General features: G+C 38.3%; 2 protein-coding genes, 1 long non-coding RNA gene and 1 other non-coding gene across 6 annotated transcripts; 1 reads left to right on the top strand and 3 right to left on the bottom strand.

Annotated features, from left to right (window-relative positions):
* Positions 1–11,376: 11,376 nt before the first annotated feature.
* Ccdc195 (coiled-coil domain containing 195) lies at positions 11,377–29,388 on the bottom strand. Its single transcript, XM_071619349.1, has 3 exons — positions 29,154–29,388; positions 21,638–21,884; positions 11,377–11,500 (listed from the first exon to the last, which is right to left on the bottom strand). Exons 1-3 carry the CDS (start codon positions 29,386–29,388, stop codon positions 11,377–11,379), a joined length of 606 nt encoding a protein of 201 aa, XP_071475450.1.
* A 32,089-nt stretch (positions 29,389–61,477) lies between these two features.
* On the bottom strand, positions 61,478–295,745 carry Dock10 (dedicator of cytokinesis 10). 3 transcript variants are annotated; one of them, XM_027942015.3, is made up of 56 exons: positions 295,465–295,745; positions 194,178–194,297; positions 181,883–181,972; positions 163,398–163,480; positions 155,787–155,859; positions 155,402–155,524; positions 155,033–155,167; positions 145,625–145,808; positions 144,047–144,132; positions 143,664–143,747; positions 143,387–143,542; positions 137,300–137,521; positions 136,994–137,116; positions 135,597–135,679; positions 132,960–133,082; positions 130,281–130,360; positions 128,273–128,460; positions 127,708–127,773; positions 125,791–125,883; positions 122,474–122,597; positions 122,156–122,277; positions 121,448–121,534; positions 120,685–120,777; positions 118,887–119,005; positions 117,097–117,166; positions 113,472–113,585; positions 110,949–111,020; positions 106,109–106,255; positions 104,547–104,630; positions 102,237–102,333; positions 100,519–100,563; positions 97,789–97,964; positions 97,546–97,662; positions 96,224–96,335; positions 95,363–95,484; positions 95,155–95,269; positions 95,005–95,071; positions 94,737–94,784; positions 94,087–94,188; positions 91,998–92,122; positions 91,011–91,123; positions 87,123–87,260; positions 86,342–86,524; positions 85,599–85,709; positions 84,377–84,592; positions 83,373–83,430; positions 82,965–83,063; positions 80,287–80,393; positions 78,780–78,902; positions 78,535–78,648; positions 71,384–71,530; positions 69,083–69,293; positions 67,674–67,864; positions 65,798–65,898; positions 65,476–65,614; positions 61,478–62,227 (listed from the first exon to the last, which is right to left on the bottom strand). In XM_027942015.3, exons 1-56 carry the CDS (start codon positions 295,585–295,587, stop codon positions 62,111–62,113), a joined length of 6,561 nt encoding a protein of 2,186 aa, XP_027797816.2. In that variant the 5' UTR covers positions 295,588–295,745; the 3' UTR covers positions 61,478–62,110. The 3 variants fall into 3 exon arrangements, with proteins under 3 accessions (XP_027797816.2, XP_027797818.2, XP_027797819.2); XM_027942017.3 differs by lacking the exon at positions 295,465–295,745 and adding an exon at positions 209,372–209,573; XM_027942018.2 differs by lacking the exon at positions 295,465–295,745 and adding an exon at positions 209,372–209,573 and having other exon boundaries at positions 194,178–194,294.
* Positions 295,746–314,956: 19,211 nt separating this feature from the next.
* Trnaa-ugc (transfer RNA alanine (anticodon UGC)) lies at positions 314,957–315,030 on the bottom strand. Its single transcript has one exon. It is a non-coding gene; the product is annotated as a tRNA-Ala (tRNA).
* A 101,828-nt stretch (positions 315,031–416,858) lies between these two features.
* On the top strand, positions 416,859–425,971 carry LOC114097694 (uncharacterized). Its single transcript, XR_003583622.2, has 3 exons — positions 416,859–416,941; positions 418,169–418,244; positions 425,855–425,971. It is a non-coding gene; the product is annotated as an uncharacterized lncRNA (long non-coding RNA).
* Positions 425,972–504,951: the final 78,980 nt, after the last annotated feature.

Below are 504,951 nucleotides of genomic sequence, written 5' to 3'. Positions count from 1 at the left end.
GAAGTGGTTACTCTTGAAATTTTCTTGAACCCAGAAAATCCAAGCATATAGAGAACTTGACTCAGTTTCTTTTTAGTTATTCTTAAAAGCGTTTATAAGAGGATTAGGCACATTGGTCTTAGAAGACTTTAAGAACTGTAATTCCTCCCACCTAAACATGCATGCATATGTTATATATATATGTATATGATATATATTTATGTATACAATGTAGAAAAGAGATATGGATTATCTTTGTGTATGTGTAGCTTCCAAGTAAACCTTTCACACATTTGAAACGATGATTGTGAGCTTAAAAACATCCAAATTGAGTTAAAAATAACATTTGGGTGAAATCATTCTGACCTGGGCAGTGCCATTTACTCTGTATATACCTATTTTATTCCTCAAACAGCATTTTTTTTGGGGGGGGGGGTGTCAGCATTTATTTAATAGAGGAGAAAACTGAGCCTCAGAGAAGTGAAGATCCTATCCTCAAATTTGACCTCATATAAAAAGCTTGGTCTGTCCAGTTTCTTTCTTTTTTTAAAAAAATATTTATTTTTCAGTTATAGGTGAACACAATATCTTTATTTTATTTTTATGTGGTGCTGAGGATCAAACCCAGTGTCTCACGCATGGTAAGCGAGCGCTCTACCTCTGAGCCACAACCCCAGCCCCAGTTTCTATTTCTTATGACACTCTGCCTCTCTGGGAAGTCTGGCAATTTTTTTTTTTAATTCCTGAGTAAGTTCTCTGCAATCCCACCACTATTTCTTTCTTTTCTTTTCTTTAAAAAAATGCTCATTTTTAAATTTTTAGGTGTAGATGGATACAACACAATGCCTTTATTTTTATGTGGTGCTGAGGATTGAACCCGGGTCCCGCCATGTAAGGCGAACGCTCTACCGCCACAATCCCAGACCGCCCCCCCCCCACTTTTTCAAATATTTATTCAGTCCTTCATTAACAATTTTTGAGCAAATGTCCCGAGTAAGATTTTAGAAATAGAAGAATTACAAAAATACCCAGATATTCTTCATCTTTGATGGCTTTGGCAGGAAATCATGGGAGTAGAGACTATAATATGCTGTGATGGTCATGAGAGAGCGGAATTATGAAATTTTATAGAGTATGTGACATGGACTAGGGGCCAATGAACTTGAGGTCCACCCCTACCAATTTCACTCACTTCTCTAAACACTCTCCTACTCAGATTCACCCTCACACATGTTCACACTCTCTCAAATATTCCCTTATTCACTCTCCTACAACCCACTCAGGTTTGAATGTTCTCCAAAAGACAATGTGGAATTTAAAAAACAAAATACATTTTGTTTATGTCAGAAGCAAAAAGATGCACATTGTTTTATTGTAAATATCATCAGTCAATGGGTCACTTGGAAGACTCAGAGATGGTAAAATATCCCCAGATTATGTACTGTGAACTTGCCAATCAAAGATTATTTAGACAACACCCAATACATATTAGACACTGTGCTAGTTAGGGTAGAGATTGAAAGTGATAATGATGCAAAAATGATTCCTACCACCAGGAGTAAACTACTGAACAATGACCCAGGCAGTGGGTGCTCAAGGTAATCAGAGGGGGTGGAGATGACTTCTGAGATGGAGGGGACCGTGGGACTTATGGGTGGTAGTGGTTATGTCTCCCTGGCTTGGGATTGTGAATAAGCATAGTCATCCTGGACTGAGTGAGATATGATTGCTGGGGCTTCGCACCCTTCATGATGAGTCTGGGTCACACCACTAAGTAAACTACTAAGGTGGGCAAAGGTGGTGTAGGAGAGCAAGGAATTTATGTTGGACAGTGGAGGAGGGGTCCCCCAAATGTGTAAGACCATGCAAGAACATTCAGGGGTGAAAAGACTAGATTTATGAGAGTGTAAACTGATCAGTAGATTAATCCACTACTGTGGGTTAATGGGTGGTGACTATAGGCTGGTAGGGTATGTCTGGAGGAGGTGGGTCACTGGGGGGTGCCCTTGGAGTTTGTATTTTGTCCCTGGTGAGTGGAGCTCTCTTTTGCCTTCCTTGTTGCCATGCCCTGAGCTGCTCTCCTCTCCGTGCCCATCTGCCATGATCTTGGACCCAGAGTTACAGAGTCAACCATCTATGGACTGAGACCTCTGAAACCATGAGACAAAAATCAACTTTTCCTCCTCTAGGTTGTCCTTGTCAGCTCTTTTCTCACAGCAATAAAAAGAAAATCTGACTAAAGCAAGAAGGGAGGTGGTGAAGAGCTGTGCCTGAGGGCAGCTGCCGGGACGGGACTGTAGGTCATCCCACAAACCTGCTCCTCATTTACCTTGAGGAAGAGAAGCTCTTGGGACTCACAGAGGAGCTGCTCTCTGAATGTGGGTCACCTGAGACACAGGCTCCCTGTGGCACAAGGGGTGGACCACAGCAGCCATGGAGATGCACAGTTGGGATGCCTCCTGCCCCTGCAACCCTGGGTTCTGTAGGGATAGAGACTTTGATACCCAAAGTGGGTGCCCTCTTTCAGGGATACAGTGAAGGTTCTGCTGCATCATGAGCCCCTGCTTTTGCCTGGACACTTTAAAGTCCTTGTGTTTAGTGATTAGTAGCCCTGAAGAGGAATCATTGTCATACCAAGCCATTGGCCTTGGCCTTCTGGACATGCAGCAGGGACAGACCTGTGTGGGACTCAGGTCATTCACTGGGTGCCTCCAGGTACTCGCACATTTTCTGGTTCTACCTCAACTTGACTGTAGTTCTCAGGAATATATTTGTTAAAAGCTCCTCACAGGATTCTAACTGGGCAGATAGAAGTGAAATTACTGAGTAATCTCTTTTCTCCCATTTCCTTTCTCAGATCTGTTGTACACACAGGAGATAGATAACAGGGTGTTGTCACTCACAAACATGGGAGATTCAAGATGATTTCTGCACTGCAGGGAACAAAAACCCAAGCACTTTATTTAACCTGGATAATAACAAATAACACATAATAAAGCCTGGTAAATAAAAGTGCAGGTAGTTCTTCATTTTCCTATATCTCTAGACTTGTTTGTTTTTTTCCTTTTATTATTCTTATTACTATTTTTTTTTTCTTTTGAGGTTGTCTCTTCTCACGTGAGGGATTTCTGTATATTCTGTAAACAGCAATTTCTCACAAAGGCTCTATATTTTATTTTCTTCTTTTCAATGTTACTATTTTCTCCTGTTTAAATGTATCCTCACGTTGAATCCATGGCCTGTGAAGTAAGATCTAGCCAGGGTGAAGAAAGTCAAGTGAAAGGCTCTGAAACTCTTTCTCAATCCTTGAACAAGATAGTAAATCAAAACCAGTATGGCATCATAAGGGGCATGGAGAGATTAGGGACACCCCTAAAGCTGAAGGGATACAGAGTTGGTGGCCCCCATCACGTCTCCATTCAGTTAACCAGTAGAGATTCAGTGAAAGTTGGCAGATCTGGAGCATGGCTATAGGTGATAGAAAACAAGACCAGATTAACCCAACCTCAGATTATAGAGTGGGGCCACGGACTTGGCAAATGCATTCTTTTGTAACCTAACTGGACGAAGATCAAAAGCAATTTTCATTCATGTGGAAGAGACAGCAATATAGGTTTATAGTTTTGCACCAGAGCAAGGTCGTCTCTTTTGCTCCTTATCATAATACAATCTGAAAAAAAAAACAAAAAAACACTGCCTTGCTTCCATGCCTGTGGGAGCCTGAAAAATGACACCTCACCCCACCCAAAGTCCATGTCCTTAACTCCCCAAACTGAAATAGTCATGTCCCAAGAACATGCCCCAAGAACTTTGCACATGTGATTCAGGTAAGGCCCTTGAGATGAAAAGATTATCCTGGTTATCTGGGTGGGGAGCTTCATGTGACCACAAGAGTCCTTACAGGTGGAAGAAGGAGCCAGGAGATTCACAGCTGGGGAAGCAAATGTAATGTTGGAAGCAGAAGCCCATGACAGACAGACAGAAGACAGAAAGAGAACAAATACAGAAGGTAGAAAGGTAGAAGATAGAAAGATAGAAGATAGAAAGAAGACAGAAAACAGAAGACAGAAGAAGAAAAAGAGAAGATAGTAAAGAAAGAAGATGCAAGATAGGGAGCAGAGGCGGAAGTGGGGGAGGGAGAGGGAGGTGTGGTAACTCTGTGCTGCTGACCCGAAGGCAGATGTAGGGACCACGAGCCAAGGACACAGACCACCTCTGATGGCTGGAAAGGTAAGGACATGGCATCTCTTCTAGAACTTTCAGAAGCAACTGCTCTGCTGATATCTTGGATTTTGGACATCTGACCTCCAGAACTGTAAGATGATTTTACAGTTCCTTTTAAGCCATTAGGTTTGTGGTAATTTATCACAACAACAAAGGAACAATAATAGGAAACTAATAATAAAGATTTTCCAGAGAACATTGGAGTGATGGTATGAAGGAAGATGTTTTTGGGGATGGTGAATTCAGCAGCTTCCTGATATATTCAAGGTCCCAGGTTTTTGATAAATTTTCTCAGTGACATCCCCAGCGTGGTTTTTGCTCTTGTTTTCCAGCCAATCTCCTCATGGTGACAAGATTGATGCTTTGGTTCAAAGAATCACATCTCACACATCACTCTTCAGGAAGGGAGAATATTAATTGTGTTTGCTCTAAGAGTAAATGCTACTTTCTTGTAATAGTAGATTATTACTTTGCCTGTGTCTGCCGTTCTTTGTGTTAATCTTCAAGTCATGGTAGCTAAGGGAGACGTTGCAAAGAACCGTGCAGAGGTTTTTGGGCAGATAAAGCATCTTTGGATTTTTGAATGTTCTTGTCATGTCTGATAAAGATGAGAGAGATGAGAGTGACATTCAACGCAGCCTATCCTAGTTAGAATTTTTTGTTTATTGATTGTTTTGTTGACTGTTTCAGAAACAGTTAATGATGCATATTTCATAAAGGGTCATAGCATTCCAAACAAAATTTAACTCAATCCAAGTACTTACCAATGAGTAGCTATGGAAATGCCCATCACCTTAAAGCTCTGAATGCAGACTTTCTTCTAAATGGTTATTTGCCAGTAACCAATACTCAGGCAAAGTTATTTCTTTTTCTCCAAAACAGATTAGCTTATTCAGTTCATCACATGCCCCTGCCCCAGCCCGGTTTTGCTCTGAGGTCCAGCCAGCAGCAGAATGGTGTCAGGCTTCACTGGCACAAGGCAGTTGGTGTAGAAATGAATTGGAAATGTTCACAGGGTGACTGCAGCTTTGTCAAGGTTTCCCCTGCAGGTCAGTGGCTCTGTAATTGACAGTCACTATGGGAAGCAGGTGCTTTGTGGTAGGAAGGCAACTGATGAGAAATGGTTCGGAGTAAATTGAAACCTTTTGAAGTTGCTACCGTCTTCAGACAAACAAAAAACACTTCAAATGTGTTATATTAAAAAAGTAGATTTATAACATACTATTTCATATGGGAAAGTTCATTTCAGCGTCATTGACTGTACACATTCTCTGCAGCCACTGAACAACGAACGACAGGAGGGCTGGACTCATCTTGGGTGGAAGCATGAAGCTATAGAAATGTATTGGACCAGAAATTCAGAGGTGGGTTTCTGAGGTGCAGACTGTCACTCCTGGGCAGGACATGGAGTCAGAATGAGACTCCACTTGAATTTTCCTTGGAGGTGAAAACCATGCTTCATGCATGATGGTAATTTTACTACTACTATTATTTCTTGAGTGCTTCCTGGGAATTAGGTAGCATAGCAGGTGCTTTACATTGTTATTTTTCTCATTAAATTTCTATGAGCCAGAGAATGCCAATATACCCTCCCTTTCCAGATGAGAGAACTGAGGCTTATGAAACCTAGTCATGTTGCCTAAGAGGAATTAGAGCCAGGGCTGTGTGATTTCAATTCTGGGCACTTTTTTCTTTAAGACCCATGACGAACAGAGCTGGTCTTAGCAACCCCTCACTTTTCCAACAGTGATTCCCAACCTGCTTGTACACAGCCACCAGGAGCGGGTAGAGAGGGATTTTAAAGATTGTGAATGCCAAGGTCACTTCTAAAGAGGCTGATGTAATTTGTCTGGGGCGGGGCCTGGGCAATGAGATTTTGAAGTGCTTCTCAGTTCATTTGGGTTTACATCCAGGTTAAGAACTGCTGCCCTACGTGAAGTTTCCGGATCAATGACAGAAGTCTAAGAGGGCTGATATTCTTTTTTGGCCTTGGAACTCTAGTTTTCGGAGAGCTGGCTTTTCTTGGTATAGCCCCTTCGAGAGGTTTCCTTAAATGCTAAATTTCTGGGACTGGGACTAAACTTAACTGTAGCTTTAGAAAAGCAAGGTGCCAGTGCTTGGGAAGAACACTTGCCTGAGCTGGCTTAGGACAGGGCATATGTGGTGCCAGGGGCTCCTTGCTCTAGAGAGGAAGAAGATTTTGTGTGTGAGGATATAGTGATAGGTCCCTACACAATCCATCCAGGACCATAAACAAAGGGCATGCCAGAGGAACAAGGTTACAGTTTTGGTGGGCAATATAAAATCATCCTCCTAAGAGCTAAGGTAACATAGTCAGGGAGTAATTGACTTATTTCTTGGATGCCCATTTAACTGTTACCCAAGACCATGGGCCATATAGCAAATTACTTTTTCTAGTGCATTAAAAGGTATACCACTGGACCAAAGAGTGTCTTGCTCCTGAGCTATGCATTCAGTCTCCTCTGTGATGCTCTTATTATATTGGAGAACAGGGTTAGTTCGATCAAACGGCATTTCAAAATCAAGAGTCTTTTGGGAATTTTAGAATGAAATTTTCTCCAAGATAGAAAGTCTTGCTGGCTCCTCCATTTTCCCAACAGAAATAATGAATTCCTGGTCTGGAATAAGTGTGTGAACTAAGCATAGAAAATTTATCTATTTATTTATTTATTGAGAATCTTTTAGGAAAACCTGGACAGGAGCAAACTTAATCTCTCTCTGTGTTCAAGTTGAATGATGTCTCAAGCACAAATTTTCAAGGTAAAAGTTTTGCAATGCCAAATTATTCTTTACATATAATAAAAAATATAACTATATATATACACACACATATCTATATATGAAATTGGATAAACTCAGTTTTTCTTTTCTCACCTTTTAGAAAACCAATTGTGAGCAGATTATTGTAGTCAGAGATATCATTAGTAGCACTAATGATAAAGACAGAAGCCACAGAAGAATTAAAGCTACAACAAGTCTTTTATTCATTCCTATACAATTTTTTGTAATTTTTTTTCCAAATACAGCTTGAACAAATGAACATTCATTTTCCTGTACTGATGTTTAAAAATTAAGTCTTACTGCAGGCAGTGAAACTCAGTCTCTTCTGGAAGAAATATAACTGAACATTTTACATTGGCTTCAATAATATATTTTTATTTCCCAGAATGTTTGATCATATCCTTTAAATTCTATGGATGGTGCTTTCCATAATCAGCAGGTGCTAGTGTATTTTGCCTTTTATTTTTGTGACAAAAGCTATCAGCCTCAATGCTTGTGCCGCCAGGGTTCTTAGGCATTCTTAAGATCTGTTTCCTAGAGGGTAAAATGAATTTGTACTAAAGAATAACATGCACTCAATAGAGTTTCATATTATCCCTGCACACAGATATCGCTGTGGTTCAGTTTATTCTAGATTCACAGCCCAGGGGGTAGAACAGCTCAAGGCAGTGGGCTTGACAGAATTAGGGTGCTAGAAAAATGGCCAGAGCTTGAACACATTTAGCCTTCCTTTGTTTTAATATGCTCATTTGTTCAAGGAAATTTGCAGGAGGCCATGCTTGAGAAAGCAAATGTCTGGCCGACCTCGGTGCACTTCGATAACAGAAGCATGCAGTTACTAGCCTTCCACTTTCATCACCCACAGGATTATTAATTTGTGCCATTACTGGTAGTGTGGTGACCATTAAGAACCAGTCATGGGGTAGCTTCCTCCTCCTCCTCCTCCTCCTTCTTGTCTTTTCCATGTCATTCTGTGGCTCATTACAAGAGAAGTGCATTGCTCTCCATCTATTAACTGACTCTTAAATTTAACCAAGTGATAATTAAAATCTGGAAAAAACAACAGCTAGAGATTTCATTCTAACTTTTATTGATTTAACCTCTTGACTACAATTAAGCATATTTTGGGAATTTATGTTTTGAATGAAACCAGATAATAGTATCTTGTGTTTGTTAAGGGCCTTGCACGGTACACCCTTATACATGATCTCATTTGATCCTTAAGGACTCTGGACCTTGAGAACATTGGGGTCACTGTCACTTGTTGAGAAAGCCTCAAATTACAAACACTAAAACTTGATGTCTGACTTAGTGTCACATATTTCAGAGATAGCACAGAACTCTTGCAGGAGTCAGGAGAAATGGAGGTCTGATTTTGGCTCTGCTACAAAATAACCATGTTAGTTCTAAATAGTGGAATGACCCCTGCAGACTATATTTACTTTACAAAATTATGATCTGGAATTAGAGTTTTACTGGCATATTTTATTATCCTGTGACTTAAAAAATTTTTCCTCACCAAAAATAAGAATACTCAGCCAGGATGATTATTTTTGTTTATATATTATTTTCTGTACAAATAAAAAAATCTAAAATAAAGATTGATAATGAAAAAAATTAAAACAAAACTTGTGCATTGCTTTCTATCATCATGTTCCAGTTTTACCAGCTATGTCTTGACCTTGAGGTAGGCTGTGAAGATCTAGAACTTCACCCACTTCATCCAAGCAGATGTCACTTCTTACCCCTCACCCTCTTACCTTCTCTTTCAACCTCACACTTACTTCTCCCTTTTACTTTCTCCAAAGTGTAAATTTACAGATCCACCTTCTTGTTTTGGATCTCCAATTTGGGGAATTCACATTTAAGTTAGAGATTGCAATTTGGCATCGTAGGCATAAGATCTGGCTCCTGGATGTATTGTGTTCGATTTTCATGATGTTAAAAAATTGAACTTGCTGCCAATGTTTGTCAATCTGGAGATTTTGCATAAAACCCCAGAATTTAATATCTTGAAAACTGGGCAAATAGAAGTACTGGGTCTGCTTTCCCATGCTGTGCCAAAGGTGGGATCTGTGGCTCCCTTTAGATCCGGCATACACAGATCTGTTCTGGAATCCACACTCATTTCTGCTACTTGCTCATCGCTGGTGGGTGTTTGAGTTTCTAACTTACTTGCAGATAGCTGGGGGTTTGGGGCATGTAAGAATTCAAGTGCAATGTAATTGGTTGATCAGAGTATGCCTGAGATGCTTTTCGTGTTCTTTGTAATTCACTATACTTAAAAATATGCTCAGAGGGCTTGGTGTCAAACACTATAAAAAGTCCGGGAACAGAAATGGAACTTTGTTTCTTTAATCATAACACTTAATGATTTAATTTCAAAGTTTAAAATTTGATGGTGCAATATATTTTACTGGACAATGTTAGGCCCATGTAATTCAGTTCAGTTCATCAAACATAGATGAAATGTCCGTCACATACTATTCACTGAGCTTGGCATTGGGGATAATTTGTTGTTATAACCTTGCCAGGTATGGCATTTTAACTTGGATGGCTGTCATATATTGTTTTTTTTTTTAAATATAATATTTGGGCAATGTTGTTTTAAACCAATGTTAAAGTGAAATTCTCAATTTTATAGATATACAAAGAATATAATTGTGCATGAACTAAAAGTATCAGCTACCTCATTGGTTAATACCTTAAATTATCTACTCTGTGTGTCTTTATTCCTGGGTGAATGTGTTTCTGCATCTCATTTGTATCTTTTTTCCCCTCTGGTTGTAAACTTGCCCCACTGTACATCTGTTACAATGTTGAGAATATTGTTAATCTTAAATGCATATCATAAATAAAAGAGCAGTTGATCCCATCATGTGGTTTTGCCTTAGGGTGCTGGTTCCTTCATCTGTCTCCTTTCCAGGAGTCCGCCTGTGACTATTAAAACCCCTTGATAGACATGGTGTGGACCATTCCTACCCTTTCTTCTTTACAACTTCCATTTCAACTTGATTCCAGATTTGGAGAATCCTGCTCCATTTTTTTTTAGTACTTACAATAGTGGATAAATAACAAAGTATAACTGTTCAGCTTGGAATTCTTGTTTAGGAGGTCAATTTCTGGCCTTGTCCCTGCCTTCTACCAATCTAATAATTCTAGAGTAGGGACTAAGATTCTGCATTTTAACACTATGGAGTTATTTATTTATTTTTAAAACAGTATTGGTATTACCATGTTTACAGCAGCACAGTTCACAATAGTTCAATTATGGAATCAGCCTATAGGTGTTTGTCAGTGGTGAGTAGATCAAGAAAATGTGGTCTATATACATGATGAAGTTTGAGTCAGCCATAAAGAAGAATGAAATTATATCATTTGCAAAAATTGGATAGAACTTGAGAGCATTATGTTAAGTGAAGTAAGTCAAACTCAGAAAGTCAAGGGTCATATGTTTTTCTCTTGTATGTAGAAGCTAAAAAGAATAAAGGAGAAATGGGGATGGAGTGGATCTCACAAAAATCAAAGGGAGACCAATAGAGAGTAGAGGGAAGGGACCAGGGGAGGGCACAAGGAGCGGAGAAAAAGGGGAGGTCTTGGAGAATGAAATTAACCAAATTATATTGTGTGCAGGTACAAATACGTAACATTGAATTCCATCAGCATGTATAATTATATGTGCCAGTTTTAAAAAAGATATTGGTATTAGAAACACAATCACTGTATACAGGAAGGGGAGGGATTATATTGATTAGAAGATCAGGGATGGGGGACATTCTGAGAATTTCCAGCCCCTGACAAATGATGATTTGAATGATTTTTTTTTCTCTTCTCAATCAGGTGTAGTGTCTTTGCCTTTAACCAGCCCATGGTGGCTCTGAATTTGTCATGTATGCGATGGGCATTCATGTGTTGGGGCTCTTGAGCCTGCGACTCAGCTAGCAGTGGTGAAATATCAGCACACCATGGACTATAAAGATAGTCATTATTGCTTTTGTGCCATTAACAAAACCCATTTTTTTTTCTAAGCTCATTATAGCTTTATCTGGAAAGTGACACTTATAATGTGGACAGCAGCATTTCCTGATGGCAGAGTGCGGAGATGGGATACTTAGCACAGGCTCAATTTAATTGTTCACATGCTGCATGACAAGCAGTGGCCACTGCACACGCATAGGTCCTTAGTATTTAATAAAAACAAAAGGCCATCACTTGCATTCCTAGGCTGAGCAAGTCCATTGTCCAGACACTTGGCATTCCATGTGTCTACTGCTCATCTTGCCAGAGTTCTGGGCAGGGAAAGGCACAGGTCCAGCTAGGCCTTGATGCTCGCATCTTGATGTTCTTGTTACATCTACTGCCTTGCGTGTCCTATTCTGCAATAGCACTTAGCTGGTTGGAGGTCTGATTTGGTGAGCATTTCAAAGAACTTGAATTTTTGGAACATGAAGACATGCTCCTGGGTAACAGGAAGCTGACCGTCTTGATCTTGTCCCTACAGAAAGCAGAAGAAGGGCTTTTACTGAGCCTTAATATGTTACATTTGCTATTTTTGCCCAACACCAAGTACTGTCTTCAATGTTTATTTACTGTATTATGATAGTTTTTTTGTTTAGTTATTCAATAATAATAATATATTGGGACTGATCTGTGCAGGGTCCAGTCTCACAGTAGGCCCAGGTCCATCCTGCCAGCTGCAGGTACCTGTCAGAGCACAAGCACAGGGCCAGCAGACCCATGCCAGAGCTCAGGCCTGGCCCAGATCCGCCCACACCAACATACGTGGGACCCAGGCCTAGGATATGTCAGGGTTCGCCACCCCTCCACCATCTGGGAGCCTAAGCCTAACCTACTTCCATCTTGGGACACTGCAGTCATCTCCATAGCCTTCCCCAGCAGTAGCCCCTACCTTTTTGACAACAGACCAGGCCTAGAAGCAGCTGCATCTCAGAGAAGGCATCCCAAAGACAGTGTGAGGCCCACCTTTTTAGCCCCATCTCTGTAAGACATTGTTTTCTTTTTGGGGCACCTCCACTATCATCTCAAGTTATCTCAGCTATTGCTGCCACCACCTTTAGTTGTAGTAGCATCCATTGAGGGACACCACAGGTTCTGGAAGCCCAACATCAAGGTGAGGTACAGACAATCTGCACAGGTACTACAAGAATACAGAGAAAAAAAATTGTAATATCTCAGATCCACACTGCAAGAAAGGAAGACACATAGACAACATGAAAAAACAAGGGATGAAAGTGCCCCAAACAGACCAGGATACTACAATAACAAAACCCATGGACAGCAAAGTTGATGAGATGTCAGAGAAGGGTTCAGAAGGTTCATAACTAAAATGATCTGTGAATTAAAGAGTGATCTAAATGAGCAAATATAGGCAAAAATTGATCAAAGAAATAAGAGAGCAAATACAGGTAGCAAAAGATTACTTCAAGAAAGAGAAAGAGACTCTGAAAAAAAAAAACAGTCAGAAATCCTTGAAATGAAGGAAACAATAAACCAAATAAAAAATTCAATAGAAAGCATAACCAACAGACTAGATCACTTGGAAGAAAAAATGTCAGATAATGAAGACAAAGTATAAAATCTGGAAAATAAAGTTGACCACACAGTGAAGATAGTAAGAAACCACGAACAGAACATCCAAGAATGATGGGACACATCAAAAGACAAAAATCTAAGAGTTATTGGGCTAGAGGAAGGCACAGTGTTTCAAACTAAAGGAATGCACAATCTCTTGAATGAGATAATATCAGAAAACTTCCCAAGCATGAAGATGACAAGAGGCTTATAGGACACCAAATGTACAAAATTACAACAGAACTACACCAAGGCACATTATAATGAAAATGCCTAGCATACAGAATAAGGGTAGAATCTTAATAGCCACAGAAAGGAATCAGATCACATATAGGGGGAGACCAATTCGTATCTCATCAGATTTTTCAACTCAGACTCTCAAAGCCAGGAGATCATATACCAAGCTCTGAAAGAAAATGGATGCCAACCAAGAATCTTACATGCAGCAAAATTAAGCTTTAGATTTGATGATGAAATTAAAACTTTCTGTCATAAACAAAAGTTAAAAGAATTTACAACTAGAAAACCTGTACTACAGATCATCCTCAGCAAAATATTTCACAAAGAGGAAATGAAAAACAATGATGAAAATCAGCAAAGGAAGGTATTACACTAAAGGAAAAACTAATCAGAGAAAAAACCAATTCAAGTTAAATATTAAAAATAAACAAAAATGGCTGGGAATACAAATCACGTCTCAATAGTAACCCTGAAAGTTAATGGTCTAAACTCATCAGTCAAAAGACATAGACTAGCAGATTGGATTAAAAACAACAACAACAACAACAACAACAACAACAACAACAACAATATGCTGCCTCCAAGAGACTCATCGCATAGGAAAAGACATCCACAGACTGAAGGTGAAAGTTTGGGAAAAACCATACCACTCATATGGACTGCAGGAGCAAGCAGGGGTTTCCATCTTTATATCAAATAGACTTCAAGCTAAAGTTAATCAAAAGGGATAAAGAAGGACATTACATACTGCTCAAGGGAACTATACACCAACAAGACATAACGATTATAAATATATATGCTCATAACAACGGAGCATCTGTGTTCATTAAACAAATTCTTCTCAAGTTCAAGAGTCAAACAGACCACAACACAATAATTTTGGGTGACTTTAACACACCTCTTTCACCACTGTATATATCTTCCAAACAAAAGCTGAACAAAGAAACTATAGAACTCAATAACAGAATCAATAACTTAGACTTAACTGATATATATAGAATATTTCACCCTTCAACAAGTGAATACACTTTCTTCTCAGCAGCACATGGATCCTTCTCTAAAATAGACCAAATATTATGCCACAAAGCAACTCTTAGCAAATATAAAAAAGTAGAGATACTACTTGCATTCTATCAGATCATAATGAAATGAAATTAGAAATCAATGAGAAAATAAAAAATAAAAGCCACTCCAACACCTGGAGACTAAATAATATGCTGCTGAATGAACAATGGCTTGCAGAAGACATCAAGGAGGAGATTTAAAACATTTTTAGAGGTAAATTAGAACACAGATACAACATATTGAAATCTCTGGGACACTATGAAGGCAGTTCTAAGAGGAAAGCTCATTGCATGAAGTTCATTCCTTAAAAGATGAAAAAGTCAACAAAAAAATGACTTAAAATTACATCTCAAAGCCCTTGAAAAAGAACAAATCTACATCAAAAACAGTAGAAAACAGGAAATAATTAAAATCAGAGCTGAAATCAATGAAATTTAAACAAAATAAACAATTGAAAAAATTGACAAAACAAAAAGTTGGTTCTTCGAAAAAATAAATAGAATTGACAGACCCTTAGCCATTCCAACAAAGAGAAGGAGAGAGAAAACTCAAATTACTAACATACATGATGAAAAAGGTAATATCACAACAGACACTACAGAAATACAGAAGATAACTAGAAATTATTTTGAAAACTTGTACTCCAATAAAATAGAAAATATTGAAGGCATTGAAAATTTTCTAGAGTCATATGATTTGCCCAAATTGAATCAGAATGATATACACAATTTAAACAGATCAATTTCAAGTGACGAAATAGAAGACGCCATCAGAAGCCTACCAACCAAGAAAAGTTCAGGACTGGTGGATAAACAGTCAAGTTCTACAAGACCTTTAAAGAAGAATTAATACCAATACTCTTCAACTTATTTCAGGAAACAGAAAAAGAGGGAGCACTTCCAAACACATTCTATGAGGCCAATATCACCCTGATTCCAAAACCAGACAAAGACACATCAAAAAAAGAAAAAATTAGACCAATATCTTTAATGAACATAGATGCAAAAATTCTCAATAAAATTCTGGCAAATCAAATATAAAAACATATCAAAAATATAGTACACCATGATCAAGTGGGGTTCATTCCAGTGATGCAAGGTTGGTTCAACATACAGAAATCAATAAATGTAATTCATCTCATCAATAGACTTAAGATAAGAACCATATGATCATCTCAATAGATGCAAAAAAGCATTCAACAAAATATAGTACCCCTTCATGTTCAAAACCCTAGAAAACTAGGGATAGTAGGAACATACCTCAACATTGTAAAAGCTATCTATGCAAAACCCAAGGCCAACATCATTCTAAATGGAGAAAAATTGAATTGAAAGCATTCTCTCTAAAAACTGGAATAAGACAGGGATGAGCTCTTTCACCCCTTATATTTAGCATAGTTCTTGAAACGCTGGCCAGAGCAATCAGACAGACCAAAGAAATTAAAGGAATATGGATAGGTAAAGAAAAACTCAAAAAAGCACTATTTGCCGAGAATATGATTCTGTACCTAGAAGACCCAAAAAATTCCACCAGAAAAATTCTAGAACTAGAAAATGAATTCAGCAAAGCAGCAGGATAAAAATCAGCACCCATAAATCAAAGGCATTTCTGTATATAAGTGACAAATACTCAGAAAGGGAAATGAAGAAAACTATCCCATTTACAATAGCCTCAAAATAAAACAAAAACAAAAACAAAAATACTTGGGAATCAATGAAAGAGATGAAATACTTCTACAATGAAAACTATAGAATGCTAAAGAAAGAAATTAAAGAAGACCTTAGAAGATGAAAAAATCTCCCTTATTCTTGGATAGGCAGAATAATATTATCAAAATTACCATACTATACAGATTTAATGCAATTCCAATCAAAATCCCAATGACATTCCTCATAGAAATAGAAAAAGCAGTCATGAAATTCATCTGGAAAAATAAGAGACCCAGAATAGCTAAAGCAATCCTTAGCAAGAAGAGTGAAGCAGGTGGCATCACTGTATCAGAGCTTAAACTATACTACCGAGTAACAAAAGAAGCATGGTATTGGCACCAAAATAGACTCATAGGCCAATGGTACAGAATAGAGGACACAGAGACTAACCCACATAATTACAGTTATCTTATATTTGACAAAGGCACCAAAAACATACATTGGAGAAAAGATACCCTCTTCAACAAATGGTGCTGGGAAAATTGGAAATCCATATGCAATAAAATGAAATTAAACCCCTATCTTTCACCATGCATAAAACTCAACTCAAAGTGGATTAAGGACCTAGGAATTAAACCAGAGACACTGCGTCTATTAGAAAAAGAGTAGGCCCAAATTTCCATAATGTCAGATTAGACCCCAGCTTCCTTAATAAGACTCATATAGCACAAGAATTAATATCAAGAATGAATAAATGGATGGATTCAAACTAAAAAGCTTCTTCTCAGCAAAATAAACAATTAGTGAGGTGAATAGAGAATCTACTAATTGGGAACAAATTTTTACCACACGCATGTCAGATAGAGTACTAATCTCTAAAATAAAGAACTCAAAAATCTTAACACCAAAAAAACAAATAACCCAATCAATAAATGGGCCAAGGAACTGAACCGACACTTCTCAGAAGAAGATATACAGTCAATCAACAAATATATGAAAAAATGTTCAGTATCTCTAGCAGTTAGAGAAATGCACATCAAAACTAATCTAAGATTTCATCTCACTTTAGTCAGAATGGCAGCTATTATGAAGACAAACAACAGTAAGTGTTGGCGAGGATATGGGGAAAAAGGCACACTCATACATGGCTGGTGGGACTGCAAATTGGTGCAGCCAATATGGAAAGCAGTATGGAGAGTCCTTGGAAAACTGGGAATGAAACCACCATTGACCCAGCTATACCTCTCCTTGGTCTATACCCAAAGGACTTAAAAACAGCATACCACAGGGACACAGCCACATCAATGTTTATAGCAGCACAATTCACAATAGCTAAACTGTGGAACCAACCTAGATGCCCTTCAGTAGATGAATGGATAAAGAAAATGTGGTATATATACACAATTGAATATTATTCAGCATTAAAAGAGAATAAAATCATGGCATTTGCAAGTAAATGGATGGAGCTGGAGAATATAATGCTAAGTGAAATTAGCCAATCCCCCAAAACCAAATGCTGAATGATTTCTCTGATTTAAGGATGGTGATCCATAATATGCTGCGGGGGGGGGGGGAATGGGAGGATTAAATGAACTCTAGATAGGGCAAAGGGGAAAAGGGGAGGGAGGGGGAGGGAGAGGGTATAGGGGTAGGAAAGACGGTAGAATGCAATGGTCATCGTTACCCTAAGTACATATATGACGATACGAAGGATGTGACTCTACTTTGTGCACAACCAGAGACAAGAAAAATTGTGCTCTATATGTGTAATATGAATTGTAATGCATTCTGTTGTCATATATAACAAATTAAAATAAAAAAAAGTCATGAGAAAAAAATATTGCAATTGGCTTTTAATTAAGCCCAGTGACTAGTGCATTTGAAACTATTGAAGGAGGGTCTGTACCTCAGAGGATTGGTTATTAGCTTGATGTAAGTGGAGTATCATACTGACTTAAGCAAACAGTCTTGCAACAAAATCTCTTCAGTTGAAATGAAGCAGAAATTTTGCAGCAATTATCTTATAATCCAGACCCATCTGCTGATTTTCAACTCTGAGTTCACTGACTATCCATCATGCCTCAACAACAAATGGAACAAGGGGAAACAGCAATTGCCCAGTGTAACCTGGGCAATCTCTTCATTTTCCTTACTTCTTTTTATCTCTAAAGCGTTATATCGAATTTTGATGTAAACCAGGACAAACGGCTCTTAAGAATAAGTCTAAAGAGCTGTGTTTAAAAATGAGTGCTTTTTTCCCCCCAGCATTGTCCTCTTTATGGGTAGATAAGGTTATAACTTCACAGAATGGCATTTGTGGCCCGGACCTCAGGAAACACATCTGCACCTTCCCCTGGGGAGGAAGGCTGGCCAGGCGTTCATATGTTGGAATCAATAACATAATGATGGCCGTAGCCAATTATGGAGCATTCACTGGACTATTTCACTTATTCCTCACTAAGACTATGAGGTAACTGCTGTTATGATTCCCTTTTCACAGAAGAGTAATTCGTGTGGCAAACAACACTAATAACTCTTTCCAAGGCCACGTTGTTTGTCAGTGATGGAGTTGGGAATTTAGCCATCTGATTCCAGAGACCATCTTCTTAACCACTTCCATTTGGAAAAGGAGAGAATACACTTATTGGAATGCAACTAGCTTCTTTTTTTAATTAGAAAATGAAATAAACAGCATTTTAACTTTCAACTGTCTGTCTGGACCCTTTCCTTGTTAACAGCTTGGGATTGCTCCCCCCACCACCCCTGAAACCCAGGAAGAAAAGATTGTATTTCTTTGTTGAAATTAAATGAAAATTAAAATCCCATCTCTAGTTTCTGGAAAGCTTTGGTTCTTAAAACTATTGACATTGGCATTATTCTAAAAAAATGCTTTCATGATAGAATAATGAAAAAGTTCACAAGAAAATTAGGCATGATGTCTGATATGATTCAAAATCTATTTCCAACAAATTGGTTCTCTGTAAACCTTTGTAAAATTCTTTGAAAGTTATTAGGAGGTAAGTGAATTTCCCAAACAATCAGAAAAATAATGTAATGACATGTCACTTTACTAGTTAATTCCTGAGAATGTAAGGAACAAAATAGAAAAGGACTACAATAAAAAATATACTTAAATCATACACTAAAGTTCTATATCTAGTGGATTTTATACCAATTCTGATGTTGATTTTAAGCCAATATTGACTTTGTTCTTTTAATATAATCCTACAATTGTCTCAGTCATTCAAATTAAACTAACTTCTAAATTAGAAGTGGATTGTGTTATACCTATTTGTGAGTTGGCAGCCTGGAAGTTGGAAAACATTTTACTTCAGAAAAATAATACTTTATGAACATTGGTTATGTTCTCAAACTATCATAGAAAAAAATAAAAATTGAAATGGGAATATCAATAGTACTATAATTCTTAGTTAGCATTTATAGTCTGGTTAAGTATAAAAAATAAGACATTTTAATACATGTTCATTCTTCAATTTCAAAATGTATAGACACAAGAGATCAATGAAAATCTAAAGAGTAGGCATTTAGTAGTGGGATTATGGAGGATTTTCCTTTTTTGTGTGTTTTTCCTTTGTATATTGCATTTATATTTTGAAATTTGTAAGGGGTAGGTGAGTGTGTTATGTATTTTTCCTTCCTTTTCTAGAGAAAACAAATTAAAAACAAAAAGCAAAAAAAAAAAAAAAAAAAAAAAAAATACAAACCTCTGCCTTTCCTCTTCCCTCTCTGAAGAAACATGGCCATTGAAATCCAGTGGCTCTGCATATACTCCTTGTTTCCATATCCCATATCTCATCTGTCAACAAATTTGTTTGGCACCATCTTCTAAACATATTCAGAAAATATATCCAAATGTTCCTACTGTGGCAGAGAAATGATCACCCTTTGCCTAGAGGACTTTAGAGCCTGGTCTAAATCTGGTCTTCTTGTTTTAGGTGTTGTTCTTTCATAGTCTTTTCACAACAGGGTTTCCAACATGATCCTTTTTTTTTTTTTTAAATGAAAAGAGCAGGTGATGCACCCCAATTCCCTGGAATAAATCCAGAGTTGTTGGAGGCGGGGAAACCGCCCTTGGCTCTTTGCCTTCCCGTCTTTCTGCTCTGGGCTGCTTACTCCCTTGCTGGCAGCCCGGCCGCCTTGCCTGTCCTTGAACACATCAGTCATGCTCCTGCCTGGTGTTTCGCATGTGCTGTTTGCAAGGCCTGCCGAGTTCTTCCCTATGGTACCATCCCTCGCTCCTTCTGTTCTCAAGTGGTGAGGCCCTTTTTGGCTGTGGCAGCAAATATTCTAACAATGCTGGCTCCTCTCACCCTTGCCCTCTATTTTGCTTTGTTTTTCCTCACAGCATCTGACATAATGTACCCTTTCTCAATTTTCATGTTCACTGATTATCATGTTACAAAGAAACAAGGTCCAGGAGGGCTGGGATCCTTGGCAGTTGTTCCTGCTGTATGCAGGGGCCTCAAATCTTGCCCAGCAGGAAGAACACACTCAGGACATAATTATTGAATAGATGACTATATGTAATTCAAGCAGAAAAACAGGTTGGAAAGATCGAAACCAAACTCGTGATGACATTTGCCCCTGAGAGGGTTGGGGGAAGAGAGAGATAAGGCCTTCCTCTTAATTAGTCACATTTCATTTCTCCTATACATAAAAATATCTGAAGCAAATGCGACAGAACTCTTGTAGATGTGTACATCAGTGTTTGTAACATTTCTGAATACTCCTGTGCATTGAAAGATTTCAAATGACAATTAATTGTTCACTAGCCTCCCAATAGTTACAGGATGTAGCCCATATTCCTTAGCATGCCACAGAAGGCCCCTAATGACAGATTCTGCTCATCTCTCCATCCTCATTCACATCACGACTTTTGGTTTCTGTTAATGTCATGTTTTTTGGGTTTTTTTTTTTGCCTTCACGTCTTTTTTTGTTTTACTTATGATAAGGTTTCCATTTTTCTTTGCCTAACTAAATCTAGCCTTCCTTTATGATTCAGGCTCCTCTCTGTTCCTAGGATGGAACTTTCTACAAAGGACACACAATTTTCTTTCTGTCTTTTGAAATCCAAATAAAACTGGCTCAACTTCTGAATCCCACATCCTGTGGGAGGTCTGTGCTCTTTGCAATACTTATGAGAATTCCTGCAGCGCTATTACTTATGGTTATCCCTTGATTGGATATTCTGTCACTACCAAAGGAGATGATTCACTTACTCTCTCAACATTTGTATTTTCTACTTTCTCTTTTCTCTGATAAGCTAATCATGAAGCTCTGGTTTTCTTTTTTGATTTTCCTCCTTTTATTCCCACAAGACAGATGTGTGGAGACTTGGCTGGAGTCAGGGCCTCACTAGGGGTTGGAAGGTAGAAGGCAGAGTGTGGGGGAAAGGAGGCTACCCTCCAGCCTGGTAGGGCGATCAATTATGCTTAATATGACACTTTTGTTCTAGAAGACTCCTTGACTCTCCCTGCTGCAGGGGTCACTGGCTAAGATTCCTCTTGAAGACCCCAAAATGTTTCTCAAATATTCTGTCAAATTCCTCTCATTCTTAGGCTATGCCTAACTCTGCAAATACCAATTTTTAAAATTTGGAGACAGTTTGGCTTTTCCTTTGACTCTTGGCCCTTTTGAGTTTTGCCTGAAGAGTGCTTCAAAGACCCTAAAGCCCACCCGGCCCATTAAGTCATGTGCCTCCACAGAAAGAGTTCTCTCTGAGAGCAACTGTCTGCTCAGCTCCCAACGTGCCCAGGCCTTCTCCCTAGAAACACTTTGTTGTGTGGGCAGTTTGCTGTGCGTCTCTAGGATTAAATGAGAGTTTTGAACATAATGGCTTACTTTTGCTGAGTCTTGTGTTGTTGGTGCCTAGCTCAGAACATCATTGCTAAGGCCTGATGAACGATTGAAAGCTTATGTTTTATGTTTACTTGAAGTATCAGAGTGTGCTTGTAAGATTTGACCTAAAAATTTTTTTGCTCCTATGGATTCCCCAAATGGATATAAATCAGATGGAAATAATTTTGATCCAATCTTAAGCATGTGCCTAGCACAGTGAACATTACCTGCACCTGAAAGCATGCTCAGGAGAAGCTCTTTGGCTGGAACTACCGTTGCTAAAAGAATCTGCGGCCAACATCTTGTCTTGGTTGTCCTGCTTTGTAACTGAAGAACTTGTCAGTGACTTAACTGGTCCCTGAGCTTCCACGATTCCACCATTTGGATGTCTTTTCCTAGTTTTCCAGGGATCATTTGCAGTAAATGAATGAACTGATGAAGAAATGGAATAGCGCCTAACAATCATGACATTGCCTGCAGGGGAGACAAAAAATTCAAGTTAAACATGATTCTACCCTTAATGACATCCACATGTGGAAAATTATGTCAATCACACTTTATTGACTCTAACTAAACAAAACTATTATTTTTGTTTCATTTCTTGCACAAAAGACATCTATGTATTGATTTATTTTACAAATGTCAGTTGAGGCCAACCATGTAGCAGTCACTTTTTCTAAAACGAGGGTGTGATGATGAATATAAAATTCTTGCTTGCAGAGAGCTTATAGTTGTTTGTGGAAGACAGATAACAACCAAACAATACACGACATGATTCATACAGAGAAAGATGGGTCTGATAGGGGCAGGGGAGAGAGACCAATGAAGGAGGTGACTGGAAGCTGTTTAAGTTTTTATTTTATTTTATTTTTGTGGTGATGGGGATTGAACCCAGGGCCTTGTGCATGCAAAGTAAGTACTCTACCAACTGAACTATATTCCCGGCCCTGTTTAAGTTTTTGCTTATAAAAAATCGTTGTGAGAAGGTAGCATCTGTTCACAATAGCTTACGGATAAGCTGTTATTATGGATAGCTAGAAAAGAGGCACTCAAAGGTTCCAGTCACAAAGCAATGTTCAGGAGAGAGAAATGTTCATGATCCTGATTTGAGCCATGTGCATAATATACACATGTTGAAATATCACATTATACTCTATTAATATGAACAAATAAAATGTACTGGTCAAAAATGGAAAAAATGTTTAAGATGGAAATGCTAATTCCTTGAGCATTACACATTGCATACTTTTATCAAATTATCACACTATACCCCATAATTATATACAATTAAAACAGTACCAATTAATTTAAAAAATTAAATGAGGAAGAGGGACCTAGTCATAAATAGATAATAAACCCAGGCCTTAAAATTGGAGTAATGTGGGACTTTTTGAGATGCCAATTCTTGATGACCTCCTCACCCTCACTCTAGAACTGGCTCATCCACCATCCCTGACCTGAATGGTCACCTGAATGGCCACTTGAATGCCCCAGTGATCCAGTGGTCGCTCTAACTGGCCTGTTATTGCATGTTTTGGTTCCATGGTAAAGTTATTATGAGGAAACCCGTTGAAGGAGAGATGAGAGCAGAGAAGACCTGTGGAAAGAAGAGAAGATGCATAGGCAGTTGGAGTGACCCTGGGTGAGGTGGAGAGAGAGCCCTGGCCTTAGCTCCTGAGGGCTTTCAGTGCAATTTCTGTTTGTTTTTTCCAATAAAATCCTTTCTTGAGGTAAATAAAATCTTCTCTGTTCCTTGAAACTAAAGAACCCCGATGAGAAGAGTTTCATTTTAGGGGATCTTTGTCAAATCCCAACTCTCACACTGTACTAACTGCTACCTGGAACTTGTCAATTGACTGCTTTTTTTTTTTTGGCACTAAGAATTGAACTCAGGGGCAGTTTACCACTGAGCCACATTCCTTTTTATTTTGAGATGAATTCTTGCTAAGTTGTTGAGGGTCTCACTAAGTTGTAGAGGCTGGCCTTGAACTTGTGATCCTTCTGCCTCAGTCTCCTGAGTTGCTAGAATTACAGGTGTGCACCACAGCACCCTGCTTCTCTTTTGACTTCTCCTTGGACATCCACTTATTATCGAGGAGGCCAACACTGACCTCATGGTTTGGTTTTCATCTTTTGGACCCTTTTCTCTTTCTCACCATAGCTTTGCTAATAACTCTCATGGGAGTGTAAAAACATTGCATATTGTGTCATGCATTAGAATCTCAGAAGCACAATTATTTCTTAAATTTGCTTCCTGCCTCTGCAGAAAGCAGACATAAGATTATTATGGCAAATGCATGAAGTGGAGGTTTCCTTGGCTTTGTGTAGTTTGGAAGAGCAGAAGACCAAATTTAGAGAAGATTCTGGGGAGAGTTAAGTTCAAATCTGTCTGAAGTGATTAACTGCAAATTCTGTTCATAAGTTAACTTGAAACACTTTATTTTGGCCATGATACATAACTTTCATAATTATGTAAAACAGATTTGCCACTACTGGCAAACGTGAACATTTCTGTTTAAATGGGTTAGACGACAGCCCTTCATTCTGAATCACAGGAAACAACAGGGGAAATCATGCTGTGATAGTGAAGCTGAGTTTATTTTTATTTGGGCCCTACACTCAATGTGGAACTGATTAGCAATAAGCTCTTTGTTCATCTCCCTGGGTCACAAATAGTGTGTGTCCTTCAGTTTCTCATCAACACAAGGGAAGAGATAGTCAACACAGCATCCCAACATCCTTAGCACAATTTCAAAGATAATTTCCAAATGCAGTTTATGTGCTAGTAAAGGAGATGAGCAAATTGAAAAAAAGAGGCCTGGCGATGCTGCGAGTTCCCTGTAATGCATTGTTTCTTTTATCTTCTCTGCAGCAAATTACCTCTTCCCCAATAGTCCCAAGGCCAAGGTGGCACAGGGTAGAAGGGGAGAGGGACCATTCCTGAAAGCACTGGCTAGATTTCATCTCTGCCAAATATTTAGGCACATACTGAGGTTTCCTTGAGCATTTATCCAACAAGGACTCATTCTGAGCGGGCACCCTCCATTCTTATAACATATATGTATGTGTGTATACATATGTATACATGTATACATACACATGTTAATTATGCAGAATAATGGGTTTCATTGGGACATATTTGTATAATGTTTTAGTCAGTTTTCTTTTTCTGCTGTGATGAAAAGATCTGACCCAGAACAATTTTAGGGGAGGAAAAGTTTATTTGGGGGCTCACGGTTTCAGAGGTCTCAGTCCATGGGCAGCAGTTTCCATTTGTTGGGCCTCAAGATGAGGCAGAACATCATGGCAGAGTGTGTGGCAGAGGGAAGCAGCTCACATGAATATCATGAAGCAGAGAGAGAGACTCCACTCCAGATACAAATATATACCCCAAAGCCACACCCCCAATGCCCCACCTCCCCCAGCCACACCCCACCTGCTTCCAGTTACTGCTCAATTAATCCCCATCAGGTGATTAATTCACAGACTGGGTTAAGGCTCTTACAACCCAATCATTTCTCCTCTGAAACCCCTTGCGTTGTCTCACACGTGAGCTTTTGGGGGACACTTCACATCCAAACCATAACATACATGCATATAGAATAATCTGATCAATTTCATTCCCAATACCCTCCCTTACTCCACCTCCTCCTCCCATTACTCTACACTAATGGTCTCCCTTCTACTTTCATGATAACCCTCTTTTCTTTTTTCCCCTCTCGCTTCCACATATGAGAGAAAACCTATGACGTATGTCTTTGGGTGTCTGGCTTATTTCACTTAACATGATACTTTTCAGTTCCATCCATTTTCCTGCAAAGGACATAATTTCATTCTTCTTTAGGGAAAAATAAGACTCCATTGTGTATATATATGCCACATTTTATTCCATTCATTTGTTTACAGACATCAAGGCTGATTCCATAACTTGGCTACTGTGAATTGTGCAGGAATATTTAAAGTGTGATGACTTTAATTCTTTTTGATAAATACAAAAGAGTAGTACAGTTGGATCACACGTTAGTTTAATTTTTAGTGTTTGGGGAACCTCCATACTGATTTCCATAGCAGCCATACTAATTTACATTCCCACCAACAGCACTTAAGTGTTCCTTTCCCCTCGGCATCCTTACCACCATTGATTGTTTTTTGTAATCTTGATGATTGCCATTCTGACTGGAATGAGATGGAATCTCAGTGTAGTTATGATTTGCATTTTCCTGATGGATAGACATATAGCTGTATTTATAACATCCATATTAATATGTAAAATACCCTGAGCTATATCAGAGCTATATCAGCGTTCTGTGTCCTCAGGTGAGTACAGGGGAAACAGGATCTTCCACTCACAAAGACTTATTTTTTCTTACTACATATATCACAGAGCAAAGAGACAAACTTTCAGTTCCAACTGACTTGCTTTCAGGTTTTTTGGTTACACACTCTCTCTCTTTCTCTGTCTCCCTGTCTCTTTCCCTCTTCTCTTTTGGTACTTGGGATTGAACCCAGGGATGCTCTACTACTCCTAAGCCATATCCCAAGCACCTTCTATTTTGAGACACAATCTTGCTAAGTTGCGGAGTCTGGCCTTAAACTTGCAATCCTCCTGTCTTAGCCTCTCTAGTAGCTGGGATCATAGGCCTGTACCACCATGCCTGCTCAGATGTTCCCTTTTTTAAAGTGAGACTCATACTTCTGATTTTACATCATTCTTCCTCAAAAACCAAGTTTATATCATTTCATTATCAAAAAGGGTAAGATAAATCACTTAATCTCTCTGGATTTTATATTCTCAAAAAAAAAAAAAAAAAAGGGCGTTTCTACTGGAAGATCTTTGGAAATTCCTGTCTGGTAGATTTCTATGATTCAATTGCAAGTATGAATTTCAATTGATGTTGGCAAAATATTATTGAAAATACTAATAAAAACTTATACTCAAGTCAACCACTATTTTTCTGATACATCCACTTATATGACAACCGTGAATAATTCATTCTGAGTCTTATTTGTGTTATTTCATTTAATCCTCTTGACAGTCCCGAGACTGGTTTTACCACTATTCCTGTTGTACAAGCAAAGAGACAGATCATAAAAGCACATTGCACTTATGGAATTAAGAAAGCTTACAGTTGGAAGAGGCCTTGGAAGATGTCTAGCCCAATCCATTCATTTTTATGTGATGATGCTACAATCAGCAATTTGATATGACTTGCTCAGTCTTGTACAACTAGCACAAAACTGGGGCTATCACCCAGCTGTATTCAGGCTCAAGCCAATCAATATTCATTCTCCTTACTCTACAGTACTACATCACATATAATAAACAAATACATATTTAAAGTAACACAACCGGGCTCTCAAGCAAAATGTGAATCACACTTCTATCTGTGTTTTGTTGATGCACCTAGCAAGAGTTCCCAATGTCTCATTGGACATTATTGTTCATGTGCTGAAGGAGTGTGACACCCATCATGTGTTTAATTCTTACAAATATTTTAACCTCCACTAAGCCTGATGATCTTCAGACCCTGAGAGTTGAAAGGGTTCTACTCTTTGCTCTTTGAACCATGCAATATTTGTTTTAAGACAGGACAAAGATACACAAAGACCCAACTTTCTTATTAGGATAAGTGTGCTAGAAAATAGATCTGAAGAAGTGTTGTTTGCTTTTGGAGCAAGGCAGTGGCTTTCGGTGGCAGGTGTGGGGTGTGAATTTTGCCGGCAGCTGACATTTGACAGTGTCTGGAGGCGTTTTTGACGATCATAACTGGTGTAAGGGTGGGAACTATAGCAGTCAGTAGTTAGAAGCCAGGGGAGTCACTAAACATCCTGCAGTACCCAGGATAATGGGAATTCCCATTATCCTGACCTCCAAAATGAAGTATTATTCAGTCCAAAACACCAATGCAGAGGTTGAGAAACCCGGAGTAAGGATATATTACCAATGCCAATATATTTTTGTTTTTCATCAAAAGTTCTAATCTCCTTATGCCATTTTATTATATAATCAGAAGACAGAGCTACTCAAGTCCATAACTGTACTTGACAAAAAGGGAAAGATCCTGATTAGAGTCTGTTTTCAGCTTTGAAACATAGGGTCTAGTGTGCCATACTAGAGAGAGAAACTCAAATAGAGAGAAGCGCATTGTCAATCTGCTCAGAAACTCCAAATGGCATTGCCTGAAGCCTTGGCAGATGACATTAAGAACTTTGAGTGGTTAATTATGTATGTCAATTTTATGTGAATATGTTGTTGAATATATCACTGACAATTTAAATGCAGAACATATTTCTTGCTCTGCTGGTTTCTGACCTTATGTATAATCTCCAGAATCAAAAGTCTTAACTAACTCTTAGATGCTGTTGTTGGGAATGTAAATTAGTATGGCCACTATGGGAAAAAGCGTAAAGACTCCTCAAATAATTAAAAAAAGAACTATCATATGATTCAGCTATACCATTCCTAGGACATGTATTTAGAGTGGTGATGTCCATCTCATTCCACTATTTTTCTATTCCTAGGTATTTATCTGAAAGAAATGAAGTCAGCATACAAAAGAGATACTTGTGTATTCATGTTTATTTTGGCAGTACTATTCGTAATAACCAAGATGTGGAATTAGCCTATCAACAGATGGATGGATAAAGAAACACACACACACACACACAGTGGATTATTACACAGCCATAAAGAAGAATGAAATCCTGTCATTTGCAGGAAGTTGGATGGATCTAGAGAACATGATGTTAAGGAAATAAGCAGATACAGAAAGATTAGTATTTAATGTTTTATATGTGGAAACTAAAAGAAAAAAAGAAAGGTAAGACAGATGATATGGAAATAGACAAGGGACTATTAGAGAAGAAGAAGGGGATATTAGGGAGAAGGATGAATGAGAGGAGGGGGCAAGAAATAAAAGAAGGGAAGGTAGGCATCATCAAAGCATGATATATTATATATATATTATATATATATTATATATGTAATATATATACATATAAATACCACAGTGAAGCTCATCAGTTTGCACAAGTACTATGCATTAATAATTATAATTTAAAAAATCTTTTTTATAAAAGGTGAAGTTTGATTTCTAGACTATATCTAACATTGATCTTACTTCTGGAAGCCTTCACTCTGTGCAGTAGGTGGGGTCATGTGCAACATGCCTCACGTAAGACAGTAAAGCTCTTTGTAAAATGTGGTTAAGAACCACTGTCTGCCATATGATGTGTGTTTGCCAGGTGCCATATGGAGCCTTAAGTCCATACAATTGCAGGTGACCCTCACAAACACAAGCTGGGTACCATAATGCTTTTGGATTTTGGAAAATGAAGATTAAAGAAGTTTTATAACTAGCTCACAGTCAAGTGGCTGAGTAACAAATCATTGACAACATACTTGTCTGACTTTGATATCCATACACTTACCTATTCTGCAACACTGTCCCAGCTCAAGAGAACATGCCATTTGAGAGATACACATTCAGTGTTCTTTATGCAGCATTTAAGTGGTTCTTAACGTGATTAATTTCCACAAACCTGGTGTTTCTTCCCAGCATATCCAGAAATTGTTTTAGTGCTGCTAAAATAGTTTGCTTGGAAATGCTAATGAATTTTTTTGTCTAGGGAACCCACCACTGGGAATACTGAACAATGCAGTTATGTGATAGCACCATAGACCCACTATTGAGGACATATGCAAAGACCAGTACAGCCCAGAAGAGTGCACAAGCCCAGTACCTTGGTGTTCCAGCGTGGTTGGTGTTGCATCAGTGGGAGTACCACCATGAGGGGTTGCTGGATGTGGTCCGTGCACTTCTTCTTCCCCTTCGTCTCCTGATTCTCCCCCAGAGCCCGCGGCTCTTTGACTACCTGAAGCCAGTTTCCTGCGGAGGGCTTGATTCTCCTTCTCCAGTTTGCTTATCTCTGCCCGCAATTCCTGGATGACTCTGAGCAGCTGGGTGTTAGCTTCCATTGCTTCAATCCGTGGTTCTCTGGTTGTACCTCTGGGGAAGACAGGCCAACTGTTACTCAGTGGGACAGTTTGATCCTCCAGTGAACCTTCCCGAACAATGCATGTCTCTCTTCCCTGTGCCATCTTTCAGCACCCGAGGGGTTAGGCTGCCCGGGGAGGTGAAGGATCTCCATGACTTATTCATTCTGGGTTTTGTTTTTCAGAACAGTGCTTTTCTTTCTTTAATTTCATGTCAATCCACAGTTCTAGACATGGCTTTGTGTCCGGGCAGAAGAGAATACTCCAAAAAAAATTTCCAGTGAGGACGGAGTTTCTTGTTCCCATCTTGAAATAATAGCCACAACAGCCATTCAATCTTTCCTCTGTGGCCACCTTTGGGATCAAATGTTTTGAAGGCTCACCAACTGCCACATGTAGAACATTGACCTAAGAATTATGCCTTATCTTTTCTGTAAAATATGCCATAGTTCTGTAGTTTTTATGGAGAATTATTAATTTTGACACCTTTTGATTAAGGAACTGGGTGACATTAATCACAAGGGAGTCATCTGAACGGCAGGACTATTATTTAAATATGATATTGGTAATTCTACATAAATCCCTCAGGACAGACCAAGGAAGCACCATATGCAGGATGTCTCTGCAGGTTTGTAACTTAGAGCATCTTGTTGGTAGTTTGTTTTAGGATGTTTGCCTGGGCACAGGATGCCCAGGGATATTTTGGGAATGTAAGAAGATAAGGGCAGAACATTAATCTTGAATGAAAAAAAACAAGGAACAGTTACAGCTTTCATTACCTATTTCCTGAAGAGGTTTCTTTGTTGGGAATGAAAAGTATGAATCTTAAATAATATACACTCTGATAGCAGTCTCTGGAAATTCAATTAATGTTTAAACATAGCTGATCTTTTGCAATAGGTGAAAACCATTGGAAAACTTTCCATGGAGATCATTTTTCCCACCCATTTGTTGACTCCTATTTCCTATATTGATGTTTCCTATATTGATGTTTTTGCCTGTCCTAATGGATATTTATTGACTGATTCAAGGCCACAGAAGGAAGAAGTGATTGGAGAAAGTATTGTACCTTTTTTATTCATACAAATTTACATGTTCAAACTTTACAATACGCTTATGAAAAAGTCAGTCTGTAAAAATAACTGGGATATTTGGAGATGCTATTTCTGTTTAAATGATTTTCAATAAACACTTTGATGCTGGGCATTCTGAGGATATAGAAGTGAGTGTGGAAGTATGGAACATGGAGCAAGATAGACTTGGAATGGTAGCCCAGTCTCACCACCTATTGGATGTTCTAATCTGTTCCACGGTATCTTTGTAATGGATCACTGACCCTATATTTTGAATACTTCGATTGTAAGAGAGTCTTCTTCCTACCAAAGTTTGCTATTTGCTTTTAAAAATATTTTCAATTAATTTTTATTGGTGCATCACAATTAAACATAATAATAGAATTTTTGTTACATAATTGTACATGCATATAACATAAATCAGTCAATTTTATTCCCCAGTGCCACAGCTGTATTATGGATCATGCAGACTGACCTCAGCTGAGAACATCCTGATTGTGGAGAGATGGCAAATTGTAGGTTAATGGACAAAATTAGCTTGGGCTACATTGGGGCCTTTAGAGAAAAAGTCATTTACTTTAACTTTTGTATCTGACCTAACGTTCTCCTATTAGGTAAACCTCTTGGAATGTATTAACAGCTTAACAGACCTCTAGCCTCCACCAACCCTAAGGCTAAGAAGGCTGTAACAGTCAATACCTATAGGAAAAACTTTCCCTCTTTGCTACAGCTCACCTACCTACTGGCCCCACCAATTTATTTCTTAAACATATTGATTGATGACTTTTGTTCTTTGGCTATAAAATAGTTCATGTAACCTCTTCCACATCAGAACAAGTTATTCAGGCAACTTGAATCCGTGTTCCTGTGCCACTCATACTTGGTTCAGGGTAAGCTATCTTATTTTCTTTAAAGTCAAGTTGTTGTTTTATGTCATCATTGACAATGGAGATGGATGATAATGATGGTTCCTTAACAAGATGAATGTATACACTTAAGATGCCATTGAACTTATACACTCAAAAATGGTTAAAATTAAACAGTATGTACATTTTAGCATCAACCCTATAGGATTTTTTGTTTGTTTTTTGTGGTGCTGGGATCGAACCCAGGGCCTTGTGCATACAAGGCAAGCACTCAACCAACTGAGCCATATCCTCACCCCACAGTATGTACATTTTAGAATAAAAATTTAAAAAGATAAAATACATATACATATGCACATAAATAAAAGAACATAGAAAAGGATTCTTATGGAAATGAACCAAAGAGCTGTCAATGGTTATCTCTAGATGTTGAAGGAAGTGATTTTGCTTTCTTTTTTAGAAATGTGATATTGTAAGATAAACATATGGTCTTCATCTCATTTCCTGGCACACATCTCCTAAAATCCATAGAATCTTCAAATTGATAAATGACAAGTGACTTTTTAATGTGCTAAGAATTGACAAAGGCTAGGGCCTGATGGTGAAGTTGGCCAAAGATTTCATATATCGTGCCTGTGTTAGCGGAGCCTCCATAAAAACTTGAAAAAAAAAAGGATTTGGAGAGTCTGAGAGCTGAACGAACGCATGAGGTTTTTGGAGGGTGGCACACCCATACCTCATTCTATGTACTTCTTTATCTGGATCCTTTCTGATAATTTATTTTTTATTGTTTGGTGGTAACTTTTATTATAAGCTGGTGAATGTTTCCCTTAATTTTGTGAACTGCTCTACCAAGTTGATAAAGGTTGGTCATAACTGGCTTAAACTGCTGTCTGAATTGGGGGAAAGTCTTGAGGGTCTAAGCCCTCAACCTATGGGACCTATTGTTACCCCCAAGAAGGCAGTGTCAAAAATAAATTGAATTAAAGGACACCCAGCCAGTGTCTGGTTCTGCAGCATTACTTGCTTGGTGGGTGAGGAATCTCCCTGCCCCCCACTCCTAGTATCATAAGAATGTTGTGAGAGTACAGTGGAAAAAACTGACTTTTACTATTCATACGCTTTTATTATTCTCTGAAATTTCTACCATGAGCATGCAATATATGACAAGAAAAATAACTTATTGACATATGGAAGAAATACAAGAAATGATCTTTGCCCTCAAAGAATTTACAATGCAAATAGCACACAAGGAAAATGCATTAAATCATTTGAACGATGAAAGGCAGCTGTGTAGGGGTTGTGGGTATAGCTCAGCCCCGGAGTGTTCCTCCAGCATACAAGAGCCCTGGGTTCGATCTCCAGCACTGCAACAAAACAAAACTGGCAGGACAAGCAGGAGCAAATGCCATCTTCTAGTTCAATCTTTATTTCAGAGAAAAGGAAAATAAGGTCAAGTGCAACCAAGACCTAAGATCACATACTTTACCGGTGGCAGCAGCAAGAACATAACTTAAGTATTCCAATTGTGAATCCAGCACTCTGTCTGGTCCTAAACTTCCTGTCACTGAGTTTTACATACCACATCACCCGGTATTAACCCACGGGCAGCAGGTGAGGATAGGGAGATGCAGTAGGGGTTGTCTTAGACGCAGAGATAAAGAAGGTTCTGGGCAGGAGAGCAACTTGGGTCAGAGGAGTGGCTGGTCCAAGCATGGATTGAAAGTCAGATGTACCTGGGACCTTGCTTCTCTTTGCTCAGAAGCCATGTGCTTTTTCTGGGTTCTTTCCCCCAGAGTGGTGCAGTGTTCAGGAGGCCTATCTATCTGGTGAGACAGGTCAAGAGTCTGTCTTCTCACGCGTTCCCCTGAGGCCGACAGCAAACCAAACAGCAGCAGGGCAGGACAGGGTAGGACAGGGCAGGGCAGGTACTGTGGACAGACCTCCCTAGGCTCGGGCTCCCGCAGCCAGGCCTTGCCAGGCTGTGCTCTGCAGTCCAGAGGCTCCAGAACCACTTGGCCTGCCAGCAGCCTGGTGTCAGGACCCTGCCCGCAAGTGACCTCAGGCTCCAGAGTCGCGCACCCAGCAGCAGACCAGCCGCAAAGGTCCAGGAGTCCTGGGCTGGGTGGAACAGGATTTGCTATTTGCTTTTTAACAAAAATGACTTACATTGACCAAAAATTGGCATGTAGTTTGTTCTTAGAACTTCTTTTTTGGAGATGTTATATAGTATATCCAATCTTTGTTTTAATGAATTTTTGTTCTACCATATTCCATTGAGTCTCTACTCTCCAGAATAAATATCTCCGATTTCTACCGTGGGCTCAAGGGTCTTGAGTCCATCAATGACATTCATTGTGGACATGCTCCCACTTATCAGTAGGCCTTTTGAACTAGGCTATCCAGGTGTCTTGAAGGCATCTGACAGGCATAACATAAATTGCCACAGAGTATGGACAGCATTGTAGGAAATATTCCACAAAGTGGCAGTGAAAATCATTCCTAAAATTATATTCAATACTAAAGTTGCATTTTATTCTTGCAACTGTACTTAGAAATTAAACAACACATAAAAATAACTAGTATAATTATTGGGAAATGAAAAGATAATCATCATTATTTATAAACAATTTAATGTATGTTTAGAAAACCCAAGAAAATGAATCCAAAATATTATTTTGTGATTAACCCATGTCACAAAATGAGCACCTAAAAGCTAATAGTTTATTTATTGATTATTATTGTTTTTTGGCACTGGAGAACGAATTCACAGGTGTTCTCCCTCTGAGCTACATCCCCAGTCCTTTTTATTTTTTATTTTAAGACAGGGTCTTACTAAACTGTTGAGGGTCTCACTAAATTGATAGGGGCTAGTGTTGAACTTGGGATCCTCCTGCTTCAGTCTCCAGAGTCACTGGGATTATAGATGTGTGTCATTATGCCCTGTTCATAAATTAATAGTTTTTCAAAATACTATCAATAACTATAGAGAGAAAACTGGTTGGAAAGTATTCCAGTGACGCTAGCCTTCCACATATAAAGTGACAAGGAATTTCCTTTTTAAAAAGTTTGTAATGTTTACCATGAAGAAAACTAGCACTTTACTGAGATAAAAAATAAAACTTACGAAAATGGAAGCTACATTCCTGGTAAGAGAACCATGTATTTTAAGTGATTTATAGGTTTAGTGGAAGACCAATCAGAATCTCAATGGGACTTTAACAAAAGAGAAATCTATTAAATCATTCTAAAGTTTAGCCGGAGACAATCATTTTGAAGTATTTTAAAGTGAAGAGTAATGAACTTGCCTAATTAGATTGTTCAACATAGTGTAAAGCTATGGTAAGGAAAAGAGCAAATATTGGTAAATTTTTAGGCAAGATGAAGTCTCAAAACAATTCCTGGAAGAAATACAAGTGGTAAAAATTTGAAAAAAGTCCAACCTCATCAGTAATTTTTATATTAAAATAAATATTTTTTGGAGGCTCCTAAGTAGTTAGCAAAGATGTTGAAAAAGGAAAAAAATCAAAATTAATAAGTGGAAGTTTTTTTCAGAGTCTTATTTTATATCTTTATTTTTATGTGGTGCTGAGAATCGAACCCAGTGCCTCACGCATGCTAGGCGAGCGTGCTACCACTTGAGCCACATCCCCAGTCCCGGAAGTTCTTTTTGATAAGCAATTGAACAATAAGCATCAAATATATTTGAAAAGTTCTTAACTGCAAACTTTAAGATTCTACCTTCTAGACTCTACCTAAGAAAGTAATTGCATTTAGAAATTTTTTGTAAAAGGATGCACTGCACATTAATAGCAGAACATTGGAAATAACGTAGTGTTCAAAAGAGGAGAATGAATATATAAAATGTTGTACAGACATAAAACAGTAATATTCTGAACCTGAAAAATGTAGAGGGAAAAAAACTAGCATACCCAACTATACATAGAATAAAATCTAAACTATGTACAAAGGATTGAAAAGATGTACTCCAAAAGGAAAAGAATTCTTACCTGTGTAGTAAGATTTTGGGTGATTTTTATTTACCCATATATGCCATCTAAATTTAAAAAGTACTATAGTTATGTTAAGGACTTTGACAAGGAAAATGTCAAGTAAGTTAAATGGAATAGTTAAAATGAAATAAATTTAATAAAATGCATCATCATTACATTTTCTCTGGACTTTTTGGAAGAGTTTCGCTGAGATGGAATGGTGATTAAGTCTCACAATGACTTGTGAGAACTGGAATTTCCTTACCAGGGTGGTTTTAGTCTGCAATGATTGTCATCATAGTTTTAAAATTTGATATAGAACAAAAGCTGGTTAAAATTAGTAATTTTTGTGTAAATGTGAGGACTGATGGTTCTGTAATTTCTTGTGATTTATTTTAAGCATGTGGGTGTCTTCTGGAGTAGAAGGCCAAGGTCCCCCTGGACATCTATGTGGCTGACCTCCTGAGTCAGCTAATAATCCTCATGTCTCCCACCTCCAGGGTGAGTCAGCCTGGTGGGGACTGGGGAGGACTTCAGCTCTTTTCAGATCTGAGGGTGATATTTTAAATGTGGAGACTAGCTACATTAGGATGTCCACTTTTCAGACAATGGAGAGTTGGCACCAAATGCCTTCTTTCCTCCTCAAATAAATAATTCTTGGGCATAAAATCATGCCTCATTGGAATATGAGGTGTAGGGTCAACTTGTGGCTTCCTTATCTGTCAGAACCTTCCATTTTAGTCAATGACAGAGGATAAGCAAGGTCAGCACAGAATGCTGGAATTCTGGCTGGCTCTTCACCACTCGATTGCATTTCCTTCTGGTGCAGAGATATCCAATTGCCTTACCCGCTGTGACATAATAGGAAAGTGTCACTTACATGAAATCTTATGTCTTACTTTTCGAGCAGACATCTATCCTGCTGTTATAAATTATTTAAACAGCTCCTGAGAAATTCTACTTTTGCAGCATTTGCTCAGAATTCTTACTGACCTTCAACTTGATATGCGGCCATTGTCGCAGTGATTTCCCAGGTGACCAGAAGCATCTGGTGTTGCGATGAGCCCAGACTCAGGACTGTATTTGACAGTCTGCCATCTTGCTGTTGTTTTGACACTTGATTACCACACAGTGGCAGAGCAATCATGTAGAAAGGAAGGAGATGACAGCAGTTTTTGACAGGCACATCATCCATGAAATGCTGATAAGTCTGTGAGAGGGATATTTAAGGTTTCCCTGGGTCAATTCACATGAAAGAGATTAGCCACTTCCTGGTGTAGCCAGTTGTGAGATGATCTTGGCTTGGTTAGCTATGCATAAAGGGTCTTCTTTGGAGACAGGTTTGGGAAGGAACAACCACTATTTGATAGGCTTCCATGGCCTGTGGTAAGTTTCTAATGAGAATAAGAATGTCAGGTCCATTCTGTGTGCAAAAAATCTGAAGTGATATAACGGAAAGGTAAAGAAGTCCAAGGTCCTAACTTGTCTTCTGTTACTAACTCATTTTTAAATATTGTAAAACGGACACATTGCAAAAATTATAAATCAATTGACTTGAGCAGAGATGCAAGCAAAATAATGAACGAAGATGCTAAGTTGGGCAGCCATGTGTTGCTTTGAAGGACTGCAGTTACAGTGTTTCCATTTCTTTAACTTCCTAAAAGAAACTGGGAATCCAGATTCCATAGGAGATCTCCAAGTTTGAAAGATGGGCAGCTGATTCAATCTTTTACAATATACTATGCAAGTCCAGCAAAACAAGTCAGAGGGGGTGGATTGAGTCTCTTGGTTCCAATGTGTGTGGCTTCCAGGAGGCAGAGCCCTTCATTTTTCCCATGAGAAATGTCATGGACAAAATGTCCATGTGCCCCCTGCCCCCAAATTCATATATAGAAATTCTAACTGAATTATGACAATATTAGGAGAAAGGCCTTTGGGAGAGAAAGGACTAACTTCTTCCATTAGAAGCATGAAGGAGGATAGTGTCACTTCCACAGTGTGTGTCTGTTGGCAGTCCCCGCAGGTAATCTTGCTTATGAGCTTGTCCTTTAATAGATGTTAAGTTTATTAATGTTGACCTATTTCCGCTAAGTGCTATCATTATGCTTCTCATTCGCCAGCACCTTGCCCAGGAATACAGAGAATTAGGTCTGAAATAGAAGAGGAAAAAAAGAGAAGGAATTAAAAAAAGAGAGAGAGAGAAGGAAGAAGCCAATGTTATAACTTCTGATTGGCCGGCAAATACTCTGATTGTTTTTTAAAGTTGATTAATTTTATCAGAATCACTTTGTACAGACACGCTGTTCCCTGTGCTGCAGTCATTATGGTTGTGTTGATTCATTAGCTCCTCTTTCTTTTAAAAAATAATTCTTACATTTAAAAATGCAATTGACACATAATAATTGTATGTACTTGTAGGGTACAGTGTGACATTTCAATACACACTACGATGTGTAATGGTCACATTAGAGTAATTGGCATGTCTGTAGTTTCAAACATCATTTCTTTGTGTTGAGAACATTCAAAATCCTCTCTACTAGCTGATTTGAAATATACGATTAATTGTCAGCCAACTACTATGCTCATCCAAAATTCTACTGTGCTACAGAGGTTATCCTTCCTATCCAACTCCACCCCTGCATCCTTCTCTTTTTCTCCTGCGCCTCCCCTTATCAACCTCTGGTAACCACTATTCTGTTCTGCTTCTGTGAACTTCTTTTTGTTTTAAACTCTTCTTGATCACATATTTATCATACTGATAGTTACCACTGAAATAAAACTTCAGTGTAGTAAAATATTTTTAAGTGGTAGGGACCAGCAGTATTCTTGGGAGTAACAATACTATTTTATATTTGTGTAGTACATTAATAGTTAGAAAGCATTTTTACATTTATTTCCCTACTTTGTCCTCAGAGCATCTTGTCTTTGGGAGCGATTCTAGGCTATGATAGACTGTGAGTGAGCCTTGCAGTTAACTGGCCTTGGGTTAAAATTCCATCCCTGGGACAGAGAACACTTTCTAGATGGAGAACTCGAATCGGCTGACTGTCTTTAAAAGGTGTATATTGAAGCCTTAACCCCCAGTGTGGCAGTATTTGGAGATGGGCCTAAAAGGAAGTAATTAAGTTTAATTGAGGTCCTGAGGATGGAGACCCAGCGTAATATTACTAGTGTCCATTGTCAAAGAGACACCAGAGAGCTTGAGCTTTCTCTATGACAAGCAGAGGAGAGCCATGTGGGGACACATCAAGAAAGCGGCTGTGTAGGAGCCAAGGAGCTCACCAGAAACCAAATTTTCCAACACCTTAATTATGTTCTTGTAGCTTCCAGAACTGTGAGAAATATTTCTGTTGGTTAAGCCACCCAGTCTGTGGTATTTTGTTATGGCAACCTGTGCTGACTAACACAAGGACCCTGGCCACATCATTGTCTCTCAGAGCCACATCTTACCACAGGGATCCAAAGACCCAGGCTATGTTGCTCACTTCGTCCTTCAGGGATCTGTTCAATGGTCAGCTCCTCCGAGAGAACTTCACTATCAAATGCAGCTGCCCCGTCACACCCTGTTTTCTCACCTTGTTTTATTTTTTTTCCTCATATGCATCCACTTGACATTATATATATATATATACATACATATATATATATATATATATATACATACATATATATATATATATATATATATATATATATATTTTTTTTTTTTTTTAAATTGTGTGCCTCTCCATTCTTAATGAATGGAGGCTTGGTCTGTTTGCTTTATCTCCATACCAAGAAGAGTGCATCTAGTAAATGTTTGTTGAATAAATGGGTCATGAGGGGATTTAAGGGGATGTATATTCATAGAATCTTGGAGATGGTTTCTTTCGTGCTAGTCCTCAAATTATGGAGGCAGGATGAAATGTATGTCATACTAATACAAATTTTGTTCATGTATTTTTAAACAACAAGCATTTATTTAATTCCTCCCTACATGCTAATTGCTAAACTAGGCACATGAAAATATGCTCAAGGACTTAGAATTAATTAGAAGCTGGGTAGAATCTATCATTTGAGAGAACCCTGATCTGGAAGTCTGATTGATCTTTACATGAATAATTTGTCAGGTCCTTCTGCCATCCAAGTTGAAAATACATCTTAATTATTTTATTTTACTACTAATTACCACCTGTGGAGTAAAAGGGACTAGCCAGAGAAAACACTCAAGTCAATCAGAAAAGCATTTTGTGTATGTTTGAAGGTTTATGTTTGTTACAAAAGCAATGTAATTACTTGAAAGACACCAAATGAACTAGTAAGCAGATATATTTTTCTCTTTAATAAACAAGCATGTGGAAATGTGTCGAGGTGGTTACTCAAAGGAGAATGTTGATGCTCCTAAAAACTAGGTAAGGAATTCTCAGTCTCTGAAGTTCCACAAGGACATGAAGCTGCTAATGCACCCTGCCTAGGATCAGTGGTGTCATCTTGAGAATCTGTGCTCCACTATTCCCTTAGGGATCAAGGTGTGTTTAATACTTTAGGGACCCCCACCATCCATCCATTCCCCATTTCCTGCTATCTGACTTTTCCAGAAGTGCTGGCTGCAGGTCAGCCTGTTCAGAAGGAGGGAATAATGATGATCTCAACTCCAGTGCATTCTTGAGGGTTGACTACATGACCACATAATAGGGGAAGCCAACATCCATTTTCTAGGCCAATGAACAGTTTGGAGACATGGGGAGTTAATGCAGAGAGTTCTAACAGTTTCCAAAGGGGTCAAGGGCAATTATAGTTGATTCCTTGTGCCCACAGGTTCTTTGCAGCTCCTCCTATATAGAGACATGGAGTCTTTCCCCTTATTCTTGAATCCAGGTTGTCCTGAGACTTGATTTCACCAATAGAAAATGGTGGAAGTGGTATGTGACTTTCAAAGTTAGCTCCTAAGAGGCACCTTGAAGTTTCTACTTTTGCTCTCTTCTGTGGTTTGGATCTGGGATTTTCCACCAAAGGCCCATGTGTTGAAGGCTTGGTCCCTGGTGGCATTACTGGAAGGTGGTGGAAACTGTAGGAGGTGAGGCCTAGTTGCCCAGCACAAGGAGAGGAGCACACTTAAAGTTCTCAACTCAGTGATGCAATAGCTTGAAAAGGTTTATTTACTGCAAGCCTAAAACACTGTGTGTGTGTGTGTGTGTGTGTGTGTGTGTGTGTATGAGAGAGAGAGAGAGAGAGAGAGAGAGAGAGATATTTTTTTTGAGAGTAATTCTTTTTATTCATTTGTTTTATTTATTTATGGATATATTCATCAATACCTACTAAGCATCAATCTAAGGTACCAATAGGGCACTGGAGACAGTTAGATTTTGTGCCTGGAATAAACAAGATGGCCAAATAAAAACATAAAATAATCATAACCAAAATGTAGGTGGTGATTAGTATTATGATTAACATTGGATGGGAATCACCAAGAACAGTCTTAAGGAAGAAATCCAGGGCAGATCTCTGTGGCAGAAGGATGGGAATACCTTAGCTCTCAGGAGCTCAGCTGGATTACAAAAGGCTTTGCAGACAGCACCAAGGAGTTTGGCTTGTAAGTTTTAAAGTTTTAGAAGGACCCTTTGAGCTATGGATGATAGATTAGAGCAGATAATAAGTAATGGGTAATAAACGGCAGGAGACAGAATGATTTGGGATAATTTTGTAATGCATTATTAATATGCAATGTCATATAAGGAATTTCTCCTACAGATATTATTTCACTAGAATAATCTTCAGTCTCAAACTTGACAATAATGATCTTATTCTGATCTCTGCAAGGGTCCTGCTTTCTGAGTGACTGTGTTGCCTGTGGTAGGAAAAAACATTTTATTTTCAAAAACTACTTAACCACATCTGATTATTTTAAGTGGCAGAACATCCTGAATTTATCTGAGAATGACTTGACTAACTGAAATTGGTGATTGAACTTTTGTGGTAGTGGGGAATTCTGATTCTAAAGAGGAGAAAAGATGAGATATTACCGTTAGTTCTTTTATTAGTTTATAGTAGAGACTGTTCAAAATGAACTGAGTTATTTTGACTATGGCCATTGTATTAAAACAAAGAGCATTCTTTGTTCCTTAGGCAACTGGGGTGTGTTTGGTAAAGGAAGAAATGAATAGTAGTTTTCTCTGAATATATTTAGAATATGAATAGAAGACACTGCCAACACAGAGAGAACTAAGAGTGCTTGCTCATTTAGTTCTTCAAAGAGATGGCTAGCATGCTTACAAACAAGCCCTATGTCTGTTTCTTCTCAGCGGTAATAATGCAAATAATGGGATGATTTGACTCTTCAGCGAGTGAATCCCTGTGAAGTCACTGGCATGTGATTTCATGCACTCTGGTTGGGTTGGAGGTCCTGAAATAGTTCCTGTGCTCTCCTCTACTATCCCAATCTACTGCCTTATTGGTGGACTGAGATGGACCATATTCATAGCAGTGACTCACATTGTGTCAGAAACAAGCCAACTCATGGCAATGGTTTCACAGGGCAGTGGGGCCATCTGAGCCTGAGGCTCTCGTACACATTGATGAGGAGGAGTTGGGTTTTCTTTCTGAGCTAGGCAGGATTACAACTCAAAGAAAATAGGTTGGATTTTTGTTCACTATTGGTGCCCTCTTTATTTGAGATTTGTACTAAATTTGGTTCAATGGATTTTATTTTATTTTTTTTTAAAGAGAGAGAGAGAGAGAGAGAGAGGATTTTTTTAATATTTATTTTTTAGTTTTCGGCAGACACAACATCTTTGTTTGTATGTGGTGCTGAGGATCGAACTCGGGCTGCACGCATGCCAGGCGAGCGCGCTACCTCTTGAGCCACATCCCCAGCCCTTCAATGAATTTTATATGCAACTTTGTTAGTGAGACTAATAGAACATATAAATTGAAGTTAATATAAAGGCTTTGGTTGCACTTGTGATGTTGCTAAAAATGTATTTTCCATCCATTATTTAACATTTTGCTCTTGTTTGTGTTCAATTCAAAAGCTTGGTCTCTAGAAATGCTTATAAATTAAGCAAGCAGCCATCTGTTTTTTGTAGATAGCCCTTTGTCTGCTGAAAGCATTGAGGTCATCTCTAGCTCCAGGCTTCTGTGATTGAAAACGCGTTATTCTTGTTTAGGGACTGGTCATCATCTGTGATTTTTTGATATGTTGCTATATAAAGAATGGCAATTTATCAGAGGGGTGGGTTTTAAAAAGTATCAGAAGGACTACAGGATATGAATTTATTTTTTAAAATTAGGATTTTTATGTTCTTGTTGCCATTACCAATTGTTTTCTGGAAATTTATTTCAAACTAAATAGTCAAATTACTTCTTTGGAACTGAGTTTTTGGTTCTATATTCTTCCTTTTTTAATACTCTTGACAGTGAAGTGCTATCCTGGGTTTTTAAACTTTGTTTTTTAAATGTGACTCAGGTAAAATGCTTAACCTAAAAAGCAATGGTTTAGAGATAATAGACTGTAATGAAGTGCACAGAAATAGGGAATTTTGCTGGCCTATTATTATTTCTTTTTCTTTTTTAAAGTAAATGTAGAGAGCAATTAAATACAGAGACACATTTAGCTGTAATTGTAAATGCAAATAAATAGCAGATATCAACCTTTGAAATGTATTCTTTTCTAACCGTTAGGAAAACTCTGCTATGTTTCATTACTGGGAAGTTACTTTCATAATTTTTTTTCTTATTAGTCCCTTTTCTAACCATTCTTAGGTTTATATGACTATTTTATGTCTATTGGTGTATTTGTCAGGTTTCTCAGGGGGCAGGGATACACACACATTTATACACACGCATATACATACATAAATATATGTATGTATACATACATGTGTATAGTGAGAAAGAGAAAAAACCAAGAAGATACACACACACCCATATTGAGAGAGGGAGGGAGGCAGGAAGGGGAAGAAGGATTTATTGTGAGGAATTGGTTCATACAGTTATGGAGGCGGAGAATCTCGTGATCTGCCATCTGTGGCTGGAGACCCAAATGAGTCTGAAGACCTGAGAACCAGGGAACCTGATGGTATAAATCCCAGTCCAGGGACAGAAGAACACGTTCCAGTTTACACAGGCAAGCAGCAAGCAAAAGGGATAAATTTCTTACTCTGCCTTTTTATTCTCTTGAAGTGCTCAGTGGACTAGATGATACTGCCCACTTTGGGGAGGGCATCTACTTGACTGAGTCCACCAATTCAAATGCCAATCTCATCTAGAAATACCACCTAGAAATAATATTTAATCTGGGCACCCCATGGCACAATCAACTTGACACATGAATAGTGTCAAGCAATAATCGCTTCCAGAAGGTGGTTGTGAAGTCAGTGCTCAGAACAGTGTTGGGCACATAGTAAGTCTTCAAATAATGGAAGTGATTATCACTCTTCTTGATCCTGGTGTTTATACCACTGACAGTGTCTATTTGTATGTGTCATAAGTTTGTGGAATAAGAAGTATTGTGGTAATAATTATATTGAATGAACAGAAAAGGTCTTTCTTAATTCTTTGTCTTAGACACTGGAATCCTGCATATTTGTCCATTGAGTTTAAACTTGGGACATTTATTCCTGGTGAGCAAAAGAAAATGATGGAAATGCAGACTTTGAACAAGCTGAAGCTATTGAAATCAAATAAACATAATTCAATTCAGCTTTCCCTTTTCTTTTTTTTCACTAAGTATTATTTGTGTTACAGTATTATTATTAAAGAAGGTGGGAAGAACTTCAGATTAATGTCAATAACCAGATTTTTTTTGTGTGTGTGGGGTACTGGGGATTGAACCTAGGGGTGCTTTTACAATTGTTGAAATGAGTAAAGGCAAGAGTGGCTTAATAGAAAAGGATAACATTTTGAATTATTTTATCTAATATTGAAATTATAAAAATAATTACATGAAAGATTTAGGTATTTACCGATTTTTCTAGCCTTTGTTAACTGATCAGCTCAAATACAAATTTATAATCTATCAAGGCCTTGAGTATTAGAATTAGTGTACAAAAAAATGTTATGGGACAGGTATTGTCTGAGATTCTCAAGTTATACTAAACAAAATACACAGCCCCTGTGAAGTGTAAACTCTAGCAAAATAATTAACATAAATAAATCACACATCAATAAACAGCTAATTTATTGTGAAATGCCAGAGGGTGATTCATTCTAGGGATAAGACAGAGTAGGAAGAAGAGAACCACCAGAAGGAAGGGATGGGTCCCTGCTATGGGTGGGGTTTTGCCCTGAATGTCAGGGCAGGGCTCTTTGGGGAGGAAACATGGGAACAGGGACTTGAATGGAGTGAAGGAGCTAGACTTGCTGATTCCTGGGAAGATCTTTCTAGGCCAATGAGAGGATGACTGCAAAAGTCTCGAGTTAATAGTGAGCTTGCTGTGTGTGAGGACTGCACACCACTGTGGCTATCTCAGAGTGGATGGAGGACACACAGGGAGTCCTGGGCCCATCCTGTCAGCCTGCAGCCCACGGCACGACTTCGGGCTGCATTCTATATCTATATGTGGCTACTGGAGGGTTTGGGTGGGAATGGAAAGATCACACTTAAATTCACAGATCCTAATGCTCCTCTTAATTTTTAGAAATAAGGGAAGAAAATCGCATGGGGGCCTCATGGCCGGCTCAGTCCTGGGGCTGGGTAGTGGAAGAGAGGTGTAATGGATCCGGGATATCCAGATGTGTTGCCCACATCCCTGCGGGGGGTTCTTTGCAAGGAATTTTTTTCAAGGGTAAGAATTAATCCGGGGTGCTCATTTAGAAATAAAACAGACTGATTCTGGGGCTTCATCTCACTGAGTCTGAGTGTGCAGAGTGGAAGCTGTCTTTGTAGTGGCAATCTTATCACAAAACAAAGTTGAGAAGCCCTAAAATACTAGGATGGGTAATTTGCTCTTCCCAGAATGGGAGTCCTTTTTCAAATTAGAGATACTATACTAAAATTCGAGAAAAATACATCTGTTAAAAAAAAAGTTTTCTTAGAAAAATCACCAGTATCAAGAAAATAGAGCTATTTTCTTCTAGGTTAACTCTGCATTATTAGAGAATTCTTTACCTGCATTTGTCTAGGATGAAAAGAAAAAAAAAAGACTGTTTATCCAGAACATAATGATTATCATCATGCATTCTTGTTTACTTTATTTTCAATAGAAAAGTAGAATAAAAATTCAGTTCAATTGTATATTTTGTCATTTTGCTGAATTTTAAAACTTTGACAAAATGGTTGCATGAAATATAAAAAAGTAATGATTCCTAGTGACTGAATCTCATTTTTGTTTTTCCACAGCTCTCTGCTGAGATGCAATTTTGTAAACAGTCCTTTACAAAGGTCTCTCCGGCCTTTTGTTTTGAAGCAAAAAAATACAAATTATGGGACTGAGTATTTCTATGACATGCCTTCCCCAGCATCCTCTCAAAAACAAGTATAAGTTTAATGGGTATCTGTAGAAGCTTTATAGCACAAAATCTAATTTAAAAACAAACTGCTAAGACTTGTCATACACCATCATCTGGTTTTATTCTTTCTGTATTCTCTCTTTTAAATGAGGTGCTGGTATAAGCTGTAAAGTTATTTCCCTTTCTCCTTATTTTTGGTCCCAGAATCTAGGAACATCATTAAGAAGAAAGAAAAAAAACAAAAAAAACAAGCCCAAACCAAAACAAACATCCACCAGGATACTAAGTTGAAAAAGACTGATAACTCCAAATGTTGGTGAATGTTTTAGTCAGCTTTTTCATTGCTGTGACCAAAGAACCGACAAGAACAATATGAAGAGGGGAAGATAACTTGGGGCTCATGGTTTCAGAGATCTCAGTCCATAGATGGCCAACTCCATCTGAGCCCAAATGAGTTAGCACATCATGGCAATCAGGAAGCAGAGCGCTCTGTTCACCAGGGACAAAATATAAACCCAAAGGCAAACCTCCAGCCACCTATCCCTTCCGGACACACCCTGCCTGCCTACAGGTACCACCCAGTTAATCCATATCAGTGTATTAATTCACCAATGACGTTAAGGCTCTCATAACCTAATCATTTCAGCTCTGAAAATTCTCACATGGTCTCATGCATGAGCCTTTGGGGGACACCTCGTATCTAAACCCTAATAGTGAGGGTGTAGAAAAGATATAACTTTCCTGCACTGTTAGTGGGAGTGTAAGATAGAACAATCAATTAGGATACAGGTCTGTCCATTTCTTATAAAATGAAGATATATGTATAATCTACTTTGACCCAGTAACCTGTTCCTCGGTGCTTACATAAGGGAAATGATAAGATGCATATACAAATATTTACAGATATTTTGTTCATAAAAGCCCCACCTTGGAAGCCACCCAGGTGATTATCATCAGAAGAACATATAAATAAAATAAAATGGTGTATTTATCCAGTGGAATACTACCCAGCACTAAAAAGAAAGGAACTACTGATTCATAAAAAGCTTGAATGAATGTCAAAAACCATGCTGAATTTAAAAAAATCTCACTCTGAAGAATCTTTGTCAGTCCATTTACATGGTGCTGTACAATAGGCAAAACTAATTTGTGGATAAAATTTAAAGCAGTGGTCCCCTGAAGGGGACAATTCATAGCAAAGGAGCAAAAGCACTTTCTGGGGCGATTGTAGTGACATATTGAAAGGGTGGGGGTTGCATTACACAGGGACCAGCGTTTGTCAAAATTTACTAGAGCACACCCAGGGTTTGTCCATTTCCTTTCATGTAACTTTTCCCCTCAAAATTGTGAACATATTAAACTCCAGTTTGTGGTATTCGTATTGGAGATTTTTAGGGGTGAAATATTGTCAGTCATTTATCTTAAATATACTTTTAAAAACAAGATGGGTTGGTGGATGGTTACAGGAAGGTTAGGTATTTGATAAAGACAATATAGGAAATACTAATTGTAGAATCCAGGCTGGAGGATATGGGCGGTCCACTCTCGGATTATTTTTGTGTATCATATTCCATCTTTTTTTCAAGGTCCATGGAGAACCATATCAAGTTCATGAAACAAATCCTTCTCGACAGCCTTGATCTTTTCCTTCTTTAAATTCTCTTAATAAATAGAGCAGACGCCACAAAATTTGACACTTGATTATATACTGTCATGTATTTTCTGGAATCATGTAAATAGCATTTATCTCCTTGACTAAATTATAAATTTCTTGAAAGCAAAGAATGGCCTCATTGTTTTCAATTCCTCTCCCTCAACCCCCCTGCGCAACACTCACAAGAGTATTGACATCATGATAATTCTTGTTGGTGCAACTTAGCTTCAACGCAGGGATGACAATGTGGCTCCCTCCTAAGGCTCAAACAGGTCTGTAGTTTGCATTTCAGGGATGGCCTCCCCTGGAGTACTAGGCTAATCTGTTTTTTGGATAGCTTCCAGTTTCCATTTCATAGGACTGAACATTTACTATTTATAGCTCAAGAGCATCCACAGTGAAGAGAGGCTGTGAGCGACACTCACAGAGTGGAGCCAAATGAAACTTCTCCAGCCAACCAAACTCAGCCGGGGAGTTACATTTGGAGGACTTGACAGAGTGGATCCTTCCTTGGCAGTCTTCAGAGAACCAAGAAACAGGGTGGAAACCTGGTGAGGCAAAGTAATAACCACACTAGTGGCATGCAGATTGTTTTATCCAGCAGAAGAAAATAAGCCAACCATTGCAAAACCATCGGAGGACGGTCTGCATTAGGACTGCCTTCTGGGGCATTGACACTGGTCTTGCCTTTTCTCAGTGATGGAGACCCTGTGGAGACAAAACAGTTACAATACCAGCTAATTCCAGGAGTAACCATCTCTAGGATTTGTAAACAGGAGGAATTAATCTATACCAAGAAGATGATTAAAATCCAGAAGGCAGATCAGGAATCCCAAAGAGATGGATGAGTGAAGTATCATAAAATGTCCTTCCTAATCTTTCCATAGTTGGCTTTTATTAATTATAACAATCAAATATCCCTATCAACATGTTATTTTTAGAATACGTTTGAAACATTAAATGTGATAATTTTTGTTGTAGTTTTAGAAGTGAGATAAAGTGCTAATCCAAAAATTTATCAGTTCCAGCTCTAGAGAGCATTTCATTATTTGTTGCTCCAAGAGGAATTAAAATTATTTTTTTAAAAAATTAATTAATCAATTCAATGGTGTTAATATATATTCACACTGTTATACAACCTATCTCCAAAACTTATTTGTCTTTCAAAACTTAAACTCTATACCCATTAAACAATAACTCCCCATTTACTCTTCCCTCAGGCCCATGGTAACCACAGTCTTATTTCCTGTTTCTGTGGGTTTGACTATTCTAAATACCTCACAGAAATGGAATCGTTTAGTATGTGTCATTTATTACTGGCTTATTTCACTTAATATTATGTACTCAGGGTTTATCTATGCTGTGAAATGTATCAAATGTTCCTTCCTCTTTAATGCTGAATAATATTCACACACACACACACACACATACACACACACACACACACACCACACCACATTTTGAATATCCACTTGCTCGTTACTGGGCATTTAGATTTCTATGTCTTGGCTACTATGACTAGTAAGCACCTGAACCCAATTGGGATGATATTCTGCTTTTAATTCTAGAATATATAACTAGAATTCTATTTATTACCTATCTTACCTGGATCACGTGGTAATCCTTTTTTTTTTTTTAAACTTTTTGAGGAACTCCCATACTGTTTTACATAGTGGCTACACCATTTACGTTCCCACCAACAATGCACAATGATTCCAAGTTCTCTATCCCTTTTCTAATACTTATTTTCTGTCTTTGTGATAGTAATCATCCTAATAGGTATAAGGTGTAACAAATTCCTTTTTATGCAAAAAAATCACTTTGTAGCCGGAGGAGTTGAAAAATATCTAGAGTACATAATTCGAATAAGATTTATTTCACATTAAACTTGTTTTCTGTCATTGCTAACATTCTGCATGGATTTATTCTTGAGGTTGCTGAGATTACTCATATACTGATGTTATTGCTACCTCGGTATCGACTAAGCAGAATTCCAATGGCAAACTTTCACAATCCCCTTTTCCATGGTGAATAAACATCTCTAGGAGAAAATTACATTCTAGAACCATGAAAGTCCAACAACACCAGCTTGGTCTGCACTACCAAGATGATGTGAATTAAAGTTGTCACCACTGGGGACCTCAGTGTTCTCATTGACAGAACAAAGGAGTTGGTTGAGATGAGGGTTGAGGAACCCAAATGCCTGCAGGACCCAGGTGGGCCCTGGAAAAGAGTGAAGAGGCCTGTCAAATTGGGGTAGGGGGTAGGGATATTGATAAACCCAGCCTAATTCCCTCTTAAGATTGGGAGCCATCTCACCACAAAGGCATGAAAAGCTAATTTTGGCTTTACTATAAATTACTGCGATTTCTAAACTTTGCTTGGAATGCCTGCCCGTGCCTTGAACTCATCCATGCCTGGCTTTCCCTGACCAGATAACAACCCTCTCTGAAGCTCTAATGACCCTCATAAATTCTGATTTCGGGGCCAGCTAAAATATTAACTAGCCTTTGTGTTATGCTTGTCAAAATTTTGTTATCTGTAAGTTCTCAAACCCCACTTTGTGTAACTTTCTGTGCTTTAAAGCTGGGCTCCTAGAGAACTGCGGGGCTGTCTTTTGTTCCCGCGGTTTTTGGGAAAGACAGCCCAGCGGGTCAAAATTATAAGCTTGCTTTAATTTGATTTCAATTGGAGTCGGTGGTCTTTTCTTTTCGTTGTGGTCTAACAATATCTGCCTCTTTCCCAGTAGTGGTCACTCATCTCTGACTGCCTGTGAGGGAACATAGAATTTTATCCACATTATGTGTTGCTAGATCTTCAAAATCATCAGGAAAAGTTGAAAAATTTTAAATATGGTGATAATTTTACTGAAAAGAAAAGTTTCATAAGAATAAGACATATTTCAGGGTAGAATGCGGCCTGTTTTTAGGCAGTTCACCATATCTGAGCTAGGTGAACCCTAAGCTCCTCTGAGGTCTCAAATGGTTGCTGTCTTGGTTCACCAGACTGAATCAGAATGACTCAATTGTGTGATACATAGACACTGTCTTAAATACTATATTTATCTCCAGCGAATTGCACTAAGAAAGATTAGTGTGACAGCTCACATCACATTTGAAAATGATACATGGTTTTCTAAAGCAAAAACTGCTGTCTTTTATTTGATTCCTCAGATCTGTATTGAATTTTGGTAAAATTGAAGAGATGAAAGAATCAGTTTGTGTCTCAATCAATTTCATGAACTGAATGACAGATGAGGTTTCTCTTTTCACTTCATATTTCCCTGTCCCTGCAGAATCACTGGAGACTGTTGATGGTTGTTTGATCTCTTCCATTAGAATTTTTTTCTCTCAATAAGAATGATTGACAGCAGTGACAGATATCTGTTCCTTGTCCAGCATCTTACTTATTTTGTTTCCTTCTTTCATCAATAGGATGTTGATTTCCAAATGGGGAAACACTCTTGTCACTTAACCTAGATGGTGGTTCTGAAAGTATAGTCAGAGCAGCAACATCAACATCACCTGGGAACTTGTTAGAAGTGTACATTCTTGGGTTCTTCCCCAGTAGATTAAATCATTTTGATGTTGCTGAGCTATTCCAAAGCACCAGGTCAAGCTGTTCAGCTACTGCAATTTTAAGAATGGGTATATAATCTAGGTCTATGTTTTTTCAAATTTTACAGTGAACCAAAACCACTTGAAGGCTTATTAAGACAAAAGTTGCTTGTATTTCCCTTGAAGTTTATGGCTTTGTAGGTCTGGGCTGGGACCTGATCATTTTTAACAGGTTATAGGTGATGCTGCTTTTGTTTTTAGGTGATGCTGATGAACATACTGAGAGAACCACTGACTGGAGCTAATGACATTGAAGCCTGAGAAATTTGACCATTGGTTACTGTTGGTCACGTATACTCTATGAGAAACTACCCTAGTTGCAGACAGTGGTTGGCATTTATCTCTGTTTCATACATTCTAAGATTGGCTGGGATGTGGGATGTGGTTGTTCGAGTCTGAGTTTGGCTGGGTCTGGCCCCAACTCTGCTCTAGGTATCTTCTAGTCTTCCCAGGCTAGTGGCTACTCAGCTCAAACATAGTCCTCTAATGATGAAAGCAAAGCATAAGAGATAAATCCCATAAGGGATTTCGGCTCTAACTCAGGTCCTGTCTAAGAATCCATTGGCCCATGCAAATCACATGGCCAATTCTAACATCAAAAGTTTTCATGAAAGTTGAAGGAGAGAGAATGAATATTTACCGAATAATAATCTAACATCACATCTGGGAGAGGTGTATTCTTTCAGCTGGTAAACTAGTCTTAGATCTACTAATGGTGAACTTTGCAGCCAGATTGAAAGAGTGCCTCAGAACACAGTAAATTTAAAAAAATTCAGAGCTGAAAACCGAAGACAGACAGATTCTTGAAGGACCAGTGATGTTAGAAATTAGATCTACCATTGAACTATTTTTCTTATGTTTACCGGTACTTCTGTTTTTCCTAAGCTAGTTCTTGCAACCCAAAGTCCCTAAGTCCATAGCCATGGCCAAGTACTTGGTAACTGTTTCTCAAGTAATGTGTCAATAATAGGGGTCTTTAAGTGGTTGTGCAAAAATGTTTATTTACCAACTGTTGTAATTTAGCTCTATTCTAGAAGCTTGATTCAAAGTTAATGTCACTATAATTAAATCAATACAATTAATTATTATATTAATGTAAACTAACATTGTAATATAATCGCAATATAATTTCTCTTTAACCGAAGACTTTTAATACCTTACAATAGTTTTACTTGCTCTCGATGTATTAGATAAAAGTTAATTATCTAAATGTCACAGGTGATAAAAAGGGACTCTACATCTTCAGGGAAATCTAGAAAGATTGTATTGACTTGAAATTGCATAATGATGGTGGTAACCATACTAGTCACAACACTGGGTTAAATGAGATGAGTTCACTAATTTCTTTTCTTCTCCAGAAAACAGGTATCTATACCACTGGTGTGACACTGGTCATCATCTTGGACCTCACTTCTTCTTGCTCTGCTGTCTCCATTGTGTGGCCATCATTCTTGCCCCACTGTCCAAGATGGCTGCTAGGACTCAGTCTCTCATTCCAGGCAGGAAGGAGGAAGTGAGGAACTGCAAAAAGGCTTAGTCAGGCCAGCTATGTGCTGCTTTCAAAGAGTGTTTTTAGGAATGTAACCTGATACATCCATTTACAAGCTATTGATCAGATTTTAATCACATAGATAGAGAGTGGTTGGCTGGGAAACATAGTCTTGGTCTTGGTACCTTCATCCCTTACATAAAATCATGATTGTGTTACTCAGAAAGAAGGTAGCCATCTCTGCCACCAATGCAAATTTCAGAAATTGAGAAGGAAGCTTCTTTAATGAAAGTAAATGTAAAACCAAAGATCAACAGGAGGCAAACTGAAACAGCTACAGAAATGAATGTGAACACATCTCAAATGAGAATTATAAAATAAAATGTAAGTAGCATTGAGATGGGAGTGGAAATTAGAATGGTTCAGAGAACCCCAAGAAAAAGGAAATTGGAGGAAAAAGGTTTTCTCGGGGCTTAATGCATGCAGTTCTTGGAACAGAGGTAAATGTTGTGAATAAGTTAATTTACAGAAAGATGCACAACTAAGAGGAAAACAATTTTTATTTTCAAATAAAACAAGTCAAAGTGCTTTTCAACAGGCTTATTAGACTCAGCTTGAGTGAAATGTCTTTTAAAATGTCCATTTCTGGTACACTGCACTCCATATTCCCATTATGCAGCTCTCTGGTGAGAGATTTGGTCCTTACAGTAGATTTCCTAAACTGAAGTATATAATAAAGACAACACAAACATTCAAGTTTACTCAGAAGGTATTTCTCATTGTCTAAACTGGTAGTTGTTAGGTTGAAAAATATTACGTGACATTCTGTAGAGTAAGAGGTACAGGCAAATATTATGTGACAGTCTCTAGAGTAAGAGGTACAGGCAACAGCATCTCTAACCTCATGGCATCAAGCACTGTCATCCTTCAGGAAACTGGGGATACTTTGAGAAAGGATGGCTGGTGACATGATGGGCAATGGCTGTGTGAGGTCAGTGCAGGAGGGTCCTTTGATCTCCTGAGGATTCTGGTTTGGTGCTGCGAGCCATCCATGGGCTGTGTGTGTGTGAGCTATATGCATTTGAGCGTATGAGGGGACTGGCCTGATGTTACTGCCCGATTGGGCTGTGCAACATATGTGTGCCTTTCCTCTCGCTCTGCCTGTGATCCCACAAAGCACCTGAGATGGGTGTGGCTTTCCAAGATGTCAGTCAATCTGCTGACCACAAGACATCCCCAAGCAAGATTCCACTCTCTGAAACCCAATCCCTTGCCTTATTTGGGTGGAACTTTCTCAAATGTCTTTTCCCCAATAAATAGAAGGTTTCTGATGTGCTCTCTCTATTGCTTCTTCTAGTGCTGGAGCTGACCCTTGGGGTCACCGAGACGTCCTGCCTTAGAAACTTATGTTGGTGTGCTGCATGGTTTCTTCACCGTTCTCTTAGTTATTGATACAGCCAGCTTCTTTGAACTCAGCTCATATTGTCAGTCTGACTAGCTGCTGATAGTTTGGCTTCAACCAAGTTCAAGCAAACTGATAAGTGGCAGAAGAACAGTAGGCAGGTAGCCCGATCTGAGAACCACCCAGTCCTGCCACTAACTATACTGTGATGTTGGACAGTTCCTTCACGTCTCTGGACCCCCATTTCCTTATCCATGAAATGAAGAGAGGGATAAATATTCATAGTGGTGCTGAGAGGATAAAAACACCCTGTATGTAAAACAATTCAGCACAGGGCAAATACTGGACACTCACCTGATTCACTCTTCCTCTATCTTCTGCTTTCCTCTTCTTTTTCTTTTCCTCTCTGTTGGGGTTTCTCCAAATACATCGAAATCTTCAAACATCACAAGAGGGCACCACCTAGATATCAGACTTGTGTTCAAGTAGGGTCCATGCAGCTCAGAGTCCTTAGAAGTAGTTCCTGAGTTCTGCAGGAATCTGGTAAACAGCTTCCTGGCTGGAAGTTCTGCCATTGTGCTGAATAGATTGGGTATGTGCAGAACTACGCGGTATCGATTTATGTACTCCAATTTCTTTACTCTAAAATTCAAAGTGTGCAATGTGACTAGGTTTGAGCAGTTTGTCATTTTTCCCATTAATTTCTTTCTTCTGTTTTCCCATTTACTGTGATGAATGTGAAGTTTTGCTCTTTTGTCAGAATTATCCTATTTATGTGTGTGTGTGTGTGTGTGTGTGTGTGTGTGTGTGTACCTATGTTAGTTTTTGGAATAAATTATTAATGATATATTTATTTTAGATTTCTTCTATACTTCCTTATGTCCTTACCTTCTCCATTTGACTATTGCTCCACATTTCTTTCACAGTTATATGTGTATGTACATCTCTATTTAGTTATTTCACAGCATTGCTCTGAAAGCTACGAATTCTACATTGAGCCATTTTGGGGGTAAGGATAGTAAATGATTGCTGAAGGCATCAATCAATTTAATAGGTCTCCAATCTCAACTTCTGAAACATGCTGCAGGTCATGATAATACATCAATATTTTTGTTTTTACACAGCTTCCAGGCACTTTTTAATGCCATCAAATTTTATATAGTTCTAATTTATTTTTGTCACTAAGGAAGATCAAGTTGACTTCCTAAGATAGAAGGCAAATCCTGTGCCAAATTATTTTTGACATTATTGGCTAAAAATAAGAAACATCTTTACACAAATTAACTGCTGGATCCAGCTGGATCTTAGAAAGTGTGCATTTTCTGTATTCATTTTCTTTGTCAATGATTATTCTAATTTCACTTTCATCTTTTATGGGGAATTTCAGAGCCTTTATTCAAAGCCAAGTGTGTGATTTAGCTTTCCATCACTGATACTGGAGAAAATTAACTTAGAGGAGGAAAGATTTATTCTGGCCCTTAGTTTCAGAGGTGCATAGTCACTTGTCCTCATCACTATGGTGAGGCAGAACATCATGGCAGATTCATTGGAACAAAGCTACTCACCTCATGGAGGTCAGGAAGGAGAGAGAGAAGGGGGTGGGGGATGAGAATGAGAAAGTGGTAGGGGACATGATATATCTTTCAAGGACATGCCCCCAAAGACATATTTCCTGCAGTAGGCCTCACTCCTTAAAGTTTCTGCTGCCTCCCAATAATGCAATCAAGTTGGAAATCTGTTAATGGATTAATCCACTGATAAGGTCAGAACCCGCATGATCTAATCACTTCCCAAAAGCCCCACTACACTGGGGAGAAAGCCTTCAACACAAGAACCTTTGGGGACTTTCCAAAACCAAACTATAACACTGAGCCAACAGGTATCATCATTTCTTAGGGATACATGCAGATAATAAGTAGTATTTGTGCACTTGTAAAGACGTTTTCAGAATGTCTACAGTTTGGCATATATTATGCCTGCAGTCTCTGGAGCTCTCACACCTGGACTTCCAATTGGCCCTAGGTGTTCATCAGTGACTATGTAAGAAAAGAACAAGAATCACCTTTTCTCTAAACTTACATATGCACTAACTATTCATTTATCTCATCATTATCTTAATAAATTTTAGATTAATAAATTTGTGATCCCAACTTATCACCTGGATTCTGTTTGGTACCATCTTCGTAATTATAGCTGACAGGCATTGGATGTTTATTGTTGCCAGATCTTGTGCTGAGGGTTTTATGTTCTTTATTTCACTTACTCCTCTAATTGTGGTAAAATCTGTATACTTATTATTACCATTTTACAGATGTTGAGGCCGAGGCTCAGTGAGGAAACTCACTTGAGGTCACCTAGAAAAATTGGCAGTGGACCTGGCGTTTTGTATCTGGGCACACTTGCTCCAGAATCAGAGTGATGTCCCATGCTACCACGCATTGTAATGTCATACTTCCACTTGAGTAGGGAAACCCCAGAGAGTCATTAGAAGTGGGCAATTACTTGAGGGAGTCTGATTTCCTTTCTTTTTGATTCATTCATTCATCTATCACCCATGTCCTCAGCAACCATTGACAGGCCAACACTCTAGTAGGCTTCCAGAAAATAAAGGCAACCAAAATGTAATCTTTAGCTGCAAGGAGTTACATGCTTGGATTCAAGTGTTCATTTTTGGTCTTCCTCCATGTATTTCTCTTTCATTTCTCTATCAGGGACCATCATAGCTGTGTGAGATCAGGGAAGATGTCTGTTGTCCACTCTTGGCAATAGGAGTCTTTCAGATCAGATATCAAATGTCCATTCTAATGTCAAGATACTACATTTCAGAAAATATAAGGGGGGTTATTCTGCCATGAAAAAATGTTACTTACTAATTTGTCAAAGAGAAGATATGCTAGTGTTTATAATTCAGAGGGCAAATACCATCTGATATGATACACAGGAAACCCAAGAAGCTGCTTATTCCATTAAAGAGATGATTGATCCAAGGTCAGGAGTGGTTTTCACTGGAGATGAGTGCTGAGGGGAAAGGATGGAGCAATTATCCATAATTCCAGCCAGAAGCTATTTCTGTGGGGTCTCAAAGAAAGAGCTAAATTGCAGCTCCAGTTCTCTAGAAACTGGCCAAAGTTTCTCTTATTCAGTTTTTGTTGAAAGGAAAACAAAATAAAACAAAACAAAAACACCTACACGTCCAGTGAGAGAGGAAAAAAAGGGTAATAACTAAAAGCAATGTTGAAACCCGTTATTCAGATTTAAGGAATCCTATAATCTGATGGACAACTTGATTTGAAGTCCAACTTTTAATGATATATGTATGAATAAGGCCAAATGAAGACTATTAGGAGAGTTATAAGATAACGTCACCATGACATCTCTCAGAAACAAACAGATGCCTCTTTGTGTGAGAGCTTTTGCAGATGGGAAACCTTGAGGTCCCCAGGGCCTGTGATCTGCCCTGGAGTCAGGAAAGTGTTGACTTGCTTTGTTGGGCTAGATTCATTTGTGTTTCGTGCATTTTTGGAACATCTTGTTTCATTCGTGCCAAATGTATGATGTTAGGAAATCCCCATTTCTGGGGTGTGGTGCCTATCCCTCTTGGGATTCTGACTCATTCCAAGCAGGAGCAGTAGTAAAATAGAGAAGGGAAATCGGGGAAAGGAGCAGAGAGTCTGTTACACAGCTATGTGTCCAAGTTATTCCACAGAAGTCCATGAATATGGTTTAGAAATAGTTCATGCTCAATTATTCACAGTCACACTTGTCACAGGCATAATATTTGAGCCTGGGTCCTTGGAGGGAAGGATAAAGATGGTTTTCCATAATCATCTGCAACATTTGGGCTTACAATCCCAATGGGAATAGTTTATTTTTGGAAAGACTTATATTTTCAGCTCTTCTAAATGTTAAAGGGAAAGTAAGGAGCCGCATTTCCCAAATTCTTCAGTCAGTTTAAGGTACCCTGGGAAGTCACAGTCTTTTTGCTCTGAAGAAGTGTGTGGGGGTGGGGGTGCTATAGATTTGAATCTTTGTAAAGATGGGCTTATTTGACTTGAAGCGTCTGAAAGAATGGTTTTGAATTGAGACACCAAAAGTCCTCCCCGATGGGCTTGGATTGTTTCTTGGAAATGTTTTCATAGAATGAGCCATTCTTTTAGACTAGATTTACAGGTTTATTTTTTATTTTCTTACTTTTGTTAAAAAAATGAAAATTCTTAATTTTTGTTCTTAGGATTTCAATTGATTTCTAGAACTTTCCTACAATTCCTCATTTCTTTAAAAATTTGCTCATCTGAAAGGAAAATTCACAAGGCAGAGGATTGGTCCTTTGGATCATTAACCTTCAAGTCTTATGAAATAAACTTTCTCAGTTCATAAGCCACTGTCTTTCAAAACATCCTACAAACACCAGTGTCTGATTCACAACAAATAAACAATACAAAACAAAAATCCTACCCAACATACAGGTAGAAGTTACTCTTGTACTACTTTTGATAAAATATAAGAAATGTCATCTGCTTCAGAAGTAAATATCCTTTATATATTAGGAATATGTCCAAGAAACAATGATGTTGTAGCTAGGGCATTAATGTCAAATGATGCAAGAAAATTACAAGCAGATTCCCTGGAGAATCCTCTACACAAGTGATAAAAGTTGTTTTCTGTAATCTTTGCTCAATCATTCAGGCTCAATCACCATTATCATCTCCAAATGATTTTCATATGGTAATATTTTGATCTCTCTCACTTTTTATCACAGTAAGACCAACCCAGTATATTTGCTGTAGTGTCTCTTGGGTCTTGTGACTAATGATCTCTCCACCAAGCTATTCTTCTCTGAACCCCCAGAACATCTGACATGTGTTCTATTACAGGAATATCTAGGGGTAATGAGAAGTCAAAGGAGGTTGAGATATTTCATGGGAATTTTTTTCTTTGCTGACATCTCCATAATTCACCTGGAACCCTTCAATCACCATGTTCTGAATTCAAACATGTGTACCTGCCCTCAAGTAAACACAGCTCCTCTTGTGTGCCCAAAGGTTCATCAAACCTTATCAAACTTCATCTCAGGCAAATGAACTCATGGCAAGGAGGGGACTGTTTTTTAAAGAAGATCAAGGGTCTTCTAGTTATGGTCACCCCTGGGCTGGAGGTACAGAGAATGGCTCTCAGATGACAGTTTTGGCATTCCTCAAGCTACCCCTCACCCTTTTGAAAAATTCAGGATTCCTACATAGACTGTTTAATGTTTTTAAACTTCCTTCATCGGCATTTTTCACATGCAGCTCTCCTAGTAGTCCTCAGACCTTGAACACTGTTGGAGAATCAGTTTGCATCTTTGCCCATAGCCTTTGGAATAGTGTCAAAAAAAAAAAAAAAAAAAAAAAAAAGAGTTGCTGGGATTACTGATGGGAACTTTGTAATCTGTGACCAAAATATGACATACCCACACACCACTCTGCAAGGAACCCACATATGCCTCTCTTTTCCCAAAAACTAGCCTTGGCTAAGAAGGATTCAGTCACTAGCCTTCATCTGCTAGAAGCTCTACAGCTGAAGCAACAGGAGCCCCAGTCCCACTGGGTGGTTCTAGATGTGGTATTAAGCTGGGTCCTGTTATGTATGGGTTCCATTTATGTGGCTGGAGGAAAGGGAAAGGGAGCTTCCTGTTGGAAGAAGGAGCAAGATGGGTATTTTAACAGAATGTTGTGGCTGTAGTGGAGGGTACATGTAGGTAAGTAGAGTGGAGGGAAGTTAAAAGAAAGGGATGGGGCTTCCTGCAGAGTTGCAATGCTAATTTTGCCTGTACTTCATCATTTTCTAGACAAAACATATTGTCAGCATGCTATATGTGCATATACATATATATCAGATATTATATATCATTATTTTTTAAAAACATTTTTTAGTTGTAGTTGGACATAATATCTTTCTTTTATTTACTTATTTTTATGTGGTGCTGAGGATTGAACCCAGGTCCTCGCATGTGCGATGAGAGCGCTCTACCACGGAGCCATGACCCCAGCCCTATATATCATTCTTTTACTGATGCAAGTGTGGTGCTGTAGGGGCTGCTTGTAATCTGAGAGACTACTAATTGCTTTAGGATCATTTTGCTATGTTTGCTTTCGAATGCGTTTCATCTTCTGGTATTCATAGGAGTACTGGAATCTTATCATATGTATATATTTTTAGCTTTCTGGAGTTTGATTATTAAGGTGGTAAATCGTCAGCCTGAAAATATGGTGAGATCCTTTACTGAGCGACATTCAGAGGTCTGAAAGCCGACTTTCCAGTAAAACGCTCTGTCTGTCATGACAGCATCCCTCAGAGAGCTGTACTTCATTATGGAGGAAATGTGCTGATTGGCCTACTGGTATTTGGCTTCTAAATGAGTGCAGACACAGAATAGGGATGCACAGAGGTAAGGATAATGAGCCTAAAATAAAAGCTAATAAAAACGAAGGGGCATGTTAATTTCTTTGCAGTCTGGGCATTCTGTTCTTTAATCTGAGAATGGACAGGTAGGTGTGGAGTGGGATTCGGAATGGATGAGGGCCCAGAGGCACACCTGACATCCCTGCATTAGATCCACTTATTCTGTTTTTGATACCTGTGTCTTATTTTCAGTCTTTCCATCTGTAGAACCTGGAGATTTATCACCATTTTTTTTAAATGAGCTTATTTTAAAGAGCATTAATTTAAGAAAATTTGTGTAAAGATGAAAAAGAATATAAAATAAGGACTCAATGTCTTGGTAATTTAAAATCAGATCACGGTCTTAGAAAACATCATCTTCTGCAAAGAAATGTTTTGGAGTCAATAATTAACAGAGGACTCAGTGGCATTTTTATACCTGAGTATGTCTGGGAATCCTGTGGGCCTGGATGCTGGACTCTACTCCTGGGGTTTCCATTTCAGAAGGTTTGATGGAAATAGGCTACACATGTCCTGCCTGATTCTGCAGCAGGTGGTCTGCTGTTCATAATCAGCTTAGCATGAATTGTTGTCTGACCTGGGGTCCACCCAGACCCCCAGCAGAAGTGTAAGGATGGCCTACGGGGTATAGGTTGATTAGAACGTGGGGCAAAGATAACTTCATCAAGGGAGGGGTCAGGCAGGTCCACTTAGTGGCTTGCAAATCTTCCTCCTGAGAGTGGTACAGGGTACACGGTTCACATTTCACTGGCTAAAGCAAGTTCCATGCTCATACTGACTTCAAAAGAGGGAGCAAAGTGCTATCCTATGGCACATTCGTAGGGTGTATAAAAGGAGTATTTGTGAATCATCCCAATAGCTACCACAACCTCACAGCTACCTAAGGATTCTGATTCATTATGTTTTCTTCAAATCATTCTAGTACTTTCCTAGGTTTGGAAGTCCTTGACTTACTTACTTAGTTCATCTCTGGAGGAAGTCTCAATTGGGTTTAGGTCCTTTTCTGACTTCTGGCAAGATATCATAAGTACTGTGTATGGGATTCCATTCAACAGACATCTATTAATCCCTTTAGCAGTGACTCACCAGCCCATCAAGAGGAAACCGAATGCAAAGTAACTTTTTTTTATTTCTATTAACAACAACAAAATACTTCTATAATTTCATATCCCACTGCTTTTAAGAGCACATATATTACAAATAAAGGAACTCCACAAACTTTAAAGATTAGTATTTATCAACACTTTTTTACACATACACAAATAGTTTAATATAATGGTATCTGAAATGGTATTCATATAATTTTAGTACTGTCATAAGTAATAACTAAAAATGTTCTTTTAAATTTGGTAAAAACCATATATTTTACAATCTTCTATTTACACCTGAAATATGCTTAAATGTTACAAAAACATTCACTTTGACCTTTAAAATATGTGTACTAGGACCACGTATTGAACACGTAACTGACAGCAAACTCAAAGAGTCTGCTTTTTAGCTACACATTCATTGGAATTTTATGGCAAATATTCAGCTTGGCTTGATCGACACCACTCAGTGAAAAAAACAAATTATAGGAAATGTGCAAATTCAGAGGCTGGCAAAATTCTCAAGCTAGCGAGGTAAACAAAAATATTAACACCGTAAAAACTTCAAATAAATTAAAATCTATTGTTCCCTTCCCCGAGATGAGCTGCAGATTCTGAAAGTCCTCCGAGAGGCGAGAGGTGTGTCGGGGCTCCTTACGCTTCGGCACCCTGCGAGACGAAGACCAGGGGTGGCGCCGGAGGGGCCTTGCTAATGACACGCGTGTAGGTTCGCTCCACTCCGCGCTTTGCCGGGTCGTCCCTGCCCGGAATCTTCAGACAGGAGCAACACAACACGAGACAGCCATAATAGAGAGGTTAGCATTTGTGTCCCGAGATACAAAATTAAAAATCAGAACAGTGATTTTTATTAACTATGGGTCTCTCTCTAAATTTTTGGGAAAAAATAAAAAGAATTATCAAAGGAGATATGAAGGATTTTTTTCCCTCTGAGATAGTATGTGGATATTTAAAGTAGATTCACAACATTCTGATTCTCAGATATAAATTAATAAATGTCTGAATGACACAAATGCATCTGAGTAATTTCAGAATTTTATTCTAATCTAAGAGCTTTTTTTCCCCCCCCAAAATCTACCAAAAAGGTGGGGAGGAGATTGGAAACCGTATTTAAATATTTACATTAATGGAAATATAAGAAAAAATTAATCTTGACCTGATTTTACTTGAAAATAATGTTAATAGGTCTCAATGATAATTTCTTAGACTCTGACCTATTCAAATAATGATATGTAAACACAATAATAACAGCAGCCACAGAAACCCCAGGCATCTGTAAAATGTATCTTTGAACAGAACAGACTTAAGGAATCTTTTGAATTTCTAGGTATGATGATTTTCCCATTACCACCTTACCACCCTATGCTATGACCTGCGGCTTCTCCCTCTTCCAGGAGAGAATTGCTGCTTCTGTCCCCCAAAGAGCACTTGGCATCTGAGTTTCCCATACTACCAATGTATTCTACTCATGATCAGTGCTATCAAGCTCTGCATGCATAATTTGGTTGATAATGTGTTCAAAGAGCACCCAGGGCTCTCGCAGCAATCTGCTTTCATCTCCTGCATGCGTGGCCCTGGAACAGAACAGGTCTGTTTCCTTCTCTGTTTTTTATATTTGATACTCATTACTGCAGTTGACTTTACTCTGCTGTCGTTCTCACTGAATGTTGAAACACACTCCAAATGAGCATCTTATATTTATATTTCATCTGCATACTTATATGCATTACTTTGGCCTCAGCCAAAAGAATTATTATTTTTTTGGCTGTTTATAAGACACTGTGAAATTCTGGCTGCCTATAAAAGCAATTATTGCCTGTCACTACCAATTCAAATGACTCCATCTCAACTTCTCCATTTTACACACCAGCATCCTCCTTATTTTGCTCCATCTCTTCCCCTGTATGGAAGGTTCTTTAATTAACTAGATGAATTTCAGAAGATTCTTCTAGCCAAGGCTTTTCTGGAGACTCTTGGAGTGAACTACATAACTTATTCTATTTTTTTTTCTATTTCTATTTCTGTATTTCTATGTCTTGATTCTATTTGTTTCTAATTTTCAAAGTTAAATGGTAGAATTTTTCTCTCCATTGTAACACACACACACACACACACACACACACACACCTGTTTCCAGAGTATGTGCCCAAGCATAGAGGCATATGCAGGCATTCCCATATATAACCACCTATTAAATGCCTCATCAAAGCACAGGACCAGGAGAAAGTTTATCTTTCCTGCTGACAGATCTATTTCTTTTACTGAACAGCAAGAGCTATGCAATCCATAAGGTTCTTTGTGTCAGTTTCTAGGAAGCTTAGAGGCAAATTTTCCTTCTTTTAGCAAAGGTTCCTATAAAAGGAGTTATTTTTTCTCTCCCCCTAATCACCTGGCCACCTGATCTTTGATTTTTGCTTTGGCATTTGGGGTGCAGTGCACCTTTGTTTTGGAGACAGATGGGCTGAAATACATTCTAGAAGCTGATGGAGTATGAATTTTCTGTTTTAAAACTAAGGTTTTTAAACTTCAGTTTTAAATCACCAGGATCCGTCCCCCCACCACTGACCTATCTTGAAATGGAAATGAAGTTGTTTTAATTAAATAAAAACCTTAGAGAACACTAGCCACTTTGAAGGTGACTGGGAAAATGCACGGCCAGGATGGGCGATAGGAGAGGCCACAAAGGACGAAGGAGACATAAGGAAAGAAAAACATACCAATTTTGCCCACAGTACTGAGGGAAACACTAGACACAGAGGAACAGAAGCTGTACAAACACGGACCTCGGCAGAGCTGCCAGGAGAAAAGAGAAGAGCGTTTGTGCCAGTTTGAAAGCCAGACCAAGAGCTGGAGACAAGCATTCCTTCATCTTTCCCAGCTTTTACGGCCATTGTTTGTTCTTTTTGTTTCTCTCCCAGATTTATAATTTCTCCCATGCTTTCAAGGCATCTGCCAAGAATTTAATTCCCATCACCTCTCACAAAGCCCAGGCCAGTTCTACTTCCATTAGGAATCCTGTCCAGAGAGATTCATTCTTCTTTACATAAGTCAATCAAACATTTCTTTCTTCAGCTAATATACAGAGTTAAAGATGTGGGTACGAGAAGATAGAAAAAAAGGAAAAACTAATACATAAGGTAATTGCAATTAGAATGAAAGATGGAATACTTTTCATTTTTTTGCAAGTAGTGTTGATAATGCTAGGTCATACGGAAAGGAAGGATCACTAATATTAACTGAGTGACTATTATGTGTGAGGTATCATCATCATGAGACTAGTCAAGTTCTGTCCTGCATGTATTCTACAAGGAGCACAGAAAATGCAATATCCAGGTAGAGTGTGAGGGCCGCTGGATGCTGGAAGCCCGCTAATGAAGCAGTGCTTGGTTTTGAACGACTCGATTTTTTGCACCCCATATTATCGAATAGCCACACTTTGTGCGTTCTTACAGAACATGCTGCACACATGTCTGAAATCATGAACAACTTACTTGTGGGGTGAGGGTTGATTTTTATCCAACTGAGGCCCAGTCTCTGCAGGAAGTCTTGGAAGTAAAAGCCCATGGCTAGTCCTGAGGTTCTTTTTGGGCATGGTGCAGAGACCTCTAGTGGTGAAGTGTGGAACTCCAGACCACATTCTGGCTCTTGTGAGGTCCCCATCCAGGGGTGGCAGAGAGTGGCACCAAGTTCTAATGGGAATTGACCACAATGGTCCTCAATGTCGCATCAGACCCACTTATTATAGAAAACCAACAGTTTATGTGGATTGGATAATCATCTTTAAAAACTGGAAAGCATCTGGGTTCTCACATTCTTTTCCTACAGATTTTTCTCTAATCTAATCTCGGCTTTAAGCCAAATGCTGCTGTGCATGGTGAAGAGAGCATGATGGTGATGGAAAGTACAGTGACTTCAGAAAAAGAAAAGAGAATCTCTCCAGCCCTGGCAATGGGTACAACTTTCTATCTGCTCACAGTGCCCATTCAACAGGGAACACTCACCTGCTCGTTCATGATTGCAGAGAGTTCGCTCAACATGTCCTTATAATGGGACCGCAGTTCTTCTTGGTACTCCAGCTGGTCCTCCTTGATGAGGCGCTCATTCACATCGAGGGCCTGCCCACACGCATCTGCAAATTGTCTTTAGCAAGAGCATGAAGCAGATTAAAAACTATCCATAGGAAGTGACCTTGAGGTCAGTAACTTTGGGTTCAGAGTTGGGATGCTGGGGGACTCTGCCACCTTGGACAGGGATGGTTGGGTGAATTCATGCCTCTTGTCGGAAGGAGTTCAAGGAAGAGTATTCCAATAAAGAGAATCTTACCTGAATATTTCCTTCAAAAGTTTTACTTGGTTGTCAGGGTATTTCTTTGCATTAGTTTCTTCAAGAAAAGCTCGTGCATAGGCCATTGGCCCAGCATTGACCTAGGAAAAGAGAATTGGCTGAGGTTGACCCCACCTCCTCCATGGAACCTTCTCCACACATGGAAGGAATGGCAACTGTGTGTGCCACTCATGTGGCATCCTGATTCTCTCTTCCTGCCTTGTGACACACTAATTTGTATTCCTGTTATATCTAACCACTCACGAAGCCACTAATGAGTGTGTCAGAGTTTTGTCCTTTCCCACCACTTTTCTCAGACTCCATTACTTGCCAGCTCTTTCACATTTTGCCATATCTTCAATGTGTGATCTGCTTTTCCTAATAGCTTTGAAAACCAATTACTTCTATTAACTTAAATACATTCACTGTACTTAAATTTAATATTTTTAATATCAAATGTTCGATGAGCTAATTTTTTTTCTATTAAGCACTCAGCTAGTACGAAAAGCCATTCCACAGTGATTGTGGTGGGTGCCCTGTTCTGAAAACCCCTCTTTCCCTGTATTCCACTTGACAGTCTATCTTAGATCATGGTCCAAGGAGGCATCTGTCCGAGCTGCTGGATGAATACACAGGGTCAGTGTGTTCATCAGTCTATCAGTGCTGACACAGGGTAGCAAGTCCACACTAGTGGAGGGCTTCATTTTCCTCAGGGCATACTATCTGTTAATTGGGTTTCAAAAGGATCCAGGTACACCAAGGACACTACTACTGAGCAGACTTCAGATGCTGTGACCACTGGGCATTGGTCATTAGTAGACATGCAGAAGTCAGCACCACATGTTTTCCTTTTCTTCTCCAGGTCCATCCTCTCTTCCTCTACTTAGCCAGGAGCCTAGGGAAGCCATCTCCTCTGCAGTAGGACAATGGATCCCTTGCCTTCTGGCTACTTTTCTTTCTGAGCTAGCCAGTGGGGCAGAGCAAGGACAGTGCACTCAGTGTGAGAATCAGCAGCATCACACATTTTTTTCCTTTGCTTCAGGCTCCAGTACAGCTCAGCAGGGCACTGGTACCTGCCGACCTTTATTTGAAAAATCAATATTTTATTTGTTACGGATTTTAGCATTTTGATTTTTAAAAACACTGTATTAAGATCTTGATTACTGATTACATTTTGTGCTTCACTCTCCTCACCCTAGTAGAAGCCCAGTTGGGATCGAGCATTGGGTTTTTCCGCAGTCCTCTAGCAGAGCCACACCTGTCCATCATCAGGGACTCACTGTTTCCCCCCGTTTCTCTGGGTTTGGGGTGGTAACACTCCGAGTATTCCTAGACCATGCACCAGCCCTTGCTGGTTTCTTCAATGCTGCTCACACTTTTGCAAATAGTTTGTTTATTCTTTTTCCCTTAATCAACCACTGTGAGCTTTCCATCTGCTTCCTGTCACAACCCTGACAGTCAGATAAACACTACTGCACATTTTATGAACTAGTAAGCATTCTATTTCTGGATTTGTTTTGAAACAATTTTATAAGGCTCTTAATAACAGATATGTAGAAGAGTGCTGTGCTTATTCATTAGTTGATTCATTCATTAGGATGCAGATACAGAACAAAGTTTATTGAGAGAAGATGGGATGGGAGGTTTGAAGGAGAAATGTTATTTCAGTTCAACTTAAAGGTGTAGCTACAGGTGTTTGGCACCATCGATGTGCATTTACAGCTAGACATCATTCTAAAGACTCAGATGAAAATATTGAGTTGTATCACAAATAGCAAAAAATATTTCTTATATCCTTTGTAAAAACAATTTTCAGGTGTTTTATACCAAGTTTCACTGGCTGTGTGCAACTCAGCTCTGGGTAATGCTTACTAACCTTCACACTGACACTTCCTTGCAGTTTGAGCTGTAGTCTGATCATGTCCACCTCATCCATCGTGCAAAGCTGATTAAGCTCAGAGACCTTCCTGGACATCTCATCAATCGCCACTTCAATAGGATTCAGTTCTGTGCTCGACTGGCTGACAACCTGGATCCTCTTCTTCACATAGGGGAACAAATGACTCGCTGCACAAAAGCCACACAGAGGGATTTAAGGGTTAGTGGGAAGTCCAGGATTCCCCCGGGGGTTTAGAAGATCTTGTATTATTTCACAGCACGTTCCATCTGCTTGTTTCTGTGTGTGTCTGTTTTTCTTCTAGATGCCAGCATCTCTCATACTCTTACCATTTGCCCCAGCCGCCCCACCAGGCATGGTCTTCTCCCCTCACCAATTAACGTGAATGCAATCTTAGGGATGGGTAAGATCTTTAGAATAGTTAAACACTAAAAAGATGATGGCTTTCGACGCAACTTCCAAGAAGATCTACACTAGCCCACAATAAAGAAAGTTCAAATTAATACTGCAGAGTATATAGAGTTCTAGTTATTATTATTATTTTTTAAATTACAAAATCCCTGGACAAGTTTTCTAAAAGTGAATGCATCTTGTAGTTTGGACACTGGTGCTAGTAACCTGTCTACTGTACAGTGCAGGATCACAAGTCTGCCAAGGTGGCTGGGAGATCTCCCTCCAAACTGCCTTTGCTCACCTTCCCTCTCAGTTGCCTTCAGGAGCTCCTCCTAGCTCTTCCATCTCTATTTCATGTGGTGTTGACCTGAAATTCTTGCTTTACTTGGTTCTTTCTCCTACCTGACTGTGAGCATCTTTAGGGCAATATTCTGTGTATCCTAATTGCCAGGAAACAGAGCCCAACACCTAGTAGGAACTCATTAAGTGTCAGCTGAATAAATGAAAAACAGAATAGATCTAGATAGCGCTGGGAGGGGGCTGCAGATCAACGCCTGCTTTCGTTTTAGAGGAAGACTCTGGTTCCCACAGTGGTTTAAAATCTTGCCCTAAACCACACAAGGATGAAAGCTAACCCTGAAGCGGCTGAGTGTAGATTCAGGGAGAGGAGAGAGGAAAGTTCAGTGCCTTGTGCTTTCCCATTGTCGCTGACGCCACTGACCTTCGCGACTGCAAATTCTGCAGGGAACAATGACTAAGTGCAAAGTAACTCTAGTGACAATTCTCCTCTGGCTCCCTTCTCAAGCCTCTTTCTCCTAACGAAAGATAAAGGGGGAATCGGGTCTTCCTGGCAAGTATCTCCAAGTCGCGACACTCTGGGTGCTGATCTGCAGGGCTGAAATGACTCTTGATTTCCACTCATCGCCTAGTGAGGGACTGCAGCTCCCTGGCGGAGTGCGCCTGCGCGAGGCGGTGGCTCAGGCCGGGGCACCTACTTGTCAGCACCGTCCTCCGCTTGCACTGCTCGGCCACTCCGCCGTGCTTCTTGCCCGACAGGGTAAAGGGCGTCTCGAAGACAAAGCGGTTGATGTTGTGGTGCATTTCAAAGTCTGTCTTCCTGTCCTCTATTTCCTTTTCTTCAAAGAACGGGGTGACATAAGTCACCTGGATGTAGGCGTATTTGGGGTCCAAATCCTTGGGGTTTACCTGTGTTAACACATTAGGGGCAAATAAAGGGAGGTGAGTCGCAAGGTGTGTTTGAAAGAAAGCCCAGAAGCTCTTTTCTCTGGGCTGGCATCCTGAGGAGGCTGTCCCTCTTCCCTTGGAGGAAAATGGCCAATTATCATTTCAGAGCTGGTGAGACCACAAAGGAACTGGCCAACAGTGGTTCAGCAACCAGCTGTGGAAGCAGCAGGACTGGAGCCAGTTTAAGGACTGAGACTCTTTACCACTTAGCTGCCTGCTGAGCCATATTATTTAATCCTTTATTTATTTCTCTTCTGTGATGAACCTCCATGCACCTTTGTGTGCAAGTCTTTAGGAAGTGGAGATGCATCTCTTTGTTCCTCTGTGACTTAGCCATACACCTAGACAGGGGGTAATGTGGAGGGAGGTCCTTTGTCTACTTAGGGGATTAGCTGATTAACCTATGAGATGACTGCAAATTTTTGTATTTTTCATGTCTCTTACCTTCTCTTACTGCAAGAGGACACTTTATTCCATGTCCTTTCTAACTTTGCTTTGGTGAATGGGCTTGACAAATAGTAAGGGGGACAATTTGGAGGTCCCAAGACAATCTGGGAAATTGCTTTGGTTCTCCTTGGAGGCTGGAAGCGATGCTTCTCAGCCTCTTTTCTAACGATATCTTGAAGAATTTTAAAACTTCTGATTTTCTCCATGGGTCCACCCATCCACTCCTTATCCAATTCCAGAGATTTGAGGAACCTCATGAACTTTTTTGTAATGCTACTAATAATTACACTGTAAGGTGGGAAGAATTGTGACCATTTTATGGATTTTAATACTTTTAAGTAGAGGTTCAGAGTGGCCAGTTACTTTATCTGTGATCACCAGTGGCTTGGTGGAATGAAGACCCAAGTCCCTCTCACACCACAGTGGCATTTTTCTCCATCCTACTAAAGCTCTCTTGATGCTTTCACTCAGGAATGTCACTACTGCAATCCTCCGTCTGCCTGAATAGGTAAGGTGACTGTATCGTTCAAGCCAAGAGGAATAATGAGCAAATTTGAAAGAATTTCTGCGCAGAAAAGTGATCTTGTGCCTAAACCCCTCCAAATGCCAGCAGAGACGACATCATCATCATCATCATCATCATCATCATCATCATCAATCTCTTTCATGTCCCAATAGAGCTCTACACCATTGCAATCATGTAATAGGTCAATCAGCTTATCTGCTAAAAAGACAAGAAACCTCCCTGCTGTACTCCTTTACCCAATCTGTTTTTAAAGCCTTGCCATTCTCTAAACACATATTCCCTTTTCCTTCCTTCATTTCATTGCTTGTGCTGGGCTTCCTAGAATGCTCATTGCTTCTCGGAAACACTACTCACCTGCTATTCAATGATCACCTCCTCTGGGTAGCAATGTCCAGGCAAAAGTGAGTTGTTCACAGTCCCCTGTCCTGAGCTTTCCCTTGCTAGTGGGCCATGTCTCACTGGGGGCACCTCATGGCATTCTAGTGACTGTTCACACAAGTCTTTTTCCTCTTGGCCCCGTGAGGACAGGGAGGTCTGGGAGGAATATGCTCTGCACACAATAACTCCTAGTTTGGCCCTGGCATACAGTAGGTGCTTACTAGAGTTTGGCTAAATGAATGAGAATATACAAGAGAATTCTGGTAATCTAATGAGAGGATGTAATCATTTGTTTTTTGGAGCCAAGAGGTTGAGTATATTCTCACAGGCTAATACAATGTAATAGCAAGTCTGGTCCTAACACAGGGGACAACTTTCAAAATTGGAATGACCCAGGAAGACCTCCTTGATGGAATCAATATTTTCGACCTATTTTTTCCTCTAGTCCCACCTTTGGGTGCAATCACTTTAACACTGAAATTGCTATTTGAACAAAATAACCCATGGGAGAAGTAGAGGACTTAGTTGGCTATATAGAAGACGACCATCAGCCAATCAACAAGCAAAACACCCAACATAATTTTGGTACTTTACTTTGCAGAGTCAGATGGAAAATGAAAACAATATAGTTAAAAAACAAATGACAATAAAAAAATCTATGTTGAGTCTTAGAACTTGCATAAATATTTATTTTTCCTACCTTATTGGAATCTTGGATTATCTTCACGTTATCTGCTCCAAATTTGTCTGCATAGAGTTTGAGTAGTCTTTGGGAAATCTCAGAGAGACCCGTCAGCTTAGGTTCTTTGTAAATATACTCTTTACCCTCTTCTTCTTCAAAAAAACCCTATGGAAGATATACAACGAACCATTGATTTTATCAGAAAATTCCAGTTGCAAATCACAAACAAAACAAATGTCCATTTATTGAAAAAAAAAATCCAGTCTTTTGGCTGCCATCCAAGCCATTTATTAGCACCCTATGAAATTCAAAATTAGAAAAAAAAAACAAATAAAGAATATAAAAAATATATTATTAACAGACATTAATATAAATATTTCCTAGCCAGGTCAAAGAGCCTCATTAAATATATTTTCTCTTTTTGTAGAAATCAATGTTAATAGCTGCCTGCATATATTTTGGGGGAAGAATGCCCTCTTGTGGCAGCCTGGGGTAGAACACAAAAATTGGGGGCATTATTCAGAGTACTGGGTATGGTTTTTAATAAGGTCTTCTACAAGTCTTTGAAACTAGCACAGTAACACTGTGCTGCATGAAAAGGCATCTGGATTCGTTGAAATCCATCCCACATTGTCTTAGTTGAAAAATCATGACACTTTTTATTGTTGCAGAAGAATTACATATGGTATGCTCCCAATTACTGCTATCTAAAAAGTAACTTTATAGCTGCCTATATGACTTCAGGGACCTGATGCAATTTAGCTTATATGTAATTCAATTATTCGATTTACTTTTCTAATATAATTTTTCCCCTCTTAAAAGTCGTGACCTTATAAGATTAATAATAGCAACCAAGTCATCAAATAGGGGTTAGCTTCTATATTATTTGGTTTGGTTTGAAGCAGGGGTGAAGGAAGATTCCACTATCTGCAGATAACTAAGTGAGGAAATATTTATAATTCCTCTTCTTTGAAGAGATAGAAACATTTTTCCTGTGGAATACATATGGCCTCAAAATATGTCATGAAGCTCACAGCGAAGAAACCACAGTATCTGGTTTCTTCTGACTACAGAGTTTCCCTGCAAAGAAACAGCTTTTGAGGTTGGCTAAAGATACTGGGGCTCAAAAAGAAACATAGCTATGTTTAAAAAATCATTTTTTGACTAAAAGTATTCATTTTATGTAAAATAAACATGGACAAAACCTCCTAATGCTGTATTTTTTTTTCATGGCTGATGTGAGGCAACCTGAGAGTAATTATAGAATTTGCATTATTAACTTCGTATGGTGCTGTACAACTGTATTTTCACATATGTAAATGTGATAAAAATTAAAAGGATACTTTCTATCCTAAGAGGCTGGGCTGTAGCTGTCATTTGCAGAAGTCAAGGCACGGGGTCCCCTCCTCAGCACTGTTCTTGTCAAGCAGGTAATTATCTGTAGCCTTGTCCATCTTCCTAATTGACTTTGGGCTTTCAGCAAATGTGTCTTGTTCAACAAATGCATGCCTAGTGTTTAGCATACTTCCTGGCATCTCAAAGGAGGGAGGGTCACTCTGTATTTTTTGAGGAGATGAATGAAATTGTTCTTAGAGGACGTAAATCTCAAAAAGGCATATTTGCTCCAGAGGTAACTGGAAAAGACCTCACTGTTTTTAGTAAAGAGGTGTTTATTGCATAAACATCAGATTATGAGTACCTGATCCTAAAGTGCTAGAAGGTGGTTGATGGTTCTGAAATCATGAAGAGCAGCTCCCTACCATTCATCTGGGCTTTGCAGGGCGGTGAGGCCTGACCCCATCCCCATCTGGCTTCCCGCCTGCTATGTTTTTCCACTGCTCTCTTTGAGGACTTTCGTCTGATTCCAGGTCAGAAGTTAGTGGCTAAAATTGACAGACTGACACATCAGAGAAATAAGACTTCTGAGGCCATCAACCAGAATCCCTGCAGGGCCACAGCAAAAACAGCATTTACAACTTCAATTTCAAAGAGGAAAATGCCTCCAAGTTTTAGAAAAAGATTCTTTCACCCCAGCATGAAACTAGTACACAGAGACATTTTCACTGTGAATTTTTCCCTTGACAAATTTCTGAATCTGGAGTTAGCAGAAAATGAGTGGCAGGAAATAGGTATTTACTGCTGTTATCATGACCTTGGTGGCCTTGGTCATGACCTGTGACTTTCTTTCACCCCTAATCCTTAGTCTGTAGGATGGGAAAAGTGCAGACTCTGCATTTTGTTGGGAAGTCCTACTAAGTACGGTGCCTGGTGCACAGTAGACCTTTGATGAGTGTTGGCTACGACAATGACAATGCCAGCAATGAAGAAACAATTCCAAATCCATGAAGCAATTTAAGTTCTGACTTGGATGCAGAGAAACAGCTTAACTCAGCGTCTGGTGCTTAAAATACGTACCTTCAGCTTTTCTTGCATTAGAACTGCAATTTCCCTTATTACAAAAAGTCTATTGATACTCCTATTTCAATATTTTGGTAAGTGACTGATCAGAAAGAAGCAGTGATTATAACTTTTCCTGAAAAGCACAGGAATGTAAACCTTTTAGACTGTTTTACAAAATGGGTAAGAAGGAGTAGGAATAGCAGAATAAAGAATTTAACTTGCTGTCTACCATAGTTTGGGTAAAGTGCTTTTGGAGCCAGACAAATGGCAGCCATATAAATGTTTGGGATGTATATTTACTTTCACCAGGGAAATGATTAAGGCAGAGTCTACTGAGCTACAGGGCACCATCTGAAGGAAGGTTTCAACTTTTGCCCTGTCTATAGAATAAATGATTTATAAATGGGATACAGGTGATGACAGACCAGAGGCAGATTCCCATTTGCTTTGGCCCCAAGGTTATGAATCGACTGCCTTACGAGGCACCAGGAAATGTGGTCTTTGCATTCCCATCGTTAGTTTGATTTTTTAAAAATGTCATTTTACATTGCTGTAAGTGCCTTAATTTGTTGTGGTTGGGAAAGAGCATGTTTGAGTTAAAGAAGGACCTTGAGTCAGTAGCATCAACATGCGTGGATAATGAAACTTCAAGGCAATGCATCAGGATAAAAATGTACTTCAACAAACTGACAGGTAAAATCATTGACTCAGATGTTTTTGTAGGTACTTCAGAATCTTGCAATGCCCCTGTATCATCACTGGGATGTCATAGATAAGTGCCCCTGCTATACGTGTGTGTATATATGTATGTTTTACATATGCATACATGTGTGTCTAGATCATTGATCTTCATACAGGTGAGGAGTTGGAAGGGGGGATCACATCCTAAGTGGAGATGGGGGTTTTCACACTATACATGTGCCTTCCCTAAGTTTTTTTCTATTAAGATTCTGAGATGCATCTACACTCAAGTAAGCATGATTGAGAATCATAGAATTTAAATTCTTTGGTGCATAGAATAAAATTACCCCAGGTCTTCCAGTTCATTAATTCCAGGGGTATCTGGTCTTTTAACTTATGCAAGGGGCATCTACTTGCTTGCTTTTGTGCTAAACACCAGGACCTAAGGATTTCACTGATGTTGGTGGTGTTTGATCACTACTGCTGTTTCATTATTCTGGAAATGAGCACTTCATGGAACTTGGGGGGATACATTATGTAGGCTTCTGTGTGTAAAATTTACATAGCCAATGATGCCAGGTGCTGGGTTAGAGATTTCATGCTATGCAAGACTTGCATTTTTGAAAATCTCTGCTGTGGTAGAACAGTTTTCAACTTGTTTCCTAACGTCTGGCTCATTGCAGACACGATTAATATTAAATACCACAGCCAATATGATAAAAGGAAAGCACCAGTCCAGATGGGACATGACAATACATCCTCAAAGGTCTTTTGGAGGTGAAGAGCCAATTGCATAGTATATTCCCATAATTTTTAAAATGTTATTGTAAGACGCACATCCATGAGGATGTTAAAAGGTGGGTTTTACAGGGACATAAAACACTATTACGGATAAGAAATTATTTCAGACCATAGCAATTATGCTAATCAAGTTGTCGAGGTTTCATCTCAGACCTTCAGAACTTCTATTCTGCACAAGTTTCAGGAGATGTTCACATCTATTTTGTGTGTATTTATCAAGAGTGGAGGGCTGTGAGCTTCCTGCTCTTGTTGAATACCAGAGTTCCCTCTGGCCATTTGGTGTCTTGGGATGGGCATTTGAAAGCCCTCTACACAGTGCAGATGGAGGCTCTAGGTTCTGCTTCTCAGGACCACCTCCACTAGTTCTCCTTGTTTCAAGGGCTGGGGTTTCAGCTTGGAGGGCCATGCTTAGGCATGTTAGGCATGTTCTCACGTCTGCACATTTGACAAAACATTGTGCCTTTTAAGCTTGGAATGGAATTTTTTATAAAAGACAATTGAGATTACTGACAGCATTTAGAAAAGAAGTCAGGCGAACAACCAGCATGCTTTACTAAGGAATCTGAAAAAAGAACAAAGTTAGGTCATTTGAAAGTAGCTTTCCCAGTCCTTCCCCATGGCCCACTCTATTTAGTACAGGGATTTTCAAGTATCTTTTAGTAGGTGAGTTAAGGACTCATGGCCCCAAATTTATAAATGAAAGTAGGAAATACCCATATGGTGTGGAGGTAGGAAGGAATTTAAAGAATTACAAAAAAGTATGTGCTGGACAAGTGAGCTGAATGGGAACAATGTGTGGATAGTGAAAGAATCTTTCTTTTCAGCTCAATGGACAATACCATGGCAAACCTTAGAAGCTGCTATTTTTGTAGATGGAAAATGGTTCAAAATAGGTGACTTCATGTGGCTCAAAATCACACAAATTCTCCTAGAGATCTCTAGGAACTGGAAGGAGATTTCTGCCTTTGTTTGTTTTTCAAATTGCTTACCTTACTTGTTTCTGTATCTCTGGAGACTTTACGTATTAGGTAAAGATTTATTTCCCTGTTCAATTTCTGTGTTGGAAACGATACCACTGAAAATGCTCAGATCTTGCCACCAAAAGAGCCCCATCTCTCCAAGATTCCCTTTGGAAAAGGGCAAAGTTTCCTTCAGGACTTTAGGAAGGTGCCCATAATTAGCCACCACTCCAACTTCTGAAATTCCGACCACCTTCATCTTAATTAGCTATAATTCATGGTGGCCTGAAATAAGCAGGCAACCTCCAATACTAAGTCAACTCTATGACAGCTTACAATATGTGGTTCACATTTTGTGTGTGTGTGTGTGTGTGTGTGTGTGTGTAATGCTTTCAGAACACAATCTCTACCTTTGTGGAATTAGAGGATATAAATAAATAATAAAAGTATACATTTTTGTAATTCAGGTAACCAGAATAAACACAATTTAGTTAAAGAAATTTGGGATGACTCCAAAATGAATGGGAGCAGGATTATCTCACCCTTTGCACCAAATATGAATTTGCACAAAAAAAGTTAAGTTTCAGTAAAACCAGACAGAGGGAAGTGTGAGGATTATTAGAGCATGCAAATGTGGAGAGAGAGGAGGTGAACTTACCACAGCCTGGAACAATCAAGACCAAAAGAAGAAAAGAGTAAACATCTGCATTAAAAACTAATTGGAAGGCAGCATGATTTTTTCTACCTGTTCAACAGCCCATGTCTTAGACAGTGGTTGGAGAAGCCAGCAGGTAACAACATGATTGTCACAACCAGGGTAGCAGTGGTGATTCACTGCTCTTTCATTGCCAAGGTCACAGAAAGAAAGTAGTTGTGTTTTGGTTAGCCAAACACACGTCCTGCATGCCACTTCTGCACTGCTCAGTTAGCCTGTGGCCATCTCCTTTGAAACCCTATCTTTCCCCTTCAATTCCTCAACTCCCACATCCTCATTGGGCTTTCTGCCATTTTTCTTGCTAATGATTTGCCAAGGCCACACATTGCATATTTTCTTCATGGCTTCCTAGGTACTGTTTTCTCTCCTCTCCCTAAGAGTCTCAGGCTTCTTCTCTCTCCTCCCAAAGACAATTGCACTGCAGATAGTTCACATTTCTTTCCAGACTCCCCCCAACTATCTGAATTTTGCTATTTCCTGTGGACCATGTTCTCAACCATTAGGTCCCTACATCTCCACAGTCCTGATGCTGCTGAGAAATGAGAGAATCCAGGCGAGATGAAGCTGGTGAGATGATTAAGTGGCCACTCATTGATACTTTTCACCAGGTGGGGAAAATCCATTTTCATTAACTCAGATGTTAGTTTGGTGGAGAGGAAAACAGACACTTTTCAGAAGACTTCCATGGGCAACGATTTAGAATGACCATGCTGGATTTAACTCCAGCTGTGGCCTTAAAAGATTCTGAAGAGAACAAGACATATGGGCAGAAGCACTTCACATGGCAGGTGTAGTGGGAAGAAAGGGAGAGGTCTGAAAGTCACTGCCATTGTGAGAACCAAAGAATGGCATGTGTGTCCCAGGACAGCATAGTGAAATACTTCTGCTGAAATAGAAGAATGTCATGGTCCTTCCTGAAAAGAAGCAGCATGGTGCCTGGGTTTATCCTACCTAAAGCACTGCCACGAGGAGACAGATATTTATGATTAATATATAATACATTCGCTTTAGGCCAATGCTATGGCTAGCTAATATTTTCAATCGTGTCATTACTTATGCAATAAATTGAGAAAAGACAATCTTCAAATTATGTTGACCTCCAACACAGAACAAAGGAGCCATAGGATGTCCTGCTTTGAAACACTGGTAATATGAAAGCAGGAGAGAAGAATTCACATGGTTGTGAAGTTGAAGGTTTGGTAGGGTAGAGACCCTAGGGAGCCTTTTATTTCCTAGAATGCCATGAAGGTCATTTGTTCAATCATGTTCAATTTGATTTCACTTTAATCGACATAAACCTATAGTTAGATATTCTGGGGTGAACTGGAAGGAAGAGAATGTTGGACATGTCAACATCCTTTATTTCCAAGAAGTTAGAAATCACTATTTTTAGCTCAGCTGTTATTAAATCTTGTGGATTTCTCTGCTTGTTCGTTCCCCAATTTAGTCCATGTCTATGGGTAAGCAGGTAGAGGCTCCCATCTGGAGAAACACTCAGGTACACTCAGCACCCCACACCCCCAACGCACTGCACATATAGTCAGATGTCATATAAAAATGACATCCCACTATTCAACAGAATTCAGAGACCATGTCACCTCTAGTGAACTTACCTGTCCATAAAATGCCACACGATAGTAGCGACCAAACAGCCGCTTCTCTGAGTTCACCACCTCTGCCACCTTTAGGTATGACCGGTGGATGTCATAGTAGAGATCGGACAATTTCTGAAACCACAAATCAAAGGGTTTCCTGAAGACGAGGCTGACATAAAAAGAGGGGAGTTCTTACATTTGAAAACGGTAAGGAATCTGCCAACTTGACGTAGGATATTTTAACTAGCTTCTAAAATGCGTACCTTGAAGTCTCGCTGCTTTTCGAAGACAGCAATGATGGGCTTGTTGACGTCAGCAATGAGTTCATATCGCTCCGACTTCCAGAGAAACTCCACACACATGTACAGCTGCTCCACCAGGATATTCTGCAATACCCCAGTCAGGATGAGATTTTCCATGATTAAGGTTGTGGCTCATCCCTGACTCTTGGTTTCAAAATGGCTGCATTATCAAGTTTTTTTTAGTAGTGGGATTCCTGATGGTTGTTCAATATTGACAGTTGCAACCCAGCAAAACATCACAGAGTCATATCAGAGTCTTCCCTTCTCTCACTGTGACCACCTAACTTATGCATCAGATGTGCTAATTTTAATCTATGAAATGCCTTTGTCTTTTCTAGTTCTGTCCATTATCACTGTCGCTGACTTAGATCACATTACTGTTACCTCATGGCCAGACCCCTGCAGTAGTTTTCCAATTGTCAATATTCAACGTGAAAATATCCAGAACTTTTATTTATGTCCCATTCATCTGTGTTCTGACCACTTTCATGTCAAAAGTTGTTCTCTTTTTCCTTGCAACCAGTTAAGATGTCTACATTTATCATTTGTTTCCAACTGGCCACTCTCCATCCCGAAGGATGCTATCAGCAAGATTCTAAATTCTTCAAGAGCAGGAATTGTGCCTTATTTATCTTTGTTTCCCAGTCCTTAACTCAATGTCTCATAAGAGCAATGGTTATTAATTAATAAATGTCCAACTAAATCAAATTACATAAGCTCTAAAACAAATGCATAATATTGTTGGAATGTTTCCAACATGTCTTAAGATTTGTAAGCATTATTTGAAATGCTTAATATAAAATATGCAATTGCATTTACTATTTATTTGCAATATATACTAAATCAATATAGAACCATATGTAAAATTTAATCAAAATCCATCCCCCCTGAATTTACATTTTGTACCCTTTCTTTTCACCCATGTAATAGTAAGATTAAAAAAAATTAGCTTATGGAACATTTTATTACTTGATAGGGAAAACTCTATTTTAGTTATCAAATTAAGTAATTCCTAGTAATTTCATTTGTTAATGAAAAATAACCCACAATTTTCATGTCTGGAGGTTTTTCTGAAGAAACCAGTGAGGCTTTTGATGAACTGCATTTGTAAATAATCTTTTTAGTGCATAAAAAAAGCTTTCACCAGCTCATAAAATTTTTAGCATCCCTTCCTACCTTTACCAAAAGACTACTGATTGCATGACTTACAGAAGAGCTGATCATGTTCATCCTAGAGAAATAAGTAAGCCTTAGCTTAAATTTTCATAGAAAATTATGCACAATCAATGGAATCTGATATCTATTAATCTTGGCTTACATTAGCCTAATTTCATTTTGTTTAATGAAGTCATAATACACCGTAACTTTATCTGACTTCTGAATAAGCTCTTTTTCCTCTATTTGCTTAACATTACAATTCAGAGCGTCTTTTTATTTAATTATTATGCATTAATCATGATAGTCTAACCTCATTGTATGGAGTATCTTGCATTCCTGAATCTTCTTTCATTGCTCCTTCTTCTTTAATATTTGGTGTAATGCTCAGGAAAGCTGGCCATCCCATAGAGAACATGCCTTGGGAGAAACACACAAGACATTATTATTTGAATCAAATGTTGTTTGGGAAAGACAATGACTTTGTTTAGGATGTTAAAAGTGGTAGTATTATTCAATTCACATAATCAACAAGATGGTTATATTGTGACTTTTGATAAATACTGCCTGCCAGTCAACCAGCATTTCCCCTTTATAATTTTTGTATCATTTTCTTGTGGCATTGTGTGTAAAGAGCTAGTGTGGCGTTTTGAAGAGAGCATAGAATTTGTAGGTAGATGTAGTTGCAATGTTCTGGTTCATTTAACCTCTCTGAGCCTGTTCCATCTTTTGTTCAACTGGAGACATCAATATCTATTTCAAAGGATGTTGCAAGGATTAAAAACACAATATTTGAGAAAACACCTGGTGTATTCTGTGAATTGTAAAGACAATGCTCAAGACTCACTAGGTTTCACTCTTGCATTATCTAGAAACCTTCCTACATCTTTCTACTATCCTGGCCACTAACTTTTAAAAAGTCCTAAATAAGATTAAAACACTCTACAGGTATATGTGATATCTAGATGATACTGAGAAATGTTCCCAGAGGAGAAATCAGGTGTGAATGATGGGGAATGTGATTGGTGAGGGTCACAGGCTGCAGTGACAGAACAGCCTTTGAACGTTGGTTCCATGGCAAGCTGAACTGCAAGCACTGTTTCTCTTGGTTTTCTCATCCATGAATAGGAAGTGATAAAGGCACCCGAGTCATAGATGTTACTGATGATGAATGGAGACATCGCCAGGATGTTGCTTAGCACACAGCCTTCTATGGAGCAAGCGTTTTCCAAGCTCCAGGTCACATTCTGGGGAATGATTCCACTGTTACCACATTAGACATGTAACTAAATTCTTTTCCCAAACATGCTAGAAATCATCATCATCATCAGCAGCAGCAGCATTGCGATCCAAACCTTGGTTTTAAAAATTAGACTTTCCTACTTTTTAGAATGATTGTACATGTATTAAAATACAAGAGAATTGATGGTAGAAGGAAACACCACAACACAATTCCCACAGGACCATGATCATTTAATGCATCTGAGGCAGCTGCACTTTCTTCAGTTGCCTGTCTTCACCATGTCTTTACCATGTGCACACTGCAGGGAGGGCACAGTTTATTCTGCTGACTCAGAAACATCACAACATAGAAGTACATTAGAAACTTCAAATACAAGCCTGTGAGTTTCAGAAACCTGGTGGATATGAATATATGCTCGTGCATCTCAAGTGATCCCTTTCTCTGAAGTTTACTAATAAATATATCCTTTTTTCCCAGTGGGTATATTATATTTTAATATCACCACAGGTCTAAAGTGAGCATTTTAAAATGTTTTAAAATTATAAATGCATACAGCTTTTGGGCACATAAATTTCCACAACTTCTCAAACCGATACTTGGTTTTATCAGTTTTCTTCAATTCATTTTCAGTTATAATTTGAAGCAGTTTTTCTGAACTATATGTTATCTGATTATGATATAAATAGATGGGCAGGAAGTGCATGTTAAATAAAAAGATGCTATTTTTAATGATTTGCATATAAAGTGAGGCTAAATAGAAAACATGGAAGTAAGCAAGAAGATGCCTGGATTTCAGGGTGAATATGAGCTAAGATGCCAATTGTCTTCTCCAAAGACCATAAAGAAGTTATCTTATTGTTCCACAGTTCATTCTGGTCATTTGGTTCAAATGTCTTCTATGCAAAATCTACTGTGACCTTTTAGAAAATATACACATATTTAAATGGGATGTAGTAGATTTCTGAAATACTGCAACTAAAGTTCATTTACATGTTTAGGTATTTTGATATTAATGTTTACAAATATATTTCTGGTGTCCCTACACTGAGTTTTTCCACTCAAAATTGCAAGTTAAGATAGTGTTATCAAGTAGATTTTAGTTCATAAATTTTGGGTTTAAACAAACTTTTCCGAGAGGATATAGATTACACGTGTTAACTATTCTTTTAAAAAAACCAGTAACTTTAATTTTTGTTATATTTTACCAGACATTAATGATGGAATATCTTTAATTAAAGGAAATCCATGCTGCAAATTATGTGTTATAAATTGACAGTTTATGCTTTTAAAAATGAATTGGAACATGCTGATTATAAAATCCTCCATATATAGTATGTGTACATATCTCTGTTGTTGTGTCTCTTAGTTGAAATAAAGTATTTATTACATTTACAAATTAAAATAGATTCTTTTCGCATATTAATCAATTCATCAATTTCTAAATAAAATTCCAATGGCCAACCCAAATGCAGATTGGTACCCAAATATGACCATAGCTCACAATCCTGAATGTTGGCTAACACTCAGTTCTGTTTGCTGAGAATTTTTTTTTCTAGAAATCTAACTTCCTAAATTGTGAATAGAATTTCTGAACATTACTAACTTAACGTTTTTGCAGTGTAAATTCTGCAGGTCTGAGATAGTTTTTGCTTTGGGAATACATCTAAAATGTTTTCAATGAAATAAAATTTAGGCAGCAGCTTGATTTCCTCTGCATGGGGGTGAATAAGCACAGTTAGATCACTCACTTCCTCCACCTGGAGTTGTTAGTAATGGATTACTATCGCAGGGGTGGGTATCCTCTGGGAGCAGGGATGATGTGCAAATCTTTTCCATTTTCCAGTAACCTATGGTAGTGCAAGACGAAGTTAGACCATGTTTTTGTTAATCCAAGCTTATGAAACTACAAACCATTAATCAATGAAATAGTCTCATTTTGGACAAAGAAGCTGACCATTCAGTTAGCCTTGCTGTACATAAAATAGATAAACTAGTGGAACAATAGTTAAAATTTTCGAGTGCATCATAATAAGAAACATCTGTGAAAGTGACTGTTAATAAACCATAACTGAGATTAATATAATACAAAATTAATAAATTAATTTTTAGCTAGGTTTCAATGTGTGTGGACTCCCCCCTTCCCGTGGCCATCTTACCCTTCCTTTTCAGGTACTCTGCGATGAGGGCAGCGATATGGATGTAACACATAGCAGCCTGTGACAAGAAAGAAAACAAGGATTCCGAGGATGGATTTTACTCTTTATCTTGCTAGGACTAATAATCTTCCATATTCCACATCAGAATATGTTAGGTAGAAGAATACTATGTAATGACAGCATTGAAAGTAAGAATCAATTGGATTTCTGAAAATTTCACCATCGAGAATAAAACAAATATTTGGGATTTTCTGTTTGTTTTTCCTGGTATGATTTTGAAATGCGTAAAGAAACTGGTCTGAACAATTTTCCTACAGCATTACTTTCCTTCCTTAAGATCTAAGCCTACCTTTTAAAAAATCTGTAGGTCCTTTTCTTACTAAAACTATAAACTGTAGTAACTGGTCATAAATTGAAAATAAAAATTAATCAGCCTTCTAAGTTTTTCTACTTTCAGTGATGGCTTCTCTTCTGATTTCTATTGCCTTTGAAATGGCTAGGGGTTAGTACTTGATTAAACAGTGTGACCTGGTGTCACAGGTCAGTTACCCTCAGACCAGAATTACGTGGGTAATACTGTATTTTTCCATGGCTAGTGTGGACTAGCTGTACCAAGGACTAATTTCCTCCGCCTGAGCTCACTCACGATAGTAGCAAGCTTCCCCCTTCAAACCCAATTGCAGGGGAGGAATTTTAAAACAGAACATTAATTTTTATGACTCTTAATTTCCAGACCGCCTCACCACCACCCTCCATGCCTCAGGGTATAAGCATTCAGCTCTGCACTGCTTTTCATACATGGCTGTCACCCCCACTTATTAGATGTCATCTACTTGGAGTTGGGTGTCCTTGAGTTCTACATGCTAGCTTGTCGGACACCATATATAGTGGAGTCATGGTGGAAATGTACGGTGACACTTTGTGATTCATATTGTACATGAAAATTCAGTAATCCTGATAACAGGATGTGACCGATAGCGAGTGAATGAGCCTTTGCCCGTCACCTCGGACAGGTCTCCATTCCTTGCGTGAATCTTGGCCATGCTTTCTAGCCAGGTCCTTCGTAGTTCGGGGGTGCTTGCGTAGGAATTCGCCAGGCTGTATTGGAGGTCCACCAGCATCTCAGGGTCCTTCTCGTGTTCCTTCATCTGAGCCGTGGCCATCAAAACTGTCCGGATTCGCTTAGTTAGGTCTTTCACCTCCGCTGGGAAATTGCTGTTCTTTGGAAAAGAGAGCACCTGGGTCATTACCTGTTTAGAGTTCCGAAGTGAACTTCCTTCAAGTCAGCTATTAGCTATGGCTTGGCATCACGGTTTGGTGTAGCCTACATGTTGCTCATCAATGTTTGCATTCTACATATGCAAATTCTATGTGTTCTGATTATGGCAATACACATACATCTGAATATGAGAATTATAGGAGACTCTCCTTTGGCTTTCTAGCTTACTTTTTTCTGGGATAGCATCCTGATAGCCTTTGAGATCCTGTCCTCTCTGACTCTAGTTCACATGATTTGAAAATGTCTGATTTCATTCATAGGCACCACAGGTGGCACAGGGCACTAGTCTGGCCAATCATATTTTCTCCCAGGCCACTGTAATTGGCTTATTATAGAAGATTGGATCAAAGAGATTCAGTGCTGGGTCTTTAATTGGTATTATCAAATGAGGAGCCTTTCCCACTCATAAGCACTATCAATGTGCTCATGACTTCTGAGAGCAATCCCCTGGGGAGATCCTACCTGTAATAAAGTGAACAAAGACGACCTGAACATAGAGATCAAGAAAGAGGCAAAAGAGAAACAGTAGGGGAGGAGTGTCTAAAAGCATTATTTTAATCTATGAGACTAGTCATGATGGAAGCTTGGCTCTACCCCTAGAATTTTCAATATAATAATTAAAGGAAAAAGTCTTCTGAACGTGCTAACAGAAAGATAAGATGTATTTGCCCAAGAATGGGGTGTGAGTGAATCACTTCATTTCAGGATATTTCTGGTAACTATTCTTGTATTATACCTTTCAATATATCTTGGAAATTCTACCCAATAGACTGTGTGCTGAAAACGTAGGAGCTATCAATGCTATCAAGTAAACTCAATATAAATATTCAAAGTCTCTGTAAACAAAATACAGAATTAATTTGTTTATGATTCTACTATCTCATGAAAAGAATCCTCCTCAGCTTATTCTTGATTCTTAAGAAAAAAGTCCACGAAGCATTTCTTACTTTCATCTGCTTGTCTCCATTGGCAAAGTTATTGGTGATTGCGAGGGAATGTTGAAACCGAGAGCCTCCAATCCCTGCATCAGCTATTAACTGGCTTACTGCTTTGATGAGCTGGAAGGCAAATGAAAAATGAGCCCCTGAAGCAAAATGCAAAATAGTATTTTTAACGAAATTCACTGGATTGGATTTATGTGTCATCTCTCCCTGTAGGTCCAATGCCCCATAGGTCACTATGGCATCTTCAGAAGGCCACGTGATCCAGGGCATTTCCTTCCAAACATGAGTGCCTGGGGAAAGCTGTAGCAATCTTGGATACCTTAAAGAAAGACATTTATGCATTTAGAATTTGGTGTGTTTTGTCTTCCAGCACTGGCAATGGTTACCTGAGTTGTCTACCCTATGTGATTCTATTTCCTGGAAGAAGAAAGGAAAGCACAATGTATAAGTGGAGATATTGGCTGTGTGGATTTCTGCCCAGCTGAGCTCCTCCTATAAAGCAGAACCCAGTGTACTGGTCTCTGTAAGGAGAATCTGGTGGAGGAGTTGTTGACTGGTTTCCTGGGGACAAGAGGCTTCAGTTACTGCTGAAACACATCAGTGTGTGTGTGTGTGTGTGTGTGTGTGTGTGTGTGTGTGTGTTCTGGTGCTGGAACTGAACCCAGGGCCTAGTGCATGGCAGGCAAGTGCTCCATCCCCAATCTGTGGCTTTACCAACGGCATTAATGAAAACTGGTGGTTCTTACCTGTAAATGGGAACGGACAATTGACTTCTGCTTGTTAAATTCAAAATTCTTCCTCATGAAGAAGTACAGAAGTGCTGAGGCTTCCATCTGAGTTGACCGTGACCTGTGGTTACAGCATTTTAGGACTTCATAGCAGAACGATCCACAGAGGTCAGCAGGCCCTTGAAAGAATGCTGAGGGAAACTAGAGAAATGGAGAATGGATTGAGTAGGCAACAGTCCTTCATTTAGCTCTCATTTTTCTCGTATGTTTAAACTCCCTAGAACAAAACTCCTATTTTTTTAACTTACTCCTTTTTTTTCCATTTGCAAGTATTAAAGATATATTTTTATTTAAAAAAATCTATGTAATTATTCTCCACATCATTAGCTGATGACAACCCAAAATAACCAAATGAAAGCTCTGAAATGTCCTCTATTCACCAGGCATCTTTAAAACCACAGGTGTCAGTTATGTACCCTTGAAGACAGTGGCTATATCTACTTCAATGTGGGATCTTGAACTTGACATGGATGGATATGGCACTTGAAGGAATGCATTTTACCAAAGTCTGTTACAGCCACCGAGAGCCCAAAGCACTGTTGATTGGAGGCAATTTTATTTTCTTTTAGTATTCAATCAGGCAGAATATCAACTCATTTTGAGACCAGGAATCAATGTCTAGTCAAACCAAAAGAGAAGGAAACAAAGCTTCTTCCTGCCACACTGAGGGATGCCAGGATTATTATGTGTTTATTATCATCCTGAACTGAGCGTTCCCTGGAACCTGGCAGATGCTTACCTTGCATACAAACAGTCTCAAAGAGGCAAACACATGCTTCAGTGCTGTGGCTGACTGGTTGACTTGGAAAAAGAGCATGTAGGTGTCAAAGACCCTTTTCATCAATGAATTTTGACAGTCAGCTTGTTGGAGTTGTCTCTGGAAATTCAGCACAGATGTTATTTAGTATAAGTGAAAGAACACTTGCATTTCTTAAAAATATTTACTGTGAACCTACCATATGGTAGACACGATTCTGGGTGCTAGAAAAAAAAAAAAACACTGAGTAAGAAGACACGGTTCCTATTCTCAGGGAAACTTATGAAGCAGTGATGGAAAAACTGAGTGAGATGAGACAGCAGGATGCTTTGACAGATTTGCTTTGAGGGTGGGATTACATTGATAGGGTGATCAGTGAGGACTTTTTAAATGGGTGAATGGATACATGAGCCGAAAGAACAGTGCCTCAAGAGATCTGAGAGGACCTTCCCAGGAGGGACAAACAGCTGGTACAAGACCTGGAGTTGCAGGGGAGCTTCTGAGTTCAAGGTTGAGAAAGAAAAACAGAATAACTGGTGCATAGTAAATGGGGAAGGATCAGGGGAGAGATAAAAGGTGAGTCACAGATAGGCAGGTCCTGTGGGCACAGGGAAAGCCTTTCAAATGTGAGATTTGAGAAACATTTACACTGAGTTATAAACATTCAGAACAGACTTGTTCATCTAAAAGCAGGGCTTTCTTGGTGTAATGGTGCTATTGGATGTAGACAGTTTATTCAACAGATGCAACTTCTGGATCAATCCTTAATGTGCTAGCCAGGGTCTGTAGCTCATATGGTTATGTTACAAATATTTTTAATATCATTATGGAAGTATAATTGACATACAATAAATTGCACATATTCAAAGTGTGCAATTGGGTGAGTTTGACATTGGTATACACCCATGAAACTGTCACCACAATAAAGATAATGCACATCTCCATTACTCCCCAAAGTTTTTTTTTTAATACCTTCATTTTATTTATTTATTTTTATGTGGTGCTGAGGATTGAACCCAGAGCCTCACATGTGCTAGGCAAGTCCTCTACCACTGAGCCACACGCCCAGCCTCCCAAAGGTTTAAAACATCTTTTTTTGTAATCCTTCTTTCCTGTCTCCTCCATATCCCTGGGCAACCACCGATCTGCTATTTCTATTGTGTGCATTTTCTAAAATTTTATATAAATTGAACAATATAGTATATACCCTTTTTTTTTTTTTTTTTTTGGTTTGGCTTCTTAAACTTAATCCACGTTGCATCCTGTAGTGGTAGTTTCTTGTTTTTACTGCTTTTTATCAGAGTAGTCTGTTGTATAAATAGAAATTCATCTAGCTGTTGATATATAATTGGGTCTTTTACCCTACACAAAACTCAAAGGGAATCAAAGACCTAGGAATTAGTCAGAAAGTTTGCAACTGCTAGAAGAAATCATAGGCTCAACCTTCCAACATATTGGTGCAAGCACCCACTTCCTTAATAAGATCCCTGAAGCTCAAGAAATAAAGTCAAGAATCAAGAAGTGGGATAATGTCAAATTAGAAAAAGCTTCGACACAGCAAAGAAAACAAGAGCATGAAGAGAGAACCTACAGAAGGGAGAAAATCTTGCCAGTTATTCCTTATACAGGGTATTAATATCCAGACTATATAAAGAACTCAAAAAACTTAATACACATATACAAAATAACTGAATCAGCAAATGGGCAAAAGAACCAAAGAGACATTCTCAAAAGAAGAAATACAAATGGCCAACACATATATGAAAAAATATTCTACAACCCTAGCAATGAGGGGAATGCAAATCAAAATTACGTTGAGATTTCATCTCACTCCAGTTAGAAAGGCAATCATCAAGAATACAAATAATAATAAATGTTGGCTAGGATGTGGGGAAAAAGTTACACTTGTACATTGTTGCTGGGACTAAGAATTAGTACAACCACTTTGGAAGCAGGATGGAGATTTGAAAAGACTAGGAATGGAATCACTATATGAACTAGGTATCCTACTCCTTGGTACCAATCCAAAAGAACTAAAATCAGCTTACTACAGTGACAGCCACATCAATGTTTGTAGCAGCTCAAGTCACAATAACTAAACTATGGAACTGACCTAGATGCCCTTCAACAGATGCATGGATAAAGAAAATATGGCACATATCCATAATGAAGCCGTACTCAGCCATAAAGAAGAATGGAATTTTGGCATGTGCTGGTAAATGGACAGAAATGAGAACATCATGATAAGGGACATAAGCCAGACTCAGAAAGTCAAGGGTGGAGTCTTTTCTCTTATATGTGGAAGCCAGAGTGAAAAGAGAAAAGAAAAAAAAAAGGGTAGGGGATCCTGTGAAAATAGAAGGGAGATCAGTACAATAGAAGAAGGAGAGGGAGGAGGGACTGGAAAAGGGAGGAACTGTGAAATGAAATTGACCAAATTATGCTACGTACATACATGAATATCCCACTGTGAATTCCATCTTTATGTATATTTATAAAGCACCAATTTAAAAAGCAACAATTAGGTAGAAGTAAGACCAGTAAAATAGAGGAAGGGGAGGTAGGTGGAGAAAGAAAGTGGAAGCAGTGGGGACTGAAATGGAGCAAATTATATTCCATGAATGTCAAAATGAACCCCACTATTAAGTATGATTATAATGCACTAATAAAAATGTTCAAAATGAATCAAAGTGTGAAATATGATATATCAAGAACTATGTAATGTTTTGAACAGCCAACAATAAAAAATTAAAAAAAAATAAAAAAATAAAAAGAACTTTCTAAAAAAAAAATGTTCAAAATGGGCTGAGGCTGTAGCTCAGTGGCAGAGCACTTGCCTAGTATGCATGAGGCACTAGGGTTGATCCTTAGCACCACATAAAAATAAAAACAAATAAAATAAAGGCACTCTGTCCATCTCTAAATACAAAAATATTGTAAAAAAGGACACTTTAAAAATAAAGCTATTGTGTGCTGGGTGCAGTGGTGCACACCTGTAATCCCAGTGGCTCAGGAGGCTGAGGCAGGAGGATCACAAGTTCAAAGCTACCCTCAGCAACTCAGGTGAGGTGCTAAGCAACTCAGTGAGACTGTGTCTCTAAATAAAATACAAAACAGGGCTGGGGATGTGGCTCAGTGGTTGAGTGGCCCTGAGTTCAATCCCCAGTACCCCTGTCCCCGCCTCCAAAAAGCTTCCATGTTTATCTGTATACAAATCTTTGTGTAGACTTATGATTTTATTTATCCTGGTAATCTAGGAGGAGTATCTGGCATTAGAACAGCTGGTCACACGATAGGTATATGATTAACTTTACAAAACCACTACATTGGTTTTCAAAGTGTCTTTACCATTTGCATTCCCACAATCAGTGAATGACAGTTTCTCTACATCTTTGTCAAAACCTGACTAGGTCAGTCTTTTTAACTTTAGCAATTTAAATAGGTATATAGTAATTTCATTGCATCGAAGATGAACAAATGGCAAATAAGAACACAGAATATGCTCAAAATTAGTAAGTCTTTTTTTTAATCTAGTTGTAAATTTAATACAAAGTATCATTTGTCTCTCCCATTTCCGTTGAAAGAGTAGATAAAGTGCCATTCTCATTTAGCCTAGACTACCTGACAGCAAACTAAGAGAAACTTGAAAGAAAGACTGTTATTGGACAAAAGTCTGGATCACAAGCCAGCATTGACCAGCTTGTGATAAAATCTGAATTTCATAGTTAATATGCTTTCCCCTCACATGTAAATTGATTCATGTAAGGTTAAGTGATTTCATAAATCATCCTAAAAACACGTCCTTGACCTTGAATGACTTCTCTACCTCCTGTTAAATTATTCTGCAGAAAATGCTGTGCGTGTGTTCACCTGATGTACGTGTGTGAAGAGGGACAGCAGGTCGAGGATAGTGAGGCAGACCTCTGTAGCCACGTTGGCTTCTGTGTCCACGTGGTGCACGATGTCTATTTCATTGGAGTTGCCTACAAAATAAAACCGCATATGGAGGTCTAAAACAATTCTTTGTATCTAATGAAGGATTTTCTCCCATTACAATGTATCCAGTGTTTTTTGGTATCTTGATTAATAATTTATTAAATGAAAGTGCTTTTGTTTGTTCATTTTCTTTAATGGCTGAATTAGGAAACAGCAGATGGAGGCTTTAGTTTTTGTGCCCTTTGCATATGTAAGCTGTAGGGTTTCCATCCTTTCTTAGTTCTTTTCTATCGATTCAGCTTCTGACAGGGTCATATTTCTTTGGGAATCGGGCTGTTTTAAGGTTTATGCTTTTGGGCTGACAGATCCACTATTAAGTATGGTCTCAGGGGACAAACAGCCCCCTCAGAAAGGCACACAATTCACAGGTTAAGATTAAGACATACAGATTGAAAAAAGCAATGGTTGGTGCATGCCCATAATCGCTACAGTTGATGTGCCACAAAACACCAGGCCGTTTCTTTCTCACTGACATTGAGTGTGTGCATCTCTGGGTTCAAGATATCATATCTCTTGCTCTACACATGGACAATGTCATCCTCTTCTTCCAGAATCTTCAGTAACAATCTGGTTGAGAGAGGTCCTGCAACCCTCAAAATACCAAAAGTCACTTGTTTCCGGGAAACCTGCCCTGAGCATATCATGTTAAGAGTTTCACTTTCTCCTTTCTTTCCCATAAGGGCACTGCATTTTTTAAAACCATTCCTGGTGCTTCTTTTCTCCAAGTAAAATTTCCAAGGGTGCCACAGATCTTAAAGTGTGGATTCCCTGGCACAACAACATCCCTTCCATTTCTCAAACATTATCATTCCAGAGAACAGTTAGTAACCATCTTGTTCCTATCACTTCTGGTTTACTTACTGGACATGGTGTTGTCTAACATCTGTAAGAGTTTGGGGTTAGAAAGTGCATTTTTGCCTCGAATTATAGGTAAAGTTTGTGATCTGTGCTGCTTATGTCCTTCATGACCAGAGTTGGTGTGCATCCTGAAAAGGAAATGAGAAAGTGGTTAATATTGAGTGGGGATGTTCCATCCAAATATTCCAGATTGAATCAAATATATAAAAAAGAAGTCTTTTTATTAAAAAAATATTAATTAAAAGCCACATGATGAATGTGACTTCTAAATACTTTTGGAGAACTTTATTTAATTCAAAACAGTATTTAGAATGATAATGCATAGAATAACAGATGCTCAATTCTGTTCAAGCACATTCCTTATTATTTTGTAAAATTGTGGGATTCCATGAATGTTGAGTTGGCTACTGGTTGATAAGGAAGGCATAGTGGTGGGCATTAGAAGCCACAATACTATGTAGCTCAGAATCATCGCATTATTTTTAAAGAAGTCAAATGTAAAATCTCCTCTAATAAAACCCTTGTGTTCCTCTGTTTTTATATTTGGAAATTCCTCATGACTTGTCATCTGCTGGGTCACATCCATAGATCGGGGGGAGGGTGCTGATATGTGTCCATTGTGGGGGAGATAGACATCTGAGGGTCCTCTGTGCTTGAAGGGGTAACAGTGCTACAGTGCTATTCCTCCACTGCCCCAGGGCACTTCCAAATGGGAAAATCAGGTGGTGTTTTTGTGGAATTAGGAACACCTCCTGCTTATGACTGTATGATTTGACCAAAGAATAAGCTAATAATGCTTGGTATGTTTGCTGTCACATAAGCTACTCATAAACACTTATATGAGAGAAGCAGACAATGGCAGATGTCCTTAAAACCTATAAAAGAGGCTATGGTTTTCTCTGTCACATTCTTCAAGGCTATTTGATTCTGGCTAAATCAAAGGGTCTGGATGGTTCAAGGTTCAGGAGACCTAACTCTGGCCTTCAGTAGTCCAGGAAACCTGAGTTGTTCCTAAATCTACAAGAAATAATTTGTTCTGTGCCATATGGCTTGAACCTTCATGACTGGTTTCCTCCAGGTCTTGAGTCTACTTTATTCTGAACTTGTAAAGGAGAAGCCCTGGTTTCCAGATAAGGGGCAGCAGGGGGTGGGCTCTGTCCAGCTATTTCAGGAGGAGCCTGAAATCTAGCCCACCAAACATCTATAGATTTGCAGCAGCCTCAAGTGGATTACTATTTTTATTAAGCCTGGAAAGCAATTTTTTACTGTTCTATCAACATTTGCAAACACACCCATTACATTTTTAAAATTTACTTTCTCACCAGAGGGCAATTTAAGGGTCCCCATGGATGGAGGCAAAATTTATTCTATGATTTATTGACTATCTACCAGTCTCACATTTCCTTCTAATACTCTTTCTAAAATATTCATATTATATATTATTATGCCACCTCTGGGAAAAACAAATCAAACTGGGGAAATTTTAGGAAGCAATTCTTATTTATTAGACCTAGAGGAGCTCTAAGGTAGAATTTCAGGGCAAATGTCTCCCATCAGGTATGCTAATGAAGGGTGACTGCAGGTCCTATATGCCAGAAAAAATCTGTCTAATGACTAGGAAGTCTAAGGGGAGTTTATGGGTTCTGAATACTTTCTTATTAGCTTTGACCCTTTAAAAAACAACACTGGTTTTAATAAAATTGCTAAAATATTATAATTGCTGAAAAGAATAGGAAGACATGATCTCAAATTTTGCTTTGTCACTAGGAGATTAACAAGTGTTAAAAGAAGCACTCATTGGAATTGTGTGTATCTTTCAGGTCCAATTAAATTGAAATTCTCATTAAAGCTCATTCTATTCAAGGCATTGTGCTCTAAGTGCACACAAATAAGGCATAATCCTTAGCTCTTTGACTGTATAAGCTAGTGGGCCAGATAAGGTGCTTCTTTATATAAATATACAGAGTAACTTACAGATCTGCATTTGGCCTGAAATATATAGATGTGTGTATCCACACCTCACATAGGCATTCATCCACAAATCTACACAGATATACACACGTGAGTAATTTTAATACCAATGTGATGTTACCATTGTGACAAGAGCCCTGATGTCTGGCAGGAAGGATTGGATCCTTTGAGGGTTCCATTGTTCTGGGTGGACTGCACAAATTTAAACGCAGCAACAATTTTTCTGCAAGAAAAACTGAAGTTTTAATAATAGCTCAACTTTTATAAAACCATGATGACAACTGACAAAGTGATTACTAACAAAATTTGATATGCTTTGAACTAGTGGAAAGTAAAATTTGAGTTTCTTCTGGAAATAGGAAACTGGGGTGCTGTGGATATTTTTTGTCACTCATGAGAAAATGACAACAGCCATAAGCTATTTCAGATTAATTTTTGGTTTTAGTTTATTGGAACTATTTTCCTAAATAGGTATTTTCTAAATTTTACTATGTAATTATAGATTAATTAGTTCAGAAGATACATGAAATAAAGTATCTACTGATAAATGTGTGGGTTCATGATTTTCTCCTTGGAAAACTTTATTCTTAGATGTACTATGAAGAAAGGGAAATCTTCAAACTTGTATGTCTGTTGTGAAGTTAACCTAACAATCCTTATTTGCATTTTATAATTTCTAACATATATTTATAAGTGTAACTTGGCATGTTAATATATGTCATAATATTTTTTCAAAAACCACATTAACCTGATGGGATTTAAAATCATTACCTTATTATATTGCGTTTTCCAAGGTATCTGAAATTTTGAAGACAAACACTGGAAAGAAAAGTTGCATTCTCATTATTCACACTCTTTTATCTATACCTAACTATTCATCTTAGTATACTGAAATAAAAATCTTACATTTTCTCTAAATATTCTATGTAGTATTATTGATAGATAATTTACCATAAAAGTTCTTGGAATAAAGGGTGAGATGGTGAGCTATTTTGAAAGTTCTAGAAGAAAGTGTTATCTAATGAACTTGAAAACTTACTCCAAGATACTGAAGAAGTCAGACACCTCTGGACTGGGTGCTCTCTGCCAATAGGCAATCAGAGTCTCTAGAGGGGAAAGTGCATAGTGTGAAGCTCTTTGCAATAAAAGTTTTCTTTCTTTTAACTTAATTTGAAAGAGTTCTCTTTACCATCTGAAATTGTTTTCATGATGTGAAGAAAGCACATAAGGAGACTCCGGGTTTCTGCTTGATCTAACTTGTCAAATCGAAGAGTGGACCCAATCAAAGACAAGGGTCTTGGAATCTAGGAGTAAAAGAACCAATAAGGATGGAGCACGGGGAAGCCACCTCTGCCTCACAGTTATGGTGGCTGAGAAGTCGGGGAGGGGAGCCTTACCTTTTCACAGTTGTCAGTCTTCTCACTGCTCTTCTCCGCGGTACTTGGGTTGGAGTCGAGACTTGCTAAGGATGCTCTGGAATCAGCATGGTTTACTGTAGAAATAGCTATTGATGAAAATGCTGTAAACATAAGCCACAGCACACGTATGGGAATGAGATGGACGGGTACAAAAAGACAAAGATTAAAAAAAGAAAAGAAAAAGTAAAAGCAAAAAAACCCCCCAAACAAAAACAAAGAACCAAACCACGTTGAGAGATGAGGTGGCTGCTGTGTTGGGAAACAGAGTCTGGATTGGCATTAAAGATATGGAACATTGTAATTCTTATTAAAATGGTTATTGAGAAAAATTTGAACCATTATAAATGGAAAGAAATAAAAGAACGCTTGTTCTTTTGATCTCTTAAAATGCTTTTTAAAGAAATATAGCTCGCGTTTTAAAAATGTTTTAGTAAAAGCTCATAAAGAGAATTTGGGGAAAGGAGCTTTCAACTTTTGACAGTTTATGAAAAATTAAAAATGACATTTCCAAGATAGTTCTTAAAAATAATCTTTGAAGTTGAAGAGCTATTATATTTTAAAAGGGTCTGCAATAAAAACTTAAAGACTTTCCAGAATGAAGTAATTTGATAACAACTGATCAGATTGCTCCTTAAGCCAAGTAAAAATGAACACTTAGTAGAAGTGGAAGTCACTGAATGGTATTCAAAGAAATATGTAAAAAGGTCTTTGATTGTACAAATGCAATATACTTTGTCATAGATACAATGCACATGATTTATGGATTGGGTACAAAGCACAATGATATACAATGTAAGTGTGGATGAGCGTTAAACACAAGTGTTCTCAGGCTTCGAGTACCTGCTATGGAATTTAGAACATCTTTAGAAAACGATGTATCCACAGAGGTTGCGTGTTTCATAGATGTCTGAGTTTGAAATCCTCCATTGGTGCTCAAGTCATCTCTAGACCCCTGTTTTCAAAATACAGAAGAGAGTAATGGTAATTGAGATATTTCCACATTGTCAACCCATATGTATCTTCTCCATTTTACTTCCAGCTAATTTTATTAACTTGATCTTTTAGTTCTAACAAAAGTTTTCTACCAAAGTCGGCAGTGAGAATGAATATGTCAAAAGCATACTCTTAGAGACAATTTAATTTTCTTATGTGTTTTTTTTTAAATTTGGTCAAAACAATGTTTTAGATATGGACAAAATGGCTGAGTAATTATGGGTTATATTATAGATTACATGGCATTATTATTACGGGTTAATTTTCATGTAAGTTGCTATTATTAACAACTAGCTTTTTTCCCCTTTATTTTTACTTATTTATATGTGGTGCTAAGAATCAAACCCAGTGCCTCATACATGCTAGGCAAGAGCTCTACCACTGTGCTACGGCCCCAGCCCACAACAACTAGCTTTTAAATAAGTATTCAAATAAGGTTGTGTTCAGTGGCCTGATGAGACTTGTGCTTTATAACAAATGTTTTTTTATTGTGTAACTTAATCCTCACAAGGATACATAAGGTATGTATTTTATCCTATTTACAAATAGGAAATGGGGGCTCAAAATAGCTGGATAACTTATGGAAGGTCACACTGATAATAACTGGTACTGCTGGGATTTGAACAAGGTTCCCTACCCAAAACTCTTCTCCAGGCCTGTGGCCATCTAAATGGGCATATCCTCCACTGTTACTGGATCCAGCAGTGTGTGTTAACCATCTGGACTTAACCCAGGCAGCGAGTCTCATGTGGGTGGGTGAGAAGTCACAATAATGGTTCAGTGGAGGAAGCACTGTGATGGGCCACTCAGGCTGTCCCTATGGATAAGGCACTTGGCCCCACTGAAGCCAGGAAGAATAAAGACAATGTGGAAGGTAGTGGGGGAAAGGTGTGCACTGAGGACAGACCATGGAGGCAACCCAGGAGCTATAAAAACTGGGGAAAAATGCAAAATGATGCAGAGAACAGAGGAAAAATGCCATGCTGAAGGGATGGACCATGTGGAAGCCTAAAGTGGCCAATCTGGAACAAATGACATGGATGTGATTTCCTTGCATGGACTGTTTAATTGCTAACCTACTCACAGGTGGAACGAAATTATCCATGGTATAAAGAGGAAAAGGACAAATCTCTGTTAATACAGAAATTTGAAATGCTATGCAAACTTACCTGGTTAGATGTATTGACAGTAAAAGGGTACAGGTCCTTCAGGTAAATCCTTGGCATATTGTCCAGAAGCATGCCATACAGGGGCATGTATAAACTTGCTATCTGGGCCTGCTTTCTCTAGGTGAAAAGGTAGCCAGAAGAGATGATTCACATAAAAATCAATAGGCTTGTAGGTCTGATGTGCATTTAATGCAGTGAGCCATTAAATGGTGTTTAGAGAAAGGAGAAAGGAAGACCACTTACTGGTTCTCTGTATCGATCATCAAATGAATGCTTAGCCATTAGATTTTTTAGGACAGCTAAAGCTAAGTGCCTGATATCTTGGTCTTCCTGCAGGGCAAAGCCAACTTCTCGGAGCAGAATCCCGATTAAGAAGTGTTTGCGGCAAAATTCATTCGTGACTGAATATTCAGGCATGTCTTCATTAGGAAAGAAAACAAAATATGTTTTTGAAAATCAAATAGTCACTCTATAATTGCAAAAGATATATCAGACAACTACTTTCATTGCTTGCCACTGGTAGGCGGTATTGGGGAATACAGTCTCACTACAGAGATATGTATTCTATCATCCAGAGGCATTCAGTGAGATAGGGCACGTTCTGTGCCCAGAAACACAAATGCAAACACAAACTAACACACCATGTCAACTGTTACATCTGATTAAAATGGCATGTTTACAGTACTACTGGAGTTACATGAGAAAAAAATATTTTCTATAAGAATCAGGGAATGTAGAAATGGATATGCTGAGGTGGGCCTTTGAGGATGCTTTAGAGTTTGGAAGTACAGGTGGAGGCAGGGGAGGTCAGACAGGAGGTTGGGAGAAGAAGGGGTAGGGTTTTTGTTGGCATAAAATTCTGCAGGCACAGGTATTTGGAGGGCACAGGTATATGAGGTCTAGTTGGCACAGCCACCAAAAGAGACCTGAAAGAAGGGTTGGGGTTAGGTGACTGAGGAACTTAAGTTCAAATCCCTTGGCTGGCATTTAGGTCCCTTTGCCATTTGCATTCCTGTAGGAAAGGTTAACACACTACAGTCTGGCTTGAAGTTCTGTGGCCTGATGAGACCTGCACTCTGTTGACTAACTGAGATAGTGGCAGGGTGTAAATGAATTAGACAAAAGGGGGATGTGGGGTGACAAACCCAACACAAAGAAGGAGGGACAGGAGAGGAGATGGTGCCTGGGCTGGGGCAGTAGGAATTGAGTAGCAGAAGCAAAATCAGGACAAGTCTGCTGAAGGATGTGAGGGGCAAGGAGAGAGGAAAGCCAAAGGGGGCTGCAAAATTATAAGCATGAACTATGAGAAAAGATGTGAAAATTTCCAGTAATAACAGATTTTTTAGAATCATCCATCTCACTTCATAAGTGCAACTATTAATAGTAGTTCCAGCCCCTCCTGTAAGAAAATACGGGGAAAAAAGCTCCTTCATGCTGATATGGATGATAATTTTATGAATATGACCCAAAAGCACAGGGAACAAAAGCCAAAATAAATAGGTGAAACTACATCAAGCTAAAAGGTTTCTCAGAAGCAAAGGAAACAAAGTGAAAAGATAACTATAGATTGTGAGACCACACTTTTGCAAAATATAAGCCTGAGCAGGGGTCAATACAGTAGGAACTCACCCAACCCAAGAGCAAAAGAACAACCCGATTAAAAACTGGGCAGGGGACCCGAACAGGTATTTTCCTAAAGGAGACATAAACAGGAAAGGGAAAACCTGCTCCATCATGCTTTCTTTATCCACTCATGAGTTGATGGACACAGGTTGTCTCCTTTCCCTTGTTGCAGTTAATATGGGAGTGCAGAAGGCTCTTTGGCATACAGATTTTATTTTATTTAGACATATACCCAGTTAGGGGATTGCTAAATCATATAGCAGATTTATTTATTTAGTATCAGGGTACTAGAGATTGTACCCAGAGGTAATTAGCCACTGAGTTACTAAGTTGCTTAGGGCCTAAGGTTAAATCCCTTAGCAGGCATATAGGTCCCTTTGCCATTTGCATTCCAGGCTTTGAACTTGGCATCCTCCTGTCTCAGCCTCCTGAGCTGCTGGGATGACAGGTCTGTGCCACTGGGCCCAGCTTATTTTAAATTTTTTGAGTAATATCTGTGCTGTTATACATAGTGGCTGTACTAATTTACATACCCACCACCTTTTCTCTATGCATTCTCACCAGCACCTACCATCTTTAGTCTTTTTGATATGAAATCAGCATTTTGAAGAAATATCTGCACTCCCATGTTTATCTAAGAGTTCTTCAAGGTAGTCAGGATATGAAAACAACTGAAGTGTCCATGTGTGGATGGGGAGATAAAGAAAATAAAAGGTAGTATTATTCACTCTTTAAAAAAAGGAGGGAATATTCTGTCATGTGTAACAACATGGATGGAGTTGCTAAGTGAACTGAGCCAGACCTGGAAATACACTGCATGATCTCACTTAGATGTGGATTCTTCAAAAGTTGAACTCATTGAAACAGAGGGTAGGAAAGCAGTTACAGGAGGTGGGATTGAGAGAAACAGGATTTTGGTCAAAGGATGTAAACTTTTAGTTGTAAGATAAATTGTGGACATCAAATGTATGGCATGGTGACTACAGTTAATAATAGTGTAGTGTATAATATTATATAAAATAGGTTACATTGAACAAGTATATATGATATACATATGTAAAATATATGAATTTTATTTATAATAACACTACAAAGATTTCTGATGCTTTGGGAAATTCAAAAATATCAACTTCTGGAGAGTAAAATATGAAAGAAATATATTAGTGAGTCATTAAATTATTTGTGACAAGATAAAAGTTCAGTCAATGTTTTGAATATTTTGATTATATGATATTAAATACAAGACTACTTATTAGCACCATGAAAGCTGGAGATTTATGGTATCTCTACTCATCAATATTATTAGACAACTGGATATTGATTAGGTAGGTAGTATAAGCTATTATTTACCTGAGGCGTGTAGCTCTTGAGTTGATTCTGAAGGTGTCAAAGGATCTAAATTTAATACAAATGAACAGAAAGTACATATATATACATATACATATATATATATACATATATATACATATACACTTTCAGTTACACACATATTCATTAACTATGTGTAATTTATAAGTGGAAAATTAAAATATATTTTTTAAAGTTATAACTGAGTCTCTTCAATATTTTTATTTTTCAGGAGGAATACCTTCGGTTGTTAATTGGTTTCCCTAAGGGAAAATGTCTTGAACAGAATTATTTTAGTAGCTCCTACAAAGGTTCTATTTTTCTATAAAATGAAACCAGCCTGTTTTGAAACACACTTTTATGTTCACTGTTTATAATATCAGACCTATCAAGAAATTGTCAGGCCTTTTTCTGAGGTATTAATAATGAACGAATGAAAATAAAATGACCAAATAAGAATTTGGTGCTCCTAAAAATCAACTTAGTTAACCAATAATAACTTGACCCTAACTTGTAAAAAAAATTCAGAACCCTAAAAATATTATGGTCTAAAATATTATTTCTACCCTTTTTTTCTTTGGAAAGTGCTTTATGGGGGTAATATACATGGATTATGTTTAAGATTAAAATGCCACAACTTTTATAGGCTTGATACTATAATTTTCCCTCTAAAATAATGGTGCAAGCTATTGTAGGCTTAAGGAGCCTCTTTACCATCTTTGTTTCTGCTTTCATCATCTCAAGGCTGTTGTGAGTAGTTCATTCACTACTTACATGTAAAGCATTTCAAGTTCCTAAATTATTATAGTATTTTCTTTGCATCTTGGTGTCTAGATGGGTAATTTTCTATCAGAAACCTCCTACAGCTCCCCCAATACACACTTTTTAGTTTTCAAAATAATAAAGAAAAATATTTCCTACAGACTCTTTGTGCTTAAGTGCAGTCAACAGAAGACCCAGGCTCTCCTCCTGAGGCAGGTCTCCCTCTCTGGCCTGGGAGAGTCAAGTGTTTATGATGCTGTGCTCTTTCCTCCCTCCTAACCTTTCCCTCCTGTTCTTCCACTTTTCTTTGTACAATTCTTTGAAGTTCATTTTGACATAATTATATACACATTAATTGAAACTCCTAAATGATATTTTACTCACAAAGTATAACTTTCTTCCTGCAATTATTTTGATATCTCAAAATCAATGGAAAGCTCTCTTTTGGAGCCAGTAAAGTAAAACACAGGAAGATTACAGGTTACAATTCTTTGTTATAATCACCAGGTTTAAAATTGTGTTCATCTTTAGTGAAAATGGACAGACACAAACATTGAGAAACATAGAGTTGTATTCTTTAATATACATATACAATTAACTTCTTTTGAACTTTAATGATCAGATTATCTGGCTCTGAGATTCATGTTACAATTGCAGATAACACTATGATTGAGAAGGTAAGAAAACAATAACTAAAGGCAAAATGAATAAAAGTGTGGGAATTATTAATCAAATGATAATTAAAATTATTATTATTATTAGGTACCAGGGATTGAACTCAGGGGCACTCAGCCACTGAGCCACATCCCAGGCCTATTTTGTATTTTTATTTAGAGTCACCATTGCTGAGGCTGTCTTTGGACTCGAGATCCTTCTGCCTCAGCCACTGGGATTAGAATTGTGTGCCACCAAAACTGGCTAATTAAATTATTAATTAATAAAACTCGGGGAGTTATTACCTGGAATGTTTGCTGATCTTATGGGAAGACACAACGGAATAAAATGCTCATGTTGACATACTTCTTGGAGAAAATCAAATTTATATTGGCACAATGTCTGAAAAAGAGTCAAACTGAATGACTATGATTTATACACCAAGGAAGTCAATAGAAACAAACTAAATCTGCACTTGAATCCTATTCATAAAAAGAGGGAGTTGCTATTGTGTGGTCAGCAAATAACTGAGTTTAAAGGATTCTGTGCCCTCTGAAGTGGTACTTGTGTGAAGCTCCCTGTCTTTGGAGACTGCTCAGGGTTCCTCAAGAAAGATCCCATTTGTAACCTACATGAGGCTTCTATGAGACAAGGTCCTGAGTCATGTTTTGTGCTTCTTTTAGTTTATGTCATAACAAGTTTATTGTGATAAAATTCCTGCTGCACCCTAGGTACACTGTTCTCTCAAAAACTACACTTAAGTCATAAACAGACTCCTACAATCAGCAACCGAGATCCAGAGCTAAGGAAGTTAAAGAAGTCGGTGGGTGGTGCAGATCTTTTATAAGAGTGAAATGCTGTATGATACTTCTTAGGGACGTTATTTAATTCTGCTTTCTTCCTTGCCCTATCAAAAAGGTCTAAGGTTTCAATAATGGTTGAATGTGGACAATGACAGTGTAGTCTAGATGTGGTCTATGATGAATGACTGTGGCACATGTGTTAAGAACAACTGCATCCCAAGGACCACTAGCACATTCATAAGTGGTCTATTTTTACCTCATGCAGGCTAAGTAACCATTCTTTAAGACCAAATTAGATCACCATTATTATATTCATTAATATCAGCTCACACACAAAAAAATATATCCCATGTACTCAAGATGCCCTAGGATTGTAGTTTGGGGTATCATCAATTAATAATTTAAAATACTACCATTTTAAATAAGTACAGTATTTCACATATCCTCTTATACAACATAGTGAACAGGAGTGTAAATTAATCACATGTTAATTATTTTTCATGGAGAACTTTACTCATTCTCTTTTGTTTTTGGAAATATATATAATTTGGTTCTACTGCAATTTTATCTCAACCAATATTCTGCAAATTTCATGAATAATGGAGCACAAATATACACTTTCAAGAAATGTTTAGAGAGAAATTGAATTTTCAAACCAAATTACATTTAATCATGTAATACCCCCGATCAAAAGTAAATTTTTACTGCTGCAAAACTATTGTTCAGGCTCCCAAGCATGACATAAAAGGCTTAAAAATGCCATTATTTACTTTTGGTCTTTTTATATATATATTTTTAAAACAATAATTTCCCCTTGGAGAATTACTTCCTTCCCAATTCAAAAATAAAGCCGAATGGGAAACTATTATTTCAGGTGACTCATCTTCCCTCTTTAAGAGTCAGGTGTATGACACAGAGCAGGTTGATCACATATTTCCTCTACAGAATGTATTTGAGAAGTAGGTGCAGTAGCAGCGGCAGCCGCAGTGCCCTGGCCAAATGGCCCCTCATTTGTGATTATTCTGAAAGTGCGCTCACTGGTCCTTGCTCTTCTCAATACCTAGTTCTCTAGCTGTTTACTCAATGCCATTACTCCTAACCTCCTTCCAATATCTTCCCTTTGGATCAAACTGGAGTCCGCTTCTGTTTCTTGCCACTGGAAGAAAACTTAACTGATAGAACTTTGTTGATCTGCCAATTTCAGTCTTAGATTCCTCTAGCATGTGCCATATGATAGCTCAGTGGTCTGAACTCGAGAGTGCATAAGTATTACCCCACTTGAAAATGTGAAAGAGTCACCCGAATGTCCCATTAAAACAGACTTCTGGGCTTTTCTGATGCTCCCTCACTGGTCTGGGAATCACACTTGAAGAACTACTACTGCTCAGGAATTCCTTCCTCACCTCCTGGCTCATGCCCCTATTTGGGTAGGGTGATTGGCCCAAATGAATTGTCCATTTTGCATAGGACTTAAGGGTGACAGGGAAGTAAGACTTCCAGTGATAAACCAACACAGCCCAGGATAAACCTGACTATGGAAACTGCAGCTGGAGAAAGCCAGCGGCTGCACCTCCCACAGGAAGTAGAAACAGAGGCAAACACTTTCCTCCACTCCTTTGTCTTTCATTAAGGAAGGACCTGGGAGACTTGCTCAGTAGATGGACCATTTAAAAGCCTGCCTCTCCTTGGCATAGACATTATTTTCTGATGTAGAAAATACCTTACATTTTAAGGTAGATCTACATGTGTATCAGTTTACTTATTTACAATGCCAGAGTTTAGCAAGCAGTCACTCCAGCCCATGGCTCTTACCTTGAGGTCCCCAGAGGAGAACATGCTGATGTAATTGTTAACCATCCGAAACACAAACCCTCGGTCCATAAACGTAAAGCAGCGCTAAAAGGGATAAAAGTCTACTTTCAAACATCTTTACTAGAGGAGTCATCAAAGATTTTAGGAAAGATGATGATATATTTTGAAGCAAAATAACATTTAATTAAATGGGTTAATTAAAAATGCAGCTTCATAACTGTACCTTATATGTGTTTTTTAAAAAAATCTTTAAAATGTGCTTAAGCATTCTTCCACATATGGCAACTAATTGAAATACTCTATATAGTATATACTTCAGAAAGTTACAAATCTGTATTTATCAACTATATAAAACATCACTTAGTATTTTCAATGAAATATTAATAGCGATGAAATATTAATGATTTTCCCAAATATTTTATTCTGTGAAGTGCTTCAAATAAACTACCAGTATAACAATAATTTTTATGTCCATAGGTCTTAAAATGTGGTAAATAACTAAAGTAATATTTTTTTCTCCTTTACCCTCTTCCCCTTTAACCCTGACGATCCTTTTCTCTCACTGGAAGCAAGGAAAGAGAAAAGAAAAAATGAGAGGCAAAACATTGAAAAATAAATAAACTCAGGTAAGAAAAAACTATAGTGTATAATTTGGAGTAATTTTTAACACATTAGAAAATAATTTAGACCAAATTAAAGCACAACAAAGACGACCCAGGTTAATTTCTCATCCACTGCCATAGCTTCTCAATGTTATATTACTAGCGTTTATTTATGAATTCTCACAGTCCCCCAGCATGTTCTTGCATCTAACATAAAGAAACAACTAAAGTGGCTTCATCAAGGTTATTGTAGTCATCTGCTGTATAACAGAAGGAAGAGAAGAAAAACACTGTCTTTCTAATTAAGTTCATTGTCTGCTACATGATTACCATAATTCGGCATGTTGACTTTTTTTTTGACTTTACATTTTCATCTTTTCAATTCAATATGAATCCCTGTAACCCAGAGAAACATAACTGGCCTCCCTATACATCCAGATTCGAAAGTTGTTGCTGCATATTTAAATTGATAATTTTCTTTTCATATGATCCTTGAGTAATCTTTACATCATCTAAAGCCTCCAGGTAATAGACCCAAAGTGATCAATTCCCAAAGGTTTTTCCAAAGTGGCTATTTGATATGATTGTTACAACCATCACAATCTGCAGTGCCATTTCAAGGGCAGAAATGCTTCAGAGAATAATACTGTCACAATACAGCTTCTCCTGCAAACATTTCATTTTTCTCTTTAAAATTATTTAGAAATACTATGATTTGACAACACTCAAATGGATACTTTTATCCATTTAAAATATCTCCTTAATATTTCCTCAAGGAGAGACTCCAAATTGGAAAAAAAAATGAAGAAGTATTTAAAGCAGGAAAAATGTGTAATGAGAACATGCATCTCTCTGTGTTAGTTTTGACTCTTTATCACAGAGATGTGAGTCCATGAACATTTAGCCAACTTGCACTTCCTGCCACGGGGTGTGAGCAGAAACGCAGACTCATAATTGTACCTTAAGAAATCTGGCCACGCTGTGGTTTGCCCGTTTGGTTTCTTCAAGTGCATCTTTGTATTTCCAAATCACATGGTCGGACAGGACCATCACAAGATTGTCCAACTCACTTTGGTAAGATTCAGGAAATCTTTGAGTCCGGGAAAGCTGTGGAAAGAATGGATTATTCATAATGTAGCATGTGAAATACTAAGTGGGGAGGAAATAAAGAGACTTACTTTATAGATTGACAAATAAAGAGCCCTTTTGCAAACTTGAAGGCAATAATAAATAGAAGACTTTTATATTTCAAGGTCATGATTTCCACCATTTTCATTTAATGTTCCTTTCTATTTTGGTCAATAAATCTTCACCTTTGCATTAAAATTTGAATTACTACATGTTAACTGCAAACTATTCAAACAATAAAGAAATGTACAAAGTAAAATGCAAACTTTTAAAAAGCTCTCTCACATCTTAATTACCTTCTCTTGCTTCTTGGGGAGTATCTACTGTTAAAAATTTAATGAATATTATCCTAACAGTTTTTGGATGTATAGCTCCATTTAACTCAATTTTAAATTTTAAACTCATATTTTGATTCTTTTAGAACTAGGAGTCCCCTAATAAACAGCTACTAGAAATCAGTGAACGAGATGAGTACAGAAATTGGTTTGAAATGTTCCCTAATAACGGATGTGCTTTAGCTAACCTTAACATCCTGGTCCCAGTATGTGCCACAGGGAAGGAGTGACAGTGAGGCCTCACAGGTTAAGATGCTTGTGACACAAGGCACAGAAGGGCTTGGCAGTGAGATTACATAACACTGAATAAAACTTTGTGAGTCCTGTTTGGACTTCTGTACATGAGGGGGAAGTTTGAGATGGCTGAGTTGTCTCCACGACTTAAATTTATATAGACATTTTCTATAGGATCAGTAAAATTCATTCATTTTTACAAGTTGCATTTAAAAATTAGACCCAGACACATTTTCACTACACACAGAAACAGAATTTAGAATTAGATGGCAGCATATATGAAAGCAACAATCACTTTTTAAGTCATCAAAGCACATTTGTAGTTTCCTCTTTTCATTTGTGATTTTCTAAGACCTAATAATTATGTCAATGCCTATGTTTTCTCCACAATGCCCTGGGCTTTGCTATTGCCTTTCTTCTTCCTTTTTTCATCCCTGTCTTTCAAAGGCATCCTGTGGTCTACCTCTACTCTTAAACAAAAGACTTTCAGCCTATTCTCTGGAAGAACATCAGGAAGGCTTGAGGTGGAAGAATTCCTGTACAGAGATGGTGGCATCCTGTCTCAGGACAGGAGAAGGAAGTGAGATGACAGCAGGCTTCCTGAGCTGCAGAGCTGAACAAGGAGGACAAGCTGGGCTATGGGATGGCCAAGACGATGAGGAGTAGGCCCTGGAGACAAGGGCTGAACATCAGCATTTGGGAGCTCTTAGGAGCAAGGAGAGCAATGGGGAGCAAAAGTCTGAGCAGTTCAGTGGACCTTTGGGGTAAGAGATGAGTTCGAGAAGCTGTTCAGTAGCTCCCAGGAAACAGGGACTCACCTTAGCCTGAAGGCAGGGGGTGCTACTGGCCTAACCATATTGGGTCTCTCAGAGGAACAGCACCTTTTTATACTCCCTAAATCTCCTGAAATTAGTGACTGAAATTTCTCTAACGGTGAAGAAGGCCATTCACTTCATAATTTATAAAGAAAAAAAAGAACAGCTTGGGAGAAGTTTACTATAATTGTCTTTATGCAAAATGATGATTTCAGGTCTTTTCCTATTGTGATCAGTAGAGATGGTGAGAAAATTGTCAGTGTTGGGCCCCTGAAAGAACTCTGGAGGGTGGGGTTATCAGTGAAGCTGGTAATGAGAAGCAAGCCTGCGTCATGGAAGGTGGACTGGTGGACAGTGTTGTGTGTGATCATTTATTCCTAGGCTGCTCATGGGTGTGCCCTGTGACCTACTTATGTGAGAAGATGCACAGTGGTGTAAACTTGAGGAGAACTTTCCCCTAATCCATTCTTTTACAGATGAGAAAATCAATTCTGAGATGTTAAGTGTCATTTTTATCATCTAACAAGTTGGTGACAGGGGAGGGATTATGATGGTGAGGATTTCCAGTCTGGCTTAATGACAGAGATAGGAATCATTCTAATCTTTATTTTAGATTTTTCTCTTCCTTCCAGGCAGGAGGCTCTTATCTCTGGAAGTGGAAGAACAGATGCAGCCAAAAAGCAAACATAGGACTTAAGGTGAAGAGTTGGGAACAGCAGAGATTAAAGGTGCAGCCCACACATTTGTTATGCTAAGGTCAAGGCCACGGTGGGAAAGGCCTGGGGCCTGGAAGCCTCTGGATGGAGCTTCTGGGTGGGTGACCTTAAGGAAGTAGCACAGTGCCCTTAACCCTTAGTGTTGATAGAAATGTCCTACCCTCCCCACTAACAGCCAGTACTTCTCCCATATGAGAGACACTCCAAAGGCAAACTCCTGGGAGCTGAACCCTCTCCTGTCCTGGGACTGAGAACTTCTTGGGATGAATAAAGTGGGAAAGACAATGTACTACAAGGGGCTGTAAAAATTAGCTAGTGTGTATGAGCAGGAGCCAGGGGAGTACCTGAGACTGGACACTAAGGGGTTTCTAAGAGGCCACAATGTTAAAGGGGTAAATTAGAATTTAAAGGCAAGAGGGTGCTTTTTCGGGGCACAGGACCAAATAAAGCCTCAGAGATAGGCAACTCACTGCTAGGGTGGCTCTCAGAATCAAGGAGATGGGCCACTTAAGGGAAAGTTGGAAATGTCTGAGTTACCTTGGCAGAGGAGGGAGGACAGAGTGAAAGATGGAGGAAATGGACATGTGGGAATGGCCATGAGACCAGAAGAGCCACCAGAGTATCAGGTTCCACAGGAAGGTCCAGGAAACACACTCCGCACCCAGGTCATCAAGAAGGTGCTAGAGACAAACCTCACTCAGATGTTCAGTGGTGCCTCCTTGTCTGCAGGTAGGAGGAGCAACAGCTGTGGGGACCACGGGCCACCATAATCGCAGAGGCCCTGTGTGGTACTTAATCTCCATCGGCCAGGAGGCTGTAGCTATTATAAATAGCAAGGTTGGAGGAAAGCAAAGGGGGCTTGACTCTTAGGACCTGTGGAGCTGGCTAGCGCTGTGCAGAAACCCTACAGACAAAACAAAGCAACCAGCAATGGTGGCAATTTGCATCCATTAAGTACGAAAGAAGGAACATCTGGCAGATTGAGATGCTCACTCCAATAAATAGTCGTGATGCCCTTCTCTCTCCTGGACCTGAGTCAATGTTCATATCTGGTATACATCAAGTGAAGAGGTGGCAGGGTCCCTAATGGGAAACCCATAAAATAGTACTAAGTATACACTATAATGATTCTACCACTTTTATTTTATTTTTCCCCAAATGCCCTACAGCCATTTGTTCAGGCTGCTGTCCACTGGGGAGAGGGGAATAATAACACATTTCAAGGACATCTGGATACAGATCCAAGTTGAAATCGATATCTGGAAACCAAACACATCTCCATGTCTGCACTGTTAGAGTGAGGACTTGCAGGGATTAAAAACGGAGTCTTGACTAAATTTCTGTTAACAATAGGTCCACTGGGTTCAAAGATCCAGCTAGGAGTCAGTTAACTGGTCACAACTGTACAGTGGGAATTGACAAAATGGACATTTGGAGCAACATTACACTGACTGTGGGTCCTGCGGTACTATCCTAGTGGGGAAGCCATATGGACGTTCTGACGCTGCTTCTCCCCCACAAAAAGAGTAAATCAGAACAGCAGCCCTAATCCCTGCCACGCCGCCTCATGCAATGTTATTCTGTTCTGATTTACCCTCCTGGAGGGGAGGAGACAGTGCCAGAGTCTTGTCCTTGGTCTTACCCAAATGAGAGCTGAGAGAAATAAGTGTGGAACGGAGGTGATGCCTCTGGATGTGTCTTGGTCCTCCTTGTCCAGTTGTGATTGTGAGTTGTCATATGCAGCAACCTGCCCCAAGTGGAGTGTGAGTACTGAGGCTGAGAGCACTGTGGAATTAGGGTTTGGGTCCCACTATCAGGTAAGTTAGCAAGAATTTCAGAGCCTGAGCTAGGGTGAGGGGATTGAGAATGGATTGTAGTGCAGGTAAGTGATGACTACGTGGTGGCCCCTAAGGAGACCTGCTGCCATGATAGGAGCTGTAGTTAATCCTCTCAGGTAAAGAGTCTCAATGGAGCTGAGGAAGAGCAAATTCAAGAATGTGTGCAGTGTGCTATGCAGACTGCAGACTGTGGAAGCCATAGCCATGCACAGCTCAGATGCTCCTGCAAGACAATCTACTGGGAAGAATGTAAAAAGACATTGAGTCAAGCACACACCATGGCCACACTCTCCCCATGCTGCTCCCATTCAAAGAGTGAGCTTGCCGAGGTCCAAGAGCTAGATGATCTGCAGAATCCTATAAAGAGCCTTCTTTGTTCTCAGACTACCCACTGGCCTGGCCAAAACTTTCTCATTGAATGGCCCTTTCCAGCCAATCCTTCTTCCTTCTTCATTTTCTTTTACACACATCAGAACTTCCTATTTCTTTTTTCCTGTCCCTTTTTCCTTTATAGCTATTTTTGCCCAAGAAATTTTTTGTGCTTGTAATTTTTTCCTGGCGTCTGCTTTTGAATGGGTCTGTACTGACATACATGATCATTTCCTCCGCTTAAAGAAAACAATTAACATACATTGCTAAGGTTTCCAAAGCCAATAAAAATGGAAATAACGAGAACCTGTTCATCAGTGAGATTGCTGGCTGACATTATATGACTATATTATACATGATCTTACCTGGATTTTATTTGTGTCAATCAAGTGCTGTGCCATTGATTTGAGGATAATTGCAAAGAAGAACCAGGAATGCTGTTAGGAAAAGGAAGAGACAATAACAACTTATTGTCCTATGGTAAAATAATGATAATTCTGTTCTTCACAGTATGTGATATTATCCCACCTTTATCTTAATCTTGTATTCTTTGAAGCTAAATGAACCAGGGCAATAATATAGTTCCATTATTTCAGGATGATCTTTACAAAGATACAATGGTAAAAGTACATGTCAGATATTTTGGTTTCTCAATTGTCTCAAAAAATCTTTAGACTAAAACAAGTTTCTAGTTTACTTGGCATGACTGATAACTAATAATTGTTTATTCATAGGATGCTCTATTTTTTTCACTTAGTTAAGAAAACTATAACTTTTCACAGCAAGCCAATCCCTAAAATTTCCAGGGATCTTGGGGAGTGTAAAAATAAAAGGTTATATGTTTAAACAGAAATTAGAAGTCAAGCTGACAAAGTGCTAAATAAAATGCTCGCTCATCCTACCTTGAAAAATATAACTTCATAACACTCTGGACTGCCACATCCAATGTGGGATCTGGGCAGAGCAGGACCCTTGCCCCTCCTGCACCTTGAGGGGCCTGGGGCCCAAGTATGTCTGTCTTTCCTGCATATCAAGAGATGTCCATGATCCTGCTTTTCCTCTCTGCTGGTGAGGGCTCCTTCCTGGGGTCTGGCATTGCACCTAGGCAACTAGATCCACACTCTGGAGGAAGGACATAGGAAGGGTCTAAGCAGCCCTGGAACCAGGTGGAGGCTCCTGGGCCTCTCCAGGTCTGGAAGGGAGGTGGGTCTTCCACTGGGTATGTTTTCTTAGTTACTCTATATGTTGGCCTTGAGAATGGGTGCATGTTCTAAGGCATGAGGTGGAGGGGGTACGATACATTGTCACCACATCACATAAATGATCACCATTTACTTATTTGCTCTAGTGTGAATGAACACTGAATTATATAGCCACTTTTAGGGTGATACAATGTTGTCAAAAATTTTTGAGCACACAGTCCTAACTCCAGAGGATTGACTGAGATGAGAAGGAGCAGAGGCAGTTGTGGCTTAATGAGGGGATCGATTCTTAGTTAAAAAAAAAGAGAGAGAGAGAGAAGTAAAATTCACATGGTCAGGAACACTGAATGAATCCAAGGCCTACTGCAACAATATCCCATCTCCTATCTTGCCCAGAATGGCTTTTTTTTTTTTTTTTTTTGGTGTGAGTGTGGTGCTAGGGATTGAACCCAGGGCTCTGTGCATGCAAGGCAGGTACTCTATCAACTGAGCAATGTCCCCAGTCACCAGAATGGCATTTTTAACCTTCATGCCAACTGTCCCAATATTTGTCTCTGAATTCAATCACTCTCACAATGGCCCTTGGACATACCAAACAACCCACGCTCCTCCGACTTCATCTCACCAGCTAACCTTCCCCTAGCCTCCGCTCCACATGCTGTACTGCTGCCCTGTGACTTATCAAAGGTCCTTCCCTCCAAAATGCCACTGGATGATTTCTGCTCTGCTATTGCCTTCTTCATGGGCTCCAACCTGCCTACCCTAGTTGAGATTTCAAATCAAACTCTTTGTCCTCAGGACCCCCAGTTCCTCCGCTGTTGCACATTTTCTTTTCCAATCTGATTTATCACCTTTAACATATAATTTATTCATAAATTACATGTGTAATTTTATTTTCATTCCCCAGTAGAACATAAGCTCCTCAAGGGCAGAAATTTTCATTCTGTTCTCTGATGCATCCCAAGTGTCTAGGAGTGTGCCTGCTGCAAGAGGAGCCCTTGGGATACATGGGGTGGACAAATGGAATGAATATCCTCATAGGCTTAATTCAAGAAAACGAACCGCTTCACCCAGGATAATTTGATTTTAGTGAACTCCTGGTGATGCTTGTTGATCCTGACTTCCTTTTTCAGCTATACCCTATCAATGGTTCATTCCTGAAGTCCCAATAGATAATTAAATTTAGCTTAGGCCTAAAATCAGGATTCCATAATAATTTAGAGTTACTGTTTTTTAAGCTTCTCACATGATCCAGCTGTGTTCTAACTCTTCGAGACCTAAAAGTGGCTGTTGCTCAGTTTTGCTGTCTTCTGTGTGCTCATTCACATAGCATAGTTGATATTTTTTCAAGGTATTTTTTCTCTTAACAGTGACTAAAAGTCCCCAAATGCTTTATTGTGTTACATGGAGAATTTTGAATGTTTTAGATCATTTTCAATGGTTAATGATTGTGCCTTTAGCCCAAAGCTCTTAAAAGATTGAGTCCAATCTACTTTTCTCTGTTTCTCTTGACACAGATCTCCTTTGCTTAATATTTTTATATGCTACAGTTTCATTATGAATCTTCTGTCAGGAACCAGAAGAAAAATTACCCATGAAATTCAGAGAGTTCTATCACTTTCCAGGTCACAGGAGAGATCCACCCATTATACCAACAACTGATCAGCTGTTCTCTAAACTTTTTACCTTCAGGACATGCTTTACTGTTGTTGAGTCATTCGATTTCAAAAGACCAGTCACATTTTTCGCCAGCTCCTCATGTATCGTTCTCTCCTTGCATACGCTGGCCTTGAACACGAACTGAAGAAAATCCAAAAAGGAAACCAAGTTAATTACTTTAAAAAAAAGCCTCAAAAATTAGGCCACATGAATAACTCATTACTCAGAATTATCTGCTCATGCCAGATTTTGTCATGAAATAAATGAAGGCCCACTGGTAAGAGTGGTACACACCTGTTCCTACTTAGGGCTTTGCACGGTAGGGCCTTGCTCACCTAGGCTCTCCTTCAAAGTCTTTTGGTAGAAATGGAGAGAAAGAGCCAGAGAGCCATTTAGCGAGTTCAAGGAAACATGGAGGGCTTTGACCCACCTACGTAGGACACATTCCCCTTCTCCTTCCTTCCACTGGTAACGGATGTCATGGTAGCAATTCTTCATCCTGAAAGGGTAGAGCACCCACTCAAATAGCCAAGTGGGGAAGCGGGTGCCTTCCAGAGGCCAATGGGCTAGGTCCCCCCAAGCCCAGGCTCTACCATCCCAAGCTCAGACGCAGCTAGGGAGAGGTTCCTGAGAATCGGTTGGCAGTCAGATGACAAGTCCTGTTTATATATATTTTTTTTCAAAAAAGATTGGTTTGGAGCTGATTTTCATTATTTTTTCATATCTTTAAAGAATATTTATATCCATGAACGGACATAAATCTGCTTCAAATGTAAAATGCTTTTCACTGTATTATAATATTTTAGTATGAGCTGGGTTTGCCTCAAGAAGGGTATTTCTTTATAATTTTCACAATTCAGACTTCACTATGATTCAGAGGGAAGGTACACAAGAGAAGGGCTCAAAGCAGAGGCATAGTCACTTCCAAATTTATCGCCATTTCTTTGAACTTCGTAGCATATCAACACCATGGTGGAGCCTGAGTTTTGCAAGCTCATATCGAAGGAGAAAGACAAAGCTAATGGGTGCATGAAACTAGCTAAAGTTAAGAGCAACACAAATTTTCCCCTTAGAGATTATGCCTCGTCAGAGTAAAGTCATCAGCGACTCTCTAATGCCAAGCAGTTATCTAGCCAGAAGGGCTTTCTACTAGAGCTGAAATTTAAAATTGTGACTACTAGAACCTGTCAGTGCCAGAAATCACTGGAAACCATGGCATTTAGCTAGATTGACTTTAAACACACATTTTTGAAACAGACATGGTGTTTGTGTGCAGTCTGGATATTGTCAATGGAGTGAGGTAGCAGCATTTAGCACCACTGAACTTGAAATGGTGTTTTTGTTTACTTCTGAATAAATATAAAATTACACTGAATAGCACATGTTTCAAGGGCCTCCAAGCACTTTTTGGAAACAGCCCATCAGTTTTCATTATGATTCTTGCTGTGGGATTTAACATCAACCTGTATGTTAAATAGTTTTTTCCCACCTGGGGTAAAGATTCAGACTCTTTGATCAAGGGCAGGCTGTCAACAGTGTGGTGTGATGGGAGGCCAGTCACAGAATCAGAGCTGGATGTTCACTTGGTCTCTCTCCCTCACCTTAGGTGACAGAGGAGAACCCTGAAGGTGAGTGAGGTTGACTGCTAAAGTTGACCGTTAAACCTTTAGTGCACTCTCCCAAGTAGAGTGAAAGTTGTTTATCTTATTAGTAAGTATATGTTTAGATATTTGAATATATATTCTAAAATATCCTTAGGAATTGTTATTAATCTGAAATTCCACATCAGTACATTTCCAGATTTGAAGCACTTCAAAACAAACTAAACAAGCAATGGATCTCCTTTATTATACAGTGAAATGGTCTTGTCAGGATATTTCAGATATTCTGGTTAAAAATCAAGACCATGCATAAAATAAGTAGCATCACAGATGAAGAGTCTGAGAGCTGAGGAACTTAGAAGGAACTAGCCTTGACTGTCCCCCAAATAGACAGACTAGTGGGGTCCTCAGTGTGATTTTCAACTATTCACTGGAATGAAGAATATAACACTGTGTTGAAATGAAGTGTGTGTACAGAGGATCAAGGGATGACTGTTTTCTTCTTAGTCTCTTTGGAGAATAGAAAATTGGAATACATAGGGTGAAATTTATCCAGATTCTGTTGAACAGTACACTCATCAATACCTATAAGAGTAATCTGTGATACTCTCTTAAACAGAGCATAAGCTAAAAAGGTATCTGTACATGGAACTGGCTTTTTGTAATTGAAATGTGGGTTTTAGCCAGGCACAGTGGTGCATGCCTACAATCCCAGCTACTCAGGAGGCTGAGGCAGGAGATGGCAAGTTGGAAGCCAGCCTGGACAGCTTAGTGAGACCTTGTTTCAGAGTAAAAAATAAAAAGGGCTGAGGCTGTGGCTCAGTGATAGAGTATCCTGGGGTTCCATCCTCCAACCCCCAAAAAAGAAAGAAAGAAAGAATGAATGAAAGGAGGGTCTTATCAGGTAAAATCACAGGGCAGGGAAATCACCATGGAGTCACAGAGGATTGCCAGTATTCTTGCTGTTTTCAGGAAGGGCACATGCTTGTGCCCTTGTGTTTTGGGAAGACAGCCAACATTTCTGGCAGGTAGGAAATATATAGCATAAAACTATAGTGAGAACATACCATCTGAATACCTATAGATGGTATCACAAGGGGTTTACTCCAGAATGCAATTCCTAGTTATTTCCTTTACAGGTGCATTGATAACTGTAATTATTAGTATTATTTTAAAGATCAAGATTCTAGCATCAAAAGCCTAAATTCTTCTCTAGTTACATTTCGAGACATCTAGAATGTCTGAGTGTATGTCTGTCCATATATAGTATGAAGTATATTCTCTTAATTAAAAAGTCAGTGTCTCAAAAGATTTAATTTATACATAGACAAAAATTGCAATGCAGATCCTCTGCATATCATAAATCAGATTAAGGTATTTATCTCTGGGTAGTTCTTTCTTTGTATTCAAGGAGAAGACATGAGGTAGCAGGTGTGAAAGTGCAAACATCATCACAAGTTCACTGGCATTAATTCACAGGCCAACTGGAAATGAGAATAGAAACATCTCCGGGTGAGTGCTTGACACAGGACACTGAAGAAAGCAGTGCATATTGATGGGATGGGCAAGTGGTTCATGCCAGAAGATAAAGGACTTAACATACCAGAAGCAGGTACAAATATACAGTAACTGGGAAAATGAAATAACGCCTGAGAAAACAATAAAAAGAGCTAAGAAAATATTACAGAAGAAACACAGAGCATTCAACATACCTTGTGGAACAGTCTTCCCTATATTAACATTAGAATTTCATGTATTTGTAATCTTCACTTCAAGAGAAAAGTCCTTCCATCTTTTCTTCTATTCTTTTACTTTCCTCTCTCCCCATATAAATTTTGTTTGGACATACACACAGTAGATATACATTTACACATAAACAATACATCTAGCTCATTAATGCAAAAAGATGGAGTTCTGCTACAGGGAATTTAAAAATGGCGGGCACCTGGAACCAACTAAGGAAGAGAGCTTTTCACTTATTGTAGACAGGGAATGCGACAAGCCACACAGCATGAAGGGATAAGACCAATGTCCCAGTGGCAATTTCATACCTTAATGTATGACTGGACAGAGTGGTCGAGCTGCTCCTCGTGGCACTTGGCCACAATGTCGGTCAGCACCCTGGAAAAGCAAAGCTCATTAGTGGTCTTTTGCAGAAGGGAGAGAAACACCACTTTAATTTGTCATTTGATGCTTGGTAAACTGGGTGTTAATCGTTGTTGGAAGAATGAATGAACCAGGTTCACACTTTTCTCTTGCTTTCCTCACTCAAATACCTGTGAACCATTTCCAACTCGGAACCTGGAAACACTAAGCTAAACACAGTGCCTTATGGCTGCTGTGACCCACTGGAGACTGTCTGACCAGGTTGAATTGCCAGTTGTAGTCTTTGCATTTGCTGATATCGTCTTCTTGGAAAACAGATCATTTTTTAGGATAAAATTAAAACCGAAGACTTTTAAAAGAGCTTGGCTTCCAACCTATAGACACACTCTATACTTAGGAAAAATAAATTAGGTTAAGATACAGTTGGGTTTCTTTTCCTGCCTTGACTGGGTTAGGGGTACAAATAGTAGTAGTGGTGTGAGTGAATTTTTTAATTTTTATACTAATACTACTGGTTGCTTCATGTAGTGGTTAGAAATATCTTTGAATTTCAATGGACCTGTCAGCCCAGTATTTAAAAGGCTTGTCAACATAGACACACATAGCTGAATTGGGCATTAGATGAAGGTAGAGTTGGTTACTTTTCACATGAGCCCCAAACTGGCTGATATGGAACCATTACAGATTCTAAAATTGTCAGAACTTCAGGGCTCTATTTAAGAAACTAAAAATCCCCACTCTGGACAAGAGAAATAATATGCTGTAAACATTTACCAATAGAAATTTCCAGAATGCTGAAACTAATTTTTCAAAAAATGAATAGTAGGAATACATGATTAAATGATTAATTCAAAACATTATTTTTATAAATGCATAACTGATTTTGTCAGTAGCCAGATTAGTGATGTTGAAAGAGTATAACATGACCACATTTAAAATAATGTTAGTTAAAGAAAAAAAATTTAATGTTTTGAAAAAAGTTCTTGTGAGAATATGAAATGACACAGATACTCTGAGTTTGGCAGTTTCTTACATATTTAAGACTCAACTACCATACCACCCAGCCATTGCATTCATCTCAGAGAAATAAAGAATTAGAATTATGTATATGTAAAATGTGTACATGAGTTTTTATAGTGGCTTTATTCTTAACATTCCAAACTAGAAACAATTCAGATGTCTTTTTAAGAAGTGAATTGCTAAAACATACTATGGTATGTCCATATCTGGAATACTAACCAAAAGGACAAACTATTGATAGATAAATGAGTTCGATGCATCTTCAGAGAATTATGCTAAGTGACAGAGCCAATACCACAAGGTTATATAATATATAAGGTTTTTTTTTTGTGTGTGTGTGTGTGTGTGAGTGCATGTGTGTGTGTACACACTCTCATGTATACATTGAAAGATGTTGCCATTGGGGGAAACTGGGTAAGGGGTATACTGGTTCTCTCCACATTATTTCTTTTAATTATTTAAATTACATATGACCCTAAAATTATCTCAAAATAAAATGTTTAAAAAACAGAAAGGAAAAGTTAGAAAAAGAAATCTTGCACTTTACTAATGATCCTAATAGGTTATTAGAAGGTAAGGATTCAAGAGTGAGAAATACTTAAATTTGAGATATGTTCAAATGCAGTGTAAACATTATTCAGTTAAAATCAAGCAATCAAGGTTTTGTGTAACCACAGATATGACATCTCTTCTCCCAAGGTGGTGCTATGGATACCTGGTGACAGTTGTACAGATTTCATCTTCCTCATTCTGCACCAGAACTTTGAAGAGCTGATTCAAAATTATAGGCAGAAAACTCATGATTGCTTGAATCTTTTCCACATTCAGTAAATTCTGTAGTAAATTGGCAGAAAAAAATATAGTTTAAAATTTAAAGCATGTTCTGGATTAAAGACATGAGACTCTAAAACTTCTAGAAAACTTCTGCAACACTGATTGAGGTAATAATTTTTTGGACATGATCACAAAAATATTGGTGACAAAAGTGAAAATAGACAATGGGAATTACATTTAAAACCTTCTTCCCAGCCTGTGATATCATCAACAGAGTAATGAGACAACCTGCTGGAGGGAATAAAATATCTGCAAACCATACATCAAATGAGGGTTGAATATTTGAAGTATATAAGGGACACAACAAAACCTCAACAGCAATTAAACACACAACAAAATTAAAAACCGGACGGAGGATCTGTAAGGACATTTCTCAAAAGACATACAAATAGTCAACAGGTATATGAAAAAGCGCTTTACATCATTAACCATAAGAGAAAGGCAAGTTAAAACCACATTGAAATATCCTCACACCATGAGAATGCTGTTATTAAAAAGGTGAAAAATAAGAAGTATTGGTGAGGATGTGGAATAAGGAATCCTGGTACATTATTGGTAGGAATGTAAATTAGACAGCCATCACGGCAAACAGCACGGAGTTCTCAAAAAAGTTAAAAGCAGGACAGCAATATGACCCTGCAATCCCATTACATATTCAAAGAAAATTGTATCAGAATATTGAAGAGACACCTGCTCTTCCAGGCCCATTAAGCATTATTCAAAATAGGAAGGAACATGGAATCAACCTGTGTCCATTAACAGGCCAATTAAGAAAATGTGGTAAACAGAATACTATACAGCCTTAAGAAAGGAAATCCTGTCATCTACAGCAACATGGATGAACGTGGTGGACATTATGAAATAATGTGAAATAAGCCAAGCACACAGAAATACAAATGCCACATGGTCTCAGTTATATGTGGAATCTAAAAAAAACTGAATGCATAGAAGCAGACAGTGGAAGAGTGGTTACTGGGGACAGGGGAATGGGTATTGGTGACATGCTGGTGAAAGCCTACATTTCCAGTAGACCAGAGGAGTAAGTTCAAGAGATCAATTGTATGGCATGGTGACGATAGTTAATAACAATTTATTTTATGTTTGACCATCTCTAAGAGAGTGGATTTTAAATTTTCCCACCACAAAGTATGATAAGTATGTGAGGTTGTGCATTTGCTTGATTTAGTCTTTGCACAATGTATACTTATTTCAAATTGTGTTGTACCTGATAAATATATGTATATAGTTCCATATGTAATTTTAATTAGTCAAATATGTAAATAAATAAATAAGGAAAATATAATAGAGCATGTTCTGCTGGTGTTTTTCAGAACTTGAATGTGAATATCGTGGCTCACCTTTCCCTGGCTCCATTCTTCACTAAGCTCAGCAGAGTGTGACGATAATTAAATATCTCCATTTAATTAACTACAGCAGATCCATTCTGATTTTTCAATCATTTTTGTTTTGGAGAACAATGATCTTTGCTTTATTCAACAGATAGAACTACTTAGATATCATGAAATAAAGTTATTTACTTTCTGAATTAATATCGCATTTTGAATCATCAGGGCTAGTCACCTCTTTGTTTGCTCCTCAGTGGACAGTGTGAGGTCTCTTTGGTCTGTTTTACCCTGGAGACCACTGGAGCTACTGGAGCTACTGGCACGTTGCCTTACCTTACAAGAGCGGACGAAATTCGAGGTAGGTGACTGGGACATGTCTTTCTCTCGTTTTTGGCACTCTTGGAAAAATGCGTTTACGTGCGGATCCTGCAACAGCAACAGATGTTTATTTCTGACGATGCACATGAGCTGGTCACCCACATTCAATGTGGTGTGAGATGAGCATTTCTGCAGGGCAGAGGCCTGGATGTACTGTACTGTGTCACGAAGCCTGAGTGACAAAGTTCCACCTTCACTGGGCCTTGGGGTCTATCGAAGGCTCCACCTGCACTGCAAAGCTCAGGTGCTCTGCCATCTCAGCCTCACCGGCTTTGCTGTCCTTCTTGGCCACGTGACAATGGGTGGAGAACTACTTCCCGGGGCTGAACTCCTTTTATTGTAAAGGTCCTTTGTTTATTCTTCCCACTCCTGCCTTTTTCATAGCATTCTACCAATTTCCCTTCCATACACAGGAAAGTATATTTTTTAATGGGCAGAGGGGTATTGGATGTTGTCCATGGAGGAAATCATACTGCAAAGGTGATATCATTCTGTTAAATGCTCTCCTGGTGTTTTGATCTCAAATTTTATGGCAGCTGGGCTTATAGGGTTGGGACATTCTATTTATCTTAAGAGAGACATAAAATTGTGCCCCAAATATCCTTCTTTGCAGTATTCAGTCACCTACCTCTGACTTGTCTCATCCTGTATGTACAGGAGACACCTTGTGATCTGGCATGTTAGAGAGGATGCTAATATCGCAGGACAATGTACCCACCTGAGTATTCACAGTGGATACAACGAATGTCGACACCTTGAAAAGTGGTTTGCCACCATCTACCCACTTGATGTCACTCCCTCCATGCTGCAAAAAAAAAGTTTGTCATTGTTACTATGATAATTCAAGGGAAAAAAATAGGTTATTTAATTTATGCTAATTGACCATCCTGATCCATTACTTGTACATTACTACAGATACGGAAAAGATGCAAATATATTAGGCCATATTGGCAGATGAGACCAATATGATATAAGGGTATTATGTTTAGTTTTATTTTTTCAAACATGTCCTCAAATCTCTTTTCCAAATATTTATCCATCTATTTCTTTATTTATGGGTACTGGGGATTGAACCCACGGGTGTTTTATCACTGAGCTTCATCCCCAGTCCTTTCTCTTTTTAGAGACAGGCTCTTGCTAAATTGCTGAGGCTGCCCTTGAACCTGCAATCCTTCTACCTCAGCCTCCCAAGTTGCTGCGATGGCAGGCGTGCACTGTGCCAGGCTGAAGGAATCACTTTTAATAGTTCACTTCTAGTAGGCATACACTAAACAAGAGCTTTGGAATACTGCTGGTGTATTTTGTTCATAAATATAATGGACACATATACTATGGTCTTCATCTTCTCAGCAGAGAAAGAAAGATAACCTCATGCCATTTAGCTGAAGTGTTTTTATTTTCTCTTAAATTATACATTACTCAATACCTTTCCACTTGCAGAATCTTGAATGCTTAAATAATCAGGAGGCAGACTTGTTGCTATCGGGATATTATACTCTTGAGAAGCTATCTGATCATGTTTCATCAGAGGAAGCCAAGCATAGCCCACTGTGCCAGAAAAAAAAGAAAGAGAAAAATTTGGAACACAAACCTCCATGGTAAGAAGGGGAAAATAAAGCTATTTATCACTTATGAACCCTAAACTTCACTAAAAAAATTCAATAAGTCAGAGCTTTTTAAAACACTCTCCAACTCAGATCAAACAGATGACATGCAAAGCCACTTGATGGCTTCTCTCAGTTACCTGATGTTTCCAGAGCCTCTTTCTTTTTGGCATTAGCTTTGGCATTGATGTCACATGTGACATGATAAAAAGAAAACAAAATATGGTGTTTCTCATGGAGCTGTGTTGGTAGCTCAATTTTCACCTGCAATGAAAGACATCATAGTTGTACTGAGATTAAAATGATTTGTACAGAGTCAAAGCAAGACGAAGAACAGCCACTTAAAAAATTTTAACTTAAATCTAGCTCCATACTTAATAGAATTGGGTGTACTGATTTAATTCTCAATAGATATCTATGTTGCTAGCAGTAATATACTATTTTTACTTCTTCACTGTGGTGAATGATGATATTTAGACTATTTAGTGTTTCTCATTAGACAATTTATGGTACTAGAATATGGATTAAACACACACATGCATCAGCACACACAAATATACAACTATAGAACCTAAAGAGGCAGATTAGGGAACTATCAGTAAGAAACAAATTGAATAAATAGTAAGCCCTTGCTTCATGTGCAGCTGGACTAGTTGCACGAGCATCACTTGGAAGCTCACTAGAGATTCAGAATCTCAGACTCCAGCCCAGGTGCACTGACTCAGAAATCCGCATTTAATACCTCCCAGGAAATTCATGTGCACATTGTTGAGAAACATGGCAGCAGTATGTGGTGTAAGTTAAGCATGGAATCTATTCCTTTAAAAAAATTACAAAAGCATATGAAATGAGTTATTGTGGCAGCTAAATAATGAGCCATTTTATGATGTGGTCATGCTGAAGCTGAATAAGTGCCTCTGAATAAACAGATGTAAAACATAACATTGATATAGGTTGCTCCATACTTCTGGAAAGAAGTGCTATGAAATAATTATATTTTATGGCGTCTTTCAGATTTCAGAGCCTGTTGCTATTTAACAGTCCCCCCTCCCAAAGGTCTTGTGAATAAGATTGTACAGAGGTGGGAACCAAGGCCAGAGACACTAGGGGGCTCTGGGTGACTAAGAGTGTGGTATTAGGATCTTCCAGGACAAGGACCCACATCTTTTGATGACCACTTAACATTGAAATTCCAAGATCTGTTTAGGCAAGCAGTAAGGCAATAGCTACATCAACTATCTATCAGCATGTTTATTAGATGGTCTGTGTGTCTAGCTAAATTTATTTTCACATTGTTCTAGAAAAGATGTTAGAACAGACTTTTAAAAGTGTGGTCCCTTGAACAGCAGAATTACTGTCACCTGGAAACTTGTTTTAGAAATGCAAATTCTTAGGCCCTACCCAGACCTACTGAATACCAAAATCCGGGGTAAACTCTGCTTCAACAAGCCTACCAGGTAATTCTGATATGTGGTGAAGATTGAGAATCCCTAGGTTTGGATCATTCACAAATTTACCTCTGCTTTATATACCAGCCTGCTCATCTCATTATAAAAGCCAACATACTTTTCAAAATATGCAATAATAATGCAATAGAAAGACATTTTCTTTTTTAGATGATAGTAAGAACACATGAGAAGCAATTAAGAATTTCAGTTAACTAAATGTTAATGAAAATGCTCTTCACTTAAGAAATATTGAAAATATATTTAACAGTGCCTTGAAAGAATTAATGTAATAAAATTCTTTGCCATAATAAAGAAATTAGTTTTAAATCTGCCCCATAGAGATCACCAAGTTGTTTATTACATACCTACTCTCATGTGGAAATAGAAAACATTGTGAATGAGAAAGAGTAAAAGCCAGTGTTACCAACAGTCAGACAGTAATGAAAAAAAAAAAAATACAGACCTCATCTATCTACAGAGAATGCAACTTTCAGAGGGGCTCTGTCAAAGGGCCAATGAATACAATAAATATTCTGTAATGTGATGATAGCTGTTTCCCTTAACTCTTCTTGCCCTCTGTCCTGAATTTATAGAAGAAAATTAAGAGCATTAAGTGAATATGGAGGTACGAGATAAGGTCATATAGGTTGGCTCGTGGGTGTTCCTTTAATTAGTTTTAAAATGATTAATGTGAAGCAAGATATGGGGACAGAAAAATAGCTCCACAAACATATCCTCCATGTTTTGATACCCAGAACCTGTGACTGTTGCCTTACGAGGTAAAAGGGATTTTGCAGATGGATGAAGTCGAGGCCCAGGAGATGGGACAATCATTCTAGGTTTTTCAAGGAAAAAATGGTGTAATGACAAAGGTCCCTTCAGGAGGAAGGCAGGAGAGTCAGAGTCAGAGATTGAGGGCAGAAGCAGAAGTCAGTGATGAGATGGCCAGAAAGGAGTCACAAGCCAAGGCATGTTGGCAGCCTCCAGCGGGTGGAAAGGCGAGGAAATAGTGCTCCTCTAGAACTTTCAGGAGGCCTGGCAGCCCTGCTGAGGCCTCCATTCCAGCCCTGGTGCAACGTTTCATACCTCTGACCTCCAGAACTAGGAAATATCAAATGCATGCCACTAAATGTCAGCAATGTCTTGTAGCATCCAACAGGAATTGCATGTATGAGGTGTGATATTTTGAATCCCAAATATTATATTAGTGGGTTGCATTGGTTCAGCTTTAGGGTTAGAAATTCTATTTAATCCCTGAAACTCATCTGTCTGAAGGTGTTTAAAACAGAAGCCAACCTGTGTATAGTAGTTCCTTTTCACCCAGTGATGTTTTCTTTATGCCTTATGCAGCGTGGTGAAGCTGCTGTATCTGGAATCACATGGCCTGGTTTGAATTCTGACTGTCACTTTACTGTGTGCCCTTGGCAAGTCACTTGACTCCTCTGAGAATCACTTTCCTCATTCATAAAACAGGAAGGTCACGGTAGTGCCTTCTTCTCAGATGGCTGTTGGAATGAAGTGAGGTGCCGTGTGGGGGAATGTAGCCTGGTGCCTGGCACACTGCAGGAGCCTTGAGTTAGCCAGGGGAGGACATTTTTCTGCCATGCTGAGATGAGGGGCTCCAAGGTCATGCAGGTCACAAGCAATGATGCTGGCTCCTACTCTGGTCCTTTGTTCTTTCCATTATATGAAATGCTGCCAATGGTTGGCAAAGCTATCTAACATATTTTTTTTATACTGACTAATGCAATAAAAGAAAAAAAATTAGTCTCTTTAAAAAGAATGATACAATAAAAACATCACATTTTCAAGGTCATTCCTATGCTGAAATACTTGAATTTGCAAAATACTCCAGGAACAACTGTCCATTAAGTAGGTTATAAATCTTGGTGAGTACGACCCTGCCAAAGCAGGTCTTAGTCTTACTGTGGTCTAGAGACAGTGTTTATCTGACCCACTCATCCATCCTTTTTAGGAGTTGCTGGGGGCAATGGAGGCCTGGTTCTTACCTCATCAGAGAAATCCGGATTCTGGGAGTGGTGCAGAACGGCAGTGTAGGCAGCTGAGGTAAAGAGGGGCCCTCCAGGTTTTCCATAAATACACTGTTTTAAAAAGTTATGAGTTGAAAAAAGTAAGTGTCTGAAATTATCCCTAAGTGAAAAAAAATTTCACAACTCTTTAGTTATCAATCTCAGGACAAAGACACACTTTGTAATAACTTGCCAGGCTCACCTGGCATCCAGTTAACTTTGAAAATCTTTGGTGGACTACCCACATTTATCATACAATGGGATGATGATTGTAAAATATGAAAGCCTGTATTCATCTTTTAGATATTTCATGAGGGTCAAATACTTGGACCAATTTACTAACTAACTGGGTTTTTTTTTTTAACTTTTTTTTTTTTTTCTGGAGACTGAACCCAGAGTGTTGTGCATGCTAGGTAAGCACTCTACTCCTGAGCCCCATTCTCTATCTAGCTTTGGATTACCATGAGCTTGGTGCTAACTTGTTCAAGATCCCTGCAGAGTGGTTTCTTGAAGGAGCCGATGGAACCGGCTGTGGTCCAGGTTAAGGTCCTGGGTGACCACAAGCTGGGTTGGAACCCAATCCCGGGCATGCCAGCTGGCAGGATAGATCTAGCTCTAGGCTTTACCACATTGCACTGTTATGGTATCCCAGCCTCAAATCAAGCCAGAGGAAGAGATCTGGCACTTCCTAGTAGTATAGTTTACAAGCCTCGTTAGCCCAAAGGTGAGGGCCCTTCTTATGGAGTCTGACAGCCGGCCTTGCTGTATCTTTGTATGATGTCCAGAATGCACTGAAGCAGAGAACCCCACACCTCTGACTTTCTTTCCTACAATTTTCCTGGTAAAAACGCTGCTGCAACAGGCCGGGTGTGTTTGCTGCCTGGTCACTGTCTTTGTTTGCTTGACAATTATGTTTCATTTTAATATTTCTTTCCTAATGTGAATGCTGCTGTGGAGCCTGTTACTGTGACTATTGATAGTGGTTCAAGATTATTTTGAAGAATTCTTCCTCTCTACTCTAAATGACTCATTCATCCTCAAATTGATCATCCTTTTTCTGAACAGTGCCACCAACCTTCTTGGTAGCATAAATTAGAGGATTTGATTTGTACCTGACAAAGTGTTTTAAAAGATTATCACAAATAATGGTGGGGTTAGTTAGAAGTTAGCTCTGTTCTCATTGCACTGATTTACTGAAATCGGTAAGATCTGGCAGCAGGCCCACTAAAAATAATTTCCCCCTCCATCTTTCATAAGTTACTTTATGTTGTTTGAAGCCCCTAAGATAAAACAATATATATCAAACAGAAATTATAAAAAAAATAATAAAAAGCTATCTGGTTGCAGTTTTATAGGTTATAATAAATCAGTTCATACAAACCTCACAGCTTTTATTTGATCTTATTAAATCATATGATTAACAACCAGCATTGACTTTCCAGAACCATTTTCCAGGCCCACAGACCCTTGGCCACAGCCCTGCTCTTAAATGTGAGCATCTCTAGGCCCACTGTATTGGCTATCAGGCCAGCATGCAGCACAGATCACTGGGAAGCCAGCCAAGGTGCGCCATTTTGAATAAAGCTCTCTGAGTCCAGAGCTGGGCTAATTTTTGAAAAGGGCAGATTCTGCCAGATGGGAATCTTTGCATTTATTTTACATTAAAACGGTTTCCTTTATACCAATCATGAAAAGCTAAGAGAGCTATAAGATTGACATTTCTAAAAGATTGAGTTAACAATGGCTATTAAATCAGGGGCATTTCAGAAAATCTAAAACAAATGTATTGAAATGCTCTTCTTTCAACCACACTCACATAAAAAGCCCCTCAATGGCACAAAGAACAGAAGCACTCCCTCCCTCTTTACGCTGTGTCCCCTGGCTGAGTTGGCTCACCTTCATGGGCTTGGCTCCTTCTGCATCAGAATTTTTGAATTCAATGCACACAGTTATATTTCGTGCCTGAAATTACAGTGAGGAAAATGGAAATCGCAATTTCCTCTTAAATAACACCCCAAAACAATCTAAGTGCCTAAAATAAGTAGCTTCTAATTAAATCTGAAAAATGTAGAATACCCAGCATTTTCTTGTGACATTATCCACAGTGCTCAGAAATAGCAAAAAATTTGGAAAGATTTAAAAGGAAAGAAAGAGTTCATATTGAAAGGGGCCGGCGTGCTATTTTAAGAGGATTGCAAGAAATGAAACAAAAAGAAAAGTCTAGATCAAATTTATATAGGGCCAATTTCAGAAGAGATTATTAATATGTTACAAAACTATGCAAATTTAAACATTTCTAAAATTAACCTCTCACTGCCTCTTACTGAGCATTTTCTCCAATGTTTTTTAATCGCAAAGTGTTGGCCCACCACAATCTGCAGTTGCCTTTTCAAGAAACCATCTTGTATGGTATAAGTGTGGTGAAGAGAAATGACATCACAGAAATTCGGGTCATACGTACCTTGTTGAAGCATTTCTGGCTGTCATATTTGAGGTGTTTGGGGTAAATGTAAATTTGATTTTTGTATACTCTATAAGGACGACAATGCTTTGTTGAGTCATATATAAATTCTTCCACCTCCACTGTGGGCTCTGAGTCAGCCATCACGTTGAAAGGCTTGACAGGGATAAAGGACGATGTTACACAGTCTTAAAAAATCAGAAAATAAGAGTTTGTCATTTAATATGGTTCTTTTTTTAAGCAAACAATATTTAACATATTTTCAAATGAACTGCAAACCAGACTTGTGTACCAATTGATGTAAAGTGACACTAATCATGAAAAATTTGTAGGGTATACACATGTTACATGTTTCATATCAAAACTCAGGTTCTAAAAACTGGTAAATCTTTGAGATGGATGTATAACTGTTTTCTTTTTGTCATATTTTCTAATTTAAAAAGTAAATTTTAGCTAATGATCCTCTAAATATGCTAACTAGATATTATAAGGGGCAATCCACTGAGCTTTGCTACACTACTAGAAAAATAATAGAGAAATTGATATATGACAGAATAAACCCTTTTCCAATGGGTTTGTTACTGCTAATACCAGGTGGATTAATACTAATTTCTCCCTGAAGGATGATTTCACAGCAAGGGCCTGAAGGTCTCTCTCTACATTATTTGTTATGTGACATTTTATTTTTCGCTTTAATTTTTACAAACTTTTAAAATGTAACTTTGTAGGAATGGCCTAAGAAAGAAGAGAGAAAAGACCATTAGGAACTTATAAATGAAAACTTCTGTCACTAAATAATTTGGGGGCTGAAGTTGTGCTACTGAGTAAGGCCTTCCTCCTTCCTTTACCTGGAGGGAATCGTCCTGTGTTCAGATAAAGCACAATGACTAGCTGTGTGTGCTTGGGAATTAGGTTACGATTTTTTTCCAAAAATCAATTATAATATTTTTATTGTATGCTCAAATTTCTTTAACTTCCCACAATTCTTTATGAAAGAATATTTAGTTTCCTCTTTTCTTGTTTTACTTTACCATGGGTAATAATAATCCTGTTTCCCAAATCAAGAAGAAATGGCTAGTTTATCCTCTGTTTTCTGGTACCAATCAATATAAAAGTGATTTGGAGTCAGGGCTCATGTTAGAGGGTTCATTATGTTCCATATGAGGATGATTTATGGAAAATTACAAGAACAGAAAACTTAATAGTGCAAACGGTAATCCAGATATCCTGCGGTAATAACCCTCTCTGGTTGTGGTTCAGTATAGGAAGCCTTAATTCATTCTAAATTCTAAAACTCATTTGCAGGCTAATAGCAACCCATGAAATTCTACTTTATACTAAGCAAAGAAGGATTTTTTTTATCATATTCTGAAAAACATAGATTCTGAGTAGTAGCAGAGTCAAACGATATTTCAGTTCTAATCACTGCCCATTCACTTGGGTGGCTGCACGTGGTGTTTAGAGGAACCCTTTGGTAGCACAGTATGGCAGAACCTGCTTCTATTATGAGTGAGAGGAACTGGATAGAATATAAATCTTCTCCTGTGGATTATCAGTTTATCCATACCTGAACCTGACTTTCCTCATTTGCAACCCTCCAGGGTTTTTAGGATTAAATGATACAATCTTGCTGGGTATTAAACAAAATGTTATGCTGCTCAGAATATAGCCTTGTGATATTCATTGTCTGCCTTAATGGAGAAATAAGAAGCCCTACATTTCTTTCTTTTTTGGTGGTGCTGGGAATTGAACCCAGGGCCTTGTAGGTGTGAGGTAAGCATTCTACCAAATGAGCTAAATCCCCAGCCCAAGAAGCCCTACATTTCTATAGCATAATGATTTACATTTCCATGAGTTTTCACTTTGGAAAAAACAACAACAATAAAAAGCCCTCAAAATCTGATAAGCAGCCAGTTAAACAACCAGCCAACCAACCCACAAAACAAACAAAAATAACCCCACTAAATATTCAGAACTCTACAACTGAACTGTGATGTCATCATCATACTTGGATGCTCCAGAGGAATGCTGTCAACAGTGATATCCAGGCTTCCGGGGATGGTCTGCATTTTGCTTATTCGGTCAGCCCTGTGAAAGTACACAAGCACAGACACACACACACACACACACACACACACACACACACAGAGTATTATTTTCAGTTTCAAGAAAAAAGTATTCTGCTAAAATTCTGAGGTTTGAAAAGGTCAACAACGGTAGACCCCAAATAATATTGCGTGATTTCTTTTAGCTAGTTTAACTTTGAAAACTAAAAATTTTTGTGCTATTGCAAATTATTAAAAAAACAGTGGGGAGTAAAGCCACACATATTCTGAAGAGTACTTTGAATTTATTTTTACTCAACTTCAGATAACACTTATAAAAATGGCCAAACAAGTACAATAGTAAGTCACATAGTTTTGTTACCAAAGCATTTGAATCTGCTTAAGCAACCCTCTTTCATGCTGAGAGTCAAGGTCTGAGAACAAGGCTGGCTCTGCCACAGTTGCTAAAAGTTTGCAATCTTCCTCTACCCACACCAAGCAGGACTTCCCCAACTTTGGCCTTCTGTGACTATGTCTCCTTCCCCACCCACATCACTCCCTCCCTCTCCTACACCGTCTGTCTCACTAACTTTTCATTACGGTAGCATGGAACTTACTGATGATAATTTCAAGCATCATGCCCCTCCGGGCATGATTCCACTTTGAAAGGTGGAATAATTACAGTATTGAATCAGAGCCAGCTCTTCCCAGCTTGGGAGAGTGGATTGTAATAATTATTTTTTTTAGGAATTTTGCCTGCCAGTGGTTAAACTCAGCTGGTATTAAAATTAAATCATATTAACTTAACATTAATCAGTTGTATTAACACAAGGTGTTAATACATTCAAAAGATGTTAAACATTCAAAACTTATCACTACCTAATGACCATATTACGTGATAAGATTGTCTGTGCCCTTGAGTTTGTTCACTTCAATCTGTAGGGTCCGCATCTCTTCCTAACCCCACGTTCAGTGACGTCCCAGGGGTAGCTTGAAATCACCAATGGCAGGAGAATTTATACCAGAGGAATTGGCCATTGGCACAAATCAGTTTTTTCTCTAGAAAGTCTGTTGTTCCACATTTATCAGCCTACCACTGAGAATAAATGTCATAAATTGTGAGACTTCAATGAAATAATTTGATGTTGGCTCTGCATTGTGTATTATAGCTGTCCCCTTAACTACCACAGTGATATCTCTTCTTGCCAATCACTGATAACATGGGTTTTGTGAGAATTCGGGTTCTTCCTATTTATATGAGAACACCCAAAAACATTTTGCCTGTTCCTTTTGTTGGCTTGGCATCATCACCTTCCATACTTTAGTGTGCTGGCAAAAAAGCAAAGAGGAAAAGCACTCTTAAATGTCACATGTGGCTGGGTAGCCTTGCAAGATCATGGTTTGGTTCTGGTGAGGAGGTTTGATGAGCAAAGGAAGGAAGGTCTCCTCGGGTCAGGCGGGCCCTCATAAGATGGCAAAGAAATTAGATTGCTTCAGGGCCTCCTCTGAGATTTCACTTCTCATCTTTATTTTTCTTTCTTAAGTTTATGTTCTTCCAGAATAAAAAAGAACATTGGACAAACTTCCCCTCTAGTTAAATAGAAATAGATCATCTACTGATGCTGCAGAAAAAATCATGCTTGTTTTATAATCTCATATTATTTTGTTGAGGATAAAATTAATTGATAGGAGATTGCTGATTCTTAAGTGAGAGACGCAGAGAGGTAATATTTAGGAAAGGGTATGAGAATACTGTGTAGTTTAGAGGGCTAACAGTTTTAGATAAGTAGCTTAATGAAAGACCTTATCGTCTCCAGATGTTGGGAATATGGGTGATTCACTTAAAAAATGTTGTGGCTTTTATAGTTTCCTTCTCTTAGCTTTCAGCTATCTTTTCTGAAAGTATTTGACCAAAATATTAAGAGCGATTATATTTATAGCAATATAATTGTTCTGCGGGGTTTTAAAATATGGTCCTAAAACTCCTTAACACTCCTCCTGCGTCTGTCTATGTTACCTTCCTTTGTACCTAGACTCTGTGACAGCTTGACAGTAAACTATGAGAGTGGCACTGTGACAGTCTCCAGGCCTGGCACTTAAACTGGCAGTTGTCTTTTCCTGTCTCTGAGGACACTTGTTCTTAGAACCAAGCTGCATGCCATGAGGAATTCAAAGTATCTCATGAGTGGCTCCCAGGGAAGAAGAACAAGGTCCAGAGCCACAGGTGTGGCTGAGCTCCCAGACAATGACCAGCACCAGGCACTTGGGAAGAGGATCCTCTGACCCCAGCTGACCTCTCTAAGTCCATCCCACATATGGAAAAGACAAGCTCTCCTGCCCAGCAGAGCTCAACTTTTGGACTCACGAATAAAATATGTGGTGTTATTTCAAGCCACTAAATTTTGGGGTGGTTCTTACACAACTGAAGATAACAGACATAGCTCCACATTTCATGATCCTTCCATATAATTCTGGCAAACAGACACCTGTGCACCATTTGGACATACATGAAATCATCTGAAAAGCATCTGCCTCGGGATGGGTTTGCACATTTGAGACTCAGATAATCATTACAGGGAGAGAACAAATCAATGGTAGCAATATGGCTAATGTTAATTTCAAGAGCAACCGAAAAATCATACCTTCTATAATCAGACACCAGTTTAAGGAGATCCTCTGTTGAAATCTTGCTACTTTCTTGTCTATACAGGGGTGAAAATCTTGAGTCTCTGTCCACATTTCCCTGGTTGTCCTTAAATACAGATCTGAAAGAAAATAATATTTATTTAGGTTGGTATTTGGTTACTGCTGAGAGAGTTGTGATTTTAAGGTGAGTAAAGAAATATTTGATTTGTAACGGAAGAAACTATAAAGCAAAAAAAAAAAAAAGAAAATTTAGATAAAAGTTTCATTTACATTGTATTTTGTTATGTTTAGTTTTGTATTTCAATTTTATGTCTAAAGTGATAGGAGTCAATATTACAACTTTTTAAATGATATCTCACATGTAGTAATTTCAATCAAAACTCTGGAATGTTTGTGGGACATGCTATTCTTTTTCATTATTTCTTCAAGACATCCTAAACCTGGACCAGACAGGACCACTTCACTTTGGGTGGAACCATTAGGATTTACAAGTAGACAAGAGTGGGATTGTATCTGAATGTAGAAGGTGAAACATTTTTGTGGAGATAAATGGGCCTTGACTGAATTTTGAGGACAGATATACAGATAAAATGGAGGCAACCTGAATCAGATTTTTGTATTAAATGAGAATAAGATGACCTGAGCCACTGTTCCTTTTCCTTGACCCATTTTATTGAAACATAGAGATTTAATTAAAATGCATAAATTATTTTTGTGCAGATAATACAATGTCAGGCAGGGCTTGCTTCAGGTGCACAGTATCCTTAGTCTCAGTGTTTTCTTTATTACACTTTATACTTTATCACACAATGTGCTGGCCAAAGAAAAATTAGATCCACACATAACTGCTTTGTCTTCAATGTTAGAGAACAGGGGAGTTATGCCACCTAATCACTACTCCTTTTTATGGGGTACATATTTATTCTCATTAATCCTTGCAACAGTAAATTATTCACCTGCAATCTTTTTTGTAGAATGAAAAACTGAACAATGGAAGTAAAGACAGACCATAAGTAACTGGCTAAGTTTACTTGGCTTACACAGAATAGGGCTAGGATTTTCAGTCCAGCTCTGTTTAGCTCTAAAATGCTTGCTTCTAAAATCTCTGAACAATGTGTTCATGATTATCAGTTTGCTGTGTAGGAATATTTCATTTTGTCAAGGGCCATTTTGCCTCCACTTTCCCCAATAGGTGAGGTTAGAGAATAATAAGCAATCTGAAAATGTTTGATCAGTGAATTATAACTAGTTATCCTTTCTATGAAAGCTCATGAGAAATAAAAATAATTAAGTGCATCGTGAGAGTTTCAATGTATAATATCTTCTCATGTGGAATATGCTGGCATTAGCTGTCGCTGTAAGGGAAGATAGTAAGCAGAGATGAAGTAACACTCACGATCGACTTCTTGCCAAATACTTTTGCATCTGAGACCATGTGCACTTCCTTTGGGCATGCACTATCATCTCCATTCTGGAGATGAAGACCCTGAGCCTCGGAGAGGAAACATGCCCAGAGTTACAGCAAGTGCTGATCTGGACCATGCTTGTCAGGCTCTTGGGCCTTTTCCTCCCTTGCTTTGGGTTGCTTTAGGGAAAATTAGTTCTTGGAGACTGCATTAGTCTATTTTAGTTTACTGCAGCCCATACTTAGACATTTTTTCTTCCTTCACCTAGGGTTCCCTGATTTTAAATAATGACCTCACAACAATGACAAATACTGATGAGGTTTCCCATGAATATACTCACCATTTTAGATCAACTGTGTGACCTATAAATGCCATAACAGGTTAAAGAACCTTTTGGACTTTAAATTTATTGCCACTGTAAAACTGTTACTGATATTCAAATGAATACTTAAAAGGCTGTCTCGTTTTGTAACTCTAATTAACATCTTCTAGTTCATTCAGTTTGTACACTGTTGACCTTTACCTTTTTGTCTTTGTTAGTGCATGGCAGGCTGTAATTCTTATACTAACAAGGACATAAAGAGAGGAGGAGGTCAATGTAACTGATGTTAAAGCAGATCTGAACAGCAGGTTTTGTTCTTCACATGGAGGATGTGTCCAGGTGGATGATTCCACCATCAATGCCCATAGGATTCAAAATTTTTATCAGAATCAATTGGCACAGATAAATTTGGTTCTGCTAATCTGTACCAAAATCAAAGACAGATTAAAAGATTGATCTGATGTTTGCATTTGGACATCCAGATACAGACCTGAGCTCTATTCACAGATGAAAACATGCAACTGCTTAGGAAATCAGTGTAACCCTCTGAATTTTATGCGTATCAGCTCAGGGCTGACATAATATTAAGGGTTTGTTGAACCAAGTATACACAGTAAACAATTTATGACTTTGATCTGACATCTACAAATAATTCACAGCACTATTGGTCACGCCCACCATTGTACACACATCAGGACCTTCTATAATGAGCTGTCTTGATAAAATACCTTGTGAAATGTGTCTCTGGGAAGCTGGAAATGTTTATGAAAATGACTACATTAGAATTCTTGTAGGTGTTGGTATATTAAAAATAACAGGTAAAACAAAGGTGTCCAAAACAGAAGCTTCTAACTAGGCAGACTATAAATGAACTTCTCTTCTGTTGGTTGCAATGATCAACTTACCTCACTGCCCAAGCAAATGGCATGCGGTATTTCCCCAATTTGCTGCAGAACTGCCTGTTGGATTTTAGTATCTTTTGTGCATACTAAAGAAAAAATAAAAATATTGTTTAGGAATGATACTTTATGAAATGCAGATGTACTAAATACTTCATATTATCTTGTAGCGAATTTGAGTGGAACTTTGTCTTACTGGTCCACGGATTCTACTTTAAAAAGACCCCAATGATAGCCTCTGTGTTCAAATTATTATAGAGCATTTTTTTCCCTTTTATTTGGAAATTCCAAGTAGAGGAAATTCCAAATGTAAAAAGTACCCTTGTCTTATAATACTGTTTTCTTTTCTTGACTTAAAAGACCTTAAAATGTTGAATGAAAAATGTATCAAATTTACATTTCCAGTCTGTACTCTATCTTCTTTGATTCATACAATAGAGGTCAGAAGACTTGTTCTGTAAAGGGCTTCTTGGGCCACATGGTCTCTATCACAACTTCCTGACTCTGTTGCTATGGGACAGAAGCAACCGTCCATAATAAATGTGACTGTGTTTGAATAAAACATTATATAAAAAAAGCAAATGGCAGCTGGGGCTGTAGCTCAGTGGCAGAGCATTTGCCTAGCTTGTGTGAGGCACTGGGTTCGATCCTTAGACCCACATAAAGATAAACAAATAAAATAAAGGCATGCTGTCCATCTACAACTACAAAAAAAAAAAAGTAAATGGCAGGCTGGATTTAGCTTGAAGACCTTAGTTTGCCAAATCCTGAATTAAGGGACTCTCACAAATACGTTAAACTCTGTCCTTATTATTACACTTCTTCAAATTCAATTCTTATGAATTATTTCCTTAATATCTTTCCTTTGCATGGAAAATAGCTGTTTGTTTTTTTTATTAGACAGTAACATTTGATTATTTTAATAGAAAAGAAGAAAGTAGAAAAATATTACCTGTAGGTTCATTACTCAAAGAACTTGCTGTATTTCTTTTGTTCTTTCCTACTTCACTTAGGTGTTGGCAAAATTTGATGTATAATTGTCTATCTTACTTATTCACTTAGTTTATCATCTGCATTGCTGATATTTTAGCAAACTGTATTCACTTGTTTGTACTTAGATTATCGTAATTTTTCATTATTGTAAATATTTTGATCCTTGGGGCTAAAACTTTATTCACACTTAAATTTGCTTTTACCCATAAATTCTCAGAAGTCAGAAACTGTTGAGTCCAAAAGATGTAGATCAAAGATATATACATTAAAAATTTCTTGGTGAATACTAATTTAATAGAAAAGAGAATACTTAAAGCCATACATTTATCATACATGATAAATTCATCAAGGGAGTGTGACTTTATTTCTTGATAGTAATATAAATTACATATAAGAAAATGATGCATTACCTTGTTGGAGTCTGGATTCTTAATATAAGGTTCAGCACCGCTTGCAATATTTCCCATCAGGACTTTTTCGATTTTGGCCACCAAAACTATTTCAGAATGTGGATCACTTACAGAAAATATAGCCTATGTACAAAGAAAGCAGCTCATAAGCATCTAAGAAATTTGAACCGAAGAATCTGCAAAATGCCATTTAAAAAAAGAGACGGTTTTAAGGTATTTTTAATTGGGATATTGCCCATCTTATGTGATCTAAGGGTAAGAACAATGGAACAAATATTTTCTGCTCCAAGTAAACAAAAGTGCAACCTGCTTTGGAAATTTAAGCCATTCCTCAGGAAATCCCTTGATGTGAGGTTCTTCTGATTGTCTTGGAGTGACTGTGTCGATGTTACCATTTTCCAAAGCCACGGAAGCCCCTGAGAGCATCTGTCTGACAATAGTGTGGTTTAGATCCACATGAAAATCGGCAGAAATCTTTCTGCTGTCTCTGAGGTCATAAAGTGCCACACTCACAAAGAAAGGCTCAATCTGCATGAAAAAGAAAGAACAGATGGTTTTGACAGAAAATCATTACCCAGGCAACAGCCTCTCTGGCACATCCATTAACAATGCCATAGATAAAACATGTGCAGACAGCAAGTTCTCCTTGACTCAGTGAGAAGTACCCAGGGTCCTTGCTTTCAGCTGCAGCCTAAGACCCCAGGACTGTATTTCACTCATCTCTCCACTCTAGTATTCCCACCTACTATTTTCTGCCACATACTGAACTACATGCATGGTTTGGCTTACAAATCCTTCCAGTTATTTTCCCTACACTCTCAGGAAATACCCATTGCCTCAGTTACCCCAGGATTTTGGTAGTCTGCAAAGGAATCTTAGGAGTTATACTGCATTGAGAAACATTTCACTATTCCAACCACTTCTCATAAATTTTTATAACAGCTTGATAGGTTAGTAATAATAGCTAGCTGTTGAATGTGAGGTTCCCCCCCCCCAAAAAAAAAAGCTCATGTTAGGCAATGGAGCAATGTTCAGAGGCAAAATGATCAGATCATGAGATCTGCAACCTAATCACGTCCCATTTGATAGATTAGTAATTTGAGTGGATTACTGGGTGATAACTATAGGTAGGCAGGACATGGCTGGAGTAAACAGGTCACTCGGGCTCGGATCTTGGGGATTATATTTCATCCTTCGTTCCTATACTCTTTCTGCATCCTGTCAAGTGCTGAGCACCATTCCTCTGCCATGCCTTCCCACCATGATGTTTGGCCTCATCTCAGGCTCAGAGCAATGGAGCTGACCAACTATGCACCAAAGCTCTGCAACCATGAGCTCAAATAAACATTTCCCCCTCCGAGTTGTTCTTGTTGGGTATTTTGGTCACAGTGATGAAGAGTTGACAAACACATGAACCTTTATTGAGCATCTACTATCTGCTTGCTACTATTCCAGGAACTTCCCACACACTGGTTAACAAGCTATATATTAAAATTCAGTGTGATAAATAGTCAGGTGAGCTTCAGGTTGTGAAGGAAGAAGCCTGTTGTCAGAGAAGACAGAAGGTTTCCTCAGAGGAGCTATTTTTGTTGAGTTTTTAAAAACAGACATTGACAATTTTTTCCTTTATGTTAAAAATTCATTGAATCAAGCACATATAGTGCCAACCTTGACCTGCTGGTTATGCTGATATCTGCTAGTTTTCTCCATTATAAATTTACCATTTTTCCTTTTGTTACTGATTGGCGTTTGTGGAAATATAGTCTGAGATTACTCCCAAGGTCTCGTCAAACCTTAATCCAGCAGTCTCAACCTCTACTGGTAACTCTTACTAGAATCAACAGCCACCAAGTTGGCTACCAATGGTGATCTTCTAGTGCCATCTTTCTTTCTACACGTGTTCAGAGCAATGATAAAGGTGAGCTTGCCCTTCTCCCTCATTTTTTTTATTCATTTATTTATTTATACAAGTATTGACTCATGGATTAATATTTTATTAAACACATTTTAACCTCTAATAATCATTGTTTATAGTGGTGTTCAAATTGCCCCAGATTTGATTACCAATACCCTTCAAAGTAGCCCCTAAGAATTTTGGCAGGTCCACATAAGGTTTTTAGGACCTTTATACCCAACAAATTGCTCCAGACTTTTCTCATACTTTCCACACCTGAGATATTTCTATAATATCTCATTTTTTTTTGTCAGGGTGATATTTAGAAACCAATATCATAATGTCACTGGGACATTATGACTTCTGGGCCCTCTCCTTACATGAAGGTGACACACACAAACACATAATTAACAATACTCTACTACATCTCTATTTCTTTATTTGTGTTGAAAATTAGTGCATTCATATTGATGCATTCATTTCTATTTCAAATGCTCCAGGGTTCCTTTTAACCTTCCTATTTTCTGCATCTATACTTATATCCTTCAATAGTGAGAAATATGGATCTTGATGTTATTAATCTATTTACTTATTTGTTCAGTCACCTTACGGCTTCGGAGTAACCCCTGCCAAACACACTAGCCACCTGTTGTTGTTGCCTCTTCCAGAGTTCCCTAACCCATATCCTGGGGGACCCAGGGACATGCTACCTTGGTGCTTTTACATGACTTTCTTCTTCCTGCCCTCTGGAATTCTTGAAAGTTTACCCATGTCCAAGCCTCTGTGTAGCATCCCTAAACCTCTTCCTGGGTGCCGGAAAGAAAGTTGAAGATGGGAAATAAATGGGAAATGAATGGAAGATGAGAAGAAACAATGAAATTTATTGGTTGAGTTAAAAAGTAGGAATTAGGAAAAGAATTGGTTAGAAGGGACTTTTAAATAGGGTGGGTGACCTATGCAAAGAAATAATAACATGATAAGACAAAGGAAAAAATATTAGAATGAGATCAGAATGCAGGTGAAAATTAGGAGGTGCTCATAAAAGAGGCATTTGAGAAACTCTAAGGATGTTTAACCAAAACACTGCACGCATGTGTATTTGTTGATTAGGAAAATGGATACACAGGGGCAGGAAGAAGAAAATTCCCAGCTTTGGTCATAAGTGGATGCTAATGCCATTCCCTGACATATGGGAGAGAGATACAAGCACAATTTCTGAATGGGACACAGAAGGTCACTGGTGAGACATCCCAGCAGCAGTGAATATGGGCCTGTATTTTGAGTCCAGTAAAGGAAACTGGCCTGGAGATCTGGATGTGGGAGGTTTTGTTTGTGCCCCTTCAATAAGCCATGAGATAAAGAGAAGGGAATCAGAATAAAATCCCAGAAAACATCAACAGTAAAAGATAGAAATGGGAGTAGGGAAAACTACTCATAAAAGCGATTGAGAAATGAAGAGAAGTAAGAAAAAAAAAACTGATAAAATTGTTTAAATGGGACCTGGGTATCATAGGAAAGAAGAAACAGTCAAAAAAGAAGGAATGGTCAACTAAAAAAATGTCAAATGCACAGAGATGGAAATAAATAAATCAAAGAATAAATACACATATATACAGCTGTACACATATTATATATGTGCATGTGCATATCTAAAGTGACATACATTATATACATGCACATATATGTAATTACTTAGATATGTAATTAGCAATAGGCTCTAAAGATGAACTATGTCTACAAAAACAACATTTTGACTTTTGTTTTTACTACTTAATTTTTAATTGACACTTGTCATTTGCCAGTATTCTGACAAGTAGTTTATATATAAAGATCATCTTATGATCCAGTTCATCATTGTCAGACTCACTCATGCTGTGGACTTTGTCTTATAACAGGGATACTGGTTCAATTCCTAAATGATAGCAGTATTTTCCAGTTCCCTTACTGTAAGAAATATAATTGCACATATAAAATAAAATTCAACAAATTATTTTAAAAACAATTATAAAGTAAATGTTTCATATATTGCTAACTTAATTTAATTTAAAAATCCCCTTGGTTTGTGGTGGTGATAGTCTGCTAAGAGATTGAAAAAAAATGCAAAACTTAAAGTAACTCAGGTAGGTAAGAACTCAAAACACTTTAAAGGTCAAAGAATAAAATCCTTATTATTTTTCCTAAATGGTTGCATTTTGATTTTCATTTCTTTTAGTGAATGGGAATAAATTACCTACTTTGATAACCCCTCAGAAATTAAAGTTCATGTGATGATTCATTTATTTCTCCCAATTCACTTTTTCAATGTAAATGTCAAATTTTCTTTTCTGAATCACTGGCTTTTCAATTCAGTTTTGTTTAACAAAGTACCTTTAAAGCCTAAAAAAATTAAGTCATAGGTTGCTTAGGTTTAGAATTCTCTGCTCTTCTTAAAAATTCAAAACCCTAGAATTTCAAATGTAGCTCTGCTGTGAAGCAGCTCTATTAGTCCAGATTTTTGGAACCAATTCCTATTTTCAAAGAAATATTTTACACCATAAAACCGTCAAGTTGAATTTGGTTTTCACTTTACTGAATACAAAATTACATGATGTCAAATATTGTTTCCTCTTCATGATAATGTTCTTTCGGGGAATCTTTAGATGTTCATTCATTAAATGTAGTAGTTGGCTCTTCAGCAAAATGGAGAAATGTTTCCATTAATTTAAAACATTTTCATTGAAATAAGAACAATGGGTTTAAAAAACAGTTACATTAATAAAAGAGTATTGAATTTAAAAGATTTTAAAAACAATGCCATTAAATGACAAACATGGTTTTAGAGTGAGACTGTTTTATTATTGTTTTCTGTGTCACTGCTTAGTAGCACAATGAAATTTTTAAAAAGTAATTTCCTAGTTTTTTAACACTTGTATCAACTGTAACATAAATGAAAAACATAAATGAAAAACAAACATACAAAACAGTTCAAATCAACTTAACCCCTTGGCCTGGCAGATATGAAAGGGCACAATAAAACCATTCTCTGAACTTGGGTCTCATCCTTGCCTGGTGGGTCTGGCCCAGATATAAACACTTAGCTTTGAATAGGAGTCTTAGCGTAGTAGAAAGGAATCCTCGTGGAAGGAGTCATACGCCCTTGGCACTGGAAAGAAAAGCCCATTAGCTTTGATTCTAAATTGGATTTTGAAATTGCACTTAGAGATGTGCTGGGTCAAAACCCCATCTATTTTTATTTAATACAGTGAATAGGTGACATTATGATTGGGGTTAAATTTTCTTGAGATTTCCAAATAATTTCAAGGACCAAGTTTCTAGGATTTAAAAAACCCTGCATGAAATCAAGGTCTGATTATTTTTCCTAACACTTTTCACTACAAAATTGGAAATAAAATGTGCTTACCACTGTCCCCCCACCCCCAGCCCCATTTTGTGCCATTATTTAATTAGACTCCTGTTTGACTTCATGAACACAACTTCAGGACCCTTCTGTATCACTGACTCATTCTTTCTACAAGACATTAGTCAGATGAGCCCATCTCTCTCCTTCCTTACCAGCCCTCATTCGGATCACACCATAAACCTTGGTAGTGGTCTTCATGCTCGTCTCCCTGGACAACTCTTAGTTCCTCCAATCCATTTTTTCTGACACAGGCTTTTAAAATTGCAAATCAGACCCCACCATTTTAAAGTGCTGTAACCCTGGGACAGTCTCCACTCTTGCTTAGGATACACCTGAATTCTCCACTCTGCTCATAAGGCCCTAGCTAAACTGACTTAATCTAAACCTATTTCTTACTGTTTCTCACTTTTCATCTTGGTTAGCCTCCACCAGCCCCATCTGCGTTCAGTTCCTTGAACCTGTCAAGACCTCCCTGTCGCAGGGCATTTACCCTTGCTCTTTTTCCTGCCTAGAATGTTCTCCTCACCCTGCATTTTTATCCTTCTCGAACTTGACACCTCTGTTCATGACCACCCTGTCTACAGAACCCCTGCTTCTGATACAAAATTTTTCACAGGGCACTTATATTCTTAATGTGTTTCTTCTTTACTCTTTATGAGTTTTCAAAAAGAATATGATCTTCAGGAGACTGGGAGCCTGCATTACTATTTATTGAATATTTATCTTCTTCACTGTTGTCTTCTTAGTAGTTAGAATAAGTCTGGCTCATGGTTGGCACACCTAGTATTTTTTGAGAGGTGAATAAACCTGACTTGAACTACTTCATTTTTAATCATGCCTAGCACTCAGTTAAATTCATAAATTATAAAGAAGCTTCATTTTGGGGCTAGATTTTTGCTGATGATATAATTTCATTTTAGCTTACTCATCAACAATCTCACATGTAATGTGAAAATATCACTGTCTTGCATGCATAGTTTTGTAAATTTCAAAGACATTTGAAATCAGTGCCTGAATTAGTGTGAGTAGAAACATTTTGACTCGGGGTGAGGTATAACGTTGGCTGACTGGCGTATGATGTAACAGAAGAGAAACTTACATTTGTTATTGGATCATTTTCATTCTCTGTAACACAACCCTGAAGATTTAAGTTGAGGGCTTTACAAATGATCATGATTCTCTTGGCAGCTTTCTCTTCGAAGGGTTTGATCACATACTCGGGTTCTAAAAGATCCTTTTTTTGAAGTTTCAAGCTCTGAAAAATTTGTCAGAAATTGTATTTACCACTCATCATAAAAAAATAAATTCTACATTCAAATCCCCAGTTGTATTCAAACAGCCAAGTTTATGTCCGCTCAGGAAGAATTCCAACTTACATCTATATCTGGATCCAGTGAAAACAGACTTAGTCTCTCTAAGTTCCGGGTGGTTTTGACAGACTCTTCAGTTTCTGTGAGGTACTGTGGAGAAAACTACATTAGCCCTTAGCATCCGTGTGTCCAGATGCATCCCCAGACACATCCGCTCAGTCAGCTAGCATCCCTGGGTGTTATCACTGTTTTAATGTCATCCACTAATACAAAATAAGTCTTATAAAAACATGCTTTTGTTTTTGAGAGCTGTGTTCCCATTAAGTGAAACACTTAGGTTAATGGAAAGTTCTGAATTCCTTCCTTAGTCTGAATCTTAAGAGAGCATTTCCATCTGTCCTGTGAAAGCCATAAATGATAAGTAGCACACACAATGATAACTTCATTACCTTAGTGAAATCTGGGTGTAGGCTGTTCTCTGAAGACCCCGTTTCCTCTGGTGTACATTCACAGGTTGTAGAATTATCCAGCGGATCTTGAAAAGATACACCAAAACAGGTTTTTAAATAGCATTCACAACCATAGCTTTTTATACCCATGACATACGAAACTGGGTTAGACTCAAGAGCTTAGAGGGACCTTGGTGAGCTAAGACTTAATTTTCTTCTCTCTCTGCACTCTATCCATACTCTGTTAGGCTGTCAGGGGCTGGAAATTAGACTCCCTGATGATCATTTTGGGATTCTTGCCAGACACCTTCCTGTGCTGGTAAGAACTTTGGGTCCTTATGATACACATGTACCTTTGGAGTGTTCTTGATTTGCTTCAACAATGCATACTAGAGTTTTCTTTTATATGTCTATATTTTTCTTTTTTGTATATATTGTATATTTATATGTTGTATATATTTTGTATATATGTTTACATATGTTTTTGTAAATATCCTTGATAATTCTCACTCTCAATACATCAATCTAGAACCCATCTGCTAGCTTCAGTTACTTTAGCTCTGTGGGACGCTGTAAACATTAGTACTCTAGTTAATTATTATTAAGTAAGTAATACTCTGGCATAGAGAAGCTGTGTTAAATAGACATTATTATTTCTGTATGTATATATGTGACTGCATGACCAATGTGATTCCACAACCTGTACACTCAGAAAAATGAGAAATTATACTCCGTCTGATTTAAATGTATGATATGTCAAGATTATTGTACTGTCATGTGTAACTAATTAAAACAATAAATAAATAAATAAATAAAATCACCAACAATGTTCTTCCACATTATTTCATGAGGCTTTCAATTTATAGCATGTGATACTTAAGACTACTAGAATTTATGAACGATTTGGTTTCTAAACTACCAAAGTGCTTTGTGAAATGTCTTGAAATCATTTTCTATTGGGAGCAGTAACTGACTCTGTGGGTCAAAAACTTGCCTCTCATATAGCTGTGAGTTTGTTCTCTATCCTTTTACTTTTCTCTCCTCTTTCTAATTTCCTTCTCTTTGCCTACAACAAATTAGAATCTTATGAGGAGACTAGGCTGGTCAGAAGAATTTTTTTTTTATCATATAGATTTCTTATTACCACACATAGCACTGAAACTTTCACATAAAAGCTGATCTCAATATGGTCAAAAAACCATAGATGAAAATACATTTTAACTAAGAGGGAGTAATACATATTTGTCCTTTCAAAGAATAAGGTCTACTAATTCAATGGAATGAAGGGTCAAAACACATAAATGACCTCCTATAAGATAACCTTCCATCAGACATGGGTACATTTTTGATGCTGCTGACAAATGACTCCCAACATTATTTTTAGGATGACAGCCTCAAATCATTGCCAGTCAACTCAAAATCATCCCTATAAGAGGTGACCATAAGAATCAGGTGACTTCTTAGAGTAAATAGCTCAGGGATGTATGGGTTAGAACTGACGGCTACCACCACTGCCCCAGCTTTAAAAGAACTGAAATCACAGGTCAGAGGAAGGAAGATGGTTTCCTGAGCTCTCACCTAGGCCCAGGTCGGTGAGCTCTGTGCTCCTCCTTCCCTGCAGGGGCCCCTCGGGGTTGATCTGCAGGATGCGGTTGAGGGTGTGAATCCACTCGTCCATGTCCAACTCAGTTTCAGCGGCCAGCACAAAATAGGTCAGATCGTTCATTTTCAGTTCAAAGGCATATTTTCTTAGTCGGTTATTCTGTGATACACAAAGAAAGAAAGGCCCATTGAGAAGTCTTAGAGAGTGAGAGGCATTTTCTGTGGGGTTGGGATTTCCAAGTCTTTCTGTAAGGTGGCCAACATAGAGAAAAACCTTCAAGATGGGACAGAATTTCAGAGTCCCAACTTACTTTGGTTTCTTTCACATATATTTGTACTAAGAAACATTTCATTCACATTTTGTTGTTTGAGTATGTGCACCTAAACATTTCGTCTTCAGGCACGAGTGTGACTGTGTTCCAGCCTTTGAAGAACTGCCCTGAGCTTCTGCCGTCCTGCTCAGCGTGGGTTCTGTCTGCAACTCACCACAGCTGGGCGTCTGACCTCATCACATCCAGAGGCACCTGCCAAGTCACTGACAAGCTCTTTGCTGCCATACAAATCTAAGGGACATTTCTTTCTTTCTGTCTTCCATGACTTTAAACAGAATTGGCACGGCAGCTAGCTCCTCCTCCTTGAAGTTCACTGCCCCTGGCCTCCATGGTCACACTCTTCCCACCTCATCAGTCGCCACTGTCCACTCTGTGCTGCGGGCTCTTCCTTCTCTTCATGGCTTCTAATGGTAGTCCTGGCTCTGCCTTAGACTCCGTCTATCTCAGTCCAGTGGCTTTGAAGGGCTTCCAAAGGCAATGGCAGCTCAGTTCTACCCCTGGCTCTGGCTTGGCCATCAGTCCCCAGAATCTCTGTAACTTGACATCTCTACTTGGCTTTTTGTGACTAATCCAGAAAGCCTTGGTCTAGTTCCTGGGATGTGCTCCTGATACATTCTTGGTTTAGCCACAGGATCTGAAAATGTTCCCCCTCCCTGAAAATTCCCCTAAACACAGAGAGCGTGGTGTTTCCCTCATGTACTTAACATGACTTCAATCCACTCTTCAAACCTAAACTAAAAACCATCCTCAATTCCCCAGTTTCAGACAAGGGGACAAAGGTTATTGTCCTCCAGAACACTTACATTAATTCCAAATTATATGCTTTTTCAATTTGCTTTGTTTCAATTTTCTTTTTTCTTCAAAGCTACCTCCACAAGGGCTTTGTCAGTTTCGTTTACCACTGTATCTTGTGACGGTGTGAATACATACAAGGGTTTAGGAGTGGGGTTCAAAACAAGTCATATTTTATGAATGAAAAAAAAGTTCCTATTCTTAGGAACTAAAATTCTAGTGGGGACATGGTGAGTGAATGGATAATGAACTGGCCAGACAATTGAAAAACAAAACTGCATTGCATTAGAATGGAATGATATGATGAGCAGCTACTTTAGAAAGAGTGGTGAAGGCAGGGCTTTACAAAGGTGATGTCTAAGTCAAAATCTGTAAAAGAAGGAGCCGGCTATTTAAATACCAGAAAAGGGCACTGAGAGTAGGGGTTGGGGGCAAGACCAATTCTTCTCTTGTAGTTTTATATATTTCTGCCATAAGATTAGAAACGTGAATTCAAAGTGTAAACTTTTCCCACTAAGTTCACAATAATCCTGTAAGCAGAATTATACAATTCTATTTAACATGTGATGAAGTTGAGTTTGGGGGGATTAGTGAAAACATGCTTGAGTTTGTAGCAGCAGCAAGTGGCAGAGAAGGGAAAACCACTTCAGGACCAGTGCTCTGAATCCACCGCCTGAGCTGCCCAGAGCCAGGCTTGCAGAAGATGCCCAGTCTATGCTGCTCTTCCTTGCTACTGCCCTGGCACCACCACACATCAAAGAGGTGGCTGTGACCTGTGGTCTCTGTTGATCTAAGTTCAAGAGAATGCACAACAGAGCAACATCTAAGTCCTGACAAAAAGTACAATTCAAGAATTGAAGGAGAAAGAAGACTAAGTGAAAAAACTAACTATGCTTCTCACTGTGGAATGTCCCTGTTTAAATGTCACTTTGTATATTCTTCCAAGGACAAGCTATTTGCTCCTGTCCATACCTTTGTATTATTGTCAAGTGTTATACATGTCTTGCTTTGTGATGATTCAATCACAGGTCCGGCTCTTTAATAATTCACAAGTCTCATATGAGAAGAAGCTAACTTTTTAGCTTCAGTGTTTATCGCAGTGATGTTCATTCATAAAAGAGATGCTTTTTGTTTACATTGTGTGCTGGGCAAAAACAAATGTGGTCTCTGCCCTTGTAGAATAGGGGAGACAGGCATTAACCAACTAATCACACCAATATAAAACTGGAGAATAGGTGTATTTAGATTTTGTATAAATGCTTTGATGAGGAGATACTAGGATCTGTGAGAACATGGAATAGGATGATTCTGGCAAGAGTTGAATTTTGAGAAGATCTTACTGGCTGTAATGGAAATAGTGGGATGCAGTCAGAAAGATAATGACCTCAAACTTGGTGTACAAAGCACATAGCTAGACAGCACGTTTGAGTGAAATTCCTAGATGTCATGCCCTCCCCAGGGAGAGTGGGGTAGGCTCTCTTCATATGCCCTCACATGTCTTTCTGGGAAATTCTGATGAAGGAGAAACTACCTTGACCTTCACTGACACAGAGGGCCTAAGGCAAAGACCACATGGCTGGAGAGAAGGTGAGAGAGGTTTCCTACCATGGCCATGGTAGAGGCCATGAACAATAGGAAAAGAAGTAGATTCTCTGAAAAGAAGGAGAGATGGCCAGAATTTGAGACATAACTTTTACTAGGATATTGTTAAGTGCCTGAGTATGGTGACATGCAAGCAAATCTTATTGTTGTCTTAAAAACAAACCTATATAAAGAAAATCTGCTTGATAACTCCGATGCTGCAAATAATATGGGAGGGAGACACAGAGCCCAGTAAATGTCATGCTAGGTCAGAAAAAGTGGATCAAGTTGCAACTTTCTTTCAAACACAAAGGCCAAACCTAATGGAATTTTCAGAAATAAAATACTTTAAAATATAAATAAAAGTTGATTTTCTAAATTGCATTCTGTACTTCAAATGAATTGAGTATGGTTACTGACTTCAATATTATAATATCTTTTAAAAACCTGAGTGAAGTATAACAAGTTCCTACTTCTCAAAAAAGGACACTTATAAGTGCAAAAGGCATTCTGTTGGCAAGTTCTCAAAATGTAAATTATCTTTTTTTGAGAGAAATAGAAGTACTTGCAGTATATAGAAGCTTATGCTGGGAACACTTAAGATGGCTGGGTTTCTATCTCAAGCTGTAATCTCAAAGGTAATAGTACATGAAATAGCTAAAAAGGACGGACAAAGATCAAAAGTTAGTGGGATGTTTTAATAACCTTAGAGTGTAATTGATAAGTCATTGAAATGGTAATGTAATCAAGAAGTAATCATGGTCTTCCTCTTGATCCCCCAATTTTACTTTATTTCCCTTAAATCGGTGTCCAGCGCAAAGTAGCCAAAGTAGCCAAAGTAGCCAATGCAGCTACTGTGTCCAGTCAAGCTCACTGCCCTCCCCCTACATGATTTCATAAATAAAAAGAAGCTGTGAGCATGCCCTGCTGCTACACAATGTGCTTAATAAATCGAGGCATGCGAGTTTGCTTCCGCAGTGTTCACATGGAGAGTCCTGCATCTCCAAGAAAACCACTAAAGCTGACGGAAGACTGAATGGCAAAGAGCGAAGTCATCCAAACAACATATTCCATTGTGCCGATTATGTTTCTAGCACTTTCTACAGAATTTTTCAGGAACAATAGAGGAGTTTTTAAAAGAAACATCACAACATCAAATCCAGGTTACTGGTATTGGTGGCTCCCTTCCATGTTATCCTTTCTTTTCTCTGTAGCTTTATTTGTCCACTTAGACAACAAAAAATTATTGAGAGCCTTTTCTGTGCCAGTCACACAGCACTGAAAAAAATTTAAAAAGTGCTTTCTCTTATTGAACTTATAGTATAATGGAGTGTCAGTAAATTGATATGTAGAAATAGAATTAAATGTAAGTAATCCATGTGGAGCGTAACAGTATAGCATCATGCAGTGATACATTTAATTTCATTCTTACATAGGCTGTTGGGACTTATTATCTGAGTTATGTCACTCATGTCTTATTTGCATATGCCACTTCTGTTTTGTTTCATTTTTCTGTGTACCCTTCCATAGACTGGAAGCTCTTTGAAGACAGGAATCACATCTGTTTTCAGACTTTGTGTCTTTCACAATGCTTTGCATATAACAAGTTTCCCAATATATATTTCCTGATGTGAATCCTGTGTTAAACACTCATGGCTTAAAACTGCACACGAGGGCATCTTTGCAATGTTCCTTTAGCCTCATGGCTTATGTAGGGTAAATGTACGTATGTGGATACATACTTATGCTGTCTGAGGTGAAGTCTTTGTTCTTCTTCTTTTTTGTTTGTTTTATTCAAGGGAAACTGGCAATGTTTCTTAACCAAATAGGTCTGACTCATTCTAGTTATTCATTTGTTCTCTGCTTTTGTGTGTATGTGATTCATCTTCAAGCACATTTTGTGCCTGAGAACTTGAAAGAGTAATGGTTAAACTTTGTACTATCTCACTTGAAATCTTTCCAGATGAACACATTTGCAAGCCAGAAAGGGCTGTAATTAAAGAGGCAGGAACTGGGATCCACATCTCTGGTGACCAGTAAGTAGCACAGACGTCTGTCTCCCAACATGATCTCAAGAACCTGGAAGTTCCTAAAAGGTATAAAAGGTGTAAGGGGGACTGGTTGAAGGTTCTTCATCAAGGGGCTCGAAAGTGCAGGGACACAGAGTTGAAATCTTCAAAGACACGTGTGAAAAGTCTAGACAGGCTTAGCCTTTCTGTGCAGAGATGCAACTTCCCTAAAAGAGTTCACCTGATCTGTGCTGCCAAACTGCTCCATGAGCGCTGTCATTCACACCTCTATTATATATAGCTCTTGTGACAGGGAATAGTAGAGAGCAGGTGGCTCTGTCCTTCTCTGACTCTGAAAGAAAACTGAATCCCCCACACCTAAACAGGGTTCTGAACACATCACAGGCACTAAACAAGCTGTGGAATGAGAGAAAGAATGAAGGAACAAAAAGAGAAATGGATTTGTTAGTACACTTAGGTAGAAGTTTCAGGAAGGTGAATCAAGATTTGTGTGGCTTTACCATACAAAGTGTCCATCTCTTAAGGTTGTGAACTTTGTAATTAAAAGAAAATTAGAGGAGAAAGCTGAAGACACAATGTCTCCCAGGTTAGTACATTTATTTTAGTTTCATGGGCAAGAAATCTTGAGATCAAAGAGGCTAAGTCAGTTATTCAAAGCCTTCAGGAAGTAAAAACTAGAATTTGAATACTGACCTGCACCAATCCCAAGCTTGGGTTTCCCCCCACAAGACTCTTTCTAAGGTGATGCTTAAACCCATCCTGTACCATCCTTCTATGCATGATATCTATAAAAATCTTAATTTTAGGGTTTTATAGGTATCCTATCTGTAGGACATAGGTGGGACATAACAGGTTAAGCTGATACTGAAACACAGTCTGACTTAAAGTTTCTTGGAGCAGAAAGTCAGACCAGAGTTCTAAGGTGTATGTCTGACATAGTCTATGATTCTTTCTTTTTCAATTTACTTTTTTTATATTTTTAATTTTTTTTACTTGTAGTTGGACACAATACCTCAGTTAATTAATTTATTTTTTATAAATAAAAATAGGAGGGAACCCAGTGCCTCACACAGAGTAGGCAAGGACTCTACCACTGAACTATACCCCCAGTCCAGTTATAGTCTTTGAAGAAAGACACTGCATAACCACTGTGTCTCTGCAAACTTAATAAGTAAAAAGACCACAATTATACTTAAAAAAATGATGAGTCATTTGACAGAGCAAGCTTTGAAGTACAAGTGGAAAAGAACATATGTAAAATTTTCAGCTCCATGTCTGCAAAAGGTAGTTATTGATCTCTAAACTATTGCTAAAGAATTATTTCATATTGCTAAGACCAAAGAGCCTCTTTTATACCCAACAATAGACAACTATCTCCCCCCTCCATTAAGATCCTTATAGCCCATTCCATATGGAAAAGCTGGCGTCTGTGTTAAAATGCAATTAGCTTTCACTTCCAGTGGAATGCTCAGCTACACTTAATTAATTCTTTCCTTTTAAAGTTCAGCCTTATTCCTGTATATCAGCGACAAATCCTCTGAAATGGAAATGAGGACAACCACTCCATTCACAATATCTTCAAAAAAAATAAAATACTTGGGAATCAACCTAACAAAAGAGGTGAAAGACTTATACAATGAAAACTACAGAACCCTAAAGAGAGAAATAGAAGAAGATCTTAGAAGATGGAAAAATATACCCTGTTCATGGAGAGGCAGAACTAACATCATCAAAATGGCGATATTACCAAAAGTTCTCTATAGGTTTAATGCAATGCCAATCAAAATCCCAATGGCATTTCTTGTAGAAATAGAGAAAGCAATCATGAAATTCATATGGAAAAATAAAAGACCCAGAATAGCAAAAACAATGCTAAGCAGGAAGTGTGAATCAGGCGGTATAGCGATACCAGACTTCAAACTATACTACAGAGCAATAGTAACAAAAACAGCATGGTACTGGTACCAAAACAGGTGGGTGGACCAATGGTACAGAATAGAGGACACAGAAACCAATCCACAAAACTACAACTATCTTATATTGGATAAAGGGGCTAAAAGCATGCAATGGAGGAAGGATAGCATCTTCAACAAATGGTGCTGGGAAAACTGGAAATCCATATGCAACAAAATGAAACTGAATCCCTTTCTCTCACCATGCACAAAAGTGAATTCAAAATGGATCAAGGAGCTTGATATCAAATCAGAGACACGCAGTCTGATAGAAGAAAAAGTTGGCTACGATCTACATTCGGTGGGGTCGGGCTCCAAATTCCTCAATAGGACACCCATAGCACAAAAGTTAATAACTAGAATCAACAAATGGGACTTACTCAAACTAAAAAGTTTTTTCTCAGCAAAAGAAACAATAAGAGAGGTAAATAGGGAGCCTACACCCTGGGAACAAATCTTTACTCCTCACACTTCAGATAGAGCCCTAATATCCAGAGTATACAAAGAACTCAAAAAATTAGACAATAAGAGAACAAACAACCCAATCAACAAATGGGCCAAGGACCTGAACAGACACTTCTCAGAGGAGGACATACAGTCAATCAACAAGTACATGAAAAAATGCTCACCATCTCTAGCTGTCAGAGAAATGCAAATCAAAACCACCCTAAGATACCATCTCACTCCAGTAAGATTGGCAGCCATTAAGAAGTCAAACAACAACGAGTGCTGGCGAGGATGTGGGGAAAAGGGTACACTTGTACACTGCTGGTGGGACTGCAAATTGGTGCAGCCAATTTGGAAAGCAGTATGGAGATTTCTTGGAAAGCTGGGAATGGAGCCACCATTTGACCCAGCTATTCCCCTTCTCGGTCTATTCCCTAAAGACCTAAAAAGAGCATGCTACAGGGACACTGCTACATCTATGTTCATAGCAGCACAATTCACAATAGCAAGACTGTGGAACCAACCTAGATGCCCTTCAATAGACGAATGGATAAAAAAATGTGGCATTTATACACAATGGAGTATTACTCTGCATTAAAAAATGACAAAATCATAGAATTTGCAGGGAAATGGATGGCATTAGAGCAGATTATGCTAAGTGAAGCTAGCCAATCCCTAAAAAACAAATGCCAAATGTCTTCTTTGATATAAGGAGAGTAACTAAGAACAGAGTAGGGACGAAGAGCATGAGAAGAAGATTAACATTAAACAGGGATGAGAGGTGGGAGGGAAAGGGAGAGAGAAGGGAAATTGCATGGAAATGGAAGGAGACCCTCAGGGTTATACAGTGGAGGGGGTAGAGAGAGAGGAGGGGAGGGGAGGGGAGAGGAGGGGAGGGGGGATGGTGGAGGATGGGAAAGGCAGCGGAGCACAACAGACACTAGTATGGCAATATGTAAATCAACGGATGTGTAACTGATGTGATTCTGCAATCTGTGTATGGGGTGAAGGTGGGAGTTCATAACCCACTTGAATCAAAGTGTGAAATATGATATGTCAGGAAATTTGTAATGTTTTGAACAACCAACAATAAAAAATTAAAAAAAAATAAAGTTCAGCCTTATTAATTTCTGGAGGAATTCCAGATTTTCACTGTCCAGAAACAGGCCAGGACTAAGAGGCTGGAAAGAGCTCCATTTTGCATCCATATATCTAAGTGACCCCAGTAGTTGTCCAAGATGTAATCTCAGCTACAAGGTAACCAGTGAGTGCCTGTGGCTTGCTGATAACAGAAAGCACAGCTCTAGTGGCCTGTGATCAGAAACAAAATTTCTCACCTCAAGCAGCCAGAGCTTTATTGGGAAATTTGAGGGGAGATTGCTAAAACACTCGAGTGCTTCCATTTTTACCTAAGAAGAAATAAGGTAAGACAATGCATCTGAGCAGAGAATAAATGTTTTGAATGCACAGACCTCCAATGTCCATGGAAAAGGAGAGGTCTCTGGAATTACTCTGTTTCCCTTTGCCATAGTGCTTCATGCCAAATTTAATACTAAGAACAATAATTTGAAGGTCAAGAACTTGCAGAACAGCAGTACCTGTTAAGAGAACTAGCTGTTTCTGAAATTAAAACCTCGGGAATCAATGTAATTCTTGCCTTTGGAGGAGACCTCCTCACAGAGGAAAGAGGGTGTGTGCACACACTGTGAATTTACATGGTTACCTCAAGATGACAATTATGAAGTGTATGCTGTGAGCTGTGATTTGCTTATTATCTTACTGAATTTCCTTGGCTCCGTGGTTCTCCCCACAGAAGCCATCTATGCAGGTGGCCATTCTCCTCTTTTCCTTGAATACATAGCTCAGCTTATATCAGCTTGCTCCTCCTCAGGACCTTTGCACCTGCTGTCCCTGCTCATTTTTTAGTCCATGAACCATATGGTGCCTCTTCCAAAATGCTTTTCTTATGTCTTGAGCACTAACATTCCTCTCTCTCCTCTGTGACCTTGTTTCTTTCTTTTATCGAAAAACTTACCAGCTGACTTCATCCTATTTATTTATTTATTTGCTTATTTCCTGTTTTTCTTTGAAATAAGTTTTGTGGAAGTAGAGATGTAGGCCACTTTGGTTTTCACTGAAGGCCTAGAGTCTAGAACACTTCTGGGTTCACATCACATAATTAAAAAATATTTGCTGAATGCATTTTGCCATGAAAATAACCCCCAAGGGGGAAAAGGGATTTCCACTCACCTGTACCACACCTGTACAGGAATCCAGAAAGATGCAGCCTTTGGGTTCTTTGGATATTTTTTCATCTTTGTAAAAGTTCATAATGTAGGAATTATCGGGCAACTGAGTCAGCTGGAAGTAGCGCTTTTTGAATGACTAAATAAAAGATAGAAGAAGTTAAATCGCAGTGAGCTGTTACTCATGGAGGTTAGAAATATTGTAATTCCTTCAGAAAGGCGTTGTTCTAGAGAAGAGTATCCTACTTCCTCATAAATAAAATATGATATGAAACATAAATTCAATGCAAATGGCTCTCCTCTGTGCTATGACCCAAGGAGGGAGTATCAAGAAAGGTGACAGAAATGAAGATGAGTCTTGGTGTCCCCTTACCCGCACAGTAACGGTATTGTTCACGGTGCTGTTAAAATTTCCCTTGTAGAGCCAGCCAGACTTGAAAACTCCTGATCCTCCGGCTCCCCCACCGCCCTTGGAGGAGGAGTGGGAAGTGGTATCCTGCAGAAAGGTATCATTAGCATGGCACTGTGCATCCAGGGCTCAGACGCGGCACTTAAAAACCGGCCTCCTTTTCCTGTCTTTGACTCATCTGCAAAATCATGTTCAATGTCAAAACAAACATGATTCATTCTGACTAAAAGCCCCAACACAATCAGCTACTTCTGCTCATGAAAAACTGGCCAGAAGGTGAAATCTCCAATGCAAGACAGGAACTAATCGCCCTCATGTTTAAACATTTCACTTTCAACAACTCACTTACTTCATCCTTATCAGCATCTTCATGGTCAACCTCAAAGGAATGTGAAGGAAGTTTCTCTGGTTTGTATTCTGCTCTGATATGTTAAAAAAAAAGAAAGAAAGAAAGAAAAAAGGGTTCTGATTTGTCATTTAGGACATGGCTCTCATTTTCAGCTGTTCCCAAGGTAACAACTATGCTAGCACTCTTAGAAATTTTTAAGATTTGTAATCTTGAAAACTGTGGGGGTCCCATTTCCTTTAGAAGTATTAACCTTGCCCATGCCATTATATCTTACCTCCAGTAAATAAACAATTTAAGCAATGGAGTTAACTATTCACACAGATGTATTAAAAGATGAATTAAAAGAAAGCAAACAAGATGCCATTAAAGGTTTGGAAGTTTCCTACCTCCACCTTCTGAAGTCTTAGCAGTGACATTTCCATTACCTTTCCTGCCTCACCTCTGTGTGACATGATTGAGGCTACAGGGAGGTCACCTGAAGAGCCTCAGCTCTGAGGAACCCTGATCCTGAGAAGCAGCCTGTGCCATGTCACTGGGCTGTGCAGCTTCTCTACCCGAGGGCTCCTCAGAAGGCCACTGGAAGGGACCGAGTGGCAGCTGTGCTTCCTTTGTGCATTCCCAGGGCAGCTGAGAAATGCCTCCTCGGCCATGGCATCGTTATCTGCCCAGAGGAGCACGAGGGCACAGCTGGTTCTATAAGTAGGTCAGAATGACAGGCTTTCATTGGCTTGACGCCATCTCACAAGAAAGGGTTGGATGGAAACCAGAAAATCCCTCCCAACGCTCACACACTCCTGATATCCAGCTTTTTTTTTTTTTTTTTTTTTTTTTGGTAACAGAGATTGAACCCAGGGGCCTTAACCACTCAGCCACATCCCCAGCCCTTTTGAATATTTTATTTAGAGACAGGGTCTTGCTGAGTTGCTTAGGGCTTTGCTAAGTTGCTGAGGCTGGCTTTGAACTCGAGATCCTCCTGCCTCAGCCTGCAGAGCTGCTGGGATTACAGGTGTGTGCTACTATGCTCTTTAGCACAACTATTGCAAAAATTTCTATATGTAGAAATTTCATGGAATGTTTTTGTTTTCTCTCAGATGATTTATATTGTGCAGAAATAATCTCTGAATCTGACTATTGAGGAAAAAAAAAAGATCAGAGGCAAATTGGTATTCCCATCACACACATTTCCTATGCTGACGATATTCCAAAGAGGAAGGAAAATGACCATACTTATATGTAAGTATGCATAAATTTTCCCTACTGTGTGTTCATGTAGGGTGCTACTAATGGATTTAAAATATTCCCTCACCCTCCTGGGCACACGAAAATGTCGATTCCTAGTTTTCAACAGTGGAAGAGATGACACAAAAATAACATTGTCCGGGTGCTCAACTAGGCAAAGTCTGAAATCAGAACCACACGCCATTCCTGTTAAGAGGGTTTTTGAACATTGTGGTGAAATATACACAAGAATTATTGTTTAACCATGTTGAGGCAGATTCATATTGGGGTGCAGCCATCACCGTCTCCAGCTCCAGGTCTTTCCATCCTCCCATTCTGAAATTCTGTGCCCATTAAAAATAATTCTCCACCTCTTCCCCTCTCCACACCCCTGCTTACTGCCACTATCCGACCTTCTCTGCCATGCGCTTGATTATTCTAAGCCTCATATGAGTGGAATCAGGTATTTCTCTTTCTGTGTCTGGTTTATTCACTTAACATCAGGTCTTCAAGGCTCATCCATGTCATAGCATGGGCCAGGATTTCATTCATTTTTAAGCCTGAATACAATGACAATTGTCATTGTAACCTGGCAAAAGATCATTTCCATTAAGTCATCCTGGACTCTTCGAATTGGGGCTCTCTTCCTGTGGACTCTGAGCATTAGTCTCTCAACGATGCATACCTGCTCCTGTTAGCTGTGCCCTGTTCTAAGCCTTCACTGGATTATGCCTTTCTTAAAGGCAGGAACTCTAGTGAACACCCACCGGCATCTTACTCAGCTGTCCTTTCCTACTGCTTTAGATGCTCAAAACCCATTTGCTGGTTGATTCAATTAAAGGGCAAGGTGAGCAAGAAGAATAGAAGCGAACTGATATAAAAATGGTATAATTTCACACTCTCTTGTGGCAGTCATCTTGGTGATGTTTATTATAGCTGAGGAATGTATTTTTGGTGATCAAAATCTAAAGATGTACCTCTGACATGTTCATGGTATTTTAAAAGTATTTTACTATTGTGATTTTACCTGATAAATTCATTTTAATGAGATTTACTGGCAACTCAAACAATAAGAACAGTAAAGCTGTTCTGAGGATAATAGTACTTGAGACTGAGTGTTAGGGTTGGTCCTATTTCCAATTTCCATCCTGTTTTGTTTTAGCTGTGATCTGAACAAAACCTCAAGACCTACAGAAAAGTAGTTACTAATGGTAAAAGTTTTATTTAACAGTCAGAGGCTTGATAGAAAAGTGGTGGGAAATGTGCATCTCATGGTCAGCTCCACTTCAAGGTCTAGCATATAGTATATATTCAATAAATATTTTTAATAGATATATAAGACATGGATGGACATTTCAAAGACATTAATGCATAATATGATCTTCCTCAACCATGACTTATTTACAAGTCCAAAGATGTTCCAAAATATATACTGAAGTCTAAATGTTCATTAAATGGTCTATTGCTTTTTAGTAAATTACATGTGTGTGCAATCAGACATTTGTAATGATGCTAGGTTCTATAGTCTTGATTAATCTTACCATTTTATAGGATAAGAATAAAGACTGTAACAATAATTTATATAAAACACACAGTGTAAGAGATGGGTTTAGGAGATTTATCTCTGAAATCATTTTTGCTTTTAGAAAAGGTGAGTTTGAACCATCTTTAATAAGAATGTTAATCACAAATGAAGACTCCCCGCCCCCCAAAGGACCTGGGTACTTATGTAGCGTTAACATGGTCCACCCCTTTTGATCAGGCTCAACTTTATGAGAAGGCCAAGAAAGTAGAGGTTCCACAGTATTATTTCTGAAAGATGAAAATTCTTCCCACTCATCAAAAAATAGTCTCTTTCTCTTTAATATCATCTGACACTCCTTGAGAGAAAAACAGCTCCTTTTACCTCTTCATTTGATTGACAAAGCCCTTAAATACAACCTTTCCTCCTCTCCCCCTCCTGTGAGAGATGACATGTCACCCCAGGTTCAGGGCAGGTTCAAACAGCTGATTTCAAGGTGACTTGAAGCATTTCTTCTGCAGAAGATGAACAGTGTTCCAGCATCTGAACATGCTGGCCCAGCCTTAAAGGGAGGACTGAGGACACATCCCAAGTGCACGGCAAAGGGATGAGGAGGGAAAACCAAGGAGGCAGAGCCAAACTTGAACGTGGGATGTCAACCCTGGCTCTGTGCTCATCATTTGCCCTCCATCTGCCTTAGGCACAACACAAAGCTGTTCATTTATGAACTCCTTATCCTGTCCTCTAGTGCCAGCATGGCAGGTCCTTCCTCCTCTTTCTCACAGAGGAATGATTTTGTGGGTGTTTGTTCTTGACACCTGTGGACTGCAGTATTGCTCACTTTCTCATTAGGGCTGATTTCCAGGACTCACTGTACAAACAAGCAAGAGAAGGAACAGTTTTTCAAACTTGTGAAGGACAAAGGGACAACATAAGGTTTTCGTGATCATCAATGCATAAGGCTCAGTACTCTTGAGGGGTTTTCACAGATCTCCCAGGTGAGAAATGACAATGACAACGGAGATAGTCTAAAACATGTGGCCAAAGAATCACAAAATCCTATGCATCAAAACTGACTGTGAATAATACGGGACAAAACACTAAGGAACCCATCAACAGAGAATGGCTAAACAAATTATAGTAGACCCTTGGGAAGAGAGTCACTCAAAATGGAAAAGGAGCTATGGATACATGTGACAACAGGGACATCACTCGAAAGCACTGTGCCGTGTGAAAGAAACCAGAAGCACAAGAATATACATAGCATGATTCTACTGTTATGATGCTCTTGGTAATGGTTGTCTCTCTAGGGTAGCGGTGAGCACTGAGCAGGAAATCAGATTACCATCACCTGGGGGGTGATGGTACTCTTTGTCTCAAAGGAGGTGTGAGTTGCTGGTGAACTCTTCCTCAAAAGGACTATCCAATGGTTCACTCAAAATTTGCATATTTCCTTGTATGTGAATTTTACTTGAACCACCCCCCCCTGCAATAAACTGCACATTCATAAATCCTACCCGATGACTTGTTCTTCTTGGCACACAAGTCTTTTCCTATGTTCGAAAATTTGCATGACACTTTTAAAGTGTTGATGGAACGATATAAAGAGTAACCCAAAATGATACCTTTTGAACAGACTCTCTCCTTTTTATACTACTAATAATCAAAACTTCATACAGAAAATGTTAAAAAAATTTTTTTCAACAATTTCACAAATGTTACATTTATTACTTAGATAGTCTCTATTATGCTATGTTACAATTTACATCTCTACACTCTTTTATAAAATAAAATTTCCTTTAAGCATTCCCCTTAGGTCCACTTTAACTGTTCAAAAATAACTCAGAAGATACGAGACAACAGGAATGAGGTCAATAGCAAAACAACCAAATGCAGTCGTCTTTGTGTCTATGCTGACTTCATTTCTCAATTTAAAAAATATATATATATATACATATGTGTGTGTGTGTGTGTGTGTGTGTGTATCAGTGAGTTCAAGTTAGGGTTGATGTGGGCATGTCCTTCCAGTGCCAGCTTTTCCCAATTCTACGTTTCCTGAATCCAGTTCATACCTGATAACTAGAAGAACCACAAGAATGCCAGCCACATATGAGAAAACAAGCCCCTAAACTGAAGAAGCTCCCGTTCTAGGGGAGGAGGGAGTCCAGAATAAATTGGGCATAAGTCAGCACAAGTTGCCTGAGTGAAAATGGTTGTTGGAAAAATCAAAGGGTTTCAAGAGATGCATTGCACAGCAGGGTGACCAACGTTAATGACCAACACCCCATTCTTACAAACTTCAGAAGGAGTCACGTGAAGTGCTCTCACTGCAAAAATGATGACAACTAGGAGGATTTTTTAATTAGCTAGATTTGACCAGTCCAGTGTCTGTGGACTTCAGAACGTCTTGCTGCACATGTAAAAATGCACGATGCTATCTGGCAACTTAAAATAAATGATGAAAAAAAAAAAAAAAGAATCGGAGAGAAGAGAGTGATTGGGTGGGAGAGGCAGAGATCAAGATTAGTAAAGGTGGGCACGGGAGGCCTCTCTAGGGAGGTGTCCTTTAGGTTGAGCATGAGAAGCAGCCAGTTTGAGCTGCTTTAGGGAAACATCTTTCCCGCAGAGGGAAGCATAAGAGTGAAGGTGCTGAGGAGGACAAGCTCAGAGCACCTAGGAGTGGAAGGCAGCGAGACTGGGCATGGGGAGGAAGGACAGTGGGAGGAGGTGAGCTCAGCTGCGCAGGGCACGGCCCTGGGCCCTGATGGTGGACAGTGTTTCCACTACCTCTGAGGTTTGAGGGCTACTAGGGCTGTTCTTAGTCTTGGTCCCAATGGTTCCCAGGGCGCACCTTCTCTGTCTTTAAAGAAAACCAGCCATCACTCTCACATCAGTCCTGGGGGCTACTGTGCAAGACTACCTTGTCTTTTAAAGATCGTGGGAAAGTCAGCACTTCAGGCTCTTGACTTTAAATTCCCCGAGCCCCAAGGAGCATTCTGTGATTTCTCAGAGCCTTTGGGATCTTGGGTAAGGGCCAGTCAGGGATCTTACCCTCAGAGTTTGATTCCAACTGAGTTATGATTTATTGTCAGTCTCATTTATCAGTTTTTCACTTAAATTTCCTTCATCACCTCTATAAGAATGGTGGCACCTCTCGGTGCCCAAGTTTCCTCTATAAAATGTGGAAGAGATTCTAACCGATGGTTATTAAATGAGATAACATACTTATGGCATCTAGCATATTCTAACTCACTCACTGTAGACACTCACGAAACATTCTTTTGTCCTTTACAAAATTATTCTGTCCTAACTCAGCCCACCTAGGCTGGCCATACCTTATTTGATCTTTAGTCAAAAAATATAAGTTTAGGAAGTTTCCTTTTCTATATCAAATCTACTATGGTTAAAAATTATTTCATGTGTCACAGATCTCTGTACTTTACCTAGGGGATAAATGAAGTCAGTGGTATAAGCTTTTTATGTTGCTCTGATCACCTGGGAACTCCAAGTTCAGTGTTGATATTTATTTATGTTTATATTTTACCTTTTATGGTTTATATTTTGCTTTTTAGCTAGAAATACTGTATCTTTCTAGTTTCTTCTTATGAACACTTTATTTTTAAAGAAGCAGGGTTCTTAAAAGACAAAAAATGCATTTTTAAATTTAAAATATATCCACCTCTTTTTTCACTTTTTTATGATTGCACATTGGTATTTTGCAGCCTCAGCAACCCATAAAAAGAAATGATCAGTTTAAATTAGTAGCAGACATATGGAAATTCTGATCCAGGAGGTATGAAAATGATTTGCCTCTACTATCCTCAGAAGGCCCAAGTAAATTAATCTGTTTCCACCACTGACCTAAATATGCACAGTCTTTAGGAGGGAGTGCTTAGCTTGGCAAAACCCTGTAAAAATAGAATTCTTCTGTTCAATGTTACAGTCTTCATTATTCTTGGGTGCATGCTACAGGATTGTCTTCTGGAACTTCTTATTTTCATTTTGAATATATACAGTTAATTCATGTTTCTAACTTGTGGCAGCCTTACTCTTCCCCTTCTTGGTATCAATTTCCACTTCCTTCAGCTAAAGTAAGGGAAATTCTCGAGAATATTTGTTCTCATGAGAAGAATCTGCATGCTCTATGAGAATCCCAGTTCGACAATGAGGGCCTGTACCTGCCGCTAGTGGACAAGCTTCCTCTGTGATTTCAGTAGAGGAAGACTCCTGGAAATGTACATTATTTTACTTTATCCTTTTCTTTATTACAGCATGGATGTAAGAAAGTATAAATGGTGTTTGGGAACAAAGTCACTGAAGTGACCTTGGAAAGACATTTTTTTGGAGAGGGAGCTCAATGCTGCTATGATACCTCTCCTCACTTGATGCACAGTCTTCCAATTGGTTGGACATGATTTCCAAGTTGTAACCACTTCTCAGAACTATTCTCAGAAAGAGGAAGTCTGGGTGGTAAAAAAATGCTTTGCTTTTCAATGGTATCTACAAAAAGCATGTGACTAATACTCAGAGGTTTTGAATGTCATAATTACTTAGGAGGGCCCAGAGTGTGGCAGGACCTTCCCAACAGGAAGTTCCCAGAATTACCCCACTGGAATGACTGAGTCTAGAAGAACATCTAGAAATTTGGTAGAAGTCAATGTCCAGTGTTGGGAAAAAAGATTCGCTGTTTCGGAGGAACACTGCTTTGCTCTTCATAGTAAGGCAACTCCAAAATAATGAGCCTCTGTCTCTTGCTTCTGTGGCTTCCCCTGCAATCTGTTTGCAGTGGACCAAGCAAATTGTTAAAGAGGTAAAACCAGAAGATGTCACCCCTGCTGAAATTTCCCACAGTCCTTATCACAGGTTCTTACCGGGGTAGCTGTCGAATGTCTCCAGAATATTGTTCATATTTGTAGTTTACCACGTACCATTGGGAACTATAAAATTTACACGCCTGAAAGGGAGAAAAAGACAATTATAAAAATTATCATTAAAAAAAAATCAGCTGTTCTGGCACAATGGACCATGAAGACAGTTCTAATCCCCAGGTGGCATTATGGTGGCTGCTAGTGATTCTAAGTTGGGTGAGGAACATTGGGGTTTCTCTAAGATCATATAAATCTTTTGCCTTTTTAAAGGTAGATAAGGGGCTTTCTCTCTATAGTCATTTTACGTTTTCCAATGAAATGGAAATTTATCCTTTTCCAGATGCATGGAAGAGGAATCATTTAACATATTTATTCTATTTTATTCCATCAGGAAAACCCTAATCCAATCACCATTGACTCAGACCGGATACGTTGCTAACTTGGGGAGCATCATTCTCCCGGCTTCCTTGGCAACGCTTCCGTTATCTACTGGTCTTAGTGGTGAAGGATGTTGCTATTGATGTGCAATTCTTTTGTCATAATTTTAGCCTAATTTCTTCTTGCTCTTGCTTGAGTAACTGATCTTTTTCTTTTTTGCATCAGTGCCCTTGTCAACCTGAAATGGGTTTTCCATTGGCCCTGGTTGCCTTCTGAGCCCACAGTCTTCTCTACAATGATTCATAGATTTTATAATAGATGTGAAAAAAAAAGATAACTGAAAACTGTTTCAAAACCCAAGCGAATAGCCCAAAGTAACTTTCCTATGGTGGTACACAATGGCTGAGTTTATAGTACTTATTGATAGCAAATACTTTATTGCTTGGGCTTTATAATGGAGATTTCACTAGGTGGCTTTTAAGACTCCTTTCAGTTCTAACATCCTATGATTCTGGGAGTTAAAAAGCTGTCAATTAGGACAAAAGGAGACCCTATATTCTTGCACTAGTGGAAGACAATAAATTCTTTGCACTGTGAGGAATGAGGGCTATGATGGTCTCTGTCATGAATCAGGAGGAGGGAAGGAGGGGCCCTCTGGGCACTGTGGACAGTGGTAGGCAGCACAGGTTCCCCAGCATGCAGCTCCAGATGCTCAGAGGAGGCAGGAAAGGAGGATGGTTGTTAGGAAGGCCTTTGCTGTTCTGGATCTTGCTGGCCTTGAATTCTCTCCACACCATAGCTTTATTTGTTCAGGGAAGTGCCCACGCACAAACTGGGGAGTAGGAGGAGAGAGGCATGAGTACAGGACAAACGAAGGCTTTGAAAACAAGTGGAGGCGGAGAGGACTACGGTGGTTACTGGGGGTGAGGAGGTAGAGCAGGGGGAGGGAGAGCAGGGGGCGCTAGTGGGGACCGACGTGAGCCAGACTTTCTGGTGTGTACTGCACCACGGGGTCACCACAGTGATTATGGGCTGCATATTTCCAAAAGCTGAAAGAAAGCATTTTGAATGCTTTTGCCATAAATGATAAATGTTGGAGGAGGAAGACCTGTCCGCCCTGACTTCAACGTTGCACAGTGTACAGCTACTCCTAACGTCACGCGACAATCATCATGTTTCTATTGATCCATTTCAAAAATTAAATAAATTAATTGACAAATGAAAAAAAGAACAGGGACGCCTTCTCCTCCCCTCAATAAAAGTACAGCAACAAGACAGATGAGCCTGGAGAGGAGGAAAAGGAAATCCAGGAGTCCACAAAGATGGGAATGTGAGCAAAGCAGTGTAGTTAGACAAAACTCAATGTATTAACTTTCAATCCTGCAAAGCACATGTTTCTGGAAATAGGAGGAAAACTGAGCCTTCCTCAGCTCTTGGCTAAAATGTTTTATCTTCATTTTAGACAAAGATGACGAGGATTCAGACAAGGAGCAGAGGGGCTCATGGCGTTCCAAGTAAGGGGGCCAGAAGTTCCCTGACTGAAGTTCTCACTTCTCCCCTACTTTCCTTTCTCTTCACCTTGCTTTAATGAAACAAAATATATTGAAAAATGGAAAACAAAAATGCCTAAAGCTCACCCCTTCCTCCTTTTACGATCTTTTTTTCTGGTACGTAGTTGTACCCAGTTCTCCTTTACGTATGCATTTCTCTGTGCGTATTGTTTTTCTGTCACCTCGCGCATTCTCAAGAGATTTACATTTGCTTCCTAAATTTTACTTTAAATCAGTAGAACATAAAGGTCACACCTTAATTCAATACCCTAGTCTGCCCGTTTTGAGGCTCATTCATCTACTAATTTGTTCAGTGAGCATTCCGAAGCCCTTAACATGTACCTAGAATCGTTCTAGGTGATGGGAATGCAGTAAGGAACAGGGAACAAAAATCCACGCCCTCTAGAATTCAGGAAACACAAGTGAACTGTGCCATGTGTTAGAAAATTGTAGCCTCCTAATACAACAGGAGAAGGGGGATGGGAGATTTGGGGCAAGGGAGCCAATTTAAATAGGATGGTTAGGTCAGGTCTTACAGAAAATGTGATGTTTGAGCAAAGACTTAAAGGACAAGACAAAGAGGATTTTTTTTTTTAGTGGTTACTTTACTTTAAATCTTGTGCCATCATGAGAGAAAAATAAAGATAACAACAACAACAAAATGCCTCAGACCTTATCTTTTCCCATACTGCCTTCTCATCCTCCTCCAGGACCAACCAGGTTGGATAATTTTCTTGAGATAGGTTGTTCAAAGTAGCCCAAGAATCTTTTATAAACAAACAAACCAACAAACAAAAAACCCTGCCAAACCAATACAGAGGCTTTATGAGCTACATGCACACGAACGGACATGGCCCAGAAGCTACAAAGCTTTATTCTTGTCCCAGGACTAGTGCCGACGCCTCATGTTATCTTGGTAAAATCATTTTCTTTATTTGGATCTCAGATTTAGCTATTGAACACTGAGAATACTGAATGGGATTTGAGGTTACTGCCACATAATTTCTATCTGCAAACTCCCTGATCTGCAGTTTTTAGTGGAACACAGATGCAGTAATTCATGATTCACTCATTGTCTATTCCTGCTATGGGTAGTCCTCTGCTTAACCATGATAAGTGTGTATCCTCACACACATTATTCACTCCATTCACAATAGGCCACAGGCTCAACTGAATCTGAGATACGTTAATCCTCAGATTTGCTGACCAAAACCAAATATGGCACTTTCTTATATTGGTAAAGAACTACTCCTCCCCTCCCCTCCCCTCCCTTCCCCTCTCCTCTCCTCTCTTCCCTTCCTTTGCCTTTCTCCCTCCCTCCCTCCATCTCTCTCTTCTTTCCTTCCTTCCTGTTGTATATATTTGTCAGATTCTGCAAGGAGATGCTCAGCTTGCTTCTGACCTAGATTCTACACGTGGTACAAGGAAGATTTCAAACTGAATATGAGTTGAAAAGTCCATTCAGCTAATTTGTGAATTGTTTAATGATTGCAGACTTTTCCCCCCCTCTCTTGGCACTGGAGATTGAACCCATGGGTGCTCTACCATTGAGCAATATCCTCAGTCCTTTCTATTTTTGAGAGAGGATCTCACTAAGTTTCCCAGGCTGGCCTTGAACTTGTGATTCTTCTGTCTCAGCCTGCCAAATTGCTGGGATTATAGGTGTGTGCCACAGTCCTCAGCACATATATTTTTAAAAACACATCTGATCATCGTTCTGGATATATTGATGGTGTATTTGTTTCTGTTCATGAGTCAGATCTGGTTTTGAATTTTTTTCTGCCACGTGTTAGCTGTGGCATCTCAACTGAATACAATGTAATACCTTTAAATTTCTTCCACTATCTAATTAATACCAAGTTCACTAGGCTCAAATAGATAATTTCTGTGAAGAACCTAGTGTAGAGCAAGAACTCAATAAATGTTTGCTTTAAATATCAGCATTCTCAGAAAGTTTGATTCCATGCTTAATTTACATTCACAACAATTGCTAATAACAACTTGTTTTCCTTGATTTATAAAGATAAGAGTTTTGGAGAAATATATTAGGTTTTATTATCAAAAACTCATTTTATTCAAATTACTTCTGAATTTATTTGCTAAGTTTCCTATATCTGGTGGTGGGTAGGTAAGAATTAGGATTGGACTAAATGACTCTTAAGAACCCTTGTAAATATGCAATTTTTCTGCTTCTGAGAAAGCCAGTACATTTTACAAACATAACCATTTTTTTTCTTACAGAGTTATGGCATTTTGGCAATGTTATGCATAGAAATTCATTCTCTATTCTTTGTGCCAGCCCACACAGTCACTCTAAGAAGATTATTAAAAACTACTATAATTATGACTACAGCTCCTCTTTGTCCAGAGACTAAGCTGAAATGATCTGCTGCAAATTCAGTCACAGGCAACAACTCTGCCTAAGTCAGTCAATAGCCCCAGTTCTCCCTAGTGACTTCCTGGCCCACAGCATGTGTTTCACAGTACCAACTCTGGATCCTTTCAGATGGAGACGGTCACAGGGTCACAGCATACTTCCAAGTTAAATACTGTCAATCTTGAGCAACTGCTCCCTCAGCTGGTTGGTTTTTCCAACCAGCAATCCCTCTCTGACGTGCATTTCACTCCTTATGTGTCTGCTCGAGGAGCGCTGATGCTTGCCCTCTCTGTCTCTACGTGTTTCAACATGAGAAAGAGAGCCAAAGCCAACATGGTAAAAGGCTTATGTGCCATGACGATAATGTTTCCTAAATGGTGGACAATGTCCTACTACTGGCCGTGAATCCTCTGAGGCTGGTCATTAAAATACATGTTCCTCATCATGCTACTGAAATAAGTGAGACCCAGAAAGTCAAGGGTCAGATGTTTTCTCTCACATGCAGAAGCTAGACCAAATTAAGGGCAAAAAACGAGGAGGGAATACCATGAAAATAGATGAGAGATGGATGGAGCAGAAGAAGGGGGTTGAGGGACAGGGAGGAGGAATGAGGACAGGGAGGACTCGTGGGAAGAGCCTGGCCTCACTTTTCTATGTAGGTGTATGAATGCACCACAGTGAGTTTCACCTTTATGTATATCCAAATTGGACTAATTTCTAAAAACTATAAGTACATAGAGGACAAATTAGTAGGGTATAGAACAGGAAACAGGGGGAGGGAGAAAGGCAGGGAAAGGAGAAGTACTGGGGACTGAATTGGGGCAAATTCGATTCCACGCTTGTATAATTATGTCAGAATGAACCCCAATATAATGCATAGCTATAATGCACTAATAAAAAAATTCAGGTTCCTGGGTGCCATCTGAGATCCACTGAACAAAAATCCCAGGCTGGTGGGCATAATCTGCATTGTAAGAAGTAGCTTGGGTGACTCTGAGAGCTGCACCTCAGATGCAGCTCTATCTTTTCACAAGAGTAATAAGGTGGCCCTGTCCTTGTTACAGAGTCTGACCAAGAACCAAGAGCCTCAGAGCTCAGCTTCACACCTGGACCCTGGTGATTTACATCAATCAGCCCTTTAAAAGAACATGCCTACTCTGTCAAGGGGCTCTGTTCCTAGTGAACATTCAATTTATATTTGTTGAGTGATCTCTTTATGTCCTTTACAAATGACTAAAAATGATACTGGGACAATTCTGAAAAATCTAAATACTTTAGAAAAGAGCAGATAATCATAAAAGGTGCCTTACAATACTGTAAAGAAAATATTTCATTTTTCTCCTTTTCTCTCCTCTTCTGAGAATCATTAGAATCAATTCAAATCATGTTCTATCCCTCAAATAGCAATTTGGGGTTGGCAAAACAATGTGTCCTTCTCTTACAGGGGCTGATTATTAGATTCTGGCTGCAGAGTAATAAGCAGGTAACAGATGGCTTTTTAGATGCAAAATTATTTTTCTTTCTGGCTATAGAGGTTTATTTAATTATATACTAGTTTCTTGCCAGAAAGATTAATGCAACCACAAAAGGTGTCCATTTTGGCCCTTTGTCCCCACTGGGATTAATTCTGTATTTGTAAAATAATGGTGATAATTTTCATGCTCCAACCATTCTTTATAAAGTTTAGAAGTAATTATGGCTATTGTATAAAAATGTTGAAAACGAGGCATCATGAAATTAAGTGAATTGAGGCAAATTGTGCATTGAAAGGATAGCTGAATAATTTTTCGACTGTCCTGAGGCATTTCAGAGAGGACACAAACACTGATGTCCATTCCAACAGTTAATATAAGAGATGGTATTTCTGCAAACCAGGACATGTGGTCACTCTGTATGCGGACATTGTAGAGAAAAGCAGAAAAGCACACAAAACATTTTCCCCTTCAATTGGATCAAATTATCTGTTTCTTTAAAATACAATAATTTCTACATCATTAAAACAGGTTGAAAACAGTTAATGGGTTCTTAAAACTTATTCTATGCTCTTGTCAGAAGAGAAAAAAATAACAAGTTTGGATAACAGAAATAATACAAATACGATTGTTTCAGAAATCATGGCACAATCTTATTAATGGGTTTTGTTTCTGATTTACAAAAATACTACATGCTCTGTAAGCATGCATGTGCAATGTCAACCAGACTGTCATATCAGGTGCCAGCCATAAGTAAAAAGCATTTTAAAGCTTTCTCTTGCTTTGAATTTCTGGGTAGGCTAAGGTGTCATTTAGGATCTTTATTGACTGTAAATTGAAAGTGACTGAAAATATTTGTTTTCTCTTTTCAAAATGTGTTCTGCCATGGCAACTGCGTAAACTGTAAAATTAGCCTTTCATCCACCACACCTGTGCAGGACTTGGAACACATACTCCAGTTTCCAGTTGGATTCTACCACTGGTCACTCAGGACACCAATAGTAGTGGATGGTACTAAAAAACCTTGGCAACATTATGTCTGATCAGTCTCCACAGGTAAGACATATAACCTGGGTTATAATTCAGTGTAATTGAAAATTGAAGTTCAAATTTAAAATGGGTTCTGTTTTATTCTTAAACTCCAAGATCTCTGAATTGTACAACTGTGTTCACCCACTGCCAAACATTTTAGAATGATTTTTATTGTGGAGAAGGGGAGGCCAGTTTAGAATTGGAATGGCTTTTCATATTTGGAAAAAGACTACTGGTCTAGGGATTTTAGTGAATAGAAAATGAATATCTCCAGGGTTGTTAATGTGCCATACATTACCACTTTGTTTCCAATGGTGTCTTTCCAGGTACATTTCATTCCCAATGCCACCAGAAAATTAAAAATGCATTTGAATCTACCTTAATCTTTACTTTTAAAAAAATATTTACTACCTTAAATATTAAACATTTAGTTTTAAAAACAAATCCATTTTTTCAGACCATGACAAGAATACAGTTATCATTTACAAAAAAAAGATGGCCAGATATGGAAAAACAATATATTTTGATATCCTGATTTTTCCATTAATTTTTTTTATATATATATTTTTAGTTGGTGATAGACCTTTATTTTATTTATTTATATGTGGTGCTGAGAATCGAACCCAGTGCCTCACACATGCCGGGCAAGTGAGCTACTGCTGAGCCATAGCCACAGCTCCTCCATTAAGTTTTTGAGGTCACAAAATAAACACAGCTTTACTTGTAAATCTATCTTTTAAAACTACATGCAAAATGAAATTTTAATAGGAATTGCATTAATTATGCATAGAACTTCTGGTAGTATGGACATTTTGACACTATTAATTCTACCTATCCAAGAACATGAGAGATCTTTCCATCTTCTAAGGTCTTCTTCAATTTCTTTCTTTAGTGTTCTGTAGTTTCATTATAGAGGTCTTTCACCTATTTTGTTAGATTTATTTCCAGGCATTTTATTTATTTTTTGAGGCTATTTTTCTTAATTTCTCTTTCAGCTAATTTATCATTGGTGTATAAGAATATAATTGATTTATGGGTGTCAATTTTATATCCTTCTACTTTGCTGAATTTGCTAATGAGTTCTAGAAGTTTTCTGGTGGAGAATTTTGGGTCTTTTAAATACAGAATCATGTCATTGGCAAGTAGGGGTAGTTTGAGCTCTTCTTTTCCTATTTGTATTCCTTTAATTTCTTTATTTTACCTAATTGCTCTGACTAGAGTTTCAAGGACTATGTTGAATAGAAGTGGTGAAAGAGGGCATCCATGCCTTGTTCCAGTTTTTAGAGGGAGTGCTTTCAGTTTTTCTCCATTTAGAATTTCAGTGACATTCTTTATAGAAATGGAAAAAGCAATCATGAAATTTATTTGGAAAAATAAGAGGCCCAGAAAAGGCAAAGCAAGCCTCAGTGAGAAAAGTGAAGCAGGAGACATCACAATACCAGACCTTAAGTTATGCTATCTGTCGTAACAAAAATAGCATTGTATTGGGACCAAAACAGACATAGAGACCAGTGAAATAGAAGACACAGAGACAAACCCATATAAATACAGTCATCTCATCCCAGACAAAGGTACCATAAACACATACTACAGAAAAATGGAGGCCAAAGTCTCCATCATGTTGGCTTAGGAACCAACTTCCTCAACAAGATTCCTTAAGCACAAAAAGTAAAACCAAGAATCAATAAATGGGATGGCCTCAAACCAAAAAGCTTCTTCACAGCAAAGGAAACAATCAAGAATGTTAATAGAGAGCTTTCAGAATGGGAGAAAAATCTTTGCCAGCTGCTCCTCAGATAGAGCACGACTCTCCAGGATTCTTTATGTAGAACTCAAAAAACTTAACACTGAAAAAAAAAAACAAAAACCAACAAACAAATAACCTGATCAATAAATGGGCAAAGGAACTGAACAGACACATCACAGAAGAAATACAATATATATGAAAAATGTTCAACATCTCTAGCAATGAGAGTAATGCAAATCAAAACTACACTGAGATTCTGGGCTGAGGTTGTGGCTCAGCGGTAGAGCATTCACCTGGTGCGTGAGAGGCCATGGGTTCGATTCTCAGCACCACATACAAATAAATAAATAAATAAAAAGAAAGTTATTGTGTCCAACTACAACTAAAAAATAAATATTTGGAAAAAATATTAAAAAAATACACCAAGATTCCATCTTACTCCAGTCAGAATGGCAATTATCAAGAATATAAGCAACAATAAATGTTGGTGAGGATGTGGTGAAAAAGGTACACTCAGACATTTCTGGTGGGACTGCAAATTTGTGCAACCACTATGGAAAGCAGCATGGAAATTCCTCAGAAAACTTGCAATGGAAGCGACATTTGACCCAGTCACAGCCCACTTCTCGGTTTATACCCAAAGGCTTAAAATCAGTATATTACTGTGATGCAGCTACATCAATGTTCATAGCAGCTCTATTCACAACAGTTAAGCTATGGAACCAACCTAGGTGCCCTTCAATAGATGAATGGATAAAGAAAATGTGGTATATATACAAAATGGAATATTACTCAGCCTTAAAGAAGAGTAAAATTATGGCATTTGCAGGTAAGTGGCTGGAGCTAGAGAATGTTCATGTAGCCCTGGTGTCAAATCATGAAACTCAGTTGTAGAGGGAGCAACACCAAGTTTTCTGAGTTCTAGTCTAACACTCACGAGTGCACTGAAATCATTCATTTGGTATCCATATTTGAGAATTAGGAAACAACATTCATTTTACTTAATTTATATTTATATATGCAACCCACCCCCTCAAATCATAGATACAGGTTTTTTTTTTTTTTTTCGGGTATCAAAAATGAAAAACAGTGAATTTGTTTTGTAGCCAGCCCCCTCCTCTGTAACTTTCTTCACTTTTCCTAGGACTCCAGTTGTTTCCTATCTCCTTTACTCCCATGAAGTTGCATGTGGCTTCTTCTTTGAATATTTACATTTTTTTTCCTGAAGTGGCTGAATGCCTTTTGTTTAAGCCCAAATGGTTAAAGAGAGAAAGAGGCAAATGATTCATTTGCAATATCTGATCATTCGTTGATCATTTTTTTTTGTGTATGTGTGTTTGTGAAATTTTTGTTTTTCAATAAATTAACAATATTTTGGCAGGTAACTTAAAGATTGAAAAATGGCCTTGCTTCTGGATACCTTATTTATATCAATGGCCCAACCATCCAGCTTATGTCCAAGCCATAAGTATGGGAGTCATTGTCAAGACATTTCTTTCCTGAACTTTCTTTTTTGGTCCCCAAATTCTCCAGCTCTATCTCCTCAGTGGCTCTTTATTGGTACCACAATCACCTGCCATTTGTCACCTGGCTGGGCTATTAATCGTCCCCTAACTCTTCAGCTTCTGGACCCTTTCAGCCAACCATTCCACACTTAGTTCTGCTTTTAGTTATTCTTCTTCCTTACAGGTGAGGCTGACCTTGTTTACCTTACTAATACCTGGTGCACTTGTCAGTCTGTATGTGAAAATCTGATCCCCCGTGTTGCCTGGGAGCATGCCCTTCAAGGGCAGGACTGTGCCACGTCCCCCTGGTATCACCTGCTTAGGAAGTGATAAATGTTGGATATGGAGCCCTGTCCAACCTTTCCTCAGTGGTTGATGCCCTTTCCTGCATATACTTAAACTTCTGCTATTTGACCCACAGTAGCAGCAGTCGGTGGGAAAGGGGCTTCTATGTAAAGAATTCAATCCTTTGTAAAACGGGGTAATTAACTCCATCCAACTGCATTGTAAACAGCAGATTCTTCTATACTTAAAAAGGCAACTTGCTTATGCCATCGAATATACATTTCCGCAAGCAAGAGTAATGTGACAGCTAGGTAGAGGATTGAGACGCTAACAAAGTGTAACTCTGACCTTCGTGATCATTATTATTTACTTCTAACTTTAAAATCAAACCTTTTCTACTCTTATAATTCTATATATCACAGAACACGCATCACTGAGGTTTGTCTGGAATTTTGTTGCAGTATCACAAGACCTCCATGGACAAAGACAGGCATTACTGACACCAATAATAAGAATTAAGAGTGGAGGTTTGGCCACAAAAAGAAACAACCAATTTATTTGATCTCTTGGGGGCTTTAACATTTCGTTTTACTTCATTAGCATCTGTTCCAAAGCAATGTGTGCAGAGGTTTACCTAATTGCTGATCATATTTTATTTGAAATGTATTATGTCCCTACTTCCTGGCCATCTTTTTGGATCAGATTTATATCAGCATTTCTCCATAGTGTTTCTCAAACATCTGGGGGGAAATGCACAGTCTTTCTCTCTGTGGTCCAATACATGTGGAAAAGGTTTCATGTCATATTCCTTCTAAAACATCCTCAAAACGGATATGTGCTAATTAGATGTTGAGAATGAGAGGGAGGAAGAGAAGGGGAGAGAGAGAGAGGGAGGGGGAGAGAGAGAGAGAGGGAGGGAAGAGAGAGAGAGAGAGAGAGAGAGAGAGAGAGAGAGAGAGAGAGAGAGAGAGAGCTGTAGACCTGTCCTTCTGCCTCGGTCAACTGCCCGGCTGCCTCGATTTAAACCATGAAGACGAGGACTTCTGATATTTTTAGTGTGAATTTTCTATGGAAGCTTAAAGATTTCAACATTTACTCTGCCTTAAATCTGATTCAAATTTTCTGTTTAGGCTTGGATCTTGATTTCATTATTTTACTTCCCAGAGAATCTCATCATTTCTGGCTTGAGGCTCCTGCTTAAAATCTGAACTTATCCTTGTCACAGTAATTTAGGAGTCTGATAGAGACAGGACACAATCGTGTGTGTGTGTGTGTGAGTGTGTGCAGGTGTGCATTTGCAGACACAGACCCAGATATCTGCCTCCATTTTGCAGGTGGTTTCCAGGCCTCATCTGTTCCCAAGTGCTTTATACCACGGCCACAGTGAGACTTGAACGCTTGGATTCATTACTTTCTGCTCCCTTCATGGCTATTCTCCTCCCGCAGGAGCCCTGGCTTCCATGAATTGGAGAGGGCTTTGTGGTTGGAGCAACTTGCTTCTTTAGTGCTTGGTGGGAGTTTCTCCCAGCCAACTCAGCTCAAGTGGTCCCTGGGCTGCTGTTTCCTCTTGAGCCCCATATCTCACAATGCTCCACTCCCTCATCTTCTTTTATTAAGAGACCAAACCAAGGGCTTAGTTTTTGTTGGTGGGCTGAACTTCCAGCTTTATGTTATGCCCTTGTGTGTATTAAAGTGGAAACTCTGCTGTAGAAGCTTTGCTCAGGAATTCTGCGCCCTGTTTACAGACCCTTTAATTGCCCTCTCCCCCCGTGGGAGCTGAGTGTTTTTTAATCCCGGAAGTGTTTGATTTTGTTCTTTAAATGGTTATAGATGTTGATGTTAAGTCACTTAGAAGGATCAGATAAGGACAATACTCCCAAGTTGTCATTTCCCAAGTTTTTCATACGTTGCTATTTTTGTTCTCAGAATCATAGCATTAGAATTATGAATTGTCCAATATAAAAATGGAGAGACTGAGGCAGGATGTGGAAATGTTTTCACCAAGTCAGGCTATGAAGCACATGGTTTTGAATAGTTTATCAAGGGATCAGAGACAATAAGGTGGGTAAGAACATTGAATATGGGGCCTGAAACAGCAGATTTAATCTGGGCTCTTTGTAAACTTAGGCCAGTTTAGTTAACCATGTACAGCTTGTTTTCAGGCTGTAAAATGAGCTAATAATACCCACATTACAGTGCTCAAAAATAATTCTATATGTACACTGCTGCTAGACCAAAGCTAGATGTTCACATAGCTGTGAAGTGCTTCACAGGATGTGAAATATGCCTGGGCTTTTGTGTGGGAAATACTTAACCTTCCTCTTAATAGATAGGGAGGAGAGTAACAGATAAAACAGAAAAGACAGACACTTCATCTCATTTAATGTTCATTAAAAATATGAAGCCATTCAAGATTAAAAAAGAAAAGTATGTCTACTGCCTCTCACAAGAGGCTGAGAATTGTCAAAGTGGTGATATGAGAGAGAACTCAAAATTTTTATGGAGCTTGATGTGTTTAAACTAGATTCTTGCCAATTTGCTGCTTAGCAACCATAAAATTTGTCCTTACCACCTTGCAGGGAGCCGCTGGGCAATTTAGCACAGGGTTGCACAAAAAGGTCGCTTAGTACAGCAGCTGTCATAAGGCAAACATGTGTTGCCACAAAAACCTTACAAAAGTTTATGAATTCATTTTAATCCTTGCTTAATAGGGTTTCAAAATTTCAGCCACTGTTCTTGGGCTGTAGTCCACTGACTAGGTGCATCAGAATCACTTGGCAAAAACTACAGTGCTGTCATTAGGGCAAAGACTGAGAGAGGTGTTCCTCCCAGAAGGCCACTAGCACAAAGCACCATAATGGTAGTTAGCATTGTGGTCAAGAGTCCAGGACCTTGGACTACATGGTCTGTGTCCCAGATGTGGATCTGTCTATTCCCAGCTATTTGATCTTGGCTAGGCAACTTTCTTCACCTTTCTATGACACAGTTTTCCCATTATTAAGAGGCAATGATGATAATGATGCGATATCTGTTTGGAATTACTGCATGTAGCTTATCTGGCACAAAGTAGGTAGTCCATAAAGGTTTTTATGCATTAGCAATTGAAGTCAAGACTGTCTGCTAGCATAATTCTCCACCTTAAACCATTCTCCATCTTGAACCAGTTCACTGGTGATCACTTTTTAAAAATCTGTTGTCTTCAGGCTTGACTACTGATATTACCATTGAGGGATACTTGTAATTAGGGTTTCTCTTCTTCCCATCCTATAAATCACAGATCACACTTTGTCTCCATCCTTAAAACCAAGCAAAAGCATGAGAGGGTTTGAAGCATTTTCAATGATAGTGACACAAAAAAATTAGCAGGGAATAAAACAGTTTCTTCTCAGACTTCCTCCTCCTTCTTCCTCCTTTTCTGCCTTAGATCCATACAGTGAGAAGAGCAGGACAAGAAGATTTGTTTGTGTTACAGAAGAAAACCAAATACGAGTTGGGAAGATCCTGGGGGTCTGGGGTGAAAGGCACTCTACTTGGTTTCTCTTTGGAGCAGTTCTTAGGAGAAGTGAGAAGCTGAGGGTGGAAGTGAGAAAAGGAGGCTGCGAGGAGTTGAAAGGAAATCAAGGAACAAAAATGAAGGTAAGAAATGTCCTCCCAGGAGAAATAACAAGAGAAGAGCAAATACTGTGTTCAACTTGTTCTCAGCTGATGGTGGGGTTCTAAAATGGGTCCTTTTGGACATTTGAAGGTGTGGAGCAGAAGTTGTGGAAACACACTAAACTAAAGGCCTCTAAGAACCTAGAATAATACTGTGGATGTGTCTAGGTTTCAAAAAGTCCTTTCCCCTGGAAAGTAGTTGAATTGGAACCCGTGGTTGCATCCAGAGATTGCCCTTAGGAGTCTTGAGTCGGTCCTAGGATTAAGGTTTGTGCTGGCTGGCCCCACCTCAGAGGGATGCTTGCCAACAACCTGAGGAGGAGGTGTGAGGCCAATGACCAGTCCAAGGGCCCCAGAGCCTTCTGTACAGAGACCCACAGCAAAGAGCTAAGGGCCCTGGTCCATATGAGAGCAACTTTCACAGCCAAAAGGAAATTACTGCAAAACTGGACACAAATACTCCACCCACTAACAAAAAGGTGAAAGCACCATCAGATGACAAGTCTCTGAAGTTAAAGAATCATATATAAGTCCACAGTAGTTACACTAAAAATGATCAAGAATTGACAGTCAGATGAATTTAATGGATTTCTATGCCTGACGAACAAGCTCAGCAAGTAGAATCAAAACAGAGTGCACAGGAGATTTGAGGACTCCATATGACATTTCATTACCATCCTAAAACAATAACCAAACCATGAGCCTGAAGTAGTCTCTTAGAGGGCTAACCAATGACACAAAGAATTATCGAATTTTAACTTTTAGAGACAAGTTTAGGTAATAGATTTGGTACACTTCCAATTCTGGCAACATTTGAAAGTCTATTCTACATAATTTCTTCCAAAATATTTTATTATAAAATTCATTAATTTTTAATACCACAACAGGATAGAATTATATAGACTGTAAATCAATCTCTCCCCTTCCCCTTATCATCCCAAACCTCTGAGTAGCCAATGCATGAGTTCGATTTGTATACATTTCCCCTTTTTTCTAGGCTTATATAAACATATTTGCACATATGCTTATAGGTTTACTATACTTTTAATAACTTTAATATCACACTATGCATTCTGTGACTTGCTTTTTTATATTGACAATATATCATGAACACCCAAATTAAGATATTTAAGTATATATACATATATGTGTGTGTGTGTATTTATTTATTTATGAACATATGCATACACACACACACACATATACACATACACATACAGTTTCTATTGACTGTATATTGTTACCAAAAACAAATGTGTTGAAATGTTTCAATCCTACCCTACTTATTGGTATTCCAAATTTCCAAAGCAGCAGTACACAGCACTTTTTTTTATAAGATGTGTTTGTTTTTATAAGATGCATGTGTATATTTATAGATGCTACTGAAAAGATATTTGTGAACTATATCTCAAAAGTTATAGACCTATTTTGAATACTGTGTGAGAGTATTTCTTTTACTGTATTTCCACCACCATTAAATTATATTCATCTTAAAATTTCTCTCCCTTCAGATATTATGCATAATTTTTGTTTGTATTTCTACTAGTGTGTGCCTCTTGGCCACACCAACTGCATTTTTTTTGTTTTGAACTTCATTTTGAATATTCAGTATATTAGGCAAAAGATACCATGAGTAATATTTTCTTTGATTAAATATTCCTTCTGACTTTATAATACCATTCATCATATGAAAATTTAAAATTTTCATTTGGTTAAATCTGTTCATTTTCCCCTAACTTCCCACTTAAAAATGTTTTCCTACATTTATATAACTTTTGCTTTTAAAATTTAGATATTTTCAGGGCCAGGGTTGTGGCTCAGTGGTAGAGTGCTTGCCTAGTATGTGTGAGGCACTGGGTTCGATCCCCAGCACTACATAAAAATAAACAAATAAAAATAAAGTATAAAAAATTTTAGATATTTTCATTCATCTAGGGTTTAGTTTTTATGTAATATGAGATGCAGACCTAACAATTTTCTTCCAAAATGGATAGCCAAATGTTATTTGTTGAGTTGTTCACTCTTCCTCAAAGACTTCGCAGAGGCACCTTTACCATCTATTAAATAACATTTTAGTCTTCTATTAAATATGCACTTGAATATTCTAGATAGTGTTTTGTGTCATTTGATTGTTTATTCCACAGCACAGAAAAAAGTTAGTGCTTCCCTAATTATTTTTTAAAGATAGCATTTCCCTAACGTAAAGGAGGAAAATAAAGCAAACTATAACCAAGTTTCACTCATGGATATAAATGCAACATTTTGAAATAAAATAGTAGCAATTCAAATACAATAGCATAGTAAGGTGATAATACAACTTGAACAAAAAAGTTTATACTAGAAAGGCAAATAAAATGCAGAGAAAAAACTTATTAATTCTATTATAGTACTAATCTAAAGCAGAAAAGCTGTCCTATTAAAAGACCAAGCATGCACATGACAAGAGTGTGGCAAGTTTTTATAAACACTCAAAAGAAACTAAGAAAGACACTTCTTAAAACATGATTTAGACATCAGAAACCAACAAGCAAAACCATATTTCATAAAGCAGCAAAGAAAATAGTTTTCCCCCTAAAACAAAGATGAAGATAGGATGTGAAATATTAGCATTATTATTCAACATTGTTTTAGGGATATTGGATATCAGAGTAAGGCAAAAGTTGAAGAAACAGAGGAGAGTGAAGGGAAGGGAGGAAGTACAGGGGTAGTAGAATGAATTGGATGTCATTACCCTATATATGCAAATATAATTACATGACCCGTGTGATTCTACATCATGTACACCCAGAAGAATGAGAAGTTATACTCCATTTATGTATGATGGGTCAAATGCATTCTTCTGTCATGTATAACTAATTAGAACAAATAAAAAAATTTAAAAATTGAAGAAACAATATACTTGGTAGAAAAAAAATTTATTTGCAGATGAGATACTATATATCTGATAATCAAATAACTATTGGGATAAGAGTTTAATAACTAGTTATTTTTATTAGAAATCAATAGCTTTTTAAAATATATCAGCAATTAATAATAGGAAAAGAAAATGGATTTTAAAAATGTCTGGTTTGGATTTGGAATGAAACTATCAGGTAATAGGAAATAAATTGAACAACAAAGTTAAGGGTCTTCATGAAGAAAGTGCAATATTTTAGTACACAACATGACATGCAGGAAGACCTGGTTACATGTTCTTAGCTGGGAATTCAAAATCATGATAATTTCAACTGCTGCCAAAGTTAACATAAATATACTACTGGACTTTTGTAGAGCTGGTCTCAGTGATTCTGGCTTTCTAGTACAGAAAAGGATCTGCAGACATTAAAAAAAAAACACAATGTACTATTAGACAATAAATTCTTCTAGAACAAAAATACTATGATCCTGACATCATATATTATTTTTATCAGTAAATATGAAGACAGCATTCTCAGATACCCTGATGGTATCTGAGTGTACACTTTTTTTTCTATCTCCTTAGAAGTTCTTGTAATTCAATGTGAACTTTGGAAATAAATGCAGTATAAGCAAATTAGTCAAAACAACAGCAACAACAACAACAAAAACAACACACACAACCAAAAAAAACCAACATGTGAATTCATGCAAATAATGATCTGGACTGTATAATACAGCATAAAATATGTACGATTAATGAATCAGATCAGCCTTAATATGTACACTAAAAAGTCCAGCTTGCATTGAGTCAAATATGTTTCAGAACTGTGCATGGTGTTAATATTAAATGTGGTTTTAATTAATTTCTAATGGGCACACACTGTTTTCTTAGAATTAAAGGCCACATTTAGACACTACTATTTTTAGTTTGACTTGATGGTCTAGATCTTGTCACTGCCTTTTCTATAAAAGGAGGACTAGGACTGGCTTCATTTATTCATTCAATAAATGTCTTCTAAAAACTGCTGTGTCCTGACTCAATCCCTGCCCTAACGTGGCCTGGAGTCTGGGTACAAGATGAAGAAACCGATTTGTAGGCCTCTTATATTTCAATTAAATATAAGGAGATGCTCTATCAATATCCCCTTAACCTTATTTCTATTATGGAAATAGTTAAGCATAACTATTTCCATGGCTAGTACTCAAAAGAAAAATATCCCTTAAAATAGAAACTCTATTATCCAAAATTCTCATGTAGTATGGTCTTTCTTACTATGCATTGCAAATAAATGAAAGTGAAATCTTTCTATTAAATGTACTCAAATACTTCTCAACATGGGGATTTCTACTAAAGGGAAAAAAAAAAAGAAGGAAAAGAAAATCTGAAACTTTAACAGTCACCTATTAATGAAACATGGATAACAGGAAGATGGGAAATTCCTGCTAGGTGACAGTTGAAAGGCTGCTGGGAGCATGTGTTCATTGAAGAGAAGTGGGAGATGGTAGGTACTTAACAGTAAATTGCATTCAGTATTCCCTGGGGGAAGGCAAAAGTTTTGTAAAATAACAGACTAGAAGCATCACATTTACCTCTTTCACCAGCAAATTTTCTGCTTTGTGGTCTGCATCTTCGGGTACTGTTGAGTATAATGTTCGGATATCCCAAGAAACTGTGGCTGCCTGAGAGGAAAAATGAGAAGAAATTAAACCCTCATCTTCAAAGGTACCAAGCAGATCACTACATTGAAAACCCCCAAGGGAAGTTGTTCTAGAGCTTAGTGTAGAGATAGCAAGACAGAGAAACTTGTGTAGTTCTTCCTACTTCCTTTCTATGAAAGAAGGTCCAAGCATCCCATTCCTTGTCACTACTGCATTGCCACAGGGATTAATGAATCAGATCAGTTTCACTGCTCCTTCAGTGAAACTCATCATTTTAAGCTCTTTCTCCCTTCTGCAGAAAACAAAAATTTGGGTCATTGCATATTTCTACTTTAGCTTAATTTTATCATAATCTTTTATTTTTCATCATCATTGTTGTTCATGTTAAGATTAATAAAGGTAAAAACGTACCAAGCTATTGCTATTTAATGCTACTTTAAATAATCTCTTAAATATCAACAAGGCAAATGTGGCCCTTTCAGGAACCATGTGTGTGCATGTGTGTGTGTGCTTAAGTATGCTCACAGCCAAAGTTGGGTGGAAGAGGGTCAATGTTCAGAAGATCTGAACCTTGAAGAAAATGCACCATGTTTTTGGTGTCTTTACTTTTGTTTAAATTAGCACAATATTTTTTCATTCTACACAAATAATATCCTATTAAGTGGATAAACATGATTTGATATATGAAGTACTTCTTAAAACACCTAAAATGGAAATGTATGGGCTGTTTCCTATTTAAGTGTACTCAAGCAGGGGAGGAGTAGGGTTTGCCCTAAAACAGAAGTTTTGCATCACTAGCCATCAGCTTCCTGTAGTCTGGGCACCTTCGTGGTTAAACAGATGCTGAGAGAATGTGTCTATGAACATCCACAGTACAAATAGCATATTCTCCAAATCACAGTGAGCCATCACGGTTTCTAAAGCACAAACTAAAGTTCACTTAGACCAGTCCAGATGAAGGGCATTATTCTGGACTGATTGTTGATACAGTTAAGATTTCAAATTCATGCTTAGTTTTGGACACAGTTAAGGACAGGGGCCCATGAGGTTAGTCTTCTGATTTCACACATACTGCAGAGAGCTCTGCCACCAAAGACAGCATTGTTCCTATCACTCCTTTTTTTTTTTTTTTTTTACCAATTCCAGACTCAAATTTTCTTCAAATTCCCCTTTTCTTCATTCCTGGGCATGCAGGCAAGAAATTCTGTCTGTTTCGTTCACTGTTATAACTTAAGTGTCAAGTTTGGTGCTTAAATGATTATTTGCTGACTTTATTGAACATGTCAATATATATATTTATGTTCAGTGTGAGATGTGTGAGTGTGTGTGAGCCCATGAGTGTACTCCATGTCTGTGTGGAGTATGTGTGCCTGAGTATAGCATGTGGTTGTGTCTGCATATGTATGAGAGTGTGAGAGTGTGATTGTGCATGAGGGTGTATTTTATTTGAATGTGTACATGTGTGGTGGTGTAAGTTTATGTAGTGTGCATTTGTGTAGAATGTGAGCATGTTAGCTTATGTGTTTTTATGTGTGATTGTGTGCAATGCATGTGTGTGCATGCATATGCATTTTAGGAAAGCATGGGTTCTGACATTGTGAAAGAGGAACAAAGTCATATGAATCTAACAAGATTAATGGACAAAAAATAATGGGAAAACTGTGTTCCAGATATATCATAGAGTAAAATTAACTACTCATCATTTTTTTCCCCTTTTTTTCGGAACCCAGGGGCACTCAACCACTTAGTCACATCCCTGGCCCTTGTTTTTAAACATTTATTTAGAAAAGGTCTTGCTGAGTTGCTTAGGGCCTCGCTATATTGCTGAAGCTGGCATTGAACTCATGATCTTCCCGCCTCAGCCTCCCGAGCAGCTAGGATTACAGATGTAAGCCACCGCGCCCGGCCCAATAAACACTTATATTAAAACAGCCATAGACGGAATCCCTGGGCCACTGTATGGGTAGTTTGAAAGGGCTGTGGCAACCAATCCAAAGTATTCTAGACACAGAGAACCAGCGGATATATGAGGACAAATCAGGGTGTGGTTGTTTCCCAGGTGGAGTGTGATAGCGTCAACTGAGTTATTATTTAGAGTTCACATTTTGAATTTATTTTGAATTTTCTCTGTCAAGTTGTTGATTTTATATTCTTCAATCTGTTAGGAGATAAATAGTAAATAAACTTCTTTGAAAGTTTGGAAAAGTTTAAGAGCCCTGGTTAAACTGAGCTTTGGGGATTATTGCTGAATTTCAATTATCTGGGGATGATTTTGTTTCTTGTTTAGACATGTAATTCACACATATGGTTTGTCACTTGCTTGTTGTCCAGAGAACATTACATTTTACAATCTAATCTACTGGAAATATTAGAGATTCTTTTATTTCTAATTAAAAATTTTTCTATATTATAGTGATTATGATACAAATTTTTATACAAAACAAAGTGCCAAGCGTTCCTTGTTCTCATTTTCCCCCTATGTCACTCCACTGCATTCTTACTGTAAGTCCATCAGACGAGAGAGTAGAGAAACAGGACTCCACATTAAGCTTACAGTAAAACTGTAAACCTGTTGTCCCAAGATCACAGCTCTGTGGCTTAGTGAAATATAGTGAATACTTACTGAATTAAGTCACTTTCTTTTTTTAAATAAGTTTCAGAAGAGTGGGCTCAGGCTTCTGGGAACAGTAGGCATATGGCTACTGGGTTAGTGATGTCATAGAGCAAAGACGGACCCTCATGCCTAAGTTAGTGCTCATGAACAACATATAAGACTGGAAATTCACGCAGGTGGAGTTACAAAAACTGCCTCATCATGCCTTGAGTGCTTCCTGATGATGTCAGTCATAAAATGATGTTTTACAACTGTAGCTTAAACATTCTAAAAAAAATCATGTGATAAATTGGAAATATTAATTTATAATATCTAGGCACTTGCTGTAATTTGATACCTTATTTCAAGTACATAAGGCTTGCAAAAGGTATACATGTATAGTATATGCCTAGAACATGCCACTGATTTCACTTGTAGTTTGTTTATACTGGAGCATTTGACTGAAAAAGCAAAAGGCCTCCATCACGTTTCAGCTTTAAAAACAGTGGTAGTGTTGCACTTATTTTAGATTTCTTTAATGTCTTTTTACTGAAGCAAAAATGAATTGATCAAATAAGAAGTATAAAGATCATATTTGTTAAGGGTATTAATATGGTTACAAAGAATTTCTTTTCTGAGAAATAGATGTTTTCAGACAACTACAAAATGCCTTGGCCACAACAGACTTCCTGTTCTTTTTTATAAAACTTCTGGTCGACAATTAGTATAGTTCAAGAGCATAAAACAGATCTGAGGCTGCACTGGCTATCAGCCGAGCTCCCGTACTGGTGGTAAGAGTTTCATAAGGAGCTAATTGTCCACAGATCAGGCGTCTGGAAAGGATGCATGCAGGCTGGTGTTTGCAATGTCACGATGCTCAGACCCCTTCAACTGCAGCCCTGTCACTTTCTGGTTCCTTCTACCCTACTGTGGGTAGTCCTTGTGGTTTTGTCGCAGCCACCATCCATTCTGCTGGCTAAAGTGACCAGGGAAGACTTCATTCCAAACACAGAGGAGATATTTCTCAGTTGGCCAAAGGCCACTGTCAAAGATTAAAACAGGCTGCTTTTCCTATCCTGGGGCTGAGAAAGCTTCCTCTGACATTAATGCAGGTTCCATCTGCTCACGAAGGAGGACAGAAATGATGTGTTCAAGGCAATCGATCAGTCCTAACGAGAAGTCAACAGCTTCTCAATGGAAACTGTAACTCCCAGTTCATGATGAATTCTGGCCTAAGCAAGTGTTTTAAAAGTGAACTTCATCCAAATTTACATGATTACTGACACTGATATTGCCTTTTATTCTATTAGAGAAGACACCTATAATAATTGCTTAAATAACATTTTTTGCCACATTTAGAAAAGTGTTAATGTGATTTTTATCTTACTTATTTTTAAATAAACGAGAATGTCTCTTCAGTACCTTCACTGTGCTTTACAGGGAAGGCCACTCTTGGTTTGCTGAAAACTATGGAAAATGCACAATTGACAAGCAATTATACATACTGAATAATTGTCATTGTCATGATCCAGCCAAGTCAAAAATGGGGACTTTTTTTTTTTTAATAAAAACTCTGGTTGACATTTAGTATAGCATCACAGTATTTAAGTATGTGAGTAAGGAAGAGGTTCAAGGAGTTACACAATTGTACTGACCAATTACTAAACAATTCTTATCAGTTTTTTTTTTTTGTGACTCATTTTCTAGGTTTCAAAATATGCCTCACCACCTCTAAGGGGGTAAGTACAAAAACATTCTTTATTTGAAAAAAAAATTAATTATTGTTTTAATTTAACAAAGTTATGGATTATAATGTGATAATTTGATACATATACACAGTGTGTAGTGATCAAATCAGGGTAATTAACATTTTCATCTCCTTAAACAAATTTGATTTTGATTGACACATAATAATCTTACATTCTACATATGAAACAATGTGAGCGTTAGCAGGAGCAAAGTGCCCAACAACATAAAGATATGCATTGTATCAGGAGGGTCTCTTGGCCAGGACTCAAAGGCTACAGTCTGAGCTCACTGCTCAGGAGGGCCCTATGAAGAAACCTGTTTGGCTTAGGGCCTATAGATGTGGCCCCAGGAAGAGCACCTTATTTTTCTATGAAGCTGAAAGCATTCTGTGTCTGTGTCCAAGACAGGACACAGACCACCACAGCCTGCCCTCCATACCTCTCTCAATATGGCTGCCCTTCACGCCTCTCTGCATATGGCTGGCATGTGTGAGGCCCTGGGTTCGATCCTCAGCACCACATATAAATAAGTAAATATGGATCCTGTAATTGTCATTTGCTTCTTCCACGCTGGCCACCAGCCTTCAGAGAGCCTCTGCTCAGACTCTTCCACTTCTCAGAAACTTGTTTTTCTTCCTTATTCTTTCCATATCTTATTTTCTTTTTCATTTTTTATTCTTACCAGCAATGCACAATGATTACAAGTTTTCTTTTTCTTATTTTAGTTGTTGTTGACCTTTATTTTATTTATTTGTTTATATTGGTGCTGAGAATTGACCCCAGTGCCTCACACATGCTAGGTAAGTGCTTTACCACTGAGCCACAACCCAGGCCCTAGTATCTTATTTTCATATAGCTCATCCCACACACATTTCTCTTCTTGGAACTCTATCATTTATTACTTACATCATATGTGAAGTCTAGAGTCCAACTTTAGATTTATTTTTAAATAAGAGCATTGTTGAGATGTAATTGATAGATGCCATAAAATTCACCCTTTTACAGTGTAGAATTTAGTAATTTTGAGTATATTCAGAATTGTGCGAACATCTTCACTATTTAATTTTTTAAATATTTTTTTAGTTGTCAATGGACCTTTATTTTATTTATCTGTTTGCATATTTATTTATTTAATTATTTATATGTGGTGCTGAGGATCGAACCCAGGGCCTCACACATGCCAGGCAAGTGCTCCACCACTGAGCCACAACCCCAGCCCCATTTTTACCACCTCCCAAAGAAACCTCATATTCCACCAGCAGTTTGCTCCATGCCTTCCCTTTCCCTATTCCCTGGAAACCACTAATCTGCTTTCTGTCTCTATAGATTTGTCTGTTCTGGAAATTTTATACATAAGGAATCATAACGTATGTGGTCTTTTGTAACTGGATTCCTTTACTCAGCATAATACATTCAAGGTTCCTACAAGTAGTAACATGTATAAGTATTTCATTCTTGATGATGGAGGAATAATATTATTCCCTTGTATGGATATGCCACATTATGTTTATACATTCATCAGTTGATGGACATTTGGGCTGTTTCCATTTGGGGCTCTGAGTCTCTGAATATTCATGTACAAGGCTTTCTGTGGATGTACGTTCCTAGGACAATCAAACACAGGGCAGAGTATCTGCATATTCTCACTGAAATAAAGTTAACAGCTAAAATTGCTTAACTATACTAGTAATTTTCTAATGATCTTCACTGTGGGCTTCAGGGAGTTAATATTTCCCTCAAGTTGGGCACCTTATTTTTCTATGAAGCTGAAAGTTTTTCTATGAAGCTGAAAGCATACTGTTTAGACAGAAAAGAAAGTCAAAAGTCCAGGTGCTTATGTTTGATTTCTGTCCTCAAAGTTGCTGTATATCTTTGGTCGAGAGTCCTCCCTAATTTTAGCTTTATTAGCTTGTAAATGAGAGGAATATTATAACTTGGAATCTAATTCAACAGAGACTATTACTTAGCTTTCAAATTGCAATTAAAGTGTTCTTGCAGGAACATTATGAACCATTTAAAGCACGCTCTTCAGGCCTAGAAGCCACAGATTAAAAAGAAGTTGAGATTCCTATAAAATGTTAAGTGTGTCTCAGAAGAAAACAATGAAAACTCATGACCTTTCTGCTTTGCAATTTAAAACATATTAATGTCTTTCTGTTTCCTCTCCTAGAATGACCCATGTGGTTAAATCTGGAAGTCCCCAAATATCAGTCGCTTTTTATAGCTAAAAATATACCATGAGAAGAGCAAGCCATTGGTATATTATGAAATCTGTTATTCATTCAGTTTTAGTAGTAAGCAAATGACAATTGCAGGATCCATTGGGGAGCCCTAGAGCCCTGAATCTGGACTCCTGATGTGAAGGTGGGTTTTGAGGAGATACTGTAACTCTCTTGACAGCTTATTCCAGTCAAGTGGCATAGAAATGGCACTGTCCAGTGTTACAACTTTAACTGTCCAAGTATAAGCCCTATTCTTGTTCATATTGCTGTTCCTGATATATTCACTTAGCTCACGCCCATGAAGCTTAGTCGAAAGAGAGGAATTTTATCAGTATGGAAGGTACTGAAAAACAATACAGGTGTGCAATAGTCCCAGCTTTCAAACCTCTGATCTTTCTTATTTATGGTTTTGTATGTCCCAGAAATGATTCGATAACGCTGACTTTCTGCTTCTTTTGCTCAGCAAGTAATGCAATTCAGCAAGACCCTATCTCTAAATAAAATATAAAAAAGGGCTGGGGAGGTGGCTCAGTGGTTAAATGCCCCTAAGTTCAATCCCCAGTACCAAAAAAGAAAGAAAGAAATGCATTTCTGGCTTTCTCATTGTGGTGCTATTTTGTATCAGTATCTCCTTAAACTGAATCATTCAACAACATGATTCACTGTGTCCTTGAACTGCTTTAGCTCTTGAATTCCTTACTCTCCTCAACAACTTCACTGAGTCACACTTTGATGACTAAGTGCCTAAGTGCTTTTTTTTTTTTGGTCTAAGTTTCTATTACCACCTACTCAAAAAGAAAGATGAGAAGGACAAGCGTAACAACTACAATGACTGAAGTAGTACTGAATGGATTAATAAATGCATATGTACTACTTATTTCTAGAGAATCATTATGATGGAGGTGGTGCAAGTTCATACTGCCTGATCCCATAGTGCACATGCCAAAGAACTTCTACCCAGTGTGCCAAGACAAAGGAAAAATGTTTCTACTTCAGTCACTTAACCTAAAGAATATTGTAACCCAATATTCAACAATCTCTACTGAATACCCACGAACCAGACAGTGCGTTGGGTCCTTGGTGTACAGACATGAACTGATTTCTTCCTTGCCTAGTTACAGAAAGCAAGTGAACAGATAGCAAGTGAGCAAGTACACTGAAGTGTAGAACCAGGAAGCTGAATGTCAGCTATGTGCAGGAACAGTGCTCGATGGAAGGAGATGGAAGAGGGGATCATAGTGGTCTCGGAGCTGATTTTTAAGATGCAGTGTTGAATTGTGTCAAGAGGTGAGTAACACATTAACAATCGTTTTCTCATCATGAAACAAAGCCAATTACTTTATTCTCTTCATTTTCAAGAGTATTATTTTGGAATGACTTTTTGGTCCTCAAGATACTCAGAGAATCAAAGTTATGTTTGAAAATAATGACCTATGTTTATGAAAGGCAATTAATGAAAAAAATATGAATTTTCTGCCTGCTCCAAGACAAGTGCTGCTGCAAAGATGATGGTTATGGTTAAGGTTAGGGATGGGGTTAGAGTTAGTTACTCGACATCTCACAATGGTCAAGACAAGATGTCCCTGTCCTGCTGAAGTTACAATCTCGTGGTGAGAAACAAGTAACAGAGGAGTGAACCAGCAAATAAAGACCTTCAGAGTAGTCACAAGTGCTACAAAGAGAATCAAGCTTGGTGATGTGATGGAGTAACTCAGGGCAAGTGGGGCTATGCAGGCCAGTATGTGGAATGCTTCTTTGAAGAGGTGCCATTTGGGCTGAGTGGACCCAGCCATGTAGGGAGTATACAGATTTTACAGGGCAGATGAGCTTGGCAAGGGTAGAGAACAGAAAGAATTCCAGGTATTCTGTTCCTCCCCAGGGGCACTGCTAGGCAAGAGGGGCTCATAGTTCATCAGGGAGTTGGATAACAGAGACCACCACAGAAGCTGGATTTGACTCCTAGCGCAACGGGGAGCCACTGGAATGATTTAAGCAGAGGCATGACATTATCTGACTTGTGTTTCTTAAGGTTCCTTTGAGTACTGGGTATGAATGAATCAAAGTAAGACAAGGTTTAGAGAAAGCAGGAAGACAAGGCAGAAGAGAGTGAGGGGAGCTTGGGTTGGCAGAGGGAGCAGGAACACACTTCTAATGTCTGTGCTCAAAATGTAAGCACAGAATAGTGCCTTGGTAAAAGAATAATCTCCTTTTTGGTGTAACATGTGCCATATGCATTTCTTGGCATTTCTCAAGCATAGCATTTCATCAACTTTATCTTTCATCCATAGTAGGGCACAGGCTCCCAAAGCATGGAACTCCTGCTTTTCCTGTCAGCCCCTCTCTTCTAGGAAGTGCTGGTTCCATATTCAGAACCTCATGGGTGCTGAATAAATATTGATTAAACAAACTGAGTGATGAATCATGGCGCTGCAAGTGTGGGTGCTTGGAAACGTGGAAGCAGAAGTGAGCTGGAGTCTCCAATCCACAAGGCAGAAATCGGTGTTTGGATGGATGTGGGATTGGGAAGCACTGTCCCCTCCCAGCATTCAACGCCATGGGGTTTGTATGGTCATTCGGTCGTCACCTCCCACTGGCTAAGTAGAGAGCGAATCCCAGAGAATCCCTGCCCATTGCTCAAGGAAAAGTCCAGGAAATGATGCATTTTCCAGGAGCATGGAAACTTGCTCTTGGTGACCAACACCCCTAAAATGCAATCTAGGCTGTGGATGGAGCAGGTAATGCCAGAGGGAACTTAAGAGAAGTGGCTACACTTCACAAAGAGCGTGAGGGAAGAATTCCAAAATAAATGCAGTTGTACTGCATAACATGGACGGGCCATCTTTTTCTGCAAAAAGGTCAGAGAATAAATCTTTTAGGGCTATGTGTCTCTGCTAAAGATACTCTAACCCTGTCACAGCAAAGCCTTTACATCACGAACGCAGCCACTAACAACTGGTAAATATCGGGGCATCCATATTCAAATAAAACATTGCTTATGGATATGTGAATTTCATGATTATTTTCACATGTAACAAAATATTGGTTTTTTTTTTCATTCAATTATTTAAAAACATAAAGATGATTCTGAGCTGACAAGACATGCAAAAATAGCCAGCAGGCTACATACTGTTCTCAGATTACCAAAATGTACTTTGTAGGGCAAGAAAGAGGGAGAACAATATATTTAAATATTATTAAAAATAGCAATTTTGTGCAAATATTCCAACTCTCTCCTTAGTTTCTCAATTGCTTAATGTAAATGACAATTTAGCCACTTGTAGAATATGACTTTTTTTGATAGTAAGGATTGAGTAGCATCAAATATCTCTTCTCTTGGGCATCTACTGACGAGGAGCTAATCTCCCAGATGGACTCAGGGCTTCCCCTCTGCCCTGTTGTACGTTCCCCACACAGACCAAATGATCTGTTGATAATACACACAAGGCCATTTGTTCTCCTTCTTGAAACACTCTGGTGGCTTGCCACTTGCATTTAGAGTAAGACATAAATGCCTGATCTTTTTCTTGCCCCATCTTGTTTCTGACTACTCTCAGATGTCCAGCAATCTTGATCCTCCATCTGAGAACTCTCTGGTCCATGGCACCAGCCATTTCCTTAGCCTGAGACAGTCCTTCCCAGTGTTTAGCATGGGGGGTTCCTCCTGGAGAATATGGCTCTGCTCAGTTGTCACCTCATCAGAGGGGCTGTCCTTGGCACACTCAGTCCAATGTAGCTTTTCTCCAAGTCAGTTTCCATCATTCAGCCCTGGTTTATTCTAGAACTTTATCTGAATTATCTTGTTAATTAATCTTTTTACTTATTTTCCTGACTCCTCCCAGCAAAAGGTAAGCTCTCTTAGGGCAAGTCAATTTTTTTTTGCATTCCTAGAATGATGCCCAACATTCAGTATTATACATTTAATATTTGTTGAATGAATGAAGACAAGAATCAGAGGTGGCTTCTAGAATGGCAGTTTTTGGAGTTGTGCTAGTATTTTACTCAAGTGTGGAGTGAGAGTGACTATGCAGGACTGGATGGCATGGGCTGATGGGTAAGACTGACCCTGAGAAAGGACCAAGGTCTAGTTCTTGAGAGGTCACGGGCTATACTAAGCTCTCTGCGCTTCACCATGAAGTCAATGGGGAGTTACAGAAAGGTTTAAGCAGGCACACAATAAAATAGGTCAGCATATTGATTGGAATATTTGCATTGGGAAAATAGGTATGTTATTATATCCTGTTTACACCATTAAGGGTATCAAAGGTCAAAGAGTAATCAGAGACAATCCCTAACTTGAATGAGTGTGGAAAGATGCCAAAAATGAATTCAAGTTCAGTGCAAATGTTTCATCCATCTATACTTGGCTGTTCTCTTTTGCAGCTGGGAGTCTTGAAAAGACGCCCCTAGTTTCACAATTTTCGGTGTTATTTTACAGAAAAGAAGCTTTTTGGTAGGTCTACCTTAAGTCTGAAAAACGAAAATGAGGATGTGGAATTAAAAAAAAAAAAAAAGGGTGGTTCAACTTTATGTTTGCAGTTCAAGCCCCAGTAGCCTGATCCAACCACAGAACTGAGATTTCTGCATGAGATATAACTTTCTCAAAATATGCCAACATGAGGAGGAAGCCATTTAAAAATTTTAAAAACAGACTGGAAGAATCCTTTTTCTTATATGCAAATCTCCTTTCTTTCTTCCATTATTCTTCATACTTGGAACAGAAGTGCTAACTTCTATATACTTTCTTTTTCATGAATACATGGAGGAACCTGAAAAAATTAACCCTTTAGAAGCAAGAAACCAGATCTGCCCCAAAGGTCAGAGATGCAACTGAATTTTGAGTTTGAGTAAAGTGTGGGAACTGAGGTCTACACTCACCAACAGAGGTTTCCACAGACAATACCTGTTTTGCAGTGTTACCCTTGAGCTGTCTCTGCACCAGCTCTAAGATGCTGAAATTTCCTTTAGAAAATAAAGGAAAGATTACCAACCACCCATGGGAATCTTTGCATACTTAGATCTTTATAAATAATTTTAAAAAGCTTAAAGTAACCACAAACATCAGTTTTGAATGTCTGGGACAAAAGGGTGCTCATCATCCATAATTTTACTCTTTATCTCCAATGTTACTTTCCTTTTCATTCATTCTCTCTGTTAGCCTCTTGAGCATTCTGTACATAGTTATGCATGTCCTAAAGGGGCATATCTCAGACCATCTTCTCTGAAGATGTTCTTGCCTACTTGCTTCGCCTCTAAGCCTCAGCATCTCCTTATTAAAGGCCAACCAAGATGAAAAGTGATTTTTTTAAGAATTTCATCTTTTGTGTCAATACATTCCTGTCTTTGACACTGGCTGGCTTCAGTTGCTTGGGAGCTTTTAGAAATGTGAGGGAGAAAGAGCACTACACATACAGAGAAGGCAGTGAGTAGCAGCTGGACTGGATGGAGGGAGGTAGCACCTTGTGCTGCTCCTGGCCCCTGTTGTCCCTGCCTGGCTAAGCCTCCACTCTCCTGTCTAGAGAAGGCCCTCAGGTACATTCTATGGCCAGATGAGGACTGGTCTTGTAGCAATGCAATGTAGGTTGGCCACAGGAAGAGGAAACTCTGAATCTATGGGGAAAGGTGAGACCCAATGTATAGGACCCTCCTAAATTGAGGGGACTTACTGAGAAGTCGTCACTGGGGAAGAATAAGAGATCTTGAAGAGGGTCATTCCGATAGGTCTTTTCAAGTTCTTCAATAACAGTTTCATAATCCAAAGGCTCCAGAAGCCTAGGTTTTTCCTGCTGTGAGAAAAGAAAATACCATGTTAACCACTCACACACATCACTTTGCTTCTTCCCCATGTGTCCTTTGATTTCATTTGCTAGTTGTCACAGAGGTTTTTGGTATCACACTTACAATGCAGTCACAGAGACTCCAGGATTTAGGATAAAGCCACATGGTTATTATTTCCACATCTGAAATAATATGAGAAGATCCTGAAATACCTAACATCTCCTTCAGTAATTTGAGCTGTTGGCACTGATTCCCCAGAGCTCACAGGGGCCTGCCTGGCACATCCATAGCATAGATGTTTCTGTAAACTTGATCTTTGTCAACATGAAGAAAGGGCTTCTGTTGACCTGCTACAGTACTACGATGATCATCATCATTTTTGCTGAATTAGCTACTTCTTTGTATGTTCTCCTTGGGTCAATTTAAAAATGTTGGCATCTTGATGGCAATCAAAGTATCACAGGTCGTCTTAGTTGTCACTGAAGCACAGATCCTGTGTCAGGATTAATTGCTTGGCTCTAAGCCTCTTTGTCTCTACTGAGAGAAGCCTGGTCAGACTCTAATAGAACTGAACAACACAACCATCATGGACACACTGTGGTGAAAACGCGTCAGTCAGGAAAAATAGTCAATCATACTGCATTAACATCCTGAACCCAAGAAGAAAGGCACCCCCTTCAGAAAAGCCTCCCAGAGTGCTAACAAATAAATGCTAGAAGATGTTATTGCCTCACCATAAAACTGATGTTCTTCCTCCAAACTATATAACACACAGAGAGAAAAATGGACCCTTCCAAAATCAAAACAGAACAAAGCATTACAAATCCAAAAACAAAGATACAACCTGAGAACCCAATCCCTTTAATGAAATCTTTATGCAAATTAAATGAACAAGGATAGTCCTTTGTGTGTGTGTGGGGGGGGGGTACTAGAATGTTAGGGGTCACCAAGAAGTTTGGATACTAAAGCGATCTCATAAGTGGAAAAAAATATTTCTTTTCTTTTTCATATCAGTGATAACCACAGAAAACTCTCCACCCACCTCCTGGCCCCTGACGTGCCACTCATCCCTAAGCTGCAAAGCACATAGGTTTAGCTTGGAGGGAGGACGTCTTTAGAAAAATGTTGTCTGCTGCTAAACTCCCCAAACCTTTCATCAATGTTTTAAAAACTGCTAATGGACACCTCAAAGTAGCACTCAATATTTATTTTGATGATTTTCCAAATATAAAAACAAAACAAAATAAAATAAAATGTGCACATTCTGCATTAAAAGAAAACCCACACATGCTTAGGCAAGCCCAGGGCAGGGCAAGGTGCTTATTCTCCCTGGAGGGGCCCTTCTAGTAAACCTGCTATATTTAGCAAATAAAATGCAGAAGTCTGTAGGACATCTGAAGAAAAGAAGCAATTCAACTGCCAACACAATCTGTTTAGTGAAAGTTCTGTGAAATATTGAGCATTTTGAAGTAGAAGATATTGAATCACATGGCAAGACTTGGGTGATTTTTAAAGAGCCTTTCGAGAATCCCTACATTTTGACATTCCTATTTTATTTAGACTTATTTTAAGTTCCAATTCCTTGTTTCCCAGAAAAAAAAGTTAATTCCAAGGATCACAAATTGATGGCTTAAGAGGCAAATGCAGGCCCCCAGATGTTTGGTTGGGCACGAGCATTTATTTTGTTTGGCTTTATTTTATTTTAAATTGACTTTGAACGTCTTCAAGTAGTGGTGTTTCACTCCAGTTCAGCTGCAGGCCTCAGGAGCACTTATCCATCATTACCTCTGACCCTGCAGCATCCCATGTTTATATCACCAACAGCCCTTCTGGGTCTTCAAGTTTAAAACACTTCAGTTATTCTGGAACCTCTTTTCCCCCCCCAAGATGAATGTGTATGCATGAAATATATCAAATGAAACAAAATGCATAGTAAAGTGCTCTCAGGAAGCTCTTATCTCACCACAGATTTGATGGGTCATTTATGTTCCTTTTCCTCATTTAAGTTTCTTTGGTTTAGGTGTACAATGCCCTCAATAAACAGCCCAGGTCATATCTTCCACCACTTTTCTTTTTCTCTCCCTTCTTCACACCAATGTGAGCAAGAGGATGTGGCTCTAGTATATGTTGCAACTCATACATTTAAATAAATATGACATAAGCATGTTTTGAGTGGCCTTCTACACTTCAGTTCTCATTATCTTTTACCTAATTTTATCTCTCATTAGTCTCGAACTTGAGCATTAATTAAGAAAGGGGAGACCAGAAAGTCTTTCAAAGATGTCTCACTGGAACCCAAATTTTACCTAAATTTAATCCTATTCAAATTAGTGCAAGAGGCAAAGCAGAGCTTTCAAGTTCAAAGTTATTGACATAATCTCAGAGAAACTAAGTCCTAACTGTTCTTGATATTCCCCAAACAAGGCAAGTCCTGCAAACTACTGTGGGAGGGCATATTTGTATGTCTCCATTTCAGGCTATGACATATCAGCCAATTAATGAATAATATTTATTAGGCCTTTCTTATTTAGAATATTGCACCACAGTTATTTTGATGGGGGAATCACAAATCCAGGATATCTGCATCATAAATCTTGGCCTGAGGCAGGGTAGATTAGTGAAATGCTATCTTCCCAGGGATTTTATTAATTGGTGTCAAGATACTCAATATATCAGAATTTGGAGGATAAGAAATTTAACAAGTCAACAGCACCTACAGCCTAGGATTTGACAAAGTTTGCCATGAAAGTTTTATACTTCTGGGATGCTGAGAATGCAGACTATTACACCAGTAGTTCTCTCTAGAGCAAGGGGGCTATCTTCTCAGGGACTCAGTCAAAGATACAGATGCATACAAGGATGGTGGGACCAGTTAATTTCTCAATCCTGATCCTTGCAGAGACATTGAGTGAAAATGGGAACTGAGCAGCATTGATTTACAGCTTTAACAAGGGTTGGGTTGTCCCTCCTGAATTTAGTGTGTGTATTTCTTTTGGAAATGCACCAATTGGGATAAGGTATGTGCCAAGATTACCCTGAATTGGATTGGATTTTATAGTGCTTTTTACTCTTACTCTCTTTCTCTCAAATGAGTAATGAATTTCATTAGCTATTTTAAAGTTACTATGCATGGGAAAAGGCACCCACCAGGACCAGTTATTATGCAGCAGGGCGATGTTTCCCCACTGTAGTAATAGGCCCTATTCTTCTTATATAGTATTAAGAGATTTGTTTGATCTAGTTCCCCAAACCCTCAGCTCTTTTCCAAAGCAACTTCACAGCAGAAGAATGGGCCCCTGTCACCAAAACAAATGCTTTCTTCCCCTCATTCTACAACTTCTCATGAACACCAACCCATTCTTAAGCCCTGGAGTGGGGAAGCTGCCATCTTGGTAGAGTCCAGACTGCCAAGACCATTTCAGCTAGTAGACTGTCTGTGCTTTAACTACAGATCCTGATCTTAAGCACACAGTGCTTCATCCCAAAGATCTGAATCAGTTTCATTATTACAGTTCAAAATCAATTAGGGGAAAAAAACCAATTGGGTGACACCAAAGAAAAGAAAATACATATTTGAAGCATGTGGCCCTAAAAATTTAATTATTAAATTACCAACATGGACCTTCCTCCAGAATAAGTCTAACTAAAAAGTAAACTAAACTACCCAGCCTAGTTGCCTAGGAGTATATCATATACTCAGGAACCAGAATTTCTGGGAGTCTAGAAAGTTGCTACTATGGACTATGTAACATTTGGCATAGTAATTAAAATTCTTATGTCTTAATTTCTGCATCTGTAAAATGGCTTAGTAAGAGATTGTTTCACAGGATGAGTTGAGGTAGTACTTTTTAGAAAAGCACCAGGCCTCATATATTTACTTCGTAAGTATTAAATAAGTTAAGGTTATGAATTTTAAATTTTCACTAGTCATGAACTGAAAGGACCTGTGTTGTGAATTTAATACATGCAAAGAGCAAAGGGCAAGTAGGCATTCAATAAAAATGTATTGAGTAATTAAATATATATCTTTGCATCCAGATCCAGTAATTTCTTTTTAGGGATCTATCTAAAAGAAATAATAAACATATATACATATTACATATGTATGTATATATATCTATATGCATATGTACAAATACATACTTGCATAATATTTACAAATATTTATATATTTGTATAGGTGTATGTGTTTGTATATATATACATGTATATATGTACATAAGTATGCATATATGTATATGCACATAAATATGTGTAAAACCATATATATTTATGTATAATCATATATATTTATGTATAATCTAAGATATGTGCAAGGATGACTTGGCAATATTATCTTTGTAACAAGGTGGAGAAACATGCTTACCTTCACCCAAGGGGATAAGAAAGGTGGACAGTCTGGTGGAGGCTATACCCAGTGAGTGAAGATATCTGAATTGCTTTTCAAGAAAAGTGGCTTATAATTTTCAGAAAACCATGTGTAATAGAGAAAGGCTTAAGGCAGCAGTGAGCTTTGGGAAGGTCATTAAGCCTAGGATAAAGGTTGAAGTAAATAAATAAATAATTGTGTAGCACCTGTCATGAAATTGCTGAATCCTTCAATTCTTTGGTAAAGTTAGTGAACTCACAAAGTTTTGCAAGTGATTGGTTTTTTTGTTGTGGGGGTTGGGACCTAAAGAAGGTGGGGTCCATGATCAAGATAGCTACAAAAGGAGCCACAGGGAAATGGATTATCTTAGAAGAAAAGCTCAAGGAAATCTTGACAGTGGCTCTAGATTGACACACATGATGACATTAGAGTCTGAATCTAGAATACCTGTCTAGAACTCTAGGTGATAGTCATGTGGGAAGGGCATAGCCACCTAAAAAGGGAGAATAAGAAGTAGTTGAGGGTAAGAAATGATTATGAAATTAAGGTACATCAACCCAATAAAATAAGATATGCCCTTTAAAACTGTGTTTTTGAAGTTCATGATGAAAAGCAAAATTGTATATGTATTATTGTTTAATAAAATGCAAATAAATATTGTACAACAGACTAACTGAACATGGTTTTGAAAATTACTGAAAATTAAAAAATCTAAGAGATATAGATCCAAATATTATTAGTTATTATGTTTGGATGGGACTGTAATATTTGGGATTTTACTATTTTGACTTTTCTGCATTCTCCACATTTTCTATTAGGAACATACTTTGGTGGAAAACGTAAACTTGATTTCTCAAAACTATCATGGCTTCATTGAAACACTGGGGAATTCTTTGATTTTAAAATTGTTTACCCCTTTGAAAATCCACCAGAGAGGGATCCTAGAAATATCACAGCAGGGCTTCATATAGAAATCCAACCACTAAAGTAACAGTTTCAAGTAATTAATTAAAAAAAAAAAGATACACAAACTCTGGGGAAAGGAGACCAGGGAAAATAATTACAGACTAGGAATGAGGTTCTAGAAGCTCATGTCAGCAAAACGGAGAATCACAATTAACAATTTAATAGCGGAAGTATTTTTGGCTTGATAGGGAACCACTGACATCTAATGTATTAAGCTATATGTGATAGTCATTGTTGTGAAGAATTAGATGCAGAAACTCCAGGGAGAAATTCAGAATCTTTCCCTACCAGCTACGTGACTTGGGCAAGTCGTCCAGTCTTAGCTGATGTTGATTTGAGTGAGAATAAGGGCCATGGTGTAGTAAAGATGAAGAAAAACAACCGTGTGCAAGTGGTAAGTGAATTACAAAATACCAAACACGGATTTGTCTTTATTTGAAAATTATCCACATGGCTTTACACCAAAACTTTGAAGTTTATGACAAAAAGCAAAATTGTGTACATATTATTGTTTAATAAAAATGGGAATAAATACTGTACAACAGACTAACTGAAAATTATTGAAAATTTAAAAAGGTGAGAGATATAGATCCAAATATTATTAGTTATTATGTTTGGATGGGACTGTGATTTTTAGGATTTTACTATTTTGACTTTTCTGCATTCTCCAATTTTCTATTAGGAACATAGTTTGCTTTCATCGTGTTGAAAAAAATGAACTGGATTTCTCAAAACTATGATAGCAAATCAAGGCAAAGCAAACCAAGCAATCCTACCAACTAAATTCTTCATGTTCCAGAGATAGCCCTATATGATTTTATATTTATTACCCAAATTTCCTTAACGGAAAACTCAGACAATGAATGATTTGAACAGAGGTTTAAAAAAGGTACTAATATAAGGAAAAGTACTAAAATAGGAAAGGAGCAGCTTATTCTCTGTATCTCCTAAGTCAAACCAGCTGCGGGGTCCCCCGGAGGAAAAAGGAAGTCAATCCACCTAACTATGTGCAGCAGCCCTGGAACATGACCCTGAAATTCTACCTTTTGTTTTCCTTGAGAAATAGCCTAGAAAATTCTTTTTGTGTATTTATAATTTCAGTTCAAAAGAGAAGGATTAAATTTAGAATGGGTTTGGTATTAATCTTGTTAGCTTTGCAAATAGAAATATCTAGAGGGCAATCCATGTTGTAGATGCTCGGAATTTCTTTCTCTAATGCAAACTTGTACAGATACAAAAGAGACTGTCAGTCCTGGGGAGCTGCTTGGCAAAGAGGCTGACGGAGTCAAGGAGAGAGAACAATCCTCAGAGCAAACCCCTCCTATTTGGGGGCTTCCTATTTGGGTTCTAAACTTTAGGTATAATTAGGGGAGTGAGCCTATTGGGGTCACTCCAATCCTATCGATCTGAATGAGTTATTTTTGATTCCCCGTTTCAAAAATCTGGTCTTTTCAAGAAATACTATGAAAAAAACACCCTTTCCCCACTTTGAGAAGTTGTATGACCTTTCTGTGAGACGCAGTGCAAATCATGATATTATCTGAGACTCCCTTACTTTTCTTCAGTTGCTCCTGTCACTGCTAAATATCTGAATCTTTATTCTGCTTCGAATATTAGTAACAGAATGCCTTCTTCAGTGTTATACTATTAATCCTCGGTTAATGACACACACACAAACAATATTTACTTTAGCATCAATAGAATAGGCTCTATAAGAGGACAACATGCCAATTATTTAAAACTTCTCTTCACATCTTGGCATATAGACAAGCAACTAGCTCACAGCGATGATCCACAGTGTCCTCAGAGAGACCCCCCCCCAAAAAAATCTCCAACCTTGAGACCTCCACAACAATTTAGAAGTAACACAACTATTAACTAACTTCAGTGCTATCAAGCTAATAGAATAAATTTATCAAGAGAAATAAAAGATCTAAATGATACATGAATTCTTTAGACCCTAATATAAGCCAGGACCCTTTGGCCTCAATGTAAATGGATGAGAAACAACTTCCACACCATTTGTGTTTAAAACAAATTGAGAAAATTGGAGAGAGTCCATGCAGCTGGATCCGTGGCCACAGCTGTGGGCCTGTGGTCCTGTGACAGATTTAATTCAGCCTCTCATCAGAGGGAGTTCCACTGGACAATCTCTCAAATGCCTGAGCTTCAGAAAACAAGACTCGCTTTTCTTACCAAAAGGAAATGATTAAGTAAGGAATAAGCCATTGCCGGCTGACCCTTTAACCTTCTCTCTGTCTTGAATCACAGTGTCATAAGAACGGAAAAACACTAGCTAAATCAAGGTTAAGAACTGTACAGCTGGGCAAACTCAGATTAAGCTGAGTTTGGAAATGGTTTCCTTGGTAACAAAGACACACAGATTGCAGAAGAAATCAACCAGTAGTAACTCATTGTCCATTTCAGTGAAATAAAGCAAGTTAAACTTAGTGAAGTGTTAAGTCCTTTGCAATATAAGGGATGATCAGTTCATTATATTCAGTACACACACATTATGGTTAGAAAAATCATAATTATCTGTTTTGTTAACCCTTGATTTCATTAAGAAACCAAAACCAAAAGAGCCTTAGAGACTTTATCCATGATGTAAGATAGACTCTCAAACTGAATTAGGTCTTTTGCTGCCTTGTTTTTAGGGAAATAATCTAACCTTATTTATGTCTTAGGATCATGTCAAAATTCATACATTTTTGCACAATATATGAAAATAAAAATCAAAGTAGCTGCTTCTCTGTATAATATGGGTACTTGTAAAGAAGTAGAAAATATCCAAGAAGTTCTAAATCAAATTAAATTACATGTCTCATTTAGTTTTCTAGGAACACTTGAAAGATAATAAATATCATTAAAAATACATCACAACCCAATTACAAGGCTGCTTGACACCAAGGAAATTAATGCCTGAGAGCAAACTGCAGGGAACTTTAGATTAATTTATGTGAAGTCTGTGATGAAAGCTGCCACCCGCTTAAACTCTGACACTATTTTAGTACTTTAGCACATAAACTGTCACCCACAGGTCAAGTGGTGTATGTGTGTGTGTGTGTGTGTGTGTGCATGCGCATGCGTATTTGTGTGCACATATATGTATGTGTCACACACAAACAAATGTAAATAGTTTTGTCAACACGCATCTTATATTTTCAAAAAGTCTCACCATGATGATAGCCAGTTCTTTTATCCTCTTTCTTATCTGTGGCCACTTGGAAGTGAACATACAGAGTGGACACTTTTGGTTTTTCAGTGCAACACCCATCGTGCCTTCTTTTAGGACTAGCATCTTAATTTCCTTTTGAGGACTTCTCTCCCTATTCCCCAAGACCTGTCCTGATTATTAAAAAGGTCATGCTTTTCTATGGTCTAAGCATAAAGCCCAGCAAGATCCATTGGATCCTTCCTTCCAAAACACTGACTCTTGAGAGGAGAACTGGAACTTGTTCTTTTCTAAGTTTGCTAGTCCCACAGGACTGACCATTACCTCCAGCCACCAAAATGTGCCTGATTCCAACGTCCTGGTGGCTCCTACTCCAAGCCTAATTCTTTTCCAAGACTTTCTCTATGTCCTGCCTCCTGCTCTCTTCTCTGGACTGTCCTGGCTTTCTGGAGCAAGATTTTAATGCTTCCAACTAAAGATCCTAACACTTCATAAAACAAGGAGCAACACTTATAATAGAGGACTATCACTTTTTCAATTTATGTTTATTTGGATTTGAATGGTCTTAAAGGACCTCTTGCAGCCAATGACTTTTGCCTTTGCAGTGCAAGAATGTAGGTTTAATAAACTCATTCATTACTAATGCACCCTCATGTCATCTCACTCTGAAAATTTATACCAGGCATCGTGCATCCTGGGAATGAGGAACTTAGGTAACTTTGTGACTTTCCAAGGTGATACAAGAAGTGCAGCCCTAGTCTCTAATTTTCTATAAACAGTAACTCATTCAATTCATCACCCTCCTAGGACACCAGAACATCTGGAAGTCAAAACATGAGTTTATGACCACATTTGCTTTCTTTGCTGACAGTGTCATATGCTGTAATTTTGCTCTCTGTGGGCAATGCCTCACTGTGTTGAAAGTTCTGCTAGACCCCTGCAGCAAATGACAGAGCAGGCATCTGTAAGCCTTCCCAGCCTCAGATAACTTTCCTTCATTCTGCTGTTTTCATCTCAAGAGTCACACTTGCTGAATTTGTAATATGAAAATACATACATGTTTGCTTATAAAAGTGACATAGCCACACCAAAAATTTATTAATATAGTACCAATGGATCCCATAATTTTAAACAACATATCCCATAAATGCTGATAATATTTTTCTACTCTGGTCATTATAATCAATGTCAAGGACCATGATATGTATTTAATATCTCGTCTCACTAAGTAACCATATTAATCATGGAAGAGAACATCATTTCTTTTCTTTTTTATTAATAGATGAGAAAACTTAGATTCTGAGGACTTGAATGACTTGGCCAGCAAGCTGATGGAAGAACCATATTTTAAACCAACTCATCCTTAAACCTATGACCCACTTCACTCTACATTATCAGCAAAAATCTTGCCTTGCAGAAACAAGAAACAAAAAAGCATTACAAACAAAAAATTGAAAAGTTAAAAAAAACCTTTTGAGAACCTAGGTGCCCTTCAACAGATGAATGGATAAAGAAAATGAAGTATATACACACAATGGAATACTACTCAGTCTTAAAGAAGAATGAAATTACAGCATTTTCTGGTAAATGGATGGCACTGGAGACCATCTTGCTAAGCAAAATAAGCCAATCCCCCCAAGCCAAAGACCAAATATTTTCTCTCATAGGTAGATGCTAATTCAAGATGTGGGGAGGGGCTAGGGAGGAACAGAGTTACTTTGGATTAGGTAGAGGGAAGTGAAGGGAGGGGTGGGGAAGGAGTTAAGAAGGATAATAGAACAAACTTGACATTATTACCCTATGTATACATATATGACTACACAATTGGTGTGATTCTATATCATGTACCACCAGAAGAATGAGAAATTATACTCCATTTTTATATGATGTGTCCAAGTGCATTCTATTGTCATGTGTAACTAATCAGAACAAATTAAAAAGAAAAAAAAAAACCTTTGGGGAAGATTCTGGAATAGACCAGTAGTTTGGGAAACTTCCTTCTCCCTTTGTTTCACAGTGAGGGCAGGCCAAGGATTGGCAAGAGGTTACTGAGCATCTCAGAAAAGAAAGTGGTAGAGACAGAGGACAAATAATGTTTATGGACAGGTAAGGAAGGTGAAGAAAAGGAATCTAAAAAGTGGATTTAGAAAGCACTTAGTGAATGCCAATAATGTTTGTGTCAGAATTGCCACCAGTTGAGAAAATCTTGAAAACCAAAAAGTCTTCCTGCCACCACCAGGAAGTAAAGAGTTGTTGGTGTCTGATCTCACTTCCTGTCCACTGTGACACCCGGTTCCCTAGCAGATAGTCCACACTCAGGCTCAGATGGTTAGTTCTCTCCTCGTTTCACTCCTCCCTCTACTGGCAGTCCACCTTGAGCAAAGTTAAGGTCGCTCTTGCTTCAACTACAGGCACCTCCCCCAGGTCCATATTGCAGCAAACTGGCTCCTGAACTGACTGTTCCCTCACATCAGGGCCCACATGCAGAGTCCTGTATGTGTGTTCACCTGGATTCTGAGGCTGGATCAAGTGTCAATGTGTGATTCTCCATTTCCTCCACCTCTCCATTTATAAATTTCATTCCTGATACCTGTGTGTTTCAACCTCAATTCACTCTCTTCTTTCTGAAACCATCACCTGGGACCTCTTATCCCATCCTGTGCTTCTTTTCTATCAACTAGCTACCAACAAAATGTTTACAGATCAGATAGTGACAATAAAGAAGCTCACTTGACCAGCAGACTATCTTCATATTAAGATACAAAAGTAAAAGATAAAAAACTGACTTGAAAGACAATAGTATGGTATAATACAGAATAATGTATGTGGGAGATATGTCAAAACCATTTGGATGAGATCCTCTGTCTACAGTTTTCAATTTCCTATTAAAGTGATAATAGGTTATTATTAAAAGAAAACACATTTTCATACATATCCAAAGTTTCCTAAATACTTTGAAATCTTGATGATTAATGATCCATTACCCAAGTAACAACTTAAAAACAACAAATCACATTAATTTTGGAAATTTCAGCATTTTTTTCTGACTGTACAGATAACTGATATAACTCAACTCAATCATATATTTAATCTTTGCAAATTAGGACATGAAATGTAGAAAGGAAATTGTCTTTTACTAACATCCTATGCACCAGAGATCATGTCACATAATTTTGGTAAAAAATAATAAAAGTAGGCAGTTAAAAACAAAGCCATCAACTACAGAACACTGCACACATTTTCAAAGATTAAGGGAAGTAGTTCACTTGATGATCCAAATAAGTTTCATTTTCCTTAAACGGTTCTCTTAACACAATGGTAATTTCTAACCTGAATGTTGTCTGTGATAAATGGATTAAAATATGTGATGGTGTTTCTTATTCAATACATTGGAAAATTGGACTAATAAAAGAAACCCTCAAATAAATTAAATATTTCAGTAGAGTAAACTCCACAGCTTCAAAGACCACTTGAAAAAAGCAGAATCCACAAATTTGTCAAGCTGGATCAGGAGGGTATAAGATTTAGGTGGCACACTTGTTAGGAAGTCAGAGTTCTGGATAAGCATTCTCGATTGCTACAAAATCAAATAACTTCTAAGTTGGCCTTAGAGCAAGCAATAATAGTTCAAAATCCACATGCTCATTAGAAAAACAGATACTCTAGGAAAATCATCTCCAGCAATTTTTATTTCTCCTTACATTCAAAGTTTAGAAGAAATTATTGTTTCATTTCTAACTTAACTTCAGGGCTTGCATTCATCTGCCAGGGAATTGTCACTCGAATTCCTTCTTCTCTCCTACCTATTGATGAAGCTCCTCAGCCAATCAAGGGAGGGGTTTAGGTTTTAGAAAGCTCAGATCAATGTACTGAGGGAAGATCAATCTGGCTTTGTGTGGGCTTCAGCTGACACTAAGGCAGGGATGGAAAAACGTTTTGTTTTGGGGGCAAACCCCATGGACATATAGAAGGACCTGGGACTCCAGAGCACAAAGACAACCACGCTAGGATTTCCCTTGGAAATGGAACTATTTTATGTGGTTAATAATACTACATGACACTTGTAATTTTTTTTTTTTTTTTTTACGGTGTTCAGGCCATGTTCAGAAAGCATGTTCTCAAATCAAATTCTAATCAGCAGTCTTAAGAACAGACAGGTGCTATTATGAACATTTTGCAGAAGAGCAAACTGAGGCTCAGGGCGATGTATGTAACCTACCCAAGCGCCGATAGACGGGTGAGAGGTAAACAGCATGACCCCCATGACAGTTGTGTCAAATCTATCCCTCTAATTAATCCATTTTCCTGGATTCTCTTTTCCAAAATAAAAACCACATCTTAGGATAATACTTGAAGATGAACAGAACAATCCCCTACTCAATAGCAGAGACAACCTGTGAAAGCAGATATGCCTATCTTAGGCTGACCAAAAGCAGGCAACTATAGCAGGAAAGTCCCCAGTGCCTTCCACAGAAAAATAGCTAATCGCTGTATGAATGATCTTAATTAAATTTGAATGCATCGCTACTGAATGCTCTGGGAAAACACTGTATCTTACTGGCTGCTTTCCCCATAGTACTCAGTAGCAATATGTTCAAATTCAATTAAGATAATTCTTAGAGTGATTAGCTTCATTATATGTTGAGACACTGGAGGCCGTCCTCTTGCCAACACTGTAAGTGTGGTGTGTGTAAGATAGACATGTTCTCCTGTGTGTTGTCTCTTTTAGTGGAAAAAAAAGTAAATCTCAGGGTGTCATATCATAACCCACTGTACTTCTAAATTCCCTGAGAGAAATGCAGCATAGAAATTGAGTGTTTAGAAATGGTCTAAAGGTTAAAATAATCTCAAACCAAGCAAATATTTGAAACAATTATACCATTTAAAAGCAAATATTTGAAACAATTATACCACTTAACAATTATACCATTTAAAGTAACTGAAAAGGCTTTTAGGAGCCAGCTGAGAGGATACCATCAGTTTCCTATTTCTGGTCAATGGGGAGCAAATGTTGGGTCCGGGACTCTGTGCATATTCTGGTTATTAAATGCTGGGTGCAAAAACCCAGGATTCCTCCCCTGGCCGGTCGCTTGGTTGTGTATCAGCAATACACAGACAGGCAGTACTGAGACAGAATCTGAACAAATAACAACATGTACCAACCCTGAAAGCCAGACCTCTAACAAATTCTGTTCCTATTAAATTGTCACTGAGTATACAGAAAGCCATGTATACTTTACATGATTTTGTCTTATCAAGGGATAAGTGACTATTCTTCGATTTGATTCTTCATATTCATAAATGACAATTCATGTAAGTAGCCACATATGTATTTATATGCAATTTTTAAATGCCTCTTCTATCTCTAGATTACAGATATTTATATTAAGAAAAAGTTTTTTTTACCTCTAGAATAGAGATTTTCAACCAGGAAGTCACTCTCTGCCCAGAGAACACATTTTTGTTTGTCACAATTGGGGAGAGGATACCTCCAGCATTGGGTAGATAAAAGTCTAGGATGTTGCTAAAAATCCTAGAATTCAAAGAATAACACTACCTCCCTCTCCCTCCACCCCTATCAAAAAAAAAAAAAAGTTGGATTCCAAGTGATAATGGTGCAGAGGTTGAGAAAGCAAGGAAAGGTGGAACCACCCTGCAAAATGATCTGTCTTAAGATGAGCTCCTGAGTCATGTTGCTGCGCCACGTATCCTACAGAACAATGATGCAAGTAAAAGAAGCTATTTAAGAGCCACACAGAGTGTTCTGTTTTATGCAGGACTTAGCCCAGTAGCCTATGTTAGAATACCACTCTAGGCTCACCCTTGTTAAAAGAAAGTGTTGAAGAAAAGATGGCAGCCACCATGTCACTACTGGGATACCCACATTTCATGGGAGTCACTGAAACAGTCCAGCCAGCAATCTGCTGTAACATGTATCTGTCCAGACAGGAATCTAGAATTCTATGATAAGTACCCATCTCCAGAACACTGATGGTATTTCATCAACAAGGCAGAAAACATGTTTAACAGTAAAACCAAACCAAATCTTTTTAATCTTTAAGATGAATCAACTTTTATAATCCTGGCTCCATCAATCAAATACTTATTTATTTTTTTCCTTCATGCTTTGGATTGTTGTTGCTAATAATTTTAAGGTAAAGTAGTGCAGCGTAATAAAAATGGAGCGGAGACATTTAAAAACCACAACTAGATCGAAGTCATCAACTGGGGTCCCACTTTAGGCAATGGTAGGCTTTTCTTTACTAAAAAAGAAAAGTTGTGCCAGTAATAACATTTTGTATCCTAATATTAAGATAACCTTAGATGAATTCTGAATATTCCAAATATTCTATTTAAATCCTCTACCCATATTTTCAAAAGAAGTACAGATAGTTTGAAAGCAGCATGACTTTGAAAAAAAAAAAAGATGTCAGTAAAAGTGAATATTTATGAACCCAGCTGAGTATTCTTATAGACGACTTTGCCAGTAGTCTATGTTAGAAAGCCACCTTTTAAAAAAGACAGTATTGAAGAAAAGATGGAGAGCAAAATGTTGATATTCAGATACCTACAGAACTAAATCTGTGGATTTCTTCTTGATTTATTCTCCTCAGTGTCCGTCTCTTCTTCCAAAAATCGCTGGGCTCCCGTTTGAACACCTTACTTCGGAAGCTCATTGTGTTTCTGTCATTCAGTCAGGATATGTTTTTTAAAATATCGAGGTAGTTAAACCTTTTCTTTCTGAAGCTTCACCAAGCCGAGCAAATCTTTCTGCTTCGGTGAAAAGGGAAATGCTCACGCTACGTTAATAGAACTCAACAGAAAGGAAAGGAAAACCAACAAGTGACCACTTCCTGCAAGCAGCTCTGCTCTGGTGTGTAAGTTCTCCCTCACACCTGCGTGGAAGCAAGGCAGAGACACAGAGGGACCCTGGGCACTGAAGAGGATTGCTCAGAGCCATACAAACCCTGTGATGGAAAATCACCCGTGGAACCAAGTCGGGATTGAGTCAGTTTACTACAGGCTTCGTATCTGAAGCCACTGTCTTCACTATATAAAGAGAACTGTAATTATGTGGGTTAGTCTCTGTGTCCTCTATTCTGTACCATTGGTCTACCAGTCTATTTTGGTGTCAATACCATGCTGTTTTTGTTACTGTTGTTCTGTAGTATAGTATATAGTTTAAGGTCTGATATAGTGATGCCACCTGCTTCACTCTTTTTGCTAAGGATTGCTTTAGCTATTCTGGGTCTCTTATTTTTCCAGATGAGTTTCATGACTGCTTTTCCTATTTCTATGAGGAATGTCATTGGGGTTTTGATTGGAATTGCATTAAATCTGTATAGTGCTTTTGGTAGTATGGTCATTTTGACAATATTAATTCTGTCTATCTAAGAACAAGGGAGATCTTTCCATATTCTAAGGTCTTTTTTAATTCGTTCTTTAGTGTTCTGTAGTTTTTGTTGTAGAAACCTTTCACCTGTTTTGTTAGGTTGATTCCCATTTTTTTTGAGGCTATTTTAAATGGAGTAGTTTTCCTCACTTCCCTTTCAGAGGATTTGTCACTGATATACAGAAAAACCTTTGATTTATGGGTGTTGATTTTGTTTCCTGCTACTTTGCATAATTCTTTTACTAGTTCTAGAAGTTTTCTGGTGGAATTTTTTGGGTCTTCTAGAAATAGAATCATATTGTTGGCAAATAGTGCTAATTTGAGTTCTTCTTTTACTATCTGTGTCCCTTTAATTTCTTTCATCTGCCTCATTGCTCTGGCCAGTGTTTCAAGAACTATGTTAAATAGAAGTGGTGAAATTGAGCATCCCTGTCTTGTTCCAGTTTTTAGAGGGAATGCTTTCAATTTTTCTTCATTTAGAATGATGTTGGCCTGGGGCTTAGCCATTACAATGTTGAGATATGTTCCTGTTATCCCTAGTTTTTTAAACTTCATGTTAGTGTTTTGAACATGAAGCGGTGCTGTGTTTTGTCGAATGCTTTTTCTGCATCTAATGAGATGATCATATGGTTCTTATCTCTAACTCTATTGATGTGATTAATTACATTTATTGATTTCCATATGTTGAACCAACTTTGTATCCTGGGATGAACCCCACTTGATTGTGGTACACTATCTAAATACAGAAGATAATTAGAAATTATTTTGAAAACTTGTACTTCAATAAAATAGAAAATATAAAGGCATTGACAAATTTCTAGAGTCATATGATTTGCCCAAATTGAATCAGGATGATATACACAATTTAAACAGATCAATTTCAAGGGATAAAATAGAAGACACCATCAGAAGCCTACCAACCAAGAAAAGCCCAGGACTGGTGGATACACAGCCGAGTTATACAAGACCTTTAAAGAAGAACTAATACCAATACTATTCAATTTATTTCAGGAAATAGAAACAGAGGGAACACTTCCAAACTCATTCTATGAGGCCAATATCACCCTGATTCCAAAACCAGGCAAAGATTGCACATTGAAGAAAGAAAACTTCAGACCAATATCTCTAATGAATATAGATGCAAAAGTTCTCAATAAAATTCTGACAAATTGAATTAAAATGTGTATCAAAAAGATAGTGCACCATGATCAAGTGGGGTTCATCACAGGTTGTTTTTCCTAAGTTAAGTGAGACGAGAGATATTTTGAGGCAATAGGACTAGGCTATTTCCTTTTCCCCAGCTGGAACTAGATTTAGTTGAAGCACATGTATGTCCCTGGGCTTGGGCCACTTTTACATCCCTACATTGTCACATAGTGATTCATGCCAGACAAGTGACAGACACGACAGTTGTAGGATCCCTTATGTAAGCATGGAAACTGAGGAGGTTTCCTTTGAAAACTGTCAGAAAAATAACAGGTTGCTGTAAAAATGACAATCAGGGAGTTAAACTACATTAATATGGTGTCATTGGCTTAATTAGGCAATCAAGGATTCCATAGAGGACAGCCCCTTTTGACTACGTCATTATGATGTCATTGCCTTAATCAGGCAATCAAGAATTCCAGAGGGTACCGCTCCTTCTGATCCATGGTCATTGGATATTTAGAAATTCCATTTTGTGTCTCTGGCTCTAAACAGATCACATCCTCTAAGGAACCCCTTGACCTCCGTTAGGTGAGCAGGTACAAGACAGTACCTGCAGACTTTTCAGATGCCATTTTTTCCTTATGATGTTATGGGCCCCTGCCTCTGGGTCACTTGATTTCCTGGTGTCAGACTTATTTTTATTTTAATGACTAGAAAATAGCATTTAAACCCCTTTTTAAATTATAGACTCATTTGCAAATCTAACAAAAACGATATAACTACTCATAAGAAAAATTGTAAGTATTCAAAACCTGCACATGCACGGGGTCACGTGCATGGGGATGGCAAACTTCTGGGCTTCGTCTTACTGATGGAACCCTAAATCCCGACTCCCAGCTTTAGAAGACAAGCAGACTGCCTGCTAACACAACACTTCATAATCGTGAAAACTTTTCAGTGACTTCCTCCCTTTCTAATCTATTCCTCTTTAGGCATCACGGTTCTTTATCTTGAAGTCCCTCCCACTTCCCAACTTCTGCAATGTGAGATGAACTCATTTCTCATTTCCTTAGATATTGACAAAAGGAGGCACCGCCAGACAGTGTATGAGGACATCAGAGAGTCATGACTTGTGGTCACTGCACGGGAGGAACAATGCCCATGAATGGCACTGCTGGGGCCTTCTTCTGGGCATCTGCCTCCTTTGTTTCTACACCAAGTCTGCTTCTCCAACATTTTGTAAAGTACCCCACATCATTCCCAACAAGTTCCTTCCTGCTTAGATTCAAAAATGCGTTTGCAATAAAAAAATCACAATAGTCAATGGGCAAGAACCAGCAACAAAGACAAATCCGAGACTCGTTGGTTCAACCACAAAGAGACACTGTTCAGTTCATTAGAAAAGAATTCTGATAGTAGTAAATGATCAGAATTTATTAAGTGCTGTCTTCAAGACATTGCTAGACCTTCTGAGAAATGCGTAGCATTCTCCATAGTATTAAGAAGCATATGTCTGATAGAGGAAACCATTAGTGTTAGAAGAAACCTGGGAAAATTAAAAAAAAAAAGAAACAAAAAGAAAGAAAGATTGATTAATCCATGGCTTAGTAGTAAAATGTATGCCTAGTATGCATGAGACCCTGAGTTTGATCCCTAATACAAAAAAAAAAGAGGTAATAATAATAAAAGTGATCTAAGGACTCAAGATGTGAAGGGGAAAGACATGGAGAGAGTTAAATTTAATGGTCTAAAAATAAACTGAACTTTAGGAGAACTGAGGAACAGAACTGAAAACACAAGTCTTGAAATTCTTTTACATATGATGGAAAGCAATTTAGGAAACACTGAGATGGCTAAGAGATAATTGGGGGTAGGGGGTGACACCAGGGCAGTGCAGAGCCCAGAGGTCCCGGGGAAGGCTGTTTTAGGAAGATGGTGCATTCGGGCAGAAATAGATGGAGGACCTGAGAAGAGATCTAAAGGGACTTAGCATAAAAGACAGCTGGGAACCAAGGACCTTGTCATCTGTCTCCACAGAAACCTTGGATGACCTCCAGTGAGTTACTTGACCTCTCTCTGCCTGTTTTAATAAATAGAATGGAATAATGAGCATATGGCTTTTAGAATTTTTGTGAAATATGTTAGTCCCTGGAGTTGGGGAATAATAATATATGTATGGGCATATATAATAGCTAAGATTCCTATATGTGCATATATGTGAACTATCATTTGTGGAAAAGGATTGGCATTTGCTAGGTGTTGTATTACTATGCATTTCTGCACATACACACCTGTCTGCATATACATGTGCATAGAAAATACACACGCTCACACATTCTGATATATGGATTCAAAATCTGGCCCTATGGTGTTCAGTTGGAGAAAGCAACTGTCAATAGATTTGGAAGTTAGCTAAGAAGGGCAGCCTTAACCATGTTTTACAAGAAACAGGAATTTAAATGTTAGATGTCAGAAGCTCAAGAAAAATGTTTCAACAATCTGTATAAGATGTCTATTACTGTTGAAGTAAATTTTTGCACATTTCGAGGCCTAAACCAACCCTCATCTAGTATCTCCCAGTTTTTATGAACTAGAAATCTGAGCACAGCACCTTTCTACAATGCTCTGGTTATATCCTCGTAAGGCTGAGGTTCAGGCCTTGAGCAGGGAGGTGGTCCTTCTTAAGGCTTCATGGAACAATCCAGTTCCAGGCTCATGTAAGAGTGTTGCCAAAATCCATTCCTTGTGGTTGTAGGACTGAGGGGGTCATTTTCAGAGGAGACCCCTTCTAAGCCTGAAATAACCTCACTCACACTTTGAATCTCTGACTTCTACTGCTTCATGTGTCTCATCCATCTCTTCTTCTGCATCTCTACAGTCTAGCCAGAAGAAACCCTGGGTTTTAAGCTTCATGTGATGAGACTGGTTCCACCAGGAAAAGCCACAAAAGTTTATACACTTTAAGAGCCGTGGATGAGTAGCCTTAATTTATATCTGCAAAGACCCTTCACAGCAGTACTAAGATTACTGCTTGACTGAACAACCAGGGGGTCTTGAGGGGACATCTTTGGAATGCTGTCTACTTCGGACGCATTCTGAACTTTGTGTGTATGTGTTTATCTTTTAAAAATGATTGTAACATCACAAATGTACTGAGAAGGCGGTACAGGTGAGAAAAACCCTTGGCCTTTACATGTGGTTTCCACTGGGGGCTGTGAGGTGGGATTCAGTTGTGTGGAGTTAAGATCTGAGTGGGAGGAAACAGAAATTCAGTTTATAGATCATTTACTGGAAACAAATAATAGTGAAATAAAGGTGATAAATAGAATGGGTATAACAGAACCAAAGTTGGAAGGGAGGAAGACAAATAATGGTGGATACATAATCAAGCAGGTAACTAAACACAGAAAACAAAGGCAATAAGTTACAAAAATATCCTTTAAAAACTGTTTAATTATGTTACATTTTAAAATGTGACATCATCATTGAACCTAAGAATCAAGGGGCAGAAACTGGGCTTTCATTGATAATGCATCTAAGTCCACTCCATAAAAATGACCCCCAAGTACCATTAGGGATTCAGAGTCAACTGGAAACTTGGTGGTTTAGATTGAGACAAGTACGCATGATGTGGTGCTTGGTTCCTCAAATCCTAATTTGTGCAACTGGTAAAGCACTTCCTATTGGTTTCCACCTGCTTTACTTACTACCCTTCATTCCATCGTTTCTTTATTACAATGAGTCTCTTTCAGCACTTGCTGTGATCGGGTCCTTACTGTTGGGGAAAACGGTACAGGAAACTCCTATTTTTCCTCTCCTATTCCCAATACATTTCCCTTTTGCAGCCAGTGAGTTTAGTCTGCTGCACAGCCTTGCTCTGGCTGGAGAGCATGTGCAGGCTCGGCTCACCACCTTACATCCTGGTTAAAGGAAGCAGAACAGCAAGTAGCTACTTCCTCCTTCACTGTGGCCTCTCTTGAGCCCGGCCCCAGGCACAAGGGCTCTCCGGGTTGGTAGCACTGGGGCTCACTGCTTCCTGTGAGAAAGGTCAAGTCAACCGAACCACTTCGAGTTACCAAAGAGGGAAGAGGTTTCTCTAGGAGAGTTTAAATGAACACAATAAAACCTCACATTTCTATATGTAGTTTTCACTGGGTAATATCTGTATCTTTTGTCTATAAAACTCTAATCCAAATAGCATTGATTTTAGTATAAAATATTAAGGAACTTCATGAAAAATAATGAGTTTTATACAATATGGATAACAGCAAGGGAGAATGTAAGCAAGCCAACAACAGAAGCACACTGCAGTCTGTGTGTGTGTGTGTGTGTGGGGTGTGATGTGTGTCTTACATGTGAGGAGGGGTATGTGGATTTAGTGTGTGTGTGCGTGTGTGTGATCTGTATGTGTGTTTGTGGTGTGTGTGTGGTATGCATGTGGTGTGTCTTACATGTATGGAAGGGTATGTGGACTTAGTGTGTGTGTGTTTGTGTCTTACATGTGTGGAGGGGTATGTGGACTTAGTGTGTGTGTGTGTGTGTGTGTGTGATGTGTGTCTTACATGTGTGGAGGAGTATGTGGATTTAGTGTGTATGTGTGGTGTTGGTTGTGTGTGTATGTGTGGGTGTGGTGGGTTGTGGGTGTGTGCCTGCATTTCAGGCATACATTCCCTTTATTGCACAATAATATTCCAACCACACCCCTTCAGACATGTAAGTTGCAGTGATATTTGTTGATATAATTTCATTAGAATTAAAGAGTTGGAAATTCCCCAGCATCACTGGATGAAAGGGCTTAGGACAGGTAAGGAACTCTTTCTTATAGAGTTTAGTGAACCCATCTTAGATAATAGCAAATGAAAAGGAGGTCCAATTTTCCAATAAATAACTTTTAACATTGGTCATAGCCTTCCACCTCCAGAACAGACACCAAGTCTGGATATACTCAGAAAAGACATCATAGTCTGGATATACCAATGAGTATCTTAATGTGTTATTTCAAAATTGGAGAATGTTGATTTTAGAATTTATTCTTTTTAAATTTCCTATCGGGTATTTAAGAACCTAGCATTCATCTTGAAATTTTTGATGCTTCATGATAAAGGGTAAATGCTGATCATCTATAAATATCAATGGTCCTCAAGAAGTCACATATATCTAAAACATTTCCAGTTTGGTCTTGTCTGTTACTGAAAATGGGACATCTCTCAGGGACAAACACTCATTCTTTGGAGACCCTGCTCCAAAGCACACCCCTTGCCTCCATCCTCAGAAGTCAGGGCATAAGAACACTGACAATGAGAACTACAGAAACACCAGGGCTATCGCAGGACTCCTAAGTTCCTTCCTTACAACTTTGTACATCTGGGTTGCTGGTGCTTGTTAAAAGGTCATGCAGTGAATTCTTCACCTAGAGTACAGTCTTCTTTTCCCATTAAAAAATTAAACCAAAAGCAAATCATTTTTTATTATAATATCATGCCTTTCCTTTTTTTAGGGAGGTGGGGTACCCAGGATTGAACTCAGAGGCACTCGACCAACTGAGCCACATCCCCAGCCCTATTTTGTATTTTATTTAGAGACAGGGTCTCACTGAGTTGCTTAACACCTTGCTGTTGCTGAGGCTGGCTTTGAACTCGCAATCCTCCTGCCTTGGCCTCCCACACTGCTGGGATTACAGGTGTGGGCCACCACATCCAGCCAAGCTTTTACTTTTAAAGAGGACTGAAAGGTTTTCTGGGTTTAGGCAGATGATTGTGCCACAAATGATCAGGTGAAGACACACAAATACAGCCCCAGCTGGGTCTGAGGAACTCTGAATCAGTGCTATGGTCATCTAACACACAGAGACGATTGTGCAACAGCAGTTTCCCTGGAAGACCAAGGCATCCTCTCTGCTGGTTCATCTCTTGTACCACAACCAGCGTCCCTCTTCTGGTGAAGTTAACTACAGTTATTTTCTTTAAAATAAAACAAGCACCTAAAATGCTCTCTTGTAGTTATTCCGACTGCTAATTACCTTGCTTTCAATAGGAATGTCACTCACTGTTTAATAATTATTCAGAAAAATCACATTATACACAGGTTTTATTAAGAGACCAAGGTCTTTTAAATCTGTGAAATTCTAATAGAAAAATTGATTAATTTCTAGAATATCAGCATTATGCATATTTTATTCTATGCTTTTTTTTTTCCTGCAGAGATTTGTTTTTACAAACGGAGGGCAATTAAACATTCTTACCTACACAATTTTGATGAGAAATAAATTACTAAGTAAATGCCAAATTCTGAGCATGCAGGCCACCAGCTATTCTGACCAACAATTGCTTGCTAGCAGATCAGATTGTGAGCGTGGGTGTAAGCTGTGCAACCCAGTCCACCCCCAAACTACTTCTTTAATGGTATCATAATGCATTTATCTTTTAAGGCCTCTGTCAGGAGGCTGCAAAGCTAATATAGCATTTAGATTTAGGAATTAATGCTTTACATTGTGAAAACAGAATAACCACAGGTCTTGGTTTCTCAGTCAAGAGTTTCTTTGTACTTTGGAGAGCATTAATTGTTGGATTTCCTTTATTTAGCTGTGCACACTGCAGTAAATTCTTGACCTTTGGTGTGCCATACTTAAGGTTTCCAATTAAAGGACAAATTAACCTTTTGCTATTTGTTCTTCACCTTACCAGGCCAACAAGAAATACTGAAACAGCCAGGAAAGCAGGCCCGGATAGCTCTCACGAGGGCAATCATCCCACATAATCTGCTCAGGAACAGGGCGAGGTGTGGAGAGGCTCAGACTCTGCCCAACACTTCCTGTGCCTGCCCAGTATCAGATGCCAGTGGTAAAGAGAGGATTGGGTAAAGAGAGGACTGGAGGCTGGGGCTGGGGCTCAGTGGCAGTGACTTGTCTGGCATGTGTGAGGCACTAAGTTCGATTCTCAGCACCACATATAAATAAATAAAAGAAAGGTCTATCAACAACTTGGAAAAACAAAAAAGCAGATTGGGAAAGAGCATGTCCCACAGTTTGTACGGGGAGTCAATGGCTCATATAAACAATCCATAGAAATACAAAAGGGCAGAAATTAAGTGAAAAATGAAAAATATTGGTTGTAGACTTCAAAAACAGAAAACAATATTGTATCAGTCAAGGTTAAAGATGATTTCATACAGGTATTATGACTTGAGTTGGGAGCCGGATAATGATAGGACTTTGAAAGTCATTATTGTAAGAAAACCACCAAGAAAAAAATTATAATTAATACATTGTGTCTAAGAATCACATGGAAAGTTGTGAAAAATATGGATGCAGAGGCCCTATCCAAGACATCATCAGTAAGTCTGATGGGGGCTCAGTAACCTGGCTTTATAATGAGCATCCAGGTGAAGCTCATTAAAGATGCCACACAGAGCACACCTTGAGAAACAATGACTGAGAAGTCAGGTCACCTAAGAGTTTAATAATTCCCTCTGGGGCACCATTTCCGAAAACAAATAATTTTTTATGCTGGATGGAGGTTTCATTTATAAAATCGAATATTCTCTTTTCCTAATGCATATTCAATCAAGTGGCCATTTGGGGCATGCTACACATTTGGGACACCACAGAGAAAACTTTGGAGTCAGTCAGCCCTCAAACACTGGGCCTCAGACCTGCTCCCAGCCTCCCTCCTACCTGCCCCACCCACCTTGGACTTTACTTCATTTCCTATTCATGGGCCGTTTCTCTGCTTGGACTTTTGTATGTCTGGTTGTTATGGTTTGTATATGAAGTGTCCCCCCAAAGCTCCTCTCACTTTTAGGAATATTTAGAGGTGAAATGATTAGATTATGAGAGCTGTAACCAACTCAGTCCATGCTAGCTTGAATGGACTTACTGGGTGGTAGCTCTAGGTAAGTGGGGTGTGGGTGGCTGGAGGAGGTAGATTACTGGGGGCATGCCCTGGAAGGTTCATCTGCCCTGCAGCCCCTTCCCCACTTCCGTCTCTGTTTCCTCGTCATCCATGCAAAGAGCAGCGTTCCTCTGTCATGCCCTTCTGCCAAGATGTTCTGCCTTATCTTGGGCCCAGAGCAAAGGACTCAGCCAACCATGGACTTTACCTCTGGAACTATGAGCCACAATCAACTTTCCTTCCTCTAACTTTGGCTGCATTTAATATTGGTATTCCTCTTGCTTTGGTTGGTATTTCTGTCCCAGTGGCACAAAGCTGACTAATAGACTGGTCATGCTTGTGATATTTCTCATTTATTGTCTGAATCAAGCTTTCTAAAACCCAGCATTATTAATATTTTGGAACAGATCATCATAAATGCCTGTAGCACCCCCTCCCCGGCCCCATGCTGAAATCACTCCATTCTGCCCCAAATGTGAGAACCAACACTGGCTTTGTACATCACCAAAAACTCCCTGAAGAGGAAGGAGGCCAAGATCCCCATCCCAGGTTTTAATCTAAGGTTTCTTTGATGATGGCTTTTAGGTCCAGTGATGTGGAAGATGAAAGATGTTTCTCCTTGGACGAGGGTTTTCACCTCTTGAAAGCCTGGAAGAACCTCAGGCCTACTGTCCTTCCAGGCAACTCCCTCTCTCACCTCTCCATGTACCTTAAAAATCTTACCATTGAAATTAGTCTCTGAGCCTAGGTTTCTGTTTCTGTTCTGAGCTGTTTTCATTAAAATGCACGTATCATTTGTCTGGAGAAGATTTGAAGCCATTGTAATCTTCAATAACTAAGACTGTTACCTTGAAAGAAGCAAGCTGGACACTAAGGTGAGGCCATCAGGAACTGGAGATGAAGACACACATTTGGAGGCTAAAGTTGGGGGTGGGGAGTGTGGTGTTGGCTACTGTGAGAGAGATCACTGTGCTGAGTCAGCCGGCCTGCATTTGATTCCTGGCCTTTGTACTTACTTGCTGGGAGCCTCTGAACAAATTATCCTGCAAACTGAGGACAGCCATGACACCCACCTCATGGATAAGAGAACAGGTATAAAGCATTTAGCACAGTTCCTGCAATGGAGCAGTGCTCAATGGATGCTATCTCTAACCTTGATTATGCAGCAACTCCTTTGAGGAGGTGGTCTTGAGCTGGGCTCCTACAGTGTGTATTTTGGGATTGCAATATGATCTTAGATGTTCATGCATGAAATGCTAGGAAAAGCTGGAACCAGGTACACAGAAAGGGCACCAGCTGCTTTGAAAGTGGCAGTGAACGGGACAGGACATGCCAAGATGGAAGGGAGTGGGCAGAAGAGCCCCTTGGTTTGAATATGGATAAGTAGCCTCTCTCCCCCACACACTTGCCCCTTCCACCACGGACCCCTTTGTGCTCTCTGTGTCTTGCAACACTGGTCACTTCATTTTTAAAATCCCGCTGTGCACAACTACAAAAGGTTCCAATTATCCTATTTCTGTCATCTGCCTTCATCCCACACAAAAGGCTCAAATGCCAAGGAAGTTAAGAAAGCCACATTTTAACCAATATCATATGCTTTTTTTTTTCTTTCTTTTCATGGTTACTTTTCTGCCTAAGCAGAACTGTAAATTCCCAGATCAATAAACAGTATGGTCTTTATGTCTCAACTGGGCTGGATTTTTTACTGGCATGTGGCAAATACCAACATTATAATTACCAATCTGATGCTGTGAACAGAAAAGAAAAGGGGACATTGCACTTTAATTTTCTGTCGTCCTCTTGGCCCTTCCACAACTTTCCACAAGGACACTGGAAGGTATTAAAGTACACTGACAAAGAGACATTTAATCTGACTTTGCTTTCTTTTGCAAGGATATCATAGATTGGGAAGGAGATCTGTCACCTCAATTGCATCAAAAGATCTTTGGCTGCATTTAATATTGGTGTTCCTCTTGCTTTGGTTGGTATTAAGAGTCACATTTGCAGAGACCAGTTTTGAATTTGTGTGCACTTTTCTGTTTCAGTGCCCTAACAACTGAGTAATGTCAATCATTGATAACTCATTCATTTTTTCACTTAGGCAAAGTGTATCTGTGTGCCCAGTGAGAACAGCATTGGAAGGTAGTTGGGGGCCCTAAGTTCAAGAATCAGTCTATTTCCTGATGGTCTGAGTGCCCTTGGACTAAACAATAACCTCTATGGACCTCTTTGTCTTAAAGTCTTTTTTATCCTTAATATTCTAGGTTTTGTGTTTTTCAATAAAACAACTTATATCATCCATTTTCAGATAAATCAATGTCTGTGTGGAGAAAAGAAGCTTTTGCTTCTTATTTTTAATGGTAAAACAATTTTCCGTTCAGAGCCCTTTTCTCTCCACACTTGGTGCAGATGGTAGGCCTCCAAGATGCTACCTGTCCCCACTCGCTGTCCCCTGCTAGATTCCACTTAAAAAGCTCTCACTAGATGACACACACTTGATGGGGCTGGCAAATAGAGCATCGGGCACTGTTTGTCCACCTACTACATTTCCTGATATTAACCTGGTTAAATCTCAATATTCAGGTTGTTTTTAAAATACCCCTACTTGTGCTTCGAATGTAGCTTCAGAACAGAAGCTGACACTTGGCAACCAGTCCTTTCAAAAATACCTGATGCTCCGTTTTACCCCACTCTGCTCTGATTTCATGAGACTGATTTCATGGGGCCACTACCAAGGCCCATTTGTAAGAAAAGCACAGAGTTAAGGAGGGTGTAATAGCTGATCTTGTTCTCTTGTTGGGTCAGCTGTGGACTGATTTTCCTGTAGGCAGTATCTCCTCTACCCTCTCACCTTCCAGGGCATATCTAATCAGGTGTCCCAATCCCACCTCAATCAACCCAGCTGCCTTTCTCTGAACTTGAGCCTTAGAAGAAATGACATGAAGGCAAACTATAGCCATGATTTACACCAAAGACAGTGAGTGGCCTGGGTTCTCCATATTATTTTACTTTGTTGTCATTATTGCTGTCATTATTTTCTTTTCTAGGGACCTGCTCCTTCCTGTGCTTAATTACTACGGCCCGATGTTGAGCGCTTTCTTCAGCCTGATGGGTTAACACACTCCCTTGCTCTTTATTATCCCAGACTTAGATAAGGTCCTTTTCTTTTGGCAACCACGGGTTCATTTACTCCATATATGAGTACAGACCTGGTTCTAAGTATTAAGGACAGTCAGAAAGGTAAGCCTTTACCTGCATTAGAGAAGATGGTTCCACAAAGGTTGTGGTGGAAGGTTTGCATTAGAAAGCACTAAAAATCAACCAAATAAAAATCTCATTATCTTTTCTTTAACATATTCTTCTAAAAACAGAAAAAAAAATGATAAACATAAAATAACAAACAATAAGTAAACCAAACCAACAAAAATCTCATTGCCTTTCCTTCTGATCCTATGTTTTCTTTTAATCGTCCCTCTCATGACGGCAACTGTCCTTTCTGAATCCAGGCTTGGACATGTCCTTCCCAACTCAGAAGCCTTGGTTAACATCCTCACTTGTCCTTAGTGATGTTTCCTTCACTGTGTTCTAGAGCTTCCCACAGATCAGAGATTTACAATGTTGACTAACTAGAAATGCAGGATTGAGCAAAGCTAAACTGGCCTCGCCAAAGAACTCAGAGTCATAAACACAATAGGAAACTCCTGAGGAGCACCAGGCACTACTACCCACACTTATTTTTGCACAGAAGCATTTTCTTACAGAACACTTATAATTCTGGGTCACACTGTTTTGGAAATGGTGTCTATAAGTGGCATACACGGTGAGAGACCCAATGAGACTGAATTCAAAATATTTTAGCACATGGGATGATGGCAGCACCTTCGCCGGAATGGTCAGGATTTGCAGGAGTTTATATGAAGAAAGGGGGCTGATGACAGATGGCCTGGGTGGTAAAACCAGGCGACAACGGCATGGTAGCTGGATGATAGGTTTTAGGGCCAGAGCTCGGCACCGTTCTCCATTTCAGCCCATTCCTTTATGCATGAACCAAACCCCCCCATCTCTCTCTAGAGTGACTTTTCACAGCAAATGACCAAGATACTTCTGCACATCAGTCACGAAAATACATAACCTGAGTAAATACTTAAAGTGATTTATTTGAACCAGCCCAAAGGGGACCTCTATTTAGATATGGGGCTTTGGATTTGTTGGGCCTTGTGAGTCCTCAGCTTAATAGGATGAGCTCTGGCAAAGTGTCATAGGCCTGTAGCACTGAATAAGCACAGAAGATGATTCCTGACCCAGTTAAGGAGATAACGCGGAACACCTGCGTCCACACTCCACCCCTCCTTTCAGGAATAGCTGGTGATCTCTCTGCTCTGGTTTATAAAGAGATTTGGGGACATGTTTGTTGCTTTTGATGCATTGCTAGTTACAGCTGCTACATCTACTTCAGCATTACATTGCTGAAAATTAAATTAAGTGTCCGATATTTATGACCACATTCTCTTTGTATTATTTTACAGTCAAGAAAGGATAGTCTGTGTGATTATTCGATTATACCTGTGGAAATCTTTCTGAATTAGGAGCCAGAGTGCACGTTTCTGGAAGTCAAAATAGAATCTTTAGTTCTGCATTTACAGAAACATCAAAATCATTTTCCACTCATATCAGCCAAACAAATTGTAATGTGTTGAAAGCAGTGTCGTTCTGGCTGGTTCCCTGAAGTTGCAACATCGAATTATTGTGAAACTCTAATAACAATTTGTAAGAGAATGACAATCAGGTAGCCAGGACTCAACTTAGTCTCTTAGTTATATTTTTTTCCTGCCCAAAGTATCTTTAAATATTTGAATTCACTGCCAACATGTAAATGTTTGGAGATTTTTGTTTGTTTGTTTTTACATAGAGCTCTGGTTATCAGATTCTCCTGAAAAATTCAAGAAATGACAGAGTTAAGGAGGGTGTAATAGGACCATCCTGGTCCCCCTCATGATATGAAAACGAATGCTCAGCCTGAGCAGTGGCCATAGGCTTTGGATGGGCCATTCCTGTGGAGTCTGATATGTTCCCACCATTCCTGTCTGTCTCCCTGTCCAACCTGCTTCACTCATTCCCTCCATGGCCTGTGGGCAATCAGGTGTGGAGCACTTGATTACAATCACATTTAAGATCATGTCTGTTGGTAGGACTATGGTGACTGGGAGTCTGGTCTAAGCCTTGTCTGGTTCCTTGATGGGACAACAGTCCCCAAAGACTTCTATTGTTTATATGTCTGCAGTCAATGAGGTCTATAGTACATCAATAATTTATTCAGAAGGGTTTTTCAAATGAGAATAACATGTTGATAATTTGAATGTGGTGATAAAAGTGTGTTTCTATTCCAATCTAACCAAAATGTCCCCACCTTGAATGAATGGCAAAGAGAATATTTCCTGTATTGATTAAACCACAAAAAGCATTAAACAAACTAAATTTCTTCTTTATTTTATTTATTTTTTTTAGAGAGAGAATTTTTAATATTTATTTATTTATTTTTTAGTTTTCGGCAGGCACAACATCTTTGTTTGTATGTGGTGCTGAGGATCGAACCTGGGCTGCACGCATGCCAGGCGAGCGCGCTACCGCTTGAGCCACATCCCCAGCCCTAAATTTATTCTTTAATATTAAAAAAATAAAAACCATTTTAATGCAGAGACAGTTCACATCAGAAACCAGGGTGGTAATTAATGGCATAGTTTGTCATCTCTTCATGTAAGTGATGGAACATAGTGCTGATCAAAACTTCTAAGTGATAGACACCTATTTTTTTTTTTTTTAAATTAATTATAGATGGACACAATGTCTTTATTTTACTTTATCTGGTGCTGAGGCTCAAACCCAGTGCCATACACATGCCAGGCAAACACTCTACCTTTGAGTCACAATCCCAGCCTGATAGACATACCTCTTAAAGAGAATATAAATTTCTCATTTCAAGTAATAATTTTATTCTAAGAATAAAAGAAAGGTAGAGTTTAACATAAAATGTTGCTCAAGATACTAATATTCTATCAATTTAAAATGCTTCTCACATGCATTTTTAGGAACAACATGCATTAGGATAAGGAACTTAGTATTTGGTTATTTTTGTCATTCAATAAAATATGACAACAATGTATAAATAATCTCAAAGACACTTAGCTCAAACACCATATAAGCTTAATGACAGTGAGGCCACAAAGTCTCATTAAATGTTTTCACTTCTCTGCATTTTCCTTTGGAAAGTTAAGGTGATACTATTCTTTGTTTCATATAGAGTCCTCGCATTGGTTACAAGATGTGAATCGTGATGAAAGACTACAAAAGTCTTCCAAATTATTTAATGACTTTATGGGCTGTTTGCAGATATGCTATGGTTGCATTTTTCTTAGACTTTGAAAGACAGTCAAGAGAGGATTCTGCCATACTTCAGAGTCTAGCAACTGTATAGTTTTATTGGTCTTTCTCCTCCTAACACCTGAGGAGATTACTGAGTGATGGGTTTACCCGAGAAGTTTCCAACCAACTCACGAATGCCATTTTCTCTGCTAGTCCACCATGTCCACATCATGGTTTCCATGCTAGGATGGCTGAGGTCAGTGTGTCACCCCTTAAAGCACCTGAACAGTCAGTCTCTAGTCAAGTGTCCTTCTGTTCAATTTGTTTTCAACACTGAACCACACAACTTTCACTTGTCCTAGGGGTATAATACAGATACCATGCTGTCTTCGTTAGTTTTTTTGCTGCTGCAACGAAAAGATTCAACAAGAACAATTTTAGACGAGTAAAAGTTTATGAGGCTCAAGGTTTCAGAGGTCTCAGTCCACAGACAGTTGGCTCTATCCCTGGGGGCTCAAGGTAAGGTAGGACATATGGGGGAAGAGTGTGGTGGAGGAAAGTAGCTCAGGATATGATCAGGAAGTACAGAGAAACTCCACTCGCCAGATAAAAATTATACCCCAAAGGCATGCTCCCCGCAAAATGACCAACTTCTCCAGCCAAACCCTACTTGCCTTCAGTTATAACTCAGTTAATCTCCATCAGAGGAATTAATTCACTGATTGGGTTAAGGCTCTCACAACCCCAAACTTGTCACCTATAAACCTTCTTGCATCATCTCACACATGAACTTCTGCAGGGACACCTAATATGTTTATATAAAGCTCATAACAGATTCCAAGACTTATATATTCAGTGTTTTGTAGTTTGGCTTTATGGTTCCAATAGCTGGGCTGTACACCATAGTGTACACCTTGCAAGACAAAAAAAATGCATGAAAAATGTAGATAATCAGGAAACACATAAAGAATGTCAATGAGAATTGGAATTGCCCCCAAGTTTTCTTAAATCCAGAAAGACTACAATATGAGGGGTCAGAAAGGGGAAAGCCAAAGTTATAATGCATTTCTGAATGAGCAGGTTCAAACACATTTTTCTTAAATTATTTTGTATACCATTAACAATGAACCATTACCACATGTCCAAGCTTGAATTCAACCCTCTTGGTATAATGGCAATGAGGCTGGCCTTCAGGGAGGAAACACAGGTCACTCTACATGGTTCGATTTGGGAAAGAATTATTTGGTTCTATAAGGCATCTCTCTCCTTTCCCCAAATACTATGTGTTTGAAATGTCTGGGAAGCCTGACTCCATATGTAAACAGTTGTGGGGACACCGTGGAATATTCACATCCATTGACGAGCAAAGCAAAACAGGACAGAGAAGGTTCAGGAAGGGCAGGAGGCCCTTGGGATGTGTGTGGGGTAGGTGTGGAATCTGACTAGACAGGTCTTGGAAAACTGTTTGGCCTTACACCATCATGCTTTTTCAGTGTGGTCTGAAATTCACCTTTGTAAAAAGAGGGTTTTTTTTCCTGTATATTACATTTTCAATATATCTATTTAAATTTTTTATGTTTGAAAGGAGGACCAAAATACAAGATGCAGAGAGTTAGAACAAGTGAAGCGTCTTGTGTGAGTTTCCTTGGTGACATTAAGAAGATGATACGTGTTTAGGAAGGTGTAATAAAAATGTGCCATAGAATTTAATGTGAATAAGAAAAACTCTTTAAGAAAGATAAACTACTATGACAATAAAAGGCATTGTATAACCAGTCAAAATTCAATATTTTATTCATTACTTAAATGAAAATGATTCTTTAAAATGTTCTGATCTTCAAAAATAAACCTCTTTGCAACAGATACCACCAGACTCACACTTCTTTTATTTTTAAAGATGGTCAAGAGAGGATTCTGCCATGTGTCACAGAGTCTAGCAGCTATGCAGGAGTACTGGCATTTCTCCTATTAATGTCAGAGGTGACTATTTATTAAAGGGTTTACCCAGCAAGCTTCCAACCAAGTCAGCATTGCTGTTTTCTCTGCTATGCCACTGAGTCCACAGAGGCTTTTCATGCCACAGCAGCTGAAGTCATCCACTGATTTTTAGAAAGCAATTATATCTGCATCGGATAATGCACACTTTCCTCCCACAACCAATCATTCAAGTTTTTAAGTGTATGGAATACATGTCCTATTCAATGGCTTTTTGTTGAGGGCTTTTGAAAGTACAAGAACCACCGGGCCAGGAATAAAATCATGACTTTGCCATAGCCCTAAGTCATGGTCTTTAAAAGTTTCTAAGAAAAGGTTATTACTTGCCTTGAATATGGTCAATAAGTTAAAGTTTAAATTTTCCCTTTTGGCATCATGCCCTCCAAAACCATGACTCCCCTTCCCTTTCTATTTCTCTTTCCCTTCAGCCACTGTACTTTTGGAAGTGCAAGGAGAAGCACTCATATTCTAAGAACCCAGGACTAGGAGAGAACAATTCAGAATGGTTAAGGGTGGAGACACAGGACGACTGCTGCCTGCCAGGCTGTCAGGCATGAATGTCCACAGCCAAAATACATCTCCCTGATGGTCTAGGTAACATCCCTGCATCAGATAAAAGAAAAACTTTGCATAGGAGGCAAGGACGCTTATTAAAGCAATTTTTGAATTGCCTGCAAAATGCTAGTCTTTGTTAGGATTGATTTTAGAAAACAATTACATTTCTCATCTGATCATACACTTTTTTCCCCTAAAACACAATAATTCAATCTTTTAAGTATATGGAATAAATGGCTTATTCACTAGCAAGTGCTTTAACTTCAGAATAGATGCAAACCTCAAGGAGGCTTGGTGATAATCCTAAAGGTGGACCATTTCAGGCTGAGTCAGAGTGGGTAGAACTGGCCTATAGGACACAATGTTGCTGACTAGATGCTTAATGTCAGGCTCTCTTCTGCACCCTTCCACAATGAGGTTGATGTTTATGCACAAGGCTGTCTGCCACTGGCCTTTCTGTCCTCATCTGTCTTCTTAGATGGATGGATTCTTGTCTTCTTTGTCCTCTATTAAAACTTCCTGGTGTTTCCTTTATCTTTCTCTTGTGGAAGTTACCAGATTTCTCTGTAGATTTTATTCACTTACTATGGGACAAATGCCCCCTTGCTCTGATATTTTCTTAGATACAGAGCTAATTGCTTAATTTTCTTTCTTCACTTCAGAGAGCTTAGTTTCTGCACTTAAATATAGCAGATGCTTCATAATTATTAAGGACTTAAACCGACTTCCCTAAAACTTTTATATATAACACATTTAAATCTAAATCCCCAAACACTATTTCTTAAGAATTTATTTGGACATGCTTAAAACAGGAACTTGAATTGTATTCATTTATATAGTAAGAACCAGAAAGTATCATATAAAATTCTATAGTTTTTGTCTCACAATATTACTTTTAGGAAAATATATTTTACTTTAACTATGTGTCTTATATACAAAAAGTCCTTTTCAAAGAGCCATGTTTTAGTGCCAAGTGAAATGCTACTTTTGGAAACTGGGATGCATTATTAATCATACCTTGGTGGCTTCCAGTGAAAATAATTACTTACTATCTATGGCAGAATTGAACTAATTGATTAACATTGCCCCATAAAAATGACAACAGACTCTCTGACGCCTTCAGATATTTGGCAAAGATTTTCAAGTGCTTGGCCTAAACATCACCCACTCTCAGGTCTCTTTCCCTCCAAATTGTCCTGAAGGTCATTTCTGAGAGGGTCTGGATTTTTCTGGTGCTAAATAATTATGTGAGCAACTAAAGAAGTCTAGACAGATGGTGCCCTGCCCCCAGACATGGCCCTCAATATTTTTCTTATTCTTACTGTAGAAAGAGCCTTACTTGATAATACACACTGTTTTGAATCTATAACATAAATACCACCAAATATTTTAGGGAGAGTTAAGATTTATATAAGTCTGAATTTCTACTTTAATGTAATTATAAACTCCTGAATGCAAATCTCAAGACAACAAAAGAGAGATTTTGCAGTACTTCAGTTTTCTTGAAATCCTAAGTTTTTACTTCCTCTTTCAGGAAGTCAGGAAGACTAGTGCTTCTGATAGGAGCACTGTAAAGCTGATCACACAGTCTAAGTCTGAGGATTCATCATTCAGCATGCCTGGGACAGTGAGGAATGACTCACCTTTTAAAAATGGAGAAAATGCTAAGTGAGGCAGAGAGTATAATGGGCCACACAGCAATTTTCTTTGGACTAGACTTTACCACTTACGGGGTTTATGGCCAATTATATTTTATTGAAGCTGTGAACAAACCTGGGTAACCCTTCTGTGCCAGCTAGCTCATGGTTATAAAGTTAAGTAGCTCATCCTGAAGCAGATATTCAGGTAAAAAATACAGAGGCTCCCAGTTAACCATATCAGTGACAAAGGAGGCAGAAACAGTATAAGTCTTTGAAAACTCCTTTGTTCTAAAATATTCTTGGTGCTAAAACAACTAAGAGTCCACTGGGCCCAGAACATCAAAACTAAATGGATAAAGTTCAGCCTATCCACTAATCTTATCCAGGGTTAAGAAGTATGTCTTCAGATGGTTTTGTGATCTTCATGGGAAGTAAAAATTTTGCTCCATGGGTTGGCATTGGATAAGACATTCCACAAGTATTATTTTACAATTGGATATCTGAAGTTGCCACTCTACTTGGTGACTATGATGGAATGCATATCAGTGATTATAATAGGCCTCCTTACCAAATTACAGTCAGAAGTTAAACCTCAACATGGCTCTATGTTCAAATCAATGCACCACGATCATATTTAATGTGGGATTCAAAAGGCCTCCTCTTGGTGGGCTGCATGCCAAGTTGTCACGTTAGTCTCTTTTGTAAAAAAAAAAAAAAAAAAAAGCAAAACTATACATGTAGGTGCTAATAATGGTTATTTCCATGGACCTGAGTGGAAGGCAGGTCTACATGTAAGAGGATAGAAGAAAATGCCTCCAGTGTTTTCACTTTACATTGATATGCAGTATTTTCATATAGTATATTTTTCTCTTATAATTTAAAAATATTTTAAAAACCTAAAAATCTAAGAGGCTTTTTTGTTGGTTTTTATGTATTAGCAACTGCAGTTATTAATAAATATTTGGGGAACACATCTAAATGGAAATCACTAGGTGAATTTTTAATTGAGACACTCAAATCTAAACTTTTGAATGGGGAGTCAGATAACTAGTGGGAAAACAAAACAATGTTAAATGAGGACCGTGATTATGTACAAACTCCAAATACATCTTGCCAAACCCAGGTATCAATCAGGGCTGCAGCAGAGCACAACATCCTTAGTGGACCCCAGGCAAAGCTGTTCAGCTGTGATTTCTTTACTTGAAGTGCTTGGTGGTCACGTTGCCACTGGGCTCTCTGCTTTTGCCCAGGGGGTTCCAGAAAATTCAGTGGTGCGAAGCAGCAGCCGTCCTTTCAAATGGCAGTAACAGATTTCTTCTTACACTTTTGAACTTATTCTGATAACATCACACCATAACCCTGTTTCTTCTTTCAGTTTCTGTCTTTAAGGAAGTCATCTGAAGTCCTGATGATCTTTAATGACCTTAAACACGTGTGTACCAAAATACCTTTTCCCTAAGGACAGGTTAGAAAAGCATCTGAAGATGACAGTGGGTGATTCCAAAGGGTCTTACTGTCTTGGAATAAACTGTATTTGGTCCATAATTTCTTTCTTTTTAAAAATTTTGTTCTAATTAGTTATATGTAACAGCAGAATGCATATTAACACGTCATAATTTCTTTGTTATAATAGTGTATATTTGTTATCCCCCCACTTTGTAAATCCGCATTCCAGGGTGCCCACTGGTTCATATCTGTAGGGCAGGACGACAGTCTCCAATACCCATCACATCAGCCCCTGAAGATGGGATACCACTCCAGCTGTTAAATACAGATTTGTCATGCTTCACCCAGCTTTCAGGGCCAAGAGAAAGAAATGGATGCATGCAGTCTTTACCTCAAAGCCTATCATCCTTCTTTGTTCAACAGCATGAACAAAATGGGCAAGATAGGGCAACTAACGTGAAAGAACAGACATCTAGGAAATAGTAACTGTCACTGATGATGGATGCAGATTGAAGTGCCACACTGCTTTAGGGTGGTACAAAAGCAGGCTGGGTTGAAAGCCAGCCTTGGGCCATGCCCTTTAGCAACCACAGGCACTTTGGTTTCACTCTCTCTGCTCACTGAGCTGCCTCCCTTATCTGCATCTCTCCTTATCCCTCATCTCTGTCTCTGCTTTTTGGCCCACTAATTTCTTCTAATGGCCTTCATGTGGGAAATATGGTACCGGGTCCCCTTTTTGAATAACTCATTGCTTGATGAGTCTCCTACTCAATGTTCTAGTTTCCTTGTCAGTGGGGAATAGTTGTGCCTACCAGAATGTCTCCTTAGAACTAATGCAAAAGACCAGAGTTATGTTTCTACATACAGGAGTCATTACCTTAATTTCTATAATATAGGAGGACAGCAGGCATTTCTCACTTTACAGTTGAAAAGAAAGCACAGTCCCTCAGTGATCTGGCCTCTGTGGTACGTGATTTTCCTCCTTGTCCATACAGATCATCGACAGTATTGTGAGGAATCACCACCATGCCACAGACCAGGACAGTGAGGTTCAGAGAATTGAGGGAATTATCTCAAAGTTCCATATTTCTCAGACAGTAAAAGCCAGGTTTTATCATTATACCATTCTGTCTCTGTTGCAGCACTGTGGAATTCAGAGCTTTGTGAGATCACAAAGATACAAGTCTGCTCCCCAAACAGAATTATGTAAGCCATTTAATATGAAGAGATTGCAAAGTGATTTCTCTCTCTCTTTTTTTTCTCTTTGTCAGCTGAGACCCATGGGATCTCCTCAGTTTCTTTCTGTATATCTGATGCATCTGCTTTTCTCATTGGTACACTCTGCAGATTAACTTGAACTCATTATCTTTGTATTTAATCCTTAAAGAAAACTCAAGGGATTAGTTAGGAGCAGAAGTCCCTTATTTATGGAATGATAGAATTGGCTTTTATTCCCAAATGCATTCCTCAAAACAGTCAGAAATTGGATAGGATTCATTATGCTACTGAAATTATCATTGCTACTACATTTTGCTGCTAATATCTAGGTAGTTTCAGGTAAAATTGTACAAAGACTTTGTAGCCCATTGTCCCTGGAATAAAGAGAAGGGAATCACAAGCCATTATACAGAATGTGGGTCTCTTTGAGAAAGGAGCAAATATCCTTGTTCTGCCATCAGATGTTACGAAGGCTACAGATATATGAATTTACCTCTTTGGCCCTGGGCTTCACCTTCCAAGGAGGAAACTGCAGTCTATAAATCTCAAATTTCTAACATTTTGTTATTGAAAAGCTTTAATTTTTTAAGGAAAACATTAAATACCTTGCTATATTGGACACTGAGCCGAAGAATATCATTGTAAGAAATCCTAGACACAGCAGGAAGGTGCGGTGGGAAAGGTGGGTGGGGTCAGACCTGAGGGAGGAAAAGCAGGGGGGCAGAGTGACAGAAGGGACTGTGGCAACTGCAGTGCTGTGGGAGAGACGGGGCAGGTGGGTGGGCCTGGCTGCACTGCAGCAAGGGAGGGGAGGGGCACGCCCAGAGGAGGTGGGCTGGTGGGCTGCAGGGAAGGCTGCAGGTTGCTGGCCAAGGGATGCACAGAGGTAGTTCCTGTCTATCTCTAGTCTGAGTAACCCTGTTTTCCCCTCCTTCTTTTCTTTTCTCTCCTTCCTTCCTTCTTTCCTTTTTCTTATTTTATTTTGGCTCACTTGCCGACTTGATAAAGATGCCACTTATCCACTTTAGAAGAACTGTCCAGGGACAGGAGGTTAAAGAGAGAGAGAGAGAGAGAGAGAGAGAGAGAGAGAGAGAGAGACCCTCCCATTAATAGACATCTTAAGTGTCTCCCTACATAGTTGAAAGAAGTTAAATGACCCATTTTTGGTTGTTGTTGTGTCTAGTTTTGTTCTAATCAAAGAAAGATACCTCCACAGGAAGGCAATTGAGGGTACACTCAGGGCACGGGGGCACACTGCTGGGTGGTGTGGAGAGAGGCAGTGTAGCACAGTGGTTAGCAGCAATGGCTGTGGGTTCCGATGGCGACTCACGTCCCTACCGGATGCGCGAGTCTGGGGTGGTCAGCGACTGCTCTGCCTTCACCGTGCAGCACAGCAGCATGAGCGTGAAATACAGCGGTGAGGGCTTGAAATGTGGTGGGTGCAATGAAGAAACTAAAATTAACATTTCATTTTTTGCTACTTTTTATTTAATATTAAGAGCTGATAATTTTTTTCAGTTACTGGGAAAATACTTAACTAGTTCTGGAAAAAAAATCATAGATATGTGAATTTACTCTTTCAGTAGTAAAATCTTATGAAATCTAAAAATAAAACAAATATTTGTGATAAAAATTTAGCATCCAAATTGAAATTTACAAGTCTGAATATACACTGTATTTTAAAAGCTTGGTATATGAAAAAGAATGTGAAATATCCTCATACTTTTTATATTAGTTAATGCCCAAAGAATAATACTTTAAACATATAGGGCTAAATGAAATATACTATTAAAATTAATTTTGTCCATATCATTTTCACTTTTTAAATTATGGCTCCTAGAAAGTTTAAAATTAAATATGTGGTTTACTCACATTCCAGTTGGTCAGATCCACTTTATATGCTTTAATTTCTTCATCAATGTTTTAGGGAATGAAAATATCAATTTCTTCCAGTGGTGGTTGTGGCAACAATATAGAATGACTGCAAACAGCTGGGAATGCTCACCACAGAGCTATGGGTTTGAGGCCTCATTTCCACCTTTACTTTCTCCATCTCACAAACTGAATTTTAAGATAGTCTGTGGATCACTCAATTGATTCTCCTAAAGTGTACGAAAGTAAAGGAGACCACTGATTATACCCTGGACCATGGCAGGCAGGCATGTCAATGGTTTGCCAAGTCAATCTACATTCTTTCCATCTCACAGATTCTTACTTTATGCCTTTAGGAATGATGTACTTCCATTCATCCGTTGAATCTTTTATTGAATACTTATTTGTAGGGAAATCGAGATTGTGTAATTTTGTTTCTTAATGGTTATAAGCTGGTGATAAAAAAAATGACTCACATTAGATGGCAGTGAAATCAGTTTAAAATTTCAAGTAAGATACAGTCTATTCTCTATCTCTGAATTAGTAATTTCAGTTCTGCATATGGAATTTAAAATTCTATCTCATAATTTTTCTACTTTTCTTAATTATTGCTGTAGTTTTAAGGGTTAAACACTTCCTTTATGGTTTTGTGTAGTCTTTCTTTGGTTCCTTACAATTTCTAAGTTTCACATGATTTGGAAAACAGGAAAACAGGAAGAATGCAATATTCCCTTAATAAAAGAAAAACTAGGGCTGGGGATGTAGCTTAAGCGGTGGCGCGCTTGCCTGGCATGCACGGGGTGCTGGGTTCGATCCTCAGCACCACAGACAAATAAAATAAAGATGCTGTGTCCACTGAAAACTGAAAAATAAATATTGAAAAATTCTCTCTCTAAAAACAAAAAACTATTAGAAATTAACAAGTTAGATTTCAGAAGACTGGCCATTGGCAGATAACACAGAAGAGAAACCATCTTTTCTCTTCTCTAAATAAACTGCATGAATAATCTATTCATTCAGTCTCACAGTACTTTGATAAATAAGCTAACCTTGAATTTCCATTGCTTCATATTATGTGAAGCACAAATTATGCTTCCTTTCAGCAGTTCAATTATTTTCCTAAAATAACTCTTTGAATTTGTGAACTTTTCTTGGTTTCATACAAATAGTCAAAGCAGCTAAAGCTTAGCAAGTTCTTCCTAAATACCAGGCATTGTTACAGGTCTTTTACTGGCATTCACCCACTGAATCTCTAAAATAACCCCGTGAGATAGCATATAGGCAAATAGCAGTCCCCTAAAGATGTGCACATCCTGATCCCCAGAACCTGTGAAAATACTATTTATGTGGCAAGGTAGCATTAAGGCTGGGGCGGAATGAAGGCTCCTGAGCTGGACAGGGAGAGAGCCGGGATGAACCAGGTGGGCTCAGTGTGATCACAAGGGTCCTGATGAGTGAAAAAGGCAGGCAGGCAGGAGAGTCATCAGGAGACTCCATGCTGCTGGCTTAGGGTCTGTGAGATCCCAGAGGGCCACAAACCAAGGAATGTGGGCAGCCTCCAGAAGCTGGAAAATACCAGGCAAGAGCTTCTTCCCTAGAGCCCCTAGGAAGAAGGCAGCTCTGCCAGTTTAGCACAATGGGATTTGTTTCAGTTTTCTGCTCCAGAAAAGTCAGATAATGCATGGGTGCTGCTTTAACTGTAAGATAATACACGTGTTGTTTAAAACGACTTTATGGTGAGTTACCACAGCAGTGATAGGAACCTAACACAGGTAGGCACCTGCCTCATTCCCATTTAGTAGACAGGGATAGGGAAACCAGGGCAGAGAATCTAAATAACTGACCCAGGGACCAAACAGACAGCAGGTGCTTTAGCAAGGGATTTAAACTCATTGACTCCAGTCCTCAACCCTTAGTAACACAGTGGAAAGCAAGAAAGGCAAAAGGCATTTTATCATGTGGATTCTCAGTGCACAGTTTTCTTCTCAGCATCTATTTGTTTTCCAGGTCTCAGTTCCATTGCCGCTTTTGAGGGGATCCCCTCTCTGACTGTTTTGATGAGGCTGGATGATCAAAGGATGCAGCCTTTGTAGAATACAATTCTCACTACCAAAGTCCTTGTCATGATTACAATTTGACATTTGTTTGAGTTCTAGCTCAGCCATCAAAATGGACACTTCTTGAAGCAAGCCACCCACTGTATATTGCTCTGTGTGCCTGTGTGCCTCTCTCGGTTGTCTACTGAACTTCTCGTGTTTAGACAATCTGTGTCAAATTCACCAGATGCACATTGAATTTGTTGTATATGATCTTAAAAAAAGAAAACAAATTCCAGGAGAATAAAGTAGACTTTGAGAAATGAACTGGGTTAGTCAGCTTTCTGTGACTGTGATAAAATAGCTGAGATAATCAACATAGAAGAAGAAAACCTTAATTTTAGTTCACGGTTTAGGAGTATTCAGTCCATGGTTGTTTGTCTCATAGCTTTTGGGCCTCTGGTGGCATAGTACATCATGGTGAGAGTGCAAGCTGCTTACCTCACAACAGACAGAAAGCAAAACAAGGAAACAGGAAGTATTCCAGTATCTTCTCCAAGGGCAGATCTAAATGATTTTACTTTCTCTCACTAGGTCCTGCCACCTTTCTTTTGTTTGGGGCTGGGTGAGGGGTAGTACTGGGGTAGTACTCAGGGGTACTTGACCACTGAGCCACAATCCCAGCCCTATTTTGTATTTTATTTAGAGACAGGGTCTCACTGAGTTGCTTAGTGCTTCACTGTTGCTGAGGCTGGTTTTGAACTTGCAAACCTCCTGCCTCAGCCTCCAAAGCTGCTGGGATTATAGGCATGCACCACCTCGCCCAGCCCTACCACCTTTCAATAGTGCCACAAGCTGGGAACCAATCAATAACATGGGCCAAAGGACAGCATACATTTCAGATGCTTTAGCCACAAGCAATTCATTTCCATAAAAATAAAATCTGAAGAAATAAAATGACTTCTCATAAGAAAACTTGTTGTTGCCTTATGGAAATGCTGCACTCACATCTGACTTGTCAGAAGATGCACCTTATCTTTAATCATATTGTTCAGTTTTCACAAGAAGTTATTATATAAAAGTCTGTTTATAAATAAGTCTAAAAATCACTCATCTAGAATGAAAAGAAATAAACAAAATCAAGAATATCAGATTTTTTTCTATATTTGATTATATTTTTAAAATAAAGGGCATCTCATCACCAGTGACTAGCACTTATACATTTCTTAGCCATAAAACTAAATACTTCTACATGGTAATAGCATCTTTTTGATATTTACACTATGGCTGCCCCTGAACACTTATATCCACTAAGGTATAATGTTCTCTATTTTTGACATATATTATTTTATATCCATATCTACATATAGGTATGGTGCATTGTTTTTGGTTTAAGTTTCTGTATATCACTCTACAGCACACACACCTGATTTTCTGGTTTTGCATGATCATTATGTTGGTTTTAAAATTGAGCATTTTTCCTTGTTCATTATTATCTCCAAATAATATGGTGTAATTTAGAGAACTATAAATATGCAATATTATTTGAATGAAATCACACCAGAAGTTATTTGAGTTTTGTAAGGCTTTGCCTCAAAGATGTGCGTTGCTAATTACTAAGCTTTCAATCACATTCAATTAATTCTTCCACCCATGGAGAAGACACTTAATTCATCTGTGCATTTTCTGTGGCTTTGGGATTCAGCCGAAATTGAGTTCACACGAAAAAATAACTGCCAAAGATTCTCTGGGCTTTTAAACTCCCTGTTTCACTTGTCTGTAGCCGACCATTTAAATCACTCTCCATTATAAGGGCATTTTTTTTTTCCCTGAGGAAACTTATGTTAGTATATTCTGGATCCATTCTCACTAAAATGAAATTAGAACATTAACTCAGGACCTAGAGAGCTTAGAAGTATTTCTTCCTCATATGCCCAGTCAAAAAGACAAAATCAGGAAAAAGCATGCTAAAAATTCCTTTGCTAAAGTTTCATTAGATTGAAATATTTACTAGAGCAGTAAAAAGAGAGATTGTTTTATTTTCTTGAAGTAGTTCCCATAGTGTATCCATGTCTGGTCCCAATTTTATTCCCTGGACACATATGTAAGCAAATATATGTTCCAAATATGTGGAATAATAATAATAATAATTATTATTATTATTATTATTATTATTATTTTATAAAAATTATTTCCTTCATTTATCTTCCTTTCTTATTCCAAGTTTTCAAAGTGTTCGAGCCAGAAGAAAAGATCTCTACTTAAAAAAATAAAAGTGATAAAACCGACCAAATTATGCTGTGTATGTCAATATATCACAATGCATTTCACTTTTATGTATGATTATATCAAAAATGAAAAAATACATATGTAAATAAATGGAAGATAAAATAAGTAACTCAAGTAGAAGCTTGCTGATGTCCTCACTGGTCCCTGGTGTTTGGCCATACTCTCTGTTCCACCCTTTTAGGGTAAATGTGGAACAACTTCAGTAAAATCCGCAGTGAATGGACCCTGTATGCTGCTGAGTGCATTTCCCAATGGGTATGGATTCTCTTTGGCACAGTGGACTGCAGTGGACCTCTGGAACTGTACGTTAGCCTTCCTTAGAAGACTTTATGGCTGGATAAGAATCATTTGGGGTGTGATTGTATGAAAGTAAACATTCTTGTGCTTCCAACAGACAGAACAGATAACCATTCCCATTTAGCAAATTTGGAGCAATGAACTAGTATACCCAGGCTATCTGGGCTTTTACTAAGTGCGAGACTTGAAACTCTGACCCTAGGTCTTCTGACTCCAAATCTAGAATTCATTCTTCAACAACAGCTCTCAGAGTCTTATGTAAACAGCAAGCGCCCAGGAGAAAAGTCCAAGTTCTTTTGGCTCTATTTAGGGACAATAACAAAAACACACTGTAGAGTGCACAGTTAAAAACAGGAGATTCCTCTGTGGTTGAGGTCATGCTGTTCACCAGACAGGGGCTGGCAAACGTCTCCGTTAGTGGTCAGACTGTGAATGTTTTAGGCTGGGTGGGCCACACATGGATGGTCTCTATATCTTTTCCCCTATTTTTTCTCCTCTTCATCTTCTTCCTCCTCCTCCTCCTTCCTCTCCTCTTTATACTTAATTTATTGGTTTTGTTTTACGTCATTTGAAAATTGTGAAAACCATTCTTATTTATGGGCTGTAGGGCTACAGGTACAAGTTGGCCTGTACCTGGCGTAGTTTTTAAAGCACTAGACCCAGCAAATTCTAGAGCACCAAAGGAGGACTTGTCATGCAGGTCTTGGGGCATAACCCAAAGTCCCTGGTTCTGGAAGGTCTATAATAAAAGTGCACATCTTTGATTACAGCAATTTCACCTCCTGGACTCACCACACATTTAGGCTATTATTATTTCCCTCTGTCCCTGACTCACATTAAAGACGAAATCATGTCTGGCTTGCACTATATACTACATCTTTGACGTTCCCGAATTTAAATCTTCTGGTTTCTACTATTTCAGAGATGCCTCAAAATGCTCATGGATTAAAAACAAACAAACAACAACAACAAAGTTCACTTTTGAATTGTGAATCTGTTGTGTGGGAATGGTTTATATAGCCAGAGTAAGCCAAATACCCTGCCTGACAATTGCTTTGCATTCTCCTCTTGCTCCCCGCTCCAAAGTACCAGCAGATAAGTACACTTTTTATTGTGGGAGGAGGAGAAAGATTTTTTAAAAAGCCAACTTCTGGAGCTGTGATGAATAAATGATATAAGAAAGCATTGGGCATTAACCAGAAAGTAGAGCTCCATAAGTTAGACAATGTCTGTCTGAGAACCTTCACAACACGTGATATAAAGGGAGTAAGAAAAATAATTTGTAAAAATATTTCTGTTAATTCTCTCATCAAGGAGGAAAAAAAAAACTTGTATGAGAGGTAAATGAACAATTCAGAGGAACTCTTCATTTTTCCCAGTTCATATTGACTGCATTTCCATAGGCCACTGCAATGCTCTCAGATGCTGAGATGTATAAAGAATTAGCATAGTTAATTTTGATGTGTAACAAGTCTCTCCACTTTGGACTCCCAGGTGAACTACTACAACCACGGCAGCCCAAAGCCCATCTCTGAATAAAGATTCAGAACCTAGACGACAGAAATAAGACTCATGAGGCCAACCTTCCATGCTAAGGATCTGGGTGCCAAGACCTCGAACCTTATGCAGGGCACCCACATCCACACCTTTGTGTTTACCTTGACAGCTTTCTCTGTTTAACCTGCTCCTGGTAAAGAGTTAAGAGAACAGATTTATTAACTGGGATTTTCATCTTTAAAGGTCAAATTACCAACACGTCTACCAATTCAATGTCCATCTGTGAAAAGCTGCCCACCACGGGGGGCAAAAAAGCCTTTTGTCCATCTACCAATGAGATGAGAAAAAAATATGAATAGTAAGATACATACGCAATATAAGTGAAGTTGCATAGCTGAAGATATGTTAGAAAGACTATATGATTTACTGTCAAAAAGACTTACACACAGTAAACATTACAGGAGATCAGAAGAGAGAGATTATTTATTCATTCATTAAACATTTATTGGCATTTACACTGTGCCAGGTTTTACTCTTCCTTAAACATTTTCTTGAAACTCCAGACTCATGTATGCGACTCCCTCCTTGACATCTCCATGTATAGACCTAACAGGCATTTCAAACCCAACATCCCGGCAATGAACTTATATTTTCTCTCCAAAGCTCCCTTTCCTGTGCTCTTCCCTATCTGAAGGACAGACTGGTCCTCCAGACATTCAGTACAAATCAGCACAGTCAACCTGACTCCTTCCCTGTTCTCATACCATACTCAACTTCTAAGCAAATCTATTGGTTCTACCTCTGAAATACAGTCAAGATCCAACCACTTCCCACAACCTTAAGAAAAACCGTAAAAGAACGCTGCAGCATTGCAATAGCTTCCTTACCAATGGTCTCCCTGCTTCAACTTTTGACCTTTTATAGTCACAGGTCCTGGGACTTCCCTGCTCAGGGCCCTATGAATTCATGAGCACATAGTTCACAGAGCATGATGTTCACTAGCCACTCTCCTAAATATTAACTCCTGAATTTTGACAATAACTCTACCTGGTAGGTTCTTTCACTTGCTATGTTTTATCAATGAAGAAGTGAAGGCCAAGAGGGACAAGTCATTTGCCAAGAGCACACAGCTTAGGAGTGGCAGAGCGAGGACTCAAACCCTGACGTGCTGGCTCCATGCTCTATCTTCTGTACCTGCTTCCTCCAGTGGCTTCCTTTTCCACTCTTGGGAAAAGCCCACACTTTGTGACTACACCCTGGCATGGTCTGTCTCCTATCACCTCCCTGACCTCTCCTTCTCCTGCTCCCTCCTTGGTCACCTGGACACAGGCCTCTCACTGGTCAGCCATCCCAGCTTCTGTTCATCTTAGGGTCTTCATCACCTGGGTTGGCCTTCTGCTCCGACATTTCCCCCAGGGGAAGTGGCATGGTTTACCCTCTCACCTCCTTGGTCTTTTCTCAAATGTCCTTTCTTCAGTTAGGATGTGGCTTGCCACTGTACCGAACCCCTTGTGAGCGTATCTAGGCACTGTTCTTAGCTCTCAGCCCATGTTTATTACAGCCACACAAAAGCTCAGGCTTGCTGGGACTACTCTACCCATTGTACAGTGTGGAAAAGAGCCCAGAGGTGTTAAAACAGCACCCCCAAGGTCACACAGGAGACGCGTGGCGAAGCTAGGATTCCAACCTAGATGCTCTGGCTCCAGAGCCTGTGACCTTACCAAACAATCAATACACAGAACGTGGTGACTCATGGGAAATGGGAAGGCGAGAAACCCAAACCAAAACCAAACCAGGGCAACAGGACCAAGTTGGAAGGTGAAGGCTGGAGGGAGAAGATAATGAGCAACCGGGAGGAAAAGTTCAAGAGGCACAATGTCTCTGATGAGCCCATTTTACTCCAGGTGCCCAGGATTTTCTTGTAAAAGCCAGTTTATCTGTTTAACCTTATTTCCTTTGAGACGTGAACAGAGTGGAGAGTAGACTGGCTCTGGGAATCTTTGCTCCAAGTGTGATGTGGGGTGCTGGAACTGGGTATGTGATGTTAAGAAGATATTCAACCTTTCTGAATGTCTGCTTTCAGGGAAAAGAAGAATTTCTGCACATTCCTTTAAAGGAATTTAAACTCTCTAATTGACACATAAAAATTGTACACACTTACGTGCTTCCCTGTGAAGTTTCGATATATGTACATGTGGCATAATGTTCAAATCAAGGTAAGCATGTTTCTCTCAAACACTTATCATTCCTTTGTAGTGGGGATATTAAAAATCCTCTCTTCTACCTTTTTTGAAATATATAGGACATTATCATTATCTATAGAAAACTCTTCATCACTCCAATTAATGTCAATGAATTGTATAAATCAGAAGGTTCCTTGAAAAACTATTAAGTCATTAAAAGATTCTTAGTTATATTGAATCATATCTTTTGCATATTTCTAGCTATAAAGTTCTACAGCCTAACTAGTAAAATTAGAAAAAAATGATGGCTATAATAAATGAGCATGTCCACATGAGCCGTTCACATAGCTATAGAATGTGAATGTTACTAACAAGTTACCCTTATAAGACAAGTTCTCTTTGACCTTAAAACTATTTCACATCTTTTAAAAATTGAACTTATGAAAACTTAAAGGAGTAATGAGTATGGCATCATTTCTACTTAGTGTTTTTGCTTCGAGATAATCATAGCCCCAAATTCAAAAGCAACAGTGCTTTTGGAAAATCAATATTGATTTGCTGACAGGAATTGACATAAAGTGTTTCAGTTTGGTAACAGGCAGAGTCCAAGCAAAATGAGTGTCATTTAAACACCGTTAGTGTAACAGGTATTTTTTTCATTTGTTATTTACTACATCCTTGATGTTGGAACATTGAAATCTAAGAGAGAAAATTTGATTATGCTGAAATCCCCTGGATGTCAACACCTTTCCAACTTTGAAAAGTTAAGCACACCACCTATGTCCTAACAGGATTTTAGTGACTAAGCAGATCTCTCCCTAAACCTAAAGTAAGGAAGGGCTCTATCCTCTACTCCATTCCTGCTGACCCAGCAGATGCACCATCAGGAGCGACATGTCTGCTACAATTAAAGCATAGGCAAAAATGTAATTTGACAAGTAGCAAGAAACAGCTTTCTAATTAAAACACCACACATTCCACAAAGCTCTCAAGACTTCACTCTGATTTTATGCCTCAGTTAAGCATTTTGAAAAGGCATCTCCACTGTAGAATCAGAAATAAAAGTCCCAGCTCTCCTGAAGTTAGAGATCTAACTACCTGCATCTACAAAACTTGATTGGTTCTATGGTACTGAAAATCTATTCTGGGCTCTTCTTTCAAATTAAGAGTTATAAAAATAAAATCCACTTAATTAAACCAAACTCAACTCATATTTTTTTTTCCTGCAAAAAAAAGTTAACAGATAAAATGTTAGGCAGGAAAGAATTTCTAATAGACTTACAAACTTCACATGTTTATGACAGATTTAAGAGAAAGAAATCAGCTTTTTGAATGGTAGATATAGTTCTGGGACAAATTCCCCTAATCAATACAGCAAAGTAGCAAACTCTAGGATATGGTTATCTTGGTCTAAAGCTGAACACCACCTCCAAAAAAAAAAAAAAAAACAAAAACCCACAAAAAACAAAACAAAACAAAAAACCCAAGATCTTAAACTGCAATGTGTCCATAATAGTTCAATCAACAGATTCTGCTTTGCGGGGATACCATACCATTATGATGAGGGTTCTGGGTCTACTCATTTCATCGTCACTTTCCAGAGGCACAGTTTCGTGGGATGTTTCCTCCTGGCGTCGTCTACAAATGTGTGGACAGCTCCTCTGGACCACAGAGCGAAAAGCTTGAAGCAGAACAATGCTGGCAGTGCAGCCCATCGCTGCATCCTGGAGCCTACAGAATAAGTTCTATGTTGATGCTATGTTTCAAAAACAGTGGCTCCTTGTCCCTGCAAACAGCCTACACTTCAGCTGCAGCCAGCTCACCCTCCAATCACTTCCTCCAGCTCTGATCATCTGATCACGGCCAAATAGCTTGGATGCAGAGATGGGAAAGATTTGATCCACGGAAACTGAGCACACTCAAGAATATCGGAGCTTGTTGCCCAGAGTGTATTTCTCAATTCATTTTGAGAGCAGGTTTTATATTCATTGCAACGACGCTCTTGGATTCCTGTCTCAGAGGTTTGCACAGATGTGTCTTTCCCACCCAGACATGCAAATAATAAATCACTCCTTCAAACAAAACAACTGAAAATCCTGCTTCATCCTGACATCCCTCCCCTCTGCCCCAAGGCAGATAAGCATCATATAAAGAATTGAAAGGATTTTTTGTTTTTAATGCAAACACTTCCTGGAGGAAATTTTGCTGGACACCTCATTAAGTGATTGGAGTTTGACTTTTCATAGTTCATAAGTTTTAGAAATGAAATCGGCTCATCTGGAATGTAGAATACACTGAATCAAGATGATTTATAGAAAGTATGCACGCGTTAACTAAGCCCACGTGGGAGACACCAGTGTCACTGTGATTTCCTTTCAATAGCACAGTTGTTCTGTTCCCACACGTGCAGTTCTGCAGCCTAATACATTTTTATATTTACATAGGCGGCTTGCAGGGCTGAAAATATCTCTATTACTGAGGTCACTCGGAGTGTTCCGCCAGGCTGGCCTCTTAGAAAAGGCAGCTGTGAAGCATTTTAACATCCTATCAATAAGAATTCAAGCCTTGGGGAAGGACTTTGAGGTCTTTGATAGTTAAGAGTCTAGTATTCCCTGACTTCTGCAAGACTAGTCACTTAGGAGGGAACCAAAGAGGGATGCTCAGAAATCATGTGACCCATCTGGAATGGCCTCAAGATCTAATGGTACACTGAAAGAGAATAGGACAGCAGGGGATACTCACACTAAAAATATCTCATGGAAAATGGATTTTGCTTACAAATGAGGAAAGTATGAAATCCCCAGTAGGATTTGCAATGTTGGAATCTTTCCTGCCAGGATAATTCTTTCAGTGTAACTCTTAGAGATTTAAAGGAAAAAAAAAAAAAGGTTTTCTTTGGTCTCTGTGCTCCTGGATGTGGGGGTCCTGTAGGAATTTTGGGCGAGGTTTGTTTTGCCGTAAGGTGTGGACACCTAGTCCCCAGAAAAATTGCTTTCACAGAAGCATCTAGCAAAATGATCAATTAGGCATTAAATTGCTCAGTAATCCTTCACAACACAGCGTCCTTTAAACTGGTGTGCTTGCCAAAGAAGTAAAACATGTTTCTACCGCTCCCACTTTTAAGAAGTACTGGATGCTTAGGAGTTTTTCATCTCTTTCTGTTTTGAGCAAACAAATTTGAGTGCTGTTGGAAAAAGAAGAAAAAAATGCTAATGGTGCTGGCAAGTCCTTGACTTCCTCCGGACCTTTGTCAGAGTGCCCGGATGCTAATCTAAACCATTTTTACTCCAAACAACTGGAGCATTTACTGAAGAGAGGCTACAATTTAGCCTGTCCAGCTAGTATGTATTGAATATCTGTATATAATGGTGTCCACCAGAGACAAAGTAAAGAGCGGGATTCCACGTTTATACTGGCTTCAAGTAGAACTGTTCCTCCAGATTCTCCATATGTACGTCAGTGCCCAGCCTGCCCACCCAGTCCCGTGACAGATCACTCTCCAATCACTTTCGTAGGTTCTGATCATCTGCTCCTGACCACATGGCTCGGATGAGCAAGGGGTGTCAGAAATGCTCAGACATGTCACCCCTCCAGCTGGAAGCTGGAAAGGGAAGGCAGACATGCAGAATGGCCTGTCAGGGAAGACGTGCCCTGCATCTTATAACTCCCTCCCAGCCACCACTTCTCTCTAAATCCGGCCAACTCTCTAGGGTGGCTTTTGGAGTCAGATGTTTTGGCAGATGTCAAAGTCTTTAGGGAAACAAATGAGATGCTTTCTAGCTATTAGAGGCCGGCCCTCATCGATCCCCTCTTTTTCTCTGAGGAATTCACCCCTATTACTCATGGGTTGCCGAGAGACTCAATACTCTTTTTCTTTCTCCTTCTCTCTGTCTCTTAACCTGAATTATCAAGTGAAGGGAGTCTTCAAGGATGAGTGTTTTGGAATTCAGAGCACACCCATTACCCAACAGACAAGACACAAAAAGGGTGGAAAGCAGGAAAAAAGAGTTGGACAATGTTCTCCAACGTTTTGCAAAGGTACAAGAAAGGGGCTGGGTTCTAAGGCTAAAGTTTACAAAGTAAATTAAGCCACAGGTGGGCGAGGGTGGGGAAGAAGATAGAAATCTAACCAAAGAGATGTTCCCCTCATATTTAGTGTGTGTGTTGATACACAAGAAATATTAGGAGATTTGGTATAAACGATTCAGAAAGAGTCTGCTGATTTTGTCAGAACAATCAACGAATGGATCATTAATTTGGCCTATGGCTTTACCAATAGGTCACTTTGTGAGAACCTCCTTCACCCTCACCTGCCTCCTTTCCTAGCTGGGTCTTATTTCATGATTCAGTCAGACACTGATTATTTGTAAAATGCTAGAGATAGGATTTTGAGCTTATTATTCTAGATGAGAAAATATTATCATTAACAAGTATGAATGCAAAATTTTCCAAGGAAGTGTTGGATAAGAGATTTTACGTTGGGCTATTAAATATGTATTATTAGGTGTTATTTCATATACATGAATTCAGTAGACACTCATGAAGTCTTCAACCCACGCACACAGTGAAAACCTTTCATGTTGGAAACAGAATTGGCCACGTTGTGTAGACACGGAGGAGTCCCGGTGTACACAGGAACGAAGGAAATCTGTGGGGGAGAAGCTATTGATAAGGGACATCAGGGAGAAAGGGAAAAGTGTGGCATTTCGGATAATAAAGAGAGGGAAGAGAGAAGAAAAAGGGAGAAGGAACGAAAGGACTGAGATTTCTAAAATCTCCAAAACAGCCCTGAACACCAGGAAGAGGGCTCTTGCTCTGTCTCAGGGCTGTACACACCTAGATGTAGGCTGCTTATCTCTGGCCAACCAACCCTGACCAATGAATGTCGCTTTTAGAGCAGTTGCCTATTATTTTTTTGGCCTGTGAATTACTTAACTCTAAATGTAGATCTTTCCACCACTGGGCCAGTGCATCCAAAGATCTTTACACAGTGGGCCAGGAACCCATTTTTAATTTCAATAAATAATGCCTATTGAAAGTGTTGGACTATCCCAGCTTTGTTAAATTATGTAAGAGCTGTATATCTCCATCTATCTATCTAACCTATCTTGCAATCTATCTAAATCTACCCTGATCATCTTGAATTGGACTATGGCTGGGCAAGATGGAGGCAAAGCCCTTTTCCTCCCCTCTCCAAAGACCTAGTGCCTTTGAGTCTCCCCTGACCTGTGGCAGGAAGTCCTTGGCCACATTGTATAAGGTGTCAAGGACACTAAACCTTGTGCTGATAAGGAAAGTTTGTCTTGAAAGAAAAAAGATGACCGTGTGTGTGTGTGTGTGTGTGTGTGTGTGTATTTTTTTTTTTCCTGTACTGGGGATTGAACCCAGGGGTCCTTTAATACTGAGTCATATCCCAAGCCCTTTTTATATTTTATCTTGAGACAGGGTCTCACTAAGTTGCTGAGGGTCTCGCTAAGTTGCTGAGGCTGGCCTTAAATTGCAGTTATCCTGTCTCAGCTCCCATGCACCACCTGGTCATAAAGTATCTTTTTGAGAAATGAAGCCCAATAACAGCAGCCAGAAGTGCTTCTTGCACACCCCAGTACTGGGTGCTTCATTGCTTCACACACTGCAAGGTGCGGGTTACTATTTCAAGACTTTAATAGAAGCTTCTTATGAAGAGAAATTGGTGAAAAGGCTGAGATTTTGAGAATGGAAGACTTTATGGATTGAACTGTGTGCACTGGACGCTCTAGTCCCCAACATGATTGTATTTGGAGATAGGGTCTTAAAAGCACTAATATGAAGTCAAATGAGGTCATAGTAGTGGGGCCCTAATCCTCTGACATTGGTGTTCTTAGAGGAAACAGGGCAGGGTTGTAGCTCAGTGGTACAGCGCTTGCCTTGCTCGTGTGAGGCATTGGGTTTGATCCTCAGCACCATATAAAAATAGATAAATAAATAAATTAAAGGTATTGTGTCCATCTACAATGAAGAAGAAGGAGGAGGAGGAGGAGGAGGAGGAGGTTGTTGTTGTAAGGGAACACTAGGTCTCTCTCTCTCTCTCTCTGTCTCCACATGCACACAACAAAGGGATCATAGGAGACCCAGGGAGAAGGTGGCTGCACACAACACAAGAATTGTCACCAGAGCCAACAACCCCAAAGCCCTCTTAATCTTGAACTTCCAGCCTCTAGAATCCTGAGAATATTAATTTCTGTTGCTTAAACCACCCAGTGTGTAGTGTTTTGTCACAATGGACTGATACTAAGACCTTTCCAGGGAAACCGTATTCCAACCACGAAGCCTCCAGTGAGCGAACCTTGAACTTCCACTTCTCAAGAAAGCTTCCCAGGGGCCGTGGGAGCTTTCCTTCCTTTTCCCAAGCACAGAGGGTGGGAGCCTCCGGAAAAGTGCCTCCTCCTGAAGCCGACTCCCTTGGCCCCACCTGCAGACTCTGGAAGCCATGGCTTCTAGTTCAGGCAGTGGATGGAGCACATCTGTTTACCTCCCTCCTCCCCAAGACCAAGTGAAATGACCACAGAGCAGAATGAAAGCACTTGGGCCCCATCAGTGGATGAATTTCCTGGTGTTTCTGAAAGATGATCACAATGATCAATAACCAAAAATGAAGGAGTCAGGTCCAGCTCCCACGCGCACCATGAAGAGAGGTCAGAGGAGCGGCCTCTTCTCAGCCAGCGTGACCGAGCCCGTGCTGGATGTGGAAAAGCTATCAGAGAACCTCCTCCTGCCCCCTCCGTGGCACAGACGGGACACTGGAGCCCCTGACTACTGCTAGCCACAGCAGGCGAGCGCCTTCAGAGATGAGCACAGGAGCACTGCAGCAAGAAACCCTGATGACTCTGGCCTTGGTCAGTGGGGTCAGGGGCCTGGATTGGGCCTGTCTGTCAATCTGGCTTCCACATCCTGAAATTAAGACTGCAGCAGGCATGCTGTCGTCCCCGGAGCTCATCCATCAGTGCCAGTCTGACCAAGCAAAGGAGGGGCCTGCAAATGTCCATCTTCTCTCTTCCCAAAGCTGGCTACCCCATCTAAGGAGATCCCTCCCTATATTTTGGCTATTTTATAGAGAAAGTATATCCCATCAGCATTTACTGAGAAACATGGTTCAAGTCCAACTAGCTCCTTGTCCCTGTGGCAACAGGGTGGGAAAAACAGCCAGCAGAGCACAGCTGAAAAGCTCACAGTGAGCCTCTGAGTCCGAGTATGCTACGATCACAACCATTTTGCAGTGAAGGCTCTAACATGTATAAGCTGTGTGTTTTTAAGCAAGTCACTTAACTTCTTTGAGTCTCAACAGCAAATAATATAAAATAGGGATAAATCCTTTATACCTGCAGGGTTTTCATGGGAAGAGAGCAACTGAAAAGGTCCATAATAATCAAATTCAATGAACAAATGTGATATTTCTTGTGTTCATAGGAATAACAGATGCTTGGTCCCCTCACGCTTAGCCTCTGGGCTGAGTTTGAAAATGATATTACCCTGGAGAGGCTTCTCTGACAGGCCCTTGCCACACAGCCCTTAACTCAGTCCTTATCAGGGCACCCCAGGGGTTTCCTTCCTAACACACAGCTGTAGCAATCCAATTGATTTGATTTTTAAAGACCCAAGATTGTGCTAACATTGTTCATCACATATCTTGTGCCTACCTTGTAGTGGATTTTTAACATAATAATAATGATGATGAGAATACAAAGAAATTAAGACCATGCCCAGCACTTAACGATGTGCTGGGCATTGTGCTAATTAATATTAATACAGAGATTCACTTACACCTCCTTCTGTGAGGTAGTGCTATGATCACCCACATTTTACAGCTAGAGACACTGAGGCACAGAGAAGTGAAGGGCTTCCTTATAGAACCACAGCTACAGTTAAATAGCAGAGTCAGAATTTGAAGTTAGTCTGGCTCCAGAGTCTGGGCTTACAACATTCATGTTAAATTTGCATCACACAAACCTTCTATCTTCCAGTGATAGGTTTATACTAGAAAAATCTTTGGTGTCCAGCAAGGTGCAGAGGCGAGCCTGGAAACCACCCCTTGAGCATTGATCTGACCCTCACAGGAAAATCTGTGGTGTTTCCTTGGATAATAATTTCTGAAAGCGGCTAGCAATCTCAAGACTGTTTGGGGGTGATCATTTAAGTTGCATTTTAATGGGTATTTAAGATATCTTTAAATGGAATGAATGTGATGAGAGAATTTTTGAAAAGTGCATAACGTTGACTGTGCAAAAACACTCAGAGGCAGAAACGACTCCAGTGTTCTAATTGGCTACGGGAGCATACATTTGGAATACAGAAACCTGACTGGCTCCCTTTATAATGCTTTGTTTATCCTGCATGATAGAAGGTGTTGGTTAATGCCAAAATGCTCCCCCAAAAAGAGGCCCTGGAGAGTTGGCTGACACCTTGGACATGTCACTGCTTCAGAGAGAGCCAGCCACTTGCTTTCTAGGGACAGTGTGAAGGTCTGGCCGTGACTGTCACCCTGGTGGGTGCTCTGTGGCCTCACAAGCTCTGCTGCACCTGCCTTCTCCACCAGGTGCAGCATTCTCTGCTGAGTCCTGTGCTGAGACCCAGGCAGAGGGTCAGAAACCTCCATCTGCCTATTTAGGCCATAGCTCAGGCATTACAGGGAGCTCACTAACGATTCGTGGGACACATGTATCAATTGGTAGGTGATTAAGGTCAGAATTATTGTCATCACTATCAATACTGCCATCATCCCCTCAACCATGTTGGGATTCTCTGTAAATTTCCCAGAAGTACAGCAATTGTTGCCCCCAAAGAGTGGCCCAAAGGAGGAGAAGATTAAAGATTAAAGACAATTAGGGATTCAGTCCCTGGTCAAGTAAAACCAGGTCACAGAATTTGCCATTTTCCAGGGCAGGGATTAGTGAGAATCTTCTTCCTTGTCCACTTCCAGATAGGTGTGTCCCCTCAGGTAGAAACTGGAAGGGATGTCTAGGGGCAAGTCCTCCAGGGCCTTCTAGCTGAAAAGTGGAAAACAACCCAGCCAAGGGATGAAGGCGCAGTTACCCTCTCATCCCCCTCTTCGCCTCCCCAGCAGCCACTTCTACTCAAGACCTGGGGGTACAAGTCTTTATCAATAAAAATCCTTGACCTCTTTTTCCGTATCTGTGACTGGCAGTTCTTTTCCTTCACTTTCTCTCTATCCATTTTCACTTAATCGCTGTGGCCTCCTCTTTACAGGGGTCCTTCCCACACGCTGACATTTATTGAGCTGTGCAATAAATTATGTTGGAAACAAGCTCACTGTTCTTTTGTTTTAAAAGTATGGGTGTGTTACGGAGCCCTCCTTTATCTTCATTTCTCTACCTTTGGCACGGGTGCAGCTCAAAGGTAGATTATTCTTTTGTTGGTACATTTAGATGCATCAGAAAATTATTCTTCATTGCTTTCTAATTGCACTTCCTGCCGAGTGCATGGATAATTTAAATGTTCCATTAATATCCTGCCTTACATTTCTCAGGTGTCTCTGTTTGACTGAGCTCTCCTCAGCTCATAATAAATCTTATTCATAGTAGAAGTTTGCAATTGTGTAGCAAGTAGGCAAGAAAATCAGGAAGCGGATGCCTAAAGTCAGTATCTGTGGAGCTCTTATTGCCCTTGTCACTCTGAGCAAAAATTTCAGCCTCAGTTTTCACATCTGTCAAATGAATGAGTGTTCACAGGACATAATCCCCACCCCACAGGCTCAGTCCAGTTCCATAAGCAGGATAAGTGCTCAATACATGTAGTCACACTGAAAAAGAGAATGAAGAATTTTCAAACAAAGAATTTTCAAACTCTGCTTGTCTTCTCCCCACTTCCCCTACAAGTGGTATTTCTTATTTCCTGACTCTGCCTTACCCAGGGACACACAAAGCTCCTTGGATGATGGGGGGACTGGGGGTGTTGGGCACAGCTCCCTGGGCTTTGAAGTTAGCTCCCATGGCAATGTGACATGAGTTCCATAACCCCCTTGGCAGTCCTTTCCCATGGTAAACAAATTTGAAATAACATACCAATCCCTCACTTATCCCCAGGTCTCTCATTTTGCAACCTCAACTATTCTGATCACAGCCAAGTCTGGGAAGGAACATAAGCAACTTTTGCAGAGCCAGAAAGACATGGCACATGATTCATTCCATGAAGCTGGTGGGAGTGATGGGGAAGAGGTGCTCCGACTGCCACCAATAGCATCACAGGGTTCTAAAGAGCTTGCCAGCCAAACATGCAGCATCTTTGGATCAGAAGCATTGTAATGCTGACCTGCCCAGGCCTGGGGAACAGGAAGCAGGCACTTAGAACTGGCATCCCTGCTGAAGGCAAGTGTGCCCACAGCCTCTTCAAGGGGTTGTGGCAGGCTGGGCCATTAAGTCACCGGAAAGAGCGTGGAACTGCTCCTGAGGGTGGGATTGAGAGTACCTTATTCCAACTTGGTATCTAAGAAGTGATTCAGAGCAGTGAACCCAGGCTTTGGAACTAGAGGTCTGAGATTGAACCCTAGCTGTATTTCATGACTTTAATTCTCTGAGTCTATTTTTCTCAATGGTCCAATGAGAGTAACATGAACTCCTTTGCAGAGCTGTAACAAAGACACTTAGTATAAAACACTGGCATAAAGAGCAGATGCTATCATTCCTTCACTAGTTATTACCAATGCCACTATTGTTTATTAATATCACTATTATTCTAAGTAAATGCTAAGGAGGGCAAATGAAAGTCCTTCAGGTCAAGGCTCAAAGCCAGTGCAGTTGTGTGCAAGTAGTAACTCAAGCAAGGGGCAGCCTTGACATTAGGATGAATGGCAAGGTCTGGGGGTGGGGTGGGGTGGGCAGGAAACGTTATGGGCTCCTTTTCACCAGGCGGCAGGTCCCAGTGCACTTACAGGTATGAGCAACCCACAAAAGGAAGGCACCCATGATCAACAGTCCAACCAAAGAGAGAGAAGAAATCAATACTCTCAGTATCTGGGACTCATCCGTGATGGGAGCCATAAATGAGGTGAAGGTCAATGTGAGTGACAATGTCACAGCTCTATACGATAATGAGCACTTGCAGCCGTGACACAGATGCATCCAGAAAGTCATATGATGTCTGGTGACCATAGTTGGGGACAGAGAAATCTGTGAAACAGTCTAGATAAGTTTCTACCAATGAATGCTTTTAATTTTTAAAAGTTTAGTGATGAAATTGGATAAACGATGTTATTTTCAAAAGTTATAACATTATGTGAAAATTGTTCTCAGATGATACTAGATAAATGCACTATTGACTGTACTTTCAGTACTTGTTCTGCCTTATTTCTCATGTTTGCTTTTTTTTCCACTTTGAATCATGGCAGGAACTAACCACCCACCTCCTAAACATTCCAACTCAAATCTAGTTTACTATAATTACGAGTTGCTTTCCAAACACAAAACCGGCAGTCTTTAAAGTCATTTACAACTGTTCTCTCCAAATCAACTGAAGAGATGAAAAGGAGGATGTCAGTCAGCTCCACGTGCTTTGCCAGAACCCAGGGGCGCAGCCCACCGATCCTTGGAGGGTTGGTACAAAGCGCCCAGCTCTGAGCTTTTGAAAGGAAATGAAGGCAAACCAAGGTTTAAATCCAACAGGAACAGGAAGAACGGGTGATATTCAAAAAATTAACTTGATAAGATAATGTTCAGCTTCTCTTTGAAAGCTAAGCTGCAGGATGAGAATACTTAAAGATTTGTTGCTCTTAACTTTCAGTTTCTTTTACTGACAATGGAAGTCTTGCAGTTCTTCAGGAGGAGGTCTGCTAGGGCTCCACATGGTGGGAACAGCAGTGAACAGGGTTGGGCTCTGACATCAGGTCTTCCAGCAAGGTCTGCCACCTCTTTCTCTGGGTCTAAGTTTGCTCATAAAACTGAAGGTCAGAACAGGTGGTCTCAGGTTCTTTCTTGATCTAGGTTCCTTTAGCTTTATCTAACCTGGAGATTCAGAGAGATGTCCAGGCTTGAGAGCAGAGAAGATATAGGAGCTCCTGTGTGACCACAGTTCCCTGTGTATACACGTGGCTACAGGATGTGGAGAGCACGATACCAAACCATTATGTGTCTTACGTTTGTTAAAACATTTTTAAAAATATGAACTACAATTTTATTTTGAGGATGAGGGTGCTCCTGATATAATTTGGCCTTCTTTGCATTTTTATTTTAAATTGACATGGAGTAATTGCTATGGTTTAGATATGAGGTGTCCTCCAAGGCTCATGTGTGAGAAGATGCAAAATCATTCAGAGGTGAAATTATTAGACTGTGAGTGTAGCCTAATCAGTAGATTAACCCCTGGATGTGGATTAACTGAGTGGTAACTGTAGGCAGGTGGGGTGTGGCTGGAGGGTCATTCATGGCATGCCTTTGGTGTTTACATTTTGTACCTGGTGAGTGGAACTCTCTCTGTGTTTCCTGATGGCCATGTTTCTGGGATGCTTTCCTTGTCCACACCCTTATGTTATGATGTTCTGTCTCACCTTGGGCCCAGAACTATGGAGTTGGTCATCTAAGAACTGAGACCTCAGAAACTATGAGCCCAAAATAAACTTTTCTTCCTCTATGCTGTTCTTGTTAGAGATTTTGCTCAAAATATGCATAACAGGAATTATACATATTTGTGGGGTACAGTGTGACACTTTAATATATGTATACAATGTGTAGGATTAGGGTAACTGGCATAGCCATCCCCTCAGACATGTATCATTCCTTATATTGGAACATTCAAAATCCTCTCTGCTAGCTATTTTGAAATCTGTGATCAATTGTTAGCAACTATTATACACAGAATATTAAAAGCTATCCCTCCTGTCCAAATGCATCCTGTCCCCAGCCTCACTCCATCCCTGCTGTCCTACCTCCCACCAATTTTTAAAAGGCTGCAGTGAATAACAAACAGCATGTGCACAGAGGCCAGAGCATCAGGTGTACTAAGAACTGGGTGCAGTGGTGCACACCTGTAATCCTAGTGGCTCAGGAGGCTGTGGCCATAGGATTGTGAGTTCAAAGCCAGCCTCAGCAACTTAGCAAGGCCCTAAGCAACTCAGTGAGATCCTGTGTCTAAATAAAATATAAAAAAGGGATGGAGATGTGGCTCAGTGGTTAATCACCCCTGGGTTCAATCCCCAGTACCAAAAAAGAAAAAAAAAAGAGCTGGAGAAGACATGATTAGATATGAGGTAGCAGAAGGAGGTTCCATGAAACCCATTTCTTCAACTTGGAGATGGAAGAATTATCAAGTCAGAAACCAGCAGGACTTTATCCTATCTGCTTCTCCTCTTATCAGGAAGTGTCCAGAACAGTCTGCCCAGTTAACTCCCGTGGGAAGACCACAATGCCCTGTTGAGCAGGTTGACGGAGGGGATAATGAGAGGACTCTTCCAAAGCAAGGAAAGTGACCATGTAATGGACCATTCAGACCATAACCCTTTGAAAGTGAGAGAAGGTCCCAATAAAAATGATGCTAAGGTATAAATAGGGTTATTCATAAATAAAATGGGACACATGGTCAAATTAGCAATGTCTAACCCCTATAATTGCTGTGAAAATCAAACAAGGCATTCATGTGAAATAACTTATCCAGATGTTGGCGCGATAGTGTCAATAAATATTAGCAACGTGATCTGGGCTTAACAGTCAGAGGTTCCAATCTCCAGGTGATAAGAAGCCCTGAGAAGCTTTAGAACTTGTCTCCCCATGAGGGTTGGTGGCTTGCAGGAAGACTGCATTTCAGGATGAGAGGGGACATAGTCACCAGACATCAGAGAAGACAATAAGGCAAATTCCCAGCACAGATGGGGTGAGCAAGAAGAAGCAGAGGAGGGTCAGGCTGCAGTTTTAGAAAGACGCTGACATGAGGACCAGGAACTGTATCTGAAGCTCTTCTAGCCATGCTGGCTTCAAATCAAGGAAAGGAGAAGGAAAAGACAAGTCTCCCAGCTCAGGTTCACGTGGTCTCCCAAGAACGTAGCTGCCCTACCCCTGGTATCTCCAGAGCCTCAGCTCCAGCTTCAAAGTCCACCCTATCCCTCAAATGCCTATTTCTGTATTTCCATCCAAATACTCTGCACTGCCAAATCCATATGGCCTCGGGGCCTTGTTTCTTCAACCAGTTCTGCCTCTCTACTGTCCTGCTGCTTTTAAAAGCTGCGCCATGTTCCCTCAGCTGTTACTTGATCCTGGCTGCTTTCCTCTTCGTGGCCATCACCTAACATGCAAGGCACACAGCTCACCTGAACTAGCTGATCTGCAGTAACAGGAGGGGAAGATCAGAACAGTCTGTGTTGGGTCCATATGCAAAAGCCAGTGTGGGATGCTGTAGTTGGGTAACTGGAGGAATGGCAAGCACAAGATTCTGAGGTCCAGAGCTATAACAAGCTGAGGAGGCCCTAAGCAGAATCCAGTAAGATAGCCACCGCCAGACACGCAATGGGATCCAAAGCCACAGAGGATGCTAGGTCTGACGACAGATTCCAGAGGGGATATCGGTGGCCACAATGGAGTGAAGAACCCACGGGGAAAGCAAGCAGGATGTGGTGTGTGGGCACAGAGCTAGGAACACATGCTGTCAAACAAAGATGTGCCATCCCAGCTGCCTCTTGTCTGCTTTTCCCCAGTGCAGGATTCAAAAGCTATGAGGTTCTGTACCTGCCGATGATCTCCTAGTGATTGTCAAATGTGCTCCCACGTTCCCATTCCTGAGGCCACCACCCTGTTTTAGTTGATTACCTTCAATCTCAAGGGAGCCTGGGGTTTCGGGAGCTAGAGAAATGGAAATCTATTTCCAATTTCCACTTAGAATTATGCCAACTACAAGTTTTTCATGTATTTCCTGCAGAGTATGCCTCTCCTGCTGCTGGTCTGTGAGTCAGCTGTTTCAGCTACAGAAAAACGCGTGAACAAGTAGCAAAGGAACACGACCGAAACGTCTTAGAAGCATCTGGGTTTTCTTGGCTCAACACCTTGGTGTTGTTTGTATGAGTGCTGCTCTTTCAAAATATTTACCTACATCCCCCCACGCACTCCTCAGTGTCAGATGTAAGGGAAGTTCTCCGGATTAGCCTAGCCCTGGGCTCTCATCTTGCCAGGGCCTTGCCACAGACACTTCTTTCCCCTTGACCACTATTCCCTCCAGTAGCACCAAAGCTTCTCCCATATATAAATACTAGGTACACGTATGATTATATGAATGGTGTGGCCCTACCTTATATGCAAGCACAGAAGTGAAAAACTGTGCTCCATTGTGTACAATGAATCAAAGCGCATTCTGCTGTCAGGTATAACTGATTTGAATAAATTAATTAATTAATTAAAAAAAATAAACCCTCTTCCAACCTTGAAAATCTCCATGGCCTCAGCATTCTCTTGCAAGGTTCAGCTCAAAATCCCCCCTTTTTTTTTCCCTTCTCCTCTCCTGTTCTCTGTTAACCCCAGTCCTCCATCAGAGGGGGCCCTGTTGACCCCTCCTTTGCAACTTTTTATGTGGAAAAAGGACAGCTGTAGTTCTTAGATGTATTCTTTTCTCTTATAAAAGTGTTGCTCTAGAAATCCCCACTCGCAGTATTAAGCTTCTTTTGAATACCTTCGTTAGGGCGGGTTCGGCCCTGTTATCCCAGGGAGCAAAGATCCGCTGAATGGGATGTCGATGGGCCAGCTTTCCTTCCTCTCTCGCTCTCATCCTTTCTCTCTTCACGTGACGACTATTAGCCAAATACTGGCCTCTGTCAGGCACTACCCAAGGGGATGGATATAAAGCCATGAGCCGAGAGAGAGACCTTTATTCCCTTGACACTTACATTTTGCTTTAAATAGCAAATAAAATATTAAGCTCTCTTGGGAAATTATTATCCATAAACACTGTAATGGTGGTGGCGTGTGTCTGTATCCTTTAGTCTAAACCGAGCATTGACTGTTGGAATGCCTGTCACTTCAGATAAGAAACATTAAGCCTAAAGAAGCAACTTTTCCAAGTCCCTAACCTGAGAGTTGCAACCCAACCGTCCACAACAGGAAATCCAAGTGCTTGGCAAAGCTCAGCTATGAATTGAAAGTTTTATTACGTGTAATGCAACGGGGTCCCTCTGAAGGTTCTTCAAACTGCAGCCTGCTTGACATCACAAAGCACTAGAGCAATCACTGGTGGGTTGGCAAGTGAACCTTTAGTTGGAAGAGTATACTGTATTAAAGAGGAAAAGAAAGTGACTTTCATATAACTTTTATGTAAAACTACAGCTGGCCCCAAGGATTCATGATGAGTCTTCCAAAGCCATGCTGGTTGTGTCCAGTCATCTGTAAAACAGAATTGGGGTCATTCTTCTGTCTCTCTCTCATATACACACACTAGCTTTACACACCACGGAAAATCAACTTCAGTCCACTGCTTACTTTCGAACAGCTTGTTTGCTCATTTCTAAAAGCACAAGAAAAGAATAGTGCCCTCTGAGGTTCCTGTAGCCTCTGGACATGTGCATTTTGTTTATGAGAGTCTTTTGTGGAATTGTGTGCTCCGTGTGAGGAAGACCCAATGGCGACTATTTTAATAAGGGAAGGTGTAACTATTGTCCTGAATACTTCCAGTAAACAGTTCCTGGAAAGCAAAGTATCCTGTTAGAAGGCCAAGAGAAGTTCAGCACTTTCCACAGTGCCTTGCGTACCTTCCCCTCAGAGAAAGGCCGAGGTGCTCAAGCTATGGACAGAAAGAAAACCGGTCACTAGAAGCTGTTGTATTAATCTGGCTAATAACATGTTCACTAGAGAGTTAAACTACTAAGGAGGTTTAGTGCTACTGTATGTCAACAATGGGCAGTTGAGGACTATTAGAGTTAGTGGTCTCTTTGTCAGTAACTTAAATTTGTTAGTTAGCTAATAGTAATAGGAGTAACAAAGTAATCCAGTATTTCAGGGTGTCCCTACCTACCAAGAAGTATAAAGGAGTTGGGAGTAGTTGCAAGGGGTTTAGTGAAATATGGTTGGAAAAAGGAACACAGTGGTCTACAACAGAGTCCTGACAAGAGTTTTTCTCAAAGTAGCATGGAAGGACAGTATCTGTTGTGGTGTCCCCCTAAAGCTCATGTGTGAGACAATGCAATAAGGTTTAGAGGAGAAATGATTAGGTTCTAAGAGTCTTAACCCAATCAGTGAATTAATCCCCTGATAGGGATTAATGAGCGGTAACTGAAGTGGTGAGGCGTGGCTGGAGGAGGTGGGAATTGGGCGTGGCTTGGGGGTATATATTTGTATTTGGCTAGTGGAGTCTCTTTCTGATCACCATGTGAGCTGCTTCCCTCTGCCATAGTCTTCTACCATGATGTCCTGACTCACCGCCAGCCCCAAGGAATGGAGCCAACCTTCTATGGACAAGAACCTCTGAAACTGTGAGCCCTCAAATAAACTTTTCCTCCTTTAAAATTGTTCTGATCAGATCTTACAGTCACAGCTGCAAAAAAGCTGACTAAAAGAGTGTCTTAGTTCATTTGGGTTGCTGTAGCAAACACCAAAAAATGGGTGACTTACAAACAATACAAAAAAGTTATGATTCTGGAGGTGAGAAGTTCAAAGCCAGACAGATTTGGTGTCTGGGGAGGGACTCACTTTCTGGTTCACAGATGTTGCCTTGTGGAGACACGTGGCAGAGGGCCCAATGAGTTCCCGTGGACCTACTTTGTAAGGGCGCTAATGTCCCTCATGAGGACTCTGCATTCATGAACAAATCATGTCCTGAGCCTCACTTCCTGATATCAGCCCCTAAGCCTAGAATTTCAACCTGTGAATTTTGAGGGGGTACAAACATTCAGACCACAGCAGATCCAAGGGGGCAGTAATTTAGCCAAGAGCTGCAGTCTTTTACAGGCTAAGATATCTGAGCTAGTCACGAAGGAGGACACAATGGGAGAAGTGAGGAAGAGTACTTCCTACACTGGAGGCTATTTGGCCCAGGAAGGCATCTGACCTTCTTGACCAGATGCTGATATTTCTCCACATAGACAGCGCCCCCTGCTGTCCACTGTGAGAAGACGCTGCGCGCACAAACATTTAGCCATTTAGCCCCATAAGAAGGAACAAGCTGCCATCCTCAATATCATTTAATCAAACTGTCTCTACTCCATGTTTCCATTCCTAAAGGGCATGTTCAATAGAAGGGGGCATATACCAGTGGCAATGCAAAACTTTCTCTGAGAATTTGAAGGATAAGGAAGCGCTTCTGCTTCTTGGGGTCCCTTATGGACAGACATGTCATTAATATTCCAGCGTTGGTAGCTGGGATTTGTCCAAATGTTCAGGTCTCTTTACCTGATGAAAGTGCTGAGTGTCTGCTCACTGCAGGGTGACAATACCTATGCTAAGCCTCAAAGAGCTGGTCACACACTCAGGTGGACAGACACTCACACCCAAATATACAGGAGGAAGAAAACCAGCAGGTGGCCTCTGATGACCACAGCTCCAAGGAGGGCCTGCAGTGTCACTTGATGCTTCCAACCTACTGCAGAAAAGGTGTGACCCTGTCAGTGTAGTCTGTCCTGGGCTGGACAGGTATGGACAAATGGCCCAGAAAAGTGGTTAGAAGGACAAAGCCCATCTCTCTTTGAGAATGGGAAGGAGTTGAAGAAGGGTTCAGTTTTGAGCCCACATTTGGGGTAAACATACCCAAAGATATGCCCAGCTCCGCGATGGTGTGTGTGTGGGGGGCCTGTCTCATCATTCCACCAGCAGGGTGGATCTTAGGAGCAGAATCGTCCCTAGCAACATGGCTGACTCAAAGAGGACCAGACATGAGATCCAAAATCCTAAAAAGAACTCATTCCTGAGGTTACTAACTTCATGTTTAAAAAAAAAGTGAAACTTTGTTCAAAACAGACAAGTCTAAAACATAGAAATATACTTCACTTCTTTTAGTTTTAAAGGTAGCATCTAATCATAGTCTTTGTTTTAAATGTTCCAGAGTAGCATGATTGGTACTCCATTAACATCCTTGATCTCTAATGGCCTTCCTGTCTGCTAAAACTACAAAACACATCGTCTTCTTAAAGTTTTATAATATATGTTTACACTAACAAAATAAGGTCAATGACTCCCAAACCACTCTGGGAGAGACAGAGAACTTTTCTCTGCTGGAAGGGTTCAAAGAAGTTGGAGTCTCATGTATGCCAAGGCTGCACAGTTATCATTATTCTCTTTCTGACCTCTGGACCTGTGCTCCGAGCATAAAGCCACATGCTGGCTTGGCAGTCTAGAAAGCACCTGTTCTCTGCAGACAGAATCAAGACTGCTGAGCATGTGCTGATACAGGTTCAGAGCAGCCTCTTCCAGCAGCTTCCTGATTCCAAAATCAATTTTTTGCATTAAAAGAGCCATTAAAGTCTGTCCATCAGCAATTTAGTTCATGTGTAGCCTCGTTTCCCAGCCCAGGGATAAGGTAGTTCTGCACTTGGCCCCGAAAGGCTTTGCTTTATTTCCCCAATCATAAGTATGATCGTTTTTACTCATGCTGGGCAATAATACAATGGAGAATGAACATTAAATTAAATGTATAAAGCATCTGAAATCAATCAAGCTCTTCATGAAACTAATTTTAGAAAAGAGGTCATTAGATATATTACAGTCGATTTGAAAGTGAATTGAGAAAGCAGACCTCATGTTCTTTTTCTAAAAAATACCCTTTTCTTCATGAGATAGAGTTTTTATTACCTTTCATCAGAGTCCTTCAGCTGCCACAAACACCCCTATAACCTCTAGAAGTTAAAATAGAGATTTTTATGCTCCAAGTAGAAGAGGCTACCACTGCAATTTCTCTCATCTTCTCCTTGTTCATGATCAGTACTAGAAAAGGGTAAAGGGAGCCTTCAAAGTCCCCAGTTTTAAGAGAGCAAGAGTAGCCCTAGGTTGAGCCCAGGAAGTCACACTGTGTTTTGAGAGAACTCACCTGCCTGCAGGCATGGCTCTGAGGCTGTGTGGGGACTGGCTGGGAGACTCAGGTATGCACCATGTCCCAGAATTTATAAGAGGAGTGTGAGTAGGTTCTGCAATGTGTTTTCTTGCTTTATGTTCATCTCTGGCAGAGTGAAGATGAATAGGAGGTTTGTTTACTCTGGGAAAGGAAATGGAAGTCAACAGATACCAGTGGAGATCCCTGAGACCAAATCCGGTCATAGTCATTGTGCCGTCTTTTTCCTTATTCTGAGACAGAAAGATTTTCTGAATTTCATGAAGGCATCTGATAAGACCTCCAAGCTGTTTCTATGGACACTCTTCGAGGGTGGTTTCCAACACTGAGCAGCCAGGCTCTCTGATCTGCTAAACACTTGCATGAATGAGTCAAGTGACCAAGCCATGGGGCCATATGGTTGTAAATAACGTGAAGCTAGACACAGAATTAGAAGGTTGGCACAACAGAGCCCATGCTGTCCCCATAGGCAAGCTAAGTCTAAGAAGGTGAACTTCAAGTAAAAACAAATCACAAGGCATAAAGGAAAGGTGTGATTTATAGAGTCTTGGTGAAAAATATGTGGGTTGCAACGGAAACCAGCATGTGGCAAGGAATCCAATATTATGTTGTACTAGCAGGAAAATAGTGTTTAGAACAAAGGAGAAGGTGATTCTCCTATCTTGCCATTGATGACATTTTAAATACTGTGTTGAGTTCTTGGTGACAGAGTAGGAAGGAAAGAGAAAAATAAAGGCCTGTTATGAGGGAAATAATGACAATGAAAAATCTGTATAAGGAAGTTCTGAAAAAGGAAGATTAGCTTTAAAAAGCCTGTACAGGCTTAACAATTGTTTTCAAACACTTACAAATTGTATGTAAAAAGAATTATGCCTAGCCAGGTGTGGTGGCCCACAACTTGGGAGGCTGCAGCAGGAGGATCAAAAGTTCAAGGCCAGTCTTGCCATTTAGCAAGACCCTGTCTGAAAAAAAAAGGGGGAGGGGGTGCTAAATATGTGGCTCAGTCATAGAGCGCCCCTGAGCTTAATTCCTAGTACCAAAAGGAAAAAAAAAGAATTATGTACATGCCTAATTATGTACATGCTTGGTGATATGCACCCTGTTCTTTGAGAGACTCTACTATTAACTATTTTTTTTTTTTATAGTAGAGTGGGAAACATAACAAAGTAAAAAAAAAAAAAGTGTATTCATAGCAAATACAATGTTCTCAATATCACCCAAGGGAGTGGACTTAAAGTGACTGCTGGAAGTTAATAGGGATCAATTCTGACTCAATATAATACAGAATTTTCTAGAAATACAAGCCACACCCCAAAAGGCATTATTCACTTGGCATTCACTCAACACACCTTTGAGTGGAGACTCTTGGCATTTTTCTGGATCTTGGGTAGTTGACACTTTTTCCCCTGAGCAAGTATTATGTCAACATTTATGAGGACTCTGACAATATTCACATTTTAAGATGACACATCAAGGCATGTTTATTTCTTCTTTGAGAATGTATGTATGTATGATTTTCAAAAGTCAATTTTCTTTTCCCTTCAAAATTTAAGACATTTCTTGTGGGCTGGCCAAAATTTCACAGGGTTAACTACCTAAATTTCCTTTGAATGAGCAGTTGGGAGCACTAGTCCTACTTCCTCTCCCAGACTGCAGAACTGCTCTTATATACCAAGGATCATGAATCCCTGAGTTGGTGGAAGTGTGACAGGAGTCAAGACTGGCTTTCTAACCTTACAAATCAGAAAAGCGAAGTCAAATGGGCCATAGAGGTGACATGTTCTACCACAGAGCACAGGTCCACTGAATTGCTAAGGGTGCTCCCAGCACTCCACTGCCTGCTGGTACTATTCCTCAGGCTGCTCTGAATCGATGCCACCAAGGACTTGAACTGAACTGAACAACTAACCGCAACCACTGGACCACATCGTCTCATTTGCTATAAATCTTAAACAAAGTGTACCTATTAAGTTACGCATTTATCATGCTCTAATGAAGCCTCCACTACTGATGGATTTACCAAAATATTCCCCTCTTGCACTCTAACCCCTTCAGCCTCCCAACACTTAAAGACCATCAAGAAGTGAGGATATGGCGCCCTCTAGGGATAAATGCACTAAACCAGGTCAACTCATAAATGAGGGGTCAAGGATGACAAAGTTGTGAAAACTTTATATCCATAGGAAGTTTTCAACCAAAACAAGGTATTAGAGTTTTAGCTAAGACATACTATTCTATATGCCAAAAGCAAAACACCAGTCGCTGAATCAAAATATTAAAAGTAGCTGATATTAAGCTCTATGAGAGTAAAAATTAGGGAACTCGTCTCACTATTTCAAGACTTTCAGGTGAATTTCTAAAAGAGAAAAAAATGCTCCTTCTTTGAGATTTTGAACAAGAGTATAAAATATCCCATATACTTATTTGCTTCAACCCAGTAAGAGACTATTTTTGCAATTATCCTTCAAGTGAAAGGTCTGTTTGCTCTTCCCTAGTGTCTCTCTGAAAATCTTAATTCCCCTGGGGGCTCTTGGAGAGGTTAACAGAACATTTAAAGAGAATAAATAGAGATGAAGGGGATGAGGAAACAAGCCCGGAGGCTTTTTGTTTTGTATGTTTGTTTTAAACTTTCCAACAGGCAACAAACTTGTCCTGCTCACTTAAAAGACTTGCTGCAAATTTTCATTCTGACCCAATACTGTGCTTAGTCCAACCACACTTAGGGACATGCTTAGCTCCTTTCTGGTCTGTGAATATGATTTCATAGATACTGAGAAGGGCTTTGAATTGCCCTCCTGTTTGGCTGAGTCACTAGATTCCTCTAACAGTTGTATCAGTTAGTTGTTGCTAAGTAACAAACCACCTTAAACACTCAGTGGCTTAGGAAAAAAGAAAAAAAAATTAATTGCTAAGGAGCTTATTTTCTGGCCAGGCAGCTGTGGCAGTGGCTGGAGATTTCCTCATGCTCCTGCAGTCAGTTACAGGTCAGTCGGGCAGCTGTGAAGGTCTCTGGTGCCTTGGCTAGATGAGCCAGGCAGACTCAACTCTCCCCCTAAGTCTCATTCTCCTGCACAAGTCCAGACATTTTGTCATGAAAATAGCAAAAGATCAAGAGAGAGAGCCAAGGCATTATAGGGGGCACAGACTCAGCATGGAAAGCCACCTGCCTGATACAGGGAAGCATGAAGACTGGGAAGGTTAATGCCATTGTTCTACCAGGCAGAATCTTATATTGTCTAAGATGCACCTAGAAAATACCCAGATAAAGCTACTTACTGCTCACTGGTATGCACTCCTGACATCAATTTCTTTTGAAGAGAGAAAACTGAAGAAGGGAAGGGGTTTGGGATAGCAAAAGAAAGATGAGTTTTGGAAGCTCCAGCACTTCATTTTTTTATCAAGTCAGACACTTCATACCATTTAAAAGAATGAATTAGAGTTGGGAATATTGATCAAAACTTGTGAAAAAAAAAAGAAAGAAAGAAAACAGATGTGCTTTTAAAGAGAGACGTCAACTGGTGCAGAATCAGAAACAGAACGTCCACAGCACTAGATCCTGCAACACTTTTCTTCCAAAGAAGCATTTAGCCTGTTAAAGGGAAGAAGCCACCCAGCACAGTGAAGACACCCGATCCCACCACCCTCAGTCCTCCAAATCAAACCAAGCACAAGGAACAGGACTGATGAGTCAACTACGTTGAAGGGAAAATGGTGAATTATTTTGAGCTTTAGAAGCAAGGCTGAGTTTAACATCCTCTGACTCACCCAGCAGGGCACACGTTTTCTGACAAAGCAAAAGTAGTGATGGAAAATATTGATGTGGTATCTATCATAGCATAGGTACATAGTCAAAGTTCCTTCACAACAAGGATGTCTTGACAAATGATCAGTTCAAAGACAGTTTTGCTCCAATGACGATTATTACAAAATGAAAAAATAAAAATAAAAAAAAAGTAATACTACAGTAGCTGCCAGAAAAATCTTATGGCTTTACATATAAGTGGAAAATATTTGAATCCTATTTCTTCTCTTGCTCCTGGGAGGAAAAATGAAATAGGAAGCTCATGTCCATCACATAAACCAACCTGCTAGAGGTATTCCCACCAGAAGTAGCACCTTCTTAAAGTGACTCCCTTTAAGCCCGAGAGAAAAGAGGCTGTAAATTCATGTTACCTAAAAGAACAAACAAAAACCAAACTAACAATTCTTAAAGGGTGTTGCATACTGAGATCAATGACACCCACCAACCCTGTAGGACTGTGGTTATGACTCTAGGTGATGCCTGGCCTTTTCAAATAATAATCAAATTTTTGTGTTAAAGATCTCATTGCAGTTACAACCTTTAAAATGGAAGTGCATTCACTTTGTTCATATTTTTAAGAATTAAAGAGAAGACTCTGAACACTAGCAAAAAACTCAACCAAGTCAAGTCCAGAGCTGGGTGCAGTGAAATAAAAGGAAGAATTTGTGCACCAAAAGATGTAAGAGGGCTTGTGCGCACAGATAGCAATTGGCAGAGAGGCCATGTCATATGCAAACAGCCACAGGCACCTAAATGTTCTGGAAGAAAAGTCAAGCTGCTCTCAGCTATAGAGTGAGCAGAGTTAGATGGCACAGCTGGGTTGGGGGTGTGGTAGAGCAGAGTTAGATGGCAGAGTTGGGTCGTTCAGTGGTAGAGTGTTTGCCCAGCATGCATGAGGCCCCAGGATCCATCCCCAGTAAAGGACCTGAGCTGCTCTTTTGGACCTGACCACTGAGAATGGTTCAGTAGAGTAAGGTCAGTGCAGACATGTACTGAATGAAAACTAGCTCAGGTACACTGAGAAAGGAAAAACAAACTGCCTCCTAAGTCCATTCACTGAGGAGTAGGCCTTGAAAATGGTGTTGCATGATACTATTGCTATCAGTAATAATTCACTATCATGCATAGCATGGCTCTAGATTTTTCAAAATGAGGCCTCATTCATTTAGCATTTGAAGTACATAAGCAACAGGAAAAGAGAGGCACAGACTCAGACTTGCCAGGGGTTACACTGAGAGCCAGGGGCTGCAGGCTTTCTGCCTGGGTTTCTTAACTTTAGGCTCTGGACCAGACTGCAATGGAGTGTAATCAGATATAGCCCCTTCCCATGAACCAAAGGTTCAAAGTATCCTGAGTTATTTCTTTGTTAAATAAGGAGATTTAGAAAAACATTTGCAGGCATGCACAACAATTAGTCAGGGAGAATAGATAAGTCATTCAAAATATGCTTTAAAATTCATTTTATTTCACTAATAATTTCATATGAAATTCCATCTGCCTCCACTTTATTTTCAAAATAAGAATGCGTGAGACAATTCCCAATCCTTTAATCTATGTGTAAAATAACATCTGCTTTTTCAGTTTTATACTCAGCCTTCAAAAAAAAAATTACAATGCCAACAGAAGTTGGCTTTTCCATCAGAGAGCAGAAGGAGATATTTACATCTGCTGAGAGTTGACAGGGTACTTATAGTTTATGAAGCATTTATCTCATTTTATGCTTATAACTCTAATACTACTACTAATGTTTAACAACGATGAACACTGTATAGCAGGTAAAATGCTAAACATTACTTGTTTTAAAAAAATCATCAGAAAAACTCTATAAATAATAATAATATGATTATTAGTTTGAGTAAGTCCCATTTGTTATGGATGAATGGATAAAAAAAATGTGGCATTTATACACAATGGAGTATTACTCTGCATTAAAAAATGACAAAATCATAGAATTTACAGGGAAATGGATGGCATTAGAGCAGATTATGCTAAGTGAAGCTAGCCAATCCCTAAAAAACAAATGTCAAATGTCTTCTTTGATATAAGGAGAGTAACTAAGAACAGAGTAGGGTCGAAGAGCATGAGAAGAAGATTAACATTAAACAGGGATGAGAGGTGGGAGGGAAAGGGAGAGAGAAGGGAAAATGCATGGAAATGGAAGGAGACCCTCAAAGTTATACAAAAGTACATACAAGAGGAAGTGAGGGGAAGGGGAAAAATAATACAAGGGGGACAAACGAATGTCAGTAAAGGGGGCAGAGAGAGAAGAGGGGAGGGGAGGGGAGGGGAGGGGAGGGGAGGGGGGGATAGTAGAGGATAGGAAAGACAGCAGAATACAACAGACACTAGTATGGCAATATGTAAATCAATGGATGTGTAACTGATGTGATTCTGCAATCTGTATATGGGGTAAAAATGGGAGCTCATAACCCACTTGAATCAAAATTGTGAAATATGATACATCAAGAACTATGTAATGTTTTGAACAGCCAACAATAAAAAATTAAAAAAAAAAAATAATATGATTATTATTCCCATTTGTAGAGAGAGAAAATGGAAGCTTGCTAAGTTTGTGTTAGTTACTTTAGGTCACGCGTAAGCTTTGCTTGTATTTCAAAACATTCAGAAATTTGTTTTCCTGACTAGCTGCAGCAGAGTGAAATCATAATTCAGTCTTAGTCAATACTCTAACTCACACATCAAGAAGACTGCATGGGTTGTTTCTTCATTAAAACCAAACCAAATTTATTTATTTCAAATGTATGAAGTTTCCAGTGCCCTATACCTATAGGAAAATAATGACTTACCAGTTGGAAAACAAGCATCCTCAAAATCCCTAAATATAAATGTGCCTCAACACTCCAAAGTGTGTTCATTGGTGCTTGAATATTTAAATGTCCTGCTATGAAGGCATGCTGAAGTTTCAAGTATGCTAATGTATTATGTCTCATAAATGGCTCCCCAAATTGAATTAAACCCCACCTTTATTCTGCATTTCTTTTAATTGGTAAGGTCATGAGCAGAAAAGCTCATGATTCTGATATGAATGAAGCAGTGTAGTCAGATCATTGCAGTAAAGGCAAAGGGGAGACTTGGGGTATGTTCGTCTATCGAGCTGGATTCTCAAATGCCCTAGATAAATCATCCGGGCTTTCTGTGCTGTTTGGGATGACTTAATCTGTCTGCATCTTGGCTCTACTGAACAAGAGGTGGGAACGATAGCAGGTAGCATCTTACCCATCCTGGTATTTACAGTTTGCTAGTTCTGATCAGTTGCAACATCAGCTCTCCCAAGTCAATGGCAATGTAATAGAACAGAGATAGAAAATTCAGCTCAGGTTGCAGGCTGTGTGTGTGTGTGTGTGTGTGTGTGTGTGTGTGCTGGTGCATGGAAGAGGGAGAAAAAAGTGTAATAGTAAATGATGAAAAACAGATAAGTAGTTCAAGAAATTGAGAACTTTCCAAATATTTTTAAGGGCCTTACATATTTTTCTTCTTTCTATTTTCTGTGTATTTTAGTATACTATCACTTAAACAATAGTCACAATTTCAAAAATCAAAATTTCCCAGAAGTCTGAATAGAAATGGTATTTTTTTAAAAAAAATAAAAAGAAAAAGAAATACATCTTAAAAACTCACTGGAAAGAAAATACCTAGGGCTAGATCAAAAATCCCCAAACTGAATGTAGATTTTTAAACTGACACTTTGCCCCTGGGAATTTTGATGATATCATTTACTTCCTTGGGTATTAGACATCATGGAAGCCTAATACATTTTCTTTTGTATATCTTTTGGAGATAATGAAAGTTTTTTGAAAGAATATTTTAGATTTTTTTGTGTTGTGAAAAATCTTAGTTGCTTAAAAGATATCCAATTTAAGTCGAAGGAAATTTTCTTACAAAAAGTAGGAATATTTTAAAAGTAAAAAATGTTACAATACACTAAGCTATGGCAGTATTAGTATACACTGAATATTCTCTGTTTTGTAACAGATACGATTAATCAGCTTAAATTTATTGTGGTTAATTATTGATGTATTTGGATTGGTTTCCAAGATTTTATTTTGAGATGACTATTACCATACCTTTTCTTTTATAGACACTATTTTTTTCCTTTACCTCTTCAAGATTCTAACATACACTCCAACATGAGGAGCCCCAAACTCTGTATATGGCTACCATGTCATCTGTGACTGCCCTCCATCATCAGCCTGTACTCATAAAGGCTGAATAAAATCTTATTTAAAAGATGTGGAAAGAGGACATGGGGGTGCAGTTTGGAAGTGACCATTTTTATGATCATTCGTTATTTGCTGAATTTAATACTTGTTACAAAGTTTGTAATAGTGGTCTTTGAAAAAACTTTCTAATATATCCAATAAATTTTTTAAAAACCATAAAATATTTTCATTATATTATCCCCATAGATAGGGAAATAGCCAAAATACGGTTCATTATACTTAGAATAACATAACATTGTAGTTTGTATATCTAAACTTTTATGGGATCACATCACCATGTTCTGTGATGCTAGCTAGGGATTTGCTGTGCTTTCAAGGAACCTTTCCCAGATTGCTTTACCATTCCACATAATCAAGACAAAATTCATCTTTTGAATATTGATTTATTTTGTAACTTTTCCATAACATTCCTTTTTCCTCATATGTTCTGGAACTTCAGTCAGTAGACTGATCTTTTTAATTTTACTTTTTTTCATTTTAATTAGCTTATAATAATTGCGTACATTATGGGGTAACCTGTGATAATCCAATATACATGTACAGTGTAAAATGATCAAATCAGGGTAATTAGCATCTCCATCTCCTTAATGTTTGGATCCCTGGAGCTTCTCTCATCTAGTTCTTCAAAACATATATAATAGTTTATTGAAACCTACAGACACCTGACTGTGCTGCACATCACCAGAATTTATTCTTCCTAACTGTTTCTATCCCTGTTCTCACAATTCACTCTATTCCCCCTCCTGTTCCCTTCCTAGCCTCTTCTGCTTTAAGATCAACTTTTTTCCACTGCTATATGAGAGAGAACACATGCTATTTGTCTCTCTATGCCTGGCTTATTTCATTTTACACAATCTGTGGGCTAATCTTGAGGCAGAACATGCTCCGCCTGTGGCCTCAGGGCTTCCAGAGCCAGTTCAGAGGTAGCCTGTGCTGAGAGGCTGGGTTTCAGGAATGGGGCTTGAGGAATGGGGCAGGGGGCAGCTTTTTCCAGGCCTTTTCCAGAGCACTGAAGCCCCATTCCAAATTGCACCCATCCCGCCTCTGGATTCCTATATGAACTATTTATTGTTTACAGGCCTCCTTGTTGCTTTGCCTTTCTATTTTATTCCTCAGACTCTGTGAAGAGGTTTATCCTAATTACAGCAACTGTGTTTTCTTTCAAAGATTTCACATTCGGTAGGTATGGTAAAGTAGAGGAGAAGCCTCAAAATGTCAATGAAATGAAATGAAATTTCATTAATCCAAAAAAAAAAAAAAAAGTCAGCTAAAGAACTAGAAATTTCACTCCAACTTCAGTTTTTTTGTATCAGTCTTTCCGAGACTTGAATGAGGTAACATGTGCTAAAATTCTTGGCAAATTATTTGTGCATTATTTCATTGGTGTTTTTAGGTCAGTTATGGTTGCTTCATCTAGAGTCAGTTGGCCTAAAGAGGTCTGGTTAACAGGTTTGTCACTAGCGTATAATTTGCTTCTTAAATGTCTTACTATGATCTCTTCTATATCAAATATGCAAGTAAACGGGAATAATTAAATATCTGGTAGAACTGGGGTTGTGGCTCAGTGGTAGAGCACTAGCCTAGCAAGTGTGGGGCCCTGGGTTCAATCCTCAGGACCACATAAAAATAAATAAATAAATAAATAAAGGTAATAAATAAATAAATATCGGGTAGATATAAAAGTCTTCTGTTTTTATCTGGACTTTTATATCATATATAAAACTAGAATTTTATGCTCAAAATAAGGGTTACTCTTAATAATATATTATAATTTGTATTTTAACAATATGTCTTGTTAAAAATCTAGGGCATGATATTACCTAAATGTAAAGTCTTTTCCAAATAGCAAATCCTTTTACCATAAATTTTCCAAGCTCAAGTTCAAATAAGACTGCCCAAAATAAAACCAAGAGAAACTTTTGAAAGGATTTCTTTTTCAGTATAATATTCAATAATTACTTCTTCTTTTGAAAGGATTTCTTTTTCAGTATAGTATTCAATAATTTCTTCTCCTCCTCCTCCTGTTTTTCCCTCTCCCCCCTTCCTCCTCCTCCTCCTCCTTCTTCTTCTTCTTTGGAAATGGCAAGGGTATAGGGGGGTTATTCAGTCTTACTCAGGGTCCTCTAAATGCACTCTCAAAGGTCGTACACTACCAATAATTCAAAAGATTGGTTTAGGATGAAATGCATCATCTGACTTTTATTTTATTTTATTTAAAAAATAATTTTCTTAGTTGTTGATGGACTTTATTTTATTTACAAATCCAGAGCCTCACGCATGCTAGTCAAGCTTTCTACCACTGAGCCACAACCCCAGCCCACCCGACTTTTATTTTTGAAGAGAGCATCACTACAGGAAGAAATCCCGTGATCCATGGAAGGAATTACATGTTCTATGGAACGAAATGAAAGCAAAAGTGATGAGAGACTGATTGATCAACTGACCTGGCATGCTATTTGGGTAAACATCTCAGATAATTTAATTATTCAGCACGAATACCTCTCCAACTTGTCCATTTTCTTTTGATTAAACTTTTCTGCTCTGACAGTGGATGGAACTGTCTAGCCAAAAAAAGCCAACAACTGGAGATATGCCTACTATTAAGAAAAAAGTGAAAATAAGCAAAAAAGGAAATGTTGGGCTGGCTTTTCTGTTTAAGCTGGCTCCCCTTTTAGCCCTTCACTAATGAAGTTAGGTTAATCACTGATGAAATCATCTAGAAAATTCAATCAAACAAAACCTTGTGTTGACTGAGTTATCTAAGTAATCCTGGTTTGGGCTATAATTCTATTTATAATTGCATCTGTTCTTCGTTATCCCTGCCGAGAGAGAACAGAGGCCACCCTCTGGTTGCCAGGGCCTGTTCCCTGCCCCTCCATATCAGTTTTTCTGTTGGAATAGCATGAATTCAGTCATGGCAGGTTGGCCCTGAGGTGTCCCATAACTCCTGTTTGACTGAATTTTTTCCATAACAAGAGGTAAGCTTTCAGGACATGACAACTTGCTTTCAAATGCAGTATTCATATGTTTTAAAAAAATACAGTGCATTAGAAAATATTTTTATAATGGTTATTCTCAACAAAGCATTTAGTCTCCTCTATTTTGCTCTGCATATTATATCAACCGTGGGATAAATGGTTCAGGCTTGTTTCTCAACAGCTGGAAAGGAGAAACACTTTCCCAGGGTTGGTATGGAGGGAGCTGCCATTCCTTGCAGGACTAGGAGGGTGCTGGCTGAGGAGAACATGACATCACGCTCTCTCCAGGACACAGCAAGCAGTGAGTTTTGTAAAAGGGCAACAAGTTGCAACTGAAAGTGGGAAAATTCTAGGCCTTTTCAAGATGTCATATAAATGTCTACAGAGCTCTGAAGCCCACAAGCAACCATCTTTTTGAAAGGATGTAGGTTTTCTAAGGCTTTCTTTTTGAATTGCTTAGAAGAGAACACTTTGGCAGTTCAGTAAGAGAGAAAACAGCCCCATGGTTAGGCTGCAGTAGAGATCAATCCCCTAACTTTTGGTCATCAGCTTCTCTAGACCTTCAGGACCCCAGCTAGTATGTGTGGGATTTCGAATGAATCAAGGCTCTTACTCCAACCACATGATGTGACTGTCTCCTGTACAGATATGGAGAAATATCATGTTCCCAACTAATACGGGCTCTGGATTCCCAAGATATGAAACAGACTCTCATGGTCAGCTAAAAGAAGACAACTGTAAATTTGGGGAATGGCAACTTCAAAGCTCAAGAGAGTGTGGTTGATGCCCCCAGCCACCTTGGCTAAGGTACAAATTCTCAAGCCAATCCCACTTCACAGCCCTATGTTCTTGCCTTCTTCTCTTTTTATTCCCATGTTTTTAATAGTCCTGGCATCTGCTTCCTTTTGGCTTCCGTTCGGTTCTAGCTGTTCAATGCCTACTATTTTTCTGTCAAACACCGCTTCTCATTTCCTCCCGACACCAAATCTTCCACTCCAAAGCAGAATGTTTACTCCCTCACCAATGGAAGTTTCTTTGCAAATATTTGCCCTTAGCTCTGGCTTTGGTATCAGGCTTGAATACAACCGTGATGAAAGAGACTGAAAGTTTTTAATGTTCAGTTCCCCTTCTACAAAGCATGGCCTAATAATTTCATGATTATTAAGCAAAAGATCAGCAGCCAAAGTCTGAAAATAAGCTAGGCAAGTTCCCATGCTTTCTGACAAGCTATGTGACCAACTGAAAAAGCGGAATCCCTTGATACACGGGTGTCAATTACAAACATATTTGTGGTCCAGATGTTGTTCATGACATTCATTCCTTATGAATCCGGCTCAGAGTCAGAGAAGCAGACCCAACACACATCTCCTCGTCAACACAGAGCATTTGCCTTCATGACATTTCGTGATTTGAAAACTGCCCCCAGCTTAATGCTATGTTCCTATCTCATTCTAGAACATTCACATTAATGATTCATAAGTGGATCTTCTTGAAACAGATATTCAAGTCTATAACACTTTTAAAAGGGGAATCATAACAATTTCTATTGTATGTCCTTAACATTTTGATGAGAATGATGTACACATTAATATTCATCTGTTGTCAATACAGTCCACAGAGCGGAACAGATGAGTCACAGAAAAGACCAACGTGAAATATGGTGAACACATTGGTGACACGGTAGAGAAACTGTGAGCTAAGCGTGAAGCAAAGAATCTGCTGCCAAACAACTCGACCTAGAAACTTATAATATTCAAAAAGCAAATTTCCCTACATTTTTTAATGATTGCTCCCTAAGAAACATCACACTTTCTTATATTTCTTGGGATAACAAAATCTATACTGATTGCTGTGATGTATTCTAGAGGATACATATTCTCTTCTCTGAGTAGAGGTAACTATTTTAAGATTCTAAGAGGCAATTTATCAACTTAATGGCAATCATGAGATGATGCAATTTTCTAAAACTATATTGTAAGCATCTCAACTTGAAATAAATGAAACAATACTTGCCACCATTTAGAACAATCTTCACCTTTAGAAATCTAATTACTGGCATATGTTAGAGCATTTAATCTTAGTAAGGAAAATGGAATTGGTTTAGATTCCCAAGAATCTTGAATTTCCTACACACACATACACATCACTTGCACTTGTGTGAAAGTAACTGTTCAAATGTGATGGAATGCGTGTGTGACATAGAATATTGTTTATGTCCACTGGTTTTCTGAACATCTGCAAGGATATAAAAAGTCAGTATTTGGTTTCAGGAACTACACTCTGGGGGAGATCTGGGAGATGATCAGGGAGTTTGCTGAAGGTAGGGGGAGTTGGAGAGCTTTGCCTCAGGCAGAGCCACTAATGTGATAGGGACAGTCATTGTCTGGTTCAACAGAAAGTCCCTTATCTACCATGCCCCTTGTCAAAACACATCACCATGTAAATGATGTGATAAGTTGGACCCACATCCCAGCAGCATTCCAATAATCTGCTTGATTACAAAGCAAACAAAATTCAATGTGTCCTGTGTTCATGAGAGAACCTGGCAGGTAATGGGCGCTTGGTTTAACAGTAGGAAAGTATTCAGTTCACAAATCCTCCTTTTTCAAGAGCCAAGCAGGTACTTCTGCTCCCTCACCCAAACTGTGGGGCTACCCACTGCAGGATTCCTCATTTATAACTGTTTCCTCCTAAAAAAAAAATGTTCTCACTGTTTATTTAAACCTAATTTTTATTTAATAAAATGTGGGAGAAATCTGGGAAAAAGAAATCCAGAGAAGGATTTGTCCACAAAGACTCCACCCCTGTTCAGGGCTGGGGCTTTATTCTCTTTGTGGGGAGCACTGCCCATGAAATATTTGCAGTATGCCCTAGAACCATCACATGTATTCAAGATTTTTGCTTTTATGAATTTGAACTTTTATTTCTTAACTCAGTTTGAGATAGAAGATAGAAGAAAGGGTCATGGGGTTTTTGATGTTATAATTGTTGCTGCTTGAATATTTATTTCTCTCCCAGTTCTTCTGTAAGACATACAAATTTGAGTGTCGATATTCCTCAGTATTCCTGGTGCTCCTATAGATAGATGGTTATGTTTGTGTAACAAAGCTCATACCAGTGAGTCTGTTTGCAGTTTATCACATAATACAAAAACAGAACCCACACGTTAAATAATTTGAGCTATTCTACAAAGTCTTAAATATTTTCACTTCAATAAGTTATATGTTATAGTCTTTAGGAGAAATCACATTTCTTCTATCTATTTATTTTCATAATGAAAAATTTATATGGGACATTTAAGTACTGAAAAATGAAGCTCACAAACTCAATGGCAGAAAGACACTGTTCAAACCCAGGGTTCTCACATGCTAAGCAAGTGCTGTACCACTGAGCTACATCCCCCATCCCTGCTGCTTTTCCATTTAGTGAGTGAGAAAAGAAAGCAAATCAAGTTGGATTTTATACTTAATATATATTTCATTTTCCCAATTATGCATTTTCCCCATTATGCCCTAAAATTCATAATGTTCTAATGTCCAGGCACACACAAAAGCACACCTACATACACACAAACATTCACAGTTTCTTAAAACATAGAGGCTAAGACAGTGAATTCAGAGTGTCAGCCATCACGCTTCCATTTAACAAGTGCCATCTTGAGCCAATTACTCAATCGCTCCATTTCTCTTATTGGACCACATTTGAGCTGCCTGTTCTGCCTTGGTGGTGCCCTTTTACCTCTTCTGGGAAGATTCAGCTTTGCCACCCAGAACCCACACAACTGGGTCCCCAAACCAGCTCCAAGTCATAATCTTTTTCTACCCTGTGATAGTAAAAATGAGTCTCCTACGTTCAACTCACTCCCACGACCTTGTATTTTCATACAAGTGTAGAATGAAACTGTTACTCTAATCTTAATGTCAAAAAATAATGAAAAAGCTTCTAACATAAAAACCAAGTACTACCACCAGAATCTGTCCCTGGAAAAATCCTGAGACTTTGAAATTACAATCTTTCAGGATGGTTGTTGTCTACTACTTAAATGGAATGTAGTGTATAATTCAGTTTTGATTTAAACAAGCAACACTTGCACAAGAAATGCTTGGGGCCAGGAAACTCTATAGTCTAAATAGCTCTCTTGTCTTTCAACTAGGGCAAAAATTGGAATACTTAGGATTTTCTTAAATGGAGACACCTGCTTGCATTTATTGCTATGAATTTCATTATGAAAATTTTATATGGGACATTTAAGTACTGAAAAATAAAGCTCACAAACTCAATGGCAGAAAGACACTGTTCCTAATTATAAACATAGTTTTGAGGACGTGCTAACAAAACTTCCAAATGCAATTTAAATGAATTTAACAAATTTCTTCCTAAAAGCTAACTTCTAATAATCATCTGATCATTTAGTTTTTGACACACTTACCATATGAGTGTCAATCTCCCAAGACTAAATTGTCAGTGTGAAAAGAAAACTGAATGGCCCCCTAAAATAAAAAAGATGCTCTACTTCATTTGGTTAAGAGGGAAATACAAATGAAAACTGATAGGATCCCATCTTACAGCCACCAAATTGGTAAAAATGGGAAACACTGGCAATTTTACTGTCAAGGAAATGCAGAAAGGAAAGCCTTTGACACTAATCGTGAGAGTGAAAAGTGACATGGTAGTTTTGAAAAACTAAAACCAAAAGCAAAAAAACCTGGGAGTATTTTTAAAGTTGAAGAAGCATTTGCCCTTAGAGAAATCTGTGTCCTTGTTTACCAGGAGATTTTGAAAAGGATGTTCATAGAAGCATTGTTTATAAGAGCAAAAACTGAATACTAATAGGAACATAGTAAATGTCCACCCACAGGGATAACCGTTTCAGGAAATTATCACAACTGGATGCTGAGATTAATGGCAAAGGAATGAAGAGAAGCAGGGGCTCTCAGAAGGTCCCCTCACAACTTACTCATGGGTTACCAAGGGGAACCTACAAACTTCACAGAGCAGAAACCTGCAGACACCTTGTAACTAGTGACCAATGAAGGAGCCAACCAAAACGTTCCTCCTGACGTGGTACACTCATGGTGCACATCACTTCTGTAACATTCCTGACCACATCAGCACTACCTGAATCTCACCAGGAGGATGCTTCAATCTAAAAGCAACTAAGGGCCATCTTACAAGGATTGTGGTTTCAAAATTTTAACATCAAAGACTGAGAAATAGTGACACATCAAGGAAAACTAAAGAGACCAAGAGAGAAAACTAGTAGGTCAACTGGCAAAATTTAATGTCTATGGACTATATATTACTGTACCAAGGTTGATTTCTTGATGTTGATTATTTTATTATAGTTGTATAAAGAAATTACTTTTAAAAATGTATCTGAAGTATTTAGAGGTAAAGGGTATCATGCATACAATTTATTTTCAAGTGTGTCATGAAAAAAATATTCTGTATGTGGAGAGAGAGAGAAGGAAAAAGAGAGAGTAAAAAATTATAAGGAAAAGAAGAAGGGGGGAGATTAGCACATTTGATTAGCAGTTATGTACAGGTAAAAGGAAACTAGGATGGAATACTACAGAAGTATTGGTATTTCATGATCAAAAGCCCTAGGGTCATTCTTTACAGGGTAAATATATATTCCCTATAGTTTTATACATTGTATATTTCATAATTTTAAGAATATATGTCATGGAAAGGAGGGACCCAATGCAATTCAAGCTACCTGGGCTCTGGATGTATTCGGGTGGTAGGAGTATTTTGGGTAGGAGAAAGGAGAAACCTGAGGGTGATGGTTTAAAGGCACATGCTGCATACAGGTGCTTAAGAGTTGGTTCTGTAATAGGCAGCAAGAGGATGTTAGAACTAAGAATTATTAGATCAAAGATTTTCAATGCTAGCAATAGGACAATTTAATACGACTTCCTATTTTCCCCAGAAAACTAGATAATTCATAAAAAAAAATGTACAATGTAATATGACTCACCACAATTAGAAAAAAAATATTTAGAAATGGTACAAATGTTCAAGAGCTAAAAAAAAATTCAATTAGAAATGATAAGTTATGTGCTTCTAAAACTAAAGAAATCACAGGCCTAAAACACATCCCTCCCCCCCCCCCCCATAGTCACATCATTTCATTGAAAAGCAATAATTAAAATGGGTCTTTTGAAAAAGTCTGAACCTGTTTCATTTTTCAACGTCATTGATTCTGAATGCCTGGGCTCTTGTTTCTAATGCTAGGTAATATTTAAAGCATTGAAGTAAGGAGGAAAAAGATAATGTCGTATTACAATATTTGCAATGCATTTCCTTTTCAAAAAATGTCATGAAATGGTGAGAACACTTAAAAGGACCATAAATATGGAGGCGGTAACCAAAAGCATCAACAGCATTCAAGTGGGCCTGCATCATCACAGACGTGGGTGTGCACAAGATAATGTAGGCGGACGTGCACATGTGGGCAGTGGATCACGGTGTGGAGAGACCAGAGACAAGGAGCCCAGTTAGAAGGCTGGAAAGGAACTACAAGGACCTTGCAGAAGACCATCCAGGGAGGAAATCTTGAGCCACTTCCCTAGATCACTAAAGTCAGGGAAATGGTTGAAACATTTAGGAGGTGGTAATGCCAGTTCTTGGAACATGAATGGTGGCAGAGTACAGAAAGAATTTAGTTTCATATTGAGACTTATTGGACCAACTGAGATATAAAATTCAGGGGGGAAAAACAGAATTATGAGGTAAGAAAACGTGTTATCCATGGACCCTGTTGAGTTTGAAACAACAGACGGAGGGCCAAAAACAGCATGGTACTGGTACCAAAACAGGCGGGTGGACCAATGGTACAGAATAGAGGACACAGAGACTAATCCAAAGTTACAACTATCTTATATTTGACAAAGGGGCTAAAAGCATGCAATGGAGGAAGGACAGCATCTTCAACAAATGGTGCTGGGAAAACTGGAAATCCATATGCAACAAAATGAATCTGAATCCCCTTCTCTCACCATGTACAAAAGTTAACTCAAAATGGATCAAGGAGCTTGATATCAAATCAGAGACTCTGTGTCTGATAGAAGAAAAAGTTGGCTCCGATCTACATATTGTGGGGTTGGGCTCCAAATTCCTTAATAGGACACCCATAGCACAAGAGTTAATAACAAGAATCAACAAATGGGACTTACTCAAACTAAAAAGTTTTTTCTCAGCAAGAGAAACAATAAGAGAGGTAAATAGGGAGCCTACATCATGGGAACAAATTTTTACTCCTCACACTTCAGATAGAGCCCTAATATCCAGAGTATACAAAGAACTCAAAAAAATAAACAATAAGATAACAAATAACCCGATCAACAAATGGGCCAAGGACCTGAACAGACACTTCTCAGAGGAGGACATACAGTCAATCAACAAGTACATGAAAAAATGCTCACCATCTCTAGCAGTCAGAGAAATGCAAATCAAAACCACCCTAAGATACCATCTCACTCCAGTAAGATTGGCAGCCATTATGAAGTCAAACAACAACAAGTGCTGGCGAGGATGTGGGGAAAAGGGTACTCTTCTACATTGCTGGTGGGACTGCAAATTGATGCAGCCAATTTGGAAAGCAGTATGGAGATTCCTGGGAAAGCTGGGAATGGAACCACCATTTGACCCAGCTATTGCTCTTCTCGGACTATTCCCTGAAGACCTTAAAAGAGCGTACTATAGGGATACTGCCACATCGATGTTCATAGCAGCACAATTCACAATAGCTAGACTGTGGAACCAACCCAGATGCCCTTCAATAGATGAATGGATTAAAAAAGTGGCATTTATACATAATGGAGTATTACGCAGCACTAAAAAATGACAAAATCATGGAATTTTCAGGGAAATGGATGGCATTAGAGCAGATTATGCTAAGTGAAGCTGGACAATCCCTAAAAAACAAATGCCAAATGTCTTCTTTGATATAATGAGAGCAACTAAGAACAGAGCAGGGAGGAAGAGCAGGAGGAAAAGATTAACATTAAACAGAGACATGAGGTGGGAGGGAAAGGGAGAGAAAAGGGAAATTGCATGGAAATGGAAGGAGAACCTCATTGTTATACAAAATTACATATAAGAGGTTGTGAGGGGAGTGGGGAAAAAAACAAGGAGAGAAATGAATTACAGTAGATGGGGTAGAGAGAGAAGATGGGAGGGGAGGGGAGGGGGGATAGTAGAGGATAGGAAAGGTAGCAGAATACAACAGTTACTAATATGGCATTATGTAAAAATGTGGATGTGTAACTGATGTGATTCTGCAATCTGTATTTGGGGTAAAAATGGGAGTTCATAACCCACTTGATTCTAATGTATGAAATATGATATGTCAAGAGCTCTGTAATGTTTTGAACAACCAATTAAAAAAAAAAAGGGGAAAAAGATATCAAGGGCCTGGGCCCAGGATGGAGGGAGAGTTGGAAGCATCAGTGGATGTGTGAGAGGAGAAGCTAAGCGAGAGGACACAATGGCCCAGGGAAGTTTCGTGGGGATGGACGAGGTTCCAAGGCTACATCCTCCGTGAACCCTAACCTTGTGGTTCCTTTTCCCCTGAAGGTCTTCCATGAATAAAAAATATTGGGGAATACTCGATCCATTTTTCTGTGATCAAAAATGTGAGTGGATTACTGATGAATCACAGATGGTATTTTGAGTAAATCTACCACGTTAAATAGTCCAGTATATTTTTTTGAGTAACGGTCCACGTACACATTGTAGACAGTTTGCCTTGTCCCGGGATACAGAGTACTGGATTCTGCCCTCATCACATGATAGAGACGATAGGAAAGAAGTTTAGAGTCTTGTAAGTCTGAAAGCAACCACAGACTAAAGCTACCCTTATGGAAGTAAAATGATGAGAGCCAGTCAGAAAGAAGGTGCTACATAGACCTCATGAGGTCATGTTCCCCTGAATACCCAGATCAGGTTCCACTACTGTCACCTTTGTGATAGTCAATCATCTACTGAGTTAAGGGGTTCTTATTCCAGGATGCTCATTTCTAGGAACATGGATAGAAAGGCAACTGAGCCACATCCCCCCGCCCCCGGCCAGATGACAACTGTGATGATGAACACAAATGGACCTTCAAAAACTTTTGACCATGTAATAATTTGATTCTCTTGAGAATTTTCCTGTCTACTGATCTTATAAGGAGAAAAACTGGGTTCACTGACTTAGAGTTGTACAAGTAAAATGTCAGGTTTAAGAACTGAACTACACTGGTCTTCTACAAAGACTGTTTCCTCCACTTTGTCTTGGGATCAGAAAGTTCTACTTAGTGAGGAGTTTCTCCTTTGAATAATATTTCTGAGCATTTTTGCAGATGGCTCCACAGCTGCATAACCCCAGAACCTGTGAAGATGCCCATTTCTATGGAAAAGGGGACTTGGCAAACGTGATTAAGGACCTGAACATGGGAAGATTATCCTAAATCATTCAGGGATTTAATCCAATCACACGAATCCTGGACAGTTTGAAGGGAAGGCAGAAGAAAGGATGAGAGAGATGTGACAGGTAAAGACCCTGAACATCATTGCTGACTTTGAACATGGAGCACAGGAGCCATGGCTGAGGAGAACGGTGCCCTCTAGAGGCTGACAATGGACATCAGTTGACATCCAACAAGAACCTGGGGACCTCCACCCTGAGGTCTCAAGTGTCTGAATTTTGTGACAACTCAAATAAGCACAGATTTTCATCTAGAGCCTCCAGAAAAGGACACAGTTCTAATGAGACCTTGATTTTGGCATGATGAGACCCTTTCCTGGCTTATCATCATGGTGTTGTTTAAGCACTAAATTTGTTGTAATGCAATAGAAATCCTACCACAGTGTTCACATCCATAGAATACCAGAGAAGCCCAGGCTGAGCCACTGGGACTACAGGCATGTGCCACCATGCCCAGCTGTGTAAGATATCATAAATCAGTATGTGTATGACTTTTTTTTTTTTTTACAAGTTTATATATCATTCAAAGACGTATAGCTTTTATTCAAGTTCTGAACCTTTCTTAGGGAACTGAGAGTTTATGTATAGTCGTTCACATCACTAAAGAGCAAGGTAAGCCTACAGGAATGGCTCAGGCCAATGGCATGTCTAGGCCCTCCTTGTACTCATGAGCTGGAGGGAATAATTTTTAACTGTCAAATGCAGGTCATATGTTTGGAGATACCTGTACAGAGTCTCAGCAAATAGTAGGTAACAGTGACCTCATATGGTCAAGAAGTAAACCAGACATGGACGCCAAGTTAGATAAATGTTTACCAGTTAAATTCTTTCAAATGCACTGCTCTGCTAGAGAAAAGCCTCTTTTCACTTTTCCTGGAGAACCCATGGTAATCTGAGTAGAATTCTAGACTTCCATGTTGTGATGCAAAATTATACTTACTGTTGCAGATGGTGCACTGGGCCAAAGGAGAACAGGCACTGGGCTTGAGAGGCTCAATGGCTTTGCTCTGTGACACTACCCCCATCTACTTAAACCACCCCTGTGACTTAGTTTCTTACCTATTTTACGTTAAGTTTTCCTTAGGATGTTTTGGCAATGAGACTAATGCTTCAAAAGTTTATTATATAGTGAGTGATTACTAGTTTTTTTTTTTCTTCACTATTTTCTGTGTCTTGAGTTACTAACTTAATAAAACCAGAAAAGTTTGGAAAGTACAGATGTAATAAGAGACTGCTCTATGAAAAGAGTCATTACAACATTCTAAACTAGTGTCAGGAAAGCTCTCTAACCTTGAGGACAGAAGGCAAGTTTTCAAAGACTAAAATAGCATTTACATCCACTGATAAAATCACACAGATCTGGTGATTTATTAAGCTTTTTTCTCCATCGTGGAACCAGGAACAAACCAATGTCAAAACTCTTTGACCCACACTTCCTGTGTTTTCATCAATCATTTTCTGTACCCTGCTCAGTTTTATTCAGCCTCCGCCTTGTGTCTGCTCACAGCATCTGTGGGAAAAACTGATATGGCATCCATCAGTGTGGCCTGTGTGCTGCTCAGCCCCACCAGGGAAGGAGCTGGAGTTGGAGAAACCATCCTACCTGCTTGGCCCCATCTTACATATTGTCTTACATATTCAAGAACATAAAGGCATACTGATACACACAATCAGCATTTTATTTTCTAACTTTTTAATAGCCTTTTGCAGAAATCTTGAATTCTGTTCAATATACTTCAATGCCACTTGCCAGTTTTGAGGTGATACTATATGCTTGTACTTAGACACTAAGGTATTTCCTCTGCAACAGATGTAAGAATTTATCTACTGCAAGCTATCCACTTAGATTTCCTTTCACTTGCCTAACATATGCTTTCTTTCTTCCATTTGAGAAGTGTTTAGTCCGTACCTACTTTGTACCGGGATTTTGCTATCCTGGGAATACAAGGGCAGTAACCACAATTCTGGCCTACAAAGGCTCAGAGTTTTAGAAGTTTGAGGGGAAAATGCCACCGAATCCTCCAGGTCCAGGAAAGATAATGCAGAGGAATCCTATTTAAATGGCAGACAGAGGAATGTCATTTAAACAGATCTGCCATTCATCAGACTGACTAGCAGTGAAGTTATACAAAGGTATCTCTGGCACACTACCCTCCCATTTTTATGCTCTTTAATCCTAACAGGATAAAAACTGAGGAACAGGTTTATACTAGGAATCGATTTAAGCCCATCATGATGACATTTTGTGGATCTAAGGTTGATCGCTAACTGTGGAATAACATGCCCTGTGTCTTGTTAGGTACCAGGTTGCTAGGAGGACTCTCTGAGCACAGGGCTGGAAGAAGAATCGGCTCTCTTTCCAACATCTCTGAAATCACACCTGGTCCAGGTCAGATCATATTCCCTTTCTTAGGTGTGAAAGGGAGAAGGAGATGAGAGAGGCAGAGGAAAACAAGTAGTCAGAGACTGAGCTGCCAAAAAGGAGGTTCTTGCTGCTCTTATCAAGGCTGGGGGGACTGGAGGAGTTCACACTCTCCCTCTGCTTGCCTCCATTCCAGCCCTGTGGTACCCAGAGGAGCTCGGCACAGACCTCAAGCCAGAAGACTGGAACGACAAAGATCCAGCATGGGGTCTGGAAAAGATGCTCTCCGAAAGCAGATGGATCTCACCCTTCTCTTCATGATGAGGAAGAGGGAAGGGGGTTGTGTGCTTGCCCGTGGCTTCCTGAGGTTGGAAGAACCCAACTGGCCCAACCTTGCCACTGCTGGTTACTGGTGCACCAGGTCCCTTACCCCTGGCTCCTTCCTGGAGATGTGCAAACAGCCACTGCCTTCCTTACCATCTCAAGTAACCACTTCTGTATTTCATTGTTAAAATAGAAATTTATTAGAGGTCATTTAAACCGAATTCTTCCAGTTGCTAACATCAGAATCTGAATCAGTAATGATGCTATTAAAGTGAAAAAAACGTTTCATTTTAGTCCTCTTTGATCCCCCCCCCCTCCCTCCAAACAGTAAGAAACCTCTCAAATTTTTAGGATTCAAAAGCATCTTTCAAGGTCTGGCAACTAATGTCTTGTTTTAGCAGCAACCCAATCCAAAGGCGGTTAAACACTTGGTCAAGGTTACACTGCCTGGAAACCACTGCTTCCCAGTGATAAAAAGATACATTTTTCAAATTGATTGGAGAGCAGCCACAAAATGGCTTTTAACTTCAAAAACTTGAAGTTAATGAATGAACCTTCCCTATTGGTTCTGGGACGAGTCCTGAACGAATCTTATCTTTGCATGTTGATATGCCAATAAATTTTATTACTAGCAGTTTCACATACAGGACAAATTTATAGCTGTCCATATAGATAGGCTGTAGAGGAAACTTAAATGCCTTTTCTCACTTGAAAATTTCTTTTGAATCAATGCCTGATTTTTAAAGAAGTGAATAATATAAACATCATGGAAAGTAAATACCTTTAAGTATTACTTCTCCATGTTTGCATTTTCTTCTTCAAAAAAGTGACTGAGCTCTAACATCACTTTCAATTTTTGAAGGTTTCTCAGCTGCATTCAGTTTCCTTTTTCATATTCTAAAGAGCCATGACAAAAGGATTTTGAAGAGCTTATCAAATAAACAATGGGTGTTCCAGAATAATTTAATTATCAAATTTCATTGAATAGTAGGTTTTGTTAAGTATTGTTTTTTTTTTTGCTTATTTGCTAAGTCAAATGTTCATTCCCATGTTCTTTTTATAGAATGTGTGATTTGAAAGGCCAAAAAGTCTTTGGTCATTTTGACAGCCTTAATTACTCATTAAAATTGGTAATTACTAAAATTATTATATGAAGAAAAGCTCATTGTGCTAATCATAAATGGTGTCATCTTTCCAAAGAGACTCTCTTCCAGATCCTTTTTTTAAACTCTGCCATTTTGGTTTTTAATTTATATTACAGAGCTGCCTGGTTTCCCAAATTCTGTGTCAGGAGATGAGGCATGCTCAAACTAAATTAGAAAAATTGAGTATTTTTACATTTTTGTAGCACTGATTAAATAAACTTTCGATGAGTGGGGTCCATTAATTCTTCTAATCTCACAGGCAGACATTTCCACAATCCAATTGCAAAATATTAACACTTTCAAAGGCAAGCGTTTTTCTCTATTGTCACGAACTCGGTCGAGTTGATTAACTTTTGTCATTTCTGTATCATTAAATGTAGGTCACCATGTCAGGTCCAGCAAACACATGCATTTATTTCCATCCCACTGACACTGCAGTGAATGATAAGAAGCAAACAAATATCACTTCAATAGAAAAAAAATCCTCTTCTTTGTGAACACAAACATTAAAATCAAGACACAAGAGACGATGTAACTGATGCAACACTGCAACCCAAACACTCCATGCTAATTGCCAAAAATGCATTTCTGCAGAAGGAGAAGAATCAAATGATGCCTCTTTCAGAGCTGAAGGAGCTTTTGTTTGCAAAGCTTAACCCGCTCCATACCAGTCATGTCCTTGGGAAGTGACTGAGCACTCATATCCTGTCCCAAGTGGCTGTCAATCCCAATACCCTGTATTGCCAGAATGTCATGAATGAAAAACTGTTAAGCAAAGCAAAAGTAGCCACAGCTCTGCTCTTGTAAAGAAACTCTTTTTTAAAGAAACTCTTTCTATGGCTGGTATTCTGGAGTTTCCTTCACTCACTGTTCTTGCAGTAGATGTTTAACTGCATGTTTAATGGGCCTTCTCTGGCAGGTAGGACTGGTAGGCTGTTTTACAGTGGTCAGGAGGAACTCAAACAGTGGAGTTAGACTTCGTGCATGGGGTCCTGAATTCACTATTGATCAGATGTTTGATTTGGGTTCATTCCTGGTCTGTAAACTTCTTTCCTCATCTATAAAATAGGAATGAAAACCTATTGCCATAGGGTTATGGTAAGGATTAAAAGAGACTGTACCAGTAAAATACTTGGCACGCAGGGCATGTCTAGAGTTCCTGAGTGACTGTATGTCTAGCTTTACCAATCTTTACAGAGACTACGGAGAGGATGAGTCAAAGAAGGACAAGTGTCATTTGTCCCCACTATGATTTCCCGCTTATGTGCACCCAGCCCATTCTTCTCACTTTCCTTAGGCACCTCATTTGCAGGGAGAAAGAGGCTTCACCTCAAAAAAACTGTTTTTATATGGTAAATGGAGCATAAGTATAGCAAAATAGACAAATTCAGAAAGATCATTTTGGGTAGCAGTGAGATCTATGAAGAAACAAAGCAGAATAAAGGGACAGAGGGGACTGAGGGAGGGGATGCTGGGCAGGGGTACTTCCACCTGTTGATGCTGGATGACCTTCCAAGAAGCAGCATTTAAGAACTTGAGGGATGAGGGGGACTCACTGTGAGAACTCTGGGGGAAAAAAAAAAAAGCAAATACAAGGACCCAATCAGGTGATCCCCTAATTTCACAGATTGGGAAACTGAGTCTCCAAAGAGAGGTAACTGTTCAAAGAGACTCTCCAAAGAGAGGGTTTGGAATTATAGTCTTCAGACTCACAGGCTCTGCCATTTCCTACACTAACTCCTATTCGCTAGACTTCCATGTGGTAAAATTGCTAAGAGTGTATTTTGCAACTCTAAATGGGATAATCAAGAAAATAGTCTTCCAAGATGGTGATGAAAGACAGCCAGTCAAACAGATCATGGACTACATTACAGTCTACGAAGAAAACAAGATCTTTAACTCCATGGAATCCCATCCTTTGGGGATTTGAGTGTGGACAAGAGAAATAATTTTCTTCTGGAACTCAATGACTATGAGACAGAATAACATCTTGAAGATTTTCTGATTCTAACCATGAGTTTTTCTGATATAGCCAATTATTATTAAATCCCAAGGGTCAATAAGGTAGCAATGAAGGTCTTACAAAGCAACAAGAAATCATTGTTATTGCATGATCTATCAATCAGTTTAGGCAACCGAAACAATATAGGTGGTTTGAACAACATTTCTTATAGTTCTGGAGGTTAGACATCTAAGGTCAGGATGCCAGCCTGTTGGGTCCCTGAGGAAGGCTCTCTTTCTAGATTACAGATGGAATCTTCTCACTGCATCCTCACCTAGCAGAGAGAGGACAATCTCTACTCCACTTCTTCAAAAATCTCTACTATCCTTATAAGAGTCCCACTCTCGTGGTCTATTTTACCCCTAATTACCTTCCAAAGGCCCCAGCTCCAAGTACCACAACATTGGGGATTAAAGCTTCAATCAAAATTTGAGGAGGACACAAACACTGAGTCCATAACACATGGGCTGGGATGGTGTTTTAAGTGATCTAGTATGGGGAATAACACTCTTCACTCTGCAACATGGCTTTAGTGAGAACTTTCACCCTATGACCCAGGATGGAAATTTTTGCTGATTTAGAGTACAACTATTTAATGTCTGAGATAAAATATGTTTCTTAACCTAGATGTTTGAATTAAGCTCACACTACAATTAAGGTGATAGATGAAGAAGAAAATATAACACGAACACACAAGAGATTTCCCTAAAGTCATTAAGAAATGAACCAAATTCCATTTTCAATCTTAGGTGGTCTGAACTTTATTTTTGCCTTAAGCAAAGCATTCAACAAGTTCCATAATAAACCACTTGGCATTAGACTTCCATACAATGAAAATATGTCTTTAACTGATCATATACTGCAAAAATGTGACTAATGTTGTAATTTAATGTGCTTATGAGTAATCAGAGGACCTTGTTAAAATACACAACTAGTATGTCTGGTGTGGGCCCTGGGACTCTGCATTTCTAGCTATACCCAAGTGATGCCAATGCTATTGGTCCTTGGATTTCACCCTGCTTGGTGAAAGTCTATCAGTGCATCATATTGTCTGTTATAAAAAAATCACAGGGAAAGAAACTGTCTTGTCTCTTGAATCTTCTATAGAAACTAAAATTGGAAATGTTAAGAGCAAATTATTCTCTCTCCTTTTTAAAAATGGATCTCTTCAGTCTTATGGTCTTTTCCTTTTGACTCGGGCACAAGAAGCACCTTTTGTAAGACTATGTGATTTCACGGTTATGCATTTTATTTACTGGTTCTATTTCACTGACCCACATCTAACTTTCCTAATATTGATGGCTTTTTTATATTTATTTTTAGTTTTTGGTGAACACGACATCTTTATTTTATTTTCACGTGGTGCTGAGGATCGAACCCAGTGCCCCGCGCATGCCAGGCGAGCGCGTTACCGCTTGAGCCACATCTCTAGCACCTGATGTTTTTTTTGTTACAATTGCTTTTGGCCTTCTTGCTTACTATGTTTGGTTACTACTGTCTTACATGCATCTTTATGAAACACTTCAAATCCTGCTTTTAAATAAGATAGAATGTGAAATATGAAAAGAATCCCAGCACAACCTAGATAAATGAAAATATGTGCTCCAGGATACAGGATGCATTTGGAAATTTTAGGCATGTGATGGAGGGTGGTAACAAACTGAGAATGGAGAAGCAAGTGATCTTAGAAGCAGACTTGCGAAGGATTAACCCTGTTCCCTGTCACAGTTCGCTTCAGGCTTTGCCAGACAGTCAGGATGAGGATGACTCAGTACATTCACATTGCTAAGGATTTAGCAACTGAGCTTCTAGTTGCCCAGAGAGGTACTTGGAAAAACTTCACTGTCGCTACTAACCTCAGGAATACTCAAGTGAACGCTGACAGCTACTCTGAAACACTCCTGGGAAGAACAATTTCCTGTTCCTTGGGTAGAGCTACATCTTAGGTAGACCAAAGGGCAAAATCAACCAAGGCCAACTCTTTGTGTCCTCCAATTTGGAGATGCCACGAAACAGCTTCTAAACTGCAAAGCTGCTGGAGGTTTGCTGGAATAGTAACCCTGTGTGGCTACTATTCAGGATGCATAAAGGTCCCGTGTCAGTTACTTGAGCTTTGAGCAAGGTATTTAACCCTATGTGTCTCAATGGCTTCCTCTATAACTTGTAACAATAACTTCATCTGAGAATTAACTAAAACACTTCACATTGTATGGGATTCTCAATAAATGTTTTACCACATACATTTATGACTCCTCTTTTCCTATACTAGGCCATCAAGAAAAGTGGTTGAGGAGGGAAAGATAGCCCCAAATCATACATGGTGACTCATTCTTTCATTTTCTTTTTTGGACCTTCATGGAAATTTCTAGAACCAATGTTGTTACTGTTTATTTTCAAAGTTATCTCTTCAATGTCTTTGAGAAGTCAAAAACATGAGCAGATACAATCAGTACCATTCAAACTTGATTTTGTAAACTAAGTTTGTTTTGATGTCTTTACCAAGCAAAGAAGACAGGGAATTTCCTCATATGACAACATAAATGTGTGATTTCTGCTAAAGCATAAACATCCTTGTCACAAAAAGCCCTGTCAAAGGAAAGAAAGGAGGTGGCAGTGAATGCCAAACAGGCCTTTATTTTGCATATTGTTTTCACCTCTGAACATCTACAGTAAAACAAGTGTTTTCCTTCCATTCAGTACATTCAGTATCACTTTCCCCATCTTCTCACTTATTCTGACATGACTTTTGGGAAATTCCAGTCCCACCGCACCCCACTCAATTTCTAAAAATCCCTCCTACTTTCAAATATTTAAATGTCAGGGAGTTCAGAGGGGAGGAAATTCTTCCTTCTAGGAATTCCTCATACTCATGTAAACATGTTTGCATATTCATTTCTTCTCAATCAAAGCTCTTTGGTAGGTCAAAGGTTCAGCTTCTTAGTCAAAGCTACATGTAATATCAAAAGTGGTATTATAAGGGTATAGAGGAGTTAGGAGGCATCAAAGCAAGGAAATGGAATTTTTGTAATTACTGAAATAAAATACATTCCTCTCTTTACTCTTTACCCCTTCTGAGTGAGTGGGCAGGAAGAAAACATAGTGGTTAACTCCAATCCCTTCTGGCAGGATGCTTCCTCTTTTACAAAAGATTAATAATAGCCAGTCCTGTTGGCACAAGCCTATAATTCCAGCTACTTGGGAAGCTGAGGCAGGCGGATCACAAGCTCAAGGCCGGCCTGGGCAACTTAGTTCTAACCTGCCTCAAAAAATGAACTAAATAGGGCTAGTAATGTTCAGTGGTAGTGCCCCAGGTTCAAACAATCCCCAGTACCAGAGAGAGAGAGAGAGAGAGAGAGAGAGAGAGAGAGAGAGGGGAAGGGAGGGAGGGGGGATGGGAGGGAGAACACCACATAAATGAATCAACCCATTTGGTACAAACACACTTCATTCATTTTAGAAAGAAAGTTTCTTATCAAGACAGAATTTCTAATCAGTGGCATTACCACTTTGAGGCTAACATGGTATGTATTTTCAACCAAAATAACAAAACACTCAAATCCTGACATGGGAGAAACATTTTTCAATTCATTTTAGAGCTGAGGTTTTATACTAGAGAAGCTTGTTTTGTAAGACAAGCAGCAATGGGATTTCAGAAAATTATTTAAACTTGACTTGATCCTATGAATTGGTCTTTGCATGAGTTGTTATTCATTTACTTTCTACAAAAAGTGGGGGATAACTGAAAGCAGCATACATTTCTCTTTTCAAAATGTATGGCTTTTATTCATAACTGCTCGCAAAATAAGATGGATTCTAACCAAGACTCTGAAGACACTTAAGCCTGGTCCATTGCCTTGGGTCAAAAATGAAATCAAGTTTGCTTTGGTGTATACCTTTACCTCCCTCAGCTACTGCCCTCAATGCAGGGCCCTGGTCGCTGACATCACTCAGTAATCCTTTGACTGCTTCCACATTCCAAGAACATCTTGAAGATTTCTTGGTCTATGTGTGAATAGAAATCAATCAGTCAATAATAAATAAATCACACACACACACACACCATTCACAGAGTTTAAAACAACCTTGTTAATTTGACAATCTCCTCAGCTCCTATTGGATCTGACAAAGTTCTAACCCTACAGCAATCTCTTAACATGACGGAGGAGTTGGGTTCCTAAAACATGGCTTTCAGAAAGGACACTACCTATGCAGCAGCAAGATGGATTTTCTCAGCAGGACTTTTCAGTGCCCTTCAAATATCTTTCACTAGATGACAGCTTACACACACAGGTAATCCACCCAGTCTGTGCTGAAATGAGTGACCCGTCATTTCACCCCCTTATTCTATTCTTTTTCTCCCTTGACAACAAGGCTTTGAGGACCTCTAGAAGAGATATTAAGAATCTAAAGGGGTTGGGTCATCATAAGCCAGGATTAGTCTCCACCAGAGTCTAATGTCAAGGTTGTAGGTCCCAAACAGGCACCTCGCCCCTCAGCAGTCCCCCAAGTGGGGGTGCTGACTCAAGAGAACTCATCACCTTCCTGCTTCCCTTCAGGAGCTGATAGGGAGGAAAGCAAAGCACATGTCTCACTGCCAAAATCGCTGCCAACACTGCCTGCCTAGATGTGTAAGATCCCTTGAAAAGTCTTGGCAAGAGCTCCTTTTGGAGTGTTGGCCAAGGTGCTGAAGTGAAGCAAGGGAGGCAGAGGAGCACCTTTGCCAGTGAATCCCCCTCCCCCACTGCTCTTTAAGACACTGACCTTATTCACTGTGACAAAGTACTGCTAAGATTTCAAATCTCATACAATTTTAGAGAAAGGGTTTGTGCATATGTGTGTGTGTAGAAGAGATACACTTTATAGAAATTTCAGTGCTACAAAAATTCTAGGAGAACCACTTAGAAACTAAACACAAACTAAAAATAGATGCATGCTGTTTATTTCAGTTGAACGCTATTATGGCTGTATTTCTCTATCACATTGTAAACTGGATTCTGTAAAAGGAATCAATTGAAAAACAAAGTTATTGTAAAGCAAATGGTAGAGAATGACAAAGTTGCAATCCCAAATGATGGTTCAAAAGCAAAAACTGTTTTCTACTCATGTCTTAAGATTTCTTATATCTTTACCTTTTTTTTTTTTTTTTGGTTTCAAATGTTCTTTTTGACAGTTTGTCCTTCCTGCCTTGAAAATGTGCATACTGATATCAGAACCACAGGCTGCCCTGGCACAGGGCTGGCTAACAGTCCAATCATCTGGAGGTAGCTATAGAGTGCAGCCAATGGTTAAAAAAAAAAAAAAAGAAGGGACCCAGGCCACCAACTCATTCACCCCCACCTTCTTGGGCATCTGATGCCTCTTCCTCTGCCAGCCAATTTGCTTCCGTTCTGTTCAACTTTCCGACCTCTAGCTTTAGAGAATAGTTCTCACTGTGGGAACTGGCTCTAGCTAGCCGTTGGCTCCCTCCTCACTGGTGATTGGCAAGAGCAACACTGTCTTTGACACTCTAAAAAAGAGCCGTTTAATTCCTAATGATATTTACTGGCAAAAAGGAAAATGAAACTCATAAGGAGGATTCCGGTCCAGCAAAGTCAAGCTGCGAGCTCGGCCGCAGAGCCCGGGTCTCCATGTAAGGCTGTTCCCCTTCCCTTTCCCACCAGAGTGGACTCCCCCGTCTTTTGCCACTTCCATCCCAGATTGTGACACCTACTGGAATTTATGAACATCTGGAGATGTATGTATAGGATTTGGGCACCAGACACTGGCTGCTGCCCCAAAAACTTCCCGCGGAAATCACCCAATACTCAGAAGGCTTTTCAATAAGGAAGTAACTAGTAACGCGCCGCTGAAGGGAGAACCCCGCAAAACCTCTCAGAAAAATACCAGAAGCCACTTGGACCCTTTTAATGATCCATGTCTCCACCAGCCAGTACAATTTGCCCTTTCTGGAGCAGTGTAAAGTGGCTTGTGGGGTTTTACCCCATGGTAGGAGCGCTGAGCGGAAGTACATTTATTTCCATGCTAGAGTAAAGGTGGTGGGGAGGGTGTCCTAGCTCAAGCCGGGGCCAGGAGCCCAGATAACGTCCTTTCCCCTCTGCTCAGTAGTCGACCGGGGCGAGAGGGACGCACAAAACCGTGGACTAAGAGGTGTAGTCTGTAGATCCCCACCCCCCACGCGTCCGGGTCCCTTAGCACCCCCATCACCTATGATAAAGTGGATGCACCCCCGCCTCCTCCCAACCTCCTCAAAACCTGGGCACATCCTCTCCCACGCTACATTTCTGCTGCCCACGCAGCTGTTCCTCTCAGCGTCCAGCGTGCCCAAAAGCGCCCCGTGTCCTTATGCGTCGGTGGCACTGCCTCGAGGAGGTGGCGTCAGGGGCACCCGCAGAGGCGGCGGGGGAGGAGTGCGGGGGCGAGGACTAGCGAGCTGCAAGGCAGGGGCGCGCCGAGCTTTCGCGGAGGCCGGCTCGGGCCCCCTGACAGCCCCGAGCGCGCGAGGAGGCGCGGAGGACGCGCCGCACTCACCCGCTGCTGCTGTCGGCTGCTGACGGCCACCGCGGCGGCGGACGCGGCGCTGTGCCGGAGCTCGGCCGCCTGCCCCGGTCTCAGCAGGCTCCGGGTGAACCTGCGGGTCCGCTCACTGGCCATCGCCGGCCGCGCCGATCCCGCCGCGGTCCCAGAGCGCGGGTCCCTCTGGTCCTGCCCGCGCCAGCCTTCGTTACCCACCCGCCGTTCAGGAAGCGGAACTCGGAGCTTTTCCCCCGCTTCCTCGCTTAACTCACGAGAGGCGGGTTTTTCTGTCTTGCACCCCCACTCTTCCCACCCCCTTCCCTCCGCTGAAGCTTCCAGACGACTTTCCAAACTCTGCGCTCCTCTGGGCTGGGCGCGCACAGCCACTCGGCGGGCTGCCCCGGCCCGGCGGCGGCGCAGCTGGAGCAGAACGCGCGCGGGGCGGCTCCAGCCCGCGCCGCCCACCGGCCTCAGCTGGCGGGCCCGGGCTGCCACTCCGGGGACCGCAGGCGGCGGGGGAGGGCGCCCGGCAGCGGCTGCCGGGCTCCGGGCGGGGCCTGCCCACCTCTACCACCCCCATTTGGAGAGTGCTTGGAAGGTTGGAGCTCTGGCCGCATTTGCTGATTAGACCTCTATTTTCAGACTGGAGAACGGGCGGGGGCAAAGCTCACGTCTTCTATCCCTGGACAGGGGTCAGAGCTTATTGAGGGTCTGGTGGCTGGGACATCCGTAACCCCTCCTAAGCCAGCGTTTTGAAGTGTCCTTTGTCCAAAGTCCCTACAGAGAGAAAAGGACTGTGGAATAAGCTTCCGCATTCATTCTCATCCTCAGCCAGTATTCATTAAGCACCGAGTGTATACTAGCTTCGCACTGTTCTAGAAACTCAGGATAAGGAGAGTAACTTACCAGCCCCACCTTAAGGCTGTATGGGGCTGATAAGGTGTTTGGTGGTGGAAGTGGGAGACAGCAAGGACCCACCTATATAAATAAATGAATAGAAGAAATGAACAAGGCAGTGTCGGGTACTAATGCCATCTAAACCGCAGCATAGCAGGGTAGTGTGGAGTAAGAGATTTCCAGGTGGTGGTAGGGTGAGGAGGTAAGAGTTGAGTTGTGGGGTTACTGGGCAGTATGGGTCAGGTTTTGGGAGTGGACTGAACATTCGTATTGTTTTTCTGTTCCCACTCTTACCAAACGTCCGTCTGACCTGCTCTCTATGGCTATCTGATTAAAATCTTCTAAGATTTCTCAGCCTGAGTCACATGCTGGGTGGTTTTCCAACTCAATGTTGGTGGGTGGAAGAATGATACTAGCCCCTGGGAGGGCAGTCTGGGAAGATCTGGAATAGCCTCTCCAAGTATTATGGGGTTTTTAGCCTCTTTTTATGGCTTTGTGACCCTGCCATTTTTTTTCCCTAAAGTCAATAGCGTGTAGTTTTAACCCAAGTTCACATTTGGGTATAAAGTTCTAAAACAGCTGCTAAATGCACTTGGGTCAGCTCCCTGCTGCCTAGGATTCAATTAGACAGAAATACTGACTTGGCATCATTTCAGCGTATTGTAGAAATTATGCTTGGCAGGAGCTCTGGAAGATTTTGGGAGTATCTGAAAGATCATCTGGTTCCAAGACAACCTATAATACAAAATACTGTATTCCGTATTGTATATGCACTTTCCCATTTGGTACTCAGTATGGGAACCTCACCTTTAAGGGTAAGCAAGTAGGTGGTTACTTCTGTGATGGCTTCAGGAGATCTCTGTAGGAACAATTCTCGCTAACCACACCCTTTAACAGGTGCACCTGTGTGATGCCTTTAAGTGCATAGTCTCTTGAGATAATACATTAAACCTGAGCATTTCGGGAAAGGATACCTAATTTGTCTCTGATTTTAGAACACTGGCACATAGTGGGCACTCAGCAAATATTGGCTTAAGGGTAACTCCTATAGGGCTCAGATGGGCTTGTGCAACCGGAAAGCTGAGTGGCTGAGGCAGGGAGACAAAAGGGAGGAGAGAAAAGAGTGCTGGAAAGGAAGGCTGTGGTATTCAAAACTGCATCATAGTGTGCGTCCCAGGCAGAGCAACCCGATGATCCAAAACCCTGAATAACCCACATGGCTCACTCTTCAACCATGTCAAGTACCAGAAAATGACTTGTCCTTCCTTTGTGACTACCAATTTACTTTCTCCAGCTTCAGATGACCAAGAATCTGCTGGGAGAGGATTTGATGAACCAAAATCTGTTTGCTCTACTCACACCCTATGTGATGTTGATTCCACGGATCACCCTGAGAAGGAAGGTGGACATTGGTGTGACAGCAGACATCACACATTACACATAGGTGTGTGTCACATAGGAACCACAGTGTCTCACTCCCAGAGAGTTCCCATAATGATACCACCTAGGGCTCTCCTCAGCCCCACAATCATATAGGTTTCAGGGAAGCTTTCTGGGTCCTATAGGGAGAGAGCTGAGTATCCCAACCACAGGCACATACACACAACTCCCTGCGCAGAAGATGCAGGCAATGTCCTCTGCTGCATAAAGGACTTTGGACTTGAGATCTGCTAATTTGATACTCTCTCTTTGGTGATTCCCAATCTCTCAATTATATCAAGAGACATGGCTAAGATGCTTTGTAATAGCAAATCTATGAAAATGAAATGACTTACATCAAGTTTCTTGGCTTACATTTCTGCTTGGACTTTAACCCACTCCAAGCTGTTCAAAATCATCCGTGTTTCATTCTGCATTCTACACCAGGACATTTTCATTTTAAGAGATGCCATTGCTGAAATATGACCATTCTGGTTGCCATTTCCCAGAGAACAGCCAGTTTATAAAACGTGAATTTGAGGACTATGAAATTGTAGAATACTTGTTAAAGGTGCATTTTCTGTAGTCCAAATGCCTCTAAACCTCAAATTTACTTCTACCTCAAGCAAGTTACCAGACTTCTGTAAGCCTCAGTTTCCTTATCTGAAAATTGGGGAAATAATAGTTAACTATGTGGTTGGGTGCTCAGTAGGTTATGCAAATCAGTGTAAATTTCTTAAACAGTGCCTAGCACAAAGACTTCATAGGGTTAAGATTAGGGATAGGGTTAGTGTGCTATCACTGGACATAAACTTTCACATAAATAAATTTATTTTAATTTTAAAGTACTGTAAATGGGGTTATTCAACCTCTTTATCCTATGTTGTAGGCCCATCTAAAATTCTAGTGGGGAATTAAAGAAATTCCCCAAATTCAAGGAACAGGCACTGTTGGAATTAGTTGTTTCAAATTTTGTTCAATGACCTCAAATCATGTTTGTACTATTATTTGGTCTTCTTTAGTATATAAAAGGCATAAGCTACAATCAAATTTTATCATGTTCTAATTCTCCTCTTCATTTGAGGTGGCATGGGTCAAGCCATTCAATCAGAAAGAAATAACCCTACTCAACAGACACTTCATGGAATATCAACTATGCACCATTCTATTCTCACTCTTCCAGAGGATGCAGAGCTAAGAAAATAGTCCCTGTCTCCAAAAAGCTTTATTTCAAATAAAGTAAGTGACTTACAAAGCATTAATGGTGGGGATGGGTGGGCAATGGGGAACAGGGGATAAGACTTCAGAGATGGAGTCTCCCAGGACCTGTGTTATTGCATTTCATATTATTATGGCTCTCTTCTTATAAGACTGAAAATGTCTCAGTAACATGGAGTTTTCTTTTCCTTGACCCACTCTCTTTCCTTTTCTCTCTCCCCTTTTGTGTTAGTAAAAAAACCCCCAAACACTTGAGATAATCAACTTATGGGGAGGAAAGATTTCTTTTGGCTCAGGAGTTCACAGGTTTCAGTCCATGGTCTTTGGCCCCTCACTTAGGGCCTGAGGTGAGGCACATTGCAGAACAAAAGTGGTCAGCTCCTGATGCTCAGGAAGTAAAGAGAGCAAGGAGGGGTCGGGGTCCCAATATCCTCTTCAAGTGTTCACCCCCAGTGACTACCTCTTCTCGCACTTGGCCTGGCCTCCTACAGGCTAGTACCTGCCCTTTGGGGGACATTTCATATCCAAACCATAATACCTTTCCTTCCTCCCTCCCTGCCTCCCTCCCTTATTTAAAACCCAGATACAATTCCTCCATATATGAAAGCACCAGTGGCTTTTTTTTAAAAACATGGAAAGCCCTTATTACTTGCCCTGGTACAGTCCAAAGATCTATTAGACTAGAAGAACAAAATTGTCAATAATCCTCACTAATCATCCTTCTATAGGACTTTGCTCAGGGCTGATAACATGGGTTTTATGAGTAAGAAAAGATTTTAGGAATCTTTTCATTGCAGCAGTAAGTATAAAAACGAAAATTGTTTTTTATTTCCCCAAAGACCTAAAGGCATACATAGTGGTGTGAAATTCAGTCATCGTTCCTGACTGTGAGTTCAAGTCTTGATATTCAGAGACAGTAGGAACTAGGATGAACACTGTTTAGAGTAATTCTGTGGCATTGAGCAACCTCCCCTAAGTGATACCAAGACCCGTGCACCCTGGGCGTTCACTTCTGCGTCAGCATGTCTCAAGGCTCAACTGTTGTAAGTTTGTTTAGTGTTGCACAACTTACAAAGCATTCTATTTTACTTGATTCACAGCTCACTCATCCTAAAAGGGAGCTGGGACATGAAATATTGCCCCCATGTACATAAGGGAAAGCTGAGAGAGAATTTAATAGCATGCACATTAGAAGGAGAGACATTTGCTAATTAATAAAAAAAAAGATAGGCATTGAGTTAGAAATGCAAATGTCCAAATTCAAATAATTTTCTAATATAGCAAGACCTCCTTTCTGATTCCCTATTGAGAGAAAAGTGTATGTACTCTATTTTTACAATAAGGAAAGAGTTCCACAGAGGGAAATAACTTATCCAGATAATGTGGTACTGTAATTGCGGTGAGTACATTTTATTTAGTTATTAAAAGTTAAGTTATTAAGGCACTTCCGGATCCGAGGGCCCAAAGATGGACATGCACCGGAGGAACTTCTAGATCCAGGGGCCTAAACATGGACGTGCGCCTGAGGAACTTCTGGATCTGGGGACCTAAATATGGATGTGCACCTCAGGAACTTCTGGAAACGGGGCCTAAACATGGATGCCTGAGGCATTCCAGATCCTGGGGCCTAAACATGGATGCCTGAGGCACTTCCGGATCCTAGAGCCTAACCATGGATGCCTGAGGAACTTCTGGACCTGGGGGCTTAAACATGGACATGCACCCAATAAACTTCCGAATCTTGGGGCTTAAACATGGGCATGTGCATGAGGAACTTCTGGATCCTAGAGCCTAAACATGGATGCTGAGGAACTTCCGGACCTGGGGGCTTAAACATGGACGTACACCTGAGGAACCTCTGGATCCGTGGGCCTAAACATGGACACCTGAGGAACTTCCAGATCCTAGAGCCTAAACATGGACATGCACCTGAGGCACTTTTGGATGCTATGGTCTAAACATGGATGTGTGCCTGACGAACTTCTGGTTGCTACCGCCTAAACATGGAAGACTGATGAACTTCCAGATCCAGGGGCTTAAACATGGACGCGCGCCTGAGGAACTTCCAGATGCTGCAGCCTAAACATGGAGGCCTGAGGCACTTCCGGATCCTAGACCCTAAACATGGATGCTGAGGAACTTCTGGACCTGGGGGCTTAAACATGGATGTGCACCTGAGGAACCACCGGATCCATGGGCCTAAATATGGACGCCTGAGGAACTTCTGGATCCAGGGGCTTAAACATGGACACCTGAGGAACTTCCGGATCCTAGAGCCTAAACATGGACATGCACCTGAGGCACTTTTGGATGCTATGGTTTAAACATGGATGTGTGCCTGAGGAACTTCCGGATCCGGGCACCTAAACATGGACATGCACCTTTGAAACTTCTGGATCCGGATCCAGGGGCCTAAACATGGATGTCCGAGGAACTTCCGGATCCAGGGGCCTAAACCTGGACGCTTGAGCCGCTTCTGGATCTGAGGGCCTAAACCTGGGCATGTCCCTGGAACTTCTGGGTCCTTGTGCCTATAAATGGCCGGGCGTGACTCTCAGAAGGGACGTGGCCCATGAAGGGGAGCCGAGTATGGGGCCTGTTGGGGGGCAGACTGAGCTGTCACACCCTGAACTTGCTCAAAGGGAGGTAAATGAGTGACAGGAAAGAAGATTTTTAAGTGAAAACCAATCCTGTCTTTTCTGTCCAAATTTGGCTTTAATTCATTGTCTGGCCTCAGGGAAAAAAAAAAAAAAAATGTCCTGGGATCTTTTTTTCTCCATCTGTGAAAGTTATGCAGAGGCAGATTTGGGCTCAATCTAAGGAGGATTAGTAAATATTGGATGGGATGTATCAATTTCTCCCACACCTGAGTCAACCCTGTGCATTTCCTTTGCTTGGCATTTTGATTTTCTCCTCCTCTTCTGCAGTGTGTGGATTATTCCAGACATCCACCATTCCCAGATAGACACCTCAATATCTAACAAAGTGGTCACAGAATTATTTTAGTTTTTAAAGGCAGCAATCTAAAAATAAATCCACATTCTAATATTTCATCAAGAAGTTTGCATCTCTACACATGGGTGGGATTGTTCTTTTCTCTTTTAGGAATTAACTTTACTACATTTTGCCAGAGATATTTTTCTAGCTTACTAAATTGGATTGGAGAGCCTTCTGCCTCTTTCCATGGCCTACTACAGTTTAAATAACACGGGGATTATTTATTCTCTAGCGGTTGGAGAGAATCCAGCTGTGGAGCCATCTGGTTGTGGCACATTTTAAATGGGCGATCTATAATCAGTTTCAAATCTCTTCTGTGGTAATTGGTCTATACAAGATTTCCACTTATTTTATTTCTTAATAATTATATTTTACTAACAATATCCTCCAACTTTTCTAGATTTCAGAAATATTTGCCTTAGAATTTCATGTAGCATTAAATTATGTGTTCCTTCTAATATGCATTCTATTTAGCTTTATTATGAAGATTTTAAACATTCCTCAAAATTGTTAAAAGAATACCAAAAAGAATAGAATGTATACCCGTAATTTGAAATGGTTAAATTATGCCATAACTTTTCATCTCTAAATAGTTTAGCATTTATCTCCAAAGTAAGAACAGTCTCCTACATAAATACAATATCATTTAACACAGTAAACTCAACAATTCCTTAATTTTTAATTACCCAGTTCATATTCAAATTTCTCCAGTTGTCCCCAAAATGCTTTCTTTCATTTTTCTGTGAATACTTTTATTGTTTTTTTTGTTATACATAACATTATGATTCACTTTGACATAATTATAAAAGCAGGGAATATAATTTGTTCTAATTCAGTCCCCAGTACTTAGTGTCTTGGGGATATACATGATGGTGAGATTCACTGTAGAATGTTTTCTCTGACATGCAGAAGCTAATCCAAAATAAGAGGTGGTGGGGGGATAAAAGTAGGAAAAAAAATAGAGAGGAAGGGAAATAAGGGAAGGGCCGAGGAATAGAATAAGGAAAGACAGTGGAATGAATCTGACCTGACTTTCCTATGTACATATGTGAATATACCACAGCAACTGCCTTCCTTTATAGCTGACCTGAGCAGAGCACTATTTTCTCATAGACAATGAGTGGACTTGGTCATCCTATCTCATGTAAATAGGCTCCCTCCCCTTCTCCATCATGACACTGACTTGTAAGAGAGAGAATGAGCCAAGAGTCCCACATTCTATTTCCTCTTGTTGACATTTAATTTGGTCTTTTTTTTTTTTTTATCTAAAGACTCTTAAAATCTTTCCTCAATCAGTGGCTAAGTCACTTTTCTCATTCTTAATCTGGAGTTATTTTGCTTCCTTCCTTTGTTCCTCAATTGGGTTTTCAAGGGGGATTATCTACTAATTAGTCTCCTCAAGGAACTGGTTTTGGGTTTATGAGACAGAGAGAGAGAGAGAGAGAGAGAGAGAGAGAGAGAGAGAGAGAGAGAGAGAAAGAGAGAGAGAAAGAGACACACACAGAGCATGTGTGTGCATATGTACGTGTGTTGTTAAAGTGCTGATGTTCTCTTAATCAAAGGTGGGGGGCTTAGATGTTATAGAAGAAAAAAAAATAGTGATGTTTAAATACATAAAACTTAAATCTTCATTATGATAAAAAATATAATAAAAAAGCCAAAAGGCAAATTATATAATTTGGCAAATATTTGTAGTAAAAACAAACAAAAGACCAATGACCAATATCTGTAATAGACAAAGATTACAAAGATCCTTTACCAATTGATGGGGAAAAAAAAAAACAGGCAATTTCCTATAAGAAAAGAATGAAAGAAATCTAGCCAAACTCACTCAATTTTTTTTTGCCCATTTTAAATTGTGTTAATAGTCTTTCTCTTATTGATTTTGGGGTCTAATTCATATAATTTAGATATGTCATATATATGTGGATACATATGAACATAAAATTTGTTCCTATTGAGAAGTCATAGCATAATTTTCAGTTTTGTTCACAGAGTTAATAGAATGTTAATATATATATGTATGTATATATGTATGTATATACAATAAATATATATATATATATATATATTTACAAATATCAGTGATTATTTTTCAAAAGAGAAGGTATGCATATTGTTTTCTAATAGCAGGCTCAGAAAGAAGCATAATGCTTGTAAAGTTTAATAAATACTATAAGTTTTGCAAAACATTAATTCCATACTCTGATTAGGTAGTAGAAGAGAGTTGAAGAAAACATTTTTGGTATCTCTAATTGACATAAAAAAGATTTCCAGGAAATTTTTCTTAAAAAAAAAGAAAAGGGTGTCATTTGTCACCACCCTTTTCTCAGGCATGTGGTTTTGGTGTGCACTCGTGTTTGCACTAACCCATTTCCTGTGCATCTATTCTGCCTGCTTCTGCTCTTGCTGTGGTAAAGTGAAGTGAAATAGAAATATCACAGTTTGGCCCAGAGGTGGGAAAGCAGCACAAATGGTAAGCTTCTCTGAAGCCCTGAGCAGAATTGGCAGATTGATTGGTCTTGAGGATGTCTATTCAAATAAAAGCAAATGGTGTTTGTTCTTCCCCACATGATCGTTAGAATTTATTAATACAAGTAGATGAGGGTTTTTAATAGCTTTATCTTCTTTCTAACAGTTTCTCGTGTGTAGGCTTTAAAATGTGCTCTGTTCTGAGCTAATCAAGGATATTGTCCCCTTTACCCTTGTTTGTTTATTTGCTGAAGAGGAAAAAAAAAAGAAGCAAGATAGCTATTTTTATAGAAATCTTAAATGCAATAGGAGAGTTATTATGCAACTAGTTTTTAAAATTCTAATAAAATCAAAATACTCTTTGTAGTTTTTTAGGGAGGACGGTTAGTGTCATTGTGTGTCGAAAGCTCCAAGCTGACAGGAACAAGAGGCCTTGCTGACACTCTGCCACATAGCCCATCTTCTGCTGAAGAAATGCTCACATTGGAGAGACTTAAAAGCACATGGGTATGATTTGTGAAGCTCGATAAAATACTCCCTAAACATCAGGTTTTCATTACCCTTTTCTGCTTTCATTTGCTTCAACATTTATTCAACCAATATTCACCACTTCAGTGAAGTTTACCTGTGAAGCCAAGTCTAATGGTTAGTATGTGATTCTACTTAATAGGCTTTATTTAACTTGCTAGTGTGAATTTTCTTGTTGGATTCACATTTAGGGTGTCTGATATATAGATGCTAAAGCATTTTAGAGACGGTCAAAGCTGGAAGTGGCATGGAAGTCATTTAAGCTATTTATGTTGGTTGGCTTTGCTTTGATTTTACTGTTGGTGTTTTGTGTATAAAACAAATGAAAACCTAGAAGTTCAGAACTGTACCTCAGATCCCCTAGGGAACAATAAGACTGCTTGGTGGCAAAAGTAGGAATGCTACCTAGTTACTCAAATCCTGTGATTATCCCTGTTTACCATCAATCCTGAAACATGAAGGGGTGAAAATCAAAGGCTAGTGATAGTGTTCTTGAAATATAGTACAGAGCCATAGGGATCATGATTCTTCCTATATATTCACAGATTGAATGAGGAAGAGACCGGTATTTAGAATTTCCTTTTTCTTGTTTTTGGCCTTTGCATAGATCTAGATTCAGATCAGAAGCCATCTTCTTTAGGATGAATTTTTCCTTCCTAGTTTGACATGTGTCACTTTTACCTGATCAGATATTACCCTCTGTGTACAGTGGTTTTTAATTCACTTGTGCTTTTCTCCATTAGTAGAACTTCTATAATGGCTGAGTACCAAGTGCCAGATTTTTACCATAAACTTTTGAAATGTTTCCCAAATTCTTGAAAAACACTCCAAATTAAATACAAGTCTCTCCATTTTTATGGGTGAGGATGCTGATGCTCACACTGCCTAAGTCATTTGAACAAGGTCGTACATCTAATACACAGTGGAGCCAAGATGGCTTTACTCCACATTCCATGTCTATGGGTCACAATGAATAGACTTAGAATCTATTGGTAGTGGTGGTGGATACTAAACTTCTACCAGTATCCATTCAATTCTGCTTCTAGCCTGAGGTTGGAAAGGTAAAACCTTCCCACCTCAAGCTCCCTTGAGTATGGATTCTGGATATGAAGTAAGTTTGCAGTTAGAAGCACTGGGTGTGATAGAAGGTTGCAGGGAGTTTCAGAAGGCACTATAAAGTGCCAGCTGGGTTGCACTGTGGGGCTGCTGGGAAACAAGGTAGAAAGGGACTTGGATTTACTGAGGCAGTGGTGGAGGCCAGGCTTGGGATCTAGGGTGCAGCCACCAGCTTGAGGTTCACAGGGCAGCTGTGGCAGTGACTGTGATTAGTAGCTACAGAACCTCCCTGATATCTGAATCACAGTTTTGAGATGTCATCTTTAGACTCAGCAGTCTAGTAGGGACTCCCAATATAAGCATTCTTCTTGATATCCCAATGGATTTATAAACCTAAATTTCTTTTGACTTTGAATATTTAGAGCGTGTTTCAGATAGGTATTGCTATGGAACAAACCACTCCAGAACTCTGTAGACTAAGATAAAAAAATGATTTACTAGTATTAACTTTGATCCTGGCTTTGGTTGGAATCAGCTGGGAAGTTCCTCCTCACATGGTTGCCTGGGATCATTTCTGTAGCAGTCCAAGGAGGAGTTCTATTGTGGCTAGAGCATCTAGGAGGCTCTTATATTTGCTGAAGTGCTCTGGTACAGTTTCTATGACTTTGTTCTCCATGACTTTCCATCACTCACTAGTTTAAATCTATAAACCAGCTAGATGGTAACTGGTTTTCAAGAGGGAGGAGATGGACACTGCCATGCCTGTTAGTTGTCCTGGAATTAATGCATTACATTCCCTTGGTCAAAGTAAGTCATGAGACCAGCCCAGATCAAGACTACACATCCTGGTGGAAGGAGTGGCACTTATGTACCATAGTTAACACAAAAGGACAGATGCAAATCTAGAAAAACAGGACCAAGATGGTTATCCATGTTAGAAACAGGTTGGCCTGTATTTAAGCAGGAGAAGTACAAAAGGAAAAAAAACATAGGAAAAAAAATTAGAAGTTAATTTGTAGAGGAAAAAAAATTTAGGTAGAAGCAATCTGGCCAAATCTCTCCATTTGCCCATTATAATTTCACACAATTAATCTTATCCATTTACATGGCAAACGTTTGTTTGATATATAGTATTTGGGGTAACTTTCATAGGTGCTGGAATAGAAAAGTTCTACCCTGGAGGAGATAAGTAATATAAGAGTATTATGGTAATCCAGAAACACATACAGGGAGTCACAGCTCGGCCAGGAAGTCAGGAAACCAATGTAGGAAAGGCGACCCTTGAGGGAGTGTTGAAAGCTTAGTAACAGACTGGATGAGTGGGTTTCTTTGAAAGATATAGGAAATAGCTCAGACTTACAAATAGTGTCATGGCACTGACCTCTGCTTCCAGTTATGGTGCGATATATCAATGATGGTAAGAATAACTGAGGTAGTGATATAGTGATATGAAATATGTGCTTGTGGCAATTTTTAAAATACAGACAGAAAGTCAGAATAAAGAATATTAACACACTGTAAGGAAAGATCCACACATGTAAAGAGCATTTCAGAATACACATTATTTAAAAAATAGACTGAAAATTTTTTAGAACAATATTAAGTTCACAGCAAAACTGAGCTGGAAGTGTAGAGAATTTTCATAAACTCCCTATCCACACATTCACACAGCCTCCCTCACTGTGGATACCCACAACCAGAATGGCACATTTGCTACAGGTGATCAGTTGGTAAGCGCATAGTTCACATCAGGGTTCACTTTGTGTTGTACACTTCATGGGTTTTGACAAACGTGTGTATAATGAGATATACCCACCATTGAAGTATCATAAAAAATAGTTTCATTGCCCTAAAAGTCCTCGATGCTCTGTTATTTGCCAGTAGCTGCTGATCTTTTTATCATCTCCAGAGTTGTTCCTTTTCTAAAATGTAATATAATTGGAAACTTTTCCAGATTGGCTTATTTCACTTAATGAAATACATTTAAGTTTCCTCTGTGTCTTTCCATGGCTTGATAGCTGACTTTTTTTTTTTTTAGTACCAAATATCATTCCATTGTTTGGATGAATTACTGTTTATTTATGCATTCACCTACATTCATCAAGGACATCTTGATTGACTCCAAGTTTTGACAACTAAGAGTAAAGCTGCTATAAACACTTGGGTGCAAGATTTTGTATAAACTCATTTGGTACAAAACAATGGCAGGTGGCTCGACAGTTTCTTACAATACTAAACAAACTTTACCTTATCTCTAATACTACATTCAGTAAATAACAGGGAGTGTGATTGCTGGATTGTGTGTGTATTTTTTTCTCCAATACCACATGATCTTGATTACTGTATTTTTATAGTAAATCTTGAAGTTGAGTAATATCAGTCCCCTGAAGTTGTTCCTCTCCTTCATGTTGTATTAGCTGTTATGAATATAATTTTTTTTTGCTTTTGCATATCTGCTTTAGAAATAGTTTATCAGTATTCAGCAAATAAATTTCTGGGGCTTTGGTTAGGATTGAGTGGAATATATACAAATCATGTTGGAAGAGCTGACCTTTTGGCAATGTTGAATCTTCTGATCCATGAACATGGACTATCTCTCCATTTATTTAGGTATCTGATTTACTTCATAGAATTTAGTAGTTTTCCTTGTGAATTCATTTTAACATACAAAAAATGTATAATTCCATGGGAAAAACATAAAGTTCTATGTGTTTTAAAATTTGTAAATAGGCATCTAAAGCTTCCAAAGCTTCCACAGCTGTTTAGCAAATCTCTGGAGGAATTGATCAAGTTGGAAGAAGAGAAGAAACACTAGCAATATTACTGTAATATGAGTCTATAGTAGATTATTAGCTGGTGTAGCTAATGAAAAATTGATGATGAGCCAGCAAAATTAACAATTTAGTAAGAAAACTTGTGATGAAAACTGGAAAATTTCAATGAAATGGAAAAATTCCTGGAAAAATTAAGCTTATTAAAACTGACTATAATTGTCCTAAAATTGTACAGTAACTTGATTAAATAAATTATTGAAAGAACATTCCAGGCTCAGCTGACTTCTCTGGGCAGTCCAATCTAATATTCAAAAAGGAAATAATTCTAAAACTGTACTAGATCTTTCAAAGAATTGAAAAAAGAAGCTATGCATTCTAACTCATGTTATAAAGCTAAGAAAACTTTCCTACTACACCCAAAAATGGTGGTGTGAGAAAATGACATATTCCAATCTCACTTAGCAACATAGGTGAAACAAATCTTAACAAAGTATTAACAAATATAGAAGAGCTTGAGTCCAAGTTGAATTTATAAAAGCATATGTTTTGTCACAGAATAAAGGAGAAAAATTGCATAATCTATTCAGCAATACAGGGAAAGCATTTGATAAAATTAGGACACAAAAGCTTTTTGCAAACGAAAAAAGTGGAAGTAACTTAATCTAAAAAGAGGAAACGATATTTAAGTAATAAAAAAAAAATTTACCACAATCACTACTACTGGTTTCATTCTGTTTTTTTGAACAATCTATGTGGCATATTAAGGCAAATAACCACAGTATGTAAAATAAAGTGTTTCTACTTATAGAATTGTAAGGAAAGAATAGGAATTGTTATTGTTGGAAGATAATTTGACCGGGTAGGTGGAAGATTCAAAACAATATAGCACTTGCTTTATTACCAAATTATTAAATTAAAAGAGAGATTATCAAGTTTTCTGCACACATAACATATAAAAATCAGTTTTATGTGTATGAATATATATTAATATACAAATTAATATCTATACCTATATATCACAGAAACAAAAATTTTAAAGATACCATTTAAAATAGCATGAGAAAACTTAAGAACCCATGGATAAGTATGATAAGAACTTTATAAGGCTCAAAGGAAAAAATAAAGTTTGTAATAAGATCTAAATATTTGGAAAAGTATGCAATATTGCAATATTAATTGATTAGAAAAAGATAAACTTTGCAAAATTGTCAGTTATCTCCAAATTGATTATAACTGATGTTATAGATTCAATGGAAGACCAATTAAAAGCTCATTAAGCATCATTTCCCTGTGGCATTTTGCTCTTTAAGGTGTCAATAAAATTCCATTTCCTGTCCAGGTTATATAATACTACCAGCTGCATTTCTTGGTAGCATGAGTGGACCATTGTCCTGAAAGGCTAAAGGAATTTACATATTCCCTGGGGTAGGAAGAGGAAAAATATCTTTCAGCATCTGGAAAAGCATAGAAGTTATTATCTCATTAGCTCATGCTGCATATTCTCGCTAAGATGTGTCATCTGATAGGCCTATTCATTAACTTCAGTAGACTCAATATGCTACTTCTGCAACCTGGTTCAAAGTCATTTCCCTGGCTTGGGATTCTCTGCTTGTCTCACTTCCAACTATCATTCAAATCACCTCCCAAGCCATTTTTTCCTTTGATGCCTTTCCTGAGCAGTAAACAGAATTCTGTTTATGTGTGGAGAACAGGTAGTGCCCCTTGAGCTGACCATCTGAAGCACTCTTCAAATTGTTAACTTTATAATATATTTTCTATTACCTTGCATAATTTCAGTTTCTGTGGAAGAAATGATATGATTTCTATTTGGATCTTTTCCAGCATTCTAATGTATAATTTTTCATCCTGTATACACAGAGGGAGTCGTGATTGATAGAATATTTACTTTTATGGTCAGATTTTCACTCTAACAATCTGAAGATATTTTTAATTTGCAAGTTTATTTATCTTAAATCCAGATAAAAATAATTTCTTCTGCTAAAATATATGGAGAAAAAGTCATATCATTCTCACTTATTATTGTTTAATAAAGTTGTAAGTCACTTGAGAGAAACACTGCTATCTGGTATGTAAATATTGAATGCTCCAAGTGCTGGATACTGATGCTGTAAACTCTAGATATGTTAGTCAGCTTTTTATCACTGTGACCAAAATTCTTTAACAGAACAAATTAGAGGAGAAATAGTCTATTTTACTTCATGATTTCAGAGGTTCTGTCCATGATGGGCCAACTCCTTTGTTATGGACCTGAAGTGAGGCAGAACATAATAGCATAAGGGCATGCCCCCAGAGACCCACCTCTTCCAGCCATATCCCACCCTCTACAGTAACCACCTAGTTAGTCCTTGCATATTATTAATCCACCCAATGGATTAATCCACTGATGACATCGCACCTCTCACAATCCAATCATTTTACATGTGAACATTCCTGCATTAACACAGGAATTTTTTGGGGGGATACCTTGTATCCAAACCATAATACTATGTCATATAACATTTTACTGATAATGTGCTTAATATGTAGTTCAAATATTTCTGAGTTTATCCTATTTGCAATAATCAAGGAATAGAAACAAAATGTTTTAGTTAATGTATTAAAATTGAAATATTCTAAGGGAGACATATTACAGTACAGATTTCTTATCTTTATGTATGAAATAATTAGCAACTCACATCATGATCATGAGTTCAATAAATAGAAACAATAACATATTTATTGTATCCAGTCATTCAACAGATACTTATTATGAGCCAGGCAATATTGATACATACAGCCTATTCCTCTCCTGAGATCTGTTTTAGTTAAGGGAGAAAAACATCATATGAAGAATTACAGAATTGATTGTTAGTTACAATTGTGGTGGGTGTTATTACAGTGAATTATTGTTAGGAAAGTGTGTCACAGCAGGGACTTGATTGGTCTCTTATGGAATTTGGACTGGCCTGTTTCTTTTATTCTATTTCTTGGAGATCAGAAATTAGAATTTGGTATTATCTTTGAGATAAACAAATGAAGTTGTCATATAAATGCAAAAATAGAGAGATGGAAGGACATACTTCTGACTTTCAAAATTCAGTCATTTAAGAATTATAGCTGTACCATGGACTTTGAAAATTAAAGGCACAACTAGGGCATGATATATAGATATTTAACAATGTAAAAATAAAAATGAAAAACACTCTAAAATTGATGTATCTCATTGCCAAAAACAAAAAATTAGGGGTGAGTATATAGAAAAATGACTTTGGAGAGATCTCATTTCTGATCCATTACGATCCAACTGAGGAAGATACTCCTAACACATACAGAAATATTTCCAAGTATTTGGAATAGCATATACAAAACATTTGATTTCTTCTACTCTGTGGCTGATTTTTTTTCCCCATGGATATTCTAATTTTACAACAAATCCAACATTTGTTTGGAATGAATTACTAGTGTCTTGGTCCAACCTTGGGGTGAGTGACCACTTTGGGTAGAAAGGGAGTCATCTGATGCCATCCTGAAGAGGAGCATGCAGTGGGAGTCCCCAGATGTGGTGATATCATGCCTTCAGAACAACACTTATTGGAAACTTGTTTTCATATGTGCATTCGTTTCCTGTGGCTATTGAACCTGAGACACAATGTGGCTTCTGGTTCTAGATAAAACCAGCAAGCCTTTATTGTCTTTCAGTTTTGGAAGTCTGATGAATGCAGTCAGTTTCTCTGGGCTGAAGTTGAGATGCTGGCTGCCACCCTCCTGCCTTTACCAGCTCGGGAGCTGGATTTCACACTTGCTTTCTTCATGTCTCTTCTCCCAGTATCCAGGCCAGCAGACTACACGTTCAAATCCTTTCCTGCTCTATCTCCTTACCTTTTCCTCTTCTCCATTTGTCTGAAATCTCTTTTATAAAATACTTTTTTTTTTTTTTCCGGTACCAGGAATTGAACTCAAGGGCACTCGACCACTGAGCCACATCCCCAGCCCTTTTTTTTTGTATTTTATTTAGAGACAGGGTATCACCCATAATAATTTCCCATCTCAAAAGCTCTAATTTAGTTACATCTGCAAAACATTTTTTTTTCCATGCAAGGTAATATTATCAGGATCCAGGGATTAGCTTATAGGTATACAGATATCTTTGGGAGAGATGTGGTATTTTTCAGTCTATTATAATTACTTCCATATATCATGCTTATATTGTGTACAGTCCAAATGTTTAGGTTTTATTTATTTATTTACTCATTTGTGATGTTGGGGATTAAAATCAGACCTTCAAGCTTACTAGGCAAGCACTCAACCACTGAGCTAGCTGAACATTCACACCTTTTAAACTGTGATTTTGAGACAGGATTTCTATTTCTGCTTTTTTTACTGTTCTGACTGCAAGACTTGACAAAGAACAATTATAGGGAAGGAAAAGTTTACTTGGGTCACACAGTTTCAGAGGTCTCAGTCCACAGAAGGCTGGCTCCATTCCACTGGGGCTCAAGTGTTTTCAGTGTCCTCTGGGTGGCTTACATTTGTTCATAAAAACAAAGTGAGAGGTGGAAGAAGACACATGGAAAGCAAAGTTCAGATGCAGGAGGAGACTACCTCCTGGATAATACCTTTGAGTCACTAAGTTAAATTGAATCTGGAACCTGTTCCCTACCCAGACCTTGATCTGATTTCTAAAACAAACAAACAAACAAAATATTTTCATTTTTTTTTCAGATTTGAGTTGGGTTTTCTGTGTCCTAAACTGAATATATCTCACTGATATACATCTTTCAGGGGAAAATAATTGAAGTTCTATTCAGTGTTTAGAAAGCAATTGACATCATGGTGGTAAAGTGTGGTGGAGGGAAGCAGCTCACATCATGATCAGGAAGCAGGCAGACCACACACACACACACACACACACACACACACACACACACACAGAGAGAGAGAGAGAGAGAGAGATCTTCACTTGCCAAATACAAATATATACCCCAAAGCCAGCTCCCCCATGCCCTCCTCCTCCAGCCAAATCCTACCTGCCTTCATTTACCACTCATTCCCATCAGGTGGTTAAGTCACTGATTGAGTGAAGGCTCTTATAACCCAATCATTTCTCCTCTAAACCTCCTTGCATTGTCTCACATGTGACCTTTTTGGAAGGTCAGGAATCCAATTCTACTTGACTGGGTACCCCAGGCCCAGGATATCTCTTACATTCAAACCATGAAAATGTTGTTCAATTGCTTTCTAAAAGCTGAATAGAACTTCAATTATTTTCCCCTGAAAGATGTATATCAATGAGATGTATTCAGTTTAGGGCACAGAAAGCCCAACTCAAATTTGCAAAAATAATGAAGATAATTTTTTCCTTTGTTTTAGAAATCAGATCAAGGTCTGGGTAGGGAACAGGTTCTAGATTCAATTTAACTTAGTGACTCAATGGTATTATCCAGGAGATAGTCTCCTCCTGCATCTGAACCTTGCTTTACATGTGTCATCTTCCACTTCTTTCCTTTTATGAACAAATGTAAGCCACCCAGAGGACACTGAAAACAATGATGAGATTGATGCATACATTTGCCCTTCATGACCTACCAGAAAGCTGGCCCTGGCAAAAGATATGCTGAATCCCCAGGTAAGAATTTTAGATAGTCTTACTTATAGGTTTGTCTCTCTGATATTTGTAGGTCATTAACTATAGAGATTTTTTAAAAATATATTTCCTTATTTTACTGTTTGTCTTTATTGATGTATTATACATATTAAAATATACATGTATATTATATGATATACACGATACATGATAAATTTTGATATTATTACAAGAGCATGGAATATAATTTGTTCTAATTTAGTCCCCAGCACTTCTTCCCCACGCTTCCTCCTCCTGCTTCCCTCCCTCTACTCTACTGATCTTTCTGTAATTTATTTATAGTTTTTAAAAACTTTTTAAATTAGTATTTCATGGATATACTTGATGTTGGGATCCTCTCTGGCATGTTCATATGTGTATGTACATAGGAAAGTTCAGATTTGTTCCACTGCTCTTCACTTTTACATCCCTCCTGTTCCCTCTCAATCCCTTTAATCTGCTCTACTGATATTTCCTCTGTTTTGATGACACCCCCCCTTTTATTTTTTTATTTTTTATTTTTTTGTGGTACTGGGGATCAAACCCAGGGCCTTGTGCATGCAAGGCAAGCACTCTACCAACTGAGCTATACCCCCAGACCCTGCTGCCCTTTATTTTGGATTAGCTTCTGCATATGAGAAAAACATTCAACCTTTAACTTTTTAAGACTGATGTATTTCACTTACATGGTAGTCTCCAATTTCATCCATTATAGAAAATGCCACAATTCTATTCTTCTTTATGGCTGAGAAATACTCCACTGTGTATATATAGCACAATTTCTTTATCCATTGATCTGATGAAAGGCATCTAGGTGGGTTCCAAAACTCAAAGTGGATCAAATACCTAGGAATTAGATCAGAAATTCTGCTAGAAGAAAATGTATGCCCCGCACTCTTGAATATCAGCCCAGGAACTGATTTCCTTAACAAGATTTCTAAACACAAGAAATAAAATAAAAATTCAATAAGTAGACTTGCTCAAATTAAAAAGCTTCTGAAAGTTAAAGGAAATAATTAAGAGTCTGAAGTGAGAACCTACAGAAGGGGAGAAGATCTTTGTCACCTGCTCCTCAGATAGGGAATTAATATTCAGCATATATAAAGAACTCAAAAAACTTAACACAAAACCTCCCTAACCCCCAAACCCAATCAATACATATGTAAAAGAACTAAAGAGACACGTCTCAAAAAGAAGAAACACAAATATCCAACAAACAAATGAAAAAAAAAGTTCAACAGCTTTAGTGAATCAAAACATTTTGCCTCATACATGTATCTCCATTTTTTACCCATTATTCTATTTCACTAATTTTGTTTTCATTTTCAGGAGTATTAAAGAAAGATAAGCTATTTAATGGCTTAGGAGGAAGTTGATATGTCCTTTGTGTTTAAGGGTAGATGTATTATTTATTGCTCTGTAACAAATTACACCCCCAACTACTGTATTAAAGTAGCACATGTTTATTATTACAGTGTTGTAAGTCAGGAATCCAATTCTGCTTGACTGGGAACCCCAGGCCCAGGATCTCTCACAGTGCTGCAATCAAGATGTCATCCAGGACTGGGGTCTCATCTGAAAGCTCAGCTAAGGTTATCAGATCTGCTTTTAAGCTATGGCTTTTGGTAGGGTTAATTCCTTTCAGGCTGCTGGACTAAGCTCCTCAGTTCCTTGATGGCTGTTGGTTGAAAACTGTCCTTAGTTCCTTGCAACCTGGGTTTCTCCAATATGACTACAGCTTATTTTATCAAAGTAAAAAAGAGATAAAGACTTTTGTTTTGTCAAGATAGTAGCTGTTTCAGTCAGCTTTGAAACTCTATAACCAAATATCTGACAAAAGCTACTTATGAAGTAAAGAAAGATTTAGTTTTGTTCATGGTTCTGGAGATTCAATTTCAAGATGGGGTAGCCCCATAGGTTTGGGCTTGTGGTGAAGGGATGCTTATCATGGAGAGAGTATTATCAAAGTGAGTGTTCATGTGTCAAGTCAGGAAACAAGCACACACCCACAGAGGACAGTGTAGTGTCCCACTATACCATTCTAGGATATGTCTCCAAGGACCTAAAACCTCTCATTACTCCCTGCCACCTAAAATTCTACAGCATCTCCTAACTGTACCATCCTGGGGAACAAGCTTTTGCTTGTATGCATATACTTTTGGGGAATCCTCATCTGAACCAGAGCACTAGATTTTGTTACATAATCATGGAGGCGACATCTTCATCTTTATTGTTAGGTTAGAAGCAATCACTGAGCTATCCCACAATTCAGACAAAGGAAGTACACAATCATATATACATGCACGTATATGTGATGGCATGTCTCTTTGTTATCAATAAATCTATGTATCCTTTTCATATAGTACAAGGAAGTTTACAAGCAATTCAAATCATTGTTAGATATACAGGAGCTGTGCTTAGATTTTAGAATAGGCTTCCAATTAGACCAAAACCTAGGACAAAGTCTTTCAATTTCAAAATCTCTCAAATTCAGAGAACTTTGTGTTGATTACTCACTCATTGCAAATCTACTTTTTAAATCCTTAATGGAAGAGAAAAGGTAGAAGAGACAGTGGTGAAGTTTTACTGCAACTATGCCCAGGAGAGCCTGGTCACCAGTACCCCTGGTCACCAGCATCCCTGGTCAGCCTCACAGCTTGAGAACAGCTGGGTGTGAGGCATTGTACCCACTGTGCAGAAGCCTTCCTGGGCCTGCCTCCTGCACTCACAGCTTCTCCACCTCTCTCTGTCTCTCTCTCAGCTGTATGAGGAAGTTAGACATTATATATTTGGCACAACCTCTGGAATTATCCAATAACAAGACACTGGCACCTTATTGTGTTAGTCAGCTCTTTGTTGCTGTGATCAAAATATCTGACAAGGTCAGCTTGGAGGGTGAAACATTTATTTTAGTTCACAGTTTCGGAGGTTTAGTCCATGATCAGCTGACTTCACCACTCTGAGACCAGGTTGATGCACAACGTCATGGTAGAAGAGCATGGCACAGGGCCACTGCTCACCTGATGGCAGCTAGAGAAGCAAAGGGAGAAAGGGGAATAGGCTACAGGGTAGATGAACCCTTTCAGGTCACAGCTCCCGTGGACTATCTCTTCCAGTCATGCCCTACCTCCCAGTCAATCCATTCAAACTAGGATGGACTGATCAGGCAACAGCTCTCATAATCTAATCATTTCATCTCTGAGTATTCCTGCATTGACACATGTTTTGCAGGAACAACTCATAGCCAAACCATAAAACTTATCCTGCTCTTTGATTCAGTGCCACTTAGCACCAATTTGCCCTTAAAAATTCTAGTATAAAGACATAGCCTAGAAGTTTTACTCCTTTCCCAAATATTTTAAAATTCTGTTCAGAAACCACAACAGAGAAACAAACAAACAAACAAACAAAAAGGCAAATCTATAAGTGTGCTAAGCACTTACAAAATCAACCATTTTGTGAGGAAGGTAGCTTTGATTATGTTCCTCACATGGATTTACAGGCATTTCAAGGAGGACTTTTAAAAAGTATGATTGTAGTGTTCAACCCAGGACTCAGTGGCCTTGCCGTGGTCCAAGGTCTTTCCATTCCAAGCCATGGCAGAAGTTCTGCTACTCAAAAGTGGGTGACCTTAAAACGATGTCTTCATTTCTTTCAACTTCTAGTTCCCTCCTGTCTCCTATCTACTTACAAAAGGAAAATCCAAACTTTCAGCACAGTTACATGGTTTAAGTGATATTAAATCCATGAGAGTATATAACAAAACGTGTTCTCTGTGAATGCTGTTTCTCAACCCTGATCGATATGTTGACATTCATGGAGGGCAATGCTATTTATGACATTCTTTGATATTCTGTTAGGAGATAAACTCTTTATGTCCCGTTCACTTCACTGTCCTTGTGGAAGGGTCATGACCACCAGAAAGTACTTGCTGTACCTGTCAATGAACAGCTGGACCAGGAGGTGTCCTAGTCGAACCCAACTGCCTGGCTACCATGGAAAGAGTTGAACTAGAGAAGCTGTCAACATATATTCATGCTGTAGATAGAAAAAGTTTTAGGAAAGGAAAAATAGCATACTCTAGATTTGGAATGAGTGGAGGGGAGACATAGAAATTTCTGTTTATATTTTCTCCTCCACAGCATTTTTCCCCACAAGAAAACAAAATAAGCCTAAAAAGGGATCATAGTTCCATAGCTCAAAAATTTAAAGTATTTGAACTCCATGCTCTGTGTGTGTGTATGTGTGTGTGCGCGCGCGCACACACACACACACACACACACACTCTGCTTGCATGCCAATGAGGAAGAAGGATATTGCAAACTTTTAGACTAAGGTGGTTTTGGGAGATTTGGACCTTATGAAATGTTGCCACCTGTGTGGTTTCTTACATCCACATTGCGTTCCTTCATTCGCTGCTGTGGGAGATAGATTGTGTGTGGGTAAGGGCAGCCCTTCTGGAAAGCTTAACTACAAAGGTCAGTTCTGGGCATTGGAAGTTGGGTATGTGGGACTATCACAGAAACACATGAGCTTCCACTTGTTTGACTGGAGCTTCTGTTGTAAAGAATTAAGGAATCCCAGTGGTCATATATCAATATACAGATGATATTCCAAATTAGCACGTTAAAATTCATTTGATAAGCTTTGCTTCTCCTTTGTCCATTCATTAGAGATTCAATGGGTTATTAGCTTATTAGTATTTCTTAAAAGCATCACATCTTAGAAGCAGAGAGCAAGGGAAAATACAATTCTGAAAGGGAAACCTGCTGAGATTTTTTTCCATCTAAAGTTAATAATGCTGCTTAATTTGTAGAATGCTCTTGCTTCCTTAATACAGGGACAATATTGTTCCCTAATGGAAAAATATCTCCATATTATTATATATGATGCAATTAGACTGAGAATTATTAAGGACCAGATTGCTTTGAGAACTTAAAACTTACCCCAGAGTGATTTGTAGTCCACTTCTGTATTGCCCTTCTAGCTTTAATATAGCTCTCTCAGGGCTTGGGGTATAGCTCAGTGACATAGCATGTGCAAAAGGCCATGGGTTCAATCCCTTGCACCAAAAATAAATAAATTAGTAGAAAAAAAGAAATCTGTCCATCCATCATTGTCGTCGTCGTCGTCATCATCATCATCATCATCATCATATATCTATTTATCTACATGTAGCTCTTCAAAACCTGGAATTTTATTAGAAAAAGCTTTGAGAAATTGCTTTATTTCTCATAGATGAGATAGTATTTTGTCTTCAAACTGATGATAACGAGCCCTGGCTGGGGAGCAGATGTTCCTCGGGGTCTGGCACTGCTATGTTGGGCACAGGAGTGCTGCATGATGAAATTAGACAAACTTGTCTCCAAATCAGATGGCCTTGGGGCAGAGACAAAGGGTGAATGAGTAAAGTGGGCTTGATGGAGGCAGCACAGGGGTGATTACTTACCTCTACAGTGGGAGATGGGGTCTCTGGCTTATTATTTACTTCATACCCCCTGCCTTCCCATGCTATGATTGTGAAGTATGCCACCACTAAAGGACAGAACTTTCTCCTTGAGTGTAGTTCAGCCATTCAACTTCCCTTGCTCATTTGGAAAAGGTGGTTGGGATGGTGTCTAGTGATGAGCTTAGACCCTGACAGGGCTCTGGGTTCCCCTTGTCCTTTTCCATTTCTGTCACTGCCATGGGAAGACGCTGCCTAGCTGATCTGCTGGTACCAGAAGGAGTGTGAGCCAGGCAGAGTGCAGCCGTCCCAGAGATGCCCCGCTAACCTCCAGACACATGAGCAACACAAACACTTATTGTTTTATGCTGTTGAGCTTTGGATGTTCCTTATACAGCAATATCAGGCCACAGGACTAATGTGCCTTATTTTCCCAGGATGCACTTGTTTGTTTGTATCTTGAGGGCTTTAGGACAGGGCTGGTGATTCAGATTCAGCTTGCCTTCAGAGTAGAAAGGGCAAATAAGTGAGGGAAGATGTGTCTGGAGAAATCACATACACTTCTGAAGAGGGTAGCTGTCATTCCACTCACATATAAGGGTGCAGGAATATGTTGCCAAATCTACTTATTTTTAAGAAAAGTAATAAATCTGGACTTTTAAATGTGGAATTCCAAAAGTTTACTTTAGGAACTAATTAAACAATTTGTAGAACTCTGTATTAGAAGGAAATATATTTCCATTCATCACAGGGTCATCCTTAGCAATATTTAGATTCCAGTCTCTTTATTCCTAGGGGCTCTAAAGTTTAGTATCTGTTAGGACTCAATGCATTCCAAGTCTATGGTATGCTCCAGTGAACTTGGCAAAGATCTCATTAAAAATACACACAAGGCATGCTTCTTTGTTTCCTATGGAATATTGCACAAATACAGTTGAAGTGTAAAAGCTAAAATCAACAAACAAAATGCAGACTAAACCCCAAATTTCCAGATATGTAAAGCTCTTGAGCTATTTCAAATGTTTAAGCTTAACAAGTCAACCACCTCATTATATTTCGAAGCTGGCTTCTTTTTTAACCAGTGGAAATTTTTTTTTCAACTTTAAAATCTATTCTTGCTTCCCATAATGTAAAATTTTAAATGATTTATTATTATTATGTTAAGTGATCTAACAGCTATGTCTAAATTATACTATGGGTGTATCAGAGGACAGGAGAAATTTTTAGTACCTTTGAATGATTTTTTTCTTAATTAATTGGCCATCAACTAGAAAAATAGCCTGTTATTTCTGTTAAGACTTCTGATGCCAGGAAGTTTTCATTTTAAATCTTTATTAGCTTCTACTGATTAGGCCAGTAAAGAGAGATTCAATCTCCGGATTTCCTGGACCATGGATTATAAACCTGGGGTAATTAAATGGGAGAATATAACCTCCTCACTGAGTTCTTGATTGGATTAATGATTAGACATGACTTGCAAAATAGAGACCCTCTATGTGAATGTCAATTTAATTTAAACAAAATGTACTTTGTCCCATCCAACTGCACATTGGCTACAGGGTAAGAAATTGCAAGGAACACAGAGGAGATAATTCCTGATCTGAGGTAATGTAGATTAAATGAAGACCAAATGGAGGTGCCAGTATCTGGAGATACTCCATTTTATTTTTAGAATAATGGGCTCAGGTACATTAGTTATAATTGTTTATGCTTCATTATACTTGGAGAAACAAGTATTTCTTTTTATAATGGAATTTTTTTTTATTCCTTAACAACAACAATAAAAAAGGCAGAGAACATTTAACACTTGTTGAGTGCCAATGATGTGTTAGTTTTATTTGATCTAACAAGCACCCTATGTAGTAAAAACTTCAATTCCCATTTTGCAGAATGAGGAAGCTGAGAATCAGGAGAGCCAATATTTCATCTGGGATAGCACTTCCTCTGAAGCTCTTCTAGATACTACAATCTGAGTAAATTTCCCTGTGAGCACCCAGCTAATCACATACTTCCATCCTAGCACCCAGAGCACTTCATGCCTAGTTGCTCACCTTGGTCCTCTCCTATTGGACCATGACATCTTGAAGATTTAATATGGGGGATAGGTGATGCAGCAAATGTGTAGAGACATTTACTTCTGGTTAAGCTCATATAACCTGCAAGTGGCGGAAGATGGTGCAACAATAGAGGGTTTCCTAAATAGAAAGAATTGGGCAACATTTGCTAAACTTTCTCTTGTCTTAAAGGTTTAAGCTCTCACACACCCCTGATAAACATCCCCAATTCCTATCCTCATTAGAGACATGACATCCAGGCCCAGCGTGTGATGGGATCAGAAAGTGCTACCCGTAATGACATGGCAACTGGAATCACCGGAGAGCTGGTGAGTGGTCTAAATCCTTTGGTCTTTATCAGACTTTGTAAACCAGATCCTGAAGGGCACAGTCCTGGGGTTCTTCTTTAAAGTGCCTCGGGTGATTGTAATCATTAAATTGATTTAGAAAATGCTGGCTTTTAGAAAATGCTGATTTATAGATACTTGAAAAATTTGATAAGATGAATGGCGAGGTGAGCCTTAGAGAAGAAAAATAGATATTTTTTCCTGCTTCGATGTCTGGAGATGGAGAAGGCAGTTCATGCTGGAGGAGACTGATTTGGATAGGAATGGTTGAGATATTCCTTATTGTGTAAGGATAAGAAGAGCTGGCAGGACTGAGCACAGCCAGTCCTCCTATTTAATATGGAGCTCTGAGGAGGGGTCTGATGAACTGTGTAAGGACTATGAGCCTAGAGTGGAAGGATAAGCTCTCAAAATCACTAACTAGAGTGTCCCGCATGCAAATAAATTATTGATGTGAATTCATGGATGCCTCACCAAGTCTAATGGCAGAGAAGGGCAATGATATTTCTGAAATTCAATTATCATATGGTTAAAAAGAAAGATAGGTGGGCTGACCCCACATGAACCTGAGGATGGAAAGGCAGTTCTTAAATTCATGGACATAGAAACTGTCTTTTTTTTTTCTCTCTAGTCCTCCAGAGGGGTGGACTTACTCTTTAGCAAAATGGCTGATCAAAGGAACCTGTTTAAGTTTGGATGTGAAGTGTCCCCCAAATGCTCACATGTGACATAATGCAAGGAAGTTCATAGGAGAAATGATTGGTTTGTAAGAGTCTTAATCCAATCATTGATTTAATCCCCTGATAGGGTTTAACTGAGGGGTAACTGAAGTGGTAGGGTGTAGCAGGAGGAAGTGGGAACTGGGGTGTGGCTTTGGGTATATATTTTGTATCTGGAGAGAGGAGACCTCTCTCTGCTTTCTGATCATGACGTGAGCTGCGTCCCTCTGCCAATACTCTTCTACCATGATGTTCAGCCTTACCTGGAGCCCCAAGGAATGGAGCTGGCCTTCTACGAACTAAGACTTCTGAAACCATGAGTCCCCAAATAAAATCTTCCTCCTTTACAGTTGTTCTGGTTGGGTCTTTCAGTCACAGCAGAAAAATAAAAACAAAACAAAACAAAGCTGACTAAAATCAAACTCAAAGCAATTTGATGGGGTTAGCATATGGTTTTCAAAACCAATGCTCCTTGGGAGGAAGGTTTTCAGCTAAGGGAAATATGTGGCATTTGTCTTTCACTAGTACCAAAATTAGCCCTGATTCAGCAAACTGGATAAGCACCTTGGAGGTGAAGCTTCAGAATGGATGAGCAGCCAGTGAAGAGGAGGATGGGAGGAATGGGCTCTCTCTTGTGGGAGCCCTAGTTGACTTTTGGAAAGCTTTTTTTCTAGACTGAACAGATGCTGGTCGAAGGACTCAAATTTCCTTAAAATTCTCCCTGTCAACAGTGTTGGGCGACTAGAAATCCCTCTGGACTCTGTATTCTCTTCTTGGAAGTCAGGAAACTAGTCAAGCCTTCCAACTACCAATAGTGTGGCCCTTCTAATGTGGACTCCAAGTGGATGGGGAATGTTGACTGAAACATCCCCTGAACTGTGTTGTTTGATTCTTAGTAAATAATTATTAAGTGAATAAACGAACGAATGAATGAAGATCCAGAACTAATACATAGTCTGTCTTCAAGGAGATCAGCAAGGAAGACAGACACACCAAACCAAAAACCTAGTGTAATAGTTAATTTGAATTGTCAACTTGATTGAATTAAGAGATGACAATGATTAAGAGGCTTATGGGTGTGTCAATGAGGGTGTTTCTAGGAATGATTGGCATGTGGGATAGCCAACTGAAATGGAGACCCTCTCTAAGCTTGGACAGCACTATCCAATAGAATGATGGCTTGGATGGAATAAAAGTTGGAAGAACAAGGAAGCAGCAGCAGATGCAAGCTCAGTTCTTCTTGAATGGATTCTTGATTGCTTCTGCAATCCTCTGAAGATATCAGACTCTTGGTTCTTCACTTTGCCAAAGTGAAATCTGCCAGTGATTTTCCAGAAGGCTTTGGTCTCAGACTAGGGTAGCGTTGTTGATCCCTGTTGTTCTGGGGCTTCAGCCTTTTGGACTGTGCAGCCACTGGTTCTTCCAGCTCTCCAGCCTGCAGATGGTCATTGTGGACTATCCAGCTTCTGGCTGTAAGCCAACTTGATAAATCCCATTTTTATAATTATACTTCCTGTTGATTCTGTTCCTCTAGCAACATACTAAGTGCTCTGGGAATGTGCAGGAAAAGGAGCTGTGGACTCTGAGTGCTGGAAAGGTTGGTGCTGTGGGAGGTAGGAGTCGGTGGTCAGAAAGATATGTGGAGACTGGGGAAGGGGGTCACAGAAGTACTAGCAGAGATCAGAGTGTGCACAGAGTTCCCAAGAGACTTTCTCTTGAAAGTATTTGTCCAGTAGATCATTCTTTTCATCCTTATTTAACTCTTTATTTTTAAAGCTTACCTGATAGTCTAACTATTTTACCTTGTTTGGATTTTTTTCAATAAATGTGTTTCACTTGTATAGAAACATCAAAGGTATAGTTAAGGAAAATGGTGGGTAAAATCAGCCAATCAAGAAAACTTGCCCTACCCAGTTGTGCTTGAGTTCCAGGAGGAACTCCCCACCATCCTGACAGATCATCCCTGCTGGGATCCCTGCTGTCCTTTCACCCTTGGCTCATAAAGCTCCTCATACTTAGTGTAACATTTTCTCCAAATGACTCTCTAAGGCTGAGAGATCCACCCTCCTGACAAGAGTATACCACACCTTCTGCCTAAAATGCTTTTTCTCCTTGTCCCTATTTCCCACATCCTCTGGCTACTTCCTTCTTCTCACTCAGGGGTCAGTTTACATTTCATTCCAGGAAGACATCTCAGTGTTCCCACTCAAGATGGTGCTCCTTCTAGGTGCTCCCAAAGTGCCCTGTGCTTCAGTTACCATGTAGCTGAACAGACCCCATTGAATTTCTTCTGATATTCATGAAGGCAGGTTTTATCTGTCATGTTCACTCCTGAAAATCATCAGCATTTAAATGATGATCAGTTTTAAGTGATTTAACACAGGGCCTGTATATCATCAGCATTCAGTCATTGCTCCTGGAACACATGACCAAATTTTTGTTTTCTCCATTCCCATCCAGTACATTGTGTGAATTGGGACTTTAGGCAGATGTGTCGAAATCTGCAAGGTTGAATCTACCCAGGTTCCCCTGTGTGTATATTTATGTTCAGACGAAAGTGTGAAAAATGAGGACCAAGAGAGAAAAGTCTTCCGCTAATTTAATAAAGTAAGTGGGAATTTAGTGTGCAATTCAAGAAATACATTTTTCTTTCTTCTTTTGCATATTAAATGTGTTTCTTCTGGGATGCAAGGGCCATTTCCTTGTTTCTCAGTGGAACAGTTAATAGGTTAGACACTAGATACACATGGAATTCACTGAAATTCAACAATTGAATTACATCTCAGTGATTTTCCTCCTTCCCTCACAAATTTGACTTTTGGAAGATGTAACACTCTAAGACAAAAAAAGTAACCTGTTTCCTAAGTGTCATACTTAGTGTTGAGAATTCAAATATGAGACAGTAGTTTGGATCAGAGACATCAAAAACACCTTATCTGATTGCAATTTTCTGAACTGTTTACTAGATTATGAAGTATGCATTAGTGTTCGGAGGCTGTTTCCAGCCACGGATTTAGGTGGCACCTCTAAATCCTCTGTATGAGAAACAGATCTGATCATTCCACTCTCAGCTGCTTGTTCTAAGACCGCGGGTTCAGAAAACGTTCAATATACTGAGGTCAAAATCAGAAAAAACATACTGTTTTACTCAGCTTATCCAAGGTTTAGATGCTGGGCCTGGCTGAAATTAAGGAGACCAGCAAAGGTATTATATTTTGAAATCCATGAACGATCTAGGTTTGGAGCAGAGAAATGAGGCTTTTGAGATGTGTGAGGAGATTGAAGTCTTTTAAAAATTATTCCCAATATGTACTCTTGTATTTATCTCAGAGAAATGGAAATTTGTTTTCACAAAAAAGCATGGACAAGGTTCACAGAAGCTTTACTCTTAATAGACTAAGAATGGAAGGAGACATGACCCAGTGTCTCTCTGGGGACAAATGATGAAATGGACTAGGCTGCATCCATACTGGGGCATCCTGCTCAGAAACAGGAAGGAAAAAATAAGATTCATGTGGTAGATTAGCCAACTTGGGGAATGCAGAGGGTAGCACTAGGGAAGCTTCTGGTGATGTATCTGGTCTGTACCTTGGAACTATACAGATGACAAAATTGCTTTCTCTTCTCCCCCCACACCCCAACTCCTCTCCTCTCTCTCTCTCTCTCTCTCTCTCACACACACACACACACACACACACACACACACACACATGAGGGCATACAATTATGCAATGCTGGTCAAATCTGAAGGAGCACTGAGGGTGGCACCAGTGACAGATTCCTGGTTTGGACATGGTCTGTAGTTGTACAGGAAATGGTTATGGCAGGAGGCTGAGGGGAGAATACATGGAAATTCTCTGTACATTTTTGAAACTTCCTTTTAAATTATGATTATTTCATAATGGAAAGTTATAAAATGTTTCTCCATGTGTTATTGTTAAGGGTCAGTGGAATTACGGAAGTGAAACCAAGGTCCATACATTTTTTTTTTCACCTTTAGATCATTTTAAGAAGTTTTAGAATGATCTATATTGGAACCTATGATTCTCTATAGTTGCGTATACATATGCATACACTGTTAATAGTTGATTTACTTGAACTTGACATAGAACAAGCAAGACAGCCTGTGGGGTGTGAAGGAAAGAGGTGTCTTGGGCTAGCAGGCCTTCCAGACTCCACTAGTGGGGGTGCTGGTGCAGGAAGTCACTAGCTCCCCATGAGGTATCTTCCTGTACCCCTGGTGCCCACCACACTGCTGGCATGTCGCATCTGGCAGTTACACACATTGCCTCACCCTGTGGTTTATTCCATCTGTCGTGTGCCCTCTGCCTAACCGGGCCTTAAGCCATAAGACCCCATGATCATGGCCTGTAGGAGGTCCAGGTAAGTGAGAAAAATGGGGCCAATGTCTGCTGGGCTTCCTCACCTGTGCAGATACTGTATCTATTAGCACCTTTTCTCAAGCCAGTAACAGCAGAAACAATCCATCCAGAATCAAGTAAAAAGAAAGATGCTTTGACTCCTGCAACTGAGGAGTCCAGGGCAGGTTTGGCTTCCGACTCTGCTCCTCCTTGTCAGCTCTACTTTCTCCATCTTGGTTCCTTCAGCAGCCAGATGCTGAACTTGGACCACAAAAGGCTACAGCTTCCTGAACTGTACTCTTTCCACTGCATCTGCCTCTTTGAGAGTTCGCATGAAATTCCAAGTGTCCTCTTCTTCTCTGGCTCTACTGGGCCACATTCCCACCACTGAACCAGCCACCAGAAGGAAATGTACTGAGCGTTGTGGTTTAAGGTCATGAGCTTTGTCCAGACATCAGGAGCAGAATCCATGAAAATCCTGTGAACTAAGAGCCGAGGGCAAACCAGGTGGAGTCTCACAAGCTTGGAAGAAGAGCAGGGATTCCCCCTTAAAGAACCCAGAGAGCCCTACTTCCTCTTGTGAGAGACACACTGCAGGGAGAAGGAGGGGTCCTTATGAGGCTGGGGGTGGCCACCAGAGAGCTGATGATGGGTGGCTTGCTGCTTGCACTCACAGGACACAAATGCAAATAAAGGGTTTATTATCTAACAGGACATAAAATGTTAAGACAGCTTGTTTGTCCTATGACTGACTCGTTTTATTCCTGATAAATTAGTTAATAGTGTTTTATATTTTGTAGCTTCAAACCGCATTGGTGGAATTTATGCTCTGTGCATCAGTGTTGCAGAGTTAATTGGTTTTGGTTTGTATTCAACATAGACTTCATTATTTTCATTCTCCCCAGGAGGAATTCTTAATTCAGCCTTATAATTTCCTTGCTGAAATACATCGACTGTTTGAAGCCTCTAAAGTGTGTAATCGTGAATGATAACAGGGCCCTCCCTTGCAGCGCCCTTCTGGTTTGTAGCATCCCTTGTTTTCTATTATGGCCCTAGTGACTCTGGTGATATTGGGGATGCTGTTGGTGGGTTGTTGCTCTGTGGTTCCCTGGAATCATATAAGAAGAACAAACCTTTCCTGGGGTCTGTTGTCTGTTGACAGTGGACTGAATGCTGAGAATTCCACAGGAGGCCAGGTAGACACGGCAGGTGTCCTGAAGGAGCTTGCAGTGTATTTGGAGAAACACACATTAGCCACATTTCAAAGTGTGAATCTACACATTTGGCCATAGTTATGAAGGAGAGGCCACTGGTATTCTGAAAAGGTCGAGAAGCTGGGGTACGAGGAGGGCTGCCCAGTAAACAGAAGCAGGGCAGTTATGCCTAGAAAATAGTCCTGGAAGCAGGATAGGAAACATTAGTAGATGCATCCTGGTAAGGAAGGAAGGAAGTGATTTCTAGGCAGTGCCAATAATTTGAGTAAAGAAGGGTCCAAGCTGCTCCATAAGAGCCAGCCATTCTGACATGGGGAGGGTAAAAGGGACACAGAGGAGGCTGAGGCCAAGGGTGTCATCTGGGCTGAGGCTCCATCAAGGCATTTCACCTTGTCTGTATGCTAAGTGGAATGGGAGGACATCGATGCGTTTTAGTGGCCTGGCAGGAATAGGACAAGGTATTGAGATCATTGAATTTGTTTTCAATTTTATTCCTCAGGTTAGACTGTAGAGAAAAATTGGATAGGGATAGACAAAAGAAAGGAAAATCAAGGCAGCTTATTCCAAAGAGTGAAGATTTGTAGTTATTTAATCAAAGTACCAGGAAACAGCCATCATAGTGTATGATAAGCAAATAATCAAGTAGGATAACAAGAGGTCACAATGATGAGGGCCATATGGAAGAGCACAAAGGAATAGTCTGTGATTGAAAGTTCAGGACATCAGGGATTTTTCCAGAAGTAAAAATGAAGAGTGCATCCAAGCCCGTGCAAAATCCAAGGCAGAAGATCAATAGTGGGGACTAATGGAAACCAGAACTCAACTGCAGTATGAAGGCCAAGATACGGGGCAGCAGGTCCTGCCTACCTACCTACAGTTTTTTTATTTGATTCTTCTAGGGCGAGATATACGGGTGACCCTGGAACCACCCAGCAATAACTTGCCACACAGGTGAAGTATCTACAGCATCCCCAATATCGCCAGAGTCTCCAGGGCCACAACAAAAAGCAAGGGATGCTACAAACAGGAAGAAGGGAGGAGGCCTGCTCTTCAAAAGGAGGGCCCTGTTATCATTCACGATTACACACTTTAGAGGCTTCAAACAGTCGATGTATTTCAGCAAAGAAATTATAAGGCTGAATTAAGAATTCCTCCTGGGGAGAATGAAAATAATGAAGTCTATGTTGTATATAAACCAAAACCAATTAACTCTGCAACACTGATGCACAGAGCATAAATTCCACCAATGCGGTTTGAAGCTACAAAATATAAAACACTATTAACTAATTTATCAGGAATAAAACGAGTCAGTCATAGGACAAACAAGCTGTCTTAACATTTTATGTCCTGTTAGATAATAAACCCTTTATTTGCATTTGTGTCCTGTGAGTGCAAGCAGCAAGCCACCCATCATCAGCTCTCTGGTGGCCACCCCCAGCTTCAGAAGGACTCCTCCTTCTCCCTGTAGTGTGCCTCTCACAAAAGGAAGTAGGGCTCTCTGGATTCTTTAAGGGGGAATCCCTGCTCTTCTTCCAAGCTTGTGAGACTCCACCTGGTTTGCCCTCGGCTCTTAGTTCACAGGATTTTCATGGATTCTGCTCCTGATGTCTGGACAAAGCTCATGACCTTAAACCACAACGCTCAGTACATTTCCTTCTGGTGGCTGGTTCAGTGGTGGGAATGTGGCCCAGTAGAGCCAGAGAAGAAGAGGACACTTGGAATTTCATGCGAACTCTCAAAGAGGCAGATGCAGTGGAAAGAGTACAGTTCAGGAAGCTGTAGCCTTTTGTGGTCCAAGTTCAGCATCTGGCTGCTGAAGGAACCAAGATGGAGAAAGTAGAGCTGACAAGGAGGAGCAGAGTCGGAAGCCAAACCTGCCCTGGACTCCTCAGTTGCAGGAGTCAAAGCATCTTTCTTTTTACTTGATTCTGGATGGATTGTTTCTGCTGTTACTGGCTTGAGAAAAGGTGCTAATAGATACAGTATCTGCACAGGTGAGGAAGCCCAGCAGACATTGGCCCCATTTTTCTCACTTACCTGGACCTCCTACAGGCCATGATCATGGGGTCTTATGGCTTAAGGCCCAGTTAGGCAGAGGGCACACGACAGATGGAATAAACCACAGGGTGAGGCAATGTGTGTAACTGCCAGATGCGACATGCCAGCAGTGTGGTGGGCACCAGGGGTACAGGAAGATACCTCATGGGGAGCTAGTGACTTCCTGCACCAGCACCCCCACTAGTGGAGTCTGGAAGGCCTGCCAACCTAAGGCACCTCTTTCCTTCACACCCCACAGGCTGTCTTGCTTGTTCTATTTCAAGTTCAAGTAAATATACTCTTAGTTGTACATGCAGCTGCATTATATAGCAGGCTGTAATCTAAATCTGTCAAAAATGATCTAAAGTGGATTTATAAAGCCACAATATGTAGTAAAGACCCATGTTTCACTCCCCTAATCCCACTAAAGTTGAACTATCACACGTGAGGAAATGAGGTTTTACAACTTCCTTTTCTGATACCATGTTAGATGGAGAGGAAATATGTCAAAAAACAAAACAACCAAACCAAAAAAAAAAAAAAAAAAAAAAAAAAATCAGGCAAAAACAATTTGCAGAGAAGCAGGAAACTGTTGGTGGTCCAACTCAAGGAGCTCCTTCAGAACTTACAAGCAGTGAAGGTAGTCATGTTGTGTGTGTGTGTGTGTGTGTGTGAGAGAGAGAGAGAGAGAGAGAGAGAGAGGGAGAGAGGGAGAGAGAGAGAGCAGGCAAGTGTGCATACACATGTGTTTCTGTGTGATTTTAACATGCATGCACATACAAGGCATGGAACTGTCCTACCACCAGTAGATTCCCTAGTGTCACTCTCTTCTGCCACAGGTATCCCTGGGCATCATCAGTCTCCGTGGACTACCCACCTGATCTCCATCCCCAGTCGTCCCTCCAGTACCTATACATAGTCTTTTGCTTGTGCTGTCTTTTCCTTCAGTTTAATCTTACACCTCTGGCTACAGGAATTACCTCCACTGAGTTCTCCTGTCACCTCAGAAGGAGCGTGAACAGGATTGAACTCACTACACTAGGATCTTCTTTCCTGCTTACATGAATGATGTCACCAGTTTTACCTTCCTTAGAACAAGAGTGTTAGCATAGGGATTACCAAGACATGGATCAATAGGAGCAAAGCTGGGAGGGTACTGGGCTAACTGGGGACCCACTCACCCATCAAAGGAGAGGAACTGTTCAGCGCCAGTGGAGAGATGGAGCAGGGTCGTCAGATCTTCTAGTTTTAAAAGTGATTCATAAAATAGTGATTCATAAAATTCATAAAAAATATTATTTTCAACATGTTCACAAAATTTATTTTTTTAAAAAATATTTTATAACATTAAGCAGACTAAATAAAACTGTTCTTTAGATCTCTATGTAAGGACATAACTGTCAAGTTTTGACATTTACCTTAGGTTAATCTTTGGCAATCTCCTTTACTTAATGTCCATGGTCCACCAAGTCATGCTTAGACTTCCTTAAAGATATCTTTTAAATTTTCCCCTTTCACTTATGCTCTCATACTTCAACAAATGTGATTGTGTTTCTTGGTCTCTGGTGTCCATGCCTCCTCTTTATTTTTCCCTCTGTGTCTCAGATAGATAGGTAGATGATAAATGTAAATATAATTATATATAAAAAGATGTGGATGATATATTTTACTAAAGTTGCATAAAAGCCAAGCACTGAGTACTGCTGGGAGCCATTAGCCAAGTAGGTATGACAATTTCCTTGCCAGCGTACCCCATGTTGCTGACATGTTGCAGTGACATTGAATGTAGGTGACCTTGCTCAAGGACCAAGGCAGATTAGGGTGTTCCCGGTTTTAAGATAATCGTGTTTAGGGCGTTCCCAGTTTAGGTTCCAGGTTTAAGGTTTAAGATTATTCCTGCTGGGAATAGGGCGTATCCTGCTGCCTGAGTTCCCCTTGAGTTCTCACGGGATTCAGACAGTATATTTTGGAGATAGAAGCCCAGTGGATTTGGATTTGGGCAGAGAACGTGGATTTGGGCAGAGAACTTGGATTTCCCCAGAACGTGTTTGTAGACGGCTGGTGTGAGTTCGGGAATAAAGAGTTGCTGTTTGAATCTACAAGCTGTGTGGTGGCTCGTGATTGTGTGCCCAGCCAGACTGCGGCATTTGGATTTATTTTGTTTTTATTTCAAGTTGCCTGTTCCTAGAACTTTCTCAGGCAAACTGGGAAAAATGGTTGACTCAAGGTTTGAAGTTGTTCGCCTCCGAGCAAGAGAAATTGTTAGAGGAAGAAGGTACCACAGTGAGACCAAGAACAATTAGGGCATATGTTGATACAATACAAAAATGTAGCCCATGGCTTTTTAAAGATGAGTTATTAAGTATATTAATGGGACCATCATGGTATCCTGTAGAAGGATTTTTCTTCAACAAGAAAGAGAGGGCTAGTTCTGTTTGTTACACTTGTCTAAGATCTTGGTTTCTACAAAGTTCTGATTAATTTATAAAGCTAAAATGTTGAAACAGCAACCACTCTTTACTTATTATGTCCCATAAGGTAATATATTTAAACATGTGTGTTTTCATAAATTGGTAAATGGAAAAATGTTTAATATTGCTTTGGTCTGTGTCTTTGGTAAAACAAGGTAACTAAGTGTTAAGATTCTATCATGTGTAATTTATATACAAAGAGTAGAAAAATTTTCAGTTGGGTTTCAATTATAGTATTATAGTATTATAAAAAACATGAAAGTCTTTCATCTTATTAAAGTGGAGTAATTTGTCTAAATCAGAAATTTTATAAGAGTTGTTTCAAAATGTGAATTTATAAAAAGGGTTAACGGTTAAAAAAGAGATAGAAAAAGATTCAAGATGTGGAAATATATTTTAATATAAAAGGTTAAAGGAAAAAGAAATGTTTCTAGATGAGATAATCTGTGTGTGGTAAAGTAAAAAGGTGTAAAATGCCATTTCAAAAGATTTTGAGGAAACTAGACTTACTTTAAAAGCTTGAGAAAGGAAGAAATAAGAAAAAGATATTTGTACATGGCAGATTGAGACAAAGCTTCTCAATGGAGTTAAAAAAAAAAAAGCCTTTGGTTGAAGGGCAGCCATGTAAACTAACATTAAAGCGATTTAAACAGAATCTAAGCCTTGTTTAAAAGAGTGAAGCTGTAGGTGGTGAAAAAGTACATTTAAAAGTACAGTATAGATGATAATTAAAAGGCTTTAAAAGGTTAAATTGAAGGTGGTCGAGATACCTTTATGGCGGAAAAAAGATTGCTTTATTGCATCATTCGAAGCCTAGTTAATCTTAAAGGCATTACTTTAAAAAAAATGGGAAGATAATAGGATAAAAGATATTTAGATAAAGAAGATTAAAAATTTAAAGTGAAAAACTTTAAAGACAGAAGTATAGAAAGTTAAAAACAAAAAAAGATAGAAAAGATGTAGAAAGATAAAAAAATGTAGGAAGACAAAAATTTTAAACCCACAAAATAGGGAAAAAAAAAACTAGGAGGAAAATAAGCAACTAAGGGTAAATATACAAACCTTAGGAAAAAAAAAAAAACTAGAAGATAGAAATAAGAAAAAATGGTTGAAAATGTCAAGTAAAGGTATTTCAGATAGAAAATGCAAGAAGCTAAGACAACATTTAGATACAGACATATACTTATTAAAGCAAAAAGAGGGAATTGGATAGGGGTATATATCCCCCAAAGATAAACTTAAAATAACCCTTTTTACCCTAAACATGATTATCTTAAAACCGGGAACACCCTAATCTGCCTTGGTCCTTGAGCAAGGTCACCTACATTCAATGTCACTGCAACATGTCAGCAACATGGGGTACGCTGGCAAGGAAATTGTCATACCTACTTGGCTAATGGCTCCCAGCAGAGTACAATTGAGTACAGAAAGTATACGCACAAGCATGTACGCATACACACACACACACACACATGCACACACACACACACAAGTCCCATATTCCACCAGAAATTGAGTCAGCCATCTCTTTATTTGGTTTTGTGGACTTTGCTAAGAGGGATCCCTTTTAAAGACTCCATCACTAGCTACCATCTTAATGCATGATACCCTTCCTCATTCAAAGGCAAGGAAAGCATTGAGAATGGATAGGGGCTTCATCCTGGTACAAAGAAGGTTTGTGGTGGCAGCTACTCCTTCCTATGGGGAGAAGGAAGAGTGGTACTTCTCCTTTAAGGCAAAAGAGTGGTATTCCAGGAGGTCTGGGACGCCTGCAAGGTGGGCCAAAGAACAAGGCATTTCATCACTCTTCAGTGCAGTCTGTTTCAAGCTGATCATTACCAGTTGATGACCCAGGGCAGGAGTTGAAGTGGAAGCCTCATCTGAAACTGACTAAATTCAGTCCACTTCCCTGTCCACTCTACCTCCCACCTTCCCTGCCCACTCCCACCCCTCTTTGACTCCCCCTCAGGTCTGGATGTGGATATACTGCTGACATTGCCTTCTCTTGGGAAGATGAGCTCAGGAAAGGCTGCACAGGGTCTGGGGTCTAAAAATGAGGGTGTATTAGGTGTGCTTCAGACTGGCACATCTTACAGGCTCAGAAGAGGGTCAGAGTAGGGTTCTATAAAGCACAGGATCTAGGGAAGGGGTCTAGCTGCCTGGTCTGTTGCTTAGTAAGGATATTTGTTTTTTATTTGTGTTTTCTGAGCAGAGAAAGAAACGTGAAGAGGAAGAGGGTATTTTGGGGACAATGGAAAAACTGGTAGTCCTGTTTCATATGCCAAGTATACATAAGGTCACCATAAGGTGAGTATACAGTGTACATAGAGCAAAGTTTAATGCTCATTCAAGTACCATATTCAAGAGGTCACTTGTTGAATAAGAAAAGCCCACCACACAGAGGCCATGGTAGGACTTGGTGAGGCTAAGAGGTGTTGATGGAGGACCTATCCAAGACTAGAAGAACCACCTCCTGCAGGGATTCTTAGAAAACCCACATTCAAGAGTGCCACATTTGCAGCAACATGAAGGAGCTGAGTAGAGGAGTGTGCCAATCAAACAACAAGAGGAAGGATGCCATTCATGCAGGTGAGAGAAGCTCGCTGTCACACCTCTTTCTCATCCAACAGGAAGGATGAGCTAGTGCCTAAGAAGACAGAGAGCAGTGGATCAAAGGGTTCTTTCCTTCTAACTTGTAGTAACCCTGTCCTAGAAAGTGGCCCACTAGTGCCACCAAAAGCCACTGGAGTCCAGTTTCTTATTGCTCAAAATAAGCCTTTCAGGATGTGAAACTCAATGGAAAATTACTGAATCTCACCAAATTTATTAAAATATATGGCAGGAAAGGTGGGATGGACAATTAGAGAGCAGTTACTGGGAAAAAAAAAAATGAGACCTTAGCATGGGTAGACTCCAAGTGGAAACTCCTCAATACTCTAGAGATTTACAGACAGGTATTTTAACATCCAAAGTGCTGATTTTCCTAACATAATTTTATGTATTATTTCCAAGTTAAAAACAATTGAAGTTTCTCTTTGCAAATGAATGTAGATTAAATATTTAATCTAAAATGTATGGTTTTTCAAAATTGAATTCATTTGTAAAAATTACTTTAAGACTTTTTTTGCAAACTGATTTAGGTATTTTTGAAAAGCTTATGAGGAGATATGTGATAAATAAAACGTTTAAAATACATAAATAAATCCTATTTTGTTGTTTTGAACATGCATTTTCATATTGGTTTATCTAATATTTTGAATAAGAAAATTAATTTATATCATATATATGCCAAAATATTGTGCTTTTGATAATATTGGTCAGTGGAAAAAGTTACACAAGTTACACAAGTAAAGTAAAATAAAATGAGTAGTAATGCAAGAAAACAATTATATAAAAATAGAGGTTATTTCACTTATCTGGTAGGTTGGTCAGGGCTGTAACACGGATTCATGTAGAACCTGGCTATAAGAACACTTTGTTTAAAAGAAAGAACCTGGTCTACTGACATCTGGCGTCTCACGGGAAAGTTGAAGATATTCTAACTTTCCGCCCAACTTCAAGGCCCAATGTCAGCAGTATATCCATATCCAGACCTAAAGGGACGTTAAAGAGGGGTGAGAGTGGACAGGGAAGGTGGGAGTGGACAGGGAAGTGGCCTGAGTTTAGTCAGTTTCAGATGAGGCTTCCATTTCAACTGCTGTATGGGCCTATTGTCCACCCATCCAGTTCTAGTCACCACTGGGAAGAAAGCAAAGTGGAATTTCAGTAACTTTAAGGAAATTTAAGTCTGGTTTCAAGTTTGGGGAAGGATCTAGAACTGTTCCCTATAAGGAAGAACGGGAGCCGTTGATAGAGTGAGTGTCTACAAGTGCAGGCTAGGAGTGAATCACTGTGGGTGTCTCTGTGAGTCATTGTGCAAGGACTCAATCAGCCTGGATGCTTTAAGAGGAGAAGGATGGGGAGGGAAGATCTGCCCTGTTGTGTGTCATGCTGGTGGAAAGACCCAGAAGCACAAGGAAACAACCAAGGAATGGCTCACTGGAAACCTTGGCGAAGATATTCTTGACTCAAATTCAAATTGGAGAACACTAAGGAGAATGTATCTGGGGAAGAAATAGAGGCTCAGTAGAGATATCAGAGTTTTCTGGTAATCAGAGGAGCCTGTAAGTGTGTTTCTACATAAAAGGATATTTTGTAGATTCTGAATATTCTTATTTGTATCTGTTCCAACACAACGCTTCCACTTACGCCTCAGATACAGAGGAATAAACAAGCTAAAAATAATGTAGAATCACCTCTCTGATGAAGAACAGTACTTTGTAATTAATTTAATAAATTGTTCAAATATTTCTGAACATGCGCATAGTTTCAAAGTTTGGATATTTTTGCATAAGTGTAGCTAAATTAGAACCCCAGTTTTTCCCTCATGATTGATTCACTTCATTCCAGATTCTCAAATCCTGAATGATATATTCTTTTCCCACAGAATAATTTATTATTTTAAAGATAGCATTGGGAGACAATGTGGAAAATGGCCATTCAAAGATGTGTTCTCAAGATTAGAAAGAAAATAATTATAGTGAAAAAGAAAAAAAAAAGTAAGACCTACACTCTGTCGTCGGTGTTTATTATTCTAAGTGTCAGTTTCTCTTTATAACACTGTGGACCAAACAAGACAGAGAGGAAAACAATGAAAGAACATAAATGAGCTAACAAGGGAAAGCCATCACTTCCCCAACCACTTTTCCCCTCCTCACTGCACCAACCACAAGCAACCTCTTTTAACCATTCCCATTTCTGTTTATTTGGGGGGATTATTTAATTTACTCTAAATGTGTTTTTCTCCTATAACTTCTGGGTTCCTTGTATCTTCTTTGTGAAAGATGAAGCTCCACCTCATCTTTAAATAAAGTATTTAATCTGAATATCCTGGTCTACTGACATCTGGCGTCTCACAGGAAAGGTGAGGATAGTCTAACCTTCCGCACAACTTCAAGCCCCATTCTGCCTCCTGAAGTCTGTCCATTGTACTTGGGGGAAGGGGACAGACATTAGAAGTGTTTCTCAGCTACCAGAGGAATTCTAGTAATTGGGCAGGGGATCTTCAATTATAATCCTTTGGATGCTCACCCATTCTCCCATTTCTTCCCATATCCTTTCTCCTTTGTTTCTGTCTTGGAAAAGCCCCTAGTCATTGTGATGAGACAGACTTAGAGCTCAGAACAGGAGGATAGATGCCAAATAGCAGGACTCCCTCATCTTTACAGCAACTGGATGAGGTCAGCATTTTAAATCACAACATTATTTAAAATATACCTGGTAAATGAGGGAACTGAGATTAAAACCTAAGTGGTCTAATCACAGATCTCATTTTTCATGAGGAAGATAAAGGTTACCTAAATATTGAGTGTTTTGGAAGTTGGATTACTCTTTTTGAGCACCAACATGACATCACATGTAGAACATGTCATAGGTCACCTCATGTGATAGATAACAGTCAAAATGCAGGTGCAATAAAAATATTGCATAAAATTACCTTCAGGCAATAGTGTATAAGGTACTATGAAACATAAATGAATTTTGTATTGCAAGTTTGGTCCCAGAACCAAGATATCTCATAACACATATGCAAATGTTTCAAAATCTAAAAAAAATCCCAATATGAAATATCTTTATTCCCTTATTTTAAGTAAAGGATACTCAACACTCAACTTGTTCACGTGTGTGTGTGTGTGTGTGTGTGTGTGTATAAACACTTCATATATATATATATATGTTATATATATATATATGTTAAACACTTCATATATATATATATATAAATATGTTAGTTGAGAAACAGTATATATATAGTGTTTCTCAGCTAAAAGAAGAATCTTGGTAATTGGACAGTGGAAATTCAACTCTAATCCTTTGGTTGCTTACTTATTCTCCCATTTCTTCCCATGTACTTTCTCATTTGTTTCTGTCCTGAAAAAGGCCATATAATGTAATATATATATATATGGAAAAGTATATATATATATATGTATACATATATATATATATACTTATAAATAAATACATATTTAAATTCATACTTAAAGCATTAATATATACACACAATAATATGTAATAAATAAAATTTAAATATAGTAAAGCATATTAGATATGTCATGTGCTGAATAGTGATATTTCAGCCAGCACACACTTCATACTTGTTGGTGGTCCCATAAGACTGTATCACTTAGGGACATTGGGGCATCATAGTTTGTATAATAGACTCTATGATGTTCACACAATGATGAAATTGCATGATGAGTAAATGTCTATATATTTTTTCACATGGATATATATTTTACATTTCAATAACTAGTTTGTTTTTATAATCTTCTAATTAATTTTTTTCTATTCTCTGATTGATCTGTTTCCCTCAGGATTAATTGCTTATATTTTTGACTTGAACTTTTGCTTCCAGGTTTCTTGTTTTCCTCATATGTCTATTGCTAGCCAGTGCTTGCCCTTCTGGACTCAAGAAAAGAGAGGTGATTGGTTTTCTAGGGGGCCAGATTGGGCTGCCTCTGGTTAAGGTCATGCACCTAGACATGTTCTGTGGGCTGACCTTGAGTTCTTTAAACCTAGGTGGGGTTTCCTGACAACTAGATGTTGCTGTGTATGAGGACCAGGGCAACCAAACGTGAAAGCTGAGGGCTCTGTTTTGGGGTGCACACCCACACTGCCAGCCCCAGATCCTTGCCTGGAGACTTGGTTGGGTGGGAGAAGTGGAAGGGGCCAACAAGCAAAGCTGCTCAGGAGATACACATCTGGCCACACCAGGTCCCTTTCCTGTCCTTCCTGACTCCCTCTGCCTTCTGGGAGATCTTATCTCCACCACCTCTGCTGCAGGCCCCTCCAGCAACAGTCTCCTCTCTTTTTAAATTACCAAGTTCTTTACTATTCTTTCAGACTTCCGACTGTATTGATAGACCTTGTTGATGGACATTCCTACCCTCTCCTGTTTATTGTTTTATGTTTATTCTGAGAGATGATGAATTGAGTATTTTGATTTCTTCCCTGCATCAGAGAATAATAAAGCAGAAGGGGGTGGGAATAATGTCTTAGTGAGCCAAACTATAGTATTTACCATCCGATGACCGTTGGTGACACCTTAGGTAATTATGCTGTCAGTTTTGTCTGAGATCTGAAGCATAGTTTTCTTTTCTTTTTTTTTTTTGACATCTTCCCACATCCTGGATTTTTCTTTACTGAATTCTTGTCAGTGCTTCCTCATGTAGTATGGTTTAGAGTTACAGGTATTTTCAATGTTAATAAAGATGGAGCTTGTGTTTCTGATATTCTCTCTTTTTGAAGGAAGAGGTATTAGGTGGTTAGTTTATTCACGCTTCCATTTTAGAAATAAAACAGGCTGGGGATATAGCTCAGTTGGTAAAGTGTTTGCCTCACATACACCAGGCCCTGAGTTCAATCCCTAGCCCTGCCAAAAAAGCCTTCGCTTTAGAAATGGAATGCTACTGAAATTTTAGTGGTGTCTCAGATAAGAATGGATACAAGCTCATCTTTTTCAGTGTGTCACTTTGAAATCATGTTTTTTAAATAAAATTAATAAATTTAATTTTAAATGTTTTGTCATTTATAAAGTCTTCCTAATCAGGAAACACCCTGATATGAATTAGGAGACAGCCCTGATAATCTTGTTTCTCTGGAAAAAAAAATCCAGATTATTATCAAAGATGGTTCAACTTTGTTAACAGAGTTTTTCCTTTTAGATTTTGGAGAAACACAACATTGAGTTCTTAGAACTTTGAAAATCTAAGTTGGTGTGTTCACTCTCACCAAAAAAACAAAAACAAAAGCAAAACACAAACAAACAAAAACCCAGCTTGATGTGGTAGAAGCAAGTCTGTTCTGGATCACTGCAGAAGGAATCTTCTGGTTTGTATCAGAGCATTAATTGGCTGTAGGCCTTGGATAATTCACTTGATTACAAGCTTCATGAGGCAGGAAGTTCATTTCTGTTGATTATATATGTCCCCAGTACACAGAATGTGTGTGTGATCTATTAGATCTGCATAATAAATATTTGCCAATGAATACAGTTTGACCCAGGGTTATTGATATCCTACTGTTTTCTGGTCACAGTGCCAGCAATAATTTTTTTGAAAAAGCATATTAAATTGGACAACGTGTCTATTGGTTATTTGATTCTTGGTCTTCACATTCATCATCTATGCTTTCCTTGCTCTGTTCTGGATGGTAGGAGGCTGTTCTGTAAAAATTATATTTCTCAGGCTCCTTTGCCAACTATGTTCTGGTTATGTTTGGTGTAAAATCAGAGACCAGGAGACAAAAATCAGCATGTATCTCCCCCTTTGTTTCTAGTTAGTGTGATTTCTGAAGCAGTAACTGATACTTGTTCACTGATCTAAATCCACTAGGCAGCTCCCACTCTGTGGGTGTGATTTCTGCTGGGCGGTTTGGAGTCAGTACTTTTTCTCTCCTCAGTCCTTCCAGGTTGGAGGCCCATCAGTTCTCTGCAGCTGCTATGCCTTGGGTTGTCTTACCTTGCTCTATTGGCTTGTTCAATTTATTATGCAACTACAGAGCTGGTTTCACATATGCATGATTTCTACTGAATAAGTAATACAAGACCTATTTTCCTCCTAGACTTGACTCTTTCTTGAGATTTTTTTTCCAATTTTCAAATATAGTAAGTTCAAACTTGTCTTATTTACAATGACTTGAAAGCAGAGAAACTATGAAAGTGCCAGTACTCTGTAAGGACTATGTCATTGCAGAGCAGTGACATAATCTTACTGTTTTTCTCATACTGTCAATGCAGTAAAAACATTTGTATCTGCATGGAATTCTTGAATGTGTGAGGTGTGATTATTCAATTATTTTGAAAAAGTAGATGTGCTTTGTGTAAAGCTCTTTTTAAAGCTATGCATTGAATTTTTGGAACTGATACTTATATACCATTAGAAAAATTGCTCAAAATTTGTTTAGACCCGTATCTACTGAAGAGAAACAAAATTCATGAGGATTTTGTTGTCTAAGAGTATGTGTTGAAACTTGAGATTTTGAGATATTGAAACTTACCTTTCAGTTCAATTATTGTGAAATGTACACTATGCATGCAAATTTACTGTTAGAATAGTGGGTTTACATAAGCTGTGGAAAGAGCTGAAATGAACCATTTGTTTGAATTTTGTTTTGAAGAACTCAGTGGAAAGCAACTCTTCCACCTTCATCTCCCTGTCTTCTGGGGACACCTAGAGATGATTAACAAGCAGTAAACGATTATCAACAAATGGCTAGATGCATGTCCTTTTATTTGATAACACTCTTATGCCACTGAATTGTTTTTATCATTGAACTGGGAGAGTGATAAAATCATGGCTCCAAACTAGAAGTAGAGTACAGCTTCCTCAGTAACCATATTTTAAGGATGATTCTTTTTGATGACCTCTGTTCACACATACAAGCATCACTGCATACTTGAACTTGCTTTTGTAGAATCAGCTAGTAATTTAAAACACCTATTCTTCATCCAGTATTTGTATTCATGTTGGCATTTCTTGAGATAAAATCTCTCTTCAGTGACATTCAACACCATGGTTGTGTGTAGAGGAAACAGGCCTGTAAGTTACTCTTCCTTTCAAACAGTTATCTGATAATTCTGTGTTTGAGTCCACTGATAGAGAGGAACCAAAGTGTGTTGTTGTGGGTCACAAGATTTTGTTATGCCCATGTCAGGGTCATTTTTGGTTGAATAGAGAGTGAAAATGATTTGGGTTAGCCAACCTGAGGAAGGGCTGGACCATATATGCTGGAACAATACATCTTGATGATGGTGGTTGTTATGGTTTAGAGGTGAGGTGTCTCCTAAAAGTTTATGTGTGAGACAATGTAAGAACTTTCAGAGGTGAAATGATTAGATTATGAGAGCCTTAACCTAATCAGTGGATTGACCCACTGATGTGAATTAACTGGGTGGTAACTGTAGGCAGTTAGAGTGTGTCTGGTAGAAGTGGGTCACTGGGAGTGTGCCTTTGTGTTTATATTTTGTCTCTGATGAACGGATTTCCCTCTGTTTCCTTGGGAGGTGTCCTGCTACTTTCATCTGCCACACCTTTCTGCCATGATGTTCTGCCTCACCTTGGACCAAGAGCTATGGAGTCAGTCAGCTGTGGTCTGAACTCTGAAACCAGGAACCAAAATAAACTAGTCCTCATTTAAGTTGTTCTTGTCAGATTTTTTGGTTGCCGTGTCCCGAAAGCTGACTAAAACAATAGCACATACCAGACTTGGCTCATGGGTTCTTCAGAGGCATGTGCAGGATTCATGATGGGCATCTCAGCTGGAAGTATTGGGATTCCCTACATCATCCTCATCTGTTGGTATTATGATCAAGACTATATAGATGTTTAGAGTTTAAAAATACCTGGTATTATAAAAATAATCTTATTACATATGCATGGATTTCAAATTTTATAATTTTTTATCACTAAAAATTTTAAACCTGCGCAAATGTATAGCACAGAATGAGTCATCAATAGTTCTATCCATAAAGAGCATTTTGCCAATTTTTAATTTCATCTGTAATAAGCTTTCTTTTAAAAATTTCTGGTGTATTTTAAGGCAAATTTCTGGTGTCACATCATATATCATGTAAATTACTTTGTTTCTTTCATACAGGTCTCTTTAAAAATTATCTAACTTTTCTGCCATTATCATGCCTAACAATTAGGGAGAATATTTTAATATATGCTAATATATAGCCTTGCAGGACTAATGATTAAGAGTAGTAGTTTAATTTTTGCTTAAAAAGAGTCCATCTCTAATTTTCCTGTCTTAAATCTGTCTCTTAGCATCTAATCAAGGTCCACATGCTATATTTACCCGATAGGTCTCTTAGGTCTCCTTTAGCTTATAAAAAGAGCTCTCTCTTTCTTATTTATTGAAGGCATTTATTTGTTGAAGAGGCCATTATTTATCTGAGGTCTGAATTTGACTAATAGCATCTTCCTGATGTCATTTATAAGCTTCTCTATTCTCTTTTTTTAACTGGTAATTAGATATGGAAGCTTGGTTTGATTCAGGGTCAATTTTGGGGAGGCAAGAACACATTCGAGGTGGTTCTTTGTGCTATTTATTGAATAATAATATCAAGAAAAATATCGAGTGCATTTGATGTTATAGCTAGCTGTGGGATCAGTGTTGAAAAACTGCTCAATTTACTCTGAAGTTTCTCATGAAGCTTTCCCCTAAAAAATTATTTGTAATTGTCTAGATCTGGAGATATCCTTTCATTAGGGCTTACAAAATAAGGACATTCCTATTATCTCTTCAGCACATTTGAGCTGATATTCTTATATATTGAAAGGCTTTTCTTCATTTTCTAATTGGTTGTCGAGATTCAGTTCTATAATAGAGGACAAGGCAAGCACCTGACCCCCATTCCTCACTGTGAGTCCTCAGAATATGATCTCAGACTGGCAATCTCCAAATATGACCATGGTGACTTTACTTTTTAAAAATTTTCAGCATATAACTGCTGATTTGTGGATTTTCATTTATTTGCTGTGTTCTGGCCTATGGTAATCATTTTTGTTTTAGACACACAAGCTAGTGCCATCTTTATCCAGGGCAAAAAGTTTGCTTTGTTCTGCTTTTGAAACAATATCAATAGTCTTCAACAGTTCCTTGATTTCTGTTCCAATAAAAGTGCTCGAACTCATCTTGTGCAACTTTTTATTACACACTTGGAGCCATCTGTTAGCTTGAGGAGCCGTGATTCCTTCTTGAGAAACTGCCACTCATACACATCTGGGGAACTCAAAATGCTCATTGTCACCAGGTTTCCATTGCTCACAGGTTATTTCAGCAGACAGAGTCAGGCTAGACATACATTTTAGAAAGGGAAAAATAAACCATAAGCTCATACTGTTGTTTCCAGGTCTATCTGTGAACCAGAGGTGATCACTCAATATCTTTGACTTTTACCAGTATCTTTTTTCTCCTTTGCTGAAAGTCCTGGTGCCAACTAATATTCATATAATTATATCAGATTCAATGTATGAAACACCACACATACATTCGTTTGACTTGATTTTTTGGTGGCTCTAGGAACTGCTTCCACTCTTTCCATGGTACTAGAATCAGGTTTTTGCTCTTTTTACTCCCACTGAAGACCAAAAGTTCCAGGATAAACAGGATGCTTGAATCTCCTCCCACTTGAGGATATATCCTGGCAATAAATTATTTATCCTGATGTTTTGTTCCTCTAGCCTCCTGTCCCGGAGTTTCTGCAGGAGCCCCTAATCCTGACATAAGTGGGGGAAGGTTAGCCCCCATAAATAACTCTGATCAATGATAGAGAACAATTGTTATTCCCTACCTGTCACTCTATTCAAAGAGCGGTCTCATACTGCCTTCCTAGAGTCATAGGCAGTAAGTAAACAGGTACTATAAAGCTTGGGCCAGCTTTGCAAAATAATCTCGTGTATTGGGTCTCCCTTTTTCCTAATTTCATCCTCTCCTTCTTGATTTCCTAGGATTGCATGTTCTTTTGGTCAGCCTTTTCACTGCTGGGACTAAAGTACCCAACCAGAACAGCTGTAGAGGAGGAAAAATTTATTTAGGGGCTTGCAGTTTCAGAGGTCTCAATACACAGACAGCAGCTTGCATTTCTTAGAGCTCAAGGTGAGGCTGAGCATCATGGAAGAAGAGTGTGGTGGAGGGAAGCAGCTCACATGATGACCAGAAAGCAGAGAGACTCCACTGGCCAGGTACAAAATATATACCCCAAAGCTATGCCCCCAGTCTCCCAACTCTTCCAGCCACACCCAACCAACCTTTAGTTACCACTCAATCAATCCCTATCAGGGGATTAATTCACGGATTGAATTAAGACTGTCACAATCCAATCATTACTTCTCTCAACCTTCTTGCATTTTTTCATACATGAGCTTTTGGGGGATACCTCACATCCAAACTATAACATTCTGTCCCTGGGCCCCCGAAGTTCAGACTTATCTGGCAATGCAAAATACATTTAGTTCATTCCCAAGAGTCCCCATAATCTCAACAGTTCTGAGATTGCTCAAAGTTCAAGTTCAAAGTCTTCTCTGAGGCTAAAGGCAAACTTACATTGTGAGCCCTTATAAAATTTAAAACAATTTATATTCATCCAATATATAATGGCACAGAGTAAACATTTCCATTGAGAAAAAATAGAAGCATAGAAAAAAAGGGATGGGACCAAAGCAAGACAGAAATCCAACTGGGCAAACAAGTCCTATAGTTCTGTGTTTGGCATCTGGAGCACATGGCATGATGTCCTTTCCAAAGGGCTTGTGTAGCTCTGCCCCTGTGGCCTTTTTTTTTTTTTTTTTGTAGCCCAAGTGAACTTTCTGTTGGCTTGTTTTTGCTCAATTTCTGCAGCTTTCCTAGGACAATGTCCCACGTTACTGATGTTTCTTAATCTCAGGGGTCTCCAATGCAGCTTTGGCTTCCTCCTCAAATCTGCACATCTTGCCTTTTCAGAGAGTGTCTGCAGGGACTCTGACCCTGCTTCACTTTGCCTGGCTAAGGAGGCCTTTCCTTGTAATCTTGTGGAAGCCTCCATGACTCCCTAACTCTAGCATCCTGTATTCCTGTAGAACCAGCACAATGTGGTTGACACCAAGGTTTGCTGTCATCTTGAGCAGTAACCAAGCCTCCAAGGACCCTGTCTGGGTAGTTGAGCACATTGAAAATCTCCCTAGGCCCCCTTGTGCAAGAAGGATTCCCCACTGGTCTCTTCTCAAAAGAATTTTCACTTTTACTCCTCAGAGCCTGAGGTGGGTGTGGTCTTATCAGCTCCTCAAGCCATCTTTTCTTATTGACTCTAGACAAAGTCTTTAGCATTTCTTTGGTGGCAGTAATGTCTTTAACAACTGCAACTTCCTTAGCCTCAGTTTTACTCCTACTTTCAAGTCCAAGTTTTTCAAATTTTCCTGCTCTGCTTTCTCCTCCTGAATATCACAATAAACTTGGCTAAAAACTGCCAGCAATACCCATGCCACTTCCTGAATGCTATGCTATCTAGAATTTTCTTCTGCCAAGTTAAAAAGTCCATCACTTTTAAAACAAGCCTCACAGAAAATCTCAGGACACAGGCAAAATGCAGATAATTTCTCATCCAGAACATGAAACAAATGGCCTCTAGACTAATTACCCACAGTGGCCTCTTTTTCCTCTAAACCCTCTAGAGCCCTGTCTCCACTGTTCACAGTCCTATTGGCATTCTGGTCTTCTGAGGTCCCACCAGAATCAGCCATGAAGCTCTGCTTACAACAACCTAAAGCATTTCCAGCTTGCCCTCCTAAGAATCTCAAAATTCCACTGACCCATTTCAAAAAGCCCCCAAACCTTCTGAACCACGAGGTCAGGTTAGTCACAGCAATGACCCTACTTCTCGGTACTAATTTCTGTTTCAGTCAGCATTTTTGCTGCTGTAACTAAAAGAACCCAATCAGAACAATTGTAGACGAGCAAAGATTTATTTGAGGACTCACGGTTTTAGAGGTCTTGGTCCATAGAAGGCCGGCTCCATTCCTCTGGGCTCTAGGTGAGGTAGGACATCATGGAGGAAGATGTGGCAGAGGGAAGCAGCTCACATGATGATCAGGAAGGAGAGAGCAAGGGAGCGGGGAGGGGGAAAGAGAGAGAGAGAGAGAGGTCTCCACTTGCTAGATACAAAATATATACCCAAAGCCACGCCCCCAATGTCCCACCAGCTCCAGCCACACACTACCAGCCCTCAGTTACCATTCAGTTAATCCCTATCAAGGGAATTAATTCACGGATTGGGTTAAGACTCTCACAACCCAATCTTCTCTCAACCTTCTTGCATGTGAGCTTTTTGGGGGACAACTCACATCCAAACCATAACAATGTTTTCATAGAATCTATTGCCTTAGGTTTTCTTTCCTAGGGAACCTATTCTAAAACAATCCCCCCATTGCCTAATTCTGCAAAATATGTATAATCGTTCCAAAATAATAACAAAATCACTCACATCAAAAACTACTGGAAGATTCCTTTGCAGTTATTGCTGATTTCAGATATATTCCACAAAGGTAGAGTAGTGAAAATATGTGAATCAGCATTATTAAAAAAAAAATTCCCTGCATGATTATGCCAACAGTCGGATATTTAGTTAGCTTGACTTGTTTGTTTGTTCATTTTCCTTTTTTAACTTAAACATTATTGAGGATGTTAATCTTGTTACAGAGTCAAACTTTAACACAAGATGGGTTCAGAGAAGTCAAGTTTCCTCTCCCTGCCTCTTTGTAGAATGACTTTTTTTTCCTTTTTAGTTTGATTTTTTTTTCTTTTTTCCTTTTTTTTTTCGCTATTGAAGATAGTGTTTTTATGGACACTGTCCAAGATTTTTATAAATGTTGATTTTGGGGGGCAATATATAATGGTGGAAATACGTACAGTAATTAGCTGCTTGAAATTTTTTAGCCAGCACTCAGTCAGACTCTATGACTTACTGATAATAAAGTATGCAGATGAATAGACACTCTGCAAAAACATTGTTAAGTGAGAAAAGCAAGTTGCAGAAGCTTGTAAAAGGAGGGGGATTAATATAATCCTCAATGTAACACTGTGCATCATCCAAATACCATAGCAGATATTGATATATTGTGTCTCTGTCTCTCTTTCTATCTCTGATGATGCTCTGAAGATTTCACACTCATCAAATCATACTAAGGTGACATCTGAGGACAGGATAAAGGATTGGAATTGAGAGTAATGATTGAAAGGAACTTGAAGAATATATACATATATTTTTCATGTCATAAAAATAATTATAATAAAGAGCCTGAAGTCCTAGTCAGAAATCTTATCTTCTAATCATCAGAGATGATGGTGGGTAGGGAGATATTAATGTCTGAGTAGTGCAAATGAGAATCCTATTGATTTGTTGAGTGGCTCTTCAAAAATCAGTGGTGCATTTATGAAGCAATGTTAAGTCACACACAGAACTCAGTAAAATTATACTTATGCCATTATTGCTATGTATGCATGTCTGGTGCATTTAAGAGTAACACAGGACCCACAAGACTAGAAGAATCATGGTAGGAGCAGTATAATTGTGAATTATTTTTAATGTCTTCCCCTTCTCTTTTTTTCAGTTAATACAAGGATTAAATAAAACATTTTAAAATTTTAACATATGTTTTATTTGTTCTTTTTAGTTATACATGACAGTAGAATGTATTTTGACCTATTAAACATACATGGAGTACAACTTGCCATTCTTCTGATGGTACATGATATAGAATTACATTGGTCATGTATTCATATATGAATAATACAGAGTTATGTCTGATTCATTCTACTATATTGTTCCTATTCCCATTTCCCTTCCTTCCCTTCATTCTCCTTTCTCTAATCCAAAGTACTTCTATTTTCCCTATCTTATTCCCTCTTATTGTGAGTGAACATCCATATATCAGAGAGAATATTTGGCCTTTGTTTTGGGGGATTGGCTTATTTCACTTAGCATGATATTCTCCAGCTCCATCCATTTACCTGCAAATGCCATAATTTTATTCTTCTTTAAGGCTGAGTAAAATTGTTTGTCCCAAATTCTTGGAACTCATCTAGTGAGTGTATATATACCACATTTTCTTTATCCACTCATCTGCTGAAGGACACCTAAGTTGGTTCCACAGTTTGGTTATTGTGAGTTGAGCTGCTATAAACATTAATGTGGCTGCATTACTATAGTATGCTGATTTTAAGTCCTTTGGGTATAAACTGAGGAGTGGGATAGCTGGGTCAAATGGTGGTTCCATTCCAAGTTTTCTGAGGAATCTCCATACTGCTTTCCAGAGTGGTTGCAGTCCCACCAGCAATGTATGAGTGTACCTTTTTCCCCATATCCTTGCCAACATTTATCGTTATTTGTATTCTTGATAATTGCCATTCTGAATAGAGTGAGATGAAGTATCAATGTAGCTTTAAAGTGCATTTCTCTAATTTCTAGAGATGTTGAACATTTTTTTCCATATATTTGTTAAACATTTATATTTCTTCTTCTGTGAAGCGTCTGTTCAGTTCCTTGGCCCATTTATTGATTGTGTTATTTGTTTTTGGTTTGGGTTTTTTAAATTATTTTTTTCTTTTGGGGCGTTAAGTTTCTTCACAGCAAAGGAAACAATCAAGAATGTGATGAGAGCCTACAAAATGGGAGAAAATCTTTGCCACCTGAACCTCAGGTAGAACATTCATTTCCAGGGTATATAAAGATTTCACTGTCTAAAAATATTGTTTCAAGGGCTTCTAGTTCAATTTTCCACACAAACATACATATCAATACATATCAAATATCAATTAACTCCTTATGTTAAAATGTTGAACATTTTTTCAAATATTGACTGATCATATTTCTTCCTCTGTGAAATGTCTGCTTATTTCCTTTGCCCATTTATTGATTGGGTTATTTGGTTTTTTGGTGTTGAGTTTTTTGAGTTCTTTATATATCTTGGAGGTTAATGCTCTATCTGGGGTTCAGGTGGCAAAGATTTTTCTCCCATTCTGTAGGCTCTCTCTTCACATTTTTGGTTGAAGTGGGACTAAAAGTCCCAAATTCTTGGAACTCACCTAGTCCTTGGCAAATGGATATTTGGCCACATACTTGAAAGTGGCATGAGCTCATTTTTACATGGAATGGCTAGCATGGTTACAAAGTCAGAATTAAAATGAATGAAGTTCAGGGACATGTGGTAAGAAACATAGGGTCTTGTATTAGTCAGCTTTGTGCCATTGTAATAAATGCTTCACACAGGATACTTCTAAAGAAAAAGAAGTTGATTTAGCTTGTAGTTTTAGAGTTTCAAAGTGCATATAGCAGGTCATAGGCTCCATGGTGAGGGTTGTTCCTTGGCTGTCTCACCTTGTAGTGCAGATAGCAATGGTAGGAACACTTGAGTGAGCAGGAGATTTCATCCTGAACCAGGGAGTAGATATCTGAGTGGGGCCAGGCTTGCTCCTTTTATGACAACTTTCTCTAGAGCTGCTAAGGAGTCCCAAGAGACCTACCCTCTGAAGGCACATCCAAATGACCTAAGGAGCTCACATTAGGCTCCACCTCTTAAAGCATCCTTCCAATACTGATAACCTGGGACATACCCCAGTCACAACGGATCCTTGGGGGACACCCAAGCCATATTCAAACCATAGCAGGTTTTATAAACACCCAAGTAAAAATTTATATCCACTCTCAAATCATAAATTAGTTGCATTCCAAAAAACTGCTTTAGAAGATTGAAATTTGCATTTTTAAAACAATTTTATAAGAGTTTAACATTAAAATAGAGCTTTTTCTATAGAATCATAGTGCTATTTTTAATTCTCACCCATAATTATCAGACTCTATGAAGATAAAGTTTACAGTCTTGGTAAAATACCAGATTGTTGTATGATTAATATTATCTGTGATTTCATCTACTGTCCTCATTGCTTATTTTGGTTTAACCACTACTTTCTAATTTACCTAATAACACATCGCATAATCATGGTTTGTTCTTAAATTAAGCTTTCATTTTAAATGCTACCATAATTACTGACACATTATAAAGACTGGAGCATAAACATAAAAAAGAAATGAGTTTGAAAGTTTTATGATTACACGTTAATGATTGTTGGTGCTGCTGATTACCTTGAGCTGTCAGCAATAGTACTGATACCACGGGTTCCTGCAAACTCCCTTCCTTCTTAGGCTGTTTATTTTCATTTCCTACTTTTATTTCTATTTTTATTCGGTAGGCAGTGTCAATCTCTGTCCTTCCTAAAATGCACATTCATTTCCTTCTCAATACATAGGAAACAACCCATTCTGCTGTGGAGGATCATTTTGCATTCTCAGGCTTCCTGCCCTGTCATAATCATATAGCCTCAATATTTTTGTTATCATCAAGAATTGGAACTAAATTACTAATCATTTTCCTGTTTCTGGTTCACTTCCTTGACTGTTCTCCCCATGAACATCCCCTACCATCATCCCCCTGTCCAACTGTCCAGGCCCTTGCCTTCCTCATCTGCACATCCTTGTCCTGTCTCAAACAAGGACATTGCTTCCCACTTTACAAAGTAGACACCATGGGCATCTGTTACCTTGCCTATAAGTCTCTCCGTCTGTAAATCAATTAGTATTTGCATCACTGCTTCTTTACCATTTCAGATTTTCTAAAACACCACTTTCCGGCCCCACCTCTCAATCTCTGGGAGTGGCACTTTTCTCACTTGTTTTGTATCCTCAGTGCCCTTCGCTATACCTAGGACATTTTAGGTGGTCTGTAATTCATGACTGAAGAAGTGAATCTAGGCAGTGTTAAAGAACACTAGGCCTGAATAACTAATAGTAAAGTTGAAGACAGAAATTATTTTGGCTTCTAAACAGGTAAGTTAGAGAAATGGTTCTTGAAGAAGGTGCTGGGTATTTAAATTAACCCTTTTTGAGCAGATTGCATTTGACATTGAGATCCTAATTTCAAGACTATCTCTCTGTCCAGCACACCATGTCTTCAAGTAAGTGTGATTTCTATGTCTTCAAATCAATTACAGAGTAATTTAGGGCATTTTAACAAAAGTTTTTATAGGATGAAGATTAATTGCAATTATTATTTAAGAAATATGGTCCAGAGATACTTATGAATGTGATTGATGCTTTCTATTCACACTGCTGTTGCTATGAAATCACATGGAATATAAATTGGTCACATTAAATTGCCTAACAATTGCATATGTACCATTTTTTTTTAAATTGCAATGCTTCTTATGTTGAGAAAGACTGTTTATAATTAATTCTAAAAATGCTTTTGAGATTTTTTTAATGGTGCTAGTGAATTAAAGAGTTTTCTATATTATATTCACTTTTTCAAGATGAAAATAGCTTTAATAAAGTATCATTATAAGATAATGTGTTTTTAACAAAATAATATGCATTCATTAATTAACTGGGTAATATAGAAAAAATATAAAAATGGACAACAAAAATGTCCTGCAATACGATCACCCACAAGTGGCCACTATTACTATTTTCATATGTCTTCCTGACATGTTTCCATACACACTTTTGAATGTTTACAAAAAGTAGATTTATATTATGTATGATAGCTTATAAATTTTATATTTTAAATTAACAATATGAGTATTTTTCTATGCGAATAAGTGTAATTCCACATCATCATTTTTAATGTCAGAAACACACAAAAAAATCCAACTGATTTCTTAGAATTCAAGCCATTGAGTTTTAATACCACTTGTATGAAAATGCCATATAAAAATAGCAAGATGCATTCATCTTGTACATGTTGGATGCTTCCTTTAGAATAAATAAAAGAAAACTTTTAAAGGGAATATGTGTATACCTAAGGACCTACATCTATATCTGTGTGTGTGTGTGTGTGTGTGTGTGTGTGTGTGTAAAGCAAACACTGGTAATTTTCTCTGTTAACCAAAGGATGTTATTTTATGCATGTTTAGGGATCTAGTAGGACACTTTAGAATTGCTTTTGCACTATGAAAATTGTTTATGAAATAAAAAATAAAACTTCCGTCTTGTCTTGAGTGCTGATGTCTGAAACCACAGCAGCTTAGGACCACAAAGTAGCAAGGCAGTTAGGACAGAGGTGCTGTCTGAGAAGGGCTCAATAGTAGGGCAGGAAGAACCTCATGATGTCAATAAGCCTGTGACTTCGCCAACCCTGAGCTCACCTTACCTCTACACTTTTGCTACTTCTTTGATAAATATCCTTCAGCCTAAGACTGTGATTCACAAGGTATGAGAACCCAAGAGGTCCTTGAGATCCTTCTAGAAACTCCATGAGTTCAAAACCATTTTGAATGCTAATAGTAGGATACTACCTGGCCTTTACAGTCTCATTTTTTTTTTTTCATAACGTGAAGTGGAAGTTTCCATAAGTTATGTTATGTGTAAAGCAAGAAGAACTTGAAAGTGGAAGCAGACAGAAGAATCTAGCTATCTTCTAAGAAAGCCCAACATTAAAAGATTCATAAACATGTAAAAATCGTTCCATTCTTTTATTATCTTTTTTTACTGTTTTGCAACACTTTTAAAATTGTGTCATTTATTACAAAGTGTAGTGGGTTTATTTTTATTTTCCAGTGTACTAATATATTTTTAAATTCCTCTTTTTTTATTTCTGGTAAAATAAGTATGAATGGATATGATCTACATAACAAAAGCCCTTCAGAATCCTAAATAGATTTTAAGAGTGTAAGGAACTGTCATAGTCTGTTCAAATTTCTGTATCAAAATGCCATACACTGAATGGCTCATTCACAGGGGAAATTCTGGAGGCTGCAAATTCCAAGGCCAAGCCATAGGCATATGTGACGTCTGGTGAGGACCCCCTTCCACATTCATACATGACACCTTCCAGATGTGAACTCCATGGGGACAAGGCAGTTGTCTGGGGTGTCTTTAATAAGGTCACTAATTCCATTCATGAAAGCTCCACCCTCATGAACTACTCACCACCTTCTCCCTGAAGTTTCAATATTTGAATCTGGCAGGAAGCCTGCATTCAGATAACAGCAGGCATCCTGAGACCAAACCTTGTGAGCACATCAGCCTAAGCCTATGCTGCTTCATTGTCTTCTGACAGTGAACAAGACAGAACTGTTTTTGTTTATTTCTTGACAATAAACAGTGTTAGTATTTGACAATAAATATTATTAGTTTTGATCATGGTAAGAGCAGTCTATCACTTTTGCAAGAATGATTTTAGCATTTTAGTTTATTCTTAAAGGATATTAGTTCAGAAGTTCAGAAATGCCCTCAGGGTGTGAAATGACTAAGCTTTTTTTTTTCTGTTCTTTTGCTTTATTCCCCCTTTTCATCAATTTTTGTTTAGAATACAGAGATCTCGTTAGATCTGCACACATTTCTTCCTTTCAAAAAAGGATTTGTTAAATTTAATTTTGGGTCTTTGTCTGGTACCTAATATGAACTCTGAGTTTTTTCCTATTTTTTTTTCCTTTTCTTGTACCATTTTTTCCCCTTCCTAATCTGTTTCATTTTCATTCTGGGAGAGTAGCTCATGTTTATTTTATGCAGCATTAATTAATTTTAAAACATCATAAGTTTTGGTTTGACTTAATTTGCCATTGCTATATTTTATCTTTAGTATTCCTAAAGTTTTCCTTTATCACATAATACTATCTTATTTTCTATTTCTCAGTGTTTTCTTTTTTTATCTTATGGAGATACCAACTTCTATTCGATCCTTCAGTGCTATTATTAATTTGTTCTATAGCATTTTCCTCTGGATCCCTGAATTTTCATGACATGCCCCTTTTTTATTTTTTATTTATTGTTGTACAAGGAAAATCTGCCCAGATTTGGGTGTGAGCAGAGGGATCAAGTAAGTATACCTTCCTGGTTTCCTTATGGTATGATTTTATCTGCTTTTGACTTATAGCTGGAAAAGGAGGCAGGCCAAAGCACTCACCTCTCCTTCTTATGGACCCAGAATAGCATGTACTCCTGCCCAAAACCACAGTCTACTCCTTCTGTCTACATGATGTGTGCTCTGGAACCCTGGGCCAGATGTGAAGAGACACATTCTAAAATTCTTCTAGTTGACAGTCTCATGGTCAACCATGGCCTGAAAACATTACATGGAAAATTCCAGAAATAAATGATCCATAAGTTTTAAATTGCTCATCATTGTGAGAGGTGTGAAGAAATCTCACACCATCCTACTCTGTCCCAAGTGGGATGTGAGTCATGACTCTGCCCAGCATATCCATCCTTCCATTAGTCACACAGTTACCCTCTTGGTTATCAGATTGACCATCAATGCATCACAGGGCTTGTGTTCAAGGAACTTTTATTTTACTCAATAATGATTCCAGTGTGCTGAGGTAGTGGTGCTGGAAATTTGGATATGTCAAAGAGAAGTTGTTAAATGCTTCCTTTAGGTAAAATGATGAAAATTCTTGTCCTAATAAAGAAAAAAAGAAATGTGCTGATGTTGCTGAGATCTATAGTAAGAACAAATAAGAAAAATCATAGTGTATATTGGGTTTGGTACTATCCATGATTTCTGTTTTAAGAGGGTCTTAAAACAGATTCCCCATGCCTAAGGGAAAACTACTGCACCTTGTTTTTTTCCTTCGAAATTTTCATACTGGAAAACCACCTTTAATTCATATTACACAAATAGAGCACAATTTTTCATGTCTCTGGTTGAACACAAAGTAGAGTAACACCATTTGAGTTTTCATACATGTACTTAGGGTAATGATGTCCGTCTCATTCCACTATCTCTTCTACCCCCATTCCCTCTCTTTTCTTCTCCCTCCCCTTTGCCCTATCTAAAGTTTGTCTATTCTTCCTATGCTCCCCACTCCATCCCCATTATGAATCAGCATCCTTATATCAGGGAAGACATTCAGCATTTGAAAACCACCTTTAAATCTTGAAGCGCCCTGCCTGATATATTATTGGACCTTTTTAATTTTCTTGGAGAAGTGTTTTTTTTTGAGTTATGTCAATATAGGAATTGTTTAGGTTATTTTATTTTCATAACATCCAACATGTTTTCTTAAATGTATAAATGAAAAAAAATTTCTTATGCTAATTGACAGAAAATAGGAATATTCCTACTAATGAGACCAGCATGGCAAAGTTGTATCCCATTTCTTTGTCCTGCACAAGTTCACCACCAGGTGTATTTGCAGGTAGTGTTTTCAGACTTTCACGTGATTTAATCTGAATAATGATTTTCAAATGATCTTACTTCAATAAATCATTTTAAATTTGCTTTTTAAAAGCAAGCACTAACAGGTTAGAACAAAAAATAATAATTTGACTTAAATATAAAAATTAACTTCATTTATTTTCCTTTTTACAAAATGTCTTCTTACACTAATAGAGTGAAGAGATTAATTGGTGGTGAAAGTGTTAGTGTGAGCTGAAAAAGTGACTTTATAATAGCATGAGCTTTGAATAGCTCATTCTGCTCTCACTTTAATTCCTCACAAATGGCAAGGGATGTAGTTACTCAACAATACCAAAGGAAATAAAACCTTACACAAATGATTGTAATTATTCTGAATAATGAAGAAAGTGATTCACGCACATACCTCATTGGGCATGGGAATTCAGGACTTGGACCTTTTTCCATGGGTGCAGTTAGAGTGAAGTCAGAGACTAAGTTCATATGACAATGCTCCTCAAGTACAGAGAAAGTATTTATTTCTCTCTCACTAAAGATTCACGGGATGAATCCTCTGTTTCAGAAAGGTGGGTATGTTCCCTGACCAGCTTCATCTGCTTGCTCTGCTCTTTCTTAATGCCTTCTTCTCATCTGCATAGTTAAGGTTGTGTCATACCCTGTCTGCATTATAGCACAGAGGAAAGAGGGGGACACCATGGCAAGTGACTCAGGTTTTAATTTGATGATCACCTGATCTTGGGAACAACACTTGCAATCAACTCTATTGGCCTTAAAGAAGTCACATAACCATATCCAGCCTTAAGGGAATTTGAGAAATGATGTCTCTAAATTGGTAGCCATGTGTGAGCTTAAGCTTTCTTTCTCCGTGATGTAGAGAGTGAATTTTAAAGGAAAGTTAGCAGCTTCTACCATCAATGAAGGCATGCTTGGTATATGACATATTTTTTCACCTAGCTTTCTTTTAAAGGAAACACAAAATATCTTCTGTAAATAGGAAGTAACTTTTTTTCCTTTCACTTTCTGAATATTTTACCTTCTCTGTGAATTGCAGTATGCTAAGAAATGTCTGAGATTCAAAGATACCCACTGTAAAGGTTGTTAAGTTTGTAAAGGTGGTTACTTATCAGTGTATCTAGCATACCCATTAGTTATTCTCCTGGTAGTATTAGAGTATATATGCAGAAAATCTATAAACAGGCTCAACTACAGCAATTCCCTCCGATGGATCCATGACCCACAGACCTTAGATGATGTACTCTGGGATTTATATTTTAGTTGTATAAAAGTGTGTTTGCAGCAAGAATTTATAGCTGACTTGTTAAATATTATGGGGGAAATTTTTTCAGTTAAATCTTATATAAATTGGCATCCCAGTTAGAGGAGAGTGTGCAACAATATAGGGAATTTTCTCTTTCTTACCACAATAATACCAATCAAAGCCTTGATAGCATTGATAATGAGTTTGAAATCACAAAGCCATACCTTTGGGGAAAAGAAAAGAAATGTACCCTTCTATCCATTTTCCTGAGCATCTCAAGATGTATAATTAAAATTATTATCATATTAAGTTATGTAGGGAAATCATGAAGCCATCAATCAACAATTTCATTGGCAAATCTTTATGAAGTGAAGGTCCCTAGAGCTTTCCCTAAAACAAAGATACCTTCAAAAGAGGACAATTCTAAAGATATGACCTACCTCTTGAATGTTTATAAGGATACAGGCTCAGTTATATATAAGATTGAGGCATATAATAGAATTTTCTGTGGCCTAAAAATCAAGAGATTTGGCTCTGGGAAGTGACCTTGATCAAGTTATTTAGTCTCAAGTGTCTTCTTGTTTTCATCTGCAGAATTAGGGTGCCTGTGGGGCTGGGGAGTATTGGTCAGGTGGAGACTCAAGTGGGATAGCTCAGGTCATTCTCTTACATTCTTTTGCACTCTTTGTGTTTTTGTGAATATCTGTAAAATACAATTTTTCTTATGTTTGGTATAGATTATGCTTCACGAAAGCAAGATTGGGTGTAGGCTGTTTGCCCAGCATCCCAGCCAAGTTTTATGTGGGAGGCATCACAGAACTTTGATGAAAAGTATAAGCTTTCATTTGTAGTACCTAGATCAAATTGTGACTCTTCTTAGCTGTGTGACCATGGGTGAATTATTTAACTGCTCTAAGCCTCAGTGGCCTCAAATAGAGATCATAATAATACTGACCTCATGGGCTTTTTGAGTATTAAGTGATGAACCTATGTAAAGTACTTAGTCCAATGTCTGGCATTTAGTAAGCATTCAATAAATTTCATTTCTTGGTACATGTCAGATATTAGTAAATGTTTTCTAACATATTTGGTAGTGATGAAGTATTGTTTTTAAATTGGAAAATTTATTGCACTTCAGAGAGCAGTGACATTTAGTAACTCCTGGAGAATTGAGGGTACACAGATGAAGTTAAACTCTCGTTCTTCTCTGGGAACACATGCAGTGGATTGGAAGAGTCTGTATATTTGTGAGTACCTTAGACAATGGCCTGGAATTCCTGATGTGGGGAAATTGCTTGCTAGCTGAGAAGTGCATCTTTCAAGGAGCTCCGAGTCAAAGGCACCCAGGTTGTCATCCCCGCTCTACCACCAATGACTGATCATTGAAGCAAGTTGATTAAACTCTCATAGCATCAGAGCAGTGTGAAATAATAGAAATCAAACTCTCCTTGTAGGAATGAATGAAATGATCCTAAAATGCCTAGCACAGAGGAGAGACTCCATAAAATTTGATTTCCCTTTTCTTTCCCATTCTGTGTAATTGCCAACTAGGTTGATCATTAATGTTGAAAAACAACATTTAAATAAACACCAAAGAGGTCTATTAAATCAATATTAATTGCAAATTTTTCACTTTGTTGATTTCAAACTCTATCCAGATATTTTTCAAAATGTAAATTTACTAATGCTTCATATAATTGGAATATCTCTGACTTCTCTTGAAGTTAGGGGTTTACTTTCTTTTTAATTAATACACAAAATGATAAACCTCACTCTGATACAATGGAAGGAATTCATTCTCCTTTGAACCATTGCTGGACAATTTCACACATTGCTTTCACATCATGTTTGTGGCTTGTCACACGAAACTTTCATTCTTAGCTGTTTTTGGCCTCCTTGATAGTACCTGGCCATCCATTCCTGAATCTTCCTGCTGATCCAGTTTTCTTTGGGCTCCTCTACCTTTCCCAATGTGGTCATAATCCTCACTCCTTAGTCCTTAAGGTTACATTAATGTAAGAGCAGGATGAAATTTTGTGATGGATAAACCTTTCTTAACTACTAGAGGGTGGTGAGAAACAGGGCATTACACTATAAAATGGGGACATCATTAAAATTGTGTATCATTGTTTCTAAAACCCAGCAGCAGAACCCTGGGGTATTATTAATTTCAACTGTCCCATCCCTTAGCCAGCAGCATCCTTCTGGTTGCTGTGGTTGGCCATAATTCAGAGCTATCTTCCTTTCTGTCTCCTCAGTACACCACTTCAGTGCCCACAACTCCTGTCCCTCAAGCCATACCCACAGGAAGACCCCACATCATTTTGAAATGAAAGTAACATCTTGAGCTCACAGGGATGTCCTTTCCCCTTTCTTTCTTTTTTTTTTTCCTAGTGCCAAAACCATGCTCAGCCACGTTGGAGGCTGTGGTATGGTTTGAAAAATTTTTTTTTTTATTGGTTGTTCAAAACATTACAAAGCTCTTGACATATCATATTTCATACATTTGATTCAGGTGGGTTTTGAACTCCCAATTTTACCCCAAATACAGATTGCAGAATCACGTCGGTTACACATCTACATTTTTACATAATGCCCTATTAGTAACTGTTGTATTCTGCTAACTTTCCTATCCTCTACTTTACACTTTAATTCTACAGAGTTCTCAGCTATCTCCATTCAAGTTTGCATTCCAGCTTAAGCTGCAAGCTGAGCCTTTCCTAATTGCAAAGCCAGTCCCCGAGTCAACCCTCTCATCCCCAAGCACAGCAGTGCTGGCAGCCAGGGTGTGCATGTCGGTATGCGCACACATACACACTGTCCATTTAGATTCGTGTCACTCTTACATTTTATGGACTCTGTGCTTCCAGGACATTTTCACATATTATTATTCAACCATTCCCTTAAACCTGTTATGCATTAAAAACAGATTTAAAAGGAAAGGGGTTTAAAAAGTTCTGAAAGTTTAAGCATTTTGCCCAAGGATAAAAAAACTTGAAAATGTGAGAGCCCAGAGCTAAACTTGGCTTAGTTTGATACTGAGCATGAGCCCTGATGCTGTACTAAACTGCATATGGATGTTTTCTGTAGAACGACATTAAGGTAGAGTGATTCCAAATAAACCAGAGTGTCATAGGTATTGATGTCCCTAACAAAATCACATAATTGCTATTTATTTTTCAAAATGTTTTATGGAACTGTAGATAAACATGTTGTGCATTTCTAACCATACAAAGAAACATTTTGATTTCAAAGGCTGTTGAAGTCTAATTTCTGTCACATCTGCGATCCAGAAGTCCCTAAGGCCTGGGATTATCTAGCAGTGGTACAAATGAAATAGATGTTTCATTGTTTATGAAATGCTCTGTATAAATGTTGGCAGTGAATGCCTGGTTATGGAGACTGTATTTCCTGGTGCTTCTTCCAAACTGCCAAAAATATGACAACTATTAATTCTCAGTCCCTCTGAGAGGCAGGCAATTTATAGCCCAGAAATCAAACTCCTGAAAGTCTATATCTCAAGTTTGTTCAGTAAGCCAAATTTAATTTTTGACTTCTGATAAGATTGGTAAAATTCTTCTTGTATAGTCCCTCTGGAGTTCTACCCTGTAAACTGTGTCACTGTCACAGCTGTCTTGTGGAACATGAGGTCATCATCCACAGAAATACAGTAATGCTGCATTTTTAATTATTTACCATTAATGTGTTCAGCATGATAAGTCCAATTGGTTCATATCCAGTGAGCTTCAACATAAATTGCATTGTTTTGGAGAATAATTTATGCTTGCATATGCCAGTGCACTGTCTTAAAATGTGTAATGCATCTTTAGAAGAGTAAATTGGCAACTTTTTCAACCTATATTTTAATAGTAGGCCTCCAGATAATTTTGTTACAGTTTAAATTTTTTCTAATTGATCAGCAACAAAGAGAGAAACCAGAGAAAAATAGTTCTGCAGAATAGTGGAAAATTCATTAAAATTCTCTGAATAATTTATTCTTCCAAGCAACTTTTCATAGCATAATGTGGAAAGCAGCACTAACTGAAGTTATTCCACAGGAACACGATTAATGTTTCTGTCCAAAATATTCCTGATCAACGTCTGCTAGAAAATGTAAAACAAACAAAAAATAATAACAAAAATAATAACGTCCCAGGGTTATTCAGGATGCACCGGCCGCGTGCATATGCCTACTCTAGTTTTGTGTGGGTAAGAAGGGGTTGGATGTTGAATCACAATGCAATAACAAGAATTGCTTTCTCATCTGTTCTGGCATATGAGAAAACCACTAAACAATGCCTGCTCTGACCCCGCAGGTGTGCAGGCCACACTCCAACAAAGACACATTATTCCCCAGACACTTTCTAGTGGTATCATCATTTGTGCTGAGACACAAAGAAGTAAACAAATGCCCAGCACTGGCTGGCTTGGCTTCTATCCCTTCTCACCAGGGAGCCTGAATTGGGTCAGAGAGAAGTCAAATGGGAGGGGGCTTGTCGGCCAGTTTTAGTTGTCAGCTGATACACTAAAAAGGAGCAAAAGAGAAAATAACTGGAAACAATGTGTCGAGGCTGGCATGGATATGTGGCTAGAAAATTCTGTTGATTTATTTTTAAATGTCTTTTCCATATAAATTGGATTGCCTTGGTAATAATGACTGAGAGGCCAAGACAGAGGTTTTTCCTTTTATTTTCTGGAAGAAAATAATATTCTGCAGAACTATTTTTTCACTCTTTTCTTTGTTAATTTCTCCAGACCATGAGCAGTTTTTATTTCAGTTGTGGTTGACAACCCATCGGGCTTTATAGACTCATTTTAAAATTTATAAAGCTGCAGCCCCATCTCCCCCAAGATTACCTCTTTCTACACAGTGAACCAGCAGAATGTCAATTGACACTGTTAAATTTAATGATTTGATCTAATTTTATATCAAGTCTATTTAATATCCAATTGCTGAGAAGCCAAGAAAATCTGAGGGCCACTGTCATATAGTTTGAATACAGTTTTGCCAATACATTGAATGGTGCTATTAATTTTATCAATGTTTATATTTAGCTTCTCTATTCCATTCTTTTTTAAAAAGAATCTGGATATTATAAATGGCAAATGATCTTATATTATGAAAACCTCATTCCTAGGTATTCATCAGTGGTTACAAATAAGACCATTCCAGTAGTATGCAAGTCATGGTTACTGGAAGCTAAATACGATCTCATTGAATCTTAGCCTTTCTTGTAATGCCAACAAGATATTTCTCTGAATTTCTGGCAGCTGTCTCATGTGTGTTTAGCCACCTGTGTCTGTTTCCTCCTTTGTATTTTCCTGTCACACTGTAGATCACCCTGTTCCTCCTCAATGGCTGAAAGGGTCACCAAAAAGTGACACTTGGGTAGTCTTGTACCCTTGTTTCTCAGTTCAGTCCCTCACTTTTGAACCCCTCTCTGATCTCTGATGACTCAGCCATGCCGGCACACTCCCAGGAGCTGGTACCTGCCTCGGAAGTGTGAGGACTGCCACTTGTACCACTGAGAGCTGCTATGGCCTCACAATGTAGCTGAAAGTCCTGGGCTTTCATTTCCCAGCCCTCAGCAACCCTTCTCTCTCAACTCTCAGGAATGGTGTATAAATACTCCAGCTCCCAGATTCCTCAGGTGGGATAGTCTGAAACATGTTTTCAGTGAGAGTAAATTCTGGTTTGCTTATTGTAGAGGTCAGTCCTATGACAGGCCATTAATGAGTGGTTTCCTTTCCAGACCTTACTTGTCCATTGTACCTTCCAAATCAACTACTTAACACATGAGTCTGTCTTGTTCTTCTGAGACAACAAAATATGAAAAATGCACATGCAAGAGACAACAAAATATGAAAAATGCACATGCAAGAGATATTCCAAATTTGTTGTCCCACTCCATCTTTTTTGGTAATCACTCTAATAACTGCCCTGACTGTAACAAGAATCCAACTGATATCAGTTCAGATGTCATTGCCTGTATGGTTTCCCTGAACATCGCTGTCCTAAGGACTGGCTGAATAGGACTCATTATTGACATATTCACTCATTAAATTCATTCTCATATTTTAATGTATCTTCCCTTGTGTGCCTAAAAAAATTGATGAGAAGGGAAAGTCTAAAGAGTGAGGAAGAGGATACTCCCACAAGGGACATGCCTGGTTCATGTCAAAGTTATGAGCTGAATCTGGATGTCCCAGTTAGTCAGTGGTCTCCTCTTCAGGTAATGAAATTTACCCTCTTCTCTGCATTTTGTATAGACTGATCCTGTTTTCCAATTTCCAAGACCAATGTTCCAGATTAATGAATTCCAAATATCTTCCAACTGTTTGTGAACATGACAGAAATGTTCCTCCCCTTCAGGTCAATGTTTAGGTCTATATTTGCCCTTTTTTTTTCACATGTTATTATGCAAGGACTATAGAATGGGATAAAAAGCATCTAAAAGACAAATCCAGCTCTTTTTGTTCTATTAAGGGATGTTACTAAAAATCATTTTTATGATAAAAATCATAAAGCAAGGAATATTACCTTGGTTTCTATATTAAAAATCTTTTCATATTGGGGCTGAATCCTATTTGGTCATGGTTTATTTTACATTTAATTATTTGTGTAGTCATTCAATTCTTAACTCAGTGATTTCTAAACTGTACCTTAGGGTTGAAAGGGGTGCTTCAGGAGCCACTTAGTGGGGGAAAAAGTACATAGAGAAGTTGAGACTGTCCATAGGCTCCTTCAATTGAAGCCTCTTTGTTTTATATATTTTGGGGAATGTATGACCTATTTGAAAACCTAATTCTTGCTGTGCAAGAGACACAGTTTGTTGTTTGCACAAAAGCTATTTGCTAAAGTCCATTCCTCCTTGATGCCAGAACCTTGATTTTATACAGGTCTTGCTGGGCCATGTTCACAGATGAAGGTGAATCATGATTGGCCTAAACTAAATGAGGTGATGCCAACTCACTTGGCCACTCTGGGGTTGGTGTACATGAGTGATATTGTTATTAGGAAGGGCAAAGAAGGGGCATCTTCTGGGTTCCTTTGGGAGAGATTTTATGCCCTGGTACAAAGAGGGTTTAGAGAGAGGCTGTTCCCCTTTTTCAGCTTTGTGTGTGTCTCGTGAGAAGAGAATAGTTTCAGCTGCTGTAGTCATCTTAGAAACAACCCAGAGCTATGGTTTCACTGATTTTTAAAGCGACCTATTTCTGACTTTGTCTTTATGTGAGAATTATTAACCTTTATCATTTAATATATTTTAATCAGACAGCCAAAAGTGATCCAAGTGATGCCTTGCCTAAGAAATAATTTTTTGAATATCTGTCCTAGATTATACAGGATTAGTAATTGCTCTATGACAGTACTACTTAAAGACGAATCTCTGGTTAATGATTGTTCCAGTTGTTCTGTTAAGAAATACGTGACAGTTTTGTTTTATAACTAAGTGAACACAACAAAAAAATTGTTTTTCAATATCATTTAATAACATTGAAATATAAGATTAATTGAGGTGGTAGCATCCCCCTATGTTGTAACAGTACTAATCATAAAGAGCATGTGTACACTGCATGAGCTGTGTCGGCTAGTAAGTCTCAGCACAGTCTCAGACAAGAAGGAAAAGTTTAACTCAGCACATACATTTTTCTGGTTATCCCCATTCTATTGTTTGCCTTTGATAATTTTTTCACTTTTGATAGTTCTATTATTTGCATTACACCACATTTCTCAAAGATGGATCTTTGAATAAAATTAATTAATAAAGTGTAGAAGCAGTGAGGAAAGCAGTAACTCCAAGTGAAATTTATGTCATATACAAATAGTGACCAGGACACCTGTGATCCTGGAATCTGTTCATACTGTGACAAGTGAATTTGCAAGTGTGAAGAACTTGCATAAGCAGCTGAGGGAGAAAATTTGAACTGCTGAAATATGGCCTCTTCTCAAATTCCTTCCATTTCTCCCAGCCTCTACTGTTCTCTGTACTACGAATTTGGTCAAGCGGTGGCACGAAGTCTTCTCTTACGAATCACTTCCACAGAATGGAACAGTAGCCTCCCTGTCAAATTGATCAAAATGGTCTAGATCAAACAACTGAAAAACAAAGATTTAATTTGAAAAAACAAACAAACAAAAAAAGAGACCAAAACTACAAGTATCATTATTCAAGGTTGCATTTCTCACTTCAAAACCAGGCACAAGTCACACCATTGCCAAGAGGCTCATAAAGCTACCTTTGACTTCTTCAATAGATATGCTTAGAGGGAAACGAGCCATGGGTGACTTCCTTTATTAAACAGTACTGTTGGCCATGGTCACATCACTGGTGTAGCATGTGGAAAGGCAACCACCATCTCTTGTGCATGCTAGCAGATCCTGCTTTTTTGAGGGGGACCAAATCATTAATTGGCAGAGGATGATTTTTCATGTAGCATATGCACACTACATACATGAAGGACAGTGCCACATTGGTTTTTTCTAAAAAAATTGTTTTAAGAGTCTGGATATATTGGAAGAAGTATATTGGCATCGTTTCCAACTAGCTGTAAGTGCCAGTCCACACATTTTATTCAGAAAGCCTTTAGCAATCGCTGACCTAATATTAAGTCAGTGTTGAGAAAAATGGACAATCGTGAATAGGATCAACTATGGTGTGCTGTGTAATGAAAGCATATTTTGCCACAATAAAATTCACTATATGTCAAGGAGAAAGAGCATGATATAAATTCATGGCACTGGGTGAAGCAAAATTCTTTTATTTTTTATGACACTAATAATACAATTAAAATCCATTTCTATGATTTCAACTGGCAAATCTCCATTTTGAAGTGGGCATCTTGAATAGAATGAAGTGTACATATAAGATATATGGAGGCTAAATATAACCATTTTTTTTAAATAGCAAGAATTCTAAGTGGTTTAAATTATGATACAAATAGTTTTGATTTTTGTCTAATAGGTGGCTTTTTCTTCATTGTGAAAGTACCAGTGGCACATTGGTACAAGTTAACTGCATGTAAACACTTCATAAAGATGTTTTACAGAAGCAAACTCTATCAAAGAAAAGAGTAGGAATCAATCACTGCTATTCTCAAGATGAAATGTTCATCCTCCGTCCTGGGGGCTGCTCTGTTCACAGGACAGATTGTGGCAGGTGGGCTCAGAAAAAAGGCTGCAGAGTCCAGATGAGGACCATCACTGTCTGAGATACAGTTTCTGGCTTATCCAGGTGAAGATAATGCTTAGAACAGTCCCCAGATCAACAAGGTGAACTGTTTTCAGTATTATTACTCAATATCTTCAGAAAGAGAAACTCAGTGAGAAACTGCTTCTTCCTTTGGGATGCCTCATTCAAGCCAGGCATTTAAAGCTATTTTACAGCCTCCAAGATTCGCTACATGTTCTGGTGATCTCTAATTAAGGGTTGAGGCCTTCAACTGGGCTAGAAATAAAGAGTAAAGCAAGAGAGAGAAGACCTATGACTCCTGCTGTGTTTTGAGACACTTCTGAGCCCTTAGAAGTTCACAAACCATTCAGCGCTATACTGCTTTGTTTGGTTCCTGCCCCTTCACCTGTTCTTGGAACCTGGTTAGCTTCCCTTGATTGACTTTTTATAACGGGTAGGACTGCACAGCCCATGTGCCTCATCCATCTCTTCAGTACAATGTAACTTAAAAAGGAAAACCCCATTATTCAACCACACATTAAGATTCTTTTCAGTAGGAAATATTTCTCCCAAGTGAATGATAATTGAAAGGATGAGATAATGATTGCTTTTTGTTTCTTCTCTAGTTGGCATTTTAAGGAACATAGAGGCATTGAAAATGATATATTATTAAAAAATTTTGCAAGGTTCCCCAGTCTATGATGGAGAGTCCCCAGTCAGAGAGACGAGGACTGATGTGTAGTGGACAAGCTGCCTTGCCAATTTAGGGCAACTATAGGCTATGGTGTGCCAAATATTTTCTAAGTCACTTTTCAAAAATAATTACTGGTAAGAGGTTATTACAGAATGCAAGGGAAATGGATTCTCCCCCAAAAAGTAGTGAAAGAATTGCTGAGCCTATCAGAGGTAGAGAATAAGAGGCTGATGATTTCCTCCCTGTTCTGTGGGATATTTCTGGGTGACAACTTGGCATAGTTGGAAGGAGCCCCAGCTGCCTTTTTGGAGCTACCGCCAGCATACATGCCAACACCACATTTCCCCTGGGCTGTGCCTGCCAATGACTGAGCACAATGAGGTTAGTAGCACAGGCCCGTTCTGAGCCTGGAAATGCTTTAATGGGTGATCCTGGCTCCAGAACTTGCTTTAGTGTGGTCCAAACTTTCCTTTCTGTGCTTCTCTGTTCTGCTTTCCTGTCCATCCTTCACCGGCATTCTCCAAATCCAAGGACATTTTTTTCTTCCATTCCCTTTTCCTCCCTTCCATTCCTGATGCTGTGGATGGAACCCAGGGCCTGGCACATGCTTGGCAAGGTCTTGACCACTGGACTATACCCCAGTCCCCGGATTTCTTGTGCACTGAATCTCTAGCACCTACTTCTCAGGGCTTTAGAGTTTGTGCATATACATACACTTATTCTACAAACATGATGACCTAATACAACATTTCAAGAAAGAGCAGAAAACTATAAAATTTTAACCTTCCTCTTGGTTTCCATATTTATATAATGACAGTACTTCACTAATTATTGCCTAAAATAGTTTTGAATTTTCCTTCCCATGTTGTTCTAATTTATTTTACTACTACTTGTATGGTTCTCTTAAATTTATTTGTATGCAGTATATTTCAAGGGCTATACCATCAGTTATTTATGTATTTATAGTCATTTATATGCCACATCTTTATTCTAAACAGTACTGAAAGAAAATTTCACTTATGTGGGAAACATTTACATATACATATATATTTCCCCCTTCCCTCTTTAAAAGGGGTCTGGGATGATAATGTCCAGAATGAATCCATTGTCTTCAGCAGGAAACCAACCACTTAGGCCATGCATTACACTAGACAAATGTCACTGAGGTATGCCATGACCGAAAGGTATTCACTTTCCTTTTTTTCTCCTCCACATGAAGCCATGTTTCACTCAATCTCTAACCTATGACCACAACTCCTTCCTCCATTTATAAGGTACTTGCATGCTATACAAGGGGATTTAAGGAAAAACACAGAGATTTTGCTCAAATCTCTATTATCTCAAAACAATAATTCTAAATTTTTATTCCAAGACTTGAAGTTGCTGTGGCAATGAAAGCTGTACTAACATTTGAGTATATCTTAAGAAACTCTCAACACAAAATAGCTCTGACAAATCCCTGCTCCCACAGCCGTATACTGGAGGTCTGAGGTGTTTTTCTTCCCTAGGGGTCTGAACATAACATCTCCATGGGTTCTTACTGACCAACATTAGCCTCTTTTCTCTTTTTCTTTAAATTTTTGCTTTTTGATTGACATGTATTAAATGTACATATTAATGGGTTCACTGTGATATTTCAGTATATTTACATAGTATATACTCATGAAATTGAATCTTCTTTGAAGATTGAATCTTCCCCAACTTTCCTTCCCAGTCTCTCATCACTATTCTACATTCAGTTCAACTTTTTGTTGTTTAAATTTCCACATATGAAAGAGAACATGTGATACTTGTTTCTCAGTGTCTGGCTTATTCCACTTAACATAATGTTTTCCAGTTCTGTCCATTTTGTTAGAAATGACAGGATTTCATTCTTTCTTTTATAGATAAATAATATCCCACTGTGTACATATGCTACATTTTCTTTACTGATTCACTCATTGATGGGAAACTTGTATGATTTCATGCCTTACTATTGTGAATATAGTACACAGTATGGGGTATGGCTATCTTTTTGTATGCTTATTTTATTTACTATAGACATATACCCAGAACTGGGATAGTTGGATCATAGGTAGATCTAGGTTTAGATTTCTGAGGACGCCACACACTGTTCTCCATAATGGTTTTACTAATTTGCATTCTTACCAAAGTATAGGAAAGTTCTTCTTTCTCTACATCCATGCCATTATTTGCTAGTATTTGTATTTTTAGCAATAGCCATTCTAACTGGGGTGAGATGATATCTTATTGTAGTTTTATTTTGTATTTCCCTGACAACTAATGATATTGAGCATTGTTTCATATATTTGCTGACCACTTGTATTTCTTCTTTCAAGAAGTCTCAATTCATATCTTTTATCTATTTTTAATTGGATTAATTGTTTCTTTGTTGTTAAGTTTTTAAAATCCCTTATATATATTCTTGATATTAATCATTTGTTGAATGGAGAGTTGGTAAATATTTCTCCTGTTGTAAAGGTTGTTTCTACTCTGTTGGTTGTTTCCTCAGTAGATTTTTAGTTTGAGGTAATACATTTTCTATTTTTCGCTTTTGTTTTCTGTGCTTTTTTGGTCATATCAAAGAAATCATTGTGTATTGTAGGTCCCTGAATCTTCCCATATCTTCCAGTAGTTTCAGAGTTTCTGGTCTTACATTTAGGTCTCTCACCCATTTTGAATAGATTTTTTTTTTTATGCAGAGTTTCTGTCTTCTGCCACTAGATAGCTAGTTTTCCCAGAGCCATTTATTGAATGGGAAGTCCTTTCCCCACTGTATGGTTTTGGTACCTTTGTGGAGAGTTAGATGGCTGTAGATGTGTGGTTATTTCTCAGATCTCTCTTCCATTGGTCTGTGTCTGTTTTCATGCCTGTAGCATGCTATTTTGGTTACCATGGCTCTACAGTATGTCCTGAAATCAGATATTGTGATACCTCCAACTTTGGCGTTTTTGTTCAAGAAAAAAAAAATATTAAAAATTTAAGTAAAGAAGTGGGAGACCTCCCATAGTCTCTTTTTAAATCAACACTCATTTTCCCTGTGTTGAAAGTCCTATATTCCCTTCAGATTGCCAGAGAAAACACCAAACTTTATAAAATAATGCATCATAATATTTTATAATGTCATAATAAAATATTATGATTCATCATTTATGAAGTTTGGTGTTTATGTTACTATATCATAGAATTTAACTATATAATTTATTATGATAGATAAAAAATATGAAATTTTCTCTGGCAGAAACACTTTCTCCTCACCCAAACACCCCTTATAATATTGAACATATGTTTATGTTATAGCTTGATTCCCCATGGGTTCTTGCCAGTGTCTGAGGAGTGTGTGGATTCTTGAATTTTGACCAAGAGGACTCACCAGGGAAACTTGCCAGGGAAAAAAAGGTCTCCAAACGAGTTTCTGGGCATTTTGTGATAGATATTTTGCCAATTTTAAGTAACTTTCAGGTGTTTAAACTACTCAGATGAAGTCTCCAAGCTTCTGGTCAAGGTCAGATCTTCAAGGGGATGTTGATGCCGTCTTCTCTGACAGAGGGGACTTCATCTGCAGTATCCTCGCTGTAGTCTCCTCTGTTGAAAACAGGCTTCTCTGGACTGTGTTTACCTGGCCAGGAGCCAGGTTACAACTTCCTAACTTGGAATATTAGCTGTATCCCAGAGGAGAATGTATATCATCATGTTTGTACAGTCTAATTCAGATAGTTATTTATTCTGTTTCTATTCGTGAAACAATGTGGATGCTTTGTTTCAGGCATACCCCAATTTGATCATATTTTTAACAAAATTATGAAGATTACTGGATTTTAAAGGATATTTACAATGCATTTCTTGGTGCCAATATGAAATATTCTCTCATTTGTAGTTCTCCAGTCTGTCAGCAGGTTGCAGCAGAGGGCTAGCTTTAATTTTAAATTAGCATGTTCAAGGGCATCAAAACCCTCCCTCTCTCTTCCCTCCTTCCCTCCTCTCACCTTTCTTGCCTGCCCTCTTCCTCCCTTCCTCCCTCCTCACCACCCTTCCTTCTTTCCCTCTTTCCCCCTCCTTTCTTTGATTCTTTATTTACTGCCTCTCTGTCCCCTCCTGTCTCCCCTTCCTCTTTTCTTCTTTCTTTCTTCCCTTTCTTCTCATTTCTCTTTCTTCTGACAAATGGGCATGACACTCAGTGACAGTTTGTAACTGGAGGATCTGACTCAATAGTAAAAGTTATACATATTTTTAAAAGAAAAAAACCTCAAAATTAGTGATATTCACCTTTGAGCTTTTTGTAATAATAAAATATGGAGACCATGTATAGAATAGAGCGTCAATCAAAACAGGAATTGATAAACTTATGTTTGATTAATGCAGATAGCAATAGGAGAACCCAGATTGGGCTTAAATACACACATTGTTAAGATCACATTCCACTTGCAAGGTGTATGCAAATGAACTCCTTTTTTCAGCTACATTTGGAAATGTGGAAGAGGAAAGAAGGCACTGCAGTCACAGTGCTCATCAGTTATTCACTGTATCTACGCCTCTCAATTGTGTTTCTTTCTTTAATGTAATAGTAAGCAATAATCTCACAGCTGTGCTTTGTAGAGTGAACCATATAAGCATCTATATTGAGATTTTGTACACACATAACATAAAAGGGAGAGAAAAACTTGAAGGATACAGCTTGGCCCATTGCAGAACCATACAAAAGAGCTAATGAATCTCTCAGAATGGTTGTGGTGATCAGCTGGAAGACCTGATTTGTATTCCACAATGGAATTACCCTCCCAAAAGGGATTATTTCAAGGTATAACCCTACTTACTCTTTGAGACATTAATATCTTTCATTAAATACTATCAATACCACTCACTGGGATGAACTAAAAACACACTTCCGAGTCACAAATCTGTCTTCCTTTCCATTTGTTCTTTCATTTCATCTTTCAGGAGTAGTTACCAAATCCTCCCCAACGACATTCCGCACATGTGGAATCAGGTAGGTCTTGACATTCTGATATGAGATTTGAAGTTGAGTGCTCAGTATTACAAGCAAGGATTTGGATCTATAGTTTAATTCAGGAGAGTGCCATTCATGTCACTCTACAGGGATCAACAGGGCTCTGCAATAGACGCTTCCTAGTGATAGTTGGGGCATAGAACACTGGGATGCAGTCCACATCTATTCAACACACAGTCATTGAGCTACCTCACTGTTCCTGGCATGCACAGACAGTTCAGGACTATGCTCACCGTGGGGCAGGAGGGGAGCAGACTCCACCTAATAATTACATCAGTCTGGAACTAGAGAATCATTAGAACTATGTTAACTGCTGGGAAGGAGGACACTGTTATAAGAACACAAAAGAAAAGCACTTGATTTGGTCTGGGGGTGGGGAAGTGGGTTATAGAAACTTCCCTCTGTGACAGATAGGAAAATTCATTAGTCTTAGACAGCAATTTAAAGTGAGGTTTGATTATTGTCTTTAATTTGTAATTAAATAGGAGAAACTGTAATTAAGCATGAAGCAAAACCTAAAGTAATATAGCACATTAATTTATTGTATGGGATAATCATTGTGGTAAGTGCTAATACTTTCAGAGAGTAGCTTCATTTGAATATTAATACCTTAAATTGCTTGTAAAAAGGTTTGTCCATAATTATGGCAAGCCCAGGAAAGTGTGATGATTACTGTTTACAAGGGAAAAGAATATATATCTTAAATAATATAGCTATTTACAGGTTAGGAGTATCTTTTTTTCAGTTTTGTTGGATGATACAGAAGTGAAAGTATACACAAAAAAAAATCACAAATCACATTTTGATATGTATATGGTCTATTTTCATATTTGATATATATGGTCTATTTCCAGACTCCATCTTGCATTTCTTTTATCACACCTTCATAATTTTTTTTCCAGTATTTTGAAACCCACTGATGATACCAATTTTGAGTAGCGATTCTTCATGGGGTGGTGTATTTATGTATTTTTTGTTCATGATTGGAGTGAATTAATATATTAACCAGAACTGAAGCTGACTGAATAAAGAGATGATAGTGAAGAGATTGTATAGCAATTTGTATATCAAATTGAAAAAAATTGACTTAGGAGTATGTTTTAGTTCACCTACTGACTAATACTGATGGTGTATAGTGAAATATATTAATGTCTCAAAAGGGAATCCATGTTACACCTTGAAATAGTCAATAGGGAGATTAAATATATTTGCTGATAGGAAAAAACCCCATAATATTGGCAAAACAATGAGTTAGGATATTGTAAACATAAAATAAATCTAAAACTACAGGAGGCAGCTCAACAGAGCATAAAGCATAGGTTCTTTCTTTTCTTTCTTTCTCTCCCCTCCCTCCCCCCCCCCCTTTTTTTTGGTAAAGGGTGGGTAGCAAATGATAAATTGTAAAAATAAACTGGAGTATAGTCCTAAAAAGAAATATTGAAAGCAGAAAAACAATGAAAATAAAATTAAGACAGAAATCCACTTACATCAAAATGGAAGAGCAAAAGAGATCTCTTTTGGCAATCTTTTACTAAGTACATTTTTAGAAGTAGGGAAATGTGATAAGGATAACAAAATAATATGGACTCGAGTAAAATGTGATTAGCACTAGAGGAGAATGAAGTTTAAAAACAAAATGTAATAGTGGTCCACTTTATGCTTTGAATGTAACTCTTGCTGCTCTGCCACTGAAATTATTTTTAAAATGAACCTGTTTCTTTCTCTTCCTCTCTCCCTGCTCTCCCTAATCTATCCCCCTCCTTCATCTCAGGGATACCTTTCTTCTCTATCCTAGGCAGAGTTACCTGTCCCTGAGTATATACCCACTATAGGAATGAAGTTATCCAGACTTTGGGGATGGTGCCAGAAGACCTCAGAAATGAATGTCTCCCAAATTAACAAGTGAATTACAACTTCAGGCAGAGAACAATGGAATATGACCTTTGAGTCACCTCTTTAAAAGCCCCCTGTTCCTGCTGATGGGCAGAATCACCGCACCAGAGTCCCCTGTGTTCCTGTGTTTCTCCTTTGCTAGCAAAGCAGTAACCTTCTTTTTCCTTTTTCTCAAAACCCTGTCTTGTTATTAAAATGGCATTCAGGACCAGGACCGAGCTTTCTACAACAAAAATAATCACAGGCACATAAAGGGTCCAAATGCTGAAGTGAAGGGTATTGTATTATTATTTTTTTTTTAGAAAATCAACATTAGAAAACTATAAAAATAGTCTAAAATGAGGGGAAAAGGAACTGATAAGGTAAACCGCAAACTGATGGCTTATGTATATTTCAAAGAGGTTCATCAAATAATAAAAATACTAGAGTCATCGATGGTTCAGAGATGAGAGTATTTTAAGTAAGTACTCTTTTTAACATGTGGGATCTGTGCTTGATCTATCTGTTAGCAAGATGGTCTTGCCAGTGAAATCTACCATAGCCCGCCCCAGTGTTCTCACCCTGCTGCACTGAGTAGGTGAATTCTACAGCTTCATTAGCAGACACAACCTGACAAATGTCACTTTAGTCCTTTGTTAATTTGATTCTTAAATAGGGCATAATAATACATATTTATTTCCCTGGCCATACTCCCAAACCTTATATTCTAACATTTATGTTCCAGATGAAAGAATTGGGCATTCATTTACTTTCTACCTGGTCTAATTTTACCAGATTATAATTAGGTCCAAGGGTCTTTCTGTGAGATTGTTTGTCTAATAGAGATATTCTGACTCAATTATCTGAGAATAAAAGGAACAAAAAAGGCCATTATGCAAATGTCAGCAAATGAGAGAGACATAAAGTTTTCTGAGTTTTCAAACCAATTAAAAATTAATGTCAGGGCTCTCCTTGCATGCCATTAGAGTTCTAACCTCCAAAGTAAGGAACAATTGGCAAAAAACTATGAGCTATGACAAGGTATAAAAAAAGGTCAGCTTATACCATGAGATTTAGGCTATATTTTTATAACAATTTGGCTATGGTTGCTCAAATTGACAGTGGATACTACTTATAAAATATACATTGCACTTAAAAACTCCTGGTTTTAGTAAATAGATAAAAAATAAAGTGAAAATGAATAAAATATTAACGAATTGTCTTTATCCCCCCTTAAAGTCAGTTACATGATGTCGCTAGTGTTTGTAAAATATTCCTCTATTTTTTTTATCTAAAAATGAATGGAATTTCCAGGTGTGGTGGTGCAAGCATTTAATTCCAGGGGCTCCAGAGGCTGAGGCAGGAGGATCACAAGTTCATAGCCAGCCTCAGCAACTTAGCAAGGCCCTAAGCAACTTAGTGAGATCCTGTCTCAAAATAAAAAATAAAAAGGGCTGGGGGTGTGGTTCAGTTGTTAAGCACTCCTAAGTTTAATCCCTAATACAAAAGAACAAAAGAATGCAGTTATCTTCTGTGATATTAGAAATTTTGGTCATAGATGGAAGTTTGAAGAAAAAATTCTATTCAAACTGAGACAGCAAGATTATTCTTCTCAGAGGTCAGTATTAAACCTTTGTTGTAATTCACTTATCCACCAATCATGACTACATCCAAAGGGCTGCATGTTGGGTTGCATTTTTAAGGGCATTACATACATGTCTATCTGTCTACCTGTATGTATATGCATAAATGTATTCATAACCATGTATAAAACATTATATTATATATAGGATATATAATATTCTATATGTCATATGCAAAAATATGTGCTAATATATTTTTAAATAATGTGTTTTCCAAACTTATGAAATCAATAAGATAGAATATGTGTCATATGCTGCCTCCCTCTGGCCCACCATCTTCCTTCAATATATAAAATTATTTAATGTATAATTATATGTAATTCAAGCACGTAATTTTTATTGTAGTGTACGTATTGGAATTAATGGGTTCTTTAACACTATTTTACCCTCATAGCTCCAGGTTGTAAGGTGATCCTTAGGCTCATCCCATGGTGGGCTGATCTCCTCTGATTACAACTTGTTGATGTTTTCTTTTGCTCACACATGATTTGTGCTTTTATTTCTCACATTTTTTTCTCTAATTGACACACTGAATTTTTCTCTAAGATCATTCTCAAGAGCACCTTGCCTAAAGGTCTTTTTTTTCCTAATGAGTGATTTTCAGGGGCTACTTTATTCTCCTCCTCTTCATCCCATTGGTAAGGGAGATCTTCTCAACTTGGGGTCTGGGAATTATTGGACAGAGGATACCCAATGCTGGACAGATAAGATTGGCAGCAATTTACTAGTCACATTGCTCAGAGTCCCAGAGAGGATACCAAAGGCCATGGGAGGCGGGCATTATAATATCAAGAGGGTGGGGTGTCTCCTACTTCTGTCCTCCTTCCTGTGAGAAGGCATGATTATCTGGTTAGAATCACTCTGTGGGTTGCAGGGAAGTGGACCTTTTGGGCTGAGGAACAGGTCGGTGTGCTTGTCTGGCAGATAGTGGGGCTAGCTGGCCAGGTGATGGGCATATCTTGTAAGAGCAGGGAACTCTCCATAAGTCTATGGGGCCCTCTGAGGTTCAAGATGTCAAGGAAACACTTGACATTTTAGGCCTTACAATGCACTGACCTAATCATTCCACTTTAAATTTTAACTTCATAGTTTATGCTTCTAATTTGTCCCATCAAATCTGGTGCATAATGCTGCTTTGCACTATTAGTTGTCATCTGGAGATATTGCTGACATTGACTTAATCTCTCAATTAGATGGTACACCTAGAAGACAGAGTTTATCTTTTTCTTATGATAGCTTTACATCAAAAACAAATTAGTGATAGTAGAGGATAGGAAAGGCAGCAGAATACAACAGACACTAGTATGGCAATATGTAAATCAATGGATGTGTAACTGATGTGATTCTGCAATCTGTATATGGGGTAAAAATGGGAGCTCATAACCCACTTGAATCAAATTGTGAAATATGATATATCAAGAACTATGTAGTGTTTTGAACAGCCAACAATAAAAAATTAAAAAAAAAATTAGTTTTCTCTTACATTTGATAAGTGTGTATGCATATTGTCTTAGTACATTAGGGCTACTACTGTAATAAATTGTCACAATGCAGATGACTTAGAGTAACAGAAATTTATTCTATTAGTTTAAGGAAGCCAAAGTCTGAAGTCAAAGTGTTGGCAGGATCAAACCCTTTCTAAAAGTGCTAGAGAAGAATCCTTTGTGTTTTAGTTTTCTGCTGCTGTGACTAAATACTTGAGATAAACCACTTATATGGAAAAAAGTTGTTTTTTGTTTGTTTGTTTGTTTTTGGCTCATGGTTTTCATGGTTTCAACCCATGGTTGGCCCAGTCACTTAAAAGAATTTTTTAAATTAATTAATTAATTTTTTGTTGTAATTTGTTATACACGATAGCAGAATGCATTTAAGTTCCTAGTACACAAATGGAGCACAATTTTTCATTTATCTGGTTGTACACAAAGTAGAGTCACACCACTTGTGTACCTAAGGTAATGATATCCATCTCATTCCACCATCTTTCCTACCCCCATTTCCCCCCTACCTCTTCTCCCTTGTCCTATCCAAAGTTTCTCCATCCTCCTATACTCCCCCCATCCCCATTATGAATCAGCATCCACTTATCAATAAATGGGATGGTTTAAAACTGAAAAGCTTCTCAGCAAAAGAAACAATCAGTGACGTGAATAGAGAGCCTACAGAATGAGAGCAAATTTTTACCACACACACACATCAGACCGAGCACTAATCTCCAGGATATATAAAGAACTGGAAAAACATAACACTAAAAAACGAATAACCCAATAAATAAATGGGCCAAGGAGCTGAACACACACTTCTCAGAAGAAGATATATAATCGATCAACAAATATATGAAAAAATGTTCAACATCTCTAGCAATTAGAGAAATGCAAATCAAAACTACTCTAAGATTTCATCTCACTCTAGTCAGAATGACAGTTATTAAGAATACAAGCAACAATAAATGTTGGCAAGGATATGGGGAAAATGGTACTTTTTTACATTGCTGATGGGACTGCAAATTGGTGCAATCAATCTGGAAAGCAGTTTGGAGATTCCTTAGAAAACTTGGAATGGAACCAATGTTTGACCCAGCTATCCCACTCTTCAGTTTATACACAAAGGATTTAAAAACAGCATACGACAGTGAGGCAGCCACATCAATGTTTATAGCAGCACAATTCACAATAGCTAAATTGTGGAACCAACCTAGATATCCTTCAATAGGTGAACGGATAAAGAAACTGTGATATATACACACAATAGAATATTACTCAGTATTAAAAGGGAACACAATCATGGCATTTTAAAAATTAATTATTTATTTGTTGTAATTTGTTAAACATGATAGCAGAATACTATCGATGGAAATCGATGGAGTTGGAGGATATCATGCTAAGTGAAATAAGCCAATCCCAGAAAAACAAAGGCTCAGTCACTTTTGCGCTTGGCAGCAGGAGTATGTGGAGGAAGAGATCTGTTAACCTCATGGTATTTAGGAAGCAAGAAGAGATGGAGATGGGGAGGGGACAGCATCCCAATGTACACTTCATGGGCATGACCGGATTACCTAACTTTCTTCTTTTAAAACCCACCTTTTATGTTTCCATCACCTGCTGATAGTGCCACAGGTTGGCAACCAAGCCTTTAACATGTGAGACTTTGGGGACACTGCAGATCCAAATGATGACCCCTTCTTTCCCATTCTGGTGGCTTTCTGTGACCCTTGGCATTCTTGGTTTCATGACAGCAAAATTTTACTCTTTGGCCTTGCCTTCACTTGAACTTCTTCTTTGTGTGTCTTGGCATCTTCCTCTCTTTACACATACACCAGTCATTAGATTTAAGGCCCAGCTGAAACCAACATGATTTCATCTTAAGGTGATTACATCTTCACAGACCTTATCACAACTGAGGTCCTATTCACAGGTACTGAGTGTTAGGATATCAACAGGGCTTCTGGGGGGCACAATTCATTTGACAACACATTGATAAGAAAATACATGCATGTAGTGCTTCTATAGACACATTCCAGAGAAGTTTCTGTGGATGACTTATGCAAGATTAAACAAAGAGGCAGGAGCAGCTCCCAACAGAACTCAGAACGCAGGTTGCTAGCCAAGGTTTTCTTGTCAATGGCTGAAAATGAATAACATGTATCAATGTGTCTTGATGTATAATTCGCATCTCATCTACTTAATGATTATAGAGTTCTTTGTGAGCTTAAAGGACTCTCTAAATAAAAGGCAGATCTTTAGACTAAGATCTCTATAATTTACATTATCTGTGACAGGAAAGAAGAGACAGAAATATCTGTCTTGGCTTTAGCCCATGTTTTTCACCCCTAGAAGAACATGTGATATAGGAGGCTGGAACGAATGGTCCTTTTTCTTTGTGACTGAACAAGTCATAGAATGGGATTTGAAGCTATCTTGGCATTTTCTGGATAACTATTCCCTTTCTGTCAATCTGTTGTTAATCATAATTTGCAGAACCAGCAGCCCTCCTGTGGGTGAAATTTTGTGTTGTTTCCTTACCCCAGTGATTTCATATTTCCTCCGAGGTCAAGGAAACAACCACATTAATCATGTACCTTCCCTCTTATGGAGTGAGTTTACAACTATGAGGTGCTTTCCCAGCGTTGTGAAAGGGCTGCTCTTGTGGCTGGGTTAGCAAACAAAATTAAATGCAAAGCAACCAGGGGGAGCCAACAGGCAATGACTGCAGCCACAGACAGCAGTTGTAGAATCACATTACTGAAGTGTCATTATAAAAATTCTCTCCCTCTTCAATGATTGCTTATTTGAGATATAACAGGAAGACGGAACCCCGAGAAGATATTTTGCATCTATCAGTTCACCCAATTCTACTGAGAAACACTTCCAAGTGCACCTAGGATATAGTGATTAGCATTAAGCAAGGAAAGGGCAGAATAGAATATCATGAATTAAAATTAGTTGCAAGTGTTTTTGGTTTTTAGGTACATATATTAAAACTAAAGACCATATTCCAGATCAATAATAAACAAATAAACATTGTTTTGGGGCATCTCACACTATTATTTAGTGACTTAGCTTACGATGTTTGGGCATATTTGATTGTCCTCATAAAGTCAGGATATAGGAAAATCAGGTCAAGGAGGGAGAGTTTCTTTATAAATGGCTTCCTGCTTTTCCCATTGGCTTTGGTCCATTTGACATTCATAATAAATTCTGCAGAAGCTGACTCATTCGACCTCTCCTGTTCCACCTAGAATGGAATTCTATCAGCCAAGAATTCCATACTAAGAAGAGGCTGCATTGTCCTTAAAGAAAAGGGGGATAATAAAACATCATGTCACTGGATGTCCCCTTTCGTTCCCCCAAACCTAGCCACCTTAAGGGAACGATGAGAACAAGCCTAGGCTAAAATGTCCAGAGACTTCTTATCTTGAAGGACACTGGCTTTCTTTAGTTCACACTAGGAACTGAGCAAGGCAGAGTTCTTGCAGGGAGCCACTTTCTTTCTTGTATGTCAGGATGGTTGCTCCCTGGATTGCTGGTTATGTAGGCAAACGAAGTAACCTAATGCTGAGCTTCCTGCTGTAGCCTAACATAAAACCTCTTTCAGTGGGGACAGATGTGGTATTGGGGCACTGTGGAAAGGGTATGTGTCACCTGTCCTGCTGACTCCACCTGACAGAACACATGAGGGAGAGTAGATACTGCTTGGCAAGGCACTGTGAGGGATGGAGATACTGTCCCCACTGAACTCTTATACGAATAGTCACTGATTTCTTCTAAGCTTCCCTAATGAATTACACAGCTCACACCGTCTTCAGATTCTTTCTTTGGCCTCTGGGCCACGCATTCCACTGCCCTGGTGCAACTGAGCTGTGGGTGTGATAGTGGCTGAGACCCATTCTTCTGGCATCTTGAGTGAGGGTAAAGGGAAATCTAGACAGTGTGGCTCTATTACTGTCTCATGTTTAGTATGGAGAAAACAGAGGTATTGCAGAATATTTCAGTGGGGTGGCTCTGAGACACTCTGATGGAGTGGAATCCGTTTTGCAGCTTGCTGCTCTGTGATCCTGAAGTCTTTTTAGCACTGTATCTAGTCGTCTCATCTTAAATAGGAATAATATGGAGGATTGCCATACTCAGCTAATAAATCACAGAACAGTCAGTCACATTTGAATTTCAGGTGAAAATGATGTCTGTTAATATGTCTCATGTACTAAGTGTGACATGCTTATACTAATCAATTCCATTGTTTATCTGACTTCTTTAAATTTTAATGGGGGTTTCTTGATTTTTATTTGGCTGTCTTGAGATAGTAGGTACATCTCCCTCGTAGTTCATATTAGGTTAAATTTGATGGTATGAGAAAAGCATTCACATCACACTTAGTACATATGTTAGTATTATTTTTAATTAGAGCTACCAGTTTATATTAGGATTTTGTTAGGCACTTTAAAATTATATTATTGAACTTTACAACAACCTGCTGGATTAGGGTTAACAGTCCCAAGTTACGAGATAAAAATAGGTGATAAAGTTTGAGATTTGCACATCTAGTCTCTGTGATCTTTCTAGGAACTAAGATCTTTCTGGTATTCCACATTACCTTATTTTAGATTGTAGGAAATAGACTTTAAAACTCCATAAGGTGTGCAGTGTTAGAGTTTAATGGGATATAGTTAATTTTAAAGTTTTGGTATCTTAGATCTTTTAAGTCACTGTGCTCCTCCCTCTTTCCTTGAATAACGTTATGTAGCCCCAGGATGTACAAAAAGGTTCTAGGTAGGAAATACAGCCATCACTCTAGAAAATGACTATTATGGTCTCTGTCTCCCTATGAAACAGATGGACATCAGTGATACACTGTGTAATTGTAGCATTCACTGTTCTACTAAGAGAGATTCATCAGATATTTTGTGAATCATAGTAGATGATCTTACAATTTTAGATTTGGTTTCAGATTTGAGTAATATTTACCTGTTACCCAGAGAGCAAGCTGAGTTTGGACAGAGGACTGAAGGGAATTCCTAAGTGTGTTCTGTTCATGTTCCCAGTGGAGTGGAGATGGAGATATTGATGAAGAAGCTACTAGAATTGGGGCTGGATACTGAGTGGACATGAAGCTATTTGGTTTCCAGTCTTAATTCAGTTACTGTGAGGTAATTAAATGCTCATATCCACAAAAAAGTTCTAATGCCGCCAGCAAGAAGATGCCATCACCTGTTGACCTTTCCTGTAAAGGGCTTGAGTCAGCTGTGGAGACAAATTCCTTTTCATGCCTGAGATGATTAATATGGAGACCAATGTCAGAGTGGTTGGGGAAGGTTTCACTCCTGGGTGGAAAACTGACTTCTCCTGAGGATAAAGCCGAGGGCTAAGAGAGTGCTGTTTGGAGATGTGCCAGAGAGCATCTGGTCAACTGCTCCTTCCTTCAGGAGGCAGAGGGTGTGCACAGGGATTGACGCTGTGCACATCATCACAACAGCATTAATGGTGATTTAAGCACAGGCACAGCTTTAATTTATCAGAATAATTTTTACATTTGGTTGTATCATACTTGAAGCTAAGGTCCCACCTCCCTCTCATGTCACTCACTGATGGGTGGACTTTTTTGCAGCTTCTCTTTCCAGCCAGATTGTAAGTCTGTTTTGTTTTTTTTTTTAAACAAAACAATCTAAATGCTGTGATTCAGATATCTTGGATACTTACAGCACCTTCCCAGGAAATTTAGATTCTTTAATAGAAAGGGGCATCCCTGAGTTAATCCCCTGTGGATCTGTGTTTCCCTGGAGTCCCACAGAAAGTTATTTCTGATGTAACTGAGCATCTAGGTATTTCCTATGGAGGGAGGGTGGCAGGTACAACATAAACCATTTATGAAATATGATGATAGAAATTGGCAAGTGCTTGAGTTCTGTTTGTAATGTAATTTTTGTTATTATTACCAACTCTTTTCTCTCCTACTCCCACTAATCCTGAATATTTATGGGGTCAAGAGCTAGAGTATAAATACATATATAATATTCAAGACTAAGAAATCAAGTCAAAATACAATTAAATAATGTGGATTTCCCTGTATAACTTCACAGATAACAACTTTATTGCAAGAACTTATTCTCATGTAAAGACATGATTTCTTAATACTCAGAGCAAAATATTTTGTTTTTCAGGAGTAGGGATTGAACCTAGGGCCTTATGCCTTATGTTTGTAAGCAAGCTTCATTTTGATTATCATTACACGTGCCTGAGTATTCTGTTGGCTGCTTGTATCATGTTTGGCTTTTTGGGAAGCAGAGTTGGGAGGATGGGACTGGGAGGTTCCCATGAAACCCATGGAGTTCAGCCTATGAAAGCTGAAGGAACATGGAGCAGAGCTGAACTGATAAGGTTTTCAGAAAACAATGCAACTCTCATGTCTATGAAAGAAAAGTGGAGTGGCAGCAGAATTGGGCAGGAAGAACCTGAGACTGTGAAAGAGACCTGACGCAGCACAAGGATTTCCCATTAAAGGAATCCTGCACTGGACTGAAAGGGTCCTAGCATCCGGGCCATGCTCAATCATTTCATTGGCTGTGGCTGCCAGGGAGAACTTGAAAACCAAGGTTGACCTTGAAGGCTCTGAAGCTGGGTATTATAAACTGACTCCATTCCTGCAACTGAATGCCCTGATTTTCTCAAGGGATTTCCTGATGATGTCCCTCCACGGTTGTCATAGTCAAAACCTTATTTTGCATAGTTTTGATTTCCCATTCAGAAATGCAATGGAAGTAGCTCCTCCAGGACCCTAGTGAGCCTCTTTTTTGAGAGGAATTTTCTGAGAAGAGGAAGATGAAGGAAATGAACTAGAAGCCTACTAATTGGTCTCAGATTTCCAATTGGTCCTTGTTGCTACCCATTCTAAATTCCTTTGCCCTCATCAGCACTTAGGGTGCACATTTTTTTTTTTTTTTTGACTGTGTTAAGGGTGGAACCCAGGGCCTTGTGCAGACTAGGCAAGTGCTGTACCACTGAGCCACATCCCAAGCCAACACTGCATATCTTGATGCTTTATTTAAGAAGTCATATTGAGGATCAATATGTTTCTCAGGCCAGAACTGCTGCCCTTGTCCATTCACAGTCATAGCTGGGCAAGTGCCTGGAGGTTCCCAGGTGGGTCACCTGTGTTCCATGCATTTCCTCCTTGACCCACTGTGTCACAGCAGCTCTGCCTCCTCTTGCTAATCTAGGTCAAGTACTGTCCCAAGATCCTGACTTCTCTTCTTTCCTGTTAGTTCCAGGTCACAAGGAGTCTGTGGTGCCCAATGTCTGCTCTTGCCCGTCATCCCAAGTAACTCTTGTTGTGCCCCATGATAAGAGTAGCTCCCTGAGTTTTGGAAACATAACCTATTTTGTAGAGTCCAAAGTTGTGGAAATAGGCAGAAAATTTCCCCCAGTTTGGGGATGTAAATAAAGGTGGTTTGTAGATAAGGATGTAACATCAATGTGAAGAAAATAGCCCCGCCAAAAAACTAAAACCAAACCAAAACAAAACAAAACCCTACAAAATGTTTAAATAGATATTTTATCAAAGGTATACCAATGGTTTATATAAATGATAAATAAGCATTACGCATCACCAGTGATGAGAAAGATGGAAATTAAAGCCACATGAGAGTCTCTCAAATATTTATTAAAGTAGCTGGAAGATAACAACTATAACACTAATGAGTTGAAAACACCTAGTGCTTGCAATGATGTAGAACAATTGGAAATCTCCTGCACACCTCCAGGGAATGCAAAATAGCACTTTGGAATGCTGAATTTCTGACTTTTGACAGTTCCTTCTGAACTTAAGCATATATTTGCTGTATGATTCAGCAATTTCCTTCCTACATATTTACACATGACAACTGAAACTTTATGTTCACACAAAAGACATGTCATGTTAATACAAGTTTATTCATAAATGATTTCACTTGAAGAGTAAATAAACATTGTGGTAATACATACTTTGGACTACTACTTAAAAATAAAAAAAAATGTACTATTAATATACACAAAAATGGATGAATCTCAAATGAATTATTCTAAGTGAAAGAAGTCAGATTCAAAAGGTCTCCATAGTTCCATTTCTATGATTTTCTGGAAGTAAAAAACAAAACAACAAAACAAACCAAATTACTTTCTAGAAGTAAAAGAGATCAGTGGTTCCAGAAGTCAGGGGAAGGCAAGAAAGACTGACTAAAATGGGAGGCATGAAAGAATTTGGGGAGATTGATGGAAAACCCAGGATGTTGTGCATGGTAGTCAGCTGCTGTACCACTGAGCTACATCCCCAGCCCTTTTTAAATCTTATTCTGAGACAGGGTCTTGCTAAGTTGCCCCAGCTGACTAGAACTTGAAATCTCCTGCCTCAGCCTCCCTAGTAGCTGTGATTATAGGCATCACCTACATTGTCTGGTTAAAACAAAGGCTTCTTACTATCCACTGTTATAGTCTTTGCCACAGACCCGATCTCTCATTAGATTATAAAAAAACAAACAAACAAGCAGCAACAACAAAAAACAGCAAATAATTTTGTCCTGCTTTCATTCTTGCCTCCTCTGAAGACTAATACCAACTTGGATAGATTGCACTCAAGGCTAAGTATTTTTTCCCTTGTATCCAGGTGTGCAGTTTCATATTGTACCCCTTGAATCTGGATTAGCCATGAACCTGTTTTGGCCAAATGAATGTAAGCTAATATAATGCAAGAACGGTTGTGAAAAGAACATGTGCAATTGGACATTCCCTGTTTCTACTCTTGGAAGACTTTGCAATTCCATTGGGGTAAAGAATCCCAGTCTAGCCTGATGGAACACTTCTGGATCAGTTACGCCTGTCTTACAGTCTGACAGCCAAATGACCTTCAGAAGCAGAATTGCATACCTGACCAGCTGCTGACCAGAGATATGTGAATGAACCCGAGGAGACCAATAGAGACACAGGCTAGCTCAGTCCAGCCCAGATCAAACTGCTGAACTTGAGTCATTATCTAAATAAATCATTATTGTTTGAAGTCACTTGAGTTTGAGGTGGTAGGATATGCATCAAGTCTTACCCAAACTTTCACAAAACAGACACTGTAAATTGTTTAAGGTTTTGTTTTGAGTTAGATCATGTCACACCTCTGCTCAAAACCCTGTGAGGCCATTTTCCTCATGGTAGTCTGTGAGTGTGACCATGGGGCTCTTCCTCCTCTCTGACCTCATCTCCAATCAGGCTTCCCCTTGCTCAGATCCTCCAGCCTCACATTTCTTGCTGTTCCTCACACCCAGCAAATACCCTCCACGTGAAAGACTTTGCACTATCTCTTTTCTCTGCTGAGAACATTCTACTGCATATTCCTCTGGCTAAATCCCTTTAGTTCATCAACTTTTTCATACCTTCTAACCATTTTGTTTAAAGTTTCTCCCTCATTCAGAGCTTCAACATACACACTATGATTTATCTTTCCATTCTTGGAAGTGATGCGATCAGTGATTTACTTATTGTTGATATTTGTTGTCTAGCTCTTCCTTACTAGAATGTACAATACTTATGTGTAACGATTATTGTCTATTGTCCTTACTGCTGATTTCCTAGCCTGAACAGTAATTCTTGGCACAGATGAGGTCCAAAATAAATATTTACCGGATGAATTAAATACAGAAGGCATGGAGGGGATGTAGCAAGTGCAGGCTCCTTTCCCCGGAAGCTTTGGTTTGAAGAGGAGGGAAATCTTGCTGATTTTTAATTTAGAGAATTGAAACTTTTCATTTTTTGCTAGTTTGCATGTGTGTGCATGTGCACAAGGATGTAGTAACTTGAAAAATGATAGGATAAAATCAAATACTATTGGAAGCGATAGGAAGTCTTCTCTGTTCTAGATATTAGAAAGATTCTATTTGAATGAAAAGTGCGTCTACTTTGGTGCTTTTAAAATGTAAAAAGTGAATAGGTGTTTCAAAAGGTCAGACTTCCAGATTATCTTTTAAATATTCTCTTGTCTCTAAAATATGCCATATTTATATGGTGCTGTCCTTTGCATTGTGTGACCTCTGTGCTCATCCAAGACAGGCGAGTATTCTATAATTCAATGTTCCATAAGTCAGAGTGAAATGGTCTTTTTACAAAAGGAAGTTTGAAAGTAAAATTATGCTTTGCCACAAGTCTTAATTCTTAGTAAACACACCTTTAATCTTTTTGATACCTTGAGCATATTATCTTTCATGGACTTTGCAAAGGTCAGAGAAGACAATTTCCTTTTAAAATAGATCCCTTGTGATCATCTCATATTTGATTTGTTTGAAGATGAGCCTTTTAATGCTATTCTCTCCTTTTCCCTTCATTGATAATAAAAAAGAAAAAAAAGCAAAAGAAAAGGTATAACCTGTACTCTAATGCTTGACATATTAAATTATTTTTCTTCATCATGATATTCATATTTAGAATCACTTTAAAGTGTTTACCCAAACCCATTATCATGTTGGTCTTTGTGCAGAATGTCATGTTATAAAAGTTATAGATTCAGACTAGGTATAAATATATGGAAATAACTTAGTTTAAAATAACAGTAATATTCATGAGGACAGCATTTCACTCATTCATTCATCCAATGGAAAATTCTTGAGTGCTGATTATCAACCAGGCTCCCTGTTAAGCATATGGACAATAAAAATAAATGTCATGCATAAACCCCTTTCTTGCAAAGATCAGTTTAGTGGTGGAAGCAGACATTTAAACAGGATATTTGCTGTGAAACAGACAAATGCTCTTCTTTATATTCCAATACCAAATAACCAATTTTGAGCAAATATTTCATTTTATCAATTGTTTTAATATTCTATGGTCTTTCCTCAATATGTATAACATCAGAGACTGGAAACCCTTCTTCTTGCTTAGCCATTGACTTTAGCATGTGTTAGCTTTGACTGAAAGGACCAAAAGCATAAATAATTTGTGGTCCACTTTTTTTGCTTTCTGTCTCTGCAGGGAAGAATAGCATGATCTGTGGTGGGAAGAGAATTTGCTCCACTGCTTATATGTGTGGGCAAAACATAAATTTGCATACAAGACTCACCATGTATTTTCTTCTATGTGTTTATAATAGTCCAAACTCATGCCAGAGTATCTGAAATTTGAAATCAGTATGTTGTCTTGACTTAAAAAAGAAAGAAAAAAAACACCTTTGGAAACTCTTTATTTCATTGGACTTTTCCTCTATGTTCAATGCTGTGGTCTCTTATCCAATATCTTAGAATCAGGTATCATAGATACAGCATTGGAGGCTAGAGGTTTGATTTTCAATTTCTTTAAGCTTGAAGATCCAGCTGAGTATTGACCACTGGTGACACCAGGCCCAGGTGATACTATTGTTAGTATTCCAAGTTAAACAGAAGGACTCCCAAGGAGACAGATACATACTAGAAATACATTCACAGCTGTAATGGGTTGTAGAAGAAAGTATACTGAATTGCCTAAAGGCAGTATTTATCTTCATGGGAAAAGGCTTAGGGAGCCAGAGTAGATCTCTTTAATATGGAAAGAGGAGAATATGTTAGCAAGCACCATGCTAACTTCATGAGAGGATGTTAATTTGTGATTATTGTACATAAATCATTAAAACCTACAAATAAATTTACATGATGATCAAATTAAAGAATTCCTATCTGAGACTTCAGAAGTGCAAAGTAGGATTAAAAAGTGCAACGTAAAGACTAACAAAAAGCAAAATGAAAGGACATGTTCATATGTAAATATAAGACACAAATGAAGTATAGAGGGGAATACAGAAGTTTTGCTTAAAATGATCCTTTGGATGGGATTATATATATATATATATATATATATATATATATATATAATATTTAAATATATATAATAATATATATATAAATATATGTAGTAAATATATATATATATATATATATATATATATATATATATATATATATATATATATATATATATAATTAGACAAATTTGAAAGTAGTACCAAATTAAAAATACTAATATGAAATAAATATTCTAATAGGATACTTAATCCATAAAGACAAAGTAAGTGTGACCTCATAACAGTCTATTAAAAGTTATAGGGTTAATATCTAACTTCATGGGAAGCATTAATTTTCCTGATATGTATTGGAGAATGGTAAAAAATTATTGGGATATGTTTAAAAGAGCAGAATATAGGAGAATTCACTAAATTCTTTTTGCCACAAGCCATCAATATTTCTATCTCTGGTTAATGATCTTTTCTGTTCATCATCTTTGACTCAGACCAACAAGCTGGGAGCCCTCTGGAACAGGTAGAACTTACCTAGAAGGTTGAGGCACCTCTTGTAGATGTGTTTCCTTATCAAACTCTCAGTGAATGAGAATGTGCAAAGCCCAAAGATTACTGATGGAAATCATCAATAATTAAAGTTCATACAGCATTTCATATTTTATGAAGCATTTTCACATTTACATATCTCATCTCTTTGGCTTCTCGTTCTGTAAGATTGTATTAAGAGATAATATTACAGTTGTTCCATTAGAATAGATGTTCCCCCTAATAACTAACTATACACAGAATCAGTCCTGAGTTTTTCTATAATTATCTTTTTTTAAAGGAGCTCTGTTATTATCTTGCTATATTTGTGTTCATTTAAAAGTCATAGTTTCAAGGAAAAAAACACATGTTTTGGTCAGGACAATTTTAGTCACATCTGAGAGAAACTTACCTCAAATTGGCTTAAGCAAAATCAAAATAAATAAAAAATGACAAAAAAAATTCCTCCCCAAACGAAATCCATAGACTTTGTCTCATGCAGACCATAGCTAGGAAGTTGAAGCTTATTCAGTGGCTCAATCAAAGTGACTTTACCAGAAATATTTTTCTTTCCATATTTAGATTTGTTTTCCCAGGCTAGCCCCCATGCCTTCTTGCTGTAGGAGAGAAGGTATGGAGAGCCCCAGGCCTATATTTTACACGAAATGCAGAAGGAAGAAAAGCTTTAAATCTCTCAGGGTCAGTAAATAAGATAGTAGATCTCCAATTGGTCCTGATTGGGTTGTGCTCTCAGCTGTTGAACAAGTTACTGTTGACAGATTCTTGCCAAAGCTTCTCATGTGATTCTAGCAGTGACAAGGAGAGCCCATCCAAGCACACTGGCCAATTTCGCAAAGATGCCTCAAGGGAAAGGGGAACAATTGCTGGTTAGAAATAAATGATCATTGCCATAATTTACTGTAGGAGGTGGATTACAAAGTAAAACACATTTTAGATCATTGAAGTCCTAGTTTATTTAACTGTGCTCAAATGATTCTGTGTCCTCATTAGCAAAAGAGTGAAAGAGTAAGCCATATGTATAAAAGGCTTCTGTTTGGCAGAGCATATAGGCCCCGTTGCTAGTTGCCTTTCAGACTCACTTTAGTCAAATTAGTATTGATAAGGAATAAGATAGTTACCCCTGGGATATTCTTTCTTATTTAACTGTAGACATCACGATTTGAAGGGGAATTTCAGGAACCCTCACTAGGCAAATGTATAGAGTCTCATTTCTTCCTATGTTCCATGTTGGTTAGCCAATCTCAGGGTAATATAGAGGGTTTGTCTTTGGATTTTCCTGTACACTCAAGGTGGGGTGGGATGAAAGTAAAAATGGGAAACCAAGTCACAGCTCACGATGCCAACCTCTCTGCCCTTTTTGTGCCTTAGTGGCTCAATCAAAGTGACTTTACCAGACATATTTTTCTTTCCATATTTAGATTTGTTTTCTCATGCTAGCCCCCATGCCTTCTTGCTGTAGGAGAGAGGGTATGGAGAGCCCCAAGCCTATATTTTACATGAAATGCAGAAGGAAGAGAAGCACTCCTGTGCCCATTCTTTCTGTCCTTAAACACTCAAACAATTTCTTTTGCCCAAAGTAGACTTTCACAAAACACAGCAAGAGTGACCTACCTGAAAATGCTGAGGCTTTAAGCATGGAAGATGCCTGAACAAGGGATCCTAGGGTTTGCTTTCCTGAACACAGAACTTATTCAGCCAACTGATTACATGCACTGGATTGGTTTCAGTGAAAAGTCATGATCTTTAGTTGTCCCTCATCATTCTGCTCAGCATTTTCTATTTGTTCTGCTTGTTGGACAAGGTGTCCTGAATGCTTTTGTTGAGAAACTGTATTAGAAAACAAAATCTGAGAGCCACAGGTGCTTGCTGTGAGCAGGTGTTGTTTCGTTTAGGCCTTCTTAGCTGAGAGAACAAAATGGATGTGTTTCCATTAAGTTCCGTGGGTATATATTTCTAGATGGAACCATTTGTATATATACTTAGCTAAATGTGAGTTCAAATCAATGTCACCAGTTCCAATCCTTCACATTATCATTCTTGACTCTTCTTCTTTATCTGTAAAAGTCAACAGTGAGAAACTGCCCTCTATTTACTTGTTTCATTTATGTGTACATACAGTAGAAAGAAAATCACCAATCTATACTCTGAGGAGGATTAAGTATCACTGAGTGTGCAGTGCCTATTTCATTTCCAAATATACTTGGTGAACACTTTTCCCTCACTCTCCTTCAGTGAGATTGTTTAATATATTTAAAATACAGCTAGATTCTCTTGTCACAGTCTTCATTCTTTAGTGGAATAGCCCAACTTCCTAAATGATTATTCTTTTAAAATTTGCTTCTTGGTTTGTATTATATGGTTGTATGGGTTTTCATAAATGCAAAATGATATCTTATATCCCAAACTACAGCACCTATTGAGTCATTTTATTATTTTAATAGTCCTGAACTTCATCTATTCATCCCAATCCCTGCATCCTGTGCCTCTGGCAAAACTTGATCATCTTATTGTCCCTATAGTTTTATGTTTTTGAGAATGTCTTATAGTTGGAACCATATGATATATAACTTTTTTATACTGGCTTCTTTCACTTAGCAATACATTTAAAGTTTCTTTCATGTCTTTTCATGACTTGATAGCTCTTTTATATTGTTTAATCAATGAATAACATACTCCAGTTCGTTTATCCATTCAGCTACTGAAGGGCATCTTGGTTGCTTCCATTTTGGGGGAGATTATGAATAAAGCTGCCCTTTAGTAGCTGAATGGATAATAAACTGTAGTACATCCATAACATGGCACATTATTCATTGATTAAACAATATAAAATAGCTATTGAGCCATGAAAAACATGAAAGAAACTTAAAAAGTGTATTGCTAAGTGAAAAAGCCAGTATGAAAAAATTATATATTATATGGTTTCAATTGAAGACATTCTCAAAAACATAAAACTATAGGAACAGTAAGGTGAATTTATAGATTTGACATCTTACCAATATTAAGTCATTTGATTCATGAACACAGACTGACACTCCATTTACTTAGGTCTTTGATTTCTTTAGTGATTTTGATAGTTTTCTACAAATAATTCATGCATATTTGTGTTAGGTTTATAGCTAAATATTTCTTTTTTGGTGCTATTGTAGATATTATTGAATTTAAACTTTCAAATTTCAATTGTTTATTGTTGGCATATAGAAAAGTAAATGACCTTCATATATTAACCTGTGTCTTGCAACTTTGCTATAATCACTTCTTATCCAAGTTTTTAAATGAATGAATCAATTGAGTATATTCTGTTTATTAAATACCTTTCATTGTGTCCTATCTATCATTATAAATTATTTAAAAACGAATGGTATGGATTCTATATCTATACTCCAACATCCATTTTAGACATCAAAATGCTACCATTAAATAATCATGGAAAGGGCAGTTTTAGGAATCTTAATTTGAATCCTCACTCCACCAGTTATTCACCGAGCTTCAGTATCCTCATGTGGAAAACAGTTAATAAAATCTACTCCAAAGTGTTGTTTTAAGGGTCCAGTAATAAAATAAATGTATATGATGGTTAATTTTATGTGCCAACTTGGCTGGGCTAAGTTAGGCCTACAGAGCTGGTGAAATATTATTTCTGAGTGTGTCTGTGAGGGTGTTCCTGGAACAAATTATCATTTGAATCAGTAGAGTAATTAAGGCTGATCACCGGATGTGGGCTGCTATCATCCAATCCATTAAGAGCACGCAGAGAACAAAAGATCAGAGAAAGGGCAAATTTGGTTTCTGTTTAAGCAAGAAATCTGTATTCTCCTGCCTTTGGCCATTAGGGCCCCTGAGGCCTTGGTTCTGCAAGGAGACTTATACCATGGGCTGTCTGGTTCTCAGGGCTTCCCACTAGTACTAAATTATACCACTAGGTTTCTGTTTCTTCAGCTTGCAGATGGTATGTTGTGGGACATGTTGACTTCCCTATCTCTGAGCCAATTACCATAATTAATCTCCATATATATTTATATACATTTATGTATGAATATAAAAATATATTCATACATAACTTTTCCAGAGAAACACCACCAATAGGAGATATATATATATATATATAATTAAACATTTAAAAAGCTGATATATATATATATATATATATATATATATATATATATATATATATATATCCCCCCTATTGGTGGTGTTTCTCTGGAAAAGTTTGACTAGTACAATATATAAACATTATTTAAGTCTATAAAGATCTATATGCATTTATTTAACACAATACTAGTGATACAGTAGCAGTAATGATGCTAGTGTGAAAACCACCAGAGACAACAAACAACCCTGGAATCTTAATGACAAAGAGAAGGCATCAGGTTCTGTTTGTCATGATGTCTGTAAGTACTTTTATTTCTCTCTTCACATAAACTATAACATTAAAAATAGCTAATAAAATAATAAAATAAGGTAGAGCTGAAAGTTAGTGAATGTTCATGCTATGTAATTTTAGCGTAATACAAATATTTATGGGAAAACCCAGAATATTTGAGCACTTCAACCCTGAAACAACGGATTGTAGTTGAGTAAGTCTTTAATCTGCAAGCAATGGATTCCCCCTTAAATTTAGAAAAATGTTAAAGAATCTGTTAATCTCTTTAATTTCCTTTTTGTAAATAACAACAAAATAGGTTAACAGAAAAAGCATAACACATACATCATTATGAAAAGCTTTTACAAATTTTGGTGACCTTAACTAAATCCATGTTATCATAAAATTATTTGCTTTTCACTCAACAGTTTAAAGAAGTTGGAAGACCAACTGTGAACTTCCTGGGAGTCACTGAATTCATTGTCATGTCAAATCACAAACACAAAATCTTGACGGGAGCTTTGATGTTTTGGGCTGATGTGTGTAATTACATGCTCTTCACACAGTCCTGTGCTCAAATGCTGACTGTGCACTTGGAAGAGGAAATGATAGCTTGTCAGGATAGCTAATAATTTACCTGCAAACATTTTGCCTTATAAACAAAAACCTACAACGTTGAACTTATTTTTATGATGTAGTAGATGATTTGTTAATGTCTGATTTTAAAGAAACGTTTTTGTATATTTCTTTAATAGAGTTTTAAAATAACATCTCTCAATCTTTTCTTTAAATGTAAATAAACATTACTGCTATTTGAATACATTTTCCTGACTTACTTTAAAATCAATAATATATAGTATACCTTACTCCATTGTTGTTTTCTAGTGTTTTCATTTTTTTCCTTGTCGTTTTGATATGCACCGGGTAAATACTTCCATGTATTACTCTATCATTTGACACCAGCTATTCAATGTCATCTTTAACTGATTGCTCAAAAATAAAGGTGCAAGATATTAATTAATAAATCAAAGTGACTAGAAAGGCTTAAAAGCCATAGCCCTGGTTTCCAATCTTCTATTGATTGATTGCATTTCAAAAACTTGAAACAAACCCTCTACCTAATACCTGGGTTCTAGAGTATTGGATTATTTAAGGCCCTGCTTAATCATTCTTCAAAAACATTATTTAATTTGGCTTTTGAGTTAGTTTGTGTCCATTTTACCACTTCCAACTTATACTGGGTAAGACTAATAAAATAATAAAGTGCAAGACTGTTCAAAGTGCAAGACTGTTCTGAAAATAGAGAAGGGAGGGAGGAGGAGCTCTAGAGGCTTTTCTCAGCTCTCCCTTCATCTCTCTGTGTCACTTAGCATGTAGTGAGCTTCCTTATGACTCAATTTTCCCCCTCTGTGAAATGGGAGCATTAGACTAAGTCATCCACAGCTTCCCTCTTACTGGACTCTTAAAACATCACAATCCTGAACTGGTCTGAGCTTGGCTGATAAATCAAGGTCTAGGTCCTGATTATTTTAGACTAATAATTTCCTCGGGATCTTTTGAGGTATGCAATCTGTGACACTCATTTATGCTTCAAACTTCACATCTATTTCAATAAAGGCATTATTTAATTGGAATTTTTTCTATAATACACTAGAAAAAATATTGGGGGATACAATAATAGTAGCTATTTTAAAAGTTCCCTTTAAAATGTAAGTTTATCTTTTTCTCATGTTCTTCCTCCCTGCTCTGTTCTTAGTTGCTCTCCTTACAACAAAGAAGACATTTGGCATTTGTTTTTTAGGGATTGGCTAGCTTCACTTAGCATAATCTGCTCTAATGCCATCCATTTCCCTGAAAATGCCATGATTTTGTCATTTTTTAGTACTGAGTAATACTCCATTGTGTATAAATACTCCATTGTGTATAAATGGAGGGCAGGGAGGAAGAGCATGAGAAAAAGATTAACATTAAACAGGGATGAGAGGTGGGAGGGAAAGGGAGAGAGAAGGGAAATTGCATGGAATTGGAAGGAGACCCTCATTGTTATACAAAATTACATATAAGAGGATGTGAGGGGAAAGGGAAAAAAAAAAACAAGGGAGAGAAATGAATTACAGTAGATGGGGTAGAGAGAGAAGAGGGGAAGGGAGGGGAGGGGAGATAGTAGAGGATAGGAAAGGTAGCAGAATACAACAGTCACTAGTATGGCAATATGTAAAAACGTGGATGTGTAACCCATGTGATTCTGCAATCTGTATACGGGGTAAAAATGGGAGTTTATAACCCACTTGAATCTAATGTATGAAATATGATATGTCAAGAGCTTTGTAATGTTTTGAACAACCAATAAAAAAATAAAAATAAAATAAAATGTAAGTTTATGAGCTTTGAATGCTCAAAATTATTTTCCTTCTCATATAAATAAACAAATATATAGAAAATTAAATAAAATCCTTACATTTTCCTGGAACGCCATTTCCATCTTGCCCTTGGTGACCTGTCTTACCTCATCCCTGATGACTAGTTCCTTGTTCACTATCCTGCAGGATTTTGTACATCCAGCTGGACCCTGAACCTGGTAATAGGATCTTGGGACATGACTTTCCTCACTCTGTTTGGGTATGTTAACTGTTAGACCAGGACGCAAGAAAAGACCACTGGCTCCAATTAAAATCAAATTAAAGCAAGCTTATTATTTTGACCGGCCGGGCTGCCTTTCCCTCCCAAAAAGGCGGGAACAAGACAGCACCCCAGCTTTCCTACTGTCCAGCTTTATAGCCCAGAAAGTTACACAAAGGCGGGTTACAGGTAACAGAACTCTGACAAGCATCACACTAATGGTAGTTTACATTTTTTGCTGGCCCCAACATCAGAATTTATGAGGACCATTAGAGTCTCAGAGAGGGTCGTTGTCTGGCCAGGGAAGGCCAATATTTATGAGGTGTCACTAAGTTTCAGAGAGGGCTGCTATCTGGTCAGAGAGCCAGGCATGGGTGAGTTCAAGGCACGGACAGGCATTCCAAGCAGATTCAGAATTTGCAGTAATTTATAGTAAAGCCAAAAATATCTTTTTCATGGCTTTGTGGTGAGATTGCTCCCAATTTTAAGAAAAGATCAGGTTGGGTCTATCATTAACCATCTACTAAGATGCTTTGCTATTGCTTTGAGTTTCAAAGGAAGTCAAATATATTTGTTTAAAATAAAATCTCACAAAATTGGTTTCCTTCTCATTTGCTTCTAGTTAGCCTGTGTTCTCCTCATTTAATCTCCCTCTGATTCTTGTAAATCTGTTAGGCCAATCATGTGGTCATCTTTTGCCAGGCCGTCTTTATCTTAAACTTTGTCCTTCTGGTATTCTTCCCTATTAAACATTATTAAGACATAAGAGGATTGTGAATTTTCAGAGAATGAAAAAATGTAAAGTGTAAAATCTACATATAAAGCTGTACAGAAAATATTCCTTAAATGTTTCCAAAATGTTTCTAAATTACTGCATTTGATATTTTAATCTTGCATTGTATGCAGGGTAAGCAAAGGTTGAATCCCACCTTTAAGTAGGATAGATGGCTTTGCATGTGTGCCAGCATCAGAGGGACTGTAAACCTCCCTGGCCTAGCTCCAAAGAATCTCTCCGTTTTTTCTGCATTGTGTCTTGAATAAATGATTTGTCTTATTAGCACATAAAAAGCAAGGTTTCTGCTGAAATCTTCATCTACATAGGAATATCATTATCAGTCAATAACAATTTAGCAAGACCTGAATGACTTGGGAATACCACGAGAAAGTGAAAATCATGGTGACTACATTTGGTGGTGTTTGAGAGCTGGAGACAGAATGGGCATGAATGCCAAGATGGAAACCCCAAGAAGAGCTTCCGTAGAAGGAGAGAGGAAACAAGGCCACCTGAAGACAATGCAAGGACAGAAAACTGTGACTGTGTTACCAGTTTCATATAGAAATGGAGCCTTCTTCTATCTTACTACTTCTTTCTTTGATTCAACAAAAAATGTTGGACTATAGATATCCTTTTGGCCCCCTTATATCCTCTATCTCCCTTAGGAAATTAGAATAGTCACAAGTTCATTTTTTAAGGGGTGAACATTGGTAGGGCCATTTTATGGAGGTATCATTCTGAGAAATAGAACTCTATGACAACATTTAATTTCTGTCGTGACATGTTGAATTGTGAGGCTGTTGAAGAGACAACTTCTAGAAGGTCACTCTTCACTCAGATATATACCCTTTTCTTAGGAGACTCTCCAAGATCCAGCTTATTGAGACCTTGTACTAGTGCATTAGCTGAATCATATAATTTTAAATTTACATAAAACAAAGACCACATTCGTTAGCAGCTCTTTGACATCAGCACCAAATAAATAGGCAGAATCAGGAAAACACACTGTAGAGCCCACTCAGATTTATATCTTCAAATATTTAATATTTTTCAAAGTATCATTGTCCAGAAATCCAATTTACTTTTAGAAGATTTGGTTTACTCCTTTATTTAAATTAAAAAACTATTTCTTAATTTAAAAAATATATTTTTTTCAAATGTGCCACATGGATCTTATTTAATTGTGTAAGTTTGGATTGATGTGTGAGTTTAAAAGTAATATTAGCCCATGTCCAGGTTTACTATCAATCTTTCTGCTTAGTAATGAAGTAGAGTGGTAAAAATAGTAAAAGTTGCAGACAACTTTGAATTATTTTTTTTCAGCACGGATGAGTTCCCCACATCCCATATGGATGCATCACACTAGTCTATCTTTTCTATGTTCTCCAAAATGAGTCTGTTAAATGAGCCCTTAATTTTGTTTAGAAGCTGATATTAATTGTTCTGGAAAAAGTAGATTAAGCACTTAAATAAAAGCACATTTGCTAAATTTAACATGAAAGCGTTGATGCACATTGTGCTTGGTTAACATGCATGTGTTCAGAGTAACTGAAATTTGGATTATTTTTGCAACTAATTTTGAAATTAAAGTTGTTTTTTTTTTTTTTTCTACTTTGACCAAAGACTCATGGCAGGCATATGCTTGAAATCTGCTGAAATAGCTACTTAGTCCAACCAGCTTTCCCAACCAGATGAGTCATTTGTTTGCTTCATTTCTTCTTAAGACCTGTGAGGGGTTTCCAAGCTGTCCCTCTTGTAGCAGATGGGATACTCACAGGAGTCCATCCCTATAGCAACCACAGCCGCGCCGGGCAACCAGTGCTCTACTGATTTCCAAATAGCATGTGAGACCATTGGAGTCTGCAAAACCTTCCTTCTACCAACTGGGTTCCCTGCTGATGCTATTTGGATAATGTCTATTTTGACCTGTATTTCAGAAAAGACTGCTATTTTGTATGCAACTTATGAGAACACTCAACCTAAAAATAGAATTATCTTGGAGGGGGGAAAAACCCTTTTTATTCTAAATGCTTTTCTATTTAGATTATGTATTCTAAGTGCTTCACACGTCATATAAGGTTATCTACTATGAATAATTCTCTATCATAAACCTCATGAGTGAGGAAGACTCAACACATGTGGCTCTTTGGAGAAGATCCTTGATAAAAGTATGGACCACAATAGAGTTTTGGGGAGGGTTTAGCAGTTACTATATGGAAGTTTGAGTGAATTACTTGATACAGGCTAGGTGCTCAGGGAAAATACTTGGAAATTCCTATTTGGATCGGCGTGCTCCTGGCCATACATTTGCAATACTTCCTTGGAGGTTGTTTTGAGAATCCATTAGTCATTTTGGAATAGAGTTGGTGCTGCAAATAAGTTGGGACAAAGGCAGTTTGGAGTATACATTACAAAAATGGTTTGGTGATTCAAATGTAAAATTGGTTTGATGAGGTTTTGGAGGGTGTTCTTTTGGGGACATAGTGATAAGTATCAATGTGAGTTTTGAATTTTGAAAGGTATACTGATAAGAGTAATTTCAACAAATCGAAGCCTTTGGCCTGTATCAGCATAAGAGTTGTATTTGCTGTGTCTGAAGAATCCTGGCTCAGCACCTTGGCATGGCTTTGTTTTGACTGACAACATGATTATCTGGGCTTCACCATACTCTCCTGTTTCTTCTCTTAAATCTTGAGCTAGTTTGGGTTGGAAGGTAGGCGGAATAGAATCTGAACAAGGCATTTGGCCTTGAGCATTCCTACATCATAGTTAACACTGACAGGTGGTAGAAAGTAGAAGCCAGGTGGAACCACATAAAGCCTCTCACTTCTGTCACTGTACAGTTAAGCTTTTGCCTGCCTCACACAGTAAATTAACTATTTAGAGACGTTTCAAGAACAATCCCTTTCTGAAAACAAATTCCCATGGCTTAGTTTAAGTTTACATCTAGCTACAGCAGGGAACTGAAGTGAAAAAGAGTCCATCCACGGAGTTCCAAATCTTGACTTGCTTTCCATTCCTGAGCCCAGGCAGCTGACGGGATCGTTGTTTTCTCCATTTTGGGGTGTCAGATAAACACAGCTTTCACATCATGCACACACTGCAGTACGCCCGCATATGGCTTCATGGAGAATTTCATATTTATAGGGTGGCACTACATGTAACATGAAATCTGAAAGAATTGGGCCAGTCTTGGACTCTGGCCAGGGAGTTTTAAGTTCTCAGAAACGTGAACATTATATCAGGGACTTTTTTGTAGCATGGACTAGGAATGAGGACTTTGAGGATAACATTACAGGGGAGCTCTGTTTTTCAGGTAAGTGTTTCCTTGCCAGAGAATTGTACCTGTTCCCCACAAGCACATTTGCTGTGCTGCCAGCTGTTTGTTGTCATTGTTTGCAGCCTGAGCAGGGGTCTGCTTCATGGAGGCTTTCTCCAGGGTGAGAAGCATTGAACAGCTGTCACTAAGCTGGGATCCTGGCCTCACTGCTGCAGATCGATGTGCAGAGGGTTTTTTAGCCTTGCCCAGAACTCTTAACAATTTGGTTGACTATCTACTTGTAGGCACCTGACCCTCTAGCCTTCTGCCCTCCATCTCCCGTTATCTTTCAGTTCATGACAGTGTGCATTTTGCTGGAGATTCCTGAAAGCCTTGGCCTTCTCCTTGGTACACATGGCCTCTTGTGTTTCTCGAACTTCTATTTCGTGGTCTGCTGCTATTTGGGAATACATCAGCTCAGGCTTCCCCTCAAGCTGTACACTCAGTGCCTTGTTAACAAGACTCTCTTCCGTTTCCACCTATCATCTAGGATAGTTAAGACTTAGAGTAGTGGAAACTATGAATACCAAACCTTCTAGCAGCTTTGAATTGCCATGGCTTGGAGTTCAATTATCAGGCACTTACTGTGTAAGCTTGCTTGACGGTGACTAAATTCATTATTTGAAATCCCTTTTGCTATCATCAAAGGGTTAGTCACTTCAGAAATCTGAGTGAATCAGAAGAGAAAAACTAGTAGCTGAAGGGTTCCAATTAAGTTCTTTGGAAAGTCATTGAGAATAAATGGATAGGACTTTTCTTTCCCCCTTTTTCCCAACTAGACTGGTGAAATTGTGATTGGGACCTAATAAATCAGTTCTCAGCTTTTGAAGACAATATAAATTTTTAGTCTTTAGACTTTGTGAAAACCCAAGACTTGAGATGGGTTGGGCATATGTATCTAATTTCATAGACAAGATTTTATAGATACATATATATGTGGTTAAATTCTGAGCACATTATTAACATTTGTTTTTTTTACTTAGAATTTCAAATTGGGAACTCTATTTGCCAGATTTGGAGAATGATCTCAATAATTATCTGCAGTGTACATGAGGAATTTAGAAGTAATCAATCATCTCCTTTTAAAAGAAAACAAAAACCAAAACGTTAGCAACTTGCTTCCTGTTGGCATATTTGTTTTTTCCTTTTTATTCTATTCTTGTGCACTTGTTTTCTCTTTCTGCATCACTGGTAAGTACAATTTGAGATCAAGAGGCCGATAACATTCTGAGAAAAACCAGACTTGCTTAGCTCTTCCCCCTTTACCATTTTCTCCTTGAGAGGAAGGGGGGTATTCAGTGTTGGGTCTTCCTGATTGGCTTGAGTGCTCTAGAGTTTGTGTTCCTACAATGGAACATCAGTGCTCTTTCATGAGGGTGGCCTAAAATACAAGCCCCAAATGTCATCATTCTGAGCACCACATTTAATGACGTGTCCCTAACTATCTTCTTCCTGTGGACTGTGAGTAGGTATGTTCTTAGCTCTGACAGCTGCCTTCAGCTGTGAATTCAAACTGCAACCTGAAGCACTTGGTTTTAGCCCCTTGTGGTCTCCCTTCCCCCACCCCCCAACTCCATGGGGAATACAGAAATCTATTGGGATTAATTTTTTTTTTAACAGGCATTCAAAGTGACTTGAGATCACTGAGTAATTACAGTTCAGTGCAGAAATTTGATGCTAGGAATACAAAATGAGTGATGGATCTTTGATCATCAGGAGCTTAGAGTTTGGAAGAAATGTTAATTAAATAGGAACCTATATAAATGTAAAACTGGAAATCAAGGAAAGGGTTCTAAAACAGAGGAGACCTGGTACCCAAAGATACCTGAGAAAGGAAATGAATTCCTGAGGATGTAACAAGAGCTAGAATTTGAAGCATATCTTAAATGGAAGAAAAAGAAAGAAGCAAGGAAGAGGGGAAAGAAAAAAAGAAGGATGGAAGTAAAGAGAGAGAGAGAGAGAGAGAGAGAGAGAGAGAGAGAGAGAGCGAGCCAGCTAAGTAAATAAAAGGTAACACAAATACCCACAGGAGTAGGTTCCAAGGTCTTGGGATAGGATAGAGCCTAGTTGGTAAAAAGATATAAAGAAGGGCAGAATCACTCTAGTACAGAAAATGAGGAGGAGAGAATGCAAAATGTAAAGGGTAGATATATCAGTGAGCAAGATAGCCTCCACTCTAAGTAAATATACATGGAAGGGCTGGTGGAATGAACTTGAGAGATGTCACCACCAAATGTCAGAGAAGCTGCTATTAAAGATGGCAGCCTGAAGCATGTGTCCTTGAAACTTCCTGGATATACCCAAAATACTGAAAGCAGGAACTCAGGTTTTGCACATCCTTGTTTATAAGCAACATTATTCACAGTTGCCAATAGGTTAAAGCAGCCTAATAGTCATTAATAGATGAATAAATAAACAAATTATACACATATACTGAGTTATTAGTCTTAAAAAGGAATGAAATTCTGACACATACTATAATACATAGGTGAACTTTGAAGACATTCGGCTAAGTGAAATAAACCAGACACAAAAGGACAAATGCTGTATAATTCCACGAATATGAAGTATGTAGAGCAGTCAAGACAATAGAGAAAGCAGAATGGGGTTGTGGGAGTCATCCCTCAATGGGTATGGAATTTCAGTTTGAGAAGTTGAATGAGTTTAGTTAGGAGACAACTGGTGTCAGTAGTTGTATAAAGCTATAAATGTGCTCAATGCCACAGAACTGTTCACTTAAGAATGGTTAAAATGACAGATTTTATGTTATGTATATTTTACCATCATAATTTTTAAAATTTAGATTAAAAAAAATCACTGAGAATTCACTTTGAAAGTCACTTCTGTACACATGACTTCCTTCAAGTGGCATGAAAGAATCAAGAATTTCCTTCTCTGCATGAGTTCAAATCTCATGTGAGGGCCTCCTTTGTTAAGCTCTAACCTGGAGCCGTATAGAAGAGGTTCTGGAAAGTGTAAGTTATTTTCTTCTCTTCTGCATCTCAGAAGAACTTTTAGGTGGGGTCTGATGGAAAAGTTACAAAAGATAATTCAGGGTAGAAATACCTTTGCCAAGTCAACTTCTGTTTTCCTTCAGCAACACTTTTATGGTTAATTTCCAAATGAAGATAAATACAGCATTATATATTTACTAACATGATACAGTTATTCTACATCAAATTTAAGGTGTGCTCACATTCTTTCCAAAATGGAGACATGAAGTTACAAATCTCTGGTAATGTTCATTTTTCTCTTAATTTAGTCACAATGCACACTGGATGTCTACAACTGAAATATTAAATTGGAGAGTTAAGCATTATTTGTAGGCCTCATATTAATACAGGACAATAGAAAATGAATATATGTAAAACATGCACACAGAATTTTTCTGAGAGCCATTGAAATAAATGCATATATGTAAATCTATGTTTATATATATATATATATATATATATATATATATATATATATGCATAATGCAATAGACTTCATTTCTGCAGCTGGTCATGTGATCATAGTATTTGTAATTCTCTTCTTTCCCATGCCTTCTATGTTCCCCTTGCCTTCAGTTAGCAACATAAATGGTCTTGAATATTCATATGGTAGGGTGACCCAAACTCTCTGGGTTATGATCGTGTTGCTATCAGGTTTCCGTAATTTTCTATTAAATTTTACCAGCAGACATTAGAGTACTAAAGGTACCTGAGAGAATTTTCTGGGTTCAAGATACATAGTTATCATTCTCTCTCTACTTAACCCTCTACATTAGGATCAATCACCAAAGCCAGTATAGGGACTTCCTTCTGTGGTGTGGCATGGGAAGTTTCAAATTCCAATGCTATGTAATCCTTAATATATGGCAATGGTTAAATAACAATGTAAATGTACTTAATAACAAACTGTAAACTTAAGAATGGCTAAAATGGTAGTTGGGCACAGTGGTGCACATCTATAATATCAGTGGCTCAGGTTGCTGGGGCAGGAGAATCACAAGTTCAAAGCCAGCCTCAGGAACTTAGTGAGGCCCTGTCTCAAAATAAAAATAAAGTGGGTTGGGATGAGGCTCAGTGGTTAAGCACTCCTAGGTTCAATCCCTAGTTACTCCCCCTGCCCCTCCCCCAAAAAGAAAGATTAAAATGATATATTTTATGTTATGCATATTTTACCATAATAATTTTAAAATTAATATAAATAGCAATAATCAGAGCCTAATGTTATGGATATAAGAAGCAAACACATAAATAGCTGATTATTGGGAGAAGGTGAGAGGGCCCACGCTTATCTTCATCCCTTGCTTCCTGGACTCATATTTTCTAGCCACAGAAATCACTGCATTATCTTTTCATTACTGTGATCAAATGCATGACAAAAGTTTAGTTTGGGCTGAAGAGTTTTAGAGTCCATGGTAGCTGAGTCCATTACTCGATGCCTGTAGTTAGGCAGAACCAGTATGGTGGGGGGGGGGGGGCTTGGTAAAGGAAAGCTTCTCCGCTAATGACAGCCAGGAAACACAACTAGAGAGCACATGAGGAGCCAGGACAAGATATAATCTCTAATGGCATGTCCCCAGCGACCTATGGCCTCCACCCACACTCCACCTGCCTACAGTTACCATGAAGCAGTTCATTCAAATTATTAATCCATCAAATGGATTAATCAACAGATGAAGTTACAGTACCAATAGTACATAGTATTGGCTACTATTTCAAAGTATATACTTATTCTTTAGGGAAGTACCCCAGGTTTTTAAGGTGTTTTCTCCCTGCTGGCATAATAATTGAATCTTTTGTTGTAACACCAATGAATTACAAGGTTATGAGTCCATTTCCACAATTAATGTCTTATGTAAACAATTCTTTGATTGGAAATCATACTATATTGAACACCACTCTAGTGAATATAGCATTTCATCAAGTCCAAAGTTAGTGATATTGTCAAAAGTTCTGTGGTCAGCGAAATCAAATCCATATACAAGGCAAGGGTTTATTCCAATAAAAACATCTTTTTCTTTCTTCCATAATGAAGATATCCAATATTACACCCCCTACTTGTTCGAATCCCCCCAAATATCCTTCCCAGCATGCCAATGTTCTATCATGGGCTAAATTTTGGCATCTGCTATTGGGAAGTAGAACTGAATCGTGGCTATAGGTAGGTAGCCTTGATGTATAGAGAACTGTTGATGCTGTAGGAGTAGTTGCTATGGAAATCTGAGGCTCTTGCTCATGAAATTTAATTATACCTCAGAATCTCTTTAGGTCTGTTATTTATATAATATATCCATTTTATGATGGAATGCTGTTGTTCACACCCAAATGTATAGCACGGTGGGTCAAATAACTTCAGTTCATGGTAAGTAACTTAGGACTCCTGATACCTGTATGTCCTTTGGTCAAGCATTCAATTTCTACCAGGAGACAATAGCAAACACAGAATTATTTCTCAAGTGATATGAATTATCTGCAAAGGAGAGCATGGCTTTGATCTACATTTCTGAGGATTTCTTATTCTTAGAGTCTTTGAAGTTCATTTCTCTGTGTTGTAATCATTACAAGCACTAACATGAATTGGATCTGCTGTGATATATGAACCAAATGTCAAAGCAACTTTACAGAGCTTGGGTCTGATGAAAAACTTCTCTAACTATGTGATCCTCTCAGAACTTCTGGATATACAGGTTGCTGGTGAGTAATTCAAGCAAAAGCATACCCAAGTAGGTTCTATAGTTTTACCTCCTCAAATCAAAGAACGGTGCCTCTGTCTTAGTGGTAGATTTTGCAAAATGAAACAATTTATTCTGCACCTTGATGGGGATATCTTGGAATGTTTCAGACCACTGGAGTCCTGAAAATACTAAACAAGATGACAGCATCTGAATTTTCACTTTTTCATTTTGTGATCTTAGGTTATAGAAGGGAGACTTACAGGATATACTTTTAGAAGTAAAGGAAAGAATTATCCAAGGGAATTTACTAACTTTTTATTCAAAGGTCTCTGTCTTAGGTACTTGAATTGGGTGATAGCTATGACTCTCTATTCTATTGATTCAAGTCACAAAACCATGAGGTCTAGATTACTTTGCTTATGTATATCAAGTAACATTTAAGTAGATCTATTTCAGTCTTAGTGACTTCATGTTAAACTAACTATGGGCAAACAGCTCTGGGGATCAACTATTTTGAGGGCCTCTCTGGCTCTGAAGCCCTGTGGCATTCACACACACTTGGTCTTTGGTGGTATTCTTTTTCTGCTAGCTCTGCCACAGTGCACATATGGTATCTAGAAACCTCAGCACTAAGTTACAGAGTTAACCATTCTTAGCACACCTTACATTTATAGAGGCAAATAGGAAAGGGGAGAAACATTCTACTTGATTTCTCTCACTCTGGGATTGTGTCATCTCTGTTGAATTCAAGGAGGCCCTTTGGACCGTGGCATTTCCCATTCTAATCTCTCATCTGTAGAGAATTGTCATTGTTATGGTTTGGATAGTAGTGTCCCCCAAAAGCCCAGGTGTGAAACAATGCAAGAACATTCACAGGTGAAATGATTGGGTTGGATTAACGGAGTGGTAACTAAAGGTGGGTAGGGTGTGACTGGAAAAGGTCCATCATTAGGAGCTTGCCTTTGGAGATTATGTTTGGTGAGCTGAGCTTAGCCTTTCTATGCTTCCCTCTGCCACACTCCTCCACCATGATGTTCGGATTCCCCTTGAGCCCTGAAGAATGCAGCCGGCCTTCTATAGACTGAGATCTATGAAACTGTAAGCCCCCATATAAACTTTTTCTCCTCTACAATTGTTCTGGTCAGGTCTTTTAGTTGCAGCAGTGAAAGAGCTAATTAAAATAGTCACTAAGGAACCTTTCAAGATGCTAGCTATCTTTGCCACCACATTTCTCAAAGCTTGGTGAAGCGAATACTCTCTGGGCCCTCCAAAGGACATGAGGAATGGATAAGCACTAACATGTGAGAAATCTAATCCAGCTTTCTAATTTTCCTAATTTCTCAGATTCCTTCTTTTATACACACTTTGAAAGTTCTAGCATCTCATTTAGTGCAGCACAATGTTAATTTGGACTTCAGTCAAGAACTTCATAAACTCTTAAAGCTACACAAAATTCTTAGAACACATAACCCTGCATCCATAATCTCTGGTCAGTATTTGCATACTAAATTTAGCTTAGTCCAATAACACAGTCCTTGTATCTCCTAGGTCTAACATGGTCAGGATCTACTTCCATATGTAACTACTAATAACATAATATATATATGTAATGGAAAATTATACCATTCATTTGCTATGCATAGTATATATCTTCTAGGTCAGATTTTGTGGTGGTTATCCTAAAAAATGCCAGAATCTAAGAATACTTATGAGCTTGGAAACAACAAGAGGTAGTAAAATAGTAATAGTTCAGCATGAACTTTCAAGGCAATCACTTAGGCATGGTTATTATATGGTTTCAGACAAGTGGGAATTGCTAATTTTACACAAGACAGGAAGGGAGAAGCTGCTTTTGTTGAAGAGAGAAGTCCAGAAAAATTATGGGGAAGGCTAAAGTTATTATATTCATCAAAGTACCCACAAATATATCCATTACAATTACTAAAATCCCATTTTTTTCACCAATGCTATAATTTAATGTTAAGCACACTACCAAGCCTATGAATTAAGTTTGCATTGTAATTCAATCACTTACACAATCATATTTCAGTTTTCACCAATCTCACTATGGGAATTCAAGAAATAAGAAATAATAAACTTGAAGTGGGAATTTAAAACTCTGATCCTGTCATTTTCTTTCTCTAATTTCTCCATTGCACTTATCTAAAGTGGCATCTATTGCAACAACTACTTTGTCTTTTAAAGTTTTGCTTTATGAGACTTTGGACTTCAGACCACATAGTTTATAATAAAATTGTAAAGATTACTGGTCTTCTTTGTTGTCATTCATTAGGATAGGAGAGACTGGAATACAACCAATTCAAGAACTAAGTGGCTCTTTGGGGGCAGGTTATAACTTTGGTTTAGGACATATAGACTTGGAGGTGCCTTGGAAGTGCTCAGCAAGGATGCTGTGCAAGCAGCACACTGGGTCATACTATGTACTTTAGGAAGGCTCCGAAGGGTTCTAATGGCTCTGGGCAGTTACTCTTTGTTGACAGCCACCAAGGATGGTTAAAACTCCCAGTAACACTCAATAGGAACTTTAAAAATGGAGCAGCCTTATATAGCAATGCTATCTTTCTGCTTTTCTATTTCATACCCTGAGGCAGGCTGGTTCAGGTGAGCTGTCCTCCCCAGGGATGTTGCCAGAGACTGCAATGACAATCTTTATTTTTTCCTGGATTTATTAAGTTTCAGTAATTAAGGAGCCTGGCAAATCCATATATCTCCTGATATCCCATGGGGATTGGCCTGATCTTTTCTAATTGTGGGTATTGTGAGTGACTGGAAGTTTCTCACACAATATATGGGAACTCATAAAAAAAACATTAAAGTGTATAAAATTTCTATCATTTGTAATTCTCTAAGGAAGAGTTGTCTCTTGCCCTCCACTTATTTATTTATATCCCTATGGACCTAGATGTATTTGTTTTATATATTGGGTTATAACCCATGCTACTTTATTTTGTTGCATAAATTGTTCCTATTTTGGCCTTAGAGAGTTTTTTCAGGTTGGCTCCTGGGTCCCTATAAAGTCCCTCTATCCTTTTGTTCTAGAGTATTTATCCACTTTGTGGTACTTCAAGATGTTCATGGTTCATCTCTGGTTCACCCAATGGGAGGACGGCAGTTAGACATCAAGATCTGAACACTGCTGTCACTTGCCTTCTGCTTGAAGGGCATCCTCTACTGGGTGTGCCTCATCATGAAGTTCTGCTGGTAATCAAGTCTATCAATTTTTGTTTATCTGTTCGTTTTGAACTTTGGCTGCTGTAGTTTTCTCACATGCATGTGCTGATCAACCTTGTGTTGAAAACCAAAGGAAACCCTCTGAAGATCTCTAGAGCTTTTTCCCTGAGCAGTTTTCTATTCTCCATGTTGCTATCTCAATTCTGGTGATCTGTGTCCAAATTTCAATCTGCCCTGGCCTTGCCCAATTCTGAAGTTTATTTTCTCAAATTGGAGACTGACCATTGGGCTCATTTTGCTTTTCCTTTCTTGTGCTTCTGCATGTGAACACTGCAGGCAGTGATCTTAGGCAATCTCAGAATAGGGACACTTCATAGATGATATCAGAACCTCGAAATCCCAATATGCCCCTAAATCCTTTTGGTCTATAGGAAGTCTCACTGCTGGCAACTGAAGACCATACCTCTACTCTGCAACTACTTACGGATATAGAAGGTGCTGCCTTGCATGTGAAGATCCATCTCCACCTCTCCTCCTGGGGGCTGGACTAATCACTGGAGTTACTACAAAGTAACCTGGCAGTGGATTGTAGGGAATTCTGGGAACTTGGGAAAAATGTTATTTCCTGAAAGAGTTGAAAACCCTCATCAATATATAGTGACTAGATCTTGAGGATAGTTGAGAGAGAGAGAGAGAGAGAGAGAGAGAGAGAGAGAGAGAGAGAGAGAATGAATATGAATCTGGCAGCATCACTGGGGAGGACAGCTCATCTGAACCAGCTTGCCTTAGGATATGAAATAGAAAACAGAAAGATAGCATTGCTATATAAGGCTGCTCCATTTTTAAAGTTCCTATTGAGTGTTACTGGGAGTTTTAACCATCCCTGGTGGCTGTCAGCAATGTGTGAGAGAGAGAAAGAGAGAGAGAGAGAGAGAAAGAGAAAGAGAGAGAGAGAGAGAGAGAGAGAGAGAGAGAGAGAAGAAACAAAGTCACAATCCTTTGCCTAATTTCTGACTTGAGTCATTTTCAGACTTCAAACCCATTGATGGAAAAGAAAGACTGGATCCCTATTCATCAAAGGTGATTTAGCTGCTGCCTCTCCTGAAGATCCAACAGGTCAACAGTGACTGCAGATAAAAGCCACCACCTCTTCCAGAGACAAATCAAGCATTTGGTGACAGAACAAATCTATTTGACATTTTTTACTCTGGAATGCACAGTGTCTTGACTGGAAATGATACATATTTGTGGAAGGATATGCCTTTCTTACTTCCTTGGTCAGCACCATTATTTGAGGGTTTATATTGTTTGATCTACTGAGAGTCTTTGATGTAGATCATTGCTTACAGTCATCTCAGGCCAGGATCATCTCAGGATCCTGTCTATAGCAAAGGACGATCATGGTTCTATCACAGAACATACTACTCAGAAACTGTTGGCCTGATGGAGCAGTGGTCTGTCTAAAATCCAATTTTTAAATGTTTTTCATGTATAAATGGAGAAGAATTTTTCATTTTTCTGGTGGTACATGATGTAGAATCCCACTGGTCATGTAGTCATATATATACATAGGGTAATAATGTCTGATTCATTCTACTATTCTTTATACCCCATACCCCCTATCCTCCCTTCACTATCCTCTACCTAATCTAAAGTAACTGTATTCTTCCCTAATACTGCCCCTTTCACTGTTATTGTGAGTTAACACCCATAGAATATCAGTTATCAAGACTACAAGCAACATTAAATGTTGGCAAGGTTGTGGGGGGAAAAGGCACACTCATACATTGCTGGTGGGACTGAAAACTGATGTAACCATTATGGAAAGTGGTATGGAAATTACTCAGAAAATTGGGAATGGAACCACCATTTGACCCAGCTATCCCATTCCTTGGTATATACCCAAAGGACTTAAAATCAGCATATTACAGTGATGCAGCCACATCAATGTTTATAGCAGATCAACTCATAATAGCTAAACTATGGAACCGACCTAGGTGCCCTTTAATAGATGAATGGATAAAGAAAATGTGGCATATATTCACATGAAATATTACTCAGCCTTAGAAAAGAATAAAATTATGGCATTTGCAGGTAAATGGATGGAGCTGGAGAATATCATGGAGCTAAGTGAAATAAGCCAATCCCCCAAAACCAAAGGGTGAATGTTTTCTCTAAAATTTAATTTTTAATGATGCCATATTGTACAAAGAAAGACATTAAGTATTACACTGGTTTTCTAAAGAGGTGTCGATTATAACCATTATTATACATAACATATTGATAATTTCATTCATGTGCTTTTATTACAAATAGAAATTATCTCTCTTAAAGTGAATTTATTGGTAGATACCCCAAAATTCACAGGATAAATGCAAAGCAGAGTATTAAACAGAAATGATAGGAACTAGTAATGGTAAACTTAAAATATAAACCATTTAATACCAGAGTTCTAATATCTTCACAGAGGAATCAACTCCCTGTATTTCTCCATATCTTGATTCACTGTGTTCAAATATCAAAGTAGCTGGGTAGAGATGCCAATTACTATTGCTTACTTTGTATTTTTACATCGTACCCTTTGATAAGCAGGAAGAGGTCTGATCTACCAAAGTCCCTGGGGTTCTCCTTGGTCTTCATAGTGGGAGGGCACTCTTATTTATCATGTAAACATGATAGCACACAATGAGGCAAGAGGAACTACTTAAAGGAAACCATGCTGCTATTAGTTAAGGGAGAAGTGGCTACCATATGACTAGAAAAACATAATTTCCCTCTGATACACATTTAACTAGTGTATATATATATATATATTTTTTCTTTTATTTTGATAAATGCACAATTTGTGTTCTGGATATATTGATGAACAACCTTACTCACTTCAGACACCATCTTCTTTCCCATCTGCTCCATGGAGGTTGGACAAAGAGACTGATTCCTCACTGCCTCTGGTGGCCAACCTCTCACTGCCATTGGGGGCAAAGCTGGTTTCTGCTGCGCATGCCTGCAGTTGTCTGCGATGCTAATGGGTTTCAGGGCCTCTGAGGGCCACAGTGGTACTTCATTATGTGATGTCCTCATTAAACCAAAATTTTCCAACAATCCATGCCAAAATTCTTCCTTACCGAAGAAATTTTTCCCATTGATTAAAAATCTTGTTTCTCTCGGAGCAGATTAAAAAAAAAAATCTTGAACCTGGACACCGAAGGGATGCTATTTGTGACAGCAAAAATAACTCCATTGGTTTGTGCTAAGAGCCCGCTTTGAGGGAATATGCAGGTCCTCAGGGTGTACTAGGACCCAAAGGTCTGTAACAAACTCTCTCACACATTGCAGGCCGTCCCCAATCCATGTACTCCTTTGGCCATCTCCTTTTCTCTTTTATTGTCACTGCTTTCTCCCCAGTAGACCTTAATCAGTTTCTGTTACCAAAGACTGTGGTCCTCTCTTGCTCCAAGGCCAAGGCAAGTACATCAAGTGCCACTTATTCAGATTACAAAAATATCCTTTCTTGTACAAGAAAGTTCGACAGGGGTCTTAAAAGTTCTTCATTGCTGATTGTGTTTGAATTCATAAACATAATATCTGTAACTCGACATTTTAGGTAATATCTAATCTATTTTTATGGAATAAACTGAAAGGCAATGGTAAGAAAATAGTAGATGGTTGGCAGAAAATTATTCAAGCGGTTCATGTCTCCCTCTTCAAACTAGTTTCAAGAGGGTAGTGAAATAGAGCACCCTGAAAGGAAATGTGTTTTGCTGAAGGACAATGAAATCATGCTAAATTTAATGAGAATGCTTTTAAATTGTTCCTATTTCCTCTTTCAGGTGATGCTTGAAACACATTTATTCTATTCTCCTGATACTATGACAGGAAAGAAATTGTATTATTACTTCAAATACCTAGGGAAAAATAGCTGATTACTAGTTTTAACTTTCAGAATATTCTCAAAGCATGCTCTTAAAGTGCATTTCTTTGCCTTATTCTCAGTGACAGAGAAATAAGGCCACCGATTTCCATTATCGTTAATGACTGTTGTAATGATTCCATGCCTGATGCTTTTGATTTTTGTTTTAGAAAACACACCTACTACTGAGACTAACTCTCTTTATCGTTCACTCTAAATTTCCCCTGAGACATGTGGTTTTTTTTGTTTAAAAACACATAAATAAGAAAATAAATAAATAAAGTTAATTCTTTACTGTTAAAGTGAACTGATGCTAAATTGATAGGCCTCCAGCAGAGGAATACAATAAATGAATATGTAGAGTCTTTAGTGTATAATGCAATATCAATAATTAGAAAACTACTTAAAAATAAAATATATAGCTGGTTGGCATATGCCTGCAATCTTAGTGACTCGGCAGGCTGAGGCAGGAGAATCACTAGTTCAAAGCCAGCCTCAGCAACTTAGTGAGGCCCTGTCTCAGAATAAAAAAATAAAAGAGGAGTAGGGATATGGTTCAGTAATAAAGAGCCTTTAGGTTCAATTCCCAGTATTACTACTACTACTACCACTAATAATAATAATAATGAAATAAAAATGACTATATAAAATCAATGAGTGACTAAATACAAAGTTTATATAGACAATAATTGAAGACACACCTGCCAGCTCCTTGGCTGAGGTGGAAGGATTACTTGAGACCAGGAGTTCAAGGCCAACCTGGATAAATAGTGAGACTCTGTTTCAAACAAAAGAAAATAACAACCAAAACGAAAACAAAAATGATAACCAAGAGTGAATACTGTATGTAACTGATTTTTGCATTTATGGGGATTTTATAAGCATTAAAATTAACATTTTGGTTTTGGATATACCTTTTATGGAAAATGTTAGTGATAAATTGCTAATTTAAGAACTTACTAAACTTATGAAAATAATTTTGTTCTTAATAATCTGCTGCCAGTAGGATGTGAGCTTTCAGTTTTCCTAATTGTTAGGATGGTTTCAAGTCAAATGGCTACTATTTCATTCCAAATTTATTCACCTTGGGATTACATTAGCAAGGCTGTGAGGTAACTAGCCATAATTATTGTAAACTCATAATTGCAGGATAGAACTGAGCATGCATGAGACAGAGAAGCCAGGCTAGCCCTGGCTCCTCCATACACCTCCACTAAGCCACTGGGCATAAGCATGAAGCCATTTTGAATTACTGAGGCTTGTCAAAACATCAGGAAGAGCTGAGCCTCTCTCAGGTGAATTTTAGCCCTCATTCTTTGAGACTCCTTATGTCTTTATTAGCCTTTGTGTTCTCATAAGTTCCTGTCCATTTTACCACCAAGCTTTCCCAGGTGTAGCAGAAAGATAACTACAAGAAGATATAACTGAGACATTTCTCTTTCCATATATATATATATATATATATATATATATATATATATATTTCCAAAACTGAAATCAGAACATGTAATTTCCTTGTTAGATAAAATGACTTTCTATTTTATTTAAGGAAAAAAACTCAACTACTTATTGTGTGAGGAAAATGGGCTACAAATAAGATTGCCCAAACATTCTTTCCCCAAACAGTAGCATGTATTATCCTTGTTCTTGAATCTGAACTATTCTGTGACTTGCTTTGATCTATAAAATGGGACAGAAATTACCTCATGCTTGGGCATTGGACGACTCTGTGCCATGAAAAGCCTGCTATCAAAGAAGTCCAACTCCCTCACTGCACAGAAAGACCACGAGGAGAGACAGAGTGTTGGTGGAAAACAGACTGTGAAGGGAGAGACAGGGAAGATCTGCTAGTCCTGTCCCCTACATCCTTCTGCACCTAGCCACCAAGAGTGAGTGTGATGCCATTTTCACTCTCCAGGTCCAGTTGAACCACCCTGGTGAACGGTGTATGGTGTAGGCAGGGAATCTGGACTATCCTGTGACTTGCTTTGATCTACAAAATGGGACAGAAATTACCTCATGCTTGTTTGCTAAGCACTGTTAAATTTTCAAAATTATGGGAAAATAAATAGTTGTTGTTGATTTAAGGCAGGGAGGGAGAGTTGGGTGGTTTGTTGTATAGCAAGAGATAGCTGATGTATTGTGACCTAGTTTCTATCTGCTCTGATACCTGCGTGCCTCTCTAACCTTTTCCACTCACCTCCTATAGTTCAGGCATTGGCAAACTAGAGCACAACTGCCAGATTCTACTTACATAAATAAAGTTTTATTGGAATATGTATTGTTCATAGCTTCTTTCATATTACAACAGCAGAGTTATGTAGTTGCACAGAGACTTAGTTTGCAAAGCTTAAATTATTTAAAATAGGTCCCATGCATTTGCCAATACTTACCTGTATTTCTAAAACTGTAAGATTAGAGTTCGGAATTAGTTATGGGGAGAGACCTTTTACGCCTTCAGCTTTAAAACATAAGTGCAATCTAGCTTTCCAGAGTTCTTTAGTGCAATATACAGATTCAAAACATGGGAACTGAAACTTTTTTTCATTCCTCTCCATTATTTTTTTATGTGTATCTCTTTCAGGAATGTTTACAATACTGGCTATAATCTGGGATAGGAATTGGTTATCTCCATATGCTCTGGATATAATAACATCTTACCATCAAAATCTCACTCTGGTTTCTAATATTTTCCCTAGTTTTATCAGGTCCAATGAATTTTCCAAGCAGTTGAGGAGCAATATCACATGGAGAGAGCAAGGATTAGCCAATCATCTCAACTCAGAAAGTGAGTGACTGTCTACTTATAGGCAGACTGTAATAGCAATTTGAGAAAAAGATTCATCTTTGGAGACAGGGTAGACTTCTGCTCAAGTAACAAGAACATTGGAGTACTTGATGCTTCAGGGGTAGGATCTCTCAACATATGCTAAGTTCTAATCCTGTGTGAGTCTCACAATTACTCAGATTCTTAGCACCAAACCAGCATAAAGATATTAGACCCAGTGCTTCAACTTGGTTTACTGATTTCAACTGTATCTAGTATTTAGTAGTTTCTTGGGATTCACGTGGTTGCTCTTTGATACCCCAGAATCAACACTGAAATTTGCTCTTGAGTTGACTCCTGTACATACATTGGATAAGCCCTTATTTTGGTTTTAGATTTCAAGATTCCAGGCAGTAGATTTATATATAGAAAGAGAAGAAAATCACTAATGAAAGAGTAAATAAGAATGCAGATGTTTAGTATAAGAAAGTGTGTCATTTTCTTTAGTTTTGATAAAAAAATCATTACCATACCAAAAAATAAACACAGTTCAAGAAAATTTTAGATCTAGAATGCTTTATCTATAGGGCATTGTCATTCAATAGAGGTTTAGTATTAGCCACATATCTAATTTGAAATTTTCTGGATACAAAGCAACAGATAAAAAAGAATTAATTTTAGTAGCATATTGTCTTCAACCAAATATGTCCAAAATGTTATTATTTCAACTTGTGTCAATATGAAAATTATTAACAAGATATTTTATGATTTTTATCAAGTTTTTGAAACTCAGAATGTATTGTATATGCATAGCACATCTCAAATTAGACTGGCCACATTTTAAGTGCCCAATCTTAGTTCCTCTGAGATAGAGAAAAGAAACTGTGAGGGTAAGGACTACTGAGGATTTGTAGCAGAGACCATTAGTGTTAATCATGCATGTTGTTTATATATGTATGCATCAATCCATCTATCCCAAACTCCCTTGAAGTTAGATTAAGATGATGAGATTATTTTCTAACCAAGAGGGTATGGGGAGAAGTTATAGATATCAGTTTTAAGCCTGACCCTTAGAACTGTCCTATGCAGTCTTTAGCTCTTTCCCTGCTGTGGTCACCTAAAGGCCACGAGGTCCTTATGGCACTGATATGAACTGGACAGGGGTTGGTTACCCAAATCTGATTATAATGTGGACAATCAATGAAATTTCGTTGTGGTGTTTCATTGAGACTGTGGTTTATGTTGCAGCAACTAAAACTCACTGACCAGTACGTGAAGAGTGAATGACTGCTCAGCTTTTGGGAAGGGGATACCAAAAGCACAGGTAATGATGTTAACTGAATTACCTGAATTAAGAGAATAAAGTTTTTTCTTTTGATCAGTAAAAATAGAAAAAGAAAGATGGTACTCTTATCCAATAGAGATTTAGCTTTACAAGTGGAGAAGAGATGTGGGATCTAATTGAAGAAGCAATTTGAACTTTACAAGCTCTGCTAAGATCTGTTTGAAAGGAGATTGGAATACCAGAAAGGGAAATAGAGCTGGAAACCCGGAGAATATAGAGACATATCCATCTGCTGCAGGAAATATATGGTAGGAAAGAATGTTTCTGTTACCATGAAATCAGTCTTGATTTATTCAAGTCCCGGAAAAAGACAAATTTTGAATTTAAGTGAGATTTTGGAAGAGTAGCATATGACCAAAGACATATTGACTGTGAACTTTGCATGTAGAGTTTTCTATAAGATACTCATATCAGGATCCATAAATTCAAAATGATTTAAAAAGGAAACGGACAAAGGAAAATGGACAAAAATTGTTTTAATATACAGGATTGATACCAAGGGAGAGGATGGAAAGTCAAAGAAAACATGAGGACTTGAGGTGCCATGATAATAAATTTATATATTTGTGAGAACCCAGTGTTATTTCAAAGATAGAAGCAAGTAGATTCTCCCCAGTATATGGTAAGCATAGTGTCATAATTCCCTCTATCTATTACATACTTGTATCTGGGCTTAAGACATTTCAGTTATTCTTCTAAGAGTATATAAGTTGTTTATTGTTGAACTTATATAACATAGCTGAGCATTGTAATAAATGAGAGAGAACTGGTCAAAAACAGAGATTATTATATGCTCTGATCCATCACAAGTCATAAACTCCCAGAAACATTCACAGAGGAAGTGAACAGTCTTGGTGGCTACATGGGAGCAGGAGTCTGTGTAGGAAGTGATTATCATATAAGTGTGAAACACAATTTGTTAATTTTGCACTAATACAGCTTATATCAAAAGAGGAAATGGGCTATATTTTCCTAGTTACATTTGTATGCTGATGGAATATTTAATAAAAAAATTACTAGGGTATTTTTTATCAGCTAGTGGTATTCAAATGGCCTTAATATTTTCATATTTATTTCTTGTTTCCAATGGGAGGTGAAGTTGGTAAGCATATTTCTTCAGGCCATGTTTATGAATGAGCATAGTCCCTGTTCTGTAGAACAGAATAGAGAACCTAGAAGCAGAGAAGCTCATCTGATTTTTCTATATCTTTATATTGTTTGTTTATTTATTTAACTTTATTTTATTTATTTATATGTGATGCTGAAGATCGAACCCAGGACCTCGCACTTGCAAGGCGAGTGCTCTGCCACTGAGCCCTAACCCCAGCCCCTTATTTATTTTTTTATGTGGTGTTGAGGATCAAACCTAGTGCCTTACACATGCTAGGCAAGAGCTCTACTACTGAGGCACAACCCCAGTCCCTCATCTGATTTTTGACAAAGATGTAAAACCAATTTAATGAAAGAGATAAATAATTAGTACTGGAGTAGTAAGTCAGACCTACAAAGGAAGAAATGTTGGCCTTTACCTAAATCTTACAACTGCTGCCAAAATAACTCAAAAGGAATCACACTGACTTAAATATAAAGTATAAAACTGTAAAACTTTTAGGAAAAATAGTATAAAATCATCATATTTAGGACTAATTTAGATCTTAAACTTGATGATTCATAAATGATTCATAAATAGAAAAAAATAAGTTGAACCTCATCAAAATAAAAAATATAAACTTTTGTCCCATGAAAGTTCTTATTAAAAGATATAAAGACAGTTTAAATACAGGACACAATATGTTTACAAGCAATGTATCTGATCAAAGATTAATGTCTAAAATATATTGCAATTTAACTATAAAAGGAAACCATTCAATTAGGAAAACGGGTAAAAGTCACTAACCATCATATCACTAAAGAAGACATATAGATGGGAAATAAGCACATAAAAAGATGCTCAGCATCCCTAGGCATTAGAGAAATGCAAATTAAAACTATATCAGGAGCCAGGCGCAGTGGAGGCATGACTGTAATCCAAGCAACTTGGGAGGATAAGGCAGGAGGATCACAAGTTCAAAGCCAGCCTCAGTCCTCAGCAACTTGGTGAGGTACTGAGCAACTCAGTGAGAACCTGTCTTTAAATAAAATATTTAAAAAGGGCTGGGGATGTGGCTCTTGGTTAAACACCCTGGGTTCAATCCCCAGTACAAACAAAACAAAACAAAACAAAAACAAAAAGCCTCACAAAACAATACAACATGATATCACTATATATCCATCAGAATGGCAAAACCAAGAAGAAAGAAAAAGTGTGACAGCAGGAAACAGGAACAAGGATGTGGAGAAATCAGGTCACTCGTACATTATTGTTGGTGTAAGTATAAAATGTTAGAGCCACTCTTGAAAAGTGAGAATTGCTTAAAGACTGAACACGCAACTGTCTAATCCAACAATTGCATTACTGAACATTTATCCCAAATAAGTGAAAACTCTGCTCACACAAATCTATAGATCAGTGTAAATCTGAAGTCCTCCTAGAGGTCCTTCAATGGCTGAAAGGTATAACAATGTACAGGGCCTACATGCCATGGAATACTACTCAGAAGTGTTAGGAAGCAAAGTATTAACACATGCAATGGCTTGGATGAATTTCTAGGGAATTGTGAAACCTGGAAAAAGCCACTCCCAAAAGGTTCTATATTAGATGAATTTAGAATATAACATTCTTGAAATTGCACAACTTTAGAAACAGAGAACAGCTTGATTAGTGGTTTCCTGGAATTAGGAATGTCTACTTGCAGAGGAGAGAGTTTAAGTATAGTCATGAAGGGGCAGGACAAAGGATCCTGTAGTAATAGAACTGTCCTGTGTTTTGACGGTGTTGGGGGATGCAGGTATCCACAGATGTGACAAGCTAGAAGAGCTAAATGCACAAGCACACACACCCCAGGATGCAGGCGGATTGAATATATGTTAATATCCTGATCAGGATATTGTTTTGCAAGACATTATATTTTAAGGAAATTATAAAGGGTACTTAGGATCTCTCTGTGTTTTTTTTTTTTAGTTTATGGAAATCTGTAGTTATTTAAAACAAATAATTTAATAAAGTCATTACCTGTTACACTTTTGTCTCGGCCACTCTGATCCATTGACCCAGGGACCATTCCTCAGTCTTTTCCTCTTTCTTCAACATATTTACCCTCTAAAGGGCAACACGTGCCAGAAGTCCTCATCTTTTGCTTGCACAAACCATTAGAGCATCCCTGTCACTCACCACCCACCTTGAAACTCAACTTCCTATTTCTAAGGATGAGATCAGCAAGCTTAGAGATAAGAATTCAGTTAATCCAATTTCCTGGATTCAGTAGCTCGAAAGAACTATCTACCAAGTCAAGCTTACTTAGGATCTTGGGGTCCAGGTTTATACCACTGTAGCCTGCTTTCTTCAGGTGAAGTTTACTCTTGGTAAGACAATGGCCTGTATTGTGAGAGGGAAATGGGTGTTGATTTGTGCTGTAACATCCTGGATTTGATCAGCAGACAACAGGACAACAAGCACAAGAAGGCACAGTCATAATGCACACATCCTGCCTTCAGTCAGAACATTTCACAGTGAGAACCATCTAGGTGGCACTCACACACAGAATCTAGAAGGCAGGCCAGGCCAGGAGGTAGTGAGAAAGGATGTACTTTCATATTCATTCCCTAAATGTGATGCATCCTAGATCTCCCTTTCTACTTTGCAAATCCCTCATTTCTCCCTGAATTGGCAACTGGCAGGCCTTACTATGACATAGTTAGAATCTCTTGTGGCAACATTTAAACAATGTCTGTGTTGGGCCTACACTACGAACACAGATTTAATTGGTTCAGGAAAGAGACAGACTTATAAAAACACCGTCCAGTTGACACTGTTGCACAGAGCAGGCTAAGAACCCTGAGAGTCTCAAAGAGGCCCCTACTCACTAAGGCTGGAAAGCCAGATGTTGATGTTTAAGGGACTCATCTGGGAACTGCCAATGTACCAAATATCAGGCAGGCTGCTGTGGAGCATCCGCATTTTCCTTGGAGTCCTATATTTGTCTTGATTCCCATGTTTCCCGAATGTCCCACTCTAATAGAATTATACTCTCCCATATTCTGTCATTTGATTTTTATTGTAATTCGTGTTGGTCTGGGGTTGGAGCTCAGTGGAAGAGCACTTGCCTTGCACAAGTGAGGCATGGGGTTTGATCCTCCACACCATATACAAATAAATAAAATAAAGGCATTGTGTCCAACTATATCTAGAACTATAAAATGCTTTCTCATCATATGACCAGGCATTGATGTATACCACCAAAACAAAAACTTCATTTGTGAGCAAGGAAATACCCTATGATTGGGCCCAGTCTTGCCAAAACACCAGTGATGCAGGTACTTTCCTAGAAAACTTACCATCTCTTTTCTTTGGTACCCAAGAGGTGCTCAGGAAGATAGTCCCCCTGGCCTTTGATAAGCAAGCTGGTTGGAATTTTGGCACTGTGTGAATGAAAAGTCTTTCTTCTCTCAGTTCACAGAGCTTGAGAAGTGGCATCTCACCAACCCTGCCCAAGATGTTCAGCGAAACAAAATCCCATAAGATGGCTCTTTATGTTCATTGGCTGTAGTTAATCAAATACCCCTTTTTACCTTTTTAGACAAAAGGCTGGGCTAATTACTTCATTTTTAGATTGATTTTTGGATCTATTAATAAATTGGTGAAGACAATTTCAAAACAATTTATAAAGCCAAATTGTACCCTTCCCTAAGAAGGAAGTGCTACAGCTTTTCTGGATTCAATGTTTGTGTTATTTGAATAAAAGAATATCTTTCCTGTCCACTTAAACATATTGTATTGAATTATAGCCCCTTTTGATCTTCCCATCTTTGAATTCATGAATAAAATATTTTACTGGGGCAGAGTGAGATTTCTGCTTCTGGGACATGATCAGGAAAAGTCAAAGGCAACTTGCCAAAGTTAACATCACATTTTAAAAAACCTGCTTACTGCTATTTGTATTTCTTACCGCCATAGCAATAGCAGTTGGCTTAAAGGAAGTCACACAGAATTTACAGCATTAATGAAAACTTTCCTGAGAGGGGCTTAGTGTAATCAAACCTCAAAACATTGTAGAAGATCTCATTTTACTCACTGATCATTTTCCTATTTTCAACAGAAACATAAGGAATACGGTTAATGAAATACAAATTTCATATAAGAATCAAGTATAATATTACTTTTTAAAAAATACTTGTTTTTTAGTTGTAGTTGGACACAATGCCTTTATTTTATTCATTTTTATATGGTGCTAAGAATTGAGCCGAGGGCCTCGCACATGCTAGGTGAACACTCTACTGCTGAGCCACAATCCCAGCCCCAATAATATTACTTTTGAAATGCTAAATGTTACGCAGGTCAAAAAAGAGTTTTTCAGAACGTTTTACTTGTACTTTTCCTTATATAGTTGAATGCCAGGAATTTGGCATGAAGGTATAAATCTTATAAATAAATCATACTTTTAAAAATAAAATTGTTAGATTTACATTTAACCAAATTATGCATTTTGTGCTCATCAGAAACCAGAGAATTCAGGGAAAATGATATTTCCTCCTTGAGGTACCTAAGGCATAGGAGATGTGTTTTGGTTTTAAATATAATGTTAATACTGAAAGTAATAAACATAGGACCCCCCTATTGTTCCTAGTCTTGGAATAATTTTAATTTACATTTTAAAAGACAACTCTTTCCTTCTTAAAGGTTCTAAATGTTATTTGTGTAAAGTGGAAAAGAAGGGGACATCATTTTGCTTACTTATAAAATAATTCACCAAAGCTCGTCAAATTTAAATAAATCCAGTAGTTAAAGGATTATCAAAGAAAAGATGATATGAATTAAGAAGTGTTCAAGTACCCAAAACCACATGAGTGAGCTTGTGGAAACAGCACAGGCTTCTCTTCTTGACCTTGAATTTCCATCTCAGGATTTTATGGGGTTCTTTCTGCCTCATGCTGCCTATAGCTACCCTCCTCTGCCTGTTTCTTCAAACAGGTCACTCTTCCCTGTAAGATCCACACATGGAAATGGACATTTAACTGGCAACAAGCCTGCATAATTTATGATTAGATTAGAGTGTGATCCAAACCAAGCTTTTGTTTGGGGGAGGGTTTTATAATTCAATAAAAGGCCCACATTATTTTGTTAGTGTTTTATAAATAAGGATTCCTTTCTTGTTCTCTCCTCTCTGCATCTTTATTGTTGTATTTTTTGGTGTATTTGTTTGTTTGTTTGTTTTGGTACTAAATAGATGTTACTGAGTTTGCTTAATTCATAGTCTTTTGACTAGTCCAAGTGATCCAAGATGAGAGAAGATTTGAATATATTGAGCTAATCTACTTTATATAATAATGTATGAAGATACTGGTCATTTGGGAAATGCTAAATGTTATGAATGTTAAACAGGAGTTTTCCAAAAGGTTTTACTTGTACTTCTTTATACAGTTGCATGTCAGGAATTTGGCATGAAGGTACAAATCTATATTACTGATTCCTGTTTTATGCTATTGGAGAAATGTGGTTGACAAAACTCCCCACTTAAATTTGTAGCCTGATTCTACCATGTTGATAGGAAGGCATAATTGAAGAGCTTCTTGGAATAAAACAGTAACCAAAAAACAAAACATGTGCTAACTTTGCTATAAAAAAGAAAATTTGATGTGTTCAGTGGATTTGCACAAATTACGTATTATTCAGATACTTTAGGATTAAAAATTTATTTCTATTCTATACATTCATGGGAACACACATAGTTTTATTTGCTTATGAGAAAGACTATTTTGATTTTACATTTAGTATATACTGGGACTTCCGACTATCTTAAACTTTCAAGTAGCTATCGTAAATAAGTAAACTGTTGTTGTCACAAGGGTCATGTGTAAATGGACATGACATTTTGAACTGTTTCATGCTAAGCATAGTCCATATGCCGTTTTCCGAAGTGAATATCTACATAAAGGTAATGTGGATTTAGTCCCTCTCTGCCTAAATCATGACAACCCACAAATTGCTGAACTGTAAATTCCTGGTTTTATCATGCTACTATTTTTAAATATAGGTCAATATTAAAAAGGAACAATAAAAGATATCTCTCAAAAGCAAAAATATTTAAGCATTCTTAATAATTTGGTTTTAAATTGTGTATGAAATGAAGCATCATTTTTTAAATGCAAAATGAGATTTCATCTTACAATGGAGTAAAAACTCAATATGGTAGTTCTGTGAGTTTTTAGGCCAACTGTAGAAAAAGAGTGGGAGGGAATCAACTGAGGACTTATTGCTTCCAGTTCCAGAATTATAACCTGAGACAGAACGCTCAGGGAATCAACTTAAATTACTGTGACAGAGCAGGAGGAGAGAAATATTTTTTAGATATTTTGCAGAAAACATTTTATATATGTAGTTTCGTCAGGAAATGAGATACTCTATGGAAGTAAATATTCTGGATAACTAAGCTAAAATATTTAGCCATAGTTGATTTAAAAAATAATGTATTTTCTTCTTTATCTTTTTTCAGTGGTGAAAAAATAGCCCCATTACTTCTGATTTGAAAACTCAGTGTTATTAACATGTTGATCTCTGAGGACTTCCAGGGCTGTCGCCAATAAGCCACACCACCTGGTCCCACCATCTTCCAAAGGTAGATTAATTTGCCACATAGTGTGTTTTCCTCTTTAATTAATATCATATTTCTGTAATAGAAATGTGCTAAAATACAATTTTAAAACATTCAAATCACATCAATCATACAAATAAAAAATGAACTCTTCTCAAATATTTTGCAAGGTGTCAATTAGGGAATCAAGAAGACATTTCAATGAACAGACAAGTAGACAGGGAGGCTGAAGTCCATTTATGCATATTTATAAAATTAGTCAATATCCAAAGGGCAATAGTCAGTTTTCTACCTCTCAGGAACATTTTGCATTACTACTAGTTTTATATAATTTTAAGTTATAAAATAATTCAGGCAATTTAAGGCTGAGAGGACCTAAAAAAGTAGACAGGAGATACTTAGTAATATTTTTAGTCTTTTCACTTTTTAAAAAATGAAATAAAGACATTTATTACTTCCACCCTGGCATTGTTCTGAGAACTTCACATGCATTAATTAATTTGTCTTTCACAAACATTATTTTGCTGCAAGCAATAGTAATAATAATAATAACTGCTAACACTATGCGGGAAATACTATTACTATCCCATTTTATAGATGCTGTCACTCTGAAAGGTGGCCCTTGGTGGGATTTGACCCCAAGACATTGGGCTCCATCTTTTGTCCCATGCTCTACTGTAATAGTATCATGCTTGACATTTTTAGGAGGAAAACTTAATTGTAGATGACTAAAGTTTTTAAAAGGCTGTTTTATGTTGCTATTTGTAAAAAAATTAAATGTAGTGATTTTCATGTTGCCATGGACAATCATATGTATGAGACTCTTAATCCACTAGTGTTAGGTTACACATAATTCACTCTGCTGGCTTTGAAACTGTACTGGGCAGCTTCAAGTCTTTCTACTGAATTGTCAAGAATAACTTTCTGTTAACTGCTGATTTGAATTTTAATTATATCCCTGTCTTTGATTAGGATGGAGTCTAACTTTTGGATAAATGGTACCTACACTAAGTGTCCTTTTCATAAGATATTACTACATTATAGAAACTATCGTAGACTGATATAATGTGTGTCTCATAGAGTTCAAATTGGATGGTGTATCTTAAAATCATAAGCATGTTTTTAATGAATAATAAAAATATTGGGATGAAATAATGTATCTACTTTCACATAAATCCAAAATGTTAGAATCATATGAAAATAATAATATTAAATAAAATTATTCTCTATGCCAGTGGTTCTCAGCACTTCTCAGACTGTTGTATTCCTTTAAGGATTCATGAAGCCAAACTATTGTTTTAATTAAAAAAAGTAAGATATCACCTGCCGTATTCACTGGGTTGACTTTTGTGGATAGGACAAAATCCATCATGAGAGAAACTTCTGGTAATTAGCATAAACAAAGTAGTACCAGTAAGGTTGTAAAAATGAAAGGCAGGTTCACTTAAGAATATCCTTATAGAAGCAATAGAAATGATAAGTTTGATTAAATCTTCACTATATTAAAAATTGTTTCATGCTCTGAGTGACAACCTAGGGAATAGGTGTGATGTGATTCTGCTGTCTACCAAATGTATAATGCATACTTATGATGCAAAGATGAACTAAAGAATGCTACAAACACCGCTTTACACGAAAGAACCAAATAAATACATTGCACATTGGACTTGTAAATTTGGGATGCATTTCTTCTGTCATGAATACAATGAGCTAACTCTGAAAGGAACACATTTGATTCCATGTTGACTCCATGTTGCTAATGACAAAATTCAGTCTTTCATAGAAATTAGAATTTTCAGCTTTTTGATGAGTTTTATGAAGATATTATCAAATGTACCTCTAAAATCATATCATATAACCAATGTGTCAAAATTTGGAAGAAATGCTTTGTTCAGTGGGCTAATAATGTACATGTTACTAATATGTGATATTACAAAATTTTGGGGGTGTCAGTTCCACTTAGGTACACCCAAAACCAACAGACATTCACATGGATATTATTGTGTGAAATGTGGACTTCCATTTGGATTCTACGTTATAACAAACCTTTAACTAGAAATTGTTGGGTTTTGGTGTAAGATCAAAGAAAAACTCTCACAATTATTTTAAAAGGCTATAAAAGCATTTCTCTCTGTCCCATAACATGAATTGACTATAGAATTAGATATGGAAGCCCAGCTGTGCTGTCTTACTTTAAACAGCATTACAGAGGATTTTACAAATGTAATATGATGCCACTCTTCTCATTACCTTTTTGTCTTAGAAAATGTAGATTTTTTTTTTTTAAACCAGGGATTGAACACAGGGGTGCTGAACTACTGAGGCACATTCTACCCCCACTTTTTTTTAAAAAATACTTTTTAAAAATTTTGAGACAGTGTTGCTAAGTTACTTATGGCCTGGCCAAATTGATGAGGCTGGCTTTGAACTTGCAATCCTCCTGCCTCAGCCTCCAGAGCCACCTGGATTAAGGCATGTGCCACTATGCCCAGTTGTAGAGTTTAAAAAAAAATTTTAATCAAAATGTTTTCTTACTCTGTTATGAAATTCACTAAGAGATATTGAGGAAGATGTAGAAGGCCTTAGGCTGCCAGGGAAAGATGTCCAGTGAGGAGGTCAGGGGCCGGGCCAAACCGAAGGAGTATGGAGAGGTTCTTCAAATGAGGTCAACTTCCCACTTGACAAAAGTGCTCATGGACGTAAGTGGGGACCCAATCGGATAATTCCATGCTGGTGCTTCTAAGTGAGGGATCCATTTGAAAAACTAAGCAGATGCATGGACAGAGGGGGCACCAATCAATAACAGTGAGGAGCACAGTGGACAGGGGCGGAGGTAAGGAATGGAAGAAAGTCCAGAGACCATAAAAACAATACGCCAATATTCTCCCACCAGATTCCCAGCTCTGGGGCTCCTTCTCTCTGGATAAGTCTCTCTCTGTTGCTTTTGCAATAAATCTACTTCTTGCTTTCTATCTCTGTGTCCTGTTCTTCAGTTCTTTGCTGAATGCAGACAACAAACCCAGCACACCTAGATGGTAACAATATTAAAAATTTTTAATTTATATTATGAAAATATTTATACATATAACCTACATAAACAAAGACTTGAGGTGCTCAATTATATTGAAGAGTGTAAAGGGATCAGGAAATCATAGTTTGACACCCAATGCCTCTCACTTTGAGTCATTGTTTAATGTTCTATTATTATTTAATGAAAGAAAAGATATTTATTTAATGACTACCATGCATCCAGCACTGATTTTGATTTTGGAATTGAAAATAAGTGATAGATAAAACAGATGATGTCTCTTTTCTCCCAAAACTTATATTTTGATGCAGGGGATACATGCAAGTGGGTCATTTTTAGTAGGAGTGGGGGAAATGGATTCTGTTTAGGGATACATTATATTGGAGCTGCCTGTTAAATGTTCAGTTACAGCCTTGGTTTATATATGAACTTGAAATTTAAAGCACTTTTATTTTTACTTCTAATTAATTTATTTTGGAAAGAAAAACAAATAAATCCTTAAATTAAGTATTGGTGCATTGAAGCACTTTAAAATTATTTTAAAAGATTCATTATAGTCTTCATTTTCTATCACAACATTCATATTTTCTGAAATTGTAGCACACATAGTTTTTGGTAAAATTAATATTTAGCATTTTAAAATGTATAATAATGATCCTATTAATCATTTTTAATTTTCCCTTTCTCCTCATACCATTATTACCCTTGAGTAGAAGACATCAAACTGTAACATATTGCAGAAGTACATAATTTTCTTTCCTAGAGATTTTGAAAGAATTAAAAGAACATTTATTTGTGCAATTTTTAAATAATTGCTAGAAGATTGTAAGTTAAATAGACTTTTGGAGATATAATAGATCTAGGATTTTAGATTGTAGGTAGTAGGTTAAAAAAAAAGCCTCAAAATAATTAAGTGGTTACACAGATGACTTCAATGAAATGTATAGCAAAATGCATGTATTTTTTCCTAACTGGACACATTTTATACAGAATGTGGTAAATGTCGGGAAGCATGTTAACGTAGCACAACTATTTTAAAAGATTCTGAACTATATTCATGATAAAGAATCAACATGGCAAGATTCAGAAGGAGGAATTCTGCATGATATGCCCAGATGCTCTAGGTAGATAACTTGGTACCTATTTAAAATGGAAAGAATTCTCAGTTCTAAAACTGGGAAGTCCATGTAATTCTTTGCTTTGACTTTAGAAACCAGTTCCAATAGCATAAATTAGGACAAGAATGAACCACACATAACAAAAGAAATTCCTGATCCTTTCCCAATGTATTCTAATGCTTTGCAACTATTCACAAATAATGTTGGTGGGGAACTTTCAACAGGATACACTTTGAAAATTAAAACACTTGGTGTCATCAAGTACCATTTTACAGGCATGTGGTATAAACATCATTTTTAGTCCCTATTTCTAAAAGTTGTATATAAAAACCACAGCTTAAAGGGCAGATATTTTTGATTGTTTTTACTGGGAAAAAATTCTCTTTTTGGTTATGTTGAATGCCTCACTGAAATTTCTTTAAAAATAGATATTACTTTACTCAATTACTATTTGGGCTGGTTTTATGAAAGCAGTTTTTGATATCAAACCCATGCTTTAACCCCTGTGGGTCATGTTTTCCTCTCTGATGAAAGGATGGCATTCTACTGGATATGGAACTGAAAAGGTTATGTATGAAAAATAAATTTTAAAGCAGTATTTAAGTGTGTCACTAAATAAATACTTTTATAATTTCCTTTAAAACATTTGAATTAAAATATTTCTTATTTGGCTATTTTTTTTTTCAATTGTTTGATTCACCCTGTGTGCATCTCTTAGATTCCATCCTCCCTCAGCTCAGAGGATGGAGTGAAATGGATGATGTTTAGCAAGCATTTAAGCAGCGCTCCCACAGGCACCGCTTACCACTACTTTAGAAGGCCAGAGTTTTAAACTCCACTCTAAAATTTGTTGTTTTAAATTAATGGAGTGAAAAACCACATTGCAAAATATGAAGCACCAACACTTTCCCTCCAGTTGTGTCAGCAGGCCTCAGATGTCTTATCAACGTCCCTCATTCAGAAGCAGTGTCCTGGTGCCAGGCTCCTCTGGTGACTGGACTAAGAGGACAGATCAGAGTTAGGCTGGGCTCCCTGTCTTCCTCCCATCCTTCAGGTCACCAGTAGGTCTGACTAATGACTTTTAAATAGGAAAAGCTCCAATTCTAAAGGTAAGTTTTTTCCAAAGAAGGCAAGACGACCGATAGGGTTTTTACATTCTGGTTCACCCCACAGAGGATGACAGAGGACAGGGATTCTGAAGGCCACGCCCCTCTCTGGCACAGGGCCAAAGTTTATTGGTGGCCTCTTTATTCATATCTATGCTGAGAACTGGGACTAACCAAAGAGAGTGATAATTCCTCACTCCAGTCATAAAAGAAGACCCAGAAAGGGGCTTTATTTTATTTTTAAATAAGTAGGGTTTGATTATTTTATCACCTTTATCAAAGTATAAATCTAAAAATAAATTCATCATTTTTTTATAACTTTTCATCGTACAGTTTCATGAATCTTTTTTTTTTTTTTAATTTTTTATTGTGGGTTGTTCAAAACATTACAAATTTCTTGACATATCATATTCCACACTTTGATTCAAGTGGGTTATGAACTCCCACCTTCACCCCATACACAGATTGCAGAATCACATCAGTTACACATCCATTGATTTACAAATTGCCATACTAGTGTCTGTTGTGCTCCACTGCCTTTCCCATCCTCCACCCTCCCCCCTCCCCACCTCTCCCCTCCCCTCCCCTCCTCTCTCTCTACCTCCTCCACTGTATAACCCTGAGGGTCTCCTTCCATTACCATGCAATTTCCCTTCTCTCTCCCTTTCCCTCCCACCTCTCATCCCTGTTAAATGTTAATCTTCTTCTCCTGTTCTTCGTCCCTACACTGTTCTTAGTTACTCTGCTTATATCAAAGAAGACATTTGGCATTTGTTTTTTAGGGATTGGCTAGCTTCACTTAGCATAATCTGCTCTAATGCCATCCATTTCCCTGTAAATTCTATGATTTTGTCATTTTTTAATGCAGAGTAATACTCCATTGTGTATAAATGCCACATTTTTTTTATCCATTCGTCTATTGAAGGGCATCTAGGTTGGTTCCACAGTCTTGCTATTGTGAACTGTGCTGCTATGAACATCGATGTAGCAGTGTCCCTGTAGCATGCTCTTTTTAGGTCTTTAGGGAATAGACCAAGAAGGGGAATAGCTGGGTCAAATGGTGGCTCCATTCCCAGCTTTCCAAGAAATCTCCATACTGCTTTCCAAATTGGCTGCACCAATCTGCAGTCCCACCAGCAATGTACAAGTGTACCCTTTTCCCCACATCCTCGCCAGCACTTGTTGTTGTTTGACTTCCTAATGGCTGCCAATCTTACTGGAGTGAGATGGTATCTTAGGGTGGTTTTGATTTGCATTTCTCTGACAGCTAGAGATGGTGAGCATTTTTTCATGTACTTGTTGATTGACTGTATGTCCTCCTCTGAGAAGTGTCTGTTCAGGTCCTTGGCCCATTTGTTCCTCAATAGGACACCCATAGCACAAAAGTTAATAACTAGAATCAACAAATGGGACTTACTCAAACTAAAAAGTTTTTTCTCAGCAAAAGAAACAATAAGAGAGGTAAATAGGGAGCCTACACCCTGGGAACAAATCTTTACTCCTCACACTTCAGATAGAGCCCTAATATCCAGAGTATACAAAGAACTCAAAAAATTAGACAATAAGAAAACAAACAACCCAATCAACAAATGGGCTATTTTTTTTTAATCCACATAATTAGAGGAGCCATTCAATCCCAAGTAGAACCTATCATTCCAAATGCATTATTAAATTTATGTACAGTCACTTTAGAAGGTAATAAGTTCCAAGATACTTCTCTTACATATGTGAACACATGTGAACTTGTGTTTTATTATATAAGCATATATCTTTGACGTTTTCTATATGTGTATGTGTTTACATATTTATACGTGATTATGTGTATATACATATATCTTTGATTTTTTCCCATTTATACATATGTATGCATGTATATATGATCATGGCTAATAAGCACCATGGATAAAATGGCTCAGAATGCTGAAGATAACACATAATTACACTTTATTAAGAATATTTTAATTATTTTATGCAGTGCATTTTATTATGTTATCAAGTATTTTTTTTATCATGGTGTTGTGCTTCCTGAACTGAATATCAACATCCAGTAAGTCTAAGATTTGTTTAGGTTGAGTTTGCCAAAGGGAAATGTATATAAGGATTATGTTCAGGCCAGGCTATGAGAAGTCTAATCTTGGTCAAGATTTCAGGCATTATTTTAGGGAAGAACATTATTTGGCTTGCTTACTCTGTGACAACATAAACATGATTATTCACTTCCAGTGCCACGGGCACTCTTGACAGCTCTCTCTCTGTGTTGCTGGTAAATCTACTTCAGCAGAAACATAAGACAGATCAGATGTTACTAGAAACTGATCTGTAGTGCTCAGTTCCTGGGGTTTTGTATCAGCAGTTCATAGTACCTTTAGGGGAATTCAGTGCCTGTTGCAAACCTAATAGCTGAAACCAAACCAATCTACCAGGAGGCATGATGAAAGCAGTCATTATGTGGAAGGTCACAAATGAGCCAGCATTGTTCCTACTGACAATCATTATGCTTCTTTCTGGATGATTTTCTCTTCCCTATTCCTTTCTAATAAATCAGAAACAGCTAACATTCATGTTAACAGAATTTTCATTAATTCAGTGTGTGCTTTAAAAATTGACACGTAGAACTTGTAATAGCTCTGATGATGAAATTTTGCCTCCTGCTGCCCACCTAAAATCATCATATCTCTCATACAACTGGCTTCTACCAGTTCAGAGGGCTTTGATTCCCGCCCCCCCATAATATGATTTGCTTTTTTTTTTTTTTGAGTAAATATCAAATAGTTCCACAATCCACTGTTTGGGTCATGAAATATTTTCCTTTTAGACTAGTGGACCAGATAGATATGAATAGGGAATGAAAATAATAACAAAAAAGATCAAGTTCCCCTGCTGTTCAATCCCCAGCATTAGCACGTGCACACACATGTGCATGAAAATGTGTGCACATGCATGTGCGTGCACTTTCACACACACACACACACACACACACACACACACACCAATCATCTTGGGTCACAGCAAAAGTGAAGTCAAGGTTGATAGGTGGCAACAGAGAGAGACCATCAGCAAGGAGTGAAGCCAGGGTGAAGATGTTCTGCACAATAACTCTTCAAGAAAACAGCTTGTTGAGTTAACAGAGAGTTCTAATTCTGTGAGCAGACCATGGGTCCATGCCAACCCCTATTCCTGTACCCTCCAGAAGTAAATCACCATGGTTATAAAAGGGGAAGTCATACAGCTTTGCATGTGTCTCAGGAGAGGAGTCAGAGAAAAGAAGGAAAATGGATCATGAAAACTTCAGGAATGTGTTATCATGGGACTGGTCGTTCCATATCACCTTTCTTTCTTGATGGGTGAGGAACAAACACTGTACATATGTCTAGGCAAACCACTCTGCACACTCAGACAGCCAAGGACTGGGTGCTTCCCTGTATGCCGGAGACACCCTCAAGTAAGAATTATGATGATGCCTAATGTAATTTGTAGTTTAGGTCAACTTGAATACCCGTGATGAGATAGTTTTCAAACTATATTGGATATTTTACAATTGCATTTTTTTTACAGAATATTTAATGTGTCAAAAAAAACTCCCCATCAGCTACATAAGTGCTAAGGCAATTATATTCTCTTATAATAAAGGGTGTGGAGGAAGGAAGCTTCTATGTTTGGTGGATGCAGCCATTTGGCAATTTCACCTGAAATCTAGTTATTTTTGTGTTTCAGCTCTGCCATCTTTAGAATATGGAAGCAATTCCCTCTCTTATGATTATACTAGATCAATTTCATTTTCACATAATGTTATGGTTTAGATATGCAGTGTCCCCCAAAGATTCATGTGTGAGACAATGCAAGAAGGTTTAGAGGTGAAATAACTGGGTTATGAGAGCCTTAGCCAATCAGTGCATAAATCCTCTGATCACTGTAGGCCCATAGGGTGTGACTGGAAGAGGTGGGTTCCTGAGGCCATGATTTTGGGTTAAATATTTTGTCCTTTTTCATCAGAACTCTCTATCTGCTTCCTGGTAGTCATGGCCTAAGTTGCTTTCTTCCACCACACACCTCCGCCATCAGGTTCTACCTCACCTGAAGCCCTGAGGAATGGAGATGGTCATCTATGGACTGAGACTCTGAAACATGATTCCCCAAGATAAACTTTTTCTCCTCTGATTGTTCCTGTCAGGTATTTTGGTCACAGCAGCAAAAAAATCTGATTAAAACACATGACAACACTTAGAGACCAAAAAAGGGGCTGTTATTCTTGTTGGTCCTTTATATATTGTTCATATTTAATCTATGAAGAAAACTTTCTTGGAAGCTTCCAGACTTCCTCTAATGATTGCTAACCACAATTGATTTATATTTATATTTAAATTAAACACTAGAAAAGGTAAGATAATGGGAACACCAAGAAAATGCATATGTTAAATTATACCAGAAATGTAACTGCGCTCCTGCTGTTCCTTATTCCCCTCCCAAACATCCTCATACAAGCATTGATCTACTTTTTGTCATTAGAGGTTAGGTTGTATTCCCTAAAAGTTTTTACAAATGCAATCTTAAGCTATGCCTGTCTTGGTTTTCCTTTCTGTTATTTTTTTTTTCAAATATATTTGAGAGTTATCCTTGTAGTTAAGTGGAACAATAATGCATTCCTTTTAGTTGGTGAGTAGTTTCCCAGTTTAAAGATATACCACATTTATTTATCCTTGCACAAGTTTATGGGCAAATGTTAATTATTTCCAAAATTTGGCTAATACTATTAAAGCTGACACAGATGTTCATGTGTGGACATATACTTTCCCTTCTCTCAGGTGAAAACCTGGGAGTGGGATGCAAAGATTGTAGACTCAGCATTTGAGAAAATGGCTCACATATTTGTACTGTGGTAAGTTCTCATCCCCAGTGTCTGGCAGGGACCAGTTTCTTCACATGTTTTCCAATGTGTGTGCACCCTTTTATTTTCAACCCTTTTACTGGATGTGTGGTAGAATTGAACTATGGTTTTAGTTTGCACTTCCCTAATACCTATGGTGCAGCTCACATCTTGATGTGATAATTTGCCATCTGTATGCTATCTTATGTAACATGTTTGTTCAATTTCACTCTCCACATTTTAAAATTGGGCTGTTGGACTTTTTCTTTTTGAGTTGTATGAATTCTCTACCTATTTTAGATACAAATAGTTGGTTTAATATATGGTTTGCAAATATTTTTCTCAATGGATTGCCATTTTCTTCTTTTAAAAGTCTATTTTGAAAAACAATATTTTTTGTTTGAGTGAGATCTGTTAAAATTTTAAATTTCAGAATTAAGAGAAAATTTTCTTTTGTTTAAGACACTCTCATGCTTTATTATAAATGTCACATTTTGTTATGACATCCCCAGAAACTAATATACTATATAATTCCAGCATCATTTATTGAAAAGGCTGTCTTTTCTACATTAAATTGTCATTGTTCCTTTATGCAAAATCAATGGACCATGCATGTACCATGGGTCTATTTCTGAACATTCTATCCTACTCTATTGATATATCTATGCTCTACTTCTATACCAAAATTACACTGTCTTTAGAACTACTTTTAAAATAAGAAGCTTTGTAGTAAATGTTGAGGTCACTCAGTTGAATCCTGACTACTTTCTATTGTTTTGCAGTACAGGTGATTGAACCCAGTGCCTTGCACATGTTAGGCAAGGGCTGTACCACTGAGCTACATCCCTAGCCCTTCTTACTTTAATTTTGTTTTTAGACATAATCTTGCTAAGTTGCTGAGGCTGGCCTCAAGCTTATAATACTTCTGTCTCTGTTTCCCCAGCAGCTGTAATTTCAGGCCTGTGTCACCATGCCACCTAAATTTGGCTTATTTTCAATGTTTTTTTTTTATTATTTCCATGGGAACTTTAGGAACATTTTGTTGATTTTTTTAAATGAAAAAGCTTCTTTAAGATTTTGATTGAGATAGTATGATATCTTTGGATTAATACCTTAAAATCCAAGCAATATTGAGTTTTCTAACAGGAGCATACTATACCTCTTCATTTATGTATCTCTTTGATTGCTCTGACCATAATATTTCTAACATAAAGAGGTCTTTCTACATTTGTCAAAAATTTTCCAATGGATTTCATACATTTTGATACTGTGGTAAATAGTAATGTATTTTATTGCAATTTCTGCTACATAATAAGTTTCTTCTGTTCTGGGCTTATGTCCTATAACTGTGCTTAATTCTTCCATTAGTTCTGAATTTTCTAGTAGATTGTATTTTATCATCTTTGTAGATTGTCACCTCATCTAACAATACAGTTAGTCTGACTTCTTTCCAACCTATAGGTTGGAAACTCACAGGCCTTTTCTCTCTTTTATCTGTGATAATATGGCAACAATTACCTCTTGGCTGGTGAACAGATGATGAGAGCAGATCTTATCAGGAAAGCATCTACTCTTCTGATATTATTTATGATGCTATTGTGGTTTATATTTGTTTGTTTTGTAGTTATACTTTAACAGATTAAGAAGATTTTAGTTTACTTATAGATTACTGAGATAATTTTAAATTTCTTAAACATTTTCTTTTGAGTAAATGTTTTCTATTAATTCAGTCATATGTATATATGTATGTGTGTGTGTATATATATATATATCTTTTTTTTTCTTCTGTTGATGTGCTGAATTATATTCAAAAGTTAAGTTAATCTTGTGTTTCTGGGATAAAAACATCAGGTCAAAATGTTCAATCCTTTTAAAATACACGTTTGGTTTTAATTTATTAAACTTTTGTTAAGAATTTTTTACATTAGCATACCTGAAGGAATTTCATTTATAGTTTGCTTTTCTTAAGATATCTTTATTTTGATTTTTTGGAGATGTCATCATGACACTGGTCTTAGGGGATAAATTGTTAGTATTTCCTTAAAATTTCTGGAAGATTTTGTGCAGAATTAGTTTTAAATAACTTTATAGAATTGGTCTTTTAAAATCCTTGGTATGATTCAACACAGATATTTAGGTCAAAAGGTTTTTGTAGTGGGAAGAATTTTAACTAAAATTGTAATTTCTTTGGTAGACATAGGGCTATTAATTCTTCTTAGGTGAGGTCTATTAGTTTGTTTTTCAAGTAATTTGTCAGTTTGATTCAAATAGACAAATTGCACTTTGAATATGCATAAAGCTATGCTGATAGCACTTCTCTCATTTCTAACATTGTTAATTTGTTTTCTCTCCTCCTCAACTTTTTCTGCATTTTTTTTCCTGTTTAATCAGGCTAGAAATTCATCAATTGTGTTGATCCTCTCAAGGGAACATGTAGCTTCAGGGATTTTGCCCTGAAGGATTTTCCCCCTTTTTATGTTTCTATTTTATTAGTGTCCACATTAATTATTCCTGATTATTTTAGTTATTTTTCTTCCTCTGAGTTTGATTTGCTCTTCTTTTTCTAGTTTTATTTTTAAGTGACAACTGAATTTCTTATTTGAGACTTCTTTTCTTCTGTACATATTTACTGTTGTAAACACTCCTGTAAGTACTACTGTAGTCACATCCCATATATTTTTATATATTAGGCTTTTATTTTCATTTTCATTTCTAGTTTCTATTTTGATTTTTTCCCTGACCCTTGAATTTTTAAGAAGTATGTCATTTAATTTTCAAATATTCTGGAATGATGCGAATTGATTTGAACTTCAAATCTTTTGTGATCTTAGAACATACTTTACATCATTTGAATACTAGTAAATTTTTGAGATTTAGTTTATAGTCAGGACTGTCTTGGAAACTATTCCAAGTGCTCTTAAAAACTGTGCATGTGGGAGCTGGGGTTGGGGCTCAGTGGTAGAGTACTTGCATAACATGTGTGAGGCACTGGGTTCAATTCTCAGCACCATATATATATAGGTCCATCAATGTCTAAGAATATATTTTAAAAAAATGTGCATGTGGATATTGTTTTGTGAAATATACAATAAATATTAGCTAGATACAATTTATTGATGATTTTAAAAAGTCTTCTTTGTTTTATTATTTATTGATGGAAAGATATTGAAATCCCTGGGAAAAACTTTGAATTTACCTTCTTTGCATTATTTTTTTAATTTTTTATTGTGGGTTGTTCAAAACATTACAAATTTCTTGACATATCATATTCCACACTTTGATTCAAGTGGGTTATGAACTCCCACCTTCACCCCGTACACAGATTGCAGAATCACATCAGTTACACATCCATTGATTTACATATTGCCATACTAGTGTCTGTTGTGCTCCATTGCCTTTCCCATCCTCCACCCTCCCCCCTCCCCACCTCTCCCCTCCCCTCCCCTCCTCTCTCTCTACCCCCTCCACTGTATAACCCTGAGGGTCTCCTTCCATTACCATGCAATTTCCCTTCTCTCTCCCTTTCCCTCCCACCTCTCATCCCTGTTAAATGTTAATCTTCTTCTCCTGCTCTTCGTCCCTACTCTGATCTTAGTTACTCTCCTTATATCAAAGAAGACATTTGGCATTTGTTTTTTAGGGATTGGCTAGCTTCACTTAGCATAATCTGCTCTAATGCCATCCATTTCCCTGTAAATTCTATGATTTTGTCATTTTTTAATGCAGAGTAATACTCCATTGTGTATAAATGCCACATTTTTTTTATCCATTCGTCTATTGAAGGGCATCTAGGTTGGTTCCACAGTCTTGCTATTGTGAACTGTGCTGCTATGAACATCGATGTAGCAGTGTCCCTGTAGCATGCTCTTTTTAGGTCTTTAGGGAATAGACCAAGAAGGGGAATAGCTGGGTCAAATGGTGGCTCCATTCCCAGCTTTCCAAGAAATCTCCATACTGCTTTCCAAATTGGCTGCACCAATCTGCAGTCCCACCAGCAATGTACAAGTGTACCCTTTTCCCCACATCCTCGCCAGCACTTGTTGTTGTTTGACTTCCTAATGGCTGCCAATCTTACTGGAGTGAGATGGTATCTTAGGGTGGTTTTGATTTGCATTTCTCTGACAGCTAGAGATGGTGAGCATTTTTTCATGTACTTGTTGATTGACTGTATGTCCTCCTCTGAGAAGTGTCTGTTCAGGTCCTTGGCCCATTTGTTGATTGGGTTGTTTGTTCTCTTATTGTCTAATTTTTTGAGTTCTTTGTATACTCTGGACATTAGGGCTCTATCTGAAGTGTGAGGAGTAAAGATTTGTTCCCAGGGTGTAGGCTCCTTATTTACCTCTCTTATTGTTTCTTTTGCTGAGAAAAAACTTTTTAGTTTGAGTAAGTCCCATTTGTTGATTCTAGTTATTAACTCTTGTGCTATGGGTGTCCTATTGAGGAATTTGGAGCCCGACCCCACCGAATGTAGATCGTAGCCAACTTTTTCTTCTATCAGACGGCGCGTCTCTGATTTGATATCAAGCTCCTTGATCCATTTTGAATTAACTTTTGTGCATGGCGAGAGAAAGGGATTCAGTTTCATTTTGTTGCATATGGATTTCCAGTTTTCCCAGCACCATTTGTTGAAGATGCTATCCTTCCTCCATTGCATGCTTTTAGCCCCTTTATCAAATATAAGATAGTTGTAGTTTTGTGGATTGGTTTCTGTGTCCTCTATTCTGTACCATTGGTCCACCCGCCTGTTTTGGTACCAGTACCATGCTGTTTTTGTTACTATTGCTCTGTAGTATAGTTTGAAGTCTGGTATCGCTATACCACCTGATTCACACTTCCTGCTTACCATTGTTTTTGCTATTCTGGGTCTTTTATTTTTCCATATGAATTTCATGATTGCTTTCTCTATTTCTACAAGAAATGCCGTTGGGATTTTGATTGGCTTTGCATTAAACCTATAGAGAACTTTTGGTAATATCGCCATTTTGATGATGTTAGTTCTGCCTATCCATGAACAGGGTATATTTTTCCATCTTCTAAGATCTTCTTCTATTTCTCTCTTTAGGGTTCTGTAATTTTCATTGTATAAGTCTTTCACCTCTTTTGTTAGGTTGATTCCCAAGTATTTTATTTTTTTTGAAGATATTGTGAATGGAGTGGTTGTCCTCATTTCCATTTCAGAGGATTTGTCGCTGATATACAGGAATGCCTTTGATTTATGCATGTTGATTTTATATCCTGCCACTTTGCTGAATTCATTTATTAGCTCTAATAGTTTCTTTGTAGAGCCTTTTGGGTCTGCTAGGTATAGAATCATATCATCTGCAAATAGTGATAATTTAAGTTCTTCTTTTCCTATTTTTATGCCTTTAATTTCTTTCGTCTGTCTAATTGCTCTGGCCAGTGTTTCGAGAACTATGTTGAACAGAAGTGGAGAGAGAGGGCATCCCTGTCTTGTTCCAGATTTTAGAGGGAATGCCTTCAGTTTTTCTCCATTCAGAATGATGCTAGCCTGAGGCTTAGCATAGATTGCTTTTACAATATTGAGGTATGTTCCTGTTATCCCTAGTTTTTCTAGAGTTTTGAACATAAAGGGATGCTGTACTTTGTCGAATGCTTTTTCCACATCTATCGAGATGATCATATGGTTCTTATTTTTAAGTCTATTGATGTGGTGAATAACATTTATTTATTTCCGTATATTGAACCAGCCTTGCATCCCAGGGATGAATCCTACTTGATCATGTTGTACAATTTTTTTGATATGTTTTTGTATCCGATTCGCCAGAATTTTATTGAGGATTTTTGCATCTAGGTTCATTAGAGATATTGGTCTGTAGTTTTCTTTCTTTGAAGTGTCTTTGTCTGGTTTAGGTATCAGGGTGATGTTGGCCTCATAGAATGAATTTGGAAGTTCTCCCTCCTTTTCTATTTCCTGAAGTAGCTTGAAAAGTATTGGTATTAGTTCTTCTTTAAAGGTTTTGTAAAATTCTGCTGTATACCCATCCGGTCCTGGGCTTTTCTTAGTTGGTAGTCTTTTTATGGTTTCTTCTATTTCCTCAATTGATATTGGTCTGTTTAGGTTTTCTATATCCTCCTGACTCAATCTGGGCAGATCATATGACTTAAGAAATTTATCTATGCCTTCACTATCTTCTAATTTATTGGAGTATAAGGATTCAAAATAGTTTTTGATTATCTTCTGTATTTCTGAAGTGTCTGTTGTGATATTGCCTTTTTCATCCCGTATGCTAGTAATTTGAGTTCTCTCTCTTCTTCTCTTCGCTAGTATCGCTAAGGGTCTGTCGATTTTGTTTATTTTTTCAAAGAACCAACTTTTAGTTTTGTCAATTTTTTCAATTGTTTCTTTTGTTTCGATTTCATTAATTTCAGCTCTGATTGTAATTATTTCTTGCCTTCTACTTCTTTTGCTGTTGTTTTGCTCTTCTTTTTCAAGGATTTTGAGATGAAGTATGAGATCATTTATTTGTTGGTTTTTTCTTTTTTTAAGGAATGAACTCCAAGCAATGAATTTTCCTCTTAGAACTGCTTTCAATGTGTCCCATAGATTCCGATATGTTGTGTCTGTGTTTTCATTTATCTCTAAGAATTTTTTAATTTCCTCCTTGATGTCTTCTATAACCCATTGATCATTCAGTAACCTATTGTTCATTCTCCAAGTGATGTATGCTTTTTCCTTCCTTCTTTTATCGTTGATTTTCAGTTTCGTTCCATTATGATCAGATAAGATGCATGGTATTATCTCTACTCCTTTATATTGTCTAAGAGTTGCCCTGTGACATAATATATGATCTATTTTTGAGAAGGATCCATGTGCTGCTGAGAAAAAAGTGTAACTGCTTGATGTTGGGTGGTATACTCTATATATGTCAATTAGGTCTAGGTTATTAATAGTGTTATTGAGTTCTATAGTTTCCTTATTCAACTTTTGTTTGGAAGATCTGTCCAGTGGCGAGAGAGGTGTGTTGAAGTCTCCCATGATTATGGTATGGTGGTCTATTAGACTCTTGAACTTGAGAAGAGTTTGTTTGACGAACATAGCTGCACCATTGTTTGGGGCATAAATATTTATGATTGTTATGTCTTGTTGGTGTATGGTTCCCTTAAGCAGTATGTAGTGTCCCTCTTTATCCCTTTTGATTAACTTTGGCTTGAAATCTATTTTATTTGATATGAGTATGGACACTCCTGCTTGTTTCCGAAGTCCATATGAGTGATATGATTTTTCCCAACCTTTCACCTTCAGCCTATGTATGTCTTTTCCTAACAAATGCGTCTCCTGTAGGCAGCATATTGTTGGGTCTTGTTTTGTGATCCATTCTACTAGCCTGTGTCTCTTAATTGGTGAGTTTAAGCCATTAACATTTAGGGTTATTATTGACATATGGGTTGTTCTTCCAGCCATATTTGTTTATTTCTGTTACTAGACATGGTTTGTTTTCCCCTTTGATTATTTTCCCCCCTTTACTGTCCTACCTCCCACTGTTGGTTTTCATTGTTATTTTCCATTTCCTCTTCCTGTAATGCTTTGGCGAGGATGTTTTGAAGAGATGGTTTTCTAGCTGCGAATTCTTTAAACTTTTGTTTATCGTGGAAGGTTTTAATTTCATCTTCCATCCTGAAGCTTAATTTCGCTGGATACACAATTCTTGGTTGGAACCCATTTTCTTTCAGTGTTTGAAATATGTTATTCCAGGATCTTCTAGCTTTCAGAGTCTGTGTTGAAAGATCAGCTGTTATCCTGATTGGCTTACCCCTAAATGTAATCTGCTTCCTTTCTCTTGTAGCTTTTAAAATTCTCTCCTTATTCTGTATGTTGGGCATCTTCATTATAATGTGTCTAGGTGTGGATCTCTTATGATTTTGCACATTCGGCGTCCTGTAGGCTTCTAGGATTTGGGATTCTGTCTCATTCTTCAAGTCTGGGAAGTTTTCTCATATTATTTCATTGAATAGACTGCTCATTCCTTTGGTTTGGAGCTCTGTACCTTCCTGTATCCCAATGACTCTTAAGTTTGGTCTCTTAATGTTATCCCATATTTCTTGGATGTTCTGCTCATGGTTTCTTAACAGTCTTGCTGAGCTGTCTATGTTCTTTTCCAGTTGAAATACTTTGTCTTCATTGTCTGATGTTCTATCTTCTAAGTGTTCTACTCTGCTGGTAGTATTCTCCATTGAGTTTTTAAGTTGGTTTATTGCTTCCTGCATTTCTAGGATTTCTGTTTGTTTGTTTTTTATAACCTCTATCTCCCTGTATAGTTGATCCTTTGCTTCCTGGATTTGTTTGCGTAATTCATTGTCGAAGTGGTCTTTCATTGTCTGATTTTGCTGTCTAATGTCTTCCTTGATACTCCAGATCATCTGAAGCATGTATATCCTGAATTCTTTATCTGACATTCCATCTGCTGCAGCTGTTACCTCTTCTAAAGTTGCGTTGACCTGCATTGCTTGTGGTCCTTTCTTTCCTTGTCTTTTCATACTGCTTGCGTTTCTTTCCTGCAGGCGCAGGCGGCGGCTCTGCTCTCTCCTTATTCCAATTGGGGTGTCGTGGCTACCACGCCGGCAGGTCACTGGGCCTGTTCTGGGCGCTGGCGGCGGCTCTGTTCTGCCCCTACTCCAATTGGGGTGACGAGTGTACCACGCCAGCAGGCCACCGGGCCTGATCCGCCGGTCGGTTTCAGGTTTGCCTACCCTGCAGGCGCGGGCGGCGGCTCTACTCTGCCCCTACTCCAAATGGGGTGACGTGTCTGTCGTACCGGCAGGCCACTGGGCCTGTCCCGCTGGTCGGTCACAGATCTGGCCACATTTCGGGCACGGGTGGCGGCTCTGCTCTGCCCCTACTCCAATTAGCGTGGTGTGTGTACCACGCCGGCAGGCTCCTGGGCCTGATCCGCTGGTCTGTTGCAGGTCTGCCTACCTTGGAGTCGCGGGCGGCGGATCTGCCCTGCCCCTCCTACCACGCCTGCGGACCCCTGGGCCTGATCTGCAGGTTTGTCACAGGTCTGCTCACCCTGCGGGCATGGGTGGCGGTTCCGCTCCGCCCCCACTCCAATTGGGGTCACGTGACCACCACACCGGCAGGGCCTGATCCGGGCGTGGGAGAAGGATCTGCTCTGCCCCTACTCCAGTTGGGGTGACGTGTGTACCACACTGGCAGGCCACTGGGCCTGACCCGCCAGGCTGTCACAGGTCTGTTTACCTTTCAAGCGCTAACGGCGGCTCTGCCCTGCCCCTCCTACCACACCCATGTACCACTGGGTCGCGGGTCTGCCCACCTTGTGGGTGCGGGTGGCAGCTCCGCTCCGCCCCCTCTCCAATTGGGGTCACGTGGTCACCACGCTGGCGAGCCGCTGGGCCTGCTCCGGGCGCTGGCGGCGGCCCGGCTCCTCCCCTCTGGCTCGACGACAAATTGAGGAGACTCGGGTGTCTCTGCCTCACCCCCCCTACCAGGAGACCAACTGTTTCTGTCGCCGCTGGTATTGATGAAGTTCTCTCCTCCGCCGCTTTCTGATGATATCAGATCTCTGCCATGTTGGTATCCTATGCGAATGGCAGCATTTCGTTCCCCTTGCCGGGCAACCAAAGCACCGGGTGAGTCCTGACCGGCCCTCAGCAGGACCCGGACCGAGAAGCAGTTTCCGCGGGCTCCTAGCCCCGGGCCAGGGAAGTTCTGGGAGCCGGAACTCGGCCGCTCCGTGCTCAGTGTAAGCTCCTATAAGTGTAGGCTCCAAGAAGCAGTCCCCGCGGGCTCAGTTCCGGGAGCCGGAATTCGGCCGCTTAGTGCTTGGTGTGTGCTCTGATAGGAGCAGGGTCCAAGAAGCAGCCTCCGCAGGCTCCGCAGCCCTGGGCCAGGGCGGTTCCAGGACGGTTCCGGGAGCCGGAACTCGGCCGCCCCGCGCTCGGTGTTCGCTCCGATAAGATCAGGTTCTAAGAAGCACCCAGGCACTGAACCCTAGCAATCTGTCTGCAAGCCGCAGGCGAATTGCAGCCTGAAATTACCTGTTCTATGGCTGAATGAGCTGCGGTCAGTCGAAAACAGGGATGGTGACGTCAGCTTTCCAACATGGTGGCTGCTGGTCTCCTCTGTGGTCTGACAGGTGTCCTTCTTTGCATTTTGATCAGACTTTTCTTCATGTATTTTATGACAATTTTACTGATATTATTTTGACACATGTAAAATCAGTAGTTTTAGTGTTCACTTAATATATTTAGAGAGCCGTAGGACCATCAGTACTATCTAATTTCAAACCATTTCTATCACTAGAAAAGAAAAAAGAAAACCTGTACTGGTTAGCACTCCTAGTTCCCCAGTGTCCCTAGCTATTCATCTACTGTGTACAGGATTTGCCTATTATGTATATTTGATGTGAATATAATCAAATAACTTGTGTTTCCAAAAACAGGAGAATAAATTCAGCCCTTATTACTCCACCTTGGCTGAAGTGAAAGAACCAAAGTAAAGTTTGTAATTTAATGTCCTTGATGAAATCAGAATCCTCTAGACTCATGAAATCCATGTCATGCTCTGTCAGTCCAAGCACTCACATGCAAACACTTTATTTTGGGTTGCAAATATCATATCTTCAAAATATATTTTTTTAAACTCTCATATATTCAAGCACAAACTTTATTGTTACCAAGATAAATGAATGAAATTCTCTATGTATTTGGCAACAAAAAGTTGAATTAAAAAGTAGATGTCAATTTGATGTAAAGTCAGCTTCAAGCAAACTAAAACAGTCCAAGAGTGCTCAGTTTGGCTTTCCACTCGATTCAAGTGTCCTTAAGAGAAAACTTTAAGCCGGCTTTTAGTTTTTGCTTTTTAGTCAGATATTTTGACTTCATATAGCCAAAACTCCAGACTGCTGAAAATTATGGAGGAAGATTTGCTGTCTATAATGCTGAACATAAGGACTCTTTTGCTTTGAAATAATCTGTTAAAAAGAATTGTGGAAAAGAACAAACTGGCAATAATATTTGCCAAAATTTTAACAGAAAAAGTGATGACACTTTGGAGGAGAGAAGAATACATCAATAAGTGCTACATCCATGAGAAAAATATTTAGCTTCACTGTTGAAAAATGAAAATTATGACTGCTAATTTTTAAAATTTTCTGTTAACCAATTAATTATATATTTACTTTTGACTTGTTTTTCTGATATAAATTTTACAACATAAGTTTTATTTACTTATTTAAAAAATTAAGAACCAATATTTTTTCTTTATGAGAATTAAGTATAGAACTTGAAACAAGCCAGAATTCGTCATTTTGAAATATAGAGAAATCTAATTTGGCATTTATTAAATTTAAAAAGTGAAAATAGAAATAAGAGCACCCATTTAAAATCCAGATTAGTCTTATTTGTGTCTCAGTTGTGTTTAAGATGATTATGTTATATGTTAATGGACAAAGCTTTTTTTCTAGATCATTTTTGTCTGTTTTATATGACAGAATAAAAGCCATATACTGAGTCAAATTGTCCCCCAAATGTTTTAATTATTTTACCTCAATGTAAAACATTTTCATATAGTCGAGAAAGGTATCCCTCTGTGATTTTACCTGCATTTCCTAATGGCTGTGATATCACACATCTTTTCATGTGTTTATATGCAATTTGCCTTTCTCCAAGAGTCTCTGTGCTCCTCTTTGGTAATACTTTCTATTGATTTTTTTGCCTTATTGAGTCATAAGATTTCTTTATACATTCCAAAGACAAGTTGTTATTATCTGGGTGCTTTACAAATGTTATCTTCTAGTTTATCAGTGTCTTTTCATTTTCTCAGTGATTTTTTTCACATTTTTTTCTTTTTATTTGTTCTTTTTAGATATTCATGACAGTAGAATGTGTTTGGGCATATTATACATACTTGAAGTATGACTTATTCTAATTAGGATCCTATTCTTATGGATGTCCATGATGTAGAGTTTTTTGAAAAACAAAAGTTTCTCATTGTTGATGCAATCCATGTTCTCTTTTTCTTTTATTTTTTCTTTCATACTTTTTGTGTTTTAAGATTTCTTCGCTTAATCTGTGGACAAATATATTGATTTTTATATATTTTCTTCTAGAATTTTTCTAACTTTAGCTACTACATTTAGATCTGAGATCCATATTACATTAACTAATATGTGGTTTAAGGTAAGGATTTAAAAAAATTGTTGTAGCAATATAACAATGAACAGACTATCCTTCCCCATTGACTTCCCTTGTCATTTTTGTCAAAAATCATTCGAGTGTTCATATGTAGCTTTGTTTCTCCCCTTCTAATCTGTTACTTTAATTTATGTGTTTTTTCCTTCTGCCCAAACCACAAAAATATTAATTTATTAACTTTTGAAATCAGGGAATGCAAGGCCTTTGAATTTGTTCTTCTTTTTCAAAATTGTTTCAGCAATTCTAGTGTTTTGCATGTTACTAAAATTCACAACAAAATGATCAATTTACACAAAAAAACTTGGGATTTTGATTAAGAATATACATCCACTAGCATAGAATATCAAATACTGATGAGCTTGTGGAAATGACTGTAACTTTCATGGATTGAAGGAATACACAATGGTACAGCTGTAAGTAATTTGGCAATGTTTTACAATGCTTAATTTACATATGGCATCATAACCCTACTCACTAGATATTAATCAAAGACATATGAAAATGTGTATGACAAATAATCACAAAGAAGTAGAAATAATCCAAATGTCCATCAACTGGTGAATGGATAAATAATTTGTGCAACATCTAGTTTGGAGGATAGTATTCAGCAATAAAAAAGTAATCAACTATGATATATGCAACAAATATGCATAAATCTCCAAAGGATTATGTTAATTGTAAGAAACTAGACCCAAATGATTATATATTGAAAGTTTTCATTTACCTGACATTTTTTAAGAATGGCAAATTTATAGGACACATAAACAAGAAGCCAAAAGGCTGAGATAGAGAGAATTGACCGCAGTGGACAGAAGAAAACTTCATGTATTGAATTTAGGCTATTTTCTGCTGTTATATGAAAGTGCCTGAAACTGGGTTCTGTATAAATACAAGAGGTTTATTTAGCCCCTATTTCTGGACATCCAAGAGCATGGTGCTTGTTTCTGCTCAGCTCTTGTGAGAGCCTCATGATGAATGGCATCATGGTGGGACAATGTATGTGGCAAAGACCGCATAGCAAGAGAGAAAATCAGAGTTCAGATGGGGTACAATCTTGCTTTTTTTATAACAACCTATTCTAATGGGAACTAACAAGTGTCCTGTGAACACTACATTAATCCCTTCTGAAAGTGAGGCCACCAACAATCTAAGCACATCTCAGTAGGTCTCACCTCTTATAAGTTCCATCACTTCTTTATATTACCCACTCCCTGGGGGACTAAGCTTCCAGCTCATGAACTATTTGGATATTCAAATATCCAACTGATATCCAAACCATAGCAGGTTGAAAAGAGTGGTGTGGATATTGATGGTTGTAGTGGGTCTACAACTGGATGTATATTCATCAAAACTTTCCAAAGTAATAAATTTTATTTAATGGGGATTGTATCTACATACCTACACAATCTATTCTAGACTTTGCTATCTAATGGTGACAAAAGCTACTTGTGTTGGAGCTTACTCATCAACAAAGGAGTGAAGAAAGGCCTGGGATAAAAAGACCCTAACACTTCTTTTTTTTTTTCTTCCTATTTTCTAATAGAAGTAGATACTATTCTTTTTTCAAGTACTTTCACATATGTTATATGTGATGAAACAAGATTTAACTAGTATCTGGTATCTACATAAGTAATTCTCATAAATTTTCTGTCAACTTCAACTAACGTTTTCAAAAAGAATATCCCATGTGAACAATGTGTTGGGTTTTCCTACAAAGTATTCTCTATAGATTTGGTGGCTTACATTTAATTTGAAAGCTTTTATATAATTTATTCTCAATGAAATGTGGTACATTTAGCTAGTAATCCTTTTGAACACATTCACAAGTATATAAGAAACATGACCTTTGCAAAACAAACTATTGTCCTCAAAAGCTTTTGCTCAAATTATATCCTGCACCCATATCAGCTGCCATTTAAACATCTTACAGAAAAAGGCCAAGTACTCATTGTAAGTCTTGTGAATTATGGGGGGGGGGGGGGCGGGGAGAAACCCAGAAAATGCATTTCTGTTTTGGAACTTTTTCCTCTTATAAAATATTGTATGAAAATAATTGTAGTTCCATTTATGTGCATGTAACACAATTTGCTGTTTTCTTTTCCTTCCTTCCTTCCTTTCTCTTCTTCTTCTTCTTTTTTTAAGTCATAGTCTATAATCTTTTACCAAGTAGTTCTCTGTGGATACAAATCCAGATGGCCTGGCAGATGGAGCTTTGGAAGACTGGTTGAAATGTCCCAGACACATCCATCATTTAAACATTCCATAGGAAATTTGAATAAAACTAAAGATCCAAATTTCTATGAACTGCAGAGTGTAGTCAGCTGTAAAGTTCATGTGCAAACACTTGGTTGATTGTGACTTCTTAAAGAAACCTTATTACATTGTGCTATTTATGCATTATATAGTCATTTGTCATTAAAAAATCCACTAAACCTTAAAAGAAAGAAAAAATAACTCAAGTTTCTTATTTCTTTTATGATTCTGCTTCTTATTTGTAGGAGCTGTACTTAGAAATAAGAGAAATTTTTGCAAATCAGCTCAAGGGGTTGGGGGTGTTCTCTTCTTGGACAGAAATAGAGTAATACTTTTTTTTTTAATTTTTCACGTGAGTATCGTTAATCAGTGACATCAGTTTATAGAGAATGTTTTTCTGTGTTGCATCAGAGGATGGTTTTTCTCAAACATTCATTAAAACTGTGACCTAACAAGTCTCACCAATTACTAAATAATAATTAGGTTCTCACATTTACAGATAAACTATTGAGACTAACCTTTCACATAATAGATGCTTTATAAATCTCTGCTCATTTGCTTTATTTATCATATTTTGTGTTAAAATTCAGGATGATACTAGACAAAGTCTAAAAATTTAAGTGGTCCCAAGAAATGCACGCATATAAAGTTAGGTTTAAATTTGACAGAAACAGAATGTTTTCTCCCAAATGTAGGTAGGAGTTTTTGGAAATAGTGTGTGATTAAAAACAATGTATCATGCACTTTATATATGAATAGTGTGTAGATTACTTGTAGATGCTTAAATCAAAGCCCTGATAGCTGTATGTTTAAAAAGAATTTGACCATTATGGACAATTTAGTCCCACTTTATTTGGGGGATTCCTAGTGCTGATCCACATACCCTATAATCCAGGGCAATGCTGCCTGGGTATGAAATCACTGAGGTAAAGAAGATGCTTTGGGGCCCCTCACTGCATTGTCAAGGGGTAAGGGGAAGGAGAGTTTGGTTTTTAGCAAGCTTGCAAACAAGAAACAGCAGTTGACTGGGAATAAAGTTTCAATAGAGTCTTTCAGCTTACACAGAACAGAGAATTGGGTTGGGCAATGAAGGAGGGCATGACCTCGGGCTTCCCCAGAGACCAGGACAAGGGAGCTTTGGATTTATTCTCTTCCATCAAGGCCTGGTGTCGAATTTTATTACAGTTATGTTGCGAGATCTGTTATTCAATTTATTTTAGTGGCATATGTCTTTTTAAAATATTTTAAAAACAAAGTGGCAATATAGACTATATTGCACAAAGTGAACACAGATAGTAACAGGGAAGGCAGAGATGAAGAGGTGACATCAGTTCTGAATCTGAAATTCTGACAAAACAAAGCTCTTCTTCACCTTGGACTCCTGTTCACATTGCCTGGTGAGACTTTCTGCCATTTCCTGTGAATATATGGTTTGTCTTTGCTCAGTGAATTTTCTTCTTTTCCATTTTGAAATGTCTTGGGAGCCCTTTCTAAAGACCAAACCATACAGGTTGGTTTAGCAGCTTTTTTCTCTTTAGTAGTATGTACCTAATTTCCTCCTTTCTTATTGATTTTTATTAGTGTCCTTTTTCTTTTTCTTTCTTTCTTTCTTTTTTTTTTTTTTTTTGCCATACTGGGGTCTGAACCCAGGGCCTCATGCATGCTAAACAAGTGCTCCACCACTGAGCTACATCCCCTGCCTTTATCATTTTTCTTTAAAAGGAAACCAAAAATAGAAGTTTTAAAAATAGAAGTCTTTCACTTTGTTCTTATTATCTTGGTAAAACTATTTTAATTTTAATGCTTTAATACTCCTTTCTATATTGTTCCGTTTATCTGAATCTGTCTTACTTATATTTAGAGGTCTGTCTTCTGTCAGTCCTATGGAATGGCGACTCCACAGTGGTCAGTTCTGCCAACTTGTTCATTTCTACTCAGTGTCCACCATGGTCCTGAAAGTGTAAACACCTATCAAACTGACATTGCCCTGATTTGACTAGCAATATGTAACATGAAAGCAGCCTTTATTTTAGCAACTACCCAGTTTTCTTGCTATTTTTCTAACTTGCTCTTTTTAGTAGCTCATCCCTTGAAAAAGAAAGTCATCTATGGGCAATTTTGGGCTCTGCTATCTAGAGTCTGATTGAATGAAGATTGAGATATGATTAACCTGGGTGGTAAAGGAGAACTTGAATTTTGTACTATACATTGCACCTCTATGAATTTAAATAATCCTTGATTGTCCTGATGCTTCATTGTTGAGAACTGCTAGAAAATCACTGAACTGTCAGTCCACTATTATAAGAAGAGAATTCACAGACATTTAAAAAATGACTAAGGAATAATGGGGTGATATCATGGCAAAAGAGAAGGTTGGTGGCTTGAGAAAATGGGAGTTCTTTTGAATTGTTTATTATGCACTTTTGTCCTGCAGTTGAATGCGAAGTACTTTGTGATCAAATAAATAAAAGTTACAGGTCAATGTAAAATGATTCTTAGTCATAATAGTAATCAAATAGCAAATGATTTGGCCAATCATGTATATCTATAGGCTTTGATGTCCTCCTTTGTAAATGAAATAAATAGAATTTCAGGACTCTTAGAATAAGTATAACAAGTTTAGTGTAGAGGGATGGAAAACTAAATGGCTAAAAAATTTATTTACAGATGAGGATTCATTGTGGTCTGTACCATCAAAATGACACTCTGATATTTTACAATTTTCAGAGTGATTTGATGTATACAGTTACTCCTGTATTCTATGTCAGAGACTTTTTGTAGTCCAAAATTAGCTGTGGTGTGGAAATATGTACTTGAGATTTTAATAATTAGTATTTGCAATTACCAGGTGGAAATAAATTTGATGTGTCAACTTGCTAAATGTGTTTCCTTGCCTTTAAATTCAGACAATCATGATTATCTAATGGGTTTTGTTAACTCATGCAAACTCAGCATGTTCATAGCTTTGTGGTCAAAACAGATATATCAGATGCAAAGTGGAAAGTTTGTTCCAGGTACCTCTGGAAAATATCTCTATTATTTGATGAGTCAAGCAGAACAGAGAGGCCACTGGCTTCCTAGTGGACATAAGCTTATTGTGTCCATCTCAGAAACCTAGCTTTTATTTGGTTCCTTTTAGCATCAATTAGTATCTTATTTGCCAGAAATAGCAAAGTAAAATAAATGAGAAGGCAGCATCATAAGGTATCTGAGCATGATATGTAGAATTGTGCAAATACAATCCCTCAGCATTTATTCTCCTGGGAAGTTCTGGAACACAAACACACGAAGAAAAGGAAAATTCAGCTTTTGTCATTCGCCAGAGATTTTATTCTAAATATCTGCAATACATGGAGGTTTTCATTTTCCCACGTTAAAGCAAACTCAAGTAGCTTCAAACCAAGCATCGGTTGTTCCCCTGCCATGAGAATAATAAGACTCTCTACGTCATGGGGTTGCTATGAAACCAACAGAAAAGATGCCAGTAAAATATTTAGCCTGGGGTTCTAATGCCTGCCACACAGTGATAGCTCTATAGTGTTAGAAATGTAGGGGGGAAGGGCATGTTACCACATACCTCAGGTGGCCTAGGTCACCCAGACTTTCACAGACAGTTGCTTTCAAGCTCACAGTCACATGGTAGCAGAGAGGCCCTCAAAAATGGCATGGATCCCATAGAACAATTCTACGCCTCATACAGCTTAGGCACAGGGGTAGATGATCTAGAATAGAAAGATCAGTAGAGTTGGGGGAAGGAAACAGGGGCAAGGAGGAAGGGAGAGAAAAGGGAAGCACTGGGGACTGAATGAGAGCAAATTGTAGTCCATGCTTTTATAATTATGTCAAAATGAATCCTAATGTTATGTAAAACAAAAAAGAACCAATAAAAAATTCAAGAAAATGAAAGAGCTAGAAGAGGAAATTAAGAGGGAGAGAGAAGGAGGTGGGGATGTAGCACAGTGGTAGAGTGCTTACCTAGCATGCCTGAGGCTCAGGCTTCCATCCCCAGAAAAGAGATGCCAAGGGAGCAAGCTAGTCATGATATCTTCATCTTCATGGATGGACGAAGATTAGGGGGTAGATCAAATTAAGATAACGTTTAGTTCTTTGAACATTTCACTCACAAAAATATGATCAAGTTCCTGTCCTCAAGTCTGGTAATTCAGGCTCTGAACTCAGACTCCTCCTGGCTGTAGAGAGAGAGAGAGGGGCTGATGTCAGAGGCTGACCAGAGGGAAAGCGGGACACACACATAAACCTGAGCTTCCCTGAGAGGTCCATATGGATGGGTGATGGCCCCGGAAGGACTTAATAAGCGAGTCAGTCATTAACATCAGAAGTAAAATCCAGAGACTAGGTCATCTTTATGGCAAAACATTAGAGGGGATTCTAGCATGGGATGCCTGCTTATTGCAATAGAGTGGGGTGGAATAGTATTAAGAAAAATTAGAGTGCCAGTTATATCACATATTAAAAGGCATTTGAACTCTCCATGAGATGTGCCTATGGCTGCAGAGTTGCAACCTGATCTTTTATGTATTGTTCTATCTTTGCAGTAAACTCTCAATTACAGGGGTGCAATCTGAGAGTATTCACAGGTGAAATATTTTCTGTTTCTCTATATGCAGGGAGTGGACAGTGGTGGTTCTCAACATTTCAAAGTTCACCATCTTGCAGAATTTCCTCCCTAACTATTTGGGAGGGTCATCTATAGGCAGGAGAAGCATATAACTTATAAATCAATTGTTTGAATGAAAACCTGGCACTATTAATAATTGTACTGGGAAAATATGACTGTGTAGGTCAGTGCAATTGTCACTCCAGTGCTGTGGAAGCAAGTGTAGCCACACACTCAAAAAGAATAGAAAGCAGAAGAAGTTTTAATTGGTCTGTTTACCACAATTGCAGGAATTCTAGGGAAACTAGAAACTTGATTGACAGAGTTCCTTAGAGGGCCCTGAGATTGAGGCTGCTGGGTAATTCTAGATGCAGTCTGTGTACTCCTTGATAACTAACGCTATAAATAGCAGCTTCTGTTCATTAAACACCTTAATACAAATCTGTGCTAGAGTAATTGGGAAGAATGGTCTACAGGGTAAGATGAGAACTCTTTGCTCTAATGTAGTCACTATCCCCCAGTGTACCATTTAGCAAATAAAGTGTGAACTTTATAAAAAATGGAATGAGTCCTTTCCACAGCTGTGGGCTGTTAGGAAGATACCAATTCACATTGGTCAAAGGGATGGGAAAACAGTATGGTTTTAGGATTTTTATATGATACTCTGAATCAGCTTTGTAACTACTGTTCCCATTTTCTTTCAAAGACATACAAATTAGAAGGACTATTTTTAAAAACGCCATCTTCCAATGGGCTATTTACTTATTTACAGGTAGCCAAACTCATTTCACAGAAGGCTCTGAGGTAAAATTAATTATCCTGGTGAGATGTCCGGCAGAATCATTGTGGGGAAAACCGTTAGCTGCCGTTGTTATCTCACAGAATTTTAGAGTTGGAGGGACCTTAGAGTCTGGATCATTGTGTGTGACCTTAATTAGAGAATCTGACTATTCATCATTATTTGGTGCTTTGAGAAAATTGTTGCCTTCTATGATCAGCAGACCTCCTCATGTTTCCCAGTTCGTTGCAGCTGGTCTTATGGGTCATTTTCAGTAGCTTGGAGTGCTAACGACTATCAGTAATTACTGTGCTATTGTCTCTGTAAGATGTCAGTTCCCAACACATGTGATATGATTCTATGCATCTGTACAGCATAAAACAGCTTTTGGCACCGGGGGAGGGCTCACCCTGAGACCTCCAATCAAAAACCGAGCCGCACACTACCCAGCTTCTTTGACACCTGCAGACCAAGGAAAACAAATACCTGTTTTGTTTGAAGTCTGCTCACACCACAACCAATACTGCCGCCAGTTGTGTAAACAATTGTCCCCACACACTAACAAGTAATCCATTCTGCAGTGAATACCAGCTGACCTCTAATCCTATTCAGTTCCAACATGATGAGACCTAGAGGTAGCCTCAGATTCCACAGGTTGAAGGCCGCATCCCCAAGACTGACCCCCTTTGCACTTCAGATGTCAGTAGCCGGCCCCAGGTCATTTTACTTGTGCTTCAACCAACTGACTATACACCAGGATTCCCACAACCCCTCCTTGGGTTTGATTAAATTGCTTGAGTAGCTCACAGAACTCAGAAAAACATTTACTTGTATTTGTGGTTTATCATAAACAATATTATAAAAGATACAGAGGAGGAGATGCAAAGAATGAGGTGTATCAGAGGGGGCATGGGGCTTCCCTCTTCCTTCTCCCCCTGGAATAGCTCTCTGAGCCCCGTCTTTTTTTTTTTTTTTTTTTTTTTTTGAGATTTCACTGCAGGGGTTGATTGCTCAGAGACTGGGTGGGAAAGCCCACAAGGCCTGTCTGTTCAAATGCTGCTTGGCCTCTCTGTGTGGTTTTCCTTCCTCCAGGGTTTGGGGCAGGAGATCTTATGACCTAACTAATGTCTGATAAGGGTTGTTCTGAGAATGTAACAGGGATTGAATCCAGGGATGCTTTACCACTGAGCTGCATTCCCAGACCTTTTAAGCATTTAAAAAAATATATTTTGGAAACAGTGTCTCACTAAGTTACTAAGGGACTCTCTTAAATTGCTGAGAGAATAACTTTGAACTTGTCATCCTCCTGACTCAGCCTCCCAGTGGCTGGGATTACAGGTGTGTGCCACTCCACCTGGCAAAATTTGTATTTCAAAAAGCAGAACCATCCTGGCTCCTGAGATTAGTTCTTAGTCAAAAGATACAATATTTAAAATGTGTTAAAATATTTTAAAAGAAAGAAAATGTTAAAAATATCTATTTCTGTGAGAGGATCACTGATAATTTTAGAAACTCTCATTTTAATATCTCAAGTAAAGGTAATCAATAACTCTAAAACAGTTATTAGATGTTTGTTTTCTACCAAAACAGATATAAAGTTAGACATAATTTTTTTTGGTATGTTCTTAGTACCCTTTTGATGTATGTCCTGGCATTCTTTTTAAATGGCTTAAATATACTTTTATGTTTATGTATAATAAATGTGATATTTTTAGTTTGAAGTAAAAAATAATTTATAGTTATAAATAAACTTACTTTAAGGCTTGCAACAGTTATTTTAAATTAGAAAACAGCCTATTATTTTGCAAGTGTAACTTAATAAAGACACTCTTTCATTGACTTATCTCTGTCTCCTCAGCTTTTTTAATGTTTAAAAACAGGGTCCCTGCTTGCAGTTAGTTATATGCAATCTTTAATTTTACTAGCCTACCTCTTTCTCATGGATATTGGTTACTGGATGCTACATAGACCACACCAAAACCAGTATGATTTAATGCTCTCCTTTAGAGGCAAGTGTATATTACTTAGATATGGGGGCCTGTTCCATGAGAATGGCTCTTGGGAAAAAGTTCTGTGTGATGAAAGAGAAAGAGGAAGATAATTCTTACAGCTAGCTATCTTAATTCAAAATCTTGAAAATATTAAAAGGAATTATGGGAACATATTTGGATTTCCATTAAATAAGAGACTTGGCATCCAACTGATCATTCATTCCAAGGTGCAGAGTTGTAGAAAGAGGTTATTCAAGTTTTTTTTTTTTAAGTAAAATAATCTTATATTCCTGTTTGTTCACACTAGGAAATACTTTTCAATAGAGCCTATATATCAGCTCACTGCCATCTTTCAGTAGTTAATTGCTACTAGGAATTATGTTAAACCATCTTGGACTAATTACTCAGAAATTGAATATAACTAGAAATAGTGACTTAACATAAAAAGACCTAAAATGCTATCATAACAATGCAATTCCTTGAAGGATTAAAGACATGAATAAATCAATGTGAAATATACCTCCAAGAATATTTGCCTTTATTTAAATAACTGGCAACACTTGGCTGAGGTGAAGTGAAGTACCTCAAACCAATAACCATTGTAAAACACACAGGTGCTCTCTGAACGTAATAATGTGACTCCTCTAAGTTTTCTTTACAATGTCAAAACTAGTGATCCATTTTGGGCTATTTACCATTTAGATTTGCCTGACCATGGTATGATGCAGAATAAATTGTATCTATTGTAGATACTACTATAGAGAAATTAGAAACCCTGAGAACTAAGTCAGCCAAGAGTTGGCTGGATTTGGTTACTAAGAATATGAGGATGCTGTTTTGTTTTCATAATATTTATACATCCCTCCTGCTCTAGAAGACTGATGAGCTTTACTGTGATTGTAGGGATAACCTGTGTAAAGAGGTCATGATCGCCTATGAAACTTGATATAATAATATCAAAGTTTTCATTAAAACAGCATATTTAAAACATCTCTGAGGTGGAAATATTAAATCCCTTCATCTTTTATAACTGCTAATTTGAAAATGACATTTCTTATAAGATGAAGTTATTTGGACATTTATAATGAAAATATGCCAGAGACACATCTTGCCTTTCTGAATAATGTAAAATGAAAAAAACAGGCTATCTCAAAGCAAATATTATATTTCATTTGATGAATGCAGAAGAACCAAATTCATTTTACAGTCAAATAAAACTTACAGTTTTTTTTAAAATCAGTATATTGTATAGAGGCTTTAATGTAATTGATAATTTTACCTTTTTAATTATGATGTCAATCATTATTTGCAAAATATATTTTTAATTTTTTCTGAGTTTTGATCAGGCTTTGGAAGTCATTACTTAGATTATCTTTGGAGTTTTACCTATATTCATATCATTTACCTAACATTTTTTGCAAAATAGGGAATCTAGAAAAGTATCATCTATATTGATGTTTTCATTATGTATCTTAGAAAATGAGTCACAAAGCAAGTAAGATATGAGATTTTCAGGTAGATATAATTTTATTTGTCCTTCCAGTTAGTATTAATTATGTTATTTAAACATTTATTTATTCACTCAATAAACAACAATTGAATTGAATCATAATGACGTGATAAGAAAAATCAGAACAAAATGCTTCATAACTTAAAACATCTTTGCTTCCTAGGAGCAAAGAAAGAATGCCCTGTATGTTCACCATAATGTCTGGTATTTTACATCCACATCAATTCTCAGCTCTTGTTTTTGCCAAAGTTATCTACATTAGGATGGGTCTCAGGTACACTATTTTGGGGAGATAAGTAACTATGCCTCAGATCCTAGCCAAACACCTGATTCTGTTAAGTCACATAAATGGAGATGTGATTGGAGGTGAGACATAAAACAGAAAACAAACAAACTAGCAAAATCTCTCAAATTGTGTGCTTAATCAGGGTTCAGATGCGCGCAGATGTGTCAAGTAAAGATGGGTGGCTGTGGTAGCAGAGGAGGGACAGCACACACTGAAAAGAAACCTGCATGCGGAAAGTCAGGCTTCACAACCTGAGAGCTTGCTTTGAGTGAATAAGAAATCTGTGCTTGGCAAAGTAGATTCAGCAATAAGAACTCATTGATGGGAGGAAATAGTGATTGTGAGCATAGGGAGGTTGATGTCTCAGTCCATCCCATCACCACATCCTTGATGACAGGAATACTGTGCAAGAAAATTAACTCTATAGCAATGACGGGACTTTGAGGGCCCCACAGAGGTACGTTCATATACAGTGAGAGCTATTCAACCTTTTGCTTTGAGCAGGACTGCAAAGCTATTGTAGTGGCATGAGGATTGAGGTCAGAACGGGGAGGGAGGCACAGAGAACTGTGGCCATGGAAGGGCAGAGTGCAGAGCTCCAGGGTTGGTATAGAGTATAAAGGTTCTGGGGATTGCGGAGGCCACATTTAACTACAAGTGTGGAAAAGTCTGCCTTGAAGGATTGATTCAGTTACTGCAGAGGACCTTAGGATGGACCTTAGGAGGTACAAGTGATCCTGGACTAGAAAAATTTGCTTTTAACTCTTCTTTGATAACTTATACCCCAATACTTGCAAGTTAAAGAAAATTCAGGCAGCATAGAACTGCCTAAAATATATATATATATATATAAATTCTTCAGCTTTTTGCAAATTGCTGGATTACAAAATTATTAATGGTAGGGAGGTTTTATTACTATTATTTGTGAGTCATAAAAATGAAAAAAAATTGAAACAGAAAGTTGGATTCAGAAAGATAAAGTATGCTATCAAACTATAAAGTCACAAAATAAAGGCTGGGCTTAGGTTTAAATTAATGATGCCTAACTTCAATGTCCAAGCTATAACATCAATGAGGATTATAGATGTAGTTTGTTCAAGCTATTTCTGCATGAAAGATTATGAAGTGGAGTGGAAAAAATGGAGCATCTATATAAATTTATAAGGCCCATTCCTGTGTAGATGTGAAGGTTTCCTATTTTCTGAATTTAAGGCTTTTTCCTTTCTTCCTTCCATCTTTTATTCCTTTTGCTGAATTGATTCCAAGGCATTTGAAGCATGTGTTCTACCACTGAGCTATCCCCTACTCCCTAAGGCTGTTATCTTATGCAAAATCATGTTGAATTTTATCATCAATGCTTATTTTATATAAATTGTTTGTAAAATGCCTTCTGGATGAGATATATACCTATCAGATTTTTTTTCTTCAGTGTGATTTAAACATAGTACTTCACAATTCAAACTAATATGTTGTTAAAATGCAAGCATTAGACCATTTTACATATACAAGCCGTATCCTAATATTTACTCATTGTTTTTATGCTGAAATACTTATATAGATACAAAACAAGTGAAAATGCCTGGGACAATTTGTGCTTCATATTGTAAACAAATAACAGATCTTTTGATCATGACAAGATTATACGTAGACTGAATATAAAAAATTAGGCCAGAAAGTATAAAGAAAACAAAGTAGTATAGAACAAAAAAAAATGTTAGAACATTTAGCCTTTCAGTTTTTATAATATCTACAATAAAAAACATTTTCTAAGTCAATAGTGCAGATTGAAGATAGCTGTTTGACTTTAAAAATGAAAGCCCATGAACAATAGTATTTAGAAAGGTATTTTGGATTATATTCTAAACTGTGAGTCAATAGGTAAGGGAAAACCCATGGACTCTGAATTTGGACAGTCTTGAATTTGAATTGTGCACTAGATATGATACCAGACAAGCTCTCTGATCCTCAATTTTATCATCTGCAAAGTGGGCATAATACTTAAATTCGTTCGTTATATGTAATAATGATAAAAGGAGATGATATATGCAAAATAGCAAGTGTATGGTACAACATACAGTAGAAATTTAACAAGTCATAAGAATTATATGCTATATAAAGTGTGTTTATCTAAATTAATCTTTCTGGAACAAATATAATTTTCTTCTTTCTTATCACTAGCTATCATTTGAGATAAATCTCCTTGACATGAAAGAGTACAGACACAAAGGTCACAAAACTTATTATTCCATTTGTATAGTATCTCAGAAGGGCCAAAACTACAAAGATAGAGAAAGATAAGTTGTTAAAAGAAGCTGGAAGGAGGTGTGTTAAGAGCACACAGGGGAATTGGTATGTGGGGGAGAAACTATTCTCTATCTTGATGGTTGTGTGTCACATACCTTATTGGCAGAGACAGATCACAGAGCTGCACTTTAAAATAACTGATTCATTGTATGTAAACTGTGCCTTAATTAAAATAAATTTTCAAAATTAAAAAAGATCTACTTACTGTTGATTAAGCAGCTGCTAAAATAATGTCCAGAAAGGAATGGGAGACAGTTAGGAAATGTACGTGACAGGTGAAGCTTTTGTTTGCACACTTGGGTTTTGGACCTAATGTTTGCAGCTGACATGCTCAGAGGAAGCATATTTGTAAAACCTCTAAATGAGATCAAGCTGATATTCAAGTAATAAAAGCAGCAGCAATCACCAAAAAAATATTCAATGAGAAACTGAAGTATTATTGGAAAAGATGACACTAAAACACACTGCAGGATTATGGGGGGAGGGGGAGGTACACCCACAGGAGGTAGACACAGGTTGTGTTCCAGATGCCCGGAAATAGGAGCAATGTATGGTGATGAGTCAGCACCGGAATCTAACAGGTACTGGGTGGTGTCGCTCTCTGTGAAGCTACGGGTACATAGTGATAATGGTAGCACTGGGTCACAAGTTTCGTGTAAACCTTTTATGAGAATGTATGTTGTCCATCAAAAAGAACGAATGACCAAAGTACCCTTCTAAGAATTGGAAAGGTTAGCTTGAACTGTTCCTTCCCTCTCCAATGTAATAAAAAGCAAGCAGAAATAGCTCTAAATTATAGCCTAGATTATTCACTTAGGATATTTTAAAAGGGTAATCAGGAAGGTGTGCTGTGGAGGGAGGTAGAACACTCCAGTGGGAGGCAGGGAGTGGGGGTTATGAGCAGAGAGTCAGAGAGATAGAACTGAAGTGTGTTCTTTGCCACTTGGTCACCGTGGGAAAATGAGCAAGTCCTCTGCAGACCGACTCATCCAGAGCACTGAGCATAGTGAGTGGCACAGACTTAGGTCAAAAGAGACTGTTGTCTTGGTGGAAGTGGGAATGTGGCTCTCGGTTCTCAGGCTGAAGAGAGTAAAACTAAGTCAGGGGGTCAGCTGGACATTCTGAAATCCAAGGCTATGTTAGTGCCAATGACTCAGTGTGGCAGGGACTCCAAGACAGGGCTTTCTGGTGGACCTGGTGATGGGCAGGCTCCTTCTATCAGGAGCTTTGGCCCCAGGGCTCTTGCACAGTCTTGCTGAGTTTTCCTTAAATCTGATATACTTCCCCCAAGCTTCCTTCCTCCTTTTTCTCCTTCACCTGGGATCAGAAATGCTTTGTGGTCTGTTGGATTTTCCATCCTCTCCCACTTTCATTCCCTCTTTTCTCCATCCCCCCACAAGAGTTTCCCCTAAGATTTCTTGCACATTGGATTTCATACTGACCTCTGCTTTTCAGAGGACCTTGACAAATACAGAAGTCACTTGTTACTATTATTGTTATGAAAATGCTGTTTCTTCAGGCAACAGTTGTTAATTTTAGGAATATACCTAGTGGGACATCTATGGAGATATTTCAAATAATAGAGATTATTTTTTAAGACAATGGGTGGATGATATCAAGATAACCTTGAATTAGGTGGTTCCAAAGACTTCAGACATGCTCCAGAATGTGATTAGCAGAAAAGAAATGAGGGAAAGAAGTTCGATTTCCAGCATGAGTTCCTTTTATCTTCTTCTGATTATGATCCTTTTCCCTTTTAGACTAACACCAAGTACTTTTTAACTTTAGGAAGTAAGCAATGAAAGCATTAACCTGATTCCATGGGGGTGGTGGGTGGAACCTAGATTTTTACTGAATCACTAGAATGGAAAAATTCAAGAACTTCTGAGATAAATGTGTCTTAAGCATTCATTTTTGTCTTGTAATACCAAATCAGATTTCGTAATTGTGGCTGGAAGAGTAGAGTTAGAACAGGTCTCAGTGAGAATTGCAGTCTAGGTCAAGGCATTCTGATCTGAGAAGTCCAATTTATTTAGAAAAGTTCATTTTCTACATCATTTATGAACATCTGCCCACCACTATCTCACTATTGTGTTATTTTGAGGACAGAGAAGTTATTCTTAAACTCTAATACAAGATCCCTTTCTAAGGTCTCCTCTAACGTCTCCACAGATGCAGAGAACAACTTTGTTCAAGATTGTAATTAGGTCACCCTTTTGTATTTTTGTTCCAGTATAAAGGACCAATTTTATTCATTAATTTGTGTATTCATTTAGCAAATAATTTTAACATATTTTGTGAATTTCATTATTTCTGTTGTATTTCTTGGACTCTCTCCAAGTATACTAGAATCTTTTTTTTTGAAAAAAATTATTCTAATATGTTATATATGACAGCAGAATGCATTACAATTCATATTACACATATAGCGCATGATTTTTCATATCTTTGCTTGCATACAATGTATATTCACACCATTAGTGTCTTCTTCTTCATACATGCTCTTAGGGTAGTGATGTACATCTTTTAAAGACTGATGATCAATATTATACACTACTATACAAAGGATCTAACTAATTGAGAGGATTAGATGCTAATTATTCTATTTTGATGTTTTGTTACTTCCTAAAATTTTATTCACCTTTATTACTCTAATACTACTTGCAAACATCACCCATGTGCCAACCACAACACAAGTAGATGCTAATATTTCACTTGTGACCCAATGCTGCCTCCAGATTTCTTTCCTCTTAATTATATTTGGTTATCTGTTTAGTGGTTTGTTGTATGTCCATCCTATTTTGCAACCTCAGTATCAGCATCTGAGTAATTTTTTCATAATATTTTTTCTTTAAATTCCACTTTTGTTTAGTTAAAATCAGTTTGATATCTGTTATCCAATATCCTTCTATTCATAATACCCTTACCCTTCCTAAACTCTGGTAATCCCTCTTCTACATCCTGACCAACAGTTTTAGCTTTCATATATAATAGAGAATAGGAAGTATTTGTCTTTCTGTGTCTGACTTATTTCATTTAACATATTTCTTCCATTTTCGTCCATTTTGTTGCAAATGACAGAATTTAATTCTTTTAATGGCTGAATAATATTCTATTGTGTATATAAATTTATGTTTTCTTTTTTGCATTCCATAATGGGTATTAAAAACCAGTTGAATAGAAAGACCAGTGTTCCACAGCACAGTGGGGTGACTATAGCTAACAATAACATATATTTTATGAAGAACTAGAAGAGTCAGAGTCTCTGAATATAAGGAAATGAGAAGGACATGGAAATGTTAATGGCCCTGATTTGATCAGTTGCCTGATTTGATTTGTATGCATGTGTTGAAATATACACTGTATCCAATAAATATGTGCATTTATTACATATTAATCAAAAAAATTAAAAAGTCACCATGATGTAAAAATGAAGGTAAAAATCCATACACTGTCATTTATTTATTAGTCACATATCTCCGGGAAAATTATTTTAACACCTTCATTTCCTGATCTGGAAAATGGGAATAATTCTTCCCAAATGGAAGGTTGATAGGAAGAAATGGCATGTAACTTGTAACTGACATAAAGTAAGTGTTCAAAGTCTGAGCACCCCTCATGTAACTGCAGTCAGTCATTTATGTCCACTCAATCCTAATAAAAGAAAGAATGCTTTGCAAGTACCTTGCTGAAGAAAATCTTTGAAGAGCTCATAAAGGGAATATAGTCTTTGCTCTCTGGGAAAAGACCCATTTAACTGATTAACAAAGGCAGGATTAGGTATCATATCCTTTTCATTTTTGCTTGGGAGCAAGGCTACAGAAAAAACTGCCTTCCCCCCTTTGACGTAGAGAAAATAATCCAGCACAAAAGAAAATGGGTTCATTTTCTGGAAAGGAGGGGGAAATATTTTCCATGAGACCAAAGGAGAAAAGACCAATGGAGAAAAGCTCAGAAAAGAGAAAACCTCAGTTACAGAAGAGCTAACTATCAACAGTGAGAAGACACTGTCATGTAGAAGAAGAGCTAAATTAGTTCTGAGGGGACCCAGAACTACAGTTGCTACAATGACAGGTGGAAGAGAATCCAGAGAAAAGGTTTACTAACTCTGAAAGGCACTCAGGTGGAATGGACCACATCAGGATGCATCAGCTTCAAACCCCAGAGGCTGGAAAATCACTTTGCTGTTTGAAGAACTCAATCATTGAAGGTACCCTGCCTTAGACCTGGATTTCTCAAGTTTACCTATAATTCAGAGCAGGAAACTCCCTGAATGTTTTTCTGGGGCCCATTAGAATAAGAAGAGGGAGAGAAAGCCCCGAGCTGTTAACCAGGTGGGATAGAAAGGAGCTTGCCCTGTGGTGTATGTGTGATTGGCATGCAGTATCCAGTCACATCCCTTCTTGTAGGAGGTTGCATGCTTTGAAGGCACTGGAGTGGGAGTAGGGCAGTGCACAAGTCATTTGTGGTTCTTGACCTTTAGAAGCATGAAAGTTGAAATAAAAATGACTGATAAGCAAGCAAACTTTAGGAAGACGATTAAGTAGAAAAACTGTCAGTTTAGAAAGTGTTGTGAAGAAAAGCAGTTGAGGGACTGTGATGGGGACAAGAGGTGATGAAAGGAGAAAAGTTTTCTCTGAAACTTCCCTAAGGAGCTGCTGATCATGAATGTGGAAGCTTTATAAAATAAAGGAAAAGGAGAGCTAGAAGATAGGTAGAGAGATGATAGATAGCTAGGGAAGGAGGGAGGGAGGGAGGGAGGGGAGGAAAGAAGGAGGGAGGGAGGGGAGGAAGGAGGGAGGGAGGGGAGGAAGGAGGAAGGAGGGAAGGAAGGAGGAAGGAAGGAGGGAAGGAAGGAAGGAAGGAGGGAAGGAAGGAAGGAAGGAAGGAAGGAAGGAAGGAAGGAAGGAAGGAAGGAGGGAAGGAAGGAAGGAAGGAAGGAAGGAAGGAAGGAAGGAAGGAAGGAGGGAAGGAAGGAAGGAAGGAAGGAAGGAGGGAAGGAAGGAAGGAAGGAAGGAAGGAAGGAAGGAAGGAAGGAGGGAAGGAAGTAAGGGAGGAAGGATGGAAGGAAGGAGGGAAGGAAGGAAGGAGGGCAGGAAGGGAGGAAGGATGGAAGGAAGGAGGGAAGGAGGGAAAGAAGGAGGGAGGGAGGGAAGGAAGGAAGAAAACCAGACATGCAAATAGAAGGAAGAGCACCTAAAGTGATGATCTCTCATTGTGTTCTTGAAGATGAAAGAAAATCCTTATGAAAACGAGTTTGGCTCTGAACAAAGCCAGAGTGGTAGTTTGGACATTTTAAAAATTTGAATTTACTCTAATGGAAATAGACAGCTAATGAAGGAATCTAGAGCAAAAAAAAAAATGCCTAATTTATGTCACAAGAAAACTGATTTTTAAATTTTGGATTTTAGTTTAAAAGAAAATCTAATATTAGCAAGAATGGCACAATGACATTATTAATATTCTTGATCTAGATTAGTGGTTTTATCCTTTTGTTCCTCTATAGACAAAGCTATTTTTATTATAATTAGTGTTACTGTTGTTACTGATTCCAAATCATCAGCATGTGATTTATATACAGTGTGACTCTCCACCTCTAAATATTTCAGTATTTCCAAAGAAAAGGGAGTCTCTCTTATACAACTCCAATGTAAATTATCAAGTTTATGGAGTATGATGGTGATACACTAGTATCCAGTACATAGAACATTCAGATTTCCCAGTGGTCTCTCTAATGTTCTTTACTTCACTTTCCACATCTAGGATAAATTCCAGGTGCACTGAAACTGCAGTAGTTGCCATTCATCCTTTGTCTCCTTGGTTTGGAAGAGACCTTGTCCTTCATCTTTCATTGACATTTTGAAGAGTAGAGACCAGCTGAGGTGCCAACTCCAAAGCCCTTCAGTTTGACATTGACTGATGCTTTATAATAATCAGATTAGCTAATGAATTTTTGGCAGTAATATCACAAAAGTGATTCTCTTTCACAGGAACAATATAGAAATTATGACCTCACTGTATCACATCAAGAAATATTTGACATCACTTTGTCCCTAAATTGGTAATACTAGCTCTATGTATTTAAGGTGGATAAATCTGCTAAGTTTTTCCATGCAGAAGTTTCATTGCAAGTCTTCTTCTTTCTCAGAGAAGACTTTGAGAACCTGTAAACATCCCATTTTCTATTTAATTTTTATTCAACAGTTTTTAGTACTATTGATAATATAATTATTACCTGAGAAAATTATTTTTATAGTGGTTGGTTTATTTTTTATAATCCTTCCATGCCATTTTTATTAGTTTTCTTTCCCATTTATTTAAAAAATACTTCTTTATCTATTTATTTTTTACTCTCAATATGAACTCATGAATTCTGGTTTTATGAATGGTTTAAAATCTGTTCCTATATTACTCATTTCAAAACATGCATCATCTCATGTTTGGGCAGTGAGAGCTCCTTCAAGGAAGCCATTTGCATTTTCAAAATGTTTCCAGCAGTTTTTGAGCACATCCTTAATTTTTGGCATACATATTCTATTTATATCTTGTTTTCCCTGCCATAACCTGGTTAATTTAGAAGAAAAGTGGTTTTTTTTTAAAGAAAACAATATCTAGATTCATCCTTGGCACTGTGTAAAGTATGGAATATTGCAGGGTAGAAGTTAATTGACCAGAAATTGTTGCAGTCATTTGGTTGAAAGATCACAGTGGTAGAATCTGAGGTGAAGAAAAAGAAGAGATGGAGACAAAAGGATATACAAATGCACTCTCATTCACCCACATGTATATATATATATATATATATATATATATATATATATATATATATATATATAGTGTGTATGTGTGTGCAAGGACACTTAAAGATATAGCAATTGTTGATAAAGATTGGATATTGAAGGTGGGAGATTTGAAGCTAATCCCTGAACCAATAGTAGGGGTATGTGTGTTTCTCTCCTTTGATGTACCTTCTAGACTCACACGTTGATAATCTTATATACTGACAGCTGGCTGTTGGATGTTATCTTTTTGTTGACTGTACTGGATGTGACCAAACTTGAATCTGCATTTGTAGGGTCACGCTCATGCGTTACCATGACAACCTCCCAGGATACAGCTGCATGATGGCTTCAGTGTTTCTTTCTTGTGAATAGAAGCCTCTGGAATCAATGGTTTGAAGGTACCTTGGAGGTGACCCAGCTGGATCCAAACAGATCTGGGAACCTTGTCCTTGCCTTTAGAAATAGGGATTAATGAAAGGAATATTCTCAGATCTTCCTGCGTGGTATAATGTTGAAAAAAGTTTGAAATGTGATGAAAGAAAATGCCTTTGTGAATGAATAGTAATTGGTGTTCCTATTACAAACATATAATTCAAAGTGGAAACACAGGGATTTAGGGAACCAGTAGGGAGAAACTACATGATTTATATTTTGAAAAATGTGACAATTAGTTCATGCCCTTTCCTTTAATATCTAAAATAGTATTTTATTTATTAAGAAAATTTCAGACTATAAATATTTATTTTTCCTCCTATCTTCTTCAGCCTGCAGATTAATCATTGTTAAGGCCTATAATTAAAATACTGTAATATGACCAAATTTATCTCAATATTTTTTTGTGTATTATATATATAATTAAAGATATAATTAAAAATATATATTATGTATGCTATATATATTGGCATATATATATTAAAGCTATTCCATGACTTATAAATTTAGAAAGAATCTCCTTGAGAATAGAGATCTGATATGTTTTTGGGATGTGAAATATAATTGACACTAAATGACCTGGTGGCTTTATAGACAATTGATCTTTCTTTGGATCCAGTATTCTTTGTTTAGGGGACACTGAGTCCTTGTCTTTTTCTCCCTGGATGTCTAGTTTGTTGATTTTGCAGCTCAAAGCATATTTCTGCTTGACGTTCATTCTCTGAGAAGTCCTTGAGTACTTCTAACCTCTCAATCCAGAAGTCCTCACTGTGAATTGCTGACCCTTCTATAACTTTGCACCATTCATTGAAGAGTTATGTTTTCTCAACTGTGAAATGAGGGTATGACAGTATTTAATTTATCATATGGCTCTGAGACTTCAGGAGAATATTCTGCAGGATGAATTTCCATAGGGTTCCGGGCTTAGTAGAAACTGAGTAAATGGCAGTATTATTTTGATAATAATGTAGTTAGTATTTTGCAACTGCTAATCATGTGCAAGGTCTATATAAAGTGCCTTACTAGTCTCTTCTCCTTAGGTATTCATTCACAGCTGTCTTTTGATGTGGGTGATATTAATAATCACATTTGAGATATGAGTGTATCCGAACCTTACAAAAACCTTAGGAACTAGTCCGAGGCAGTGCTGGTGGGGCTGTGATTCAAGTCAGCTCTACCTGATTTCAAGGTCTATGATTTCACTTAGAATGTCATGCATCCTCTGTCCGTCCTGATGTCTGGTGTATTATAAAAGTGAGAACAGCTACTTTCATGTCTGTTAATATAATAGCTAACACTCATGGATCACCAACTATAGATAGAGTTGCAATAGAGTCCTTGCAATCTGTTGAGCTACAATCTTTACCTGGATCATCTTCTTTAATCCCTCAACCACCATATGGATTAGAAATGAATTATTCCTATTTCACAGATCAAAAAACCTTGGGGTTGGAGCTTTCAAGTGCACTGTTCAATGTCCTCGAGTGAAAAACTGGAGGCAGCCACTGGAGACAGGTCTGTCTAACTCCAGGCCCCTGCATATTTCCTTACCAGAGCTGTGAGAGAATAAATTTCTGTTGTTTTAAGACACTGTTATGCAGACCTTGGTTATGACCACCCTTGAAAACCAATTCACATGTTGTCCTCCCCTCATCTTTTAATTTTACATTAGAGGTCCTGAGATAAGAAAAGAGGATGGTCCAGGTATATTTAAAATACAACTTTAGGGAAATTGAATATTAACCTTTGCAGTTTGTTATGCTGAAAGAGACTTTGAGCTAAGAATACAAAGCATTATTTTATTATCTTAGCCTTAGTATACACCCGGCTCAACCCCACTTCTCAATTTCTGGGGGATGAACAACCCTAATCATTTGTGATTACAATTGAAGAAAAAGGAAAAGAAAGGAAGGAAAAAGGAGGGGAGGAGAGGGGAGGGGAGGAGAGGGGAGGGGAGGGAAGGGAGGAAGAGAAAGGAATACTCTAATGGGGATTGACAGAGAGAGTGAACACAGGGAAGATACTGCAATTCCAAGCAGGAAATAAAGGATACGGGGCACGGAATAGAAAAGGCATAAAGCCAAAATACTTCACAATAAAACCTAGAGAAAATGAGGCCTGATTCATTTTAAGGAGTGCTGTGGGAAAACAGTTTAAACACAATTATCCTCTAAAGTCCAAAACCTGAAATCAAGGTGTCAGCAGGACCACAGTTCCTCTGAACACTCTACGCAAGAATCCTGCCTTCCATCTTCCAGCTTAGCTGGTGACAACTTGGCAGTATGACTTCTACCACATCTGTCCCCACATGGCCTTCTTCTCTCTTAGACTTTATCTTTTCATCTTCTTACAAGGACACAAGTCAATGGTTGGGGCCCATCCTAAATCTGAAATAATTTCGCATTTAAAGCCTTAAATATTTATATCTGCAAACACCTTGTTTACAGTAATAGTGGACACGAATTTTCTGAGGGTCGCTATTCAACCCTCTACAGGAGAAATATCTGTGACTCACAGCACACATTTGTCCCTCCGTTGGGAGGCCACTTGTATCCAAATTTGCAAATGGTGAATATCCTAGAAATTTTCTAAGTAGAACCCGTGGAGTCAAAGGGAGGCAACTGATGAGATCTTCTGTGCAGAGAAAATCTTGAACCTCACTGATTCCCCAAAATAGATACTCCAATGTGGGCCACCCATAAAGAGAGCCTTGGACTTGAGTTATAAAATCCTGATAACATTGCTCTTCTTAAGAGATGGACTAACTTCTACCTATGAGACATTCTTATTGATTTTTTTGTGTGATGCACATAACAGATTTCTTACTTACGACACCTTCCCAAGAATATGAGATTTTCCCCCAAACTTCAGATATTTCATGGAAAATGAAAGGAACCAGCAAATGACAGGTGATAAAATGCAGAAAATTCTTAAGGCTGTTCAGCATATTATGGTGAGTGATATCTTCCCCACACATTTTTCCCCTCCTTTGTTGGATAAATTTAGAGGGATCTGAGAACTATCTGGAGCATAAATCCACAACACAGATGAAACATGGATCTCTGAAACACTGTATGAACTGCCTTTCACTGTACATGCTGTTGGATACTATGTAATTGAGAAAAAAATTCCCTGGTGTAAGTCATTAAAACATTAGATTATTGGTTATAGGAATTAACTCTCCCTGACTTATAGAGTAAGAGCAAGTCATAATATTAGTCTTGCTATATATTCTTTTCTCTAAAATAGAACACAGACAAATCTACAAATCTATCCCTTTGACAACCTCAAAGGGACCTTTTGATGATTCACTTACATGAAACATGACTTCTTGAGCTGCTACCAGGAACACTGTAAGGGCTCTATAAAAACCAAATGCTTCTTTCACGGGATATGCTCTTACTGTTGTGGACCAGTAGAAAATACAAGGTCCTTGTTAATTCGACATTACCTTTCTCTTCCAGTCTAATGTCCAGCCTTAGTCTCTATGTCACCCAATATTTCTTTATTTGTCTCCATTGATCTCTAGTCCCCCCCCACTCTTCAACAGGCATGTTTTCCCTTTCATATTCTTGGAATGTTGCTTTAACCTTTTCTCTTAATGGACATGTCTGTTCCTTTCATATCCATGTATCTTGTTGGCAAAATAATACTCATAGTTCAAGATGGAGCTAAAATGTCATGTTTTTCAGGAAACTTTCTTAACCTACTTAGGGAGAACTGATTTCTTCCTTCTCTTACAGTCAGATGGTGCTCTGAACATACACCTTTTATAGCATTTAATGAGTTGCTATAGGACATTGCTCAAGGGACAGAATTTTACAATCTCTATAAAGGCTAACATCCTAGTTACTAATCCAGGGACTAGTATTCTCTTGTATATTTTCCTGAGTTAAAGGAAAGCAATAGAATGTTCCAAAATCTCTATTGGCTCTAAAATGCTTGGGAGTCATTTTTTATTTCTTTACTCCCCTTCAGGAACTTACTCTATTGTCTTTGGCTCATGAACCCCACTGAATCCTGCATCCTTAGTATAACCACTGAAGCTGCTGTGGCAAAGACTTTAATGCCTTCCACTGGGCTGATGCAATGAACAACTCTCTAGTTTGTTGTTACTTATGTTCATATCTCTTTGTTCCTTCCACACTCTTTTCTACATTACTCCTAACTCCTCCATTTCTTGCCATCTCATAATTATCTTCTGAAACCCCTAATGTCTTGGTTGTAGAACTTATCTCTAATCACATTCTCTTTTTTCAGTAATCTTATCCATTCTATTTGGTGTAGATGCTTATGACAGCCAAATTCATATCTCTTGTATCTACTACTGTTTCTAAGAGTAGTAAAATTTCATATGCCTGAAGTATAACTCTAACTTTTCTTCCTTTCAATACTGTTACTCCACCAGTCTTTGGAACTCAGTAATGACAATGCATATTACCCAGTTTTCTATATCAAGATTTTAAATAAGTAAAGGGAAAGCAGCATGAAATTGGGTAAATTCTCAGAATATGGAAATAAGTCGGATAGAGAAACGAAAAATAGAAGAGTTAAATAATTAGATAGTCCATGCAGAATATCAGTGATTCCACTAGTAGGAGCTGCAGAACAGAATAAGAAAAAAGGAAAAAAAGAAATTTCTTAAGATTTGTTACAAAAATTTTTTTCAAAAACTGAGGTGAGCCAAACCAAGCAAGTATTCTTAAAACTTCTCCTGGGACTAAGCATAATATCTGTTTACATTCCATTGGCCAAAAGAACCCCAAAGTCAACGGAGTGGAAAGACATGTATGTTCCTTCAGTGAAATATGGAAAAGGTGAGGATGGAATATATCTTGTGAACTAATTGTACATCTGCCGCACACTTACAGCCAAGGGTCTAGGAAACAGAGTGTTATAATAATATTTGTGTCATCATATATAATAGAGGAGAGAGAGAAGTGAGTTCCTAAGGTGGCAGAGAAGAGAAATTCCAAGGGGGAAATGTATATGACCTAGAGATAAAAATTTAAGGTTGAAGCTTGAGGAGGAAATGTTCTAGAAAGAACACAGGTAAAGACAGGGAATTAATTGATATTTGATATGCATTTATGTGTATGTTTCTGTGGAAAATTGAACTAGAAGCCCTTGAAACATTATTTTTGAACAGCGAAATCTTTGTAAATCCTGGAAATTATGCTTTATCTGAGGTGCAGCTGGCAAAGATTTTCTCCCATTCTGTAGGTTCTCTTCACACTCTTGATTGCTTCCTTTGCTATGAAGAAACTTAGAATCAAAAAAGAAAAAAAAAAAAAAAACCCAAAACCCAAACCAAATAACCCAGTTAATACATGGGCAAAGGAAGTGAACAGACTATTCACGGAAGAAGAAATATGAATGGTCAACAAATTCATCAAAAAAATGTTCAACATTTCCACTAATTAGAAAAATGCAAATTAAAACTACACTGAGATTCCATCTCACTCTAGTAGGAATGGCAACTATCAAGAACAGAAGTAACAATAAATGTTGACAAGGAAGTGGAGGAAAAGGTACACTCATGCATTGCTGGTGGGCTAGCAAGTTGTTGCAACCACTCTAGAAAGCAGTATGGAGATTCCCCAGAAAACTTGGAATGGAATCACCATTTGACCCAGTTATCCCACTACTTGATATATACCCAAGGGACTTAAAATCAGGACACTACAGTGATGCAGCTACATTAATGTTTATAGTAGCTCAATTCATAATAGCTAAGACATGGAACCAACCTATGTGCCCTTCAACAGATGAATGGATAAAGAAAATGTCATATATATACAAAATGGAGTACCACTTAGCCATAAAGAAGTATGACTTTGTGACATTTGTCAGCAAATGGATGGATCTGGAGACTATCATGCTAAGTGAAGTAAGCCAGTCCCAAAGAACCAAAAATTGAAAGTTTTCTCTGATATGTGAAAGCTAACCCACAATAAGGGGTTGGTGAGGGGAAGAATAGAAGTGTAGTTAGTAGATTAGATAATGGGCAGGGAAGTGATGGGGGGATAGGAAAATTAAAGACAGTAGGATGAATCTGACATCATTTTCCTATGTACATACATGAAAATAACACAGTGAATCTCACCATCATGGACATCAATAAGATTGGGATTCAAATCAGAATAAGATATATTCCATGCTTGTATAATTATCTCAAAATGGACTTTGCTGTCGTGTATAACGTGTATAACTAAAGAGAACTAATCAATTTTAAAAAAGTGAGATTATGTCATTTCCCTTTTAAAAACTATACAAAGTCTTCCAATTTCTCTTCAAATACTTTAAAATTTTAGTAGGTCTTGTGCATTTCAGTGACTGCATGTGTGCCAGAATCATCTCAGAGCTCTTGCTTCTTTTCACTTGCTCATGGGGCTTCGACCTCCAGGTGCTTTCTCATCCTCAGCCAGGCCAAGCTGTTCTCGCCTGTGAGCTTTGTCCAATCTCAGTGGATTGATTTTAGACTGATTTTAAATGTCATCCTTCCAAATTCTTAGTTCAAATTTATTCTCAAATAGCCCTCCCAGATAATACTTTATGAAATTTCTTATCTAAACATATTCTATAACATATTTTACCACTCTATTTATTTCTTTTTAAATATTTATCTAAATTTTAGTAGTATCAGCCACTGATTTTCTTTCCTTTCTCCCTCTCTCCCTCCTTTCCTTTCCTCTTTCTTTCTTTCTCTCTTTCTTTCCTTTTCTCTCTCTCTCTCTCTCTTTTTCTTTCTTTCTTTTTGATATCTTCTTCCACTAGGCTATGGGAACAATAACATTGTTTGTTCTGTTCTCTGTCATGTCTTCTGCCTTTAGGACAGTGCTTGGCACGGAGAAAACATTTTGGTCTAAGTACTGAATAAGGAGATGAATGCATAAATAAATGAAACTCATGATTAACACAGAAGAAACATGGGGTTGGCAGGAATACTTGAGGAAGCAGTGATCCAGAACACAACAGCAAAGGTTTGGTCTGAGGAAGACAATGCCTAGAACTGAAGTGTATCAATCACAGGAGAGGGAAGAGTATGCAAGTAGATGTGCAGCTCAAGCCTTAAGATACAGCATGGCATAGCCAATGAACTCCCAGGTGATAAACTAATTCTGCTCACGCAAGAACCTAAAGGCATGTTAGGGACCATTAGTGCACTGTGAATAAGGCACTTAAATATTGATCTTGATTCAGGTCTGTACTTAGATGCTTGCTGTTTATAATTACAGTAGGATCTCTGCAATATATGACTTACTTTATCATTATCAACAGCTGAGCCTCAATGTTGTAGCAATATTACAATCAATTTTCTCTAATTAAAAGATTTATTGAGTGAAACATTTTGAGTTATCATTTTTTAATCTCCCAATGTTGTTGAACACTTTCTGAATAATCACCTATGTAGAATCCAGGGTTTGATGCCATATTTTCAGAATGTTTTTGTTTGGAGATACCACAAGGTTAGCTTTAGGAAAAAACTTGGAAAGTCATCAAACAATTATCTTTCAATATTTAAGAGTAGTAACATTATTATATGTACTTATAAAAATATATTTAGAGTAAATGAAGAGTTGTTATTTTTTAACTGAAAAAAATTAAATACTTCTTTATATCAATAAATGTAGCCCTTTTGCTGCTTGCCAGTAATCCCAAAAGTTGGCTCTCTATATCTGTCTGTGAACACAAGTGAGTCCAGAAACCTCCTGGAACAATCTTCTCCTCCAGTGTAAGAGGGGGATAGCATGATAATACTCTTCCCAAACAGCTAGTATGTGGATCACATGAGATGATGTGCATCATGCATTCTAAATTTATGTCTAAAGCATGCTATGTTATTACAAATTTGATGAACATTACAATTAAAAAATATTCTGAACTGCCCACCTAGATTCCATATTGAAATCCCCAACAGAAGTTTCCATGGGAGAAAATTGTAGCCTGCCTCACATCTTTAAGTTGAGAGAATTGCACCTGTATACCGGAAGTTAACTTACTAGAGTGAGAGTTCAAATAGTGTCACAAAAATAAATTTTGTAAATAAGACAACATTCACTGGCTTTTAGTACAAATACTCCAGCTATAGATCATATGTTTTATAGAAAAAGAGTATCTTAATTTTTGAAGGAGAGTGGGATAATATAATAGCCATATGCATGCAACACATACACAAGAAAAATATATTGACAATATACCACATCACATCCAGTATCATAAAATTAATCTAGTGTTAATAAACTAGTGAGATCCTTTGTAGAAACTCTCAAAGATTCTTTTTTTCCATGGGAAGTGACCTTGTACTACCTCTGACTTCCAGTTATGTTGTCAAATACTTGAATCCCAATTTCCCAGATGATGGCAGCATTCATGGAAGTAGAAGTTGGGCTGTCTGATTTCTTGATTCCCCAGAGTCTGAATCAGTGCCTTGCACTATGATATGGATTAGGGATACTGATGCTAATATCTAGTCAAACAGTTGAAACACATTTGTTAGGTCTGTTTTGTTTCTGGGGTGCTCCAATATGTTGCAAAGAAGATCCCTTGCATATGAACTTACCTTGGTTTGGCATGCACTTCAGAGGTGAACTAAAGATGCTATCAGCCATGCTTTTTCATTTTGCTTTATTACAGTTATTCTTGGAATATCCGTAGCTGCTGAGATATTAATCTTGCAGGGATATTTTAATAGAAATTTCTTCATCTCTGCCTTACCTGAGGGGAAATGAGTTGTAACAGGAGCATATATTTATTTTCAAAATGAATTTCAGAAGGAAAACTTTTATTTTGGGATGCATATAATTTCATTCACAATGTACGTGATAATGTGCAAAATGCCATTTCACATATTGTATTAGAAAAATAAACTCAGGCAAATGGAGCAGAAGGTGATTTGCAGAAAGAAACTCATTACAAAACTGCTTAGTGCTTAGGAATAGTCTTTTAACGCAACTTCATTTCTTTCTAGATTTAGGAAATAAAGCAAATTACCACTAATTTCAGTTTATTATGCTACAATCCCCCCCCCATTTTTCATTAATAAAATAGTTCATGTTAATTTTACAAAATGTGGAAAATACTGAAAACATTAAGAAGAGACTGGTCATAGCTTGTAATCCACTTCCACTCCTCCATCTGGAGATTGATGAAATTAACACTCTGAGGTTTAGGCTTTTTGCTTGTGAGCATATATGTAAGTAAAACAAAGTACATTCACAATTTGAACATGACTCTGCAACCTATTTACTTTTTACAATGCCATCACAGCACAGAGCCCAGCCTGCTTTATGCCAGGAACTGTGCTAAGCACCTTTCCTTTGCTTTGTTTGTGTGATCATTTTAACTATGATTTTGGTACTGCAATCACATCATTCAGATTTCACAGATGAGCAGAGTGAGGCACAGATAAAATCACACAGCTTGGACTCAGTATCCTTATTGACAAAATGCAGTTAGATTTTAGGTATTTGAAAGGTTCTGAGAGGCAAGCAAAGGATCAGGCAAACCACTTGATAATGATGGGTTTAACATATGATATCACGTTGTTAACATTATTATTGTTACTATTATTGTGATAGTAGGATGGTTATTCACAATTTTATCTATAGTATGTCATACAATTTCTAATATATAGTAGTTACCTGAAAATATATATCACAAGAATGATCTATAATTCCATTTCCCAAATGCCAATAGATGATTCATAGTTGATGACTGAGTTATTGAATGGTTGAATCACACTTGAGTTTTTTCTTCAGTGAAATATTTCTTCTTTTTTCCTTGTTTCTAATAGAGTCTTTCTTACCAAGATTCAGCCATGTAGAAGATAACAAGTGAGATGTTATTCAAATCTCTTACTCTGTTCTGTGATTGATGCAAGAAGGTGCTTAAGCCATGACAACTGATCAGGATGCCTCTTGGGCTGGCTTTCCTCACTCCCTCCCTTCTTTTCTTTCTCTTTCTCCCTTCTTTCTTTTCCTCCTCTCTCCCTCCCTCTTTCTTTCTTTTTCTCTTTTCTTCATGTCCCCAATCCCATTCTAGTAATAAGCATGCATTTATTGTAAGTAATTGATTAGGTGTCATTGAAATATTGCACTTCAAGAGTAGATCACTGCTTTTTTTAAAATCATGTAGTGATTTCTTTTTTATTTTTTATTTGTTTTAATTAGTTACACATGACGGTACAATGATCTTGACATAACAAACATTTGAATCAGATGGGATATAATTTCTCATTTTTCTGAGTGTACAGGTTGTAGAATCACATTGGTCATGCAGTCACGTATATACACACAGCAATAATAATGCCTATTTTATTCTGCTGTCCTTCCTTTCCCCTTCCCCTCCCCTCCCCTCCCCTCCCATCACTTCTCTTTACCCAATCTAACTAATGTGACCCACATCTTTTTTTTTTTGTTTTTTGTTTTCCCCATCACATCGTCATACCTGAATTTTGTATAACGAAGGGGGTCTCCTTCCCTCTTCCATGCAATTCCCTTTCTCCCTCCCTTTCCCTCCCACCTCTTTTCCCTATCTAGAGGTAATCTTCTTCTCATGCTCTTCTTCCCTACCCCATGTAGTGATTTCTTAAAATTTCAGATGACTTCTTTGCCAATAAATGGTGTGACCTATTGAGAGATGACAGATAGGATTGTGAATCAAGGTGCATGAAAATGTAAATGCCTCAAGTGTGGCAACGATCTTCATTAATAAGTACATTAATTAGAGACTTTAAAATGTGTTTGCAGTTTCTTGCCAGTGTAATCATACACAATAGAAATAGAAAGAATCTATAGCAAAATGGGCAGAATAGAGCCATCAAAGGGTATCATTCAGAGGGACTAAATCTGATCATCATTTAGAAAATACACTGCTAAGCTTATTGCCTGTATAAATACCAATTTTAGCCAATAGGCTGCTTCATAATGGAGTATTAATAGCTGAATGGATCTTAAAATGGAAATCCCAGAAAAGAACATGAATGATGATGATGATGCCTTGACATAAATACAACAAAGGCATTAATCACATTGTAATCAAAAAGTACACATTACTTTCAATTTCATCATTATCCCCACTGCTTATTGGATTGATCAGCTGTATAAGTGCACAGAAAAAAATAAGATTTCTTGAAAATACTATGATACACACACACACACATATTTTGCACAATGTAAAAATCCTCAGTTTTAGGAATGAATGTTCTTGAATAAATTAATTTGTCCCTTAATTGTAAATTGTATCTACCAAAACCCCAGACAATATTCTTCTATCACAAAAGTACCTGTTTTAAATTTTGTTACTTTCTTTAATCATAGCTGTTTAGCTAGCTCTACTACTGCTACTAGTAACTGAAGTTTTAATTGAATCTTTCATAGGTCCATTCTGTGAATACAAGTTAGACTTAATAGGAATAAGGCTAGCCAATAGACTTGAATACCAGAAGTCATTTTAAAAGCAGGAACAAAATAATTACCCAGGTTGTAAATGTGTTATTATAGTTTGATGGCTTTGATTTGGAAAGCATATGTGGAATTAAAAATAAAATAAAATAAGTAAAATGTAATCCCTATAGGAAAAAAAGTTAACTTAATTAAAAGAAAATGAGATAAAATGGGAAGTGAGAGAAAGTATGTTTTTCATATATTAAATATTTCCAATTAGGATAAAGTAAAGATAATTAATATTTACTGAGGATCTATTAAGTATGTCAATCTGTGTATTACATATTTATATATCATCTCACTTGTACAATTTATATATAGTGCTTAATCTCACTCTCAGAAAACTTCTATTATTTATCCAAGGAAAAATATGTAGTGGTATTAGTTTACCCTCAAAATTCAAAATCAAATAAAAAATTGAAGAATAAAATTCTACATTATTTTAATTAATTCAACCAATATATTACATGCCTGCACTATGCTTGTCTCCTTTTTAAAGGGCTGGGGGAAGAGAAATAGATCTATAAAACTTACCCAGATAATAATACATTGCCCAGCCATATTAACCTTGATTTTCCCACTTCTTTTGCAAAAATGATTTATCCACCTTGATTGATAAAGAACTTCTCTGTTCATTTCAATTGCAATGCAGTATGCACTGTATGCTTTCAGGGTTTTATTTAAGAAATTGCAGAAGTAGTATGGTAGGCAGAACTCTAGGATGATCCCTGAGATTCTGGGCTATTCTATACATTCTACTAATTCTACGTTATACATATGCTGGATTCTGTGTCTGTGATTACATTAATTTATAGAACACAAGTTAACTTTTGAAGGCAGATTATCTGAGCCCTTACGATCACATGACTTAATCACAGGAACCCTCAAATCTGGGTCTAGAAGTCACAAATAGATCATGTAAATATTATGGTGTGAATCTTGATTATCCTTCAAAGTTCATGTGCCAAAGGCTTGGTCTCTCAGGTGGAGATAAAACCTTTAGGAGGCCTAGTGTAGGGAGTCCGGTATCAGCCTTCCATTCTCCTTCTTTCTGCTTGCTGGACCTCATGAGGTGAGCATCTTTGCCTAACTGCATGCTTCCTGCCATGATGTTGTGACTAGACATAGGTCCAGGCAGTACAGTCAAGGGACTATGGGCTGAACCTCTGACACTGTGAGCCAAAATAAATCTTTCTTCCTTTTAAGTTGATTTTTTTCAGGCATCTTGTCATAGTTATGGAAAGCTGACTAATACCAAGAAACTGAAGTATAAGAAGGATTCAGTGTACCCTGGTTGGCTCGAGTGTGGAGGAAGTCCCATGGAAGGATGGGCAGGCAAATCTAGGAGCTAAAGGTGACCCTTAGCTAACAGCCAACAAGGAAACAGGGTCTTTGGTCCTATACCACTGGACTGGAGTCTTTCAACATTGCAATGAACCTGGAAGCACACTGTTCATCCCCAGAACCTCCAGATGAGGATGGTGCCCACAACATACCTTTACTTCAACCTCGAGATTCCCTGCAGCAGAATGAGTTATATTTCTCCAGACTTTACAGAGATGATGAGATAATAGATTTCTCTTGTTTTATGTCAACAAACTGGTGGTGATTTATTATAGAGCAATAGAAAATGAATATAAGCAATAATGGCAAATGTTAAAACAAGATGTACTAGAAAATTAAAGAGATTTTTTTTCCTATACTTCCCTGTGTTTTCAATGTAGTTTATGATTTTAAAGAAGTTGAAGTTGTAACATTAATTGGAAATGTCTGTAAACTTCATTAATAGAGAACTCAAGCATACCATAAAATTTTGGATGATGAGATCATGCATATTATATCCCTCTTCCCTGCCCTCTCTGTCTCCATGGCAGAGTGCCATCTTGTCTCCCTATGATTGTTTGACCTGATAATCCCTGTAGGTTCAAGTTCAAGTTTCAATTTAGATTTTCTTCTGCGATATTTGAATGGTATATACCTTGTGTTAAAAAAATCAAGTGCCTCTTTGAAAAAAATCTACAATAATGCATAGGTAATATTTTCAGATATTAATATGTGGCAAATATCTCATTGGGGAAAGAATCAGGAAGTCTGAACAAAAATGGTGAAGCTCCAGGAGAAGGAGAATGAACTGGGAGAAAATAGCCTCATAATGATAATGACTGAGACTGAGTTAGGAAGAAATAGGGCAAGTGGGAAATAATTAGCCATTCAGAAACAATTTTAGAGGCCTCCAAATGAAGAACCCAGAAAAGATAAACAGGCAGTGACTGAAGAAAAAAAAAAAAAACACTATAAAGTTTAATGATGTGAAAATGGTCATAAACAAATTGTGGGATGATTTCAGAAGGAAAACCAGGTCAACAAGCGGCTATAATTCTTGAGTTTTCCCAAAATTTAATTTTAGAGGAGAGTAGTATGCTTACCTTTTTTTCCTGCATGCACCATAAACTCAATTAAAGTAAATGGGAGATAGGGGCAGCATTTCTAAATCACAACCTCTTTGAGGCTAATTATTTTGCACTAAATTGTTGAGCAGTAACATTTTCCTGGTTTGGTAATAAGCATAATAACATCCTTACGCACATTATATTAGATTTCAGAAAACATTTATGAAACTCTTTCTTCCAGAACAAATTTTTGCAACTACTCTAAGTTGAGGAAAGATGTGAATTACCCTCTATGCCTAACAAGTATATTCGTTGTGATAGAATTGATACCAACCTTCTTAAAACTATAAAATGCTTATTCTGAGATATCTTGTCTTCTGCTATATCTTGTCCTGAAGCTATAAGTGCCTCTTCTGGGATACCTCTAGGACATTGCCTTCTATAAGGTTGGTTGGTTGGATGGATGACCTCCATGAGTCCAACTACATCTTGCATAAAAGATTGTGACTTTTTAATTCTAACTATTAACCACTCAGGTTCTTGAGAGCTCTGTAAATCAGTCCAGGGAAACTTCTAAATAGGCTTTTCATTCGTTAAATATTTATTAGCACTGTTTGTGTTCTTGACCCCTAGGCAAGGGTCATGCTAGAGAAGAGCTTCTGTAAGCATTTGCTTAATAAACAAACACCTCTGAAGTGCTAGGCACTTAATTGGTTCTGATAATACAGTGACAGACAGTTGATATAATACTACATTGATACATATATGGCAATAATAATTCAGGTGTGCATGTATGTTTACATATACACACACACATGAACTACCATCTATGGAATCTTGTTACTTATCAACAAAGTGGGACGTGTATTTTATCTTTCCTGGTGGCATTTTACTTTAAGGATATATGAGTAAATGTGGGAGCAGGGAAGGTTGTCTTAGCAGGCAAGAAGTCATTCTAGATTTCAGTTTTTTTTAAGACTGGACTATGCAGAGGGCCTGTTAAGGAACAAAACCAAGCTCAGCAGTTTTTAAGGATAAGACCCAAAATTTAGAAATCCACCTTTTCTAGAGTTACTTCTTTATATTTTCTAAGGGAGAAGTTCCAGCTAGACTGGTTTATCATCATCCACCAGTGAACGTAATTGTTGAGCATGTTTTGAGCTAAAGAAGCTCATAGAAATTTGGGTTTCTCATGCCCTTTTAGTGTGTCACCTTGCATATCAAGTCACATAAATACCCATACATTGTTTGCATAATTCAATAATAAAGTATTTAACTGCAAAAATCCTTTGCTTTGACAAAAAGGTACCCACATCACACCAATTGCTATAGCCAGAGGAGACATGGCAGCAGTACCCGAGTCAGCTCAGTGCTCTGTGTTCTGCAATGTTTGAAATAAATACTATGTGTAAACCTATCAGTAACTGAGCAACAATCATGAGATAATTTGAAGCCAATAACTCAATCAATAGCTATTGCAAAATGAGAAGAAAAATAAGAAAAAAAGGCATGGAAATCTCTCTCTGAAGAAGTGGGAGTAAATTCAATATCTCATAAAGGTTATGCAAATAGCATACATAAATATATATGCACACACATCTGTATGTACATATGTACATACCTGTGTACATATGTATACATATATGCAAATATATAGATGCATGTATATATGTAATCATGCCTATGAATAAAGTATGCAAGAAAAGTATGAGAAACGCAACCTGTTTGAACAGGAGAGTGGGCGACCCAGTGAAAGATATTTAAATGAAAATTTAAAAATGAAACCAAACCATGTGAGCATCTTCTGCTAGATTCTACCCACTGGCTGTCATTTGTTGGGACTGAATGTTCCAAAGAAAGCCACTAAAGAAGGCTAAGATTCAGAGGGAGTCTATGCCATCATTTCTTCATGTGATCTTGGTCCAGAACAGATTTCCTCTGCAGTATCCCTTTTTTCCCCCTGATTATTGCTTGTTTTCCTTTCCTTGGTCAGGTTTCCAGCCCAGAGTTTACCCACACTTTATTTGCTGAGGGGAACTCTTCACTGGAGGGGGTGTCCTGTTAGTTTGAGAACTGCATGATTTTCTGTTACTTTTTACCACTGGACACAAAAATGTTGTGAAGAGTCCCCCCCCAGGCCTGTTTCGGTGACAGCAATCCCACCCCATGATGCAAAGCTCATTCTCCCTCAGCCAGTGTCATTCTACTTTTCTTATGATTCTTGAAAACATGGGGCAGAACCTCAGCTTCCAGGTTAGTTATGATGTTAATGTAGCTCCTAGTAAACTCCCTTCCACCATGATGGAAGTCTCCAGGAGGGACATTTGGAGTTACAGTGAAGGTGAAAAACAAAAGTGGATATAACAAGGTATATCCCACTGCTCCCATTTGGTGTCTGGCTTTGTATCAGGATGCAAAGGCAAGGATATACACATCCTGTGAAACAGGACTTCAGGTTTCCTAGAAAAGGATTCACAGATGGTAGCATACTGGATGTGTTTTCACATTTTTGTTCAAAACATTATCATAAAAGTTTCAAATATATTGATAGAAAGTTAAAAAATAACTGTACAGTGAACATTTATAGATTTATCTCCTCAACTCTATATTTTGCCACACTGTTTTGTCACATATCTATCCATCTGTCTAGCAATCCATCAGTCTATCCTATTTTTGATGCATTTAATAAATTACAGATATCTGTATACTTTCCCCAAATACTTTAGTGTGAATACACCTACAGCTCAATAATTCTTCACTTTTTAAAATTTTGATGTAAAATCAATACAATGTAATGTATAAATCTTAAGTGTACATTTGTTGGTTTTGACAAATGCACACATCTGTGCAACTTATACCCTGTCATCACCTCAGAAAAACTTGCTTACACCTCATTCCTGTCAATCTTCAGCCCTTCCCCTGCCCAAAAGCCAGCGTTCTAATTACTGAACACCACACTTCACTTCTAGACCATAGTATTAATGGCATGCTACTGTATGCACTGTCTTTGGAAGCTTTCCTCCAACCAGCATGAAGATCTGAGATGTAGTCCCCATGCTGCTTTTATCAGTAGTCAGTTTCTTCTTACGATTAAGGTGTATTTCACTGCATGAATGAGTTGCATTGTATGTAGTCTTTTGTTAATAATTCCTGGGCAGGTTCCAGTTTCAGGAATGGCTGAAGTAATTATCTTATAATTTTATATCCTGTCCAAGAAGGTATGAGAGTTCCAGTTGCTTCACATTCTCACTGACATTTGGTGTCATCAGTAATTTAAAAATTAACCATTTAGAATGAGCCATTTCATGTGTTTTGTATTTTCACAACAGATGAGTATTTGTGTGTGTGTGTGTGTGTGTGTGTGTGTGTTTCAATTTTTATGTCTTCTTTGGTGAAGAAACTTTTGCCTGTTTTTAAACTTGGTCCTTTCAAATACATTATTTCACTTGATACTCATGGATAACCCTTTAAGTGAGGTTATTAGGTTCATTTTACAGACACATACACTCATCCTTAGGATAAAGTTCTTTATTTAAGACTAGTTGATAAACTGATCCTATACTTTACCCTACAAGGCACCCAAGTTGAAATGCATGCTAGTGGTCAGTGTCAAAACTAGGGATGGATGATCAGCATCTTACCATCTTCCTGGTTAATGGAGACACCAAAGTTGAGCCCCATTGGTGAGTTACTAATTCTGCATTTCCAAGTTCTGCTAAAGAATCTATTTTGTGTCCTATTTCTATGAAATCAAATTCTGATTTAGGAAATGATTTATGAAACTTATGGCAGCTCAATTTTGTAAAAGAATATAGTCAAAAGTCAACCTAAGCTGGTCAACTTCACTTATAGTCACAGTATTTTGAGGCTTTTTACATGCTGAAAAAGGGTAATTTGGGTTAGCTCCTCAAGGTGTATTTTTAGAAAAAGCTTTGCAGATGATATGCAGAAGACATTTGTAAGATAAAATTATTCTCATGGCATGAATCAGCTTATTGTATTTCATCTCCTTTAAGATAATGGGTTCTTTTCCTTTGTTGGATTTATTTTAACACATGAAACCATTTTCAAAAGTGAATGTCAATATGAAAAATTACTCTCTCCATGTGTTCAGTAATGGAAGGGAAGCTCACAAATGCACCATCAGCAAATATCCAAGGGTTTCTCTCATTAAGCCTTCCCATTGAATCTGAGCAGGTGAAAGGATTAGACGACTTAATTCCTACTTCTAATTCCATTTCCATAGGAGCTTTAAATATTTACTACTGCTTAGGTATCTTGCGGATTTGTAATCTTTGATGAATCAGTTATGTATTTTGAATTACCACAAAAGTGCCCTATAGAACAATCATTTTTTTTGCATCTTCCCCTCCCTTCCCTGCCCAGACCCTCTGAAAGTAGGTTAGTTAAACTAGATCAAATGTAAGTTTAAATAATTGAAACTGGGCTCCCCCTGGGAGCAGCTGAAACACCATTGTAAAGCCAGCAATGTGTTTGAGTAGAAAATCCTTCTGTGGCTTAGTTTTTCATTTTTTAAAAGTATTTTATTATTTTTCTTTACCACTTTTCTCAACCAATGCCTTGTACACTGTACTCAAAAAATGTTTATGAATTGAATTTAAATTTGTTATTTCTTGGAGACACAGAATAACCTTTTCTTTTTTTTTCTTTCCCAACTTCTTGAAACATTCAGAATATTGGATTATTGTTTTATGTTGTAATCCTAAAATGGAGTGAGTGGACAGAACTAAAGGGGTCTGTGACCTTGGGTGAAAAAAAATTCCATCTTTCTGCATGAGTGATTTTTAATTAGAAATTAAAATATACTTCTATTGTGAATATAAGACCCCCACAAGATAGTAATGCTGTGTTCCTAAACATTGGCCACTACTAGAAATCACAGATATTTTAAAAACATCAGTTTGAAGATATTCTGAAATATCATTTATGTTTATCATTATTTCAAAATTATTGGACTCTGCTGAATTATTAAAATGTTTTTATTAGTGCATGATGATGATATATAATCTTGGGGTTCATCCTGACATAATCATACAATCATGGGGTATAATTTGCTCCACTTCAGTCTCCAGTACTTCCCCTTTCCCTCTCCTCCCTCCTTCTGATTCCCTTCCTCTAATCTACTGGTCTATTTTTATTTACTACATTCATAGGAAATCACATACATTAGAATGTCAGATAATTGATTTTAATTGCTTTAATCATGCTTTGATAGAATCAGTTTCCATTTTTTACGTATGTTATTTTATGGATTTGAAAATGACTGGGCCTGGATCCTGTGGCTGTGTGAGCTGGAGGGAGAACTAACTCTCAGGTCTGCAGGAGCACTGAGTTAGCAGGTACAGGATTGTCATTTCCACTGGTCCCGGAGCAATTTCTTAAATTTTGTGCCCTTAGTGTCTTATTTGCCTTTACTTGTTCCAACTCCTGTCTTTGAAAATATCATGCCAAGAGGGATTCCTGTCTTCCTCCCTCAGTAAAGTCTGCTATACCTACAAGACTTGTATAGTATTTGGGAAGAGTGTAGGACTGTAAGTCCAGAGAAATGTGGTTTTGCTGAACTTTCTCCGTGACTTTGAGAGAAACAGCATCAGCCCAGGACAGGAAGTGTGGCCAAGAGTTCTGGTACAAGATCAGCTGCAAGACAAGAGAAGGCCACTGTGACAAAGATCAGTGGAGGCTGCAAAATGCACTATGACACAAACTATGAAAAGGACTTCTCCAAGGGCATGTGAGAGTGACCCAACATTTTATGAATATCCTGTAGAAGTAGGTTTGTCCTGTTCTAATGCCTGAGTCTGTAACTATGACTTTTGGAGACTATTCAGTGGCCTTAAGCCATAAGGAGCTATGGGATCCCTGGCAAGCAGGCAGCTTTCTGTGGCTGGTAGATGAAGAGGAAGTCAAAGAGGTTTAAAGCATGAAAGGGACTTTGTGCATGGTTGCTGGCTTGAAGAAGGAAGGTAAGCAAGGAATATGGGTAATATCTACCTGGGAGAGACTCCAGTTGACAGCCAGCAAGAAAATATGGGTCTCAATTCCATAACTGCAAGGAATGGAAATCTCCACCAGCTGAAGTAGGCTTGGAAACAGACTTCTCCCCAGAATATCCATGTGAGAAGTCAGCCTTGGCTGATACCTAGAGAACCCAGGTCTGTGCCGGACTTCTGACTGACAGAACTGTGAACTAATAGATGGATGCTGTTTTAACCCACTATTTTTTTCCTAATTCTTTATACAGCAATAAAAAAACGAACAGAGAAGTGATCCATTGAAAAGTGGGGAGAAATGGAGCATATCTGGTGACTCAATGGTATTATTAAGTAAAACCCTCTGTCAGACCAAAGGGTTGTATCACAGACTATCTCAAATCCTGTCTCTCTGTTCTTCTTAAAAGTTCTCTTTTCATAATTCTATTGAATTTCTGTGAAATGAGTAGTATACAAATAGATAAGTCTAACTCTGAAGCTAGCAATCTTTCATTAGGAAGTGATGTTTTCAGATTTAAGACATAAGAAAAGTTAAAAATTGATTTTTTCCTTTAATATGGTTCCCTTTGCTACAGTTACAACTTTTCAAGATAACTGAGATGCTCTGAAAAATCTTAAAGGGTATAAATATCATATTCATCTTTACAATTTAAAAACTCATTTTAGTCTTTGTAACACAGTAGGCACTCACATATATTGATTTCCAGTAGGAATAGGACAAAATTCTGGGAATTTAGTGACCAACTACATCTTTGACAAGACAGCTTACTGTCTTAAAGTCACGGTGTCACCTGGAATGACATGTATTCATTATGCTTATTCAAGCAATCCCACATACCAGTATGGAAAACCGCAGACAAAAGAAACCTATGATAACTCATTGTTATGGTTTTCTTCTGGAAAATCCCTAAAAGGCTCATGAGTTAAAAGTTTAGTCTCCAGTGCAGCCATGTTCAGAGGTGGGGCTTTTGGGAAGTGGTTGAATCCTCAGGGCATTGACAAAATCAGAGGATTAACAATTTTATGGCATTAATGGGAGGTGGTGAAAAGTGTAGTAGGTGGGATCTAATTAAGGAATGTGTCCTTGGTGTGTGTCCTGGGAGATTATTTCTGGTCCCTGCATTCTTCCTGTCCCCTCCCACCCCCTGCTTCCCATCTGGTTTGAGGTAAGCAGCTGGGTTCTGCCACACCTCAGCCAGGATGTTCTACCTTATCTCAGTCCCAAAGCAGTGGACACAGCAAACCATAGCCTGAAAGCTCTGAAACCATGTGCCAAAATAAATCTTCCCTTCTCTTGTTTTTTTTTTTTTTTTTTTTTTTAGATATTTTATCACAGTGACCACAAAATTGACTAATACACTCACAAATGCAAAAATTGGTATGTAGGATTGCTGACTAATGTTATAACAAGAATATGACATTTAAATTCAAAACTGACTTGTGTTTAATCTCTTCTCAACTACATAAAATCTTTGGGGTCTTGGGGAAATTACTTAACTATCCTGAACCCTGGTTTCTGCATCTGTAACACATGGATAATTAAAATAATTTTTCCAAATGGTTGATATGAATATCAAATATGATCATTTGTATAAAACCTCTGTTTGTTCACTATAATCATAAAAATAGTAATATTCTTTCAAGAGTTTTATTTTTTTTAATAAAAAAAATCAACCCCTACATAAAACAAAAAGTTGTACTATTGGTAGGGTAACATACAATGTTTTGATACATGCATACTTTGCATGATGTTTAAATTAGGTTAAATGTACCTGTCATATCAAACATTAACCAATTCAGTATGGTGAAAACACACAACCTTTTTTTTGAAATGTATAGTATATTGTTATTATCTATAATTGCCCTGCAACTTAAAAGAACTTCTTGCTCCTGACTGTAACTTTGTATCCTTTGATCAACCTTCCCCCATCCCTCTTGATAGTTACTATAAATTTACAAAAATCAAACACATTTCCATTAGAAACTGGTATTTTCAAGGCACCATGAGACTGAATCCCAGGCAAATGTTATTGGAATATTGATTTTTTCCCTAACTAACGGCATTTCTTGTTTTTTAAAGGAAAATATTCTGATTTTTAAAAACTCTCAAGTAGCCTTTGATACACACATCCCACGCCATCTGTTGACTCAGGGATTTCGAGTCTATAATGCTGTCTTATCTCACTTTTCTTCAGGCTGCATCTCAGCTTTTACTTTTGCCATCACCCTCACAAGAGCCACGCTAGTTTAGCTGATAAGCACGGTTTGCTTTACACAAATACTTTTGAAATCAATCAGGCCTGTGCTATTCCTATTTCAGTGGAACTTAGTCTCATAGGAAAGATGATAGGCAGCTGAATTTAAGAAAACAGAAATAAGTAAAACATACCAATGATAACATTGTCTGTGTTTCTGAGTCATCAACGAAATCATTGGAAGAGTTCCATGGTTGTTTGCAACAATGAGAAGTCTGACCCCAAGTGTGTAATACAGATTAAAGACTTTGCTCTGCAGCCTTACAACCAAAACATATCTGAGAAAATAAAAAAAAGTAGAAATGTTTATTTTGCAAAGTACAGTAATACCCTAACATTTGCACTAACAACCTAACATATAAGCACACTCAGTTTAAACAAAATCTCCTTAAAGAACCAAATGGATGAATCCTTGATCACGGTATTCAGTATTCAGTCATTCATCATTGAATTTTTTGTTGGTTATATTTTTTTCCTCTTAAGTTTAAGATCTTGCACTTGTGTAAAGAGTCATAAAACTCCTTGCAGTACAAGAACATGCCAAGAACAAGTGTGAGAATACTTAACTGCCTTGTACATCAGTCTCCAATAGAATAGAGTTATTTTGTACCATATCTCAAAGAAAATAGAAACTCAATGATAGTCACAAATGTTTTCAGCATAAATATTTGAATTAATAGGTATAATGTATAAATATTCAGACACCTTATTATCTATAAGGAAGTAGCCTTCTTGAATTAAACTGAAATTATAGGACTAATTTGTCATTGTTTTACCAAAAGTTGACAAATTCTCAAGAGATAGGTTAAATTTTATGGGGCTCAGTTTCCTTATTAATACTTTTACTACATTTCTTTATTGTTGCTTAAAACTCAAAATTTTAAAGTTGAGAGTGTACTTTTTTGCCAAAATATATTTTATATAGGAGGATTCTTATAAGAAAAAAAATACTTTATAGTTGTAAGTAGACAACAGCCAGTCTGTTGCTAGACCATCCTGTAGAAACAAGGTCATTTACACTTAATACTTTACTTTTATTAAGATAAATAATTTACGTGCTCTTTGGTTATAAACATTTTTCTGTGGATTTTCCTTTTCCTTCTAAAAATGGATCAAATATAATCTTAACAAAAAGTACAAATATTCATGTCAATCAATCAATCAGAGCTATGTGTGGTTAAGAAAAAGAAAACTACATAAAAACTGTTTTCAAGAATGAGGCTGAATTGTGGGATGAGTCCACTGAAAGACTCTAAAAGCCACAGTCCAGTTAGGGATGCAGGTAGTTTGTTCATATACAAGCTGCCTGGTGCCCCCATCTTTGTGTTGGCTTATTTCTCAGACCACTGCGTCACATATGTATGTAACTGTGAGGTGGTGCAGACAGGAACCACAGCCATGGCGTCTCATTCTCATCCTGTGGAGAGGGCACTGCCTGTCCAGAGCTTCAAAAACTGCCTGTGTTTCCCCCTGATTTACTCCTAACTCAGTCTCTGTGAGCAAGGGAAGAACATATGCTAACTGGCAAAGGCTCATTATCAGGTCCAGCAACCATGGCATAGATGTTGGGATTACCAAATTTGAGTTCAATCAAATCCATCCATTGCTACACAATGGCAAATGGCAAGTTTTCCCAAGAAATCTCTCCTTAGTGTTAGGAAGGGAGAAGAGGGAGAATAACTACAGCTCTATGCAACTGGGGAGGCTGAACATGTCAGTGTATATTCAAACATATTCACTGTACAACTAGAATAACATTATTTTGTGTTTTCTGATAGAATTTTCCAAAATAAATATGAAACATAAATTTAAAAAAATGAGAAAAAGATTTAAGTCTAGATATCATAGGCTCAGTGTAAGAGGAAAAGTTCATAACATTTTAAAATTGTATAGAAAAAGTCCATAAAAATAAAATTAACTATAAATGAGCAAAAATAGTTTCAATAAAAATTAGAAATTAATAATCCTTTAAAATCAAAAGATTTTTAAACAACAACTAAACCAAAGTATACCTGTAGCAGACACAGTGGGTGACCCACCCCTTTTTTCTTGGCTCATGCTCTTGGGGTGAAGCCAGTGCCTGCTGTTCTTCCTTGAGCATGCCTCTGTTCAGCTGTGGTGCACTGGAAGTGCCAGAGTTAGTTCCCAATCTTCCCACATCACCTCACTACAGAATGACAGGTGTCAACTTGGAAGTATCCTCACCCACGTGGGATGATCTGGAGTGTGAACCTACTAAAAAACAGACACTTCATAAATTCCTTTCTCTTCATCATTTCACTGTCCTTCTCTCTGATAGGTATTTCCTAGGATTATCACCCAGAACTTCTGTTTCCACTCACTTGAACTTTCAGGGAAAGTTCCTAGAGAGTAATGAAATCCTGTGCTTTGTAGCAAAACAGATGAAATTGGAGGGCGTTATGTGATGTGAAGCTCGCCAGAAAAAGAAAGACCAGTACTGTATGTTCTGCCTCATATCTGGAAGTTGAAAAAGAAGAAAAGAAGAAAAGTTGACCCGAGTGTAGAAGAGTGACCACTAAAAGTTGGGATGGGTGGATCAAAGAAAGCTGGGTTTGATCAGTGCATGTTGCAGGCCTGGACAGGACAATGACTGAACTCCATTAGTACATGCTAATAAAAAATTTAAAAAGAAACTTAAAAAGAACCCTAAATAATACACACTTAAATAATTATTTTACTTTCAAAAATTTTAAAAGAAGATTTTAAATGTTTCACCACAAAATGTTATGAATGGACGAATTTATTAACTAGCCTGATTTAAGCATTCCATCTTATAAATATGCATCAAAACACCATGTTGTACCCCATGAATGTATACAATATTTATCAATTAAAAATTAAATTTTGGGACTGGGGTTGTGGCTCAGCGGTAGAGTGCTCGGCTAGCATAGGTGAGGCCCTAGGTTTGATCCTCAGCACCACATAAAAATAAATAAGTAAAATAAAAGTATTGTGTTTAACTACAACTAAAAAATATTTTAAAAAAATAAATTTTAAAAATGCATGATATGCCAGGTGTGGTGACTCACACCTGTAATCCCAGCAGCTCAGAAGGCTGAGGCAGGAGGATTGTGGGTTCAAAACCAGCCTTAGCAACTTAGTGAGGCCCTAAGCAACTCAGCAAGACCTTGTCTCGACATAAAATGTATACTCCTTAAATTATTCCATGAGATAGAAAGGAAGGAATCCTTTCATACTCATTCTATGAAGCTAGTATCATCCTGATACCAAAATCAGACAGAGACACATCAAGGAAAGAAAATTTCAGACCAACATACTTGATGAACATTGATGCAGCAAGTCTCAATAAAATTTTGGCAAATCACATACAAAAACACATTAAAAAAATAATGCTTCATGGTCAAGTGGGTTTATTCCAGGGACGCAAAGTTGGTTAAACATATGGAAATCAATAAATATAATTAATTACATCAATAGATTTAAATATAAGAATCATATGATTATATCAATTGATGCGGAGAAAGCATTTGACAAAATACAGCATTCATTCATGTTCAAAACACTAGAAAAACTGGGATAGTAGGAACATACCTCAACATTGTAAAAGCTATCTATGCTAAACCCAAGTCCAACGTCATTCTAAAATAGAGAAAAAATTGGAACATTCACTGTAAAAAATGGAACAAGACAGGGATACTCTCTTTCACCACTTCTATTCAACATAGTCCTTGAAAATCTACCCAGAGAAATTAGAAATATGAAAGAAATTAAAGGGATACAAATAGGAAAAGAAGAACTCAACCTATAATTATTTGCTGACAACATGATTCTGTACTTAGAGGATCCAAAAAACTCTACCAGAAAAACTTCTAGAATTAATTAATGAATTCAGTAAAGTAGCAGGATATAAAATCAATATCCATAAATCAAATGAATTTCCATACCTCAGTGATGAATCCTCTGAAAGAGAAATTAGGAAACCTATCCCATTCACAATAGCCACACACACACACACACACACACACACACACACACACACTTGGGAATCAACTTAACAAAAGAGGTGAAAGTCCTCTACAATGAAAACTACAGAACACTAGAGAAAAAAATTGAAGAAGACCTTAAAAGAAGGAAAGATCTCCAGTGCTCTTGGATAGGCAAAATTAATATTGTCAAAATGGCTATACTACCCAAAGCATTGTACAGATTAAATGTGTTTCCAATTAAAATCCCATCATCATTCCTTATATAAATAGAAGAAACAATCACGAAATTCATTTGGAAAAATAAGAGACCTAGAATCGCCAAAGCAATCCTTAGCAAGAAAAGTGAAGCAGGAGGCATCACAATACCAGACCTTAAACTATACTACAGAGCAATAGAAACAAAAACAGCATGTATTGGGATCAAAATAGACATGTAGACCAATGGTATAGAATGGAAGACACAGAAAAACACCCACATAAATACAGTTATCTCATACTATACAAAGGCACCAAAAACATACATTGGAGAAAAGATAGCCTTTTCAACATATGGTGCCAGGAGAACTTGAAATCCATATGTAGCAAAATAAAAATAAAAATAAACACTCAAAGTGCATCAAGAACTTAGGAATTAGTCCAGAGACCCTGTGCCTAATAAAGGAAAAAGTGGTCCCAAATCTTCATCACATTGGATTAGGCCCCGACTTCCTTATCAAGACTCCTAAAGTACAAGAAATAAAATCAAGAATTAATAAATGGGATGGACTCAAACTAGAAATCTTCCTCTCAGCAAAAGAAACAATCAATGAGGTGAAGAGAGAGCCTAAATTTTGGGAGCAAACTTTTGCCACACACATGTCAGATACAGTACTCATCTCCAGGATATATAAAGAACTCAAAAAACTTAACACCAAAGAAACAAACAACCCAATCAATAAATGGACTAAGGAGCTGAACAGACACTTCTCAGAAGAAGTACATTTGATCAACAAATATATGAAAAAAATGTTCAACATCTCTAGTAATTAGAGAAATGCAAATAAAAACTACTCTAAGATTTTATCTCACACCAATCAGAATGGCAGCTATCAAGAATATAGACAACAATAAATGTTGGCAACGGATGTGGGAGGAAAAGACACGCTCAAACATTGCTGGTGGGACTTCAAATTGGTGCAACCAATCTGGAAAGCAGTATGAAGTTTCCTTAGAAAACTTGGAATTGAACCACCATTTGACTCAGCTATCCCACTCCTCCATCTATACCCAAAGGACTTAAAATCAGCATACTATAGTAACACAGCCACATCAATGTTTATAGCAGCTCAATTCACAATAGCTAAAGGAGAAACAACCTATATGCCCTTTAATAGGTGAATGGAAAAAGAAACTGTAATATATATATATATATATATATATATATATATATATATATATATATATATATATATATAAAATATTCCATTGTGTATATATATACACAATGGAATATTATTCATCATTAAAAGGGAACAAAATCATGGCATTTGCATGTAAATGGATGGAGTTGGAGAATATCATGCTAAGCCAATCCCAAAAAACCAAAGGCAGAATATTCTCTCTGATAAGTGGATGCTGATCCATAATGGGGGGTAACATGGGAAAAATGGAGGAACTTTGATGAGGCAAAGGGAAGGGAGGGATGAGAAGGGGGCATAGGGGTAGGAAAGACGGTGGAATGAGATGTATATCATTACCCTAGGTATATATATGACTGTACATATGGTGTAATCCAACATAAATACAACCAGAGAAATGAAAAGTTGTGCTGCAATTGTGTACAATGAATCAAAATGCATTCTGCTGTCATATACACATAATTAAGTAAATTAATTAATTGATTAATTTTAAAAAGTTATCCATTGTCTGATATGATGACTATAGTAATAACAATGTACTATATACTTAAAAGTTGCTAAGAAAGTAGATTTTTGATGCTTTTACACAAAAAAGCATATGAGATGATGCATATAATCAGGTTGATTTAGCCATTCCACCAGGTATACATAGTTCATAATGTATAACATAAATATATACAATGTTTTATCAATTTAAATGATAAATGAATGAACAAAACAATAAAACACACTACCAAGTAGTCATTTAAATAGTAGCATGGATTTCAACTTTCAAGTGCAAATGGCCCATGATATATTACAGTGTCAGTATGAGTTGTATGATTGTCTTTGTAGGGAGAAAAATGTACATATGCATGGGCTCAAAGCAAAAAGTCTGGAAGAACATATTGATGGTCCCCAAGTCACATGCTTGTATTAAATGAATTTTTACTTTACAATGGTGCAAAAATGATGTACATTCAGTAGAAACTGCATTGAATTTTGATCTTTTCCAGGTTAGTGATATTCAGTGGGGCATTTTCTACCAATGCTGGGCAGCAGCAGTGAGCCTTGTTGCCCAGTTTGCCATTAAATAACAGGTGCTCTACTGTCTTGCTAAGCTATGATGTCTGGCATTTAGGTAACTGAATACATTTTCAGCTTCTGAGGGCTTATCAGAGTGCAGCCCCATTTTAAGTTGTGTAGTATCTATACTTAGAGAGATGGCTGTGATAATTGGTGTGGTCTTAAACTTTCTAAGAAAGACAGGGCTTTTATATTAACAGCTACCACAGGATCCACTAACTCAATCAGGTCATGAGAAATAAACACTTTAATCATTAAAAAAAAGGATGAGGATGTGCCTCAGTGGTTAAGTGCTCCTAGGTTCAATCCCTGGTACCAGGAAAAAATAAAAGCATAAATAATATAAGATAAAAGAAGAAAAGTAAATTTGAAAAAAAGCATTTACTTCACTGTTATTAAAAAATTGATTACAGAGGAAGAAAGATTCCATTCTTCACTTATCAAATTATATTGAATATTAAGAAACAAATATCATTGTTATAAAAAGTATTCAAGGAATCCTCCCATTCTGCTCTGAAAATATAACTCAATCCAATAATTAAAGAGGGAGGTTTGATGAAAAAATATGCATATTATTAAAGATATATATGTATATTATATATATAGATAGATAGATAGATAGATATAATTTCCTTTCAATGTACTTATGTGTTTATCTCAATGTCTATTTTCATTAATTATTTACTGACCTATTAAAATTGCATCTAATAAATTCACAAATGCCTTTATTGTTCTTTTGTTCTAATAAAATCTGAGATAAAGGAAACCTGCACTCAAGCTCTCAGTGTGTTAGTTATGACAAGAATGGAGGAGCTCAGGCTAATGAAGCAGTAGACAGGCTTCCTGCATTCCTCTACCTTTCTCCTCTGTCCTCTTGGCTCCCATGTTGCACATCCACCAAAGCCCTGGCTCTGAGGTTCACGGTTGCTTTAGTCTTGGCATCTCCTTCTTTCCACGTGCTTCTGCGTCTTGTCTGTCTTGGACTACATACTGCATTTCTGCCATTGGTCTGCATTGGCCTACCTATTCTTTCCCCTAAGCCTCACTTGGATCCCACTTTTAGCTTTCAGTGTCACTCTTCCCACCATCAAAAGGTGACAATTTATATTCTGTGACATTTTATCTCTCAGACTATTGGACCATTTGCTAGAATGCACTTCCAGGATCCAAGTCCAAATTTCATGTGCTGATTTTACTATTTCAAAATGAATGTCATAAGTGATAGTGGGGAGGGGTGCAGCGAGTGATGACAAAACGTGGAAGGGTCTTTTTATGCATGTATTTTTCAGATTATGAAAAGTAAGTTTTTCTCAAACACTGGGCATTGGATTCACATTCTTTCAGATATTCATTCTAAACTATAAAAATCATCCATAAATGAACAATTATAGCCTGTACCAGGGCACTCTGTCCCTGTTCCTGTATTGGGTACTGCTCCATTATTATCAGGATTTAATGACATTATGCATGCAACACTGTTTTGCATATTTTGGATCCACACAAAAATGTGTCTTATTATGCTTTATATATTACAGAGCTAGCATGGTGATTTACTTTTCCAAGCTGGAGACTAAACAACTTTTCATAAGGCTGTAAATTGAGTAGAAATACCACTTATTTTTATTCAAGTAATTACTAATGCCCTTGATATCATTCTTGTTCTTTTGCACAAAATAGACTAATAACACTTAGCAAACGTTTTCGTTCCATCTGGTATATTAAAACCTACAAAGACCCACTGTTTTTCATTATAAGAAGAGGGAAATCATTAGAAATCACCAGTGATATGTATAGTTAATTGAATTGATGGCCTAAAACAATATTACTAATAAACAACTCAATGGCACATAGTAAAAATGAACTCATTATATGCAGACTATAATTATAAGGCATGATAAATCATATGCAGAGGTTATCTCTACCGTTAAGCAAATAACTGTCTCACTCAGGGCTGATTCGCTAAAATACTATCTGAAAAACCAATAAATATTCATTATTCATTTAAACACAAAATTCTGTCAGTGGAAAATTATCTATTTCAAGGTCACCTGTATTGAAAGAGCAAAGAAGCAGCAGCATGGATATACTCATCAGGTCCTTGTTAAACCACGAGGTTTTTGATCTTTGGCAAATTCCTGACTCTGTTCCATTTAGAAAGTACAATTTGGATTCAGTGACTCCTACTTTATAAACATGTTGTAGTCATAAAGTGCAAATAGCTCAGTCAAAATACTGGGTAAACATGAAGTTTATTTAAACATAATGCTTTAATAGTTCACCATTTCTAGTACTTTAAAAATATTTTATTTGAGACATAAACATTAAATATTTCTCAAAGCATTTTCAATCCAAGAAGCCACTCCAATCATATAGTCATATCGCAAGTTAATAGAAAACAACTAAATGTATATACAGTGAGCTTCACATATTGAAACGTAAAATCAAATGCAGACATTGGGCACATGGAGAGATTTAAGTCAGTACAACACACTTTTAGAATGGAAATTGCCTAAAGTTCGATCCCACAAATTCATCACTAATCCAAAGAGGTCGGTTAAATATATTCACATCAGGATGAGTAACATATTTTTCTGCACACTTTATGTCATGTTAAATGTGGACAGATTATTTTACGTATAATGAAAATAAATTTCATCTTAAATGGCTGGCAATAAATCCAAATATATGTTTAATTTCACAATGCATTTATTTCCTCTTTTAACTACCTATGATAGGTAGGTAATGTCCTTTGGGGCTTATGTATTCACAAGGATACAAATCCACGCTTGGAACCCAACTTCCTGGCACCTATCTGGACAGAATTCCAGCAGCAGTTCTGATCATTAGCTGCAGTGGCACCTATAAATTGTGGTTTGATGACATTTCTGCACATCCCTCTGGTGCCAAAATAACTTGGCAGGTGGCCAATTGAGCAAGCAGTAGTGAGTCCCTCCGGTGTGTTGCTGCCACAGGTGAACTTGTCATTTTGAAATCAGGAACTTGGCAGAATTTCATTTTCCTATGTGAAGAGCTTGGGATGGTTTTGATGTATGTTTAAAAGTTCCCATAATTGGTGTCCTGAGAATGATATAAACTTCAGATTTTTATTTCTGAATATCATTTGTTGTAAAATAATTAACAAAAAGGTGACATTACAAAAAAAGTACTTCTGAGTTACACATACACACACACACACACACACACACACACAATGTGCATTCCTATCATGTGTTAGTGATTTTCATGGTTTGGAATAAATTTTTGCAGAAAAGTAGAAGCCATACCCACTGTTTAAGGAAAGCTAATTTTTATGCTGAAATATATATGGGCAAAATCTGTTAGTTTTCCTTTCTTCAATCACTGCTCTGGACATGGATTATAAAACAGGGAGTTAGCATGTGTTTTTTTTTTTTTTTTTTTTTTTTTTTTTAGTCATGAGTATGAATGCCTTCCAGCAAATGAAGCAATAGTCTGGGTGATAAAGTGTCACAAAATAGAATGGGTTACCACTGAGCTGTGCGAGGAGTGACATTGAAAACTGGATGAGATTCAAGCCAATCACAGGAGAGCGAACAGGTAGGCAGATGCTGGAAGTCACAGCACCATAACTCAGGAAAAGTCAAGACCGAGAAGCAGGCCAAGAGAAGAAGGTGGCATGACTTAGGCAATGATGGGCATCAGAGCCACATCCCTGGGGGCAGTACATTTCAGAGCCAAGAGGAAGGCAAAGGAGAAAAGTTGAGGAAGCAGGGGACTCCTCCACTTCTTCCTCAACCCCACCTCCTCCACTGGAACCAGATCCCTCTAACGTAACTAAGCCTCAGACTTTGTGCTTAGGTTCCCCTAGTCTGTGATTATATGCTTAGCATAAACTATGCCATAAATCAAACTCCATTTTAATTAACTTAATTCAATTTAGTGAATAAAGTAATAAAATTGGACCCAGTGAGCAAAAGGGCATACATATTAGGGAGCTGTATCTTTTGCCAATTTTCTTTCTTTTCCTTTTTTAAAATAAACATCATCTCATCAATTTGTATTTTCCTCAGCAGAGTAGGAAGGATTCCCTCAGTAGAGCTTTTATAATGTTGAGGATTAGTTTTTGATCTTGAGCTGTCCGATAAATAACAAATAAAAAAAAAAAACTTGTTCTTCCTTTAATGTTCAATTTTTTTTTGATGTGAGGCAAATTTCATGCTGATAGATTTTATTGTTATAATATTTTGTTGTTAATGCATCTTATTTTGTTTTCCTAGGAGCTGCTTTGAGACCAAGATATGAGAACAAGAGATTTATTTGGTTGCTGATCCTGGAAAATGCTGGTAGGGAATGGGGACACGAAATGAGAATGGGGAGAGAAGAAGGTGCATTTTTGAGCAGATCTTCAGAATGAGTTCGAGGATTTTCATTCCATTTTGGAACTGAGAACTTCAGAGTTAGTCCACACACAAGACAGGAGCACTGGCATAATCACACAATGTTGTTATTCCTTGGCGGGTGGGCAGCGGGGCAGAGGGGTACAGTTGAGGAAGGTGACTGATTTTCCCTACCACTTCTTGCCCACCACCAGGTGGAATGGAGAAAGGCCCTGGACAAAGAGACAGGTGCTGGTTTCTGGAACTGTTCACATTTCACTGAAACAGTGGGCTGAGGATAGGGCAAGGCACAAAAGGTGGCGATTGAAAGACCATTTGTTGTCATTTCATTATCTGTAAGTGAAAGCATTTTAACATGAAGTTTATGAATTTTCATTATTTTTTCTACAAATAAATTTTCGACTTGGTATTTGATCTTTTATTCTTTATACAATTAAATGTAAAATTTAAAAATATTACAGTAATATTTCCTAGTAGTTTATCTATTACTTTGCTCTTTAATTTCTTCTTCTTTCTGGAGCTCTATTAAATATTCATCTATATTTTGAATCAACTTTTTAAAAACATTTAGTTTTATAATTTATTTGCAATCAATATGGTACGGTTAAGGTTACCTTTTTTTTCCCAAAATATCCAAATAACTAAGCTAAACATTTTTAATTCATTTCATATTGTTTTATGATAACCTGAAGTCATTTTAATCTAAGCATTTAAGAATGTTGATACAGATGATAGAATGTCTTCTCTCATCACATTTTTTCTAATTGCTGTTAAATAAAATCATTTAAATTTGCACCAGTGCCTAAATATTCTAAGCAACATGAAAAATGATTTTGTTGACAATGATATCATTGAGATTTTGCCAAATGTTGCCCACCCCAATATCAAATTTATACAATATCCTATAAGCTAGAAGTCAAGTCTTTTCTGTGCCTATTCTTTTAATCTCTATAGGATCATATCTTTTTAAAAAAAAAAAACCCATCAGTAAAGCTTTCCTTCATATTTTTATAGGTTTATTCCTACACTTTCCCATAGCATATGTTCATAATTTTCATGAGTTGGGTCTTCTAGCCCTGGAAGTGAAAGATAAAAAATGTTTTGTGAGTTCTCTCAGGAAAAGATGGAGTGGAGGGGATCATGATGTTTTTCTTGCACATTGGTTCTTTGTGTTATGAAAAGGAGAGATGAGAATAGAAGTGGAAGGAACAGTTCCATGAGTATCTGTGAGACAAGAGCACGCAGCCAGGTGTGCTTTGTTCTTAGTGCCAGCAGCACACAGGGGCCTGTGCGTGCAATCCTCTGCTCGCCTGAACCTTGCGTAGTAAGGACATCTGTGAATGATCGTCTGGAATGTCAATTGTGTTGAGGGACAGAATTTGTGGTGTGGGATTAATTTTAAAATTAAATAACAAAAAGCAATAGCTGTATGAAGTGCCTTCAAGTGGCTTCCAAAGGGGTGGCCATGAACTTGGGTGCAGGGCTTAGAAAAAGGTGTTAGAGGAACAAGAGCAGAATGGATGCATTTAAGGTAACTAATAAAAGGTGTGTTTCCAGATGGCAGTACACAGTTATTGTTTACTGTGAGTTGGATTTATTGTATCCTTACAGGAAACACACTTCAGAACAGCTTAGGAACCTCTGGTCTAAGGGCAGCTCTTTGGTTAAACATAATAAGGTAATGACTTTCATGATGTGATTTTGGGGGTATTTTAAAGTTTTTTACACACACCAATAGAAGCTATCTTCTCCCTTTTTTCACGATTAGAATTTTCCTGTCCTTCTACCAACATATGATAAATGGAGGAATAATAATGACAACTAAGTTAACTACATCATGACCAAGTCAAAATTAATAAAAGCTAATTAATAAAAATCTTCCAATGAGAAGAGTATTCAATGAGATTCAATTCAATGCAATACATATTTATTAGGAAACTGGTAGGTACAGAAACTCAGCTGGGAATTCTCTGTGATCTTTTTGTCCTTTTTGAAAAAAGAAATAAGTATTTTTCCTTTCATCATGGATCATCACAGCTAATGCAAAACTTATATTTCTCTGTGCAACATCCCTTAGCAACTCCCTAGCAACCTCCAAATGAGCAAGCTGCTTTTACCAATGGGATCCACAGAATAAAATTTTAAGAAAAAGCTTTCTTTCTTTTTCTTTTCTTTTGGGGGGGGCACAAAACTTTTTATTAAAAGAGGAAAAATAGTAACACTTCATACAAATGGTTAAATCCTTCATTATCAAGTACCATTCCCAGCTCAACATCTAGCACACTATTGTGAATAATGAATTCTTGCTGAATTTAATTTCATTAAACACAGTAACTCTGGGAGAAGAAAACTCTTCTTTCCTGGTGGTTCATAATTTACTTGCTCTGATTTTCCTTATAGATAATATTTATCTAGTATCTGGTAGCTCCAGTTCATTGAACATTTGAGTGTCTGAATATACTTCTGTCCTCTACATAGGAAAATTTAACATTCATAGTTATAAACCATCTAGAATAGCTTTTCAAATGCATTTACATGTTCTTTCTTTCTTTCTTTCTTTCTTTGCCTTAGCCTCAAGCATTAAAAATTAACTAACTTACCAAAAACAGACTAGAAATTTTTATCACTTTCTATATCACAAATATTAAATACAAATATTCTACACTTTGACTGAAGGCCTCCTACACTTCTGAAATTGCTAGGGTCCATGTTAGGAACTGAATGCTTGTGTCCCCCACCCTCAAAAGATCACAGAGAATTCTCAGCTGAGTTCCTGTACCTACCAGGTTCCCAATAAATATATATTGCATTGGATTAAATCTCATTGAATACTCTTTTCATTGGA

Source organism: Marmota flaviventris, chromosome 11 (assembly GCF_047511675.1).
Source record: "Marmota flaviventris isolate mMarFla1 chromosome 11, mMarFla1.hap1, whole genome shotgun sequence".
NCBI lineage: Eukaryota > Metazoa > Chordata > Mammalia > Rodentia > Sciuridae > Marmota > Marmota flaviventris.
The sequence above is the reverse complement of the archived record's forward strand: the minus strand, read 5'-3'. Positions and strand labels throughout refer to the sequence as shown.

What these genes read in the sequence shown, in the direction of transcription:
- Ccdc195 (XM_071619349.1), bottom strand. Translation starts at nt 29,388, where the DNA reads ATGGAAGCTAACACCCAGCTGCTCAGAGTCATCCAGGAATTGCGGGCA. An exon ending in AACCACGCTGGAACACCAAG is followed by an intron (nt 21,885 to 29,153) that starts GTACTGGGCTTG and finishes TCTCCCCTGCAG; the next exon opens with GCAATGTCATGATTGTTAGG. An exon ending in GAGCATGCTTTCAGGTGCAG is followed by an intron (nt 11,501 to 21,637) that starts GTAATGTTCACT and finishes TGCTTTCTGTAG; the next exon opens with GGACAAGATCAAGACGGTCA.
- Dock10 (XM_027942015.3), bottom strand. Translation starts at nt 295,587, where the DNA reads ATGGCCAGTGAGCGGACCCGCAGGTTCACCCGGAGCCTGCTGAGACCG. An exon ending in CACTGGATCCAGATATAGAT is followed by an intron (nt 143,543 to 143,663) that starts GTAAGTTGGAAT and finishes CAAATTTTTCAG; the next exon opens with AGCTTGAAACTTCAAAAAAA. An exon ending in GCGGAGGACGGTGCTGACAA is followed by an intron (nt 67,865 to 69,082) that starts GTAGGTGCCCCG and finishes GCTTTTGTGCAG; the next exon opens with CGAGTCATTTGTTCCCCTAT.